This window comes from Eleutherodactylus coqui, chromosome 7, assembly GCF_035609145.1.
Source record: "Eleutherodactylus coqui strain aEleCoq1 chromosome 7, aEleCoq1.hap1, whole genome shotgun sequence".
NCBI classification, from domain to species: Eukaryota; Metazoa; Chordata; class Amphibia; order Anura; family Eleutherodactylidae; genus Eleutherodactylus; species Eleutherodactylus coqui.
In genome coordinates, this window is record NC_089843.1 from 156,836,869 (window position 1) to 157,413,584 (window position 576,716).

Sequence of the window (576,716 nt, forward strand, 5' to 3'; positions counted from 1 at the left end):
TCCCTCTGCACTGTGATAGCCCTTCAGATATTTGTAGATGGCTATTAAGACTCCTCTCGGCCTTCTTTTTTACAAGCTAAACATTCCCAGCTCCTTTAACCGTTCTTCATAGGACATGATTTGCAGACCGCTCACCATCTTGGTAACTCTTCTCTGAACTTGCTATAGTTTGTCTATGTCTTTTTTAAAGTGGGGTGCCAGAAACTGGACACAGTATTCCAGATGAGGTCTGACTAAGGAAGAGTAGAGGGGGATAATTACCTCACGTGATCTAGACTCTATACTTCTCTTAATACATCCCAAAATTGTGTTTGCCTTTTTGGCTGCTGTATCACATTGTTTACTCATGTTCAGTCTATGATCTATTAGTATACCCAAGTCTTTTTCACATGTGCTGCTGCTTAGCCCAATTCCTCCCATTCTGTATGTGCTTTTTTCATTTTTCTTGACCAGATGTAGGACTTTGCATTTCTCCTTGTAAAATACCGTTCTGTTAGATGCCGCCCACTGTTGCAGCTTTTCTAGATCTTTTTGAATACTCTTGCTCTCTTCCTTTGTGTTATCTATCCCTTCTAGCTTTGTGTCATCAGCAAATTTGATCAATTTCCCATCAATTCCCTCCTCCAGATCATTTATAAAAATGTTGAACAACACTGGGCCTAGGACAGAGCCTTGTGGTACTCCATTTGATACATTCTTCTACTTGGCTGTGCAGCCATTTATGACCACTCTGAGTACGATCACTCAGCCAGTTGTGAATCCACCTAAGAGTTGCCTTGTCAATCCTATATTTGGTCATTTTTTCAATAAGTGTGGTATGAGATACTTTGTCAAATGCTTTAATAAAGGCAAGATATAGCTCAGTATGAAAGGCTGCTGCTTGGGGTGCAGGAGGTCATAGGTTTGAATTCTGATGTATTATACTGAACACTGCTGAGGACAATGCTGTGAGCCCAAACCTTTTTGTCGAATGTATTCCTGTGAGTGCCTACTACATGAGCTGTGTGCTGAGCGTGATACTCTGACAGAAACAGGACTTCATCAGCAGCAGGGAGTGTCCTGCTGGACCATCAGTTTAGAAAGTGGAGTAAAGGACTAAGCGCTATGGCCCAGCTAAAATTGCAAACTCTGTAACCCCTATTGAAAGTAAAGACTGACAGTAAGGAGTATTGCATATTTTGAGCCATACAGATATCACAAATTTTTACCTTAATTGTGGTAGCAGGAAATTATCTTATCTTAACCCATTAAAAAGTATTTGTTCTCTTATCTTAACACAACAAAAGCCATTGTAAAGGAATTCAAAGTGTAAATAAACCATCCTGATAGCATGGCGCATTGTGATATTATGACTTAAGCTAAAGAGTAAAGGCCCATTTAGACACAAGGATAATCACTCAAAAGATGTCACTCAAGCGACTTTTGAGTGATCATCATTGTATCATTTACAGCGCAAAATACTTGCTCTAGATGAGTGATCACTTTGCGCTGCCAGCGGAGGATGCAGAAGACAAGCGGGGTGTCCCCGCTTGTCTTCTGCATCCAGCTGTTTCCCCGCTCTGAGTGCTGGCTGTTATACAGCCGAGCGCTCGGAGCGGAGGATGCAGAAGACAAGCGGGTTGTCCCCGCTTGTCTTCTGCATCCAGCTGTTTCCCGCTCTGAACACCGGTTGTTATACAGCCCAGCACTTGGAGCGGAGGACTCAGAAGACAAGCGGGTTGTTCCCACTTGTCTTCTGCATCCAGCTGTTTCTCCGCTCCGAGCGCCGAGCTATTATACAGCTGAGCGCTCCCAGTGGAGGATGCAGAAGACAAGCGGGGTGTCCCCGCTTTTCTTCTGCGTACAGCTGTTCCCCACTGGGTGCGCTCGGCTGTCATACAGCCGAGCGCTCCCAATGGAGGATGCAGAATACAAGTGGGGTGTTCCCGCTTGTCTTCTGCATTCAGATGTTTTCTGCATGGAACGCCCAGCTGTTATACAGCCGAGCGCTCCTTGCCAGGTATGGAGAACAGAGCTGGACTGCTCTGTTCTTCATACCCTGCCTGTTATCAGGGAGCTGGATACAGCTGAAACAATAGTATCAGCTGTATCCCGCTGTGAATCCCTGATAAAGCGGATCCTCGTTTTTCAACACGCTGAAAGACAATAATGAGCGATGGGAGAACGAAAACTGCATGATGCAAGTGCAGTTACACACAACGATTATCGCTTAAAAGACGGCTTTCGAGCAAATTTTGAGCGATAATCGTTGTGTCTAAATGGGCCTTGACCCACCAGGTAATGAAGCCACTGACAGCAATATGCCAGATAAGGCTTCTGCACACTTGCTGAAGCTGTTCTAATGTTTGGTTCTAAAAAGTGTGGGCTGAATGATTATATCAAAGTAAGTCACGAGAAGCACATATTTGAGTAAAGGCTTCTGTGTATTGATTGTTTGCGAAAATGTAGTCAGGGATGTGTTAAGCCTCTGTATATGGTATGTATGGTGTATTGAGTGTGAATAGCTAACCAGCCTCAACACAACATAGACAGTAAGAGGTTGGATGTGGAATCCCAGCAGCTGCCAGTCTGAGTGAGAGTACCTGAAACTATAGTTAGAGCCCTGCATGTATATCACAGAATCATAGAATGGTAGAGTTTTTAGGGACCTCCAGAGTCATCTGGTACAACATCCTGCTCAATGCAGGACTTATTGAATCATCCTAGACAGGAATCTGTCCAGCCTCTGAAGATGTCTATTGAAGGAGAATTCACCACCTCCTGTGGTAACCTGTTCCACTCATTGATCACTCTCACTGTCAAAAATGTTTTTTCTAATAACTAATCTTTGTCTCCTTCCTTTCAGTTTCATCCCATTGCCTCTACTCTTTCCATGTGCAAATGAGAATAGAGCTGATCCCTCTGCACTGTGACAGCCCTACATATATTTGTAGACAGTTATTAAGTCTCCTCTCAAACTTTCTTTTGCAAGTTAAACATTTTTAACCAATTCACCATTTTAATTTTGTCAACATTTTAGGATAAAAATGTTAAATTGGTTCAATATGATGTTGAGAAAGCAGAACCTTTAAATTCCTATTTTGTATCTGTTTTCTCTCAGAAAGTAAATGCAACATCAACTGATATATGGTTCAGAACTATTGAGAAGTGAGTTGCTAGATTTTAGCCAGATAAGTCAAATATGGTAAAGACCTGAATTGACATGTGCCTTGCTGTTGCCATGCTAGAGAGACCGAGACATGATGTATAGAGCAATGTGTGATCCTGCATATGGTAAATAAAATTTGGTATTCTATTATGCTACTGATACCTAATGTTATGATGCAGCGTTTAAGAGTACATATCCTCTTATAGACTACTCTATAACATGCCACAAAATGAGCATATTATTTATGTTTCAGTGAAAATTGTTTATTTTGCAATGAGCTGTCTCCATCTGTTTGTCACCTTCACCCCATCACAGCATCCCACATATTTCATACTTACAACTTCTAAAGAATGGACTCTTTTCAAAAGATTATCATCCTTGGTGTGATATTGTGTTTGTAGCTGTTCCATTTTCTGATCATCATTCTATATATAAATAATACAGCAAATCAGTAGAAATGAGGCATGCAATAAGTTGCAAACAGCAGAAACCACTTACAATTTGCAAGGTACAAAAATGTTCCCAGGCTAATCACATGGTAATTGTCAACAACCTCAACATTTTATCCCTCTGCTTTTCTTTAGTCTCAAGTTTAACGTCTTTCATTTGCTTTCACCCATTTACAACTTTTTATTCACAAAATGCTTTCTTTCTCCTGTCATTTTTAACTTCTCTTTATTGTATATTTTTTCTTTCAACTTTATCGCCTACTTTCTTCCTGTTCCTTTATTTTCTACAGAATCTCGAAAGAAACTGGTTGAAAGCATTGATTTTAAACCCTTAGTGACCACCAATATTCCTGTTTACTGACCTCACAAATGGGCTTTTAGCCTGTACATACATCTTTTTAAGGCTGTGATTTAGCTGACTACTGACAGCCAGGCTCCTGCTGCAACTGCCAGTAGCTGAGATCCTTGCAGAATAACCCCTTACATGTAAAAATCAGTAGCAACTACTGTCACCCATTCGCACCCCACAGTGTGATTGCAGGGTACCAATGGGTACCTATAGCAGCTGGAAGCCTGACAAAGGTCTCCAACTCTGCCATGTAGAGTCTAACAAGCTGCTGTCATAGGCTTAGTAGAATGCACTACATAAGTAATGCAGTGTACTACCCCTGGTATCAAACTATCGTATCTTCAAGTTCCCTTGAGGGACTAAAAAAAAAAAAAGTTTTTCAATTAAGTTTTATTTAAAGAAAAAATATCCAGTTAAAAAATACAAATTTTTATTCTTTTTAATAGATCAAAAACCAAAGAGGATTTTAAAAAAGCAACACATAATAGGTAGTACCGTAATCGTGATGACCCAGACAATGAAATATGTTGTTATGTATCACACATGTGAACGCCAAAAAAATAAGTTAAAAAACTAACGCCAGAATTACTATTTTTCTTTTAGCTCACAAAATACACAATAGGATTAGTGATGACAAAAAAGGGGAGGGAAGTGGAGCTACCCCAATGAGGATCCAGTGATGAAGTGGCAGGGTGTTGTTTGTTATGTAGTGGGAATAGGGTTGTGCATCAAATTACGGGTGCTGCCAGGCCAGTGACTGTACAACCTAGGCAATTGACAGGTAATAATGTAGAGAGAGACAGACCAAAAATGGCTGGTAGGATGGTGCAACCCTAAGACTTAGCTGACTTTTATCAAATAAAGAATCACCTTCCCTATAATTCCAGTATATGCACATTTTTCTAAAAAGGGTTGCGCCATCCTACCAGCCTTGTTTTGTCTCTCTCTCTTTACAAAATATGCATTAGAAAGCAATCCAAAAGTCACATCTACCACAAAACGGTACAACTAAAAAACTACAACTCTTCTTGCATAAAACAAGCCATTGCCAGAAAAATAAAACTGCTTTCGATCTTGTTTTTCTTTAAAAATGTGTTTTTATTGTGCAAAAGTAGCACAAAATGAAAAAATCTATATAAAATTGGTATCACAGTAAGGCCTCCTGCAGACGGGCGAAATTCCGTTGCAGGATTAACAAACGCAATCCTATGTAGACGGCCACGGTTTGGCCACGCGAAATCTTGCGCGGCAAACAAACCGCGGCATGCTCTATTTCTGTGCGGGGCTCGCAGAGCCCCGCACAGAAACGTCACTCACCTGCCACTGCCTCCGGTCTGCGCATGTGCCGGCAGCCGGCACATGAAAGACCTTGGACCGCGGGGCGCGGGTGAGTACGCGCCTCCCTCTGCAGGCGCTCGGGTCTGGTCCCGCGGCGAGAATCCTCGCTGCCGGATGCGACCCGCCCGTCTGCAGGCAGCCTTATCGTGATGATCCACATAAGAAAGATATTGTATTGTTTTTTAACCAAATAGTGAACGCTGTAAATACAAAAAACTTAAAACAATGGAAGAATTTCTGGGGGATTTTCCATCTCTCTCCCAAAATAACTTAACAAAAGTTATGCAGCATATCATATATACCCCAGAGTAGGGCCATTAAAGAATACAACTTGCCCCAATAAAAGCAAGCCCTCATAAAGCTACGTTAATAGGTTATGGCTATTGCAATGCAATGATGACAATCGCTTGGTCCTTAAGGCAAAAAATAGGCTCATCACTAAGGGGTTAATACTTGTTCTTACCATGTGTGTTCCATTCAGGCTACTTCTATTGTCAGTATGGTAAAGCTGACCTAAATGATAAAAAATGTTTGTATTATTAACTGCTTTGATAGTGATAACATTCTACATTGTTAACATACACATTCGTCCCTGTCTACAGCGGGGCTCACAATTTAATTTCTCTATGTGAGGCTTTATTTCCATGAGTGCATAGTAGCCACTGTTTTCATGACCGACCGATATACGCTGCCATCTGAGGAGTAAAATCTCCTGAACGAGTGCACAAATCTAATGTTTGTGCACCTGTTCAGTTAGCAGAGGCTGCCATGCCATTGCCCCTTCCCTCCCCCTCGCCGGGTCACCTCCTCTCTCCTCCCATCTGGCTGTTTGCAATGTGAGGGAGTGGGACGGGACGGAGCTAAGCTCCCACCCCTTGTGTGCAGCCAGGAATGGGAGGAGGCGGGATGGGGCGTCACTTAGCTCTGCCCCTTCCCATTGCAATAACCCGGAGGGGAGGAGAGACGAAGGAGGGAGTTTAACAGTCACGCTGCTAAACTCCCTCCCTTCTCCGGCCGCTGTCATTGGCTCCCATAGGAACACACGCAGCGTCCGACGTGTTTTGACCTAAAATATAGTTCCAGGACTATCTTTTGGGCCCAACATAAAGGCGCTCGCTGCTATATTGGCCCGGCCGGGCAGTTTTACGTCGTGGGAATACAGCCATGTGATCTGATGCGTTGGAATCTAATGCATCAGATTACAGCGTATATCGGCCGACCGTGAAAACTGCAGGCCAATATACACTCGTGAGAAAGAACTCTCAGGTACAAACACTAGGGCTAATTTCATAGGAAGGTAATCACCAAGGGCTCTTGCATACTTGCGTTTTTCTTGCAAGTTTTTTCACGCGATAACGCTGTGTTTTTTTAACGCGGTTGTCAATGGGACTTTCTAATGTTAACAGCGCATCACACAAAAATTACAAGTCTGTGCTTTGCAATTTGTGTGCAATGCATTTTTAACATTAGAAAGTCCCATTGACACTTGCGTAAAAAAAAACAAAACAGCGGTATAACGTGAAAAAAAACACGCAAGAAAAACACAAGTGTGCAAGAGCCCTAAGGATATTGAAAGACATTGATCTGGCCTTGACACACTCCTTACAAGCCTCAATGCAGAGGCATGATTTAGCTCCATCCTTTGTGAGTTAGTTGTAGCAAAGTCAGAGACTTCCTAAAAGGAATCTATCCCCATATTTTTGTAGCCCTCACTGAACAGCATAACCTAGTGACAGTGACACTGACTACAGTGATATGACTGCTGTGTGAGTGTATCTGTGCAGTAGTTTAGGAGAAACTTGTATATTTTTAGCTGAGTTGCACCCTGGCCACACCCACCCCATCCTCCAGCCCGTGATTGGCAGCTCTCTCTCTATGCACAGTATTAGGCAGAGAGCAGTCAATCAGTGACTGGAAGGTGAGGTGGGTGTGGCCAACATGCAGCTCATGAATATGCAGGACTACTTCAAATAGTCCTCTATGCATGTGCTGCTGCTAATAAAATATAATTTTCTCCAAAACTACTGCACAGATCCATAAAGGAGCCATATTACTGCAATCAGTGTGACTGCCACTATCTTATGATGCTCCCAGAGGGGGTGCAAAAGCTGGTGATGAAGTCTCTTTAAGGATAAAGGGTGTACCATTCAGGGCTCCTTTAAACCTCTATACACTTTTGGATGCACATGTATGTTCTCCAATGTCGGTGATTGTATGGAGCGGGATTGGGTCCCGATTACACTACACACAAGGCATTAATTGGCTGATTTGGGGCTTTTAACTCTTTAATTTCCACTGTCAATTCTGACCGCAGCATTTAAATTCCCCCGATTGGAGTTTGTGGGGTGCCTATTGGTTGCCATGGCAGCTGGGGGCCCTCTGTGAAAAAAGCAGTATAATGAAGTGGTATGGTAGTACCCACAAAAAAGCAAGCTCTAACACAACTATATCGACAGATAAAAAAGTATGGCTGGCAGAATATATATATATACTTTTTAAAACATATTTAATTTTTTAAAAGTAGTACAAGAAAAGAAACCTAAGGCCCGCGTGGGAGATCTGCAGATCTAGACGCTCATAGGGAAGCATTAGCATCCACAGGGCAATTTAAAGCCTGCGGATGTGATTTTTTCCTGGCGTGTGGATCGCATGCACAGGATGAAATCACAGCGCGCTCCATTTTCCTGCAGATCCCAGAGGGATGGCTTCCATTAAAGTCAATGGAGGCTGTCATATCTGCAGCACGGCCACAGCTGTCATTGTGGCTGTGCCGCGGATCCGTGGGAGAGTAGGAGTTAAAAAAAAAAAAGAAAGCATGGTGCATGCGTGGGGCATGCTGCTGGCGTTTCGAATGTATCCATTGGGCAGAAGAAAGAAGATCCGTCTGTGACGGAGGAGATCCCCGCAGCATCCGGACAGGTGAGTAAAGTGTCATTTTTGGCCTCATGGCTTCGGGCATGGATGGAAAATGCTGCAGGATTCCACACTCAGAATCCGTGCGTGCCCATGGACATGAGGCCTAAATCTTATTTACAGCTGCATGAACTATTTGGTGGAAGTGATTGCTGTTAAGACGATCTCCAGGTTCTTAGATACAATGCTTCACTTCCTTTGTCTCCCTGTACTGTGGATGTTCACTCAATGCGCTCAATAAAAAACATAAATGGTACAACTGTTTGTGTGTCATTAGCTTAGTTAAATTATGCTTGTCTAATCAATACAGTTAGAAAGCCATGCCAAAATCCAGGTAGTTCCAAAGGGTTCACTTAATTATCTTGCAACTATGTCTCTGGATCAATTATGAGCTGCTCATTGGTCACATACTGTATCGACGAGAAAGGAACCTGAGGGATCGATTGGCCCATAGTCACCTCAGAAATCATTTAACACTTGACTAGGAAGAACCAACATTGCTGGCTCATTTAGATGTGGCTCATGTAAAGCCTGTAGCTTCATCTACCGGAGCAATACATTAAGGAGCATCAGTACTGTTCAAGAGAATGACAACTGGGAGTTTTTCATTAATAGGTCACAAGGAGCATTATATTTAGTTATTTGCCCCTTCCCTTTTAGCTACATGGGCAAAGTGAAATAATAGTTTATGAAGCATATGGAGCATTATTGTGAAGCAGGACAAAACACCGGCGATGAAACCTGGTCTCACTCATCATCAAGGGGATTCAAGTAATATGAAGGCATTGAGAGCATATGTCCGTAGCCAAGAAGTCGAGATGCCAGTCTACCATCAAGACTCTATGACTATATTCCCTTTCTTTTGTCTTCTGATGTGAACACAGGCTAAAATGTGGATGAAACGCTTCAGCGACTGTGTTTTAGAAGCAGGAAGATTGGAGCAAGTTCAAAGAATCATGGCTAATACCTATCTCACATACTTTTTGATGAGCTCATTGTGAAGCAGATTTATGCCTGTTTTTGGGCAACACATCAAGTTCCTTCTATCTGCTTATAATAAATAAGCGCCTGACATTATCCATCATTATAGGAAGACAACTGCTACATTATTTTACTTATTTATTGGTCTACTAAATGGATTTATTCTCCGATCACTGTGAGGGATAATAACTCAGGTAATAGTGGTAAGACCAAACTGTTTGCAATAGGAGAATTTACTTTGTATACATGATTGTGGCCAATAAATAAGGACAAGAAAATATTAAAAATCCATTTATTTTCTGTATACTAAAAATAGGGAGATAATTCTAAAAATATGAAATGCAAATACAATTTGACAAAAAGAGAAACACACTGCATGTCATCTTATATTAGATTAATGTTATCGCTGTTGCACTCTAAAAACATAATAAAATAAATTGAATCAGTCTGTATAATACATTTAAGGTTCTGCACATGGGCAGGGGGATACATGGCATCATTACACACTGAACGGGAAACCACTTGGAAACACTGACATGGAAGACGACTTGGGGATTTTAGTTAACTGTAAGCTTAACTGGAGCAATCAGTGTCAGGCAGCTGCTGCCAAGGCAGAGAGGTCTAGGGGACACATGACCAGAACATTGTTCCTCCTCTTTACAGACCACACATGGAATATTGTGGACAGTTTTGGGCACCCGTACTTAAGAAGGACATATCAGAGCTTGAGCAAGTACAAAGGTGGCAACTAAAGTAACAAAGAGGTTATCAAACTTGGGATTATTTAGTTTAGAAAAAAACGACTGAGGGGCAACCTAATAAGTATGTATAAATGTATCAGGGAGCAATACAGAGACCTCCCCACAATTTATTTATAAGTAGGACTGTAACAAGAAGGCATCCTCTGCGTCTAGAGGAAAGACGGTTTCTACACATAGAAGGGGGTTCTTTACTGTAAGAGCAGTAAGACTATGGAACTTTCTGCCTCATGATGTGGTGATGGTGAACTAAAAAAAAGAGTTCAAGAAGTGCCTGGACGTCTTTCTTGAGTGTTATAATACTATATGTTATAATCATTAATAACTTCAGAAAGGTTGTTGATCCAAGGATTACTCCAATTGCCAGATTGGAGTCAGGCAGGAATTTTTTCCCTTAAGTGGGGAAAATTGGGTTCTACCTCATTGGGTTTTTTTTTTGCCTTTTTCTGGATCAACTATAGGCTAAACTGGATGGACATATATCTTATTTTGGCCTTACCCACTATGTTACTATGTATGTATCTATATCAGAATGTATACAAATGCTACATATATCATAAATAGAGATGAGCGAGCGTACTCGGAAAAGCACTACTCGCTCGAGTAATTGGCTTTATCCGAGTATCGCTGTGCTCGGGTCTAAAGATTTGGGTGCCGCTGCGGCTGACAGGTGAGTCGCAGCGGGGAGCAGGGGAGAGCGGGCGGGAGAGAAGGAGAGAAAGATCTTACCTCCGTTCCTCCCCGCTCTCCCCTGCAGCTCCCCGCTCCGTGCCGGCACCCGAATCTTTAGACCCGAGCACAGCTATACTCGGATAAAGCCAATTACTCGAGCGAGTAGTGCTTATCTGAGTACGCTCGCTCATCTCTAATCATAAACAACATATACTTTGAATGAAAAAAAGGCCAAGCAGTACCTCTGATTCACATAAAAGGTAAGCAGGTTGCACTATTTGCAATAGGCTTATTGGATTGTTGGCACCTCTCTTGGGCCTGGAAGCTGAGCAGACCCTTTTAAGATGTGATGTTTCTTACTGCAGTTCAGTTTGCAGTCAGCAATGTGAAGGACCTATTCAGAACTTTGCAATGTATGCCTGGGAATTCTAGTTACGCTGCCGGTGTTGTACATACTGTAATTGTAGGTAGTATAAATGAGATCACTTACTGTTCTTTTCATTGTTCTGTACTTTAGTATATTCTGTATTAGATTTTTTTGCACCCATGTGGTCTGTCAGAATATAGATACAAAGCACCACTTGTGACAAGACCAGAACTGCTATAAATGTAGTATTACAAAGCCATTGTGGATGTGTCCATGTTACATTTGCAGTCAATCTTCTTAAGTTAGATTTCCTGAAACATTAGAAGAAATATGGCATTAAATATAATCCTCTTATATGAATACAAATCCACATGAATGCAAGTGGTCTAGGTTCATACGCTACAAGCTTGAGAATCTCTGTTACAATTATAAAGATCATTGAACAGTTCTAAAGTGGTTTTTCAATCTGTGCCTGGATTTTTTATAATATTGTCTGTCTTTAGTTCCTTCATTCCTGTATGGATGCTTGAAATTGCTTAGATTCACAAGTGAGAATTTGGCTTTCCTGGTGGCACAAATTCTTAACATGCCACTTTAAATTCAGTAAGTATTGCAGTGATCATAATTAATAACGACGGCAGTGGTCATCATCCAATTGTGATAGTGAGGGCAGTTATGGCAGTGATCACCATATGAACTTTTGTAGATCTGCTAATGTCTAGCATAAATTATAGTAAATATGTTGGACCATGGGAGGTTCCATTTACTTAGCTAAGCCCCCACTAAGTTTTTTTACAATGCCAAGATAAGTTAAAAGTCTCATAAATGGTGTTCACCACGATTATTGATTCTTTTTCAGCCAGAAAACTGGCACAAAAACCTAGATAAATTTCCTCCATTTTATATTAGTAAATTCATAGAATTTATCACAATGAGCGCAAATGCAAGTGACTTGATATTGTCTTAAACTGGCTATATTGGGCACAGCCACAGGATACCCAATTAATCATAAATATCTTTCATAGGAACAATCAAGCCATCAACATGTCGGATTGAAGTTGCATATCAGAGATGTGCATTGTTCAATAAATTAAGAGAACACTTAAACATCACAATATACCCCCTAGTCATTTAAAGGGAAACTGTCACCAACCAACAGCACTATAAACTAAGTTATGGTGCTGTTAGGGAAGCTGATGGGAAGCTGGGTGATACATTTCTTTATACTCACCTACTCTCCCGATCCTGCGCTGTCACTTGCTGCAGATTGCACCTCACATGAAAATCTGTTTTCATATTGCTGTGCTATCGCTCTTCCATAGACTTCTTCATGAAGAGACCTGGATAGGACCATAAAAGGCATAAACCAGTATCAGGACCTATATAGCTACTTCTTTGCTTGAGGATGAACAAGATAAGCAGTGCCAGAGCTTTACAAAATGTCCAGTAAGAAGGCATAAGTGACTGTGAAGCAATTCAATCTGCTTTAGTGCAAATGAAAGTGACAGCAGTGGCAATGGAGAGGTGACAACAAAACAAGCCCCAAAAAGGTAATGGTTTTTAAGGTGGAAGCCACAGACAACTACTTTCTCCTTATCCTTCCTGTTTATACTCTAGATTTTCGGTATGCTAGTGTCACTACTGGTAGCATGAGGCAAAACCTGCAACACAAACAGGTTTCACAGGATACCACATGCAACAGTGCAACAAGGTTTGCTGTGTCTCCCAGCAGTCTTAAGACCATGGAGCAGATACCAGGACATAGGCTGTTACGTGAGGAGAGCAGGACAGGGCGGTAAAAAGGCATAAATGCAGCATCAGGACCTATATATACTTCTTTATGCAAGAAGGAACAGCAGGGCTGCTACCACTATCCTGGGCCCAGTGTTTTTATAAATGACTAGCTTACCCGTCGCGCGTTGCTGCAAAGACAGACAGACATACATTCATTCGTTTTTATATATCTAGATAACAACCAATCACAGCGCAGATTTCATGTTACCTCAGTGGTATAATATATAACAACCAATCACAGCGCAGCTTTCATGTTACCTTAGCAGTATAAAATATAAAAACCAATCACAGCGCAGCTTTCATGTTACTTCAGCAGTAAGAGAAATAACAACCAATCACAGCGCAACTTTTATTCTGCCTCAGCAATATAAAAAATAGCAACCAATCACAGAGCAGCTTTCATGTTACCTCTGCGGTATTATATATAGCAACCAATCACAGCGCAGCTTTCATGTTACCTCAGTGGTATAATATATAACAACGAATCGCAGCACAGCTTTCATGCAACCTCAGTAGTATAAGAAGTAGCCACCAATCACAGCACAGCTTTCATGTTACCTCTGCGGTATAATATATAGCAACCAATCACAGCACAGCTTTCATTTTACCTCAGCATTCTCAATATCCAGCAATTGTCTTGCGAAACGTTTGGCGGATGCATCATTTTGTAGTTGAACACGCATCCCGTTGCTCGTAATGCCTTTTGCTTTCGTGCTTGAGATGGAAATCAAACGATCTTTGTCTGGGGGGCATAACTGTCGACGATGCTCGCACGTGCGCCACCTATCATAGGATAGTTGTACTATGCCTATAATCTTCCCAGGAGTGTACTCAGCAACTTCCCAAAGTCTCATGGCAATTGGATGAATGGTGTAGTAATGCATAAAGGACAGACAGACATACATTCATTTATATATATCAGGAAGTGAGAGAATTAGATTACGTATGTAAAATTTGGACGCTAATTCTTTGGCGCATAGAATTGAATAGTGGAGTTGGGACCCATTAGCTTTTCCTATTTATGACATATTCAATGCTCGTGCCAAGTTTAATGTTTCTATGTGAGAAAATGACATTCCGTACGTAAAATTTGGACGCTAATTCTTTGGCGCATAGAATTGAATAATCGAGTTGGGACCCATTAGCTTTTCCTATTTATGACATAATCAATGCTCGTGCCAAATTTTTAAGTTTCTATGACATTGGGAAGCGAGAAAATTAGATTCCGTACGTAAAATTTGGACGCTAATTCTTTTGTGCTTAGAATTGAATAATCAAGTTGGGACCCATTAGCTTTTCCTATTTATGACATAATCAATGTTCGTGCCAAATTTCAAGTTTCTATGACATTGGGAAGCGAGAGAATTAGATTCCGTACGTAAAATTTGGACGCTAATTCTTTTGCACATAGAATTGAATAATCGAGTTGGGACCCATTAGCTTTTCCTATTTATTACATAATCAATGCTTGTGCCAAATTTCATGTTTCTATGTGAGAAAATTACATTCTGTACGTAAAATTTGGACGCTAATTGTTTGGTGCATAGAATTGAATAATCGAGTTGGGACCCATTAGCATTTCCTATTTATGACATATTCAATGCCCGTGCCAAATTTCAAGTTTCTATGACATTGGGAAGCGAGAAAATTAGATTCCGTACGTAAAATTTGGACGCTAATTCTTTGGTGCTTACAATTGAATAATTGAGTTGGGACCCATTAACTTTTCCTATTTATGACATAATCAATGCTTGTGCCAAATTTCAAGTTTCCATGACATCGCGAAGTGAGAGAATTAGTGGCAGTGATGGAAATCAAACGATCTACATGGGGGGGGGGTGCAACTGTCGACGACGCTCGCACGTGCGCCATTTATCGTAGGATAGTTTTACTATGCCTATAATCTTCCCAGGAGTGTACTCAACAACTTCCCAAAGTTTCATGGCGATCGGATGAATGGTGTAGTAGCGCATAAAGGACAAACAGACACGCACACAGACAGACAGACATACACACAGACACGCATACATTCAATTTTTTATATATAGATTTAGAGGAGGGAATTGAGTGGAAACCGATCAATTTTGCCAACAACACAAATCTTAAAGGGATGGCTAACACTAGGGAAGAGAGAGGGGGATTTAAGAAGATCTGGACAAACGTGAACAGTGGATGGTGACTAGCAGAATGTTATTTAACAAGGAGAAATGCAAAGTACTACATCTATGCAAAAAAAATGAAAAAGCACACACAGATTGGGAGAAATTGAGCTTTGCAGCAGCACATGTGAAAAAGACTTGGGTATACTAATAGATCACAGACTGGACATGAGTCAACAATGTGATGCAGCAGCCATTCTGGAATGTATTAAGAGAAGCATAGAGTCTAGATCACATGAGATAATTAGCCCCCTCTTCTCTTCTTTAGTCAGACCTCATCTGGAATACTGTGTCCAATTCTGGGCACCCTAATTTTAAAAAAAGGTTGAGCAAGTGGATGGTGAGTGGTCTGCAAATAATGTCCTATGAGGAATGGTTAAAGGATCTGGGAATGTTTAGCATGCAAAAAGAAGGCTGAGGGGAGACTTAATAGCTATCTACAAATACATGAAGGGTTGTCACAGCGCAGAGGGATCAGCCCTATTCTGAAAGGGAGGAGACACAAATTAGATATTAGAAAAAAATTTCTGACAGTGAGGGTGATAAATGAGTGGAACAGGTTACCACAGGAGATGGTGAGTTCTTCTTCAATGGAAGTGTTCAAACAAAGGCTGGACAAATACCTGTCTGGGATGATTTAGTGAATTCTGCACTGAGAAGGGGGTGGGACCTGATGACCCTGGAGGTCCCCTTTAACTCTACAATTCTATGATTCTATACCAGAACTCTACAAAACGACCTCCTGCAAGCTCCTGGGCTGCATGTTTCTGACCAAATTGTCAATTAGAGATCCCATGAGAGCAGCATGAGGGCCCAACATTCTGTAGTGAGACCTATGCTCACAGTCCAGTATCATGTGGCTTGATTTCCATTTGCCAGAGAACTCCAGAATTGGCAGATGCCTTCAAAGATTAGAGCAAGTTCACACTGAGCACGTGTCAGATGTGAAAGATCGTGGAGACACTTTGATGAATGTTATGCTCATATATGTAAAAGTCCAACTCATTAGGTGGTAGGAATACAAACTTGAAACTTTAAAAAATCCTTTAAAAGCAGAGTGAACATACATTTCGGACAACTGTCCATAGTCGATGGTCATTCCTACCGTCTGATGCACTGGACTTTTACATATATGAACACAGTTGTCTGCTGCAGTTGGAGCAAAGTCTGTGTGCATACCTGGTGGAGGTGATCTCCTGTGTAAGCTGGCTTTTATACGTTTGAACTAAATGAATATTATGCTGCCCCCAACATCATCCAGCATGACCGGTTTGGTGGTGAGTTAGTAATGGTCTAGAGAGGTACATGCTTTGAGAGATCATGCAAATCTCCATATAATAGCCAATGTACCATGACTGCTTATAGGTATGAAATCCTCAGAGCCATTGTCAGACCTTATGCTGGTACAATGGGCCCTGGGTTCGAGTGGCAAGAGTGTGCAGGCAGTTCCTGGATGACAAAGGCATTGATGCCATTGACTGGCCTTCATGTTCCCCGGACCTGAATATAAATAAGAGTCTCCAGTATCAGTTCATCTGATGCCAGCAGTTAGTGCCACAACATATCCAGGATGCCCTTAATCCAAATCTGGGATAAGATCCCTCAGAACACCATCCATCATTTTATAGGAAACATGCCGAGATGTTGTCAGGAGTGCAAACAGGCAAGAAACAATGATTTTTCTCTCTTCCTAAAAAATGTGATTAATGACAAACTAGCGGATTATTCGCTGGATATATTTACACTTGGCAGTTTTTGTTACTGAACATTTGTATGAATGATCATTTGGGTGATTATTGGTCTGTATAGCAGGCCCTTATATGTATACTTTATGCAATATGTCGATATTTTTGTGTTATGGGCATCAGCACTGCTATTCATGCAGCAGCAATCAACAAAGATGCACATCAAAAGAAAAGCAGCACAGTAACATTTTGCAGATCATAAAGGATAAAAGAGGACAGTAAATCTATCAGCTAGGCTGCCCAGCAATTAACCCTAGACTGACTTGGGCAAAGAGCTCATGATTTGGTTTGAAGATTAGTTTGCCTTCTCTGGACCAAGGTTGAGGATAATAAAACTCCTCAAAATGTTTTCATTAGTAGAATCTTATAGTAATCCATTAGGAAAAGATGGATGAAGATCCCTCTTCCCATTCTATCACTTATGTAATGAAAGGTGCATCATCTATCTGGACCTATATCTTCAGGCTAGTAAATTAAACAATGGGACACATCACCTGATGCAAATAGTTCCTTTATCTTTTCCTTAGCTGTCGGGAGCATTTGCTTTGAGCACTTATCTTAAGAAGCAGCTGCTCATCTGAAAGATAAACTCAGATGAAAAGTAATTGGGAACAGAAAGTTTGGTGGATAACATTTTTCATTTCTCAAGAACGCTGCATTATCAGAATCATGGAATATTGGATTATTTGACCTCTAGCACTTATCAATAAAAGCACTAACTCTCCTGGGGAATGGCAAGCTGGTGGAGAGAGAGTTGTAAGGGAGCTGACTAAATGAGGAAATGTGCTGAAGATTATGTTGGAAAGATATGTGGTAGTTGAAGCAAAAAGTAAAGAAATGCTGAGTTTTTTCAAAACTAATATAATAGTAAACTTTCTATAATAGCTAACTTATCTGTAGTTTGTGGAATTCACCGAGAGCATGTGCATCAGTATATACGGTAATGGTATTAGAATTTAGAAATTATAGTTTTAATTGATAGCTTGAAATTAGATAATGGAAAAAAATAGTCAGTCTACTGTTGGATACTTTTAATTGGATGTATCTTGATTACATGTAAGCAGTATCTTACCACATAAACTGATTAGTCGTAACATTAAACCACAGACTGGTGAAGTGAGTAACATTGATAATTTTGCTACAATGAAAGCTGCTAAGGGGTGTAATATATTAGGCAGTAATTTATTAGAGTACTGGAACTGGATGTGTTGGAAACAGGAAAATTAACAAGGATTTATCATGTCTTTTGGGGCGTTCCTGGTAAGCAATAATTAGCACCTACCAAGACTAATCCAATGAAACACAATTATGAACTGGCAACAGGTTCAATAATGTCCAAGACTTATTGATGTGTGTGGAGAGTAAAGGTTTGCCAATCCCATAGAGGTACAGTATTTCAAATTGCTGGCTAGGATAGAAAAGTGTCAGAACACACAATGCATCACAGCTTTCTACAAATGGGTCTACAAAACTACAGATTGGTCCAATGCAGTCATCTGTCCACTGCCAATAGTATCCACCATACAATAGGCACATAAGCATCAGAACCAAACTACAGAGAAGTGGAAGAATCTGGCTTGGTCTGATGACTCGCATTATCTTTACATCATATAATAATAATCTTGCTACATGTGTCAATGTATTCTGCAGCACTTTTAGGAAATGTATTTTTTACTTATTACCCCCCACCAAGCTGGTACTCATTTTACCAATCTCGGAAGGATGGAATGCTGAGCCAACCTTGAGCCAGCTACCTGAACTATGCAGGGATTTGACTTGCAACCTTCAGGTTGTGAGCAAGAGCTTAGGACTGCATTTCTGCTGCCTAAGGGCTCAGTCACATGGGTTTTTTTTCCACGCGATTCGTGGATGGCATAACGGATGCGCAAATCGCGTGACCGAGGCCGAGGATTCGCCGAAAAATCTGCACCTAGCAGCGTTATCAGCAAAGGGGCCCGATCAAACGAGCGCTACCCGCTCTCCTCTGCCACAGCTGTGCCACAGCTGTGGCAGAGGAGAACGATGTTCGCCCATTGAATTCAATGGAGCCAGCAATACAGTCGGCTCCATTGAAAGCAATGGGCTGCCGTCAAGCGCTGAGCGCAGGGACCAATCAGAGGCAGCTCTCAGCTATTGAATGACATCTGAGAGCTGCCTCTGATTGGTCCCTGCACTCAGCCAATCAGAGGCAGCACTCACTCACCCATTCATGAATTCATGAATGGGTGAGTGAGAGCTGCCTCTGATTGGCTGAGGGCTGTGACCAATCAGAGGCAGCCCTTTTAGCAGGTGGGGATTTAAAATCCCCGCCTGCTGAATACTAATCAGGAGAACTGCCGGCCGGACGCGGCTGAACTCCGGCTTCAGCGGAAAGGTGAGTATACATTTTTTTTTTATTTTTACACATTTTCAGGATGCTGTGGAAGAGGAGAACGATCTTTAGTATATGTTCTCAATGGGGTCGGCGCTGCTGCCATCGGCTCCATTGAGCGCATATATAGAACACCAATTTGCGCAGAACGCAGATAGGCGCGTTCTGCGAATCGTTGTGTCCTATAATTTATCACACATCCGCATAAAAAACGGACATGTGCCCGCTCCCATTGCGATGCATTGGGTCCATATACATGCAGATCGCAAGCGCAAGACCAAAAAACGTCCGTGTGACCGAGGCCTTAACATTCTGCGCCACACAAGGCTCCAAGGACAACTGGGTATATGTGCATCACTGACCTGGGGAAGAGATTACACTGGAATGCATAATAAGATAAAAGCAGACTGGTAGAGGCAGTGTGGAGCTCTGCGCAATGCTAGGGGACCTTGGGTCCCACCATTCATATGCATGTTACTTTGATATGTACCACTTACCTAAACAGTGTGGCAAATGACGTAAACCCTCATGGCAACATAATTATCTGCTAACAATGGCCTCTTTCAGTAGGATAATGCTCCCAGACTCACTCCAAAAATTATTCAGGAATGGTTTGCAGAACATGACAAAAAGTTGAAGGTTTGGACTTGGTTTCTAAATTTCCCAGATCTCGAAGAATTGTGGAATTCACTCAAAAAAACAAGCCTGAACCATGAAGGTCTTACCCCACAACTTACAGGACTTAAAAGGGTTGTCTAGTTGTAAATCCTTGATAGTCTATCCTCACGATAGATCCTCAATAGTAGATCTGTGGAGGTCCTCCACCAGGGACCACTGCTGATCAGCTGTTTGCTGGGCTATTGTGCTCATGAACTAAGCTGATTTCTGCAGGAAGTAGACAGCTCGGTTCTTACTACAGATTTGGTATTACAGGTAAAGTTCCTATTTACTTCCTAATAAAACCGCAAAAACACTCATAATGTTGCATAAACCAATTACACCTCTCCAAGTAAAGATGGAAGGACACCTGTCCCTCACTCACCAGGGAAAGTGGGGAACTCCTGCCTAAAAGTGGGGTGATTGTCCCGATAAGGACAGCCCCGCTGTCTTCATCTGGGACATGGCTATCCCTGACTAGGAACCTGGAGATATGCACAAAACACACAGGACAAGACACTGTTCATACACACTAAACACAGAACACGACAGTTCACATCTCATGTTTGGCCACCTGCATAGACATACGGAACAAGTTGCTGTTAACACCAACACACAAGATCATGCATACCACACTGAACAGAACTGCAGATAGAGTACATGTCTGGCCACTTGCAAAGACATACAAAACACGTTACTGTTCACACCAACACACAGGGTTATGCATACCACATAAAACAGGAACCCCACCAAGAACTCACATGCATGCAGATAGCAAACTATAGCTAGTCCAAGTGTCCTCACACCAAGTGGATAGAAAGTCTGCCACTGTGTTGACATAACAGGGAATAGTGTTAAGGCCTTAGTCAGACGGGCGTTTTTTCGTGCGATTTGCGGATCGCATGACGGATGCGCATCCGCAAATCGCGTGACCGATGCCTGAAAATCGCCCGAAAATCTGCTCCTAGCCGCGTTTCATTAGAAACGGGCTGGAGCTGTCCAGCGCATTGCATTCAATGGAGCCAGCAATACAGCCGACTCCATTGAAAGCAATGCGCTGCGGGCGAGTGTGGGATGAATTGTCGGGAAGGGCTTAAATATATAAGCCCTTCCCTGCAATTCATCCAGAAAAGTGTTAAAATAAAAAATATATATATACTCACCTGCTCCCGGCAGTCAGAGTTCCCCGCGGCCGGCCTGCAGTGGGTGTGAAGGGGGTGTGAGTCAGACCTGCCCCCTGATTGGCTCAGCACTGAGCCAATCAGGGGGCAGGTCTGACTCACACCCCCTTCACACCCACTGCAGGCCGGCCGCGCGGAACTCCGGCTGCCGGGAGCAGGTGAGTATGTATATATTTTTAATTTTAACACTTTTTTGGATGAATTGCAGGGAAGGGCTTATATATTTAAGTCCTTCCCGACAATTCATCCCGCGCACGCCGGCAGCCCATTGCTTTCAATGGAGTCGGCTGTATTGCCGGCTCCATTGAATTCAATGGGCAAACATCGTTCTTCTCTGCCACAGCTGTTACAGCTGTGGCAGAGAAGAATGATTTGTCTTCTATATGTTCTCAATGGGGTCGGCGCTGCTGCCGCCGGCCCCATTGAGCGCATATAGTGAAGAGAACAGGAATCACAGATCGCAGATAGGTGCGATCTGCGATTTCTGTTCTATAATTTATCGGACGAGCGCATAAAAAGCGCTCGTGTGTCCGATACCATTGCAAAGCAATGGTTGTAAAAAATCGCCGGACGCATGCACATGCGCAAATCGCGCAAAAAAACGCCCGTCTGACTAAGGCCTCAGGCAGCATCCATTTGATACACACATAAGACATCAGACATCTAGAGGCCGCATCTGTAAAGGGATAGGGAGAAACCTGTGGGTGTATGCACCTATGTGGTCACCATACCACACACTACTCAATGCACACACCCCAGAACTCAAGGAGGGGAGGGAAAGCAGGTGTCCAGACTGTCCTCAGGGAAGATGAGAAAGGCACTACAGACAAGCATGCAAAAAAACAGCTGTGAGTGGGATTGCAACAGAGCAAAACAATAACATGACCAGCATCTTCTACCAAGAGATGCTGGTATTTATGTGCAGCAGACCAGAGGTGATTGGCTGGAGAAACACCACACCCAGCCAGTTCAATTGACCCTCGCCTGTGAAGCTGTGCTCATAGAAACCTGTAGAACCATAGGTCCCGGACACACAACCTAACAGTATCTTTATTATGTAGCCCTCCTTTTCTTGCCTTTAAAACCAAAACAGAAATAGCGTCATAAATATATTATATAGATTGTTATGTTTAGAGTGATCTCAAATGTGTTTAGATTTATTAAATTAGTTAATATATATATATATATATATATATATATATATATATATATATATATATATACAGTTAGGGCCAGAAATATTTGGACAGTAACACAATTTTCGCGAGTTGGGCTCTGCATGCCACCGCATTGGATTTGAAATGAAGCCTCTACAACAGAATTCAAGTGCAGATTGTAACGTTTAATTTAAAGAGTTGAACAAAAATATCTGATAGAAAATGTACGAATTGTACACATTTCTTTACAAACACTCCACATTTTAGGAGCTCAAAAGTAATTGGACAAATAAACATAACCCAAACAAAATATTTTTTTTTCAATATTTTGTTGCGAATCCTTTGGAGGCAATCACTGCCTTAAGTCTGGAACCCATGGACATCACCAAACGCTGGGTTTCCTCCTTCTTAATGCTTTGCCAGGCCTTTACAGCCGCAGCCTTCAGGTCTTGCTTGTTTGTGGGTCTTTCCGTCTGAAGTCTGGATTTGAGCAAGTGAAATGCATGCTTAATTGGGTTAAGATCTGGTGATTGACTTGGCCATTGCAGAATGTTCCACTTTTTTGCACTCATGAACTCCTGGGTAGCTTTGGCTGTATGCTTGGGGTCATTGTCCATCTGTACTGTGAAGCGCCGTCCGATCAACTTTGCAGCATTTGGCTGAATCTGGGCTGAAAGTATATCCCGGTACACTTCAGAATTCATCCGGCTACTCTTGTCTGCTGTTATGTCATCAATAAACACAAGTGACCCAGTGCCATTGAAAGCCATGCATGTCCATGCCATCACGTTGCCTCCACCATGTTTTATAGAGGATGTGGTGTGCCTTGGATCATGTGCCGTTCCCTTTCTTCTCCAAACTTTTTTCTTCCCATCATTCTGGTACAGGTTGATCTTTGTCTCATCTGTCCATAGAATACTTTTCCAGAACTGGGCTGGCTTCTTGAGGTGTTTTTCGGCAAATTTAACTCTGGCCTGTCTATTTTTGGAATTGATGAATGGTTTGCATCTAGATGTGAACCCTTTGTATTTACTTTCATGGAGTCTTCTCTTTACTGTTGACTTAGAGACAGATACACCTACTTCCCTGAGAGTGTTCTGGACTTCAGTTGATGTTGTGAACGGGTTCTTCTTCACCAAAGAAAGTATGCGGCGATCATCCACCACCGTTGTCTTCCGTGGACGCCCAGGCCTTTTTGAGTTCCCAAGCTCACCAGTGAATTCCTTTTTTCTCAGAATGTACCCGACTGTTGATTTTGCTACTCCAAGCATGTCTGCTATCTCTCTGATGGATTTTTTCTTTTTTTTTCAGCCTCAGGATGTTCTGCTTCACCTCAATTGAGAGTTCCTTTGACCGCATGTTGTCTGGTCACAGCAACAGCTTCCAAATCTAAAACCACACTCCTGGAATCAACCCCAGACCTTTTAACTACTTAATTGATTACAGGTTAACGAGGGAGATGCCTTCTGAGTTAATTGCAGCCCTTAGAGTCCATTGTCCAATTACTTTTGGTCCCTTGAAAAAGAGGAGGCTATGCATTACAGAGCTATGATTCCTAAACCCTTTCTCCGATTTGGATGTGGAAACTCTCATATTGCAGCTGAGAGTGTGCACTTTCAGCCCATATTATATATATAATTGTATTTCTGAACATGTTTTTGTAAACAGCTAAAATAACAAAACTTGTGTCACTGTCCAAATATTTCTGGCCCTAACTGTACATAATTACATTTTTTCTACCATTATTTTTAACTTTATACATTTTAAAATAGGTTTTAATCATACAAAAATGTATTTTCACTATTTATTTTTACATTGCTGTATATGCATACATGCTAATACATTAGCCTGAGTACGGCAAAGTACACAAGCAGTTAATAAGGCACACCTAAGTATGCACTAAAACCTACAATATTGAAGACAGCTCTAGAGTCCTTCAATGGATCCTGGACTGTCTGATCATACAACTTCATCTTCAATAAGAAATTTTGAAGCCTCCAGATATGTAGAAGTTGCTCTCATTTATATATTTTTCATTTTGCTATAAAAACTTGAATGTATAAATCTGGTTGTTTTATTAACACAATGGTCATAACTAATGTGTAAAGTTATCTGTGTCAGAACTTTGAGGCAATTGGTAGTTGTGCCACAGGCCATTACTGTAACACATTGAATATTGATAATACCAAACATGGGTTTAAAATGCAGAAATTAGTGAATTCTGAGATCTTAGTGTAAGGGCTCGTTCAGACAAGCATGCGTTTTGCACTCGCATAATGCACATTTCTAAAAAAAACAATGGCTGTGATTGGTCCCTGCACTCAGCCAATCAGAGGCAGAGCTTCCAGGAGGCTGGGATTTTCAAATCTGCGGCCAGAAGAAATGACGCAGAAGACTGCCGGGGAGTCAGGGAGAAAACGCACTGGAGCCCGGCAGTGCTGCTAGGTGATGTGTGTGTGTATATATATATATATATATATATATATATATATATATTTTTTTTTGCCAGCAGCTAGGACTTATTTTCAGGGGAGGGCTTATATTTCTAACCCTTCCCCGAAAATCCCTGCAGGGAGTTGCCTTCATCAGATTGCTTTTAATGGAGTGGCAGTAGCGCTGGCCCTATTGAAAGCAATAGAATAGCGTCACAGTCCTCTGCCACATGCTGCACATATGAAACTTTGCCCGTTCATGTGTTTCCAGCTTATGCAAGGAGCGCATTTTTTTTCACGCACATAGGCGCGCAAAAAACGCGCTCGTCTTACCACGGCCTAAAAGTTCAGCAATGACTGTCAATTGTGTTCTTGGGTTTAACCCATATAATCTCAGTGCCATAATTGTATACTATTGGCCACACACTGTACTATTACAGCTCTATGCAAGAATAAGGACAACACGTGACCACAGGCAATTACTCCCTAGTTTGGAGGTATGCAAAAAATGGTGACTTATGTTACTGTACTATTTGCAGTAGCATATTCTTACAGAAAGTGCTGTATTGATTTTTTTGGAAGGGACTATAGATATTATAGATGTTTTTTTTGCAGGACTGCAGATTGCACAATGTTTTACATGGCACTGAAGGATCCAGCAACTTCCAAATATTGGCCCCTGTCTATGACATTTAGTCGGGGTCATCAATCACCTGTTCCTATGGTCCTCCAGTTCCAACTAGAGGATGGTGGATTATTCTGACTTCCTCTCCCCAAGCCCCATATTGAGCCTCCAGCCAAGTCTTTGTAAAGGGGAACTAATATTTTGTGATTTAATTAAAAAATGTGCCTTTAAAGTAATACACTTAAACAGATAGTGTTCTACTACTGAAAAAAACGTTGTGTAATATGTGTCTGTTTGTGTCCTTGCTGATTGTGTATGCTAAATGCATATATCTTTTCAAGTATTCAATGGATTTATTTATTCCTAGGGGTGTACTTAGTGAAAAGGAGATTATTGTAATGGATTGATACATTCTTACAATCTTTCTTCTTTTTTCATTCTTCATTCTCGCAAGCCACACAATCATCAGCCTTAGGGAGATCAGCAGATTGTGGAAAAGAACATTATCAATAAAATCTCCCTTGACTCAATTAAGTAATGCATGTAGAAATCCTAATGAACATGGCAAAAAGCGTAATGCATTATGTGATATTTAGATGGTTTAAGGTCTGTTGTGGTATTGACATTTAAATGCACTTTTAGATCAGGCATTTAGCTTAGAGACTTGCAGAATAAAATGCATGTGAGAACTTGGTTTTATTCATTTGTCTAAAATGTGGCAGAAGAAAGATAAGATGCAGATAAAAGATAATATAATCTTCAGAATTTTTCAAATGCTTCTTAATGTTGTGATGCTGTAGCCTATCTTGTTGAGGAAGTCCATTCTGGAAATTATTAAATAACATTACCGTTTCCTGTTAAAGGAAGTCCTTCAGTTGTATGGCATCTGCAAAAATCTAATTTTATAGAATATCAAAGTAAATAATTTTGAATTTCATGCATTATGCATTAAGAGGTCACAAGAGAATAGAAAAATGCCAATAAAGGATAATCTAATGCAATATGTAGATATGTAGGTTACATGGCAGGAGACGGATATACTATATATGGAAACTGAATAAAATAGCATTCAGATGTTTGGTTTGGCTAGTCAGTTGGAAAGAAAAAATGTATCAAATAGAGTTAAAGGGCATTCATAAATATGAGGGATGTAGCATCGCTAATGGTTGTAAAGGATTATCGGGAATTAGGTGTAATACTATCTGAAATTAATTTTTATCATGCTTTGCAACAGGAATGACTGTTTAGAACTTTTAGACATTCTGCAGAAAGGTAGAATATATAGTGTTATTATTGGTAATGTTGGTTGTGGTATAGCGGGTCTTGTTCAGTGACTGTATGGATGTAATACGAATAGTGCTAATGTTTGCACCTGCTATAACTGATATGCAATATTAGTTTGGGGTCTGGTCTAGAAAACATATCACTGCTTAGCTGTTTGTTATACTGTTGTACCTGTAAGGGCTCACAGCCACTGGCGACAAGTTTTCTAGTGATGCGAGAGTGAGTGAAAATGCATGATTATGAAACCAATGATTTTCAATGGTTTCATTCTCATTTGTGATGTCTTCACCCAAGCCTCGCTATGATAAAAAAAATCTGCGATATTGCCAATTATTTTCAATGTGAGAAGATCACGCTTTGGAATCCCCCATAGCGAGGAGAGAGAGTGGGGCGGAGCTACAGGGGATCTCCTACGTATCTTCACATATTTGGAGAGATAAGGACAGGGCTAGAGGGCTTCCCTGAGAGCAGTGTGGGGCTAGGGAGGGTGCGGGGCTAGATGGATTCCCATAGTAATTCTTCTCTAACAAAGAAAGGGGGCAGGGCTAGCAAGCAGATCCCACTAGCCCTGCACCCTCTCTTGGCCAGAGAAGAATCACTGTGAGAATCCCTCTAGCCCTGCCCTTCTCTTCCCTGCCCCCTTGACCCCTGATTCTTTGCTCAGCATCCTTAGCTTGTCATATATGATTCTATATAATGATCTATATTGTTATGCTTTATATTGTATGTACTGTACATTAGTTTTCTTGTCTATTTAGTCTAGAAATGATGTTTCTGTGGTGAGAAAGTACATTGCTTTCACTCAATGTTTACTTTTTTTGCATTATATGTTGTGAATTGCTCATAAGGAATAGCCAAATGATTGTGATCTTATTATCTACAGTTCCGGGTTTATTCAGGTTTGATATTTTTGAAACAGTCTTTTTTAATGTCACTGTGTGTCTCTGTGGTTACAGACTATGCATAAACCCTGTGTATATGTTTGCATAGTTTCCAGTGATAGGGTACATGCACATGGGCTTTATTGCAGTCAGATTTTCAGACCAAAAAATCGGTCTGAAAATTGGACAGACATAGCACCCATTCATTTGAATGGGTGTATGAACATGGGCCCTTTTTACTTGGACTTGGAAATGTTTTGGTCCCCTTCCCCTGAGTGATACCTTCCAACAATTAGATCCCTTTGATGTGCTGTAAGCTCTTTACGGACCAACTAATAAAATGTCAGGAAATTCTACTAAAAGAGCTGAACTTTATATAGAATCATATCCCTATAAATGATAGCAGGGGAGTGCTGACTACTATTTATTGTAAGTTTAAATATGATTGGCTAATACTGAACACAGCCACAACCCCGAATATAAGAGGGGGTTAACACTGATTTTTTTTCCTTTCATAGGAACTAATAGGCAACTCTTGAACAGCATTGCCCAAAAATAAGGCTTGTTCATGTAAATAACAGATTGAAATTAAAGTGTTATTTTCACATGCGACTTCCGTCCATATCGTTATCACATGGAAGTCGCATGTAAAACGTACCAGTGTAAATAAGGCTTAAAGAGGTTGTCCCGTGAAAGCAAGTGGGGTTAAGCACTTCTGTATGGGCATATTAATGCACTTTGTAATATACGTCGTGCATTAAATATTGGCCATACAGAAGTTATACACTTACCCCCTCCGGTGCTGGCGTCCCCGTCTCCATGGCGCCGACCAAAGCCGCCTTCTGTCTGGATTAGACGCGCTTGTGCTGAAGGGGCCGCTCCGGCGTGCTCCCGCCGCACAGGTCTTCTGCGCTGGAGCCGGACAGAAGAGGGCAGACTGTGCAAGCGCGTCTAATCCAGGCAGAAGGCGGCTTTGGTCGGCGCCATGGAGACGGGGACGCCAGCACCGGAGGGGGTAAGTGTATAACTTCTGCATGGCCACTATTTAATGCACGATGTATATTACAAAGTGCATTTATATGGCCATACAGAAGTGTATAACCCCACTTGCTTTCGCGGGACAACCCCTTTAAGCCATCTTCCCTTTTTTCCCTCCCTCTTTCATAAGCTAAAGGTATTATAGGAAAAGGATTTCTGAAACACTAAATAACTAAATAAGGCATAAGTGGATTTACATGTGTATTCGCGCATTGGGTGTTGCATGTGCAAAAAATCATGCAACTATACTCCTATTCATTGAAATGGGCGATTAAGTTAATTCGTTCAATATGTGCTATTTTTGTGTGCAAATATTTCTCTGCTCTTATAAAATGCAGGTGCAAAATACACTTATGTGAACAAACCCACTGAAATCAACGGGTTCTGCCCACTGCATATTGTACTATCTTGTGCGCACAATATACTGCACAAATACATTTGTGTGACATAGGCCTAGGAAAGAAAACAGCAGGGAGTAATCAAGAGACTTGCGCCAGTTTTCTGGTGGAGAAAAGGGGACAGATTTTGGCACATGTATGTTTTACGCAAATATTTTCTCCTTTTTTTTTCCCGCTGTCATCAGGGGCATAACTATAGGGGGTGCAGGGGATGTGGTTGCACCCGGGCCCAGGAGCCATAGGGGGCCCATAAGGCCTCTCTTCTCCATATAGGGAGCCAGTACTATGAGTAAAGCATTATAGTTGGGGGCCCTGTTACAGGTTTTGCATTGGGGCCCAGAAGCTTCAAGTTATGTCTCTGTGCAGCATGGTTTAGGTACGGGTACAGATACAGATAGAGGGGGGGGGGGGGGGGGGGGCTCAGCTCACGTTTTGCATCAGGGCCCCTGAGCCTTTAGTTACGCCCCTGGCTGTCATTATCACTTTTCAAAAAAGTGACTGGGGCTTAGCAGGAGGGGGTGGGCTGACATATTTGTTAGAACTTATGCCAGAATATGGCATACATTATAGTAGAAATATACGCCAGCTCAAAGCTCGCGTAAACTTCAGTTTCTAGTGCATGAACGGGCAAAGATTTGGCTAATTTATTAAAGGTCATGTACCTCCCTGTCTGAAGCAACTATCCATAGTGTGAATAACATAAATAGTTAAATGTTTTCCTCTCCTGAAATATAGGCAATAACGTGTTTTGTGAGCACAACCAATAAAAGCTAACGATATATACATTGTACAAAACTTTTTACCAATCAATTTCCTTTAGAAAGTGCCTTTGATTTTGCCTATGTATTGCTAAATTCAGTTTCCATGAAGAACAAAGCAAAATAATCTTGAGAATCAATATTAAAAAGTTGCACTCCATGGTTCTTGGTTTATTGAGTGCCACCTGCATGGAGATTAATGATCAAGTACTTTTTCTGAAATTACATTGTGAACCTGCAGGCACTACAAGTTAGAAAGGTTTATCACCAGGCAAATGCACTCACCCCTAAAATACTGCATCTGCTGCTTGTAATTATGATGCTAGCGTAACATGTAAGGTTAAAGCCTGATATATGTTATGTGGAGACACAATTGCTTCTTTCATTATATTGCAAGCTCATAATGTTATTGAGTCAGAAGCTGAGATTTTTGCAATTACTGTTTTAAAATCTTGAAAAATGATTAAAAAAAAGCTTTAACAATAAAAGCTAATTGTACATCTGAATATATACAAAGCAGGCTGATAAAAATAGAGAAATCTTGTCATTTGTATAGCGCCAATTTATTCTGCAGTGCTTTCACATAATTTATTACCCACCACCAAGGTAGGTACTCATTTTACCGACCTCGGAAGGATGGAAGGTTCAGTAAACCTTGAGTAAGCTACCTGAACTAAGCGGGGATTGAACCTGCAGGCTGATGAATATTCTGACAGCACTGATCTTTGAGAATATGAACATTTGCTCCCCCTGTAGGCAGGGGGATCTAGAAAACATTATCAGAAGCTCTGGTATGAGACTTTGCTGTCTCTATATATAATTACTAGGGAAATACAGTATATTGGAGAACGTATATGAGTCAATGTATATTGGCTTTAAAACTGAAAGGAGACGCTTCTGAGGGACCTTTTACATGGGACATATTACACAGCAGGACACAGCCAAATCTGCAACTAGGAATCAACACCAAAATCTGCAGGTCTAACAGCAGATTTTGATGCGGAATTGTAGGCAGGTTTTAAACCATTTTCAAATACGCAAAATGCACCGCAAGCCACGGTTAATTCAACATCAAAATCCATTGGCTAATTGTGAGTCTTCATGAGAAATTAACCGTGGCTTGCGGTGTATTATGAGCCCTATTCTGTCCCGTGTGAAAGGTCCTTGAAGGTCCACAACGTTGACATGTGACATTTTTTAAATGGCCAATTGTGAGACTACTGACCACAGCTTAAACACTTTCAATTGTGTCTTATTTTTATTCCTAAATTGTAGCTGGGCTTTCCTTTACTTGGAGCAAAGATTCCTTTTACTAACCTTCCCCTATATTTACATACTAAGACCAAGGCATAGTCGTTTTTGACTTACACTGACACCCAGCATCAAGGGCCATTCTCCCTCTTGAATTCCCTTCTGAGCTATGTCCCTGGTTATTAAATTCAATTGTCCGTTCAGTCAAGACCAATTTTCAGTCATTCTATGCATCATTCTCCTCCATGTCCCAGTTATTCACAGATGTTTGAATCAATTTATTAATGCCTGGTGGTGGCACATGTATGACTTGACCTAGATATTGTACCTATTTTGTAGCAATATGTAATATTACAGATATTTATCTTATGAGGTAAAGCATTTTTATGAATATGTTCCTGAATTTGGTCTCCAGTCCACAGGTACAGGTTGTTGTTTTTTATGCTTGTGGTCTTGACTACTGATAACATAGTAACATAGCATGTTAGGCTGAAGGGAGACAACGTCCATCTAGTTCAGCCTCTTTCCAGCCCCCTTGTTGATCCAGAGGAAGGTAAAAAAAAACCCCAATGAGGCAAAAGCCAATTAGCCCATGTGGGGGTATTAAATCCTTCCCGACTTCATAATGGCAGTCAGAATAATCCCTGGCTCAACGTTGGATAGTTCCTACCTGCCTCCAAGATCCGGATTACTACCCCATTGGTTATTTGGTGTCTATATCCTGTAATATCATAGCACTCTAGAAAGGCATCTAGTCCCCTCTTAAACTCCTCTATCGCTTGAAATCATGTGTATTTTTGTAATGATTTTTTATTCCTTTTTTAAAAATACAGCAAACTTATTTGCTGCCATTTAAAGAAAACCAAAATCATATGATCATGAAAAAAAGCATGGGAAACATAACAAAATCATAACAAAAGCAGCACAAGTGAACACAATCTTGCTCAAAATTCTAGGCAGTGTATGATGCAATACAATTACTTCCATTACAATAAAGTTTTTCCTTCATGGTTCTAAAACCATAACATAAATAAGCAACTTGTCTAAGTTTTCAGGAATGCGGAACAAACAAAACTGTAAACATTACAAAGAAATGGACATCAATTAGATACTAATAACTACACAAATGACACGGCTCTCATTGTTGTAGCACAAACATACTCAACACGATCTATTATTTTTTGCAGTTATCTTTTAATATTCCATCATAATAAAGCTGATTATTCACTTTGGAATATGAAGTAAAAGGAAATTGATGTTTACTCAATAAACCAAAGATTTCCACACTTATTATTCAGCATATTAATTATAATTAGCAACATTTAAAATGTCAATGAGAACACGATGCAGAAAGCAAGACAACAATACTTAACATGATCAGACTGCATGAAGCTCCAGAGAATCAATGTTTGTAGACAGCATTTATTTCCATAACAATGAGTACAAAACATGTTATTTTAGTTTAACGGTATCATCTATCTATCTATCTATCTATCTATCTATCTATCTATCTATCTATCTATCTATCTCATATCTATCTATCTATCTCATATCTATCTATCTATGCATTCATCTACCTGTCTCATATCTATCTATCTATCTATCTATCTATCTATCTATCTATCTATCTATCTATCTATCTATCTATCTATCTATCCATCTATCCATCCATCCCAATATGGATTGTCTGTGCATCTCTGTAGGTTTTCCTGTAGTTTTATGTAATACCACATAACATACTATGCTATAACTCTACATTATGTCATTTGCAAGTCTTCTACATCTAAACCTGATCTCTACTACTTTTTTACCTATTATTACTCACCCATGAGACTTCATTGTTGAAATTTTGCCTTTATCATATTCTTCCAAATCAGATTCATCATGTAAGAGGGCATAATTCTCCTGTTTTAATGTATCCATGCTATCTCTTGTAGCTATTTAGACTATTTGATTTTCCGTGCCGTGTTCCAGCCTTTGAGCCTCTTTCTTTTATTTTTCTTCTCTTTTTTTGCCTGTGTATACAGAGAGTCCTCTGTCTTAAGTACCACCATCAAGCTGAATTGAGCCCGGTGAATTACTCCAGGAATGTTGTGGTATATAGTTTCATTCTAATGTTTCTTCCACTCATGGACAACAGGTTGAGCATAAGAAGCAGGTCATCTAATAACTAAGTAACCAAACAATGGCCCTTTGATTTTTAGAAAGAAAGAACTATCAGAAGGGAACATACCAAATGGACCTTTAAAGTTCACTGACTGAACTACAAAACAGCACTGAAGCACAGTTCTGCACATAAATTGCAAAAAAGTTGTTCTATATTTGTTGTTTGTATCTGATTTATATAATTGCTAATAACCAGTTATAATATTGATTCCAAATGTGCATGACATGAGAATTTGCTAAAATGTATTAGTTTATTATTATTATGGTGTTTTAAACAATTAACTTGGCTAATACTGGTAGCAAGAGCTAAGCCAGACAACAATCAAGGCATAGCGATTCAAGCAATGCAAAAATTAAACCTCTTGGTGTATTATCTTTGCTATTTGATTATGTCTGTGTAAGTAATCTGTGCCAAGAGCTTGTAACTGGAGGTGATGTGTTGTACTGTTTCTGCCACCATGCGGCATTTTCTGCACGTGTCATCAGTAAGCGTGGGGTCTTTTAGGATGTGTTTTCTGTAGTTTTTGTGTTTATGACTTCATTTGTATGGCAACCATGAACCCCTCTGTTTCTCCAAAGAGGTGACCCCGAACCCGCAAGCAGTTTGACACAGCTTTGTCAACATGATCCCAGCTGAGGTCAGAGGTATGCCTACCATGGAGCTCCTTCTTGGCTATGATTGCTTAATGATGTCAGTGTTTTTCATGCGTTGTACAATGTCTAGTTTAGTGTTATGTTGTTTCTGTCTGCAGGAGTTACTGATGTATGTAGCTGTGATATCTCTTGTTTTCTGTAAAAGAACTCTCGCAGTGTCTGTATTTGTTTGCAGTGTAAGTTTATTATGTCGACAAGGCCTTGTCCTTCTGTACGAGGAAGAATTAGCTTCTCTACTGCAGACTTTGAATGGTGCTGTTTATGCTTTGTTAGTGTTGTACATGTTGTTTCTTTGGAGTTGTTTTAGTTCTGTGCGTGTCGAGTGAATACCTCCAAAGGAATAAGTGAGCACTGGGATTGTATATGTATTTATAGCTTTGATTGTGTGTTTGGAATTTAGGTGTACTCTTAGAATGGAGTTTAATCTGTTGTTGTATGCCCTAGAAAACACTAGGCAACAACATTTTTTTGTGTGTGTCCGGGAAATCACTGGTATTTTCACATTTTTTGGATAACACACAAATGGTTATTAACAGTTATTGAACCAAAACTTTGATTATCAGATTGCTGACTATAATCTTAAGATTATATGTACAGTGCAGGTTCATGATTCTACATGTACAGTAATTATTTTGTATGCTAATATAATGCTGTACCTTTTTGTTTTCTTCCATATGTAGATAAATTGGTGATTATTTGAATCAAGTATGGCATCAATAGGTTGTAAATATCCTGCAGATGATTTCTGTTATGTATGCGGAGAGTTCATCAAAACTCGGGTAAACAAGCTCTCTTTGGCAACAACGGCAAAAATGAATGCAGACTACAAAGCATATTTTGGATGGCTGTGGGTGATCAAGATAAGTCACGGGCTCCTCACTTCAGCTGCGATAATTGCAATAAAACTCTTGAAAGTTGGTTCAGAGGTGAAAATAGAGCCATGAAGTTTGTGATACCAAGAATTTGGCGGTAGCTGATCATTCCACCAACTGTTATTTCTGCATGGTGGAAGTGAAAAAAATTTCGAATGTCGAAGTGGAAAAAATGCAGTTGCTGTGACATATCCAAACATTCCTTTGTCTATGGCCCTGGTACTACATTGCTCTGATCTCCCCATTTCGATGCTTCCACAGAGCATGCCTAATGTGCAGACATGTACAGAAAACATCAGCTCCAACAGTGAAGATGCAACTGATCCTTTACATGCCAATGAAGATGACAGAAGACCATACTACCCAAACCAGAAGGATGTTAATGATTTGGTAAGAGATCTTTGTCTTACAAAAGCTAAAGCAGAAATTCTGACATCCAGGCTGAAACAGTGGAACTTGCTGGATAATAGTGTGCAAGTTGCAAGTTAAAGAAAACATCATCAAATGTTTTCTACCTTCTTCACCATTTAAGATAGACTCTGTTACTGCCATGATGTGACAGGTCTATTCAGGGAAATTGGCATACCTTGTAATGCACAGGATTGGCGCCTTTTCATCGACAGCCTTTCCAAGAGCCTGAAAGCAGTTCTGCTCCATAATGGAACTTCCATCCCTTCTAGTGGCTCACTCTGCACATCTCAAGGAGGAGTACAGTAGTGTCAAATTCCTGTTGCAAATTCTGAAGTACGATCAATATAGTTGGGAGGTAATTGAAGACCCAATGGGTCTTCAAGGTGGTTTTACAATGTTTCTGTCATGTCTCATTCAGCACACGGTTATTTATTCGCCAGCACACCTAGTTTCTGTAGGTTCTATCCAGACTAGCCAGGATTAACAGCGCCTGTATTTCTAGTCCAGGTTAATTAGTCCTGCTAGTGTGGCTGGTAATTGAAATTTCTGTCAGCCAATCGGCTTCTTCCTCCTCCTTATAAGATCTAGCTCTTGCTGCCCGGGAGTTGCTGATTATTTTTCAGTGATCCCTGAGCAGTCAGCCTGCTCAGAGCTGCTGTGTGGCTCCGGTGCTTTGGTTTGTTCCCTGTTTGTATCCATTGTTTGTCTGTACTTGTTCTCATTTTTCCTGTCAGTTGTATGTTTCCTTTATCTTTCTGATTTTGTTGTATCGGTTCACCTCTGCTGCGCTTTCTATAGAGACAGTTAGGGTCCAGGAAGAAGACAGTGGGGTTGCCTTTAATCAAGTTGATTACTCTGCTTTCAGGCAGGAACCCTTCATCTCTCTGTTAGTTTAGGGACAGGCTTCCACCTTCCTGGAGTTGTCCTCTTTGTCCTACTGTGCATGGTGAGCTACAACTTCATCCAGTGTGATTGTCACTCTGCAACCGTGCTGATTGTGTTCTCTGTGCTGCACGGTCGAGATATACAGGCCTTCACCCTCCTGCAGAGGTGCTCTCTGTCTGTTCTGCATCTAGCCACCTGTACAAGCTAGTTCCCGCATCCTTCTTGGCTGCCCCCCATACCCTGTTCTGGTTGGCAGTCTAGGACGAACGTGACACTTTTCTTGCTATCTTTGTCTTTGGGATAGCAGAGCCAAAAGTGAACACTACCATCAATGAGACTGGCCTTAACGTATTGACTTCACTTTTCGACAAAGCATGTCAAGTGGGAAACCCTAGTAGATACCAAGATGATTCTTATGCCACCTCTTCACATAAAACTCGGGATTATGAAACAGTTTGTCACAGCTCTAGATAAAGAACCTACAGTGATGAAACATCTACTAAACTTCTTCCCAAAGCTGACTGAGGCCCAGGTAAAAGCTGGCATCTTTGTGGTACCACAAATTAAGAGGATCATAAAATGTCCAAAATTTCCTGACATGCTCACAGAACTACAGAAAGCAGCTTGGAACAGTTTCATTGCTGTGGTTCAAGGATTCTTGGGTAATCACAAGCAGACATCTATGTGGAGTTGGTGGAAATGATGGTGAAGAAATATCCCGCGATGGGCTGCAGGATGTCGCTCAAGGTTCATATTCTGGATTCTCATCTACATACATTCAAGCAGAACATGGGAGCATACCCCGAGGAACAAGGAGAAAGGTTCCACAATATAAGCAGCAGTTTGAGCGTTGCTACCAAGGACTATAAAACGAGAATATGATGGGCGACTACATCTGGGGGCTGGTACATAAAAGTGACCAAGCACACAATCCTCAATCGAAAAGAACCAGACATTTTCATTCATTTATAACTGTATGGACATACTCTGCATTGTAAAATGACTTTGTCTCACAATTGTAAGTAATTTCTTTTCTCAGGGCTTAGTCACATGGGCGTTTGTAAGCCCGATTTGCAGGTGCGCTTGTGATCCGCACCTATATATACCCAATGCTTTACAATGGAAGAGGTCACATGTCTGTTTTTTATGCGAATGGACCAAAAATTATATGTCCCAACAATTCGCAGAACGCATGTAACTGCGTTCTGCGCAAAGCGTTGTTCTTGTATATGCACTCAATGGGGCCGGCAGCAGCAGCGCCAACCCCATTGAGAACATATACTAAAGAACGTTCTCCTCTGCCACAGCTGTCACAGCCGTGAAAGAGGAGAACTATGTTCTCCCATTGAATTCAAAGGAGCCGGCAATACAGCCGGCTCCATTGAAAGCAATGGGCTGCCGGCAAGCGCTGTATTAATGTTCAGGAAAGGGCTTCAAATATAAGCCTTTCCCTGAAAAGCATCCAAAAAAAGTGTAGAAAATAAAAAATATATATATATATAATTACCTTTTTGCAGCTGCCGGGGATCAGCCACGTCCAGCCAGCTCTTCTCCTGAACTGCTTTCTGTAGTATTCAACAGCGGGGGATTTAAAATCCCCGCCTGCTGAATGGGCTGCCTCTGATTGGTGCCAGCCCTCAGGCAATCAGAGGCAGCACTCACTCACCCATTCATAAATTCACGAATAGGTGAGTGAGTGCTGCCTCTGATTGGCTGAGCACTGTGTTCAATCAGAAGCAGCTCTCAGCTATTGAATGACAGCTGGGAGATGCCTCTGTGACCGAGCCTTTTGGGCTGATAAACGCTGCTAGCAGCGTTTTTTTCAGCTGTGACGCTGACTTCAGTCACACATTTTTTTGTGCGCATCAGTTTTGCGCACAAAAAATCGTGTGAAAAAACACCCGTGTGACTGAGCCCTGACTGTGTAGGTTCTTGAAACATTCAAAATTCTAAATCATATATTTAAGTTATTTTTAATTATATTTTACAATAAACTAACAGGAACAAATAAACTTTTCTTAAACACAAATATCGCGCTGCCTAATCGTTGTTTCATTTGTGCATGTTCTGTAAGTTTGGCCTGCAAACATCCTTAGTAGCTGTACATTTCACTATCTGCCATTGATTCAATAATGATTCCATTTGGAAGCGTAAAGTCTTCCTTCTTTTGAATTATTTTTCTATAATGTAGCATTTTACATTTGTCTAGGCCGAACTCCATGTGCATGTCATTGGAAAATGTGTGTGTAATATTTAAAAGGGGATTTAGTTGTGCTTGTGTGGAAGCATTGAGTTTTATGTTGTCCATAGACATGAGCGAGCACCAAAATGCTCGGGTGCTCATTACTCGGGACGAAATTATCGCGATGCTCGAGGGTTCGTTTCGAGTAACGAACCCCATTGAAGTCAATGGGCGACCCGAGCATTTTTGTATATCAACGATGCTCGCTAAGGTTTTCATTTGTGAAAATCTGGGCAATTCAAGAAAGTGATGGGAACGACACAGCAACGGATAGGGCAGGCGAGGGGCTACATGTTGGGCTGCATCTCAAGTTCACAGGTCCCACTATTAAGCCACAATACCGGCAAGAGTGCCCCCCCCCCCTCCCAACAACTTTTACTTCTGAAAAGCCCTCATTAGCAATGCATACCTTAGCTAAGCACCACACTACCTCCAACAAAGCACAATCACTGCCTGCATGACACTCCGCTGCCACTTCTCCTGGGTTACATGCTGCCCAACCCCCCCCCCACGACCCAGTGTCCACAGTGCACACCAAACTGTCCCTGCCCAGCCTTCAGCTGCCCTCATGCCACACCACCCTCATGTCTATTTATAAGTGCGTCTGCCAGAGGAAAAGCAGGCACACACTGCAGAGGGTTGGCACGGCTAGGCAGCGACCCTCTTTAAAAGGGGCGGGGCGATAGTCCACAATGCTGTACAGAAGCAATGAGAAATCCAATCCTGTGCCACCTCCATCTGGAGCTGCACACGTGGGCATAGCAATGGGGAACCTATGTGCCACACACTATTCATTCTGTCAAGGTGTCTGCATGCCCCAGTCAGACCGCGTTTTTTTATAAATAGTCACAGGCAGGTACAACTCCGCAATAGGAATTCCGTGTGCACCCACAGCATGGGTGGCTCCCTGGAACCCACCGGCTGTACATAAATGTATCCCATTGCAGTGCCCTGGACAGCAGAGCTAACGTCAGATTAAATGCAGGTGGGCTTCGGCCCACACTGCATGCCCCAACCTGACCGGGGTTTTTAATTCATAGACACAGGCAGGTACAACTCCCTATTGTGAAGTCCTGTGGACCGACAGCATGGGTGGGTGCCAGGAAGCCACCGGCGGTACATAAATATATCCCATTGCATTGCCCATCACAGCTGAGGTAATGTCATGTTTAATGCAGGTGGGCTTCGGCCCACACTGCATGCCCCAGTCAGACTGGGGTTCTTTAGAAGTGGACACATGCAGTTACAACTCCCTCTGGACCGACAGCATGGGTGGGTGCCAGGAAGCCACCGTCGGTACCTAAATATATCCCATTGCAGTGCCCAACACAGCTGAGGTAATGTCGTGCTTAATGCAGGTGGGCTTCGGCCCACACTGCATGCCCCAACCTGACCGGGGTTTTTAATTCATAGACACAGGCAGGTACAACTCCCTATTGTGAAGTCCCTGTGGACCGACAGCATGGGTGGGTGCCAGGAAGCCACCGGCGATACATAAATATATCCCATTGCAGTGCCCAATAGAGATGAGCGAACACCAAAATGTTCGGGTGTTCGTTATTCGGAACGAACTTCCCGCGATGCTCGAGGGTTCGTTTCGAATCAACGAACCCCATTGAAGTCAATGGGCGACCAGAGCATTTTTGTATTTCGCCGATGCTCGCTAAGGTTTTCATGTGTGAAAATCTGGGCAATTCAAGAAAGTGATGGGAATGACACAGTGACGGATAGGGCAGGCGAGGGGCTTCATGGTGGGCTGCATCTCAAGTTCACAGGTCCCACTATTAAGCCACAATAGCGGCAAGAGTGCCCCCCCCCCCCCACTGTCAGCATAAAGATCGTCCTCCTCTGGCACAGCTGTAACAGCTGTAGCAGAGAAGAACGATGTTTGCCCATTGAATTCAATGGAGCGGCAATACAGCATGTTCCACTGAATGCAATGGGCTGCCCGCGATCGCAGGATGAATGGTCGGAAAGGGGTTAAATATATAACCCCTTTCCTGCAATTCATCCAGAAATGTGTTACACTAAAAATATATACCGGCGTATAAGGCGACCGGGCGTATAAGACGACCCCCCAACTGTCACCTTATACGCCGGCAATACAGTGGAGCAAAGAATAAAAAGCATTACTTACGTTTTTAGATGATCTGCGGCGCTCCTGCAGGCTGTCACTCCCTCCTAATCCACGGCAGACAAGCTTTCTCTATGAAAGGCTTTAAATCCCTGCCTCCAGAAAGACACGTGCCTTCAGCCAATCACAGCCAATGACAATGATGTCATTGAATGGCTGTGATTGGCTGTGTTTCTGGAGGCGGGGATTTCAAGCCTTGAAATCCCCGCCTCCAGAAACACAGCCAATCACAGCCATTCAATGACATCATTGTCATTGGCTGTGATTGGCTGAAGGCACGTGTGCTTCTGGAGGCAGGGATTTAAAGTCTTTCGTGGAGAAAGCAATACTCTGCCGTGGACCAGGAGGGAGTGACAGCCTGCAGGAGCGCCGCAGATCATCTAAAAACGTAAGTAATGATTTTTATTCTTTGCTCCACTGTATTACCGGCGTATAAGGTAACAGTTGGGGAGTCGTCTTATACGCCCCGTCGCCTTATACGCCGGTATATATTTTTAGTGTAACACATTTCTGGATGAATTGCAGGAAAGGGGTTATATATTTAACCCCTTTCCGACCATTCATCCTGCGATCGCCGGCAGCCCATTGCATTCAGTGGAACATGCTGTATTGCCGCTCCATTGAATTCAATGGGCAAACATCGTTCTTCTCTGCTACAGCTGTTACAGCTGTGCCAGAGAAGAAGGATTTGTCTTCTATATGTTCTCAATGGGGTCAGCGCTGCTGCCGCTGGCCCCATTGAGCGCATATAGAATGCATCCATAGCGAACCGCGGGAGGGGCAGACTTTCATATCAGGCGGACACCTTATCTCCCCAGCCACTCACAGCAGGGGGGTGGTATAGGGCTTAAACGTTGCAGGGGGAAGTTGTAATGCCTTCCCTGTCTTTATATTGGCCAAAAAAAAGCGCTAACGTCTCAGGGAAGAAAGTTTAAGTAACCCGGACACCGCATGGTGTTCGTTACGGATAACGAACATACCGAACACCCTAATATTCGCACGAATATCAAGCTCGGAAGAACACGTTCGCTCATCTCTAGTACCCAACACAGCTGATGTAACGTCAGCTGTAATGCAGGTGGGCTAAAAATTCATTTGATGACACTGTAGGTGAGGGCCCCCAAAAATTGGTGTACCAACAGTACTAATGTACCTGAGAAAAATTGCCCATGCCCATAACAGTCTCTTTCACATTTCAGTAGTTGCAGTATAGACAAGGCCCCAGTTACATTTATGTAGCAAAAGTGTAGGCCAACCCCACACACCTTGCTGTAGCATGAATGCAGGCGAAGCCCATAAAAATTACTAGGATTACACTGTAGGCGATGGCCCAAAAAAATTGGTGTAACAACAGTACTAATGTACCTCAGAAAAATTGCCCATGCCCAACCAAGAGGGCAGGTGAAATCCATTAATCGCTTTGGTTAATGTGGCTTAATTGGTAACTAGGCCTGGAGGCAGCCCAGTTAAAATAAAAATTGGTTGAGGTGAAAGTTTCAACGCTTTAATGAGCATTGAAACGTATAAAAATTGTTTAGAAAAATTATATGACTGAGCCTTGTGGGCCTAAGAAAAATTGCCCGTTCGGCGTGATTATGTGAGGTTTCAGGAGGAGGAGCAGGAGGAGGAGGAGGAATATTATACACAGATTGATGAAGCAAAAAGGTCCCCGTTTTTGATGGTGATAGAGAACGATGCTTCCATCCGCGGGTGCAGCCTACATATTGCTTAGGTATCGCTGCTGTCCGCTGGTGAAGAAGAGAAGTCTGGGGAAATCCAGGCTTTGTTCATCTTGATGAGTGTAAGCCTGTCGGCACTGTCGGTTTACAGGTGGGTACGATTATCCGTGATGATTCCCCCAGCCACACTAAACACCCTCTCTGACAAGACGCTAGCCGCAGGACAAGCAAGCACCTCCAGGGCATACAGCGCGAGTTCAGGCCACGTGTCCAGCTTCGACACCCAGTAGTTGTAGGGGGCAGAGGCGTCACCAAGGACGGTCGTGCGATAGGCTACGTACTCCCTCACCATCATTTTACAGTGCTCCCGCCAACTCAGCCTTGACTGGGGACCGGTGACACAGTCTTGCTGGGGAGCCAGAAAGCTGGCAAAGGCCTTGGAGAATGGTCCCCTGCCTGCGCTGTACATGCTGCCTGATCTCTGCGCCTCCCCTGCTACGTGGCCCTCGGAAATGCGCCTTCTGCCACTAGCGCTGTCGGATGGGAAGTTTACCATCAGTTTGTCCACCAGCGCCCTGTGGTATAGCATCATTCTCGAACTCCTTTCCTCTTCGGGAATGAGAGTGGAAAGGTTCTCCTTATACCATGGGTCGAGCAGTGTGTACACCCAGTAATCCGTAGTGGCCAGAATGCGTGTAACGCGAGGGTCACGAGAAAGGCATCCTAACATGAAGTCAGCCATGTGTGCCAGGGTACTTGTACGCAACACATGGCTGTCCTCACTAGGAAGATCACTTTCAGGATCCTCCTCCTCCTCCTCCTCCTCCTCCTCCTCTGGCCATACACGCTGAAAGGATGACAGGCAAGCAGCATGTGTGCCCTCAGCAGTGGGCCAAGCTGTCTCTTCCCCCTCCTCCTCATGCTCCTCCCCCTCCTCCTCCTCCGCCTCTGGCCATACACGCTGAAAGCATGACAGGCAAGCAGCATGTGTACCCTCAGCAGTGGGCCAAGCTGTCTCTTCCCCCTCCTCCTCATGCTCCTCCCCCTCCTCCTCCTCCTCAACGCGCTGAGATATAGACATGAGGGTGCTCTGACTATCCAGCGACATACTGTCTTCCCCCGCCTCCGTTTCCGAGTGCAAAGCGTCTGCCTTTATGCTTTGCAGGAAAATTCTCAAGAGGGATAGCAGAGGAATGGTGACGCTAATGATTGCAGCATCCCCGCTCAGCATCTGGGTAGACTCCTCAAAGTTTCCAAGGACCTGGCAGATGGCTGCCAACCAGGCCCACTCTTCTGTAAAGAATTGAGGAGGCTGACTCCCACTACGCCGCCCATGTTGGAGTTGGTATTCCGCAATAGCTCTACGCTGCTCATAGAGCCTGGCCAACATGTGGAGCGTAGAGTTCCACTGTGTGGGCACGTCGCACAGCAATCGGTGCACTGGCAGATGAAACCGATGTTGCAGGGTCCACAGGGTGGCAGCGTCCGTCTTGGAGTTGCGGAAATGTGCTCTGACCCGGCGCACCTTTCCGAGCAGGTATGACAAGTGTGGGTAGCTTTTCAGAAAGCGCTGAACCACCAAATTAAAGACATAGGCCAGGCATGGCACGTGCGTGAGGCTGCCGAGCTGCAGAGCCGCCACCAGGTTACGGCCGTTGTCACACACGACCATGCCCAGTTGGAGGCTCAGCGGCGCAAGCCAGCGGTCGGTCTGCTCTGTCAGACCCTGCAGCAGTTCGTGGGCCGTCTGCCTCTTCTCTCCTAAGCTGAATAGTTTCAGCACGGCCTGCTGACGCTTGCCCACCGCTGTGCTGCCATGCCGCGCGACACCGACTGCTGGCGACGTGCTGCTGCTGACACATCTTGATTGCGAGACAGAGGTTGCGTAGGAGGAGGAGGAGGGTGTTTTTTTAATGGAGGAAGCATACACCGCCGCAGATACCACCACCGAGCTGGGGCACGCAATTCGGGGGGTGGGTAGGACATGAGCGGTCCCAGGCTCTGACTCTGTCCCAGCCTCCACTAAATTCACCCAATGTGCCGTCAGGGAGATATAGTGGCCCTGCCCACCTGTGCTTGTCCACGTGTCTGTTGTTAAGTGGACCTTGGCAGTAACCACGTTGGTGAGGGCGCGTACAATGTTGCGGGAGACGTGGTCGTGCAGGGCTGGGACGGCACATCGGGAAAAGTAGTGGCGACTGGGAACCGAGTAGTGCGGGGCCGCCGCCGCCATCATGCTTTTGAAAGCCTCCGTTTCCACAAGCCTATACGGCAGCATCTCCAGGCTGATCAATTTGGCAATGTGCACGTTTAACGCTTGAGCGTGCGGGTGCGTGGCAGCGTACTTGCGCTCACGCTCAAACAGTGGCGCTAGCGACGTCTGGACGCTGCGCTGAGAGACATTGCTGGATGGGGCCGAGGACAGCGGAGGTGAGGGTGTGGGTGCAGGCCAGGAGACGGTAGTGCCTGTGTCCTCAGAGGGGGCATGGATCTCAGTGGCAGGTTGGGGCACAGGGGGAGAGGCAGTGGTGCAAACCGGAGGCGGTGAACGGCCTTCGTCCCACCTTGTGGGGTGCTTGGCCATCATATGCCTGCGCATGCTGGTGGTGGTGCCTCCCCAGCTGATCTTGGCGCGACAAACGTTGCACACCACTGTTCGTCGGTCGTCAGGCGTCTCTGTGAAAAACTGCCAGACCTTTGAGCACCTCGGCCTCTGCAGGGTGGCATGGCGCTAGGGGGCCCTTTGGGAAACAGTTGGTGGATTATTCGGTCTGGCCCTGCCTCTACCCCTGGCCACCGCACTGGCTCGGCCTGTGCCCACACCCTGACTTGGGCCTCCGCGTACTCGCCCGCGTCCACGTCCTCTAGGCCTACCCCTACCCCTCAGCATGGTGTATTACCAGTAGTGCAGAAACAGAACGCTGTAATTAAATGTGCCGCTTATTGGCCTGTGGTTGGAGGCTGACTTTGCTTACGGAACGCCAGGAAATAATTTAGCGCAAGCCTGCTGTAACACTTAGCTGGCTGCGTATGAATTTGGAGAACTACTATACCCAGCAGAGACCCAGAACACTGAGGACAGTCACAGGCAGCCCAAATAGATTTTTTCCCCAAATGTTTTTGCAAAGGCCCACTGCCTATATACACTAAATATGTCTTCTGTCCCTGCCTCACCACTACTGGCCCTGGACAATGTAAAATTACTGCAGGACGCAATGCTCTGCACGGCCGATATACAAAAAAAAAAAAGTGCAACACTGCAAAAAGCAGCCTCCACACTACTGCACACGGTTAGATGTGGCCCTAAGAAGGACCGTTGGGGTTCTTGAAGCCTAAAATAACTCCTGACACTCTCCCTATAGCTACTCCAGCAAGACAGCACTTTCCCTGAACTATGTCAGAACGCATCTGAGGCGAGCCGCGGGACGGGCCGATTTATATACTCGGGTGACACCTGATCTCGCTAGCCACTCACTGCAGGGGGGTGGTATAGGGCTTGAACGTCGCAGGGGGAAGTTGTAATGCCTTCCCTGTCTTTCTATTGGCCAGAAAAGCGCGCTGTCTCAGAGATGAAAGTGAAAGTAACTCGAACATCGCGTGGTACTCGTCTCGAGTAACGAGCATCTCAAACACGCTAATACTCGAACAAGTATCAAGCTCGGACGAGTATGTTCGCTCATCTCTTCTAACCACAGATCTGCTGTAGATGTAGGCTTCCTCAAATCCTTCTGTCTCTTCATGTAATCTCAGACAGACTGGAAGATGTTAAGATCAGGGTTCTGTGGGGGCCATATAATCACTTCCAGGACTTCTTATTCTTCTTTATGCTGAAGATAGTTCTTAATGACATTGGTTGGATGTTTGGGGATTCTTCAGAATAAATTTGGAGCCAATCAGATGCCTCCTTGATGGTATTGCATGACGGTTAGGTATCTGCCACTATTTCTCAGCATTATCTGCAATTACGAGGACTGGTCATTACACAGGGGTCAGAGCAGCGGCTTCTGCTGTGAACCCGGTGTTTCCCAGCAGGTGCTGCCTGGAAAACACCTTTAATCTCTAAAACGACTGACATTGTGGGTTTTGCCCTTTTTTATACAATTTAGTTTAGTACTCATTTACATAGTCTTAATAAGAAAAAGGTAAATCTCTTTAATTATACTGGAAAAAAAGTGTAGCATGTCCCGAAACATGCCATACTGCTAATGTATTCTTAGTGCTTCCAGGAGAGAATATCATATAGATGTAGCACATACAGCTGTAGCAAAGTTTAACACAATGCTAATAACTTGCTATAACGAGTTATCTCACAGTATTTGAACACAACAAACACATCGAAAAGCTATTGAACAGGCAAAGCAAGTTATGTGCAACATTTATTTAAGGTGCTGTGTTAAGTTAGACTTTTGTACATCTGTAACTCACCTCTTTACTATAGAGTAGAGTTCAGCGAACATACTCTGCCGAGTTTGATGCTCGTTCAAGTATTAGCGTACTCGATGGTGCTCGTTACTCGAACGAGCATCAAGCCGTGTTCGACCCTGCCCCAGTTTTTGGCTCCTCCCAGCTGTGACGTGCCTGTTTTGGCCCTCCCCGCTGCGACGCAGTGCGTGTCATTGGCAAATTTTTGGTCTGGCAGGTGAGAGAGAGAGAGAGAAATGAACCTAGGAAAGAAAAAAAAAAGCTCGGCACCCGGCGTCCCACATACAAGAATGCTTGAGTCTCCCATTGTAGTCAATGGGGTTCGTTACTCGAGTAGAGCTCTCGAATTTTACGAAAAGCTCGACTCGAATAACGCGGACTCGAGCATTTGGGTGCTCGCTCATCTCTAATACAGAGTTGTGCATAAGGTCTTAAAATGGCTATTCCATCCCCTGACTACACTGTTCTCATGAATTACAAACATCAGTGGGATGGGGTGGAGCTCAGACTATCACATTCTCCATATTGATATTGATAAGTGGCCATCTAAAGGTATATCCACATAAAATGGAAATAGTTGGGATTTTCCACTAAAGAAAAAAAAAATCTAATTTCCAAGTCGAAAACCGTGTCAAAATCTGCACCATTAATTGCTGTGGATTTTGACATGGATTTGTGTAAGGATTCTCAGTAAACATCTTTTCATATCAACTGCAAATCCTCACCATATTCTCTGCATGTTTATTTGAATTTAGACACTTGGATTAAGGATTTCCCTGTGAAATAATTTTATGAAAGATACAGTTGGTTGTTGTAGACACAAACCATTATGAAGTGATTAATTCCACAGATATTTACATGGATTATCTCGATGCTATTATGTAAATATCTGGCGGTTATTTCATCATCTTTGCAAATTCACAGATATGAATAGGATCGCAAGCAACTAATTAGACTGCAATTTATTTATTACTTATTGGTGTTATCACACAAAATAAAGTAAGATTAAGAGTAGAGATGAGCGAGCGTACTCGGAAAAGCACTACTCGCTCGAGTAATTTGCTTTATCCGAGTATCGCTGTGCTCGTCCCTGAAGATTCGGGTGCCGCTGCGGCTGACAGGTGAGTCGCAGCGGGGAGCAGGGGAGAGAGGGCGGGAGAGAGGGAGAGAAAGATCTCCCCTCCGTTCTTCCCCGCTCTCCCCTGCAGCTCCCCGCTCCATGCCGGCACCCGAATCTTCAGGGACGAGCACAGCGATACTCGGATAAAGCAAATTACTCGAGCGAGTAGTGCTTTTCCGAGTACGCTCGCTCATCTCTAATTAAGAGTATATTCAAACATATTGCACCACACTTTAATCCCTTTGCTTGACCTTCGGTGGATAATTTTTGTGTCATCATAAAATTTGAGTTTAGTACATCGAGTGAGCCGTCAGGCAATTTTAAGTCTAGTGGTGCAGCGCCAGTAGGAAGAGTGAAGTGTTGCTAGGCGAGCGTGAGATGCGAGCGAGCTGCGAGGAAAGAGTGAAGTGTTGCTAGGCGAGCGCAAGCAAGAAGCCAGAAAGACAGTGAAGCCTTGTTAGGCACTCGTGATGTGAGCAAGTGGTGAGGAGAAAGAAGCGTTGGTAGGCGAGCGTGAGACGCGAGCATCGAGAGAGGAAAGGAAACTCAGCTCTACTACACGCAGATATATACACTCAGCTCTGCTTCATGCAGGCATATATTCACTCAGCTCTGCTGCACGCAGACATCTATTCACTCATCTCTGCTGCATGCTTGCGTAAATAGACTCTGTTGTTCTGTACGCAGGCATATATACACTCTGCTCTGCTGCACACAGGCGTATATACACTACCAGTAGCAGCGCCATATTTGTAGGTGCTCCGCTACCATTCACCTGGTAGCGAAAGAGAGAGAGAGAGAGAGAGAGAGAGAAAAGGCAGTCGCAGTCGAGCATTCACGCTGCCACTACATTCATTACTGTGGGCCTGCGGAGATCGCTGAGTACTCAACCTGAACCTACATTCATACAGGAGCACACACTGTTCTCGTGATTGCTGGGGGTTTCAGAGGTTGGACTCTCAGCGAACAGAGACTTATCTCTTATCCTGAGGATAGAGAACAAGCTTAAGCTTATTTATTTAAGCATAAAATCCTTATTATCAATGATGACAGTCCAGATCTTCATCATATCTGTGAGAACATTTTATGACATCTGATTTCTCGTCATACAACTTACTATTTTAGTGATAAAAAACTACTAAGGCTGGGCTCATACCGTGACACTGTGTATGCGCCATGCACTCGTGCAATCGTTTAGGCAACGGTCATCTTGTTTAAATTGAACATTAGAAGGAAAGAAGATAAAATGTTACTTTGAGTCTAATGGGATTTGACAATGAATCTTATCTTTGCATCGTTTGAAATATACAGAGTAAAATTAATTATCAGCAAGCAGCACATTAAATAATAAGCATAGGAAATAGGTGACAAATCGCTGCCGCTAAAGATGGTTAAAGTTACTGATATCTAGATGTTTAGCAAAATGGTTTAATTGCTAACTTCATTTGGAATCAATCTGTTCACAGAACGCATGTGGTAAAATCATCAGCCGTTCAGCGTTACTGGAGTCAGTAAACAATGAATTGGATAAAGGAAACAAAGATACGGTGCAATGAAAAAGTATTTACTCTCTCCCAGATGTTCCCAATTTCTGCATGTGTTTCACTGATTGTTTATTTTGAGATTATATGTACCATTATATTGGGTAAAAGGATTCGTAGTAAATGCACAACAAAGTGTTTGAATTATATTTCATATTTTTTAAACAAAGATATACAACTTCCATAACCCATGAAGTAAATGACCTGCCCCCATAAACTTACTAAATACATGTAGCACTGTTACCAACAAGAATTGCAACTAAATGCTTGTATTACAATTAGGGATGAGCGAATATACTCTCTAAAGGCAATTGCTCGAGCGAGCATTGCCTTTAGCGAGTACCTGCCCGCTCGAGACTGAAGGTTCGGGTGTCGGCGGCGGGCAGGGAGCTGCGGGGGAGAGCGGGGCGGAACGGCCACTGCTGACAGCCACTACTCACCGCTCCCCCGCGCCGGCCCCCGAACCTTCAGTCTCGAGCGGGGAGATACTCGCTAAAGGCAAGGCTCGCTTGAGCAATTGCCTTTAGCGAGTATACTCGCTCTTCTCTAATTACAATACAATATTTATTTGTATAGCATTTTTGTCTTCTAAACATCAAAGTGTTAAACCTAAAATAGAACTACTGTGTTTATCCAAAATAAGACCCTGATTGTAGAAAAACGGAGCAGCACTACAGGTCTTCCAAAAAGCTGTTGTTTTTATTTAATCCATAAATATGGGGCAGCAATTTTAAACTCACCGAGAGTATTTTTCAAGCTTGTGGTGCTGCTCCGTTTTTCTACAATTGCTTGCTAGTGGGGTCCCAGGAGTGGGGACCAGTGGAGCCTTCACACAGGACCAGCACCTCCCACCAGATGGTGTTTTATGACTGAGTGCTGCTGCTCCTTTGTATTTTGTGCGAAAATAAGACCCTGTCTATATTAATTTTTGCACTAAAAGAGGCACTTGGTCTCATTTTCGGGGGAGGTCTTAGTATACCTACCTAGCAGGCTCGGTCCAGGTCCCTCCGCTGCTCTCCACAACTCCAACACACTTCACGCAGTCCTTGGCCACTCATACAACATTGCTTCATGGTTACAGGATTCATAAATCTCACCTCCAGGAATCTCGTCTCCAGGGAGCGATGGCTGTGATTGGTTCTTCAACTGCTGCTCAGCCAATCAATGTAGCGCTGAATGAAACATTGATTGGCTAAGAAGCGGGGGAAGAACCAATCAAGAGCCATCGTGTTGTAGAGGCAGGATTTATGAATTGGCTGAGTCGCGGCCAATCACAGCCATCGCATTGGTTCATCCAGCACTGCATTAATTGGCTAAGCAGCGGTTGAAGAACAAATCACATCTATCGCTTCCTGGAGGTAGGATTTATGAGGACTGCGGGAACCGTGCTGAACCTCTAGAGAGCAGCGGAAAGGACCTGGACCAAGCCTGCTAGGTAATGTATTGTTTTTTAATGTAGTGTAACTAAGACTTAATTTGAGGGTAGAGCTTATATTTCAAGCCTCTCTAAAAATTAGACTAGGGCTTATTTTCAGGGTAGGTCTTATTTTCGGGGAAGCGGGGTAGTATAGGTAACATACTTTACAGGCAGTTCTTAATGATTTCAGAAATGCATGAAGAAAATTGTCTTTTTATGGAGTTTCATAGAATGAAGTGAGGAGCAAGTATTGTAATGTTGAAGTTGTATTTGAGAAGACTTAGAAGCCAAAAGACTTCAGGCAGATTTTGAAGCTCCATTTTTTTTTCTCAGAGGGAGCAGAGGGAATAAGACAGGGTTTATGGTTCCAGTATACCCTTAGAATAGAGTAGAATGGTTAGTCTTCAGTTAAATTTTCCATTTTCTTGGAAACCAAGTAACACCAATTTCACACAAACATATGATGTCTGAATTTTTGCGTCTCTAATATGGTCGTGTGGCTCAGCCCATCCATGGGGTTGACCACCTGATTTGTCATCGTCATAGATTTCTGTAATAATGACAGTTAGGAACAGTAAATCTCATGGTCAGTCTGGGACATGTATTATGCACACAGAAATGCACTTGAAATGCCTTCACGTGAAACTGGCTTAAGAGTGTGCAGAACTGGCATGATAGTAGAAAGGAGGTATACTGCAGCCAAAGTGTCATGGCTATAGGTCCTTTTCTTGTAACTCTACATGCAGTGCATTAGAGCAGTCTAGGCAGGTGGAGACGAACAATATGCTCCTATATTTTAGTATCAGACTTTCTTATTCTTGTTAAATAGGCACTGCACTTTCAACAAACTTTGCACACATCAATAGTACAGACAAATAAACTTTGCAATATATTATCAGAGAAAAAAATATTATTTCTCCCTTTCTCCACTTCTTAAGCTCTTACCTCCCTCTTTCTAAAAATCTGTCTTAGTAGATAAGATGGACTTTCAGCTCACTGAGGTTCAGACAACATGCTGCCCAAGAAGTTTATAGAGAAGAGGGGGAGGTTGAAGGAGAATGCCAGTGAGAGAAGCAAGGTGATACACACTCAGATATAGTGCTGCAAATAAAAGCAAGTGTTTTACTGTCTTTCAACTACTGGAATCACAGCTACACTGCTCAGTACCTCCTAATTTCTAAACAACAAAAAGAGGACATGTAGCGCACAGCAGAAATGTTTCCTTTACATTAGGTTATGCCCTTTTTACATGAATCCATGCCCGTTGTATTCCCTCACAGGAATAATATAATGAAATACCGGTTCTACACAGTGATAGTGATTACAGTGCAGTTTACTCTAATAATCACAGGCATAGGCGTACTGTCAGAGGTTGCTGGGGTTGCAATGGCGACCCATCCCCTGTGCTTAAGGGGGCCCAGAGGCCGCCCTCTGCCATATACAAAAACACATTCAGGTCATGCTGTCAGTGGCCGCATGATTAGTGCAGTTCGGCCAACAGCACGAGAGAGAGGAGAAGAGAGGAGGAAGGACTCAGAAGGAGAACAGGGGAGGGGGAGGAAGAGCAGCGATGCTCATATATCTATTTCTCTCTCTCTTTCATATATCTATCTATTTATCTATCTCTCTCTTTCATACCTCTCTCTCTCATATCTATCTAGGGCTGGTATAAGTTATACATCTTCCTGTATGTACTGCATATAATTGCACACTTGCGCAAAACACATGCGCTTTTAAATAGTGTATGCAGTTTCTTAAAAAGGTATGTGGTCTTTGAATATCGCATGCAGTTTTTTAAAATGTGTTTTTCTCTACTGTGGTTCAAAAGTACAACAAAAAACAGGAATATACCCTAAGGCCACTCACACAATCATTCAGAAAACGCAGTTCAAAATTGTGGCATTTTTACCTCAGTTTCGAGTGGCGGGGTTGGATGGGAGGGACTGAGCTGAACTTTTGTACCTGGGCCCCTGTACCTTTAGATACGCCCCTGATCACAGGTGATGTCCTCTTTGATTTGAGTCATCCACTTTCGTTTTCCTTCCCTATCCTGGTGCATACCACCATGAAGACTTCTTCCAGTCATGACTTGCTTTTACCCACTCTCTGCATCCTCATTGAAATGAATGGGAACTTGAATTGCAATATCAAGCCATGGCACTGCAGTGGTAATAGATCTGCCTGCTTCCTGCACAAATCTGCTTGGTGCAGCAGCCCAGCAACCGGTGGAGCGAGTAGGAGTCTCCCAATTATATCTTATTGATGGCCTATCCTCAGGATAGGTCATCAATAGCTCATAAATAGGCAACCCCTTTAATCCTGCCCATTTTGTAACACTTTGCATATCAAGTGAGGAGTGAAAATTTGAACTTTGCATCTAATGGCTGACGCTACATACTGTATATGATTTCAAAGTTGGCAAATGTGGATGCATTTCAAACATTGTATCTAGTCATTAAATAGTTTCTGGTGTTTGGAGAGGATTCTAAATATATTGAAATAATAAAGCTGTGATTACTTGTTTATTATAGGTATTACGCACATAGAGATAAAAGCTATCACAATATTTACCATATTTGTAGATGATACAAAATGCAGATAAATACAAAAGTTCTCTGTCCTTATATCATGAAGTATTAGAACTTAAAGCAAGACCTACCACCCTTGTATTCCAGCTTCATTGTCTTCAGCACGAAATATTTGGATGTACATGAAATTTCAAAGACCAGCAGAAAATGTACTTTAATTGCATGAAGCTGGAAATGAAGAGGATTGTTCCATTTACACCCACTGGCATTTATATTATGCTGAATGTCAGGGTAATATATTTCTCTGCACTTTACCTGGGCTGCACTAATTAATTGTCTACTCTGCAGCTATATGCTTCATGCCACCTTTCAAATTTGGAGGAAAGAAATCAGAGTAAAATATGATACTTCTTTTAAACCCAAAAGTACAGAAGTACTCAAAATTTCTATATGGCTTTTATGTCGCAGGGATTTCTTCTGAACGCCTGCTTTTAGGAACCATAAACTCATTTGTGTTGTAGATATGTATAATGATGGTAAATAATCAATACATTCTAGTAACATTTAGGGTTCCTGTCCACAGGCATGATTTCGCAAGCAGTAAACCGCCTGCGAATCACGCTGGCCGAAGCTTCCCATAGCATTGCTATGGAAAGTGCCGGCACCTGTCCACGAGTGGAGAATCACTGCGATTCTCCGCTCGCGGCGGGCAATTCGCAGCATGCCAGGAATCGCCCCGATTCTCTGCCGCCAGCCTATCTATAGGCGGCTCCTGCTCCTGGGTGGCGGCTCCCACGGCGAAGATGTGCCGCGGGACTTCGCATCGCCCGTGGACAGGGGGCCTTAATATTAATTTTTGTTTTGTTACATCATGTCATTCTTAGATTCAGCATTTTGTGTTGCTAATGTTCTTAGCATATTTTTATGGGGGCTGGAGATTTGTTTTCCTGACATAGAGCTGCACATTCATTGCAAAGTGCTAAATTTATGGTTGCCTATAGGCAGTTGCCTATAGCAGTTATAACCACTGTTGGAGTTCAATGTATAAGAAACAGCGTGCTGTGAGCTCCTATGCTACATCTAGTTGTAGTTACAGACAGGACTTTATTAGAAAAACTGAGCTCCAACTACTATAAAGATACATTCAAAGGGTTGTCTGATTACTTTTTCACTTTCATTGTAATGTGCAGCATAAAATAGTTTGTTTGTTAATGTATGCTCTGTTTCCAAAATCCTGTTTTCCTGGAGATTTGACCCCAATTATGTAATCTATCACATGTGCATTCTCCCATCGCCATGCCATTCCGTTTGGAGTACCAGCTTCCGGACAGTAATCCAAACAGCACTATGTTGGCATGTATGCACATATTACAAGATAGAACTAAGAGATCAGAAGATGAGAACTATTGGGCAATGTAGTAGAGTGTCTATTGTACACTTGCCGCTGAGGCAGGCTGATACTTCACTACTTCACAGCATGTGTCAGATTGTATAATACAGCCGATTCTTTCCCCAGTCTCAGGAATCAGCAGTATTGTACAAGCTTATAGTCACTGTGACGACCTTCCTCAGCTGTGAGTTGATAGATGGACACTTAGTTTACGCAATTCCGTGTTTCAGGAGAGAAGAGGAGCGGTGGTAGGGCTTGGAGATGAGGAGAGGGTATGGACTAAGTGTGAAACACTGGCGTAACTATAGGGGATGTAGTTGCACCCGGGCACAGGAGCCTTAGGAGGCCCATAAGGCCTCTCTTCTCTATATAGGGAACCCAGTACTATTAATAAAGCATTATAATTGGGCCCTGTTACAGGTTTTGCATTGAAAAACAGAAAAGAGCAGAAAAAAGTATCTGGAGGTGTTTATTGACTAGATTGCCATACAAGGAAATGTTTATAAAAAATTACTTGGCTCCCTGACAACCCCTTTAAGAAGTTAACTAGAACAATATTTTGGAACTTTTAAGATTGAAAAAATGTTTTCAGTTTTTCAGGGGTGGATATACACTTTAAAATGCTGCTATTGAATTAGATTGTTTTATAATTTAAATTCCTTAATTTATAGAGATTACTTTAAATACTGTATTGTAAGTGGAGTTTTTTAGCTCTATTTCTTTCCTATAAAGATTCACAATAGTGTTGTGCAGCACAAGACTACCACCTGGAGAACCAAACAAAAAACTAATTTATAGCGGCTCATTGAACTCAATACTAGCTGTATAAATTTGTCATCAGTTTCCACCCATAGTAGCAGCCATGTGCTACAGAAAAGCATGCATTTAACACATCCTTGCATACACAGGGATGTTATCTGTAACAAATAAACATAGCAAATAAAAATGCAGTGATAATAGTATTTTAGCATTTATTTAGCGTATTTCAAATAAGTGATTAACAATAAAGTCGCTGCATTTATATAGTGTGAGCTTCTTTATTAACTGTAGAAATCGTGTTTGTTGTATAGTGGGAGAGCAAATGATAGTACAATATTTTCTTGCCAAATATTTAACACCAAAAATCTGCCGCATATAGCATTATGAATTTCCCCAATAAGTATTTTAGAGATCACATCTGAAATGTTGGGTTGAGCCCTGGAGACCTCATCTACAGAAAAACATTGATAAAATAGAAAGCGTCCAAAGATGGGCTACAAAAATGGTGGAAAGTCTCAAGAACAAAGCTTATAGGTTCATATCTCCATATATAGTGGGAATGCCCTCTTATTATCCCATTCTGGAAGGGAGTAGAAAAAATACTAAAAGGCATGTCACCAAACTTAAAACTCACTGCAGACCTGATCTTCCTTTGGAGACCTTCTACAGCCTACCATCCTATGAGGAACAGATTAGTTGCCCTGGCCATTGATGCAGCTAAGGCTCTTATCCCTCTATTGTGGCTACAGGAATCCCCACCCTCATTGAACCAATAGAGGGAGAAAGTTGATCTAATCTGCAATTTAGAAGAATTAGCAAGTTGGGGAAGAGGAAAACATGATGAATTCATACAGATGTGGAGCCCCTGGAAGGCCCTAGTGTGGAGGGATTGATGCAGGATATATGAGGGTGGTTCGTGCCGTGCCTTCTCTGCGGTCCCCCCTATTGGGGGTACCCCATACACATAAATATGACCTAACATAAGCAAACAAGCCTAGAATACGCCTCTGGAGATGATTGATGTACAGAGGAGAGGACTTGATCACCGCACCAAGAATATAGACAGGAAACAATGAGAGTCTCGTGGGTCAAACACCCGGGCAACCTTGGATGCCAATCACCTCACCCCTCCCACATCTTCTACCCTCCCCTTGTCCCCCCCCCCCCACTCCCCCCAATGTCTTGTCTATTAGTCTACCATGCACCAAGAACTATATATGAGAGATAATGTAATACCCGGTGTAAGGGTACAAGTTGGTGTTAAACTAAACTATATGTTTTCTCATAGTTGTTATTTGTTACGGCTCTTATACTGCTCCTAGCCCAGTAGGACTAGGCATAAAACTGTTGTATATATACGCCAAGTTACATGTATGTTTATATAATGCAACAAAAATCAAATAAAAACTGATTTTCAAAAAAAACAAAAAACAAAGCTTATCAGGAAAGACTTAAAGAACTTATTGTATATACTCGAGTATTAGCTGACCCGAGTATAAGCCGAGTAAATAAGTCTTACCACAAAAAACTGGTAAAACTGATTGACTCGAGTATAAGCCTAGCTATACTCGAGTAAATAGTAGGTTAAAAAAACACAATACTCACCTCCCAGCCGGCGTCTGTGTCCTCAGCACAATGCTGTCCCTGGTGCAATGCTCTCACCGGCAGTGCGGCAAGCTGCTTCAGACTTCTCCCTGCTGTCATCTCCCAGGCTTGGTTTTTAATTCCTCCGCTGTCAGCGCTGTGTAACTAAGCGCTGTGATTGGATGAACGCCAGCCAATCACAACCGGCGCTCGACCATTCACAGCCAATCAGTGAATAACATCACTTTATTGAGTGCTCAATCCAATCACAGCGAAGACGGCGGGGGAATTCAAAACCAAGCCAGGGAGATGACTGCAGGGAGAGGTCTTAAGCAGCTTGAGGCACTGCCGGGGAGAGCATTGCGCCGGGGACAGCATTGCGATGGGGAAACAGACGTTGGCTGAGAGGTGAGTTTTGCGGGTTTTTTTGTTTTTTTTTAACCTCACTCAAGTATAAGCCGAGGGGGGCTTTTTCAGCACATTTTTTTGTGTTGAAAAACTCGGCTTATACTCAAGTATATACGGTAATTTGTATAGCCAGAATGGAAAAAGGGAAAAAAGGGGACACGTTTTAAATCTTTAAATAGGTTTCAGGAGGGACATCTTTTTTTTTATTAAGAAGCTAAAGACTAGAGCAAGAGGGCACAATCTAAGATTATTTGGGGGGGATCAGAAGCAATGTTAGAAAATATTATTTTTTTGGAAGAGTAATAGATGCCTAGAACAAACTTCCAGCAGATATGGTTAGAAAATCAGCAATAAATGAATGGAAGTATCAGATATGAACAAACTTTTGTAAAATTTGGTTCGTTCGGTTTGCCAAATTTTGGAAAAAAGCTTGGTTCTGTCCAAATTCGTTTGAACCAAACCAGAACTTCACCAATATCCCTAAAATAATGATTCTGGCCAAATGGTGGGGGAGTCTCCACTCCTCCCATGACTTAGTGTTTAGCACTGTTGCCATTCTGCGCTGGGGTTCCAGGTTCAAACCTGACAACATCTGCATGGAGTTTGTATATTCTCCTTGTATTTTGTAACAGTCACCTTTATTTATACAGCCCATGCATACTACACAAAGTTTGATAAAAATTGAACCTAAGACCCCAGAACTGCAAGGCAAGAGTGCTAAACATTGAGCCACTTCCCCTTTTCTTCTCCTCATTAAATGTATGCACTAAATCAGGGTTTCTCAAAGTGTGCTCCACTGAGCCTTTGGGGCCCCACTAGAGATTCTCAGGGGCTCCAATAAAGGGTCTAAGTCCCCACTCTACTCACCCCTGTATGTCTGGATAGTCTGTAACAAGGAAATCAGCATGCGGGACCTGCGGTCAGCATAGCAACGCGGATCACATGAGCTTCATTCATGTGATCCACGTTGCTATGTGACCACAGGTCCTGCATGCTGATTTCCTTAGTACAGTCTATTGGAACACCGCTATAGGGGTGAGTAGAGCCTGGACCAATGGCGGATTATAATAGGGGCGATTGGGTGACTGCCCTGGGCCCGAGACTCCAAGGGGGCCCACGGCCCTATTGTAATCTACACTGCTAAACCTCTCCTTGCATCTCAAGAACATAGCGGCAATGGGTAACTCTTTGGGGCGGCAATGAGGGACTCTATTACTACTTGGGCCGCAATGGGGGACCCTACCACTATTGTAAAAGATTGAGTAATCAGCAGCAAATGAAGATAATACCAATCTCCCAGTGTTTAAAAAATCTTCTCTAGGTGAGGAGAAAGATGCAATCGCTAAGACCCACTCTGGATCCAGACCATAACTTCATCCAAACAAAGATATATGGTCCCAACAGCATCAAATGTGTTTTTAAAAAGTTCAGATTTTTATTCCTTTATATTAAAATACCCCCAAATATTTTAATATGAAGGAATAAAACTCAGAACTTTTTAAAAACACATTTGATGCTGTTGGGACCATATATCTTTATTTGGACCCTATCACTATTGGGATGGCAATAGGGGTTCCTATCACTATTAGAGTAGAAATGGAGGACCTCATTACTACTGGGGCAGCAATGGGTGAGTCTATGACTTCTGGGGCTGCAATGGGGGTCACTATTACTACTGCTGCAAATATAGGGGATGCTATTACAACTGGGGCCAATATAGTGGAGACTATTACTACTGGGTCTGCAATGGGGGAGTTTTTATTACTGGGGCCACTATAGGGGATGCTATTACTACTGTGGCTGCTATAGGGGTCACTTTTACTACTGGGGCTAATATAGGGGACACTATTACTACTGGGGCCACAATAGGGGTCACTATTACTACTAAGGCCAATATAGGAATGCTACTACTACTGGAGCTAATATAGGGGACGCTATCACTATTAGTGCTAATATAGAAATGCTGCTACTATTACTAGGTTTACCAATATAGGGGGGCACTATTACTACACAGGGAGGGTTTGTTGCGGAATTTACAGTAACAGCAAAATGGATGAGATTTTGAAAATCTCTTCCACATGCTGTGGAAAAAAAAATTGCCGATATTGACATGTGGTGCAGGATTTAATTCCGCAGCATGTTAATTTGAAATATATTGTATACCAGTAGCCCATCCAGTGCTCCAGCTTTCCTCTGTTTTTTTTTTTGTAATGGCCCTGTCCTTTTTATAACAACAAAGGTAAAAATCATATGTCATGATAAGCCACACCCCTAACCCCTCTCCTGACCCACCTTGGGGCTCCACAAGAAGCTTTTGCTTCAAAAAGGGTGCCATGGCTGAAAAGTTTGGGAACCACTGCAATAAATAAATAAATGTAATTGTTATGAAGGAGAAACACACACAAACACAAGGAGAACATACAAACTCCATGTAGATGTTGTCCTTGGTCAGATTTACACCTAGAACCCAAATGCTGCAAGAGCACAATGCTAACTATTGAGCCATAGAAGAGGAGGCACCACCACCTTCTGTGGGTTCAGCTGGGATGAAAGGGGTTCTTTACTGTAAGAGCAGTTAGACTGTGGAACTCTCTGTCTGAGGATGTGGTGATGGCAAAATCCATAGAGGAGTTTAAAAGGGGACTTGATGTCTTTCTGGAGCGGAAGGATATTACAGGATATAAATCTTAGGTTAACTGTTAATCTGGGTACACAGCGGATAGGAAATATTAGGGGTTGATCCAGGGATTAGTCTGATTGCCATTAGGGAGTTTGGAAGGAATTTTTCCCCCAAAAGGGCTACTTGGCTTTTGCTCTTGTTTTTTTTTTGCCTTCCTCTGGATCAACAACACAGGAGGATAAACAGGCTGGACTAGATGGACATTGTCTTCATTCGGCCTTGCAAACTATGTTACTATTTTACTATGTTTGAGGTTTGGATTTGACGCAAACTGAATTTTTCATGTAGTTTGACCTGGCACAGGGTTCAACTGTTTGATTCGCTCAGCACTAGTAAGCATATGTTGGAAAAGTATATACTGTATATAATCAAAGATAAATATAAAAGGAAATTATATAAGGGCAGACTAGATGGACAATGTTGCCTTTTTTACATCAATTTTCTATGGTTCTGTGTTACATCAGGAAAACGGCATGTATTTCATTGCAAAAAAACTGCATAAGGCCTTAGTCACACGGGCGTTTTTTCCCGTGATTTGCGGATCGCATGAAGGATGCGCATCCGCAAATCGCGTGACCGGGGCCGAAAAATCGCCCGAAAAAACTGCTCCTAGCCGCGTTTCAATAGAAACGGGCCGGAGCTGTCCAGCGCATTGAATTCAATGGAGCCGGCAATACAGCCGACTTCATTGAAAGCAATGGGCTGTGGGCGATCTCACGATGAATTTTCGGGAAGGGCTTAAAAGTATAAGCCCTTCCTGGAAATTCATCCAGAAATGTGTAAAAACAAAAAAAAAATATATACACACCTGGTCCCGCCAGACGGAGTTCAGCGCGGCCGGCCGGCAGTTCTCCTGAACTGCTCTGAGTAGTATTAAAATCTCCGCCTGCTGAATGAGCTGCCTCTGATTGGTCACAGCCTCACCAATCAAAGGCAGCTCTCACTTACCCATTCATGAAATCTTTGTGCGATCGCCGGCAGCCCATTGCTTTCAATGGAGCCGGCTGTATTGCCGGCTCCATTGAATTCAATGGGCAAACATCATTCTTCTCTGCCACAGCTGTTACAGCTGTGGCAGAGGAGAATGATTTGTCTACTATATGTTCTCAATGGGGTCGGCGCTGCTGCCGCCGGCCCCATTGAGCGCATATAGAGAAGAGAACAGGAATCGCAGATCGCAGATAGGTGCGATCTGCGATTTCTGTTCTATAATTTATCGGACGAGCGCATAAAAAGCGCTCATGTGTCCGATACCATTGCAAAGTAATGGTTTTATAAAATCGCCGGACGCATGCGCAAATCGCGCGAAAAAAACGCCCGTCTGACTGAGCCCTAAATGTCAAAAAGTCTTTATTATTCCAATATGCTGAACACCTTATTTTGTTTTTCTCTTCTGATTCTGCTACAGAAGTATCATTGTTATTCATGCTACTTTCTACTTTAGTTTCTCCTTGATAGTAGTTACAGTCTTCTGTTGTTTTCACACTTAGTTTGTAAACTACAAAGGTATCTATAGGGTCCCATTCGCCATTTGAATGTTAAATAGCGTCCTTTTGTCACACAAGGTAACTTATTTTGTGTTGCATGGAATATCATAATAGACAATGGTATTCCATACAAAGGCATACAGTAAAAGCAAAATACTGCACAGTTTTTCTTTACTATGGGTTGTATGAAAGATGTAAGGCAAAAACAAGGTGTGGTCAAAGCCAAACTTTACATAGACATCCTCTCATGTGACCTTCATTCATAACATTTTCTTAAGAGCGAGTATCACATTACAAGGTGTTGCCACTATAAGTTTTGGCCCTTTAAAAAGTAATAAGGGATGAAATGTAGAGGGTGATGAGGAGAAAGCAAATCTATTAAATAGTTTTTTCTCCAGTGTATTCACAGAGGAAAATGAAATGTCAGGTGAAATGCATAGTGTTAAAGTCAACTCACGATTAAATATCACCAGTCTAAAGGTCCATTTAGACAGGACGAATGTCAGGCAAATGAAGCCTGACACTCATCCCAGCATACACTTGCTCCCATGCTGTTGCATGAGAGCTAGTATCACTGGCTTGTTTACACAGTGGCCAGCAGGAGGGCAGAGAGGCTCCAGGAGATTTTACTCCTTGCTCTGCCCCGCCCCTCTCCATTAACTTAACATAGCGGCCGTTCAGTACTGAATGATTGCCATTTACACTAAGGGATTATCGTTCAGCTCATCGTCCATCATTTATGCAGCATACACAATGGATGATGAGCTGGTTGCTGATTGCTCAGTGTAAATAGCAGCCGTTCAGTACTGAACGGCCGCTATGTTAAGTCAATGAAGAGGGGTGGGGCAGAGCGAGCAGTGAAATCTGCTCCAGCCGCCCCGCTGTGAGCCAGCAATACTAGCCCCCTTGCAGTAGCACGAGAGTGAGTATGTGTCGGAACGAGTGTTGGGGCATCATTTGCCCGACATTTGTCCCATCTGAATGGGCCTTAACCTAGGAAGATGTGCAGGTCTGGCTTAAAAAGATTAAAATAATCAAATTGACAGGTCCTGATGGTATACACTCCTCGGTTCTTAGAGAAGTAATGTAATAGATAAACAATTGTTTCTTATATTTAGGGACTCTGTAGTGCTGGGGACTGTTTGACAGGATTGCTGCATGGCAAATGTGGTGCCAATATTCTAAAAGGGGTCAAAAAGTGAACCGGGGAAACTATAGCCTGATAAGTAAGTATAGCTTCTATTGTGGGTAAAATGTATGAAGAGTTTCTAAGAAATGCTATCCAGGAAATTAGCTATTTAACTCCTTATCAACATGGATTTATGAGAGGTTGATCCTCTCAAACTAATCTGGTTAGCTTCTGTGAGGAGGTAAGTTCTAAACTGGACCGGGGGGGGGGGGGGGGTCATTGGATCTTATATATCTTGATTCTTCCGAAGCATTTGATACTCTGTCGCATAAAAGGTTGGTATATAAAATGGGAATGCTTGGTCTGGGTGAGAATGTGTGTAAGTGGGTAAGTAACTGGATCAATGATAGAAAGCAGAAGGGGGTTATAAATGGCACATACTCTGATTGGGTCACCATTACTAGTGAAGTACCACAGGGGGCAGTAATGGGCCTTATTCTTTTAAATATATTTATATGACTTAAATGACTTCATAGAGGGATTGTACAGTAAAATTGAAATATTTGCAGATGATACAAATCTATGTGAAGTAATTAACACAAAAGAGGATAACTTTACAGTTGCAAATGGATCTGGATAAACTGGAGGTTTGGGCAGAAAGTAGCAAATGCGATTTAACACTAATAAATATAAAGTTAGGCGCATGGGCAGAGGAAATACTTGTAACCATTACATGCTAAGGCCTTAGTCACACGGGCGTTTTTTCGCGCAATTTGCGGATCGCATGATGGATGCTCATCCGCAAATCACGTGACCGGGGCCAAAAAATCGCCCGAAAAATCTGCTCCTAGCCGCGTTTCATTAGAAACAGGCCGGAGCTGTCCAGCGCATTTAATTCAATGGAGCCGGCAATACAGCCGGCTCCATTGAAAGCAATGCACTGCGGGAGAGCGCGGGATGAATTGTCGGGAAGGGCTTAAATATATAAGCCCTTCCCTGCAATTCATCCAGAAATGTGTAAAAAAAAAAAAAGTATACTCACTAGAGATGAGCGAACGTACTCGGTAAGGCCGATTTCGCAATCGAGCACAGCAATTTTCGAGTACTTCACTACTCGGGTGAAAAGTACTCGGGGGCGCTGTGGGTGAGCGGGGGGTTGCAGAGGGGAGTGGGGGGGGGAGAGGGAGAGAGAGAGAGCTCCCCCCCGTTCCGCGCTGCTACCCCCCGCTCCACCACGCCACGCCACGCCCCACAGCGCCCCCGAGTACTTTTCGCCCGAGTAGTGAAGTACTCGAAAATCGTGTTGCTCGATTGCGAAATCGGCCTTACCGTGTACGTTCGCTCATCTCTAATACTCACCTTTCCACTGCAGCCGGAGTTCAGCTTCACTATAGTATAGTATAGCTTTAAAATCCCGCCTGCTGAATGAGCTGCCTCTAATTGGTCACAGCCTGACCAATCAGAGGCAGCTCTCACTCACACACCCATTCATGAATTCATGAATAGGTGAGTGACTGCTGCCTCTCATTGGCTCATTGGCTCAGCGCAGGGACCAATCTGATTGGTCTGAACTCCGGCTGCAGCTGAAAGGTGAGCATACATTTTTTTTTTTTTTTACACATTTCTGGATGAATTGCAGGGAAGGGCTTATAATTTTAAGCCCTTCCCGACAATTCATCCTGCGCTCGCCGGCAGCCCATTGCTTTCAATGGAGCCGGCTGTATTGCCGACTCCATTGAATTCAATGGGCAAACATCGTTCTTCTCTGTCACAGCTGTTACAGCTGTGGCAGAGAAGAATGATTTGTCTTCTATATGTTCTCAATTGGGTCGGCGCTGCTGCCGCCGGCCCCATTGAGCGCATATAGAGCAGAGAACAGGAATCGCAGATCGCAGATAGGTGCGATTTGCGATTTCTGTTCTATAATTTATCGGAGGAGCGCATAAAAAGCGCTCATGTGTCCGATACCATTGCAAAGTAATGGTTTTAAAAAATCGCCGGACGCATGCGCAAATCGCGCGAAAAAACGCCCGTCTGACTAAGGCCTCAATGGGAAAACAGAGGGAAAAACTGACATGGAAAAGGACTTGAGGATTTTAGTTAACTGCCACCTTAATAGTAGCAACTAGTGTCAGGCAGCCAGACATTAATTACGGCTATTTAACCACCAGTAACACGTTCCCTGCTCAGCTTGAACCCACCAATCATGTTGTTCAGAAATAGCTGAAAAACCCAGCCACCTAGGCATGGATAACCATATGTTAAAGTGTAACAAATATATAACAACAGGAATTTTTGTCCAAAGACCCATAATTGCACAATACTGTAAGCTTTTGGAGGAAATGACTGCAGACTGACTGCTGGCAACTGTCACAATAACTGCTTATTCTTGTGTAATGACAGTATCGACTTTCCGAACAAACATTCATTTAAGCGCCAATACCAACAAAAATCTTTATTTTGCTCTAGAGATCAAAGTGCTCAACACAGCAGATGTAATAAAAGGCATAAATAAAAAGACTTTTTTTTTTAAATAAAAGGGTTTTTAGTAGTTATTTACTCTGTATATATATATATATATAATACATTAATTACAATTCCATTAAAAAATAAATATATCTCAGTGGAAAAGCATAGTCTTTTTCTCTTTCTCATTTGCTTCTTGTAAACTGATGTCATATAGTGTGCCGTAGAGGAGGGCAGAAATGTTTTCCAATAGCTGGGGTCTTCTTCAGAATTAACTCAGACCACATGTTGACATCCTCATTAAGTTTATGCACTGAAACAACAAAACAAATGGAAATTAAAACCTAGAATAGTAAGTGAAAGAGTTAATGAAAAGTAAATGAAATAATGTTTATACAGCCAGAAATAACCATAGACAGACAGACAGACAGACAGACAGACAGACAGACAGACAGACAGATAGATAGATAGATAGATAGATAGATAGATAGATAGATAGATAGTGTTTAACAAGTGTTCCCAGTTGCTACAACATTAACAAAGACTGCCAAAGCTATTTGCGTAGCATGCTTTTAGGCAGGGAGGGTCCCACATGAGCGGATAGTAGTTGCGGATTCGGTGAGCGATTGATAAGCAGATTAATTAAATGCATTGGATTTGCACAGTTGCGCTCACATTAGTGGGTCAGAATTGTGCAATCTGCCCATGGAAAATAGTACGCAGCATGTTCTACTTTACCACTGACATCCCTGACATAGATCCTATTGTGCTCTATGATCGCAGATATACCCACAGCCTATACACAATTACATTGCATATGGGCTGCTGGTACCCGCGCCATCGCTATGCGACAGTTCGGGAAATACAAACTAACACACAAAAATTTGTACTGTTAATGGCCGCCTGCGCGAGTACACAGTCATACACAGTACATTACACAGCCGTACACAGGGTCACCAGCCGGGCTCACCTCTAGAATCTGTTGCAAGTCTGTGCATGCAGAATCTGACCCGCTTGTGCGAGCCCGGCACAACTGTGTATTGGAGCAGACAATGCTGTACAATCTGTAGCACACAAATGTTCGTTTGGTGCCATAAACATTTGTTTGGCACATGTTACATCCGTAGCTAGATAGAGAAATAGAAAGACATGTGGATGGCTACAGTTGCAAGAAAAAGTAAGTGAACTCTTTGGATACACCTGAATGTCTGCATTGGTTTATTATAAAATATAGATCAACACAATCTAACGAAGTGTACTTTTACACAGGCTGATATAATTGCCCAAATAATGACTCAAAAGAGCAATTATGGGTGACTGTTGTCCCCTGTAATTACAGGACCGGACAGGGCAAATGAGGAAAAAATCATTCATTGGTTGGAGTTGCTTGGTACTGAGCTCACCTAACAAACAAGCAAATGTTGGCCAGCTTAAACATCCAGTCCTTCATCAATGAATGACCGCCTGTTTACTCTGAATGAAGGCGAACAGCCAGAAGAGAACCTTGAAGCACTCTTACTTCGTTCAATAAATAATCATTGCCCCTGTGTGAAAGCATATGAGTGATAACCACTGAGATAGCTGTTGGGTGATTATAAGTGCCCAACAGTCATGCCATGTAAAGGCCCATTTAAATGGAACGAATTTCAGGCAAACGATGCCCGACACTCGTTCCTGCACATAATCGCTCTTGTGCTGCTGCACGGGAGATAGTATCGCTGGCTCAAAGCGGGGCAGCTGAGGAGATTTTACTCCTCATTCTCCTCCACCGCTCTCCATTGACTTAATATAACGTTCGTTCAATACTAAACGGCTGCTATTTACACTGAACGATGATCGTTTAGCTCATCAATCATCACTTATGCATAAATGATGAACGATGAGCTAAATGATGATTGTTCAGTGTAACTAGCAGCCGTTCAGTATTGATCGGACGCTATGTTAAGCCAATGAAGAGGGGCGGGGAAGAGTGAGGAGTAAAATCTCCTGCAGCCTCTCGGCCCCGCTGCTGGCCGCTCTGTGAGTGAGTCAGTGATACTAGCTGCCGTGCAATAGCAAGGGAGCGAGTGTATGCTGGGACGAGTGTCATGCATTGTTTTCGCAATATTCGTCCCTCCTAAATGCGCCTTAAAAGTACCTTAAACTAACACAAACAGTTGTACCATTCAGGATTTGTATTGCGCATGTTTAGTACATATCCAAAGTGCAAGGAGAGAAAGTAACCAAACCCTTACATTGAATAACGTGTAGTAATCTCCTTTGGCAGCAATGACCTCTTCCAAATGTTTACAGTAGATGCAAATAAAATTTCCGGGAATGTTTAGGAGGATTTTTGGACCATTTTTTTCTGCAAATTTGTTTCAATGTGTTTCAATTTATCAGTATTTCTGGGATACCCTGCATGCACAGCCCTCTTTGAGTCATGAGACAGCACCTCTATGGGGTTAAGTCATTACTGACTTGGCCATTCCAAAACACAAATGTTCTTTTACAACTGTTCTTTAAATAATTTACTTGTGTGCTTTGGGTCATTGTCTTCTTGCATCACCCAACATCTCTTCAGCATGAGGTGACAGATTGCTGCCCTCACATTATTCTGTAAAATGTTTTAATGCAGCTTAGAATTTATTGTTCTCTCAATGATTAAATGCATCCAGGATCTGAGAGACCAAAGCAGCCCCAAACCATGATGCACCCTGTACCTTGCTTTACAGTTGGACAGTTGAGATTAGGTTTTGGTGTTTTTTGTGCAATGTTCTTTTTCCTTCAAAACATTGTCTTAAAAAGTTCCACTTTTGTTTCATCTGTTAACCCCTTGAGTGGCACGCCTGGACAAGCTCCATTGGCCATAGTGAAATAGCCCGGAAGATTTTTCGGGCTATGTTTCACTATGGGACCTGCATAAGCTGTGGCAGTGTGCTCTGCCTGCACAGTCCCACAGAGGACAGTGCAGGACTTTAAACAAAGAAGCAGGAAGATATTACCAATCTGCCAGCAACTTCCCACTTCTTTTTTTAAACTCCTGCACTGCTTTGTTTACAGGTTGCCACAGAGACCATCGGCTTGTCAGAAGCCGGCCGATGGTCTCTGTGGCAGGGAGAGCTGGTGATCGGCTGTCAGAGCATAGCCGGGCACCAACTTTTACAGCAGAGATCGAAAAAAGGAAGTATGGGAACCATTTAAAGAGACAGGATGGATGAACACAGAACTTGCACACATGTTAAAAACGAGAAAAAAAAATATGTTTATCAAATGGAAAGAGGGAGGAATATCTAAAGAAGAATATAATGCAGTCTGTAGAAACTATAGGGCAAGTGTCAGAAAAGCTTAAGCTAATAATAAATTGTGGCTTGCAACAGAGGCCAAAAGCAATAAAAAAGGATTTTGAGGGTATGTCAAAAGCAAAAGAAAAGTCAAAGATGCTATTGGATGCTTAGAAGATGAAAATGGTGAATTGGTTAAAAATAATATTGAGAAGGCTGAACTTTTAAATTCATATTTTGTATCTGTTTTCTCTCAGAAAGTAGATGGAACATCAACCAATCTTTCCTGTGCTATTGGGGGAATAAAAGGATGCGAGCTTTCTATAAGCCGAGGGATGATGAGGGAACACTTAGCTAATTTACATTAATTCAAGGTCCGGATGAATTACATCCTAGGATACTAAAGGAAGCCGCAAAGGTAATTGCTGAACCGCTCGCCATATTCTTTGAAAATTTCTGGAGAACAGGAGGAGTCCCAGAATATTGGAAAAGGGCAAATGTTGTCCCTATCTTCAAAAAAGGGAAGAAGGTGGATCCAGGAAACTACAGGCCTGTGAGCCTGACTTCTATACCGGGAAAGATCTTTGAACAAATTATTAAACAGCATGTAAGCAAGTACTTGGATAAAAATGGAGTAATTATTAACCAGAGCCAGCATGGGTTTGTAACAAACAAGTCATGCCAGATGAATCTAATTTCCTTCTATGACAGTATAATCAAATGGGTTGATCAGGGAAATGCGGTAAATATAGTTTATCTTGACTTTAGTAAAGCTTTTGACAAAGTATCTCATACTATACCAGTGTTGTGCAACATTTTTATAAATAATCTGGCAGAGGGAATTAATGGGAAACTGATCAAATTTGCTGATGACACAAAGCTAGGAGGGATAGCTAACACAAAGGAAGAGAGAGAATATATTCAAAAAGATCTAGAAAATCTTGCACAGTGGGCAGCATCTAACAGAATGTAATTTAACAAGTAGAAAAGCACAGTCCTACATCTGGGCAAGAAAAATGAAGAAAGCACACACAGAATGGGAGGAATTGGGCTAAGCAGCACATGTGAAAAAGACTTAGGTATACTAAGAGATCATAGACTGAACATGAGTCAACAATGTGATGCAGCAGCCAAAAAGGCAAACACAATTCTGGGATGTATTAAGAGAAGCATAGAGTCTAGATCACGTGAGGTAATTATCCCCCTCTACTCTTTCTTAGTTAGATCTCATCTGGAATACTGTGTCCAGTTCTGGGCACCCCACTTTAAAAAAGACATAGACAAACTATAGCAAGTTTAGAGAAGAGTTCCCAAGATGCTGAGCGGTCTGCAAATCATGTCCTATGAAAAACAGTTAAAGGATCTGGAAATGTTTAGCTTGCAAAAAAGAAGGCTGAGAGGAGACTTAGTAGCTGTCTACAAATATCTGAAGGGTTGTCACAGTGCAGAGGGATCAGCCCTATTCTTATTTGCACAAGAAAAGACTAGAAGCAATGGGATGAAACTGAAAGGGAGGAGACACAAATTAGATATTATAAAAAAAAACTTTCTGACAGTGAAGGTGATCAATGCATGGAACAGGTTACCACAGGAGGTGGTGAGTTCTCCTTCAATGGAAGTGTTCAAACAAAGGCTGGACAAATATCTGTCTGGGGTGATTTAGTGAATCCTGCACTGAGCAGGGGGTTGGACCAGATGACCCAGAAGGTCTGCTCCAACTCTACCAGTCTATGAGTCTATGTTGCACAGGTGCAGCTAGTAAAAAGTTCATGTCTGCCTGAAGCTGGGATATGCCTGTAAATGTATCTATTTCATGTCATGTGGTATGCTTGAGTTTATAAGTGTGAGTAATTTGGGTGTGCAAGATGAAGTTGGAGATTCAGAAAAAGAGGACAAACTGTCAGCAGTGAGGAGTGAGTCCATTAGAGTCCAAGAGTCCATCATCTTCCTGAGTGAGAGTGCCAGTCATATGGGGGTACCTTCAACCCTCATGTGGTGAAGAGAATGGAAGAAGAGGAGCAATTCCCTGAGAGGTTCTATGCCAGGGAACATTTAAGAGTGGAGTGAAAGAGAAAGAGTGAGTAACCTAAGGCCCAGATCATTGTGTAAAGGTACTGTGTCCAGAGAATATCTGTGGAGAGTCGACCCCCTTCCTTTTTTCCAGGAGCAGTCCTGGACAAATAACTAGGATTGTCAGCCCGGTGTCATCCTGAGTATACCCCTTCCAGGAGTGGTTCAATACAAATCCTAAGGATTGTAGGACCATCATCTTCCTCATTTCCTCCCAGATCTTCTTCCTCTGTGTTGCCTGCATTAGTGTATCAGTGTACCTGTATTATGTGCTGCTGGGATCTGTAGTACTAAGGTTCCTAGCAGCACAGCTTCACAGGTGAGGGTTAATTGAGCTGACTGGGTGTGGTATTCTGCAGCAGCCAATCCCTTTACCCTGCAGCACATATAAACCCAGCTCCTGTGAGTAGTTGAGGCTGATCTTGTACTGTTTGGATGTATCTGTTTTGTTCCCACTCAGAGTTGTGTTTCCATGCAGGTCTGTTGTGTCTCTCTTCTTCCCAAAGATGGTTTGGACACCTGTAATCCTTGTCTGTATCATATGCAGACCCCCTCTTCCCTTCCCCTGACAGGTGCGGCTTCCAAACGTCTTATGTCTCGTCTGTGTGTCAGTTGGTGAATTCCTGACATAGTTTCCCTATGTCAGCACGGTGGCTGACTGTCTATCCCCCTGTTATGAAGACACTGTTAGACTTGCTGTGGTGTTTCATCTGTGTGCATGTGAGCTCTGGGTGGAGTCCGTGTTGTATGCACTACCTGTTGTAGTCTGGTGTGAGCCGTCCTGTTCTGTGCTCATTCTGTCTGTTTGTGGTCTGAACAGGTATTATGTGTGGTGGCTGCAAGAAAGGTGGTGTTGCAGCTTGCTGTGTGACTTGTGTGCTGTTGTCTGTGCTGTTGCAGCTTGCAGTGTGAACTGTGTCCGGTGTCTCTGGACTCCTGGTTAGTGTAAGGACAAGCGGTATAGCCAGGAGCCGCTAGCTTCCATGTTTTGATCAAAATGTCAACTAATACCTGGTATTTATATTCAGCTTTACTATCTGCTATTAGTCTTGGCATTTTAGCTGTTGTATGCTGTGTTTTCTGGCTCTGTGTGTCTTCTTTTTCTGTCCACTTGTTCCTGTCATGTGACATGTGTATGTGTCATGTGTCCTGTTGTGGTGGTGTGGTTCCTAGGAGCAGCTAGGGCCCAGATCCGAAGACCGCCCTTTATCAGGGTGATGTCCCCGCTCAGGTAGAGCCGTGTCATCTTACCTGTAGCTTAGGCCCAGTTGTCTGAAAATTGTGTGTATTCATCCTTCTTGATCACAATCATGTGGGCCCTGTGCTTAGTTTGCCCACACAATCATAACAGTACCTTTCCAAAGTGTTCCAGTTATTACAGTAAAGTTCTCCCAGGCTCTGACCATTTCCAGGGGCTGAGGTACTAAAAAGGTTAACAGTGTGTGGACTCTACTTTTTACCACCGACGTCTTATTGCGGTGGGAAAGGAACGGTTGCGTCACCTGTGACAAACTGAAGATCCTGTTAACCCTTTGCAATCCAATTTTGGATTCAGGTTTTCCTAGGGGGCTTTCTCTTTCTGCCATTATACAATGGCGCCATCTGCCAGCTATAGCCAGTACTGCAGTATGTGACATGCCAGAGAGGCCCCCGACAACAGAGCGGCCAGCAATATACAGTTAAAATACCCTGCTGGACGTTTTGTGACAACGGAGCTGCACAGCCTTCAATCAGAATGTCTTCAGACGTCAGACAGTGGATTGGAAAGGGTTAAATGTTTATTGGCTATCCCTATCCTAGGGGTGTCTGGAAGAGGCCCCATGGTACTTGGGCTAAGGTCACATGTAGCCCTCTGGGAAGGAGACTGGTGAGTACCACCGTGACCCGTGACAGCTTTACCCATCCAGCTCCTCCGCATGGGCCTTGTGTCCTGAGTGGACCCTCTGGGTCACCACATATGTAGAGGTACATTATTGTGAACCTGTTACCATCCTGGATACCAAGTTGGTGGTAATTTGGATACCTGAATCCTCATGAGAGGTTCCATTTAGAGTTCAGATTGAAGGGAGTGGAAGAGTTACCATGTTCAAATTGGGTAGCACTGCCACTCCAGTGCTTCTCTTCACCTGAATGAACAATGCTGCTGCTCTGAAGTATACACCCCTAGTATATGCTCCATCCCCTAGACATGGATGTGTCCATTTGAGAAAGAGGTGTTGGCTTCTTTCTGTGACATGGCAAGGTGTCACCTGCTGGCAACTACATAGGTACAGACTGTATAAAAGTGCCAGCAGTATCAACATTTTTGCGATTAGTGCTGTGTGAACCGCATGAGTGTCTGTATTCTGCTGATGGTGGTGCGGATCAGGTTTTCTGCACATGGCAAGCAGAGTATACCTGCTCACTAGACTACACTCTATCTCTATCTACACATGGTAGAAATGAGAGGCTCTATCATGAGCCAGGTTATCATTATTTTCCTGTTGTTTCTTTTCTTTGTCTATAATGGTTACTTTATCATGTAGCTACTTTGTGCAACATTGTTTTTTATCAATTTGACCGATTGCTTTTTTCTCTTTCCCTATGTTTTTATCCATTGATGGACCTACATTTAACAGAAAAATGTGTTTTGGACGTTTGATGTTATAGATACTTGAGGATGCAGAAGGATGACTTTCCTTTTAAGGGTGGGTGTTCTGTATAACCCTAGAGAATATTGAGTTACTTGAGTGACTTTAGGGATAGTACATATTGCCTTGTTGTAACAAGTTGCCCAGACAACACTGCTAGACTACCATTATAAAGGGCTGGCCATACAACAGAGCCAAGTTGTATATGGTGCTGTCCAGATAACACAGCCAGACTGCTATTATAGAGGCAGTGCAGACTATACTTCTACACTGCTGCTATAGAAAATGGTCCAGACTACACACCCAGACTGCTCTTATAGAAAGAAATGGTCCAGACTACACAACCAGACTGCTGTCATAGGGGGCTGTCCCAATAACACATCCATACTGCAGCTGTAGGAAGAGGCCCACAAAACATAGTCAACTGCTGTTATAGAGGCCTGTTCAGACTACACAGTCAAACTAGTGTTTTACGAGGTGGTCCAGACTAGCAGACAGATTTCGAATTACACAGTCAAACTACTAAAAGGTAGTTTAGACTACACAAATAGACTGCTGTTAAAGGGAGCTTTATACAAAGGACAGACTGCTATTAAAGTAGGTAGAAATACTGTCCTAAGCTCTTGCTAATGACCTGAAGGTTGCAAGTTCAATCCCCGCGTGGTTCAGGTAGCCGTCTCAAGGTCGACTCAGCCTTCCATCCTTCCGAGGTCAGTAAAATGAGCAACCAGCTTGGTGGGGGGTAATAAATTACTTGAAAGTGCTGTGGAATAAGTTGGCGCTTTACAAATAAGATTATTATTTTTTTTTGTCTGGATTACACAGCAAGATTCCTCTTATAGAGGGCCAACCAATCAGCACAGCCAGAATGCTTTTATTGAAGGTGGTCCAGACACATATAGTCAAATTGCTGTTTAAGGGGGTGATCCACTTTGCACAGTGAGATATCTGATTAGACTACAGACAATTGCCCCTGTACCAAACTTTTTATATGTCAATTCTTTGCTGGAGAACTTCAAAAGCTAGTGAAAATACTGTATAATACAAGCAGATGTATTTATGTGATAACTGCAATGCTTACCTCCTGTATCAGAGGTGAGCATAAAATTGTACTGTATTTAAATAAATACAATGACATATTTCCATAGGCAGCCAGTTTTTCAGTGCTTAACTAAAATTGTCATTTTATACTAAATGGCCCTGAACTATATACTGTAGTATTTTCACATGCACAAAACAAAAATATAGATTACCTGTGTTTTTGAATAAACTATATAATATAATACAACAGCTGAAATGTCACCTTCTTGCGAATTAAATAACAACAGAAAATTCCTTTGCATTAGTACCCTAAGAGCTAAAGACTCTAGGACTAAAACTCGTTAATTGGGTTCTTAAAGTTTAGCCATTGTGTCTCTGCAAGTATAATTGAACTAAAAGCTTTTGTGCAGTGATGACCTTTCAAGGATTACTATAAAGCTCTGGTGACATTATGGCAAAGACTGAAGTCGGATTTTCTGTCAAAAACACAATCAAATACACATTTAGGCAGTAGATGTGTTCGATGAAAAAAATTATCAATGACCAAAGGGAAAAAGTGATTTATACAGCACTTCTGAGAGCTACAGGAAGCTATTATTGAACTAAAATCTTTTGAAAATAACAGCTGGAGGTGCTACACACAGCGAACCCCTTTGTTTTTGAAAAAGCATTGTAAATGTCTACTGCAAAATCCCAATATCAAGAATATGATTGGTGAAGGAAACATAATTTGCCAAGCATTGTAAATGCTCCAAGTAAATTTAAAGGTACCGTATGAATGATAAAAGTTCAAAATGGCATATTATTATGAAGATGTATACTGATTTATTCAACCTGATTGGAAAACTAACCTTAAATTCCACTGCATGCTACTCCTGCCCATTGCTTTGGTTTTCTCAGACAGTAGTGCATGTTGTATTAAATGAAGGATTCCAATCATAAAACAGTTACTGGAAGTCTCTTGTTATCAAAGGAAAATGGGTGAAGTATGAGTCCAATGTTTAATGTAGGCAAATATCTTATACATTATAAGAATTCTCAACTGTGCTGCTGAGCCAGCGCTGACAGTAATGGGGCTGGTAAATAGCACCATGTGAATTCAGAAATGTTCTTGCTTTTTGTGACTTATTCTGGGGAGCTTTACTGAAAATCATTAAGTGTGAGGAAAGGGAATGAATTATATTATCATGTTTTTCATAGTGGAGAAACCACAAGGCTGTAATTGTGTATTAGTCCATTTCTTCAATGCTATCTCACTTTCTGTAACTCCTGTCTCAGCCAGGATGGTAAAGGTTGTCCCAGTCTGTGGAGAAGTTTGGACAGTTCAATGTTGTGGTCCTGGTAATAGCTTGAAAGAAATACTCTCGACTGAAAAGAAGAAATAAATATGGTTATAGACTGTGATAAGAATATTGTTCCATTATTCAGCACAATAGAAATACCACATTGTTACCGTATATACCATACCTAATACTAATACCATGTTTCCCTGAAAATAACACATTGTCTTAAAATAAGACAACGTCTTATTTTCAGGGGGAATAATATTTACCTAGGAGTCGGCGTTCGGGTCCCTTGCGCTGGTCTCCGTGACTGCTGCAGGCTTCCTTGTCCTCCTGCACACCAACAGAGCAGTTCTTCTAGGTGGCGGGGCTTGAATACCCCCCCATCCAGCTAGCTAATGCTCTGATTGGTTAATCGAGTGCCCTAACAGCCAATGAGAGCCAGCGCTCGACTATCCAATCACAGTCGTTTATTGAATAACATCATAATGGTTTTTCTAACAAATAAATGCTTTTTGTATAGAGAGGTCATGTAATTTCATGTGGTAGAATGGTAATAAGAAGCATTTCTTAGAAAAATAATAATGCTTATTAATATCTTACTTCTATGCTAAGATATGAATGCTTAAATGGGTTGTCAATAGAGATGAGTGAACGTACTCGTCCGAGCTTGATACTCGTTCGAGTATTAGCGTGTTCGAGATGCTCGTTACTCGTGACGAGTACCACGCGATGTTCGAGTTACTTTCACTTTCATCTCTGAGACGTTAGCGCGCTTTTCTGGCGAATAGAAAGACAGGGAAGGCATTACAACTTCCCCCTGCGACGTTCAAGCCCTATACCACCCCCCTGCAGTGAATGGCTGGCGAGATCAGGTGTCACCCGAGTATATAAATCGGCCCCTCCCGCGGCTCGCCACAGATGCGTTCTGACAGAGATCAGGGAAAGTGCTGTCTTGCTGGAGTTGCTATAGGGAGAGCGTTAGGAGTATTTTAGGCTTCAAGAACCCCAACGGTCCTTCTTAGGGCCACATCTAACCATGTGCAGTAGTGTGGAGGCTGCTTTTTGCAGTGTTGCACTTTTTTTTTTTTTTGTATATCGGCCGTGCAGAGCATTGTGCCCTGCAGTAATTATACATACTCCAGGGCCAGTAGTGGTGAGGCAGGGACAGAAGACATATTTATTGAATATAGGCAGTGGGCCTTTCCAAAAACATTTGGGAAAAAAAATCTATTTGGGCTGCCTGTGACTGTCCTCAGTGTACTGGGTCTGTGCTGGGGGTAGTTGTCCTCCTAATTCATACGCAGCCAGCTAAGTGTTACAGCAGGCTTGCGCAAAATTATGTCCTGGCTCTGTGTTGGCTGTTACATCACCGCTGTATTCCAGTCCACAGTGCAACAGTCTGCAGTTATTTTACACACTCCAGGGCCAGTAGTGGTGAGGCAGGGACAGAAGACATATTTATTGAATATAGGCAGTGGGCCTTTCCAAAAACATTTGGGAAAAAAAAATCTATTTGGGCTGCCTGTGACTGTCCTCAGTGTACTGGGTCTGTGCTGGGGGTAGTTGTCCTCCTAATTCATACGCAGCCAGCTAAGTGTTACAGCAGGCTTGCGCAAAATTATTTCCTGGCTCTGCTGTGCGTTCCGTAAGCGAAGTCAGCCTCCAACCACAGGCCAATAAGTGGCACATTTAATTACAGCGTTCTGTTTCTGCACTACTGGTAATACAGCATGCTGAGGGGTAGGGGTAGGCCTAGAGGACGTGGACGCGGGCGAGGATGCGGAGGCCCAAGTCAGGGTGTGGGCACAGGCCGAGCCAGTGCGGTGGCCAGGGGTAGAGGCAGGGCCAGACCGAATAATCCACCAACTGTTTCCCAAAGCGCCCCCTCGCGCCATGCCACCCTGCAGAGGTCAAGGTGCTTTACGGTGTGGCAGTTTTTCACAGAGACGCCGACGAACAGTGGTGTGCAACCTTTGTCGCGCCAAGATCAGCCGGGGAGCCACCACCACCAGCATGCGCAGGCATATGATGGCCAAGCACCCCACAAGGTGGGACGAAGGCCGTTCACCGCCTCCGGTTTGCACCACTGCCTCTCCCCCTGTGCCCCAACCTGCCACTGAGATCCAACCCCCCTCTGAGGACACAGGCACTACCGTCTCCTGGCCTGCACCCACACCCTCACCTCCGCAGTCCTCGGCCCCATCCAGCAATGTCTCTCAGCGCTGCGTCCAGATGTCGCTAGCGCCACTGTTTGAGCGCAAGTACGCCGTCACGCACCCGCACGCTCAAGCGTTAAATGTGCACATTGCCAAATTGATCAGCCTGGAGATGCTGCCGTATAGGCTTGTGGAAACGGAGGCTTTCAAAAGCATGATGGCAGCGGCGGCCCCACGCTACTCGGTTCCCAGTTGCCACTACTTTTCCCGATGTGCTGTCCCAGCCCTGCACGACCACGTCTCCCGCAACATTGTACGCGCCCTCACCAACGCGGTTACTGCCAAGGTCCACTTAACAACGGACACGTGGACAAACACAGGCGGGCAGGGCTACTATATCTCCCTGACGGCACATTGGGTGAATTTAGTGGAGGCTGGGACCGAGACAGAGCCTGGGACTGCTCACGTCCTACCCACCCCCAGAATTGCGGGCCCCAGCTCGGTGCTGGTATCTGCGGCGGTGTATGCTTCCTCCACTAAACCACCCTCCTCCTCCTCCAATGCAACCTCTGTCTCGCAATGAAGATGTGTCAGCGGCAGCAGCACGTCACCAGCAGTCGGTGTCGCGCGGCGTGGCAGCACAGCGGTGGGCAATCGTCAGCAGGCCGTGCTGAAACTACTCAGCTTAGGAGAGAAGAGGCACACGGCCCACGAACTGCTGCAGGGTCTGACAGAGCAGACCGACCGCTGGCTTGCGCCGCTGAGCCTCCAACCGGGCATGGTCGTGTGTGACAACGGCCATAACCTGGTGGCAGCTCTGCAGCTCGGCAGCCTCACGCACGTGCCATGCCTGGCCCATGTCTTTAATTTGGTGGTTCAGTGCTTTCTGAAAAGCTACCCACACTTGTCATACCTGCTCGGAAAGGTGTGCCGGCTCTGCGCACATTTCCGCAACTCCAAGACGGACGCTGCCACCCTGCGGACCCTGCAACATCGGTTTAATCTGCCAGTGCACCGACTGCTGTGCGACGTACCCACACGGTGGAACTCTACGCTCCACATGTTGGCCAGGCTCTATGAGCAGCGTAGAGCTATAGTGGAATACCAACTCCAACATGGGCGGCGTAGTGGGAGTCAGCCTCCTCAATTCTTTACAGAAGAGTGGGCCTGGTTGGCAGACATCTGCCAGGTCCTTGGAAACTTTGAGGAGTCTGCCCAGATGGTGAGCGAGGATGCTGCAATCATTAGCGTCACCATTCCTCTGCTATGCCTCTTGAGAAGTTCCCTGCAAAGCATAAAGGCAGATGCTTTGCACACGGAAATGGAGGCGTGGGAAGACAGTATGTCGCTGGATAGTCAGAGCACCCTCATGTCTATATCTCAGCGCGTTGAGGAGGAGGAGGGGGAGGAGCTTGAGGAGGAGGGGGAAGAGACAGCTTGGCCCACTGCTGAGGGTACCCATGCTGCTTGCCTGTCATCCTTTCAGCGTGTATGGCCTGAGGAGGAGGAGGATCCTGAAAGTGATCTTCCTAGTGAGGACAGCCATGTATTGCATACAGGTACCCTGGCACACATGTTTGACTTCATGTTAGGATGCCTTTCTTGTGACCCTCGCGTTACACGCATTCTGGCCACTACGGATTACTGGGTGTACACACTGCTCGATCCACGGTATAAGGAGAACCTTTCCACTCTCATTCCCGAAGAGGAAAGGGGTTCGAGAATGATGCTATACCACAGGGCGCTGGTGGACAAACTGATGGTAAACTTCCCATCCGACAGCGCTAGTGGCAGAAGGTGCAGTTCCGAGGGCCAGGTAGCAGGGTAGGCGCAGAGATCAGGCAGCATGTACAGCGCAGGCAGGGGAACATTCTCCAAGGCCTTTGCCAGCTTTATGGCTCCCCAGCAAGACTGTGTCACCGCTCCCCAGTCAAGGCTGAGTTGGCGGGAGCACTGTAAAAGGATGGTGAGGGAGTACGTAGCCGATCGCACGACCGTCCTCGGTGATGTCTCTGCCCCCTACAACTACTGGGTGTCGAAGCTGGACACGTGGCCTGAACTCGCGCTGTATGCCCTGGAGGTGCTTGCTTGTCCTGCGGCTAGCGTCTTGTCAGAGAGGGTGTTTAGTGCGGCTGGGGGAATCATCACGGATAAGCGTACCCGCCTGTCAACTGACAGTGCCGACAGGCTTACACTCATCCAGATGAATAAAGCCTGGATTTCCCCAGACTTCTCTTCTTCACCAGCGGACAGCAGTGATACCTAAGCAATACGTAGGCTGCACCCGCGGATGGAAGCATTGTTCTCTATCACCATCAAAAACGTGGACCTTTAAGCTTCATCAATCTGTGTATAATATTCCTCCTCCTCCTCCTCCTCCTGAAACCTCATGTAATCACGCCGAACGGGCAATTTTTCTTAGGCCCACAAGGCTCAGTCATATAATTTTTCTAAACAATTTTTATACGTTTCAATGCTCATTAAAGTGTTGAAACTTGCACCTGAACCAATTTTTATTTTAACTGGGCTGTCTCCAGGCCTAGTTACCAATTAAGCCACATTAACCAAAGCGATTAATGGGTTTCACCTGCCCTCTTGGTTGGGCATGGGCAATTTTTCTGAGGTACATTAGTACTGTTGGTACACCAATTTTTTGGGGCCCTCGCCTACAGTGTAATCCAATTAATTTTTTGCCCACCTGCATTACAGCTGACGTTACATCAGCTGTGCTGGGCACTGCAATGGGATATATTTATGTACCGCCGGTGGGTTCCAGGGAGCCACCCATGCTGTCGGTCCACACGGAGTTGTAACTACATGTGTCCACTTCTAAAGAACCCCAGTCTGACTGGGGGATGCAGTGTGGGCCGAAGCCCACCTGCATTAAACATGACATTACCTCAGCTGTGATGGGCAATGCTATGGGATATATTTATGTGCCGCCGGTGGCTTCCTGGCACCCACCCATGTGTCGGTCCACAGGGACTTCACAATAGGGAGTTGTACCTGCCTGTGTCTATGAATTAAAAAGCCCGGTCAGGTTGGGGCAAGCAGTGTGGGCCGAAGCCCACCTGCATTTAATCTGACGTTAGCTCTGCTGTCCATGGCACTGCAATGGGATACATTTATGTACAGCGGGTGGGTTCCAGGGAGCCATCCATGCTGTCGGTGCACACGGAATTCCCATTGCGGAGTTGGGGATTCCCAGTTGTACCTGCCTGTGACTATTTATAAAAAACCGCGGTCTGACTGGGGCATGCAGACACCTTGACAGAATGAATAGTGTGTGGCACATAGGTTCCCCATTGCTATGCCCACGTGTGCAGCTCCTGATGGCGGTGGCACAGGATTATATTTCTCATTGCTTCTGTACAGCATTGTGGGCTATCGCCCCGCCCCTTTTAAAAAGGGTCGCTGCCTAGCCGTGCCAACCCTCTGCAGTGTGTGCCTGTGGTTCCTCCTCATGGCAGACGCACTCATAAATAGACATGAGTGTGGCGTGGCATGAGGGAAGCTGAAGGCTGCGCAGGGACAATTTGGTGTGCACTGTGGACACTGGGTCGTGCAGTGGGGGTTGGGCAGCATGTAACCCAGGAGAAGTGGCAGCGGAGTGTCATGCAGGCAGTGATTGTGCTTTGTTGGAGGTAGTGTGGTGCTTAGCTAAGGTATGCATTGCTAATGAGGGCTTTTCAGAAGTAAAAGTTGTTGGAAGGGGGGGGGGCCACTCTTGCCGCTATTGTGGCTTAATAGTGGGACCTGGGAACTTGAGATGCAGCCCAACATGTAGCCCCTCGCCTGCCCTATCCGTTGCTGTGTCGTTCCTATCACTTTCTTGAATTGCCCAGATTTTCACAAATGGAAACCTTAGCGAGCATCGGCGATATACAAAAATACTCGAGTCGCCCATTGACTTCAATGGGGTTCGTTACTCGAAACGAACCCTCGAGCATCGCGATAATTTCGTCCCGAGTAACGAGCACCCGAGCATTTTGGTGCTCGCTCATCTCTAGTTGTCAACTTTCAATCACTTTTACTGTTTTTATTTACTTACAGTCATGAGAAAAACTATGTAAACCTGCTTTGAGTTCTATGCTTTTAAGTATCAGGAAATAAAAATAAATCTGGTCCTTAGAAGGTTTTAAAATTAGATAAATTCAACCTCAGATGAACAGCCACATGTAGCAGATTAAAATGTGCGATTATTTATCAAAAACTAGACCAAAATGTAGAGATGAGCGAACGTACTCATCCGAGCTTGATACTCGTTCGAGTATTAGCGTGTTTGAGATGCTCGTTACTAGAGGTGAGCACCACGCGATGTTCGAGTTACTTTCACTTTCATCTCTGAGACGTTAGCGCGCTTTTCTGGCCAATAGAAAGACAGGGAAGGCATTACAACTTTCCCCTGCGACGTTCAAGCCCTATACCACCCCCCTGCAGTGAGTGGCTGGCGAGCTCAGGTGTCACCCGAGTATATAAATCGGCCCCTCCCGCGGCTCGCCACAGATGCTTTCTGACATAGCTCAGGGAAAGTGCTGCTGATGCTGGAGCTGCTATAGGGAGAGCGTTAGGAGTGATTTTAGGCTTCAAGAACCCCAACGGTCCTTCTTAGGGCCACATCGGACCGTGTGCAGTACTGTTGAGGCTGCTTTTAGCAGTGTTGCACAATTTTTTTTTTTTTATATCGGGCGTGCAGAGCATTGCGTCCGCAGTCTGCAGTCATTGTACAGAGTATAGGGCCAGTACTGGTGAGGCAGGGAAAGAGATATTCAGGCTATATAGGCAGTGGACTTTTTCCAAAAAATTGTGGAAAAATACTATATTTGGGCTGCCTGTGACCGTCTTCAGTTTACTGCGTGTCTGCTGGGGGTAGTAGTCCTAATTAATACGCAGCTAAGCGTTACAGCAGGCTTGCGCAAAATTGTTTCCTGGATCTGCTGTCTCTGTTACATGATCGCCGTCATCCCGCCAGAGGGAAAGAGTATACATAATATTATACGCTGCCTACAGTATCTATCTGCTGGGGGTAGTAGTTCTAATTAATACGCAGCTAAGCGTTACAGCAGGCTTGCGCAAAATTGTTTCCTGGATCTGCTGTCTCTGTTACATCAGCGCCGTCATCCCGCCAGAGGGAAACAGTATACATAATATTATACGCTGCCTACAGTATCTATCTGCTGGGGGTAGTAGTCCTAATTAATACGCAGCTAAGCGTTACAGCAGGCTTGCGCAAAATTGTTTCCTGGATCTGCTGTCTCTGTTACATGATCGCCGTCATCCCGCCAGAGGGAAAGAGTATACATAATATTATACGCTGCCTACAGTATCTATCTGCTGGGGGTAGTAGTCCTAATTAATACGCAGCTAAGCGTTACAGCAGGCTTGCGCAAAATTGCTTCCTGGATCTGCTGTCTCTGTTACATCAGCGCTGTCATCCCGCCAGAGGGAAAGAGTATACATAATATTATACGCTGCCTACAGTATCTATCTGCTGGGGGTAGTAGTCCTAATTAATACGCAGCTAAGCGTTACAGCAGGCTTGCGCAAAATTGTTTCCTGGATCTGCTGTCTCTGTTACATGATCGCCGTCATCCCGCCAGAGGGAAAGAGTATACATAATATTATACGCTGCCTACAGTATCTATCTGCTGTATCAGCTCAGCATTTTAAAAAAATAGAAGCAAAATACTTAAGGCCTACTACTGGCCTTTGGCCACTTGACTGCTTCTGCGCTGTGAATTCCACTAGCTCAGTCATATGCACCTACGTCTCACTACAGGCGTGAGCAAAATTGTTTCCTGGCTCTGCTGTGCATTCCCTAAGGGAAGTCAGCCTCCAACCACAGGCCAATAAGCGGCACATTTAATTACAGCGTTCTGTTTCTGCACTACTGGTAATACAGCATGCTGAGGGGTAGGGGTAGGTCTAGAGGACGTGGACGCGGCCGAGGACGCGGAGGCCCAAGTCAGGGTGTGGGCACAGGCCGAGCTGCTGATCCAGGTGTATCGCAGCCGACTGCTGCGGGATTAGGAGAGAGGCACGTTTCTGGCGTCCCCACATTCATCTCACAATTAATGGGTCCACGCGGTAGACCTTTATTAGAAAATGAGCAGTGTGAGCAGGTCCTGTCGTGGATGGCAGAAAGTGCATCCAGAAATCTATCGACCATCCACTGCTGCAACTCTGAATCCTCTGGCTGCTGCTCCTCCTTCCTCCCAGCCTCCTCACTCCATTACAATGACACATTCTGAGGAGCAGGCAGACTCCCAGGAACTGTTCTCAGGCCCCTGCCCAGAATGGGCAGCAATGATTCCGAATCCTCTCCCACTGGAGGAGTTTGACGTGACCGATGCCCAACCTTTGGAAAGTTCCCGGGGTCCGGGTGATGAGGCTGGGGACTTCCGGCAACTGTCTCAAGAGCTTTCAGTGGGTGAGGAGGACGATGACGATGAGACACAGTTGTCTGTCGCTCAGGTAGTAGTAATTGGAGTAAGTCCGAGGGAGGAGCGCACAGAGGATTCGGAGGAAGAGCAGCAGGACGATGAGGTGACTGACCCCACCTGGTTTGCTACGCCTACTGAGGACAGGTTTTCAGAGGGCGAGGCAAGTGCAGCAGCAGGGCTGGTTGGAAGAGGCAGTGCGGTGGCCAGGGGTAGAGGCAGGGCCAGACCGAATAATCCACCAACTGTTTCCCAAAGCGCCTCCTCGCGCCATGCCACCCTGCAGAGGCCGAGGTGCTCAAAGGTCTGGCAGTTTTTCACTGAGAGTGCAGACGACCGATGAACAGTGGTGTGCAACCTTTGTCGCGCCAAGATCAGCCGGGGAGCCACCACCACGAGCCTCACAACCACCAGCATGCGCAGACATATGATGGCCAAGCACCCCACAAGGTGGGATGAAGGCCGTTCACCGCCTCCGGTTTGCACCGCTGCCTCTCCCCCTGTGCCCCAACCTGCCACTGAGATCCAACCCCCCTCTCAGGACACAGGCACTACCGTCTCCTGGCCTGCACCCACACCCTCACCTCCGCTGTGCTCGGCCTCATCCACCAATATCTCTCAGTGCACCGTCCAGCCGTCGCTAGCGCAAGTGTTGGAGCGCAAGCACAAGTACGCCGCCACGCACCCGCACGCTCAAGCGTTAAACGTGCACATAGCCAAATTTATCAGCCTGGAGATGCTGCCGTATAGGGTTGTGGAAACGGAGGCTTTCAAAGGTATGGCGGCGGCGGCCCCGCGCTACTCAGTTCCCAGTCACCACTACTTTTCCCGATGTGCCGTCCCAGCCCTGCACGACCACGTCTCCAGCAACATTGTACGCGCCCTCACCAACGCGGTTACTGGCAAGGTCCACTTAACAACGGACACGTGGACAAGCACAGGCGGGCAGGGCCACTATATCTCCCTGACGGCACATTGGGTGAATTTAGTGGAGGCTGGGACAGAGTCAGAGCCTGGGACCGCTCATGTCCTACCCACCCCCAGAATTGCGGGCCCCAGCTCGGTGGTGGTATCTGCGGCGGTGTATGCTTCCTCCACTAAACCACCCTCCTGCTCCTACGCAACCTCTGTCTCGCAATCAAGATGTGTCAGCAGCAGCACATCGCCAGTAGTCGGTGTCGCGCGGCGTGGCAGCACAGCGGTGGGCAAGCGTCAGCAGGCCGTGCTGAAACTACTCAGCTTAGGAGAGAAGAGGCACACGGACCACAAACTGCTGCAGGGTCTGACAGAGCAGACCGACCGCTGGCTTGCGCCTCTGAGCCTCCAACCGGGCATGGTCGTGTGTGATAACGTCCGTAACCTGGTGGCGGCTCTGTAGCTCGGCAGCCTCACGCACGTGCCATGCCTGGCCCACGTCTTTAATTTGGTGGTTCAGCGCTTTCTGAAAAGCTACCCACGCTTGTCAGACCTGCTCGGAAAGGTGCGCCGGCTCTGCGCACATTTCCGCAAGTCCCACACGGACGCTGCCACCCTGCAACATTGGTTTCATCTGCCAGTGCACCAACTGCTGTGCGACGTGCCCACACGGTGGAACTCTACGCTCCACATGTCGGCCAGGCTCTATGAGCAGCGTAGAGCTATAGTGGAATACCAACTCCAACATGCGCGGCGCAGTGGGAGTCAGCCTCCTCAATTCTTTACAGAAGAGTGGGCCTGGTTGGCAGACATCTGCCAGGTCCTTGGAAACTTTGAGGAGTCTACCCAGATGGTGAGTGGCGATGCTGCAATCATTAGCGTCACCATTCCTCTGCTATGCCTCTTGAGAAGTTCCCTGCAAAGCATAAAGGCAGACACTTTGCGCTCGGAAACAGAGGCGGGGGAAGACAGTATGTCGCTGGATAGTCAGAGCACCCTCCTGTCTATATCTCAGCGCGTTGAGGAGGAGGAGGAGGAGCATGAGGAGGATGAGGAGGAGGGGGAAGAGACAGCTTGGCCCACTGCTGAGGGTACCCATGCTGCTTGCCTGTCATCCTTTCAGCGTGTATGGCCTGAGGAGGAGGAGGAGGAGGAGGATCCTGAAAGTGATCTTCCTAGTGAGGACAGCCATGTGTCGCGTACATGGCATACATGGCTGACTTCATGTTAGGATGCCTTTCTCGTGACCCTCGCGTTACACGCATTCTGGCCACTACGGATTACTGGGTGTACACACTGCTCGACCCACGGTATAAGGAGAACCTTTCCACTCTCATACCCGAAGAGGAAAGGGGTTCGAGAGTGATGCTATACCACAGGACCCTGGCGGACAAACTGATGGTAAAATTGCCATCCGAGAGCGCTAGTGGCCGAAGGCGCAGTTCCGAGGGCCGGGTAGCAGGGGAGGCGCAGAGATCAGGCAGCATGTACAGCACAGGCAGGGGAACACTCTCTAAGGCCTTTGACAGCTTTCTGGGTCCCCAGCAAGACTGTGTCACCGCTCCCCAGTCAAGGCTGAGTCGGCAAGAGCACTGTTAAAGGATGGTGAGGGAGTACGTAGCCGATTGCACGACCGTCCTCGGTGACGCCTCTGCCCCCTACAACTACTGGGTGTCGAAGCTGGACACGTGGCCTGAACTCGCGCTGTATGCCCTGGAGGTGCTTGCTTGTCCTGCGGCTAGTGTCTTGTCAGAGAGGGTGTTTAGTGCGGCTGGGGGAATCATCACCGATAAGCGTACCCGCCTGTCAACCGACAGTGCCGACAGGCTTACACTCATCAAGATGAACAAAGCCTGGATTTCCCCAGACTTCTCTTCTTCAGCAGCGGACAGCAGCGATACCTAAACAATACGTAGGCTGCACCCGCGGATGGAAGCATTGTTCTCTATCACCATCAAAAACGTGGACCTTTTAGCTTCATCAATCTGTGTATAATATTCATCCTCCTCCTCCTCCTCCTCCTCCTGAAACCTGACGTAATCACGCCGAACGGGCAATTTTTCTTAGGCCCACAAGGCTCAGTCATATAATTTTTGTAAACAATTTTAATACGTTTCAATGCTCATTAAAGCGTTGAAACTTGCACCTGAACCAATTTTTATTTTAACTGGCCTGCCTCCAGGCCTAGTTACAAATTAAGCCACATTAACCAAAGCGATTAATGGGTTTCACCTGCCCTCTTGGTTGGGCATGGGCAATTTTTCTGACGTACATTAGTACTGTTGGTACACCAATTTTTTGGGGCCCTCGCCTACAGTGTAATCCAATTAATTTTTTGCCCACCTGCATTAAAGCTGACGTTACATCAGCTGTGCTGGGCACTGCAATGGGATATATTTATGTACCGCCGGTGGGTTCCAGGGAGCCACCCATGCTGTGGGTCCACAGGGAGTTGTAACTGCATGTGTCCACTTCTAAAGAACCCCAGTCTGACTGGGGCATGCAGTGTGGGCCGAAGCCCACCTGCATTAAACATGACATTACCTCAGCTGTGATGGGCAATGCAATGGGATATATTTATGTACCGCCGGTGGCTTCCTGGCACCCACCCATGCTGTCGGTCCACACGGAGTTGTAACTGCATGTGTCCACTTCTAAAGAACCCCAGTCTGACTGGGGCAGGCAGTGTGGCCCGAAGCCCACCTGCATTTAATCGGACGTTACCTCAGCTGTGATGGGCACTGCAATGGGATACATTTATGTACAGCCAGTGGGTTCCAGGGAGCCACCCATGCTGTGGGTGCACACGGAATTCCCATTGCGGAGTTGTACCTGCCTGTGACTATTTATAAAAAACCGCGGTCTGACTGGGGCATGCAGACACCTTGACAGAATGAATAGTGTGTGACACATAGGTTCCCCATTGCTATGCCCACGTGTGCAGCTCCTGATGGCGGTGGCACAGGGTTATATTTCTCATTGCTTCTGTACAGCATTGTGGGCTATCGCCCCGCGCCTTTTAAAGAGGGTCGCTGCCTAGCCGTGCCAACCCTCTGCAGTGTGTGCCTGCGGTTCCTCCTCATGGCAGACGCACTTATAAATAGACACGAGGGTGGTGTGGCATGAGTGCAGCTGAAGGCTGCGCAGGGACACTTTGGTGTGCGCTGTGGACACTGCGTCGTGCGGGGGGGTTGGGCAGCATGTAACCCAGGAGAAGTGGCAGCGGAGTGTCATGCAGGCAGTGATTGTGCTTTGTTGGAGGTAGTGTGGTGCTTAGCTAAGGTATGCATTGCTAATGAGGGCTTTTCAGAAGTAAAAGTTGTTGGGAGGGGGGGGCCCACTCTTTCCGCTATTGTGGCTTAATAGTGAGACCTGGGAACTTGAGATGCAGCCCAACATGTAGCCCCTTGCCTGCCCTATCCATTGCTGTGTCGTTCCCATCACTTTCTTGAATTGCCCAGATATTCACAAATGGAAACCTTAGTGAGCATCGGCAATATACAAAAATGCTCGAGTCGCCCATTGACTTCAATGGGGTTCGTTACTCGAAACGAACCCTCGAGCATCGCGAAAATTTCGTCCCGAGTAGCGAGCACCCGAGCATTTTGGTGCTCGCTCATCTCTACCAAAATGCATAAGCAGTATGTGAAGAATGTAGTAAATAGAGATGAGCGAGCACCAAAATGCTCAGGTCCTTGTTATTCGAGTCAAGCTTTTCGTAAAATTTGGGATCTCTATTTGAGTAACGGACCCCATCGACTTTAACGGGAGACTCGAGCATTTTTTTATGTGACTCGTCGGTTGCCAAGCTTTCTCTCTCTCTCTCTCTCTCTCTCTCTCTCTCTCCCTCCCCCATGCCAGCCACAAACTAGCGTCACAGCAGGGAGGAGTCAAATCTGACACATCAGCTGTGGGGAAGGGGCCAAAACTGGGGCGGGGTCGAACACAGCGTGATGCTCGCTCAAGTAGTGAGCACCATCGAGTATGCTAATACTCGAACGAGCATCAAGCAGAGTACGTTTGCTCAACTCTAGTAGTAAATCCTTTCTGCTTCCAAAGGAATTAAGAGCATAAGTAGTAGCCAGGTGCTTCTGATCAAATGCCCTTGATTAAATGATCAGCAAATGCGGCAATCTCCTTAAAAACAAAAGTTTTGGCAGTTTGCTGGTCTGGAGCATTCAGGTGTGTGTTAACACAATGCCAAGGAGGAAATACATCATCAATGATCTAAGAGAAGCAATTATTGCTGCACATCAATCTGGTAAGTGTTATAAAGCCATTTTCAAACTCATTGGAGTAGGAAACCATAACATTTTAAAATATTCATATATTTAAACCTGACACTGATACTAATCAGCTATTGAATAGATAAATAATACTTTTTTGAGGAGCAAAACTTACACAGTATAAGTACAGCAGCATTCCAACATGCCTGTTAGTGTTTGTGGCTAAACGGGTTATATATTCTCCCTATCTCCTCTGTGTGAAAATTTTTCTCCTTTACTTTTTTAACATCGACTGTTAAAAACACAAAGATATGTATGTGCATGTTGTCATATTGTTGTTAACAAAGTTAGCTGGAGGAAAACAACTATTCACCTGTTAGATGCCTGATCATTGTAAGTTGAATACCAGCGGTCACATGGCATGTTTGGTGGGTCACATGACTGAAGTCCATTGCTATGGACAGATCAGTTCATAGATTATGGCTCTATTGTGTAAATAGGGGCCACTGCGCTGGTATAATAAAGGTAATAAATACATGTATATTAGGATATTTAATAAATCTTTGGGGCTGTAATTTCAAAGAATATATATATATGTGAAATAAAAAAAAGTGTTTGCTTCTAGTAAACCTGCTTTAAAGGGAGGTCTATCACCTGCAAACAGCACCATCAATGCAGTCTATTTAGTCTGGGGAGTGCACGGGCAGAGCTGTCTGAAAAGAGTCAGATTTACACACTGCACGCGGACTTCACCAGAGGACAGCATGGGAATAGATGAGATAGTGAGTATAAAAAAATACATCCTTCGGCTTCCTTTCACCTTTCTGAATAGCACCATAACTTAAGGCCCATTAACACGCAATGATTATCACTCAAAATTCATTCAAACAACCAAATTTGAGGGATAATCGTTGGGTGAAAACGCACACATAGGGCACTTTTCATTTGAACAATGATTTTAAGGTGCACTTAAAATCCATTGTTCAGCTACGGGAGATAAAGCACACACCTTTATCTGTCAGTAGACCGACTGCAGGCTGTTATCTCTGCAGGGAGACTGCAGTTAAGTAATTTGCTGACACCCTGGACGAGAACAATGAAGCTGTGTTCACAGCTGGGCTTGTGATTAATCACATGCTGGGCTCTACAAACAGCCACTGGAGGCCCTTTTACATGCAAATGAAGATGATCAGTGGCCATTAACCCTTTATGCCAAAAGATCACTAAAATTTTCAATCTTTCAATCATTTAAATGATTATCTTTACCTGTAACTGGGCCTTTAGTTTATGGTGCCATTCGGGGATGATAGGTTCCTTTTAAGTCAGACATTCACTTACAGAGTAGCCAGTTTAGAGGAAGCTAATTGTCTGTTTTCTCAGGTAGCATTATCCAAAGTCCCTGAATGAGACTATAACTGAATCAGAAATAAAAAGGGGATGACCAGTGATTTAGAACAGCAGCAAATGTCCTAAAACAAACAACAAACAGCACTTACTGCCTGTTTCCCCCATGTATTCAGTGCAGATGCTCAAGTGGCCACCCACCGGGATAAGTTTACAGGCTTTCAGCTATGCTGCGCATTACCTGAATGTAACCACTGTAGCCAATTACTGACCTCAGTGATCAAGTGCTGCTCAAAAACTGGTGGACAGCCACTAGAGCATTTGCACTGGGTTTCCAAATGATTGAGGAGGTATTTTTTTTGTTGTTGCTTTTTTTTGTTATCTCAGTTATTAATTTGCTGCTTCTTTTTTTTCTGTTCGAACAATTGTACAACTGCTTAAGGCCTCCTGCACACGGGCGGATTTGCATTGTGAAATCCAGAGCGGGATCCCGCAGCAAATTCAGCCCATAGCATGTTATGACAATTCACGATTTCCTGCCCACGAGCAGAAATCAATTGCGATTTTCCGCTCACAGGGAAGAAATCGCAGCATACTGCGTTTTTGTGTGGGCTACGCTTGGCTGTCCATCCCGCGGCCATTCTGCAATCATCATTGCAGAATGGTCGCGGCAGCCGCATAATCCCCATAACTGCAATGTAGAGTCCTCTGTACTGCGTATTTGCGTCGGTGCATTGACCAGCACATCAGCAGCAAGGGAGAAGGCATCGGACATGTAAGCAGAGGTCACCAGCTGAGCACCGGGTCAAACTCCGCTGCAGAATCCCACATGCGGGGTCCGACCCACCCATATGCAGGCAGCCTTAAGGGTGTGTTCAGATGTAGCAGATTTGTGGTGGATTTTTCTTAGTAGAACATCCATGTCCAATTCTACATCAAAATACACACCACTGATGCTCATTTGCATGCATTAAAAGGGTGAAATCTGCTGTTGATCTGTGTGAAAATCCGTACTGAATTGTGTAGATTTTGATAGCAAAATCCTCCACTTTTAGGGTATGTTCGCATGACGGAATTGATAGCAGAAATATCTGCCACAAAAAAACGTGTCAAATCCATGGCTTTTTGCTGCAGGTTATGGCAGATCCTGAAGCAGAATTTGCCCTGTCAATGGGTAGAATCTGCGTGCAGAATTACACTTGGAAACTAAAAAGAAGTGACATGTCCCTTCTTTTTATTTTTCGCATTAGAATTCTGCATGTGGATTTTGGTCATTAACAGGGCAAATTCAACATGCGGACCGTGCCAAAAAACCTGGGCAGAAAGCCACAGATTTTGCCGCTATCCTTTTATAGTGGAATTCACATGGGAAATTCAGCAGCAAAATATGTCATGTTAACAAATGCACCCTAAGGGCTCAGTCACACGGGCGCATCGTTGCTCGTGTTTCTGCAGGACGAAGACGGCCGTACCTCAAGAGGGAAGTCTCTCTGCAGCAACGGGAGAAGGAACATGTGACCGGCTTCCTGCAGTAAGGGCTCAGTCACATGGGCGCATTGACCCCTGTGTAGGGTGCCGATGCGCCCGTGTGACTGAGCCCTAATAACACTAAAACTCCTGTTATAAAACCGCTGAAACAAAGCCCAACATTCTGCATAATGAAGGAGGAATGATCTGGCATAAACAGGGATATAAACATGGATCACTCGTGAAAAAGTCAATATTTTGAAATAGATTAAGTCATAAATAAACTAGAAAAGCAACTAGCAATGGAGGATGATCACTTGAAAATCCAACAATCAGCTCATATTTTATGATAAAATTACAAAAATATATCCTTTGTTTAACCAAATTATGTGCCAACATTCTAACCTAATTCTTTTCCGGCTCTTCACTAGTAAGCAAATGTATGCTGGCACATCAATCTGTTTTTAGCTTATGAATAGAAATGAGAGAGCATGCTCGTCCAAGCATTAGCATACTCGAAAGTACTCGATACTTGAGCAAACACCACTGCAGTGCTTGGGTGCTCGAGAAAATTTCACCCTCTCCATTGTCTTCAATGGAGCCGCGGCTGCTGCCGGCCGCTCCATTGAAAACAATGGTCTGCCGGCACTCCTGCATTGTTTTTCATGGAAGAGCTTTACATATAAGCCCTTCCCTGAAAAACAAGGATTTTAGTGTAAAAAAAAAAAAAAAATAGAAAAAACTTACCTATCTGCCGCTGCCATGTCCCCCCGCAGAGATGAAGAACACATAGATCAGCACCACAGAGCAGGGGACAGCAGGAGAAGATGCGGCTGAGTCCCGGCAGCTGAAGGGAGGTGAGTATCTATTTTTTTGTTTTTTACACTACTTTTACTGGATTTTTAGGGAAGGGCTTGTATTTAAAGCCCTTCCTTGAAATCCAATGACGGGTGCGGGCAGCAGGATCCTCTGCCACAGCTGTCATGTGTGACAGCTGCGGTAGGTAATTGAAGAATTCTTCTGCTGCATCTGTCACAGATGTGGCAGATGTAGCAGCAGGGAATTCTTTTTAATAGCGGGGATGAAGGAAACATCTGCCACATGCTGCAGATGTGTTCTTCATCCCCGCGGGGGACACAGCAGCGGCGGAGAGGTAAGTTGTTTTTTTTTTACACTAAAATCCTTGTTTTTCAGGGAAGAGCTTATATGTAAAGCCCTTCCATCAAAAACAATTCAGGGGTGCCAGCAGACCATTGTTTTCAATAGAGCTGCGGGCAGCAGCCGCGGCTCCATTGAAAAATGCTCATGTCCCCATTGACTTCAATAGGTTCGTTACCCAAAACAAGCTCTCGAACATTAGAAAAAGCTCAGCTGGAGTAACAAGCACCCGAGCATTTTGGTGCTCGCTTCTCTCTACTTATGAACCTATATTTGTAATGTTTTTAGCTGATAAAAAGATATAGGAACAATTTTAGAAAAAAAAAACAGATGCTTTGAATGATATAGTAGACTATAATGTTAAAACATTTTAAAATATAATTTAATTGGAATAAAATATATGTATTGTGTCTAATATTTACGTGACAGATTTTATATCTTTACATAGCTGCCCTTGGTAGGTGGATATTTCTGAATACTGCATTTGTTTAAAGGTTCACAATAATCTAAAGGTGATGAGTGTGGGGGAGAGGGCATAGCATATGATGACAGGAACATTTCAGTACGTTTAGTTATTAGTTACTTAATTCATTATGACAATCACCGCCTTTGTTCAGATTGGCCCGGAAATCTCTAAAATAGTTAATGTATCTACAAAACTTAACTTTTCAACCAATGTTTCTATACAGTTTAATATCATAGAATGGTAGAGTTGTAAGGGACCTTCAGGGTCATCTGGTCCAACCCCCTGCTCAGTGAAGGATTTAATAAATCATCCCATAATATAATTTGTGCTGTTGAATCATTCTTCAGTATAAAAATATGGATTATGCTTCATAGAGCTATTCTGCAAGTATCTGTACATACACCAAGAAAATATAAAAACATACAATCCAATTTAATATTATAGTAATGAAGGCAAATCTAAAAAAATGATGTGGGATTTACCTCTATATCCATTGTTGTGTACTTGCGGCCTTTAGTTTTACCAAGACATTTTGTTTTGCCTCCATCAAGTAACTGACACCAGAAGCCCTTTTCTGGACTGAATCTAAAAGTATACAGAATTCAGAAACATGAGCTCTTTGCTTACAAGATACAATATATATAGAACATATGTAAATGCATGTTAATTGTAATGTATTCTATCTAGGATTAAACACAATTGTTTCTACAGTATATTAAAAAGGCTGAAGAAACCTTTGTGCATGGACATTCAGTACACACATATCTTACTAAATCCCTGCAGAAACATAAAATGATGCACTTATCTGTTTTTGTTTTGAGTTCTCCTTTTCATGCAGTTAGAAAGCCTCACACTTGGTTTACATTATCTCCTACATTCAAGTTCCAGGCACTGATCAGCTGATCTGTCATGAACCAGCACAAGCTCAGCTCCCCCTACCCTTTCCTCTTTCAGAGGCTGTTTAGCATAACCACACCCACTGAGTACTACACAGTTCCGCTCCTCTATCTCATCTGCTCAGAATAGTTGCTGGTCTGTCCTCCCTCAATACTGATAAGAGACGAAAATGTACTCACAGTGACTTTCAGCCCTCTGTTATAGTAGCTTACTCTGCTGTCTCCACCATCCCCCAGCACTGTTGTTAGTGAAATGAATATTACTCCATTTTCCCTCTTGGTCTTATAGTATGCTCCTTCTATTTTGTATGATATAGTGTGTGACAATGTTTTCTACTTTTCCTTTAACAAGATTTGCTCAAATGTATTGAAGAATAAAAAGGGACCTCGATGATTAAAACATTCCAAGGTCCTAAGGAATTACTGTACTTTTGTGTTCTGAGAAGTTAATCCTGTATGATTAATTGCACTTGCGTTGCGTTTGCCTGGCATTTTAGATGTTAAACTCCTTATCTTGCATATTCATATGTAGTAAAGGAATTATAATATGTTTGTATTATTATAATTGAAGCATGGGCCTCTATAAAAACTGCTGGCTATCAATCAATAAACAGATAACTTTGGAACACATCCATGTTTGTGTGGTTTGACGTTATTTTCCCAACCTCGGCTTATCCTCAGACTGAATTTGGACCCCAGAAGCATATTGTATAGCAAATAGTTTTGCTATATGATATGCTCCTCCACCATCTCCTAGCACTGTCATACAGGCTTCTGTAAGATTTCTTTAGAAAGGCAGTGAATGTGTGTTTACAACAGGGGAGCAGGGTAGGTGAGGAGGCAGTCAGTTTACTACAAAGATTTTACTCCTCCAGTCTGCAATGCCAATACGAGTATAAAATTCAATCAGAATCTTTTTATGAAAACCAGTTGCAAAAAGTCTTTATTTAAAAAAAAAGATTAAAAGAAAGAGTGCAAAGCTGTATATAGCCTTTACATTTTAACAGTATGAATTATATTTATTATTTGAGGCAAAGTTAATTAAGAGAAAATCCACTGATTTTACATGTAAACCTTTTTTTTTTTAGCTCATCAGAAACAAGCACCACATTTTTTCACTTTATAAGATACACCTAGGTTTTGGAGGAGGAAAATAGTTCAGGACAACGGAGGGACACTTCTACACCATTTCTTTCTCCACCATAGAAGCAGCAGCGAGGCTCCGAAAGCGCGGTACTCTGTAACAGAGGCACGCATGTACGGCGGTAGGAAGGGAAGAAGCCAGTTGGTGGAGGTAGGGGAGCAGCAGCAGTTGCTGCCAGCGCTCACCACTAATCAGCTGTACATATGAGCGGTAGTGCAGAGGAAAGGGAACTAACTCCTAACTGAGTTTGTTTGTGTGACTGCAATTTAGTTAATTTAGTTAACGCAATTTAGTTAACGCAATTTAATTGCGTTGATTGTACAAACAAAAAGCCCAATCGAAAATGGCCAGCTTGAATTTCATCACGTTCACTTTATAAAACGCACTGACATCGACCCCCCACCACTTTGGGGGGGAAGAAAAGTGTGTCTTAGAAAGCAAAAAATACGGTAAGTCTGACCTATTTCTTTTTCTGGTAATATACTGTATACCTGTATTGTAATCCACTAGAAGTGCAAAAAGAATGTAGCCCAGTGAACTTAGTGTACGTTGTGCTCCTTTTTTATTTTTTACAAATATCGGAATCCATATCATCTCTACAATGTTCTTAAGAAACTTTCTCCCAAACTATTTGTGCAGAGAGTTGCTCATTCGGAGTAAATGAGAATGGCCACACTATGCAAATAATGTAGAGTGCTGTGAAAAACTACGGTATTAGCAAAGCATGCCAGTGGTCATGTTGGAGGCTACTATGTCTGTAGTTCCCTAAAATGATCATTTTATATATTCTTCCTTGTTTATGTCAAATACTTAAAATCAGAAACAGAAAGGAAAAGCCTTCATAATTTCCCAATCTGACTATAAATATTAATTAGACCCTCCTAGATGTCATATGTTCTGTCTCCATTTGAAGACACATTTCTCTAAATGAGCCACTGGACAACTGCCAGCATAGTACTGTTAATCTTTCTCAGATTTTATATCCACTCAGTCTACAGTATAATGTTTGCCTTAATTCCCCTTGAGGGCACTTTACACAATGTGCTTTGAAAATGAAGCAAAATGTGCTGTTCAAATATCCTCCAAGCTCAGATTTACCTAAAATGAGCATATTTTCTACAGTCAATTGTTGTTCACAAGCTATATTTTAGCTGGAAGTGATAAAACAGCACTGAATTGATCAATCTTGTAAATATTAATGGTATACAATGTTCCTGATGGTCTGCAGATACAAAGATAATAAATTAGATTAATGTACTTACGTGAGAGTCTCAGAGTAATTATAATGAGGAGAAGCTCCTAGAAAAGTCTGGACTTCATCCATTACAAAGGCCGGGTCACTCCTTAGATGTTGCCCATCTATAATTAATAGCTGGAATGGCACAGTTTTGCTATTTACTATCTTTTCATATTCTGTTCATATTGTTCATAGGTATAAATACAATATATGTAATACAAAATCCTCATAGGGAACTTGTCATAAGGTTTTACCCTTCTAAACCCTTTGCAGCACCATACAAGTCATTAATGAAGCTTTCTAAACACATCATTTTTCATAAGCACAGCATAACTATAGAATGGTGGTTTTCAAAACTCCCACGCCATGTATTTGGCTGGCTGTCCATGAGCGAAAGTTCATAGCATGATCCACGGCGATAAATCACATGCGGATCATGCATGAAACGCTTTCCATAGGATAACTGTGGAATGTATTTTTGTTTTATGAGTTAGATCTTTTTTATTATGGATATGGCAAAAGGGAGGCGATTTAAACTTTTAATACTTTTTTTTTTTCAATTAGTAAAGCTTTATTGTTCTTATATTTACTTTTTTTTTAGTCCCCAGAGGGGACCACAACTAGCGATGCTTTGATCGCTTCTGCAGTATGATGTAATGCCATAGCATTACATCCTACTGCAATCTGACAGGCAGTCTATCAAGCCATCCCATGGGGACGGCTTGATAGGCAGTCTGCTAAGGCAGCCCTGGGGCCTTTCAGAAGGCCCCCTGGCTGCCATGACACCCACACATCTCCCTGCAATATCATTGCAGGGGGGTTATATGGGACCCCCGAGCATGTACCCCCATAAATGTACATCCTGGAGTGGGAAGGGGTTAAAAAATCACCCGCCGTGGAAATTTGCTTGTGATAATCCACTCCGCCTATGGACAGGCGACCCTAATTAGGTCCAGTGGGTACACCCAGACCTTAGCAGCCAGCCAGGATATCCTCTCTAAACACAATCCTCTCCCTGATGTTGTGGATGACTTCTCTACATCATCCACAAGCCACACCAAATCTTATACAAGCGCACATATCCTGGAAGCAGCACATACACAGTTGGCAGACATGTTTTCATTGTGAATGTGACACTGCCAGGCATGGTGCAATCGCAAGATTTGGAGTAGCCTGTTAATGACATAGGGACATCATTCACATCAATCAAAGGGTGATTGGCATGTTAACAGATGAGAACCTGGGTGACTGGAACAGTCTGGGTACACCCAATGAACTATCTGAACATAATTACAGAGCTTCATGTAATGCAGAGTGTTAAGGCAGCAGAAATGCAGTCCTAAACTCTTGCTCATAACCTGGTGGTTGCAAGTTCAATCCCCGTGTGGTTCAGGAAGTCGGCTCAAGGTCGACTCAGCCTTCTATCCTTCTGAAGTCGGTAAAATGAGTGCCCAGCTTGCTGTGGAGTAATAAATAAATTACCTGAAAGCACTGAAGAATATGTTGGTGCTATACAAGATTTATTTAGTTTTTTTATTATATATGGCATGGGAGGTTTACAAGCCCTATTCTATATGCATGCCGGACGTACGGCCAGTACAAAAAAATTGTTTATAGAGTTTAAATTAACAACATACTGTATTTAGTGCTGCAAAGGGTTCAGAAGGATAAAACATGGTGACTGGTTTTCTTTAAACATGCTTATTGATGGTTGTAGTTAGTGTAGCTAATGTTAAAGAAAGAACCTGAAAGCTACAGAGGGAAACTAACAGCAATGTAGTAGTGGCTAGACCCTTCTTACGTAAAAGGACCCATTATGAGCCATAAAGAAAACACCTTTGACCAAGTTGCTAAAATGATAATGAATAATATTATATTACTGTCCCATTAAAGAGCTCAGAACATTCCCAGGTTTCTCCAAGGTAGAGCTAACCATGCCTGTAGTTTACCAGGTCTCCTGAGCCCATCCTGGATCGAGAGCCGTTCCATTTAGCCAACCTCAGTCATTTACAAAGGAAGCCTTACGGTGGTTTCACCCACAACATTTTTTGGAAAATGCCACTGCAGTTTTTGATGCAGTTTTTTAGCCAATGGCAGGAAAAGTTTCAAAACCAACGGGAAATATAAATTGAAGAGTTCTATTTCTCCTTGCTGGATCCACTTTTGGATTTAGTTAAAAAACTGCATCAAAAATTGCAGTGGGGATTTTCCAAAAAGCATTGTACATGAAATGACCCTAAGGCTTGCTTTAGACATACTGTATTTGTTTTGGTGTTTTTTCTAGCTTGTAAAATACATCATGAAATTCGTACATTTTTACAAGCATTTTTGGTGCAGTTAAACTGTGGCATGGAAGTTTTTTTAGCCCCTTAAATAGCTTTTTTATGGCTTTTGTTGTGTTAAGAAACTGTAACTTGCTGCAGCAAGTGAAGTTCAACTTGGTAGTTAACACATTAAATAAACTGTGGCATAAACATTTTTCTTGGCCTTTTAATAATTTTTTAATAGCTTTTGTTGTGTTAAGATACCTTGTTGCAAAAAGTTATCAGTATTCGGTTAAACTTTGCTAATCTGTACTATATATTTTTATCAGGACATATATTGCTTTCTAAGGCCACTCTCACACACGCGTTCAGATAAACACAGCTGAAAACCGCAGCATTTTACTGCAATTTTGAGCCGTGTTTTTGAACGTATGGTACAGCATTTGACAGTGCTTTTGCAATGCATCCTATCATTGTGATGGGGTGCATTAAAAAAAGCAAAAACGCAGAAAAGTAGAACGGACAGCGCTCAAAAATCAAGCGCAGGTCTGCAAGGGCCCATTGGAATCAATGGCAGTGTTGTACCGCGATTAGCATGGCGCTCGGGATGCTGCATTAATCATGGTAAAAAGTGGCCGGTGTGAGAGCAGCCTTAGACCACCCTCCCACATATGCTTTTGACTGTGATTACCGCAGCATTTTGAACGCCATGGTAATCACGGTATAACTTTCCCGCTGATTTCACTGGATCCTTGCAGACATGCGCTCAAATGTGGCATTTTCTAATACCGAGCTGAGAGCTGTCTGCTCTATTTTGCTGCGTTTTCATGCTTTTTAATGGCCCTCATCACTCATTACAATGATGGGGTGCATTAAAAACCACGGCAGTAAAATGCCTGATCAAAATCACAACATTTGCCGATGCTGTGTGTTAGAGTAACCTAAGGGTTTATTCATATCAGTGCTGAAGGTTCTGTTTGCTGATTCCCACTAGAGGACAGGACGAGCAAGCTGCGCTATTTTGTTCTGTAAATTCCAGGAAAATGCTGGACTGCTTGCCAGAAATTGAACGGACAATGGGGGTCTGTTCATGAGTTGGAACCATTCAGCCTGAATGGAGCAAGAAGACAGAACTTCCTAATGCTGATGTGACCGAGTCCTTAGAAAGCATGAATAACTGATTCCAATTCTAGCACCATCCTCTATTAAATGCAAATTGCCACAGGTAATATGATGCGGAGATAAATTCCTGCCATCATTAGACATTTATTGAAGTAATATAGTTGATGGAGCATGCAGGATTAGAAATATCACAACTGGGTGATTTTACTACACAGTGTGTCAATATAGAAAATAAACATTATGATTAATCACACTACAATGTTTCATTTCATACTGATACCTCACTGCCAGAGTAATGTTATGAAAGCCTGTTGCTAAATCTCAAGATAAGGCAATGTAAACAACAGAAATCCTCAGGAAAGTACAAATAATGATGTTCGCTAGCTTTTATGTAAAGTCAGCAGTGCAGTGGTGCCTTGCACCGAGCCTTATGTTGGAGCTTTCCACCTAATACGGAGACCCCCAAGCTCACTGATCTGCACCGCGGCTTTTGTATTGCTCTTCTGTAAAGTGTAACAGAACATATTAGGAGACCACTCTTACAGCCGACTTCACATAATCGTATTTGCGTGCATTTTTGCTCTGCGTCTTTAGGGGATGAAAGTTACATATTTACGCTGGGAATTGCCTTTTTTACTATATCCTTTGTGCATGCAAGTTGTGCACAATCATGCACAACAATTTATGCATCAATGTTCCTAGCCATTGAAATGACCAAATTCTTTAGAGTGCCACGTGTTCTTTTCCTGTGCAAATGTACTGAAAACTAGAGCATGCTGCATTTTTTTTGTGCAACGCAAAATACGTGCTTGTAAAGGAACCCATTGAAGTCAATGGGTTTTAATTTCTGCATATTAGGTGCGCAAAAATCTCATGCGCAAATACACTCGTGTGAATCCAGCCTAAGACCATCTTGTTGAGAAAACCATCAGAATCTTCTTTGACAAATCTTCAATTCCCTAATATACTATACACTATGACACACTTCTCTAAGAGAGTCTCTTTGATACAACCTACCTCTCCTTGCATGGAAATGCTTGAAGACAATTATAAGGTAATTCTCTAACATTGTTGTATTTGGACTCACCATTTATGTTCCAGTTAATATAGGACTATTAGGGTCATCTCAACTACCTAGTAGGACCTAGTAGATCAATTGACTATATATATGCTATAAATAATTTTCACCAAATTCCACATAAAGTCACATAAATATGGTACAAAATCAGATTTTAATCTTTGGGAATTTGAACGAAGGCAAATATATCTGTTACCTGTGAAGGCGGAAAGTAGGTCAACCATCTTTCTATGTGTGTAGAATACTGGCCTGGCAGGAGGCATCTTTTCTGCAGAGCCCTTAACTCTGTGGAAGCTTTATGATCAGCAATTATGACTTCATAGAAGCTATATTTTATGGCAGTAGGATCTCCATGAGATCGCTGATGCTGAAGGGAAAATACAGAATATAAACATGTGGTACAAGAGAACAGCATTAGTTAGGATTTAACAATACTGATGAGCCTAAAGATCTGTCACTGACATAAAGCAACATTTATTATAGTTCCATTATAACCTATGTCATTTTACCTTTTGGCACATTGTATGTAAATTAGTGACAGCCAGGATCTGCCTTCAGGTACCCTTACATGGGACGACAGTCTCTCTTGTGTTTTCAGACAGGAGTGATAGTCATTTAGAAAATGGTGGCGGGGCCCACCACTCCTGGCCACTGGCATCTATTCACTGCAAACAGGTAGTCGCTCATAGATGAACTGCTGCCTGCATTCATGGACTGATTGTCGCTTCATTTTTACGCATGCTAAAATCCAAGTGACTCCAATAAGTAAACGATTTCTCTCTTAGTACCCTGTCGGTGGCCATGTGTATAAGGCCTCTTTCATGCGAGCAACAAAATCGCGAGATTTTGTAGCAATGCAATATAGTTACAAAACGCATGTATGTGAAGCTCATGGTTTCCAATGGGTTCTTTCAGGTTACAGAACATCTCTCATGTGGAAGAAGCCATTGGAAACTATGGGCCTCACATACATGCATTTTTGTAGCCCCTGAGAAAAAGACCTAAAGGACGACTATTACCCGAATTCGCTGTTTTCAGAAATTATTCCAGCAATAATTCATAGAATCGTATAATGGTAGAGTTGGATGGGACTTCCAGGATCATCGGGTCCAACCCCCCGCTCAGTACAGGATCACTAAATCATCCCAGACAGATTTTTGTCCGGCCTTCGTTTGAAGACTTCCATTGAAGGAGAACTCGCCACCTCCCGTGGCAACCTGTTCCACTCATTGACCCCCGTCACTGTCAGAAAGTTTTTTTCTAATATGTAATTTGTGTCTCCTCCATTTCAGTTTCATCCCCTTGCTTCTAGTCTTTTCTTGTACAAATGAGAATAGGGCTGATCCCTCTGCACGGTCACAGCCTTTCAGATATTTGTAGACAACTATTAAGTCTCCTCTCAGCCTTCTTTTTTGCAAGCTAAACATTCCCAGATCCTTTAACCGTTCCTCATATGACATGGTTTGCAGACCGCTCACCATCTTGGTAATTCTTCTCTGAACTTGCTCCAGTTTGTCTATGGCTTTTTTAAAGTGGGGTGCCCAGAACTGGACACAGTATTCCAGATGAGGTCTGACTAAGGAAGAGTAAAGGGTGATAATTACCCCACGTGATCTAGACTCTATGCTTCTCTTAATACATCCAAGAATTGTGCTCTCCTTTTTACTACTGCATCACACTGTTGACTCATGTTCAGTCTGTGATCTATTAGTATACCAAAGTCTTTTTCAAATGTGCTGCTGCTTAGCCCAATTGTTTCCATTCTGTATGTGCTTTTTTCATTTTTCATGCCCAGATGTAGGCCTTGCATTTCCCCTTGTTTAATACCATTCTGTTAGTCGCCGCCCACTGTTCAAGCTTTTCTACGTCTTTTTGAATACTCTATCTCTCTTCCCTAGTGTTAGCCATCCCTCCTAGCTTTGTGTCATTGGCAAATTTGATCAGATTCCCATCAATTCCCTACTCCAAATCATTTATAAAAATGTTGAACAACACTGGGCCTAGGACAGAGCCTTGTGGTACCCCACTTGATACATTCTTCCAGTTGGATGTGCAGCCATTTATGACCACTCTTTAAGTACGATCACTCAGCCAGTTGTGAATCCACCTAACAGTTGCCTTGTTAATTCCATATTTAGCCACTTTTTCAATAAGTATGGTATGAGATACTTTGTCAAATGCTTCACTAAAGTCAAGATATACTATATCCACCGCATTTCCCTTATCAACCCAGTCAGTGATTCTGTCATAGAAGGAAATTAAATTAGTCTGCCATGACTTGTTTGTTACAAATCCATGCAGGCTCTGGTTAATTAAAAAACACTTTTTTTGAAGATAGGGACAATCGCCCTGTATAAATGTCCTATAGAGGGGCACTATAGAGAATGGCCTATATGGGGCAACAGACAGGCATTCTGGTGCTTGACACAAGGGAAACACACACAGGTGTGAGCAGGAAGTAGGATATAGGTGTTTGTTCATGCTACAGTAAGAGGTAAAGTGGGCTGCAAGCCAGAGAGAGGTCTAGAGAGAGACCTGGGCTGAGAGCCAGAGAGAGGTCTAGAGAGAGACCTGGGCTGAGAGCCAGAGAGAGGTCTAGAGAGAGACCTGGGCTGAAAGCCAGAGAGAGGTCTAGAGAGACCTGGGCTGAGAGCCAGAGAGAGACCTGGGCTGGAAGCCATAGAGATGTCCAGAGAGGGACCTGGACACCAAAGAGACTGACCATGTGCCTCAAGAAAGTTTGGTGAAGCATTCGTGAGAAAGGCTGTGTGAGACGTGAGCTGAAGACAACTGTATGAAGCTGCCCTGGAGAGTGGGGGAGAAACACAATTGGACTGTTTATTGAAACCCTGCTGAAAAGGAAATTTTAGTTTATTTGAGCTGTGCTGAAACAAGCTGATATTGCTGTGAAAGTGAAAATAAATCAGAATTTGGAGTTTAACCCATTGGTGTCTACCTGTGATGTGAGCGAATGATCCCCGGGGTGCTACAGTACCTATAAGTATCCTGAAATGGCCAGTAAATTGACCAATTTCCCCTTCATGCAACTGATCTATGCACCATGAGATCTTACTTTACTTGTTGCAGGGTGGCAGGCTGCCCCTGCTACAATAACATAAAGCTAGCCCCATTAAAGTCAATAGGCAGTTATACAGGCCGTAATATTAAAGTTAGCCACTAGAAGGAGCTCTAATACAGACAGAGACTGTTATCACAGGAGTGAATAAGAGGCATTATATTCTATAGACTTTACTGAGCATGCTCAATAGTAATGTGCTGAAACCTTCTAAAGGAGGTATTTGAGGAACTATATAAGGAGGCTGAGCAGAATAGTTTTGGTTGCCACTGGTGAAAAGTTCAGGGCAGACAGTTCTGCTGTGATTAAGCTGTTGCTCATAATAGCTCGAGCTGAAAACTGCTGCTGCCAAGAACCTCTGTTGCTAAGGACTGCTGCCACAAATTCCTGATTCAACAAGCTTCCAGATCACCCATTTGCCTGCCACAGACAGGGACATCCGGTGATTATCCAGGTGCATAGTAACCATAGGTCTCACACAGTAAGCTATGAAGCTTGCAATGACAACTCATTTGAGCTATTTATCAAGTGACACATAGCTGCTAGACACGTAAAAGATTGGTCTCCAATTAGTTAATGTGCGCACACTAACCGGAACGATTGCTCTACACACTGCATAGCCTACAAGGCCATGATTACTCTGGACTGAGCAAGTTAGGGACCTTTTAGACAAGCCTATTCTCGTTTGAACTACATCACTGCTAGCTCATTCGCTCTTGTGCAGCAGAAGCATTATTGGCTCGTTCGAATGAAAATCATTCACTTTTTCACATTCATGAATGTGCTCAACGGAATGATTGGGTAGGTGAGTAATGATGTTTGCTTTTTTACATGTAGTGTAGTTAGGGCTTATTTTTGGGGAGGTCCAGAATGGATTAATGGTGTTTCAATTAATTTCAATAAGGAAAATTGATTTGAGATGAGTGTTTTGGGTTAAGAGCTTCATCACGGAACAAAATTAAACTCTTAAGCCACTTGTAGTATGATGCATTTTTCCTGTATGGACTTATCTGATCTATATTTTCTTCTGCAATATAGGAGATGAGGCAGATAAAAATGCAAATAGAAAAAAATAATCCAAAACACACATTCTAGGAGCAAAATGTGGATACAATACTCATGTAAATACATTTTTATATAAATTGCAAGTGTTTCTTGCATGTATTCTTTATTTATTATAATTAAGTTATGGTTTTTGGAGCACTGTAATGAAAAAAAAACTAAATTATCTTGAAGGCCCAAAATATGTTGGACCCTAGGGCTAGGACTATACTACTTTCTCCAAAAGTGTGTGTCCGGGATCTGAGAAGGGCTACTTTTCTGTGAACCCTATACAACATGCCATGTAACATGTTTCCAATCATTCTCCTAGGTGGTACCCCCCTGTCCAAATGAAGATACCTCTATCTAGAGTGTTTGATGACCATTTTTCTATGTAATCTATCTAAATTGTGGTTTGAATTGTGTTTTGCTAAAAATCTTGAAAAGTTGTGTTAAAAAGATGTTTTTGAAGTTGTAGATTTTTTTTGCTATAAGACAGTTTTTTTATATTTAGTTGGCCATTTTGCAAACAAGAAATGAAAATGGGCATTGCCCACTATACTATACTAAGTAAAAATTTTGGATCTGTGATAGAAGTGAGCCTTGTCCATTCTCCTCATATTTCATTGGGTTGCTTTCATCCTACCACAACATGACCCTAATGACATTGTTAGTATATGGATGCACGGTCTATCACATTCAGCTCAAACAGCTAAAGAAACCATACCTGATACCAGGAGTATGCTCGATCAGATGGATCAATAAGAATGGTTATAAGCTTTGCTTTCGGTAGCAATGCTGCCACTCTCTTGGGTACTTCCTCTGAATGAAAATAACTAGCACTTTTCTCAAACAGGAAATCTGAGGTTGTGTTGGAAGGGTAAGGAAAAGAATCCATATACCTTTGGGAAAGAATACAAACTGGTTAGGGTAGCTTTACATAGGTCAACCATTGTCTGAATAGTCACTTAAGTATACAAATGACTGTTTGGTGCTTTTACACAGAGCTATTCTCGCTACCTGTTATTCGAATTTGCAAATGCTGAATGATTATTGGGCACATTTACGTGGGCTGAAATATTGTTTGTTGACTAGTTAAAGGGCGTGAGGTTCTTTGTTGGGCATATATTTGAAATTTCGATCCCTCCACAATGCAAGCTCACTGGTTACCGAGTCCACTGAATGCTCATAAATACATGTGAATGGTCTTCAAGACAAGACTGTATCTTCAAAGACAAAAACCAAGACCGTAGCAGCAAGTGTCCTTTCGAAGACTAGCAGGGACTGTTCAGTTAAGGATAACTCCTACGTATTTACGTGTTTTCAGAAAACAATGAATATAAAATAGGAAGGCGAAATGGTTAAAAAAAAGGTCAGGGGTAAATCAGCGTTCACTGGAGGTGCATGCAGAACAAGCCCGTACCTCCCTGCAAAGCTGTTGGCTTATCATTAAAAGTCATCCATTATCTGTGGACACCAGATGATAATTAATCAACAAATGACTATTTTTTGGTGAGCTGAAACAAAGTTACTAGAAACTAGTGAACAAATTCTCACTCATCACCCAGTAAATGGCCATGTTTACACGGACAAAGTTGCTTAAATTCTCTTGACTATTGTTGTCCCATGTAAAGCCATCTTTAGTGATGATAACACAATGATGTAAGTAATTGGTACATAGCTAGACAAATATGACAAGAAATTAGGGCAACTACATCTAACGGACAATTGTCAAACTACTAATCAATTATTAATTTTTGCAAATATTCCCATAATCAAAATGTGGGGCACCTCTGCAGGCGGGATATGGGAGAAGCATTGGCAGACCATGGTGGGACTCTTATCTTTCATTTTGCTTAGTGGAATAGTAGAAGGTATGGTATTTTATTTTAGTAACTGCAATGCTGAGTAGTAACAGAAGAGTCATCATTTTAATTATGATGAGGTTAGAGTATCGAAGGGGTAATTGGTAGAGATATCAGGAGACAAAGTAACAAGAAATAGGGACCAGTACCCATATAATAGTGGAACCCTTATTGGGAAAACTCAAGGCTATTTTACTTGGGACAACTGTAGTAATCACTTTCCCACAGGAGCGATGATCATTGAGTGAATGGAGGCGGAGCGGGCCGGAGATGAACGACTGCCTGTTGATACCAAATGGTGCAGCAGCAGACCAACAATGACTTTTGGGTGAGTATGAAGAATCCGATCAGTGACAATCTAGCGATTTATCACTGAACATTCATTCACTGTAATTGTTTACATCAAACAAGTATAGTGCAAATCACTCAATCTAATGAATATATTTGCACTCTAATTGTGCCGTGTGAAAGGACCCTAAGTGGGCAACAAAGGCCCCTTTTACACGGCACAATGAGTGCCCGACAGTCATTCCATGTAAGAGGGCCTTAGGAGTCCCCCTGCCAGTATCTGACCTCCATGTAAAATACAGCAGTTGAAGAAACAAATAGTAATCCATACTCATCTAGCAAGGCATTATCCAGCTCTTGGTGGTGGCAGGCTCCATCTGTTATCTACATTTTGTCTTCCTTTTATAAAATACCACCAGCTTATCTAATAGAAGGTAAGATAGGCTTTTAGATCTCATAGATCTCAAGCTGTGGCCTCTGTTTCTATACCAACATATAAAGTGGTCCAATTCGCTCATAATAATGTTTAAAACTGAGGGTACTTGACAAATGGGAAATGTTCTTTGTTCAAGAGCCCATGTTGACAAAATTTGTGCAACTAAATGGCAATTGCTCAAACTAATGAAATTATTTTTTCGCCATGAAGACATTTCTGAGTTATAAGGACAGGATCACAGCATGAATCTAGTGATCTGTAATTATTTGGGAAATTGCCAGATATCTTATCTTTAGTATTTAGCCACAGATTGCTTCTTGCATGCCTGTAGCCCAACAGTTAACAGTGATGGAAAAATGTTCCACCAAAATGAGTACAATCAGATAGTAAAAGAAATAAAATGCAGGCATGATAGCATTATAATCTGTGAACTGTTTCTGCCATAGGACCAGCATAGTGTGTATTACAGGTTACTAATATTAATTATATAGTTATTTAAATAAGCAAATGGAGTCCAATACAGCATCCCAAATTTTATTTCTGTTGGTTTCATGTGGAATCTAACAGAATAAAACTCTATGTGCCTCCATATGAAATCAGAAACATACAGTGGTGCATTAGAGGCCCCACGATTTTACACTTGCAGAGAAGAGACATTGCTATTCAATGACAGCTGATTGGTCACAGTGCTCAGCCAATCAGAGGTAGCCCTTTCAGCAGGTGGGGATTTTAAATCCCCGCCTGCTGAAAGCACTTCAGAGCAGTGCAGGGAGAAGTCCTGGCTGGATTTTAGGGATAATTTTCAGGTAAGGGCTTATACTTAAAGCCCTTCCCCAAAAATCACTGGAGGGCTTGCTGGCAGCCCATTGCTTTCAATGAAGCCGGCTGTAGTGCTGGCTCCATTGAATTCAATGGGAGAACATTGTGCTCCTCTGCCACAGCTGTCACAGCTGTGGCAGAGGATTTCTTTATCTCTGCGGGGAGTCCCCTTGTCACTGAACACTGAAAAATGCTGTCACAGTGTTCAGTGACAAGGGGACTCTCCGCAGAGATGAAGAAATCCTCTGCCACAGCTTTCACAGCTGTAGCAGTGGATCACAATGTTCTCTGTTTGGCACCATTAACCAAAGGTGAAACCCCTGGATGTGACAGCATCCAGGGGTTTGACATCCAAGAAATCCCCTGCTGCAGCTGTCACAGTCGCAGCAGGGGATAGTGGGCAGTGCACTTTATGTGCGCAAAAACACAGACAAGTGCATTTTTTTCAGCTTCATTTCATGACACCCGCTTCATTTTAGGCATGTGTTTTTGTGCACATAAATTTGCACATAGAAACGCCCGTCTTACTGAGCCCTTATAAAGAATTTTATTTTTCCATAGTAGTGTTGATGGAACCAAAACAGTAGAACCTTCTTTTGGGTTGATTTTTTTTCTAAATGTTCGACTTGGTGCAAACCCAAACGTTGGGTAATTTGTCTTGGCCAAACCTACTAAAATTCCTCCTCCAGTGCTGCTCAGTGGTTAGCACTGTTGCCTTGCAGCAATGGGGTCCTAGGTTTAAATTTGACCAAGGATAACATGTGCACAGATGTTTGTGTGGCTTTTTACAAACTCCATGCAGATGTTGCCCTTTTGCTGAGATTCAGTGAAATATCCAAACCCAACTTTTTCAAAAGTACGCTCAAAACTATTCCCTAGGCTGAAATTGGTACCACAAAGATCCACTAATATAACAAACATTGATCAATTATGGTATGTCATACCATTTTCCTCAACTGAATGCTTCCAAGTTTCAGCTATAAACTCATGATACTTCCTACTAACCTGGCATTAAGTTTATTTTTGTGGGGTTTCAGATGAAGAGTTCTTACTATAATAAAGACCCAGCAAGATCCTTTACAAAGTGATTTAGAAATATAGTACATGAATATATAAATGGAGCTATGAAGATGAAGTGCTGTCAAAAGTCTAGATTTCATCACGAGTAGTGGCCTTTGACTGGTTCCTCTCAAGCTGTGATATGCTACAAGTTATAGTTTTGCATCAGCTTTTGAAACCACTGATCTAGAGGAACTGAAGAAAGTTATATATATGTGTATATATATTGTGTTCCCTTCTTACTGTTGACTACACATGCACTTTTTCCATTTTCATTATTTAGTCAGTCCACTACCATATCTTCCAGTAAAGTGCACAATGATTAGTTTTGATGTGCCCTGTGGTGCAATGCAGACCTTACTATGAGATTCGCTCGATAGAATATCAGAACAACAATGTCTCTGTCCCAGGTGTCCTGGCAGGTGTTTAACTGCATCACAATCTAATTGCAACTTAATGTATTTATCTTACCAGTCAATTCCTTTGTGATAGTTGTTTCCATTAAAGAATTGTACTTCCTCAAAAGTCTTTGGATTAGGAAAGTTGCTTATGATGTAAGGATGCATCAGCAGAAATAAATAAAGTGCTGTTGTGCCTAGAAAATATGTATCATATGCATGTTAGAAAACACAAGTGCAACAGTCAACATATATACATAACTATATACACACACACATATATATATATGAGGCCAGAGCTCTTTTGCAACCCAAACCCTATATCTTCATACTGTGACTTGTTGGCACCCCCTGCCCACTCCATATAAGTAAACACAATTTTATATATATATATATATATATATATATATATATATATATATATATATATATATATATATATATATATACACATATATATATATATATATATATATATATATATATATATATATACATATATATATATATATATATATATATATATATATATATATATACACACACAATTGTGTTTACTTATATGGAGTGGGCAGGGGGTGCCAACAAGTCACAGTATGAAGATATAGGGTTTGGGTTGCAAAAGAGCTCTGGCCTCAGTTTGCTGGTACGTGATTAAGAAACTACCAGAGAGGCCATAATATTAAGGAATCGTTCAGCACAAGACAAAAAAGTGAAGATAGGCTTTTTTATTATGAATATATAGACCAGATATATAAAAAGTGAAGTATTGTAAAGTAATTTAATGAACCTTTCATTGCTTTCAAAAAAAGGTCAGTGTCATTGGGCTGACATTTACAAGTGGTAGACATTTTTAACCTTTCTTTGAAACAATATCCTTAAAACAAGTTTCAGATGTCAGAATTTTCTTTTAAATACTCCATGAAGCCAACATACAGCACAATGATTCAGTTGAAGTTTTTCTTCCTATTCATTGTTGTTCAAGAGTGAACTGCTTGTTAATCTTGAGTTTTAGATTTTATTTGGAAGTATACATTTTTTAGGCCATATGCTGTGGAAGAAGGGCCATCCTATCTAGCCATATGCCCCTATAGACATTTGACAGACGTCCAACGGTGTATGTTGGTGCTTCTAGACCTTCCAAAGTCCACTATTACAGCCACATTTGGTGAGACCCCGTAAACTGACAGAACGTAGACAACAAAGTCTTATATGAGCCTTGAAGACATCAAGCACATTGTCTGCCTAAACACTCTCAAGACGTCTAACAGGCCATTGAAGTATCTATTAGTACCAGAACCATTCATAGGGAACTGTGTGTGATGGGTTACCATAGATGAGCGGCTGCACACAAGCCCAACATCACAGAAGTCAATGCACAGGTGTGCTTGGAGCATTGTTCTTGGACTGTAAATGAGTGAAGTAAGTGTAGTGAATAGCTGAATCATGTAAATACAATTTTTCTATTTTTACTATTGAAAAAACATGCAGTTTTTCACACGCATTCAAAAGGCGCATAAAAATTGCAAGTGCAGTGATGCGTTTTTGTTGCAATCGCAGGTAAAAAACAGCAGGTTTCCGAGTGTGATATCAGACTAATATTGCACTCGCCCATGTGAATGCACTTTTATGGAAGCTACTTTTCTATTAAATCACACTTCAGTCAAATTAATAAAACATGCATGTTCTCATGACTCTTCCTCTATGGTACATCTGCACAGCATTTTTTAATCAGGCCAACAGTCTATTCTCAAGAGCTGCTATTTCTAACATATCTGTGAACACAAAGTTGCAAACATAACAAGTAGTTTACATCCATGTACATATAAGGGCTTGAACAGACGAACATGTTCTTTTCCCCTTATGCGGCTGTGATAATCACATTCCCAAAGCAGAACAAAACGAAACCATTGATTTCAATGGCTTTGTTTTCACTATCGTGATTCTCACCTGTTAATTGTACCGGTGAAAAAAGATATAACCTGCTGTCCTATCTTTCCCAATCCTCCTGCGTTTTTTTTTTCAAACTCCTGAGCTATGGCGTTTAAAAAAACGTGAGAAGGAAGAAAAAAAAAGTCGTTCATGCTCAACTACGCTCTGTACTGGCGAGCGTAGTTTCACATACGGCCATCTGAAACCTCCTTAAGTATACACTCTTTGTCTCTTTCCTCTTAGGGCACTTTCACATGGGTGGAATTTTTTTGCATTCTGAGGGCTTCTTCACATGGGCATGTTTTAGGCCCGCTATACGGCTGTGATAATGATGGCTGCATAATGGGACGAATAAAAAGCATTGTTTTCAATGGTTTCATTTCCATTTTCCGAATTCTCCCACATTAATAGTACAGGCAGGAAAAGATAGAACTTGCCCTATCTTTCTCACATATCAAACTACTAATGACCAGTTGACCGTGGGTATGTTTGTTTGTTTGTGGGTGCTTCTCATGCTCTGCCCCTGGTGACATCATCACTCCGCCCCCTGGTGACATCATTGCAGGTCCTACAACATATGTAAAACACTGACCAACAGAAGAACAACAACGTTAGGGCTCTTGGAAAGGGTGGAGGAAAATAACAAAATGAGAATACAACTAAGCCATTATTATCTCCGATACAACTCAGTGGTCGTGACAGAAGACACTGACCTACTGCCACCACAGAGATCTAGTGGGCTGAAGGACCTTTTGTGATGTTACTGCTGTGGGAGGAGCCATTGTGCAGTTCAGTAGAAAGTACTGTAAACTGGATAAGCCACCAGGACCTGTGATGATGTCACTGTCATGTGATCCCCTGTGTGGGTGAAGTGAAGGATCACATGACCAGGGTCAGATCACTGTATCCAGGAGTCTGCTGAGCTGGTGATATCTGGAAATCAGCAAGGATATACCACAGCTTTGTGTGTGAATCAGGATGCATGTAGTAGAGCTGTGCATGTGATGTGTGGGCATCATAATTAGAGATTAGTGAGCATGCTCGGACAAGTCAGTTACTCGAGCGAGCCTCGCTCTTCTCCAGTAACTGCATTCTTGTCCGAGCGTGCACTCAATACGTGCGCAAACGTGCAATTCTGCGTGAAAAAGAACACTTCTGCCATTATTAGTTTCAATAGCCTTTTAAACCACCTTTTAAAAGCTGCGTGAATATTTGTATTCGTGGCTCAGGTAAAAAATGTAGAATTACCGGGAGTTATTTTATTATGTTATTTTCAATAGTTGCATTGATAGAATAAAAAATGCCATGAAAGGGAATTTTTAAAAATTAAAGCACAGTTTTCATCCGCTCATGTTTCTTGCTTTGTGTTGCACTGGAAGATCATGTTGGGGAAGGCAATGGCAAACCACCCCGCAAAAACAGTCTGCAGAGAAAGGGTCACGCTGTGACATCACCCGAGGAGTCAGTCATGACTCGGTTCTTGCACCAGGGGACTTTACCTTTAGAAGATCATATATGCATGGTGATTGGTTGCGGGTTGGCCATAGAGGTAGCTCCTTATGGCCTTCCCCATGGGCAGTGTAAACTTCTGAGGCCTCTCTCTACAGGCACCACGTGGGAGAAACATGCAACAGTCATGCTGCTTGTCTCTTCCAAAAGGGTATGAAAAGTGTAGGCAAGAGGCATTGCGCCTTTCCCTACACAATCTTGACGTTGAATGTACTAACATTAAAAGAGGGACATATTTTGAGAAAGTATCTTCTTCTCCTTTATTGCCATTCCTGCATATACAATATGTATCACACGTCTGGAAGAAATTTCCCTTCTCTGCTGATACTTGGAGCTCGGCTCTGTTGTAGACTGATTTATTTTTTTTGTTTTGAATTCATATAGCAAATTTTCCAGCAATAAAAGAATGGAGGTTGATGCTATTTTTGCTTTGCTATATATTTCCTGACATTTATTTAGACTTTAATGACTGTAAATCTACAGCCGTTAGAATTTCCCGTGACTCCAAATCTTGGCTACATTCTTGCTGCATAAACAGTATCACCCAGAGTATATAACCACTGAGACCGGTACGTCCCTGATCTGTGGAAGGTAATATTTCTCATTACGCCATCCTAGTTTAGCTGGCAAATTTCTTGTTGGCAGACTAACAATATGTTGAGCTTAAAATAATTCTCAATGTTACAATTTCACTTAATTACCAGATGTTTTGAGACCTGACAGATTGGCCTATTGAGTTTAGACAGTTGAAGCTGTATTGCAGCTTGCTCTTATTATAATCAGTGGTATATGGACTGAAAGACATTATACATGCATCCTATGTATATTCAAATAGATAACATGCTCAAGGAATGGTAATCTGCTCAGAGATTTTTAGTAACAGAAATTTATGCAAGTTCCAAAAGAGGTTTTAGCTCTCCATAAAGCGCCCTTTTCTGGAAAAGGGTGGTGTTCCAAAATCATAGTTTTCACGAATGTCTCATGTGTTGGAGAATTTTCACATATCGGAATATCATTTTGGCTTCTTATAATGTGATACTGATGTTTCACATAACTTTGTAAAACTGATTTTTTATATATATATATATATATATATATATATATATATATATATATATATATATATATATAGTTAAGTCCCCTGGTGCGAGCACAGAGGTGTTACCGACTCCTTGGCAGACTGTTTTTGCAGGGTGGTTTGCCATTGCCTTCCCCAGTCATCCTTACCTCGCAGCAAGCTGGGTACTCCTTTTGCCGACCTGGAAGGATGGAAGGCTGGGTCAACCTTAAGCAGGCTACCTGAACTATATATATTTAGTTCAGGTATATATATATATATATATATATATATATATATATATATATATATATATATATATATATATATATATATATATATATTCTTTTTCAAGCTTCCTTGCATTATCTGCTAGTTTTAAGTACTTCAAAAGTGTTGGATATTGTCTTGTTGCATAACCCAATTATACTTCACACTATTACCAGATGACTGGACACTTTTGATAAGAATGTTCCTGTAAATTACAGGTTTCAGGAATGTTAGTTTGTCCAGGTTCTGGGGCTCTATAAAATGAAGCAATATATTTTACTTGTAAGGATATAAAACTCACCAGTCTTTTGAGGTCCTATCACAAGAAATTTTGGTAGACGATCACAGGTTTTGTCTCTAGACCAGATGTCTCTGTGCCTCCTGTCATCACATGGATTCTGTAGGAAGAGTAATTTTTCTTAGCATATTTTATCCCTTAGCCAATTTCAAATAGCTTGACTCTCCTTTAGCAATCAGTAGACTGCTGTTACGTTATTCTGTGGTCTGCAAATGGGACTAAGCCTATGAAGTGTGTTAAAAAGAACAAATAGTATGAATGGGCTACAAAATCTCAGGCAGTTTATTTCAAGTACCCTCAACAGATCACGTTTAAGTATGATATAATATAATTATTAACAGTACATCAATACTATGGCGGTTTTCTCTTTAGAATATTCTCAAATCATAACTTGAGAGCTACTTGAGGTCTGCAGATGAGAAAGACTGCTTTAAGGGCTTCTGCAGATAGGCAATTTCGCACAAAGTCGCTTGTGCAAACCACAGACAATAGAACCCATTTCAATGGGTTTCCTCACATTCAGCGATTTCACGGTGTTAATCGATAACACCGGGGACTAATTAGGCTGTTCAGCCTGTTCAATCATGCAAGCGAAAATATAAACAAAATGCTCCATTTTTGTGTGCACCATAGGAGTCTATCTTTGTGCACTGCACTGCGCAATTTCGCGGTCTTAATAACACCGGGGACTAATTAGGCTCCACAGCTATTCAAATCACAGCGCATTACACTCCTGTGCCGATGTAAGCGGTCCCGGCAATGCAAAAAAGTACAGTAAATTGCACAGCTTCGTGATAGCGCTCCCTTCATAGCGCAAGCATATCACACTCTTGCGAGCGTATATACGCCTACATTCATCTGCAGGAGCCCTAAGACCCATGCACATGTATAAGCTTCGTGTTGCACTGGACTGTAATAGGACTCCCATAATCTTCTATGGGATCCTTGTTCACCACATACATGGGGGTGCTATGTATATGATGAGCCGTTCTTTTCTTTTTACGTGGGTTACATAGAGAATCTGATAGAAAAAAAGTATGGCTTGCTCAATCAAATATCAGAATTATGGGCAGACTGTTTTTTAGCGCTATACCGCATGCTATAAAGCGCCATGCAGCAACATACAGAATACCTACAGTTCTGATGTATGGAGCTACAGGGACTCTGTGAACACTGCCAATGGTCCTGCTATGTGATTGAGAACAGGGTATATATAGTAGCTCCGTCAGCTCCGGATTAAGCAAGACTGGTATGCCCTCACTAATTTAATTCATATATAATTCTGTTTATTTAATAATCCTTCATTAACATTACAGGGATGTGACAAACCAATCAGATGCATTTACTATTGAAACACAGGCCAACATAAGAGCCACCAAGACTGAAAGTTGTAATAAGATCTCAGTTACAACCTGACTTCAGTTATTCCCTATGAGAAAAAATGAACAAGTGCCTTTATGACTTTTCCGCCATATGGAGAAAATGAAGGCACACGCTACCTCAATTTTACTGTGGGTGATTGTTGATGTGTAGCCCTATCCTTACACAGTCTGAAAACTTCTGCTTAAAGACTTAAGAACTCGCCCTATATATATTGCCTTTAATTTAATAACATTTTATGAATCTGAGCAAAATTGTACTATTGATTGTACATTAAGTAATACTTACTATTTATGTTTTCTAAGACTCATGCTACCCATGCGTGCGATCAACCTGAGCATTAACAGCGTATATCATACAAATATAGAATATAAACTGCTTTGCCAACAGCAGAGAGAATAAAGCAGACATTTCTAAACAGCAATGTTGCTGTGTAATATACATACATTGCAGAAGAGATTGCAGAATTTAATATACAGCTTACATGAAAGAAATATAATTGAATAAGCATTGACCATTACCCCGACCCTCAGGGATCATTCCGTTTCTTAGACTGCATTAATAATATATATAACACTGAAAGTACAGTATTTCATTTATCTGATTACAGGCATACTTGGTAATTGCCGTAATGCGCAGTTAAATACAATCAATAGATTTGGCTTAGACTTCCTTTAATCAATCACGACCTCTTATCTGTATTGTACAAGCCTGTCAAGGTTTAAAGTGTAATGAAGGACTTTAGAGAAGCATATATATAACAGTGCAACTAAGGCCTCATGCACACGGCACACGCAGATTCCGCATGTGGATTTCCGCCACAGATGACCTGCGAGTCATTGTGGAAAGTAATTTAAAATAATTGCAGGTGTTCACGGATTTGATGGTTTTTCCACGGATCGTCCATGCAGCAAAAAATTGCCATCCCAATGGTGCCTTCCCCCACTTCCCTGCCCGGTCTCCAAGCAACTACAGAAGTATCCACTTACAAATCCGCAATGCAATTGCGGATGCATTGTAGATCGAACACTTCCATAGAGATCAATGGATCCCTTCCGTGCTAAAATGGAGCAGGCTGCGATTAATTTCCCGCTCGCAGAATCCGTAAATCAAATCTGCATGTGTGAATGGAGCTGACACAACCTTTCTGTGGTTTAAAGGGCTATTTAGCTTAATGTGGTCCACATGTGTTCCTATCCCTACAGTTTTGTGCAGTGTTTCATGCATTAACTTGCATATTTGCACTTTTAGCACTTTTTCCGCGCACACGAAATGCGTGTCCAAAAAAGAGTAATGAAAATGAACCCATTGAAATTGATGGTTTCTATTCTCTGCGCATTTTATGCATGCAAATATGCACACAAACACAGTCGTGTGAAGCCGCCCTAAACAGCATCTTTTCTACATATCTCTCAAATGTACTTGCAGTCATATGCATGACAATCAAAATTGCTACATATATGTAGACTAGTAATTATTAGGAAATTATAGTACCAGTGTTTCTGGTGGCACAATGCGGCACACAGCTCTGCTACATGCGTGTCACACACAGCTGTGGTACATGGGCATGTGACAGACACACACAGCTATGCTACATGCTATGCACCTGACAGAAACAGCTTTCCTGCATGATATGCACATCACAGACAGAGCTTTGGTACATGACAGGCGACTGACAGACATGACATGCACATTGCACAAACACAGCTTTGCTATATTATATGCGTGTGAAAGGCACAGCTGTGCCTCAGTGCAAGTTACAAACTCAGCTCTGCTACATGATATGTCTGTTACAGACACAGCTGTGCTAAATGACATGTGCCTGACGGACATGACATGCACATGGTACAAACACAGCTGTGCTACATTATATACATGTGACAGACACAGCTGTGCCACAGTATATGTGCATGTTATAAACTCAGCTCTGCTACATGACATGTCTGTTACAGACACAGCTGTGCTACATGACATGTACCTGACGGACATGACATGCACATGGTAAAAACACAGCTCTGCTACATTATATGCACGTGATAGCCACAGCTGTGCCACATTACATGCGCATGTTACAAACTCAGCTCTGCTACATGACATGTGATTCACAAACACAGCTGTGCTACATGACATGCGCCTGACAGACATGACATGTGCATGGTACAAACACAGCTCTGCTACATTATATGTGCGTGACAGACACAGTGTGCCACCATAAATGTGCATGTTACAATTTCAGCTCTGCTACATGACTTGCGACTGACAGACATGACATGTGCATGGTACAAACACAGCTCTGGCAATCGAACACGTCCTCAATGACAATAGATAGTGTAACAGCCATCAGCATTTGTCTCTCCAGGAATTGAGCATGACAAAAACTACATGTTCCACTAAAGTCCCTGCAAGGGTGAGGTGTGAGCAAATGTTCGCTGACGTACAGTCTCTGTGGAAGAGTGAAAACATGATTAAATATCAGGACACATGCGTAGAAATGTCTTAGATTGTTTCCATGGTGAACAAAGTGGTTGCGATGTGATTCACACCTGCTGGGTGTATTGACTTCACGATGATTATATGTTCGGTGAGGTGAGATGTTACATCGCTGTTCTCTCATATGAGATGCTTAATATTCACGAACTTGAGCTGCTCGCTGAGGTGACATGTTGGCTCGTTGCTTTCATATATAAGCTGCACATGATTTATGAACCTCAGCAGCTCGCTGAGGAGACATTTTGGCATGTTGCTTTTGCATATCTGCTGCATGAGATTTACGAGCTTCAGCTGCTGGCTGAGGAGACATGTTCGCGCAAAGCTTTCACATATGAGCTGCATGTGTTTTACGTACTTCAGCTGGTGACTGAAGTGAAATCATGGCTTGTCGCTGTATCATGTAAGCTGCATTAGTTTCACGGCAGCGTTGAACCCTCTGTGGTGACATGTTTGCATGACAGCAGCGGTTTGTTCTAACACTGGACAACGGTTGATGATTAGATGAAGGCTGGACTGGTGTTGGCGGCATTAGCACTTGAGATGACAGGATATCATGTTCTGGAGATGTGAAAATAGCGGTGAAGGACTATGCTTCAATGTTGTTGGTCAATATGCACTGCCAGCTATGTATGTGGACATTTGTGACGTGTGATTTATTGGAGTCTCCACACAGGTGTCCAGCTGTCTCACAACCAGCTACAAACTGCCAGACTGACTACTGCTATATCCATAGCAACTGAGACGGGGGTTTGTGAGGACCTGTGATGATGTCACGGGGCGGAGCTCAGAGACCATGTGACTAATGACATGCAATGACACCATCACAGGTCCTATGATCAAAGGGCTGCTGGCATGCTGTGTGTTTTATATTTATGCTTTTTGAAGGACCTATGATAATGCCATGTGGCGAAGCTCAGAGACCATGTGACTGTGTGATGATGCCATTGTCGTGTGATCAGGGGTCGGGGCTAAGTGTTGATCACGTGACGGTGCCATCATCAAAGGTCCTGTGAGACCCAGGCTTCATTCAGCATACGATTCGAGTAGTAGCATGAGAATCACTCACATACTAACATGTGAGGTAATACAGTGAACACTACTTGGATCCTGGGTAGCTACTGACTAAGGGCTAAAACACACTGGTGCATATGCAAAGACGCTTGCCACTACAGAGGGTATTAGCGCTTGAACCAGGTAATTTTTTTTTTAATGTTCAAATTTCAAGCTGTTGCGTGACAGCTAAAAAAACAAAAAGGAAGGAGGTAGACAGGTCCTGCCCAACCTTTTCTCAAACAGACAAAAACTACGTGCAGGAAAGATAGGGCAAGTCCCTAGTATTAACGCATGAGAATCCAACTAGTGAAAATGAAACCATTGAAATCAATACAGGTGGTCCCCGACTTGCGAACAGGTTCCGTTCCAGGAGCCTGTTCGCAAGTCCATTTGTTCGCAAGTCGAACAAATGCTTGTATGGAGCAGGATCGCGGGTGGATCCCGCTCCATACAACGTCGGGTGCAGGCTGTTTTTACAGTGGGCACCCGGCGGCAGCAGTTCCGACGAGCCGCACCGCTTGTCAGAACTGTTAACACTTTAAATACCGCTCTGACAGCGGTATTTAAAGTGTTAACAGTTCTGACGAGCGGCGCGGCTCGTCGGAACTGCTGCCGCCGGGTGCCCGCTGTAAGAAACAGCCTGCACCCGACGTTCAGGAGGCCCGTACAGTGTCCCGCGATGAGATCGCGGGACGCTGTGTGGTTGCTAGGCAGCCGGGGTCCTCCTAAAAGGCCCCAGGGCTGCCTATGCCGAGTGCCCATCAAGCGCACGGCTAGATAGGTGCTCTGCATAGACAGCCCTAGGGCCTTTCAGAAGGCCCCCGGCTGCCTAGCAACCGCGATCTGACCGGACAGGCTTCTATCAGGCTTGATAGAAGCCTGACCGGTCCCTGCACAGCATGATGTAATGCCATAGCATTACATCATACTGTGCAGGACAGATAGTTCGTATCTTGCGAAATTCGTAAGTCGAATGTTCGCAAGTAGGGGACTATCTGTAGTTCCATTTTATCATGTTTTGTAGCAATGATTTTCACGGCCAAAATCAATGGGTTCTATTTTCTGCGTTTTTCTAACAGGATTTTTACGAACGCAAAACCATGCTTAATATGCCCGTCTGAGGGGGCCCAAAGGCTGGTGTCACATGAACGGGTCGGTTTCCACTTGCAGGAGACTGCAGCAGAATCCAGCTCTGACCGTAGACGTCGTCTGTGTGAAAATGTTTCAATCTGTATTGCGGATGGTCCGGACGGCTCGCCATTGAACATGTGCAGTATAGATTCTTTTTTTGAATTCTTTTCCCTCCCCCACGTCATCACTAGGCAATGACATGGAATCTGCGACCTTTCCTCAATGTCAATTGCAGAAGGGCCACGGGTTGACTTCAATGGAAGGCATCAGTGCTGAATCCAAGCGAAAATAAAGCATGCTGCGATTTTTCGTCTGCTTGTGGAAATCGCTAATCGATTCCACTGGTGTGTAAGAAAAAGTGCTTTTACATAGCATATAGTGAACGGTATTTGCTGTGGATCTGCGGTGCGGACGCTGACCGCGGATTCCACAATGCAAATCTGTTCGTGTGCAGCTGGCTTACGTGTGCCTGTCATTTAGATTGTGAGCCACATTAGGGAGACAAAGTAATAAAATATAATTTATACAGTGTTTGTACTTTTATTATTAATGTTATCATATGGGAAAACATCAACGACACATAACCATAACATGAAGACACATTGTAGCAAATTACAAACCAAACACGCAAATACAATGTATTGATATAGAGGCCGTGAATACCTGCCAGAGAGGATCCTTCTGTTCAGGGAAGAGTTCAAAGTATTTCTGAGCGAGCCGTAATGGGGGCAAGGTCTGCAGTTTCAGATTGGTCCATGTTTGCACAAAGTTAGCAAGCTTAATAAATGTGTATAAACCAAGGCGATCATTCCCATAATTCGACAAGTGTGTCATAAAGATGCTGATCTGTAATAGAAGAAGGAATGTGTAAGAGATAGCAGACACAGGATGCTGGAATAAATCTTGTGATCAGTAGATGGCAGTAAGATTCCTATGAAGGGACAGAAAACACATGGTGATAAGCTGGCTTCAGAAAAACGTGTCTTAATGACTTTCCCCAAGGTAACAAAGAATACCCAATATCTTAAGGGAAGGGACGTGGGGGGGGGGGGGGGGGGGGGTGTAGACACCTGAACATTATCTCACACTATTTTAAACACATAATTACACAATAGGATCATGTGATAAGACAAACAGTATACAAGAATTACTGTTCTTTTATTTTGCGGTGGACATGTATCTATTGAGTCAATACTGCTCCAGACTGCCATGCAGAAATCTATTTGAGAAAGCCATTATTGTGAAAGCAGCATTAGGAATCAAGGACAATTATTGCACTATTTCCGAGTGTATCAATAAGTCTGTGGACAGCAACATTCTTGAGCAAATGCCAGAATCGCTATATCACAGAAATAAATAGTTGATATATACGACATCTATAAATTAAAAATAAAGCATTCAAATATTTGTACAATTTCAATTAATTTGTCATTTTATCTTTAAAGACAATTTCCAAGACATACTGTGATTACCCCCACTGGGCTATATGATCACCTTTATGCCATAATTTTTTTCTCTGCAGGTGTTGTAGAAAGATGTCACATTCCATAGAAATGCATTTTGACACACATTGTTTGTGACTGAATGCATCTGTGATGCTTCAGGCATCCAAAGTTGCAGTTCATTGCATCTTTTGTGTGATCTGACACTGCTGAGTGACAGTGACGTTACACAGTAGTCGGTGAAAATTGGTTCTCTTACAAGACAGCAGTGTTACCATTCTAAGGACACTATACCAAAAAAATAGTAAATTGAGTGTCTACCCTTTGGGCTGCTGCAGACGAGCGTAGGCATATATACGCTTGCGAGAGCGTGACATAATTGCACTGTGAAGGGAGCCCTATTACGTGCTTTCACGTGCGTAGCAGCGCTGTTTACTGTACATTTTTGCGCTGCCAACTCTGTTCGCATTGGCGTGGGACACATCCACACTGTGATTTGAATGGCTGTGCAGCCGAATTAGTCCCTGGGGTTATTGATTAGCACTGCAAAATTGCGCAGTTCAGCGTGCAACTTTGTGTGAACGTGGTGAGCATTTATGCACCCCTATGGTGCCTTGGTTGCGCAAATGTACATAAAAATAGAGCTTGTTATATATATTTTTATGCTCACGATAATTGAGCGCAAAAATACAGAATGAGAGGAAACCCATCGGAATCAATCGGTTCTATTGTCTGCATTCTCAAAATCTCTTGTCTGCAGGAGTCCTTAATATCAATCAGTCGCAAATGAAAATGAACTTTAGGGCTCCTGCAGACGAGCGGTTTTGCGCACAATTTCACGCGCGCAAAACCGTTCATGCAAACCACAGATAGTAGAACTCATTTCAATGGGTTTCCTCCCATTCAGCATTTTTGTACTCATTTTTCACGCTGGTTTTCTTGACGGCTGAATCTAGTGATTGACTACTATAGTTGCATGACCAACAAGCACCATGTGGCCAAACAATGCAGGAGCTTCCATGACCAATGCGGCAGGGACCAAGCTGACTGGGCTGGACCAGGTGTGCCATTTAATGATTATATAGTGTTTTTCTTTTTTGCACAATCTTTTCACAAAAGTTCTTTCATTTAAACTCCGCAAATTAAGGGATTATCCAGTTTGGACAAATTATTTCCATATAGCCTTTAAGGCATTAGAATTCTACCCTTTTAACCCAAGCAGGGACTCCAAAAAGCAGTTTTCACTCTACAGGTCCCTTTAGTGAGCTACAAAGACAATCAAAGATTTAAATAGATTTGCCAACTTGATTTTTCTATATTTTCTGGACAATTTATCCAAAAATATCACTGACAGTCAATATTTCTTCTGGGAAAACTATAATGAACCATAACGATTTTAAGTGATATCTATCTATAGTGGAAAATACTGATATGTACACATTAGCAGCAAGTACTGTAGACTGAAAATAATTAGAATAATCTGTACAAACTCCTCCAGCTTAAAAAAACAAATCACCAACACATCAAATTTTCTAACAGACACTGGAAGAAAGACGATATTGCAGGAGGGCTGAGCTGTATTGGCCAACACTGGCCATGGATGAGAGGGGTGCAGTAGTTTCTGGAAAGCCAAAACTTATTTGTTTTTTAATTTCATGCAAACCTTTCAAGTCTACAAGTTAAAATTTAATTCAATAATCATTTCCAGTTTGCGTGGCATTTGTGTTAGATACTGGTACCTGAATTGTTAGTAGTTGTATGCACTCTACAATGGGTTTTTACAATCTATGATACTATAGTATATCATCATAATGCAGTTGGTGTGTATCACCTATGTATGACTCAAATAGAAAGAGATGACAGCATCTATAAAAGTATTCTGAAATGTGAATCACTGATGGATCACAGTAAAAAAAATAATTTATGGGTTTGTCATAGGAAAACAACTACCATCCACATATTAATAATAACAAAAATAATAATCTTTATATAGAGCCAACATATTCTGCAGAACTTTATAAGTCAGAAGGATCATACATAAAGCAAGACATAACATACAATATTAAATCAATAGACAGTTTGAACAATAGCAGTGAGAGCCCTGCTCGCAAGAGTCTACAGACTATTGGGAAATAGGTATGACGCAAGAGGTAAAAGAGTTTGTTCTGTACAGTTCAGCCAAAAGAAGAAATATATAGGGTACTATAATATACACACATAAAACTGTTTGAGACAGTCACCAGCTGTATCTACGTATATACAGCTAAGAAGTGCAATATGGTGTGTGGAAGATATAATGGGAAGAAACGGGTCGAGTTTCTAAGGGGAGTGTTAAAATAGGGTAAAAGAAGAGTTAGATAAGGTAATATGGTAGGACTAAGGACTCCCTAAAATATGTGGTTTTTAGGGTATGCTTAAAACTTCAAGCATTGGGAATTGACCTGATAGTGTGGGGTAGTGCATTTCAGAAAACTAGATCAATGTGAAAAACAGAAAATTAACCAGCGCTCCTGTGCTTTGGAAAATGGCAGATGATGCAAGGTAGTGCAAACGAGGTGTATATGATGTGGATGTAACTTACTTCGCAGGGGTGCTAGTGGTTAAGCACCCCTGAATCCAAGTTAGCAGGCAGAATTCAGAAGGTATATATAGTAATTCCTTTTTATTGCGATGCGTTTCGGCCGTTATATCGGCCTTTCTCAATTTCAGAAAACTAGTACAAATCTGGAGAAATCTTAGAGATAGAAATGGGAGGTTGGAATTAAAGGGGAATTTAGTCTAAGGTCATTAGCAGAGCATAGAATGCGGATAGGAGGGTAGACAGTAATGAGGAAGGTGGTACAACACTCTGGAGAGCTTTATATGGTCTTTTTGATGTTATAGAGAGTGATCCCAAGAGCTCCTTCTGTGCTAGAGGACCCGGCACATCCAAGCATTACTTGGACAGACTATTATTTGAATGGCTGCCAAGTAAAGCTACATTTTTCCTATAATGTATGAGATGTAGGAGAAATGAATGTCTTGCCAAGGCTTCCTGGGGGAAAAGGAAGTCTAATTAATTTTTAAAATAAGGCCGTCTTCATAAAACAATCCCGTTAATTCATAATGAATCAGTTTCTAGGAACAGATGTGGAATTAATATCTTTGCAATGGAGACAAGTGAGACTGACCACATTCCAGATATCCTGTGTTACGTTGTTGTACAGTAAGTACAATGCATTGGGTGTAAATATGATTTACAATATGAATATGAAGCTCATTTGTAGAGCTAGATTTGGGCTGCTGAAACATCTTTTGATATATTGCACATACTGTTATTTACAAACTTTAAAAAGTACAAGTTATCACATATTCTAGTATGTTTACTTGTATGAATACATTTATGTAAGAATATCCAGTATAAAGCATTCTAAGGACAAATAATATCAATTTTGACAAAATATTACATATATTAAAGCTGGAGACCATTTGGTTTACATTTTATTTGCAGAGATGTGCCTCAAATTAATGGTGGTGACACAGAAACACTTTTTATTGTTTCAAAATAGACCATTTGCTTACATATTATTCTGTGATTTCACGCAACATACCCCTTTAATACAATCGCTGCATCTAATAATGTACAGTAAGCAATAAATATATCATTTCACTATAGCAGCATATATACACAATTGGCTGAGTTAGTTGTTTTTTATGGGCATTGGTCAAGGACAATAACATGACCGAATATACTTTTTATTTTAAATTTGTAATTTTCTGGTTCAATTCCAGTACTTCTCACAGCCTACCCCAGAGCTATTGACTTTACAGCGCATGGAATGATAAGTAAATGTAACGCTACAAATAAGAAGTCCGCTATGCATTGGTAATATATATAAGACAACAGTGTTCAGTACATACTACACTTTTAATACTTATGTACCTTGAATACAAAGAGAATAAGGATTCCAACTATTAAATATAAATGTTTTCATCCCAATAAACTACTCCTTTTATTAAAAATGTTAGTGTATTTTCTAATGTATTTTAACTTCACTAGCAGAAGGTAAATCCATGTAGACCTTCAATTCCCATATGCAAACAGAACAGGTACACTCATGTGGAAAAAGGATATTTGACATGTTACTGAACAGACAGGTGTTTAATTGGGCTTTCAGTGTCTCAAGCCAGTTGTTCCTTAGTTAAATTGCTGTTTAAAATGAGGGGATTTAGCAACATTGGCTACAAATTACAGACATTGACAAATAACTGCATGTAGGCACACTCTCATAAACACGCTATGCACACAATGCTGTTATTGGCATGAAAATAAGGTTCATAAGAGGATCTTCATCCAAAATTATTTTTACGGAAATATGCTTATGGTGGCAATAAGAAATAAAAAAAATTTAAACCTTCAGTATGCTCTAATCAGCAGCAATTCTTTGACTTTGGCTAGGTGCATGCTTACCGTGTGTGCAAGTTGCACCTGAGAGGCTAAAGCACAACTCATATTGGACAGCACATGAACACCTGCCCGCAAGCTGTTCGAGTTACGCAGACAGAGCACATGAATTAGCATGTCCTATCTCTCCTTTGTGACATAGACAGGAATAGGACATGCAATGAGTTTTTTTTTCAGATGAACTACTGGTTTGCATAAAAAAGTCAATCTGCATAGCTTTATAGGCTATAATGGGGGCACAAATAGCACACAGCCATAAATATGATGGTGTGCAGGATGCCTTTGGTTGTAAGGCAATGTATAACTAGCAACTAGACTATTAGACATCTTGAAGATGGACTGACACTCTGCTAATAGGGGAGATCAGAAAAAGCAGCTTTTCAAGATTTCTTACAGTGACATAGTATGTAAGGCCGAAAAAAGGCATATGTCCATCCAGTTCAGCCTATTACCCCCACATTGTTGATCCTGAAGAAGGCAAAAGACCCCAATGAGGTAGAAGCCAATTTTCCGCATTTAAGGGAAAATTCTTCCTGTCTCCAATCTGGGAATCAGAATAATCCCCGGATCACCGGCCCCTTCTGAAGTTATTAATGATTATAACATATAGTATTGTATTGCTCAAAAAAAGCATCCAGGCTCTTCATTAGTTATTGCAGAATCATTAGATTTCATTAAACAATTACAGCAAAACCTCTTGGAGACGACCATCCAAAAATTGCATTGAAAGGTGGTCTAGTAGTGAGACAGACTTCTCAAAAAAGATGACCAGCATGCATAATACATGGTGCAACTGAAAATCTCTCAAAGTAAATTTGGTCTGGATAAGGGGGTGGTCTTCTTAAAAAGGTGGTCATTTGAGGAGGTATCACAGTATTAAGGCAGCAAAACACTTTAAAAATGTAATTGGTTTATAAAACCATTTTCAAATACCTCTTAAAGGATATGGGAATCAATAGTCGTCCATGTTCAGGATTAGAGATGAGCGAACATGCTCGTTTAGAGCAATTATTCGATCGAGCATCGCTTTTTTCGGGTAACTGCCTAATCGGGCGAAATGATTCCGATGTGACTGTGCTGCAGGGAAAGTTAACACTTTCTGATAGGTTTCCTCTCAGACTAATCCCATCCAAACTGCATCCTAATGTAGATAAATACAATGGTGATTACGTGGGCTATAAAAGCCATGCCCAAGCAATCAACTACCAGTACTCTGATCCCAGTTGTTTAACCACCACAATCAATATTCCATTTGCAACCTTACTGCCAATTCTGGTATTCTGATCATAGGAACAGACATTTTTATAATATCAGCTTGCATCCTAAAAAGGTCCAAAGAGCTACGTAGTATAAGGCCTTAGTCAGACGGGCGTTTTTTCGCGCGATTTGCGCATGTGTCCAGCGATTTTATAAAACCATTGCTTTGCAATGGTATCGGACACATGAGCGCTTTTTATGCGCTCGTCCGATAAATTATAGAACAGAAATCGCAGATCGCACCTATCTGCGATCTGCGATTCCTGTTCTCTTCTCTATATGCGCTCAATGGGGCCGGCGGCAGCAGCGCCGACCCCATTGAGAACATATAGAAGACAAATCATTCTTCTCTGCCACAGCTATAACAGCTGTGGCAGAGAAGAATGATGTTTGCCCATTGAATTCAATGGAGCCGGCAATACAGCCGCCTCCATTGAAAGCAATGGGCTGCCGGCGTGCGCGGGGTGAATTGTCGGGAAGAGCTTAAATATATAAGCCCTTCCCTGCAATTCATCCAGAAAAGTGTTAAAATAAAAAATATATATATACTCACCTTGTCCCGGCAGACGGAGTTCAGAGCGGCCGTCCTGCAGTGGGTGTGAAGGGGGTGAGAGTCACACTTGCCCCTGATTGGCTCAGCGCTGAAAAAAATGTTTAAAACCAAAAATTTCCTAATGGGACTAGAAAAAAATAATGTTTATGATTACATAAAATAATTATTCAAAAGGAAAAAGGAATAAACTTGATTTATTATCAAGAGATCACAGCTTCAAGCCCCCTAGTTGTTAAAATAAAATAAAGTTTTATAAAGTATCTGTAAAATAATAATTTAAAAAAAATAGTTTATCAAGAAAATAGATATCTACACTTAGAATAAAATTAAAATAAAAGCTTGCAGGATTGTTTTTCACCCATTCAAAGCCCTCCAAAAAATATAACAAATAGTAACATTTATTCATGAAATATTATACAAATAAAATTTACAACTGCCCAGCCACAATCAAACATCATACAGTTATGTCAAAGGGAAACTAAAAAAGATACAGTCTTTAGAAACATCAAAACAAGACAAAAATGTTTTTGTTCCCCAAAACACATGCTTCCATTGGGCAAAAATACTGCAACAGAAATGTTGTCATGGCCATATTCATGCTGACATGTAAAATTAGCTGATAACACGGTAAAAAAGTCACAAACAGTAATGCTTTCTATTATTCTTCCTTCAAAAAAATAAATAAAAGATACTAAAAAGTTGTATCTAACCAAAAATGATTCTAAGACAAGGGGCCAACTTGTAATTCTGGTACAGCCCCTTAAACAAATAACTGTTAGCAGAATAGATACAAATACCCATACAGTATGCTCATCTTTCCATTTTACATGGCCGGGATATTTACTTTACATATAACTGAATATTTAGTAAATACTATTTCAGGAAAATATAGGAAGCAAACATGAGTTTTGTTCCTTTTCTTGGGTTTTCGATTTAAGTCAAATGAGATTATATCACGAAGGAACACTGAATTCCATCGACTGCAGTGGGTGGAGATTATCCACTTTGTGCCTAGCAACATATAGTATTACTTAGAAATAGAGTATGTGGAAAACAAATATATATCTTCCTTCTGCTTACACTAAAAGCACTAAAAAAGAGAAAGTGTATTTGTTTTATTTTGTGCTCAATAATTATTTACTCTCAACATCTTCTGTACCGAAGGTAAGATTTCTAAAAATACACCGAAACTGAAGGCAAATTGGCTCAAGTGACCTTTTCTTCCCATTATCCCAAATGTTTGAGTCTGCTGGCATCTGTTTCAGTTTCCCCTACACTTTATATTGATGCCGGATTCCCCTGTGTTTATCCCAAAGAGGCACAAGCTGTAAATAATGCAAACAACTTGCCATAGACAGTCATGTCCCTTATTTAGCTTTCTCCTTTTCTATGCAGTATACAATAGGAGTTGCCTAGAGCTGCTTTCCTGTCCAGGGTCCACGGTCAGAAACAATATCTCTTAGTATATTGACAGTTTGCGATACGTTTAGTTATCTCTTATGGGCTATGTGAAATTGGAAATAAATGCTTGCTTGTTATTTTTTTTTGCTAAGCATTAGAAACACAGTTTTAATAGTAGCAGCTGTGCCAGGCTTGAAATACAATCTCTTTTTATTAGGTCCCTAATCAGAAACAATATGACAAGGCCATTTGGATTGCATTTAAACTCTGAGAACCTTACATTATGTTTCAAGATTTAAAAGGCTCCTGGATAGGGACCAGGGCTCTGAAAGATAATGTGCAATTACTCAGAGACAACTCTGATGCAAGCAGCAGCATAAGGATTCAGTATATGTTTCATCATTAGTTTTGACACCTTCTGCAAGTTTTCTGTAACACCCATGTTCTAACTTTGCATTTATGATAGTGATCCCTACGGATATACTGTAGAAAGAAACTATTTCACAATTGACACCCAGGAATAGCTTGTCTGCATTGTCTTGCAATGTTTAAAGGGAACCTGTTATCACTTATAAGCACCATTGAGAACAGTGTATGTGATGAAAAGAATCAGCTGACAGATTGAGTGCCGGCTTCCATGGGTGATACAGCGATGGAGCTGGGTAAGTATGCAAAACATATCCCCAGACTCATTTGGACCTGTCCTGAGAGCACAATAACTTAGTTTATGGAGCTCATAGGTGATAGCAGCTTACCTTTAAGAGCTAGGGTGTAGTACGTAAGCAGGACAGGCTATGCAACTGCTATGTTGGCTTTGGAAATGGGTGTTTAGCCCTAGTTGATTCTATCATCTTTTCTATTGTGTGGAAAGGCGTATGAGTTCTTTGTGCCATGATAGCAGCCTTTTTTTATCTTTGCTATGTACCTCCTTTCTTTTATGTATACTATTTTTTTACAGTAGAGCAGACGCATAATTTTACACTCCTTGGCCCAATGCAAATCCTATAACAGAGCCTACCATGTGCCACTTAGAGCCATGCATCGTCCAATAGGGCAAAGGGTCATTTTGGCCCTCTCAGGCATCTGGGCCTGGGTGCAGCCGCTTCCTTTGCAGCTACACCCCTGCAGTAAAGCAATAAACAACCAACCTTTTTACCTTTCTGTTTGTGCCAGTAGGTGGTGCTGTTGTACTAAAGCGCACTAGCAGGTGCAGGAAAAGTACACTTTCCCGGAGAATGGTAGGTGCCAGCAGTAAAGTTGGCACCTGATAGATCTGTAATTAAAAATGAACCAATATTCTATTCCTTATCCTTGCTTTCAATATTATATAATTTAAAAACAGCTGAAATAGGTTTTCAGATAGTAGGAAATAGAAATTACATAGAACCACTGCTTTCTGACTTTTTTATGTTTGAAAGCAAAAAACAAAACAAACAAAAAATAAATAAATATATTGTTTTATGAATTAATGTTTTTCTTAGTAAATTCACTGAAGGTCAATGAGGCTGAAACAAGCATTAATTAAGCAATAATTTATAGAGCAGCTATAGCAAGTGCCAAGCTTTCCATCTCAGAGCACATCAATGTGAAGCCGTGACAGGCGATGAAACACATACTAAGATCAGGCTGCCATGTGTAAATATAATGCAGAGCCAAGTAATAACACAACATGAGCGCATCGCACGTGATCATGACACCCAGGCCTTGCTTGTTCTGTATAGAATGTTAATATCCCTTATATCTCATTAGTACATTAGGCATATTAAATACAGACAGCCTCTGAATATATAGACTCAAATGGTAAACTTTCTGATTTAGTTCATTTAAATTGTAATTTTTGCAGCCTGATAACTCTCATGTGCAATGACACAAGACATAATTTAATGTAAGTTAAACATAGGTAATTAGCTGCCTTGCTACAGTGTTTTATGTCGAAATATGCTTTATGACTGCTGCTAGAGTATTCCACAGCTCAGAAAGTATTGTTTATTCTCTGTGCAAGAGAAAGGATAATTAAAGCCTGAAACCTACTTAGGATGCTCTCATTCTCGTCTGGTCCCTCTATCAATATATTTTTTGTCCTCATTGTAAATTGTGTGATAGCTATAAGAAGAGAGCACAAAGACAAAATGAAGACTGTGTTTTATTAAAGCAATTTATCACACAATGCCACAATATCCCTCGATACTTCCCAGATTCTGTTTAGAGTAAACAATAAAATACAAGCTGCTAATTTTTTTTTTCCTGGCGAGCCTTGTTAAAGGAATACTTAAAATACAGCCTGTGCTCAAAATTCACGCTGTGCTAAGGCAACAAAAATCTATATAAGCAAACTACAAGTTTAGATTAACTAAAATACTGGATCACTGAAAAATAATGATACGTTCATATACAGTTATGTAAAAAAAAAAAAACAAGCATAACCTATGTATAGTTTTATGTGTTAAAGAGATTATCCATAGATTGTAAAAACTCATCCGGAGTAGTCGAGTCAGAACAGCCACTTCCGGCTGAGTCCTGATGAGCACTCACGTGGTGTTGCGACCATTCTGTTGTCGGTGATGTCATTGCTGAGGGCCTGGCTGTTGAATCATTATAAGAACTAAGCCAGCCCCCTTTTATCAAGGCCAATGCAGAGATAGAAACAAGAGCTGGATTCATTATTATAATGAGCTAACAGACAGACCCTCAGCGACTTTGCCGACAATAAAAGGGCTTCAATACAACATGACCACTAGTTGGAACTCAGCCAGAAGTTGCTGTTTTGACATCATTCCTCCAGATGAGTTTTTACAATTCATGGATTACCCCTTTTACCAGAGGCTTAGCTTAAGGCTCAGGGGCCCGGATGCAAAAGTTTGGCATGGGGCCACCCACAACTTTCCTCTGTATTGTCAGGTCTCTTAAGAAGTCCGTCAATGTAACACTAGAAGCGGGGCAAATTGCTAGAATGTTAAATTAAGATTAGGTAGAAGCTAAATGTAGGGAGGCACCAATGCAAATTTAGTAACATGGCTGCTCAACCATCCATTTCTTATATGATAAAGGGGCCTATTTGGCTCCTAAGGCTCCAGGGCTGGTAGTCACTGCTTCCTCTGCACCCAATTTAGCTACGTCTTTGCCTTTAACATATGTAGATTGTAGTAGAAATTTAGTAAGGGATGACTGTTTGGTTCATTTTGTCTAAATTTCTAGAAAAATTATCTTAACCAAAGAGTGTTGAGAAGAGGATATCAAGCATTGTTCTGACAAAACAGGTGGAGCACAATCAAGCACAGGGCCGTATCGCGACCCAAAGGGCCCATAAGGGGACGCCCTGCATGACAGGGCAGCTAGGACACCAAAGGAAGGCACTGAAGGGGTTAAAGTATAGTGAGTGTAGGGGCAAAGAGGGGGATGCATGCTTAGTGAGGGAGGTAAGAATTGATTGGTTGAAAGAGGATTAGGGGTGGTACTTAGGAAGGTTTTAAAAGTGGGATGTTTAGGCGGGAGCACCATATTGGAAAACAAAAGTGAGGAGAGTCCCACCCCCCCCTATAGAGAGGAGAAGGGTTAGATTAGAGTATATTAATTATATTCTAGGTAGATAAAGTAATATGGATAATTATGGTAAAGTTTGTATATCATGTCGTGGCAGCCTATGGCAGGGTCTTTGGAGGTGGGTTATTTTATATTGGGTAGAGGAAGTTTTAGTGGGTACGGCCTTACCTGTAAGACTTCCCACCCTATTGGTTTAGAGTGGTTGGGTCTGGTGCATTGGGGGAGGCCAGGGAAGAGATCCCGGGTGGCCTTGATCAATTTCTAATATTCTAGCCTCCCAGTGGGGGCATTGGCGGCTAGTGGTGTCTCTGAGCCGGCTGTACAGTTGGAGGTAATGTTCTGTTTTACATGGAAATCACCAGACCTCTAATTTTGGTTGTGTCTCCAAAGGCCCCCTCTCCGTATTTGAAAGTGTTAATATGTAATGTTGTTTTTTGTTAAATAAAATGACTGCTGTGGCCAAAATATCCAACAAAAAGTTGGTCTTAGTCTATTATTTAAGGGTATAAGGGAAGGTGGTACACCTGAGGTGAGTCTAGCATACACGAGTCAAGTAAATTGCAGTCAAATGCAATGCTGGTGATCTAACTAACAGGTCTGAACACATAACTCATCGTTCCTTAGCATGGACGGCTATAACAAAGAGGTCCAGTGCACTACTAGACAGGTGTCTCTACTAAAGTGGTCATTCAGTGTACAGTATATGACAGATTTTCTAATGCATCATAATGCCTTGAATAAGCCCATCAGAATTCTATTTGTTCCTAAATAGACACCAATGGTAGCCAGGCTTTGATATCTGTGTAAGACAACTTATAAACCGCTCAGACCTTTAAAAATACTTCACTTAACAGGAGAAGTCAGAGCCATGTGAGGTCATTACCCATGTAAATGTATCTAGGTAACTAGATATACACATGGTGTGTATTACATTTTTTTTTTCATTTCAAGATTTTTGTATTTATTGTATAAAAATCTTAATAAGTATAAAACATTATTATAAATCCTGTACAGGGGAATAAAAAGAGATTAAAGGGATACAATATAACATACCGTACTGTGTAAAGGTTTTAGGCCGGGGTAGAAAAAATGCTGCAAAGTAATAATTTTTTTCCAAAAATTGAAGGCATCTGATTGGCTCCAAATTTATTCTGCAGCAGGACAACGACCCCAAACATCCAGCCAATGTCATTAAGAACTATCTTCAGTGTAAAGAAGGACAAGGAGTCCTGAAGTGATGATATGGCCCCACAGAGCCCTGATCTCATGACCATCGAGTCTGTCTGGGATTACATGAAGAGACAGAAGGATTTAAGCAAGCCTACATCTACAGAGGATCTGTGATTAACTCTCCAAGATGTTTGGAACAACCACCCTTTTGATTTCCTTCAAAAAGTGTGTGCAAGTGTACCTAGAAGAATTGATGTACTTTTGAAGACAAAGAATGGTCACACCAAATATTGATGTGATTTAGTTTTTTTTCTGTACATTCACTTTGCATTTTATTTGACGAAAAATAAACTAACATTTTTGTTTACATTTTTACTTTAATGCATTTTTCCACACCTGCCTAAAACTTTTCCACAGTACTGCACATCACTCAGAAATTGGATCCAAAAGGTACTTATTAGAATTTTTAAATACTTGTTTGTGAATTCTATAAACAGGAAGGCATGTGTTAAAAGTATCTGCCGCACAATGTCATTTTACCTTTATTTTGCCTGAGAGAAGAGGGTTATGTAAGGTCACTTGAACTCTTTGTGAAAGTCACCATGGGTATAAAAGAGCAAGAAGGTTGTACTAATCAATATCCAACTGGATGGAAACTCATTAATTTAGCTAAACCAAGTGAAAGGACTCTATTACCTTGCTCTTTTCCAAAATATATCAACTTTTACCCTGCTGATACACAAGGTGGACATGATAGCTTCTTCTTTTGAAAAAGCTGATGAAGAAGACCTTGTGAATGTGAACATCATTAATATACCGAAGGTTACAAGGGCAACTGTTGCTATGGATGCAATACCATAGAGGACCAATGTCACATCACCTTGAGAAGCTGAGATTGGTACAATAACTGAATCACTGTGTGAGGTTAGCAAAGGTCTTTGTGAATCCTAATGAAATGATTATTCATCATTTCCTGATTATCAGAGAAAGAACAGTTTGGTTTATGATTATGCAATGGGAAGCTTTTGCAGACACTAACCAATGTCTGTGGGCTTTGTGTACTAGGATGTGCTTTTTTAATAAAAAGGAAACTATACCTTATATCCTGTTTGCTTTTCAGTTCTTTGGAAATACTGTACATACTTTTAGAGAAGGGAGTAAGGGGGTCTTATGTACATCCATAAGCCACCAGTGGTCCTCTATAACAGTGGTCCCCAACCTTTTTGGCACCATAGACCGGCTTCAAGCAAGACCATTTTTACAAGGCCCGGCAGGGTGGGGCGGGACATGGGCGGGGCTTTGCTTATATGGGGCGGGGTTATGAAGGGGATTGGAGTTTAGTGCATACTTATTTAATTAATGACATTTAGAATGTCCTGGCAGCACACACATAGGGCAGTATAATATATCCCTCCCCCTGCCTTGCAGCACACACATAGGGCAGTGGGCAGTATATAATCTATCTCCCAAACCCCCGCCCTCCACAGCACACACATTGGGCAGCATATAATTTATCTCCACCCCCCCCGGCACACACATTGGGCAGCATATAATTTACTCCCCCCCCCACACACATAGGGCAGCATATAATTTACTCCCCCCCAGCACACACATTGGGCAGCATATAATTTACTCCCCCCCCAGCACACACATTGGGCAGCATATAATTTACTCCCCCCCAGCACACACATTTGGCAGCATATAATTTACTCCCCCCCCCAGCACACACATAGGGCAGCATATAATTTACCCCCCCCAGCACACACATTGGGCAGCATATAATTTACTCCCCCCCAGCACACACATAGGGCAGCATATAATTTACCTCCCCCCCAGCACACACATTTGGCAGCACATAATTTACTTCCCCACCCAGCACACACATAGGGCAGCCTTTAATTTACCTCCCCCCCAGCACACACATAGGGCAGCACATAATTTACCTCCCCCCCAGCACACACATAGGGCAGCATATAATTTACTCCCCCAGCACACACATAGGGAAGCATATAATTTACTAACCGCCCCCCAGCACACACATAGAGCAGCACATAATTTACTCCCCCCCAGCACACACATACGGCAACATATAATTTACTCCCTCCCCCCCAGCACACACATTGGGCAGCATATAATTTACTAACACCCCCCCCTAGCACACACATAGAACAGCATATAATTTACTCCCCCCCCAGCACACACGTAGGGCAGCATATAATTTACTAACCCCCCCCAGCACACACATAGGGCAGCATATAATTTACTAACCCCCCACCCCCACCCCCCAGCACACACATAGGGCAGCATATAATTTACTCCCCCCCTCCCCCCAGCACACACATAGAGCAGCACATAATTTATTCCCCCCAGCACACGCATAGGGCAGCATATAATTTACTCCCTCCCCCCAGCACACACATTGGGCAGCATATAATTTACTAACACCCCCCCAGCACACACATAGAGCAGCACATAATGTACTCCCCCACAGCACACACATAGGGCAGCATATAATTTACTAACCCCCCAGCACACACATAGGGCAGCATATAATTTACCTCTCCCCCAGCACACACATAGGGCAGCATATAATTTACCTCCCCCCAGCACACACATAGGGCAGCATATAATTTACTCCCCCCCAGCACACACATAGGGCAGCATATAATTTACTCCCTCCCCCCAGCACACACATAGGGCAGCATATAATTTACTTCCCCCCCCCCAGCACACACATTGGGCAGCATATAATTTACTCCCTCCCCCCCAGCACACACATAGGGCAGCATATAATTTACTCCCTCCCCCCCAGCACACACATAGGGCAGCATATAATTTACTCCCTCCCCCCCAGCACACACATAGGGCAGCATATAATTTACTCCCCCCCAGCACACACATTGGGCAGCATATCATTTACTAACACCCCCCCAGCACACACATAGGGCAGCATATCATTTACTCCCTCCCCCCCAGCCCACACATAGGGCAGCATATAATTTACTCCCTCCCCCCAGCACACACATAGGGCAGCATATAATTTACTCCCATCCCCCCAGCACACACACAGGGCAGCATATAATTTACCCCCTCCCCCCCAGCACACACATTGGGCAGCATATAATTTACTAACACCCCCCCAGCACACACATAGGGCAGCATATAATTTACTCCCTCCCCCCCAGCACACACATTGGGCAGCATATAATTTACTAACCCCCCCAGCACACACATAGCAGCATATAATTTACTAACCCCCCCCAGCACACACATGGGGCAGCATATAATTTACTCCCTCCCCCCAGCACACACATAGGGCAGCATATAATTTACTCCCTCCCCCCCAGCACACACATTGGGCAGCATATAATTTACCCCTTCCCCCCCCAGCACACACATAGGGCAGCATATAATTTACCTCCCCCCCAGCACACACATTGGGCAGCATATAATATACTTCCCCCCCAGCACACACATACGGCAGCTTATAATTTACCTCCCCCCAGCACCCACATAGGGCAGTATATAATTTACTAACCCCCACACCCCACCCCCAGCACACACATAGGGCCGCATATAATTTACTAACCCCCCTAGCACACACATAGAGCAGCACATAATTTTATCCCCCCCAGCACACACATAGGGCAGCATATAATTTACTAACCCCCCCCCCCAGCACACACATAGGGCAGCATATAATTTACTAACACCCCCCCCCAGCACACACATAGAACAGCATATAATTTACTCTCCCCCCAGCACACACATAGAGCAGCATATAATTTACCTCCCCCCCCAGCACACACATAGGGCAGCATATAATTTACTAACCCCCCCCCCCCAGCACACACATAGGGCAGCATATAATTTACTAACCCCCCACCCCCCAGCACACACATAGGGCAGCATATAATTTACTCCCTCCCCCCCCCCAGCACACACATTGGGCAGCATATAATTTACTCCCTCCCCCCCAGCACACACATGGGACAGCATATAATTTACTAACCCCCACCCCCAGCACACACATAGGGCAGCATATAATTTACTCCCCCCCCAGCACACACATAGAGCAGCATATAATTTACCTCCCCCCCAGCACACACATAGGGCAGCATATAATTTACTAACCCCCCCCAGCACACACATAGGGCAGCATATAATTTACTAACCCCCCACCCCCACCCCCCAGCACACACATAGGGCAGCATATAATTTACTCCCCCAGCACACACATAGGGCAGCATATAATTTACTACCTCCCCCTCCCCCAGAACACACATTTGGCAGCATATAATTTACTCCCCCCAGCACACACATAGGGCAGCATATAATTTACTACCTCCCCCTCCCCCAGCACACACATAGGGCAGCATATAATTTACTAACCCCCCCCAGCACACACATAGGGCAGCATATAATTTACTAACCCCCCACCCCCACCCCCCAGCACACACATAGGGCAGCATATAATTTACTCCCCCCAGCACACACATAGGGCAGCATATAAATTACTCCCTCCCCCCCAGCACACACATTGGGCAGCATATAATTTACACCCTCCCCCCTCAGCACACACATAGGGCAGCATATAATTTACTCCCTGCCCCCCCAGCACACACATAGGGCAAGCATATAATTTACTCCCTCCCCCCTCAGCACACACATAGGGCAGCATGTAGTTTACTCCCTCCCCCCGCCCCCAGCACACACATAGGGCAGCATATAATTTACTCCCTCCCCCCCCCCAGCACACACATTGGGCAGCATATAATTTACTCCCCCCCCCCAGCAGGATTACCTTGAAAACTGACCTAGGTCCTAAGAGGTGTACAGGCGCGGAGGCTGCTGCTGCTTGCACAGAGGCTCTTCCTCCTACTCGTGGGACGCTCTGTTGTTTGGTGCTGCAGTCCTCAGCGCTTCAAGAAGGCGCCTTGTGATTGGTTGCGGCGCGCTGCTTCCACACCAGCAAGGACCATTGTATTTCAGCAGCATTTCAGTAGCAGAGAGTGATTGCAGCAACCTCATTGGTTGTTGGGTACACACCCCCCAGTTTGAGGTGTGGGGGGGTGTGTACCCAACAACCAATGAGGTTGCTGGAATCGCTCACCGTTACTGAAGTGCGGCTGAAATACAATATATGCGGCCCCTTCAGCAGCGCTCTGAGCTCACACTAACCTGCTATGTGTGGAAGCGGCCCCTTCAGCAGCGCTCTGCACTCACACTATAGCAGGTTAGTGTGAGAGCGCAGAGCGCTGCTGAAGGGACCGCGGGATTGTTCCTTTTAGAACAAAAGTTCCCGGCGGTGCCGCGGACCGGCAGTAAACACCTAACGGCCCGGCCCCGGTCCGCGGACCGGTGGTTGGGGACCCCTGCTCTATAACATACCATATTTTCCGCTTTATAAGACGCACTTTTCTCTGCGTCTTATAAAGCAAAAGTGCCAAAATTCGTCACATCGGCTAACTAAATCCTACTTGTTCAAACCAACTCGCAATCACGCAAACAAATGTGTGATCACTTACCAGTTTTCTCTCCTCTACACTGCCACCTATACATGCCACTGATTGGTGGTGAGCGCCGGTGGGAACTGCTGCTTCCCTGCCTCCACCAATCGGCTTTTTATCTTCCTCCTGCTGAACAAGCTGTGACACAGAGCTCCGCTGTTTGGGACCTCCGCTGCTCCTTCTGCTCCATCGCCCGGCACTATCCCCTGCACTGTCCCTGGGTGAGTTTAACTCTTTCCAATCCACTGTCTGACGTCTAAAGACATTCTGATTAAAGGCTGTACAGCTTCCGATGTCGGAAGACATCTGGCAGGGTATTCTTATTGTATATTACTGTCCGCTCTGTTGTCGGGGGCCTCTCCAGCATGTCCAATACCACAGTACTGACTCTAGCCAGCAGGTGGCACCATTGTATAATGGCAGAAAGCGAAAACCCTCTAGGAAACCCTGAATCCAAAATTGGATTGCAAAGGGTTAAAATATTTTTTCCCTATTTTCCCCCTCTAAAACAGGGATGCGTCTTATCCTCCGGTGCATCCTATAAAGCGAAAAATATGGTAACCCTTTTTTCTTTCCCTCTCTTCATCTTCATTTTTGCACAAATGCATGATTTGCAGGTTTTTCACACTTTGGGTTACATCTTATAATTTAGGAGTAGGCTAATAAGAACAACAATAAGAATACACGGTATGTTCAGGACAACATCTGCGTATTGATAGTATAAGGATATACATACCTTCATAGTAAAAAATGCCACACCGTAAAGTTTTTGTCTCAATTTTAGGGTATGTTCAGACTAACAAATTATGCAAATTGATGCGCTTTTGGGTCAATCACAAGATCTGGCAGCTCGATAAAAGCAAAAGCCAGTCTGTGAAGCTAAGTTTGGCAATGATTTCACGCCCACGTAAACGGATTTGTGTTGTCATTATTTGGTGTCCTTAAAGATGCTGATGAGAGGCATTCTATCAAATGGACGAGGTTACTAAAGGAGTATGTACAGCTGGTTGGTCTTTGTGTCGTAATGTGGCAGAAACTCAACGAGATACCATAATCGTGGGTTGAATTTGGAAACGGTAGTCAGCAAAACTAAATAGGTATTGTTGTACTGGGATTGGAGTAGAGAGAGGAACATCACAATGCAAAGATCTACACATTCCTGAATCCACACCTGTCAGCAGTCAATTGCACACCTTATTCAAAAACTCTCATAGCTGCCCTTTACTTTTACACGTTTGCACTGTCACCTTACCTGTTGACATGAGCTTTCTCCTTAGTGATCCCCATTGCTCATGTAAATGTTGTTTAAATTGTACACTGTTGGTTCTGTGCAATTTTTTTGTGTATCTATTCATACTGTATGCCTTATTTATGCTGTATTACTGTATTTACGCTGTGCTAATGTTGACGAGACAAAACTAATCCATTGATTTCAATGGTTTCATTTTCACTATCAAGAGTTTCATGTGTTAATACTACGTGAGAGAAAAGTTAGGACTTGCCATATCTTTCTTGCACGTTGATTTTCTACAAGTGGGAAAGATAGGCCTAGAACTATCTTCCTACCTTCTTACCAGCGTGAAATTTGAACTGTAGAAAAAAAAGAATTTTACCTGGTTCATGCATTAATATGCTCCGTAGCGGTGGGCATATTTGCGCATGCGTCAGTCTGTTTTAGCCCTTACATCAGTTATATAATGTCCTGCAATAGGGAACAAATGTGTAGCTGAGTACATGACAGACAGAAATTCCTTGCACTCAGGGGTGTGCCGCATGCCGAGCCTTCCTGCTGCCTGACACAAACAGTCAGATGTTACTTTAAAGTCTCTATAGGCCCTTCTTCTTCAGCTGACTCTGAAACAATTTTCTTTACCCCCCGCTGACTCCTTGCTTTGTGTGCAATGAAGTAAGGGTGGCACTGTGTAGTGGTCTGGAGGGTCCTACAGGATAGCCACACATTTATGTGTCCTGGAATACCTTGCTATGTGCTCCTACGGAAACATAGGAGGTATTATACGGAGAAGAGACCTGTCTTTCCCCTACTTCACGGGCTAAATCTAATCTGCCCGGCAACAGCCTATTCCTATTTTCCTATTGGCTGCTTGTCATTCAATTCCCTCATTGTTAGAGGGGGAAGGAGTTGAGATGAGCCCGGGAAAGTGAGCAGGGCAAGGCAGGGTGTGTGGGTGTGTGAGTGCGTGTGTGTGTGTGTGGGGGGGGGGGGGGGGGGGGGTAAAAGAAAAAAGTGAGTGAAGAAGCAGGAAGTGAAGGAAGAGTTGTTTTGGTGGTTGTTGTCAGACATGGAGGAGAGAGGAGACGTGTTGCAGTGCAGCAGCAGTTGAGGGTGCTAACCATCCAAATGGGAATACACAATCATTCAGGACAAGTGCAGAGTGGATTACAAGAATCTGGGAACTGTCTGCACAACCGTGAGTGTACAAGCCCCTGTTAAATGCAAAAGTCAGGGAAAGTGCAAGCGGCCATAACTAAGTAACTTCATTATCTGCTAAATAATCCTAAGGAAACCAACCTTCAGATAACTAGAACTGAGGAGATTACTCCTGGGTAACTTTGAATAGAGAGAGAGGATTGAAAAGAAATAGTGATATTCTGTACTTGGAGCATTGTTTAATGCAACTGCAAGATAAGTGTTCCACACTGTGAACTGTTAATTGTTGAAGTGTGTTAATGAGAGTTCAGTAAACTGTGTACCTTTGGTTTGCAACTCAAGCTACGTGGATTCATCTCAGTTATTTCATCACAAATCACCCAATTTCATCCCCAAAGGTACTGGCATCACGTGACAAAACCATTTATTATAGCTGTGATTATCATTCTGTCTATTCCACTGCGCGTGACTGAGCTGGGCACTTTTCCACCATTGTCAGGAGAGATCGCAGAGCCACCTGTATCGTCCATCTTGTTCTCCCATGGTATCTCACTCAATGGCCAGCCTCTACTCAGATGCCACAACTGTACTCCCAAAACAATGCCTAGGAGCACTCAGTAGCATGTATTCTAACTGTGCAGTGGGGTTCGGCTTGGTTTTGACCTGTGCCTGTTTAATCAGCTTTCCTGTCTTCCCCTGTCCTGGCTCCTGTCCACGGGTGATCTTGCATTGCATTACTCGTGGCGATAATCCGTGTGCGAGTAATGCAGTGCACGCTTTCCATAGCATTGCTATGCAAAGCGCAGCCCCTGTCCACAAGCGGAGAATCATAGCGATTCTCCGCTCGTGGGTCTCAAATCGCAGTAGGCTGCGATTCTCCGTGCTGAACCTGTCAGATAGGCTCACCACAGAGAACTGACAGTTGTCTCCCCTGCTCCCTGGCAGCGGAATATTGCTAGCGATATTCCGCCTCGCCCGTGGACAGGAGCCCTTAGGTTAGTATCTTGAGCACGATTTATCTGATTGTCTGACCTTGACCTGTGTAATTAAAGATGCCTCTGCCTGTCTCTTTTCAGAACCATGCTACAGTGCATTTAACTTGTTCATGTCAGCCGCTACTGCATAGAAATTACTCTTGGAAAATGGCCAAGAAGCCCCTGTGGTTAGCAGCAATAATAGTGTTTATTATTACTGTGCTGAATATCACAGTTATAGCTGCAAAGTGACAGACTGCAAATTGGATAAACTATTCCCCACTACAGAAGAGAGTCTGACTTCTATCATCACAATATTCCTTGTTTGTTTCCTTAAAGGGTTTGTCCGAGTTGTAAGATCTTGACACAACCTCTTCCCCATGCAGTAACATATGAAAAAGTCAAATACTCAGCTTTCCCTGCTCCCGCTGTGTCCCGCAATCTATTGCTGAACTGTTATTAGTTGCAGCCCTTGTGACGTGTAAACTGGGGGGGACATAGCAGGAGCTGGCAGAGGTGAGTATATGACTAATTCTTATCTTACTGCATGGAGAAGAGGTTGTACTGAGATCTTACAACTCAGAAAATCCCTTTAAGCATTATACTGTAAAGACTGTAGCCACCAAGTGTGTGTGTCTCGTCAGAGTGTAACCATCAAGAGTGTTTGATGCATGAGTTTGTAACCATCAAGCTTCTTTGTGAGAAAGATAAAAGTTTATATTTACACTAGCCTGTGTGTCCATATGAATTGTCACTCCACTGCTGTCTTGTATTCCGAGTGAAGTGTTCTTCAAAGAGGCAAGCTGTTAACTATCAGATTTGGAGGAGCTTCCACGCTCCCCATGTACTTGCAAGCTGTGAGCTTGTCAGTAAGCTGCAGGACTTCACCACTTCATCAGCTGAAACCAATTCAATTCTCCGTTCAATTGAGATCGATGTTGGGCCATTCTGTAGATCATTTTCCTCCAAGCATATATTTATTACTGCTTTCTAGAGTTCACTCATACTCATGTTGTCAGATTTGATGGTATCACACCAACAAGTTCTGGAGCAGCCTCTCCTCCTACTTTCACTGATTATCTCCAGCATAAGAGACTTCTAAAGTGATTTGCTATGTATGACATAACTGTAGTAGGATAGTTTATGCTTTATGATCTTGGCTTCTAGCAAGATCTTTGGCTTGATGTGATTTAGGGTGTAGCAATTTCAGGCATTAGGGTGGAGCCTCAGGTGTAGTAGCCGCAGGCTGGAGAGAAGAGCCAGGAGTCAGCAACAGGACGTCTCAGTTCGCAGTACGGATGGAGGAGGTGGGTAGCCTAGTCAGAAGGGAAGCCTGGGGTCAGCAACAGGAGGTCTCAGTTGAATAGTAGAGAAGCAGACAGAAGTAGAGCTTGATCGAGCCTTGGAGCACAATAATCGTGTGCTGGTGCAGTGATAGGGTCAGGCTTTTATAGTGAGCCTGATTAGAAGCAGAGTGGGGCTAGGACAGAGAAACAGGAAGTGAATTTAGCAGGAGCAGGGACAATGCTAGGATCAGCAGAGGAGCTTGTCCAGCAAGCTGGATAGCTCACTGGGGAGAGAAACTACCTGGGTTACAGGAGGTTCCAAGTTGAAGTCCTGACACAGGGCTTGGTGTTGCAACAGTCTCTTCCAACATAACTAAAATGCATCAATTATTCTTCTGTCTTCTTGATTATCCAGATCTCACAGGCGTAGGTAGTGAAGACAATTGATTGGCTTTAGTTCCAGTGTTGATATCCTTACTTTTTCAGATGGCATTCATGCCTACCATTGCAGTTCATCCTAGGCTAATCATCTCGTAATTCCAGGTGTTGTTTCCCCATTTCTGTCAATCTTGGAGCCAAGAAAAATAAAGTCCTGGACTGTGTTGATTTCTTCATTGTGTATCTTTTTCCTGCATATTTCATTTTCGGAGGTCATCACCTTCCTTTTTTTGATATGCAGTCCCAGCCACAACTTCTTGCTTTCTTCTTCAACCAGCCTAAAAACCATTGCTGTTTCACTGAGTTTTTGCTGCATCTAATGTGAAGCACTGAGCATGGAAACAGCAAGAAGTGAGCAATACTCAGCGGTGATCTGCCTTTCATAAGCGACTAACGTCACTGCAAGTTGTTAGTGCTCGTTCAGCCGACAGTTGTCTCATGTAAATAGGGTATTAGTGCATACATTATCTCAGCCACAGAAGGAGTGGGAGTGGTGAAGTCCTGCAGCTTACTGACAAGCCGACAGCTCGCATCTTTGATGGACTCTTCATATGGAATACAGACAGCGGTAGAGTTCGGGTAATGAAATTTATCTACATGAGTTTGCTACAGACTCACCTGATATATGTCAGTTCTATGCTTACAAGCTTATTAGCTGACTGACAAAGAGCACTTTTAGGCCTTAGTCAGACGGGCATTTTTTCGCGCGATTTGCGCATGCGCATGCGATTCGCGCATATATAGAACCAATGGTTTGCTATGGTATTGGTCACATGTCCGCTTTTTATGCGGATATGCGATAAATTATAGGACACGACGATTCGCAGATCGCGCCTATCTGTGTTCGGCGTTTTATGTGCGCACCAAAATCATTTACTGCAGCTAGCTGCGTTTTTTTCGCCGGCCAGTCTAAGTTTTATGCGCATTTTGATGCGCACTGCGATTTTACTCCGGTCAGACGGGCGTTTTGCTGCGACGATTAACGCGGCTAGATGCAGATTTTTCCCGTGATTTTTCGCCCCCGGTTACGCGATTTGCGCATGCGCATCCGTCATGCGAACCGCAAATCGCGCGAAAAAACGCCCGTCTGACTAAGGCCTTAGACAGAATGATTATATCAAAAAATTGTTTAAACAAGCGAGCCAACGACCGAATGACAAATGATAATTCACTATTTGTTCGTCATTCATTTAATGCAGGCCTGGCTCGTTCACTTGTCGTGAAGACTGAATGATTTCTTGTTTGAAAGAGCCACCGATGTATCTGCCAGTGACGTCACTCACTCGTGCAAACATCTAAGAGCTCCTGCACATGAGCGTATGCGTAGATACACTTGCGAGAGGATGATAAGATTGCGCGCATTTTACTATACATTTTTGTGCTGCCGGGCCCGTTTACATCGGTGTGGGACATACCTGCGCCAGTTTTAAACAGGCTCAGCAGCCTAATTAGTCCCTGGTGTTAGCAATTAACTTTACGAAACTGCACAGTTATAAGTGGGTTTTAGTGCGGACAGGGTGTGCATTTGCGCATCTTCATAGGTTCCTATGGTGCCTTGGGTGCACAAATGCACAGAAAAATAAAGCATGTCATGCATTTTTTTGCCCAAAGGAAAAATGGGCGCAAAAATGCTCCATGTGAGGGAACCCATTGAAACCAATAGGTTCTTTTGGATGCAGCTGCACAAGTAATTTTGCGTGTGCAAAAGCGCACACAAAATCGCCCATGTGGAGAAGCACTAAGAGTGCCCATACTTATAAGGAGAGTTCATAGTTTATTTTCAATTACCTAGTTGTTAATTCTTGTTGGTGTTGTAAGCAGACGGCACCTGATATTGTAGCATCGAAAGTTCTAGCGTCCTAATCTGTGTGGTAGTTACTTAGGCTGTTTTGGTGTTATTGCACAAAATTTATTTTCTTGCGAACTATTACTGTGTTTTCCCCAAAATAAAACCCTGTCTTATATTAACTTTTGTCTCAAAAGAGGCACTATGTCTTATTTTCAGGGGAGGTCTTATTTTCACTATGGTCTTATTATACTTACCTAGCAGGCTTGGTCGATGTCCCTCCTGCTGCTCTCTAGAGCTATGGCGCACTGCCCACAGTCCTTGGCTGCGCATACATTACTTACTGGTTATGGATTAATAAATTGCCTCCAGGAAGCAATGATTGTGTTTGGCTCTTTAACCGCTGCTCAGCCAATCAATGCAGTGCTGGATGAACCAATGCGATGGCTGTGGTTTATCTAGTGCTGCATTAAATGCCTGAGCAGTGGTGGAAGAACCAATCAACAGCCATTGTGTTGTAGAGGTGGGATTTATGAATTGGCTGAGCCACAGCCAATCACAACCTTCACATTTCTTCATCCAGTGCTGCATTGATTAGCTAAGCAGTGGTCAAAGAACCAATCACAGCCATTGCCACCTGGAGGTGGGATTTATGAATCCTGTAAGCAGAAAGGGATATTGTACAAGCGGCTGAGAACTGCAGAATCCATGCCGAACCGCTAGAGATCAGTGGGAGGGACCGGGACCAAGCCTGCTAAGTAATGTATTTTTTTAATGTAGTGTAACTAGGACTTATTTTCAAGGTAGGGCTTATATTTCAAGCCTCCTCAAAAATTAGACTAGGACTTATTTCGCGGGTAGGTCTTATTTTCGGGGAAACCGGGTATGTGCTGGACATTGTAGGTAGGATAAAACACTATAGTGCCCATGTATCAAGTACAAAAAAAATGATCAAATATGGAGGAAATTATAGAATACAGTCAATATATGCTCAATACATCAATTGTGTGAACAATATATGTGAACTATATATACAGTATGAACACGTGTAACGGTTAAATAAAGCACAATAAAGGAGTATATTTGTTACAGCCTATATCTGTTGTAGAGACTTTCCTCCAGTTCAAAATACAATAAATTTATGAACTGTCCTATGACATGTTCATGCAGGCATTGGCATTGACACAAATACAGTATTCATATATGACCCCTTATTTCTCGGAGAGTAAAGTTGATTTGGTCAGGGAACACTAGCTATAAAGTTTATCTAGCGTATCTGATCAACTGTGACAGGAACCTTAAAATTACTTCGTGCACTAGTGAGGCATACGCACATAGAGTCACAGCATTGTAACTCCTCTGAAAGCATAATCTGCCCAGATGACATAGCCCTGATGCACTGTATAGTTATGTAATTGGAATTCATCGATTATACAGCTTCTGTCCAAAAGAAGACTGTTTTTTTATACAATGAAAAGGCTGGAGAACCAATAACTGAGACTCGAAGGAAAGAAGTTGTGGTGATAGCAATGGTGTGTATACATATATTTCCACTATAAAATGCAGAAGCATTCTAATAAAAAGTGTAATACTTAAAAAATATAAAATCTGACAGCTTTATTCAGGGCCGCTTAAGTTCACTCTACACTCCCCCTGGCTGAGACAGCTTTACATGGTGGCCAATGCTTCAGATTTGGCATAACTGTCAGCAGAAAAAGTAAGAGATGTGGGTTCTTCAAAGTATGAAGTTCTTAGACACATCCCAAGGTCTCATCCTGCTTTTATTTGTAGTTGAGATGGGGATAATACATAGACAGAAGAGATAGAATATTAAACACAAATATAACAGAGGAACTATAAGGAAAAATGTAATTAAAGGAAATGTATTACCATACTATTACTAAATTCAATCATGCTTCGGACATGCTAGCAAAACCCTAAACAGGTGGCAGTCCCAATAACTATCACTGGTTGGCCCATATGGACACATTTGAAGCATAAACAACTCACAACAAAGTAGCACAAAAAAATAGATTATTTCAGGACACTCCTGGGCAAAAGGAAAGATACGGAAGGACACATCTGTAGTCACTGACATGGAGAATTAAATAAAAACAGCATTTTTAAAAATGTGTATAATATAAAGACTTGTTTTATGCAATAGGTCAATTTCTCATGTTAATGTAAATTGGCATTAGCTGTAATGCGATAGAATGCATAGGGATTCTGATAATACTTGTCAGGTATTAGATAAATTGCCATATATAAGACATTTTTGCTTTGTTACATGCAAATTGTTCTGCTAGTCTACATAGTCTGTATATCTTTACCATCTACAGTATATATTCATGTTCTGTACTACATGGAATGACTTAAAGAAAATTAACTTCTCCGCAGTAGAAACCTGCACTGACATCTTAGAACAAAAGACACCAACATCCTCGGAAGGTGCCTTTACAATAGACATGAGGCAAGAGCACCCTAGAAATCTTTGATCCATTAGCCCCCCATCCTGTTAGCATACAAACTGTATTACTGGCTCCTTACAGATTCCAATATACAGTAGTTTGTTGCTAACTCTAGACTCCTGCCCTGAGAGTGCTGAAGACGGTGAATCCAAGACCACTGTGAATAAAGCCTTATGATTACTTAATATAAAACGTACAGGTCATAAAACAGGTGTGTCAATTAATTTTCACAGAGAGCCACATCAGCCTTAGGGCGCATTCAGACGAGTGTGGTTTTGTCCCCTCATATGACCATGATAATCACAGCCGTATAGCGGGACAAAACCAAACCACTGAACTGTATGAGGTTTCAGTGGTTTGGTTTGCACCACCTCTTTTCCCGACTGTGATTTGTACGGCTGGAAAAAAATAGGATCTATCGGACCGCAACTATTTTCCTGCGGTGATCTTCAAACTCCTGCGCTCTGGCGGAGAGTTTGAAAAGCCAAAGAAGGTGGAAGGGATTCCCCTCCTTCAGACGCAACTACGCTCCGTGCCGCTCAGTGTAGTTGTACCTACGACAGTCTGAGTAAGTCCTTATGGTTGGTAATTGTATAGTAAGGGTTCATTCACATGAACGTACTTGCCCAGCACATTGTGTGCACAATTGTTGTGCACGTGATATGCAGTGAAATAAACCCATTGATTTCAATGGGTTCATTCACATGAGCATATTTTTTCATGCAATGTGCAATCATGTGAAAAAACAAAGGGCATGAATATGCACAGCAATAGGCCATTGAAGTGAAGGGCGGGTATAGTGGCTGCAGTATTAATAGTGACCATCATAGTGGCCACAGTAGTAAAAGTGTCCCCCACAGTGGCCCCGGTAGTGATTGTGACCTACAGAGTAGTCCCAGGGATGCTGCCTGGCCAGAGGTCAATAGTAACCCCCCTACTGGCCTCTGGCCGGGCAGCATACCTACAGGCTTTACACTCAGCCAGTCTCTAGCTGCAGGCTGGCAGTGGCAGAAACTGCAGCGGAATCTGTGATTGCTGACCTCTCAGCTTAGCACATTTTCCGAGGTGAGAGGTCAGCATTCACAGACTCAGTAATGGCTGCCATCACCAAACCAGAACTGCAGGCTAGGTGGGTATAATTAATGTTAATTTGATACATGGTCGGCAGGCCACCTAAAATGAGGTGGCGGGCCAGATTCGGCCTGTGGGCCTTGTGTTTGACATGTGTGCTATAAAACATGGGTAGCTTCTTATACTGTGATTATTCAAGGATTCAGACATTTCCCAGTACAGTGCTTAATAAAAAAGCTTAGAAACATAAAGATCACTATTTCAGATTTTACACATGGAGTAATTGTTTCTACTCTGAGCATGCAGCATAGTCACAGCCATTATAGCAGGGTTGGCCTTACAGTGAATGACAGTACCTTCTGTTGAAACCCTGTATTATATAATAAAACAAATAACCATATCAAGCTGTGTCTAATTATAAGCACCATACAATATGGTCCCCAAATAACAGTACCATACACTGACCATGCATTTACATGAATACACTAATAGTCCTATACAGCGGTGCACAATATAGTGCAAAAATAATATACTGTTCAATGTCTAAAGGCCCATTTGCGCGTAAAGATAATCTTTCAAATGACTGAAAGATTGAAAGATTTTGCGATCTATTTGCATAAAGTGTTAATGGCCATTGATAGCCATTAACACTTTATCATCTTCATTTGCATGTAAATAGGCATCAATAAGCTATTTGTTGAGCCCAGCGTGAGATTAATCATATGCCCAGCTGTGCACACAGCTGAATTGTTCTGCCCCCATTTGCTGGCAAAGTGCAATGTTACAATGGAGATAACAGCATGCGGTCTATTGAGAGATGCTTGATCTCTCAGTGTCTAAATGAAGGATTTTAAGTTCACCTTAAAATCATCATTCAAACGAAAAGTGCATGAAGTTCATGATTACATGTAGCAAATATTGCTCATTTTCGGTCGTTTAAATGAATTTTGAGCAATCGTTACGTGTAAATGGGACTGAACTATAAATGCCACACAATACATGAGCATAGTAATACCATCATGCAGTGCTCAAATAATACAATGACCAAATCACAACATCATACATAAAGTAATCTAATAACACTGCTATACCATGTCTAAAAAATACTTCTTTGGAATTAATATACAGATTCTAGTGCCAGGCCATCCTCTGTGCCCCTTTCATCTGTGACTGCTGAAGTGCCCAATGCAATAGTATAGATAGGCTGCACACCCCTAATACAGGCCCAGCATTATACAAGTAGCACTGAAAAAGCAAGGAGAAGTAAAATGAGCCCGGAATCCAGAGAAATGGAGCTGCCCTGTGTTACCTTTAAAGACAGTTACATAAAGTCAGAAGAATGAGTAAACACATATCCTCATGATGAACCCTTAATTCGTTTATTCCATTGTGCCATCAACTGTAAAGTTAAAATGCACCTCGTGTACCAATCAGTTCAGGTAAACGGTCCGTGTGACAAATTCATGCTGACATATCATTGTATTTTGGAATTGTTTTTCCAGTTTGGGACACCACATGCTTCTGTGATTCAATTTTAGACCTGTTAACTCCAGAGACAGCTGTGAATCTATTTTCATCTAAATGCTAGTGCCAATTCATCAGAGAGGTAAACAAACCTGTTATACCAATAGTTTAAGGGCAAAGGGATTTATTCATCAAACTGCCACCAAGAAACTTTGTTTTTCTCCATAGATGATGTACAATGTGTCAGGAAAGGAACAAACTCTTTCTTTCATAATTACACACTCCAGTCATCTTTTGCTCCATTAATGGTCTTCTAGCGAGTTTTCATACACTGTTTTAATAGAAACTTTGCACCAACTAATTTAAAATTGTAATAGTTGAAAAAACACATAGTATCAATAATTGTATTATAATGATTATTACTAAAATTGAAGCAATTTGTTATTTAGCTTGAACATGTTCTGCATAGCAGTAGAGTACTGGTGTTTAGAGAGTACTCGTCATACTTGGGATCCATGTAATAAAGATCCCAAACATAGGGGGAATTTTATTATTTTCCATTGCATATAGAGCGACCAATAGCACTTTTTAGAGATTGACACCATTAGGGTTCTTTCACACGAGTGTATATTGTCCGGCGTTTTCATGGCCGGCTGATATATGCTACGATGTGAGGTGTAAAACCTCATGAACGGGCCCGCAAATCTAACATTTGTACAACCATTCAGACGTAATGGGCCACGGTACATATACACCGAGGCCACTGTGCCATTGCCCCTTCCCTCCCCTACGCCAGCTCACCTCTTCTCTTCTCCGCTCTGGCTGACAGCAATCGGAGGGGGCGGGACGGGGGCAGAGCTAAGTGCCGCCCCGTCCCACCTGCCCCCATTGCTTTCTGCGGTCAGGGGGCGGGAATTTAGCTTCGCCCCATCCCGCCCTCTCACATTGCAATCAGCCGGAGGAGAGGAGAGAAGAGGGAGGGAGTTTAGCAGTCATCCTGCTAAACTCCCTCCCACCTCCCTCCTCAAGCCGCTGTCATTGGCTCCCATAGGAGCCCATGCAGCGACCAACATATTCTGGCCCAAAAGATAGTTCCAGGACTATCTTTTGAGCCTGATGTAAAAACGCCCGGCGCTATATTGGCCGGCTGGGCGCTTTTACATCGCAAGAATCGGAATCCAATGCATCGGATCACAGCGTATATTGGCTGACCGTGAAAATGGCGAGCTGATATATGCTCGTGTGAAAGAGGCCTTAGGGGTATATTCACACTCACTGAGGGCTTTCCTCAGCAGAAATTCTGCAATGAATTGGCACCAAATGGAATGCATTTTGACATTGATTTTGGTGTACACTCACCATGGTGAAAATCTACTGGATAAATTAACATGCTGCTGATTTGAAATCTGCAGCCTAGATCAATTTAGGGCGAATTCAGATGAGCATTGTTTTCTCCCCTTATACGGCCATGATAATCACAATAGATAATAACTAGACAGCATAATCTTAGACTAAATAGCACAACTTTAGACTGTCTAGTCTAATTTTATACCAGCTATTACCTGGTTTAAGATCCATTTACACACAAAGATAATCTTTCAAATGACTGAAAGATTAAAAGATTTTGTGATCTATTTGTATAAAGTGTTAATGAACATTAGCACTTTATCATCTTCATTTGCACGTAAAAGAGCCTCGAGGAGCTGTTTGTAGAGCCCAGTGTGTTCACATGCCCAGCTGTGCACACAACTGCATTGTTCTGCTCGCGGCTCACGGCAGATTACAATGTTATCTGTCGTCTTCCATGTAGATCAAAGCAAAAAAAGGCTTTGATAAAGACTGTGTATAGCAGTCGAAACATTGCCTGTGATGCAGTGGAATCTTTTTGCAATAAAGTAAGATGACTGTGGATGTGAGCATTTCTCCTACTTTTTTTTGCACCTCATATGCTGCTCTATTTTTTGCTTACTTGGGGCTCCCGTGGAGATAACAGCCTGTGGTCTACTGAGAGATAAATGTGTTTGCTTTACCTCTCAGTAGCTGAACAATGAATTTTAAGTTCACCTTAAAATCATCGTTCAAACACAAAGTGTATGATGCCCCCATTTACATGTAACGATTATCATTTTCGGTCGTTTGAAGGAATTTTGAGTGATAATTGTTACGTGTAAATGGGCCTTTAGTTTATGCCAGGTTTTGCATCAAAACTTCTGTGCACAATGTCTCATTTAGGCCATAGCACTTTCCGTGAAGTCACAAGCCTATACGGATGCTGCAAAAAAGTGAAAGTATCTGTAAACACAACATTAAAGTGGTGCAAAACTTGTAATACAGTTTCCTGGTGCAAATCTGCTCCACTGTCTTTAATACGTTCCTGTATTTCAGTATCAGATATGTTCTATTACATGGGGACTAATTTTATCATCATATCATTAAAGAACAAGCAAATTATCGGTAAAACTTTTCACAGTGGATGTAATGGACTACAGTTTACAGTAATCAGCATCATGATACCTGGATGACAACTGTGCTGGGCCACATAATTAGATAATTACATTATATTTGCTGGGAAAGAACTCTTTGTCATGCACCTGGTTATTAAATGGCAACACATGCTCTGTTTTGTGCAATTTGTACTTGAATTCCTGTTCTGCTAGTCAGGGACTATTTATCTCTGGCACGGAAGAATGACTGAGTTTATTCATTTTTCTTCCCTGTAGACATTTTTCATTTTATGCAAAACTTGTGTAATTTATTGAATGACAAAAGCAGATATACCTGAAATATCTTTATGCTGTCCTCTTATTAATGTCCTCTTATTAATCATCAGTGAAGATTCTATTCCAGATGACTGATCACCGTGGACTGCAGACAATTATAGGTCACACAATACAGTTGTTTAAATAAACAATGCCGGCTAGTAACAGCAAAAGTCTATCCGGTAGTGTTATCCTCAAATGAAGATTATAAAGTATCTAGAAGTTCTTTCTAACTATAGTTTCAAGCCATGTATGTATTGGTCATCGTGGAAGCAATGTGATGACTAGGAGACTTAAGGCTAGGACGCTGGTGCATCCTGTTCGTGAATATTAACTTAGAAGAGGAGTAAAGACACTGATGGGAGTTAAACCAAATATGCTTAATTTGAAACAAGGGGATAATGCATTTCAAGGTTTGCAAACCTCTTTATGAAGACAACTGGGTGAACATATGATCGTATGTTCAACATCTTAATTGCTAGGAATTGGAAGGCCCAATCATCAACCAAAGGGAGTGACCTCCATAGTGTACTTCACGCCCATACCACTATGGAGAAATTGATGGCAATGAGATCCAACACCCTGTACAAATATCAGAAGATGTGGAATATCTGGCCCACACACTATCCGAATTAATCAAAATGAGAGTAATTTAATGTTAATGTTATGTTTCTGTTGTAATGTTAAAGGGGTTGTCCCGCGCCGAAACGGGTTTTTTTTTTTTTTCAACCCCCCCCCCTCCCCGTTCGGCGCGAGACAACCCCGATGCAGGGGTTAAAAAAACCACCCGCACAGCGCTTACCTGAATCCCGGCGGTCCGGCGTCTTCATACTCACCTGCTGAAGATGGCCGCCGGGATCCTCTGTCTTCATGGACCGCAGGGCTTCTGTGCGGTCCATTGCCGATTCCAGCCTCCTGATTGGCTGGAATCGGCACGTGATGGGGCGGAGCTACACGGAGCTACACGGAGCCCCATTCAGAAAAGAAGAAGACCCGGACTGCGCAAGCGCGGCTAATTTGGCCATCGGAGGGCGAAAATTAGTCGGCACCATGGAGACGAGGACGCCAGCAACGGAGCAGGTAAGTATAAAACTTTTTATAACTTCTGTATGGCTCATAATTAATGCACAATGTACATTACAAAGTGCATTATTATGGCCATGCAGAAGTGTATAGACCCACTTGCTGCCTCGGGACAACCCCTTTAATAAACAGTTTCATATCTTAAAGCTATAAGTTCAAAATAAATATAAGCTCTTGAATGAAAACTTATCCAAAACCTGTATGGAAGATCAGGAACATGTTGAGCATTATAGGAGGGGCGAATACCCATCATACACCTCTCGATGCAACATATTTGTTTTGTATTTTCTGCCTTCCCTACTACAAAATAAAAATTGTTCAAAATAGTATGTTCAACATCCTGGCCCATAGATGTAGGGCAAAAGAAACCATGAGGGCCCAGCCATGGAATTCCTAATGGCCAAAGGCTCCTCACTACTATTATATTTTTTTCCAGCTGTCTGATGAAGAGGTCTGCAAACCTTGAAATGTGTTACCCATTGGTTTTAAGTAAAACATCTTCAGTTTAATTCACACCAGTGTATCTACTCTTCTTCTGGGTTGATATTCGACAACAGATTGTGCAAGAATTCTTACCTTTCTCCTCCTCTGCATCATGTTACCTAATACTAACCTAACCATCGGTTGAGTAGCATATAAGGCCAACATCATGTTTTATACTATGACCTACTGCCTCTCTTAAATCTAGTACACCAGTGCACCAATCCATTGCTAGTCTCCCCTTCCATTTTCCTGGGGTGCACTATCCAGATTTCTCTCCTTCATCACAAATCCCAAAAGTAATGTCTGTTCCTGACCTCAAATATTAGGCCAGTTCTACACACTGCAGTTTAGTACAGTTTTACTTTACATCTTGAGGTTATTTCTCGTGGATTCCATGAGGAAAGAAAATCATGGTATGCTCAGTTGCACAAGGTATTTCATCTAGAAGCAGTGCTTCTTGTAGAGAATATGGTGTTTTGTACCTACTATTATGGATCCTCACTGAGTTCTGTACATAAGTGCACAGCTCAGTGCACAAAGTGCTGCCATTTATATGAGAACTAAAGTACAACTTTTAACCTATAAAGGAATCTGGTCATAATCTCAGCAAAAAAATAAATGGCCCTTAAAGGGACCCTAGATACGGCTACACACATACATTCTGTTTTAGATCCGACTGTGCTTTTGGATGAGAAAAAAATATTGCACCAAGTCGCACTATTTGGACAGTGTCTACAAGTACTGAGATTTTCAAATATGCCAGAGCTAAGTGAGTTTTATGATATTATGTTGTATCATCTGTAGTTCTTCAATATATCTGTATGTATATCTACTACAGTTCATGTTACATTAGAAGTCAAGTTTGATGAAGCTAACCCATATCCATGTGCCTTATTAGCAGGGGTGAGGTTCATATTTTTTACTTGACTAACCAAAATATGCACACAAGGTGCCCACAATATAATGCACCATAGAAAATTTACCCTAAGATAATATCAAACCAATTGCAATACTACATTAAAACCAAGATACTGACATAACTACAGCCCTAGAACTAAGCTTGTGACATACAGCACCAGGACCAAGCGTAAGATAAATACATGGGTAGCAATGTATTTGATGTCTGGGAAAGGAACATAGGTAACAAGGCAACTGAGAGGGGCAGTGATGTGTTCAGTGGGTGAAGAGGCACCTAGTCGGTGAATGGGATACATCAGGGTTGATGAAGCATTCAATGGGTGGGGCAAGCCTAGGAAGGGAAGGTGGGGTACATCAGGGGTGGTGAGGCATTGGGTGAATGGGGAGGCAACTTGCAGGGATCGGCTACAACAGGGGCAGTGAGATGATGTCAGGGACACGGAGACAGCTGCAAAAACAGCATGGCTTAGGGAAATGGAATAAAAAAATTGTAAGGTACCAAGTAAAGGAGTGCAGCAGGAATGCAATGAGGCTAGTGGTTTCTGTGTATGGGGCTGGGAGATGTGACAGAATCAAATGCTAACAAGGCTGCCATTTTTAGCTCACCTGAGATTCTGAGGCCCAGTTACTACTTCATTCACGCAGCTTGTAAAAAAGCAGAATAGCTTAGCCCTGCCTCAGAGCCCTTTATATTTAAAAATATAGCCTGCCCTCTTTAACCCTCACCAATCACAAGTTGCTTTATTACCCCATCATCGCTGCCCTGATGCTCTCCTGTGATTGGCAGGCAGCTCAAACTAGCAACACCTGCTACCAGCCAATAAAGACAACCAGTTCTATAAGTAGAAGAAGCTAAGCCCAATAGCAAATACAGTATTTGAATGCAGTCCTAAGCTCTTACTCAGGACCTGAAGGTTGTGAGCTCAATCCCGACTTGGCTCAGGTAGCTGGCTCATGGTTGACTCAGCCTTCCATTCTTCCGAATTTGGTAAAATGAGTACCCAGCTTGCTGGGGGGTAATAAATAAGTTACCTGAAAGTGGTGCAGAATAAGTTGGAGCTATACAAATAGGAGGATTTATTTATTTTATTTTACTTCTGTCTGGGGGAGTTGGGACATGGAAACATTTTGCTGACAGCTGTCTAACGTCTATTGCCTGCCTAAGGGGCTAAGAGATGGACAACTTCTGTTGGCGAAATTTCCCATATCACAGGTATATTGGCCAACAAATACCTATTGTTTTCTGTGATTTGTGTCAGCTAAGACTTTAGACTTTATAAGATGACATAATTATTACTAGCAATTCTCTGACTCCCTGACTCATAAATCCAAATAATCTATTCTTATTATTTATTATACACAAGACATGACTGTCACATCTCTCACACTGGAAATCAAACAATTTTTGCGGCGCATAAATCACAAGCCATGTAACTAGATTTCTCGAGGAAACAGAAATTGGAGAACATTTCATCAGTAAAAATAAATCCTTAAGTTATTAAAAATTCCTATTCGGCCCATCCGTCATCAACAAATCTGCTAAGTTATGCAGCAGTAGGGGTAGGTATATCTGCATAACTAGGCAGACTAGCTTTCAGAAAGCAGAGTGAAAATTAGTCACCCAGCTCAGAAGCAGATAAATATTTATGAATGAGTAAGTACATAGCATAGTTTATGGAAGAAGAAGAAGAACCCCAATTGATGATATTGATGCTCCTTTAAAAGGGAATCCATCAGCTACTTTGAGTCTTATAAGCTAAGTTTATGGATTCAAAGTAGCTGACATGTTGTTTCCAGAGAGGTAAGTTTTATACTTACCTTCCCTGCTGCTCTCTCAGTGTAAGCTGTCAAACTATTTACACGGCTAGATGTATTGCTGTCAACTATGATTTTTGATGTTGCATGAAAGATGTGATTATTACCCAACAAATCGGGTGTTGTTTCATTTGTCAACTGATTACCGACACCTTCACACGGGGCAATGATTGCTTCATGATCATCTGTCACGTAAAAGGCCTTCAGTTTTTGTGTTGATTTGCTCCAGTGTTATTAAACCAGGTCTACAAACAATCCCAAATTCAGTGGGCCAATCCCAGATTTCAGGGGCTATCCCACCATCTTGGGAGATGAGACTTATGCCCTGCAAGGAATGGAGTAAATTAAGAACAGCCTATACTTACCCCATTTTCTAGCCCTGCCATGCCAGTCTCCTGCTCAGTTCCTCATTTATACCAACAGTTAGGCCACATATTAATCATAGTGAAAACATGTTCGTAATACCAGGAAGTAAGTGGAGAACCAGAGTGGAGTAGACTGATGTGACAGGGGAGGAGAAGAGCTCAGTAAAAACAGTTTTTTAAAAATTTAACTGCATAAATGGAGACATTATTGAGCCGAGGAATTATTATTGAGGTGTGGCATGTGGAGGTATTGAGTCGGGGCTTATGGGAGCATTATTACTGAATGGGGCATGCAGAGGCATTATTACTAAGGGTATTACTAAGGGTTACTATTACTGTGTGAGGATAACTAATGGACAAGAGTCACTAATGGGCGCTATATTCTGCTTAGCGCATTGTTAAAAATTTGAGGTATGAAAGCTTTTAGGCTGGATTAATATACAGTAAACCCTTGAGTAGCATTGCTCTTAAGTAACACTATTTTCAACTTAAGTCGACGTGTCAGGGCAGCGGCGGTCCCTCAAATAATGTTGCATTCCTCAGACAAGGCCGCCGACCGCTCCATGACCCAGGGCGCTGCTCAATGAGTCGGCATGCAGCTGATGCCAGTCACGTCCTGCTTCTCCTGCATCAGCGCGCCTACTCCTCCCCCTCCCCACTCCACAGTGCACATTGCCGGCTGAACGTTGCTGTGTCTGCCTGCCCCCTGACACAGTACAGCAGCTGAATCTCCAAAGTGCCGGCTGAATGTTGCCTGCCTCCTGAATACCCACTGTACTGCAAAATGTAAGTACTGTACAGATAAGTACAGTACAGTAAAGAAAAGTTTGCAAATAAATACTGCAGTCCTATGTCAAAGCACAGATAACACAGTGATACGTACTGCTATAATGATGTCCCTGCAGTCCTATGTCAAAGCACAGATAACACAGTGATACATACTGCTATAATGATGTCCCTGCAGTCCTATGTGAAACCACAGATAACACAGTGATACGTACTGCTATAATGATGTCCCTGCAGTCCTATGTCAAAGCACAGATAACACAGTGATGCGTACTGCTATTATGATGTCCCTGCAGTCCTATGTCAAAGCACAGATAACACAGTGATGCGTACTGCTATTATGATGTCCCTGCAGTTCTATGTCAAACCACAGATAACACAGTGATGCGTACTGCTATAATGATGTCCCTGCAATGTTGATTTATTCTTTACAGTTGTTTTTTATTTTCATTCAGTTTTGTTATTGTTTTTGGTACTAAAGACCAGAGTTATTCTCTATTAAATGGGGTTTGGTCTGTTTTTTGAAACATCTAGAACCAATTAATTGGATTTACATTAATTCCTATGGAAATAATGTCCCCAACTAACATTGATTTTTATTAAAGTCCATTGCTTCCAGACGGATTAATGACGTTAGTTGAGGTTCTACGGTTCTACTATACTGTGTTTTAACACATCTTCCATGGCCTTTTAGGGTTTTTTTGTGTTCAGAAATGCTGCAGCCAGAGGTTGAAAATAATTTTAAAAAAGGAAACAACTTTCTTTAGGTATGGTATTTTTTATCTCTTTAGGACTTTCCAAATTCCAGAAAAAGATAGACCGATAGACCAGGGGCATAATTTGAAGCTTCTGGGCCCCAATGCAAAATTTGTAACAGGGTCCCCAACTATAATGCCTTATTCATAGTACTGGGCTCCCTATATGGAGAAGAGAGACCTTATGGGCCCCCTAAGGCTCTTGGGCCCAGGAGCAACTGCATCCCCTGCATCTTCTATAGTTACGCCAGTGAGATAGATAGATATGAGATAGATTGATAGATAAATAGATAGGAGATAGATAGATATGAAATAAATAGATATGAGATAGCTAGAGAGATAGATAGATAGCTATGAGATAGATAGATAGATAGATAGATAGATAGATAGATAGATAGATAGATAGATAGATATGAAATAGATAGATAGATTGGAGATAGATAGCTATGAGATAGATAGATAGATAGATAGATATGAAATAGATAGATTGATAGATAGATATAAGATATATAGATATGAGACAGATAGATATGAAAAAGATAGCTATGAGATAGATAGATAGATAGATAGATAGATAGATAGATAGATAGATAGATAGATAGATAGGAGATAGATATGAAATAGATAGATAGATATGAAATAGATAGATAGATAGATAGGAGATAGATAGATAGGAGATAGATAGATAGATAGATAGATAGATAGATAGATAGATAGATAGATATGAATGATAGATAGATATGAATGATAGATAAGGAGATAGATAGATAGATAGATAGATAGATAGATAGATAGATAGATAGGAGATAGATATGAAATAGATAGATAGATAGATAGATAGATAGATATGAGATAGATAGATAGATAGATAGATATGAGATAGATATGAGATAGATAGATAGATAGATAGATAGATATGAAAGAGATAGATAGATAGGAGATAGATAGATATGAGATAGATACATAGATAGATATTAGATAGATACATAGATAGATAGAATTAGAGAAATTAGAAATGAATAGAGTCTTAGTATATAAATGTATGTAATATCAATATACATATATTTACAGGATTTTTACAAATTATCTTTCTGATATAAAACACTCATAGCTCATGTTTAATTTTCAGAAATTGCTAATAAAATAACAGTTATTTTTTTCCTTTTTTTGTCTCTGTTAAGTAATTCCTAAGAATCCACAATGCTCTTTCTCAGCCAAAATAAATAAGAGCTGGGAAGTGTTCGGGTGGCAGGGATGTTGGATTGGAAAGGGTTAAAGAAGTAAGGTATGTTAAAATAATTATAATATATGTATATCAGAAAATAATTCCATAAATTAATAAAATAAAATCAAAAAGCTTAATGAGCTGTATGAGACATGGCACTGAGCTGTGATACCAGGCATAAGCTATGAACTGCACTATTTTCTTCCTATTCTCCTACAATACATTTAATTCCTCTAATTTATGCATTAAAGTATACTCACGGTTATGTACAACCGATGTTCCGAATCTTTTGTTATTTCGATATAAATAATGATTTAGACAAATACTTTTGAGAAGCATATGTCTGCAAGGGTGACAAAATTGGGCAACTTGTATTTTGTTTTAATTGTCCAGCAAGACACATTTCACCAAATGCATGTGTACATGAGGGTTTTAAACATTATTGCATTGCCAAACATGTAAAACCCAGGGGGAAAAGTAGAAGAGGGAAAATTGATCACAAATATTTGATTCAGTCCAGGGAAACAGATCAACAGCTATAAAGCATCTGTCTGCACCATCTGTGTAATTTAAACTAGGTTACACTCTGGCAGGGTTGATTTCTTTCCACGCTTTTATTGGAGATAACATCAGTACACTCCTCAATAATAATGACAGCGATAATCGCATCTAAACTAAAAATGTGCACAATATTTTGTATCTGAATGCATCCAATTTCCCTTTATACACTATATCATGGTGTCATTGATGGAACAGACTGTGTATTCTCTGAAAGTCAAAATGTGATTTATTTGTCCTGTTGGGATTAAGAGAAATGTTCTGCACATTATACTTATGTACAAATACCTCATGTTTATTTGAGCCAATGAAAAACAGAATGCAACAATACAAAAATGAGATTTCACTGTAAAGTTTCTACTTGGGTTATTCCTATGGAGGTTTTAGATTTAGACAGCCCCTAGAGGGCACATTGAGCTAATACTGGGGCTATTGTAGAACTGAGAACTCTGGAGGACCACAGAATAGCCACAAAAACAGTGGACGTCTGCTCATTTCAGTGGGCGCCCTGTAGACGGTTAAGTCAGCTGGTTTCTAACGAATAACAGCTATAGCTTTACCATTATGGTGTTGCCATTTTTTGAAGCCATGGGGTACCATATTCTATCCTAACAACCATGTTTTTAAGGGTAAATACCACCCTAGTACAGCATGTAGTAATTTTTTTTTCTACAAGAAATGAATGCCTTATTGAAAAAACAAATGCAAGCTCAATATTGATAAATATAAGGTTATGCACATGGGCAGGAGAACTGGTTGTTACCAATGCACACTAAATGGGGTAATGCTAGGGAAAAGTGATATGGAAAAAGACCTGGGGGTACTAGTTGACTGTAGACTTATCTGGAGCAATCAATGCCAGTCAGCTGCAGCAAAAGCAAATACAGTCTTGGGGTGCATTAAAAGAGGTATAGGGGTGAGGGATGAGAAAATTATTCTTCCACTACATAAGGCACTTGTCAGGCATCACATGGAGTACCACGTACAGTTCTGCACAACGATGCTCAGGAAAGATGTTGCAGTGTTTGAGGGGGTTCAAAGAAGGGCAACTAAATTAAAGGGGTTGTCCCGCGCCGAAACGGGTTTTTTTTTTTAACACCCCCCCCCCCCCCCCGTTCGGCGCGAGACAACCCCGATGCAGGGGTTAAAAAAACAAACCGGAGAGTGCTTACCTGAATCCCGGCGGTCCGGCGTCTTCATACTCACCTGCTGAAGATGGCCGCCGGGGTCTGCTCCCTCCGTGGACCGCAGCTCTTCTGTGCGGTCCATTGCCGATTCCAGCCTCCTGATTGGCTGGAATCGGCACGTGACGGGGCGGAGCTACACGGAGCCGGCATTCTGCACGAGCGGCTCCATTGAATACAGCAGAAGACCCGGACTGCGCAAGCGCGGCTAATTTGGCCATCGGAGGCCGAAAATTAGTCGGCACCATGGAGACGAGGACGCCAGCAACGGAGCAGGTAAGTATAAAACTTTTGATAACTTCTGTATGGCTCATAATTAATGCACAATGTACATTACAAAGTGCATTAATATGGCCATACAGAAGTGTATAGACTCACTTGCTGCCGCGGGACAACCCCTTTAATAAATGGATTGGGAGGACTGGAATACCCAGAGAGGCTATCAAAATTGAAATTATTCACCCTGGAAAAAAGACGGTTAAGGGTCGACCAAATCACTATGTATAAATACATTAGGGGACAATACAAGGATCTATCGCATGATCTGTTTATACCCAGGACTGCAATGGTAACAAGAGGGCATCCTCTACATTTACAGGAACCAAGGTTTCATTATCAACATAGAAGGGGCTTCTCTACTGTAAGAGCAGTGATACTGTGGAACTCTCTGCCTGAAAACTTGGTGATGGCAAAATCGATAGAGGAATTTTAGAAGGGACTAGATGTCTTTCTACAGCTCTATGATATTACAGGATATAGACATTAAATAACCCGTGGGGTTGTTGATGCAGGTCTTCGAGTCAGGTAGGAACTTTCAAACGTTGATTCAGGAATTATTCTGACGCTATTATGGAGTCGAGAAGAAATTTTTTTCCCCCAAATGGGCTAATTGACTTATGCCTCATTGGGTGATTTCTTCCTTACTCTGGATCACCAAGGGGGTGGGGGGTGGGGGGGGACAGGCTGAACCAGATGGACATTGTCTCCCTTCAGCCTAACATACTATGTTTTGATGTGTTTGGGATAGAAACTGGCCCATCTGAGGTATGTGGGCCGATCAATAGGTGTCAAAACCTGCACCAAATGACCATATGTGAATACATCCTAATTGTAGTTTATTTTGCCTTTGGGTTGTTTGTTAGCCAAGTTTCCAGAGCACTCATGGACCTGGGACTTTGCTTTGAATATGTATCCAGAGCCTGGACTTATTTTAGCTGGGATTCAGAACATTGAATCCTGTACCTTAATTTGTAACATATACAGCATGTAAGGCTAAAAAAGACATATGTCTAACCAGTTCAGCCTATTACTCCCCAATGTTGATCCAGAGGAAGGCAAAGAAAAACCCAATGAGGTAGAACCCAATTTTTCTGATTTAGGGAAAAAAATCCTTCCTAACTCCAATCTGGCAATTGGAATAATCTCTGGTTTAACATCCCTTTTGAAGTTATTAATAATTATAGCATATAATATTGTATCACTCAAAAAAAAGGCATCCATGCCCTTCTTGAACTCTTTTATCGAATTTGCCATCACCATGCCCTCAAGCAGAGAGTTTCATAGTCTCACTATAAAGAACCCCCTTCTATATCGGTGTATCTATAATTCTGAATTTGCATTAGTAGCTTGTACCCTAAATCATATCCTGTATTTTGAGGCCTGTAGCTGGGTCTGAACATTATATTTTGTGTTCCTAACCCAGAAAGCCGATGCCTGGTGTCCTGAATATGAATATGTTGCAACCTTGGTTCTGCTATTTCATGTTACAACGTGTTTTTTCATTGCAATTCGGCTCTATTGTTGATGCTGTGACATATTTTAATATTAAATTTGACTATGATGGTAAACTTTGTTGTTCCCTCACTTATTGGATTCCAGATCTGAGAATCCATTTGGTTAAATTATTTTTGTTAAAAGGCAACTCTGAAAATAAGCTGATTGCTGGGGTTTCCACTATTAGTGTCTTCAGCTATCATTTATGGGCCAAATCAGGAAATGTTTAATTCTCCTAACAACAACATGACAGGGAAAATTACATGATGAACAAGTAGAACACAGCCATGCTCGGTCTTCCAGTGACAGAGACACCCCTATTGGCTGCTCTTTATTCCAGCTAACTGATGGATGAGGGACTCCTATCTATAAGCTGAGTGTAGCCTAATTGGTGTTTCCTAAAACAAAACTTTTAAAAGCTAAGTGTCCTCTTGAGCCATGCAACATCAGTATATTGAAACATTCTTCCAGGAGTTAAGGGGGGTATTGGGAAAACTGGGCAAAATGTTCAAGATTTCCCATTTATTGCCATTAGTCTAAACATCCATCTAAATAATCATACTGAACTCCAGAACCTTTTTGGCCAACCTGCACCACCGCTGCTTTCCAGCAAACTTCAGATTTCCACATTGTCATTTAAATGACTGCTGGGGAGTGCAAAAACTACATCTCCCACAATGCCCCATTGCCAGTTACTGACAAGTGCGCATTCATGACATACTGTATTGACATTACAGAATTTGAAGGCACTGAGCATGCTTGACCGGTAAAATCGCTGAGCATACAGGTCGTAACCACTGGATATCAATAGAGAACTAAGTAGGAGGAAAACCACAGGTAAAGCCATATCTCTGCAGCTCTGCGAAATAAGTTATAACATTATACTTCAAAATTACATGTTTGGCCTTGTGAAGCATATAGCTTTCACTTTGAATTGCTAGAATACCCCTTTAAGCCAGGAACAAGAAAATATGGTAATCTAAAGGTCCTTTTATGCGGGATGATTGTTAAGTGCTTAATTCCCCAAAAGTTATCCCAACAATTATCCTGTGCTTTTACATGGATGCGATAAACGTTTAGTGAACGGAAATGGAGAGGGCTAGTGATCACTTCCGGGCCGCCCGCCTCCATTCACAGTAAGCAGGCAGTCATTCATAGATGAACGACTGACTGTCTACATGAGCCCATTATTTTTTGCATTTTTATGCCTACCTAAACTCATAACTAAGTTAATTTCTGCAACCTGTAATTTCTTAATATTCATATTTGGAACACAAAAACTGCCCTCTTCCTTTGTATTTTTATACTGCTTAACAAATTGACAACACAGCTTGTTACAGTATATTAATATGACTAGATGGAAATTTTCTACCTTTCATCCTTGCAAAATCATGTAAATATGTCTGTAAATATGTCAGCTGAGTGGTATAAAGAGCGCTGATAATTACATCAAAGAACATGTTTTTCCTTTACTACAACAGGGTTTACAAGAGTAACACGAGATAAGATTAATGTTGGAGTACTGAGTAATAAAACTTGCTAGGCCATGAGTTTACAAACAATGTTTCTACACATTAAATCTCAGTATGTGTAAGTTAATTACTTTGGAAATGTAATTATGAATACATTTCATGCCTGATTTCTGCAACTAAAAAAAATATCCTACAGTATCTTTAATAAAGCCTTGATTTATTACAGCGATTATACAGCAATCAACATCATTTTGATTTTAATTTCCACTAGAATCCACAACCAGCTGAAATTTTTGTCAAAGAAACAAGTTCTTAATTTCCAAATTTACTGTAACATGAGAAATATGTACATATTAAGAGTTGGCAAAGACCTCCATAGACATTACTGACATCTCCAAACACATGTATGGGAGGCTCAGTGGTTAGCACCGATGCCTTGCGGCATTGGGGTTATTAGTATGCCTGTATTGGGGCAATATGCTGTAAAATATTTATGGAGTTCGAAGGTCTTTTCAGCTTTACAGTAGCTTGCTCTGGGCACTTCACATTATATCATATTGGCCTAGTAGAACACTGTTCTTAGAAATTAAGTTAAAATTTCAGCCTTGTACACCAGTACACCTTTGGTGGCATAAATGTTTGGTTTCTGGTAGTCTGACAGCTGGAACCCACTCCCTCCCAATAATGGACATTCCTGGTCTTAGGGGATGCTCTTACACAGTCAGGTAGCAATCAACCACATTATCGCTCATGTGCTTTCACATAGAAGCAACAGTTGTGCAGTGAATGGAGGTGGAATGACCAGAAGATCATTCCAGCCCACCCGCCTCCATTCACAAATAGGCAGTTATTGGACAACATTTCCCATTACTGGACAACATTTCCCTATACCACCAACTATTTTAAAATAACAAAAAGATCATCTCTAAGGTCCTAGGAAAATCATTCCCCATCCACTTGTCTAAAAATGATTGCTGGGAATGGAGGCCACTGAGGTTCTCCATTCCCAGCAATCTGGTAATTTGAACTTGGTTCTATAATGTACTAAGTAGTCAAATTAAGCCAGGTATCTCCAAGAAAGTACACCAGGGTTGTCAAGTTTTGAGAAATGGGTACATTTTATCTTCTCTCATGGCTGACAACCCTTCCTCTACTGCAGGGATCCAGCTCTATAGCCCTGTCATCTTCCCAGTGTTTGTTGTGGAAAATGATGTCACAGGAAGTCATCTGACCACTGCAGCCAATTAGAGGCAGCAGCGCCACCATTTTGAACTCTTGGCATCATGGTGCCCAGGATGTAAGCACTGATGCCAGGTGAAAGGGTAGTGAGGCTGCAGTGGTCAGGTGACTTCCTGTGACATAATCTCCACAATAAACACTGGAAGGATGGTGGGGCTATAGGGCTGGATCCATGTGGCAGAGGAAGAGGACGTACTGCTCTTTTTGTTATTTTAAAGCAGTTGGTGGTATAGGGCAAATGTTGTCTGCTAACTGGACAACCGCTTTAAGTTTAAACAATATTTTTCATGAGACAACCCCTTTTAAAACCTCTTACATACAGTGATAGATGTGTGGTGCTCTAAAATGGTGGAAGGATCAGCCCGACTGCCATGTCACCTCCCAACCCATACTCAGTAATCATCATTGCTGAGACAGAATCTCCATTCATCAATGAGCACCACACTGCGCTATTGGTCATGCCAGGTAACGTTGGAGTGACACTCCTGCAAGCGTTTAACAATAGTTTGGTGTTAGGGGCAGTCTTTGCAACAATTTGACCACCTCAGACAATTTTCAATAATGGAACAAATCTGTTCCAAATCTGTTCGTACAACTGAATGTTGTCAGCTGTGGGTTGTGCAGCCGCTACTCCATGATATCAAATGAGTTCATCAGTGCACCATGACATTCATCTCAGTGCTCCAGGCTCACTAAGATAATGCATATTTTATTGTGCTAACCGCCGTCTCCAAACTTGTCCCATGGTTGTGGCATCCCATTGAGTTTCTGTTGTGATACAACACAAAGACCAACTAGCTCTATATAGTTTTATATTAAAACCTTTAGTGAACTCATTTGTTTGATAAAATAGCTCTTGAAGGCATCTTCACTCCTTAGTCTTTATACAGACACAAAAACAATGACGCAAACTGTTTTTTGCCTTTTATCGCTCTCTTTGATAATGTGATTGGCCTTTAGGCCTCTTTCACATGGGTAACAAAGTCGCGCAAGTTTGTCGTGTTGCGACAATGCGACAAATCGTGTGTTCGTTCAGCCCATGCTTTCCAATGGGTTAATTCACACGTGCGATGGTTTGGAGTGTGCAATATCCTGACACAAAAACCTTGCAGTTCACGCGATATGCGCGTGACTCATGAGGTTTTGTATTCCATGTTTCCCTATAGAGTCTTCCTCTCTGTTGCATTGCATCACACGATTTTCGTGTTGTGCAATGCAATTTTGACAGTCGGAAATCCTACTGTGAAAGCCATAATCTAAACCCTAGCTGCAGGAAAAAATAAGAAAAACACATGCATCACCTTAGAGGCACTCTTCAGCTCTGCCGCATCTTCTCCCAGTCCCCAGTACTATCCTTCTTCATCTCTTTTGGCCGGGGATTGAAAAATACCTGCCTCCTGGAAGTGCTGCCTCTGATTGGCTGCCGCTTAGCCAATCACAGCCAGCGCTCAATGAACCAATCACAGCCATTCACTGAACGCTGGCTGTCATTGGCTAAGCATTAACAAATCGCAGCCAGCGTTTCCAGGAGGTGGGGATTTTACACTCCCTGGCCAGAAAAGATGGAAAACAGTAGTGCCGGGACAGGGGAAGAAGATGCAGTGGAGCAGGACAGCGCTTCTAAGATAATGTATACTGTTTTTCTCTTTTTCTGCAGCCATGGCTTATTTTCGGGGTAGGGCTTATATTTCAAGCCCCCGCTTCCCCCGAAAATCCTCGCATGTGGTGCTACAGTGATATCGCATGGACCAGCGGTGCGATATCGCTGCAATTTTCTCGTGGCGATGCTGTGTTGCCCATGTGAACAAGACCTAAACAGCATCAATTTGAATAACTTGTTTGTCTAGACATAGCTTGTAAATTGCATAATGCTGCAACAAAATCTTCATAGTGTGGTATTTCGCTGTGATACTGTGTATAGGTTGGGCAACACTTAACACAATTACGTTTTGCTCAAAAATGTAAATGATAAAAAAGCATATTTCTGCATATGCTTATCTGTTTAAGCCCTAAAACAGTCATATGTTTCTCCTTTTCTTCAAATCCCCCTGTATGCAATAGTAGCATTCCCATTAGTCCTGTGCAGCTGTATAAACTTTTATTATACCAATGAGTTTATTAAAACATTTGCAGCTTTAAAACGAACACTATTTGTGGTGCAAAGTGTTAAAATACTGTGGGTGGCAGCGAGTGGGTTAAACAATTTTACATAAAGTACCTATACAGAATGTTTCAAGTCCCTGCTGTGGTCTGTCAACTTTTCTTGCAGGTTTCCCGAACGATATGGACACTATAATTGTTCCTGGCTCATTCTGAATACAAGTTCTTAGAGTATCAAAAGAAACTGCCAAAAACATTTTATATTTTCTATGTAATTTCCAATGATTATACAACATATAAAACTTGGTATTTAATTCATGTCATTTTTTTACATAAGTCCTACTTAATGGAAACAAATTTCATTGAGATTCCTGACCAAGTTCCAAAAGTTATCATGTGCTGAAAACCCATAAGTAATTAAGTCTCCTGTGTTTTAGAGGAGACATAATCAGAAATGTTAGTGCTTTAGATGGCAGCATCACTACTACCTCTTGTCGAAGGGCACGGTCTGCTGAGTCTGATAGATCCCATTTTCAATGCGAAAATATGAAGGGTCAATATTGAAAATTTAATCTAATGTAAATTTTGAAGTTTCTTGAAAACAGAGATCTTATAAGACTGCCTGCACATGACCGAGTCGGATTCCGCAGGAGCCCACAGCGGAAACCAGCTTTGACCACGGACGGCGGGCACGCGTAACTGTCTTCTTTCGTTTTCATCAGATGGTCCAGACAGCTCACCGTAGGACATGGGCAGTACAGATTTTTTTTTTAGATGTTAGTTTTTCCCAACTGTTGCTAGGCGATGACGCAGGTACCCACTTCCGTGGGTCTGACGGTTTCCATTGACTTCAATGGAAGCCGTCCTCTGCGAGCGGAAATCGCAATTGGTTAACGCTAATATGCAGGAAGTATCATTTTTCCATAGCATGTTACAAACGTATTTCCTCCGGATCCGCAGTGTGGATGCCGACTGCGGATTATGCAGTGCAAATCCATTTGTGTGTAGGCGGCCTTATTTGTACTAAATACAAAAAGATGAAAAATGATTGTTCTAGAGATTGATGCAGTTTTTAAGAAATTGGTTTTGTATAATAAAACCAGTATAAACTATAGAAACTAAATTCCTATGGAGTGGCAAATTATATAGAGCTGTGTTCTCCAACGGGTCATGCTTTCAGGATATCCTATAGTAAGAACACCTGTGGCAATGTCTGAGGCACCAACAATAATTACATCACCTGTGTGATACTGAGGAAATCCAGAAAACATGAACTGTGGGGTCCCTGAAGATTGGAATCGAGAAACACTGATATAGAGCATTTGGAATTTGTATAATGTGTCATTCATTGCCATAAAACTCATACACCCTTGCATAAAAGACTTGGAAAAGCAGATATCTCATGTAGCCAGAGAATTAAAGGGGTTCTGTCAGTAAAATAAAAAAATATATACTCCCCTGCATCCTGCTCTGCATCCCTGTAGAGTCTAACCTGTGAAAAGAAAAGAGTTTAAAAAACGAAGCAACCTAATCCTGTTGTACTTCTTCCCTCACTTGCTTACCTGGCACATGAGGGGTCAGCTCCTGTGCGCTACTGTGCGCTCTCGTCGACCTGACCATGTCTAATCTCCGATGTCCTCAGAGAGTAGACAGCGAGTGCGCAAGTGCGCCAGTAAGGGGAATGCATGCGCACTCGCCGTTGACTCTTTGAGGACGTTGGAGGTTAGATGCAGCCAGGCCAATCAGTGGGGGATGCGTTACTTGTGATGCGTCGACCACTGACCCGGGTGGCAGGACTTGCTGTCTGGCAGTGGTCGAGGCAGGGGCAGAAACTGGAACTTTGACAACTTCTGCCTTGCATTCAGAGGGCTGACGAAGGGACAGGAGAAGAGCAGCAGCTTCTCAGTGAACAGCCCCATAAGGCACAGGTGAGTATACATTTTTTTATTTTTCTGACAGAACCCCTTTAAGAGCCATTCATATCACACAGACAAGAGGAGTCATCATTGAGTTTTCCCACAGGAATCTGAAGCCAACATTTTGACCTTGAGGGCTTCTTCACAAGAGCGTGATGTGACTGCGCTCTGAATGGAGTGCTATCATGTCCCCTCATAGAGATAAGCGAGCAAGCCCCCCCCCCCCTTCCCCGTGCAAGCTCGGAGTAGAAGGCAGTTACTCGAGATGAGTGAGGCTCGCTTGAGTAACTGACCTTATCGAGTGTGCTTGCTCATCTCTACTCGTGAGCGTAACCACGCTCCTTTACTGTACTGCCGGGCCTGTTCACATCAATGTGTGACACAAGCACGCCATGTTTGCACAGGCGGGCAGCCTACTTAGTAGGTGGGGCAGCCTATTTAGTCCTCAGTGCTTTTGATTAAAACTGCAAAATCGCACAGTTCAGTGTGCAATTTCATTCAAGACAAGTACGCATTTACGCACCCCATAGACTCTTGTGGGGCTTCGGGTGCCCAAATGCTCACAAAAATAGAGCATGTAGAGTATTTGTTAGCGCAGCCGAATTTCACACACAAAAACACTCCATGTGAGGGAACCCATTGAAATCCATGGGTTTTAATGGATGCAGTTTGTGCAAGCAATATCACCCGTGTGAAGGAGCCCTTAGAACTAAAAACAGTTGGATTAACACAACAGAACACTGAACTTGAATTGCGTAATTGGCCGCACACTACAGATTATAATCCAAGGTTATATTCCATTTTTCACTTGTTTTCCTTTTTTTGTTACTAAACAGTGTAAGGGATTATTCAGAAAACTGTATGGGCAAATACACTTGCTTCAGTGCAACATATTTGCGCAGTGAACGCGGGTTGATTTGCACACCTATCAGCGCACAGAACTACTTTTTACGCCTGCAGGGCCTGTTTACCCGCAAGGACACAAAACACCCCCATTCTAAATAAAAGGATATTTAGCCTAATAAGGTCCAGTTGTGTTCTGTTTTTCATGGAGTTTTGCAGCCTTTTGCGCATTTGCGCACCTCGTATAGAGGTCTATGGGGACCTTTGCTGCACAATACTCAAAAAGATAGAGCAGGTCCTATTTTTTTGCACGAGGAATACACTTTCATGAGAATGAACCCATTGACATCAATGGGTTGTATTCTCTGCACATTGCGCGTGTATATTTTACGCACGCAAAAACGCACGCAAATGCTACATAAGTGCCACCAGCGGACACTGTCGGCGAAGTTTGTTTTAGTGGTATATCGTAGACAGCAGCCGACTTTGCCCGACCTAATTTCTGAATGTTTTCATGATGATGTTACAAACATGCAAACCCAAAAAGAGGGGGTTCAATTGAGCAAGGCATGCGGGTGTATAATATACTGCTTTTGGATAAACAATGTTTTTAGTTTTACCCTTGACTGCATAAATGAAAAATTTGAGTTGCCCAAAGCAACCAATAACAGTGCAGCTTTCATTTTACCGCAGTATAAGAAATGAAAGCTGAGCTGAGAATGGTTGTTATTGGCAACATCAATTACAGGCAAAGTCGGTGAGTTTTTGATTTTTTTTTTTTTTTTTTTTTTTTTTTCCAAATAATTTTTATTAAACATTTTCAACATGAACATTACAATACTTTCTCACAGAATTTGTTCAAGTCTTCATACACAATGTATTCTAATCACTCTTATGGTTACATATCAGAATATTATCAGTCAAATAAACTCCACTTCAGGTCATTTACGATTATTTATATTCGCTATATACGTTCAACTGTGCCTGGATGAAGATTTACTTTGTTAAGTACTTTAACATTGATAAAGAGAATTATTATTTGAGCAGATAGTTTCAGCATTTCCACGTTCTGTTGAAAGATTTGAGTTCTTTATTAGACTGCAAATTCTGGATCAATGCGTTTCTCCGACATTTAGAACAACTTTAAAACTTAAACTTTTGCCAGAATTCCCAAACTTCGTTAAACTTATGTAAACAATTGTTATTTTTTGCTTGGATTTTTTCATAGTAATAATGATCTGTTATCATATCCAATACCTCTGCCACTCTAGGGGGAGTAACCAACCTCCACTTCTTTGCAATCATATTTTTTGCAGCCAACAAGAAATGGCAAATCCATTTTCTGTTTTTTGGGGGTATAGACTCGCACTCCACAAACAAGAGAGCCACTTGTGGGGACCTCGTCACCCTCACTCCCGTTATGGTCTGTATCGTATTAAAGACCTCCCTCCAAAAAGGCTGGACCAACGGGCACGTCCAAAATATATGATACAGAGAGCCCTCACTCCCGCATCCTCTCCAGCAACCACCGTCCACTCCTCCAAAGCATCTAGCCAGCCTTGCAGGCGTGTAATACCACCTGGATATGATTTTTTGATGGGTCTGGAGTAGGCTAGTCGAGAGGGTGGCCCTATTCGTCCACGTGAAGGCTCTCAGCCACTGATCTGGGGAAAAACACTTATTTATGTCTCGTTCCCAGTTTATTAAATGCATCTTTTTCCCATTATTCATATTTCCAGAAATGCTATCATAAATTGTTTTGGTCAGTAAGCGCTTACCGGAGCTAGCTCTCTGGAGCAGTGTTTCTAGTTGAGTAGGCATGAGGCAGTTCTCCAAATGTGAGCTGTTTAAGAAGGAGACAACTTTTATAAAGGTAAATAGCTCTGAATTCGGTAAATCAAACCTCCTTTGAAGTTTATCGAAGGTAAGTGTCTTACCCCTTTCGAAAAGGTCAGCTATCTGTTTAATTCCCCTTCTGTTCCATTTCTTTATGTTAATGTCTCGAATGTAATACAAAAGAATTTCAATAGGAAGTTGAATGGCGCCTGTTCTGGGAGCAGATCTGTAGTTATGTGCTAGGTCTTTCCAGCACTGCACGGTCTTGGCCATCATTGGAGAAAGATCTCGTGTTAATGAGTGTGTGCCAATATGGGGGTAGAGTGTGTCTATTATGGATGCAATGATGAGCAGCCCCAGAGGTCTATCGTGGTTTATGTATTTTTCTATGTGACCCCAAGGAGGGAACAGGGGTTCTCTCAACCACGCCCCAGCCTGACCAGCGACTATTGCTTGGTAGTAAGTCCAGAGATTTGGGACACCAAGACCTCCTTGATCTCTACGCAAATACAAAATTGATGCTGCAACTCTAGGTCTCTTTTTTCCCCAAATGAATGATAAGAGTTGTTTCTGGAAACTTATGACTGACGATTTTGGGATAGGATAAGACAGCGTTCGAAAGAGGTACAAAACCTTCGGGAGGAACATCATCTTGTACAAAATTATTTTTCCGACCCAGGAGAACTCCTTCTTTGCTAGATTCGTCAAATCTGCATTCAAAGCATGAAATAGTGGATCTACATTAGATGAGATAATATCTGTTTTAGATTGGCATAACTTGATCCCCAAGTAAGATAGTTCCGCCGGCCATTTAAATGGGAATTCTTTTTGAATGTCCGTTTTTAATTTCTTGTCAATGTTTATTCCCAGAATCAACGACTTATCTGAGTTAAGCCTATAGTAAGAGGCAGCGCTGAAACGCGCAATGCTATCTCGTACCTCCCTCAACGAGTTTAAGGGATCCTCCAGGGTCAGCACAACGTCATCAGCAAAAAGCCCTATTTTATGTTGTCTTATGTTGATAGGTATGCCTTTAATTTTCAAATTTGTCCTAATTGATTCCGCTAGAGGCTCAATCACCATCACAAACAGTAAGGGGGAGAGGGGGCAACCCTGACGGGTGCCATTCGTTATAAAGAAAGGGGAGGATAAAGCCCCATCAACTAATATCCTCGCTGAAGGTCTCGCATAGAGGGCACGAACCGCCTGTGAGAAATTACTTCCCACACCAAACTTCTGGAGAACCGCGAAAGCGAATTCCCAGTGGACTCTATCGAACGCCTTCTCCGCATCCAGGGAAAGGAGGAGAGAAGGCGTCCGACTCGAGTCCATGATCCCCAACAGGTCCTGGGTTCTACGCGCACCGTCAGCTGCATTCCTACCTTTAGTGAATCCTGTCTGATCACTGTGTATAACCTCTGGTAGGACCTCCAGCAAACGCAAGGCCAAGATTTTTGAGTATAGCTTAACATCTGTATTCAAAAGCGAGATGGGTCTGAAGTTCGCTGGAACTGTAGGTTCTTTACCTGATTTTGGTAGTGTTATGATAATTGCTTGTAACATTTCTTCGGGCATCTCACTTTTAGTCATAGCGTCATTGAATACAGAGGCCAGCCGAGGTGACAGAACAGGAGCAAAGGATTTATAATATTCGTTCGATAGGCCGTCTGGGCCGGGGGACTTGTAGCTTTTAGAAAGTGTAATTGCTTTATTAACCTCACTCACCGAAATAGGTTTATTTAGCTCAATGTTTCGTGAACCCAGCGAAGGCAGGGATACACTGTCCAGGAACTCTTTTATGATCGCAGGGGTCGGTTGAGGAGTCTCTCCACAGTCCCTCAGATTATAAAGATTCGCGTAGAATTTTTGGAATTGTTCCGCAATTTGTTGTGGATGAGATATGCGCGTGTTGGGGTTGTCTGGACATTTTAGGAATGGGATTTTGGCTTTTATTTGTCTTTTCTTGGCCAACTTTGCCATCAATCTCGAAGGTTTGTCTATATTGGTATAGTAGTTAGCTTTTGAGTATCTCTGACCTCTATTATAGTTTTCTAGGAGCTCATTCCTTAATTCCTTTCTCAGTGCGATCAATTCTGAATGGCTATTCTGGGAAGGGAATTTTTGCTCTTTTTCTTCCTGTTTTTGAATCTTCTCTAAAAGGGATGTTATTTTGGTTTGTTTGTTTTTCCTCTCTATTATTTTTAATTTGATCAAGACTCCCCTGATCACCGCCTTATGGGCGTTCCAAAGAGTAAAATTGCTTGTTTCAGGGTTCTCATTTAGGTTAAAGTATTCTAGTAGAGCTTGCTTTATTTGTTCCTGGACGAGTGGAGTTTTAAATAAGTTTGTATCGTTTCTCCAAATTCTTGTGGGGTTAAAGGGGGGGCCTACTTTGAGAATTATACTGGTTGGGGAGTGGTCAGACCATGTAGTCAATCCTATAGAAGATTCTGTTACAGATGCGAGGGTCCACCTGTCAACTATAAATAGATCAATACGGGAAAAGGTTTTATACCTGGGTGAAAAGAAAGTGTATTCTCTAGAGGAAGTGTTAAGGCATCTAAAAGTGTCGTACATACATTCTTTATGCAGCCATGTTTGCAAGGTAGGTGCTGTCCTATGACTAGCTGTCGAATCTATTTCTCTGTTAGGTATGATGTTAAAATCCCCACAAATAATTAATTTCCCTGACTGTATTCTCCTTATTTTTTTCATTGTTTTATTTAAAAAGGAGATTTGGGAGCTGTTCGGAGCGTAGATGTTAGCTATGGTAAGGGGGGTCTCGTTGAGCATACCCTGGAGGATGATGAATCTCCCTTTCAGATCACTTAATTGATTTTCTACTGAAAAGTGGAAGTTCTCCCTAAAGGCTATAACTACTCCCGCATGTTTTTTGTTTTGGGCAGTAGCTGAGAAGACTTGGGGGAAGTCCCTATTTGTAAATTTGGATGCTGCAAGTTCGGTGAAGTGTGTTTCCTGCACACACAGAACGTCTGCTTTGTTTATTCTTGCCTCCCTCCAAATCATTGCCCTCTTAAAGGGAGTGTTAAGCCCCCTGGCATTCTGTGATAGAATTTTAATGGACATGAAATTGTGTTACCAAAAGCTTATTGTAAGGGATATTCCTGGCAATACAAACATCAAACATAACATATAATGCATATCGTAGAAAAACAGTAACACGTCTCCCCCTGTGTGCCGCTTTCTTCAATTGGGCACTGTCAAACAGGAAGAGAACATGCAACATAAAACAGAAGAATATCTGTAACTTATCAGGGTTAACCTGGTGAATAATGAGGGGGGGTAAAAGTCCGCCTTATGAAACAGAGCCCTCAGTTACTCACGTATTTTGTGAGCGCAGTCCCTTGAGACATGACTTTTATTTCAGATTGGTGACCTCTCCTCCTGATGGGGTCGACGGCAGCGCTCTTCTGTTGAGACCTTTGTTGGAGATAGGATGCTTGAAAGAAGACGCCTCCTCTAGTAGTGGAATATTCCACTGCTGTAACATCTTTTTCCCTGCTTCCGGGGAGGAAATGACATGCAAGGCATTACTTCTGTGAATTAAGATTTTTGTTGGGAAACCCCACTTGTAGGGAATGTTCGCAGATCGTAGGGAAGTTGTTACTTGCGAAAGGGCTCTTCTGGCTTTTATTGTAGCTTGTGACAAATCCGCAAATAAGCTTATGTTGGTGTACGCAGGTGGTAGCGAACGACTTTGCCTGACTGCTAGCATCAGTTCTTCTTTTATGTGATAGAAATGTAGCCTAGCGATCACATCTCGTGGCACGGAATCCGGCAAAAAGCTTGGTTTAGCTAGCCTATGAATTCTATCGATTATACAATCTTGATCGTTGGCATTGGGTAGAATTGACTTTATTAGGGTGATGAAGAACTGTTTTAATTCTGATTGAGGAACACTTTCGGGGATACCTCTTATCTTTAGATTATTCCTCCTACTTCTATCCTCCAAATCAGCCAATTTACTTTTAATAGCCTCCACTTCCTCTTCTACCGTGTAATGGGCATCGATCAGGCTATTATGTGACGCAGTAATTTCGCCCATTTTTGCTTCAACTTGGTCAGTGCGTGCTCCCAGCTCGTGTATAGACTTATTTGCTGAGGTTGACAAGACTTGGATATCTCTTTGTAAAGAGCTGTGTAGGGCTAATATCATGTTCTTGATAAAATCCTCTGATGCCGGTGCACCAGAAGACGGAACATTTAAAAGGAGCTCCTCTCCAAACTGTAGTTTTTGCTGACAGGCGTTTGGAGAAGGGGAAAGGCAGGGTCTTTGCTTTTCAGGGCTAGTGGAGGGGGAGGAATGTAAGGAGATAGATGGAGATTGAGAAGAACTCAGCGCCATCTTGGGTGAGCCTGCTGTTGTAATGTGCGGTGCTTCACTTTCCTCACTCACCCCCTCTTGAAGTGGATCTTTCGGGTGTCTTCTCCGCATTCTCTCCCCGCCGACAGCTTGCTGGCTCTCTCCCTCCGAGATATGCTTAGGGGATTGCCGCTCTTCCCCGCTAGCGCCGGAGCATGTGAGCGGAGCGGCGCCATCTTGAGAGCTCCGCTGTGGCCTCCCCGAGCTCCGGGAGGAGAAGAAGTCAGACACCTTGGTGAGTGACGTTTTAGAGTTTCTTCTCTTCGGCATTTCTTCTGCCAGGTTTAAGTAGCCCCTCTGCGCAATCTCACCGGGCTGCAGTCGCTAGAAGTTGCTTTTAAGGGCTTGTTGGAGCGGAGCTGGTCCTCACACGACTTTCCTCCGCTGCATCAGGCCACGCCCCCCCGTGAGTTTTTGATTTTTAATTACGCCAGTATTCACCGCCTGTTGCTGAAGAACGCCGATGCAAAATTTCACTCAAATCGGACCAGAATTGTGCATTTGTATACGGCACAAACAAACACATTCTGCATTTTATATATATGATGACATTTCGGTTTTCATATTGAAATAAACTATTTTCAGAGAACATATTTGTTCTTTAGCTTGATTACTGCATTATATAGCATTTATAGATGAGAAAAAGCTCGAGAGCGCCGCTGTTCCCTTATAGCCACCAGTTTAACGACAAAATAAAAGCTGCTAACCAACCATTTCTAATTACTTTTGAAAGCATGTTTATCTCATTGAAAACACCATTGCCGTCAATAGGAATCTAGAGGGAAGTACTTTACCTGCATAAATGGCATGGTGATGCTTTAACTTCCACATTGTTCCTGCTTAGAATAGATGGGCCTGCCTGCCAAGCCAGTCCTGGCTATCGGCTACAGCCACACTGCGCATTCAGAGCTGCAGAAGCCATTTACCAGCTTGAATGCTTGTGCGTTAAATACAGAACCATTTTTAATACCTCATTTGTTTTATTTAAATAAACTCATTATTTTGGATATATCTCTAGAGGTTTATTCACACGTGCAACACCCATGAGTACATTTATGCATTCAGAAATAAAAGGGACACTGAAAGCCAATTTACATATGAGAGGTTTTTTTTTTTCATACGAATGTGAAGCGCTGAGCACCTGGCAGGCTTAATGACAAACCGTTTTTCTGCAATTTCCAGGGAGGATGGTCCCCCTTGGTACTCTACTGCTACAATATAGTGTAAATGAAAATGTGTATTTGCTGGTGCTTGCAGCCTAAATTCTACAATATTTCCATCATTATAGGAAGAAAATGGCAACAGGAATTAAAGAACTGCACAGCATGAAAGGAACTATTAATGCAATATCTTAACTTGGATTCTTATTAGAGATGAGCGAGCGTACTCGTCCGAGCTTGATGCTCGTTCGAGTATTAGGGTGTTCGAGATGCTCGTTACTCGAGACGAGCACCACGCGATGTTCGAGTTACTTTCACTTTCATCTCTGAGAAATTTGCGCGCTTTTCTGGCCAATAGAAAGACATGGAAGGCATTACAACTTCCTCCTGTAATGTTCCAGCCCTATCCCACCCCCCTGCAGTGAGTGGCTGGGGAGATCAGGTGTCACCCGAGTATTAAAATCGGCCCCTCCCGCGGCTCGCCACAGATGCATGCTGACAGAGATCAGGGACAGTGCTGCTGCTGCTGCTGCTATAGGGAGAGTGTTAGGTGTTATTTTAGTCTTCAAGAACCCCAACGGTCCTTCTTAGGGCCACATCTGACCATGTGCAGTACTGTTGAGGCTGCTTTTAGCAGTGTTGCACAATTTTTTTTTTTTGTATATCGGGCGTGCAGACCATAGCGTCCTCAGTCTGCAGTCATTTTACTGAGTATAGGGGCAGTACTGGTGAGGCAGGGACAGTGGTACAGGGAAAGAGATATACTGGCTATATAGGCAGTGGGTTTTTTCCCAAAAAGTTCAAAAAAATACTGTATTTGGCCTGCCTGTCACTGCCTTCAGTTTACTGCGTCTCTGCTGGGGATAGTAGTTGTTGAATTAATACCCAGCCTTGCGCATAATTGATGTCTGCCTCTGCAATGCGTTACGTACGCAAAGTCAGCCTCCAACAAGGAAATCGAAATACAGTGTATATCACAGGCAGTGTGGTTGTTCCCAAAAACTTCGAAAAAATACAAGATTAGGCCTGCCTGTCACTGCCTTCAGTTTACTGCGTCTCTGCTGGGAGTAGTAGTTGTTGCGCTGTGGACACTAGGTCGTGCGGGGGGGGGTTGGGCAGCATGTAACCCAAGAGAAGAGGCAGGGGTGTGTCCCGCAGGCAGTGCTTGTGCTTTGTTGGAGGTAGTGTGGTGCTTAGCTAAGGTGTGCCTTGCTAATGAGAGTTTGTCCAAAGTAAAAATTGGTAGGGGGGGGGCACTCTTGCCGCTATTGTGGCTGAATAGTGGGGACCTGGGAACCTGAAATGCAGCCCAGCATGTTGACCCTCGCCTGCCCTATCCGTTTCTGTGTCGTTTCCAGCACTTTCTTGGGTTTTGCAGATTTTCACAAATGAAAACCTTAGCGAGCATCGGCGATATACAAAAATGCTCGGGTCGCCCATTGACTTCAATGGGGTTCGTTACTCAAAATGAACCCTCGAGCATCGCGAAAAGTTCGACTCGAGTAACGAGCACCCGAGCATTTTGGTGCTCTCTCATCTCTAATTCTTATATAAATACAATCTTTACCTTTAGTTAAAGAGGTTATTCAGTTACTGGACAACATGCCCCCTTTAGTGTCCTTTGTGCTAAAATAACAAAAGGAACAGTGCTGACCTTTTCCCTGCTGCAGTGATCCAGCGCAGCAGCCCCACAACATTTTTGCATATATTACCTTCACTTTTTCTTCCCTGCTTCCTGATCCAGTAGTTCAAAGTCTTGCTTTCGGCCAACCAAAATAATCAAAACAATCTTCAGACTACCAAATCCTCCCAGATGACCAATGCACTATGCACTCTGAGTGGCCACAGCTGCTCATGTTATCAGCATTGGCTAATCATAGAGCAGTACACAGTGTGCATTAGGTATTTAGAAAATTGCTGTAGCTGTCTTGAAAGGCTGAAAATGGGACCTGGAACCTCATTCTCTCTCTCTAGTCCCGGGACAGAATTATGTCCAGAAACAGGAGGGTTGCTTTAATAACCCTTCGGTTTGCTTACAACACAGTTAGGCAGACATCAAATGAGCGTGGTTTACACGCTGCTAAGCAATGTGTAAACCATGCTGCTATCATCCTGAAAAAACTTGAGTGGCCGGGCTGTCTCTAGCTCTGCGAAGCAGCCTGGTCACATTGGAGCCTATGGAAAGCACCCTGCACAGTGTACTCCATGGAGCTGACAGGCGAGTCGGCACACGCTGTCCATTCTTTTTTAGAAGTGCAGATCCTGCGCTTTTAAAAAGGGACTGTGTGAGTGCTTCCATAGCAAAATATTAGTTGCAATAAAAGCGTGGTTTACATGCTGCTGTAGCATGTCCACGCCCTTAGGCTGTAGCATGTACCACGCCCTTAGGCTGCATTAACATTCTGTTTGTAGTATTCAGTTGTTGTATGTACCTGGAACATAAAACGTATGTACATTGTTTGTCCTTTCATCTGTTTACTCTTTTGCTTTGTAGGAGTAACTGGAAGTAGCTGGGTGTTACCTATATGTGCCTTACACTATATAAACTGTGATTGTATACACTGCTGTGAGCTTGACAAAGGCCCTATAGGGGGCCGAAACGTCGCCTTCTTCTGTTGATGCTATGGGAGAATAAAGTACTTCTTGTAAATTTTTCACATCCATGGATGCTGCCACGTTTTTTCATTTCTACAAACACTATAGATGAGGTTCGGTTCCAGGTGGCTGCTGCATCACTTAAAGGTCCTACCATAACTGTGGTTTATTATATGTGCTGCTGGTGATTTTTTTCTGATGGAGGCCAAGTGAGTGTCATTTTGGCTTCCGTTGGGCTATAAATCAGTATGTCTTTTTTTTTTCTCTTCTGTATGAAATACTACAGTGTGCTACACTATTTCATATAAAGGCATCCCATAAATAAATGTGAGCCTATAGGTTACATATGCCACTATATGATTTTTCTATATCATACATTTGAGGCATACATCAGATAAATCTCAAGTATAGCTCCAGCACACAGTTCAAACACATTTTAAATTGACCATTATCTATGAGACTCCTAAATATATACTGCCTAATATCTGAGTAATTTTTACACATGGACATATGGATAAGTGATATGTCTTTTGAGTTTGTTTGTAATTCAACATTTCTATAAGCTCAAGTGAATACACGACACATCTGAAAAGTCTACAGGTGTTCTGGTATTCAGTATGTAAACTTAGCAGTATTCATTAACCTGTACTGTACTCCGTCCTCCTAGATTGTAATGTGCATAAAACTATGGCATGACAGATAAAGTAAGGGTGAACATTTTAATAAAACACGATGATAATTATCGGCAACCAATGCTACATCCATTGCTACAATCTATGGGGGCGTTTTGTAATTGTTTTTTAAAGTACTCTGTTGCTTGTTCTACATTGATATATAATGACTTCTTCATTATGTTTTCAACCTTACCATTATGAAGTGAAGATAAATGTGCCAAATATGTAAAAAGTACATTCAGTTCCCTGAAGTGGGCACTGGAGAATACTGTCACAATATTCATCACACTATAAGTCAATTACTATGGGTAATATTGGGAAACTCTTAAATCAAAGTGGATACAAAAATAGATAATTGAACCTAATCCAGAGAAATGTGAACAACTCTTATATGAATCTATAAGAAGTGGAGGGATAGTGTATATTTCTTTAACCTCTTCATTCTTAAAGCAAAATTGTATTCAAAAGCTGAAAAAACACATGCTCTATGGTTATTCGTAATATCAGAAGGCAGAGATATATGTTGATTTTTTGTAGGTTTGAAGCATCAGAGGCAATTACAGTCTGATGATTGACTCTGCAATACAAAGCCGGACCTGGTTAGATATGTTAGGCATTCACCAACGTCAGGGCCCATTTAGTTGATCATCTCTTCAGCTTCCCTTCCACCATGACCCTTCAAACATTGCTCCTATTTTTCTATGATCTTCTTAAAGCTTTCTCAATGTCTAGAGTCTAGATTTACACTATTTTTAGACAATAAATACATTTTTCTGATGCTTTTCACATCAAAATCACATTCTGCAAATTATTCCATGCTGTTAATATAAATTCAAGCATATTCAAAGGTTAAACATGTTATTAGGGCTGGACTACCCATCTGGCAATTCTGGTAAATCCCAGACGGGCTGGTGTCCCCAGTGGGTCACTCTCCACCTTCACTAACAGCCTGTTATAGTTAGTGTATATAATAGACTGGGACAATTCTCACTGAGCAACTCTAGTAGGTTACACTGTGGGCTGCCCAGCCCGCCAGTTAATTTTTACCCACCTAAAGGTGATCTGGGAGGGAAGGAATTGGGACCCTTTACAGCACTTAAGGTCCTGCCACTAACCAACATCAGGGCGGTTAGTGGCAGGACCTTCAGTGCAGTCCATCAGCACAGGCTAGCTCTCCCTCTCTCTACATTTCTAGTCTATCCTCAGCACGCTATGCTGGGTCCTCCTTCTCTTGACTGTTCCAGCCAGCAGTCATCTCCTGCAACTATATTGATGGTGATGTCTTCTAGTCACCAATAAACCACTGACAGATTGTGGTCAGCAAGTAGGCTTTCGGAGTATTGAATTTATATGAGGGTTTACTGTTAAAATATATGGTTACCTTTGTAAGCTACTTATATAATATGTTTTCTTTCAACTAATTGGAAACTTTTATTTGCTGTTTTTATTACACACCTTAGCATAGTTGCATCAATTAAAGGAGTTGTGCAGGCATATCGTACCCTCCTGCTAAATCTAATATCGAGAATACAGTGGTATCCCTCCACGTCCAATATGGATCAGTACTGTATTGTCTTTTATAGTCAGCAGCGTGATAATACTCTACAGAGCACTTGTGTAGTCTTGGTATTTGACCACTATATGGTCAATGTATGGTGGTATTATTACCTATATTGCTCTTTGCATAGCAGTAACATACACTTGTCCCTGGCCATGTAGTGAGATGTTTCTATGTTCATTTTATTCTTCTTCATATGGTGATAGTGTGGTTTACAGATTTAAGAGAGTAGTGAGTGATGTGACCAAGTAAAGATACAGCTTGCATTGCACATAACTATTTTTCCATGATATAGGGGGTACTGAATCTGGGCTGGTGGGGTTTGTGTGCCAGAGCTACTTTTTAGTACGATTCTGGCCCTGGATGTTATCGGTGGATTCTGAAAACGGACATCTCCAATGCTGACTTGAAGAAAAGAGCCAATTTGGCTTCAAACTACTTAAAGGGGTTGTCCCGCGCCGAAACGGGTTTTTTTTTTTTTCAATAGGCCCCCCGTTCGGCGCGAGACAAACCCGATGCAGGGGTAAAAAAAACAAAACGAATAGTACTTACCCGAATCCCCGCGCTGCGGCGACTTCTTACTTAGCTTGCTAAGATGGCCGCCGGGATCTTCACCCACGGTGGACCGCAGGTCTTCTCCTATGGTGCACCGTGGGCTCTGTGCGTTCCATTGCCGATTCCAGCCTCCTGATTGGCTGGAATCGGCACACGTGACGGGGCGGAGCTACGAGGAGCAGCTCTACGGCACGAGCGGCCCCATTCAGAAGGGAGAAGACCGGACTGCGCAAACGCGTCTAATCGGGAGATTAGACGCTGAAATTAGACGGCACCATGGAAACGAGGACGCTAGCAACGGAGCAGGTAAGTGAATAACTTCTGTATGGCTCATATTTAATGCACGATGTATATTACAAAGTGCATTAATATGGCCATACAGAAGTGTATACCCCCACTTGCTTTCGCGGGACAACCCCTTTAATGTTATATGGAGCTTTGTAGTGCCTATGGTTTCAATGGGAGCTCTATAGCTTAAATTCAAAATATGAATTTGATGTAAACTGACAAAACGGTTCCCTCTAAAATATCACAACCCAATTGTTGGTCATCTGTGGTGATCTTGGCTTATTATCTTACACTAAAAACATTGCTGGACTCTGTAGTTAAAAAATGCTTATGCTTTAGTCTTTAACCGCTTATAAAAAAATGATGCTATTTACATAGGGACAGAAGCCTGTGCAGTAACTATGAGTAACAGATGTGGTCCTGTTCAAATGACCGAGAACAGAGAAACCAATTCTGTCTACTTAACCACTTAGGTGCTATGGCCTAAGAGGTTAAAGGGCACCTAAGTGGTTTACTGCATATGACAAAATTCTAGATTTGGAAAATGGGGCTATGTCAGGAAGGCCAGAATTAACTGCAGCAGGAAGGGACTAAATACAATATCAGATGTCCTTATAACATCTAAACCATAACCAGCTGGTCCTATAATTGTGCTTCTAGGCTCTAACATGATAATATTAATAACTCTATTATTTTTTTCTACTGTAGAATTCCAGTGTCAGAATATCTCCATCTTATTTCAACCATCATGCTTCAGCGGCATGGGTACTTTTCCTCAGCAGTCTTTTAAGCATGAGGTGTCATATGGTGGTATTATTTCAGCATTGTATAATAGCATTGATTCAGCATTGTCTAATAGTATGTAGGCCCTGCATGTTAATATTTGAATGCTGTGCTTGAACACTGCATAGTAACATTATCTGATTGCAAAAATGGCATATTTTTCAAAACAACGAGAAAATTCATTCACAACGAGTCAGATTCACTAATATGGTCTGATTGTTAAGTAGTACAAATTTAGACAATCTTAAAATGCTCAATATTTATTGCAGTGCTTTATGCTATGCTGGATGATAAATCTGGCACATCTTTAGACTATCTAGTCTAAAGGCCCATTTACACGGAGCGATGATTGCTGAAACGACAGTTTGAGTGACAGCTTTGAGCGATCATTTTGCATAAACTATTAAGTAGCTACTCAGCTACTTAGTAGAAATTAAGTGGGCAAATGAAGTCTTAGCTGAATGCAGTTAATAGCCTGAGCGCTCTTATCTGCATTCAGATACTTTGTTCTCCAGCAGGAAACAATGCTATCAGCACTCCCCGTGGAGAACTGCTGATAAGGCTGAACAACAATTTTAAGGTTGGACTGAATTTAACGATCAGCAAGCAGTACCCGAAAAGTGCACGATGGGCGCACATTTACAAGCAACGATTATCGCTAAAACGATCGCCTTTTAGCGATTTTTTTTTAGCGATCATTGCTCCGTGTAAATTGGCCTTAAGTTTATATCACCTATTACTTGGCTTAGCTTTACACCCATATTTGTACCAAAGTTTTGGTGCAAATTTGACACTGCTTTTAGTGGACAATGCTGCATTTAGCCCACACCGCATTTCAATGAAGCCACACTTTTTTTCCATGAAGCCAAACTACTGTTTTGGTCATGGCGAAAAAAAAATGTCTGAAATTGTCTAAAACATAGGGTAAATGTGGTGCAATGCATATAAGAAAGCTTTTTGGTGCATTTTGTGCCAGAAAACTAGAATATTTTCAGTAGTAAATCTGCCCCAATATGATTCTGTAAATAACACAACAGAGAAAAGGAGCTTCATGTGCAGACTCCCGTAGAAATCATGCGGGTATATGTTGATCTGCTCACCTTAAAAGGTTGTATTAGTACACAACACTAATAGCACAATGGTTGATTCCCTAGGCTGATGCCAGCTCCATTGATACTCCCTTCTTACTCTGCAAGTTGCAGAAGTGATGCAAACATTGTAGTAGATTGGAGTTGCATTGGCACGAGCCATAGAGGAATCACCATTGATACTGTGATAGATTTTTTTTTTGTAGTGATGGAGATTGCAGATGGAGCTGCAATGCATTACACCAATATGATTTTATGATTCTCTGTCACAAGATGTCTATCCTATGAGTGTCTATTGTGGCCACCTAATCATTTTTGCATCTTGCAATGTTGTATTGTACCTGAAAAACAAAAAAGGCAGAGCACCGCCTTGGGTAGTAATCCCCACAAAGGGCAATGATTGATTGTCTATGATTGAGGAAGTTTCTTCCTGCTCTGAAACTCATCTCTATGGAGTTTTTTAATTTTGTGGATTTCAATAAATTGAACATGCTATAACCTGGCATTGTAAAGATCTTGGAACTTCCACCTGATATTGTATTGAACTAGTGTCATGAGAAATGGGAGGTCCTAATCAAATTCTAGCTAAATCAAGGGTGGGCACATCTGCGTGTGCTCTGTCATATATATATATATATATATATATATATATATATATATGTATATATGATTCTTTCTCAATTGCGACAGACAGTATAAATGTAACAAAATAATTCTAAGAATGCTAATCTAAATGTTTTGTCACATTTGCGCTAATATACATTCATAGGGATTTTTATTCTATTTGAAATTTTAGCACAGTGAAAACTTAACTCTGCAGAATGTCATAATCCCAATATATATTATATAAAGTTTTAGAGATTGATTTATGCTTCATCACAAGTTCTCAGTTGAAAGAATATTTAATATGCTTATTCTCTGAGGACAAGGCTTTCTGCATTTTAATTTAACATATCCACAATTCTCAACATGGTACAGATGGCAATGTTACTAAAGAGTTGGAATAGAAAATTCAATCAAATGATCTTCTGCATTGAAATCAAACATGCATTTAGATTAGCATGCTGCTACAACTCTCATTCTTTTCGAGACAGAAAATAATAATAGTTCTGAGCATCTTACACATTCAGAAATTCTGCACTTGGCAGTGAACGTTTTCTATTTGTCCAGCAGTGGGAAGGCGTCCTGAATAAATGTAGCCTCAATTTAATGCTGTTAATAATTGATGGATCTAATAAGGAAAGTATGAAAAATGAAATTAGAAATGGATAACCTCAAATAAAGTTCGAAAGAATAAAATGAACTTAACAAATACCAACAGGAGAAGAACCAACCTATGAATAATTTAATATGTGAAGGAATAGATTCAATTACAAAAGGAAAGAAAAATGCAACCGAAATAAAGATTGTGAATTCCAACATGTATATAATTGGCCAATTAAAAAGGAGAAATTGTTGGTTCCTTTCTATTTCTTTATAATCGTAAACATTTGAATAAAACAGTTTAAATTATTGCTTTATTTGGATTTACCAAAAATGACATCAGTTTCACAATTCATGCCATTTTCTAGAGCATTCGGTGTGTGGGTAAATTAAATTTCAATTAAAGATTTTGTATTCTCATTAGTTGGTTTAATGGATCATTAATTGGATTAATGAATTAGTCTTTTCCCATCTAACCAAGTGTTCTGGGAATATTTATGAACATGGTTCCAAGAGCAGTGAAAATCAGCAGGTAGGTCTGAGTAACAGATCCCGCTTATGTTCAGTAGAACTGGGATCTAGGAAATTTAGAGACCAAGTCAACATCTTGAGTTTTTTCTCATGTTTCTCACACTATTACTGAACAATTTTTGGAGTGTGGCCAGATGCATTACGTAATAAGCCACTGTAATTTGGGCATATTGTTGCCAGGAAAGGGTGTACTAGATCTACAACAATGTGTTTGTAGCTGGTGCATGTCACAGAAACAACCATATAAATTCCAGAACCAAAATTTCCCAGAAGAGGATTTCCCATAGCATTACCATGCCTCTGGTGGCTCACCTTCCTCCTTAAGTGCGTCCTGAGGCTTTTGCTTCACATATGCAACCAGCCACCGACGTGATTAAAAAAAAAGCGATTCACATATTTTCATGCTTCATGGTCCAGTTCTGACACTTACTTGTCCATTGTAATGGCTCCTTTAACAGTCTGAGGCCATACAGTCCCACACATTGCAAGCCGTGATGAACTTTATGCTCCTACACCTTTCTATCATAACCAGAATTAAAGTCGTGAAGCAAGTTTTCAAAAATTCCAGATACGTTTCTGCAAAGTTAATTATGGATATAAATCATGCAGCCATTACCTTCTTATCTTGACCTCCATTTCTTGACCGCTCTTTTACCTAAGCAGATAAGTCATTCAGATTCCTGCAATCCATGAAGAATTTGAACGACTGTTGTTCAGTCTAAATTCATGCACCGACTGAACGATGAATGAAAATTAATTTGCTTATCATTCATTGTTCAGTTACTGCTTGCATAAAAACTGAGTGACGATTGGTCCATGTAAACAAACAATTGTTTATCTATGAACAACTGCCTATTTACTGTGGATGGATCCCTGGCCTATATTTCACTTGGCAATGATTGTTCCTATGTAAAAGCACAGAAACGATCATAGTTGGGATGGCCTTTTGGGAATCTGCGCTCGGCAGGTCATCCCATGTAAGAGGGCACTAATATATCCCAGTCCTTAGGAGGTACTATTATCACAAGATAATCAAAGTTATTTAGTACACCTGCCTTGTAAGTTTTCGCTAGTTTTAATGTTGACTGATTGGATATATATATGTAGCAAAGTCACTTGAGAGTTAATGTGTTAAGAAACAGCTGTGGGCCATAGTTTTTTTGTCATTTCAATGGCTTTTGCTGTATTATATCTCATAAAATATGGTACTGTACCATACCAATATCAATATTTTGCCTGGTTATACGAATAGGTATCTATGGAGAGGCAAATGAAGTTTTTGTAGCTCTTTCCTATGGAGGCATACATGCTGCAGGTGAAGCCAAATTGTGTCTCAGTTTGCTACTGTATTGCGGAGGTATTTTCCATAGAAAAGAAACTGAGTTTGCTTTGGTATAAAATCAGAGGAATGTAGAGGTACTATAGGGCTCATAAATGCCTATAGGCACCATATTATAACTCTGTAAAGGAGTGCTTATTTTGAACCTGGTATTTATAGAACTCATCAGTACATCTGATTTAAATTGTCAGTAACTTTTCAAATAACTTGTGCTAATATGATAGTCAATATGATAACTAGCAAAACTGCTATTTACGTAATTTATTTAAAATTATGCCTATATGCTGAAAAATCATTCTAAACTGCTGGCCACTAGGGTTCTGGCTCCTAATTTGCTGCCCAATTTCTACTGTTAAGTCTGTTACTGGAGATGGCTTAATGGTAGAACAGGAAATGGAGGAGATGGATGAGTCACCCTGCTCCCTATGAGACTATGAGAGCAGAGGGGAGGGGGGCCGGATGTGGAGAGACATTCATGCACAGAATTGCCTGCTGGAGCTACTGATTAATTATGTGTTGCTATTTATTCACGTCTCAACTGCTCAGTTTTGCTGTACTCTGTCCTACATGATGATGTTATGTCTCAGAGAGTCATACAGACAGAGATCTGACTTTTCAATTATCTGTGCACAGTCTATAGAACACAAAACAGCAGCCAGGCTCCTCCCAGCAGTTCTGTGAGACCTGAGAATCAAAGTTACATCCTGCTAAGAAGAAATTGGGGGAAAATCCAGGATACAAGTCATCTAATAGCCAGAAATAGTGTTATTTCTCATGTGTACTTGTGGCAGCTTATTCTGAAAAGTCACTTGAAAAGTTAGGTATGGTTTAAGAATAATGCTGGTCCACAAATATGTGACTGATAGTTTAGATGAGATTATTTGTTATATTTTTAATAAATACTTGAATACAGGGAATACATCTACAGTAAGATGTCAATGTTATTGATATGGTTCAATCTAACCTAGAAGGTTTATTATAGTTCTCTTAGTCTTAAAAATAAACAGCAGACAGTTAAGCTCAACAATGTTGCTGACCAAGGATATAGAATACATATATAAAGTTATGTCATCCACTTTTCTTTTTGCTTGTAAATTCACCCATAGTTCTTTAGTGCAATATAAAAGGTTTTGTAGTGTAGTGCTAATAAGTGATACGTGGTATAACTAGTGAGATGTCTATCTTTCATTTTGAAAATAAAATATAAAAATAGAGAATAAATAAAGAACACACATAAAGAAATAACACATAAAGAATTACATATATTAGTAGTTCCAGGTTGCATTATAAAAGCAAAAATACTAAACTCCAAATGTTTTCCACATAAAAAATTAACTTTCAAAACCTAAAAAACAGAAATGTACATTGGGATCCTGTTGCTAGGTTATTTTATTTTTACAGAATTTCATAACTATTTTGCCTATTTATTCTGTCTATTTCTAAATCATTATGATAGAAAAGGTTTTTTTACTGAAATAAAATTGAAAAAATGAAATTTTGTGCCATAAGATCTTTTCATAGTCGCGGCACTGAAAAAAAATCTGGATGTGTTTCTAAGTAATGATCTAAAAGTTATTGCATAATTACATACTACTTAAGTTAGGCTATTGATCTAGAGACTTTTTATAATTGTTTGGCAATGGAAAAACGGTAAAACAAAATTAGTGTTGTACCGTGTTTGCCAGAAAAATCTCCATAATGTTAAATACTCTTGTATAAAAAAACACAAAATACCTTTATTGGCTAGCCAGAAAAATATATATGTAAGCTTTCAATTAGAGATGAGCGAGCATGCTTGGATAAATCCGATACTCGAGCGAGCCTCGCTCTTCTCGAGTAACTGCATTCTTGTCCGAGTGTGCTCACGGGGGCGGCAGGGGTGAGCGGGGGATAGCGGGGTGTAGCGAGGGGGAGAGAGCGATCTGTATCACTCTCTTCCCCGCTATTCCCCGATATCCCCCGCCGCCCCTCCATGCACGCTCGGACAAAAATGCAGTTACTCAAGAAGAGCGAGACTCGCTCGAGTATCTGACTTATCCGAGCATGCTCGCTAATCCCTACTTTCAATGCTACTTAATGCTCCTCTACAATGAAGGTGCATTAAGAAGCCTCGAAAGCTTGCATATAAAATTTTTTTGCTAGACAATAAAAAGTATCACATCTGGAAATAGAACGGAATTTTACCATTAAGATGTGGAAAAATTGCTTAAGCTTTATAAGGAATCTTGCCTTCCCATGGTTCAACATGGCAAGCTAACAAGCTGAACTAGATGGACTTACTGTATGTATTTTTTAAACTTACCAGGTCACTGCATTTGTAAGTATAGTAGTTATCAAATAATTCCTGATTATTTTTAAAAGTAATTTCTGCATATATTTACATGTACCTTTTCTTGTGTTTTGCAGCCACTATTATTTTACTCCAGGATTCAGAAGTTACATTGCAGTAAAGAAAGTACCATTGAAATGGAAAACTGTCTGGGTTTTAGGACATGGAGTTGCCAATTTTTTGCGCAGTACATAACTTTCTGTTGCCCTGCTATGAATTCTGCATTATTTCTGCTGACCACTGAATGAATACTGAAATGAAGTACATGTAAATTTACAACAGTATTGGTATCAATAATGTACACATATGTGTTCTGTACTTGTAATAATTTTTTTTTAAATGTAGGTCACTGTTCATCAATATGATCCTACTAGTAATTATTAGGAAATGATAGTACCAGTGTTTCTGTTGGCTCTGCTACATGCATGTCACACATACAGCACTGCTACATGCATTGTTCATCCCATACAACAGAGATCAGAAGCAGCACATCATTAGAGATGAAAGGCCTGTGATGATGTCACCATTATACTCCACCCCTGATAACATGACTGTGATGCTCATCCTAAGTTAATGACTTACATGCTCCGCCCCTGATTACATGATGGTGACACTCATTCCGAGTAAATGACTTACATGCTCCGCCTCTTCTCACATGACAGGGATATCATCACAGATCCTGCATCCTTGTGCAGATTACGAGCGGACTACAAACCCCTTGTGGCCTCATTTACTATGGAATACTAACAAACACCTAGTCTGACAGCAGCCATGTGCTTACATGACCTGTGATGACTAGAGATGAGCGAGTATACTCGCTAAGGGCAATTGCTCGAGCGAAAATTGCCCTTAGCGAGTACCTGCCCGTTCGAGACAAAAGGTTCGGGTGCCGGCGCGGGGGAGCGGTGAGTAGTGGCACTAAGCAGGGGGGAGCAGGGGGGAGAGAGGGAGAGAGAGATCTTTCCTCCATTCCTCTCCGCTCTCCCCCGCAGCTCCCTGCCCGCCGCCGGCACCCGAACCTTTTGTCTCGAGCGGGCAGGTACTCGCTAAGGGCAATGCTCGCTCTAGCAATTGCCCTTTGCGAGTATACTCGCTCATCACTAGTGATGACGTCACTGTCATGTGATTAGGGGTGGACCATGTAACGTCCTCCTATGATGTCACCATCGTGTGATCAGGATGGAGCATGTAAGTCACTCACAAACCCACTTACTACTCACTCATGCACGCACGCATGGGCAGACAAGTCAGCATTAGTATTCTGATATGTCACAAGACTATTATGCTTGCATCAAGAAATTTGTATCATTTATTTGTACATGATGACTGTGCAGTAACCCATGCCTTAGCCATCATAGAAGTTGGAAGTACCACTAGATAGCAGAGTAAAGGGGAGTCAATTTCACATTCTGAATACTGTGTTTAAGTGCTGGACTTTTTAGTATTTGGCCTTTCCCCCTTACCTGCTTTACGATCTGCTGCACTGTATGGGCTGGATAGCTCTACAGAACCCTCATAGCATTACTTATCTTGAAAGCTGGAAAGGAATTAAGAGCTTTCAAGTAGGAGGTGTTATGTTTTCATATGTTGCAGTCTAGACTGCTCAAACCTTGGTTTACAGGGTGAACTCAAATGTGCGCACCAGAAATAGAGGTCCTCCATTTTCATTTTGCTATGAGTTCTTCCCTCCACAGTGCATGTTAGTGACAGCTACCCCAATGTTGTGATGATTGTGATTCTTTGCTAAAATGATAGCTCATACCGCGTTTCCCTGAAAATAAGACATACACCAAAAAATAAGCCCTACCCTGATTTTAGGCTATTTTATGGAGGTTTGAACTATAAGCCCTACCCTGAAAATAAGCCCTAGCTAGACCACATAAAAAATGAATACATTACCTAGCAGGCGCGGTCCAGGTCCCTTCCACTGGTCTGTAAAGTTCCATAGCTCCGCTAGGCTTTCTGCATTCCTTGTCCGCCAACAGAACATCACTTCCTGGTTGTGGCATTCATAAATCGCACCTCCAGGAAGCGATGGCTCTGATTGGCCAGTGAGCGCTGCTCTCAGCCAATCAATGCAGCAGTCGCTCAACCAATTTGGCAGCTGTGATTGGCTAAGAGCATGCACTATTAACCATACTTGCTAGATAGCGTGGTTTCCCAAAAATAAGACCCTGTACCTCTTTTGGGGCAAAATGTAATATAAGACAGGGTCTTATTTTTGAGGAAACATAGTATCTAGCAAGTAAGGTTAATAGTGCATGTTTTTGTTTTGTTATAGGGCGGTCCACCTTTGGAAGTACTTTTCTGAAATGCTCTTTTAGTTTACAATTCAGAATCAGCACAAAAAAACCCTACCTGGATTTAAATGGAAATTCGTTTCAGAAATCCACATTTAACCACGCTTTACTGTTGCCGATTTGCATTACAGTTGCCATGAATCTACCTCATCAGAAACTAACAGGTATTTATTTTTTTCAGTGACACTGATTTCAAATATATGTGCAGAAAAAATGGCGCCCACATAAATGGGATGCAGATTTTAGGCCCCCTTTACATAGGCAACACAAAAATCGTGTTTTCATGCGATGCGATACAACAGAGAGGAAGGTTCAATTGGGAAACATGGGCTACAAAACCTCACGAGTCGCAGGATGTCGCATTCTACAAAGCATCGCAAGTGTGAATTAACACCTAGGAAAGCATGGGTTTCACATACATGCAATTTGAAGCATTGTAGCAACGCGACAAAATCGCATGACTTTGTTGCCCATGTGAAGTAGGCTTTATGAGTAATCTGAGCGGATACCACATGCATTCTCTGTCAAATTCCACCATGTGAACACAGCTTCACGGTACATCCACACACAGTGTAAAGGCTGTAGATTTGCCTGTAAAAGTGCACACCAAGTTACAGTACAAGTAATGTGGATAAGAATACAAGAACTCTCATCCACATGGAAAAAGTCTGCATGCCTAAACTAACCTGCAATGTGGATTTTAATCTGCAGCATGTCATTTTCTATGCAGATTTTTAATGCTGATTTCACCTTTTGTAGTGCAAAGAGTGAAATGTCCTGAAGATCTGCCGCACTTCGACATTAAAATCTGTGACAGCATTTGTTGCTGCATATTTTCTGTAGTTTTTCTGATGTGGAAAATCCACTGTGGATTCACCTTGTATGGCCTATACTTAAGATATGCTTACACTTAGAGCCTTGACAGACGAACGTGATACGTAATACGCTCGTTCCTCCGCAATTTTTTGTGTGTGCAGTGAATGAGTCTATTTAGCACTCGTTCCTGCGCAAATATGGAGCATAGTTGCACAGGCACCGTTTGTTTGCTGATTTAAAAGGCTAATTTGCATAACTAGGGTCGGTGATCGCAGGTATGCATGGTGTTTAGCGCATACCCACCTGGGCAGATGTGTGTATTTGCACTTCTCCCATAGACCTCTATAGAGCAGGTCCTATTTTGTTATGCCTCTGAAAACAACGGGCCCAAAAACCAGATGTGAAATCAATGGGTTCTATTCTCCACCCTATGCATGTGGGAATTTCCCACGCGCATAATCACAACACATCACGTTCGACTCTCGAAGCCCTAAACTCATCCTTCCCCCTTGAACAACACTTACTACTTTCTTGATTTATCTTTATTGTAGCTGGATCTCAGTTTTTCTGTTAACTTATAACCACAATTCCCTGCATATATGTATTTAAATGATAGAATTTTTGCTACCAGCAGACATCACCAATGGGAGTTAAGAACATTACTGCTACAGCTTTATCACTGAGCTCTAAGTACAAACAGTGGGAAACAATTACTATTGGAAATTGCCCCAGAAAACTGACTTATTATTTTCACTAACAATGGGAAAAATATCTGTGACCCAAATGTACCACTGTGCCCAAAATTTGCATCAAATTTTGGTATAATTTTTGATGGGAACTAAGTCAACAAATTGGTGGTACAAAGGTAGACTAGACAGTCCGAAGATTACATAGATTTATCGTTCATCAGTTACTAGGATAAGTCTGGCTCATTTTAAGACTGTCTATAGAGATGAGCGAGCGTACTCTGAAAAGCACTACTCGCTCGAGTAATTTGCTTTATCCGAGTATCGCTGTGCTCGTCCCTGAAGATTCGGGTGCCGCTGCGGCTGACAGGTGAGTCGCAGCGGGGAGCAGGGGAGAGCGGGCGGGAGAGAGGGAGAGAAAGATCTCCCCTCCGTTCCTCCCTGCTCTCCCCTGCAGCTCCCCGCTCCGTGCCGGCACCCGAATCTTCAGGGACGAGCACAGCGATACTCGGATAAAGCAAATTACTCGAGCGAGTAGTGCTTTTCCGAGTACGCTCGCTCATCCCTAACTGTCTAGCATACATTTGCACCATATATGTTAATGTAGTAAGCTCCCAAGTGATGGTTACAGAAAACAAAAAAGTTAATTCTATGTTATTACCCAAACCATACAGGTTATCACTTCACTGAAATCATCCTTTAAATTGAGCCTCATAAGTCTTTGTTCACAACCCTAAATCAAAAAACATAACATAAAAGCAGAATGGTTAACTCATGATCAAGCCTAAAATAATTAACCCCATTCTGTCATGTTACAATTTACAAATCGATACTAGAATGTGTTATGGATGCAGTTAGGACTGCTATACCCTAAGCTGACACAAAGCTTTTCACACATCCATGAAATGAAATGCTTCTACTGAGTTTTTATCATCACTGCTATATTTTTATGTTTATGACACTGACTGCCAGTTTGAAAGATGTCCCCTACAGAACATCCAGCCATTCCTTTGATACAGTATGGGACAAATCCTTCCTTCAAATGTGAATATGAAATTGTATTATTTAAAATGTTTCGGCAAAGTAAATTATTTGTACCCAGAAGAAGAAATGTACTTTCATTGCTGGGGAACTTTAGAAACATAAATCTGCCTCAAAAATCGTAAATATATATCAACTTTAGTGCTATGAATATTTCTCTATCTATTTATGCAGTGCCTTGATGAAAACTATACTGCAGCTCGATGATATTGTATTTCTCTCAAGAAACAATTCTTTGTGGAGTATTTACACAGTTGTTGAGTATGTTGCAGATTTGATTGCACTTTTTTTTTCTGGTGCTATACATTTGATAAATTTCCCCTTGCTTGGTAGCCATGCCTATTAAACTCAGAGGGATGCAATATTTAAGGCTGTTAGAAAGCCTGCCAATTATGTGCTTTGCAATATTCTTAAAAGGTCATTTTTTGTCGATAAGAGCGAAATATTGATACTATGGAGAAAAGTAATATCATTCATTTGAAATACTACTACCATCTGTATTAGATTTCTAAGCCTAATTCCCCCGAGCCATGTGGTTGAAATGATAGCATTGATTTTGCAACATTTATATAATAATGCATGATTTTTAAAGAATTTATTGCCCTACATTATAGCTTTATCCTTAAGAGACTACTGTTTTACTTTTTTCTCTGTCTCCATTTTATGTTGATATTTATCATCTGCAAAATTTCCATCAACTTCTATTTGCAAGGAACTTTGACATTTACTAGAGATAGATAGATAGATAGGTAGATAGATAGATAGATAGATAGATAGATAGATAGATAGATAGATAGATAGATAGATAGATAGATAGATATGAGATAGATAGATGCAATTATACTGTACTGTTGAAAAAAAAACATATGTTATCAAGAGAATTTGGATGAAAGGATGGGGAAACCTTAATAAGTAGCAATGTCTTTCATACTTATTACTCCAGAGCAAGGCAAGAAAAACCATAAAGCATGAACCACTTCATAATCTACTGTTAAGGCAGCCCTTTCACGTCGAACATGGCTATCGGTATCCTCCTGCCCTCCCTCTTCCGTGCAGCAAACGCTGCAGCATTCCAACTGCTGCTTCCTCTGTCCATAGAATTCATGTACGTGCTCGGCCCACCTCTTAAAGCACCCAGGTTTCCCACTCCCAGCCTATACAAGGAGATGATGAATATTATATATAGATTTAAATATAACTATTAATTCTACCCCTAAAATAAATGATTGAATACAAAATCTAGAATTTTTTTGTTATATACTACAACCCGATACGGTCTTACCACTTGCAATGCCAATTCACATCTTGCATTTGATTAGGAACCATATTTCCATTCTGTGGTATAGCAAGACCCACATTGCCGTCTGGTTAAAAGGCATTCAGATAGATAATGCTTGGGTTTAGGGCTGTAATAGGACTCCTTACATATAGGGTTACTGCATGGACATCCTTACCAGGACGATTACTCTGCTTGTTGTAGGGAAGGATTAGACAGTGAATAAGAAGTAGCGGAGTTAGTTCGGTATACTGCAGTGCTGTTCTATCCCATATTCCCTATTTATCCACAACTTCTTTAACCAGGCAACAATGTTGGCCTCACAGTACCACAGAATTGAAATACAGTTCCTATTCAATGAAAAGCTGTGAAATGGAGGTAGTTGGACGGTATCAGTTTGCACTATGTAGCAGCAATTTTATATTTTGTATTTGGTCATTTATTTTAATAGAATTAAAAGTCACATTTTAATAAATAAATAAATATATATATATATATATATATATATATATATATATATATATATATTCATACTATATTTCATCCTACCTATGTATAAACTATGTATTCACTTTTTGGTGAATGGATACAGTCTGCTATACTTGTTATTGATTTCCGTATTGTCCTATACAGTCTTTCATTCTTAGCCTATCCTAGTCCTTTCATATTGTGTGCATGCCAAGTAATCCACCTGTCATGGCTTGTTGGTCACGACAGCATTGTGGCATGGTGCATGGTGGCCACAACACAGGGTCAGACCTGTCACCCTGATTCTATGCAGGACAAGGGTTAATGCACATTGTGCAGAGATTACCGCCTGTCATCTCCCAGTATACTGCATATTTGTATTCTAACTATGTCACACCTTGAGAGAGGGTTTGGGGTGTGGTTCTCTAGCTGCTCTACCTATCAGCAGGTGTGGAGGGCTTTATATTCCTACCACTCCCTTTCCTATTGCTGTTTATTTTAGTTCTATAGAGGAGTGGTTGGTGTGGGTTTGTGCCTCTATGCTGAGTGGAAAGCTGTTTATTCAGATAAGTACTCTGCTTTTAGGCAGGGGTTCCCAATTTTCCTGTTAGGTAAGGGACAGGTCTTTTCCATCAGATTGTGCCTGGAGTGGTGTTCACTGGTCAGCATTGTTTGGTATATACTTTTTGTGTTCTGTGTGAATGTCACCCTGTGTCCGTACTGAGTGTGGTCCGGCAGAGAAGCACATTGCCACATTTTTCCCTGAACATGTGTATCTAATATATTTTCATATAACTATTAATTTGTGTATTAAGAATTAGAAATATGTTTGTTTGCTTCCATCCATCGGCATATTTTGGAACTAAAGTAGTTGGTTGGAACTTGCTATGCAACAAATTCATAGCAGAAAAGTTTGAGTTTGATGTCCTTGGGTTTTGATCTCACCAGATGTCTAGTAAGGGGGAACACAGATGGCCATACAGCTTTAGACACTTCCATAAGAGTATCAATACGTTCACAATAATTATACAGTATGAATCATATTAGCTGAATGCTTAGACTATGGAGGAAATTGATATACTGAAATACAATCTCTACACTTATAATGAAGCATATTCTACACCAAAGGAAGGAAAAGTCTTTTCTATTCTGAGCTGGTTTATGTATAGATTTTTATGTATAGAATGTAGAGCTTTATATAAATCCAGCTAAACCTGCCAATTCACATTTAACTGCAGATAAATAAAGGAGTCAGAGCATAACTTGAAGTTCCTGGGCCACAATATGATATATAGGAAACATTACTCACTGGCTCACTTTTTTCCCAGACTAAAAACCATAGTTCTGTTGGGACAAAAATGGAAAAGCTGATTTTTTTCTTTTTTTATCTTGTAGAATCATTATTTTTTTATTGAATAAAAGTCTATTATTACCACTCTGCTCCTTGTCAACTATCCACTATAAGGCCTTAGTCACACGGGCATTTTTTCGCGCGATTTGCGCATCGCATGACGGATGCGCATGCGCAAATCGCGTGACCGGCGCCGAAAAATCGCCCAAAAATCTGCTCCTAGCCGCGTTTCATTAGAAACGGGCCGGAGCTGTCCAGCGCATTGCATTCAATGGAGCCGGCAATACAGCCAGCTCCATTGAAAGCAATGTGCTGTGGGCGAGCCCGGGATGAATTGTCGGGAAGGGCTTAAATATATAAGCCCTTCCCTGCAATTCATCCTAAAATGTGTTAAAAAAAAATAAAAATGTATACTCACCTTTCCGCTGCAGCCGGAGTTCTGCCGCGGCCGCTGTCAGTTCTCCTGAACTGCTTCTCGGCACTATTCAGCCGGCGGGGCTTTAAAATCCCCGCCTGCTGAATGATATGCCTCTGATTGGTCACAGCCTGACCAATCAGAGGCAGGTTTCACTCACACACCCATTCATGAATTCATGAATGGGTGAGTGACTGCTGCCTCTCATTGGCTCAGCGGGAGCTGCCCCTGATTGGTCCCGCTGAGCCAATGAGAGGCAGCAGTCACTCACCCATTCATAAATTCATGAATGGGTGTGTGAGTGAGATCTGCCTCTGATTGGTCAGGCTGTGACCAATCAGAGGCAGCTCATTCAGCAGGCGGGGATTTTAAATCCCCGGCTGCTGAATACTGCTCACAGCTGTTCAGAGCAGTTTAGGAGGACTGCCGCCAGCCATGGCTGAACTCCGTCTGCCGGGACCAGGTGAGTATATATATATATATTTTTTTTTTACACATTTCTGGATGAATTGCAGGGAAGGGCTTATATATTTAAGCCCTTCCCGACAATTCATCCCGCGATCGCTGGCAGCCCATTGCTTTCAATGGAGCCGGCTGTATTGCCAGCTCCATTGAATTCAATGGACTAACATCGTTCTGCCGGGACAAGGTGAGTATATATTTTTATTTTTTTTACACATTTCTGGATGAATTGCAGGGAAGGGCTTATATATTTAAGCCCTTCCCGACAATTCATCACGCGATCGCCGGCAGCCCATTGCTTTCAATGGAGCCAGCTGTATTGCCGGCTCCATTGAATTCAATGGGCTAACATCGTTCTTCTCTGCCACAGCTGTTACAGCTGTGGCAGAGGAGAACGATCTTTATGCTGACAGTGCGGGGGGGTGGGGGTGGGGTCTCACACTTGCCACCATTGTGGCTTAATAGTGGGACCTGGGAACTTGAGATGCAGCCCAACATGTAGCCCCTCGCCTGCCCTATTCGTTTCTGTGTCGTTCCCATCACTTTCTTGAATTTCCCAGGTTTTCACAAATGAAAACCTTAGCTAACATCGGCGATATACAAAATGCTCGAGTCGCCCATTGACTTCAATGGGGTTCATTAATCGAAACGAACTCTCGAGCATTACTGAAAGTTCGACTCGAGTAACGAGCACCCGAGCATTTTGGTGCTCGCTCATCTCCAGTAGTGATGTTTCAGACAGAGTTCTTCTTCAGGCTTAGAACAAGGATAGTACATATAATGTCCTATGTATTACAAAATAGGAAAACATAGTACAGTGCAAAATAAAGGAAATGGTTGGCTATAAGGTTAGTTAAAAAACAGGTCTAAAATTCCAACTTACTGTATTATTTTGATCTGTTTAACTCTTGCTCTTTATACTTACCGTTTTCTTTGTTGCATTTTTCTTTTACTTACATGATACTCTCGGTAGTGGTGGACATTTAATTATATTATTTTAGCATTATTTTAATGCTTACCCATTTCCCTATTTTATAAATACATTTACTTATTTTATATGAACATACATTTCTCAAATTTTACTTGATTGTAAATTATGGCCTGTTTGTTAGGCCTACACCCTGGACTAGAGTTGTTACCTCTCAAGTTTGATTGTTTCATATGCATGCATAGTTGCCATGTTATGTATTTGCAATAACAATGAACTATTGGCAATGGCACTGACTATAATTAATTCCATTCATATTAATGATTTTGCTACCCAATGTATCCTATTGCATGCTTATGTCTATGTGCTATACATTTACTGTCTACATCATTAACTTGTTTCTGAGCATTCCAAATTCCACCTTATGTAATAATACAAGTGTTCCCTAATTTCTGCCTTTAGTTTGTCCTGACCGGTTATAAACTGCCTGCCCTGCTCAACACCATTCTGATCCTCATAGCCATTTAATACCTACTACTATTTTAATGCTTTACTGCCATGCACATAGCCTGGATTCTTACATTAGTGCCTGGTCCTTACTGATCACCAGCACTGTGCAACTTTAATTCTCAGACCACGTTGATCTCCAGGTAGGTGCTACTTTAGTCTTCATGTGGACGAGGTGGAAAAAGAGGGGTGGAGCAAAACCCGTACAGTTATATTTGTTGTGAACAATGATACTATAAAAGTCGTGAAGAGAGTGAAGTGGTGACTTCAATAGTGGAGGTGCTGCCTGACCAGATGACACACCCCCTGGGTGGGCGTGATAGAGTAAGAGGATAGAAATAAAAAACTGGCAGTGGAGAAGGCGCAACACTCCAGGTTAAAGCAAATAGGAAGGGACCAAAGGTTTGGTAAACTTCTCCTTTTATTAAATAAAGTACGTGATCAGCTTATAAAAACGAGTTTCGGGGATAACCCCTTCATCAGTTCAGCTGGTGTTTAAAACATACAAGCAATTGGTGGGTCCCAAAAGGGTTAATGATTAGATCTGTTTGCCTGTGGAGTGCGAGTCAGCCAGGGCAGGAGCAGGAGAACTTCAGCTCAATTCTGGCCGTGAGAACACTTCTGGATGCAGACTGCAGCACCAATCATCTGCTCCTAGTTGCAAAAATCAAGCACAGATTCAGCAACATCAAAAGGTCACCAGCAATATGCCATTTTGATGTAGACAACATCCCTTCATGATACGCGGTTGAGGTGAATAACCGTTGGAATGCTCAGCACCATCGGAAAAGACCCTGACAAATTGTGGAAAGAAATCAAATTCATCACACAGAATACAGCTGAACAAATCATTCCTTTCCAAAAAATCAGCAAAACGACCGCAATGGCTATTGGATGAATCCATCAAAATTGCCAACAAGCGCCGAGCAGCTAAAGTACTGGGCACCATTGTTGAATTCAGACAGCTAAATGTGGAATTTTAAAGAAAAGTCAGACGAGGCAAGGAGTGCTACTGGAACGACCAATGCGCAAAACTGGAAGAAACAAATCAGCAAGGCCACACTCAAGCTCTCATCACCCATGTGAAGCAGAATCGGGCACCAATCATACCATGCAAGGTAGAAACTATCAAAGACTGGGATGGCAAATTCTTACAAGAAGAAGATCAAATCAAGCATAGGTGGCGAGAATGTACAACAGAGCTGTATGCAGGCAATCAAACAGACAGACTTACATCAAGTAGAACAAAAACCGGGCATTCTGGAGAAAGAAGTCACATGGGCCCTGAAACAACTACTAAACAGTAAAGCTGTACATTGATTACATACTAGATGAACTGCTCAAACCAGTGTTAGTCAAAATCCTAACCGACCTATGTCAACAGATCTGCATCTCCAAATCGTGGCCCAAAGACTGGACAAGATCTGTCTTCATCACACTTCCAAAAAAAGGTGATGCTCAAGAATGTTCCAATTACCGCACCATCACCCTCATAACTCACGCAAGCAAAATTCTTTTAAAGATCATGCAGAAACGCATTGCGACAATTGTTGAACAGAAACTGCTGGACATTCAAGCTCACTTCTGCAAAGAATGTGGTAACAGAGACCAAATTGCAAACAGCTTATGGAAACACGGATTGGTTCAGAATCGAGAAAGGCGAACAGCAAGGCTTCATTATTAGAGATGAGCGAGCACCAAAATGCTCGGGTGCTCGTTACTCGAGTCGAACTTCCCGCGATGCTTGAGGGTTCGTTTCGAGTAACGAACCCCATTGAAGTCAATGGGCGACCTGAGCATTTTTGTATGGGATCTATGCTCCGCTAAGGTTTTCATTTGTGAAAATCTGGGAAATTCAAGAAAGTGATGGGAACGACACAGCAACGGATAGGGCAGGCGAGGGGCTACATGTTGGGCTGCATCTCAAGTTCCCAGGTCTCACTATTAAGCCACAATAGCGGCACGGCAAGAGTGCCCCCCCCCATCAATTTTTACTTCTGAAAAACCCTCATTAGCAAGGCATAGCAAGGCATACCTTAGCTAAGCACCACACTACCTCCAACAAAGCACAATCACTGCCTGCATGACACTTCGCTGCCACTTCTCCTGGGTAACATGCTGCCCAACCGCCCCACACGACCCAGCGTCTGCTGCACACACAAAAGTGTCACTGCGCTCCCTTCAGCTGCCCCCATGCCACACACTCACTTCATGGCCACACCACCCTCATGTCAATTTATAATTGCCTCTGTGATGAGGAGGAACCGGAGACACACACTGCAGAGGGTTGGCAGGCACAGTGCAGCCAGGAAAAATTATGCGCAAGGCTGGGTATTAATGAGCGACTACTACCCCCAGCAGACACGCAGTAAACTGAAGACGGTCACAGGCAGCCCAAATATAGTATTTTTTTCCAGTTTTGGGGAAAAAGCCCACTGCCTATATAGCCTGTATATGGATTTCCCTGTTGGAGGATGACTGTGGTTATTGAAAGCACAGTGCAGCCAGAAAAAATTATGTGCAAGGCTGCAGTAACACCTAGCTGGGTATTAATGAGCGACTACTACCCCCAGCAGACACGCAGAAAACTGAACACGGTCACAGGCAGCCCAAAGATTTTTTTTTCCAATTTTTTTGAAAAAGCCCACTGCCAATATAGCCAGTATATCTCTTTCCCTGTACCACTGTCCCTGCCTCACCAGTACTGCCCTATACTCAGTAAAATGACTGCACGCTGAGGACGCTATGGTCTGCACGCCCGATATAAAAAAAAAAAATTGCAAAACTGCTAAAAGCAGCCTCAACAGTACTGCACACGGTCAGATGTGGCCCTAAGAAGGACCGTTGGGGTTCTTGAAGACGAAGACGAAGATAACAGCCTAACACTCTCCCTATAGCAGCTACAGCAGGACGGCACTTTCCCTAATGTCTCTCAGCGTGCATCTGTGGTGAGCCGCGGCCAGCCCCAGTTTCTATACTTGGGTGTCACCTGATCTCCCCAGCCACTCACTTCCAGGGGGTGGGATAGGGCTGGAACTTCACAGAAGGAAGTTGTAATGCCTTCCCTGTGTTTCTATTGGCCAGAAAACGGCACAAAATTTTCTGGGAAGAAAATGGAAGTGACTCGAACACCGCGTGGTGCTTGTCTCGAGTAACGAGCATCTCGAGTACCCTAATACTCGAACGAGCATCAAGCTCGGACGAGTACGCTCGCTCATCTCTATTCATTATATCACCAGTCCTTTTCAATCTGTATGCAGAAATGATAATGAGGCGATTCAATTTGGACAAATTAAAATTGTAGTCAAAATAGGTGGCAGAAATGTACCACCCTGCTTGCAGAAAGTGAAAGGTACCTGGAATATCTTATTAACAAGTACAAAAGAAAAGCAAACACATGGGACTGTACCTCAACAACAAGAAAACGAAAGTCATGCCCACAGTAAACAATAGTGCAGTGAACATAAAAATGAACAATGAAGAAGTAGAGTTGGTCCAAGATTTCATCTTCCTTGGATCAAAAATCGATTGCAATGGACAATCGGGACCCGAGATCAAGAGGCAGATTACACTTGGTAGGATTGCAATATAAGGAATGGAAAATATCTGGAAAAACAAGGACATTAGCATTGGAACAAAAAGCAGACTAATCAATGCAATTGTCTATCCCATAACAACATATAGTTGTGAAAGTTGGACGCTCAGGAGAGCAGACAAAAGAAAAATTGATGCGTTTGAACTATGGTGCTAGAGGAGAATGCTACGAATACTTTGGACTGCCATGACAACAAACAAGGTAGTGTTAGATCGCGTCAAACCGAAAATAGCACAAGAGGGCAAAATCATCAAACAGTGGCTCTCTTTTTTTGTTCACATTATGAACGTTAACTCACTGGAAACAGTACTGATGCTTGGCAAAGTCAGTGGAAAAAGAAGAGACGACAAAGAACAAGATGAAGAGATACAATCAAGGCCACCATGGACATGTGAATCGCCGAACTGAAAGAAGTGATGAAAGACAGGAATGCATGTTGAACAATGATCTATAGAGTGACCGAAGGTCGGATGCAACTGAACGGATAATCATCATTATACATTCCTGGGACTCCTTGAGACTAACATACTCATTTACCTGACTCACGTCGCTAGGCTTAAAACTTTTTTTGCACATACTACATATGGTACTTTATTGCACATGACTGGTATGCATTTTATCTCTTTATTATATCTCCATGCCATATACCTCACCACAGCCATTCTTACCTGTCTACTTTATTTTCCTGGATATTTATGTCTTACATGTTTGGTAATGCAAGTATAAATGAACTTGATGCCACACATTGATTTTTATACGCGTTGATTAGCTAACCTTATAGCCAACCACTTATTTTATTTTGTACTGTACTAAGTTTTCCTATATTTTACTACAATGTAAAATGATCACACATGTTCTATCATTGTTCTTAAAGGGGTTGTCCCGCGCCGAAACGTTTTTTTTTTTTTCAATATATCCCCCGTTCGGCGCGAGACAAACCCGATGCAGGGGTTAAGCAAGAAAACCGCACAGTGCTTACCTGAATCCCCGCGCTCCGGTGACTTCTTACTTACCTGGTGAAGATGGCCGCCGGGATCTTCTCCCTCGGTGGACCGCAGGGCTTCTGTGCGGTCCATTGCCGATTCCAGCCTCCTGATTGGCTGGAATCGGCACGTGATGGGGCGGAGCTACAAGGAGCCGCTCTCCGGCACGAGCGGCCCCATTCAGAAAAGAAGAAGACCGGACTGGCGATTAGACGCTGAAAATTAGACGACACCATGGAGACGAGGACGCTAGCAACGGAACAGGTAAGTGAATAACTTCTGATAACTTCTGTATGGCTCATAATTAATGCACAATGTACATTACAAAGTGCATTAATATGGCCATACAGAAGTGTATAGACCCACTTGCTTTCGCGGGACAACCCCTTTAAGCTTGAAGAAGAACTTGGTCTAAAACATTACTACTTTATCTTGGGATCATGTAAATTAAAGCCCTTTTATCAATGCAACAAATATTATAGTGTGGTTTCTTCTCTCCACAAGTCTCTGCACATCCACAATTACTATACATTATTATAGGCTGGAGCCTATAATAAAACTAGAAATTAATATGGAAATATGTAATGCTCTGAAGTCAGCCTATTCCATTGTATTCTATTCCATGCTTTCAGAGAACCTGACTGCCAAATTATTTCACAAGCATTTCTGAATAATTTACTAGGCGTTATCCATTATTTGTGCACCACATATTGTTTCATTAAATTGCTTTTCTATTTATTATTTATATTCCATGTAACTATGGAAAAAACTTTTACTGGCTGTGTCTCCTTTATTTTTTTATCTTCTGTCGAACCATTTTCTTTTGCAAATAGACAATTCCTTGTAATACCTGGAATACGCTTTAATCAAAGTTGTGCTTCAGAGTCTGGATTGTATCTCATTAATGAGTCAAATTTAATTACTATAGTCAATCAGTAATTTATTTGCTGCGTAGAAAAACACGGTAGATTGTTTATTAACCTAAGTATGCTGTGTTGTTAACACAGTACTTACCACTTATGTCAGATCAAAGCCACTTTGAGAGTCTTTCTTTGAAAACTGGATTATAGTACGATGTTTCTTTTTATAGGTAAAACTGAATAGGTTTGAAAGGCATGAAAAACAATTTCCAAGTGAAGTTTCAATTTCAAATATTATATAGAAGAAATGCATAAACTGCCATTCCTTAATTTGATAAAATGACTATGTTATTTGAAATACTACCTTTACAACTGGAAGTGACCTAAGCCACATTTTTTCCACTTGTGGACCACCCATAGACCAGGCGGTCCTTTTCTATCTCTGCATGTATGTCTTAGAACACTATGCAAGAGCACTGTGATCTTGCTATCTAATACCAGCTGAGATCACAGAGCTTTGCTTAGACCTTAGTCTGACAGGTCTACTGGTATGTGACCACTGTTACAGTCAGTCACAGTGATTATATTGGAAAAGCACTGGTTTGCCCATGGCCCCCACCTTGGAGCTCTGTCCATCCACCCCCTTTCTTCTAACAGCTGAGGTCATAGAGCTTTACCCAGAGACCTTTGAATACAAATCACTGTAGTTTTGGACTATGTGATTGTTGTGACAGCGAATCACAATGATCACAGAGAACTTTATTTGTAAATTAAAAACTTTTAAAAAGTTTACCCAGAGTTTGCACACAGTTTTCACCAACTGTACATTATACATATTATACACTCTAAGGGCGCCCACGCACTGGCGTTTGCGATTTTCGTGCGTGAAAAACGCAGCATTTTCGGCGCGTTTTTGCCGCGTTTTCCGTGCGTTTTTCGCGGCGTTTTCGTGGCATTTTCGCGGCTTTTTCGCGCCTTTTCCATTAATTTCCATTGACATTCATGGGTGCATTAGGAGGAAACTAAGGACACATATGCAACTGACAGTTCCTATGTTAAAAATCGCAACGCACCACAAAAAAAAAACGCCAGTGGACAGGAGTACATTCAATTCTAATTGCTCTTGAGAAAAAACGCAAAACGCAAAGAAAAAAAATCGCCAGTGGGTGGACGCCCTTAGGCTATGGCTACAATGTCATTTCGCCACGTTGCCAAAGATGCATCGTAGCCTTGTGGCATTGCAACTTAATGCAAGGCAATGTGATGACATTATGTCTAGCAAGCTGCTATATCCACCTTGCATCATCTGCAAAAGAGCCAAACTCTCTAGATTTCTTGCAATCATCAGGTCATGGTCACCACAGCTTGCAAGTCATGATATTATCACACTGCGATGTCACAGAGTTATACTGTGGCCTTTGGTCTCAGTACCTGCATCACAGTCAAATTCGCCTTGTAGCCCTAGCCCAAAATACAAAGTCTATCTGCTATCATAAGCTTTGTTAACATTTCTGTTCTATTATGGAACAACAAAAGAATAATATAACAGGGTGCTAGATTCCATCATGCATTTTTAATGGAAAGCCATGACAGATAGCATAGATGGACATGTGGATGGAGTCATATACAGTTCTAGGGTGAATTCACACATGGCAGATTTTCTGTGGATTTGCAATGTGTAAACTATTCCGAAAATGATTAACCCCCATCGTGTGTGAACATGACTTTATAGACATACAGTAGGTACTTGATAACATTTATATGATGGGTTCATATGTTAAAATCCATCTTGCGGGGTTGCTTTTTCTCTTCATTACCCTTAATGAAAATGAAACACTTGGTCATAAAAATACATATTATGTAAAAAAATTGTAATTTTTTTTAATGGCCCAATATTATGAATCACCTGTGGGATCCAATACATCACTCATTGATACATTTCTTGAGGTGTTTAGTGTCCATAATGGGAGTATTTTTGGGGGAGGGGGGGAGGGGGTGGATTGCAACTTTTCTGGGTACTTCAGAGGCTCCGCAAGTGTTACATAGCATTCAAAAATAATTCCAAGAGAATCTGCCCTGTAAGAGCCAAATAGCTTTCCTTCTCATTTGAGCTCTGCTGTACATCCAAACAGCAATTTATATTCACATATGGGGCATTTGACAGTACAGTTGAAATGACTTGCACTGTGGGTGAAAACAATTACAGAGATACCAAATGTATATTGTTTATTTTTTAGTACCGTATATACCGGCGTATAAGACGACTTTTGAACCCCCAAAAATCTGCTCTGAAGTCGGGGGTCGTCTTATACGCCGGTAATACGAAAAAAAAGAAAGTGTCAAAAAAAAAAAAAAAACATTACTCACCTCCCCCGGCGTTCTGCGGCACTGCTGTCGCTCCCTCCTGGTCCCCGGCAGAGCATTGCTTTCTGGACGCAGGGCTTGAAATCCCCGCCTCCAGAAAGCTAATACTGTGATTGGCTAACACACGCCGTCAGCCAATCACAGCCATTCAATGACATCATTGAATGGCTGTAATTGGCAAAAACACACGTGCCTTCAGCGTCCAGAAAGCAATGCTCTGCCGGGGACCAGGAGGGAGCGACATCCTGCAGCAGCGCCGCAGAACGCCGGGGGAGGTGAGTACTGATTTTTTTTTTGCTCCACTGTATTCCCGGCGTGTAAGGTGACAGTTGGGGGGTCGTCTTATACGCCCCGTCGCCTTATACGCCGGCATATACGGTACTTTTTAGAAATTAAAAAAAATGTTTTCCCTTAAACACAAATTGCTTTCCATCGCTATATACTGGGCCTAAGTTTTTATTTTTCCATGAGCTGAGCAGTGGGAGGGTTTGTTTTTGTGAGGCGAGCAGTATTTTTTATTGGTACCAAAAAGAAAACGCCATTCTGGCCTTGTGTATTTTTGTTTTTTCCGCTATTCACTGTTGTGCAATAAAAGGAGCTGTATTTTAAGAATGCAGACTTTTATGAAATGTGTCAGTAGGACTTGGGGTGCTGCTGTGTGTGTTTAAGGGGGACTGGTGGGGTACCAGTAGTGATAGATAATAATAAAGCTTAAATGGAAACTGTGACTGGCTATAAGCATCTTAAGTAGAGATGAGCGAACGCGTTCGTCCGAGCTTGATATTCGTGCGAATATTAGGGTGTTCGGGATGTTCGTTATTCGTAACGAACACCATGCGGTGTTCTGGTTACTTTCACTTCCTTCCCTGAGACGTTAGCGCGCTTTTCTGGCCAATTGAAAGACAGGGAAGGCATTACAACTTCCCCCTGTGACGTTCAAGCCCTATACCACCCCCCTGCTGTGAGTGGCTGGGGAGATCAGGTGTCACCCGAACATAAAAGTCGGCCCCTCCCGCGGTTCGCCTCAGATGCGGTGTGAGTTAGATGAGGGACAGTGCTGTTTGTACCGGAGCTGCTGTAGGGAAAGAATTGGTAGTTAGTGTAGGCTTCAAGACCCCCCAAAGGTCCTTATTAGGGCCACTGATAGCTGTGTGTTGGCTGCTGTTAGCAGTGGCAAATTTTTTTTTCTCAAAATCGCCTCTGCAGACCGTTGCACCTGGCATTAGGGACAGAAGTGCTGCATAGGCAGGGAGAGTGTTAGGAGTGAGTGTAGCCTTCAAGAACCTCAACGGTCCTTTCTAGGGCCATATTTATCCGTGTGCAGTACTGTCCAGGCTGCTGTTAGCTGTGCTGCATTTTTTTTTGCTTCTCAAAATCGCCTCTGCAGACCATTGCACCCTCCATTGATACTGCAGGGAAAGAATTGTATAGGCAGGGCCACAACACAGTTATTATTCATAGAATATACGCAGTGCTGCCTTTTGGTGGAAAAAAACTGAAAACAAATCTATTTGTCCAGCCTCTGTCCGTCCTAAGGGCGGTGGACACGTGTGAGCTGCTTGAACAACATTGCTAAATCAGACGCACCCAGCTACGCTTTACTGCTGGCTTCGCCATTTGCTTTCCTTAATTGGGAAAAAAATACCTGCTCTCCAAGAGTTATAATAACTCTGCTACCCTCACGTTCTGTGACACATAAGCAGGGACACAGCACAGTTATTAAACTTCTCATGTTCATTGAATATACGCAGTGCTGCCTTTTGGTGGAAAAAAACTGAAAACAAATCTATTTGTCCAGCCTCTGTCCGTCCTAAGGGCGGTGGACACGTGTGAGCTGCTTGAACAACATTGCTAAATCAGACGCACCCAGCTACGCTTTACTGCTGGCTTCGCCATTTGCTTTCCTTAATTGGGAAAAAAATACCTGCTCTCCAAGAGTTATAATAACTCTGCTACCCTCACGTTCTGTGACACATAAGCAGGGACACAGCACAGTTATTAAACTTCTCATGTTCATTGAATATACGCAGTGCTGCCTTTTGGTGGAAAAAAACTGAAAACAAATCTATTTGTCCAGCCTCTGTCCGTCCTAAGGGCGGTGGACACGTGTGAGCTGCTTGAACAACATTGCTAAATTAGACGCACCCAGCTACGCTTTACTGCTGGCTTCGCCATTTGCTTTCCTTAATTGGGAAAAAAATACCTGCTCTCCAAGAGTTATAATAACTCTGCTACCCTCACGTTCTGTGACACATAAGCAGGGACACAGCACAGTTATTAAACTTCTCATGTTCATTGAATATACGCAGTGCTGCCTTTTGGTGGAAAAAAACTGAAAACAAATCTATTTGTCCAGCCTCTGTCCGTCCTAAGGGCGGTGGACACGTGTGAGCTGCTTGAACAACATTGCTAAATCAGACGCACCCAGCTACGCTTTACTGCTGGCTTCGCCATTTGCTTTCCTTAATTGGGAAAAAAATACCTGCTCTCCAAGAGTTATAATAACTCTGCTACCCTCACGTTCTGTGACACATAAGCAGGGACACAGCACAGTTATTAAACTTAGATAATTCATTCACTAGAGGCAGTGGGGCCTTTCGTTTTCCAAAAAGGGCAAAAATTATATTTGGCCTGCAGTCTTGCGCCAATTTATTTCCTGCCTGTGAAATCAAATCACTGGTAATACAGCATGCTGAGGGGTAGGGGTAGGCCTAGAGGACGTGGACGCGGCCGAGGACGCGGAGGGCCAAGTCAGGGTGTGGGCACAGCCCGAGCTCCTGATCCCGGTGTGTCGCAGCCGACTGCTGCGCGATTAGGAGAGAGGCACGTTTCTGGCGTCCCCACATTCATCGCCCAATTAATGGGTCCACGCGGGAGACGGTTATTAGAAAATGAGCAGTGTGAGCAGGTCCTGTCCTGGATGGCAGAAAGTGCTTCGAGCAACCTATCGTCTACCCGCAGTTCTGCGCCGTCCACTGCTGCCAATCCGAATCCTCTGTCTGCTGCTCCTCCTTCCTCCCAGCCTCCTCACTCCACTACAATAACACCTGCTCAGGAGCGGGAACACTCCCAGAAACTGTTCTCGGGCCCCTGCTTAGATTGGGCAGCAGCGGTTCCTCTCCCACCAGAGGAGTTTATCGTCACTGATGCCCAACCATTCGAAAGTTCCCGGGGTCCGGGGGAAGAGGCTGGGGACTTCCGCCAACTGTCTCAACAACTTTCTGTGGGTGAGGAGGACGATGACGATCAGACACAGTTGTCTTGCAGTGAGGTAGTAGTAAGGGCAGTAAGTCCCAGGGAGCAGCGCACAGAGGATTCGGAGGAAGAGCAGCAGGACGATGAGGTGACTGACCCCACCTGGTGTGCAACGCTTACTCAGGAGGACAGGTCTTCAGAGGGGGAGTCAAGGGCATCAGCAGGGCAGGTTGCAAGAGGCAGTGCAGTGGCCAGGGGTAGAGGCAGGGCCAGACCGAATAATCCACCAAGTGTTTCCCAAAGCGCCCCCTCGCGCCATGCCACCCTGTGGAGGCCGAGGTGCTCTAAGGTCTGGCAGTTTTTCACAGAGACGCCTGACGACCGACGAACAGTGGTGTGCAACCTTTGTCGCGCAAAGCTCAGCCGGGGAGCCAACACCAACAGCCTCACCACCACCACCATGCGCAGACATATGATGGCCAAGCACCCCGCAAGGTGGGACGAAGGCCGTTCACCGCCTCCGGTTTGCACCCCTGCCTCTCCCCCTGTGCCCCAACCTGCCACTGAGATGCAACCCCCCTCTCAGGACACAGGCACTACCGCCTCATGGCCTGCACCCACACCCTCATCTCCGCTGTCCTCGGCCCCATCCAGCAGTGTAGTTCAGCGCACCGTTCAGCCGTCGCTTGCGCAAGTGTTCGAGCGCAAGCGCAAGTACGCCGCCACGCACCCGCACGCTCAAACGTTAACCGTCCGCATAGCAAAATTCATCAGCCTTGAGATGCTGCCGTATAGGGTTGTGGAAACTGAGTCCTTCAAAAGTATCATGGAGGCGGCGGCCCCGCGCTACTCAGTTCCCAGTCGCCACTACTTTTCCTGATGTGCCGTCCCAGCCCTGCACGACCACGTCTCCCGCAACATTGTGCGCGCCCTCACCAACGCGGTTACTGCCACGGTCCACTTAACTACGGACACGTGGACAAGCACAGGCGGGCAGGGCCACTACATCTACCTGACGGCACATTGGGTGAATTTAGTGGAGGCTGGGACAGAGTCAGAGCCTGGGACCGCTCACGTCCTACCCACCCCCAGAATTGCGGGCCCCAGCTCGGTGCTTGTGTCTGCGGAGGTGTATGCTTCCTCCACTAAAGCACCCTCCTCCTCCTCCTCCTCCTCTGTCTCGCAATCAAGATGTGTTAGCAGCAGCATGTCGCCAGCAGTCGGTGTCGCGCGGTGTGGCAGCACAGCGGTGGGCAAGCGTCAGCAGGCCGTGCTGAAACTACTCAGCTTAGGAGATAAGAGGCACACGGCCCACGAACTGCTGCAGGGTCTGACACAGCAGACCGACCGCTGGCTTGCGCCGCTCAGCCTCCAACCGGGCATGGTCGTGTGTGACAACGGCCGTAACCTGGTGGCGGCTCTGCAGCTCGGCAGCCTCACGCACGTGCCATGCCTGGCCCATGTCTTTAATTTGGTGGTTCAGCGCTTTCTGAAAAGCTACCCACGCTTGTCAGACCTGCTCGTAAAGGCGCGCCGGCTCTGCGCACATTACCGCAAGTCCCACACGGACGCTGCCACCCTGCGCACCCTGCAACATCACTTTAAGCTGCCAGTGCACCGACTGCTGTGCGACGTGCCCACACGGTGGAACTCTACGCTCCACATGTTGGCCAGGCTCTATGAACAACGTAGAGCTATAGTCGAATACCAACTCCAACATGGGCGGCGCAGTGGGAGTCAGCCTCCTCAATTCCTTTCAGAAGAGTGGGCCTGGTTGGCAGACATCTGCCATGTCCTTGGTAATTTTGAGGAGTCTACCCAGGTGGTGAGCGGCGATGCTACAATCATTAGCGTCACCATTCCTCTGCTATGCATCTTGAGAAATTCCCTGCAAACCATAAAGGCAGCTGCTTTGCGCTCGGAAACGGGGGCGGGGGAAGACAGTATGCCGCTGGATAGTCAGGGCACCCTCCTGTCTATTTCTCAGCGCATACAGGAGGAGGAGGAGGAGGAGCATGAGGAGGAGGGGGAAGAGACAGCTTGGGCCGCTGCTGACGGTACACCGGCTGATTGCCTGTCATCCTTTCAGCGTGTATGGCCTGAGGAGGAGGAGGAGGAGGAGGATCCTGATAGTGATCTTCCTAGTGAAGACAGCCATGTGTTGCATACAGGTACCCTGGCACACATGGCTGACTTCATGTTAGGATGCCTTTCTCGTGACCCTCGCGTTGCACGCATTCTGGCCACGACGGATTACTGGGTGTACACACTGCTCGATCCACGGTATAAGGAGAACCTGCCCACTCTGATTCCCGAAGAGGAAAGGGGTTCGAGAGTGTTGCTATACCACAGGACCCTTGCGGACAAGCTGATGGTAAAATTCCCAGCCGACAGCGCTAGTGGCAGAAGGCGCAGTACCGAGGGCAAGGTAGCAGGAGATGTGCGTAGATCGAGCAGCATGTACATCCCAGGTAGTGCAACAGTCTTTAAGGGCCTGGCCAGCTTTATGTCTCCCCACCAAGACTGTGTCACCGCTCCCCAGTCACGGCTGAGTCGGCGGGAGCACTGTAAAAGGATGGTGAGGGAGTACGTAGCGGATCGCACGACCATCCTTGGTGACGCCTCTGCCCCCTACAACTACTGGGTGTCGAAGCTGGACATGTGGCCTGAACTAGCGCTGTATGCCCTGGAGGTGCTTGCTTGTCCTGCGGCTAGCGTCTTGTCGGAGAGGGTGTTTAGTGCGGCTGGGGGAATCATCACAGATAAGCGTAGCAGCTTGTCAACCGACAGTGCCGACAGGCTAACACTCATCAAGATGAACAAAGGCTGGATTTCCCCAGACTTCTGTTCTCCACCAGCGGACAGCAGCGATACGTAAGCAATACGTAGGCTGTACCCGCGGATGGAAGCTACGTTCTCTCTCACCATCCAAAACGGGGACATTTCTGCTTCATCAATCTGTGTCTAATATTCCTCCTCCTCCTCCTCCTGCTCCTCCTCCTGAAACCTCACGTAATCACGCTGAACGGGCAATTTTTCTTAGGGCCACAAGGCTCACTCAAATAATTTTTCAGAACAATTTTTATAAGTTTCAATGCGCTTAAAAGCATTGGAACTTTAACTTGAACCAATTTTTCGTTACACTGGGCTGCCTCCAGGCCTAGTTACCACTTAAGCCACATTAACCAAAGCGATTAATGGGTTTCACCTGCCCTCTTGGCTGGCCATGGCCAATTTTTGGGATGTACATTAGTACTGTTGATACAGCAATTTTTGTGGGCCCTCGCCTACAGTGTAATCAAATTAATTTTTAGCCCACCTGCATTACAGCTGACGTTACCTCAGCTGTGTTGGGCAATGCAATGGGATATTTTTATGTACCGCCGGTGGGTTCCAGGGAGCCACCCATGCTGTAGGTGCACACTGAGTTTTTAATACATCTGTACACTTCTAAAGAACCCGTCTGACTGGGCCATGCAGTGTGGGCCGAAGCCCACCTGTATTACGCACGACATTACTACTTCAGCTGTGTTGGGCAATGCAATGGGATATTTCTATGTACCGCCGGTGGCTTCCTGGCACCCACCCAGGCAGTGGGTCCACAGGGAGTTTAACCTACATGTGTCCACTTGTAAAGAACCCCAGTCAGACTGGGGCATGCAGTGTGGGCCGAAGCCCACCTGCATTAAGCACGACATTACTACCTCAGCTGTGTTGGGCAATGCAATGGGATATTTTTATGTACCGCCGGTGGGTTCCAGGGAGCCACCCATGCTGTAGGTGCACACTGAGTTTTTAATACATCTGTACACTTCTAAAGAACCCGTCTGACTGGGGCATGCAGTGTGGGCCGAAGCCCACCTGTATTACGCACGACATTACTACCTCAGCTGTGTTGGGCAATGCAATGGGATATTTCTATGTACCGCCGGTGGCTTCCTGGCACCCACCCAGGCAGTGGGTCCACAGGGAGTTTAACCTACATGTGTCCACTTGTAAAGAACCCCAGTCTGACTGGGGCATGCAGTGTGGGCCGAAACCCACCTGCATTAACCCTTTCCAGTCCACTGTGTGACCTGTGAAGACATTAGGGTTTAAGGCTGTACAGCTCCGTTGTTGGTAGACGTCCGTCGGGGTTCTCTTACTGTATATTGCCAGCCTCTCTGCTGTCGGAGCCTATCCTACGTGTCAGCTCATGCAGTACTGGCTTTAGCCAGCATATAGCGCCGTTGTATAACAGCAGAAAAAGAGTAAGCCCCCTAGGAAAACCATATACAAATTGGATTGGAAAGGGTTAAGCACAACATTACTACCTCAGCTGTGTTGGGCAATGCAATGGGATATTTCTATGTACCGCCGGTGGCTTCCTGGCACCCACCCATGCTGTAGGTGCACACGGACTTTTTACTACATCTGTACACTTATAAAGAACCCCAGTCAGACTGGGGCATGCAGTGTGGGCCGAAGCCCACCTGCATTAAGCACGACATTACTACCTCAGCTGTGTTGGGCAATGCAATGGGATATTTCTGTGTACCGCCGGTGGGTTCCAGGGAGCCACCCATGCTGTGGGTCGACAGGGACTTCACAATAGGGAGTTGTACCTGCCTGTGTCTATGAATTAAAAAGCCCGGTCTGACTGGGGCATGCAGACACCTTGACAGAATGAATAGTGTGTGGCACATAGGTTCCCCATTGCTATGCCCACGTGTGCAGCTCCTGATGGCGGTGGCACAGGATTCTATTTCTCATTGCTTCTGTACAGCATTGTGGGCTATCGCTCCGCCACTTTTAAAGAGGGTCGCTGCCTAGCCGTGCCAACCTCTGCAGTGTGTGCCTGCGGTCCCTCGTCATGGCAGACGCAATTCTAAATAGACATGAGCGTGGTGTGGCATGAGGGCAGCTGAAGGCTGCCCAGGGACACTTTGGTGTGCGCTGTGGGGGGGGAGGGGGGGCGGTTGGGCAGCATGTAACCCAGGAGAAGTGTCAGTGGAGTGTCATGCAGGCAGTGATTGTGCTTTGTTGGAGGTAGTGTGGTGCTTAGCAAAGGTATGCCATGCTAATGAGCGCTTTTCAGAAGTAAAAGTTGTTGGGAGGGGGGGGGGGGCCCACTCTTGCCGGTATTGTGGCTTAATAGTGGGACCTGTGAACTTGAGATGCAGCCCAACACGTAGCCCCTCGCCTGCCCTATCCGTTTCTGTGTCATTCCCATCACTTTCTTGAATTGCCCAGATTTTCACACATGAAAACCTTAGCGAGCATCGGCGAAATACAAAAATGTTCTGGTCGCCCATTGACTTCAATGGGGTTCGTTGTTCGAAACGAACCCTCGAGCATCACGGGAAGTTTGTTCCGAATAACGAACACCCGAACATTTTGGTGTTCGCTCATCTCTAATCTTAAGCTAAGTTATGGTGTCTAAAGGGCAGGTTTCCAGGAGAGCAGGGAGGTATTCTTATACTTACCTGTCTCCCAGTGCCTGCGCTATCAGCCCCAAATGTCTCGGAACATGTCATTGGAGTGAAAGCTTCAGACGGTATGAGTGCACTCCCACTAATATAGTCCTCAGTCCGAAGTTATGGTTCTTGTGAGTAAGTATAAAATATATCTTTCTGGTAACCTGCCCTATGAGCACCATAACTAAGTTTATGGTCCTCATAGCTGATGACAGGTTCACTTTAAGAAATAACAGGAATATATGCTATTTTTCTATCAAAAGGCATGCATTTCATTGTGGAGGAAAAGTCCATGCATTCATGTCAGCATATAGATTTTCATATCTGTTTCTTTTCCAGCAGGGGCTCCATATGATGAGTTCTTTACCTCTCAGTCATTAAAACTGCAGATTCCGTATTACGGTATATTGTATGTCAGAACATAACAGAAGTTTCATATTTTCCTGTTAACCTGGAGGCTCTCAATTCCTCTAAGGCCTTCCCTTAAAAAGATGCACTAATATCTTTTTGTATTGTAAAAGAAATCAGGAGTCCAGTAAAACTAATAATTCAGCTTAAAATTCACCCCAAACGCAAAAGTAAAAAAAAAAAAAAGTCGATATAGTGCATTTCATACTTCCCTATTGACTTGCAGCTAACATCTGGCTGCAGTGTTTTTTATCTAAAAATTCAGCAAAAAAAATGCTTCAATAAACACAGCATTTTTGTGAAGTATGCTATATGTGAAATCACCCTCAAAGTAGATTTACCTGGTTTATAGATATATTGGGTAATACAACTTGTGGCTGCACTAGAATCATTGTGAAAATGTATTTTGCTGTGTGCTATGTGCCAATTCCTGGTCCCTGCTGCTAGAGACTAGTTTTACACTTTGAAGCAAAATGAAATCTTTAATTCATCTGTATATAGTCCATCATTCAGTTTTAATTAAGATCATTCATAATTTTATTAGAATAATTATTTTATAATTATTACAGCTTTAATACTGCTATTGCCTGTTGAAAGAATTGCGTCTGAAAAGTTTTTACAGTCTGGATACAAATTGCACGATTTGAAACTACAAACATATTGAAACAGGATTTAATGACGAAAATTATGAATCATCTTACTTAAAACCGAACTATCAACTATCTACAGAGTGATCATAATTAAAGTATCCCTATTCAGAGATGTCTAGAGAGACATCTACTGGGCGTAATTGAACCAAACTTGTTAATAATATTACTCAGATCATGTGGAAGTGATCCGCTAAGAGAATTTCTGTCAATTCGTCAAATGCAACGAGGCCCAACGACACCAGGTGCACTAAGAAAAAATGATGGCGAAATTCGAAGAAATAGGAAGTTTGGGAGTCTAACACGGAAGTCAATGGAAACTCAACAACCAACGGAAGATGTTCCCACAGCTGTTGTTGATCTATGGAGAATCTACAGGGGACAAGCAGTGCACGTGTTTTTTCAAGACAGTTATACATCGTACCTGAAATTTTTTTCACATAGATCGCTTCCGTATGTCCTGCATAATATGGATACCAGGTTTGGTTCAATTCCATTCAGTATATGTCTCTCTAAACTTCTCTGAATAGGGATACCTTAATTATGATGCCCCTGTACCTTGAAATACAATATGAATTAAAGCTTGAATTTTAAGAGCAGAACTAAAGTCTGGAGGGCTGTTCCCCGTCTCTGATATCCTAGATACCGTACATTGGGTAAAGTAGTAAATAGTACTAATTAATCATCCTTTTTTGACATGAACGTCACTGTTAATACTTTGTAACTTTACTGAGCTTCTGACAGTTATATTGATTTTGTGTATATAGAACAAATATATTTTTGGGGTGTACACTGGGAATAGACCTTGGCTTTGCATTAATGGTTCCCAGCTGTGAAACATCAAGAATATACAATAGTCATTCTAAGTATATTTATAGTTGTTCATGAGCAGCAGATGTTTAGTTTTAATTAGCTGTAATATTACATTATGTGTTGTGTTTTCTTCCTTTCAATCAGTGATGTGGCCTTTCCACTTTTACTTCCATGCAGCTTTCATCAAATTCAAGCTGCCACCAGGGATTTCCCATCATACGTTGAGTACTGGTGCTCCATCTGAATGTATTATATTGGTTATTTTATTACCATTTTAGAAAAATGGAGAAGATTAATGTTGGCAGCAATATTGATCAGGGATTATTGCAATATGTAAAACTAAATGAAATGAAGGAAAATCCACAGTACTACATAAGCTAGGGCCTCTTGCATATGGCAATGCTTTTAGGAGAGAATGCTGCACTTGTGTAATATAGCATGAGATTTTTTTCTTATAGATACTTAAAATAAGGTGTAGAATTTGAGATCTATTTGATAAAATAATTTGCTTAGCAATTTAAAACATATCTTTGAAGTGATTTCACGTACAGGTTTTTGTGCAATTTTTTTCAGGGTGCGATTTGGGCTCCATCTTGCATAATTACAGGGTTCGGGAAGCTAGAAATAAGTTGACCCGGCAGTCTGCCCCTAGTTGGCAATGTCACAGTTTGTGACTGCCATACCCAAAAACCTTGTTACCATGACAATGTCCAACTAATGAGCTAAGATACAGACTGGATATTATATACGCAGTATGCATATATAGCCCTGGGGAAGTTAACATCATACTACATAACTGATTTTGGTTAACCGAAGATATCATTCAATTGTTTTTGTTGTGTTAACTCTTATTAATTGGACATTATGGTTTGTAGATTCTGTATAACATACATTATATTTCCTGTATTACTTTGTATGAATCTGCTGTTTAGATCATGATTAGAGATGAGTGAGCACCAAAATACTCGAGTGCTCGTTACTCGAGTCGAACTTTCAGTGATGCTCGAGAGTTCGTTTCGAGTACCGAACCCCATTGAAGTCAATGGGCGACTCGAGCATTTTTGTATATGACTGGTGCTCCGCTAAGGTTTTCATTTGTGAAAATCTTAGCAAATCACCAAAGTCATGTAAAGAACACAGAAATGGATAGGGCAGGCGAGGAGTAACATGCAGGGCTGCATTTCGGGCTCCGAGGTCTCACTATTAAGCCACAATAGTGGCAAGAGTGAGACCCCCCCCCCCTGCACTGTCAGCATAAAGATCGTTCTCCTCTGCCACAGCTGTAACAGCTGTGGCAGAGAAGAACGATGTTAGTCCATTGAAAGCAATGGGCTGCCAGCGAGCGGGGGATAAATTTTCGGGAAGGGCTTAAAAATATAAGCCCTTACCTGAAAATCATCCTAAAATGTGTAAAAATTAAAAAAAATTATGTCAGCATTAAGATCGTTCTCCTCTGCCACAGCTGTAACAGCTGTGGCAGAGAAGAACGATGTTAGCCCATTGAATTCAATGGAGCCAGCAATACAGCCGGCTCCATTGAAAGCAATGGGCTGCCGGCGAGCGCGGGAAGAATTTTCGGGAAGGGCTTCAAAATATAAGCCCTTACCTGAAAAAGAAAGATTTTAGTGTAAAAAAGAATAAAAATGCAGGCATTCTCTTCAATGGAGCCGCTGCTGCTGCCGGCAACTCCATTGAAGACAATGGTCTGCTGGCACACCTGAATTCTTTTCCAGGGAAGGGCTTTACATATAAGCCATTCCCTGGAAATGAATTAAAAGTGATTTAAAAAACAAAAAAAATAGATACTCACCTCCCTTCAGCTGCCGGGGCACAGCCGCGTCTTCTCCTGCTGTCCCCTGCACTGTGGTGCTGAACTGCTGTCATTCAGCTGAGAGCTGCGCTGAGCCAATCAGAGGCAGCATTCACTCACCCATTCATGAATTCATGAATGGGTGTGAGTGAGATCTGCCTCTGATTGGTCAGGCTGTGACCAATCAGAGGCAGCTCATTCAGCAGGCGGGGATTTTAAATCCCCGGCTGCTGAATACTACTCACAGCTGTTCAGAGCAGTTCAGGAGAACTGCCAGCTGGCTGCAGCTGAACTCCGTCTGCCGGGACTAGGTGAGTATATATATTTTTTTTATTTTTACACATTTCTGGATGAATTGCAGGGAAGGGCTTATATATTTAAGCCCTTCCCGAAAATTCTTTGTGCGATCGCCGGTAGCCCATTGCTTTCAATGGAGCCGGCTGTATTGCCGGCTCCATTGAATTCAATTGGCTAACATCTTTCTGCGGGACAAGGAGAGTATATGTTTTTTTTTTACTTTTTACACATTTTAGGATGATTTTCAGGTAAGGGCTTATATTTTTAAGCCCTTCCCGAAAATTCATCCCGCGCTCGCCGGCAGCCCATTGCTTTCAATGGAGCCGGCTGTATTGCCGGCTCCATTGAATTCAATGGTCAGTGCTCGTTTAATCGAGACGAGCACCGCGTGGTGCTCGTCTCGAGTAACGAGCATCTCAAGCACCCTAATATTCGAACGAGCATCAAGCTCGGACGAGTATGCTCGCTCATCTCTAATCATGATAACTTGGGAATTGTTAGTCCATCGGATCAACATCTTTTTTGTAATCCACCAGATGGATGGTCGCACACCAGTAAACCACGCCCAGGCCAGTAGGTTTTTAAAATCTGGTGTTCAGCATTTATTTGCAGCAGATCAATAGCAAATAATACAGTCTTCACCCTGTTGTTACTTGTCAGAGTGTACACGAACATACGCAAGTCCCTGGCCTCTCTATCATACAGGCCTAGTGCCTCAAACACTTAACATAAAGTCCATCACCTTGTACCCATTCACGGTGCCAGTTTAGGGGATGTCCACCCTTGTCACACTCCAGGTAGCAGCAGGAGTTCCACACTAGAACAGTGCTTGGTCTCCAATGGACCAGAATGGACCTTGAGCTCCTCAAGTCTGGAGGTTTTCTTCCCTCCAAGCACACCCAGTTAGCATTCTAGACCCTTTGCCCACTGGACATTTTCTGAAACAGCCTACTCTCGAGCCTCCCAAAGGCCAATTTCTGTACTACACTCCTGCAACATATTTAGACCCTTTCCCACTGGACATTTTCTGAAACAGCCTGCTCTCCAGCTCCCAAAGGCCAGTTTCTCTGCTACACTCCTACAACATATTTAGACCCTTTCCCCACTGGACATTTTCTGAAACAGCCTACTCTCCAGCCTCCTAAAGGCAAATTTCTGTACTACACTCCTACAAGATATTTGTATGCATACAATTAAATTAATTAGCAGAACAGACATTTTTAGCTTTCCATTACACAGAGAAATGACCTTTCAGTAATTGAAAATAAATGAGGCTGAACATAACAATATACATTTTCCATGTGGTGAAAGGAGTTGTATTGATACTTCCATCATAACAAGGAAGCATATTACAAAACAAAACCTCCTGATAAGAATACCATTGATACTGTTACATAAATGCATGTAATACAGTTCACTCAAAATGGCTTGCATTATCTTCTTTTAGGCAAAAGCTTTAGGGACCGGAACTCATGATGACAACACTTTGGAGTTCAATTCCCCTATCCCCTGAGCAAATAAGTGTGAGCCATGAAAGTTAATTTTAGTTTTCCCTTATGCTTAACATTACTGACATAATATATAAAATACTAAGTGCAATCCTGAACTGCAGAATGAGACAGTTTCCATGTAATGTCTCCTTATCGTCTAAATATCCAGAACATATTATTGTAGGTGCTAAGATATGTAAATAGCAATGATTGTGCAGGTTTTTGTGACTATAAAACTTCAGTACTCATATTAGATAGATTTGGGATACTTTGCTTGTTCACAACCACACCCATTTTAGCATTTTATCAATCTACTTGATGCTATTCTCTTGAAGAGCCAAGAATTAATTTTCAGTGCAAGGTCATTATCTCTTTCCAATTTGCATAATGCCAGAAGCGACTTAGAGAAAAATCACTGATGGCGATTAAAATCTCAATGAAATGCCAGAAACCATTCAAGTGAATTATAAAACTTATCTGCATTATTAATCATTACAAAAGTAGGCATTTGTGTAAGAAATGCATCCAACTCTTTCCTGCATGCATACATTGTGACCGGTTTGATTCTTGGAAGATATTTCTATGTGTTGCCTTAAAGGTATACACTTCATGCATTACAAGTATTGCTGGTAGGATATATACATAGTTCAGGCTTTTAAATGGCTCCTATGTATAAAAGTGGTGTATGAATTTTCATGTTACTATTATAAAAATGAATGGGGAGAAAAACTAGGGAGTAAAGAAAAATAAACATAACTACAAAGATAAAGCAATGTTACACAGTTAACGTCAGTAAGTTGAGAAAAGACCTAAGTCCGTCAAGTTCAACCTTTTTTACACTTACAAACCTCAGTTAATCCAAAAGAAAGCAAAAAGCTTGAAAGCCGTAACTTTATTTTTTTGTTGACATAGCCATAAAACAGCTTGTTCTTTGCTTTTTTTCATTGGTTCATTTGTACCATTTTGGGGTACATATAATGCATTGCATAAGTTGTATTAATTTTTTTGAAGGAAGAATGATGAAAAATACATCAATTCTGCCATTTTTTATGCCGTACAGAATACAGTGTAAATGACAGGATAACATTTTTCTATGTGTTGGTACAATTACGAAGATACCAAAATTCTATATATTTTTTTTTATTTTTTCCAATAAAAACCTTCTTTTGGAACTTCTTTTTTCTGCATAACTGTATTCAGAGACCAGTAACATTTTCTTTTGCATGATGAGTTGCAATATTTATTGGTACCATTTTGGGATACATGTGACTTTTAAATCACTTTTATTGCATTTATTTGGGAGGTGAAATTAATAAAAAGGATTTTGGCTTTTTTTTTAGTTTTTTTTAAATAGAGTTGCCATGTGGGATTAAAAGTTTGTTCAGTTTATGTATGAGTCATTATGGATACGGCAATACGAAACAAAAGGATTTTTTTCTTACCATTTTTCTCCCCTTTTTGATGCCACTTTAGTGACTTGCTTAGATAATACACTGGCACACCCAAAGACTAGGCAACTTTGGAAGGACATTGGTTCAGACAAAAGGTCTTGGAAACCTGCACAAACCATCAATTCCATGGCTCTTCTCAAGAAGTTTAATATGCAGTCTAAGCCAAAAAAGAGGAGGATAAGGGGGTACTGTTATTGTCGATGGCCAAGGCTGGTGTCTCCTCCTACCTTCTGCTACTTGTGGTCATCAACCTCTTCCTGTCACATGTGGCAGATGCTGTACCATCAGTGTAGTCTAAGTACCTGTTACTGTCATTCATAAAGTGCACGTGTGCTCTGGCATGCCTCTTAAAGGGCCAGCAAACACACCCAGGTTTACTACCCTGGCAAATTCAGACTGCACCCTTTCCCATTGAAGGGTGTCTAGTAATTAGTTCCAGATGTTTCTGCAAAGTTGCTTGTATCCTAACTGACTCCTGGTTTGACCGGTGCTTAATTCACCCAGCTTACTCATCTTCTCCTGTCCTCAGCTTGTATTCTGACCATGATATACCTGACTGCTGTCTTTCCTGACTTTCTGCCAGTCTCACCATAATGCAAGTATTCCGCCTGTTTTGACCTTCGCTATGTATATAGACTACACCTTTGTCTAATCCTCTGGCATTGTGTTATGGGGCTTATCCTTATCATCTGCCCCTGAACTGAGACTTGTCTTGGGGCGTCTGCAGCCAAGACCAGCCCCCAATTGGAGGTGTTAAAGGGTGAAAGCCTGGGAGTCCTAGGTTCTTCCTTGTAGAGTAGAATAGTCCAAAGATAAATCGGTGAGTAGCACAGTGGGTCCACGCCCACTTTTCTGACATTCCCCTGATGAAAATACCCCCTTAAGACTCTGTGCAAATGACCATGCTATGGTTTGGTATAGTGCCTTGTATCTAGAACCAATGACTGTATTGGACCATGCCCTGTGAAAGCCTTCCCCAAAGAAGACCTCTGAAAAGACTCTTTTGATCTCATAGGAAGGATCCTATCTTGTCCTTGGTGCGGAAAATATAGTTATAGAGTACAGATATAATAAAACCTGGAAGAGACCTTCTGCCCTTGAACAAACCAGACCACCTGATGTACATTATGTATTGGCAGTGTATCGGTATTCTAAGACACTAGACATTGCTGTGACTGGCCAGAGCTCCTCATGTGAGCAGCACTGACCAATCACAACAGCATGTACTGTAGCATCGAAGACTACCAATGCACTACCAATGCACAGTGCGCTTCAGGTAAACAGAGAAGTGGATGGGCCATCTTGGTTTGTCCCGGATTGAACCCTTAAGAACATGACCAAAACGTGAAAACTTAGGGTCATATAGAAGTCTGACTTGGCCAAAAGTTTTGTTTTCTCACAGAGAGAGTTTAAGTGGAGACCGTTTAGAGTTTACTTGAAAATAACATATTGGAATATAAATGGACTAGTTTGGTTTTATCTCCAGGCAATTTTTCTAGTGTGGCCCAGCTGGACTGCAATAAGTAAATTAAACTGTTTGATCATTGAGCATGAATACTCTGGCAGAGTTTAAAAAAAGCTGCAGTCTAATGTGTGAAAAGTCAAAAGCTTGTCTTTCACAGTGCTGTTAAAAAACTAATGACAATCATTTTCTATAAATGTGCATACTATATGCTGGCCTTATTATTTTGAAAACAATGATGATACGCAGGAATATATTCTTTGATCTACATCAAAGACTCCTTTGTCTGCTTAGAAGTGTGGAAAAGGAAGGATCTGTAAGAGACATTTCCTAAGAAGGCAGGCAAAGGAGGTAATCACATCAAGCTCTATTATATTTTTCTTTAAAGGATATTTAAATCAATTAGTCTAGCTACGTTTTTTAAACTCATCCCTTATGTATGAAACCTACTGTATGCACGCAGAAATGTATACATTAATACTATAATGTAGGTATTTTCTACTCCTCTGTTATCTGTAGTAATGTTTAACACTTAAAACTCATATCTAGGTGACCACAATTTAAGTTAACATACATTTATTTCTTATTTCTCCATTACTACTGATTACATAGTAATGCAGCTACAAGATGAAAATGTAGAAAATAAAGATGATAATCTACAGGAGAAAAAAAGATTATATGCTGTTCTATGTATGTGTACCAGTATGCTGAGAAACACATAGCAAGCAGAGTCAAAGCTTAAAGGGATATTCCCATTTTGGGAATGAGGACTTGTTTGTGTTGCTCAAAAGCCCTTTTATGCAAAGAAACAGCAGAGAGCAGTGGTAGCTGGTGGCCAGGCCAAGAAACATTGGCCATTTCTGCTCCATAACAGAGGTGGTTGGTTCCTTGAGTAACAAGCAGTAAATAACTGCAAAAAAGAATAAAGCTTTTCAAGCAAATGGGCATTTTTACAACTGGCAGGTAATTGGCAAGTGCTTTAGTTTGCTATTTGTAATATATCAGAACGGAGTTCCTGAGATGGGAATACCCCTTTAACAAATACTGTTAGCTGAGCACACATTTTAAGCCTTTGTGTAAGCACACATTTTAAGCCAATGTAGATACAGTACCAGAACTAAGCATACTGCATAGGTACGATAACAAAAACAAGCTCAATGCGTAGATACAATAACAGAACAATGCGTAGATACAATAACAGATATGATAATTAGACTAAGCTAACGACATAGATATAATTCCAGAACCAAGCTTACCGTATAGATGCAGTACCAGATCCAAACATGTTCTCTCTCTCTCATATATAAACCAGACATAGGATTACTATAATGATACAGTGAGAATACCAAGCATACAACATAGAAATGATACCAGAACCAAGTTTTCTGCATCTATATTGTAGCAATATCAAACTTACTGCATAGATACAATGCCTGAACCAAGATTACTACATCAACTACTACATTACTAAATATGGTACCAGAACAAAGCTTATTACATACATATGTACCAGAATGCATACATATATAGAGGGGGTGGACACAAATATGGAAACACCGTACAAAATACATGCCTTTAGTTACATGGGACTATATATCATATTTCAATAAGACATCTAGAGACCGATTTAAAGTGGAGGTAATATGACACAGATGCTGTCAGGCAGAAGTGAACATCTGCCCGAGCAACAAGGTTCCATTTGTCAGGTGTTTAAGCCACTCAGATGCTGTTACCAGCTGGCTCCCAAAACCATCCAGAGCCAGGCAAGAGGTGAATTAAACACAAATTTGGAAGGAAATCTCTCAGCCAAGCAAGGGTCAAAAGGGCGTGCACACACGTGAAAAAAACATTGCAGCATGCTTTGTTTCTCCACGTATCACGCAGAGTGAGCCCTAAACTTTTGTATTGGTAGCATATGCGACTCTGTTCATTTGCAATACATTGCGTATGGGCAGTGATACATACATATTTGGGCAGCCAAGGGCCTCCAAGGAATCTTAGGTATCAGGTGGCTACCCAAACTGCCGGCACCCTATACGACACAGTTAAGGCTGGTCATAGTCCCAGTTTATCTACTCTCCTCCCTGTACAATGATCTCTGCACAGGTCACAGAGCATGTCTAGAACAGTCTTCCATAAAAGTTAAAGGTGCGGGCAGATTAAGTTGGCGATACAAATAACAAGATTTATTATTATTATTTTTTTTTTTACATCAACTTAAAGAACTAACTGTTCACTTGCTATCTAGTATATTCAATGGCAGATTATGTCTGGGGCAGTAGGGGTGTCCTCCCTGGGCTCCAGTGGGACCTGCTGCGGCTATCCAAACTGCCCCTAATAATCTGCACGACCACATAGCTCAATGCCTCTCTGTATGCAGTACTATCTAGGTTGCAGTGCTGCGCTGCTATCATGACATGTGGAAAAACACCCATGTATATAGCCTAGTTGGCTCTAATGGGTCCATATGCTGTCCGTGAAATACATGGACAGCACACAGACCAAATATACGCTTGTGTGCATGAGAACTAATAAAGTGTAAGTGGCAGTTGGACATGACTATTCTAAAGGGTATTTTCAAACAAGTGTTGGATTTGGTGTAGGAAGTCTGCAGCAATTCCACCATAAATTTAAGGGGGTGAAATCTGCTGCAGAAAATCTAAGGACTTATTCACACAAATGTTTTATCGCGGCTATTTTGCAGCCATCTGAAACATCCTAGGCTTTTGGTCCCCTTAATCTGCTATTCAATATATCCCACTTAGAGATGAGCGAGCATACTCATCCGAGCTTGATGCTCGTTCGAGTATTAGGGTGCTCGAGATGCTCGTTACTCGAGACGAGCACCACACGGTGCTCATCTCGATTAAACGAGCACTGACCATTGAATTCAATGGAGCCGGGAATACAGCCGGCTCCATTGAAAACAATGGGCTGCCGGCGAGCCCGGGATGAATTTTCGGGAAGGGCTTAAAAATATAAGCCCTTACCTGAAAATCATCCTAAAATGTGTAAAAAGTAAAAAAAAAAATATACTCACCTTGTCCCGGCAGAACGATGTTAGCCCATTGAATTCAATGGAGCCGGCAATACAGCCGGCTCCATTGAAAGCAATGGGCTGCCGGCGATCGCACAATGAATTTTCGAGTAGGGCTTAAATATATAAGCCCTTCCCTGCAATTCATCCAGAAATGTGTAAAAATAAAAAAAAAATATATACTCACCTGGTCCCGGCAGACGGAGTTCAGCCACGGCCAGCTGGCAGTTCTCCTGAACTGCTCTCTGTAGTATTCAGCAGCCGGGGATTTAAAATCCCCACCTGCTGAATGAGCTGCCTCTGATTGGTCACAGCCTGACCAATCAGAGGTAGCTCTCACTCACACCCATTCATGAATTCATGAATGGGTGAGTGAGTGCTGCCTCTGATTGGCTCAGCGCAGCTCTCAGCTGAATGACAGCAGTTCAGCACCACAGTGCAGGGGATAGCAGGAGAAGACGCGGCTGTGCCCCGGCAGCTGAAGGGAGGTGAGTATCTATTTTTTTTGTTTTTTAAATCACTTTTAATTCATTTCCAGGGAATGGCTTATATGTAAAGGCCTTCCCTGAAAAAGAATTCAGGTGTGCCAGCAGACCATTGTCTTCAATGGAGCCGCATTTTTATTCTTTTTTACACTAAAATCTTTCTTTTTCAGGTAAGGGCTTATATTTTCAAGCCCTTCCCAAAAATTCATCCAGCGCTCGCCAAGAGCCCATTGCTTTCAATGGAGCCGGCTGTATTGCCGGCTCCATGGAATTCAATGGGCTAACATCGTTCTTCTCTGCCACAGCTGTTACCGCTGTGGCAGAGGAGAACAATCTTAATGCTGACATAATTTTTTATTTTTACACATTTTAGGATGATTTTCAGGTAAGGGCTTATATTTTTAAGCCCTTCCCGAAAATTCATCCCGCGCTCGCCAAGAGCCCATTGCTTTCAATGGAGCCGGCTGTATTGCCGGCTCCATTGAATTCAATGGGCTAAGATCGTTCTTCTCTGCCACAGCTGTTACAGCTGTGGCAGAGGAGAACGATCTTTATGCTGACAGTGCGGGGGGGGGGGGTCTCACTCTTGCCACTATTGTGGCTTAATAGTGAGACCTCGGAGCCCGAAATGCAGCCCTGCATGTTGCTCCTCGCCTGCCCTATCCATTTCTGTGTTTTTTACATGACTTTGGTGATTTGCTAAGATTTTCACAAATGAAAACCTTAGCGGAGCACCTGTCATATACAAAAATGCTCAAGTCGCCCATTGACTTCAATGGGGTTTGTTACTCGAAACGAACTCTCGAGCATCACTGAAAGTTCGACTCGAGTAACGAGCACTCAAGCATTTTGGTGCTCGCTCATCTCTAATCCCACTCCTTCGTAGATGCTATTCTCATGAGATAATCAGTTATCCACTGCACCAGTCAGTGGTTATCATATTATGCCTGACTGGTATATATATCTACAATACCAAGTTGTGTTTGCACAATCTAGTAGTGACATACTTTAACATAAAGTTTCTTGAAGCATTATGCAATGCTCTAAGCTCATTATGAACCTTGCATATGGTTTCACAAGTTGGAATATCACTTCAATAATATTAGCACACAGATGGTCAGAAAAATGGTGACTAGACCATAAATAACTGGAATGTTCTGATCTTCCTCTGAGTCCTGATCCGTTGGCTGCTATCATGCATATCAAATATGTGACCTTTCATCTTGCTACACAATGTTTTGTGCGCGGTCAGAAAGAAAAATGATCATAGCAACTTCAATTATTTCAATCTGATTATTTATCAAATGCAGATATATATTCAGCCATTAGTATTGTAGAATTACAAACATATATGTAAAAGGATACAAGGAATGCAATGTGTGGGAAGTGTTTATTGGGATATTAAAGTGATTTTCTTGTTTAAAACAAACAAACCAAAAAATAGCAGGCAACGGTGCAATGGACAATGATTAAAATGCATAAAAAATACATTTTAAAATGCCAGGATTTTTACTGAAACTTGCATTTATTATGGTATTTGTTACTATTTATATAATGAGAAAATCAGAATTAGAGCGTACCAAGGGTGCATTTTGCCACCATTGCTTCTCAGCATGTATGCTGAGGTAGTTAAGAGGAAAATCAGCTTGGCTTAAGCCCTATTCACACGGCTGTATATATGCAGCTATTGTAGCTGCAACCAAAAATCACGACCATCTGACGCATTGGACTCCAACGTATTTATTCACATGAGCGATTTTTTTTTTGGTGCGTAACAATCTCGTCGCCAAAAAATAGCACATTGGTCTCCGAAAATGGCAATCAATTTTTATATATACTGGAAGCTCCTGTAGACTTCTATGGGAGCTGAAAAAAAGTGAGGGGAGTGAGTTTACCTGCTTCCAGTGGTCAGAAAAGAAAACAGCTGGCTCTATTTAAGCATTAGTAATCATTCAGAGGATTTCTGCCGACTGAGGGATTTCTGCGCTACAGCGTGTTATTTTGCCGATACGCTGCAGCTGCCTGTGTGAATGGATGAGAAAATGCTAAGTAAGATTGGGACTTGATTGCGGTTATTCTTCATTCATGCAATTTTTAGCTGCAATCGGCCGAGCGTAAAAACGCATACAGTCGTGTGAAAGAGGCCTAAGTCAAAGGTTGGTGTGAAAATAGGAGGCGGAACATAAACAATCTTCAAAATGCTGATGATACCCCCCTTTTTGCAGAAAGTCTAGATAATCTAGAACACTTATAAATGGCAGTCAAAGAAAGAAGTGTGCTAGAAGGCCTCTTCTTAAACATCAAAAAGATAAAGACCATGACAACTGCTGGAAATGGTCTAACCACCATCACAATTAACAATGAAGAGATTGATGTTGTACCAGATTACATATTCCTTGGGTCCTAAATAAATTGCAATGGGGAACGCAGAAATTAAACAAAGAATAGCCCTGGATCATGTGGCTTTGCTAGGAATGGACAAGATCATGAAAAGTAAAGACTTCAGTTTCAGTTTCTAAACCAAGTGCTGCCTAGTAAAGGCAATTATTTTTCCCATTGCAACTTTTGCTTGTGATAGCTGGACACTTATAAAGGATGGCAGGGGGAAGTTACACACTTTTGAATTATGGTGCTGGAGAAGAACGCTTCAGATCCCATGGACAGCAAGTATCACTAATAAGGAAGTACTAGATTGTGTCAAACCAAAAATGTCCCCAGAGGTGAAGATATTAAAAAAAAAGCTAACTTATTTTGGACACATCATGTGAGTAAGTGGACTGGAGAAGGATAATATGCTAGGATTTGTCAAAGTTTAAAGAAGCCGTGTTTAAAAATAGCATGAGTTGATCCATAGGGTGACCCAGAGTTGACTGTATGGTTAATTATTAGAGAAGAGCGAGTATACTCGCTAAGGCACATTACTCGAGCGAGTAGTGCCTTAGTCGTGTATCTCCCTGCTCGTCTCTAAAGTTTCGGGGGCCGGCGCGGGTGACAGGTGAGTTGTGGCGGGGAGAGGGTGGGAGCCGGGGAGGAGAGAAGGAGAGAGAGATCTCCCCTCCGTTCCTCCCCGCTCACCCCCGCCGCTCCCCGCCCCCCCCCCCCCCCCCCCCGCCGGCCCCAGAATCTTTAGAGACGAGCGGGGAGATACTCGGCTAAGGCACTACTCGCTCGAGTAATGTGCCTTAGCGAGTATACTCGCTCATCTCTATTAATTATCCTTTATATAGTGACATTTTGTACACATGTTTTTTCAGGCATTTTTCAAGTCCTATAAAGAACCCTACCACCCTATGTTTCCAGGGGGATGGGGGGGGGGGGAGTTTCTCATGTTGGACAGCATAAAGTCCAGTGTCCAGTCAGCATCAGTTTCTCTATTACAAATGTGTACTATGTATGAAAATAGTAATTAATTAAAGTAACTTGCAATAAAGGGACATGAAGGCAACTGCAAAACAGTAGTTGGAATTTAACAAGGGTTCTGTGTCAATTTTCTGAAAAAAAAATACACAGATTTTGGCACATGCATTAAAACAAATTGCAACATTTTTTCAATTTTATGTGGTCCTTGCCACATTTCAAAAAAGCAGGTGTGGCTTAGCGGAAGGTGCAGAATATCACATGACCAGAGAGATTGTCTTTAATTTATGCAGAGATCAGTGTAAATTATAGCACAAATCTATACCACTTTACAGATTATGTAGTTTTCTTTGCCTTATACATGGACAGCCGAAGATGCACTAAATTTATTGAGTAGTGCACTTTATAATACATTTGGGGGAATTTATTAAGACTGGTGTGTTATACCTCAGTCTTAGGCCCAATGTCCACAGACGGAGCTGATTTGGGGAATCTGTGTGGGTGACCCACGCAGAAGAGCCGCAAATCAAGCCACCCATAGGGAAGCATGGGCGTCTGAGCATGAATTAAAGCAAGTAGATTCATTTTGCAGACCTCGTGGTCCAGAAAACAAATCTCAGCATGCTCCATTTCAGTGTGTTTCCGACACAGAAAACTTCCATTGAAGTCAATGGAAGTCGTCAGATCTGCGGCCCACCTGCAATTGAATTGTGGACAATCCGCGGTTTCCACAGGAAAGCAGGAGTTTAGAAAAAAAACACTCCAGTGCAAATGAGTGGCGGTGCACCACCTGGCACTTCTGCACACATCCGCAATAAAGAGGATAGAATATCCGGACAGGCATGCAGAAGACCCAGATGGATAAGCAGTGTCCTCGGCTGTGGGCAGGGTCGGATTCTGCTGCAGGGTCCCGCATGCGGAATTCGATCTGCCAGTGGACATTGGGCCTTAATCTGAAGTGTACTGGAGTAGGATGCACCATAGTCTTTGAAATGGGAGAAGAATAATTATAGGAACTGTAATTCTTTACATAGTAATACCGCCCAAAGCAAACCTTGTCAGCATCAAATAATACCTATACACTGACATGCCAAAAATTATTTGCAAGGAACTAATATTGTGTAGGACCTCCTCTATCCCGGTGAAGTGCAGCAACTGGATGAGGCATAAATTCAACAATGGAAAGAAGATGTCTGGAAGAATGTTGAGCCATGCCATCTGGATAGCCAACCACAGCTCCGTGGTATTTGTAGGTGCAGGATCTGGGGTATGAAGGGGCCTCTCCACCACATCCCATAAATGTTTGATTAGGCTCACGTTAGGTTGATGGGCAGGCAACACCACTTGTAGGAACTCTTCAAAATGCTCCATGAACCAATTCTGGACAAATTGAGCAAGATGGCATAGTGTATTATCTTGATAAACTATCCCATCATTGTGGGGGTACATGAAGTCCATGAAGGGCTACAAATGCTTACCAATCATTGAAATACAGTGGGAACCAATGATGTGTTTAGGTGGACCCATTGACTCAACCTATGCCATGAGGACACCCCACATCAGTATGGAAGCACCACCAGCCTTTTTGACCTCTTATCTTCATGGGGTTAACACAACACACAAACTCTAACATTAGTTCAAAACTATCAGTACACTGACTTATCAGACCACATGATTCTCTGGGATCCAGTTAACTTCACAAGCCCAGGCAAGGTGTTTTCTCTGGTGTTGTGATGTTAACAGAGGCACTCTGCTGCATCTTCTGCTACCATATCCCACGGAAGCTAAAGAAGGCTGCACTGAACTGGGGAATATGCATATGGGGCTTCCTTCATTGATTGTGAATGTGATTCTGCCAGAGTTACTTGTCTGTTTGCATAGACAATTCTACGTAGATGCAACTGGTCACAATCATTAAGCACCTACTGGACTGCACTGTCCATTGTGGGTGGTAATGCATTCCCTGTACACGTGTAACACTGCAGATCAAGAAAGGTTAAATGTCTGCACAGCTTCGGAAATGGAATGTCCCATCTGTTTGGTACCTACCATCATGCCTTATTCAAACTCTGATAATTCATGTCGCCGAGCCATGAGCAGGCTTGTGAATGTTCAACCTCACTCAAGATGACACCTCACAACTTAGGTATGGGAATTACCAAGTGTCACCTGAGGTAACACCACTTCATAATCAATTTACATACCGCTATCCCGTGACTTCTGGCATGTCAGCATATATCACATATCTGTAATAAAACAGCTATCACTTGTCTTTTCTGTTTGTGTTTGTGAGTCCTTGCACATTTCATCTGATACTGCTCAGGCTGATTGATGCCAGGCGATATGAAAGACTATTTCATCTTATGCATGATTGAAAGGATATTTTTTTTTGTTCTTTAAAATTACATTGAAAACACACAAAGACTTAGGGCCACGGTAGGACATTTAGAGGTCTGATTTTAAATAGGCAGAAGTGATGAAATGAAAAACTAAAATAACAAAACCATCAATGTTCAATCATCATTAAGAGTCTTAATAACATGTAGTAAATGAAACAAAGCAAATACTATTGGTGACACAAATGAGATGATAATCTTCATCATCATTACTTGTATATAATTGGCATTGCAGATTTTATTATTGTGACCCCTGCATTTGCATTATACTGTAGCATCTATCTATCTATCTATCTATCTATCTATCTATCTATCTATCTATCTATCTATCTATCTATCTATCTATCTATTTATCTATTAGAGATCTATCAAGAGCTTTTTGTGGATGAGGATGATGAAACACAGTTTTCTGTCATTGAGGTAGTAGTAAGGGCAGTAAGTTTGAGGGAGGAGCACGCAGAGTATTCGGAGGAAGAGCAGCTGGACGATGAGGTGACTGACCCCACCTCGTTTACAAAGCCTTCTGAGGACAGGGCTTCAGAGAGGGAGGCAAGTGCAGCAGCAGGACAGGTTGGAAAAGGCAGTAGAATGGCCAGGGGTAGAGGCAGGGCCAGAGCGAAGAATCCCCCAACTGCTTCCCAAGGCACCCCCTCACGGCAAGCCTCCGTGCAGAGGGCTAGGTGTTCAAAGGTGTGGATGTTTTTTAGTGAGAGCGCGGAAGACCAAAGAACAGTGGTGTGCAACCTGTGTCACACCAAGATCAGCTGGGGAGCCACCACTACCAGCCTCACCACCACCAGCATGCGCAGGCATATGATGGCCAATCACCACACAAGGTGGGACGAAGGCCATTCACCGCCTCTGGGTCACACCACTTCCTCTTCCCCTGTGCCACAACCTGGCACACAGATCCAATCCTCCTCCCAGGACACAGACACGAGCGTCTCCCGGCCTGCACCCACACCATCACCTCCACCGTCCTCCACTCCATCCAGCAATGTCTCTCAGCACAGCATTCAGCTGTCGCTAACACAAGCATTGGAGCGAAAGCAGAAATAGGCCGCCACGCACCCACATGCACAAGCTTTAAACGTGCACATTGCTAGATTAATCAGCCTGGAGATGCTTCCGCACAGGCTTGTGGAAACGGAGGCTTTCAAAAACATGATTGCAGCAGCGGTCCCGCACTGCTCAGTCCCCAGTCGCCACTATTTTTCCCGGTGTGCCATCCCCGCCCTACACCAGCACGTCTCCTGCAACATAAATCGTGCCCTCACCAACACGGTTACTGGGAAGGTCCACTTAACCATGTACACGTGGACAAATTATGGCGGGCAGGGCCACTATATCTCCCTGACGGCACATTGGGTGAACTTGGTGAAGGCTGGGACCAAGTCAGAGCCTGGGACCGCTCACGTCCTACCCACACCCAGAATAGCGGGTCCTACCTCGGTGCTGGTATCTGCAGTGTTTTATGCCCCCTCTTCCGCCACTTCTACCTCTCAATTAAGAAGTGTGAGCACGTCGCCAGCAGTCTGTAGCGTGTGGTACGGCAGCACAGCGGTGGGCAAGTGTCAGCAAGCCATGCTGAAACTAATCAGCTTAGGTGACGAGAGGCACATGGCCCCTGAGCCGTTGCAAGGTCTGACAGAGCAGACCGACCTCTGGCTTTCGCCGCTGAGCCTCCAACCGGGCATGGTCGTGTGTGACAATGGCCCTTACCTGGTGGCGGCTCTGCAGCTCGGCAGCCTCACACACATGCCATGTCTGGCCCACGTCTTCAATCTGGTGGTTTAGCGGTTTCTGAAAAACTACTCCCACTTGTCTAACTTGCTCAGCAAGGTGCGCTGCGTCGTGCCCACGCGCTGGAATTCTACGCTGCACATGTTGGCCAGGCTGTACGAGCAATAGTGGAATACCAGCCGCAACATGGGAGGCAGAGTGGTAGTCAGCCTCCGCAGTTCTTTACTGAGGAGTGGGCATGGATGGCAGACATCTGCCAGGTCCTTGGAAACTTTGAGGAGTCTACCCAGATGGTGAGTGGCAATGCAGCCATCATTAGTATTACCATCCCGCTGCTTTGCCTGCTGAGAAGTTCGCTGCTAAGCATAAAGGCTGATGCTTTGCGGTTGGAACAGGAGACGGGGGATAACAGTATATCGCTTGATAGCCAGACCACCGTCATGTCTATATCTCAGCGCGTTTTGGAGAAGGAGGAGGAGGAGGAAGGGAAGGAGAAGGAGGAGGAGGGGGGGAAGAGACAGCTGGCCTCACTGCAGAAGGTACCCATGCTGCTTGCCTCTCATCTGTTCAGCGTGTATGAGCTGAAGAGGAGGAGGATCCTGAAAGTCATCTTCCTAGTGAGGACAGCGATGTGTTGCATACTGGGACCCTGGCACACATGGCTGACTTCATGTTAGGCTGCCTTTTCCGTGACCCTCGCGTTAGACGCATTCTGGCCGACACGGATTACTGGGTGTACACCCTTTTCAACCCACGGTAAAAGGAGAACTTTTCCACTCTCATTCCCGAAAAGGAAAGGAGTACGAGAATGATGCAATACCACAGGGCCCTGGTGGAAAAGGTGATGCTAAAGTTCCCATCTGACAATGCTAGTGGCAGAAGACGCAGTTCAGAGGGCCAACTAGCAGGGGAGGCGTAGGGGTTCGGGCAGCATGTCCAGCGCAGGCAGGGGAGCACTCTCCAAGGCCTTTGCCAGCTTTATGGCTCCCCAGCAAGGCTGTGTCACCATTCCCCAGTCAAGGCTAAGTCAGAGGAAGCAGTGTAAAAAGATGGTGAGGGAGTATGTAGCCGATCGTACCACTGTCCTCCGTGACTCCGTGATGCCTCTGATACATACAACTATGGGGTGTCAAAGCTGGACACATGGCATGAACTCGCATTGTATGCCCTGGAGGTGCTGGCCTGCCCTGCCGCTAGCATCTTATCAGAGAGGGTGTTTAGTGCAGCTGGGGGAATCATCAAGGATAAGCGTACCCGACTATCAACTGACAGCGTGACATGCTTATACTCATAAAGATGAACAAAGGCTGGATTTCCCCAGACTCCTCTTCTCCACCGGTGGAGAGCAGCGGATCCTAAAGAATCTTTTCGCTGCAACAGGAGAAAAATGCATCCTCTATCACCCCAAAAAGGGGAGAATTAACCTTATGTATCCCTCTCGGATATTATTACTCCTCCTCCTAAAACAGTATGTCATCATGCTGAACTGCCAATTTCTATGCGGCCCAAAATGCTCTCTTTAAAACTTTTTAAAAGTTTTATCAGTTTTTACAGTTTTATAAGTTAAACTTAAACCAATTTTTGCGGAGGGCTGCCTCCAGGCTCTGGTACAAATCAACCAATAACCTTCAAAAAATGTTTGTGGGTTTCACCTGCCCTCACGGTTGAGCAATTTTTCAGGGGTAAACTTGTACTCTTGGTACACCAATTTTTCAGGCCCTTGTCAATACTGTTAGCAAACTAATTTTTCCAGGCTTCGTCTATACTCCAATGTCACTGGCGTTCGCCTATACTGTTGCTACAAAATTGTTACAGGGGTTTGCCTATATTTTTGTTACAGAAATGTTACTGGGGTTCGCCTATACTTTTGCTACAGATATGTTACTGGGGTCCGCCTATACTTTGGCTACAGAAATGTTACTGGGGTCTGCCTATACCTTTTCTACTGAATGGTTTGAGGGGTTCCCCTATACTCTTGCTACAGAAATGTTACATGGGTCTGCCTATACTTTGGCTACAGAAATGTTACTGGGGTCTGCCTATACTCTTGCTACAGAAATGTTACTGGGGTTTGCCTATACTTTTGCTACAAAAATGTTATTGGGGTCTGCCTATACTCTTGCTACAGAAAAGTAACTGGGGTCTGCCTATACAGTTTCTACTGAATGGTTTGAGGGGTTTGCCTATACTCTTGCTACTGAAATGTTACAGGGGTTCACCTATACATTTGCTACAGAAATGTTACTGGGGTCCGCCTATACTTTGGCTGCACAAATGTTACTGGGGTCTGCCTATACCTTTTCTACTGAATGGTTTGAGGGGTTCGCCTATACTCTTGCTACAGAAATGTTACAGGGGTTCGCCTATAATTTTGCTACAGAAATGTTAGAGGTGTTCACCTATACTTTTGCTACAAAAATGTTACTGGGGTCCGCCTATACTTTGGCTACAGAAATGTTACTGGGGTCTGCCTATACCTTTTCTACTGAATGGATTGAGGGGTTCGCCTATTCTCTTGCTACAGAAATGTTACAGGGGTTCGCCTATACTTTTGCTACAGAAATGTTACTGGGGTCCGCCTATACTTTGGCTGCAGAAATGTTACTATGGTCTGCCTATACCTTTTCTACTGAATGGTTTCAGGGGTTTGCCTATACTGTTGCTACAGAAATGATACAGGGCTTCGCCTATACTTTTGCTACAGAAATGTTACTGGGGTCTGCCTATACTTTGGCTACAGAAGTGTTACTGGGGTCTGCCTATACTTTTGCTACAGAAATGTTACTGGAGTCTGCCTATACTCTTGCTACAGAAATTTTACTGGGGTCTGCCCATACAGTTTCTACTGAATGGTTTGAGGGGTTCGCCAATCCTCTTGCTACAGAAATGTTACTGGGGTCTGCCTATACTTTGGCTACAGAAATGTTACAGGTCTCTGCCTATTGTGTGGGTGCACAAAGACTTCCCATTGCGGTGTTTTACCTGTCTGGCACAAATACACTGATTGACTAGGGCAGAACTGTGGGCCGAGGCCCTTGGCCGGGTGAAACTCTGCCATGTTTGTGCACTCTGATTTCTTCCAGTGTAATACCATCTTGGTGCACCAACAGCATAGGCGAACCCAAGGAACTCAAAGACTTCCCAATGCGGTGTTGAGCTATCTGACACCTACACAGAATGAATTGTGTGGGGACACAGGGATTTCCCATTGCTATGTAACTCGCGGCACCTTGGATCACACAAGGTGAAGGCTGGGACCGAGCCTGACCCTGGGCCCACTCACGTGCTTCCCACGCAGAGTATTGCTGCATTGTGGAGATGTGTAGAAGTGCTGGCAACTGAGTTCCCCTTAATGGCCACGTTTGCGGCTCCTGACAATTTTTTGACAGAGGTGGCACGGGATTGGAATGATGATCATACGTCAATTTATCATCAATTCTCAACAGCATTGTGGGCTATCTCCCACACTTTCAAAGAGGGTCGCTGCCTAGCCCTGCCAACCCTCTGCAGTGTGTGCCTCCGTTTCCTCCTCATCCATTACGCACCTATAAATAGACATGAGGTTGGTGTGGCTACGAAGCGAGCATGTGGCATGAGGCCAGCTGAATGCTGTGCAGGGAAAATTTTGTGTGCACTGCGGATCCAGGGTCGTGCGACGGGGTTGGACAGCAATGCCAGCATGTAACCCAGGAAAAGAGGCAGCAGTGTCAACCGCAGGCAGTGATTGGCCTTGGTTGCAGCTAGTGTGGTGCTTAGCTAAGATGTGCCAGCGCGTATGCTTTGCTAATGAGGGTTTGTCCCAAGTAAATTGTTAGGGGGGTGACGTCAGACTCTTGCCACCATTTTGGCTTAATAGTGGGACGCGAGAGCCTGAGATTCAGCCATGCATGCTGCCCCTGCCCTTCCCTATCCGTTTCTGTGGTGTATTCATGACTTGCTGGTGTATTCTGGTGTTTGACAAGTCATCAGCTATGCGGAGCATCGGTCCCATACAAAAATGCTCGAGTCGCCCATTGACTTCAATGGGGTTCGTTACTCGAAATGAGCTCTCAAGCATTACGAAAAGTTTGACTCGAGCATCTATCTATCTATCTATCTATCTATCTATCTATCTATCTATCTATCTATCTATCTATCTATCTATCTATCATTCATATCTATCAATCTATCTATATTTCATATCTATCTATCTATCTATCTAACGTTTGATCTGAAAGAAAGGAAATCATTACAAAACTAGTGTTTACACTCCCAAATGGCATATAATTCACTTGTTAAAGAGGTAAAATGCACCTAAAAATAATATTCATATACACTGCATACGCTTGATGGTACCTGAACACAAATTTGCACAGTAACACATTGCTATGCAAGACTAATGAAATAACAGAGCTTTTTAGAAATCTATACCAGCTTACAGCTGACGTAGTTTTTTTTTTGCCTTATACATGGACAGCCGAAGATGCACCAGATTTATTGAGTAGTGCACTTTTTAATAAATTTGGGGGAATTTAATAAGACAGGTGTGTTATACCTCAGTCTTAGGCCCAATGTCCACAGGTGGAGCTGATTTGTATAATCCTTGCGGGTGACCCACGTGGAAGATCTGCAAATCAAGCCACCCATAGGGAAGCATGGGCATCCGAGCATTAATTGAAGCATGCAGATTTGCTTTGCGGACCTCGTAGTCCGGAAAACAAATCTCAGCATGCTCCATTTCAGCGCGTTTCCCACACGGATGGCTTCCACTGAAGTCAATGGAAGTCGTCAGATCCGTGGCCCACCTGCAATTGAATTGTGGACAGGCCGCGGATTCCACAGGAAAGCAGGAGTTTAGAAAAAACACTCCAGTGCAAATGAGTGGGGGCGCGTTGGCTGGCGCTTCTGCACATATCCGCAGTAAAGAAAATAGAATATCCGGACAGGCACGCAGAAGACCTGGATGGGTAAGCAGTGTCCTTGGCTGCGGGCAGGGTCGGTTTCCGCTGCAGGGTCCTACATGCGGAATTCGATCTGCCAGTGGACATTGGGCCTTAATCTGAAGTGTACTGGAGTCTATGCATGATAGTACTGGACTATGCACGATGGTCCTTGAAATGGGAGAGGAATAATAATAGGAACTGTAGTTCTTTACATAGTAATATCGCCCAAAACAAACCTTGTCAGCATCAAATAATACCTATACACTGACATGCCAAAAATTATTTGCAAGGAACTAATATTGTGTAGGACCTCCTCTATCCCGGTTAAGTGCAGCAACTGGATGAAGCATAAATTCCACAAGTGGACAGAAGATGTCTGGAAGAATGTTGAGCCATGCCATCTGGATAGCCAACCACAGCTCCATGGTATATGTAGGTGGAGGATCTTGGGCATGAATAAACCTCTCCACCAGATCCCATAAATGCTTGATTGGGCTCATGTCAGTTTGATGTGCAGGCCACACCATTTGTAGGAACTCTTCAAAATTTTCCGTGAACCAATTCTGGACAAATTGAGCCAGATGGCATGGTGTATTATCTTGCTAGACTATCCCATCATTGTGGGGGTACTTGAAGTCCATGACAGGCTGCAAATCAGTGAAGCATATCACCAATGATGTGCTTAGGTGGACCTTTTGACTCAACCCATGACATGAGAATGCCCCACATCAGTATGGAAGCACCACCAGCCTTTTTGACCACTTAGCTTCATTCGGTTTACATGACACACAAACTCTACCATTAGTTCTAAACAATCAATACACTGACTCATTGGACCACACCACGTTACCAATCCTCTAGGGTCCAGTTAACAACTATCTATTTTTGAGCAAGCAGCATTATGGCGGCCTCACACAAGCGTATATGGGCCAGCTGCGGAAACGGACAATTAATATACACTACTTTGTGATGCAAGTGGCAGCGTATGCGCCGTCAGGCAGGGGAAAACAGCCCTTCCCTCCCCCTCACCGGCTCTCTGCAAGGGGAGAAGGCGGGAGGGAGCGGGAGCTGCTGTGCTGAGCTCCTGCCCTGCTCTGCGCCTTTGTTGCTGTTTGCAAAGAGAGGGGTGGGGTGGGGGCAGGGCTTAGCTCCACCCCGCCCCTCCCATTGCAAACAGCGGCACGGTGCGAAGAGGAGAAGAGAAGAGGGGCAGAGTTTAGGTTGGGCGCTTTTAAACTGCGGAGATACGCCCCTGTGCACTGATGCATTGTAAACCAATGCATCAGAGGGGCAGCGTATATCGGTTGGGGTGAGAAAATCCTGGCCGATATACAGCAGTGTAAATAAGCCCTTAGGGCGGCTTCATATGGGCATATGAGTTTTTACACATGCTTCAGCACAACATATTTGCTCTACAAATAAGGCTTTTATTGTTCTTTATGCAGTGCATGTTCTTTTTTTTTTTGCACAGTGGACACAACCACACCCTGATTTAAATAGATATTTAGCCTAATAAGTTCCAGATGTTCTTTTTCTCATAGGATTGTGCAACATGTTGTGCATCCTTGTGCGATTTGCACCTGCATTTATGCACTCCATAGACTTTTATGAGGACCACTGATGCGCAGAGGCGTGCAAAAGTAGAGCATGCAAAAATTTTTTCCGTACGTGCAAAAAAGGAAATGAGAACAAACTTATTGAAGTCAATGAATTATATTCTCTGCATATTGCAAAGGCAAATTTTGCACCTGCAAAAGCGTGTACAAATACGCCCATGTGAAGCCAGTTTTACACATAAGAATTAAAGCCAAAGAAACAAACCTGAGCAGTTCAATTAATAAACTGAAGCACAGACAGATTTCAGAGATAAACGGAAGGACAAACTAATGATGTTTCTAATGATCTGACTTCAGTAATAAGTGGCACATTGTTTTTATCCGTCTTGGCTGAGTGTGTTATTCTGACATTTTTCAAGTGATAGAGCGTAATAACACTTACAGGATTCAGAAGTACTGTTAGAAAGAGCTCTCCGCCTTTGATGCTTTTATCCAGTTCACTTGGTCCACCAGGATATTCTTTATAGAAAATTGTATGTGTGAACAAACCACAAGTTTGCCGAGGAAGAACCTAGTTAATAAAGCCAGATAGATAATATTACAGTAAATAAATTATCCTTCTCACCTGTACAAGAGTAAGGAAATAAGCAATGGTCTTGAACAGTAGCTAGCTTATGTGTCTGTGATCAAATACTTAAAAGGTCAAGCATTCTTATACCAAAACATCTTAAGACCCTCAGCAATCAGATATTGATGGCCTATCCTAAGGATACGCTATTAATTTTCAAAGACTGGATAACCCCTTTAACTGTATAAATGTATTAAAGAAAGTTAGAGATTTTAGCTTTGTATAAGAAAAACTTAAATCCCCTATAAAGTTAGAAAATGGAATTTATCTATATATATAAAGATGAAAGCCCTCACTGACTCACTGACTGACTGAATGTCTGACTGATTCACTGACTCACTGAATGACTCGCCAATAATTCTCCAACTTCCCGATGGCGTAGAAACATGAAATTTGGCACAAGTATAGATTATGTCCAAAATAGGAAAAGTAAAGAAGTCCCAATTCGATTATTCAATTCTAGCACAAAAGAAATAGCCTCCAAATTTTAGGTACGTAATCTAATGCTCTCACTTCCCGATGTCATAGGAACTTGAAATTTGGCATGAGCATTGATTATGTCATAAATACGAAAAGCTAATGGGTCCCAACTCGATTATTCAATTCTAGCACAAAAGAACTAGCATCCAAATTTTACATACAGAATCTAATTCTCTCACTTTCCGATGTCATAGAAACTTGAAATTTGGTACGAGCATTGATTATGTCATACATAGGAAACGTTAATGGGTCTCAACTCGATTATTCAATTCTAAGCGCAAAAGAATTAGCGTCCAAATTTTACGTACGGAATCTAATTCTCTCACTTCCTGATGTCATAGAAATTTGGCACGAGCATTGATTATGTCATAATTAGGAAAAGCTATTGGGTCCCAACTCGATTATTCAATTCTAAGTGCAAAAGAATTAGCGTCCAAATTTTACATACGGTATCTAATTCTCTCAATGTCATAGAAATTTGGCCCGAGCATTGACTACATCATAAATAGGAAAAATTAATGGGTCCCAACTCGATTATTCAAATCTAAGCGCAAAAGAATTAGCGTCCAAATTTTACGTACGTAATCTAATTCTCTCATTTCCCAATGTCATAGAAATTTGAAATTTGGCACGAACATTGATTATGTCATAAATAGGAAAACTTAATGGGTCCCAACTCGATTATTCAATTCTAAGCGCAAAAGAATTAGCATCCAAATTTTATGTACGTAATCTAATTCTCTCACTTTCTGATGTCATTTTATATAAAGGAAACATCGCATGGTTACCTGCACATGGTGTTTCCTGGGTAACGCAAAGAACCATCCAAAATGTGGAACATATTTTTTTCCTCGGTATCTCTAAAGTAACCACGACTTCATAAGATTTTCCATGTGAACACCAGATAAACACCATTACCAAATTAACTCGGGCGAAGCCAGGTATATCAGCTAGTAGACCATATAAAAACCTTAGGTTAAATGCATACTACATCCAGCTCCCACATTTCATGAGACAGTTTGAAATGGTCCTACTATGGTCCAATGATTAAAAAAGTACATCACACGTTGCCTACATATGCCATTGACTACTATTAAAATAGTACACCACATGTTCTACATTTTTTCAGTTGCATTGAAAAGGGCAATCACTTGTGCTTTGCAGTACAGCTGGCCTTATTAGACTAATATACACTAGACAAATGTTTGCTGATAGCTTATGAAAGTCAATGGACATGTTTATGTCTATGTTGAGGGATTTTCTTATAAACATCATGTGAATTCAGTCTGAAAACAAATGTCCAGGTAAGTAAAACATTTGGAACTTATACAGCAGGGACGTAACAATAGGGGATGCAGGGGATGCAGTTGCATCTGGGCCCAGGAGCCTTAGAGGCCCATAAGGCCTCTCTTCTCCATATAGGGAGCCCAGTACTATGAATAAAGCAATATAGTTGGGGGCCCTGTTACAGGTTTTGCATTGGGGCCCAGGAGCTTCATGTTACGCCTCTGTTATACAGCATCATTATTTTTGATGAGCGTTTCCCAAACTTCAGTCCTCATGACCCTTTCAACAGGTCATGTTTTCAGGATCTCCATAGTATTTCACAAGTAATGTAATTATTGTCAGTGCCTCAGGCATTGTCAAGGATATTCTTACTATGGGAAATCACCTGTTAGCAGGTCATGAAGTGTAAAGTTTGGTAAGCACTTAAAGGCTCCTTTACACGGGCGATGCGATGTTTGGCCACACACGTCGAAAATCACATGAACGAGAGGCAGCTATTACCCGTTCAGATGGTCAGGGCTGCGGCGCATATACGCCACAACACCGGAATACCGTTGGGTGTGGGGAGAGAGTTTAGCATTGCTAAACTCCTTACTCCTTCCCTCTCCCTCTCCGTCCCTTGCCAGCTGCCGGCAAAGTGAGTGGGAGGGATGGGGAGGGAGCTGGTGTGCTAATCTCCCACTCCATTCTGCCCCCTCCCTTTGCCAGCAGCCAGCAAGGGGCGGAGAGGTGGGGTGGGGAGAGGGATTTTAGCAGAGCTTCTGCTAAACTCCCCTTCCCTTTTTCCGGCAGCTCCCATAGGCTTTCATAGGAGTCTATGGGATCGGTCGCCGTATTCCAGCCAAAGATAGGTTCAGACCTATCTTTTCCGGTCAGTGTTAAAACGGACGGCCAGAATGGGCATTGTATGTGCTATTTTTTTTGGCCGGATGATTTTACTCCCCAAAAAGCACCAATCTGAACAAATGCATTAGAATCCAATGCTTTAGATGGTCACGATTTTCATTCGGCGTTTTATCACGGCAAAATTGCCATGATAAAATGCCCGTTTGAATAAAGCCTTAGACAAAGACTTCCATATAAGAGCTTAATCACGCGAGCGTGTTTGTGCACATTTTTGTGCACATGAAAGTCACACCCACAAAATGTGACAAATAGAGCCCATTTTTAACTTATTGAATCAGTTCTTGCATGCCAGAAAAGATAGGACTTGCCCTATCTTTCTACGTTTTACGCAGCATGCTGCCATAAAAGTCTGTGGCAGGTTCAGAACAGCAAAGCAAAGGGTGCGGCACTGCGTAAAATGCAGGGAAAAGAAGACAGCTGACCCTTAAAATAGCCATCCAATTCCACAGAAAGGGAGAATCAGGCGCACGTGTGAACTGGCCTTGCAAGCGCAAAAATTACAGTACTAGGTACTGACACATGCATTTCAGCCTGATTATTGCCCTCTCCGATCCTTGCTAATGTGCAAATATACTGCGTATTTGCACATATATTCATCTGTTGAAGCCCTAACAGAGGGTGCATTTATTTTCGTGTAATTGAAAACTCATTATTTAAACATCTGCGTAGCATAATAAGGTAAGTGCACATGCAGCAGATTTCTTGTAGAAATTTCTGCTATGAGAATTAGTTCTATTCATCTAAATGGAGTTCTATCTGTAGGATGTTCATTGATTTCTGCAAGCTCCATTCATTTACAATGCATTTGGAAATTCTTCAGACCTTCTCACTAATTCTACATTGCTATGTTGTGGCCTTGTGCAAGTAAAAAAAAGTTTTTCCCAATCATTCTGGAATAAATACACCATGATGACAAATTGAAAACAGAATGTTAGGAAGATTAATAATACAGATGAGCGAGCACACTCGTCCGAGCTTGATGCTCGTTCGAGTATTAGGGTACTCGAGATGCTCGTTACTCGAGACGAACACCACATGGTACTCGAGTCAATTGCATTTCCTTCCCCGCATGTTTTGCGCCATTTTCTAGCCAATAGACACGCGGGGAAGGCATTAATACTTCCTGCTGTGAGATGCCAGCCCTCTGCCTGCCAACAGCAGTGAGTGGCTGGGCCGATAAGGTGACCGCCGAGTACTTAAAGGGGTGGTCTCGCGAAACCAAGTGGGGGTATACACTTCCGTATGGCCATATTAATGCACTTTGTAATATACATCGTGCATTAAATATGAGCCATACAGAAGTTATTCCACTTACCTGCTCCGTTGCTAGCGTCCTCGTCTCCATGGTTCCGTCTAAATTCGCTGGCAGCTTGCTTTTTTAGACGCGCTTGCGCAGTCCGGTCTTCTCCTTTCAGCACGAGCCGCTTCAGTGTGCTCCCCGCTACAGCTCTTCTGCGCATGCGCAGATGAGCTGTCACTGCTCGGGAGCGCGCTGGAGCGGCCATTCTGTACCATCCTCTGTTAGAGGAAGGTGCAGAGCCGCCCAGCTGTCCGGAGAAGCCGCCCAGCTGTCCTGTCGTCCAGCTGTCCTGCCGTCCAGGTAAGTGATGGGCCGGGGGGGGCTGGCTGTCGTCGCTGTCGCTGCGATGGGGGGGGGGGGGGCTGCCGCTGCGATGGGGGGGCTGTCGCTGCGATGGGGGGGGCTGTCGCTAGGCCGGGGGGGGGGGGGCTGCCGCTGCGATGGGGGGGCTGTCGCTAGGCCGGGGGGGGGGCTGCCGCTGCGATGGGGGGGCTGTCGCTAGGCCGGGGGGGCTGTCGCTGCGATGGGGGGGCTGTCGCTAGGCCGGGGGGGGCTGTCGCTGCGATGGGGGGGCTGTCGCTAGGCCGGGGGAACTAGCGCTGGGCCAGGGGGGTAAGTGATGGGTCGGGGGTGATGTTCACTGACAGGTGAAGGCCCCGGAGCCCAGCGCTGGGCTCCGGGGCCTTCACCTGGGCTGAGGGTCTAGCGCTGGGGAGCCGGGAGCGTAGCGCTGGGGAGCCGGGGGCTAGCGCCGGTTACCTGCTTCCTGGCGGTGGGCGTCTGGTCGGCGGCTGCGCGGCGTCTGGTCGGCGGCTGCGCGGCGTCCGGTTGCCATGGAGACACAGCTGGCAGCGTCTCGGGAGCGCGCACGTCGGGCTGCAGCGAGCGACGGGGAAAGAGTCGGCGGCCATCTTGGGGAAACTTTTATAAGTTGCTGAAACGCTGGAACGGTAAGTACGAACCAGCTAGAAATGTCATTTACAGGGGGGCTTAGTAATGTATGTTTAATTAGGGGGACTGGGCAAAAAAAAAAAATCACTGCTTCCTCGAGACATCTCCTTTAGGGCGAGCACCCACTGGCGTTTTTTTACCTGCGTTTTGCGTTTTTCCTGCACAGGCATAGAGATAACATGTGTTCCTGTCCACTGGCGTTTTTTTTGCGTTGCGTTTGCGTTTTTAACATAGGAGCTGTCAGTTGCATATGTGTCCTTATTTTTCTCCATGGAAATTAATGGAAAAGCCGCGAAAACGCCGCGAAAACGCCGCGAAAAACGCAGCGGAAAACGGGCGGAAAAAACGCGGGAAACGCGGCGAAAACGCTGCGTTTTTTTCCCGCGGAAAACGCAAACGCCAGTGGGTGCTCGCCCTTAAACTGGTCCCGCCCGCGGCTCACCTCAGACGCATGCTGGCAGAGGTTAGGGAAAGTGCTGCTGCTGATATAGAGACAGTGTTAGAGTAGGATCCTCTAGTCAAGAACCTCAACGGTCCTTCTTAGAGCTACTCCTCATAGTGTGCATTACTGTTGTGGCTGGCAGGGAGCAGTAGTGCACCATTTTTTAATTTTTTTTTAGCATCTACGGCTGTGCAGGCCATTTAAGCTATACTGTTCTGTATGTGCAGTGCATAAGGCAGAGTGTAGGGACACAGCTACTTAAATAGGGAAAGTTTTACAGTCCTGCTGATCCTCTGTACAAGAATCCCAACGGTCCTTCTCAGGGCTACATCTCACTGTGTGCATTATAGTTGTGGCTGGCTGGGAGCAGTAGTGAACCAATTTCTGTATTATGCATCTAGGCCTGTTCACAGCCTTTCAGTTATAGCGCTCTCAGCCTGCTGTGCATTACACCGAAGTAATTTAACACCAAACTATTTCAGCTCTGCCACTGTGCAGAGCATCTCGCAATACCCTTTTCTTGGAGGGTGCTTGAGATAGCCGCAGTTACCAGCATTATCCACTGGCTTGAGAGTCTTCTCCCACTCCGTACAGCCTCTCTTATCTACAAGTGAGCAGAAAATTACACCTAGGTATCAGCGCAAGACAGCAGGTTAATTTTATCAAGTCACAGCATAGAGCCTCCGCTATCTGCAAGTCTCTGAGTGCGGTGAATTAGCCACAGTTGTCAGCGCTGTACAATGGGGCAATTTATTTGGGCCCTGCTCTATTCTTAATCCGCCATGATGAGGAGTAGGGGTAAGGGTCGACCAAGTAAGGGTATGGGCACAGTCTGAGTTCCTGGGCATGGTGAATCACAGCCGGTGGCTGAGGGATTAGGAGAGAAGCAAGTTTCTGGCCTCTACAGGTTCATATCACAATTTGCGAGTCCGCGTGGTAGAGCTTTATTACAAACAGAGCAGTGTGAGCAGGTCCTGTTATGGATGGCAGAAAACCCAGTCTTCTACGCAGTCCACTACTCCCAGCCTTGGGACTGCAACTCTGAATCCTCTGGCTGCTCCTCCTTCCTCCCAGCCTCCTCACTCTATGAAAATAACATATTCTGAGCAGGCAGACTCCCAGGAACTGTTCTTGGTCCCTGCCCTGAGTGGGAAAAAATGGCTCCTCTCTCACCTGAGGAGTGTGTCGTGACCAATGCCCAACCTATGGAAAGTTCCCGGAGTACGGGTGATCAGGCTGGGGATTTCCAGCAACTGTCTCAAGAGCTTTTTGTGGATGAGGATCATGAGACACAGTTGTCCTTCTGTGAGGTAGTAGTAAGGGCAGTAAGTCCAAGAGAGGAGCGCACAGAAGATTCGGAGGAAGAGCAGCTGGACGATGAGGTGACTGACCCCACCTGGTTTGCTAAGCCTACTGAGGACAGGCCTTCAGAGAGGGAAGCAAGTGCAGTGGCAGGACAGGTTGGAAGAGGCAGTGGAGTGGCCAGGGGTAGAGGCAGGGCCAGAGCAAAAATTCCCCCAACTGTCTCCCAAAGCACCCCCTCGCGCGTTCAAAGGTGTGGATGTTTTTTAGTGAGAGCGCGGACGACCGACGAACTGTGATGTGCAACTTGTGTTGCACCAAGATCAGCCAGGGAGCCACCACTACCAGCCTCACCACCACCAGCATGCACAGGCATATGATGGCCAAGCACCCCACAAGCTGGGACGAAGGACATTCACCACCTCCAGGTCACACCACTGCCTCTTCCCCTGTGCCACAACCTGCCACACAGATCCAATCCCCCTCTCAGGACACGGGCACGAGTGCCTCCTGGCCTGTACCCACACCCTCACCTCCACCGTCCCCCACCCCATCCAGCAATTTCTTTCAGCGCAGCGTTCAGCTGTCGCTAACACAAGTGGTGGGCAAGCATCAGCAAGCTGTGCTGAAACTAATCAGCCTAGGTGACAAGAGGCACGTGTCTCCCTAGCTGTTGCAGGGTCTGACAGAGCAGACCAACCTCTGGCTTTCACTGCTGAGCCTAAAACCGGGCATGGTCGTGTGTGACAACGGCCGTAACCTGGTGGTGGCTCTGCAGCTCGGCAGCCTCACACACGTGCCATGCCTGGCCTACGTTTTCAATCTGGTGGTTCAGCGGTTTCAGAAAAACTACCCTCACTTGTCTGACCTGCTCGGCAAGGTGCGCCGCATCTGCACACATTTCCGCAAGTCCACCAAGGACGCTGCGACCCTAAGGACCCTGCAACGTCGTTTTCAGCTGCCAGAACACCGACTGCTGTGAGACATCCCCACAGGCTGGAATTCTATGCTGCACATGTTGGCCAGTCTGTAGGAGCAGCATAGAGCAATAGTGGAATACCAGCTGCAACATGGGCGGCAGAGTGGTAGCCAGCCTCTGCAATTCTTTACTGAGGAGTGGGCATGGATGGCAGATATCTGCCAGGTCCTCGGAAACTTTGAGGAGTCTACCCAAATGGTGAGCGGCGATGTGGCCGTCATTAGCATTACCATCCCACAGCTTTGCCTGCTGAGAAGTACACTGCTAAGCATAAAGGCCGACACTTTGTGGTTGGAACAGGAAACGGGGTATGACAGTATGTCGCTTGATAGCCAGACCACCCTCATGTCTATATATTAGCGCGTTTTGGAGGAGGAGGGGGAAGAGACAGCTGGCCACACTGCAGAGGGTACCCATGCTGCTTGCCTCTCATCTGTTCAGCGTGTATGGGCTGAAGAGGAGGATGCTGAAAGTCATCCTCCTAGTGAGGACAGTGATCCGTTGCATACTGGGACCCTGGCACACATGGCTGACTTCATGCTAGGCTGCCTTTCCCATGACCTTCGCGTTACACGCATTCTGGACAACACGGATTACACGGAGTATACACCCTTCTATACCCACAATATAAGGAGAACCTTTCCACTCTTATTCCGGAAGAGGAAAGGGGTACAAGAGGGATGCAATACCACAGGGCCCTGGTGGAAAAAGTGATGGTAAAGTTCCCATCTGACAGCGCTAGTGGCAGAAGATGTAGTTTAGAGGGCCAACTAGCAGGGGAGGCGTGCGAATCAGGCAGCATGTCCAGTGAGGGCAGGGGAACACTCTTCAAGGCCTTTGCCAGCTTTATGGCTCCCCAGCAAGGCTGTGTCACCATTCCCCAGTCAAGGCTGAGTCGGAGGTAGCACTGTAAAAAGATAGTGAGGGAGTATGTAGCCGATCGTACCACTGTCCTCTGTGATGCCTCAGCTCCATACAAATATTAGGTGTAGAGGCTGGACACGTGGCACGAACTTGCACTGTACGCTCTGGAGGTGCTGGACTGCCCTGCTGCTAGTGTCTTGTCAGAGAGGGTGTTTAGGGCAGCTGCAGGAATCATCACGGATAAGCGTACCCACCTGTCAACTGCCAGTGCCGACATGCTTACACTCATATAGATGAACAAAAGCTGGATTTCCCCAGACTTCTCTTCTCCACCAGCGGAAAACAGCGGAACCTAATGATTCTTTTAGCTGCAACAGGAGAAAAATGCATTCTCTATCACCACAAAAAAAGGGGGAATTAGCTTTGTCAATCACTCTTGGATATTATTACTCCTCCTCCTCCTCCTCCTAAACAGCATGTCATCATGCTGAACTGCCAATTTTTCTGCGGCCCAAAAGCCTCTCTACAAGTTTTCTACAATTTTTAAAAGTTTCGAAAGTATTTATACTATAACAGAAACCATTTTCTTTCACACAGCCGCCTCCAGGCTCTGTTACAAATTAAGCAACAGCGAGCTGTAACTTTAAAAAATGTTTATGGGTTTCACCTGCCCTCGCGGTTGAGCAATTTTTCTGGGGTACACTTGTACTCTTGGTACACCAATATTTCAGGGGTTCGCCTACTCTCTTGCTACAGAAATGTTACAGGGGTCTGCCTATACACTTGGTACCGAAAGGTTTGAGGGGCTCACCTATACTCTTGCCACAGAAATGTTACAGGGGTCCGCCTATACTCTTGCTACATAAATGTTATTGGGGTCCACCTATACTCTTGCTACAGAAATATTACAGGGGTCCACCTATACACTTGGTACTAATAGGTTTGAGGGGTACACCTATTCTCTTGCTACAGAAATGTTACTGCGGTCCGCCTATACTGTGCATGCACAAGGTTTCCCATTGTGGTTTTCAGCTGCCTGACACATACACAGAATGAAGTGTGTGGAGACACATGGATTTCCCATAGCTATTTAACTCAACACAAGGTGGAGGCTGGGACCGAGCCTGACCCAGGGCCCGCTCACATACTTCCCACACAGAGTATTGCGGGTCCTATCTCGGTCATGGTTTCTCGGCCTTATTATGCCACCTCCTCCTCCTGCTTGGTGTCTGGGGATCAGCGCTGGACAACATATATTTTCTCTCATGTTACCACAGTTATCTGAGACAGTGGTTTGGGCCAAACAAAAGGAGCGTTACTGCATTAATGAGACGTTCACAGCTGCACTAGCATCCGAGTCCACTTGAGGCCCACGATTACTGAGGGTGTGGGCAGAGGCTAAGGTCCTGGGGTGGAAGAATCAACTGCACCAGGTTTGGCCTGTAGAACTTCTTTGTGGTTCATCCAGTCTTCGGAGCGATGAAAGCAACCATAACTGATTTAAACAGACGTTCACAGCTGTACTAGCATCAGATTCCGTTTAATGCCCACAATTACTGAGGGTGTGAGCCAAGGCCGAGGTCCTTGGCGGGGTGAAACTGCCTTGTTTGGGCGCTCTGATTTTTTTTATGTGTAATACCGTCTTTGAGTTTCATGGGGTCGCCTATGCTGTGGGTGCACAAAAGCTTCCCATTGCGTTGTTTTACCTCTCTGGCAGAAATACACTGACTGACTTGGCTAGGGTGCAGAAGGCTTTCCCATTGCAGTGTTTTACCTATCTGGCACAAATACACTGAATGACTAGGGCAGAAGTGTGGGCCGAGGTCCTGGGGGGGGGGGGGGGGGGAAACTCTGCCATATTTGGGCACTCTCTTTTCTTCATGTTTAATACTGTCTTTGAGTTTCATGTGCTCGCCTTTACTGTGGGTGCACAAAGACTTCCCAATTACATTGTTCAGCTATCTGACACATACAAAAGAATGAATTGGGCAGAAATGTGGGCCGAGGCAGAGGTCCTTGGCGGGGAGAAACTCTGCCATGTTTGGGCACTCTGATTTCTTCATGTGTAATACTTTCCTTGGGTTCCAGGGGCTCGCCTATGCTGTGGGTCCACAAAGGCTTCCCATCGCAGTGTTTTACCTGTCTGGCACAAATTCACTGACTGACTAGGGCAGAAATGTAGGCCGAGGCTGAGGCCGTTAGCGGGGTGAAACTCTGCCATGCTGGGGCACTGTGATTTCCTCACGTGTAATACCATGTTTGAGTTCCTTGGGCTCGCCTATGCTGTGGATGCATAAAGACTTCCAATCGCGGTGTTTTACCTGTCTGGCACAAATTCACTGACTGACTAGGGCAGAAATGTGGGCCGAGACCCTTGGCGGGGTGAAACTCTGCCATGTTTGGGCACTCTGATTTCTTCCTGTGTGATACCAGCTTTGTGCACCGACAGCATAGGCGAGCCCAAGGAACTCAAAGACTTCCCATTGCAGTGTTGAGCTACCTGACACCTACAGAGTGATTGTCCTTGGTTGCAGGTAGTGTGGTGCTTAGCTAAGATGTGCCAGCGCGTGTGCCTTGCTAATGAGGGTTTGTCCCAAGTAAATTGTTAGGGGGTTGACCGCCAGGATCTTGCCCCCATTTTGGCTTAATAGTGGGGCCTGGGAGCCTCAGATGCAGCCATGCATGCTGCCCCTGCCATTCCCTATCTGTTTCTGTGGTGTTTCCATGACTTTCTAATGTTTTCTGGTGTTTCACAAGTCATAACTAGAGATGAGCGAGCACCAAAATGCATGGGTGCTCGTTACTCGAGTCGAACTTTTCGCTATGCTCGAGGGTTCGTTTCGAGTAACGAACCCCATTGAAGTCAATGGGCGACCCTGAGCATTTTTCTATATCGCCGATGCTCGCTAAGGTTTTCATTTGTGAAAATCTGCAAAACCCAAGAAAGTGCTGGAAACGACACAGAAACGGATAGGGCAGGCGAGGGGCAACATGCTGGGCTGCATTTCAGGTTCCCAGGTCCTACTATTCAGCCACAATAGCGGCAAGAGTGGGCCCCCCTACCAATTTTTACTTCGGACAAACCCTCATTAGCAAGGCACACCTTAGCTAAGCACCACACTACCTCCAACAAAGCACAATCACTGCCTGCGGGACACACCCCTGCCTCTTCTCTTGGGTTACATGCTGTCCTACCCCCCCCCCCCGCACGACCAAGTGTCCACAGCGCACACCAAAGTATCCCTGCGCAGCCTTCAGCTGCCCTCATGCCACACGCTGGCCTCACAGCCACACCACCCTCATGTCTATTTATAAGTGTGTCTGCCATGAGGAGGAACCGCAGGCACACACTGCAGAGGGTTGGCAGGGCCAGGCAGCGACCCTCTTTAAAAGGGGTGGGGCGATAGCCCACAATGCTGTACAGAAGCAATGAGAACTCCAATTCTGTGCCACCTCCATCAGGAGCTGCAAACGTGGGCATAGCAATGGGGAATCCATGTGCCACACAGTATTCACTCTGTCAAGGTATCGCATAGCTCAATCCACACTGCAAGGGGAAAGCCGTCAGCGCTCTGCCCTCTACCTAAGTCAGTCAGTGCCTTTGTGCCGGACAGGTCAAACACCACGATGGGAACTAAGTTTGCACCAACAGCATAGGGGGGTCCTAGGAAGCCCAAGACATGAACCAAAAATTGATCTGAGCGGCCAAACATGGCAGACTTGCACAGCGCCCACGACATAGGCCTTGGCCCACAGCTTCAGCAATCCTAGGCAGGAAGAGGACTTTCACTGCACCAAGGACATAGGCCTCTGCACAAACCCTCAGCAATCGCGTGCCTACAGCGGACTCCTATGCTAGCGTAGCTGTGCATGTCTCATTAGCGCTGTATTGCTCCTGTAGTTTGTCCCAATGCAGTGCCCCGGATAGTAGAGCTAACGTCAGATTAAATACAGGTGGGCTTCGGGCACAGTAGACACAGGCAGGTACAACTCACTAATGTGAAGTCCGTGTGGACCGACAGCATGGGTGGCTCCCAGGAAGCCACCGGCGGTATATAAATAAATCCCATTGCAGTGCCCAGCACAGCTGAGGTAACGTGAGGTTTAATGCAGGTGGGCTTCAGCCCACACTGCATGCCCCAATCAGACTGGGGTTCTTTATAAGTAGACACATGCAGTTACAACTCCGTGTGGACCGACAGCATAGGTGGGTCCCAGGAAGCCACCGGCAGTACATAAATATATCCCATTGCATTGCCCAGCACAGCTGAGGTTACGTCCGATGAAATGCAGGTGGGCTTCGGCCCACACTGCATGCCTCAGTCTGACCGAGGTTTTTAATACATAGACACTGGCAGGTACAAATCCCTAATGTGAAGTCCCTGTGGACCCACAGCATGGGTGGCTCCCTGGAACTCACCGGCGGTACATAAATAAATCCCATTGCAGTGCCCTGCTCAGCAGAGCTAACGTCATATACAATACAGGTGTGCTTTGGCCCACAGTGCATGCCCCAGTCAGACTGGTAATATGTACCTTAACAGTAACCGCGTTGGTGCGAATGTGGTGGCGACTGCGGACCTAGTAGCGCGGTTTTATTTAGTTGGTTTTCAGAATGTGGCCAGGATTAAGTGGGGCGTGGCGGGGTGATGGTGGGGGGCTCTCTTGTTGTGTCGGTAAAGGTGAAATTCTTGGACTGCCACCAGACGGACCAATGCAAAGGTATTTGCCAAGAATGTTTTCATTGTTGGAGGAGGAGGGGGATGTTTTTGAGGCACTACGTGTCCTCTCCACGTGTCCATGGTTATATGCACCTTAACAGTAACCGCGTTGGTGGGAAATGGCCTCGCCACCATCATGTCTTTGGGAAGCCTCCGTTTCCACACCCCAGTGACATAGCTTTAGCAGCGGTATAGGCAGAGCCCACAATTCGTAACATTTAAGCGGTAGCATTAGGACAGGCCCCAGTAACATATCACTAGCAGCATTATAGGGGGAGCACAGTATTAGTTCCATTTCAGTAGTAGTAGCAGTCTAGACAGGCCCCAGTAACATATCACTAGCAGCAGTATAGGGGGAGCACAGTCTTAGTTCCATTTCAGTAGTAGTAGCAGTCAAGACAGGCCCCAGTAACAATTCCGAAGCAGCAGTATAGGGGGAGCACAGTATTAGTTTCATTTCAGTAGTAGTAGCAGTCAAGACTGGCCCCAGTAACAATTCCAAAGCAGCAGTATAGGGGGGCAACAGTCTTAGTTCCATTTCAGTAATAGTAGCAGTCAAGACAGGCCCCAGTAACAATTCCGAAGCAGCAGTATAGGGGGAGCACAGTATTAGTTCCATTTCAGTAGTAGTAGCAGTCAAGACAGGCCCCAGTAACAATTGCGAAGCAGCAGTATAGGGGGACAACAGTCTTAGTTCCATTTCAGTAATAGTAGCAGTCAAGACAGGCCCCAGTAACAATTCCGAAGCAGCAGTATAGGGGGAGCACAGTATTAGTTCCATTTCCGTAGTAGTAGCAGTCAAGACAGGCCACAGTAACATTCCCGTTGCAGCAGTTTAGGGAGATAACAGTCTCTTTCACATTTCAGTAGTTGTGGTATAGACAAGGCCCTAGTTACATTTATGTAGCAAAAGTGTAGGCCAACCCCACACACCTTGCTGTAGCATGAGTGCAGGCGAAGCCCATAAAAATTACTAGGATTACACTGTAGGCGATGGCCCAAAAAAATTGGTGCACCGACAGCACTAATGTACCTCAGAAAAATTGCCCATGCCCAACCAAGAGGGCAGGTGAAACCCATTAATCGCTTTGGTTAATGTGGCTTAATTTGTAACTAGGCCTGGAGGCAGCCCAGATAAAATAAAAATTGGTTCAGGTGCAAGTTTCAACGCTTTAATGAGAATTGAAACGTATAAACATTGTTTACAAAAGTCATATGACTGAGCCTTGTGGGCCTAAGAAAAATTGCCCGTTCGGCGTAATTACGTATGGTTTCAGGAGGAGGAGCAGGAGGAGGAGGATGAATATAATACACAGATTGATGAAGCTAAAAGGTCCCCGTTTTTTATGGTGATAGAGAACGATGCTTCCATCCGTGGGTGCAGCCTACGTATTGTTTAGGTACCGCTGCTGTCCGCTGGTGGAGAAGAGAAGTCTGGGGAAATCCAGGCTTTGTTCATCTTTATGAGTGTAAGCCTGTCGGCACTGTCAGTTGACAGGCGGGTACGCTTATCCATGATGATTCCCCCAGCCGCACTAAACACCCTCTCTGACAAGACGCTATCCGCAGGACAAGCAAGCACCTCCAGGGCATACAGCGCGAGTTCAGGCCACGTGTTCAGCTTCGACACCCAGTAGTTGTAGGGGGCAGAGGCGTCACGGAGGACGGTCGTGCGATCAGCTACGTACTCCCTCACCATCCTTTTACAGTGCTCCCGCCGACTCAGCCTTGACTGGGGAGCGGTGACACAGTCTTGCTGGGTAGCCATAAAGCTGGCAAAGGCCTTGGATAGTGTTCCCCTGCCTGCGCTGTACATGCTGCCTGATCTCCGCGCCTCCCCTGCTACCTGGCCCTCGGAACTGCGCCTTCTGCCACTGGCGCTGTCGGATGGGAATTTTACCATCAGTTTGTCCGCCAGGGTCCTGTGGTATAGCATCACTCTCAAACCCCTTTCCTCTTCGGGTATGAGAGTGGAAAGGTTCTCCTTATACCGTGGGTCAAGCAGTGTGTACACCCAGTAATCCGTAGTGGCCAGAATGCGTGTAACGCGAGGGTCACAAGAAAGGCATCCTAACATTTAGTCCGCCATGTGTGCCAGGGTACCTGTATGCAACACATGGCTGTCCTCACTAGGAAGATCACTTTCAGGATCCTCCTCCTCCTCAGGCCATACACGCTGAAAGGATGACAGGCAAGCAGCATGGGTACCCTCAGCAGTGGGCCAAGCTGTCTCTTCCCCCTCCTCCTCATGCTCCTCCACCTCCTCCTCCTCCTCCTCAACGCGCTGAGATATAGACATGAGGGTGCTCTGACTATCCAGCGACATACTGTCTTTCCCCGCCTCCGTTTCCGAGCGCAAAGCGTCTGCCTTTATTCTTTGCAGGGAACTTCTCAAGAGGCATAGCAGAGGAATGGTGACGCTAATGATTGCAGCATCGCCGCTCAGCATCTGGGTAGACTCCTCAAAGTTTCCAAGGACATGGCAGATGTCTGCCAACCAGGCCTACTCTTCTGCAAAGAATTGAGGAGGCTGACTCCCACTACGCCGCCCATGTTGGAGTTGGTATTCCACTATAGCTCTACGCTGCTCATAGAGCCTGGCCAACATGTGGAGCGTAGAGTTCCACTGTGTGGGCACATCGCACAGCAGTCGGTGCACTGGCAGATTAAACCGATGTTGCAGGGTCCGCAGGGTGGCAGCGTCCGTGTTGGACTTGCGGAAATGTGCACTGAGCCGGCGCACCTTTCCGAGCAGGTCTGAGAAGCGTGGGTAGCTTTTCAGAAACCGCTGAACCACCAAAATTAAAGACGCGGGCCAGGCATGGCACGTGCGTGAGGCTGCCGAGCTGCAGAGCCGCCACCAGGTTACGGCCGTTGTCACACACGACCATGCCCGGTTGGAGGCTCAGCGGCGAAAGCCAGCGGTCGGTCTGCTCTGTCAGACCCTGCAGCAGTTCGTGGGCTGTGTGCCTCTTCTCTCCTAAGCTGAGTAGTTTCAGCACGGCCTGCTGACGCTTGCCCACCACTGTGCTGCCACCCCGTGCGACACCGACTGGTGGCGACGTGCTGTTTCTGACACATCTTGATTGTGAGACAGAGGTTGCATAGGAGGAGGAGGAGGAGGGTGGTTTAGTGGAGGAAGCATACACCGCCGCAGATACCACCACCGAGCTGGGGCCAGCAATTCTGGGGGTGGGTAGGACATGAGCGGTCCCAGGCTCTGACTCGGTCCCAGCCTCCACTAAATTCACCCAATGTGCCGTCAAAGAGATATAGTGGCCCTGCCCGCCTGTGCTTGTCCACGTGTCCGTTGTTAAGTGGACCTTGGCAGTAACCGCGTTGGTGAGGGCGCGTACAATGTTGCGGGAGACATGGTCATGCAGGGCTGGAACGGCATATCGGGAAAAGTAGTGGCGACTGGGAACCGAGTAGCGCGGGGCCGCCGCCGCCATCATGTTTTTGAAAGCCTCTCTTTCCACAAGCCTATACAGCAGCATCTCCAGACTGATCAATTTGACTATGTGCACGTTTAACACTTGAGCGTGCGGGTGCGTGGCGGTGTACTTGCGCTTGCGCTCAAACAGTTGCGCTAGCGACGGCTGGACGCTGCGCTGAGAGACATTGCTGGATGGGGCCGAGGACAGCGGAGGTAGGTGCAGACCGGGAGACGGTCGTGCCTGTGTCCTGAGACGTGGGTTGGATCTCAGTGGCAGGTTGGGGCACAGGGGAAGAGGCAGTGGTGCAAACTGGAGGCAGTAAACGGCCTTCGTCCCACCTTATGGGGTGCTTGGCCATCATATGCTTGTGCATGCTGGTGGTGGTGGCTCCCCGGCTGATCTTGGCGCGACAAACCTTGCACACCACAGTTCGTCGGTCGTCTGCACTCTCAGTGAAAAACTGCCACACCTTTGAGCACCTCGGCCTCTGCAGGGTGGCATGGCGCGAGGGGGCGCTTTGGGAAACAGTTGGTGGATTATTCGGTCTGGCCCTGCCTCTACCCCTGGCAACCCCACTGCCTCTTCCAACCTGTGCTGCGGCTACAATTGCCTCCCCCTCTGAAGACCGGTCCTCAGTTGGCTTATCACACCAGGTGGGGTCAGTCACCTCATCGTCCAGCGGCTCTTCCTCCGAATCCTCTGTGCGCTCCTCCCTGGGACGTAGTGCCCTTACTACTACCTCACTGATAGACAACTGTGTCTCATCGTCGTCGTCCTCCTCACCTACTGAAAGCTCTTGAGACAGTTTCCGAAAGTCCCCAGCCTCATCCTCTGGACCCCGGGAACTTTCCAAAGGTTGGGCATCGGTCACGATAAACTCCTCTGGTGGGAGAGGAACGATTGCTGCCCAATCTAGGCAGGGGCCCGAGAACAGTTCCTGGGAGTCTGCCTGCTCCTCAGAATGTGTCATTTTCATGGAGTGAGGAGGCTGGGAGGAAGGAGGAGTAGCAGTCAGAGGATTCAGAGTTGCAGCTGTGGACGGCCTAGAAGACTGTGTGGTCGATAGATTGCTGGATGCACTTTCTGTCATCCAAGACAGGACCTGCTCACACTGCTCATTTTCTAATAAAGGTCTACTGCGTGGACCCATTAATTGTGAGATGAATCTGGGATCCCCAGAAACTTGCCTCTCTCCTAATCCCGCAGCAGTCGGCTGCGATACACCTGGACCAGGAGCTCGGCCTGTGCCCACACCCTGACTTGGGCCTCCACGTCCTCGCCCCCGTCCACATCCTCTAGGCCTACCCCTACCCCTCAGCATGGTGTATTACGAGATTAGAAGAAACAGAACGCTGTAATTAAATGTGCCGCTAATTGGCCTGTGGTTGGAGGCTGACTTCACGTACGAAACGCACTGCAGAGGCAGGCAACAATTATGCGCAAGGCTGGGTATTAATTCAACAACTACTACCCCAGCAGAGACGCAGTAAACTAAAGGCAGTGAGAGGCAGGCCTAATATTGTATTTTTTTGAACTTTTTGGGAAAAAACCCACTGCCTGTGATATACACTGTATTTTGATTTCCCTGTTGGAGGCTGACTTCGCGTATGTAATGCACTGCAGAGACAGGCAACAATTATGCGCAAGGCTGGGTATTAATTCACCAACTACTACCCCAGCAGAGACGCAGTAAACTGAAGGCAGTGACAGGCAGGCCTAATATTGTATTTTTTTGAACTTTTTGGGAAAAAGCCCACTGCCTGTGATATACACTGTATTTCGATTTCCCTGTTGGAGGCTGACTTCACGTATGTAACGCACTGCAGAGGCAGGCAACAATTATGCGCAAGGCTGGGTATTAATTCACCAACTACTACCCCCAGCAGAGACGCAGTAAACTGAAGGCAGTGACAGGCAGGCCTAATATTGTATTTTTGTGGAAGTTTTTGTGAACAACCACATTGCCTGTGATATAGTCTGTATTTCGATTTCCTTGTTGGAGGCTGACTTCGCGTACATAACGCACTGCAGAGGCAGGAAACAATTATGCGCAAGGCTGGGTATTAATTCACCAACTACTACCCACAGCAGAGACACAGTAAACTGAAGGCAGTGACAGGCAGGCCTAATATTGTATTTTTTTAAACTTTTTGGGAAAAAGCCCACTGCCTGTGATATACACTGTATTTCGATTTCCCTGTTGGAGGCTGACTTCGCGTACGTAACGCACTGCAGAGGCAGGCAACAATTATGAGCAAGGCTGGGTATTAATTTAACAACTCTTAACCCCAGCAGAGACGCAGTAAACTGAAGGCAGTGACAGGCAGGCCTAATATTGTATTTTTTTGAACTTTTTGGGAAAAAGCCCACTGCCTGTGATATACACTGTATTTCGATTTCCCTGTTGGAGGCTGACTTCGCGTACCTAATGCACTGCAGAGGCAGGCAACAATTATGCGCAAGGCTGGGTATTAATTCAACAACTACTACCCCCAGCAGAGACGCAGTAAACTGAAGGCAGTGACAGGCAGGCCTAATATTGTATTTTTTTGAACTTTTTGGGAAAAAGCCCACTGCCTGTGATATACACTGTATTTCGATTTCCCTGTTGGAGGCTGACTTCGCGTACGTAACGCACTGCAGAGGCAGGCAACAATTATGAGCAAGGCTGGGTATTAATTTAACAACTCTTACCCCCAGCAGAGACGCAGTAAACTGAAGGCAGTGACAGACAGGCCTAATATTGTATTTTTTTGAACTTTTTGGGAAAAAGCCCACTGCCTGTGATATACACTGTATTTCGATTTCCCTGTTGGAGGCTGACTTCGCGTACGTAATGCACTGCAGAGCCAGGCAACAATTATGCGCAAGGCTGGGTATTAATTCAACAACTACTACCCCCAGCAGAGACGCAGTAAACTGAAGGCAGTGACAGGCAGGCCTAATCTTGTATTTTTGTGGAAGTTTTTGTGAACAACCACACTGCCTGTGATATACACTGTATTTCGATTTCCCTGTTGGAGGCTGACTTCGCGTACGTAATGCACTGCAGAGGCAGGCAACAATTATGCGCAAGGCTGGGTATTAATTCTACAACTACTACCCCAGCAGAGACGCAGTAAACTGAAGGCAGTGACAGGCAGGCCTAATATTGTATTTTTGTGGAAGTTTTTGGGAACAACCACACTGCCTGTGATAGTCTGTATTTCGATTTCCCTGTTGGAGGCTGACTTCGCGTACGTAACGCAGAGGCAGAGGCAGGCAACAATTATGCGCAAGGCTGGGTATTAATTCAACAACTACTACCCCCAGCAGAGACGCAGTAAACTGAAGGCAGTGACAGGCAGGCCAAATACAGTATTTTTTGGAAGTTTTTGGGAAAAAGCCCACTGCCTATATAGCCAGTATACCTCTTTCCCTGCCTCACCAGTACTGCCCCTATACTCTGTAAAATGATTGCAGACTGAGCTATGGTCTGCACGCCCGATATACAAAAAAAAAATAAAAAAATTGTGCAACACTGCTAAAAGCAGCCTCAACAGTACTGCACACAGTCAGATGTGGCCCTAAGAAGGACCATTGGGGTTCTTGAAGACTAAATTAACACCTAATACTCTCCCTATAGCAGCTACAGCAAGACAGCACTTTCCCTGATCTCGGTCAGCATGCATCTGTGGTGAGCCGCGGGCGGGGCACATTTTAATACTCGGGTGTCACCTGATCTCCCCAGCCACTCACTGCAGGGCGGTGGTATAGGGCTGGAACGTCACAGGAGGAAGTGCCTTCCCTGTCGTTCTATTGGCCAGAAAAGCGCGCAAATTTCTCAGAGATGAAAGTGAAAGTAACTCGAACATCGCGTGGTGCTCGTCTGGAGTAACGAGCATCTCGAACACCCTAATACTCGAACGAGTATCAAACTCGGACGAATACCCTTGCTCATCTCTAGTCATAACCTATGCAGAGCACTGGTCCCATACAAAAATGCTCGAGTTCCCCATTGACTTCAATGGGGTTTGTTACTCGAAACGAGCTCTCGAGCGTTACGAAAAGTTCGACTTGAGCAACGAGCACCTGAGCATTTTGGTGCTTGCTCATCTCTAATTAATAAGTAACATTTTGAATTGATATAGGTATTCAGATCCTGTACTCAGTACATAGTTATAGCACCTTAGGCAGCTGTTACAGCCTTCAGTCTTCTTGGGTATAATGCCACAAGGTTTGCACACCTGGATTTGGGGTTTTCCGCCATTCTTCTCTGCAGATTCACTTAAACTATGTTAGATTACATAAGAACTGTCTGTGGACAGTCATTTTCAGGTCTCTCCAGAGATGCTTCATTGCGTTCAAGTCATGGCTATGGCTGGGCCACTGAAGAACATTCATATAGTCTTCCTTAAGTAACTCCTGTGTTGTCCTAGCTGTGGCGTAGAATCATTGTCTTATTGGATGCTCAATCTGAGGTCCCATGTGCTCTGAATCTGGATTTCATGAAGAATATCTCTGTACTTTGCTCCATTCAGCTTTCCATCAACCCTGACCAGTCTCCCTGTCCCAGTTGCTGAAAAGCACCACCCAAGCATGATGCTGCAACCATCATGCTTCACCGTGGGAAGGTATTGCGCAGATGTTGAGTAGTGCCTGGTTTCCTCCAGACATAACTCAAAGAGCTGAGTCCAAAAAGATCAATCTTGATTTCATCAGATCAGAGAATCTTGTTTTTCACAGTCCTTTAGGAACTTTCTGGCAAACTCCAGATGGGCTCTCTGTGTCTTTTACTAAGGAGAGGTCACTCTACCTAAAGCCCAGATTGGTGGAACATTGCAGTGATAGTTGACCTGGAAGTTTCTCCAATTTGCACCCAGGATATTTGGAGCTCAGCCAAAGTGACCATTAGGTTCTTGGTCACCTCACTTATCAAGACTCTTCTTCACGGATTACTTAGTTTAGTTGGTCATCTCCAGGGAGAGTCCTAGTTGTTCCAAGTTTCTTCCATTTCAAAATTATGGAGGTCACAGTGTTCTTAAAAACTTTCAATGCAGCAGAAATTTTTGTAACCTTCTCCTGATCTGTACCCAAACAGTTTTAACATTTTGTTTGTCATTATGGGGTATTGAGTACAGAATAATGGGAAAAAACTTGATTTTTTTAACTTACACAAAGTCACATCATAACTGAAAACTTTACAAATGTATTGTAGAGGATTGAAACAGTCACAGACATTTCTACGACAAATCCGCCAGTAGAATTAAACATAACCAAGCAGTGATGTCAGTAGTACAGCACATGATTTCTGAGGCCATGGATTGGCTGCAGTGGTCAATATGGAATCTCATCATTGGTAGTTTGCAAATAAAGTTTGGCAGGGGGCTGTCAGAGCATCTGAACTGAATTGGCAAGGTATTAAAAGGTGAGCAGTTTTTCTTATCTTTGCTATTTTACAACATTCGCAGCTCTTTTTTCCAACTACGGAACCACCCTCCTTAAATGAAGTGTTGTGTGAGATTTAAATGATTATTAGGAAATTATTTTTGTTTCCATGGTGATACACAGATTGCATCAATGGTAATAGTTCTACTTAGTGTGCTTTAAATAAGCTTGCTGCTGACAGAATCTTTAGTTAACCCATTACTCGTACTTAAAGGGGTTGTCCCGCGCCGAAACAGGTTTTTTTTTCAACCCCCCCCCCCCCCCGGTCGGCGCGAGACAACCCCGATTCAGGGAGGTAAAGAAAGCTTACCGGAGCGCTTACCTTAATCCCCGCGCTCCGGTGACTTCAATACTTACCGCTGAAGATGGCCGCCGGGATCCTCTGTCTCCGTGGACCGCAGCTCTTCTGTGCGGTCCATTGCCGATTCCAGCCTCCTGATTGGCTGGAATCGGCACGTGACGGGGCGGAGCTACACGGAGCCTGCATTCTGCACGAGCGGCTCCATAGAAGACTGCAGAAGACCCGGACTGCGCAAGCGCGGCTAATTTGGCCATCGGAGGGCGAAAATTAGTCGGCTCCATGGGAACGAGGACGCCAGCAACGGAGCAGGTAAGTATAAAACTTTTTATAACTTCTGTATGGCTCATAATTAATGCACAATGTATATTACAAAGTGCATTATTATGGCCATACAGAAGTGTATAGACCCACTTGCTGCCGTGGGACAACCCCTTTAAGGCAACAGGACATTGACTTATTTCCTGTGTATGGCAAAAGCTGAGAAGTGATCAAAAATGCTTTTGCGAGTGGGTCTAGTAAAGAAGGGGGGCACCCTGCATCCCAAGGCAAATCACACTTTCAACTGGATCTGCATCCTTAGGATAAGGTTCCAGTTGTAAATTCCACTGGAGAAAGCCAGATTCTTGCCCGGCCACTTACATGGATGGGATTTGAGAATTGTATCGATTCCAGGAGGCACAGGCAGTGTGATGACATTACTGCATTGCATCATCTGTGCCAAGCTATAGGCTCCAGAAAGAGGATCCACTTACTGGTTACATGAATAGGGTAGGGTCAGTTTCAGTTCTTTTTATTTCTATATGGGGGACACAATGCTGACTATTTCTATATGGTTTTACAATTTTACACTATAATTATTTAGGACCTTAAAGAGGTATTTAGAATATTGAGGCACAATGAGGACACTAATACTGTGTGTGACATAAAGGGGGCACTATTAGTGAGTCAGTTCTAAAGGAAGCATTAACCCCTTTAGTGGCACGCCCGGAAAATCTCCTTCCTCCAAAATTTGGAAATTATTTTCCAAAATTGTTAAAATGTATTCTTTCGTTACAAAAAAATTGCATTGTTGACTCTTATTTAAAAAACCTGCCCTGTGAGCATGACATGGTAATAATAAACCTTCCACTGAAGGGGTTAATACTTTGCAGGATATAAAACAGGGGTACTATTATTATATTGGGAATGAAGGGTAGTGCTGCTCATCGTCATTGAACTCACAATAAAATCGAGATTATTTTTTGCAAAAACTAATCGGGACATCCCAACTTTTTTTTCTATAGCAAAAATCACGTATGCTCCTCCTTTTTCTATGAATTCAGCTCAGTTGCTAGAACTTTTGCCTTTCAGCGCTCGGGACCCAAGTTCAAATTCCTTCGAGAATAACATCTGCATGGACTTTGGAAAACTCAAACAGGCTTTGTCAGATGTGAACCGACAACTCCAGCCATGAAAGGCAGTAGTGATAACAACTAAGACACGTCAAATATCCATTCCACTCTGCATGAGAACAGCATAGTAACAAGTACGAAAGAAAAGTACAATTATGGCATTACAAATATCACTTTATAGGTTTCGTACAATGTTGAGTTATTTAATAAAAGAAAATAGAAAAAACATTACAATCATTATAGTAACCAGTGATCAGATTATATAAGTAGATATGAGTAAGAAGTTATCAGGCATCTATATAAAGGTGAACACCCTCATTGACCGACTGACTCACTCTCTGACTCGCCTCTAATTGTCTTACTTTGCTGTGTCGTACAAACATGAAATTTGGCACAAGCATTCTTTAGGTTCTAAATAGGGAAAATAAAGGGGTCAAAACTCGATTATTCAATGCTAATTGCAAAAGTAAGTGCACCCCTATGTAATTTAACTTCCTGGTGTTGTACAAACGTGAAATTTGTCACAACAATGTAACTGACCTCTGTGTGCTTATACTGAGGAGATTCACCTATATGTGTATATGTATATGTGTATATTCTGAGAACAATCTAACTGACCTCTATGTGCATATACTGAAAGGCTATAAAGTACATAAGGAAGCGTCTATGGACTGCAGGGATGCAGCATGCCTTTAAGGCTAAGAAAGGGCTGCAACCTCTAGTCTGGGGTAAATTTGAATAAAGGGGGTGTTACCTTTAAGGGTGAAGAAAGTGAGGAGAGTGGGAGGGGTGGCACATTTTGCAGAGGGACAACAGTACATGCAGTCTGAAGAGAATCTAACGCTCCTCTATGTGTATACATATTTTATTCCTGGTTTCCTCTGAAGTAACCATGACAACTGGTACATTTCTGTACCAAATTAAGTTGGGCAAAGCCGGGTATATCAGCTAGTAAGAAAATATATTACACTTGGAATTTCTAGTATTAATTGAGCAGCTAAAAATAGCACAATTGTCTACAAAGAGTTTGCAATCATCCTGGAATACATAAACCGCAAATTGTCTAAGCTCTCCATATATGATGAAAATACAGGCATATAAAATTAATAAATGCAAGCATTTTTTCATGCACATATCTGATTGATCAGCATATCAGTTTCTATATTAGAGATATCAACACTTTTCCAGTGTCTCAGTATAAGATAAATTAGATAATTTATCTTATAAATTTGATAATGCCAACACTTTGTATCCCACAATTCAAAGTTTTGGTGGGAGTACATGTGAGATGAGATTCATCAATGCTAAAGATGGAGCTTTCTGGACTGTATGACCAACCAGAGAAGTCAAAAACTGAAGTCTTGAGTCCCAGAATTACTGGAGAAAAGAGTAGCTCCACAATATATGTAGCAATGTTCCCTGTTGTCACAGCTTCTCCAGCAATCACACAAGCAGATGGTATGCATTTGAGCTAAATTGACTAGTGTATAGTACCATCAGTGTGATTTACATTAATGTATCCACATGTGCGCTACATTTAAGTGCTTTATGCGTCACTCTTTATCACTAAATTTTTGGGCTAGCTCTTTCTCCCATTCTCCTAATGGATATGATTTCTGGAAACTAGCACATTCACATAGCAATGTACAGTATATATAGACCAGCCCTTTGGTTCCTTTAGAAAATATTTTAAATATGTTGAAGTCGCCTCAGAATATTGGAAGTATGAGTGTCTGTAAGAAATTTTGTATTTGTAAATATTTGTAATGGTTCCCTGGAGTCAAATGATATGGAGTTCTTAGCTGCTCAAATGGAACAAGAGATTCCTCCAGCCATAAGTGTGCAAGAGTAGAGATGCCTAGCGACTTCCACCTTGATATAGAGGAATAATATGGAATAGCATATTGAAGCAAGTCTAAAGAAAGATATTCTTTCAGAAGGGAACTCTATGGGTTTTGCAAAATCATGACATTTTTTCCATGCCTTTATAGATATTTGTACTTGGGCCAGTGGGTAGAGATAGGGTGGTAAAAAGAAATGCATCAAAGGAATTACAAATAAATATGAGATGCTAAATGTTGCTCTATAAGGCCTTTCACCCCCTATCCTTAGAAAGTATCATGCTAGTCACATAGGGTTTATGTAGCACCCAAACAAATTGAGATAAAATTTTGGTTATGTCTTTTAAAATATGTCATAGTAGTTCAATAGGGAGAGTATACAATAGATACAGTAATTTTGGCAGTAGAAGCATTCTAAAAGTGGCTATTCTACCCATCCATGATATCTCAAATAGTTTTTTGATAGTTTGGGGATTCTTCCTGCAGCCCTTTTATCATAGGTTCAAAATTATGTTGTTAACCCTTTCCAATCCAATTTTTTTCCTGGTTTTCCTAGGGGGCTTACTTTTTTTCTGCCGTTATACAACGGCGCTATATGCTGGCTAAAGCCAGTACTGCATGAGGTGACACATTGGATAGGCTCCGACAGCAGAGAGGCTGGCAATATACAATAAGAGAACCCCGAGGGACGTCTTCCAACATCGGAGCTGTACAGCCTTAAAGGGGTTGTCCCGCGCCGAAACGTTTTTTTTTTTTTTTCAATAGCCCCCCCATTCGGCGCGAGACAAACCCGATGCAGGGGTTAAACAGGAAAACCGCACAGTGCTTACCTGAATCCCCGCGCTCCGGTGACTTCTTACTTACCTGGTGAAGATGGCCGCCAGGATCTTCTCCCTCGGTGGACCGCAGGGCTTCTGTGTGGTCCATTGCCGATTCCAGCCTCCTGATTGGCTGGAATCGGCACGTGATGGGGCGGAGCTACAAGGAGCCGCTCTCCGGCACGAGCGGCCCCATTCAGAAAAGAAGAAGACCGGACTGCGCAAGCGCGTCTAATCCGGCGATTAGACGCTGAAAATTAGACGGCACCATGGAGACGAGGACGCTAGCAATGGAGCAGGTAAGTGAATAACTTCTGATAACTTCTGTATGGCTCATAATTAATGCACAATGTACATTACAAAGTGCATTAATATGGCCATACAGAAGTGTATAGACCCACTTGCTTTAGCGGGACAACCCCTTTAAATCATAATGGCTTCAGAGGTCAGACAGTGGATTGCAAAGGGTTAAAGTGTGCTGTGAAAAGCGGTTATGGTTATGCCTAGGTATTTTATAACCTCGCTTTGCCAGTCGAAAGAGTGTATATGTTATATAGGTAGTGTAGTACGTCATTAGATATATTCACAGGAAAGATTTGGGATTTTTGTGCATATTTTGTGATAGGAAATCTGTCCAAATTACTTTATTATCTCCACTGCGGTCTCCAGAGAAAACATAGGATCTGTTAATATCAAAATAATATCATCGACTTATAACAATATTAAGTGAGACCGATCTTTGATTTATATTCCTTTAATTAGTATTTTTTCTAATGGCCTGTGCCAATAGTTCCAAGGACAATTTAAATATCAGCGGGGACATTGGGCATTCTTGCCTGGTGCCATTTGTACTATTGAATTCATTTGATAAGGCCCCATTTGTAAATAATCTGGCTAAAAGATTTAAATACAACACGAATATAGCTTTGAGAAAAGAGCCACCAAATCCCAATTTATCTAAGGCTACAAAAATTTACAACCAATTTATACAATCAAATGTCTATTCTACGTCCAGAGCAAGAAAAACTGTGGGAGTTTTTGCAGATTCAATATATTGTGAGAGATTTACGACCCTTCAGATGTTATCAGATGCCTGTTGACCTTTCGCAAATCCTACTTTGTTTTCTCCAATCAAGAATGCTAAAAAAGGTGCTAGCCTGGAAGCTAATATTTTTGCATATATTTTGAATATCAGTGTTTAATAATGATATGGGCTGAAAGTCTGGGGAGCATCTGGTTGCTTCCCAGGTTTAGGAAGAGTGAATATTAAGGGCTCAGTCAGACTGCGCACGTAAAAAAAAAAAATGCGTGACCATGCCCATTGTCACCCATATGTTCCATCTTTTGTAGGTGCAAATTTTATGCGCATATAAAAATCAGACATGTGACCGCTGCCATTGAAAAGCATTGGTTCTATATAGATGCGGATCGCAAACGCAAGTAACATGCGCACATAAAAACGCGCATCTGACTGAGGCCTTACGTTTGTTGTGTTTTTTAGGAAAGGAACCTTCTATAACTGCTAGCTAAAAGGCTTTGCGCATATGTGAGGGATAAGGTATCTCAAAAGGTTTTATAAAAAAACATTTGTAAGACTATTCGGGCCTGGTGATTTACCAGTAAAGAATTGATATGCTTAAGCACTTCCGCTACTGTAATTGGGGAATCTAGGACTCCCCTCCGAGTTTCATAATTTGCACATACTATTGGGCTTTGATCTTTTTAAATTTTCTCTCATAATTTTAAAGTGGCTTTGCGGCTTATGTCTACATTGAAAAAGCTCTTCCATCTGTTGGGTTGTCTGCTTCTGTTTGCTTTGTGTTTCGAGTACTTTAACTTTATCAACTAGCTTGCTTAGAATTTTAGGCCTTCTTTTAACATAATTGCCTACTCTGATAAATGAGCCACCTTTTATAGGATGTGTGGGCATTTCATAAGACGTGAGGGTTAACATCAGGGAATGCATTAAGAGTGAAGTATTTAAAGTCTCCAAATTATTCTTGCGTCCCTCCTGCGACAACAAAAAAATAATTACTTATATGCTGGTGTTTGCTTAGATTGTTCCGCTAGGAGATTTGCAGTATGGTCAGACCCAGTGATTGTTGACTCAATTGTTGACCCTTGGTAAAACAATAGTAGGTTTCTCTCTACTATAAACATGACAATCCTCAAGTAGTAACTGAGGGACATTTGAGTGAAAAGTGTAGTCCCTCTGAAAACTCAAACATCGAAAGATTCCACCATTCACCATATATTGCTTAAGAAGTGGTCAGGACTGAGTAAGTTGGAGATGGTAATTAACCGTTTTTGCATTTCAAAAGAATGTGTAGAATTTTATGAGCAAAACGCCTTTGCTTTTTTTTTGGACTGGGGGAGAGGTATAAATTGAAGCTAATTTATACTACATTATTTATAGAACAAACTAATATGATGAATCTGCCTTGCATATCTATTTTCTCCTGAATAAGCTGAAATGCTATAGAATTTTACATTGCAATTAAAACTCCTCTCGATTTAGATGTGAAATGAGACTAAAATATTGTAGGGTAACTAGGGTGTTTCACATAAAAGGCATCCTTTGATACTAAATGTGTCTCTTGTGCATAAAAAAATATCCGGGCGTAACATTTTTAATTTTTCCTACGTAAAAGCATGTTTTTGGGAATTCCTAAGCCCTTTAACATTTAGTGATACTACCTTAATCACCATATTGGACAGTAAATAAAAGATGCATATTTATGTTAATTCTTTTGCAGTAAGAGTTTACAGAGTTGTCTTCATTTGAGACATTTTCCCATGCCAAGCAGGCTATTAGTTGTACCTGGTATACATAAAAAGAAGAAAGAAAAAAAAGGACAGCACAACATTAACAGTAAACAGTCCTTCACAAACTTGTGAACGAGAAAGAAGATTTAACAGGTCTTCAGGAGATGAACATCACTTGTGGGGATAAAAGTCCATTGTATCACTCCAACAGGGAAGCTGGTCAGTTAATAATAGACTTGTTTGTGAAACATTACGGCCTGCCATTCCTCTGGCAGTTGTTGGGTGGGTTGTTTATTGCCCCATTTAGATGGGACGACAGTCATCTTAACGACTGCTGACATCACTGCTAAGGTTATTAGCGCTCATGCAAAGCACTTAGGCACGCAGAGATCACCGTTGAATTGTGGGTGGCTTAAACTGACTTAACAACAAAGTTAGAGTGGCTGTAAATAGATAGAGAACGTGATATGGCACAGGCGGTGGGCCCATTTTTCTGGCCCCTTCCAGTAGCTTTTCTTTAACATGTAAGAAATGAATATGTACCAAAACGTCTCTGGGTGCATGTTCTGTCAAATGTTTGGGACGGTTAAGTCTGTGCACCCTGTCTATTATAAAATCTTGTAAGGCATACTTCGGTAATAGCATTTTCACAAGGTTTTTGCAGGTAATGCATTAACTTGGAGGCAGATACTATTTCTGGAATCCCTCAGAATATAACATTGTGGCGTGACCTGTCTTTCAAGTCTCCACTTTATTTTGAAGTCGCTCAAGTTCCAATTCCAAGGTATGACGTGCATCTACGGGACAGTGCAAATTTTGCCATTTTAGTCTTCACATGAGTAATTCTGTTCCCTGACTCAGCAATAGCTGAATTGAGGGGTTGAATAAGTTGAGCAAAATTAGAGTGTAGAGAAATTTGCAGCACTTTCAATATGGCCTTCATGAAGATATCAGAAGCTGATGTATCATTGACAGGAATGTCGTCAAAGATGTCAGTTCATGGCGGGTGATATAGCTTTAAGAAGCATTTGGTCACTCACTCCTGCACTAGGTTGCCCATCTTTGGAGTCTATGACTAGCTGGAATAGCCTGAGGAAAAATAGGCTTTAGCTGTCATGTAGTTTGGAAGACAATACTGATGACTGTGTTGTTGTGGAATCTCCCACCTAACTTTCACAAGGCTTTACTTTGAATTTGCATTGCTTAGTTGCTAATCGATGGATCAGAGCTGTTTCTTCACCTGAGTCCCTCAAAATTCATGCAGATTCAGATATAGGGGAGCTTCCCCGCGAGCTTCTGTCCATGCCATCTAGGTCCTTGTTGCATCCGTTCTAAGGCCTGCACTTTGCCTGCAGGCCAGACCAGGTTTTGGGTGTGCCCTTGCTTCTCCTGGAGCTGAGGGATGTGGTAGTTGCAGGTGTAACGTCAGTCAGCACCTGGTGCTGAGTAGCTTGGCTCCTACTTAAACAGTGCCAGCATGATCTCCTGTGCTGGTCAATCCTTCAGTTACCTTTGGACAGCAACGGAGGAACACACCTTGGCTGAAGCTCCTAGCTAAGTTCTTTTATGCTTTGTTTGGTTTTCTGTTTTTACCTTTCTTTTGTGCTAGGGCTCCCTGACAGGGACTGGTCAGTGGCCGAGGCACGCGTGCGGGCTCACACTTGTCGGAGTGGTCTGTCCGCCGAGTAGGCAAGGCCCCCTCCTGGGTTAGGGGACGATAGGGAGAGAATTCCCCTTAGTTTTTGTTTCCTTTTGCACAGTTGTGCCTTTTGTTTGTGTTTTTGAGGTTGCACGTCCGGAGGACGCAACAGATTGACCAGCCCTTACCTACTCAGGGAGATTCTGTGCAGTTAACATGAATCCCCTTGAGGTTCTGTCGCACCAGCTCGGCACGCTGGTTGCTGAGGTCGCTGAGATTAAACAGCGACAGCTTGCGCTGCAGGTTCCCAGCAAGGAACCAAAAATTGAGCTACCTGCCCGTTTTTTTGGTGATAGGCAGAAATTTGGATCCTTTTGAGAGGCCTGTAAGCTCTATTTTAGACTTCGTCCTAGCTCTTCGGGGGATGACGCCCAGAGGGTGGGCATTGTAATGTCCAGACTGCAGGGGGCGCCACAGGCATGGGCGTTTTCATTACCCCCCGCATCTGAGGCTCTGACCTCAGTGGATAACTTTTTTGCTGCTTTGGGTCTTATTTATGACGACCCCGATAAGATAGCGGTGGCTGAGGGAAATATCAGACGTTTGCGACAGAGAGATTCCACTGTTGAAGATTATTGTGCTAAGTTTCGACGTTGGGCAGCAGAAACTCAGTGGAATGACCCTGCTTTAAAGAGCCAGTTCCATTATGGTCTGTCCAATGAGATCAAGGACGTACTGGTAGGACATCCAGTACCTCGCAGTCTAGATGAGGGCATGTCTATGGCTATTAAAGTTGGGAGACGGATCAGGGAGAGGCATCAGGAACTGTCTTTGGATCCCAGCCTCCTACCTACAGGTATGGAAGAGCCCATGCAGCTGGGGTCTCTAGCTGGCAGGGTTAGGAGGAGAAGGACGATACAGTTTAATGGCCGATGCTTTGTTTGTAATCGTACAGGTCATATGGCTCAGTTTTGCCCACGTCGTAATGCTCAGTGGGAAAAACTAGATGGCCTGGAAGTTAGAGGGAAGGTCCCTGTAGGCCATCAGATTGCTTGGGTATCCTCTTCCGGGCTGGTACTTCCCGCTGAAATTCGTTATGGCAGTGTTGACAGTTCCATACGAGTCTTTTTGGATTGTGGAGCTAGTATTAATGTAATACAACAGGAGACTGTCAAACGTTTAGGCTTAGAGATGAGTGCTTTGAATGTTCCCATCCCTGTGTCCGCCATTGATGCTGCTCCACTATCTCAGAGAAATCTGAGTTTTTGTGTACCTAATGTCCATTTAAGGATTGGGCTGTTCCACACAGAATATATAACACTATATGTCATGGAATCCCTCCCTACGCAAGTAGTTTTGGGGTTGCCCTGGCTGCGTTTACACAACCCAGTAGTGGACTGGGAAAAGGGGGACATTGTTAAATGGAGCCCTGGTTGTCTGTCCAGTTGCATTTTTGCTGATATAGCCTCCATTCAGGCAGAGGAGTTGCCTGAATTTATCGCTGACTTCTCTGATGTGTTTTCCCAAGAGGGGGCAGACAAATTACCACCGCACAGAAAGGGGGTTTGTGCCATTGAACTTCTCCCGGACTGCAAGTTCCCCAAGAGTCGCATGTTTAACATATCGGCCCCTGAGAGACAGGTGCTCAAAGATTATATCCAGGACAGCTTGAGAGGGAATCATATACGACCATCTAATTCCCACTAGCAGCGGGTTTCTTTTTTGTAAAGAAAAAAGATGGCGGGTTACGTTCCTGTGTTGACTTTAGGGAATTGAACAAAATCATGAAACGCAATCCATACCCTCTCCCCCTTATTCCGGATCTGTTTTCGCAGTTGAATGGCTCCATTTGGTTTTCCAAACTAGACTTGCGCGGGGCATATAATTTAATCCGGATTAAGGAGGAGATGAGTGGAAGACTGCGTTTAATAACCCAGACGGGCATTTTGAGAGTCTGGTGATGCCTTTTGGTCTCACTAATGCCCCTGCTGTATTCCAGTCCTTGATCAATGAGGTTCTCTCTCTATTTGTGGGCAGATTTGTACTAGTATACTTGGATGATATTTTGATCTTTTCTGCGGATTTTGAGTCCCATGTTTCTCATGTTCGCCAGGTCCTCCAAGCTTTGCGTGAGAATTGTTTGTTCGCCAAAAGAGAAAAGTGTGTGTTTGCTGTACAAGAGACCACATTTTTGGGGCATATAATTACCCACGAAGGGTTAATGATGGATCCTGAGAAGGTCCGAGCTGTACAGGCTTGGGTCCTACCAGATATTGTGAAAGCCTTGCAAAGGTTCTTGGGGTTCGCCAACTATTACCGTAGATTCATTAGGAATTTTTTGGTGATAGTTATACCTCTCACTGGTATGACTAAGAAGGGGTGCTTTCCTACTAAATGCTCGACGGAAGCTATGCAATCATTTCAGAAATTGTAGAGGTGTTTTGCTACTGCTCCGGTTCTGGTGCAGCCAGATACTTCCAGGCCCTTTATTGTTGAGGTCGATGCTTCAGAGGTGGGGGTTGGAGCAGTTCTATCTCAGGGAACGGAGACATTGCAAGATCTCCGCCCGTGTGCATTCTTCTCCCGTAAATTTTCGTCTTCGGAGCGAAATTATGACATTGGGGACAGGGAATCGCTGGCAATTAAATGGGCATTCGAGAAGTGGCGCCATTTTCTAGAGGGGGCGCGACATAAAGTTACGGTTTTTACGGATCACAAAAATCTCATATATCTGAAATCTGCAAAGAGACTTAATTCCAGACAGGCACGCTGGTCGCTTTTCTTTTCCCGTTTCAATTTTTTTGTTACATATCGTCCAGGCTAGAAGAATGTGAAGGCCGATGCTCTTTCCAGAAGTTTTCTTCCAGTAGTTTCTGAGGAACCTCCTGCCCCTATCCTGTCTGAAGGAGTGGTGGTGTCGGCAGTGTCATTAGAGTTAGAGGAGCAAGTCCGTAAAGCACAAAATTTGGCCCCGTCAAAGCTTCCGGCTGGGAAGCTTTTTGTTCCTGTTCATCTAAGGTTACAGGTGTTGGCCGAGATTCACAGTTCGGTGTTGGCCGGGCATCCGGGGATTAATAGTACCCGTAAGTTACTCTCGAGAACCTATTGGTGGCCGTCATTACTACGGGATACGTTCAGTTTTGTTTCGTCATGTGAGGTGTGTGCCAGAACCAAGTCATCCCGCAGTCGGCCAGCCGGTATGTTATTGCCGCTGCCTATTCCTAAGAGACCATGGACGCATTTGTCCATGGACTTCATTACGGATTTACCACCTTCCAACAGTAACACTGTTGTGTGGGTGGTAGTGGACCGGTTTAGTAAAATGTGCCATTTTGTGGCACTCCCCGGTTTACCTAATGCCAAGACATTGGCGAGTTTGTTCATTTGCCACATCGTTAGACTACATGGTTTGCCAGAGAATATAGTCTCCGATCGCGGCGTACAATTTGTGTCTAGCTTTTGGCGAATAGTCTGCTCTCGTTTGGGTGTCCAGCTTTCGTTTTCCTCGGCATACTATCCTGAGACCAATTGGCAAACTGAGAGGTGTAATCAGAACCTGGAGCAGTATTTACGTTGTTATGCCTCAGAAAATCAGGAGGACTGGTCGAAGTTCTTACCGCCAGCCGAGCTTGCTCTAAACAATAGACCACTGGAGGCTACGGGGACTTCACCTTTCTTTTGTAATTACGGATTTCACCCATGTTTTGGCCCCCTTTCATAGAGGATTTCAGAGGTACCAGGAGCAAATGAGTTTTGTTCCGATATGGAGCCCGGGTGGGCGGAGGTCCAGAAAAATTTACAGCAATCCGTTCAGCGCAGCAAGCGAGTTGCAGACAGTCACCGCTCTGAGGGGGCGGGATTCTGTGTTGGAGACTTGGTGTGGTTGTCTACCAGAAATATAAAACTCAAACAACCATCCGCTAAACTGGGCCCGCGATTTATCGGTCCGTTTAAAATAATTGAGAAGATTAACGTGGTGTCCTTCCAGTTAGAAATTCCCAGCACGATGAAAATTAACAATGTGTTCCATAAATCTCTGCTCAAAAGATTCATCGATTCTAGGAATGACTCACCACCCCCGGCTCCTGTGCTAGTGGATGGGGAGGAGCAGTTTGTAATCAGCCGCATTCTGGACTCCCGTATAGTCAGGAATTCCCTGCAGTACCTGGTGCACTGGCGCGGTTATGGCCCAGAAGAGAGGTCATGGGTTCCTGCAGCGGATGTCCATGCTGATCGTCTGGTAATAAATTTTCATAGATCAAACCCTGGTCGTCCTGGTCCTAAGTATCCTGGGGCCCCTTCTAGAAGGGGAGGTACTGTTGCAGCCGTTCTGAGGCCTGCACTTTGCTTGCAGGCCAGACCAGGTTTTGGGTGTGCCCTTGCTTCTACTGGAGCTGAGGGGTGTGGTAGTTGCAGGAGTAACGTCAGTCAGTACCTGGTGCTGAGTAGCTTGGCTCCTACTTAAACAGTGCCAGCATGATCTCCTGTGCTGGTCAATCCTTCAGTTACCTTTGGACAGCGACGGAGGAACACACCTTGGCTGAAGCTCCTAGCTAAGTTCTTTTATGCTTTGTTTGGTTTTCTGTTTTTACCTTTCTTTTGTGCTAGGGCTCCCTGACAGGGACTGGTCAGTGGCCCAGGCACGCGTGCAGGCTCGCACTTGTCGGAGTGGTCTGTCCGCCGAGTAGGCAAGGCCCCCTCCCGGGTTAGGGGACGATAGGGAGAGAATTCCCCTTAGTTTTTGTTTCCTTTTGCACAGTTGTGCCTTTTGTTTGTGTTTTTGAGGTTGCACATCCGGAGGACGCAACAGTCCTGCGCTGAGGACTAAGAGAAGTAAAAATTAATAAGCCTCTCTCCAGTTTTGCTGATGACCTCTTCTCTCTCCATGGTAACTTGGACATGCAAGGCAGCCAGGTCTGTGTAGCTGTAATTTTAGCTTTAGAGTTGATTTGGTACCCTGGTGGATCAGGAACTCTGCTCTCAGGCAGACCTTCACATTGGCAACCAAGCCATGCTCTCCAGATGTTGCCTTTGGTCAAACTTAAACCTACATTTCCAGAACTGCAAAGCAGCAGTATAAACAACTGAGCCACCACACTTCATTTTTCTCCTTGGAAGGTGAACATGGAGAAGAATAAATAAAAGAAAGAGAACATGTATACTCCTTGCTGATGTTCTCCATAATCAGCTGTGAACCTAAAATCCCATTGCTATAAGGCAATAGTTCTCGCCACTGGGCCATTAAGCATCTTCCTTTTCCTTTATTTCTCCTCCTGCTTCTTCTTCTGTGGAAAAGAAGAAGGATATCTCTTTTTTCTTATTCATCTTCATTTTTTCTTTTCCTTCTCATTCTCTTCCTTCATTTTCTGCTTATACTTCTTAACCTACTACTCCTTTCCTTCTTTTGATTAACTTTCTTATTATTCTCCTTCTCCACCTGAGGAGGAGGAATAGGAAGAACAAGCATGGTGGCTCAGTCATTACCACTGTTGCCTTGCTGGAATTCTAGGTTCAAATCTGTCCAATTGCAACATTTGAAATTTAATATTCTCTTTTTGTTTATTCTTCCTGTTCTCCTCCTTTGCTGTAAAAAAACAGAGGTGGGATGACTCAGTTGTTAGCACTGCTGCCTTTCAGAGCAGCAGATAGAAAAGTGTTTATTTTCACTATGTGTCTATTCTTGCTGTTCTACTAGTCCAGAGTTGATTATTATGTTTTTCAAAGCCATGCAGATGTTGACCTGCATGGGATTTGAACCTAGAAGCCCAGTACTGAAATGCATAAGTGCTAGCAACTGAGCCACATTAATAAAAGAACACACAGTTCTGATTTTTATTCCCATTGATTTTAATAGGAATGGTAATCAGCCATTCTAATTCACGATCATTTTTAGAAGATCGGGTCGGGTACCTGAATATTTCATTAACAGCTCCACATTAATCAAGGGGACACTATTACTGTCTGGGCATTATGGATGAATTAGTTGTATTGAGTTGGAGACAAACGGTAACTTGCTGAAAAAGCTAGAGCCAAAAATGTTTTGTCTTAAATTTTGAAGAGACGAGTCATGTCTGAAACAACTCATCATTGAAGTCTGGGCCAGATAGAGAAGAAAAGTAAAAGCTAACAACCTCAACCACAGAGGACATCACCCATACGTCACTCAGTTAAACTGTACTATATGTTCTGCAGAATATACAGTATACATTATTTGCATTTATTTTGGGGAGGCATAAATCTTTATAGACTGGAAAATATATACACTATATATGTCTAAGGACAATAGGACCAATGAATGCAAAAAATCACAGAGGTGAGGAAAACAACAAAGACATTATTCACTGAAAAAGCCAAAAATGCACTACCTGATAATCTGCAAAGAAGACACAGTTGCCATAGGTATGATCGCCATAAGGCAGGCACAATCGCCGTAGGGTAGGCGCAACCGCCATAAGCCCTAAAAATATGCAGTCAGACAGGCAATGGTGTGGAGGAGCAACTTGTTCATTGCAGGCTAATATGCAATCACGCACTCAACCCAGCCCATATTGGGGAGGAGAGACTGCATATAATGATAGCCTGCACATGTGAACGATACCAAAGATGCCAGCCACAGATGGCTGGTGACCCACCATACAGGATATCAACCCTCACTGATATAACAGCGGGTTGCCCTGTATCTCCGAAGTGGGCCACACTGACTGACATCTTGGGCTCCCCTAACAACTCTAGCAAACTACATACAAAAATACTAATGCATACTAATAAAATGCGGGTGTTGGTATTGCATTTTGACAGTATCAAGTTGGGGGAACAGGTCCAAACTCTGCCCTTGGGCTCAAAGGACTCTAGATATATCCCTGGTTCACACATAGAAGTAGTGCCTATTTTACCTCTAATTCCCATAGTTTTGTGAGAAAGGTTGCACATGAGTGCAAAAAAGTACATCAGCGCTGCTTACAGGGGTCTGTAATAGCACAAAGAATCCACCAAGTAGTGATAACAAAAAAGAGGATTCTTTATTAGGACGCACAGGTCCTTCAGTGCAACGCGTTTAGTCTAACAAGACTTTATCAAGCACACAAAAAACATAGTATCTATGTTTTTTGTGTGCTTGATAAAGTCTTGTTAGACTAAACGCGTTGCACTGAAGGACCTGTGCGTCCTAATAAAGAATCCTCTTTTTTGTTATCACTACTTGGTGGATTTTTTGTGCTATTACAGACCCCTGTAAGCAGCGCTGATGTACTTTTTTGCACTCATGTGCAACCTTTCTCGCTTATCTACAGTGGGTACTATTTGCCAATAGCACCCACCATCATCAGCAGCTCTCCGGACCTAGCCCCCCTGATTGGCGCAACGGATCCCCACCACCCATTTATATATATACTGGAGTATATATAAATTACTACAGGCTCGCTTGGATTTGGAGGTGATAGTGAGGCTATTGCAGTCCTCACTTGTCACATACATTTACCGGTTCACCTACCCTTCTTATTGTGTATTGGTTTCCGGCTGGAGCGCCCTCCTAATCATTTTCTTCAATCCCATAGTTTTGTGATATGGTTATTGTGGTTGTTTTTAGACATGGAGCATGTTAAAAAATGGTTTTACTTGTAAAAACTGTAGGCTAATAACCTCATTGCAAAACCGTGACAATACATGGTAAAGCATGTGTGGTTTTTCCATGCAGTAATTAGCCATATTGCACAAAATCCACTACGTGAGCACACAACCTAAAGACAAATTAATCAGATTGCAGGGCCACCATTTCTACCTGTATTCAATAAGATTCGTGTACATTTGAATGAAATATCAAGTATATTTCTGTTCAGTGACTAACATAGTTTCTTTGGTGTGTTAAAATCATCATTATAGAGGTGGCGATACTGGTCACCGGAGATACGTGTGGTGACTGCTCAAGAAGAAATGTGACATTACATGGTGCTTATTTAGATAAATGGATTATATATGGTTGATCTGAGTCCCCCAGAGTTGGAGCTGCTCTTTGCAACAGCTCACTGCTCTGCTTTATTGAGGGAGGTCCCACAGTGTACTATACTTTGTATTAGAATAGCCATGCTTTGCAAATCCTAAAATACCACATTGTGCACTACTATATGTTAATAGGGTAGCACACTGGGGTTGTATTAGTGCTTGTTATATCTGTAAGTTCTACTATTCAAAGTAACAATAATGACAAACTAGAAAATGATTTCTTCTTAGGGCCCATTTACACACACAGATATCTTTCAAATGATTGAAAGATCAGCAATTGTTTTGCACAAAGTACTCACAGGCCCTAATTGCTATTAGTACTTTATTAGCTTCATTTGCATGCAAATGAGCTTCTGGGAGCTGTTACTCAGCAGGAAGTCTGAGCTCTGTAATTAGCTCAATTGCTCAGCCAGGGGCTCCCTGTGGAGAATTCAGCACCATGGACAGCAGACACAGTGTGCAGTCCTGCTTATCAGCTATTCTGTCCCTGGAGCTAAGAGCTGAGAACAGCTGTGACAATGTTATCAGCTGTAATTAGCTCTCCACAGAGCAGAACTGAAAACCAGCATTCAGCTGAACAGTGAAAGATGAGCACAATTAGACACAGCAATTATTGCTCAAAAGATGGCTTTTGAGTGAATTTTGAGTGATAATCGTTGTGTCTAAATGGGCCTTTAGACTTTAGTAGTGAAGAGACTTAGGCTACTCATCTAAATGTTGGAACTGAAAGACAGAATAATGGTCTGTGTTTACAGCATACATTCCACAAGTGAAAAACTAAAGGCGCTATCTAGCTAACATTAGTTTCATTGTAAATCATGTACAAAGGAAAGTAGAATTACCATTATTCCATTGTGTATAAAGCCCCTTCTGTACCGTGCAGGTTTCAGGTGAGGATATTCCTCAGTGCTTGTCACTCTGATGCCCCATACTCTCTTCCAGGCTTCATACAGCTGTACATGTACTGGATAGACACCTGAGTGATGTGGAGCCACTGCATAACCCATGTTTGTTGGAATACCATGCTCCTAAAAAGAAAAAAAGAACATTTTTATTTAGGTTTCTGCATTTCTATATACAAACCAAAGTAGGGGTGAACAACATTTTCTGGTCGGAGAACCACATTCTCATACTGAACCACTCTCAAGGGTCACAATAAGATTGAAAGGGATATTACCACCTTAGATATTTATGCTGTATCAAAGGAATAGGCTATAAATGTCTGATAGGTGTAGTTTCCACTTCCAGGACTCCCACCTATGAACAAAATGTGGTTATTCTTGCATGTATGTGGCACTTTTTATAGCTATTTATGGGTGTTGTGGTAACAGTCTAGCATTTGATGATACCCATAGACTACACTGCGGAACACAATTTTTGGTGACTGAGATGTTAGAACATTTTCAGGGTATTTTAGGGTCATAGGTTCTGAAAATGATATTAGTTTTTCTCCATCAGATCTGCTTATCAAGATATGACATATGTCCATATAAATGTATACATGTACACATTTGTATTATACATATAATGACTGCCAATCCAAAGCTGAATATACAAAGATAAATCCAAAGAAGCCTAGACCACGAACAAAACAAAAGTTTACCCATTGAGATGTTGATGAAACTACATTTTTGTGATTTCCTGCCATGAGATATTTCTGGACATTCGGGCTGGATGTTTCACAAGTAGTCCGCCATCATATGTGTGTCCCATCTTCCGCAGTCCTGTTCTTCTTCCAAGGTCCTTATGTTCTGGTGACATCGTTCACCCTGTTCATCACTTACATCACCAAGACCATCTGGAAATCCATCCAAAATGACTATGCAGGTAATGCAATGTAATGCTCATGTTACACCCCAGTGTTCAAAAACAGAAGTGAGCGTATTCTTTACAAGTTCACCGGAATTTGCTGCCTTATAAATCCCATGCAAATGCTTTACAACCGTACACCCACATGCCTCAAAGTTATGCATTAAATCTTGGAAATGCTGGGCTTTCATGAGTTTTGTAGTTTATTAAATTTTCCTGCTTTTAGCTTCTTCATGATCATCGCTGAAAATTTTCTCCATTTGTAGCCAAAACATATATTATTTATCCTCAGCGTCTTTACAAAATGTTTCATCAAACCAAATTTTATGCGCAGTGGTGGTGATATGTGTTATGGCAAACTACTAAGGCAAAATACTCGAACGAGTAGTCCCTTATTCGAGTACCTGCCCGCTCGTCTCTAAAGATTCAGCTGCCGGCGCGGGTGAGAGGTGAGTTGCGGCGGTGAGCAGGGGGAGAGAGGGAGAGATCTCCCCTCCGTTCCTCCCCACTCTCCCCCGCCGCTCCCCGCCCCCCGCAGGCACCTGAATCTTTAGAGACGAGCGGGCAGGTACTCGAATAAGGCACTACTCGCTCGAGTAGTTTGCCTTAGTGAGTATGCTTGCTCATCTCTAGTTATATGTACTAAAGCAAATACTGGTGGGAAAATAAATATTGCAAAAATAAATAAAAGCATCAGAAATATTTCAAAAACTAGAACTCCTAGGACAAAACGGATGGGATTTTAAGAATTAGCAGCACACAAACACCAAGAATAAGGTCTAAAATTCCAGGCACCATGAAATTTTGTTTTTTCATTCCCCAATGCTACAATAGAGAGCAGCATGCTTAGATAGCTACCTGTGACTCATATACTTCTTTTTGTAGTAAAAAACAGAGGTCAAGAAACCCTATTCTTCTGATTTATGAGGAAACTAGATATGGTTACATAGTGCACCATTAGTACTTCATCATCCCTGGTTCTGTGTCGCTTCTCTTCTCTCTCTTACATGGAAACTACTTAGGAGAAGAAACACACAGACAAGACATTTGTGTCCAGATGATTGAAGGTCATATGAAAGGGTATTGTGGAGTCTATATAGTCCCCAGGCTCCAGATTGTGAGATTGTTCACCCTTGTTCTAATGGTATCAACAACATACATGCAGTTGCAGATAATAAAAGTCATTGTTATCACTCCCTCTTAACCATTAAAAAGAATATGTCTCAATTTGTGGCATTTAGGAATGGAGGCTTTTTTTATACCAAAGTGGTACAGTAAACACTCTGTGCATTTTTAGGGTAAACACAATGTGTGCATGTTAATGTTTACTGCATTTACTATGATCTGAATCATGGAGATGTTTGGTCAGTTGTTGATTTTGTGAAGATAAGTTCATCTTGACATTTGCAAAAATTAGTATTAACTCTGCACATCTTGAACTTTTATTTTTAGGAGGTGTTTCACATCAAGCGATTGGCTTGGCTCACACGTATAGCCATAAACATAAAATTTTATGCACTGTTTTACCAAATGTTACACCCTGAGGGCTCAGTCACACGGGCGCATCGGCGCCCATGTGACTGCAGCCAGCAGACGGCCGTACCTGAAGACGGACGTCTCTCTGCAGCGCTGGGAGGAAGAACATGTGGCCGGCTTCATTGCCGGTCATGTGTTCTTTCATCAGAGCTGGAGAGAGACGTCCGTCTTCAGGTACGGCCATCTTCTAACTGTCAGTCACACGGGCGCATCGGCGCCGGTGTACGGGTGCCGATGCGCCCGTGTGACTGAGCCCTGATGCAAAGTTGCATGGACGTGCCTGTGAATATAAAGTACTAGCTAAAATTTTCATACTGTGCTAGATGTCAGATGTACATGGGTATGGTGGTATAATGTGATTAATTTAATACATAATTCAGATTTTATTGTTGTATGTTAAAACTACGAAAATTGTCCTAATATTCCTGGGAGAGAAAGGGGTAAAGTAGTTTAAGTCCAAAAAAAATTCTAATACATGGAAATGAAAAAAATTATTACTACTAAAGATTCATTCTTACTTATAAATATGGAGCAACTAGGTCAGTGATGGCGAACCTTTTAGAGACCGAGTGTCCAAACTGCAACTCAAAACCCACTTATTTATTGTAAAGTGCCAACATGTCAGGGGGCGGGGCTTATCACGACAGATGATTTTTACCTCTGTCGTTCTTAAAAGGACAAGGCTGTTTCAAAATAGACCTTTTTGATGCAGAAATGCTGTGGAATTTGCCACGGAAATTTCTGCTGAGGACGTTCTGCAGCATTTCCACCTCGTGTAAACATATCCCAGCAGTGATATTGCCCCCTCCCTCCCAGAGCGGGCCCAGCAGTAAGGGTGACACCCCCCCCCCCCAGAGCAGCTTTAGTGGTTATAGTGACCCCGCACAGCGGCCCCAGCGGTAATAGTGACACCGCACCGTGGCCCTAGTCGTAATGGTGACATCCCACAGTGGCCCCGCAGTAGTAATAGTGACACCACACCGTGGCCCCAGTTGTAATGGTGACATCCCACAGTGGCCCCACAGTAGTAATAGTGACACCACACAGTGGCCCCGCAGTAGTAATAGTGACATCCCACAGTGACCCCAGTAGTAATAGTGACATCCCACATCAGCCCAGTAGTAATAGTGACATCCCACAGCAGCCCCCAGTAGTAATAGTGACATCCCACAGCGGCCCCAGCAGTAATAGTGACACCCCAGAGTGGTCCCCAGTAGTAATAGTGACACTTCACAGCGTCCCTAGTAGTAATAGTGACATCCCACAGTAGCCAGTAGTATTAGTGACATCTCACAGTGGCCTCGAGCAGTAATAGCGACACCCCACAGTGGCCCCTGTAGTAAAAGCACCCCCCCACTGAGACCCAAATTCCCCACACCCCCCAAACCTCCTCTGCTTGGCGCTGTTGCTGCCACTGATCCTAGGAGCACACTGTGACGTGCTGCCGGACACCTCCTTCCCTGCTCTCGCGACACCAAGTAGGAAACGTCAGAGGGGGGGGTGGGAGGATCCCGGCTGCACAAGGACATCACAGTGTGCGCCGGGATCAGCGCCTCTAGCAGCACTGCTGAGTTAATACCAGCAGGGGAGCTGCGGCACCCCTGCCGGTATTTACTAATGTGGTGAGCGGCCGACGGCGGCGAGTGCCAGCTGGGAATGCTCTGAGTGCCGCCTCTGGCACGCGTACCATAGGTTCGCCACCACTGAACTAGGTACTAAGATCTTTAGGGGGCATTTTCTTTTTAACATTAGTGATGAGGACTCGGATAATTTGATTGCTTGACAACTGAGAACAGTGCACTTTTCAAACGTTCAGTTCAGCTGGTTTGCCGAATTTCGTCAAAAAGTTCTGTTCATGTCTAATTAGTTTGAACTAAACCAAAACTTCTTTAAAACCCCTAAAACAAGTATTGAACACTTGTGGTGGCAAACCCTCTTCAATGGATGTAGCTCAGTGGTTAGTGCTGTTACCTTGCAATGTTAGGTCCTAATTTGACCAAAGACAACATCCTCATGGAATTGGAAAACTCCTTGCAGATATTGTTTTTGGTCAGATTTGTACTCCATGTAGATATTGTCCAAGGTCAGATTTGAACCTAGGACCCCAGCACTGCAAGGCAACAGTGCTAACTGCTTAGCCAACATGCTTCTTCATCTTCATTCTTCCTCCTCCTCTTTCTTTCACCTGCTTCTTTTTCCTCTGAAGAAGAAAAAATAAAAAAGGAGAAGAACATCTTCCTCTCCTTATCATCTTCCTCTGTCTCCTTCATCTTCTCCTTTTTTGATTCCTCCTCGCCTGGAGTGAGAAGCAGTAGGAGGAAGGAGAAAAAGAAGCTTGGTGTCTCAGTATTTAGCACTGTTACCTTGCAGCGCTGGGGTCCCGGGTTTAAAACTGATCAAAGACAACATCTCTATGGAGCTTGTATGTTTTCTCTGTGTTTCTGGTTCTTCTTGTTCTTCTTCTCCTAAACCAGAATAGGAAGAAAGAAGAAGCTGGAGGAGGAAGAAATAAGAAGCAGCAGCAGTAGCAGCATAGCGGCTAGCAGTCTTGTCTTGCTGCTCCAGAGTCATAGTTTCAAATGTTACCAAGGATAACCTTTGTATGGAGTTTGTATGTTCTTCTATGTTTTTTGTTTTTCTCCTTCAACAGAGAAGGAAGAATCATGTGGTGGAGTGCTAGGTTCAAATCTAACCAAAGGCAAAATGGGAGTTTTCCAATTCTGAGCTTCATCCATTGCAGAGGGTCCAACTTCACACTCTTAGATAGTGTTCAGTACTTGTTTTAGAGGTTTTTATGAATTTATGAACTTCTGGTTCGCAGGAAACAAACCACCTGAGGTTCAACTTCTTGCCAAACTGAATTTTTTCGCAAAGTTTTGTAGTAGGCTAGGTCATGCAACCAACTTGCAACATATAAGTCCTGTTAATGACGCCAACTTTTGTCACCGAAGGGACGAAAGGTTTCAATAATGACTTATGAAAAACCCTATGAACCCTCCATGTAGCTGACAAATCGAGTTCATAAGCAAGCAGATTTACTACACGTGTGATGACAAAGGGACCCACTCAACACGGCACCAGTTTCAAAGACGGAACCTTTAACTTGAGATTTCTAGAAGACAAACATACTTTCTGTCCCATCCTGTAAGGTTCAGATACTGACAGACTCCTCCTACTATGCAACTGCATATGAGCCCCCATTGCTTCCAGGTTCTTCTGTACTTCTTTCCATACCACTGCAGCGCATCTGTGGCGACATCAGCTGCAGGACAGGCAGACAGCGCAGAAATAGCTGTAAGGAAGCGTGGATGCTGCCCATATACGCAAAGGAATGGAGATACCCAAGTGGAAGAACAAGTATGGTTGTTTAGCGCAAACTTTCCTAACGGCAGGAATTCTGCCCATTGATGAGCCTTTTCGCTAGCAAACAATCATAAATATTGCACTAAATCCTGGTTTTTCCACTCAGTCTGACCATAAGTTTGCGGGTGGAATGCTGACGAGAAGGAAAGCGAGGTTCTACTGTTCTAGATCTCAGCCTCCTGTCAGCTTTGACCGCCAATTCCATCGCATCATTGAGCGTCACGGGAGAGGGATGAGACATTAGTAGATCCTTGATCGCGTCAGAAAGACCCAACAAAAAAATATCTTCAACATCACTATCATTTTAAGAGGTTTCATCTGCGTACAGTCTAAATTTAGAGCAATAGTCCTCTACCCACTACTGCCCCTGACGTAGAGACATGAGATGGGATACCGCCAACCCCGCACGGTCTGGCACATCAAAAATACCTCCAAGTTCCCGAGTACCTGCCTGCTCGTCTCTAAAGATTTGGGGGCCGGCAAGGGAAAGCAGTGAGTTGCGGGAGTGAGCAGGTGGGAGCGGGGGGGGAGAGAGTGAGAGAGAGATCTTCCCCCCTTTCCTCCCCACTCTCCCCTGCCGCTCCCTGCCCTCCGCTGGCACCCGAATCTTTAGAGACGAGCGGCTAAGTACTCGCATAAGGCACTACTCGCTCAAGTAGTTTGCCTTAGCGAGTATGCTCACTCATCTCTAGTAAATAACCAACTCAAGCAATACTAAGCAGAACTGAGGTAGATGGAAAAACCTGGCTGATAGTAGCAATGTATAGCAGACAAGATGACAGAAGCAGAAGACCAACAGAGGCAGACTAGCTAGCACACTGAGGGAAACCAATAACTGGCAGTGATTGTCAGTCTCTGCCCAACCTTTAACCCCTTAACGACCAATGATGTACCGGTACGTCATGAAGCCGCGGGGCATGTATGAAGAGAGGTTGCGTGGCTACCTCTCTTCATACAGTGCGGGCGTCAGCTGTTTATAACAGCTGACACCTGCGGGCAATAGCCGCGAGTGCCCGCGCGGCCGATCGCGGCTATTAACCATTTAAATGCCGCTGTCAATTCTGACAACGGCATTTAAATCCCCCGAACGATGTTCGGGAGTCCCGCACGCCCCCCCCGCGGTGAGATCGGGGGAGCTGTGTGGGTGTCATGGCAGCCGGGGGCCTAATGAAAGGCCCCAGGGCTGCCTTAACAGACTGCCTATAAAGCGATCCCCGTGGGGGGGCTTGATAGGCTGCCTGTCAAAAAGCAGTATGATGTAATGCTATAGCATTACGTCATACTGCAGGAGCGATCAAAGCATCGCATCTTAAAGTCCCCCAGGGGGACTTCAAACTAATGTAAAAAAAAATAATCAATAAAGTTTTTTTAATTGAAAAAAAAAAGTTGTAAAAGTTTAAATCACCCCCCTTTTGCCATATCTATTATTAAAAAATCTAAATAATAAATTAAAAATATGTATTTGGTATCACCGTGTCCGTAAAAGTCCAAACTATCAAAGTTGTGCATTATTTTTCCCGCATGCTGAACGTAGTCCGAAAAAAAAAATAAAGAACACCAGGAATGCACTTTTTCAGTTACCCTGTCTCCCAGAAAAACCACAATAAAAAGCGATCAAAAAGTCGTATGTATTCCAAATTGGTATTGTAAGAAACTACAGGACATTACGCAAAAAATGAGACCTTGCTCAACTACGTCGACAGAAAAATAAAAAAGTTATTGCGCGCACAAAATGACGGCAGAACATAATTGAAAAAAATGTAATGTCTTTGAAAAAAAAAATAAACTATACAAGTTTGGTATCGTAGTAATTGTACCGACCCATAGAATAAAGTCATCATGTCGTTATTGTTGCCGTTTGTGCGACGTAGAAACAAGACGCACTAAAAATGGCGATATGTCGTTTTTTTTTTCATTTTACTCCACTTAGAATTTTTTAAAAGTTTTTCAGTACATTATATGGTACTTTAAATAGCCCCACTGAAAAACACAACTCATCCCGCAAAAAACAAGCCCTCATACAGTGATGTAGATGGATAAAAAAAGAGTTACGATTTTTTTTTAAAGGGGGGAGGAAAAAAGGAAAATGGAAAAAGAAAAAAGGCCGCGTCATTAGGGGGTTAAACAAAAGCCTCTGCCCAGGGGTGGAGAGAGGGAGACAGCCAACTCCCAACAAAACATAATAAAAGGGAGCTTGTGCACGACAGCTGCACTCACAGGTGCGCACGTATGGTGCCATGTGCCACCAGCACCACGCCGCCCATGTTGGCTAGGCACCTGCGCCCCCGGCAGCTGGACAACAAGCTGGATGGACGCGCCCCGACCATGGGACCCCACACACCACCGCACCGGGGGATCAGCAACCGCCGCATGGTAACAACGTGGGTGTCAGTTAAAGGTGTACCACTATACGGGGATCCAGACTTCAGATGGCTGCATAGGAATTATAAACAGACTTTAGATTATTTCCAGAGGTTTAGTAGACTTCTGCACTGATCTTGTCGTAGGAAAACATATAGTCACTAGAAGAGGTAGTTACTTACAATGTCTCTCTTTTAATGGGACTTTTGGGGATGAAACATTTAGGCTCACTCGCTCCTATGTGCTTCACATATGGTTAAGCGTTCTATCAGTGTCCTCCATACTAGATAAAAAGAAACCAGAGATGCCCCTCTGCGCCCTTGCGGTTTCTCCAGCAGATCGGGGAAGAGGGAAGATCCTCAGCTCCTACTAGGGAGCTTCTCCTTCTTCTCCATTTTCGATGCAGGGAAGCTAAAGGTGCTTCCTTGCATCACTGTGGGTACTCCAACAGCATGGTGGGATGGAAGATCATCAACCTCCTTCCCGCTCTCTACCACTCACATTTATCTCCTCACTTGTACCACATGACAGGAGAAGATAGATACATTCAACATGCAGCAAAGCTCACAGGCAATGATTTTAAGAGAGTTAACACTTCAGACGCTGCAGCTGTGCAACACACATACAGAAAATAGACATGACAGTTTTGCACAGTGCATCCACATAAGGGCGCCCACCCACTGGCGTTTGCGATTTTCGTCCGTGAAAAACGCAGCGTTTTCGCCGCGTTTTTTGCCGCGTTTTCGCGGCGTTTTCGCGGCTTTTCCATTAATTTCCATTGACATTCATGGGTGCATTAGGAGAAAAATAAGGACACATATGCAACTGACAGTTCCTATGTTAAAAAACGCAACGCAACGCAAAAAAAAACGCCAGTGGACAGGAGTACATTCAATTCTAATTGCTCTTGAGAAAAAACGCAAAACGCAAAGAAAAAAAAATCGCCAGTGGGTGGGCGCCCTCAGAGAGACATGTATGACAAATATGGAGGGGTCCAGTGTTTATTCCCATTCATATTTTTAAATAGAGGAAATACTGATGGCTACTTTTCCAGACAGATAAGAGGATTTCAGGCACTGCAGCTTTTCAAGCGACAGTCAAAGTAAATTCATTCTGCCATTCAAGAATGGATTTACTCTTTGATTTGTTGTTCAGTAAAGTCATAAACTACTGTAGGTTTAGATACTGTTTTTAATACCAATACCCTAAAGGCTCCCTCACACTGGCAAGTGCGATATTGGGCCGTCATTTACGGCCCGATATCACACTTGCCACCATGTGAAAACCCCATGGATGCAAGGCATTTTCATGTTAAAACAGGCTCGCATCACTGCAGGGATAAAGGAAATCCTCTCCGCAGCTGTGAAAGCTGCGGCAAAGGATCACAGAGCTCTCCTATTGCTTTCAATAGGGCCGACGCTGCTGCAGGCCCAGTTGATAACAATAAGTGATATTGCAGAAAGATAGGACATGTTGCGACCTGTTTCCTGCATAGAATCACATCACAGTGCCTTGCAGGTAAACATCGCTAATATGAAAGAACCTATTCAAAAGAATGGGGTTCATATTTGTGCAAAGTTTGTGCGTAACACAATGCACAAATCTTGTGTGATTTTCTCACCAGTTGAATGCAGACTTACAACTTCTTGCATTTTTAACATGACTAGTAATAAGCAAAAAAGGAGGACACCTAAATGTGTAAAGCCGCCTGCAGATGGGCGGAAATTCCGCGGCAGAATTTCCCACAGAATTTCCGCCCTTGGAAGCTGCCATAGGATTGCGTTAGCAAGCGCAATCCCAGGCAGACGGCTGCGGTTTGTCCGCGCGAAATCTCACGCGGCAAACAGCAGCATGTTCTATTTCTGTGCGGGGCAACGTCCCTCACCGGCTGCTGGCTCCGGTCTGCGCATGCGCCGGCTGCCCGGCAGCCAGCACATGAAAGATCCGGGGCTGCGGGCCGCGGGTGAGTACACGCTGCTCTCTGCAGGCGCTCGGGTCGGGTCCCGCGGAGAGAATTCCCGCTGCCGGATCCGACCCGGCCGTCTGCAGGCGGCCTAAAGGATATATTCAACATGATTTAAAAAGCTGGATTCTGAATATTGTAACTGCACTATTATTTATTTTGTATTTGCTTTAAACACAAATAAAAATATGATCTAAAAAAAGTTGGATCCTTTTGCTGCAAAATAATACTGCACAGAAATTTCTAGTCTCATTTCAATTAGTAGAAGCCATAAACATCTTAAAAAATATTTAGCTGTTAGTTTTTTACATATAAATAATTTCAGCTACTGTGATTTTTAATAATGAGGTATACTAGGTATAACTAGCAAATCAATACTAAATTTTAATATTAGAATTGTTGTCTAATAAAGGTCAAAGTTCCACAGCAACATACTGGATAACTTGAGATAAAGCTCACTTTTAGGACCCAAAAATATAAATTCATAAAAATTAACTTTTAATAAATATTGCTTAAAAACCTTATGGACACATGTGTCCATAAGGTTTTTAAGCAATATTTATTAAAAGTTAATTTTTATGAATTTATATTTTGGGGTCCTAAAAGTGAGCTTGATTAAGTAACTGGGGACCTTACTGCCTCTGTAAAGTAATAACTTGAGATAATGTCCCAAGCAAATACAAAACACAAAAAGAAGGTTTAATATTTTGTCGTTACATTATACCCGAGTTGCATTATTAGATTACAAGAAAAAATAACTTAATATTTATTCTTATATGGAACACATTAACAATGCATATATGCAATACAATATGAATAGTTTTGTTTTCCCATATATGAGTAGAGCGTAGCACAATATGCAACACCCAATTCACAAATGGATGTTTTTACTGAAATTGCCATTTAGTGTGACAGATGTTGCACTAAGGTCACTGTCTGTTTGTGTGTCTAGTCTACCACGATTAACATCCACAACTCATTCCAAAGGTTATATTCACAGTTGTAATTCATGTCTTTGTGCTCTCCGTGTTTTCAATGGACAGCAAACGGACCCATTATAGCCAATGTGAAGGCTTTAGGCTTAAAAGACTCCATGATGTTTCTCTTGCTTATGTATTATAAGACTTAGCTACAAATATATATTTGTACATTTATGTGTCTAAAGATTTTCAACTTTCACCTAGATATATGCTAGATATCACCTTGAGTATGCAGCTGGAGATATTAGTTGGGCCCAAATTGGCCTAATTGGCCAAACATCTTAAGATGTTTCTTTCCAAAACTTACTAACGAGATGGTCAGGAAGTATCTCAAGGACCAATATTTCCAAAGAAGAAGACTGATAAGAAAATTCTATGTATTAAGAAACTGCTATGTATGCATATTAATTGTCTTTGGCATAAAGCCACTCACTTTTCAAAATACTATAAGAATCCGTTAGCAGGGTAAATAAAGTAGAATGCTTTGCATATAGCATTGTGTCTGTGTGTGTCTGCATCCTCCTGGCTGGTCAGTACCCCTTTGATTTGGTGCTCGACAGCATATGCAGCAAACCATTGAATTGCCCTAATAAACTTGGCACCCAACGTTGGGCTCGGGACGAAAAAAGGACGACCATTTTACCCTGATTTTCGGACCATGGAGGAGAGCAACCAGAACCACAGACTGAAAAATAGCACTGTACGGTAAGACATCTTGCAAACCTGATCTGTGCTTCTTGGTTGATCTTTCTTCAGGTCTGAGGGTAGGTGTGCATGCTACCTTGTGATACCTCAAGTCCATAAGAACCTATGGGCTGAGTATGCTGTCTGGGTGATAACAGATTTGCAAGATAGTGGGTTTTTGTTTCTGGTTTTGTTTCATCCTATGATTAGCCTGTAAAATATGGGAAAAGTCAAAATATAGTGACAAACTATTTAACGCTTTAACTGACCTCTGAATTGCACGGTCTAAAACCGAGGAAGCCAAAATAAAAGGGAAAAACAATAAGTTTAGGAACCCCTGGTAAGCCTCTTATAAGTATAAGAGAAGTAGTAGAGGCAAAGGGAAGAAGGGTGGAGGCTGGAAGAATAGGGGAAGTAAAAACCAAAATGAACCACAGTATGTTTCTGTTTTGTCCTTATGGCGTGATTATTTGCGTATGAGTAAATGATTGAGATACGCTGAACTGAACCGTGAAACCTGACCTCTAGGGCCCAAATATAAATCTCTGTGTCCCAGTAACAGAACTATCATATCAGCAAGGCCATAAGGAAGTCCCTGCGAATAACAGGGCACTGAGTCTGGAAAGGGCCCTCTGTGTTTTCGCTGTATATCCCAGTGGCCAGGGGATTGTTTTATGTGTATGAACGTATAAAAACAATAAGCCTCTTGGTGTACATAAGCCACCAGCCATGGCCAATATTGCTACTAAAGAGGATAAGATATGGAAGACTGCAAGGACGCAGTAGGAAAAGGATGTACTAAATTGTTAGTACAGGCGGGGTATCAGGAAACAGAAGCATTAGACCCCCAGCATTGGAACAGATTTGCAGAAAGTGTAGAAAGAGGCAGTAGTTAGCCCTGGAATCCCCTTACTGACCTCTAGATAGGTACAAACTTTGGGTTGTGAGGAGCCTAGGTAGAACAGGACTAACTTTAAATAGTAGCTCCTGAGGAAATCCTCTTTAGTAAAAGAGGAAAACTAGAGTCAGGGAAGAGGAGCAGAGATAGAGTTCACTAAGAACAGACAATATGGAAAACGTACAGGGCAAGAGTATACCTATATGGAAAACAGCTAGATAAATAGTAAACAACAGAGAAGGCAAGTTAGCGATGACCAGAGGATGTGATTAGACTGCTGAAACAGTACACTGGAAGAAATTCAAAGATAGTCATAGAGGGTGAATAAAAGGTAATGGATTGGCAGATATGTTGGACAGTTGGATTAAGGCAAGTGTAGATATGGCGGTAATGGGTTAGTAGAGAAAGGGAATCCTTTTATACTCTGTGTCCTATGACATGAAGCAAGTTCATGCAGAATTTGTGGACAATTATGTGACAAATACCCACTACTGTTTGTCTTGTAAGTCTTGATGTTATGTAATCTGATCTTTGTTGTATGTCTTTGTCTCCTTCATACAACTGTAAGAAAGTTATACTCCACTCACATCCTGTGGGAACTTTTAAGAATGCAACAGTTAAAAATGCAGAAAATGTTGCACTGCCAGAAGCTCCTAGCGTATGTTTTTTTTTACGTCTTTAACTATTCCCTGCAGTAAAGCTAAAAGAACTTTGTTTAGTCTGTGTCTCATATTCTATTCATATTTCTACTTGGACATTCAGAGGGATATACCTCTTGTAATTACTAATGATTATTATTGTTTAAACTTGCTTGAATATGCTGGCTGCTTTCTAATATCTTTTGCCATATTTGAAGCATGTAGCAGTCCTGAAATAACTAGTATGCTGTTTCACAAAGAGATAACAGTCAGAGTTGTTTTGAAAAGGTGGGGGACTATTATTCTAAGACTTTAGTCTGTATTCAGGGTCACAGAGACAAGGAAGCCAAGCGTGAATGGAATACGAAACTTGTAATGAATTAAGTAAATTATACCGTCTTAAAAATGGAAGACATATAGGAATTTTAAGGTCTATTCTTGCTGTTCTTTGTGTAAATGTCAGCTCTGTGATTGGTTGCACATGTGTATAATTGCTAAATGGTGTTACTGTTGTACTCTCTATGGGTTCTGTCTGACTTGTCTCTAGTCAGCCTTTCTGTGGAGGATTATATGGTTCTTAATATTTATATGATAGAGACAGACTTGACTGCATGAATGGATGAGAGTTAATGACTAATGTTCAGGCTGTGATGAATGTAAAATGCGTTACGCAGATATTGACTGGGGATAAAAGTTTCTCTCTCCCTCTGCATAAGACTTTACTTGTTTGTGATGTGAATGTACAGATTGCAAATTTCAAATGAAAGCATGAAGAAGCATGCAAACAGCCAGAATCAAAGGGGTCAAGCTTGATTATGTAAATTATGTAATGGGTCATCCCTCTCTTGTCCACAAATGAGGGGGGATGAGAATCTTGGGCAGTCAGGAGTTTTTTTTCTCAAATTTGATGAGACATTACAGGCAGGATCAGATTAATAATGAATTTGCTTAAAGGATATCACATTTCCAATGGTGATAGATGTTTGTAGATTATTCTGCCCTGTTATAACTCATGTCTCTGTTATTGGCACTGACATCTTACAAGTAATATCTGCATTTATCAAATTTGCACCGGATGGATCGGTACAGGTTGAGACCTCAGGTGCCAGATCAGAAGAATTTTGCAAATTAACTGCTCTCTTGGTGGAGCCAGCTCATGTGTTTGTCCTGACAGCTGCTGCAGAAACCCAGCTTTCCATGGTTCCTGAGAAATTGTGGGCTATCTCCAAGACAGACATAGGGAAATTGAATGCACCGCCTATGATGCTATATCTGAAGCCAGGATACACATCCCTTGATCAAGCAGTATCCCCTTAGTTACCCACAAGAAAATGCTATTGGGGAAAAGTGGGAGACTTGGTTCAAATGGGGGCTTTACGTGAGATATGTTCTCCAGCAAATACCCCTCTTTTTCTGGTCAAGAAAAAGACACAAAAAGGTCAGTCGAACACCTACCGCATGGCCCATGACCTCTGCGAGGGGAACAAGGTTACGGTTCTGGACTACCCCCTAGTGGTCCTCACCCCTCATGACATCCAGAGCATACTCCCGCAAGTGCAACCCAAGCACTTATCTCTGGCCTGTCAGATCCGGCTACAATGTGCCCTCCTCATGCCTTCTAGCATCTCTTTTCAATGTTGTACTACCTTAAACCTGGCTACTCTTCTTCCAATCGAGTATCCTGGTTCAAATGGGGGAGGGGGAGGCATAGGTGATCTAGATATTGCAGATCAACTATTTTTAAATTATTTGCAGCAAGATTCTGACTTATTTGAAGTAGAACATCAGCGTGATTGTCTAGCATTGATGCAACAAGAAACTGCAGGTTTTGAAACAGATACTGGAACCCCTGTTGACAATGCATATTTTAAGCCTTTTGTAGATGGTTCACGGTACCAAGGTAAGGATAGACATTTCCACACTGGATATGCAGTAGTCATGCAACATGATGTTCTAAAAGCAGAAGCTCTGCCTTCACATGTCTCAGCACAAGAAGCGGAACTGAAGACCCTCACTGGGACGTGTAGAGTGGCAGAAGGTATGACAGCAAACATTTACACCGATTCCCAGTATGCATGTGGCATAGCTCATGATTACAGCCCAAAATGGAGGGCCAGACAGTTTCTTACCTCAGTAGAACTGCCAATTAAGAATGGTGCAGCAGAATAGAGTCTCATGGAGGCCCTACTTCTACCTGACAAAGTGGCAGTCCTCAAGGTGAAAGCTCACACCAAAGCCAACACTGGAGAAGCAAGAGGCAACGCCCTAGCAGACTTCATAGCAATGACAGTGGCCCTCAAGCCGTGGAAGAAAAGAAGATACTGACAGCACACATCAGAGACAAAATTTTGGACATTGATATGCTAAGGACTTTACAGTTACAAGTCAGCAAGGAAAAAGAGGATAAATGGACTAAAATGGGAGAGACAGAACAGGACAGCGTATGGCAAACAGTCAACAGAATTCGCAACAGAACGGTCCCTGTATCCCATGATGGCCAAGCTGATACACGGGAAGACTTACCTGTCAAAAGCAGCAATGATGTCGATGCTTGAATGAGGATGGGTGGCCCCTGAATTCTCTGTAGCTGCTGCATCATTTGTCCAATCTTGCATGATCTGTGCCATAAGCAACCCAGGACAGAAGGTAAAGGTGCCACAAAAACACTTGCCTAGACCACTCTACCCATTTCAGAGGTTGCAAATTGACTACATTCAGCTCCCACCTGTTGGAAAGTATGAATATGTGCTTGTTGTTGATGTCTTTTCAGGTTGGAGACCTACTCTGTTACCAAGGTAAACGAGCAGGTAACCGCAAGGAAAATCATGAATGACAATCTGCAGGTAGGGGGAACGGAAGTGATTGAGTCAAATAAAGGCACCCGCTTCACAGGTGAAATAATCCAACACATTATGTCCCAGAGTAGTGGGAAAGTAGAAAGGATGAAAGGTAGCCTGAAATTAAAAATACAAAAGGCAATGAACTGAGTGCTTTCCATTAGCCCTTTTTTCAATTAGGTACATACCTAATAGGAAGATAGGGTTGTCTTCCAATGAAATTTTGTTTGGCAGTGTGCCAAGACTGGGCCTATACTTTCCTCAACAACTGCGGGCACAGTTTGGGACACTGATTGACTATGTACAGTCTTTAAGTAAATGTCTGAAAGTAACACATGACCAAGTATTCTCTTCTATTCTAGATCCTAATTCTTTTGAAGGTACACATGACCTGCAGCCTGGAAATAAGGTTGTCATCCGGAGACATCTGAGAAGAATGCTGGAACCCAGATTTGATGGTCCCTACCAGGTTCAGTTGACCACCAGCATTTCAGTCAAATTGGAGGGAAAACCAAATTGGATCCTTGCCTCACACTGCAAAAAGACAACCAAACCCCAAGGGCAATGAGCCTATATCTCTCATGTCCTGCGGTATAACTGTCATGGTTTTCGCATTCTTCCTCTTTAGTTTCCCACCAGCTAGGGAACCAGAGTAGCTAAGGCATAGAAGGGGGTGGATGCAATGGGCAGAAAGGCATGCCAGTATGTGGGTATACCTGGCCCAGGATGCATTAAATATTACTAATATGTGTATGACAAATCTCAGGAGCAGTGAGCACATACTGCGTACGTACTTGTTAACAGTACCTACCTTAATTTCAAAGTGTATTTTCAGTAATCAATAATGACACAGAGGTAGAGAAAAATTATATTCAGATTTTTATAAATATCTATGACTACTGTCCAGGGTGCCCACAAGTAGAACACACCCAGTGGGCAAATATGACCAAGTTTCAAGACAGACAGGTGGCGGGAGCAGAAGTCTGTTATAACTTCACCTGCAACAAGTCTTAGATAGGGAAATGTGCACAAATATCACGTAACCAGGTATCAGCAACATCTGATTTAATGACGTTGTGTAACCGAACAAAATGTCAAAGTATGACCAACCGTATGAAATGTAACAACACTGTAAAAAGTCCTAGTCACTTTAGACATGTCAAGTTATCTATAGGCTGAGTCTTTTCTTGCGGGAATATTGCATGTCATTTGCATATTGTTGGTGCCAATGTATACCTTCTTTAATGTCTCTACGTGTGGGATGTTTTGGGCATGCCAGAAAGAGTCTTGGTGAAACTCTTAGCTTAACTGCGCTATGAGCAGAAGTAATAATAATGTAATCTGTTATTTTACTTTGCGGTAATTTTATTTTATTCATTTATTTGAATATCTGTAATTTTTGGATGTTCTGTGGAATAGGGAGACAAGCAAAGTATTTGGAGTCTCTCCTGCTGCAATATCGTTGAAACAGTCACTTGTAAAGAGCAATGACAGGGGGAATCTGGTCCGAAGAAATGAAGAAAGTAATAAATAAGTCCGGCATGGGTGGAGTAGAACCCTAGAATGTACCCCAAATATGGACTCTTCTCATGATGAACTGTTTCAAATGGGGGATTTGTGAAGGCTGTAGGCCTACAAGACTCCACGACGTTTCTCTTGCTTATGTATTATAAGACCTAGCAACACATATACATGTATATTTGTACAAAGATTTTTAGATTTCACCTTGATATATGCTAGATGTCACCTTGAGGCCTTAGTCAGACGGGCGTTTTTTCGCGCGATTTGCACATGCGCATGCGTCCGGCGATTTTTTAAAACCATTGCTTTGCAATGGTATCGGACACATGAGCGCTTTTTATGCGCTCGTCCGATAAATTATAGAACAGAAATCGCAGATCGCACCTATCTGCGATCTGCGATTCCTGTTCTCTTCTCTATATGCGCTCAATGGGGCCGGCGGCAGCGGCGCCGACCCCATTGAGAACATATAGAAGACAAATCATTCTTCTCTGCCACAGCTGTAACAGCTGTGGCAGAGAAGAACGATGTTTGCCCATTGCAATACAGCCGGCTCCACTGAAAGCAATGGGCTGCCGGCGATCGCGGGATGAATTGTCGGGACGGGCTTAAATATACTCACCTATATTTTTTTTATTTTTACACTTTTCTGGATGAATTGCAGGGAAGGGCTTATATATTTAAGCCCTTCCCGACAATTCATCCCGCGCTCGCCCGCAGCGCATTGCTTTCAAGGAGCCGGCTGTATTGCCGGTTCCATTGAATTCAATGCGATGGACAGCTCCGGCCCGTTTCTAATGAAACGCGGCTAGGAGCAGATTTTTCTAACGATTTTTGGCCCCGGTCACGCGATTTGTGGATGCGCATCCGTCATGGGATCCGCAAATCGCGTGAAGAAACGCCCGTGTGACTGGAAATATTAATTTGGCCCAAAACGGCCACCCACAAAGTTTTCTGTCTTGTTATCTTATCTTAAGATGTTTTTTCCAAAACTTACTAACGAGATGGTCAGGAAGTATCTCCTCGTTAAGTCTGCACTTTGTCCACAATTCCTGGAATAACGTATAGCCTTTTGGTTTACACTTGACCATGCTTTGGTGCTGTAGAATATTTTGTGACACTCTGAGCGCAGAGGGCTTTTTTTCTTCTTTATCTTTATGCAAAATTGTCCATCCTTGAAAGTCTGATGTTTTCTCGTTCCTAGTGCAACATGGGCATGCCCATTTGTATAAGTCCTTAATGGAGACAGCCGTCTGCATGTATAGTTAAAGAGCTAGAAAGCAATGCCACTGGTCAGAAATCTGTGTGTACAAACCTGGTTTCCACAGTGATATCACTAGGGAGAGAATTGTATGCCAGTATACAGAGTACTGGCATAGGTATAGTAGTAACATATCCTATCCATAGAGAGGGACAGCAAGTAGTAAACTGTAAAACAATGGGGCACAATATTGCCCATCAATCTGTTGCTTTGCCTCCAGGAGTCAAATATAGAAATATTAGTATATTTTTTAAATTAAATTACAGGTATACTTTAATGTTATAATGTGGTCAACAAATTTTTACAAAAGTCATGTTACTGAAATAAAATTAGTCATTTCTTATTATTTTTATGTGCGTAACACCAAAAAAAGGCAGTCAAAATGCAAAATTGTCTCTATTTTTTTGTAATCTGCAATAAGTGTTTACATCACGATATGCATGCAAATTGTAATAGGCCTATGATTAATACCTGTAAAAAAGGTACATCTTAGACTTCTTTGCCTGTCTCTTGTACAGCTGTTTGGGAGCATCTCTATGGAGTGTCCAGCAATAGTCAGCCAGGGTGCTATGGGACCATTTTCCCTGGTATCTTTGTTGCATTGTTGTGATATCTTGATGAAAATGTTTGCCATGTTCATCACTAACCATACCACAGTTGTCTGAAAAGAAATCTTTAGAGACATATTGTAGCCAAGTTTCTGATACTGCATCAGCATGTCTTGTACTCATTCCTTGTAGTTTTCTGCCCTAACATTCCCAAGAAAGTTTGTAGACACTCAGCCAAAAACATTCCATTCTTGTTTCGCATTACCCTGCAGCAAGTTGTTGAACTGGTCATCTTTGAAGAGCTCTCGAATCTGAGGACCCACAAAAACTCCCTCTTTAATCTTTGCCGCGCTAAGTCAAAAATTTTTATGAAGGTATCGGAAAGCTGGCAAAGTCCGGTTCATGGCTTTTACAAAGTTCTTTATCAAATCCAGTTTGATATGAAGGGGTTGTAGCAAGATATTGTGAGCCTCGACCAGAGCTGGGTGCTGGACATTCTTCTCTCCAACTGCTACATTTTCTTTGCCAGTACATTCCTTCCACAAGTAGTGCAATTTCCTTGCTCGGCTATCCCACTTACATAAGAAACACGTGTATTTTGTATATCCCATGGAACTAGTCTCAATGCAGACGAAAGTTGGGATAGAGTATTCTTGACTTCTTTTCCTTTATTATTCTACCAGAAAGAGGATGAACCAAGCAGAAGTAACAGTCATTTGTGTGGTTGCTTGATATCACAGATTAGGACCTTTTTAAAGCAGCAACAATTTCAGTGTTGACCAGTGCAAGGCCACAGATATAGAAAAAGTATCTTTTTTATCTATGAATATATTGATATTTCTCTATTTTGTTGGCGTTATTGCAAGAGTGACACCAGGATCTGTCATCACATTGCTTGTCAATTTTACATTAGCTGTTCATCAACTGACAGCAAATTCTCACATATGTTAATAGCTTATGCTGAAAATTACACATTTATGAATATTGACATTCTCTCTCATGGCAGTTTGATGAATTTTTTGAGTTTGCAGTGTTGTTTAATTTCTAGAGCAATGAGCAGTATATTTGAAGAGTTATGAATCCCTACTTGCAGATTAATACTTTATTTCTAAACAAAGGTCATGCAATGTCACAAAACATCATAAAATGGCTTTTTTCATAGAAAAACAACACAATATAGCATATTTCTCTAACATGCACAATACCCATGAACGAGGAAGGACATACTGACCTTCAATTTAAGCCTGTCATTTTCCAGGCTGTTTTGAACATTTAAATATTGTTTGAGAATAACAGTTGAGTGAATTTAACACCTTAGAAAATTGAGGCTGTAAAACTGCAACATGACCCTCTTTTTACCAGATTTTATTATACTATCGTTAGTGACTCTTGTCTAACTGAGCATAGCATAATGCATCAGTACAAAAGTGTGAAATTATAGGGGCCGCAGGTTTTATGGCCTAAAGATAAAAGTATTGATTCCATCTGAAGAGGTTATGAAAAAGAAAGAACACATAAAACGAAGGTTGCCATATGGCACCAAACCATTTAGGTGGAAAATATATGATTTCCTGTTACAATTACTGCAAAATTTGCATTCAAATTAATCTCTGTGATCAATTAGATAATTTTCTGCATGTCTTCTCTATTTATCTCTATTATAAAGTAATATATTGGGAGTTACATTGCATGCACATGTATTTTGGTTGTTGAGACACTATATTACCATAAGAATTATCTAACTGACTGTTTTGATGAAAGCTTTTAGTTACAGATATGTTTTGCCATAATTTTTCTCTAAAACAGACATATCTTAAAAAAGCAAGGTGTGAAATGTTAACTGTTTTAGGACCAAGAGTCACTAATATTTTTTGTTTTCTTTTTTTCGTGGGAAATTCAAGTCTTTCTTATGGAATTAAAATATAACCTGTACCTTTTCAATTTGTTTGCTTTTTATAGGGAAAATGCACATAAAATTGGACAAAAATGCAACTTTGCTCACTTTTTTTCTCCTCATACAGGAGCAATGAGAATGGAGACAAACATTTTAGGGATGGCATTTGGTTGTCTGTCTTCATTCACAGTCAACAGTAGAGATGAGCGAACGTGTTCTTCCGAGCTTGATATTCGTGCGAATATTAGGGTGTTCGGGATGTTCGTTATTCGTAACGAACACCATGCGGTGTTCTGGTTATTTTCACTTCCTTCCCTGAGACGTTAGCGCGCTTTTTTGGCCAATTGAAAGACAGGGAAGGCATTACAACTTCCCCCTGTGACGTTCAAGCCCTATACCACCCCCCTGCTGTGAGTGGCTGGGAAGATCAGGTGTCACCCGAACATAAAAGTCGGCCCCTCCCGCGGTTCGCCTCAGATGCCGTGTGAGTTAGATGAGGGACAGTGCTGTTTGTACCGGAGCTGCTGTAGGGAAAGAATTGGTAGTTAGTGTAGGCTTCAAGACCCCCCAAAGGTCCTTATTAGGGCCACTGATAGCTGTGTGTTGGCTGCTGTTAGCAGTGGCAATTTTTTTTTTCTCAAAATCGCCTCTGCAGACCGTTGCACCCGGCATTAGGGACAGAAGTGCTGCATAGGAAGGGAGAGTGTTAGGAGTGAGTGTAGCCTTCAAGAACCTCAACGGTCCTTTCTAGGGCCATATTTATCCGTGTGCAGTACTGTCCAGGCTGCTGTTAGCTGTGCTGCATTTTTTTTTTGCTTCTCAAAATCGCTTCTGCAGAGCATTGCACCCTCCATTGATACTGCAGGGAAAGAATTGTATAGGCAGGGCCACAACACAGTTATTATTCATTGAATATACGCAGTGCTGCCTTTTGCTTGTAAAACAAGTGAAAATAATTCTATTTGTCCGGCCTCTGTCCGTCCTAAGGGCGGTGGACACGTGTCGGCTGCGTGTGACACCTTTAAAAATCATACGCACCCAGCTACGTTTTACTCCTGGCTTCGCCATTTGCTTTCCTTAATTGGGAAAAAAAATACCTGCTCTGCCACAGTTAATAACTCTGCTACCCTCACGTTCTGTGACACATTAGCAGGGACACAGCACAGTTATTAAACTTCTCATGTTCATAGAATATACGCAGTGCTGCCTTTTGGTGCCAAAAAACGGAAAATAATTCTATTTGTCCGGCCTCTGTCCGTCCTAAGGGCGGTGGACACGTGTCGGCTGCGTGTGACACCTTTAAAAATCATACGCACCCAGCTACGTTTTACTCCTGGCTTCGCCATTTGCTTTCCTTAATTGGGAAAAAAAATACCTGCTCTGCCACAGTTAATAACTCTGCTACCCTCACGTTCTGTGACACATTAGCAGGGACACAGCACAGTTATTAAACTTCTCATGTTCATAGAATATACGCAGTGCTGCCTTTTGGTGCCAAAAAACGGAAAATAATTCTATTTGTCCGGCCTCTGTCCGTCCTAAGGGCGGTGGACACATGTCGGCTGCGTCTGCAACCTGTAAAAATCATACGCACCCAGCTACGTTTTACTCCTGGCTTCGCCATTTGCTTTCCTTAATTGGGAAAAAAAATACCTGCTCTGCCACAGTTAATAACTCTGCTACCCTCACGTTCTGTGACACATTAGCAGGGACACAGCACAGTTATTAAACTTCTCATGTTCATAGAATATACGCAGTGCTGCCTTTTGGTGCCAAAAAACGGAAAATAATTCTATTTGTCCGGCCTCTGTCCGTCCTAAGGGCGGTGGACACGTGTCGGCTGCGTGTGACACCTTTAAAAATCATACGCACCCAGCTACGTTTTACTCCTGGCTTCGCCATTTGCTTTCCTTAATTGGGAAAAAAAATACCTGCTCTGCCACAGTTAATAACTCTGCTACCCTCACGTTCTGTGACACATTAGCAGGAAAACAGCACAGTTATTAAACTTCTCATGTTCATAGAATATACGCAGTGCTGCCTTTTGGTGCCAAAAAACGGAAAATAATTCTATTTGTCCGGCCTCTGTCCGTCCTAAGGGCGGTGGACACGTGTCGGCTGCGTCTGCAACCTGTAAAAATCATACGCACCCAGCTACGTTTTACTCCTGGCTTCGCCATTTGCTTTCCTTAATTGGGAAAAAAAATACCTGCTCTGCCACAGTTAATAACTCTGCTACCCTCACGTTCTGTGACACATTAGCAGGGACACAGCACAGTTATTAAACTTCTCATGTTCATAGAATATACGCAGTGCTGCCTTTTGGTGCCAAAAAACGGAAAATAATTCTATTTGTCCGGCCTCTGTCCGTCCTAAGGGCGGTGGACACGTGTCGGCTGCGTGTGACACCTTTAAAAATCATACGCACCCAGCTACGTTTTACTCCTGGCTTCGCCATTTGCTTTCCTTAATTGGGAAAAAAAATACCTGCTCTGCCACAGTTAATAACTCTGCTACCCTCACGTTCTGTGACACATTAGCAGGGACACAGCACAGTTATTAAACTTCTCATGTTCATAGAATATACGCAGTGCTGCCTTTTGGTGCCAAAAAACGGAAAATAATTCTATTTGTCCGGCCTCTGTCCGTCCTAAGGGCGGTGGACACGTGTCGGCTGCGTGTGACACCTTTAAAAATCATACGCACCCAGCTACGTTTTACTCGTGGCTTCGCCATTTGCTTTCCTTAATTGGGAAAAAAAATACCTGCTCTGCCACAGTTAATAACTCTGCTACCCTCACGTTCTGTGACACATTAGCAGGGACACAGCACAGTTATTAAACTTCTCATGTTCATAGAATATACGCAGTGCTGCCTTTTGGTGCCAAAAAACGGAAAATAATTCTATTTGTCCGGCCTCTGTCCGTCCTAAGGGCGGTGGACACGTGTCGGCTGCGTCTGCAACCTGTAAAAATCATACGCACCCAGCTACGTTTTACTCCTGGCTTCGCCATTTGCTTTCCTTAATTGGGAAAAAAAATACCTGCTCTGCCACAGTTAATAACTCTGCTACCCTCACGTTCTGTGACACATTAGCAGGGACACAGCACAGTTATTAAACTTCTCATGTTCATAGAATATACGCAGTGCTGCCTTTTGGTGCCAAAAAACGGAAAATAATTCTATTTGTCCGGCCTCTGTCCGTCCTAAGGGCGGTGGACACGTGTCGGCTGCGTGTGACACCTTTAAAAATCATACGCACCCAGCTACGTTTTACTCCTGGCTTCGCCATTTGCTTTCCTTAATTGGGAAAAAAAATACCTGCTCTGCCACAGTTAATAACTCTGCTACCCTCACGTTCTGTGACACATTAGCAGGAAAACAGCACAGTTATTAAACTTCTCATGTTCATAGAATATACGCAGTGCTGCCTTTTGGTGCCAAAAAACGGAAAATAATTCTATTTGTCCGGCCTCTGTCCGTCCTAAGGGCGGTGGACACGTGTCGGCTGCGTCTGCAACCTGTAAAAATCATACGCACCCAGCTACGTTTTACTCCTGGCTTCGCCATTTGCTTTCCTTAATTGGGAAAAAAAATACCTGCTCTGCCACAGTTAATAACTCTGCTACCCTCACGTTCTGTGACACATTAGCAGGAAAACAGCACAGTTATTAAACTTAGATTATTCATTCACTAGAGGCAGTGGGGCCTTTCGTTTTCAAAAAAGGGAAAAAATTATATTTGGCCTGCAGTCTTGCGCCCATTTATTTCCTGCCTGTGAAATCAAATCACTGGTAATACAGCATGCTGAGGGGTAGGGGTAGGCCTAGAGGACGTGGACGCGGCCGAGGACGCGGAGGGCCAAGTCAGGGTGTGGGCACAGGCCAAGCTCCTGATCCAGGTGTGTCGCAGCCGACTGCTGCGCGATTAGGAGAGAGGCACGTTTCTGGCGTCCCCACATTCATCGCCCAATTAATGGGTCCACGCGGGAGACGGTTATTAGAAAATGAGCAGTGTGAGCAGGTCCTGTCCTGGATGGCAGAAAGTGCTTCGAGCAACCTATCGTCTACCCGCAGTTCTGCGCCGTCCACTGCTGCCAATCCGAATCCTCTGTCTGCTGCTCCTCCTTCCTCCCAGCCTCCTCACTCCACTACAATAACACCTGCTCAGGAGCGGGAACACTCCCAGGAACTGTTCTCGGGCCCCTGCTTAGATTGGGCAGCAGCGGTTCCTCTCCCACCAGAGGAGTTTATCGTCACTGATGCCCAACCATTCGAAAGTTCCCGGGGTCCGGGGGAAGAGGCTGGGGACTTCCGCCAACTGTCTCAACAACTTTCTGTGGGTGAGGAGGACGATGACGATCAGACACAGTTGTCTTGCAGTGAGGTAGTAGTAAGGGCAGTAAGTCCGAGGGAGCAGCGCACAGAGGATTCGGAGGAAGAGCAGCAGGACGATGAGGTGACTGACCCCACCTGGTGTGCAACGCTTACTCAGGAGGACAGGTCTTCAGAGGGGGAGTCAAGGGCATCAGCAGGGCAGGTTGCAAGAGGCAGTGCGGTGGCCAGGGGTAGAGGCAGGGCGAGACCGAATAATCCACCAAGTGTTTCCCAAAGGGCCCCCTCGCGCCATGCCACCCTGCAGAGGCCGAGGTGCTCTAAGGTCTGGCAGTTTTTCACAGAGACGCCTGACGACCGACGAACAGTGGTGTGCAACCTTTGTCGCGCAAAGCTCAGCCGGGGAGCCAACACCAACAGCCTCACCACCACCACCATGCGCAGACATATGATGGCCAAGCACCCCGCAAGGTGGGACGAAGGCCGTTCAGCGCCTCCGGTTTGCACCCCTGCCTCTCCCCCTGTGCCCCAACCTGCCACTGAGATGCAACCCCCCTCTCAGGACACAGGCACTACCGTCTCCTGGCCTGCACCCACACCCTCACCTCCGCTGTCTTCGGCCCCATCCAGCAGTGTAGCTTAGCGCACCGTCCAGCCGTCGCTTGCGCAACTGTTGGAGCGCAAGCGCAAGTACGCCGCCACGCACCCGCACGCTCAAACGTTAACCGTCCGCATAGCAAAATTCATCAGCCTTGAGATGCTGCCGTATAGGGTTGTGGAAATGGAGTCCTTCAAAAGTATCATGGAGGCGGCGGCCCCGCGCTACTCAGTTCCCAGTCGCCACTACTTTTCCCGATGTGCCGTCCCAGCCCTGCACGACCACGTCTCCCGCAACATTGTACGCGCCCTCACCAACGCGGTTACTGCCACGGTCCACTTAACTACGGTCACGTGGACAAGCACAGGCGGGCAGGGCCACTACATCTCCCTGACGGCACATTGGGTGAATTTAGTGGAGGCTGGGACAGAGTCAGAGCCCGGGACCGCTCACGTCCTACCCACCCCCAGAATTGCGGGCCCCAGCTCGGTGGTGGTATCTGCGGAGGTGTATGCTTCCTCCACTAAAGCACCCTCCTCCTCCTCCTCCTCCTCTGTCTCGCAATCAAGATGTCTTAGCAGCAGCATGTCGCCAGCAGTCGGTGTCGCGCGGTGTGGCAGCACAGCGGTGGGCAAGCGTCAGCAGGCCGTGCTGAAACTACTCAGCTTAGGCGATAAGAGGCACACGGCCCACGAACTGCTGCAGGGTCTGACACAGCAGACCGACCGCTGGCTTGCGCCGCTGAGCCTCCAACCGGGCATGGTCGTGTGTGACAACGGCCGTAACCTGGTGGCGGCTCTGCAGCTCGGCAGCCTCACGCACATGCCATGCCTGGCCCACGTCTTTAATTTGGTGGTTCAGCGCTTTCTGAAAAGCTACCCACGCTTGTCAGACCTGCTCGTAAAGGCGCGCCGGCTCTGCGCACATTTTCGCAAGTCCCACACGGACGCTGCCACCCTGCAACATCACTTTAAGCTGCCAGTGCACCGACTGCTGTGCGACGTGCCCACACGGTGGAACTCTACGCTCCACATGTTGGCCAGGCTCTATGAACAACGTAGAGCTATAGTCGAATACCAACTCCAACATGGGCGGCGCAATGGGAGTCAGCCTCCTCAATTCCTTTCAGAAGAGTGGGCCTGGTTGGCAGACATCTGCCATGTCCTTGGTAATTTTGAGGAGTCTACCCAGGTGGTGAGCGGCGATGCTACAATCATTAGCGTCACCATTCCTCTGCTATGCATCTTGAGAAATTCCCTACAAACCATAAAGGCAGCTGCTTTGCGCTCGGAAACGGGGGCGGGGGAAGACAGTATGCCGCTGGATAGTCAGGGCACCCTCCTGTCTATTTCTCAGCGCGTACAGGAGGAGGAGGAGGAGCATGAGGAGGATGAGGAGGAGGGGGAAGAGACAGCTTGGGCCGCTGCTGACGGTACACCGGCTGATTGCCTGTCATCCTTTCAGCGTGTATGGCCTGAGGAGGAGGAGGAGGAGGAGGAGGAGGATCCTGAAAGTGATCTTCCTAGTGAAGACAGCCATGTGTTGCGTACAGGTACCCTGGCACACATGGCTGACTTCATGTTAGGATGCCTTTCTCGTGACCCTCGCGTTGCACGCATTCTGGCCACGACGGATTACTGGGTGTACACACTGCTCGATCCACGGTATAAGGAGAACCTGCCCACTCTGATTCCCGAAGAGGAAAGGGGTTCGAGAGTGTTGCTATACCACAGGACCCTTGCGGACAAGCTGATGCTAAAATTCCCAGCCGACAGCGCTAGTGGCAGAAGGCGCAGTACCGAGGGCAAGGTAGCAGGGGATGTGCGTAGATCGAGCAGCATGTACATCCCAGGCAGTGCAACAGTCTTTAAGGGCCTGGCCAGCTTTATGGCTCCCCACCAAGACTGTGTCACCGCTCCCCAGTCACGGCTGAGTCGGCGGGAGCACTGTAAAAGGATGGTGAGGGAGTACGTAGCGGATCGCACGACCATCCTTGGTGACGCCTCTGCCCCCTACAACTACTGGGTGTCGAAGCTGGACACGTGGCCTGAACTAGCGCTGTATGCCCTGGAGGTGCTTGCTTGTCCTGCGGCTAGCGTCTTGTCGGAGAGGGTGTTTAGTGCGGCTGGGGGAATCATCACAGATAAGCGTAGCCGCTTGTCAACCGACAGTGCCGACAGGCTAACACTCATCAAGATGAACAAAGGCTGGATTTCCCCAGACTTCTGTTCTCCACCAGCGGACAGCAGCAATACGTAAGCAATACGTAGGCTGCACCCGCGGATGGAAGCTACGTTCTCTCTCACCATCCAAAACGGGGACATTTCTGCTTCATCAATCTGTGTCTAATATTCCTCCTCCTCCTCCTGCTCCTCCTCTTGAAACCTCACGTAATCACGCTGAACGGGCAATTTTTCTTAGGGCCACAAGGCTCACTCAAATAATTTTTCTGAACAATTTTTATAAGTTTCAATGCGCTTAAAAGCGTTGGAACTTTAACTTGAACCAATTTTTCGTTACACTGGGCTGCCTCCAGGCCTAGTTACCACTTAAGCCACATTAACCAAAGCGATTAATGGGTTTCACCTGCCCTCTTGGCTGGCCATGGCCAATTTTTGGGATGTACATTAGTACTGTTGATACAGCAATTTTTGTGGGCCCTCGCCTACAGTGTAATCAAATTAATTTTTAGCCCACCTGCATTCCAGCTGACGTTACCTCAGCTGTGTTGGGCAATGCAATGGGATATTTTTGTGTACCGCCGGTGGGTTCCAGGGAGCCACCCATGCTGTAGGTGCACACAGAGTTTTTAATACATCTGTACACTTCTAAAGAACCCCAGTCTGACTGGGGCATGCAGTGTGGGCCGAAGCCCACCTGCATTACGCACGACATTACTACCTCAGCTGTGTTGGGCAATGCAATGGGATATTTTTGTGTACCGCCGGTGGGTTCCAGGGAGCCACCCATGCTGTAGGTGCACACGGAGTTTTTAATACATCTGTACACTTCTAAAGAACCCCAGTCTGACTGGGGCATGCAGTGTGGGCCGAAGCCCACCTGCATTACGCACGACATTACTACCTCAGCTGTGTTGGGCAATGCAATGGGATATTTCTATGTACCGCCGGTGGCTTTCTGGCACCCACCCAGGCAGTGGGTCCACAGGGAGTGTAACCTACATGTGTCCACTTGTAAAGAACCCCGGTCAGACTGGGGCATGCAGTGTGGGCCGAAGCCCACCTGTATTACGCACGACATTACTACCTCAGCTGTGTTGGGCAATGCAATGGGATATTTCTATGTACCGCCGGTGGCTTCCTGGCACCCACCCATGCTGTCGGTCCACAGGGACTTCACAATAGGGAGTTGTACCTGCCTATGTCTATGAATTAAAAAGCCCGGTCTAACTGGGGCATGCAGACACCTTGACAGAATGAATAGTGTGTGGCACATAGGTTCCCCATTGCTATGCCTACGTGTGCAGCTCCTGATGGCGGTGGCACAGGATTCTATTTCTCATTGCTTCTGTACAGCATTGTGGGCTATCGCCCCGCCCCTTTTAAAGAGGGTCGCTGCCTAGCCGTGCCAACCCTCTGCAGTGTGTGCCTGCGGTTCCTCCTCATGGCAGACGCACTTCTAAATAGACATGAGTGTGGCGTGGCATGAGGGCAGCTGAAGGCTGCGCAGGGACACTTTGGTGTGCGCTGTGGGGGGGAGGGGGGGCGGTTGGTCAGCATGTAACCCAGGAGAAGTGGCAGCGGAGTGTCATCCAGGCAGTGATTGTGCTTTGTTGTAGCTAGTGTGGTGCTTAGCAAAGGTATGCCATGCTAATGAGGGCTTTTCAGAAGTAAAAGTTGTTGGGAGGGGGGGGGGGGGCCCACTCTTGCCGGTATTGTGGCTTAATAGTGGGACCTGTGAACTTGAGATGCAGCCCAACATGTAGCCCCTCGCCTGCCCTATCCGTTTCTGTGTCATTCCCATCACTTTCTTGAATTGCCCAGATTTTCACACATGAAAACTTTAGCGAGCATCGGCGAAATACAAAAATGCTCTGGTCGCCCATTGACTTCAATGGGGTTCGTTGTTCGAAACGAACCCTCGAGCATCGCGGGAAGTTCGTTCCGAATAACGAACACCCGAACATTTTGGTGTTCGCTCATCTCTAGTCAACAGGCAATCGTTCATAAATAAACAATTGTGTCAGGGCTCGAACCCACAAACTCTTGTGCTCCAGTCAGTTCCCTTCCATACCATGACCTTGTTTTCAGATCCTTCTATCCAGCCCCTGCTCTACCGCCGCCTGTTCCTGACACTCTTTCCTTGTGCTCCACAGCATTGGTCAAGCTCCACTTCTGCCTGCTCCTCTGCTATTGCTACAAGACCTCATGATACTTACTTCTGGCTTTCCTTCTGACTACACCACCTGCCTCATCCATCTGCACTGCAAACCGAGGTCTCATGTTGCTGACCTCTGGCTTTCCTTCTGACTATGCTCTCCACCTCATCCATCTATACTGCAAACTTAGACTTCCTGTTGCTGACCCCTGGCTTCCCTTCTGACTACGCGACTACGCTACTTGCCTCACTTATCTGTACTGCAAACTGAGACTTCCCATTGCTGACCCCTGGCTTCCCTTCTGACAATGCTACTTGCCTCATCCATCTGTACTGTAACCGAGACCTCCTGTTGCTGACTCCTGGCTCTTCCCTGACTACTCTCCAGAACTGTGGCTGCTACACCTGTGGCTTCATTCTAGTGTCTGAAACTGCTATAAATTGCGTGTTTTTATAAATGATCATTGTTTGATTATTACGCCTGCCTAAACTGAATGATAAGCAAATGAATTATCTTTCAGTTGTTGACAGTGTTTACACTGAATGATTATCATTCAGATTTGCACTATCCAGCAATAATTTGAATGATAATTATTGTGTGTAAAAGAACTAGCCAAAAGTAAACAAATATCTTAAAATGTTTTTCAAATATTGCCAGGCACAATTTGATCCAGTCATAAGTAACCAATACAATACTAGTGAGATGACCTGTCATCCTCATTCAAGGCTGTGATTCCATTTGGGATTTATATTTTGTGACCGCATAGTATTAAAGGGTTTGCGCCATGAATCAATTACTCTGTTGAATCATGCAAAACAGAACACATTTTCATTTGAAACTATATAAAATTCCTTCTGTGTCTAGATATTGCTGTTGCATATTTGTTCTAGCGCCCCCTGTTTTTCTTTTGTCTCCGTGTGAGAACACTCCTCATAATTCCAGTCCTGCTGAAGCTGCTTCTAAGATGCTGATTCTTATGGGCTGATCTGCACAACAGTAAGAATCACTCTACTGCACATGTACAAGGTTATCCAGAGGATCTGACTAAGCTACTGGACTTGTGTGGCCACTGACACTTGACACATTAGGTTGAAATCCTAGTAAAGAATCAAAAGAACACCATGGTTCACCATAACATTTATGTAACAGCAATAGCTACACATAGTAGAGTAAATAAATATTTATTCATAGGCCAACCCCTATAGGGCTCATTCACATAGATCACCAAGAAGAAATGAAAAATAGCTCTGTTGGACAAAGGTATGCTCCTTGTATGAAATGCAGTAAACACGTACATAGGTTTCCATCCTTTCATCACAGATACATATTGCTACACATTTCGGCACAATAATGTGCCTTTTTCAAGCATAAAAAACATATACATTACACAGGTATATATATATATATATATATATATATATGTATATACACAAACTAACTATGAGGAGTCCATCTAGAGTACCATGTGATACATTCTGACGCCATCTATTGAGGAGGAACCTTTCCTCTAAGTCATACGTAGATCACATGTCCTATCCTCGAAATACAACGTGCATTCCGACATTTGGCAAGGCTTGATCAATCACCGTTCACATTTGTATTTATATACCTGTGTAATGTATATGTTTTTTATGCTTGAAAAAGGCACATTATTGTGCCAAAACATGTAGCAATATGCATCTGTAATAAAAGGATGGAAACCTATGTACAGGTTTACTGCATTTCATACAAGGAGCATACCTTTGTCCAAAAGAGCGCTGAACTATTTTTCATTTCTTCTTGATGACCTATATCCTAAGCTCCTGGTGTGCCAGCAAGTTTTTTATCTCCAGACGTCTCTTCGGATTTTGCTGGATTATGGACATGGACTCTATTCAACGCCAACTTAGATACATGGTGCAGGTGGGATTTCCCTAACCAGGGTTAACAATTAACAATGTGAAATCATGCAGTTACATGTGTAAATTTACATTTGCGCACTCCCACAGAAACCCAAAGTGCCTTGGCTGCACAAAAATAGAGCATGCTGTGTAATTTATCGCCCAACGGAAAAGTGTGCGCAAAAACGCTGGTTGTGAAGAAACTTATCAAAATCAATGGGTTTCATTGCCAACGAATTGTATAAGCAATTTTGCATATGCAAAAACATGCACAAAATTGCCCATGTGCAAAATATGCAAGGTGAAGGGTGTGACACTGCACAAAATGCAGGAGGGAAAAAAAAGCTGGACCTTATTAGGCTAGCCATTAAATTTAACAGAAAGCGTGTGTTACGCGTCTATGAGAACTGGCCATATGCGCACAGAAATTACAATGATATACACAGAAACATGTGCAACACGTTGATTATGGTCCTCTTCAAACCTCGTTCATGCACAAATAGGCTGTGCTGCGGCAAGCATATTTGCGTACACACGCGAGAGAAGCCGTCCATCCATAATATGTATGCAAAAAAACACAGGAGGGCCAAATACGCAGAGAATACACTCTGTTTTGGCCCGTTAAAGCGCTGCATATTCACAGCTCGAAAACTGCATATGCCCGTATGAATGAGTCATTAATATCTTTCTAGATATCATTAGGGTTACTGGTAACTGGTGTGTGAGGCATATCTGACCCTGTTCTTAAAAAGGCAGAAGGCATTTTATTGAATTTTGCTCATGCTCAGTTTTAATTATGATATTTTGTAGTGTATTGGTTGTGTTTGTATATGTGGAGTCTGTTTATAAAAGTCACAAACAGGTTTCTTACAAAGATCAACAAATATTATATACATGTGGAAGGAGGAAGTGAGATAGAGGTAAGACTTATTTCTTCCACTCTCTGACCCACCCACGCTTTGTATCTCATTACAGCATCACAGCTATTGGCTACAACCAGTCACATGACACACATGGGCAGTGAGCATGCTTTTTAATAATTCTAAATCTGAATTTTCTATAAAGTGACAACAAAAGTTTTATTATACTCTGGTTTCTTTTCTTCCAGATGTAGAAATCTTTAGTATTTTAGTAAAATAGCAACAAAAGTTTAGTAGACCAGCTCAACTATGAATACACTCAAACACAAAAAAATACTCAGCCTAAAGACATAGCTCAGAAACTAGTGGATATTCCCTAGTCTGGAAAGGTCTTAAAAGTATCTTCTGTAGGTATCCATGGTGGAACCTGTAAGGCCTCCCTCACACAGAAATTTTTCACTGCGCTAATCATGATATAACGCTCCCATTGTTTTTAATGGGACCTCTCAGACAGCCGCTCGATCGCAGCGTTTTCCAGCACCACAATTTTCGAGCAGTGTCTGTTCTATTTTTGCCCGTCATCGATGATGAGGTATGCTAAACTCCGCTGTCAGCCATAGCTCCCTGCAGCCGAAAACAAAAGATAAATCGTAGCACTTACCACAACGCATGTGTGGGGAGGCCTTAAGGACAAGACTTTCTGACTATGTTCCATTTAGACATTGATTCACATACTATTGGACTATTGTATTTAAACTTCTTGTTTTATCGAATGTGCCAAGGACATAATGTCTTTCCATGGCAATAATGCACACAAGAAATGCAATTCTGTCTGTATTGATTTTCAACTCTTTATTAATAATGAATGCTCTTTTTTTTAAATATTGCAAAAGTGTAACTAAATGTAAGTATGTCAATATCTCTGGTTCATAGCCATGCATATAAAGCTTCCCATGGCCATAAAAATCCACTAATGATCTATCACTCCATTCTGAAAGTGTTATTGAAACTTTATTGTACACTGTAATCTCGCTCAATATTGTGCAGGAAGTATCAGTTGTCTTCAAGTCAAAAGAAAATCTCTATCGACTATTTGAAACAGTTTTCATTGTGCCACAGCATTCATGTTTGTTAAAGCCCTATTCACACCATGTTTGCCATACAAGTGACAGTATACTGTACATCTAAGGTCTCCTTCAAATGGGAGACAAAGTCGCATTGTTACAATGCTACAAATCGCACTTATTTGAAGCCCATATTTTCCTATGGGTTCCTTCACACATGAAATGTTTTGTAGCATGTAACAACCCGACACAGAAACCTTGCGGGTCTGGTGATATGCCCGCGACTCGTGTGGTTTTGTAACCCATGTTTCCCTATGGAGCCTTCCTCTCTGTTGTATCACATCGCACGAAAACGTGATTTTCATGCGGTGCGAAGCAACTTTGACAATAGGAAATCCTACCGTCAAAGCCTAACCTAGGCCCTAGCTGCAGGGAAAAATAAAAAAAAAACTGTATACATCACCTTATAAGTGCTGTCTGGGTCTGCTGCATCTTCCTCTTGGTCCCTGGGACTGTTTCTCTTCAACTCTTCTGGCCAGGGATTGAAAATTCCCCGCCTCCTGGAAGTGCTGGCTGTGATTGGCTGTTGCTTAGCCAATCACAGCCAGCACTCGATGAACCAGTCACAGCCATTCATCGAGCACTGGCTGTGATTGGCTAAGCATCAGCCAATCACAGCCACCATTTCCAGGAGACAGGGATTTTTCAATCCAGGCCAGAAGAGATGAAGAAGACTGTGGAAGACCGAGAAGAAGCTGTTGTGGAACCCAGGACAGCGCTTCTAGATGATGTATACTTTTTTTTCTGCAGCTACGACACATTTTTGGGATAGGGCTTATATTTCAAGCCACCCCCTCCGCCGCCCGGAAAATCCTTGCATGTGGTGCTACAAAGTTGTGTGACTTTGTGGTGATTAGAGATGAGCGAGCACCAAAATGCTCGGGTGCTCGTTACTCGAGTTGAACTTCCCGCGATGCTCGAGGGTTCGTTTCGAGTAACGAACCCCATTGAAGTCAATGGGTGACCCGAGCATTTTTGTATGGGACCTATGCTCCGCTAAGGTTTTCATTTGTGAAAATCTGGGAAATTCAAGAAAGTGATGGGAACGACACAGAAACGGATAGGGCAGGCGAGGGGCTACATGTTGGGCTGCATCTCAAGTTGCCAGGTCCCACTATTAAGCCACAATAGCGGCAAGAGTCGGCCCCCCCAACAATTTTTACTAGTGAAAAACCCTCATTAGCAAGGCATACCTTAGCTAAGCACTACACTACCTCCAACAAAGCACAATCACTGCCTGCATGACACTCCGCTGCCACTTCTCCTGGGTAACATGCTGCCCAACCGCCCATTTCAGTAATAGTAGCAGTAAAGACAGGCCCCGGTAACAATTCCGAAGCAGCAGTATAGGGGGAGCACAGTATTAGTTCCATTTCAGTAGTAGTAGCAGTCTAGACAGGCCCCAGTAACATATCACTAGCAGCACTATAGGGGGAGCACAGTATAGGTGGATCATGTAACGGACACAGCAGAGCCAGGAAACAATTATGCACAAGCCTGTAGTCAGACCTAGGTGCATATGACTGAGCTACTGGAATTCACAGGGCAGAACCAGTCAAGTGGCCAAAGGCCAGTGGTAGGCCTTAAGTATTTTGCTTACATTTTTTAAAATGGTGAGGTGAAAAACCAGACAGACACCGTATGCAGCGTATATATGTATACCCTTTCCCTCTGGCGGGATGACGGCGATCATGTAACGGTATCCAAGGAGGCGGCAGCATCAACGGTGTAGAGATTGTAAAAAAAGGGTTTTATTGCTCCATAAAATGGCGACGTTCCGACTTAATCTAAGTCTTTTTCAAGCCTGTCTTTTTCAAGACTTAGATTAAGTCGAAACGTCGCCATTTTATGGAGCAATAAAACCCTTTTTTTACAATCTCTACACCGTTGATGCTGCCGCCTCCTTGGATACCATTGCATTTATTTGGGGTTGGGTTCATGACCCCACAGGTGGCTTGGCATATACAGACTGGAACCTCTGCACTGAAGTGCATGTGTTAGGTGTGCTGCGGGACTTTCCTATTTCTACTGGCGATCATGTAACGGACACAGCAGAGCCAGGAAACAATTATGCACAAGCCTGCTGTAACGCTTAGCTGGGTATTAATGAGCGACTACTACCCCCAGCAGACACGCAGTAAACTGTAGACGGTCACAGGCTTAGCTGGGTAATAATGAGCGACTACTACCCCCAGCACACACGCAGTAAACTGAAGATGGTCACAGGCAGCCCAAATATAGTATTTTTTTCCAATTTTGGGGAAAAGGCCCACTGCCTGTGATATAGCCTGTATATGGATTTCCCTGTTGGAGGCTGACTGTGGTTATTGAAAGCACAGTGCAGCCAGAAAAAATTATGCGCAAGGCTGCAGTAACACCTAGCTGGGTATTAATGAGCGACTACTACCCCCAGCAGACACGCAGTAAACTGAACACGGTCACAGGCAGCCCAAAGATTTTATTTTTCCAATTTTTTTGAAAAAGCCCACTGCCTATATAGCCAGTATATCTCTTTCCCTGTACCACTGTCCCTGCCTCACCAGTACTGCCCCTACACTCAGTAAAATGACTGCAGACTGAGGACGCAATGGTCTGCACGCCCGATATATATAAAAAAAAAAATTTGCAAAACTGCTAAAAGCAGCCTCAACAGTACTGCACACGGTCAGATGTGGCCCTAAGAAGGACCGTTGGGGTTCTTGAAGACGAAGATAACAGCCTAACATTCTCCCTATAGCAGCTACAGCAGGACGGCACTTTCCCTAATGTCTCTCAGCGTGCATCTGTGGCGAGCAGCGGCCGGCCCCAGTTTCTATACTCGGGTGACACCTGATCTCCCCAGCCACTCACCGCAGGGGGGTGGGGTAGGGCTGGAACTTCACAGGAGGAAGTTGTAATGCCTTCCCTGTGTTTCTATTGGCCAGAAAACGGCGCAAAATTTTCTGGGAAGAAAATGGAAGTGACTCGAACACCGTGTGGTGCTCGTCTCGAGTAACGAGCATCTCGAGTACCCTAATACTCGAACGAGCATCAAGCTCGGACGAGTACGCTCGCTCATCTCTAGTGGTGATACAAAATCATGGTATCACCGCGAGAAATTGCAGCAATATTGCACTAACCAGCGATGCGATATCACTGCGAATTTCTCGCTGCGATGCCATGTCGCCCGTGTGAAAAAGAACTAACACAGGGACTAATCCTGGCTCGAACCTAGCACAAGCTTAAATAAATCATTGTAAATATATATTGACACACCCCATACCCAACTCTAAATATGAAACATATAGTCTTGTGGATCCTCTTTAGCAACTTACCTGCAGTAAAATAAAATACCCTGAAGCCAATGATGAAAGGAGAAATCTGAGGATCGACATGAGATAAAAAATTCTCATCATCTTTTCCTATTATTTATTAATTGCAGAACATTGTTATGTCGATCAGACGAGCGTTTGTTTTGTGCACAAATAGCCGTACAAAAAGATTGCGTCTATTAGAACCAATGGATTCCTATTGAAGCGTTCACATGAACCATTTTTAGACGCGCAAAATACTCACACCTGCAAAAGATAGGAGATGCTATTTAGCTGTGTCCTTAAAAAACGGCAATAATTGTGACCTTTTGAAGGATTGGATTTTAATGTATTCAATCAGATGAGCGATTTTTAGCCATGTAAAAGAAAGCGCACATTGGTGACCGTTTTTAGTCGCAGATTTTATACGCTGCGTCCAAAGATAAATCTTGCACTAACTTTGACCCAGATATGCTGAACGCTTCCATAGACACTTATGGGAGCTGAAATAAAAGGAAGGGGGAGGGAGTTTAGCTGCATCCAATGCTGAGAAAAGACGACAGCTGCCTCTATTTAAGGAGAGTAGTGGAGCTACTCCATCAGTGGATATAAAAAGTTTGATGGTGAATAATGATACACGTTTGCGTGGGAGGTGCTGTACAAGACTAGTCAAGAAGTGCACAGTGGAAGTGAAAGAAAAATGGCTTTTTTAGGACAAGCGTGTTTTAGGTCCGTGTAAAATGAATGCTTCTAAAAGAAACAATGGGTTCCTATAGAAGCGATCATATGCGCAGAATTTGCAGCACAAAATAGCACACACATAAAAAAGATAGGACATAGGCGTGTTTTGCGCAGGAGTTTCCATTGACTCCTGTGGGAGCAGGAGTTAATGGACACTCCTGCGCAGGGAATAGCTTACAGCAGGGCATTTAAAAGGTGCTTCTGGCCAGAAGCACCTTTTAAATGTCCCGCTGTTAACCTCTTAGTCCCTGCGGGGATGAGGGGACCCCCTGAGAGTTCCGTTAATCCGCGCAGGGAGTCCCCTCATCACTGAACACTGTGACAGCACTGTCATAGTGTTCAGTGATGAGGGGACTGCAGCAAGGACAAAAGAATCCCCTGCCACAGCTGTCCCAGCTGTGGCAGAGGAGCGCAATTCTATCCCACTGCTTTCAATGGGGCCGGCACTGCTGCCCCCCCCCCCCATTGGAAGCAATGGGATGAAGGCAAGCCCCACAGTGATTTTTGGGGAGGGGCTTGAAATATAATTGAAAAAATAAAAAAAAATACATCCCCTCTCAGGCGCAGTCGGGGCTCCGGTGTGTCTTCTCCCTGGGTCCCCTGCACTGAAGCTTAGCTATAGGCCATCATAGCTGGCGGACCTGAACACCATTTTCAAGCTTTTGGGTGCCATAACAAACCATTGGGATCCTGTTATCACATCTCCTGGGTCTGCATTGACTACAGTTTGTAAGAAGGTAAACAGTGGGGATCTGAGGTTTTTCTGGTCCCCGCTGTTTGAGCAAGTGCCAGGCTGCTATATAACAGCCGAGTACCCACTCCCCCTGGTACGGGAGATCGGGGCAGGGCTTCTCATGTAGTGCCATAAAAAGGCGATTGCATCAGAATAAAGCCTCTGAATGTCTGCCATCGAACGGCATATGGGCGGTCATTAAGGGGTTAAATCAGTCTTGCAACTTTACAATATATTGTGTCAAAAGTGGAGTCCTCAGCAATGAAACATTTTAACTGTATTCTTAGAGAACAAAATTAACAGTAACATGCATAAGCACGTTCAATGTGCTAAATATACATTTTGTACATTCAAAACTGAGAATTTCATTCAATTTTTATGTGCCACATTGTCATTGTAAAAAGCGGATAACAACACAGGCAAAATGAAATCCAAAAATCTTTATTAGCATATTGTAAAGATAAAAAGAATGGCAACAGACACGCAGATCAAGGATTTTACTAAGTGTGTAGGCAGAATCCCTGGTCTGTATATCTGTGCATTTTTTAAAAATCATTTCTATATGCTAATAAAGTTTTTAGGAATTTATTGTGCATGTTCTGGAAACCACTCTTTTATATACTTTCACCAAGCTGGAGCTAGCGTTAATCCATGCATGGCTTAGTAACTGGTTTGAGCTATTTATTACTCCTGCTACATGTCCATGTAAGCTTTATATTTCACACTGTCATCCATGCTCTGTTTCTCAACATAACTTAGGTCCTCAGATACAGTCATGTGCACTGTCTCTACAGTTCTATAAGGTGCCTTTATAATGCACTATTTTTTTTTCTTGAAACAATGGGGCACATTTATTATTGGTGCTATGCCAGGATTCTAGTATAAGTTGCACCTTTTTTTGGTGCAAATCAATTTAGGAAAATGTATTATTAGTTTGCACCAAAAAGAACAGATGTTATGGCTCTCACTTCACCTTTCAAAAGTTTCTAGAAAATGGTGTGTGATTTAAGTGGAGTGAGATTTTAGAGACATTTAGGACATGCAACTTTTTAAAAAGTCGTAACATTTGTCGCAATATCACTCCAGTAGCAGTAGATGGCATACAAGGGGACCACATTTCTAGACATATTTAAAGATGTAGCAAATTTGTTAACAGCATGCAATATTTGATACATTTGTTGCATCTTTAAACTGAAGGAAGAAACAAAAGCTGCCAGAAAACTGGAATCAACATTTCCCTGATGATAAATACCCCCCAATGCTTTTAGTAGAGTAGACATCTATAATATGTCATGTGATGGAGCATATTAGAGGCACGATGCTTGGGTCCAAAGATTTCTATGAAAGTCATGTTAGTACAGCTGTGTGAATGAGACCTAAGTTCGAAAACTCGCAAAAACATCATGTATTTGTTAGCCATTAAAATGTATCATATCTACAAGATTACTTGGTTTCTCTTGCTGGGAACAATCCCACTGAGGCCTAAGTGTAATATTCAGATTTTATCTATATTTACCCTTTTTCATTAAAATGTATTTTTTCTAAAATGATGGACAAGTGTCAGGATATCCCAGAATATAATGTATTAATACACTGTATGAGAAAACGGAACATGGAAAAATATTGTATGTGAACAGGTGCCCAAAGCAGTACAAAAATATCATTGGGGTTTACTAAAAGGAAATACTCTACTGCCATTGTAAAGTAATTAAAACTTACTGGATCTAATGTTTTTTCTGAAAGCTGAATACAATTTAATTCCTAATTGATTAGGTATTTTTATAGCACACTTGGCTTAAGCAATGTGCTTCATAATGTAATTTCAAAGATTTATAACCTTCAAATTTAGACTACATATTTGAAATGCAGAACAACCAAGTGGGATTGTTCTGGATTCTAATCAGCTTTAGATATTAAATTGCAAAGCACTGTAATTACTTTTGAGCCCTGCCCAATACTTCAAACATGGTTATTTAAAAGGTAATGAATGCACCGAATGCTCAATAGGATTCCTTTGTACGCTCTTAAATAGATATAATGATTCAGTGGATTATGCAGAGTTTACATTGATATAAATTTAAATAATTTGCATTTTATGTAGGGCATATTCTATTCATCAATTTAAAAGAAGCACAAAAAGCACCAATAGGTGGGATCCATTCAGCAGAACGGCACCTTTCTTATCAACAAAGGAAAAGCAGCAAGTGGTAGGATTCTTAAATTGCCCTAATATTATGAAAATAACAATTGAGGTAGACATCTGCGCTCAGGAAAAAATGAGCAACTAAAATGTGGATATATTTTTTAAATAATTAGAAAGTATCTGTAATTTAATAGTGTTTTTAAACCACAAAGAGATTCCAATAAAATTAATTGATAGATGCTCAGCAACTATACCCCGACAAGCAGAATAACTTATCTCTTAACTCAAATTATTACTTGAATTCACTAGGCATATTTAGCTGACTTTTACTTTCAAACAATTGAAGTTTTATCTTTTCCATTACTAAGTGAAAGTAATAATATTTAGATTATATCGTGTTTTATCAGCATATAATAAATTATTCTGTGGAAAACTTTTATTCCAGTTTGAAGTAAGTTCAAAAACAAATTACATAATAGAGGAACATCTTTGTGTATAATTTATGCATTCTTTCCCAAATTACTTTCATTATGTGACCCAGAATCATCCTACTATAGTTAAATAGTTGAAAAAAAGACACAGGTCCATCAAGTCCATCCTATAACCCTACAGTGCTGACCTAAAGGAAGACAAAAACTTTAATGAGGCAGTTTCCAATTGCCCAATTTCATGGAAAACATTCATTTTTGATTTATCAGAATAAACCCTCAAACCCAGAGGCATAACTATACGGGATGCAGAGGATGTGGTTGCACCCGGGCCCAGGACCATAAGGGGGTCCATAAGGCTTCTCTTCTCCATATAGGGAGTCCAGTACTATGAATAAAGCTTTATAGTTGGGGGCCCTGTTACAGATTTTAAATTGGTGCCCAGAAACTTCAAGTTGTGCCTCTGATCAAACCCCTTCAGTGAGTCAACCCTCCCAATATCTTATGGAAATGTTGCCCAACAACTTTTTGAAAGTACCCCTCTACAAACTCCAATTATAAATTAGGCAAAAGCTTTATTCTCTGAGGGTTAAGGAGAAAATGTAGAAGTCAAGAAGAATTCAAGAATCGATAGTATGAATATTTGCATTGCAAAGGGATGGCACAGTCAAGAAAAAAATTGGAGATGGTTCTTGGTCTCTACGGATGAGCGAATCAGTAAAAATTTGGCTTGCCAACCTTTTACCAATGTCTAATTTCAGTACTGTATTCTCAGATATAATAGAACAGAGGTTGATATACTTAAATATAGATCTCTGTTTTCACCTCCATTGTCTTTATATATGGGAATTACTTTTCCATAAGGGAAGCATTTTTAATCTACAAAATTAAGCAAAGTTTCAAAGATTCACTCATTTATTCTCTGTAAAGGCTTTGCTCTCCCTTAATTCTATATTATAATGGGATTTAAACATTATAATAACTATAATGACACATTTTCCTACAACAGGAAACATGATAGCCACTGCTTACAGGGGCTGTCCAGGGTTAAAAAACATTGATGCTTTCTTCCAAAAAGAGCACTATACTTGTCTATGGGTTATGTATGGTATTGAAGCTCATCCACATTCACTAAAATGGAGCTGAACTAATCCTGGACAACCCCTTTAACTATCTGATGTCATATGCACCCAATTCATGTGACAAATGAGCTCCAAATGTAAAGTTAATTAAAGGTAAATGGCAACTTGAAATTACAAATTAAATAAGTAACATAGGGATTGTATTACCAGTTGACAAGTAATCACTATTGTCTTATGATTACTTATTATTATGTAATGACTAGAGTGTGAAGAAGTAAATTAGTTTTTCTTTGTTTAACATTGGTGTTCTGTTTGTAAACTAAGTTGTTGCACGAGTTCCCCTGCTTAGGAAAAACTTCTATGTAAATGTGTGTGAATGATTCTTTTTCCTTGCTTTTCTTATTCGGCTGGCCACCTACTACTTTATCAATTCCTTTATTTTTGGTTTTATCACCTAGGAACTATATATGACAACTGGGGGAAATGTTCCAAAGAAAATGTGTCAATGTTTTGTTTTGTGTGATATCACTTACCTGCATTGCTGAAGCTGCAGCAGGTTGTGTCTGCTCGTTAGACTATAAGAAGCAGACAGACCAGCAGAAATTCAATGATTTTATAGAGAGACCCTGAAAAGGATTGTGGGAGTTTCCATTTATATAAAGGATCACACGCAGAGCAATCAGGGGGTAATTGCTCAAGAGACGGTGCAGAGAATAGTTCTGTGGATTTAAGAAATTTCCGTTTTTGCCCATGTAAAGATACACAGCTTTCAATAAATGCCATATTGTTTTCAGCAAAGCAATGTCTATTGTTGCTTTGGAAATCCCAAGCTTCACATATGGTGGTAGCAATGGTATCAAGTATTGCTACAAGTAGTTTCATTTAAAGGAAGTAAAGGAGTCGTGTACAAGACCCATTCCTGGGGTGTTAAAGCAAAAGAAAGTATCTGCAAAGCAAACTGCGGAAAATAAGTGCAAAAATATGGAAAGTCAAGGTGCTAGACCTTAAAGTCAGGCACTCTGCTTAGAGCGATGGGGAAGCAGAGGTACAAGGAACTGGTGCTCCAGCAGGTCCAAGTGCTGCTGATCGAAGGTTCAAATCTGCTGAAAAGGCTTTATCTGAAAGCATTGCTGACCTGTTTAAATGGCTGGCTGTGTAACAGATTGAAGCAGAAAATAGAAGAATGGAGGAATGCATAAGTAATCATGAAGAATTGCAACATGACGCTGAATATTGGATAGAACTGTCCAATCTATGACTATGTCTCCTTGGAAATACCCTCACATGAGAAAACTTACTCCACAAGATGATATAGAGGCATATTTAACTACCTTTGAAAAGATTGCAGGAACCTGTCAGTGGCCTAAGGAGCAGTGGGTGGTACGACTAGCACCATATATTACTGGACAAGCCCAGCTAGCATACAACCACATGAACATACAGGATGCAAGCGACTATAACTTGGTTAAAAAAACTATTTTAAGGCAATATCACATCAGTGAAGAAACCTACAGGAAGGGATTTAGAGAACTCAAGTACCACTACACTGATAACCTAAGAGACGTCTTTAACCATCTGTAAGATGTATATAAAAAAAGGATGAAACCAGACAACAAAAACATTGAACAAATCAGTGAAGCAATAATACTTGATCTCAAGAAGAGAAGATGCCCAGACACACAAGCGGAAAAATGTACTATATTTGTCAAGAGAAGGGACATGTAGCTAACTTTTGCTCCAGGAAAAGAACTAAAAGCCCAACAATACTCTTTGTTATCAGTGACTTTATCTGGCCAATTCAAAATTATAGGCAGAGTGTGGATGCTTTACTGGATTCTGGCAGTCAACTGAGCCTGGTAAAGATGGACTTGGTAACCCAAAGTACTTATTACTTTTGTTCATGGAGATACAAAAAGTACTCCTCATCAAATATTAAACTCTAGTTGGATGAGTATGCTTGGGAAATTTGCAAATAATGATCCAAAACAATGGGACAAATGTTTGCCTTTTCTATTATTTGCTTACCGTGAGGTTCCACAAAAGTCTACAGGGTTTAGCCCATTGGAATTGGTAAATGGAAGATGACCCAGAGGACTTTTGGATGTTATTAGAAATTTATGGCAAAGTAAGACTATTCATCAGAAATATGTGGTACAATGTGTGTTACAAATGAGAGACTATTGAAACTGATCAAGGTAGCACGTGATAATGTCTACAAAGCCAAAGTGTACCAGAAGAAATGGTATGATCAACATACCAAGAATAAATCAATAAAAGTAAATGATATGGTTCTCCTCTGAAAACAAGTTGTTGGCAAAATGGCAAGGACCTTATAAAGTTGTTAGACAAACTGGTCCTGTAGACTTTGAAATTGAAACCCTAGATAAAAAAGTAAACAGCAAAATCTACCATGTAAATTTATTGAAACATTGGCTTGAACCAGAGGTGAATCCAGAAAGTACCCCCTATCACTGAGTGTTCTAAGGCTATGTCTGATGAAATTTATGATGTGTTTAAAAAATCATGCAGAGTATTCAGATGTTACCTTAAATGCAGAATTATCTGAGGGGCAACACTGTGTCATAAGGAACCTAACAAAGTCAAGTTCACATGTTTTTAGCAGTAAGCCTGGTAGTGTATCTTTAATTTATCATGAAATAAATACTAGAGACTATGTTCCAATTAGACAAAAAACCTTTTTAGATACCAGAAAAATAAAATAACAAGGCAGAAAATGAGATTTAGGAAATGCTTACATTGAACCATCTAAAAGTCCTTGGCCAGGGGTTGTTTGGATATTGGATCTCAGATTCATATTTGGTGGACTTGCCCAGAGGTTTTCCGACTTTGGTCTCATGTCTATAGATTACCATATCATTTATTCACTGTCGCATTCCAAAAATCCTCAACAATGTTTCTATTAGGAGATTGCCCACAGAATGTTAAATACCAGGCACACAAACTTATTCAGAGTGTCTGTATGGTGACTAGGATTCACATTTCAGCTAGATGGAAACAACCATAATATATATCCTTTCAGAAAGTAATGAATAGAATTTCACTAATAGCACTCTACGAAAAAATCCATGCTATTAGGTCAGATACATTGGAGGAGTACAGGGTTGTGCAGAGGCCCTAGATTGATCTGGTAGATGTCCCGGGACTTCAACATAATCTTCTTTCTACTTAGAACTATCTCATTGTCTCGCTATTTGACCATAATGTTTTTCCACAAGACCACTGGAAATAAATAACTAATTAGAAGCTTAATAACTAGGGATGAGCGAACGTGTCCGTTACGGACACATCCGCACCCGGACACCGGCTTTGCCGAACACTGCAGTGTTCGCGCGTAAGTGTCCGGGTGCCGCCGGGGGGCGGGGAGATGCGCGGCGGCGCGGGCGGCAGTAGCGGGGAACAGGGGGGAGCCCTCTCTCTCTCCCTCTCCCACCCACTCCCCGCCGCACCCCCCCGCGCTGCCACGGCGGCCCCCGAACTTTTTCGCCCGAACACTGAAGTGTTCGCAAAGTTCGGTGTTCGGGCGAAAAAGGGGCGGAGCCGAACGTGTTCGCTCATCTCTATTAATAACCTTTTGTTATGTTTCATTTAATTGTTAAAGTTCATAATTTAGGGTACAAATTACCTATTTCATTGCTTTTGATAAAATGGTGGGATATTACAAAATAGGTCTCCTAATAAAAATGTAGCAGTGTCAGAATATATGACTGTGAACATACTGCCCCCTGCATAGGGATAATTGTTGCATAACAGTAATATGTACCAGATTTTGCTACTTCAATAAAAACCCTTGAAATTAAAAGTCCTTGGTCTTTACCAGTAGTAATGGTTGATAAAAAAAAGATGGAATAAGATTTTGCATAGATTTTCATAAAATTAATTCCATATCCAGCTTTGACAGATACTCAATGCCCTACATGAATAATTTTATGGATAAGTTGGGAAGTGCAGCTTATATTTGTACCCTTGATTTATGTAAGGGTTATTGGCATATCTAGATGAGAAATTAAAAGAGAAAACTGAACATATTTCAGAGAGCCATGGGCATACTCTTAAAGACCATATGGAGTACAGTGCTGCTTACTTAGATGATGTTGTAAGTTTTAGTAACACATGGGAAAACCATTTGCATTATTTATAAAAGGTAATAACTACAATTGCAAAAACTGGTTTTACAATAAATCCACATGAATGTGCTTTGTATTTCAAGAAACAAAGTATCTTGGATTTATTGTGGGTAATGGTAAAGTAAAACCAGAAATTTCAAAAATACAAGCCATTCAAATGGCTGGTATTCCCATCTTCTGAACTAACCTAACTAAAAGGAGCAAGAGAGAGGAAGTGCTGTAGACAAGAGAATGTGAACTGCCTTTTATGCAAATAAAGGAATTTTTCTGTAAAGAAACAGATTTGCAACGCCCGAACTTTGATGAGCCATTTCTTGTACAGACAGCTACATCAGAGGTTGGACTGGCTGCAGTCCTTAAGCCCCATTTACATTGAAAGATGATCACTCAAAAATCACTCAAACAATGAGTGACAGTTTTGAGCGATCATCTTTGCATAACTCTTAAGAAGCTAATTAGCTACTTAAATAGTTAGTTGCAGGCGGAGCGGGCCACTGCTGATAACTCTGAGAACAGCAGTTGTTTTGTATATGTAAACAGCTGCTTTCTTCTGGGAGCTTTCAGCTGGTATCCTGCTGAGAAGTCCCAGCGGGATACTAGCTGAATAATTGCTATCAGCGACGCCCACTGAGAATATCAGTGTGCCATGCTGATAACAGTTATGTGTGATTTCTATCAGTGGTAAACGAATAGTGCACGAGCAGTGCATGATGGGCACGGGTTTAGACACAACAATTATCACTCATAAGATGGCTCTTGAGCTAATTTTGAGCGATAATCGTTGTGTCTAAATGGACTTTAAGTCATAAGATTAACAGTGAGGAGCACCCGATTGTGTATTTAAGTAGAAAGAAGGAATAGTGATTAAGTGGGCTGTGGAGGCATTGTGTTACTATTTACTAGGCAAATAGCTCACTTTAATAACCGATCATTATCCTGTTACTTGGATCCATACAATGAAAGACAACCGATAAGACATCAATCAGGGAAGGAGCACCAAAAAGGGGTTCACTTATCGAGGTATGGTGCTGAGGTAAAGATCGCTGAAGAAGGACAAGGAGGAAGGAATGTAAAGAAGCAAAGTGTTTTTTATTTGTTTAACATGGGTGTTTTGTTGGTAACCTTAGTTGTAGTGCATGAGTTCCCCTGTTTAGACAAACATTTTGAGTAAATGGGTGTAAATTCCTCTATTTACTTGCTGGCCACCTTATGCTCTATCTGTTCCTTTATTTTTGATTTTGTCACCTGGGAACCATGTATTACAACTGAGAAAAATAATACAAAGTAAATATAACAATATGTTTTGTTTTGCGTGATAATATCACTTACTTGCACTGCGGAAGCTGCATTAGGATGTGTCTGCTCTGAGACTATAAAGACTCATGTCCATGACCACGTTTTCAGAATGTATTATGCGTGCGTTGCATGGACGCGTGATACGTGGTAAATGGAGTCAATGAAAGTCAATGAACTTTCATTGATCCATGCACACCGGCACGTAGACACTGTGTATAAATATGCAAGAGAAATAGATCACAACATGCTCTATTACTCTACGTACCCACCAGCGTGAGTCATATACATTTGTATAGGCTGCGTATGAAACGCTGTTCATATGCAATACATTGCATGTGGGCAATTTAAGAAAAAGAAAAAAAGAGTCATACTGCGCATGTCCTCTGTTTACAAGATGGTAAAATGCTGCCGGGAGACCTGCAGCGTTTTACACACAAGCCCGTGGGCATGAGCCTTAAGAGGCAGAATTTTAGCAATTCAATGATTTTTTTTAGAGACCCTAGAAAGGTCACACATGGAGCAATCAGTGGGTAATTGCTCAAGAGACTGTGCAGACAATGGCTCTGTGGATTAAAGAACTTTCTGTTTTTACCCAATTAAAGACACACTGCTGTCAATAAGCACCATATTATTTTCAGCAAAGCAAGTTATATTGCTTCTTCATAAATCCCAAGCTTCATATAGAAGAATCCTTTTATAGCATTGTTAAGATGCAACTGAACTCTCAGGTCAGTAACATAAATGTCACAATTGCCAATGTTACCCATTTGTATGTTCTAGTTCCATTCTAGACTACTTCAAATGCTACCTGCACAATGCCGTGTTATTAACCTGTAAAGGACCTGCATGTTTTGGGGAACAAAACTGTGGAAAAAAGTATATCCATTTGGAAAAATATACTTACACTCTATAATAGTTGATGGTTTTACGTACATTTACTATGCAATATTTTACTGTAACCAGAAAACAATTTGCATCATAATATGTCAACTCTTAAATTACTTTTACAAAATTGATTTTACCTGCGCGAAGTCCTTGTTTAAAATCATTTGCTCCACCAATGAGGTCTCATTATGAAAAAGATGAGGCTGCATATGACTCCACATGTGAGGGAACCACCAAAATTCATCCACTGATGACAATAAAAGGTCATCTCCTTCATCTTCCTTGATAGTACCTAATAGAAGTTGAAAAAGAGAAGGGGTAGTTTTTCTGATTCTGCATATAGATAAAGCACAACTCATATTTTGAAGTTAAAGTTTGCAGAGGTTTACTTGTATGACAGTATCTATAAGCGAGAAAACTATTAAAAACTTCACTGATATTTGAGGGACAGTGACCCTCCATTTCTTTCCATGTAATACATTTTTTGACCTGATGGATCTTAGTTTATCCTTTTTTTTCTATTAGAATCATATTTTTGAAAAAAAACTAACTTTGCTGCTAAATCGCTTCACCTCAGACTTGAAGACACTAGAGAGAGGTCATTGCCATACAATGGTCAATGATTATCCTTGCCTTACCAGTATTCTATTTTCACCTCAGACATTTAGAATATTTAGTAATTGAAGGCACGGAAATCTGTATTGTAGTTGTTGACTTACCTGTAAGCCAATAACAAGGCACTGAAATCCACATATTAATTAAAATTATGGGGGGCAGGCATGGTTGACCTACAAGTTTTAGCTTGTTGTGTTAATAGAAAAAACAGTCTTGGCTGTTCAGTACAGTAGATAAAGATAATACTGTTGCGCCCCTATAAAATAAGAATTTTAGGCTAGGACTACATGGCGACTTTGATAGCTCTAAGACAGTGGAACCTAAATCATGTGAATGAATTGCGGTTGTGGCTTGCAATTTGCCTTGACTAGATGATCACAAGAAATCCAAACCTGCTGGATTTCTTGCAATCATTGGGCTGCAGAAGTGGCAACTTTCAAGCTGCAACCAAATGCAACCAAATCTCATTCACATCCATTGCGTTCTGATGTTACAGGACTACACTGGGATCTTTGGCCACATGATTTGTGTCTCTTTATAGCCCTAGCCTAAATTTTACCTGATTCCAAACTGGCATAAGCCAGTCTGGATCTTGATGGATCCAAGGCTCTTCCAGGGCAGTGAAATTATATGGGGGCCTAATAGTATGGAACTTCCATAAGTTAAACCTAAGGCCTTTTCACAAGGAGTTTCGTACTTTGACAAAAGGGAAGGGAAAAGGAGCCTTATTAATGTAATATGCCTTTTTTTTATCTTTACCACTAACAATTCTAAAATTGCTTAGCCTGTGGGTCATAGCAAATACCTTTACAATAACCATGCACTTCAAACTGGGCAAATTGATTTGATCAACTCCACTTATGGAAAATATAAGGAAAAACGTGATTGACATCATGGCACACCGTGCGAAGAATAGCATATTGTAAATATTTTTTGCATGTATCTCAAATATGTTAACACAGTTGGTTTAAAGATAAAGAATTCACTGTATCATTCAAAAGTTCTTAGCGTGGAAAATATTCATACGCTCTCTTATTTAGATAAGGCTATGCACAAATTGCTTATTAAAAACTACCTAATTCTGTATGTACAATGTATTTATAAATATATGTATATATTTTATATGCATAACCAGCCACATAACACTTCCAACTGAATGCATGCAGAGTCTGTCCCAGCAGGAAAAATGCTGAACAAAGACAACATTGTGACCTAAAGTGCATATTTTTGCATAAATGCATGGATTTGCAAAATTTTTAATCTTCTGACTGAAGGAAATAAGTGAATTTTCATGTACCACTCCTTTCGCAGGCTAGGCAAGTTTTTGTTCATTTGACAAAATAACTTGATCCTAATGGCTGCCTGGGATTAGGCCTTGACTTTTACTTCTAATGAGATGTCTTTAACATTGAACGTTGAACTTCTTTATATTTATAGAATATTACAAAAAATACGTAATTTCAAACTGCCCTGATTCCACAGTGTCACTCTTGGTTCTTTGACCTCCAAAAAAGATATAAATACAAGTGAGTGATCAGAGATAACCATGCTGAGAATTGTGCCAGAATTATCCACAGAAATATATAAATATGAACATTGCAGTTTGCATAAATTTAATTCAAAATATAATAATAATATTGTAGTACATCACCACAGTTTTATTTTAAGGCAAAAGATAATATATCACCCAGGAGACCAATTGATATATTCACTTGCAAAAAAGTTGAAGCTGTCTATACTGCAGTTGACCAAGACATAACTTCAAAAGGGATGTTGATCTGGTGATTATTCTGTCGCCAGATTGGAGTTAGAAAGGAATTTTTTCTCTTAAATGAGGAAAATTGACTTCTACCTCATGTTTTTTTTTTTTGCCTTCCTCTGGATCAACATTGGGGGTTAATAGGCTAAACCGGATGGACATATATCTTTTTTCAGCCTTATGTACTATGTTACTATAGACAGAGGGGTCCAATAAACTGAGATCAATAGTGCTGTTTGGCACTGTCAATGCTCTGAGGTATTACTCTATCTATGCTTATAGCTGGTTATGGTGAGCTTTATTTGCTGTGTGTATGATCCAATCCTAGTTTTGACTTCAAGAGTTTATTGCAAAATACTGAGCAAATTGGCACTGTGTGAAACAAGGCCTCAAAGGGGGTAAAGATGATGGATACTGGTTGAAAAACTGATGACAGGTTTATACTAGTTTGCATCAATTTTACAATTCTCCCGCAACTGGTATGACTCTTGACATTCTGTAAAATAGAGGTTCTGTTTATATTTGCGTAATGGCTTCTGTTTATAACAGAAGCCCAAAGCAGTGCTAGATTTATTATGGTTCCATCATGTACATATTGCCTGTCTTTTGGTGAGAAGAATAGCATTATATTCTAAAGGAATTTGCAATTGCACTTCTTAATGGCAAACCTATACAGAGCTCAATGAAGACAACACTGAGGTAAAATACAACATTCATTTTAATGCTGTATAAATAATAATTGTGAACCTTGCTACTAGAAGTGAAAAGAAAGTACAAAGACAAAAAATTATGAAGGGAAAGTAGAGGAGCAAGAGACACTGATCACAAACTAAAATGTTTTTACACAAATGCACAAAGCATGGGAGAATCAAGGAGAATTGGAGCTCCAAACACAAGAAGAAAAAAATAATGTCATAGGCATCACGGAAACTTGGTGGGATGATACACATGATTGGAATACAAGGCAGACTTTAAGCAGACTTAATAAAAGAGGAGGAGCTATTGTGTTGTATGTTAGAAAAGCATAGATCTCCACAGAGATTGAAGCTGCAGAGAATGGTAGTTCTGTAAAAACTGTCTGGGTAAGAATACAAGGAAAGAACAACAGAATAGATAGACATTTACTATAGACTGCCTAGACAAGCAGAAGATTTGGATGAACTCTTTCTATATCATAAAGCTATTGGGCACAACAAATGTTTATGCACTCTTGCTGTCAACTTTATCTTCCAAAAGGTAAAAGAGAAAACAAGGGGATCTGCTCTCTAGGACCTAATTCTTACCAACAGGGAGGAAATGGTTGAGGAAGTTAGAGTGGCTGGGACCTTAGAAGGCACTGATCATGCTATCCTTGAATTTTGGGTAACAAAGGGGAGGAAGAACTGAGAGGACTCAAACTTCAAGGTTAGATATCAGAAAGGCATATTTTAATGGACTGAGAAAGAAGATAGAAAGGATCCAATGGATGGATGTTGTTAAGGATAGAAATATCCAAGAAAGATGAAAAAGTTTGTAAAATGTGATTCTCAAGGCACAATCGTTAGCAATCCTTAAAAGAAGAAAAACTGGGAAGCATTTAAAGAGAACAGGATAAACACATAATGTAAACACGTGTCAAAAAGAAAAAAAATGCCTATCAAATGGAAAGAGAGGACATAGCTAAAGAAGAATATAATGCAGTCTGCAGAATCTGCAGGGCAAGTGTCAGAAAAGCTAATAATGAATTCAGGCTTGCAAAAAAGCCAAAAGCAATAACAAAGTATTTTAGTGGTATGTTAAAAGCAAAAGAAAAGTCAGAGATGCAATAGGATGTTTATAGAATGAAAATAGTGAATTGGTTAAGAATGATTAAGAGAAGGTCAAACTTTTAAAATCCTATTTTGTATCTGTTTTTTCTCAAAAAGGAAATGTAACATCAACAGATCTTACCTGTACTATTGAAGGAACAAAATAATCCAGGCTATCTATAAGCACAGATATGGTGACGGAACACTTGGCTAACTTAAATTAATTCAAGTCTCCAGGTTCAGATGAATTACATCCTAGCATACTAAAGGAAGCAGAGGAGGTAATTGCTGAACCACTCACCATAATTTTTTTAAATTCCTGAGGAACAGGAAAAGTCCCAGAAGATTGAAGAAGGGCTAATGTTGTCCCTATATTAAAAAAAGGGAAGAAGGTGGATCCAGGAAACTACAGGCCTGTAAGCCTGACTTCTATACCGAGAAAGCCATTATATGATTTGCATACTGCATTTTTAGCCATTTTCCCCCTCTGTAGGATAAACTTTTGATTTTCAGTTTTCCTTACGCTCAGCTCCAGGAGAGAGTGGAGACTAGCTGCTATGATGTTTCCGTAAACTACACACATGGGGAGTAGGAGCTCTTCTTCTCTATCTCTCTATAGCACATCCTCATAAGTAGCAGCAGCATTGAGGAGATTGTATAGCAGTATCGAGCAGTGTAATCTTCTGAAATCTTCATTTTGTATTACTTTTGGTAGATAAATAGTGGCTTCGGAACCAATCATTAGTTTTCCATAGTGTTATAGAATAGTCGTCCCAGAACCAATTAATATTATATGTTGAGGGACCTCTTCAAAAGTTTTTACTCTTTAACCTCACATGATTCATTTTCAACTACATGTGCAGTTGTAACTAATATATTGGCTTTTACTCTATATAAGAAGTATAGTGAAAGATTCTGATAGAGCCTGTTTATTAAATGTTATGTTTATTACTCTTTTACACTAGTCTTGTTTATTACAGTGTGAGACACCATTGTTTTGTCGGCTGTTCTGTGGAGAATTATTGGTTTATATTTTATGCCCTTGTACTGTTTCCCAAACAGCAAAAGTAAAATGCCTTAAAATATAACACAATTGGGAAACATCCCTTCTAAATAAAATAAATGGCTTCCATTTAGTATCTGCGTCCACAAAGAAGTGAGTTCATTATCACAGCTATTACTTTATGAAGTAATAAATCTTGGGTATATAATTTCTCAATACCTTTCAAACATGATATTTCACAAGCTATAATTAAGTTTGTTTAGAAAAATAATGGCGAAATGTAATTGTGTTGTGCATTAAAAAGCCATGATAAAACTACGATAATAGACCATTTTCCCTGTTTTGTGATTTGTATCACAGCAATATTGTCCTTATGTTACATTTTTTTCTGCAGAGTTCTTTGCTTAGCCCTTATGCCTTTATTGAAATACACAGCTTTACAAAAGTAAATACAAAAAGCCTACAAAATACCTATATCCTTCCAATGAAAGGGAAAGATAAGGCTATAATGTAGGCGATGGTATACTTTTGTTAATAGGTTATTACATTTGTTAAGCAATTTAAAATTACAAAGGTCTCAAATGCCTCAATGTGAAATGGAAAAATGGATGAAATAAATTATCTCTCATTATTGCCTCTTTGAGCTGATATTTGCCTGTACAGCGTGGGGAGCCATGCTGCGGCAGGTTCATTTATTGCTCCATCCTTGCTTTGGAGAATTCATTAATAAAAAGGCAGTTAATTTGTCTTCCAAAATCATCCCACCGTTTTAGTCTATGCAGTAAAATAATGTTACATCCTTGGTTGTCCTATCCAGCTCTGTGAACAGCAAAATAATGTCCTAGTTCTTGTAATATGTCCTTTAAGAAGATTACAAGAAATTGATAGAGTAACTATGGCTGAAAGTAATGTGGCATACAGTAACTGCCTATGATTTTGTATTGCACTAATCTCTATTGAAAGGACACAGTATCCGACACTTATAAGTTTCATATTACACATACGGTATATTGTTCAAATTATATTTGAAAAGTAATCGCTTTTAAAATTGATTAAATCCTGAGCTTTCTTTTTCTTTATAACAAAAAATTGAAAGAATGTGTGCCTCGGGCCATGCGGTTAGCTAGGTGTCTTTTATAGCTTTATCTTTCTGAGAAAAAGAAGTAAGATATTTAGAAAATGCAGCATTTTTTCTATGATTTTTTTAAAATAGATTTTTAAAGCAGTTTACTTAAAGGTGTTTCAGACCTTTTTTTTTCACAAAGGCACATAGAGATGTAGCAGAGCCAACATGGAAGTTACGCATACTACTTTAACTGCTTTGTTGTGTGACGTGAAGCTGCACTATTTACATAATGCGACTGCTGCAATTCCCTTTAGCCATGCGTGCTACTCAAATATTGTAGACATACCTCTATAGCTCAGTAGCACTCTAATGCAAGATGTGTTAGCGCTGCTACATCAGTAATAGAAGTAAGGGGAAAAAGTATCTATATCCATACTGATATTAAAAAAGTGAAAGTAACTCTGTCTGTCTATTTGTTACCTCTTTTACGGCTAAAAGGTTGAAGCAATTCTGATGAAATTTGACAGGAAGATAGCCTGCATCTTGAGGAAGGACATAGACTATGTTTTTTCATGAAAATTTATAGAGTTCTCTATGGGGCGCAACAAGACAGATTTATTTGGTGATGCGCAGCTACATCTCCGCTCAGCCAATGGCGCCATGCGATGAGGCGGGGGGGGGGGGGGGAGCGGGTGTATATCGTAAGCTATGCCTAAACAAATGGGCAGACAATCGAGGGCAGACATTGTTGCAGCACATATGCAATTTTTAAGTTCGGCAGAGTGGAGGGAAAGAGGGTGTACAACATAAGCTAGGACTACCCAATAAGGCAGACATGTGAGGACAAACGTCATTGCTGCACGTATGTGATTATTAAGCTAGCAGGGATAGCTGGCGTTGCCCGGGATTAAAACTTCAACGAAAGATACATTTACATGGATTTAGGTTTTTTAATGAAAATAGGTGTTGCCCATAGCAACCAATCACAGCACAGCTTTTATTTTACCTAGCAAAAGATGACAAGACCCAAACCTAGGTGTACAGAACTGTGTTTGCAGTTACATTCCTTTCACTATTTCAACTTTTTATGTTTCTATATAAAGCAAAACACAGATTAGATAGAAAAATACAAATTCCACGCAGATAAGGTTGTGGGTAACAAGCTTGTATTGTATATTTGTTTCCTTCTGTCTGTGCTGCAAACTCCAACTGTCTTAAGTGTAATATCTTGTTATTGCAACATGCTGTCCATGTGGTCACATGGACTAGTAATACAACTGCACCTTCTCTTACACTGAGTCTAAGGAAAGGATCATGACATTAGTTGACTATGTAATGTGATATAGTATGTCACAAAGAGGCCTGTATTTACCCTCTATGCCCCAATCACTATGTAAATCTGTACATGTGCTGCATATGTAAGCACATGCTTTATTTTCTAATCCAGGGAATGTGCAGTTGGTTAAACATGAGAGTTGAGCGAACATACTCTGCCGAGCTTGATGCTCGTCCGAGCATTAGCGTACACGATAGTGCTCATTACTTGAACGAGCATCAAGCCGTGTTCGACCCTGCTCCAGTTTTTGGCTCCTCCCTGCTGTGACGTGCCTGTTTTGGCCCCTCCCCCCGCAATGCAGCGCGCGTCATTGGCAAACTTTTGGGCTGGCTGGCTGGCTGAGAGAGAGAGAGAGAGAGAGAGTAGGAAAAAAATAAAAAAGCTCGGAACCCGGCGTCCCACATACAAAAATGCTCGAGTCTCCCATTGTAGTCAATGGGGTTCGTTACTCGAGTAGAGCTCTCTCGAATTTTACGAAAAGCTCGACTCGAACAACGCGGACTCGAGCATTTGGGTGCTCGTTCATCTCTATTAAACATGTATCATGTGACTGAATGAAAGTGACTGACAAGGATTGCGGGTCTTGTCATGGCCATTGTAGCAGTATGCAGTCGAATTGCATCATAGGTTTGTAAGATAGTACTTTTTATTAGCAAAAAAATAAAAAAAACTATCCCAAAAATATTGTAATCATAATTAGAGATGAGCGAGCACCAAAATGCTCGAGTGCTCGTTACTCGAGTCGAACTTCCCGCGATGCTCGAGGGTTCGTTTCGAGTAACGAACCCCATTAAAGTCAATGGGCGACTCGAGCATTTTTGTATATCGCAGATGCTCGCTAAGGTTTTCATATGTGAAAATCTGGGAAATTCACGAAAGTGATGGGAACGACACAGAAACGGATAGGGCAGGTGAGGGGCTACATGTTGGGCTGCATCTCAAGTTCCCAGGTCCCACTATTAAGCCACAATAGCGGCAAGAGTGCCCCCCCCCCCCCGCACTGTCAGCATAAAGATCGTTCTCCTCTGCCACAGCTGTAACAGCTGTGGCAGAGAAGAACGATGTTAGCCCATTAAATTCAATGGAGCCGGCAATACAGCCGGCTCCATTGAAAGCAATGGGCTGCCGGCGAGCGCGGGATGAATTTTTGGGAAGGGCTTAAAAATATAAGCCCTTACCTGAAAATCATCCTAAAATGTGTAAAAATAAAAAAAAAAATTATCTCAGCATAAAGATCGTTCTCCTCTGCCATAGCTGTAACAGCTGTGGCAGAGAAGAACGATGTTTGCCCATTGAATTCAATGGAGCCAGCAATACAGCAGGCTCCACTGAAAGCAATGGGCTGCCGGCGAGCGCGGGATGAATTGTCGGGAAGGGCTTAAATATAGAAGCCCTTCCCTGCAATTCATCCAGAAATGTGTTACAATAAAAATATATACCGGCGTATAAGGCGACGGGGCGTATAAGACGACCCCCCAACTGTCACCTTATACGCCGGTAATACAGCGGAGCAAAGAATAAAAATCATTACTCACTTCACCGGGCGTTCTGCGGTGCTCCTGCAGGCTGTCGCTCCCTCCTGGTCCCCGGCAGAGCATTGCTTTTTCTACGAAGGGCTTTAAATCCCCGCCTCCAGAAACACACGTGCCTTCAGCCAATCACAGCCAATGACAATGATGTCATTGAATGGCTGTGATTGGCTGAAGGCACGTGTGTTTCTGGAGGCGGGGATTTCAACCACTGCGTCCAGAAAGCAATGCTCTGCCTGGGACCAGGAGGGAGCGACAGCCTGCAGGAGCACCGCAGAACGCCCGGTGAAGTGAGTAATGATTTTTATTCTTTGCTCCGCTTTATTACCGGCGTATAAGGTGACAGTTGGGGGGTCATCTTATACGCCCCGTCGCCTTATACGCCGGTATATATTTTTATTGTAACACATCTCTGGATGAATTGCAGGGAAGGGATTATATATTTAAGCCCTTCCCAACTATTCATCCAGCGATCGCCGGCAGCCCATTGCTTTCAGGGCTGTATTGCTGTATTGCTGGCTCCATTGAATTCAATGGGCTAACATCGTTCTTCTCTGCCACAGCTGTTACAGCTGTGGCAGAGGAGAACGATCTTTATGCTGACAGTGCGGGGGGGGGGGGGGGGCACTCTTGCCGCTATTGTGGCTTAATAGTGGGACCTGGGGACTTGAGATGCAGCCCAACATGTAGCCCCTCGCCTGCCCTATCCGTTGCTGTGTCATTCCCATCACTTTCTTGAATTGCCCCGATTTTCACAAACGAAAACCTTAGCGAGCATCAGCGATATACAAAAATGCTCGGGTCGCTCATTGACTTCAATGGGGTTCGTTACTCGAAACGAACCCTCGAGCATCGCGAAAAGTTCGTCCCGAGTAACGAGCACCCGAGCATTTTGGTGCTCGCTCATCTCTAATAGACATGTATTACTTAGAATTAAGTAATAGCGGATAGAGTGCCCCCCCCTCCCAAGAATTTTTACTTCTGAAAAACCCTCATTAGCAATGCATACCTTAGCTAAACACCACACTACCTCCAACAAAGCACATTCACTGCCTGCATGACACTCCGCTGCCACTTCTCCTGGGTTACATGCTGCCCCACCCCCTCCCCCCCGCACGACCCAGTGTCCGCAGCGCACACCAAAGTGTCCCTGCGCAGCCTTCAGCTGCCCTCATGCCACACCACCCTCATGTCTATTTATAAGCGCGTCCGCCATGAGGAGAAACCGCAGGCACACACTGCAGAGGGTTGGCACGGCCAGGCAGCGACCCTCTTTAAAAGGGGCGGGGCGATAGCCCATAATGCTGTACAGAAGCAATGAGAAATCCAATCCTGTGCCACCTCCATCAGGAGCTGCACACGTGGGCATAGCAATGGGGAACCCATGTGCCATACACTATTCATTCTGTCAAGGTGTCTGCATGCCCCAGTCAGACCAGGGTTTTTTATAAATAGTCACAGGCAGGTACAACTCCGCAAGGAGAATTCCGTGTGCACCCACAGCATGGGTGGCTCCCTGGAACCCACCGACTGTACATAAATAAATCCCATTGCATTGCCCATCACAGCTGAGGTAACGTCAGGTTTAATGCAGGTGGGCTTCGGCCCACACTGCATGCCCCAGTCAGACTGGGGTTCTTTAGAAGTGGACACATACAGTTACAACTCCGTGCGGACCAACAGCATGGCTGGGTCCCAGGAAGCCACCGGCGGTACATAAATATATCCCATTGCATTGCCCATCACAGCTGAGGTAACGTCCGATTAAATGCAGGTGGTCTTCGGCCCACACTGCATGCCCCAGTCAGACTGGGGTTCTTTAGAAGTGGACACATGCAGTTACAACTCCGTGTGGACCGACAGCATGGGTGGGTCCCAGGAAGCCACCGGCGGTACATAAATATATCACATTGCAGTGCCCTGCTCAGCAGAGCTAACGTCAGGTTTAATGCAGGTGGTCTTCGGCCCACACTGCATGCCCCAGTCAGACTGGGGTTCTTTAGAAGTGGACACATGCAGTTACAACTCCGTGTGGACCGACAGCATGGGTGGCTCCCTGGAACCCACCGGCGGTACATAAATATATCCCATTGCAGTGCACAGCACAGCTAAGGTAACGTCAGCTTTAATGCACGGGGGCTAAAAATTACTAGGATTACAATGTAGGCGAGGGCCCCAAAAAATTGGTGTACGAACAGTACAAATGTACTTCAGAAAGATTGCCCATGCCCAACCAAGAGGGCAGGTGAAACCCATTAATCGCTTTGGTTAATGTGGCTTAATTTGTAACTAGGCCTGTAGGCAGCCCAGTTAATATAAAAATTGGTTCAGGTGCAAGTTTCAACGCTTTATTGAATTGAGAATTGAAACGTATAAACATTGTTTACAAAAGTTATATGAATGAGCCTTGTGGGCCTCAGAAAATTTGCCCGTTCGGCGTGATTACATGAGGTTTCAGGAGGAGGAGCAGGAGGAGGAGGATGAATATAATACACAGATTGATGAAGCTAAAAGGTCCCCATTTTTTATGGTGATAGAGAACGATGCTTCCATCCGCGGGTGCAGCCTACGTATTGTTTAGGTATCGCTGCTGTCCGCTGGTGGAGAAGAGAAGTCTGGGGAAATCCAGGCTTTCTTCATCTTTATGATTGAAAGCCTGACGGCACTATTGGTTGACAGGCGGGGACGCTTATCCGTGATGATTCTCCCAGCCGCACTAAACACCCTCTCTGACAAGACGCTAACCGCAGCACAAGCAAGCACCTCCAGGGCATACAGCGCGAGTTCAGGCCACGTGTCCAGCTTCGACACCCAGTAGTTGTAGGGGGCAGAGGCGTCACGGAGGACGGTCGTGCGATCGGCTACGTACTCCCTCACCATCCTTTTACAGTGCTCCCGCCAACTCAGCCTTGACTGGGGAGCGGTGACACAGTCTTGCTGGGGAGCCATAAAGCTGTCAAAGGCCTTGGAGAGTGTTCCCCTGCCTGTGCTGTACATGCTGCCTGATCTCCGCGCCTCCCCTGCTACTTGGCCCTCGGAACTGCGCCTTCTGCCACTAGCGCTGTCGGATGGGAATTTTACCATCAGTTTGTCCGCCAGGGTCCTGTGGTATAGCATTACTCTCGAACCCCTTTCCTCTTCGGGTATGAGAGTGGAAAGGTTCTCCTTATACCGTGGGTCGAGCTGTCAGGACAGTGTCCGGGATATGGGGGTCCCTGAGATATCCCGCAACCCCTGTCCCTGCCTACTTGCCCCCCTGGGCTAACCCCCAGGGCGACAACTGGGCGACGGTCCCTACCCTCACTAGGGAAGCGGGACACGGGAAGACAAACAGACACTGAGACAAAACAACGGTAGAATGGTCAGACAATCCGGGTTGGCAACGAGAGGGTACGCAGTACGGAGGGGTCAGGCAAAAACGTAGTCAAGTCCAAAGCAGGTGTCAGAAAAGCCGAGGTCACAAGAGCAGTCAGGATAAACGCGGGTGCAGCTGGAGAACCAAACTAACACTGGCAAGGCCTGACAGGAAAACACACATATTTAAATGCTGTCAGTGCTCCCGCCCCAGAAGCTGATTGGGGCGGGGAGCCTGACAGCAGCAGGGCTAATCAGGGAGGTGCTGGGGGCACGCCCCCAGTCTTGCAGCACAGACCGTTACTAGGGAAGCCAGCCTGGTAGTCAAGTGACTAGAAGCACCAGCTGCCTCCCTAGCAACCCGGCGGCGACCAGTCTTACAGCGGCCCGGGGAGATCACAAGAACCGGGGCTCCCCTCCGCCGCACTCCTGTAGCCCGGGTGGCAGGACCGGTGGTGCGGGCACGGCGGCCCCGAGAGTTGCAGGTTCTGACAGTACCCCCCCTTCTACGGGGGGACACCGGACCCCCATGGCCCGGTGCGGGCTTAAGCGGGAAAGCCCTGTGGAACGACTGGACTAGGCGTGGCGCATGAACGTCCCTGGCAGGGACCCACGTCCTATCCTCAGGGCCAAATCCTCTCCAGTGGACCAGGTACTGCAGCACACCTCTAACCCGTCGGGCATCCACAAGCCTTTCTACTTCATACTCCAGTTCCCCCTGTACCAGAGAAGGCGGAGGCGGGTTCTGGGTGGGTAGAACTGGAGTCACATACTTCTTAAGCAAGTTTTTGTGAAAAACCTTGTGGACCTTCCAGGGGTCAGGAAGTGCCAACTTATATGACACCGGGTTGATAACCTGAGAAACAGTAAATGGGCCAATGAACCGAGGAGCAAGTTTCAGGGAGGGAACCTTAAGTCTCAGATTCTTGGATGATAATAAAACTTGCTCCCCGACCACAAAAGGTGCAGAGATGGTACGTCTTTTATTTGCGTATTTACGCAGTTTCTCTTGGGAACCCTGAAGGTTCTTACGAACCTGGGCCCAAACTGTGCACAGTTCTTCAGCGGATATGTCAGCGGCCGGATTGTTCGAGACAACAGGAGTAGAAAGCGAGAACCGGGGATGGAACCCATAGTTACAAAAAAAAGGTGACAGTTGGGTCGACGAGTTAACATGGTTGTTAATAGCAAATTCGGCGAGAGGTAAGTAGTTGGCCCACTGATACTGGTTATCAGAGACAAACAGTCGCAGATACTGGATAAGTTCTTGATTCATCCGTTCCGTTTGTCCGTTACTCTCGGGATGGAAAGCGGAGGAAAAGGACAAATTAACGTTTAGATTTTTACAGAAGGCTCGCCAGAAGCGAGCGACGAACTGAACCCCTCTATCTGACACAATATCCTCGGGGATCCCATGTAACCGAACAATCTCCTTGATGAACATTTCAGACAGAAGTTTGGCGTTAGGCAACTTGCCAAGCGGAACAAAATGAGACATTTTAGAGAAACGGTCAACTATTACCCAAATGACCGTATTCCCCAGCGAGGATGGCAGATCAGTAATAAAATCCATGGACAAATGGGACCATGGCCTGGACGGAATGGGCAAGGGAAGAAGAGGACCCTCAGGACGTCTCCTGAGATTCTTCCCCCTTGCGCAAACCGGGCACGCGGACACAAATACCCGTACATCCTTGGCCATGTGCGGCCACCAATAGAGTCTGGTCACTAACTCCAGAGTACCCCTGATGCCGGGGTGTCCAGCTAGGACTGAAGCATGTGTCTCCTCTAACACTTTCAATCTCAGTGACAACGGGACAAATAATTTGCCTTCCGGAAGGGCTTCAGGAGCAGATTGTTGAGCGGCGTGTATGAGAGGTGAAAGGTCGGAGGAGACAGCAGCGAGGACCACCCCAGGGGAGAGAATGCTCTCAGGCTCAGACTCGGAAGGTTCCGGAGAACCAAAACTCCTAGACAGGGCATCGGCCTTGACATTCTTAGAACCGGGTCTATAGGTAACAACAAAATTGAACCGAGAGAAAAACAAGGCCCAGCGGGCTTGCCGAGCATTTAACCTCTTAGCGGAATCTAGATAGGTGAGGTTTTTATGGTCTGTGAGTACCGTGATCTGGTGATGGGCTCCTTCCAAAAAGTGCCTCCACTCTTCGAAAGCCCACTTAATCGCCAGCAATTCCCGGTTGCCTATATCGTAGTTCCGTTCAGTGGAAGAGAACTTTCTTGAAAAATAGGCACACGGTCTAAGGTTAGTGAGAGTGGAGGGACCTTGGGACAGTACCGCTCCCACACCAAACTCAGAGGCATCTACCTCCACCACAAAAGGGCAGGACAGATCCGGTTGTACTAGGACGGGTGCAGACGAGAACGCCGCCTTTAGGGTATCGAAGGCCCTCAGGGCCTCAGAAGACCAGGTCCTCACATCTGCCCCCTTTCTGGTGAGGTCCGTTAGAGGTTTAGCCACCACGGAGAAGTCTTTAATGAACTTGCGATAGTAGTTGGCGAAGCCGAGGAAGCGTTGAAGGGCTTTCAATGAACCTGGCTGGGCCCACTCCGTGATGGCTTTCACCTTCTCAGGATCCATCTGGAAGTCGCATGGCGTGATGATATACCCTAAGAATGATATCTTTTGTACCCCGAACACACATTTCTCGAGTTTGGCAAACAGCTTGTTATGTCTGAGTCGAGCTAGCACAGTCTGAACATGAGTATGGTGACTCGACAAGTCGGAGGAAAAGACCAGAATGTCGTCTAGATATACAACAACGAACACCCCCATGATATCCTGAAACACTGAATTCATGTACCCCTGAAAAATGGCGGGGGCGTTACACAATCCAAAAGGCATAACTAGGTATTCAAAATGACCGAGGGGCGTATTAAACGCGGTTTTCCACTCATCCCCCTCCCGAATGCGGATGAGGTTGTATGCTCCCCTGAGATCAAGTTTAGAAAACCATCGGGCCCCAGCAACCTGGTTGAGGAGGTCAGGAATGAGTGGAAGAGCATACTGGTTTCGGACTGTGATTTTATTTAGCTCTCTATAGTCAATACAGGGCCGGAGACCCCCATCCTTTTTCTCAACGAAGAAAAACCCGGCACCCACCGGGGATTCTGAGGGCCGGATGTGTCCCTTGGCCAGGCTGTCCTGGATATAGTCCCTCATGGATTCTCTCTCTGGGACCGTAACATTATAGATGCGGCCCTTAGGAAGTTTGGCCCCAGGAATTAAGTCGATTTTACAGTCCCATTCCCTGTGAGGGGGCAGAGCTTCAGATAACTGTTTGGAGAACACGTCAGAAAACTCGGAGAGGTAATCTGGTAGGGGGCTCCCCTCGCAGGTGGAGATTCCCACCTTCACCGAACAAAGGTGGTTGGCACAGCGGGGACCCCACTTTACCAGTTCCAGCGTGTCCCAATTTACTACCGGGTTGTGCTCCCGGAGCCAGGGGAGACCTAGGACGACGTCCACAGACAGATCTCTCATCACTAGAAAGGTGCAGGTTTCCACGTGTAAGGCTCCTATCGTAAACCTTACTTCAGGGGTAACCAGATTAACAACCCCTGCTTGCAATGGAGTGGAGTCCACTCCTGAAACCAAAATCGGAGTCTCTAAACGTAACAAAACCCCGGACAGTTGAGCAACGAAATTAAAGTTAACGAAATTAGCCGCAGCCCCAGAATCAACGAAGGCTTGCCCAGTATGGTGGAAAGCATGAAATTCTAGGGTGCAAGGCAATAACATTTTGGACAACACAGGGAGTACCTTGGCTCCTAGACAGTCCCCCCGACAACTGCCTAGGAGCGGAAGTTTTTCCTGCCGTGGCTTCTTAGCGCAGGTAGCAATGCGGTGACCCGGCTCCCCACAGTAGAAGCAGAGGTTCTTCTTCAGGCGGTATTCCCGTCGTTGCTTGGGGTTCATGGCTCCCAGCTCCATGGCCTCGGTGGTGGGAGGTAAAACGGTCGGGTCAGTCGAAGAAGTAGGCGTGGGGAGTGGGGTGGTCCGAGCGGCGTGTCTGGCCCTCAAACGTCGGTCGGCTCGAATAGCCAGCGACATGGCTTGCTCTAGGGTTCTAGGCTCCGGGTGGGCCACGAGTAGGTCCTTAAGACCCTCAGACAGACCGGTCAAAAATAGGTCTTTTAGGGCGGCATCATTCCACCCGGATTCTGTACAATGTTGGCGGAATAGAGCGCAGTAGTCCTCCGCCATCTTGCGACCCTGTCGCAGGGCCAGAAGCTTGGAGACTGCGTAGCCGGCCCGGTCGGGTTCGTCATAAATCTGACCCAAGGCGGAAAAAAAGGCGTCAAGGGATAGTCGGGTGGGAGAGCCAGCCGGTAACGAGAAAGCCCAATTTTGGGGCTCTCCCCTCAGGCGGGTAATTACGATTCCCACTTTCTGGTATTCAGTACCAGAGGAGTGGGGGCGGAGATCAAAGTAGAGCTTGCAGCTCTCTCTAAATGCAAAAAACTGATCTCTCTCTCCGGAGAAGCAATCCGGAAGCGTGGCTCGAGGTTCTGACATTGTTCCTGGAGCGGACGAGGGCTGCATGGGACCTGCAGCTGCCACTTGTTCCTGTGGCTGCAAGCGGGCTGTTAGGTCCTGGGCAAGGGTCGTAAGGACCTGGACCTGGTCCGCTAACGCCGCCACGGCCTCCATCGAGGGGCTCAAAGTTGCCGGGCGGATGCAAGGGTCTGACCTTCGTTCGGCCAGTGTTACTGTCAGGACAGTGTCCGGGATATGGGGGTCCCTGAGATATCCCGCAACCCCTGTCCCTGCCTACTTGCCCCCCTGGGCTAACCCCCAGGGCGACAACTGGGCGACGGTCCCTACCCTCACTAGGGAAGCGGGACACGGGAAGACAAACAGACACTGAGACAAAACAACGGTAGAATGGTCAGACAATCCGGGTTGGCAACGAGAGGGTACGCAGTACGGAGGGGTCAGGCAAAAACGTAGTCAAGTCCAAAGCAGGTGTCAGAAAAGCCGAGGTCACAAGAGCAGTCAGGATAAACGCGGGTGCAGCTGGAGAACCAAACTAACACTGGCAAGGCCTGACAGGAAAACACACATATTTAAATGCTGTCAGTGCTCCCGCCCCAGAAGCTGATTGGGGCGGGGAGCCTGACAGCAGCAGGGCTAATCAGGGAGGTGCTGGGGGCACGCCCCCAGTCTTGCAGCACAGACCGTTACTAGGGAAGCCAGCCTGGTAGTCAAGTGACTAGAAGCACCAGCTGCCTCCCTAGCAACCCGGCGGCGACCAGTCTTACAGCGGCCCGGGGAGATCACAAGAACCGGGGCTCCCCTCCGCCGCACTCCTGTAGCCCGGGTGGCAGGACCGGTGGTGCGGGCACGGCGGCCCCGAGAGTTGCAGGTTCTGACACGAGCAGTGTGTACACCCAGTAATCCGTAGCGGCCAGAATGCGTGTAACGCGAGGGTCGTGAGAAAGGCATCCTAACATGAAGTCAGCCATGTGTGCCAGGGTACCTGTACGCAACACATGGCTGTCCTCACTTTCAGGATCCTCCTCCTCCTCCTCAGGCCATACACGCTGAAAGGATGACAGGCAAGCAGCATGGGTACCCTCAGCAGTGGGCCAAGCTGTCTCTTCCCCCTCCTCCTCATGCTCCTCCACCTCCTCCTCCGCCTCCTCAACGTGCTGAGATATAGACAGGAGGGTGCTTTGACTATCCAGCGACATACTGTCTCCCCCCGCCTCCGTTTCCGAGCGCAAAGCGTCTGCCTTTATGCTTTGCAGGGAACTTCTCAAGAGGCATAGCAGAGGAATGGTGACGCTAATGATTGCAGCATCGCCGCTCACCATCTGGGTAGACTCCTCAAAGTTTCCAAGGACCTGGCAGATGTCTGCCAACCAGGCCCACTCTTCTGTAAATAATTGAGGAGGCTGACTCCCACTACGCCGCCCATGTTGGAGTTGGTATTCCACTATAGCTCTACGCTGCTCACAGAGCCTGGCCAACATGTGGAGCGTAGAGTTCCACCGTGTGGGCACGTCGCACAGCAGTCGGTGCACTGGCAGATTAAACCGATGTTGCAGGGTGCGCAGGTTGGCAGCGTCCGTGTTGGACTTGCGGAAATGTGCGCTGAGCCGGCGCACCTTTCCGAGCAGGTCTTTTCAGACAGCGCTGAACCACCAAATTAAAGACGTGGGCCAGGCATGGCACGTGCGTGAGGCTGCCGAGCTGCAGAGCCGCCACCAGGTTACGGCCGTTGTCACACACGACCATGCCCGGTTGGAGGCTCAGCGGTGAAAGCCAGCGGTCAGTCTTCTCTATCAGACCCTGCAGCAGTTCGTGGGCCGTGTGCCTCTTCTCTCCTAAGCTGAGTAGTTTCAGCACGGCCTGCTGACGCTTGGCCACCGCTGTGCTGCCACGCTGCTGGACACCGACTGCTGGCGATGTGCTGCTGCTGACACATCTTGATTGCGAGACAGAGGTTGCGTAGGAGGAGGAGGGTGGTTTAGTGGAGGAAGCATACACCGCCGCAGATACCAGCACCGAGCTGGGGCCCGCAATTCTGGGGGTGGGTAGGACGTGAGCGGTCCCAGGCTCTGACTCTGTCCCAGCCTCCACTAAATTCACCCAATCTGCCGTCAGGGAGATATAGTGGCCCTGCCCGCCTGTGCTTGTCCACGTGTCCGTTGTTAAGTGGACCTTGCCAGTAACCGCATTGGTGAGGGCGCGTACAATGTTGCGGGAGACGTGGTCGTGCAGGGCTGGGACGGCACATCGGGAAAAGTAGTGGCGACTGGGAACCGAATAGCGCGGGGCCGCTGTCGCCATCATGTTTTTGAAAGCCTCCGTTTCCACAACCCTATACGGCAGCATCTCCAGGCTGATCAATTTGGCTATGTGCACGTTTAACGCTTGAGCGTGCGGGTGCGTGGCTGCGTACTTGCGCTTTCGCTCAAACACTTGCGCTAGCGACGGCTGGACGGTGCGCTGAGAGACATTGCTGGATGGGGCCGAGGACAGCGGAGGTGAGGGTGTGGGTGCAGGCCGGGAGACGGTCGTGTCTGTGTCCTGAGAGGGGGCTTGGATCTCAGTGGCAGGTTGGGGCACAGGGGGAGAGGCAGTGGTGCAAACCGGAGGCGGTGAATGGCCTTCGTCCCACCTTGTGGGGTGCTTGGCCATCATATGCCTGCGCATGCTGGTGGTAGTGAGGCTGGTGGTGGTGGCTCCCCGGCTGATCTTGGCGCGACAAAGGTTGCACACCACTGTTCGTCGGTCGTCTGCACTCTCAGTGAAAACCTGCCACACCTTTGAGCACCTCGGCCTCTGCAGGGTGGCATGGCGTGAGGGGGTGCTTTGGGAAACAGTTGGTGGATTATTCGGTCTGGCCCTGCCTCTACCCCTGGCCACCGCACTGCCTCTTCCAACCTGCCCTGCTGCTGCACTTGCCTCCCCCTCTGAAGACCTGTCCTCAGTAGGCTTAGTAAACCAGGTGGGGTCAGTCACCTAATCGTCCTGCTGCTCTTCCTCCGAATCCTCTGTGCACTCCTCCCTCGGACTTACTGCAATTACTACTACCTGAGTGATAGACAACTGTGTCTCATCGTTGTCGTCCTCCTCACCCACTGAAAGCTCTTGAGACAGTTGCCGGAAGTCCCCAGCCTCATCCCCCGGACCCCGGGAACTTTCCAAAGGTTGGGCATCGGTCACGACAAACTCCTCCAGTGGGATAGGAACCATTGCTACCCATTCTGGGCAGGGGCCCAAGAACAGTTCCTGGGAGTCTGCCTGCTCCTCAGAATGTGTCATTGTAATGGAGTGAGGAGGCTGGGAGGAAGGAGGAGCAGCAGCCAAAGGATTCAGAGTTGCAGCAGTGGACGGTGTAGAACTCTGGGTGGTCGATAGATTGCTGGATGCACTTTCTGCCATCCACGACAGGACCTGCTCACACTGCTCATTTTCTAATAAAGGTCTACCTCGTGGACCCATTAATTGTGAGATTAATCTGGGGACGCCAGAAACGTGCCTCTCTCCTAATCCCGCAGCAGTCGGCTGCGATACACCTAGATCAGGAGCTCGGCCTGTGCCCACACCCTGACTTGGGCCTCCGCGTCCTCGCCTGCGTCCACGTCCTCTAGGCCTAGCCCTACCCCTCAGCATGGTGTATTACCAGAAACAGAACGCTGTAATTAAATGTGCCGCTTATTGGCCTGTGGTTGGAGGCTGACTTCTCTTACGGAACGCACAGTAGAGCCAGGAAAGAATTTTGCACAAGCCTGTAGTGAGACGTAGGTGCGTATGACTGAGCTAGTGCAATTCACAGCGCAGAAGCAGTCAAGTGTCCAAAGGCCACTAGTAGGCCTTAAGTATTTTGCTTCTATTTTTTTAAAGACTGAGCTGAGACAGCAGACAGATGCTATAGGCAGCGTATATATGTATACTGTTTCCCTCTGGACGGGATGCCGGGGGTGATGTAACGGGCAACGCAGAGCCAGGAAAGAATTTTGCGCAAGCCTGCTGTAACACTTAGCTGCGTTTTAATTAGGACTACTACCCCCAGCAGAGACGCAGTATACTCGAGACGGTCGCAGGCAGCCCAAAGATAGCATTTTTCCCAAATTTGTTTGAAAAATCCCACTGCCTATATAGACAGTATATCTCTTTCACCTTTCCCACTGAACACGGTCACAGGCAGCCCAAAGATTTTTTTTTCCAATTTTTTTGAAAAAGCCCACTGCCTATATAGCCAGTATAACTCTTTCCCTGTACCACTGTCCCTGCCTCACCAGTACTGCCCCTACACTCAGTAAAATGACTGCAGACTGAGGACGCAATGGTCTGCACGCCCGATATAAAAAAAATAAAAATTTGCAACACTGCTCACAGCAGCCTTAACAGTACTGCACACGGTCAGATGTGGCCCTAAGAAGGACCGTTGGGGTTCTTCAAGCCTAAAATAACACCTAACGCTCTCCCTATAGCAGCAGCAGCATCACCAGCACTTTCCCTGATCTCTGTCAGAATGCATCTGTGGCGAGCCGCGGGCGGGGCAGATTTAAATACTCGGGTGACACCTGATCTCCCCAGCCACTCACTGCAGGGGGGTGGTATAGGGCTGGAACATCACAGGAGGAAGTTGTAATGCCTTCCCTGTCTTTTGATTGGCCAGAAAAGCGCGCTAATGTCTCAGAGATGAAAGTGAAAGTAACTCGAACATCGCGTGGTACTCGTCTCGAGTAACGAGCATCTCAAACACCCTAATACTCGAATGAGCATCAAGCTCGGACGAGTACGTTCGCTCATCTCTACTTATAATCTTTATGATGGTTTTCCAATGTTGACTGTCTCATTTTTGGATAAGTTGTTCAGAAAAATTACATAGTTAGGTTGACTACACTATTTACTGATGATTAGCAGTCCCATGTATAAGAACTTGTACTGTGATATTTGTTGTTGCCACTGGATGCCTGCATTGGAGCATATAATGTGGTGTTGCCTAGCTAGGCCTAGAGAACATCACCAGAGTACAGATGGTGAACTGGCAAAAGTAATTGTTGCTACTTTACAGTAGTAAGCTGAGTTTGCTCTCAGCAGTGGGAATGGGCAATGTAAGGACTTCTGTGTAGAAATACAGTTAACGCTATATGGGGCAGAGAATGTTGTCAGCTCTAGGGTGTTTGCACAGAACTTTGAAAGCCCAAAGGGAAGGCATTGTGGATCAGGTTGTAGAAAGTCTTGATCCTAAGAGAGGCTATCGAAGGCACTAGGGGCTGGTGTGGGACTTTTCCCTGGGAGGGACTGGTCACCAGTGTTTATCAAAAGATTGGCTGCCCTGAGGCCTGTGATGTGTCCAGGGCAGTTCAGTTCTGTGGTGTAGTCAACTAAATAGGAGTTGTAGGAGGGGTTGGCTGAAGGAGAGCTCTTAGTGAAGTAGGTCTAGGTGTGGCAACCATGCTCCTTTAATGGACAAAAAGTTGTACTGACAAAAGTTATACTGTGATCTGTCAGTTTACCACGTAAAGTTCCAGAAATCAGTACGAAAGCAACAATGATCTGATATCTTTGTGAATACTGATCTGCTTGAAGTTAGAACACAATAGTTTCTACCACTGTTTTTTAGTTCTGTTTTAGAATAGGAAGGGGTGCTTATAAGTGTTTAGCTTTGTGTTCTTTTTTTGTTTGTATGGTAACGAATATTACATCACATGAAAGCCTTATGTGTCTAATACATGTTTTCAAAATTTTGTGTTTGTAGCTTATGGCAACAGTGATCTAGGCACGCTGGAAAACAAAATGGCGGACTCTAAAGTGATATTCACATCAAATGAGAGCAGAGGAGTGATAAAATTCTTGTTTCTGCAAGGAAAGATATTCATGGTGATATGTCGCAGACATAGGGGGATCAATATCCTTCATATTCTACAGTTAAGAACTGGGTTGCCAAATTTAAAATGGGCCACTTCAGCACCAATGATGAGGAACGCCCTGGATGACCGAGAGAGGTTGTTGTTCTGGAGATCGTCGATGCTGTGCACAACCTCATACTGGAGAATTGGTGAATTTCAGCTAAAGAAATAGCAGACATCATGGGGATTTCTCGAAAATGTGTTTGTGTCATTATCCATGAACATTTGAACATGAAGAAGCTATCTGCAAAGTGGGTCCCCAAATGTTTGACAACAGATCAGAAAAGCATGCGAGTGAAAACTTCGGTCCATTTGTCAGCATTTTGGGACTGATAAGAACTTACTGGATCGACTGGTCACTATAGGTGAGACCTGGATTTATTTGTATGACCCTGAAACCAAGGAGCAGTCAAAAGAGTGGAGGCACAGGGGTTCTCCTCGCCCAAAGAAGTTCAGGGTGCAAAAATCAGCTACTAAGGTTATGGCGTCTGTGTTCTGGGATAAGGAGGGCGTGCTGTTAGTGGACTACATTCAAAATGGTTCCACCATCAATGCAAGGTATTACATTGAACTATTCGACCAATTGAAGGCAGCTCTGAAGGCCAAAATGCGCGGCAAGCTGTCTGAAGGAATCTTGTTCCTGCAAGACAACGCCTCCGCTCACACTGCACAAGCGACCACATCAAAGCTGGTGGAGCTAGGCTTCCAGCTGGTTGACCACCCACCTTATTCACCAGATCTAGCTCCCTCCGACTATCATCTGTTTCCAAACCTGAAGAAACACCTCAAGGGTACCAAATTTCACACCATTTCTGATGCCATGGCTGCTACGGATGACTGGTTTGAGGCACAACCAAAATCCTTCTTTTTGCAAGGCTTACAGAACTTGGAATACCGATGTAAGAAGTGTGTTGACATCAGTGGAGAGTATGTGGAATAAATGTGAAGTTTCATCTTCCTATCTTGTTTCTTTCTGGGTAAAGCCAAAGACTTATCAGCAGCCTCTTGTACATGCATATTCTATAACACCAGGGTTGAAAAAAAACAGCAACAAGGGTAATGGCACCACTTGTACTGAAATGCAACCACCGAGCTCGCTGTGCCTTGTATGAGAACTGTAACCACTGTCTGTGAATAAAGTAAAATAATTTGTTCAACTGTTATGGTTTTTTGTATTATTTCTTGAAGGAGAACCCTAAACTATCTCTTAAGTGCTAATTTTCAGTATTTTTGTTGTATCTGAAGAAAGATCTTTTAATGCAGCTTTAGTAATAATTTTTATTTGATAAATGTATTAATTAATTCTAATTATCATATTATGCTAGGTATGCCAAGCTCTATTTCTTTTATGAGAGCTCAGAATCTTCTGCTCCTCTTGTTCTTGTTCTTGGCCAGTGGACACAAGTGGAATCATAACAAAAATGAATTTATACAGATCCCAATTCAAAATATAGTCATATACAGTACTTTGATTTGGAGATTCTAACATTACTACTAGGGATGAGCGAGTATACTCGCTAAGGCACTGCTCGCTCGAGTAATGTGCCTTAGCCGAGTAGCTCCCTGCTCGTCCCTAAAGATTCGGGGCCGCTGCAGCTGACAGGTGAGTTGCGGCGGGGAGCGGGGGAGAGCGGGCGGGAGAGAGGGAGAGAGAGATCTCCCCTCCGTTCCTCCCAGCTCTCCCCCGCAGCTCCCCGCCCCGCGCTGGCCCTCGAATCTTTAGGGACGAGCGGGGAGATACTCGGCTAAGGCACATAACTCGAGCGAGTAGTGCCTTAGCGAGTATACTCGCTCATCTCTAATTACTACCTCAGTAATTACATTTACTGTAGCATATCATTGCTCCTATTTAAGATCCAAATAGGTAGATTCAAGAATAAATATATTCAACTAATATTTTGTTCTTTTTCACATTTTGTATTTTATTACACTATGCATATGATTAAAATACGGTCTCTTTACCGTTAATAAACAAATTATAGTTAATGAGAAATTTTAAAATAGTGTTTGCCAATAGTATGGTCACTCTCATAAACCTAACTTCTTTTACACATTTTGGCTGCGTATCATCTGTCAATAAAATTCTGCATTACAAAAACAAAATTTATTCGTAACTCTCAAAATGGGTTGGTTATTCACAATGTACTTACCTGTGTGAAAAAACTTCCCTGAAAATCCAAGATTGAAGGTGAAATTTGCAACCTGAGTGCGCAGTAATTTTTGCGTGTCTAGTAGCGCCTAGGAGAAAACAAAAGAATACAGATTGTAAAAAATGAACTGTATAACAACTCAAGTATGATTGTGTATTTTCACAAATCACTAAAAACCATGTTTAAAAAGTATTTTAAAAAGTCATTATAAAATGCAAAATGTATATTTGAACAATTGTAATCATGCTCTTTGGATACCATGATGGTATAAGGTAAAATTTTTCTATTTTATCCAATATATGTTTAGTTTCTGTAGTTCAGAAGTAATAATTAGAGATGAGCGAGCATACTCGCTAAGGACAATTGCTCGATCGAACATTGTCCTTAACGAGTACCTGACCGCTCGGAAGAAAAGGTTCGGCTGCCAGCGCAGATGAGAGGTAGGTTGCGGCAGTGAGGAGGGGGGAGCGGAGGGGGGGGGGGGGGAGAGGGAGAGAGAGAGATCTCCCCTCCGTTCCTCCCCGCTCTCCCTGCCCGCCACCGGCAGCCAAACCTTTTCTTCCGAGCGGGCAGGTACTCGCTAAGGGCAATGCTCGATCGAGTAATTGCCCTTAGCGAGTATGCTCGCTCAGCTCTAGTAATAATCATTTTAAAGAGGTACATCCTTCTAATTTTGTAAACATACTCTTTAAGATCATGGCAAGTTGGCAGGGTGGAATGAACAGTATAGTGGCCTGCAAAGGAGTTGATGTTATGAAATGGTACAGCTGCCACTTCCTTTGCAGCAATAAATTAAAGGGATCGTGCCACAAAAATATTGTTTATAGTTAAATCCAGCCAACACTTATAAAAAGTTCTTTGTATTTACACCTATTTAAAAAATGTTTACACTCTTAGATATTCTAGAAATAATGTTAGAATAGTGCTAACTATTGTCTCTGTTCTGTGTCCACCTGTGTAATTGCTCCAAGGAGGTCACTTATGCTCATTCTTGCTTATCTCTCCTCTCCACTGGGTATGTAGAAGGATCTCTGGTGTGGTGTGTAGTCATGAGCAATTGCTCTAAAAATTCAATTCAGTAGGTCCTCCAAATTCTGGTTCAGTCCAAATTAGTTTGAACTGATGTGGAACTTTCCCAATACCAGTAAAGCTGGTGCATAACACTGTCTAAGAATCAGACAACCCCTGCATAATACATTTGGGTCATCTAGGAGTGTATCAAAGCACTTTTGAGCTGTTTTTAGGGCAACATTAATAAAGAAATAGAAGAAAAAAAGGAAGTAGAAAAAAGAAATAAGAAAAAGAAGAAGAAAGAAGAAGGAAAAGAAGAATTTTTGCTGGTGCGGCTGAGCCAAATCATCTAAGGTTCAGGCTTGTGTTGAATCAAACTCTTTGGAAAGTTCGACCCAAAATAGGGTTTGACTGTTTCAGATCGCACAACACTAGCAGTGAATGGCTACTTCTGAAGTTCCTGCCTTTTCTCTGTTGTCAGAAGAGATGCTGAGCAAGTGATAAGAGTGAGAAAGCGTTAATGTCACGAAGCAAAACCAATGTAGGTGTGACCATCAACATTTACTGAGGTGAAACGGAAACACAAAGGCTCTTGAACAGAAACAGCAGGTTGTGCTATTCTAGCATTAGTCTTGGAATATCTAGCGATAGGTACATTTTTTAATAAGTGTAAATACAAAAACATTTTTAGTTGGATGGAAGTAGAAACAATAGTTTTCCATGGGAAAACCCCTTTAACCTAAATTGTGGCACAGCACAGACAGTCTAGCCTCCTCAGTGTATACATAAATTAAGTAGATGAGCCAACTTCTCACATGCAGTTGAGAGACACAGTCTCTTATAAAATTGCAATAGCCATTCACTTACAAACCCCCTGCATAGCCAATAAGGCAATGTTGGTATCTCCTCAGTTATGTACCAAATAACAGTTTTAAAATTTCCCTGATGCAGAAGTATACAGCTTTTTCTCTGTTGCCTTTCTGGTGGCCAAATAAATTCAGTTAAGCATCCTTTATACCTCAATATGGTGCCAGGTCTACATTGCAGCCTCTTTAGTCCCCACTGCAGCACAAAATCTCATACTTTGGTTTTATCACTTTCTTCTGAGGGAAAGGCACACAGTACAGAGCATATGCTCAGAAAGTTCTAATTACAGCTTACTCTCCACTAGCACACCAGGCTAAAGGTCTCCCTCTGCACCCTTTTCACAGAGGCACTGACACTAGCTGAGGTCATATGCCCACACTACTGCCTTAAAGGGGAAGTATTACGCTTATATTGTCTGTGCCACAGGTTCACATGTGGTACATGGCTCATGAATGATTGTGCATTCTCATCCTGTTATAGGCCAATCACTGTGTAACTCACCACCAATCATGACATCTGGGGCCTACCACTATGTTCATTGACACAGCCGAAAAAAAACAAAAACACAAAAATCAAAGAATAACACACAAATCATTTAAAAAATGCTACTAATAAATTAAAGAGAAAATAGTTTTAATTTAAGCTGTCATACTATAATAGTATGTGTTGAGGCCTAGCCTTCAAATGCACTTGCTCATACGCAAAAATAATTACAAATGTCCCCAATATGACTTACTATTCTTATATTATTTGGAACACCTTGTCATGGTTCCTTAAATTCTGTCAGCACAATATGGTTGTCATGTCATTTCTGCAAGTTAGATGGATAACATCAATAAATGGAATAGCTAAACCAAGAGCAGAATAGCCAATTAAAATATAAGGACATCAGGCAGTGAGTTCCGGCTTTGAATCCGAGGGTTTAACGTGTTATAACTGCACTTGGTACTGATTTTGAACCCATTCACTTCCTAATCTACTAGACATTATCATAACTGACATTTCCTGTGGGTGCATTAAAAACAACAAAGTTTATGATGTGATTAAAGTATGTGCACTTTTCGAGTATACATAGATCATAGCAACCTCTCATTTCTTTTGCGAGACCTAAGAAACCTCTACGTGCGACTCAGGATTAAGACCTGTTTTTTCATGTTTGCGTACAACTCATCCAAAAATCATGGACAGCCAACATTTTTTACAGACACATTAGAAAACCATACTGAATAATAAAGATTACAAGTAGAGATGAGCAGGGGGGGGGGGGGGGGCAGAAAGAGAGAGATCACGGACGAAAAGGCCCCGGTAATGATCTCAGAGGCCTCTCACACCGACGACTTTTACCGCGTGCACAGACAGAGCATCCCTTAACAAAGTTGTGGATCTCCCGAGACATGCCTGGCTACCAGTAGTGTTTAGTACAAAGATCCAGAGACCCCTGAGCCCCCGGATAGCCTGCGAGAGCAGATGAGTGAGACTCTTCAATGACTCTGAGACGCAAGGTCTCTGGCATAAACCAGCTGCCCTCCGACACCCCCGAGGGAGCGTCCTGCTGACAATTTTGTAGATGAGGAACGAGATCAGATTCTACAGCTGCCACCACCACCCCAGGTGCCAAGATATTCTCGGGAGCCACTGTCTCACTTTTCGACAAACCAAAGCTCTGTCAGAGGACGTCTGCCTTCATGTTCTTCCCCACTGGAATATATATAACGACAAGGTTAAACCTGGCGAAAAACAATGACCACCTGGCCTGACGAGCCATGAGTCTGAAGTTTTTATGATTAGCATACACGGTAATGTGATGCCTTACCCCCTCAAGATGGTGACGCCTCTCTTCTAGAGACCACTTATTCACCAATAACTCACGATTACCCACTTTATAGTTACTTTCTGCCGAACTGAACTTCCATGAGAAGAACGCACATGGACTATACCCAAGTCTCCCTCTGACTTCCTGAGACAATACAGCCCCCACCTCAGACGCATCGCCCTCAATGAAGAATGGTTGTTGCGCGTCAGGCTGTACTAGCATGGGGCAGCAGTAAACGCCCTTTTGAGACGACTAAAAGCCTCTAGGACCTCAGGCGACCATGTTACCAAGTCGGCACCCTTCTTGATAAGATCGGTCAGGGATTGAGCAATAACAGAATAATTCTTAATGAATCTACGGTAGAAATTAGCGAAACCTAAAAACCGCTGGAGAGCTTTCAGGTTATTTGGTCTGACCCATTGGGAGATTGCTGCCACTTTATCAGACTCCATTTGAATCTCCATGGGTGATATCACATAACCAATGAAAGACACTTGTTTAGTACCAAAAATGCATTTCTCGAACTTGACAAAAAGTTGGTGCTCACGCAAACGGGTCAGAATCACCCTCAGGTGCCGCATATGTGAGTCTTAGTCTGGGGAGTACACCAGAATGTCATTGATATATATGACCAAAAGTACCCCCAGGAAGGGCATGACTAGACATTCAAAATGTCTGAACGAGGTGTTGAACGTGGTCTTCCACTCATCTCCCTTTCGGATGCGAATTAAATTGTAAGCCCCCCTTAAGTCCAATTTGGAAAACCAGTGGACTCCTACCACCTGATTCAATAAATCAGGAATCAGGGGCAAGGAGCACTGGTTCTTCACTGTAATTTTATTTAAAGCCCGATATACCACACAAGGCCTCAATGTCCCATCCTTCTTCTCTACAAAGAATATGTCGTTTGGCCAGAGACTCTGAGATATAGGACTTAAGGGCTTCATGCTCACGCCCAGCCAAATTGAAAATGGCTCCCTTAGGGATGGGACTGCCGGGGATCAAATCAATACTACAGTCCCACTCCCTATGGGGAGGCAAAGTCTCAGACAGCTTCTTGGAAAATACATCACAGAAATTGGACAAATACTCAGGAATAAGTATGGTATCTGCTGAACACATGGATATAGTAGCTAAGTGACTATGAAAGGAGAACCCCCAATGTGTCAATTCCTGAGTGGACCAATTAAATCGGGGATTGTGCAGTGCCAACCAGGGCATACTAAGTACCACATCAACGGACATCCTTTCCATTACCAAGAACAACAGATTCTCAGAATGGAGAACGCCCACAGTGAACTGTAACATGGGAGTCCTCCATTGTACAACCCCTGCAGACAGAGGGGTAGAATCAATACTAGTGAAGTGTATGGGAATTTTTAGCGCCGAGAATTCAGAGGTCTGACAAAACTTAAACTAATCAAATTGGTGGCAGCATCAATAAAAGCTTGACCGGACCGAGTGAACTTCCAGAAGCCAATCTGACAAGGCACCAACAACTTAGGGAGTGCCTTTCATCCTAGGCGATCCTCCCAAAGATCGCCTAGGATCTGAAGTTTTCCGCCGGTTCAGACTGATGTTGTAGATGCTTCTGAATACAGGTCGCTGCACGATGTCCGGCTTTCCCACAATAGAGGCAGAGGTGATGAGTCATCCGGAATCGTAGCTGTTCCTCGGGACTTAGCTGATCCACTTCCATAGGCTCGACACCAGAAGTTGGCATGGGAAAAGGGGGAGTGGGTCTGCCGGATTTCCTAGCCTTACGGGCCTGACGTTCCTCTTTTCTAGATCTTAGCCTCCTGTCAGCTTTGACCGCCAATTCCATCACATCATTGAGTGTCACAGTAGTGGGATAAGAAATGAGTAGTTCCTTGTCAGCGTCAGAAAGACCCAACAAGAACACATCTTTAAGGGCGCTGTCGTTTCAAGAGGTTTAACTTGCATACATTCTAAATTTAGAACAATAGTCCTCTACCCACTGCTGCCCCTGACAGAGAGACATGAGATGAGATACCGCCAACCCCGCACAGTCTGGCTCATCGAAAATACCTCCAAGTTCCTGAAAAAAAAAAAATCAACTCACTGCAGGCAAGCCGAACTCTCTGGTAAGGAGTAGGCCCATGTCTGGGGGGAACCCCGAAGTAAGGGCATAAGCAATCCAACTTTCTGGGATTCTGACCCAGAGGAACGGGGCCACATCCGAAAATACAATCTACATGCCTGCTGAAAAACAAAAAACTTGCTCCTCTACCCTGAAAATACCTCAGGAAGAGGACACTTGGGCTTGGGAATTGAAGGGGTGGTAGAAACATGCACTAACTTCCGCTGCTCCTGGGCCACCATACGACCAGACAGGTCTTGGATCACGACCACTAAATCCTGCAACTGACTTGCGAGGGTACTCATGGCCTCCATTGTAGAGCAATTTTAAGGCCCGGTTATTATGTTACGGTATACTACCCTTGATATGCCAGCCCAGGTGCCCTAGATCTCACCCACAACCCCTGTCTATGCCTACTTACCTCCACTCCTGGCTAACCCCAGGCGGGCAACTGGGCGGCGGTCCCTACTCTAACTAAGGAAGGAAAAGGGACACTGGCATACCTGGATGGAAATGGTAGAATACCGACAGAAAAGGCAGATGTAAATAACCAACACAAACAATACAAATCAGGACTGAGGCAGATGGAAAAACCTGGCAGACAATAGCAGAAAAGATGACAGGAGACCAACAGAGGCAGACTAGCAAGCACACTGAGGGAAACCAATAACTGGCAGTGATTGCAAGTCTCTGACCAACCTTTAAACAAAAGCCTCCGCCCAGGGGCGGAGAGAGGGAGACAGCCAACTCCCAACTGAACATAATAAAAAGGAGCTTGTGCATGGCAGCTGCACTAAACAAGTGCGCGCGCACACGGTGCCACGCACCACCAGCACCATACCGCCCAGGCACCCGCACCCCCGGCAGCCGGACAACAAGCCGGGGGGAAGCGCCCTGACCGTGGGACCCCACACACTGCCACCCCAGGAGGACCAGCAACCGCTGCATGGTAACAGGAAGGCTGAGTCAACCTTGAACCAGCTAACATGGGGGGATGGAACTCACAACCTTCGGGTTATTAGCAAGAGCTTAGGACTGCATTTCTGCTGCCTGAACACGTTGTACCCATACGAGGCTTTAGATGACGTTATGCTTGTATATAGTAAACAAATAGTATTTAATATTTGAGAGCTGGCCTATGTTCACGTTGCAGAGAAAAGTTTTGTTCAGAGAATCCATTGGTAGTCCCATTAGATTTGAGGAGAAGAATATCACTCCTATGCTATTTTTTTCTGTTTAAAGAACCACAGCCATAAAGCAACTCGGCAAACCTCCTTATAGGTCAATAGGGTCTATCAGGTGTCAGTGATATCTGTCGCTTGATGAAGCCAGCACTGATTCATAGTTTAGTTATGAACAGAAACTGTAACACAAGTGTGAAAAAAGCTTCACTTTTCTTCAGGAAATATCATTATTAATTCAACATATTAGGCTAAACGAATAACATTCAAAGACATGCAATTTGTTTTATTAGGTTCAATACCATACTCTTCTTTTTACACTAGTGTTATATTTTTAAAGCCTCTCTAATGCATGAAATCATGCCATAAGGATAAAGCTAAAATAAATTAAAGGACGATTCTCAACTATTTGATGCAGAATGAGCCATGCAGAGTATATTGCTAGAGTATATGACATATGTCCACTCAAAAATATTTGTATCTTATATTTTCCAAGACTAGGTATGTCTTTAGGACATTAAAGCAATGGAGAAAATAGCTATTTTTGCAATAGTATACATCTTTCCTACATGGTATAGGTAAATTGTAGGTCATTTACTTTACAAAGTTATTTTTTCTTATCATATAATGTTGTAACTGTGATACATATTGCAAATATTCCTACGAATTTTTGCATTTTGCTTGTCACTTGCTTCTGAGAGATGTTTTTCTTTTTTTTGCCTTTCAATCTGTAATGGGAGCTCTGCCAAAATATTTAAAGTGCTGTCAATTGTCAAGTCTTATGAAATCACTAGAGCTAACTTAGAAATAACATAAGTTTATATTTTTTCATTTTTCAAATTTGAGGATACAAGTATATAATAATCATGCTGAAATACTTAAAAGACTTTGAAAAGACCACAACCCCTTTTAGACTAGACTTTTCTACAGATTTTCTATGTCCTCCGTGAATACCGGCCACCTACTATCTATCTATTATCTACTTCACAGTGGCCTTTCCACCTGGGCTTATTGCAATGGCTGTGGAATGAATTGGGATAATTATAATAACCTTTGTAATGCTGTCAGATTGTAAGTCTTCCTTCTGTAGAATAATAGACTCAAAATTACTTTGCTTATAAAGTCTGACACAATGAAAAAAACTCACTTCCTCTAGTAAGCATACGGTATGAAAACCGTATCACAGAAATACTGCAATTTACAGTAAAACCATGTACAGTTTTGTCACTCAGTTCTTAGGCACATGCTACATTACCATCCTGAGGCTCTATAGGGTACATGCATGCTAAGCACATGGCTAGGAGGACTGAAGTACGGGGAAAAAAAATATTTTGAAATGCATAAAACTGTGCATTTTCCCAGAAAATTATTTCTAAAAATGTCCGACTATGGAACACATACATCCATAACTGCTGTGCACACACAGGTATGCATCTACCTATACAGAATGCACACAGTTATAACATGCTTATACAGACATTCAGAGAAACACAAAAATATTGTGATTAAACCTTTTTCTGTAATTTTTGTTACCTTAAAGAAAATACATTAAATTACTTTGCAAAACCCAAGAACTTGTATTGTTACCATTTATATAAAATATGCCTGCTGGACATCTTTCATCATTCTGAATTGGACAGCAGGCATCCCTGGCTTAAATTTCCCTCACTATGGAAGTGCTTTCTAGTTGTCCAATTCAGAAAGACGGCTCTTCTGCTTTTTATGCCCTAGAAGGAATGCTCTTTCTCTGAGCTCTATTGTTAACCCCATATGTTTCAGACATAATGGGGGAAAACCCTGTTGGTCATGTCACATTCTGGGGATGCAATATATGCTTGTGCTGTAAATGTCTAGACGGCCAAGGGCCCATTGACCATGAATTTGTCTATCTATATTGCTGTTCAGAAATGCTTAACTAAATACACATAGTCTAGGACACTACAGTAAATTATGGGATCACAAATTTGAGACAATTTATGTGCCAGCAGTCCCCATTTTTGTGCAATTGTCCTTAAAACCAGATCACAAAACTAGCAGAATTTACACTAACTAAACTGACCCAATGTTCACTACTAGAGATGAGCGAGCACCAAAATGCTCGGGTGCTCGTTACTCGAGACAAATTTTTCGCGATGCTCGAGGGTTCGTTTCGAGTAACGAACCCCATTGAAGTCAATGGGCGACTCGAGCATTTTTGTATATCGCCGATGCTCGCTAAGGTTTTCATTTGTGAAAATCGGGGCAATTCAAGAAAGTGATGGGAACAACACAGAAACGGATAGGGCAGGCGAGGGGCTACATGTTGGGCTGCATCTCAAGTTCTCAGGTCACACTATTAAGCCACAATAGCGGCAAGAGTGGGCCCCCCCCCCCAACAATTTTTACTTCTGTAAAGCCCTCATTAGCAATGCATACCTTAGCTAAGCACCACACTACCTCCAACAAAGCACAATCACTGCCTGCATGACACTCCGCTGCCACTTCTCCTGGGTAACATGCTGCCAAACCCCCCCCCCCCAAAACGACCCAGTGTCCACAGCGCACACCAAACTGTCCCTGACCAGCCTTCAGCTGCCCTCATGCCACGCCACCCTCATGTCTATTTATAAGTGCGTCTGCCACAGGAAAAGCAGGCATACACTGCAGAGGGTTGGCACGGCTAGGCAGCGACCCTCTTTAAAAGGGGCGGGGCAATAGCCCACAATGCTGTACAGAAGCAATGAGAAATCCAATCCTGTGCCACCTCCATCTGGAGCTGCACACGTGGGCATAGCAATGGGGAACCTATGTGCCACACACTATTCATTCTGTCAAGGTGTCTGCATGCCCCAGTCAGACCGCGTTTTTTTATATATAGTCACAGGCAGGTACAACTCCGCAATGGGAATTCCGTGTGCACCGACAGCATGGGTGGCTCCCTGGAACCCACCGGCGGTACATAAATATATCCCATTGCATTGCCCAACACAGCTGAGGTAGTAATGTCATGTTTAATGCAGGTGGGCTTCGGACCACACTGCATGCCCCAGTCAGACTGGGGTTCTTTAGAAGTGGAAACAGATGCATTTACAACTCCCTGTGGACCCAGAGCATGGGTGGCTCCCTGGAACCCACCGGCGGTACATAAAAATATCCCATTGCATTGCCCATCACAGCTGAGGTAGTATTGTCATGTTTAATGCAGGTGGGCTTCGGCCCACACTGCATGCCCCAGTCAGACTGGGGTTCTTTAGAAGTGGAAACAGATGCATTTACAACTCCCTGTGGACCCACAGCATGGGTGGGTGCCAGGAAGCCACCGGCGGTACATAAATATATCCCATTGCATTGCCCAACACAGCTGAGGTAGTAATGTCATGTTTAATGCAGGTGGGCTTCGGCCCACACTGCATGCCCCAGTCAGACTGGGGTTCTTTAGAAGTGGAAACAGATGCATTTACAACTCCCTGTGGACCGACAGCATGGATGGCTCCCTGGAACCCACCGGCGGTACATAAATATATCCCATTGCAGTTCCCATCACAGCTGATGTTATGTCAGCTGTAATGCAGGTGGGCCAAAAATTTATTGGATTACACTGTAGGCGAGGGCCCACAAAAATTGGTGTACCAACAGTACTAATGTACCTGAGAAAAATTGCCCATGCCCAACCGAGAGGGCAGGTGAAACCCATTAATGGCTTTGGTTAATGTGGCTTAATTGGTAACTAGGCCTGGAGGCAGCCCAGTTAAAATAAAAATTGGTTGAGGTGAAAGTTTCAACGCTTTAATGAGCATTGAAACGTATAAAAATTGTTTAGAAAAATTATATGACTGAGCCTTGTGGGCCTAAGAAAAATTGCACGTTCGGCGTGATTATGTGAGGTTTCAGGAGGAGGAGCAGGAGGAGGAGGATGAATATTATACACAGATTGATGAAGCAAAAAGGTCCCAGTTTTGGATGGTGATAGAGAACGATGCTTCCATCCGCGGGTGCAGCCTACATATTGCTTAGTTATCGCTGCTGTCCGCTGGTGGAGAAGAGAAGTCTGGGGAAATCCAGGCTTTGTTCATCTTGATGAGTGTAAGCCTGTCGGCACTGTCGGTTGACAGGTGGGTACGCTTATCCGTGATGATTCCCCCAGCCACACTAAACACACTCTCTGACAAGACGCTAGCCGCAGGACAAGCAAGCACCTCCAGGGCATACAGCGCGAGTCCAGGCCACGTGTCCAGCTTCAACACCCAGTAGTTGTAGGGGGCAGAGGCGTCACCGAGGACGGTGCTGCAATCAGCTACGTACTCCCTCACCATCCTTTTACAGTGCTCCCGTCAACTCAGCCTTGACTGGGGACCGGTGACACAGTCTTGCTGGGGAGCCATAAAGCTGTCAAAGGCCTTAGAGAGTGTCCCCCTGCCTGCGCTGTACATGCTGCCTGATCTCTGCGTCTCCCCTGCTACCTGGGCCGCGGAAATGCGCCTTCGGCCACTAGCGCTGTCGGATGGGAAGTTTACCATCAGTTTGTCCACCAGCGCCCTGTGGTATAGCATCATTCTCGAACCCCTTTCCTCTTCGGGAATGAGAGTGCAAAGGCTCTCCTTATACCGTGGATCGAGCAGTGTGTACACCCAGTAATCCGTAGTGGCCAGAATGCGTGTAACGCGAGGGTCACGAGAAAGGCATCCTAACATGAAGTCAGCCATGTGTGCCAGGGTACCTGTACGCAACACATGGCTGTCCTCACTCGGAAGATCACTTTCAGGATCCTCCTCCTCCTCCTCCTCCTCCTCTGGCCATACACGCTGAAAGGATGACAGGCAAGCTGCATCTGTACCCTCAGCAGTGGGCCAAGCTGTCTCTTACCCCTCCTCCTCATGCTCCTCCCCCTCCTTCTCCTCCTCCTCCTCTGGCCATACACGCTGAAAGGATGACAGGCAAGCAGCATCTGTCCCCTCAGCAGTGGGCCAAGCTGTCTCTTCCCCCTCCTCCTCATGCTCCTCCCCCTCCTCCTCAACGCGCTGAGATATAGACATGAGGTTGCTCTGACTATCCAGCGACATACTGTTTTCCCCCGGCTCTGTTTCCGAGTGCAAACCGTCTGCCTTTATGCTTTGCAGGGAACTTCTCAAGAGGCATAGCAGAGGAATGGTGACGCTAATGATTGCAGCATCCCCGCTCACCATATGGGTAGACTCCTCAAATTTTCCAAGGACCTGGCAGATGGCTGCCAACTAGGCCTACTCTTCTGTAAATAATTGAGGAGGCTGACTCCCACTGCGCCGCGCAAGTTGGAGTTGGTATTCCACTATAGCTCTACGCTGCTCATAGAGTCTGGCCAACATGTGGAGCGTAGAGTTCCACTGTGTGGGTACGTCGCACAGCAGTCGGTGCACTGGCAGATTTAGCCGATGTTGCAGGGTCCGCAGGGTGGCAGCGTGCGTGTGGGATTTGCGGAAATGTGCGCAGAGCTGGCGCACCTTTCCGAGCAGGTATGACAAGTGGGGGTAGCTTTTCAGAAAGCGCTGAACCACCAAATTAAAGACATGGGCCAGGCATGGCACGTGCGTGAGGCTGCCGAGCTGCAGAGCCGCCACCAGGTTACGGCCGTTGTCACACACGACCATGCCCGGTTGGAGGCTCAGCGGCGCAAGCCAGCGGTCGGTCTGCTCTGTCAGACCCTGCAGCAGTTCGTGGGCCGTGTGGCTCTTCTCTCCTAAGCTGAGTAGTTTCAGCACGGCCTGCTGATGCTTGCCCACCGCTGTGCTGCCACGCCGCGTGACACCGACTGCTGGCGACGTGCTGCTGCTGCTGACACATCTTGATTGCAAGACAGAGGTTGCGTAGGAGGAGGAGGGTGGTTTAGTGGAGGAAGCATACACCCCCGCAGATACCACCACTGAGCTGGGGCACGCAATTCGGGGGGTGGGTAGGACGTGAGCGGTCCCAGGCTCTGACTCTGTCCCAGCCTCCACTAAATTCACCCAATGTGCCGTCAGGGAGATATAGTGGCCCTGCCCGCCTGTGCTTGTCCACGTGTCTGTTGTTTAGTGGACCTTGGCAGTAACCGCGTTGGTGAGGGCGCGTACAATGTTGCGGGAGACGTGGTCGTGCAGGCCTGGGACGGCACATCGGGAAAAGTAGTGGCGACTGGGAACTGAGTAGCGCGGGGCCGCCGCCGCCATCATGCTTTTGAAAGCCTCCGTTTCCACAAGCCTATACGGCAGCATCTCTAGGCTGATCAATTTTGCAATGTGCACGTTTAATGCTTGAGCGTGCGGGTGCGTGGCGTCGTACTTGCGCTTGCGCTCAAACTGTGGCGCTAGCGACGTCTGGACACTACGCTGAGAGACGTTGCTGGATGGGGCCGAGGACAGCGGAGGTGAGGGTGTGGGTGTAGGCCAGGAGACGGTATTGCCTGTGTCCTCAGAGGGGGGTTGGATCTCAGTGGCAGGTTGGGGCACAGGGGGAGAGGCAGTGGTGCAAACCGGAGGCGGTGAACGGGCATCGTCCCACCTTGTGGGGTGCTTGGCCATCATATGCCTGCGCATGCTGGTGGTGGTGCCTCCCCAGCTGATCTTGGCGCGACAAAGGTTGCACACCACTGTTCGTCGGTCGTCAGGCGTCTCTGTGAAAAACTGCCACACCGTAGAGCACCTTGACCTCTGCAGGGTGGCATGGCGCGAGGGGGTGCTTTGGGAACCAGTTGGTGGATTATTCGGTCTGGCCCTGCCTCTACCCCTGGCCACCGCACTGGCTCGGCCTGTGCCCACACCCTCACTTGGGCCTCCACGTCCTCGCCCGCGTCCACGTCCTATAGGCCTACCCCTACTCCTCAGCATGGTGTATTAGCAGTAGTGCAGAAACAGAACGCTGTAATTAAATGTGCCGCTTATTGGCCTGTGGTTGGAGGCTGACTTCGTTTACGGAACCCCAGGAAATAATTTGGCGCACGCCTGCTGTAACACTTAGCTGGCTGCGTATTTATTTGGAGAAATACTACCCCCAGCAGACACGGACCCAGAACACTGAGCAGAGTGACAGGCAGGCCAAATAGATTTTTTCCAAATATTTTTTTCTAAAGGACCACTGCGTATATTCAATCTATAATATATGTCTTCTGGCCCTGCCTACACAATTCTGTCCCTGATGTGTGTGTCACGGAACTGCAGTGTTGCACTGTTATTAACTGCAACAGACCGGTGATTTCAGAGCCAGGAAATAATTTGGCGCAAGCCTGCTGTAACACTTAGCTGGCTGCGTATTTATTTGGAGAAATACTACCCCCAGCAGACACGGACCCAGAACACTGAGCAGAGTGACAGGCAGGCCAAATAGATTTTTTTCAAATATTTTTTTCTAAAGGACCACTGCGTATATTCAATCTATAATATATGTCTTCTGGCCCTGCCTACACAATTCTATCCCTGGAGTATTACTGCAGGGCGCAATGCTCTGCACGGCCGATATACCAAAAAAAAAAAAAATGTGCAACACTGCTAAAAGCAGCCTCCACACTACTGCACACGGTTAGATGTGGCCCTAAGAAGGACCGTTGGGGTTCTTGAAGCCTTCCCTGTCTTTCAATTGGCCAGAAAAGCGCGTTAACGTCTCAGAAATGAAAGTGAAAGTAACTCGAACATCGCGTGGTACTCGTTACGAGTAACGAGCATCTCGAACACGCTAATACTCGAACGAGTATCAAGCTCGGACGAGTACATTCGCTCATCTCTATTCACTACGCAAACATAATGTTTGGAAAAATGGTTGTAAATGTTTAAAGAACTAATTAATTTAATTGGCAAGGACTTCAGGATAACCTACATTTTCAGTGTACCAACTTCCATCTGAGAGCACCCGTTGAAGTGAATCGGGGTATATTTTGACTTTTAAGTTTTGTTTCTTGGTGACTCTTGAAAATGCTATATACATATGGCGTGATGTTGACCTACTGGAGACACGGATTCACTTGCGATTATCAGCTCTACGCTGTCGAGCCAAGGATTTGGCTTAAACTGTTTGCCATGGCTTCATCTTCCCGGTTTTGGGGGCATGGCAACAGTCAAACTGGTAAGCACTATTCATTATATAAACTTGATATAAACGTCGCTTAGCAGTGCTTGACTGTCCCTAGCGGCACTGTTAGCTGAAGCACAACACCGCCACTAGACGTAACATAGGAACTTTGAACTGGCCCATTGACCTGGCACTCAATGTATCAAACTCAAATTTTATGATTTTACAGCGGTGGTGAGAATGTAACAAATCTAATGACACCAAAGATCATGCAAAGAGGTCAAAGTGGGGTGCAAGAAAAAGCCTGTAGGCTTTTTCATATTAGATGTGATTCTGTCATATATCAGTGATTACTACTATAAAGACAGGTTATGTTATCTATTTCGGGGTAAACCCAAACCATTCACCTAATATTCACCTAGTCATGTTACAGACACATTCCAGCCCATAATTTGTGAGCTACAAGGCTGTGGAAGAAAGGAAGGAATAAAAATATTCTGAAGCTAAATGTGCTATGTGTGTGTTAAGTGCTGCCCTCCTACCTACCCCTTGCAGAGTCAATGCTCTGTATGTTATCAGGGTGAAGGATCAAAAGCTGCTGCCGTCTGCCTGCTCACTTTCCTGTGAGACTGAATGCGATAAGAGCAGGCTGTCAGCAAGCAATGTCTAAAATATTTTTTCTGCTGGAGACTTTGCCACCCCATAGGCTTTCACAAGATGCAATCTAGGGCAATATTCATCAAGCCTACTAACCTGATTTTTTTCTTTTATGTGGACATCTTATGTAAAAGTAATGGGCAGCCAATATTTTTAATGGAAAAATTGAAAAATCATAATGAATGCTGAAAATAATGAATGGTACATGTCTATACGTCAGATACTGATATGAGCTCATTACTAGCTCTTATTGTGATGATAATTATACGGTCAAAATGACGGTTATTACACAATGACCCACTCAAATACCATCAGACTCAAAATAAATCACAAATGCATCTATTATTTTCAGAGGCACTGGATAGAAGTCCCCCATTTTTGGTGGGTGGCTGCTTATGAATTTCTGGGCAGTTGACAACCCAGCACCTCATGGCAAGTGCAGTTTAAATTGTAAGGGTAGATCTTTAATGACATAGCCACATAAGACCTATTTAAATTTATTCATAAGATTAACTAAACTATTTTCAGCATTTTAAAAAAAATATTTATCAAACATTATTTGATAAATTAATAGTACAAGTAAAAATATTAAGGTTTGTAATAGATTTAATTACAGAAAAATTCTTCTTTCTCTATCAGATACTTCTCCCTCTCTCCCTTCTGCACTGCTCACTCACTCAGAATGTACCGATAAAATCTGTACACAGAAGTCCATACACAGCGATCAGATTACAGCTGTAGCACATAGAAGTTTGTGGGGAGGGGATCATTGGAGGTGGGGGTGATAGTGGGACGAGGAAAGAGTGACCGGAGGAAAACAGAGACACAAAGATGTGGTTTCAGCTTCTAGCCAATGGTTTTGTCTCACCTCACAGTTACAATGCCTCTACATAATGTCCTCCATGCTGCTACTGCTTCTGAGGACATGCTACAAAGAGAGAGTAGACCAGCATCTCCTCTTCTCGGTGTGCAGTGTATGGGAGACATTGTAGCAGCTAGTCTACACCCACTAGATCAAAGAAAATGCATATTTAGAAACAGCCTACATAAGCGAAAAACAGCTTTGAACCCTTTACAGATTACTACGAGCTCTGTTCATTCTACAGCAAAAGGGCATTACAATTCTGGACAATCTAAGCTCATTCTACTTCAAACTATTGTAGCTCAGTTAGTCAGTACTACCAGCTTGCTTTTGCCAAGATATTTAGGTTTGTTAATAGCACTGATAGAACCAGTGTTATATACATTTGAAGTTGGTTGGGAATACTGAATTTATATCTGTAATTTCATTTTGCGTGCAGAACAAAGAGGGGGTAGGATGGGAGAAGCAGGCAGCTGAAAGCAAGTTCCTTTCTGTCACCTTCTCCCAGGAAAAGGGTAACATGAAATTTAATTTATGTTATCACCCTCCTTATCAATCAGAAAGCACATTTGCTCTCTGATTGTCACATATGTGTATCTCTTTTCCAGAAAAGCTCTTGCTCATATCATCACTCTTCTACATTGTTTAACTCTGCAGATGCTGCAGTCATTGGTTACCTCAGCAATTAAATATTTTTACAGAAAACCCTTACATATATTTGGGATTCCCACAGTCATAACCCGTACAAAAAAATATTACAGTATTTATTCAGTATGGTAAAAACTTAGAACATAACAAAATAGCCATTCTCTGTTCATCTTGCTTTCTCCAAACAGAGAAAAAGTAATAAAATACTTGCATATAACCCAAAAAATGAAACCCGTAAAAACTAGACATCATTTGGAAGAAAAACAAACCCTCACGTAGCACTGTATACATAAATATAAAAATGCTATGGTCTTGTAATGTGGTGACACACAAAAAGCATTTTGTAGAAAAAAGATTTTATATTGTGCAAAGGTAAAGAAACATACCAAGGCCTCATTCAGACGAGCGCGTTTACGCGCACACATAGTAGCACACAAAACTATGCTTCTATTAGAACCATTGGTTCCCTTTAGTGTGTTCACATGTCTGTGTTTTGCAGCCATGCAAACACGTGCACCTGCAAAAGTTAGGACGTGCGTGCACCATAGGTCCGTGCTGCCCGTCAGTATTCCCCGCGGGGAGTCCCCTTATCACTGAATGCTGTGACACCACTGTCACAGTGTTCAGTAATGATGGCACTCCCTGCGGAGAGTAAAGAATTCCCTGCCACAACTGTGACAGCTGTGGCAGAGGATTGCAATGTTCTCCCATTGCTTTCAATGGGGCCGCCGCTGCTGCCGGCAGCCCCATTGAAAGCAATGGGCTGCCGGCACCCCTGCAGTGATTTTATATTAAAGCCCTTCCCTAAAAATCATCCCTAGCTGTAGTAACAATTAAAAAAATATATATACTCACCTCTCTGCCGCTGCCCGGGCTCGGGCGCGTCTAGCCGCTTGGTCTCTGGCACTGTATTGAAGTTCTTTCAGCAGGCGGGAAGTCTGGAGAATATCTATTTTTTTCTCTCTCAATGTTTTTTTGCAGAACCAATGATTCTCTCTCAGTGTAAAATCTTTCAACCAACTATTCTTCACGTTCTTCAAGGACTTTTCTGGGCGACGAATCAGACAATAGTTGCTCAGTGTAAAGGTATCCCTATGCACCAAATATTTTTACATGAAATATAAATTAAAAATTTATAATAGAAAAGTGATATTTGCAGAAGGGGTTTTCCAAGATTAATATGAATGTTAGGGGGTAAAATGCAGGATACAAGACATATAGTGGCCAAAAATAGTGTGATTTCTCATGCACATACAACTTATTCTGAAGAGTCATCAGAAAGTTTAGTTACACATTTAGGATAGAACAAGACAATCTCTACATATAGAAATATGCTCGCATCTGTGCCCATGTCCAATGGTTTTACATTCACTAATCATTGATTCTAGTGGCTTAATTACCAACACAAAGATGAATGTGGATTAGAGACATCCCATATAGTTCTTATCTTCTGTTTAGTATGAATTATGTCAAGTCACTTAGGCGGTAGGTCTATTCCATAACACTTTAAACTATTTAATAAAATTACTGCCAAATCTATATATTTCCCAAAATACCCATGTTCAGTAGGCTGTAAGGACAAAATTGTTCTATATTCTACAACATCCTTTGATATTGTTAAATAAATTTCTCAGATTTACATTTGTACATTATAGCAATTTTAACTTGTAAAACAGCTTATTAAATGTCTTGTATGGTAGACGACCAAATAAAATTAAACAATCATAAATACTTTCATAAAAATAAATAAAATATCAGATATAAGATACGGTTGGCTAATTTTTTCTAACTGTACATTTTACATACTTTCTGCTTCCTGTCTTCACTATTACTTTGTTTTCCTCATTGTATCAGCTACTGGCTCTTATCAACATATCAAGAAATATGTAAAAATATGTTGTTTGTTAGTTATGCTTACTTACAGATGTCATTTGGTAGATATACGCAGTGACATCTAAACTCCTATTTGGAACAGAGATTTAAAAAGCAGTAGTTAGATGTGACCTTGTAAAACAAAGAAAAATGTTACATCAATATCCCACATACATTTGTCAAAGCCTAATCATTTCTAGTGTACTGTAGGGGTTTCATCAATGTAAAATTAGGTTACAACCACGGGGTTGCTTTAAGAGTAGTTCCACTTTTAAATCTAGGTTAAATAAAATTCTAAGTCTCGGGTTTTGTACTTTTGCAATGTTTGATATCGCATACTGAAAGAACTTTGTTTTCATCATGAATTACAAAAATATATAAAGATTGATTAAATTTTAATTCTGATGGAAAGTCTTGGCCTGCCATAAATTTTAATAAATGCAAAGAGCAATGTGAAAATCATAACTCAAAGGAATTGCTTTCATGCTTATGCTCATGCAGAGGGGAAAGAATTGTGCACATTGCTGCATTTGATTACATGTTAATGTGTATTAGATACACTTAGGGTCCTATGATTAGGGATGTTCATAATCCTTAGCTTGTTAAGGGTGTCTGAGAAGTAGACTCAAACACACTTCAAAATCTTTTATTAATTAGAAAGTGTATAAAATGTTAAAGTATGGAACACCTCACTAACACTTTAATGAATGCAGTTACTGAATCATTTCATTGCTTAATATTTAGATTCTACATCTGAATAAAACACTTAAAGCTAATTGCTTGTGATGGTTCAGTAAAAGTTGGCTTTAATATTTTATTAATTTACCCTTTGCTCTGTCACTTAAGGGTTTTAGCATGTCATGTTGAAGATGTCATTTTATCTACTGTGTAAATGCTGCATATTAATCCATGTCCTTACTTGTTTGTGGGTCAAGATCGCTTGTCTGTATTTCTCTTAATTGGTGAATCTATTTCATCGAATTGATCTTTTGTAAAAATGTTGTGGCTAATTACGGCAGCACCCTTCATTTGCATTCTATATTTCTAGGGCTATTTCTCTGCTAGCATTTCATGTCTAATAGAAAGTAATTTACTTTTCTTTATTAAGTGCATTAAAACTTCATGGCTTGGCTATCACTGACAATACATATTCGATTCTTCTCAAATTGAATGTGCCAAGACATTTTGCTGTGCCATATTAGTTTTATTTATGTGCCATGCTCCAAATTGTTAGCTGCTAATGAGACTTCAGCACTTACTGCTCTAGGGCCAAACACTAACCTCATTTTAATGAGTTCATTATTTGCTGTCTTCAAAACGAAGGACAACAAATTTTCCTTTTAATTAAAGGTCAGACGAATTCTGGGTTAGGAAAGTGAGCAGGTTACTAACACTTGAAGAAAGCAGAATTATATCTGTTCTGTCAAAAAATGACTATTTTCAGTATTAAAGTAGACTATTTGAAATGTATGATCCCTTTGAGACCTGCAGGTTTACATCATGCCACAATCACAGAAGGCTTTGAATAAGACCTATAATATGGCCGTCATTACTATACTTTGCCCTTTAATCCACTGATAAAAGAATAAAAGTTCTGAAATTTTAGGAAACATGTCAAAGTTGGATTTTATATTACTAGTAAATAGGAGTGGTTAGGTGCTTGGAATATTAGAATATTAGATATTAGAAAGATACTCTAAGTTGCTTAGTATTGCTTAATATTACATAGGCTTTTAAACGATCTTCTTTCATTTTACAGAGATGAAGTAACTGCTATAACTGCATTCAAACCATATTGGTGTAAGGGACCCCACTTGACGGTGTGTGAGCAGAGCACTCAACTGTCCAGACAGTTGAATATATTGTTATTTGTTGTGTGTCTCTTTAAATCTGAGCATTGGTGTTTCCATACCTCTGTGGCTGAGTATGATTGACAGGCCAGCAGACTAATCTGGATCACTCTCCAGCAGCCTATGATAGTGGTTGACGCATTATTTAAACTCCTCTGTAAGGATTATCTGTGCCAGGTATTGTTTGACAAGCTGGTGTGCCGTCTTTATAACATTGACTGTCTTCTGTGTTACTGTAAAGTCAATATGTTGAATAGGAACAAGTGACACTAAGTCTTGTTTGCTGAAAATATAGTTTACTGGTTTACTGCAATCAATGCACTGAGTAGATCACAAGCTAGATATAATGCAAGTGACCAAGCAATTGACAGTATCATGAATATTTATACATCAAGTTTTGGGATTATGCCATAACTCGGACAAATAATAGGGGGAGCTGGGAAGTTCCCTGACTACATTACTACAGATGATTTATGATAAAATGTCCTAAGTCAAGATAAAATAAACTGAAAGGAACTTCAGAAAAAGAAGGAGGCTATCTCACCACAGAATTTTTAAATATAACTGAACATAAATGGCATTGATAAACCCCAAGACATAACTACCATTGATAAACACTTGGCAATTACTCTAAAATCCCTCAACAAAGAAGTACTACATGCAGTTCCTAATACACAAGTTCATTTATTTATTTTAACTCTGCTCTGCTGAGTCTGTTTCTGATAACCCTTGGCTCTCTCATACTCTCTGACTTCCTGATATTGGCCCTAAGGCTAGTTTTACATGAGCATTTTATCGCAGCAATTTTGTCGGGCTAAGATGCCAGGCAAAAATCGTGACCATCTGAAGCATTGGATTCCAATGCATTTATTCAGATGGGTGATTTTCCGGTGCGTAAAATCGTCCACTGGAAAAGATAGCACATACGCTGCTGATTCCAGCCAGCCGCTTTTATGCAGGCCAGAAAAGATAGGACTTGTCATATCTTTTGTCAGAATACGCTGGCCTTTCCCATAGACTCCTATGGCAGCCTATGAAAGTCAAGAGAAAAGGGAAGGGGAGGAAGTTTAGCAGCAGCGCCTGCTGCTAAAGTCCCTCCCCCCCCCCCCCTTGCCGACAGCTCCCTTAGGCTAGGGAGAGAAGTGGAGGAAATTTAGCATGACAAGCGCTGCTAAAGTACCTCCCTCTACCCTGGCTAGCAGCTCTTGTAGGCTGGGGAGGGAGGGAATTTAGCATGATTAGCGCTGCTAAAGTCCCTCTGCCTCCCCTTGCTGGCAGCTCCCATAGGCTTCAATAGGAGCTTCTACTGCCACTATCAGCTGGCAAAGGGAGGAGGAGAGACCTTAGCAGTGTATATACGTCGCAGCCCGGCCATGTGAACGGGCGAGAAAACAGAAGATTTAGCTACAACTTGGTTGCGGCTTTGACCTGTTCATGCAATTTTCGTCCATGATCCAAAAATCGCAGCGCCGGTGTAAAAGAATCCTTAGGTTGTTTGACCCCATTGCCTGTTCGCTTCAGCAATTAGCAACTACTCTGGTAAGACACCATGGGAATTCAATCATAATGGCAAATACCCTATCTCTTAATCAGAGGTTAAAGGGTGTGGTCCCTGTTGCTAACCAGAGTAGCAAGGACCAAGTCTGGTTGCAGTAATGCTACTGTTAGATTACCTATTACCCTTAGATTATCGTAACTGAAACATTGTAGGTTGTTTAATTTGTCAAAACTAATCAAATCTAATCAAATCAAATCTAATCAGGTTTAGCTTCTCTGTGTTCATATTTTTAGTGAGCAATTTGGTGTTAGTCACTGTACAATGTCACCTCAAATCTGTCTTTAAATAATATAGGAAATTTCTAATTGAGACCAGCTGTCCCTAATAAACATACACTAATAAAGCAGAGCTTTGTGCATAGAGTCCATGTGCTATTGTACAGCACCTTGGTACTGTATTACTATGCTTTTAGGTTAGAATGCTTGCACAATATGGTAGGTGATGTAAAGATGCAACAGTAGTTTTTGTATGTCTCGCTAAGATCAAAGATATATGAAGGTAGAGTAGGGTGTCTAGTTTTCTATGAATGCCATATTACGACATATGACAACTCAGAAATTGTGCATACAGCCATATGAGCCATATCATGATCTCCAATTTTTTGACCAATGTGTCTATTTTTGTATGCTAATGGCATTACAAGGTTCATCAGGAAAAATAACTAATGGCAGTAGTTAACTGGCATTAACCAGACTCGTCAATGTATTTGTCTTTCCCATAACTACGTATGGTTGTGAAGGTTGGACGCTCAGGAAAACAGACAAAAGGAAAATTGATGCGTTTTGACTATTGTGCTGGAGGGGAATGCTACGGATACTTTAGACTGCCATGACAACGAACAAGGTAGTGTTATATAGCGTCGAACCGAAAATATCACTAGAGGGCAAAATCATCAAACAGTGGCTCTCTTTTTTGGTCACATGATGAGCGCAAACTCACTGGAAACAGTACTGATGCTTGGCAAAGTCAGTACTAAGAGAAGGTCAGGACGACAAAGATCAAGATGACTAGATACAATCAAGGCCACCACGAACCTGTCAATCGCCGAATTGAAAGAAGTCGGTGAAAGACAGGAATGTGTGGGGAACAATCATCCATAGAGTGACCGAAGGTCGGATGCGAATGAATGGATAATCATCATCAAAGCAAAAACAAACGAGCAATCAATCAAACAAATGTCCTTGTGCATTCTGACTTCATGTATTAAAACACAACAGAGATTGGATCATCTTTAATTTAAACTAAGAAATAATCAATGTAGTAGACTTCATATACTGCATAAAAAGGTAGAACTGATGGTATTGCCTATAGAAACCTATCAGAATTTAAAGCAACATTTTCTTGAGAAACCTGCTCTAATAGGGTGTCTTCTTACAGGCTATTACAACATTTACAGTACAAGCTATGGGGCTGAGATTTTAAAAATCTCATCCAAATGGAGTGGAAAAAATTCTGTATGAAAATATTCAGCAGATTCTAAATTTATCAATTTATGCTTTGAATTTTGACAGCAGATCTCAACTTTTGGAATGCAAAAACTGACTTACAGATTGTTGTATGGAATTCCACATCTGTGGATTTAGTTGCATCTTGTGGAGTAATTTCATCCTGTGTGAAAGGTCCCTGACTGTGTGAACTGTTTCAATAGAGTAATTAGGATTTTTACCTTGGCTTTGATTGACAATAATTGACAATGCAAATCCCACATATTTCTTTGTGACTTGTATATTATATGTAGAGTGTAGACGTTTTCATAATATAAGCTCTTATAATAAGAGTCTCACACAGTATCTTCATACAAGGGCATAAATAGGACAATGGTCATGGTTGATTCTGCAATTTACTCACATTACCATTTTAAAGAGTTCCATACAACTCATTTCATAGTTCTCTGTAATGCAGCTATTGGCAGGGCAGGATAGGTTTAATTGTTCAAATTGCCTTTGCTGTGCATTTCTAGGATCCAATAATTTTCACTTTGCTTTTCAAAGCTGCACAGACATCATTAAAACTGAAGTTGAATCCTGGATTTCCACTACATATAGGCAGCCCAATAAAAATGATATAAAAACATATAAAATGCCTCTGTGAATAACACATTTTATTTTGATACTTCCCTTATAAACATTTTATAGCAATGACAATATAAATGATAGGTTCTTTATTCTACAGATGTAATAGCACTAGTCTACCTATCTATAACAAAACATACAGTAAAATAGTATTTTTGTTTATGTATAAAATAGTACATCAAATATTAGTCATACATGCACTGCAGTGGTAGATAGATAGATAGATAGATAGATAGATAGATAGATAGATAGATAGATAGATAGATAGATATGAGATAGATAGATAGAATGATAGGCGATAGATAAATTTGAGATAGATGGATATGAAAGAGATAGATAAGAGACAGATAGATAGATATGAGACAAATAGATAGATAATGTGATAGATAGATAGATATGAAATAGATATATAGATAAGATAGATATGAGATAGATAGATATGAAATAGATATATAGATAGATAGATAGATAGATAGATAGATAGATAGATAGATAGATAGATAGGTGAGCTTCTCAGTATTTATATTGTTCATGGCAGGTTTTTTTACTCTTCTCCCAACAAGTGCCATACATGTACCGCGTAACGGATAAATAGTTCCTGCATCACACCGCACCTCTCTGAGTAATCAGCACCTGTTACTGGAGTGGGATCCTATCTGTAACTCACAGCCCCAGTCCTGCTGCAAACACTGGGATGGAGATTAGCCTAAATCCTGGTAATTTAACACTTTTGATGCCTCTAGAGTCCCTCCCCCACCCCATCGGCACTTTCACGATCTGATCACGGGGTCCGAAGACTGTCTTGGTAATTGGAGGTAAAATCATAACCTCCAGGCCTTCCTTGTATGGTGGCCTGTGAGGGTTAGTGTCAAAGAATCCTAGAATGGTAGAGTTGGAAGGGACCTCCAAGGTCATCGGGTCCAACCCCTGGCTCAATGCAGGATCACTAAATCATCCCAGACAGATGTCTGTCCAGCCTCTGTTTGAACACTTCCATTGAGGAAGAACTCACCACTGGTAACCTGTTCCACTCATTGATCACCCTCACTGTCAGAAAGTTTTTTCTAATATCTAATTTGTGTCTCCTCCCTTTCAGTTTCATCCCATTGCTTCTAGTCTTTCCTTGTACAAATGAGAATAGGGCTGAACCCTCTGCACTGTGACAGCCCTTCAGATATTTGTAGACAGCTATTAAGTCTCCTCTCAGCCTTCTCTTCTGCAAGCTAAACATTCCCAGATCCTTTAACCGTTCATCATAGGACTTGATTTGCAGACCGCTCAGCATCTCGGTAACTCTTCTCTGAACTTGCTCCAATTTGTCTATGTCTTTTTTAAATTGGGGTGCCCAGAATTGGACACAGTATTCCAGATAGGGTCTGACTAAGGAAGAGTAAAGGGGGATAATTACCTCACGTGATCTAGACTCTATACTGCTCTTAAAGTCTGCTTGTCCATCTTTTATCTATATATGTAAATTATATAGACAACAGCCTGCATCTCAGTCCTTGCACACCCTTTTGCTCAGCAGCATGTATTGTAGTGATAATGGGAAGCAGGGAGAAATACACATGGAGGAAATAGAAGTAAATGAGGCAACCACTATTATAGCTGATTAAGGTGCTTTTGTTAAAAAGAAATCGCTGGATCATTTGAATTTGAACAATAATCATGCAGTGTAAACACAGCCAAGGTGCAAACGAGGCATGATAATTTGTTTGCTTACTGTTCATTTCAAGCAAGCATGAAAATCATTGTTGGCTCATTCACTAATCGTTCGGTTTAAATACTGATCGTTCAGTTGTTCTTATTCACTGGCACAGTAAATGTGAATGACTAAATGATTTGCGAGAGAATGAGCAAACAATTTATTTGCCCATATAAGCAGACTGCACAAGCAAAAGAGCAAATTCTGTCATTGTTCGCTCTTGCAAGCAATAAAGCATTCCGTATAAAAGCTCTGCTAACAGCTCATATAGACGAATCATGCTCACTCTAGCAGCGCAATGACATCAGCACAGAGTCGCTGGCCTGAGCTGTCACTCAGAAGCAGAGGTAAAGCTGTTAAGGAGGTAAAGTGGAGAGATGCAAATACTAGTTTTGTTTTTACTGTAGATTACTGGGAGTGTAGATTTAGAGCTCAGTCACATGGGCATTTTGACCCACGAATTTCTGGACACATAACTGATGCGTTCAAAAACTCACGTGACCAAAGTGGGCGTCACTGCGGAAAAAAAGAGCACAAAAAGAGCCCTGTCAGCTATCCCCTGCTTTGGCTGTGACAGCTGCAGCAGGGAAATCCTTGGATGTGAAACCCCTGGATGCTGTAACAACCAGTAGTTTCACCTGTGGTTAATGGGGCCGGCGGCTGTGACAGCTATGGCAGAAGATTTCTTCATCTCCGCGAGTAGTCCCAATGTCACTAGACACTGTGACAACATTGAATGAATGGGTGAGTGCTGCTGTGAAGTGCTTTCAGCAGGCGGGGATTTAAAATCCCCATTTGCTGAAAGGGCTGCCTCTGATTCACTGAGCGCAAGGACCAATCAGAGTCAGCTTTTAGCTGTCATTCAATAGCTGAGAGCTGCCTCTGATTGGTCACAGGGCTCAGCCAATCAGAGGCAGCGCTTTCGGCAGGCGGGGATTTGAAATCCCCGCCAGCTGAAAACTCCTTAGAGCAGTGCAGGAGAAGAGCCGGCTGGATGTGGCTGAGCCCCGGCAGCTGCAGAAAGGTGACTATACATTTTTTTTTGTTTTTACACATTTTTGGATTGATTTTCAGGGAAGGGCTTATATTTTAAGCCATTTCCTGAAAATCACTTCAGCGCTTGCCGACAACTCATCGCTTTCAATGGAGCCGGCTGTATTGCCATTGAATTGCTCCATTGAATTCAATGGGAGAACATCGCGCTCCTCTGCCACAACTGTGACAGCTGGGGCAGAGGATCGCAATCTTCACTATACGTTTCCAATGGGGCCGGCGCTGCTGCCGCCGGCCCTATTGAGTGCAAGGTGAAATCCCTGGTGTTTCACATACACAAAACACTGGTTTGCCGCTGTTACATGCGTTTTGCGAACCGGTGTCCTATATTTTTCACCGCAGGCATTTGTCTGCATGTAAATTTCGCACATATGACTGTTGCCATTGAAATGCATTGCTTTTATCTGGTGCAATTTTTTTTTACGTGCAGAAAAATGCACGCCAAAACGCCCATGTGACTGAGCTCTAAATCTGCACCCAAGATTTAAGTAATTTACCACTGTAGTCTTTTTTTTTCTTTTGTCTTAATTTTTTTTTATGCTCTACTTGTCTTTTTTTCTTTCTGATGCTTCATGTCTCGGTCAATCAGCTTCCACAACAAGTATTTTTAATTACATTTGTTCAAGGGTTTTCAGAAAAAGAAACATTTTTCCTTTCATCTCCGGCTTTCTTATCACCTGGTATAAAGACTTTCTAACAATAGCGTAGCTCTCATACAGGGGGTAAGAATGAAAAAGGTCAAATCAGTTACTACCAATCAATTATTGAGCTAAATGCCTATCTACCAACCAGCAGAAAAAGCAACTTTGATTTTTTTTTTACGTTTCACAGCCTGTGAGAATAAATCTATGCAGGAAGTACAGAAAATGGATTGAAGTACTTTACTAGATTGTCACTAAATTATGCAATCTGTTATTGTATAGTTATTAAATTCAAGTAGTTCTAAATTTCAGTACATTCTTTTGTAAGTAAGGCCTCATTCAGGCGAGTGATTTTTTTTTCCGCGCACCTATTTTTCAACCCCCGGCCACCAGAATACAGAAGAAGACTGCCTGGGATGGGGAGAAGAGACAGACAGTGCTTCTAGTTGAGTTAACTTTTTTTTTCTTTTCTACCGCTAAGGATGATTTTTGGGGTAGGGCTTATATTTCAACCCCCCACCCCCGAAAATCATCGCTGTGGGGGTTGCCTTCATCCTATTACTTTCAATGGGACAGCAGCAGCGCTGGCCCCATTGAAAGCAATGGGATAGCATCAGGGTCCTCTGCCACAGCTGTGACAGCTGTGGCAGGGAATTCCTTCATCCCAGTGGGAAGTCCCTTCATCACTGAACACTGTGACAATGCTGTTAATGGAACCCTCTGGGAGTCCCCCCCCCCCCCCCCCCCGGGGACAAAGGAGTTAACAGCGGGATATTTAAAATGAGCTTCTGGCCTGAAGCACCTTGTAAATGCCCTGCTGTAAGCAGCAGGGAAGCTATTGGCAGTGCGAGATTTTCCAGTAACTCCTGCTCCCATAGGGGTCAATGGAAACTACTGCAAAATGCACACCTATGTCTTATCTTTTTTAGGTGCGCGCTGTTTTGCGCTTCAAATTCTGCGCATATGAACGCTTCTTTAGGAACTTATTGGTTCTTTTAGAAGCATACATTATATGCGCGCAAAACACATGTTCTTCTGACCGAGGCCTAAGGATGATAATATATTGAGTATTGTAGCAATAAGAATAAAAATGATCATAACATGACAATGCTGACGGTAATATATCAATAATGTTGCTGTATCTGTAAAATTAGGCACTAGACATACTTTTCAGAATAAACTATTGTGGGTTTATGAGAAATAACACTATTTCTGGTCCTTACATGACTTGTATTCTGCATTTGTCACGTTTTCTCCCCTCTGAAGCCTGTATCACTGATTTCTGTTTCCTGTAAACTGCTGGAAGGAATCTGGTATATTGTCTTATATACATTGTGCACATAGAACTGCATATTTGGTTTCCTATTTGAAACACACACATACACAAAAAACATTAGCCTTTAGGCCACTAGAGAAGCACTGAGCAGTGGAGATGTGATTTCAGCTATAGCACAGTAAACAATTATTTACTATTAGCACTAGGCAAGTCGGTGTGAGTCTCTGTCTTAGTGTTTCTCCCCACTCCCCTCTGCTCTACATACCTTTCATAGAACAGGATGAATCATTACCCTCCCTCATTTTCTGTTCTCCACTTCCCTGTTTCTAGGAACAGAGATAGCATCACTTCACAATAGAAAGTAGACTGCAAGTTGGGAGGAAGGAAGATTTGTAGCCAGCACTTTTGAGTGATTTTTCAACACAAAAACATAATTTTAGGTAAATAAAGGGATTTGCACTTTTCTATAAGTTGGTGACCATATAATGTCTAAACTTTAAGTTAAAGCGCAACTGATTATACTTTTATCTAGGTCCCAGTGATATGTGTATGATCCAGAATGAAAGACCAGTATGGGCCCTTTTATACAGGCAGATAAATTATTCAGATTCCTGTAATCAGCAAGAATCTATATGATTATCGTTAAGACTGCATGCATGCACGACTGAATGATGAACGATAAATGAGTTTGTCATCAGCTTCTGTATGCATATACTAGCAGTCATTCATCTATTCCTGAAGTAATATTTAATGACATTCACTGAGAAGTCAAATCAAATAGCAACCACAAACTATGCGACTTTTATCTGAACTGTGCACAATGTGTCAACTTTCAGAAGAGGGCAACATTCTCCCATGCCCTGACTGGGAGGAGATATAAAATCAAGAAACACTTCCCATGTGACATGGACTATGTTTTTATTCATTAAAATGCTCAAAAATTATTTGCATTTGTAGGAGACCACTATGAAAATTGAAGACCAAATATTGGGACCCAAGTCCAGTATACTTTGAGGCCTCTTATCAGTCAAAGACAAATCAAAACCCATCTACAGTATGCTGAAAAGCACTTATAGGACTCTCAGATTGTGGGAAACAAGATTCTCTGGTCTGATTAAACCAAGATTCAACTTTTTACCCTCAATTCTAAGTGTTAGTAAGTAACGGCCATTTTCTGTGATTGTTTTTAATTTTTTATTTCCCCTTCTGTGATGCAATTCTAAGTGTTATATCCAGAGGAAACCAGGCACTTATCACCTGGCCAATACCATCCCTACAGTGAAGCATGGTGTTGGCAACATCATGTTGTGGGGTGTTTTTTTCAGCAGCTGGGACAGGGAGAGACGGGTCCGGGCTGAAGGAAAGCTGAATGGAGCAAAGTACAGAGATAAAACTAATCAAGAGCGCAAGGAACCTTAGATTGGGCAGAAAGTTTATTATCCAACAATATAATTACTAAAAGTACACAGCCAAGACAACACAGGAGTAGCTTAGGGAAGACTCTGTGAATGTCCTTGAGTTGCCCAGCCACAGGCCTGACTTGAACCAATTCAAGTATCTCTGGAGAGACCTGAATATATGACCTGAAAATGGCTATCCATAGACATCATCCAACCTTACAGAGCTTGAGAGCATCTGCAGAAAGGAAGGGCAGAAAATCCCCAAATCCAGGCATGCAAACCTTGAGGCATCACATCCAAGAAGACTGGAGGCTGTAATAGCTGCTAAAGGTGCTTTAACTAAGTACTGAGTACAGGGTGTGAATACCTATGTCAATGCAAAATGTTAGTTTTTCATTAAAAAAAAAATATCTGTACAAGGTCACAACATAACAAAATGTAAGAAAGCAAAGGGGTATGAAAACTTTCCGAATGCACTGTATGCAGCCAAAAAATGGAATTACCAGTGTCTCATCATTTCATCAGAATAGGACACAGCAGAAATCAACCACAGTTCCAAATAACTGAATTGATATGCCCATTATGTAGGAGTAGAGACCACGCTTTGATATTTACCCCTTCACGCCTTAAAACATATATTAACGTCCTGTGCATTCAAGGGTTGGTTTGGAGCAGGACCGAAAGCCAATCCTGCTCCATGCAAGATGGATGCCAACTGTTTTTGTCAGCTGATACAGAAGCTGTTAACCCTTAAAATGCTGCTGTGAATTTTGAAACCAGCATTTGATTGCCCTGATCAGTGTTTATAGGGGGGCCTGAATACGTCTAAGAGATGAGATCATGGGGTGCCGTTTGGTTGCCATGGCAGCCTAAAGGCTCCCAGGGCTACCATTTTTGATTGCCTATCAAGGCGTGCCTGTGGCTGCCTGTCAGAATGCGGTCTAATGCAATACTGTATAAGTGATCAAATGAGCACAAGTTTAAGTCCCCTATAGGAACTAAGAAAAATGGAAGAATAAGTAAAATGGTTTTATTAATTACTAGAAAAAATGAAAGGTAGTAAAAATAGGTATATTTGATATCGCCACATCCTTAAAGTTCCAATCTATCCGAGTAACACATTATTAACCCCGCATGGTGAATGTTGTCAGGGAAAAAATAACACATAACGCCTGAATTGTGCTTTTTTTTTCTTGTCTCCAAGAAACAATTTAATAAAAAGCAATCAAAAAGTCATATGAACTAAAAACTACAGGTTGTCCCACAGAAAGCAAGCCCTCACACAACTATATTGACGGAAAAATAAAAAAGTTATGGCTGTCAGAAATTAGTGGTGAAAAATCTTTTTTTTTTCCAAAGATATTTTATTTTTTTTAAAGTAATACAACGATAATAAAACTGTACAAATTTGGTATCATCATAATTGTACTGACCCACACAATTATCTTATCACATTTGCTGAAATGTATACACTATGAAAAGAAGACACTGCACACTCCATAGATGCCGGAATTGCAATTTTTTCTACTTTACTTAACTTAGAAATTTTAAAAAGTTTTTCAGTATATTATATGATACATTAAATAGTACTATTGAAAACTATAACTCTTCCTGAAAAAACAAACCCTCATACAGCTACGTCGATACGAAAATAAGAGTTACGAAATTCTGAAATTGGGAAGGAAAAAAAATGGAAAAAAAACAAAAACATCTGTATGATTAAGGGGTTAAAAACATAGACATGTGCTTGATAAGAAATGTATCCAGATTAGAACTGCATGGCATGAACTGTGAATATTTGTTCTAATCACTTATGTTTTCTCCCACAGGCAGCTGCCCAGTTTTTAATCATCTACTAACAAAATTTGACTGCATCCTAATCTCCTTGAATTAAAGATGGGAAAAAATGGATATCCTCTTCCCATTTTGTGATGCTGCATTTGCTACTACTCAATATTTGCCTAGCTCTGGCTATACCTAATAAGACTTCACCATGTTCTTCACCAATCCATGACAGTGTACATGCAACAATTGCTCATCATAATTCCTGCAAGGGACACAATATCATATATACCTGTTCCTGAAATGACCACAATCCATACAAGACTGACTTCTCTTAATATGGCATTCCACTACCATGCTTCATAATCGCTGGATTACATCTGTCTTCCCAAAAACCTATCATCGTTCAATTCAATCTGGATAAGACATCATGCCTAGCTGTCACAAGAATTGACCTACATCTAGTATTAAAGACTTATACAGCTCTGAAATCAAGAGTGGCCCTGGAACCCAAAAAGGCCCTGGAAAAAATCGAAAAGTGGCCTCATGTTATAGGTGGACCTAAATCAACAGCAAGTCGAGGCGTGGCTAGCCGATGGCGGAATAAGTCGCTTCTCTAGTGAGCTCCCGCGTCCCTCACCTGAAGAAGCTCACTGAGGCACCACAGAGCATCCCAAGGGGACCACCCGACACCCCATGGGCAAGAGGAAGCCGGCGCGCTCGCAGTCCTGCACACCAGCGAGCAGAAGAAGCACCCTGGAGCGGTATCTCGGCGGTGGGAGTGAGGAAGCCAGCAGAAGCAAGATGGCGCCGGCGTCCACGAAACAGGGAGCGCAGGAGTGCCCAGAGGAAGCAGAGGCGGCATGCCACACTGGACAGCAGGAGGAGAGAGCCGACAGCCTGTCTCACAGAGGCAAACATGCAGAGGAGAACAGCCCCCAGCCCACCAGAGAAACAGAAAGGGGACAGCAGGAAGAAGGCAGAGATCCAAAGGGCGCAGTGAGTAACATGAGCAGCAGCCCCAGCATGCCACACAGCCCAACACTGCACATGAGGCAGTCATCATCAGCTGATGGGGGTAGTAGTCCTCAATGGCCCCACTCACAGGTATCCAGCACAGCAAGCAGTCCCACATGCAGGGAGGGAGGGGGCTCCCCAGACAACATCAGGGAAGAGGCATGCAAGAGTCGAATAATGGACATTCCTACCAAGAATGAGCTTAATAAATTTTTCCAGAAGTTGGAAGAGTCCAACAAGAAAGCTCTAGAAAGCATATACCATGATGTACAACACCTGGGACATCGAATACTACAAGTAGAGGAAACTCAGGAGGGCATGGCGGCCATTTTAGAGACCCATAGGCAGGCGATACAAGCCCAGGCTGATCAAATTTCAGGCATCATCATGCACCTAGATGACCTGGAAAACAGAAATAGACGGAACAACCTGAGAATACGGGGTCTTCCAGGAGAGGTCGAGAGCCAGCACCTTGACTCGTGGGCGCAGTACTTCTTCCAACACTTGCTGAATCGCAAAACAGAAGACCTCATCGAGATTGACCGCATACATAGGGCCCTGGGGCCTAGAGCCAACGACCCTAATAGACCAAGGGACGTTATTTGCAGAGTCCACTTTTTCAAAGACAAGGATGCGATCCTAAGGAAGGCTAGAGAAAAACGGGACTTAAACTATAAAGGCAAACCAATAATTCTTCTACAAGATCTGGCCTGCCACACACTAAGACTGAGAGGTGCACTTAAACCATTGCTGACAATTCTGAAAGCCAAAGGGATCTCATACAGATGGGGGTTCCCATTCTCCCTAACAGCCAATAAAGAAGGGAAGCCAGCAGTGTTCCGAGCAACTGGCGACCTACCCAACTTCCTAGGCACATTCCAACTACCAATGGTAGCGCTGCACGACTGGCCCATGACCCCCACAGTCTTGGCCCCCACAGCCCAGGAACAATGGCAGACTATACGTTCCAAATACAGACAGGAGAAATAAACATCGGCTCCCCAAAACGCCTTAACTTTATATGGCGCAACATGAGAGGATGCTCGCATCCATGTGACCAGGGACATTCACGCTAGAAGATTTCAGCGGAACTTTCCACCCAGGGAGCGACCCCTGGACACGACCCCCCAACGGATGGAGGGTCGACTTGTTGGTTATGCCCCTTCGGGTCGGAAGGAGCGAACGTGACTACGCTTAGTTCTGGGTGGGGTGGACACCTTGTTTAATCTTTGAGTTAGGGGTTACCCCAAGCCACTTAAAGTTAGAACTCAGTACAAATAGTTGATGTTATTATTCTACTTGTTTTATTGAATGGTGCCTCAGGTGCTTTAATCCAAAGGCCCCAAGAAGGGGGCAGAAGCAACCCGTAAGGGATCGGGATGCGGGGGCTCCACATCTGTCCTGACTGGTGCTTTCGCATTCCTAGCACGGGGCGACCAATCGCATTCTACGTGAATACTGGTACTAGCCGACCAGTAGTTCTCCCTAACTGTAAATGCAGCTGCTATACACTGCGTAAGGTCCATTCTGTGGACCTCGTTCTTCTAACTTTCTTTCTTTACCAAGGCAATGCCTTACTTCTGCCTATACCCTACGTTCTTCTTTCCCCTTCTCAATCCTGACCTGCCCGCCCTGGGCTCACCCGCCGCAAGAGTACGTACCCCACTCAACACTAGTTGATGGCTAACATTACTTTTTGTACCTTCAATGCCAGGGGGATGAATGGGCCTTCCAAAAGGGGACAGATCGTGGACCACCTCCACCGTAAAGGGACTATGGTGGTCTTCTTCCAGGAGACCCACTTTCAAAATACGAAAATCCCTAAATGTAAATACCGTCGCTACATGAACTGGTATCATAGCGCACACCCAGACAAAAAAGCTGGCGGTACATGCATACCAATCCACAAACGACTACCGCACAAAGTACTAACTATGGAAACAGACAAAAATGGGAGATACATTTTCCTAAAAGTTCAAGTGGATAATGAAATCTTAACACTTGCTAATGTTTATTTTCCGAACCAGGACCAGAAACGCTTTGGGATCCGAGTACTGGGGGCTCTGGCGACTTTTGCAGGTGGATCTTTGGTCATTTAACCTAACCATGGATCCGGCTGGGGACACCTCTGGGGGTAAGTCGGGGATCTCCCCATCCACAAAACACAGAATCCAATTAGAATTAGCTTACCTCAAGCTAGAGGATCTGTGGAGGATATTGCACCAAGGAGAGAAGGACTTCAGCTTCCACTCTCTTCCTCATATTAGCTACCACAGATTAGACTACCTGTTTGTCTCCCACAAATTGCTCGATAGAAAGCCCACGTCATATATAGGTTCATTTATCTGGTCGAACCATGCTCCGGTCTGGGGGTCACTGACGCGGGGATACTCAAACGACACGTGCTTCATCTGGCGACTCAATGACAACCTGCTAGAAGATGAGGTCTGTCTGCAGGACATACAACAGTCAATAGACACATTCATAGATGTCCACAACACAGACGACACCTCGGCACCCTTGAAATGGGAGGCTTTAAAATGCGTCCTTAGAGGAATCTTTATCTCCCATGGGGCACGTCTCAAAAAATTGAGGACCGCCAAATTGGAGGGGCTATTATCTCAACTAGATAAGCTGGAGACAACCAACAAGAACACACCAACAGATAGCATCGCTGCAGAAATCTCGGCAATCAGAATAAAAATAATACGCATCCTAGACCAGGCCTCGTTATGCCAAAGGGAGAAATCACAAGGGTGGCACTATGAGTTCGGCGATAAGTGCAGTAAAGGCCTAGCCAGAGTACTCAACCCTAGAACACCCCAGACCTACGTGTTTGAGGTGCACAAACCTGGGAAGGGAAAGGTCCACAGCAGGACAGAGATACTGGAAAGTTTTCACAGGTACTATCAAGACCTGTATAATCTCAGGAAGTCACCCGGGGAAACCGAAGAAAATTTGAGGGCAGATAGAAACGCATACGTGGCTGAACACACACACACTCACATCATGAACGATGAGGCACAAACACTAGAGGAGGATTTTACCCTCCAGGAACTAAAGGAAGCCATAACATCACTTAAAATTGGTAAGAGCCCCGGCCCTGACGGCTTCACGCCGCGCTTCTACATGATATGTATGGAACTCCTGGCCCCTCTGATGCTGGAAGCATTCAATAAGATCTCCAGGACATGTCCCTTCCCAGCACAGGCGCTGCAGGCAATTATCACGGTCCTTCCCAAACCGGGTAAAAACCCAGCCTGTTGTGGAAATTACAAGCCGATCTCATTATTAAACATCGACACCAAACTATTTTCCAAATTATTAGCTGGTCGTTTACAAACCCATATCCCAACTTTGATACACGGGGACCAGGTGGGCTTTGTGCCGGGAAGGGAGGCAGGGGACAATACCATAAGGTCTTTGGCCCTGGTCTCGAGGGCTACAAAGTCAAACAACCCTCTGTGCCTGTTGTCGGTCGACGCCGAAAAAGCGTTTGACAGAGTAGATTGGAGATTTATGGAAGTAGCATAAAAACAGATTGGATTAGGCTCAAGATCTTTGGGATAGATCATGGCGTTATATAATAGCCCGTCGGTGAGAATTCGAGTAAACGGCAGACTGTCACAGCAGGTACAGATAAGGAACGGCACGAGGCAGGGCTGCCCTCTGTCTCCCTTTCTATATATTTTAGTGATGGAGACATTGGCAAACGCCCTTAGGGCTAACGCCAGCATCAGAGGGGTGCAGATAGCCAAAAACGAACAGAAAATTGCATTATATGCCGACGACCTATTAATATACTTGTCAAATCCAAGAGTGGCCCTCCCATGCATACTTGAAATTATCAACCACTATTAGCAAAACTAGAGAAAGACCTGGACAGATGGCAAGCGGCGCCCCTCTCTTGGTTTGGCAGGATCAGCTCAATAAAGATGAATGTACTTCCCAGGATCTTGTATGTCCTGCAGACCTTACCAATACCCCTCTCGGGGAACTTCCTAAACAAAATAAGGAAGATGGTGATGCGCTTCGTTTGGGGCTCGGGGAGCCCCAGGCGAAATTGGAGGGCCCTCACTGGACCTAAAGAGAAAAGCGGTATGGGGATACCGAATATTTCACTATATTATAGAGCAACGTTAACTCGACGGATACTAGAACTGACCCTGGGTGGGCACCAAAAAAGATGGGTAATTATGGAACGAGGCGCAGTCCCCCATAGCATGTCTGGCCTAATCTGGATCCCAGGTAACGGGAAATACAAAGATATCGTACTAGCCCCATTTGTAGAGGGGATTTTTACTGCGTGGATGGGTGGGCCACAGGTTGGGTTTGGTCAGGAGGCCTGGCCCACTGACGCCGCTAGTGGGCAACAAGGACATCCCAACATTCCTCAGGGGCTCATCCTTGGTCAATAGGTTGGTAGAGGGTCAGAGTGAAGGGTCCTTCTCTTTACACTCTGTGTCCCTGCTAGAGGGAAACAGCATCCTGCACTTAACCCTTCATTTAATGCTAACTGCTAGAAAAGGTTCACAGGAAATGAGTAAGCGTTAAACATTGAAGAAGAATTTAAGAACCAAACACAAGGAAGAGTTAATCAGTTTAATGTCTACAATTTAAGAGTTTTATGTTGTCACACGATGGCCTGGAATGTAGGCTTTAGTTGATATATGCTTAATATAAATGTTCCAAACGAATAAAGACATTTTTGAACCATAAATCAACAGCAGGTGGGGGAACTCAAGTAGGCAGCGGTCAACAAACCACCAACTGCAGCCATGAAGTTGGTAGGAGGGGAGAAGTGTATATAGCATGCATAACTGGCTGCAGCAAATTTTCTACGAAAGCACAAAACATCTTAGTACTGGAGGTATACATTAAAGGAATTTTCGGGGGTAAATACTATTATTGACCTATCCTTAGGATAGGTCATCAACAGTTGATCGGCTAGGGTCCGCCACTAGGGACCCCAGTGGAACAGCTGTTCGGGTGTCTACTCACAGTGACCACAACACACTATGGAACAGAAGCAAATAGTTTTGACCTCTGTGTAGTGGCCAGCACTGGTAATTGTAGGTGTAGCTGACATGCTTTGCAGTTTTTGACACGCAAGGAATAATTCTTTGCTATACAAAGCATATCAAAGATCACATTGTGATGTTCCTCATGGACCTAGATAATGAAATGGAATAAATGTTAATAAAGTTTATTTAGAAAATTAATGGCCTATTTACACGCAAAGACAATCTTTCAAACGATGGAAAGATTGTCAGTTTTAGCGCTCATTTTACATAAAGTGTTAATGGACACTGATGTCCATTAATACATTATTAGCTTTATTTGCATGTAAAAGGGCCTCTGAGAGCTGTTTTGTTTTATTTTGTAAAAGTGAAGAAAAAAAGTCAAACAAGGGAGTCTTGTAGATATGATGCCTTTTAATGGCTGATACAAAGAAATGTTATCCATTAAAAGGTTTTATATCTACAAGACTACTTTGTTTAACTTTTTACTCTACTGGCTAACACGGTACCAAACTTTTTTCTTTGACTGAACACCACCCTCCATACATGCACACAGACACATATATGTGATATCACTTTAATTATAATGTATAATTACCTCCATTGTCACTGAACAAAACCCACTATACCATGATTGACATTACTAGTAATAACACTGCCAATTGATACCACCAGATCCTGATCACATACAACCACCACATATTGACTAAAACCATGTTACTGAATTAGAAACACTACAAAGACAATGGAGGTTAAAATGTTAAAATATAGATAAAAAGTAGTAATAATAATGTTTGGCAAACAGCTGATGTCCCATACATTATGGTTGCAGATGATCAGAAATGATTAATATTACCATTATTATGACATTTCCAAGACAACTTTATTTCATTAGACTGCTGACATAGGCTGCGGCTGCAACATGCCATATTCTGCTAATAGTACCTGGAGGGCTGGTCTATCTCTTTGTTAATATTTGGCTAGGATCTTTGACAGTGGGTCCAGTAATGTGTATATCTGTGAGGCACATTGTCTTGAGAAGAGTTATTACAGAATAGTTATACATTTTTTATGTATTCTACTGATTACCCCTATAGGGCAGTATCTGTGAAGTTAAAGACCCTTGCAATTTTACGCAATAGCTATTGTAATTTAGCCCTTGCAAAAAAAAAACTGTTCCACAAGTAATGTTGTAAAAGTGAATTGATGAAAGTTTAACTCCTTAAAGGGCCACTCCAGTGATTTTTTTACACTCACTGTGTAACTATCCCCCTAGGATATATACATCAGCTAGTATTATCTTGGTTAGATTTTCCTTTCTATCTGAAATTCTGTCCTCTTTCTTCTCAGGTGGTCATGTGATCTCAATTCTTACTAGCTCAGATTTACTTGAGTTTATGTTTTCTCAAACTAGTTAGTTTCTCAGTCAGCATAACTCCTGTATGATGATATTACACAGTTTGTACCACACATGCTCTTCAGAGGAAGACACATACTCCTATCACATTTACTGATGATCACACAGGTCCTGTTACAGTTATAATAGAGGAAATCACAGCTCATCCTCCTGACTCTTTACTTATGGACTGTAGTTTATTTAGGTGAATACAGGATTAGAGATGAGCGAACACTAAAATGCTCGGGTGCTCGTTGCTCGAGTTGAGCTTTCCGCGATGCTCGAGAGTTCGTTTCGAGTAACGAACCCCATTGGAGTCAATAGGCGACTCGAGCATTTTTGTATATGTCCGATGCTCGCTAAGGTTTTCATTTGTGTAAATCTGCAAAACCTACGAAAGTGATGGAAACGACACAAAAACGGATAGGGCAGGCAAGGAACAACATGCAGGGCTGCATCTCAGGTTCCCAGGTCTCACGATTAAGCCACAATAGCGGCAAGAATGCCCCCCCCCTAACAATTTTTACTTCCGACAAACCCTCATTAGCAAGACACACCTTAGCTAAGCACCACACTACCTCCAACCAAGCACAATCACTGCCTGTGGGACACACAGCTGCCTCTTCTCCTGGGTTACATGCTGCCCAACCCCCCACATGACCCTGCGTCTGCAGCGCACGCAAAAGTGTCCCTGCGCAGCCTTCAGCTGCCCTCATGCCACACGTTGGCCTCATAGCCACACCACCCTCATGTCTATTTATAAGTGCGTCTGCCATGAGAAGGAACCGGAGGCACACACTGCAGAGGGTTGGCACGGCCAGGTAGCGACCCTCTTTGAAAGGGGGGGTTGATAGCCCACAATGCTGTTGAGAATTGATAATAGATTGGCGTTCGATCTTCATTCCAATCCTGTGCCACCTCCGTCAGGAGCTGCAAACGTGGGCATAAAGGGGAGTCCGCTGCCAGCCCAGCACTTCTACACATTTCCACAATGCAGCAACACTCGGTGTGGGAAGTATGTGAGTGGGCCCTGGGTCAGCCTCTGTCCCAGCAAACACCTTGTGTGGCCCAAGGTGCTGCGAGTGACAAAGCAATGGGGACTCCATGTGTCCACACACTACTAATTCTGTTTGGGTGTCGGATACCTCATCGACAAAGCAAGGGGTAAACCATCTGCACTCCATGCCCTCGACATTCTGTTTTGTTTTTTTTAAGTGCCAGGCAGGTACAACTCCGCTATGGCAAGTCTGTGTGCACCCACAGCATGGGTGGCTAGCAAGAACACACAGACGGTACAGAAAGAAATCCCATTGCAATGCCCCGGATAGCTCAGGTTACGTGACAGGAAATACATGTTGGCTGCGGCCCACACTCCATGCCTTAGACATTCAGTTTTTTTTTTAAAGTGCCAGGTTTGTACAACTCTGCTATGGCAAATCTGTGTGCACCCACAGCATGGGTGGCTAGCAGGAACCCACAGACGGTACATAAAGAAATCCCATTGTAGTGCCCCGGACAGCTGAGGTTACATGACAGGAAATACATGTTGGCCTCAGCTCACAATCCATTCCCTAGTCAGTCGTGGTTTTTTAGGGGGCCAGATAGGTAGAACACCGCGATGGGAAGACCTAGTGCACCCATAGTATACACAGACCCCTGTAATATTCCTGTAGCAAAGGTATAAGCTGACCCCAGTAACAGTTATGTTGCAGAAGTCTAGGGAGACCCCAGTAACATTTCTGTAATAACAGTATAGACAGACCCCAGTAACATTTCATTAGCAGAAGTATAGGCAGACCCCTGTAACATTTACGTGGCAGAAGTATAGGCAGACCCCAGTAACATTTTAGTAGCAGAAGTATAAGCAGACCCCTGTAACATTTATGTGGCAGAAGTATAGGCAGGCCCCAGTACCATTTTTTGTAGCAGAAGTTTACGCAGACCCCCTGTAACATTTATGTGGCAGAAGTATAGGCAGAACCTAGTAACATTCTTGTAGCAGAAGTATAGGCAGACTCCTGTAACATTTAAGTGGCAGCAGTATAAGCAGACCCCTTTAACATTAATGTGGAAGAAGTATAGGCAGACCCCAGTAACAGTTATGTAGCAGCAGTATCGGCAGACCCCAGTATCATTTCTGTAGCAGCACAATAGGCAGACCCCACCACCATTTCTGTTGTTGAAGTATAGACAGACCCCAGTAACATTTTTGTAGCAGCAGTATATGCAGACCCCGATAACATTTATGTGGCAGAAGTATAGGCAGACCCCAGTAACATTTATATAGCAGCAGTATAGGCAGACCCCAGTATCAGTTCTGTAGCAGCAGTATAGGCGGACCCCAGTGTGCGGGTGCGTGACGGCGTATTTGCGCCTGCGCTCCAACGCCTGCACTAGCGACAGCTGGACGCTGCGCTGTGAGACATTGCTGGATGGGGCCAAAGACAGTGGAGGTGAGGGTATGCGTGCAGGCCGGGAGGCTCTCGTGCCTGTGTCCTGAGAGGCGGTTTGGATCTGAGTGGCAGGTTGGGGCACAGGGGGAGAGGCAGTGGTGCGACCCGGAGGCGGTGAATGGCCTTCGTCCCACCTTGTGGGGTGCTTGGCCATCATATGCCTGCGCATGCTGGTGGTGGTGAGGCTGGTACTGGTGGCTCCCTGGCTGATCTTGGCGCAACACAGGTTGCACACCACTGTTCGTCGGTCGTCTGCGCTCTCACTACAGGGTGGCTTGGCGCGAGGGGGTGCTTTGGGAAACAGTTGGGGGAGTCTTCGGTCTGGCCCTGCCTCTACCCCTGGCCACCCCACTGCCTCTTCCAACCTGTCCTGCTGCTGCACCTGCCACCCCCTCTGAAGACCTCTCCTCAGTTGGCTTAGTGAACCAGGTGGGTTCAGTCACCTCATCGTCCAGCGGCTCTTGCTCTGAATCCTCTGTGCGCACTTCCCTCGGACTTACTGCCCTTACTACTACCTCATAGATAGACAACTGTGTCTGATCATCATCGACCTCCTCACCCACTGAAAGCTCTTGAGACAGTTGCCGGAAGTCCCCAGCATCATCACCCGGACCCCGGGAACTTTCCAAAGGTTGGGCATAGGTCACGACAAACTCCTTAGCTGAGAGAGGAACCATTTTTTCCCAATCAAGGCAGGGGCCCGAGAACAGTTCCTGGGAGTCTGTCTGCTCATCAGAATGGGTCATTTTCATGGAGTGAGAAGGCTGGGAAGAAGGAGGAGCAGCAGCGAGAGGATTCAGAGTTGCAGCAGTGGACGGCGTAGAAGACTGGGTGGTCGATAGATTGCTGGATGCATTTTCTGCCATCCACGACAGGACCTGCTCACACTGTTCAGTTTGTAATAAAGGTCTACCACGTGGACCCAAAAATTGTGATATGAAGCTGGGGACCCAAGAAACTTGCCTCTCTCCTAATCCCGGAGCAGCTGGCTGCGATTCTCTTGGACCAGGAACTCGTGTGTGTGTCCACACCCTCACTTGGACCTCCGCTTCCTGACCCGCGTCTATGTCCACGTCCTGTAGGCCTACCCCTACCCCTCAGCATGGTGGATTACGAATAGAGCAGACACAGAGCAGTCTGAATAATTATGCAATTATTGGCGTGCAGTTGGAGGCTGACAGCAGTTATGTAACGCACACTGCAGTCCCAAAAAAAGTATACGCTAGGCTGCAAAAAGGCCTAGCTGGGTAATAGTGAGCCATTACAACTCCCAGCAGCCACGCAGTATAATGCACACGGTCAGGGGTAGCCCGAAGAAGGAGCTTTTTTTCAAATTTTTTTGAAAAAGCTAACAGCCTAGAGAGCACGTATATGTCTTTCCCTCTATCAGGGGCTGTCGCCGCATGCTGTGCGTGAAGTTGACAGGACACACAGAGCGGTTTAAAAAATTAAGCAATTATTGGCCTGCAGTTGGAGGCTCACAGCGGTTATGTAATGCACACTGCAGTCCCCAAAAAATTATACGCAAGGCGGCAAAAAGGCCTAGCTGGGTAATAGTGAGGCACTACAACTCCCAGCAGCCACACAGTATAATGCACACGATCACAGGTAGCCCTAAGAAGGAGCTTTTTTTCAAATTTTTTTGAAAAAGCTAACAGCCTAGAGAGCGCGTACATGTCTTTCCCTCTATCAGGGGCTGTCGCCGCACGCTATGCGTGAAGTTGACGGCACACAGAGAGCGGTGTAAAAAAATAGGCAATTATTGGCCTGCAGTTGGAGGCTCACAGCGGTTATGTAACGCACACTGCAGTCCCAAAAAAATTGTACGCAAGGCTGCAAAAAGACCTAGCTGGGTAACAGTGAGGCACTACAACTTCCAGCAGCACCGCAGTAAAATGCACATGGTCACAGGTAGCCCTAAGAAGGAGTTTTTTTGTGGTACTTGTTGACAGGATTCTACACTACCACTGTCCCTGCCTCACCAGTACTGCCCCTATACTCTGTATAATTGACTGCAGACTGAGAACGCTATAGCCTGCACAGCCCAAGATGAAAAAGAAAATTTGCGCAAAACTGCTCCCAGCAGCCACAACAATAATGCACACGGTCAGATGTGGCCCTAAGAAGGACCGTTGGAGTTCTTGAAGACGCTAACAGTAGCCTAACACTTTCCCTATAGCAGGAATAGCAGGAACAGCACTCTCCCTAAGCTCTGCCAGTGTGTGTCTGAGGCGAGCCACGGGCGGGACCGCTTTAAATACTCAGCGGTCACTTGATCTCCCCAGCCACTCACTGCAGGGGGGTGGGATAGGGCAGGCGCGTCACAGGAGGAAGTTGTAATGCCTTCCCTGCATGTCTATTGGACAGAAAATGGTGCTAAACATGCAGGGAAGGAAATGGAATTGACTCGAGTAACGCGTGGTGCTCATCTCGAGTAACGAGCATTTCGAGCACCCTAATACTCGAGCGAGCATCAAGCTCGGACGAGTACGTTCGCTCATCTCTATACAGGATGTAATGGCAGTATTTTTTCAGCAGCAGGGATAGTACAGTCTCTAACTGCTCATGTAATATTATGCTGAGGCCTCATGGGATTGGTAGCACAGAAGAGTGAAAGCAGAATTTTCAGTATCAAGATGGTGCCTGACACCTCTTGTCAAACTACCTGATGCAGACTGTGCATTAGTAGCATTGGTAGTCTAAGACACTGCAAGCTGCTCTGACTGGCCAGTTGCTGAGATGTGGACATCAAAGGTCAATCAAAGCAGGTGTAATATCTTACAATAATTATGTATATTAATGCATGTGTGCATCAGGTAGTTAGAGAACAGATGCAGCCATCTTTGTTTCTCCAGGTCTGGATGGTCACTTTAAGGAATTATCTTAAGGGGACTGGTGGGGCATGACCACAGGTTCTGATTGGGGTTCCCCCAATAGCACCAAGATCAAATATTAATTGTGAGCTTTGTATTGGGGGGTAGAGTAGGGCTGCTATGCAGCAGCAACCAGCCCATGGTATGGAAGGCTGCTGAACTACAAATCTATGAATGCACATACTTTGTGGGAGAAGAACACAAATGGAATCTTTACCTAAAGTAAAAGCAAGCTAAGTTTTTTACCTGGTTTATTATATTAGATCATATAGTGCATCTTTAAATATTTCCCCACTACAAAAAATTACTTTCATAAACAATATACCAGCAATAGGAAGCATTAACTTATTAATGTATAGTTAGAATAGCTGTATAGCTTATAACAGAATAACTTATAATAATTTTTTGAATAGTAAACCAAAAGTGTCGACACACCCATTTAACCCCTTGAGTGGCCCGCCCGGAAATTTTCCGGGACGAGCTCCACTGCCCATAGCGATATAGCCCAGGAGATTTCCGGGCTATGTATCACTATGGGAGCCGCAAAGCACAATGCCACAAGCTGTGGCATTGTGCTCTGCCTGCACAGTCCCACAGGAACCAGTTCAGGACTTTGAAAAACAGAAGTAGGAAGATATTGCTGATCTGCCGGCAATCTCCCGCTTCTGAATTTAAACTCCTGTACTGGTTTGTTTACAGGTTGCCATAGAGACCATCGGCTTGTCAGAAGTAAGCCGATGGTCTCTGTGGCGGGGAGAGCTGGAGCTTGGCTGTCAGAGAACAGCCAGGCACCAGCTCTTACCGCAGAGATCAGAGAAAACCTCCGATCTCTGCTGTGTTAACCCTTTAAATGCTGCAGCCTATGTGACTGCAACATGTAAAGGGCTGTCACCATCGGACCCCCGGAATGTGATCAAAAAGTAAAAAAAAAAAGTTCAAAAATTATTAAAAAAATAAAAACAAAAACACTTGTCTCCCTTTACTTTGTAAAAAATTAAAAATAAAATCACACATGCAGTATCCCTGCATCGTAATAACCCAGAGAAGAAAGTTAGTACATTATTTAACCTCTTAATGACATGGCCCCTTTTTTCCCCCTTTTTTTCCTCCCCCGTTTAAAAAAATCATAACTCCTTTTTTTATCCATCGACGTCGCTGTATGAGGACTTGTTTTTTGCTGGACAAGTTGTATTTTTCAACGGTGCTAATTAAAGTACCATATAATGTACTGAAAAACTTTTCAAAATTCGAAGTAGAGTAAAATGAAAAAAAAATTACATTCCGCCATCTTTCAGTGCGTTTTGCTTCTACGGCACACAAACTGCAACAAAAAAGACATGATAACTTTGTTCTATGGGTCAGAATGATTGCTATGATACCAAACTTGTATAAGTTTTTTTTTCTGTAGTACTTGTATTTTTTTTCAAAGACATTTAATTTTTTTAAAATTATTTTCTGCTGCATCTTCTGTGCATAATAACTTTTTTACTTTTCCGTCAACGTACTTGAGCAAGGGCTCATTTTTTGCGAGATGTGCTGTAGTTTACGTTAGTGCAAATTCAGAGTACATATGACTTTTTGATCGCTTTTTATTGCATTTTTTCTGGGAGACAGGGTGACTGAAAAAGTGCATTTGTGGTGTTTTTTATTTTTTTTTGGACTACGTTCACCGTGCTGGGTAAATAATGCACTACTTTGATAGATCGGACTTTTACAGACGCGGCGGTACCAAATATGTATTTTTCTTTTATGATTTAGATTTTGTTATTATAGATATGGCAAAAGGAGGGTGATTTAACTTTTATTACTTTTTTTTAAGTGTTAAAAAGTCGGGAAAAGGAAAAAAACTATTACAATTTGGTATTGGCATAATCATACTGGCCTGTAGAATCACTTTAATATATTATTTATACTGCTCAGTGATTGCAGTGAAAAATAAAAGTAAAAAACATGCCAGAATTACAGATTTTGTTAATCTAGCCACTAGAAAAAATGGAATAAAAAGCGATCAAAATTTTACATGTTCCAAAAAATTAGATAAATGAAAACTAGAGTTCATCCCATAATAAACAGGCCCTTCTAGAGTTCTTGCAAGGGAAAAATAAAATTAATATGGCTCTTGGAATGTGGCAACACAAAAGCAAACCTTTAAGAAAAAAAAATGTTTTAAATGTACAAAAATAGCAAAACATAAAAAAACTGTATAAACTTGGTATCGCCGGAATCGTGTTGACTCGGAGAATAATATTATCACACTATTTATTCTGCATACTGAATGCCGTAAAAATAAAATCGAAAAAGCAAATGGCAGAATTTATTTTTTCCCCAATATCCCTACAAATTTTTTTACAAAAGTTATGCAATACATTATATATACCCAAAAATGATGCAATCAAAATTACAACTTGTCCCGAAAAAAAAACAAGCCATCATATGGCCGCGTCAATGGAAAAATGAAAAAATTATGGCTCTTGAAACGCGACTGCAAAATTAGTTGAAATTAAATAATTAGACCATTTAAAAAGCCTGCCCTGGTGGGTATGACAGGATGGTAAGAAACCCGCCACTCAAGGGGTTAACTGGTGTAATAATGAGAAAATGGACTTTCAATATGTGACAGTATTAATTCAGAGGGTGGATGAATTTCCTGGTGGAGGAGACATTTTTCATGGCCATTTTGAACTCCACCATATTGAATTCAGCTTAGGTTTTTTAAATTGGAAGTGTGTCATGTGATATATCAGTTTTGGCTAGAACCTACTTAGAAACACACTGAAAGTGTCAGTTTTGGCTTATCTTTACTTGTTTGTCTGTTAAGCGAGGGCAATTTTTTTGTAATCTATGTCTGACATCCAGAGCTTTTTTTTATTTGATGGATCATTTAATAACGAGAACTGCCTGCAGATGTTACCTCTGGGTGTGTCCAGACTATTGCTCCATCATACATTTGGTGTATGTATACATAACTTTTATTTTGATTGTCGTATTTTTTCTTAACCTTTCGCAATTTTTTTATTCAGAACTTTGCTAAGCAACTACATTTGGTAAACTGAAATTGTATGCTACAAAAAGAGCCATATGTTCTGAAAATCTCCTTGGAGCACAATTATATACACAGTTAACTAGCGGCCAATTTTGTGGCTGAGAAATTGCTTGCCAATTTTTTTCTGCAATGTTGACCATTTTCACCTATTCTGAATACACAAAATCTCTATTACATTCTTTTATTTTTAAAGTTTAGTCTCTTATCAGTGTTCGGATTAAATCATGTCTGCAGATTAAAGAAAGAAAGCGATTGCAATACAGGTATATATGAGTTTTACTTATTTTTTAATCAGCTACTGCTAGAAATCTGAAGCAGGGATTGAGGTTTTGGGTGTTATTACTTGTTAGCATTTTTGTACGCATCAGAAAAACTCCAAAATATGCATTACAGAAATACATATCAAGATGCATAACACTAATTAAAAACACAAAACACATATAAATACATTTTTGTGCTTTTTTGACTCATGTAAACTTGCTAATGTGTAATAGCACCATCAAAGCGGTTTCTGCTAAAAAAAAAAAAGGTTATAGATATCCAATCTGTAAGTTAATTGTAACTAGAGATGAGCGAGCATACTCGATAAGGCTAACTACTCGAGCGAGTAGTGCCTTATTCGAGTACCTGCCGCTCGTCTCTAAAGATTCGGCTGCCGGCGCGGGTAAGGGTGAGTTGCAGCTGTGAGCAGAGGGGAGTGAGGGGGAGAGAGGGAAAGAGAGATCTCCCCTCTGTTCCTTCCTGCTCTCCCCCGCCGCTCCCCGACCCCTGCCGCCACCCGAATCTTTAGAGACGAGCGGGCAGGTACTCGAATAAGGCACTTCTCGCTCAAGTACCTTGCCTTATCGAGTATGTTCGCTCATCTCTAATTGTAACCATTTGCACATTCTATTTCCTTTACATATAACCCTTTATTGAACCTATTTTTCACCTTAATGTCAGGCAATGTTTTTTGTGTTTATATTGTTACATTCCAAAACTCATACCATTTTCCTTTTTTTGCCAACATATATATATATATATATATATATATATATATAAGACTTTAGTTTTTGTGGGACAAGTTGTATCTTGTAATGGTATCACTTTGGCGTACATATCATGTATTGTTTAACTTTTAATAATTTTTTTTGGGGGGGGGGGGCGTGGATGGAAAAAACTGAAATTCCACCATTGTTTCGTTTTCTTTTTTCTTTGACAGTGTTCCCTGTATGGTATAAATGTTATGATTAGAGATGAGCGAGCGTACTCGGAAAAGCACTACTCGCTCGAGTAATTTGCTTTATCCGAGTATCGCCGTGCGCGTCCCTGAAGATTCGGGTGCCGCTGTGGCTGACAGGTGAGTCGCAGCGGGGAGCAGGGGAGAGCGGGCGGGAGAGAGGGAGAGAAAGATCTTACCTCCGTTCCTCCCCACTCTCCCCTGCAGCTCCCCTCTCCGTGCCGGCACCCGAATCTTCAGGGACGAGCACAGCGATACTCGGATAAAGCAAATTACTCGAGCGAGTAGTGCTTTTCCGAGTACGCTTGCTCATCTCTAGTTATGATACCCTTATTCCATTGGTGAAAATGATTACCGTGATACTAAATGTGTATGGTTTTTGTATGTGTTGCTACTTTTCAACATTAAAAACACTTTACAAAAGTAAATAATTGCATTTTTACTGCCGCGTTTTGCTAACAGAATTATGCAAAGTACTGATTTTTGCGGGATGAGTTCTAGTTTTCATTGGTAGAACTTTTTGGTTGCCATTTTTCATGATCCATAATATTTTTATAGGAGGCCTTTTTCAGTGTAAGATGAGCTGTAGTTTCTATTCATACCATTTTGGCTGGGTGACAGAAGGAACGTTAGGGGAAATAGTGCTAAGGAGGCTTGGTCCTGAAGTTGATAATCCAACAAGTTGGTTACATGGTTAGAACTGCTACAGCATGATATGCCCTCTGACTCCCAGGGGGAACTGTGCTCCAGTAATAAGTGGAACAGGAGAACAGGGAAGATTAGATAGGTCCTACAGTAGTAGTGAGTACTCAATTATTTGTGGGACAGACAGGGCAATCTGCCACAAAGTCTGGGATCATCACATGCTCTGTTGTCTCCCTGGCACTCAAATTCAATACATTGCGGATTGGGTTGACAGACTACTGGGAGGGGCTGGTGAGGATCCAGCAGTCATGGTACACATTGGTACCAATGACAAAGTTAGAGGTAGGTGGAGGGTCCCTTCAAATGATTTTACGGAACTAAGATATGAGCTTTTTGACAAAGACCTCCAAAGTAGTGTTTTTTTAAATACTACCTACACGATGTGCCACATAAGAAAAGGCGATGAAAAATTAAAGAGGTAAATAAATGGCTCAAGAGTTGATGTATTAGAGGGATTGAAGTGCAATCAATATAATAAAAATCCCCGTGCTCAGGAGCCCATAAAAATCAGTGATCCATTCCTAAATCTGTACATTTATTGTGCCATGCATTTCAGAAGTAGAACTTTGCCTTTCTCAAGCATTACAATCAATGTATTGCTTGAGAAAGGCAAACTTCTATTGCCGAAACGCATCGCACAATAAATAGGGATCTCATCTCTTTTGTAGTGAGATATTTTAACATTATTGTATTTAATAAAATTTAAAAGTTTTCCAAGAAACCCCAATCCCTCTAAGGCCTGGGTCAGACGGGCGATTTTTATAGAACCATTGCTCTGCAATGGTATCGGACACATGAGCGCTTTTTATGCGCTCGTCCGATTTATTATAGGATAGAAATCGCAGATCGCGCCTATCTGCGATCTGCAATTCCTGTTCTTCTCTTTATGCGCTCAATGGGGCCGGCGGCAGCAGCGCCGACCCCATTGAGAACATATACTAGATAAATCATTCTCCTCTGCCAGAGCTGTAACAGCTGTGGCAGAGAAGAATGATGTTTGCCCATTGAATTCAATGGAGCCGGCAATACAGCCGGCTCCATTGAAAGCAATGGGCTGCCGGCGATCGCAGGATGCATTTTCGGGAAGGGCTTAAAAATATAAGCCCTTCCCTGAAAATTATCCAGAAATGTGTAAAAAGTAAAAAAAAATATATACTCACCTTGCAGACAGAGATCAGCCGCGGCCGGCCAGCAGTTCTCCTGAACTGCTGTGAGTGGTATTCAGCAGCCGGGGATTTAAAATCCCTGCCTGCTGAATGAGCTGCCTCTGATTGGTCACAGACCTCACCAATCAGAGGCAGCTCTCACTCACCCATTCATGAGTGCTGCCTCTGATTGGCTCAGCGCAGGGACCAATCAGGGGCAGCTCTCAGCTGAATGACAAAGGCAAATCAATCAATGTAATGCTGTGGCACAGCTGTGAGAGCTGTGGCACAGGAGCGCTATGTTCTCCCATTGCCTTCAATGGGGCCGGTGCTTCTGTAGCCCCATTGAAAGCAATGGGTTGACGGCAAGCCCTGCAGTAATTTTCGGGGAAGGGGCTCAGGAAAATCCAGCCATGTTTTCTCCTGAACTTCTGTGAAGTGCTTTCAGCAGGCTGGGATTTAAAATCCCCATCTGCTGAAAGGGCTGCCTCTGATTGGCTGAGCACTGTGACCAATCATAGGCAGCACTCAGCTCTCATTCAATAGCTTAGTGCTGCCTTTAATTAGTCACAGTGCTCAGCCAATCAGAGGCAGCCCTTTCAGCAGGCTGGGATTTTAAATCTGCCAGCATATCACTGCTTTCAATGAGCCAGCTGTAGCACCGGCTCTATTGAATTTAATAAGAAGGCATTGTGGTCCTCTGCCTTAGCTGTGGCAGAGGATTTCTTCATCCCCTAGGGGAGTCCTCTTGTCATTGAACACTGTGACAGCATTGTCACAGTGTTCAGTGACAAGGGGACTCCTCGCGGAGGTGAAGAAATCCTCTGCCACAGATATCACAGCTGTGGCAGAGCATCGCAATCTTCTCTGTAAATTGGATGTCATCCTTAGTGCTGCAAGAGCATTCTCTTCCTGATAACGTGGGTTGAATACCCACCTCTAGCAAGAAAATGCTGTGATTGGGTCATGACTGCAGCCTGAGCCAATCACAGCTGGTGCTTGAGGAGCCAATCACAGCCATTCAGTGAATGATATCATTGAATGTCTGTGATTGGCTCCTCGAGCACCAGCTGTGACTGTCTCAGGCTGTGGTCCTAAACCAATCACAGCATTCTCTTGCTGGAGGGAGGGGGGGTGTTCAACCCACGTTAGCAAGAAGGAAAATGCTCTTTTTTGCACTGAGGACAACAAGGAAGAATGCCTGCATACCTGGAGAGCAGTGAGAGGGACGGGGACGGCGCCTGTGAGGTGAGTATTTTTTTTTTTCATATAGTGTAGCTATGGCTTATTTTCATGGGAGGGCTTATATTTCGAGACCCCTCCCTGAAAATCAGGATAGGGCTTATATCTGGGATGGTCTTATTTTTGGGGAAACAGTATTACTAGAGACTCTAGTAGACTCTAGGCATTAATCCACATACCATCAGTAACAAAAGAGAAAACGATGCAGAGTGTTACATAAGCAGATACACTGGTAAGGGGCTTTAAGACTTACACCTCTCCACCACTTCCCCTATAATCCACCATCAAAATCTGCCATCCTATGGTGTAGTAATTAAAATGAAAGGGGGGGAAGGCAGTTAAATACAAAAAATATAATATATTAGTTAAAGTCAACTGATAGTGGCAGAATAAATTTATAATATATTTATTTTAATCGAATTTCACATGTTCTCATTATATTTCTTTCAAGTGATGAATAAACATTAATTAGCAATTGAAAGTGATGTAAAATTTACACTTACAATGTGTATTTTCACTCTGGCTACATGTTGATTAACATTTCCATTGGGAGTTGTATTCATTTTTGATGCAACAGGGTCATAGAGCAACAGCAGTTCAGAATAGATTATGTGTTGATGATTTTTCACATAGTGTTTAACATATGGAAAATAATCATCAAAAAGGCCATTTTATAAATTGTTGGAGAAGAATAGGAAAGATATTAGGCAATAAATAAGTACAAAGAGATTATAAAGAACATTGTGCATTGTAAGAACTAGAGATGAGCAAGCATGCTAGGATAAGTCAGTCACTCGAGCGAGCCTCGCTCTTGTCGAGTAACTGCATTATTGTCCGAGCGTGCTCTGGGAAGGGGGTGAGCAGGGGGCGGTGGGGAGTTTGAGATCTCTCTCACTCCCTCCCCCGCTACTCCCGCCACCCCCCCCCGAGCACGCTCGGACAAGAATTCAGTTACTCGAGAAGAGCGAGGCTCGCTCGAGTAACTGACTTATCCGAGCGTGCTCGCTCATCTCTAGTAAGAACTATAAAATAAAGAAAGCCCAATGGATTTAAAGCTCCTAACAAGTCCTTCAAGAAAGAATTTGCAATGTATTATTCTACCTCTTTTAGGCTTAAAGGTATTTTATAATCAATTAGGTTATACGGACACAATAAAGAAGTATGCCTCTGGCTCTGGAAGACACGACCCATTAAAATGGATGGCTAGCTTAAACTGTACCTGATGATAAGTGCTGACTACTGTGAATGCTCAAAGTGAGTCCAGTTAAGTTAAAGATAATCTGTCTCCATGAAAAATGTCCCGAACCCCTATGCCTGTGTGTGAACAGGTAAAGAGACAAAGATGTAATTATTATCTCCGAACTCACTTTCACTTCCCAACAGTAAGTCAGCAAGGACTCTGTACTGTTGATTAATCCCCTGGACTCATAATCTCAGAAAAACAGCACAGCAGGACTCCTTAATGTCCTATAAGCATTGCAGACTTACTTTGGGGAGCAAAAGTGAGTTCAGAGATAAGAATTATATCCTTGGAATCTGTGTCTCTTCAAGCTATCCACACATTGTAGTAGTACAGAGCATATTCCGTGGTGAAATATCCTTTTTACGTTCAAATTCTTGTAGATAAGGTGCAATATTACACTATTGAGTTCTGATTCCCTGAGGATATTCCACATTGTTTGTCAGATCATTGCTGAATGAAAAATTGTATACTTACTAACATTTGAATCCCAAATCACAGGACATTTGTAAGAACCACCCTGTTACTATTCACAACATACCCAAATTTGTCTGAACTGCCCTTTAAAGGGTATCTGTCACCTATGTTTAGTCCTATAAGCTAAACTTATGGGCTGAAAGTGGGTGACCAGTGGAGTACTCTGATGTCAGTGCTGGAAGCCATCACTCAATGCATTGAGCGGCATGCTGAGTAGACCGCCCATTATAAAATTGGAACAGGCAAGCTACTTAGTAGTGTCGCTCAATGTATTTAGTAGTGGCTTCAAACTCTGACACTGGGGGAATGATGGGGAAGGTAAGTATAAAAATTACATCCCTGAACTCCATGGATCACCTTACCTTTAGCTTATAAGCCTAGCTTATAGAGCTAAACATAGGTGATAGATTCCATTTAATGCACATTATTTAATGAACCCATGTTGCAGTTAATTCAGAGGATAAATCTATGAAAAAAGAAACCATTGGAAAGTGTGAATTGATAAATACTCTTCTCAGACCACTTACAACTTCTTTTTTAACACTCTTATTTGCATATTTGACTGTAGAGAAATGAGCATACAATTTACAGGGGAAAAGGGTATAAATCCTCCTGAACACATTGGGAGATTCAATAATGCTATTTCTCTATAACATATAGAAATCAATTAAATATTTATAGGAGTCATTATTAATATTTTAATTATTTGTATAGTTAGAGTAAAAGATGTATCTTTACAACCTAAAGATACATACTGTATATAATGTGGACAAGAACAATAAGATATATCTTATCATACAATACGTAATTGATGTTTCTATGTTAAAATATCAGCAATTGAATACTTCCACATAATTAATATATACACACAAAGAGGAAATCTCAAGAGGGCTTTAATTCCTCTAGTTTATGAAAAAAAAACTTGCAAAAAAATCATGTTAGTTTCTCTTTTTTACGCCTTAAGGTAATAACGGTTTACAATGGAAAGAAGACAGGTTATTTACATCTCACAGGCTTGATACCAGATGGGAAAATAAATCATACTCGATTTTTAGCAATGCTGCTTAAATAACCCTCTGGAACTTTAACATAAATCATTTCAATTACTGTGTTAATGTAATATATAATTTACGAAAAGATAGGTCTAAGATTTTCTTAAAACTAAATTACAAAACTTGCAGTCAAAGCTGTTTTAAGCTTGTTACTATACTGCACAAACTGGTTTGTCACTTATACAATGCAGAAAAATTGTATCAAGCGCTACAGTGTACAAGAATTTATGAACCTGTAAGAATAGTGCAAAATGCAACAAACACACAAGATATTTTAATGTAACTCATTAGACATGCTATGTATTTTCATGACTGATGCTAAGTTACACCAGTATTTTGTAGCAAAAACAAAATAAGTAGAGATGAGCGAACGTGCTCGGCCCCGCCCCTTTTTCGCCCGAATACCGCGATTTTCGAGTACTTCCGTACTCGGGCGAAAAAATTCGGGGGGCGCCGTGGCGGCGCGGGGGGTTGCAGCGGGGAGTGGGGGGGAGAGGGAGAGAGAGAGGGCTCCCCCCTGTTCCCCGCTGCTACCCCCCGCACCGCCGCGCCTCTCCCCGCCCCCCGGCGCCCCCCGAATCTTTACGCGCGAGTACTGAAGTACTCGAAAATGGCGGTACTCGGGTGCGTAAGTACTCATCACGAGTACGTTCGCTCATCTCTAAAAATAAGTCTTCAATATGTCCCATTTTAAGACTTCTTTTTAGTTTCGCCCTTTTTTCTACATTCAGTACTTTTCAATATTGCTCAAATCTGGAAACTACGCATATCTTTTGCTCTCTGACATTGGAAAAGGAGAAAGTGTACATAGTCTACGTTTGGACATTATGACAATTTTGCTGTCCCCAACAGGAGACAGACCTGTCTGGCCTGTTGGGTGGGATGACCACCTCCTCCATAACCTGGACTTGACCCTGTAATAGCCAGAAGCTATGTGTTTAATACTCCTGTGACACTAGATCAGTCACAGATTAACAGGGAGCATGAGCGATTAAGGATGGGGGTAACCTCCCATATGGTTGTTACAATTGTAGAAAGGTGGGACATTTAAAGATGAATTCTATGGGTTGTTACAATTGTGGAAAGGTGGGACATCTAAAGAAGAATTATAGAAGCCTCCACACTTCCAAAACAATACCTGTCCCCCTCCACCATATACAGTACGGCCAACACCCTTGGCATGGATGAGACAGACTCAGGGTCAGGAATACAGATAATAAGGATGACAGATTATCAGCCATGGAACGCAGGAGATCAGATAGCAGTGTGCAAACAACATTCTGGCATCCAATGCAAGCAATACAAGCTAATCTTTCTTCCCTCACAGACGGAACAAATATAATAATATATTATTTATATTACTTCCTACATGGAATTGCTGCATAGCCTATAGAATATACAAACATACTCTGGAAATGATACCTTTAAGCTATAATAGGTATGGCCCCAAGTAGCCATGGGTGGATTGTGATAATATAGGTTAAGATGGCTATTTGTAGCCTCTATTTTGTATAGTTTCAGCTATATATATACTTTCTATAAATTATGCTTTTTAGGTAGTTTGTTGTAGATTTACTAAGACATTGAAAGCATCTGGACATAATGCCATCTTCTCTGAGGCTTAAGTCTTGTGATATTGACTCCCTCACAACTGGTAATTGACCACTACCAGAAACTATGGTTTTGGTAAATAACACATCAGCATTGATACTTAAGCACTTGGTTTGTTTTGAAATAAACTGGGGCACCCCAATTGAGTTGGAAGCTCTGTTTGTATTTGCTGGGTCTTCTCCAGCTAATGACCAGACAGATCTGATGCTTGTAACAGTCCTTGGTGAATAAGTAATTACCTTGCTAGAAACTATTGCAAAATTGTACGTAATGTCATTCGCTATATGCAAATATGTGTACTGAAGTCCAGCCTCACCATATTTCCATGGTCAGACAGTTACATTTACAATGCCCCTTACGTCTCCCCCCAAATGTTACATTGAAGTGTTGTACAACTCTAAATCCAGCCATATTGCTTGCACTTGATTTTTTTAAATAAATCTTTATTTGTAACTGGGGAAAGGGAAAGTGGGAGAAAATGGTTACATTATTTTCTCTGTAACAATGATGGCATAAAAAGTGTCAATTAATAAAACAGTAAGAAATAAGCGCTTTTGCCAGCTTAAGTACATTTTCTATAGAACTTAGCAATATAACATAATAGTTAGTATCTTCTTCCGGCTGAGCAAATTATCAAACTTACAATTCGTTCGGAAGAATGGAAATTATAAAACAGTATCTTTATCAAAAATTATCAACAATAGTTTATCAACAACTATGTACAGTGTGGTTGCTACCGTTGCGTCCGGAGTTACTGTAACCAGGGTGGGAGGCTAAACCTCGCACCCAGATTTTAAAAGGCAAAAGTTCGCTGGTCCAAGTCAGTGAGAGACCCCGGCAAGCTGAGTGTCCCCACTGAGCAGGTGTCATGCTTATTATTAAATTCCAGGTCCATCACCCTTGAATCTCAGGTAGGCCTTGTGTTCTGCAGGTTGGGCTATCTCTACGCTACCTCTGCTATTTCTCTCAGACTAAGGAGGTGTGTTCCTCTGAGAGCCAGTCGGGAGAAATCTATTCGTCCGGTAAGATAGCCAGGGTGACCAGACCTGCAGGTATTTGGCATGTTGTCTGCTCCCCCAAGCAGCTAATTCCTCCATCCTGCAGATTTTGTCAAGCCTCTCCATCCATTCCCCTATAGTGGGAGGTTCCTGATCCCTCCAGTGTGCTGGGATAGTTAGTTTTGCTGCTACTATCATCTGAGTGATAAGATCGTGACGTTTGGGGCAAAAGAAATCTGAAGGTGCCCAGATAAGGATAAGCTCCTTTGTAAGGGGAATAGATTTGCCCGTGATAGATTTTATAAGATCTGTAATATTCTTCCAGAAATTCTCAATCTTAGGACAGTCTACCCATATATGTGTAAGTGTTCCTGTGTGGGCGTCATAGCACCAGCATTTATCTGAAGGGGTCAGTCTTATTCTGTGTAGGAAGTCTGGAGTACGGTACCATCTTGTTAAAGTTTTGTACGAGTTTTCTTGTATTCTGACACATCTTGAAAAGCAATGTGAATGTGATAGAATTAGGGATACATTTTTGTCAGTGAATGTAGTCTCCAGTTCTCTTTCCCACGCCAGAACAAAACTTGGTTTACTGAAGCGAGTGTGATGTAGCAGACCAGTATATATCTTTGAGGTCAAACCCAGAGGTAGAGAGGGAAGCAGCAGGAAAGTCTCGAGCCAAGATGGTTCATAAAATGGGCCAAATCTAGCCCGGAAGGAATTTTCCATTCTCCTAAGGGAGAGTGCCTGCAAGAAATTTGCCTGTTTGGCTACCTCTGCTGATTCCCTGGGCCTAACATCAAAGTGTTCAGCTGTGGTGATATCTAGTCAGTATTTCCAATCAGCCAGATATGACTGCTGAGAGTTTAAGTAGAATAGTAGAAAACGCATTGGCGCCAGGGCTGAAATACTTCTGCTGGGCATCAGGGATGTTAAGTATTGATTAAAGACTTTTAATGTGCCTCTGGTCAATGGGCTTATATTCTGTTGTTGGAGAGATTTGCTGGTCGGGCACCAGAGGCTCCCCAGGAGTCGAGGTCCAAGTAGGTCTCTTTCTAGTGCAATATGTAAGGGGTTATCTTTTAATCTAGCCAGCTGTAGCCCTCTGTTCAGATGTATCGCCCTATAATAAAGCGAGAAGTCCGGAAGGCTTATACCACCGTGTCTGGGTTTTTGAATCAGTAATCTGTGGGGCAGTCGTGGTTTACTTCTCTCCCATAGAAAACGTGTAAAACATTGTTTGATTTTAGTAAAGAAGGCTTGTGGGATGTTCATGGGGATTGTCTGTAATACATATAATATTTTAGGCATTACATAAACCTTCAGGTAATTCTTTCTGCCCATCCACGATGCAAAGGGGATTTTGGTTGTCTCCAGTTGGCCACGGATCTTACGGAGTAGTGGTTTGAAGTTGGCAGTGTACAGGTCCTGCAAGGATCTTGGGAGCATAATGCCCAGATATTTTAAATATTTATCTGGCCACTTAAAGGGGGCTAGTTTGGAAGGCCAACCAACTCTGACCTTGGGGTGGAAATGTTCAGGATCTCAGATTTAGCATAGTTTATTTTAAAATTTGAAGCAATACCAATTTGGTTGGCTTGCACTTGATTTTGAAGGGAAATAGGATACTGAGAACAATCATTAGAGGGATCAGAACAACAGGATGCAATGCACCCACATGACTGCATTTCAAGTCAATCCTTTTAATCCTCTCTTACTTTCACAGTTTTTTAAATTGTGTTAGACTACCAGTCAACTCTTTGAAAATACTTACAAGCTGGTAAAAAACATTAGCCTTATTCAAGAGTGTGTTACCGCTGCTAATAATCTTTTCTTGTGGTGCCAATCTCACATGGATATTATGTCCAATATCTGGTTTTCATGTCCCATTATTTGCAACTGTTGGTAACAAGTAGAGAAGGAAATCAAAATAATCTATAGCTTTCCCTTGAACATATCCTTCCCTGGTCTGCCTCCCTTCTATACAGACCCAACAAACTAGACCTTATAACCTGTCTAGTATCAGCAGCTAAATTACTATTCTCTCCTTTTTGATGTTTCCAAACTTCCACCACTCTTATGCAGTGGTACAACAAAGTGAAGCAACTGGATGTATGAGGAAATATTTAGCCTGGGAACAAAACATGAGGTCTAAATTCTTGTCCACCTGGAAGCAGATGAACCGTGCATATAAGTGTAGCTGAGTGCTATTAAGGTGGAGTACATCTGGAGCTAGTTACTGTGCTTTATACCTTGTGTCTTCTTGCTTCAGGAATAGGATGGAATAATGAGGCTTTAGTAGAAGCCTTACATGAAGGATTGGACCACATTAAACTCTTCATACAAGATGGTGTACATGTATGGTCTATGTATGGTATATAGTATATAGTATAAGCAATCAGATGATCATTAGTTGAAATCCCTTATGGGAACTGAAAACAAAAAAGTAAAACTAAGTAAAAGTTTTCTTTTAATTACAAAAACATAAAAAGGTAAACAAAAAACACTTTCCTGTTTTTAAGACTTAAAAAAATATATATTTAGTATTGTCATGTCCGGAAAAGTTAATCTATTAAAATAACTAATTTATCATAAGTAGTGAATGCCGTCAGAAAAAAGTATACAATGCCAGAATTTAGCTTTTTTGGTCACCATGTCTTCAAGAGAAACACTGTATAAAAACTACCAAAGAAAATGTATGTACCCCAAAACGGTACCAGGAAGAACTACAGGCCATCCCTAAAAAACAAGCTTCACACAACCGCATTGATAAAAAAATAAAAATGTTTTGTGGCTCAGAATATAGTTTTGAAAGAAATTACAATTAGTACAGACTATGTACATTTGCCATTGCCATAATTCTACTGACCTACATAATACAGTCAACATGTAATTTTTGTGCACTGTCCACAAGACTCCATACAATGGCAAAATTGTATTTTTTTCCCATTTCACCTCACTTAGAACTTTTAAAACTTTTCAGTACATTATATGGTACGTTAAATGGTATCACTGAAAAATATCCCTCAGATGGTTAAATAGATTTAAAAAAGAAGTTAGGATTTCTTGAAAGTAGGTAATAAAAAACAAAAATGAAACAATGAAAAATAGCTCAGGAGTGGAGGGTTTAAGGACCATTTAAAAGATCAAGATAGTTCTTCAATTCTTGATGACCATAAGTTCCTATCTACTGAGTTGATCATTGTTCTTGAGAGAATGCACTCACTGGCATCCCTGCCTAACTCCCACTATGTCTGCAAAGGCCAAGAGGAGTGCTAATAAACATTGATGACTGGATCCCAAAATTGTTCCAAAGTATAAAGTCTGGTTGTCTAAGAAGAATATTTAAATAAAAGTTTTGTCTTACAGGTTTCTTTTCATTACATTGGGCCATTCCATTTACTGAAGCCAATATCTTTAATCTACAGTTGCCGCCATCTCTCCAGATTTCCAATAATTTCCATATATCCATTCTGTAACCTTTGATCATCAACAGATTTTCCATGATGATGAAGGTTCCTTTTGCTTCTGCCCTTGAATCCTCAGTAGATTTTGAGATTAAATAGATTCTCGATTACAAGAAAGTTCATGGAAACTCTTTTCTTTGATTGATTGGGGGGGGGGGGATATGGTCTTAAGTTGGTTTGACAAGAAGTATGTTTATATTCTACAGTTCATCTAGATATTTCATATTAAGTATCCCCTGAATACTCAAGAAATCTGTTTAGGAGGATTCCCTGAGAGTGGGGAACTATTACTCCTTTTTTACCATTCCCATGATGAGTCTCAATAAATGTCTAGTAGAATCACAATGCTAGATAACTTATTTAAAGGACAATCAGCCTTTCTTATTCTTTGAGGTTCATACCCTTTCTTGCCTCTTGTTCCCAGTTGTTTTTGATCCTGATTTTGGCCTTGACCTTGTTCCTGGATATCGTTTTTTGCCTCAACCTTGGTATTATTTGCCTCTTACCTGTTGTTCTACTCTTGGTACTGATCTTTCAATCTACTGCTGACTACTGTACAGATCTGCTTCATTATCTAGCCTGTTTAATTCCTGACATTGGGACTGTATCATCAGTGCTAATGCTGCTAAACTATTGCTGGGGATACTGACATGGGGTTCTTATGGTAGCAAAGTCCATACCTCCTTAAAGAGGTATTACCATAAGATAGGGGATAACTTGCTGATCAGTTAGGGTCCGAACCACTGGAACATCCACAGATCCAGATTTCAGTACTGACACATCCCAAAGTGTGCATGGCAGAGAACACGCATATGCACCTCCACTCTATTCACTTTAATGGGACAAGGGAATATTTTACATTTAGCACCCCAGTCTAACATGTGCCAAATGGTTTGCGGCTTAGATTATCCACTTTTCTTGCATGTGACCATAACAAATTTATTTATGCTTAGCAAGATATTCTTTTTTGGCTAAGCTTTTGTTCAGTAGAGAAATTACGACCTGGCTGCAGTGCATGCTTATAGTTTAAAATAACTGCCTCCTAAGGAAATATTTAAGAGAATATTTTCCCATAAAAACATATTCCACAACCAAACTTACATGCATAATTAGAACAGCAAATGGATGTGGAAATTTCAGAGATGTAGGGTTATTTGTATCACAGCCAGATGATAATTTCATTAAAAGAGAAAGGTTTGGGGAATGTTTATTGCTGCACAGCTTGGTAGATCATTTGGAGTTGCTGCAGGAAATGGGTGTTTGTAAATAAGGACAACATGTTTATCACTTTGTTTCCAGTGTATGGTTGTTCACAGATTCCTGAAACAATTTTAAAAATTGCATAGTTTCACTATAATACAGTTTTTTTATTTTCAGGATGATTGCCCTAATTCTTCAATATTCTAATCCGCCCCCCCCCCCCCAAAAAAAAAGAAAATCTAAATGTACACAATTTAAACAAAATGCATTTGTTTAAATTGTCTGCATTTTTATGTTGTTCCTTTTGTATTGTGTATTTTTTCTTGAAATTACATTCTTTTTGCATTTGGCATCTGAATAAAACCTGATGTTATAATTGCAACTTCTAGAGAAATAAATATAATCAGGAGAGCGCTCCTAAGGGTAGTAGTAACAGCCCAAATGGGAAAATAAATCTGGACTTACCCGGTGTGTAGTGGAGCCTGAAAGGACTCCACTACCACCTCCACATCCAGGTACGCCTTGAAATATAAATCACTGGTGGTCCCCCTTTGGTGTCCGTTAATCCAGATGGGCTTAACTGGAGAGCCGCTGGGTACCTGTGTCTCACTAGCTAGTGAGACGCACTGTAACAAGTTGTTTCTAATTAGGGACGGTCACGTGAAATGCAGACGCAGTGACGTCATCACGCCGCATGGGATCATGTGATCCTGCGGGCACACAATGGAAAACTCAAAGAAGAGGGTGGAGGTAAGACAATAACCTTAAGGTCTTTTGAATATATATACATGTATATTATAGTGTAAAGGATTGCTATTATTTGTTTGTGTGCTTGAAAAAGTCGCGCTATGAGACGAAACGCTTTGCACTATTTTTTAATTGCAAATGAAGACTCTAATTCTTTGGGATAATATTCTCCCGCTGGAGTTATTGTTTACCTTTGAAGGAGCGCAGGACTTTTTATGCATTTTTGAGAAACAACTTCTAGAGAAAGATACACAAGTTGAAAGGTAGTGACAGTCATGTTAACTATTAATGTTGAAGTGTCTTGAAAACTTCCTCACAAACTTCATACATTTAGGATAATTATAAATGACTCAGTAATTGCAAGGGAATCAGCTGCAAACAAACAGCACTTGTACCGTAAATACTACATGATGTGTTTTGTGTAAATTTTAGTCACTGGCTCAGTCATAATTGACTGAAGGAGACAAATATCATCCTTGGTCTGTCCTTCATTACACTACAAAATAATAAAGACAGACAAGTTGCAGGCTTCAACTCTAAGTGATTTGTTTAACCAGTCTCTTCTACCAGAAGATTTTCTTGAGGATTGGAGATTGTTGGCCAATGTTGTACCCATCCAAAGCTATAAGTGGGGTTAAAAATACTAAATATACAGCTATTGTGTCAGTCTGTGTGCAGAACAGGCAGCAATGTGCAATTACTATGTCAGTCCTGTCCAAGGAAAGGGATAACATGGATTTTGGTTAATCTTATCAGCTTCCTTACCGATCAGAGAGCATATTTTTCTCTCTGATTGTCACGTGTCTTTTTTCAAAGAAAATGAGTGAAAAGATGAGCATTTGCATGTCTAATCGCTTCTCTACGTCAATTAAGCCCACTGATTCTGAATGTGGCATTTAAATGTTTCCACAGAAAAAATGTGAAAAAGTTTTCTGATTTACAAGTTTTTAAGGCTGAAATTAGTTACAACATATAGGGGTTAAATGACTTTTAGGTGAGTGATGCCCTGAATAGTTTTGCATAAGACCTACATTCAAAATGTATAGTTAAAAAGTGACATTTCTGGGAGGATTTTTCCAATTCTAGTTTGAAAAATATTCTCATTTGTATATAGGATGTTATTGGTATCATTATCTAGTGTGTCTCAGGAGATTCACTCCTATGAGGACAGTAGTTGTGACATATTTGGGATGTTTAGATAGTCAGACCATGGTTGCCAAGTCTTAAGTAAGCCCTCCATAGAATCGTGCCTTATAGCAGACAGCTTTTCACAGATCATCATTTTGGAGATTCTAGCTATGATCGGGTGACTATTAGGGGGTTAAAATATAGATATCTCAGTAATTGTTGTTAACAGAGTGTATTCTGGACAGTTACAGGTGTCACAGGATGAGTTACGGGTGGTGACCACAAAGGTCTGTCTTGGGTCCTATTCTTTTTCATACATAAGTCGTTTAGGAGAAGATTTAATAGGTAAAGTTTGTCTTTCTGTTAATGACAGAAATGTGTGCAATAGGGTTGATACTCCTGGTGGGGTCTTGAATATAGAAAATGATTGAACTTTAAAAGATAAATGTTCAAAGCAATGGAAACTGCAGTTCAATGTTTCTAAATGTAAAATACTGCACTTGGAAAGAAGGTATTCTCAGGATGAGTATCGTATCGGTTCTTCTGGGTTATCGAAGACTTCAAAAGGGAAGAATTTCAATGTTCTGATTTCTGACAACTTCAAAATGATTTCACAGTGCGGTCAGGCAGCAGGGAAAGTAAGTACAAAGAGCAAAACGTATCAGGAAAGGCTTAAAAAACATAGTTTCTATCGTCTGGAGGAAAGAAGGGGGGGGGCATACTCAAAACCTTTTAACTATGTTAATGGTATAAATAGGGTTCAGGAGGCGAGTGTCTTTTATTAAGAGATTAAACCACGAGAGCAATGGGATACAATCTGAGATTTGTTTGGGGAAGATCATTAGTAATGTCGGAAAATAGTTTTGTTTTTTACTTAACTGAAAGAGTAGTAGATACGTAAAATAAACCTCCAATATATATGGCTAGAAGACAAATATAAATGAATTTAAGCATGCCTGGGATAATCATATATCTATCATAGGGAAAAAAGTGTATATATATATACCATATAGTCTTTTCCTGCCATCAGTTTTCTATGTTTCTATGTCCCTAGAGATCTACAATGCATTGACTGTATTGCCGAAAATATCATTATATAGTTTCAAGAGAAACAAGAGAACTTAAAGGTGTTGTCCCGCGCCGAAACTTTTTTTTTTTATTCAATTGGCCCCCCGTTCGGCGCGAGACAAACCCAAGGGATGGGTTAAAAAAAAAAAAAGTTTAGTACTTACCCGAATCCCCGCGCTGCGGCGACTTCTTACTTACCTTACCAAGATGGCCGCCGGGATCTTCACCCACGATGCACCCCGGGTCTTCTCCCATGGTGCACCGTGGGCTCTTTGCTGTCGATTGCCGATTCCAGCCTCCTGATTGGCTGGAATCGGCACACGTGACGGGGCAGAGCTACGAGGACCAGCTCTCCGGCACGAGCGGCCCCATTCACCAGGGAGAAGACCGGACTGCGCAAGCGCGTCTAATCGGGCGATTAGACGCTGAAATTAGACGGCACCATGGCGACGGGGACGCTAGCAACGGAGCAGGTAAGGGAATAACTTCTGTATGGCTCATAATTAATGCACAATGTATATTACAAAGTGCATTAATATGGCCATACAGAAGTGCTGAACCCCACTTTCTTTCACGGGACAACCCCTTTAATGAGTCTTTTGGAATTGCTCAACTACAGAGCATGCTGGTGGGAGCATCATGGTTTAAGACTGCTTTGCAGTTTCAGGCCCTGGACACATTCTGGTCATTCAGGGAACAATAAATTTTAAGATGTATTGCTCCCTCTCAGAAGCGGAAAATGTTTGGCTATTTAACTAGGGTCTAAAAGTGTAGCAACACATAGTCATCTCTTTGCTTCATGCTAACAATATGGATTTCAGCACACAATCATCGAAGTATATAGCTTGTCATCCTTGCCAGTGTTTCCTAGAGCACATTGGTTCCAATTGTGCCCCATACTGCCATGGTTGTTCATCATCATGGTACATAGTCTGATCTTAACCCTATACTGCCTTCTGATTGACTGGAGGAGCTCTTTGCAAGACATTATGGGCTGCCCTGAGGTCACGTTATTCTTCTTCCTCTTTTCTGCCATGTGGCAGACACCATTTTAATAGGTTTGGCAGGGAACAAAGTTTGACCCGAAACACGGTTCAACTGTTTTGGATCACTTAACACTACTGCTTAATATTGGAAATATATTGGTGATAGCTTTTTTTGATTATTGTAACTGTCTTTCACTTACAGGGTTAAGCATATCTTTGTTTTTCTTTAGAAAGATCAAATTTGCTACTGATTTTATAACATAAAAATTCAGGAAATTTGTTTAGGTAAGCCAGACTAATCCATTAAAATGCATGATGTGTACTCCTGTCCTGAGCATATTCTATCTAATATATTTATGCCATGATAGTAAGTACCTCCTGTTCTGTGTGTTTTCTATTAGATTCACACAGCTCTGCCATCCGCTGAAAGATAAATGACAAAAGGTGATTTAATGGTGTTGTTTGGTTCACTTTGTACAGCTCAGGAGTGCTGCAGGCACAGAGATTGTTTGATGTGTCTATAATGATTACCAGTACTCATACTATATGTCAAAGACTACCTCATTGACGTAGGGTTCTTAAGAGTCAGGTATAGCTGAGAAAGCCTACCATCATATGGGACTATTCACATAGACAGGGAATTTTCACAAATTTTCCTCTTTTTATTAACTGTCTAAAATTCCAAAATGCTCAGAGATTACAAAGGGGTTTTATGGCGATGGCTTGAAAATTATATGAAAGTCACTAGTAATACTTACCTACTATTCATTTTCTTCAGACTGCCTGGCTCAATTCTGTCATAAATATGATCAAGAAGGATGATTTCACACATAACAGATTTGCTGCAGAATTTCAGCTGCAGATTTCATGCGGAAAATCCGCAGTAATGCACCGTAACATATAAGTGAATGGGCTTTTAATAAACCCCAAGTTTTTATTGTGTAATAGAACTACGTCTTTAAGAGGAGCAATGAACAAGGAACAGGTCTCTGAGCAGGTAAGTAACAGGAAGTGAGTCAGTGTGTGCAGCTATCATGTGGAGAATTGAGCTGGAGAGGAGTGGTAGCTCAGTAGGTAAAGCTGCAGCTCTGCAGTGCTGGAGTCACGGTTGAGGCTGATCAAGGGAGGCTAACCAGCAGCTGCCCCTGAGACCAAGGGCAACATCTGCCTGGCTTATTGGCCTTGGAGATTTTAACTATTTTAACTACTGAATATCTCTGTCAGGCAAAAGTAATGGATAACAAGGGAAGGAAGAGCTAAGAAGATTCTGACCTCAAGGTTGGATTTCAGAAATACAGATTTTAATGGACTAAAAAAGAGGGTAGGAAGGATCCAATGGCTGGATGTTCTTAAGGACAAAAATGACCAAGAAGGTTGTGAAATATTGCAAAATGAGACTATTAAAGCACAATTGTTAACAATCCCTAAAAGAAGCAAGAATGGGAAGCATTTAAAGAGACCAGAATGGATGAACACAGAACTTACACAGATGCTAAAAAGGAGGAAAAACATATGTTTATTAAATGGAAAGAGGGGACATATCTAAAGAAACATGTAATTCAGTCTGAAGAAACTGTAGGGCACGTGTCAGAAGAGTTAAGTGCTGCGGAATAAGTTGGCGCTATACAAATAAAGATTATTATTATTATTAGTTAAAGCTAATAATGAATTGAGGCTTGCAACAGAGGCCAAAAGCTATATTAAAGTATTAGCAGGGTATGTCAAAAGCAAAACAAAAGTCAAAGATGCCATAGGATGTTTATAGAATGAAAATAGTGAATTAGTTCAAAATAATGTTGAGAAGACCGAACTTTTAAATTTCAATTTTGTATCTGTTTTCTCTCAGAAAATAGATATGACATTAACTAATCTTCCCTGTGTTTTTGAAGACATAAAATAATGCAGGCTATCTATAAGCAGGGATATTGTGAGAGAACACTTAACTAATAGAGATGAGGGAACGTACTCGTCCGAGCTTGATACTCGTTCGAGTATTAGCATGTTCGAGATGCTCGTTACTAGAGGCGAGCACCACGCGATGTTCGAGTTACTTTCACTTTCATCTCTGAGACGTTAGCGCGCTTTTCTGGCCAATAGAAAGACAGGGAAGGCATTACAACTTCCCCCTGCGATGTTCAAGCCCTATACCACCGCCCTGCAGTGAGTGGCTGGCGAGATCAGGTGTCACCCGAGTATATAAATTGGCCCCTCCCGCGGCTCGCCACAGATGCATTCTGACAGAGATCAGGGAAAATGCTGCTGAGGCCGGAGCTGCTATAGGGAGAGTGTTAGGATTGATTTTAGGCTTCAAGAACCCCAACGGTCCTTCTTAGGGCCGCATCTGACCGTGTGCAGTACTGTTGAGGCTGCTTTTTGCAGTGTTGCACATTTTTTTTTTTTTTTTGTATATCGGCCGTGCAGAGCATTGCGTCCAGAGCATTGCGTCCTGCAGTAATTTTACATAGTCCAGGGCCAGTAGTGGTGGTGAGGCAGGGACAGTGAAAGACATATCCAGTCTATATAGGCAGTGGGCTTTTCCAAAAAAATTTGGGAAAAAAAATCTATTTGGGCTGCCTGTGACCGTCCTGACTGTACTGCGTCTCTGCTGGGGGTAGTTGTCCTAATTCATACGTAGCCAGCTAAGTGTTACAGCAGGCTTGCACAAAATTCTTTCCTGCCTCTGCTGTGCGTTCCGTAAGCGAAGTCAGCTTCCAACCACAGGCCAATAAGCGGCACATTTAATTACAGCGTTCTGATTCTGCACTACTGGTAATACAGCATGCTGAGGGGTAGGGGTAGGCCTAGAGGACGTGGACGCGGGCAAGGACGCGGAGGCCCAAGTCAGGGTGTGGGCACAGGCTGAGCTCCTGATCCAGGTGTATCGCAGCCGACTGCTGCGGGATTAGGAGAGAGGCACGTTTCTGGCGTCCCCACATTCATCTCACAATTAATGGGTCCACGCGGTAGACCTTTATTAGAAAATGAGTAGTGTGAGCAGGTCCTGTCGTGGATGGCAGAAAGTGCATCCAGCAATCTATCGACCACCCACAATTCTGCGCCGTCCACTGCTGCAACTCTGAATCTTCTGGCTGCTGCTCCTCCTTCCTCCCAGCCTCCTGACTCCATTACAATGACACATTCTGAGGAGCAGGCAGACTCCCAGGAACTGTTCTCGGGCCCCTGCCCAGAATGGGCAACAATGGTTCCGAATCCTCTCCCACTGGAGGAGTTTGTCGTGACCGATGCCCAACCTTTGGAAAGTTCCCGGGGTCCGGGGGATGAGGCTGGGGACTTCCGGCAACTGTCTCAAGAGCTTTCAGTGGGTGAGGAGGACGATGACGATGAGACACAGTTGTCTATCACTCAGGTAGTAGTAATTGGAGTAAGTCCGAGGGAGGATGATGAGGTGACTGACCCCACCTGGTTTGCTACGCCTACTGAGGACAGGTTTTCAGAGGGGGAGGCAAGTGCAGCAGCAGGGCAGGTTGGAAGAGGCAGTGCGGTGGCCAGGGGTAGAGGCAGGGCCAGACCGAATAATCCACCAACTGTTTCCTAAAGCGCCCCCTCGCACCATGCCACCCTGCAGAGGCCGAGGTGCTCAAAGGTCTGGCAGTTTTTCACTGAGAGTGCAGACGACCGACGAACAGTGGTGTGCAACCTTTGTCGCGCCAAGATCAGCTGGGGATCCACCACCACCAGCCTCACCACCACCAGCATGCGCAGACATATGATGGCCAAGCACCCCACAAGGTGGGACGAAGGCCGTTCATCGCCTCCGGGTTGCACTGCTGCCTCTCCCCCTGTGCCCCAACCTGCCACTGAGATACAACCCCCCTCTCAGAACACAGGCACTACCGTCTCCTGGCCTGCACCCACACCCTCACCTCTGCTGTCCTCGGCCCCATCCACCAATGTCTCTCAGCGCACCGTCCAGCTGTCGCTAGCGCAAGTGTTGGAGCGCAAGCGCAAGTACGCCGCCACGCACCCGCACACTCAAGCGTTAAACGTGCACATAGCCAAATTTATCAGCCTGGAGATGCTGCCGTATAGGGTTGTGGAAACGGAGGCTTTCAAAGGTATGATGGCGGCGGCGGCCCCGCGCTACTCAGTTCCCAGTTGCCACTACTTTTCCCGATGTGCCATCCCAGCCCTGCACGACCACGTCTCCCGCAACATTGTACGCGCCCTCACCAACGCGGTTACTGCCAAGGTCCACTTAACAACGGACACGTGGACAAGCACAGGCGGGCAGGGCCACTATATCTCCCTGACGGCACATTGGGTGAATTTAGTGGAGGCTGGGACAGAGTCAGAGCCTGGGACCGCTCACGTCCTACCCACCCCCAGAATTGCGGGCCCCAGCTTGGTGCTGGTATCTGCGGCGGTGTATGCTTCCTCCACTAAACCACCCTCCTCTTCCTCCTCCTACGCAACCTCTGTCTCGCAATCAAGATGTGTCAGCAGCAGCACGTCGCCAGCAGTCGGTGTCGCGCGGCACGGCAGCACAGCGGTGGGCAAGCGTCAGCAGACCGTGCTGAAACTACTCAGCTTAGGAGAGAAGAGGCACATAGCCCACGAACTGCTGCAGGGTCTGACAGAGCAGACCGACCGCTGGCTTGCACCGCTGAGCCTCCAACCGGGCATGGTCGTGTGTGACAACGGCCGTAACCTGGTGGCGGCTCTGCAGCTCGGCAGCCTCACGCATGTGCCATGCCTGGCCCACGTCTTTAATTTGGTGGTTCAGAGCTTTCTGAAAAGCTACCCACGCTTGTCAGACCTGCTCGGAAAGGTGCGCCGACTCTGCACACATTTCCGCAAGTCCCACACGGACGCTGCCACCCTGCGCACCCTCCAACATCAGTTTCATCTGCCAGTGCACCGACTGCTGTGCGAAGTGCCCACACGGTGGAACTCTACGCTCCACATGTTGGCCAGGCTCTATGAGCAGCGTAGAACTATAGTGGAATACCAACTCCAACATGGGCGGCGCAGTGGGAGTCAGCCTCCTCAATTCTTTAAAGAAGAGAGGGCCTGGTTGGCAGACATCTGCCAGGTCCTTGGAAAGTTTGAGGAGTCTACCCAGATGGTGAGCGGCGATGCTGCAATCATTAGCGTCACCATTCCTCTGCTATGCCTCTTGAGAAGTTCCCTGCAAAGCATAAAGGCAGACGCTTTGCGCTCGTAAACAGAGGCGGGGGAAGACAGTATGACGCTGGATAGTCAGAGCACCCTCCTGTCTATATCTCAGCGCGTTGAGGAGGAGGAGGAGGAGCATGAGGAGGATGAGGAGGAGGGGGAAGACACAGCTTGGCCCACTGCTGAGGGTACCCATGCTGCTTGCCTGTCATCCTTTCAGCGTGTATGGCCTGAGGAGGAGGAGGAGGAGGATCCTGAAAGTGATCTTCCTAGTGAGGACAGCCATGTGTTGCGTACAGGTACCCTGGCACACATGGCTGACTTCATGTTAGGATGCCTTTCTCGTGACCCTCGCGTTACACGCATTCTGGCCACTATGGATTACTGGGTGTACACACTGCTCGACCCACGGAATGAGGAGAGCCTTTGCACTCTCATACCCGAAGAGGAAAGGGGTTCGAGAGTGATGCTATACCACAGGACCCTGGCAGACAAACTGATGGTAAAATTCCCATCCGACAGCGCTAGTGGCCAAAGGCGCAGTTCCGAGGGCCAGGTAGCAGGGGAGGCGTGGAGATCAGGCAGCATGAACAGCACAGGCAGGGGAACACTCTCTAAGGCCTTTGACAGCTTTCTGGCTCCCCAGCAAGACTGTGTCACCGCTCCCCAGTCAAGGCTGAGTCGGCGGGAGCACTGTAAAAGGATGGTGAGGGAGTACGTAGCCGATCGCACGACCGTCCTCCGTGACACCTCTGCCCCCTACAACTACTGGGTGTCGAAGCTGGACACGTGGCCTGAACTCGTGCTGTATGCCCTGGAGGTGCTTGCTTGTCCTGCGGCTAGCGTCTTGTCAGAGAGGGTGTTTAGTGTGGCTGGGGGAATCATCACAGATAAGCATACCCGCCTGTCAATCGACAGTGCCGACAGGCTTACACTCATCAAGATGAACAAAGCCTGGATTTCCCCAGATTTCTCTTCTCCACCAGCGGACAGCAGCGATACCTAAACAATACGTAGGCTGCACCCGCGGATGGAAGCATTGTTCTCTATCACCATCAAAAACGTGAACCTTTTAGCTTCATCATTCTGTGTATAATATTTATTCTCCTCCTCCTGCTCCTCCTCCTGAAACCTGACGTAATCACGCCGAACGGGCAATTTTTCTTAGGCCCACAATGCTCAGTCATATAATTTTTGTAAACAATTTTTATACGTTTCAATGCTCATTAAAGCGTTGAAACTTGCACCTGAACCAATTTTTATTTTATCTGGGCTGCCTCCAGGCCTCGTTACAAATTAAGCCACATTAACCAAAGCGATTAATGGGTTTCACCTGCCCTCTTGGTTGGGCATGGGCAATTTTTCTGACGTACATTAGTACTGTTGGTACACCAATTTTTGGGGGCCCTCACCTACAGTGTAATCCAATTAATTTTTTGCCCACCTGCATTAAAGCTGACCTTACATCAGCTGTGCTGGGCACTGCAATGGGATATATTTATGTACCGCCGGTTGCTTCCTGGCACCCACCCATGCTGTCGGTCCACACGGAGTTGTAACTGCATGTGTCCACTTCTAAAGAACCCCAGTCTGACTGGGGCATGCAGTGTGGGCCGAAGCCCACCTGCAGTAAACATGACAGTACCTCAGCTGTGATGAGCATTGCAATGGGATATATTTATGTACCGCCGGTGGGTTCCAGGGAGCCACCCATGCTGTCGGTCCACATGGAGTTGTAACTGCATGTGTCCACTTCTAAAGAACCCCAGTCTGACTGGGGCATGCAGTGTGGGCCGAAGCCCACCTGCATTAAACATGACATTACCTCAGCTGTGCTGGGCAATGCAATGGGATTTATTTATGTACCGCCGGTGGCTTCCTGGCACCCACCCATGCTGTCGGTCCACAGGGACTTCACAATAGGGAGTTGTACCTGCCTGTGTCTATGAATTAAAAACCCCGGTCAGGTTGGGGCATGCAGTGTGGGCCGAAGCCCACCTGCATTAAATCTGACGTTAGTTCTGCTGTCCAGGGCACTGCAATGGGATACATTTATGTACAGCCGGTGGGTTCCAGGGAGCCACCCATGCTGTGGGTGCACACGGAATTCCCATTGCAGAGTTGTACCTGCCTCTGACTATTTATAAAAAAACGCGGTCTGACTGGGGCATGCAGACACCTTGACAGAATTAATATTGTGTGGCACATAGGTTCCCCATTGCTATGCCCACGTGTGCAGCTCCTGATGGCGGTGGCACAGGATTATATTTCTCATTGCTTCTGTACAGCATTGTGGGCTATCGCCCCGCCCCTTTTAAAGACGGTCGCTGCCTAGCCGTGCCAACCCTCTGCAGTGTGTGCCTGCGGTTCCTCCTCATGGCAGACACACTTATAAATAGACATGAGGGTGGTGTGGCATGAGGGCAGCTGAAAGCTGCGCAGGGACACTTTGGTGTGCGTTGTGGACACTGGGTAGTGCAGGGGGGGGGGGGTTGGGCAGCATGTAACCCAGGAGAAGTGGCAGCGGAGTGTCATGCAGGCAGTGATTGTGCTTTGTTGGAGGTAGTGTGGTGCTTAGCTAAGGTATGCATTGCTAATGAGGGCTTTTCGTTGGGGGGGGCACTCTTGCCGCTATTGTGGCTTAATAGTGGGACCTGGGAACTTGAGATGCAGCCCAACATGTAGCCCCTCGCCTGCCCTATCCGTTGCTGTGTCGTTCCCATCACTTTCTTGAATTGCCCAGATTTTCACAAATGGAAACCTTAGCGAGCATCGGCGATATACAAAAATGCTCCGGTCGCCCATTGACTTCAATGGGGTTCGTTACTCGAAACGAACCCTCGAGCATCGCGAAAATTTTGTCCCGAGTAACGAGCACCCGAGCATTTTGGTGCTCGCTCATCTCTATTAACTAACTTAAAATAATTCAAGTTTCCAGGTTCCAAATGATTTACATCCTAGGATACTACAGGAAGCAGCAGATGTAACTGCTGGACCCCTTTGAAAAAGGGCAGAAGGGAAGAAGGTGGACCCAGGAAACTACAGCCTATAACTGGCTTCTATACCGGGAAATATTTTTTACTAATTATTAACCCCTTAACGACTGCCCCATCGGGAAACTACGTCCTCAGAAAGTGGGCTTTAATGCCAGAGGACGTAGTTTTATGCATCCTCTTTGGATTAATGCCCACGTGACAGCTCCATGCTGTCGGTGCCCGCAGGTAGCCGACAGCATGGAGCTGTCATCCCAGGATGCGGGCAGTCCCCCCCGGTATTGCGATCGGCGGTATCCAATGGATAGCGCCGATCGCAAAAAAGTAAAGAAAAGTGCCTAAAAAGTTAGATATTCAGCTGTCCTGATGGATTGGATCCATCAGAGCAGCTGAAAATTCTTACCTGGCTTGTCGGCGGTGTCCCCCGGAGATCGGGTCCTCCCGGACCCGGCGGTGGTCTTCTGCGCATGCGCGCGAGACGATGAAGTCAGGCGCATGCGCAGAAGCCCGGCAGCCCCCGGCAAATTTGAAATCTCCTGGCTCCCGGCTCCTGAAGGTAGCCGGGAACCAGGAGGTGTTACTGGGGACCGCGGTGAGCAGTCCCCGGGCACGCGATCGCCGCTAACCATTGGATAGCGGCGATCGCGAAAAAGTTAAAAAAAAAAGTCAGTTTCACCTCCCCTCATGGATCGGATCCATGAGGGGAGGTGAAAATACTCACCTAAGTCCTCCCCGATGTCCCGATGTCCCGGGACCCGAATCCCCGTCTGCCCATGCGCACCCGATGATTGACATCGGGCGCGTGCACAGACGGGCTCGAGCCCCGGGAAATTTAAAATCCCTCTGCTATTGGCTGCCATGTGTAGCCAGGAACAGAGAGATTATACCGGGGACATGATCACTGTTATCCAATGGATGACAGTGATCATGTAAAGTTTAAAAAAAAGTGAAAAAAAAAGGGTAAAAGTAAAAAAAAAAGTTTAAAAAAAGTTAAAAAAGCTTGCGTTTCATCTCCCCCCACGGATCATATCTGTGAGGGAGGATGAAATGACGTACATAAGGCCCGCGGATTTATCCGCGGACCTTACCCCAGCTTCTGCGCACGTGCCCGTCACCACAATGGCAGGCGCATGCGCAAAAGCCGTGGATTGCCAGGATAATTTAAAATCTCCCTGCTCCTGGCTACAAAACTTAGCCGAGAGCCTGGAGATTTCACGGGGGGCCGCGGTGAGCGGTTCCTGATCACGTGTTCGCCGTAATCCAATGGATAATGGCAATCACGTAAAAGTAAAAAAAAGGTGAAGTTTCAACTCCCCTCACCGATGCGATCGGTGAGAGGAGATGAAACTTTTTACCGGAGGCCTCCGTATTTGCACCCCGACGCGATGTTCCTCCGTGAACTTACCCGGATTCTGCACATGCGACCGCCGGCAAAACAGCGAACGCATGCGCAGGAGTCGGGGAGCAGAGGAAATTTAAAATCTCCTTGCTCCCAGCGAGCAACGGTCGCCAAGAGACTGGAGCATTGACGGGTGGCCTCGTTGAGCGGTCCCCGATCACGTGATAAAAAGGTAGCGATCTACCTTAGGTCAGTCTCACATGACCGGATAGGAATTACGGATTCCGCATGCGTCTGATCCGCGGTAAAACGCAGATGAAGCGCATTGGATTACACAATTCCGCTCACATTAGCAGGTCGGAATTGTGTAATCCACTAGCAGAAAAGAGAACGCAGCAGGTTCTATTTTACCGCGGATATCCGCAACATAGAGCCCATTGTGCTCCATGGTCACGGATATACCCGCAGCCCATACGCAACTACATTGTAAACGGGCTGCGGGTACCTGGGTAATCGCTAAGCGACTGTGCGGGAAATACAAATTTAAAAAAAGTACTGCGAATGACCCCTCGTGTGAGTAGGCAGTTATGCGCAGTACAATAGGCGAGGCGGCCGTACGCAGGGACACAGCCGGGCTCACAGCTGGGATTAGCTGTGGGCCTCCGCAAGTAGATTCCACCTACGGCCGTGTGAGCCTGGCGTTATTCAGACCGCTACCTGTAATACGCAATTTACAAGAAGCCCCGGGAACGCTCGCCTTCCTGCAGTTCCAGGAGCAGCTTGTTGAGCGTCTTCTGTACGAGACCGCCGCACCTCATCAAGCTTACGGAGACTCACAGAGCGCCACTTTTTACACCCTATACCCACCACTGAGGTCAAGAAATGACCCCCAAAAAGCATGAGAGGAGGGGGGATACCCGGTTTTATTGCCCAATGTACCCATCCCAACCAGCCTCCGTAATTACCCCTGTCTTTGGAAATACCACACAGTTCACATTATTACTTTTATCTAAGATTTGGGGAACGCCGAAAAGGGCGCGGAGTGTGTGTGTGTGGGGGGGGGGGGGATTTTTAGGGAGTCAATTTTTATTCCGTACAAATGAACAATGGGGCCTTGAATTTATTCAGTTTTGCCCTGAAATCCAACAGGTGTTCCCTGCATTACAGGCCTAACCATGTGTCCTATAAGTAGATTAGGGCAACAATGGGTATGTTTTTGAACACGGGACAAAAGGGGGTATCCATTTTGGGGTGAAGGTCTTCATTCCTATGTAAACTGTACAAAAAAAACAGTTTTTAAATTGACAAAATTGCCAAAAAAAAATGAAAAACGTAATTTTTTCCTTCTGCTTTGCTTTGATTTATTCAAAATCTGTGGGGTCAAAATACGCAGTACACCCCTAGATTAATTTATTAAGGGGTCTAGTTTATAAAATAAGGGTCATTTGAGGGGGTTCTTTATCGTTTTAGACGCTCAATGGCTCTATAAAGGGACAATGGGGCCTGGAATTTATTCCGTTGTACCCTGAAATCCAATGGGTGCTCCTTCCATTATAGGCCTAGCCATGTGTCCTTTAAGTAGATTAGGGCCACAAGGGGTATGGTTCTGAACACGAGACAAACAGGGGTATCCATTTTGGGGTGAAAGTCTTCATTCCTATGTGTGCTGTACAAAAAAAACTGTTTTTAAATTGATACCAATGCCAAAAAAATGAAAATTGTAATTTCTTTCCTACTGCTTTTCTTAGATTTATTCAAAAATTGTAGGATAAAAATACACAGTACACCCCTAGATGAATTCATTAAGGGGTCTAGTTTTCAAAATGGGGTCATTTGTTGGGGTTCTCTGTCGTTTTGGCCGCTCAAGGGCTCTACAAGTGGGCAATGGGGCCTAAATCGCCTTCATGCTAAATTTCTGTTCTGAAAGCCACCGACTACTTCTTTCATTTTGGGCCCCGTTGTGCATCCAGACAAAAGATTAGGGCCACAATGGGTATGTCTCTGAACACGGGACCAACAGGGGTATCCATTTTGGGGTGTAAGTCTTCATTCATATGTGTGCTGTACCAAAAAAGCAGTTTTTAAAATGACAGAATTGCCAAAAAAACGAAAATCACATTATTTTCCTTTTGCTTTGCTTGAATTCATTCAAAAACTGTGGGGTCAGAACGGGCAGTACACCCCTAGATAAATTCGTTAAGGGGTCTAGTTTTCAAAATGGGGTCACTTGTGGGGGTTCTCTTTGGTTTTGGTCGCTCAAGAGCTCTACAAAAGTGCTATGGGGCCTAAAACGCCTTCAAGGAAAATTTATGTTCTGAAAGCCACCGACTACTCCTTTCATTTTGGGCCCCTTTGTGCATCCACACATAAGATTAGGGCCACAATGGGTATGTCTCTGAACACGGGACAAACAGGGGTATCCATTTTGGGGCACAAGGCTTCATTCATGTGTGTGCTGTACCAAGAAAGCAGTTTTTAAAACGACAGAATTGCCAAAAAAACGAAAATCACATTTTTTTCCTTTTGCTTTCCTTGAATTCATTCAAAAACTGTGTGGTCAGAGTGGGCAGTACACCCCTAGATAAATTCGTTAAGGGGTCTAGTTTTCAAAATGGGGTCACTTGTGGGGGTCTCTTTGGTTTTGGCCGCTCAAGAGCTCTACAAAAGTGCTATGGGTCTAAAACGCCTTCAAGCAAAATTTATGTTCTGAAAGATACCGACTACTCCTTTCATTTTGGGTCCCGTTGTGCATCCAGACATAAGATTAGGGCCACAATGGGTATGTTTCTGAACACGGGAGAAACGGGGGTATCCATTTTGGGGTGTAAATCCTCATTTTCATGGGCAATATAGGAAAAAAATATGTCTTTAAAATGACATATTTGCAAAACTATGAAATTTTATTTTTTCTCCTCTAAATTGAATTAATTTCTGAAAAAAACTGGTAGGGTCAAAATACTCATGACACCCCTCAGTGAATACATTAAGGGGTGTAGTTTTTTAAATGGGGTCATTTGGGGGGGTATCTATTATTCTGACACTCATGAGCCTTTGCAAACTTGGCTTGGTGCAGGAAAACAAAGTGTTCCTCAAAATGCTGAAAAGTAATGTTAAATTGGTACGCCCTATAGATGGTTAAAAAAAAAAAACGAAAGTTTTTCAAGTGTGCATTCAGAATAAAGTAAACAGATGGAAATATATATCTTATCAAAAATTTGTACAGGATGTTTAGACATATTTGAGATATTACAGTTGAAAATTTGAAAAAATGACAATTTTTTCAAAATTTTTCCAATATTGGTACTTTTAATAAATATACACAAATTATATCAGTCTCTTTTTACAACCAAAATGAAGTACAACATGTGGTGAAAAAACAATGTCAGAATCACTTGGATATGTAAAGCCTTTACGGAGTTATGCTACGTTGAACGACGCATGTCAGATTTCCAAAATTTGGCTCCGTCACTAAGGCGCAAACAGGCTTTGTCACTAAGGGGTTAAACAGCATATATGCAAGTACTTGGATGTGAATGGAGTAATTAACCAGAGCCTGCATGAGTTTGTAACAAACAAGTCATGCCAGACAAGTCTAATTTCCTTCTACGACAGAATCACTGACTGGGTTTAGCAGGAAATTGTGGTAGGTATTAGAGATGAGCGAACGTACTCGTCCGAGCTTGATATTCGTGCGAATATTAGGGTGTTCGGGATGCTCGTTACTCGTAACGAGTACCACACGGTGTTCCGGTTACTTTCAGTTTCCTCTCTGAGACGTTAGCGCGCTTTTCTGGCCAATTGAAAGACAGGGAAGGCATTACAACTTCCCCCTGTGACGTTCAAGCCCTATACCACCCCCCTGCTGTGAGTGGCTGGAAAGATCAGATGTATAAAAATCGGCCCCTCCCGCGGCTCGCCACACATGCCTTGTGACTTAGCTGAGGGAAAGTACTATCGTGCTGGAGCTGCTGTAGGGAGAGCGTTAGGAGTTAGTGTAGGCTTCAAGAACCCCAACGGCCCTTCTTAGGGCCACATCTACTAGTGTGCAGTACTGTGTTAGCACAGTATTTTTTTTTTTTTTTCCAAAATTGGATCTGCAGAGCATTGCGCCCTGCAATAGGGACAGAAGTGGGGGTTAGGCAGGGAGAGTGTTAGGAGTTAGTGTAGGCTTCAAGAACCCCAACGGTCCTTTCTAGGGCCACATCTATCCGTGTGCAGTACTGTCCAGGCTGCTGTTAGCAGTGTTGCATATTTTTTTTTTTTCTCAAAACCGGCTGTGCAGAGCATTGCACCCGGCATTAATACTACAGGGATAGAATTGTGTAGGCAGGGCCAGAAGACATACATTATTCATTGAATACACGCAGTGTGGGTGTTCCTTGTAAAAAGCAGGGAAAAAATTCTATTTGGCCTGCCTCTGACAGTACTCAGGGCTCTGTGTACGTGTGTGCTGTGCGCTGAACGTTCAGAAAAAATCAGACGCAGTCAGCTACGTTTTACCGCAGGCGTGCGGCAATTTTTTTCCTGCATGGGAAATCCCTGATCTGCTGTAGGTAGCGAATTACTTTGCATCACTGCAGTTCTGGGACAAATTGGCAGGGCCACAACACAGTTATTAAACTTAGTATTCATTGAATACACGCAGTGTGGGTGTTCCTTGTAAAAAGCAGGGAAAAAATTCTATTTGGCCTGCCTCTGACAGTACTCAGGGCTCTGTGTACGTGTGTGCTGTGCGCTGAACGTTCAGAAAAAATCAGACGCAGTCAGCTACGTTTTACCGCAGGCGTGCGGCAATTTTTTTCCTGCATGGGAAATCCCTGATCTGCTGTAGGTAGCGAATTACTTTGCATCACTGCAGTTCTGGGACAAATTGGCAGGGCCACAACACAGTTATTAAACTTAGTATTCATTGAATACACGCAGTGTGGGTGTTCCTTGTAAAAAGCAGGGAAAAAATTCTATTTGGCCTGCCTCTGACAGTACTCAGGGCTCTGTGTACGTGTGTGCTGTGCGCTGAACGTTCAGAAAAAATCAGACGCAGTCAGCTACGTTTTACCGCAGGCGTGCGGCAATTTTTTTCCTGCATGGGAAATCCCTGATCTGCTGTAGGTAGCGAATTACTTTGCATCACTGCAGTTCTGGGACAAATTGGCAGGGCCACAACACAGTTATTAAACTTAGTATTCATTGAATACACGCAGTGTGGGTGTTCCTTGTAAAAAGCAGGGAAAAAATTCTATTTGGCCTGCCTCTGACAGTACTCAGGGCTCTGTGTACGTGTGTGCTGTGCGCTGAACGTTCAGAAAAAATCAGACGCAGTCAGCTACGTTTTACCGCAGGCGTGCGGCAATTTTTTTCCTGCATGGGAAATCCCTGATCTGCTGTAGGTAGCGAATTACTTTGCATCACTGCAGTTCTGGGACAAATTGGCAGGGCCACAACACAGTTATTAAACTTAGTATTCATTGAATACACGCAGTGTGGGTGTTCCTTGTAAAAAGCAGGGAAAAAATTCTATTTGGCCTGCCTCTGACAGTACTCAGGGCTCTGTGTACGTGTGTGCTGTGCGCTGAACGTTCAGAAAAAATCAGACGCAACCAGCTACGGTTGAGTGCAGCCTTGCGCCAATTTCTTTCCTGCCTGGGAAAAACCTGCTCTGCCACAGTTAGTAATTCTGCAACAGTAAAGTTCTGTGACAGTTTTGCAGGGCCGCAACACAGTTATTAAAATTATTATTCAGTGAATAGACGCAGTGGGCCTATCCTTTTAAACAAAAGGGAAAAAAGTATATTTGCCCTGCCTCTGACAGCCGTCAGGGCTCTGGGTACGTGTGTGCTGCGTGGAGAACGTAAAAAAATCAGACGCAACCAGCTACGGTTGAGTGCAGCCTTGCGCCAATTTCTTTCCTGCCTGGGAAATACCTGCTCTGCCACAGTTAGTAACTCTGCAACAGTAAAGTTCTGTGACAGTTTTGCAGGGCCGCAACACAGTTATTAAAATTATTATTCAGTGAATAGACGCAGTGGGCCTATCCTTTTAAACAAAAGGGAAAAAAGTATATTTGCTTTGCCTCTGACAGCCGTCAGGGCTCTGGGTACGTGTGTGCTGCGTGGAGAACGTAAAAAAAATCAGACGCAACCAGCTACGGTTGAGTGCAGCCTTGCGCCAATTTCTTTCCTGCCTGGGAAATACCTGCTCTGCCACAGTTAGTAACTCTGCAACAGTAAAGTTCTGTGACAGTTTTGCAGGGCCGCAACACAGTTATTAAACTTAGTAGTATTCATTGAATACACGCAGTGTGGCTTGTCCTTTGAAAAACAAGGGAAAAAATTGTATTTTGGCTGCAGGCTTGCGCCACTTTCTTTCCTGCCTGGGAAATCAAATCACTGGTAATACACCATGCTGAGGGGTAGGGGTAGGCCTATAGGACATGGACGCGGGCGAGGACGCGGAGGCCCAAGTCAGGGTGTGGGCACAGGCCGAGCCAGTGTGGTGGCCAGGGGTAGAGGCAGGGCCAGACCGAATAATCCACCAACTGTTTCCCAAAGCGCCCCCTCGCGCCATGCCACCCTGCACAGGTCAAGGTGCTCTACGGTGTGGCAGTTTTTCACAGAGACGCCTGACGACCGACGAACAGTGGTGTGCAACCTTTGTCGCGCCAAGATCAGCTGGGGAGGCACCACCAACAGCATGCACAGGCATATGATGGCCAAGCACCCCACAAGGTGGGACGATGCCCGTTCACCGCCTCCGGTTTGCACCACTGCCTCTCCCCCTGTGCCCCAACCTGCCACTGAGATCCAACCCCCCTCTGAGGACACAGGCACTACCGTCTCCTAGCCTGCACCCACACCCTCACCTCCGCTGTCCTCGGCCCCATCCAGCAATGTCTCTCAGCGTAGCGTCCAGACGTCGCTAGCGCCACAGTTTGAGCGCAAGCGCAAGTACGACGCCCCGCACCCGCACGCTCAAGCGTTAAACGTGCACATTGCAAAATTGATCAGCCTAGAGATGCTGCCGTATAGGCTTGTGGAAACGGAGGCTGTCAAAAGCATGATGGCGGCGGCGGCCCCGCGCTACTCGGTTCCCAGTCGCCACTACTTTTCCCGATGTGCCGTCCCAGGCCTGCACGACCACGTCTCCCGCAACATTGTACGCGCCCTCACCAACGCGGTTAATGCCAAGGGCCACTTAACAACAGACACGTGGACAAGCACAGGCGGGCAGGGCCACTATATCTCCCTGACGGCACATTGGGTGAATTTAGTGGAGGCTGGGACAGAGTCAGAGCCTGGGACCGCTCACGTCCTACCCACCCCCAGAATTGCGGGCCACAGCTCGGTGGTGGTATCTGCGGCGGTGTATGCTTCCTCCACTAAAGCATCTTCCTCCTACTCCTCCTCCAACGCAACCTCTGTCTCGCAATCAAAATGTGTCAGCAGCACGTCGCCAGCAGTCGGTGTAACGCGGCGTGGCAGCACAGCGGTGGGCAAGCGTCAGCAGGCCGTGCTGAAACTACTCAGCTTAGGAGAGAAGAGGCACACGGCCCACGAACTGCTGCAGGGTCTGACAGAGCAGACCGACCGCTGGCTTGCGCCGCTGAGCCTCCAACCGGGCATGGTCGTGTGTGACAACGGCCGTAAGCTGGTGGCGGCTCTGCAGCTCGGCACCCTCACGCATGTGCCATGCCTGGCCCATGTCCTTAATTTGTGGTTCAGCGCTTTCTGAAAAGCTACCCCCACTTGTCATACCTGCTCGGAAAGGTGCGCCAGCTCTGCGCACATTTCCGCAAATCCCACACGCACGCTGCCACCCTGCGAACACTGCAACATCGGTTTAATCTGCCAGTGCACCGACTGCTGTGCGACGTGCCCACACAGTGGAACTCTACGCTCCACATGTTGGCCAGACTCTATGAGCAGCGTAGAGCTATAGTGGAATACCAACTCCAACTTGCGCGGCGCAGTGTGAGTCAGCCTCCTCAATTATTTACAGAAGAGTGGCCCTGGTTGGCAGCCATCTGCCAGGTCCTTGGAAAATTTGAGGAGTCTACCCAGGTGGTGAGCGGCGATGCTGCAATCATTAGCGTCACCATTCCTCTGCTATGCATCTTGAGAAGTTCCCTGCAAAGCATAAAGGCAGACGCTTTGCGCTCGGAAACAGAGCCGGGGGAAGACAGTATGTCGCTGGATAGTCAGAGCACCCTCCTGTCTATATCTCAGCGCGTTCAGGAGGAGGAGGAGGAGCATGAGGAGGATGAGGAGGAGGGGGAAGAGACAGCTTGGCCCACTGCTGACGGTACCCATGCTGCTTGCCTGTCATCATTTCAGCGTGTATGGCCTGAGGAGGAGGAGGAGGATCCTGAAAGTGATCTTCCTAGTGAGGACAGCCATGTGTTGCGTACAGGTACCCTGGCACACATGGCTGACTTCATGTTAGGATGCCTTTCTCGTGACCCTCGCGTTACACGCATTCTGGCCACTACGGATTACTGGGTGTACACACTGCTCGACCCACGGTATAAGGAGAGCCTTTGCACTCTCATTCCCGAAGAGGAAAGGGGTTCGAGAATGATGCTATACAACAGGGCGCTGGTGGACAAACTGATGGTAAACTTCCCATCCGACAGCGCTAGTCGCAGAAGGCGCAGTTCCGAGGGCCAGGTAGCAGGGGAGGCGCAGAGATCAGGCAGCATGTACAGCGCAGGCAGGGGAACATTCTCCAAGGCCTTTGCCAGCTTTATGGCTCCCCAGCAAGACTGTGTCACCGCTCCCCAGTCACGGCTGAGTCGGCGGGAGCACTGTAAAAGGATGGTGAGGGAGTACGTAGCCGATCGCACGACCGTCCTCCGTGACGCCTCTGCCCCCTACAACTACTGGGTGTCGAAGCTGGACACATGGCCTGAACTCACGCTGTATGCCCTGGAGGTGCTTGCTTGTCCTGCGGCTAGCGTCTTGTCAGAGAGTGTGTTTAGTGTGGCTGGGGGAATCATCACGGATAAGCGTACCCACCTGTCAACCGACAGTGCCGACAGGCTTACACTCATCAATATGAACAAAGCCTGGATTTCCCCAGACTTCTCTTCTGCACCAGCGGACAGCAGCGATACCTAAGCAATACGTAGGCTGCACCCGCGGATGGAAGCATCGTTCTCTCTCACCATCCAAAACGGGGACATTTCTGCTTCATCAATCTGTGTCTAATATTCCTCCTCCTCCTCCTGCTCCTCCTCCTGAAACCTCACGTAATCACGCTGAACGGGCAATTTTTCTTAGGGCCACAAGGCTCACTCATATAATTTTTCTAAACAATTTTTATATGTTTCAATGCTCTTAAAAGCGTTGAAACTTTAACTTGAACCAATTTTTCGTTAAACTGGGCTGCCTCCAGGCCTAGTTACCACTTAAGCCACATTAACCAAAGCGATTAATGGGTTTCACCTGCCCTCTTGGTTGGCCATGGCCAATTTTTTGGATGTACATTAGTACTGTTGATACTGCAATTTTTGTGGGCCCTCGCCTACAGTGTAATCAAATGAATTTTTAGCCCACCTGCATTACAGCTGATGTTACATCCGCTGTGTTGGGCAATGCAATGGGATATTTTTGTGTATCGCCGGTGGGTTCCAGGGAGCCACCCATGCTGTAGGTGCACACGGAGTTTTACCTACATGTGTCCACTTGTAAAGAACCCCAGTCTGACTGGGGCATGCAGTGTGGGCCGAAGCCCACCTGTATTAAGCACAACATTACTACCTCAGCTATGTTGGGCAATGCAATGGGATATTTTTATGTACCGCCGGTGGCTTCCTGGCACCCACCCATGCTGTGGGTCCACAGGGAATTATAAATGCATCTGTTTTCACTTGTAAAGGACCCCAGTCAGACTGGGGCATACAGTGTGGGCCGAAGCCCACCTGCATTAAGCACGACATTACTACCTCAGCTGTGTTGGGCAATGCAATGGGATATTTTTATGTACCGCCGGTGGGTTCCAGGGAGCCACCCATGCTGTAGGTGCACACGGAGTTTAACCTACATCTGTCCACTTGTAAAGAACCCCAGTCTGACTGGGGCATGCAGTGTGGGCCGAAGCCCACCTGTATTAAGCACGACATTACTACCTCAGCTGTGTTGAGCAATGCAATGGGATATTTTTATGTACCGCCGGTGGCTTCCTGGCACCCACCCATGCTGTGGGTCCACAGGGAATTATAAATGCATCTGTTTCTACTTCTAAAGAACCCCAGTCAGACTGGGGCATGCAGTGTGGGCCGAAGCCCACCTGTATTAAGCACAACATTACTACCTCAGCTGTGTTGGGCAATGCAATGGGATATTTTTAGGTACCGCCGGTGGCTTCCTGGCACCCACCCATGCTGTGGGTCCACAGGGAATTATAAATGCATCTGTTTCCACTTCTAAAGAACCCCAGTCTGACTGGGGCATGCAGTGTGGGCCGAAGCCCACCTTAATTAAACATGACATTACTACCTCAGCTGTGATGGGCACTGCAATGGGATATTTTTATGTACCGCCGGTGGGTTCCAGGGAGCCACCCATGCTGTCGGTCCACAGGGACTTCACAATAGGGAGTTGTACCTGCCTGTGTCTATGAATTAAAAAGCCCGGTCTGACTGGGGCATGCAGACACCTTGACAGAATGAATAGTGTGTGGCACATAGGTTCCCCATTGCTATGCCCACGTGTGCAGCTCCTGATGGCGGTGGCACAGGATTATATTTCTCATTGCTTCTGTACAGCATTGTGGGCTATCGCCCCGCCCCTTTTAAAGAGGGTCGCTGCCTAGCCGTGCCAACCCTCTGCAGTGTGTGCCTGCGGTTCCTCCTCATGGCAGACGCACTTATAAATAGACATGAGTGTGGCGTGGCATGAGGGCAGCTGAAGGCTGCGCAGGGACAGTTTGTTGTGCGCTGTGGACACTGGGTCGTGGGGGGGGGGGTTGGGCAGCATGTAACCCAGGAGAAGTGGCAGCGGAGTGTCATGCAGGCAGTGATTGTGCTTTGTTGGAGGTAGTGTGGTGCTTAGCTAAGGTATGCATTGCTAATGAGGGCTTTTCAGAAGTAAAAGTTGTTGGGAGGGGGGGGGGCACTCTTGCCGGTATTGTGGCTTAATAGTGGGACCTGTGAACTTGAGATGCAGCCCAACATGTAGCCCCTCGCCTGCCCTATCCGTTGCTGTGTCGTTCCCATCACTTTCTTGAATTGCCCAGATTTTCACACATGAAAACCTTAGCGAGCATCGCGATAATTTCGTCCCGAGTAACGAGCACCCGAGCATTTTGGTGCTCGCTCATCTCTAGTAGGTATAGTATATATTTACATTAGTAAAGCATTTGACAAAGTATCTTATACCATCTTTTTTTTTCATTTAATGTTTTTATTGGAGATTTATCAAGCATATATATCTCGGCTAGAGATGAGCGAACGTACTCGTCCGAGCTTGATGCTCGCTCGAGTATTAGGGTACTCGAGATGCTCGTTACTCGAGACGAGCACCACGCGGTACTCGAGTCAATTCCATTTCCTTCCCTGCATGTTTTGCGCCATTTTCTGGCCAATAGACATGCAGGGAAGGCATTACAATGTCCTCCTGTGACGTGCCAGCCCTATCACACCCCCCTGCAGTGAGTGACTGGCGAGATCAAGTGACCGCCGAGTATGTAAAGCAGTCCTGCCCGCTGCTCGCCTCAGACACACGCTGGCAGAGATTAGGGAGAGTGCTACTGGTGCTATAGGGAGAGTGTTAGCATCTTCAAGAACCCCAACTGTCCTTCTTAGGGCCACATCTGAACGTGTGCATTACTGTTGTGGCTGCTGGGAGCAGTTTTGCACATTTTATTTTATTTTTTTCATCTCGGGCTGTGCATGGTATTACAGCTATAGCGTTCTCAGTCTGCAGTCTATTATACAGAGTATAGGGGCACTACTGGTCAGGCAGGGACAGTGGTAGTATAGAATCCTGTCAACAAGTACCCCAACGGTCCTTCTTTGGGCTACCTTGTTGGGCTCTGCAGACTATTGCGCTCTCAGTCTGCAGCCAATTATACAGAGTATAGGGGCAGTACTGGTCAGGCAGGGACAGTGGTAGTATAGAATCCTGTCAACAAGTACCCCAAAAAAGCTCCTCCTTAGGGCTACCTGTCAGCATGTGCATTACTGTTGTAGTGGCTCACTATTAGCCAGCTAGGCCATTTTGCAGCCCAGCATATAATTTTTTCAGCCTACTGTGTGAGTTACATAACCGCTGTGACCCTCCAAGTGCAGGCCAATAATTGCCTAATTTTTTACACCGCTCTGTGCGTCCCATCAACTTTACGCACAGCGTACGCCCACAGCCGCTGATAGAGGAAAAGACATATACACGCTATCTAGGCTCCTGGTTTTTTCAAAAACATCTGAAAAAAAAATCCTCCTTAGGGCTACCTGTGTACGTGTGCAGTTTACTGCGTGGCTGCTAGGAGTTGTAGTGGCTCACTATTAGCCAGCTAGGCCTTTCTGCAGCCTAGCATATAATTTTTTTGGCTTACTGTGTGCATAACATAACCGCTGTCAGCCTCCAAGTGCAGGCAAATAATTGCCTAATTTTTTACAACGCTCTGTGTCTGCTGTATTCAAAATACACCATGCTGAGGGGTAGGGGTAGGCCTAGAGGACGTGGCCGGGGATGCAGGCGAGGACGCGGAGGTCCAAGTGAGGGTGTGGGCACAGGCCTAGTTCCTGGTCCAGGTGAATCGCAGCAGGCTTATGCGGGATTAGGAGATAGGCAAGTTTCTGGGGTCCCCAGCTTCATATCACAATTTATGGGTCCACGTGGTAGACCTTTATTTAAAAAATGAGCAGTGTGAGCAGGTCCTGTCGTGGATAGCAGAAAATGCATCCAGCAATGTATCGACCACCCAGTCTTCTACGCCGTCCACTGTTACAACTCTGAATCCTCTCGCTGCTGCTCCTCCTTCCTCCCAGCCACCTCACTCCATGAAAATGACACATTCTGATAAGCAGGCAGACTCCCAGGAACTGTTCTCGGGCCCCTGCCTTGATTGGGAAAAAATGGTTCCTCTCCCACCTGAGGAGTTTGTTGTGACCGATGCCCAACCTGTTGTGGGTGTGGAAAGCAACACTTTTAAGATATGCAAGTTATTACTCCCACCACCGCAATACTGTAAATGCTCTGTGCAATTGTGCCTTGCAGGGTCCAGCACACAAAGGGTTAAGTGCACCCCAAAGACAGATTAATGTTCAAGAAGGTAAAGGTCGGCCAATTGATAAGGAGAGCCGACTCCTAGGTAAACTGATCAAAACAGAATCCTTCCTTCTCCAAGATAGTAAAGAAATCAGAGCATGAAAGGAAGGGGTTAATTCATAAGGCAATGGACCCCGCAGCAAGTAGCATACATGTCCCTAATTAAGGTTCATGGTTTAATATTTCCATTCACCAGAGACCATGCTCCTAATTGATTGCACAAATTCAGTGACAGGGGACACAGCCAATCACTGGCAGCTCTCGCCTGTCATTCATTCAGCGAGAGCTGCCTGGGATTGGCTGAGGTGCTCAGCCAATCAGAAGCAGCTGTCTGTGATTGACAGAAGGAAAAGGTCGGCCAATTGATAAGGCGCGCCGACTCCTAGGTAAACTGATCAAAACAGTACTAATAGGTCCTTTAAGTTTTCATTTATTTTTTCTTAGCTGGAAAAAAGTAACTGATCCTCAATTGATCTTCTTGACAGTTGTACAAAAATGTGTATTTTGAATTATCTGAGTTTGGAAGGGTTTTATAATGTAAAATGCAATCCATTTTAATAAACTCTTGCCTGATATGTCATTGTATTATTATATGTCACAATAATAATAATAATAATAATTAATTCTATAGTGTGCATATATTGAACAAAAATTTAATACATTGCTTTGATAGCATAAAACACCAAAGCAGATCAGTCTAAAACTATTTATGAGAAAACATATTTCAAATAGTGCGATGTTTTTGATGAATTCATGTACCATATGGTGACTAAAATTAGGACATTTTTCATCATTATATACAAATATCTTTATAATTAAATAGCCTTACCTTAACATCATTTACATTCATCCTAGTGCCTTCTTTTCCAACAAATATATCATCAATGTCAACAAGAATGTATCTGTCCAAAGATAAACTAAGCTTCTTCCCAGACAGAAAGGATATAGCATCTATAAAAATTAACTTGTGCATCCAAAAATTCAAGTTGTTGCCAAACAAGACTCGTTGAATTCCATCGTGAAGTCCTAAATCCTGGATAACAGTGGCATGATGGGAAGATCTGGATAAAGAGTATTCATGGTGTTCTGGTGTTTGTAGTTCAGATAGAATCACTGGTTGATAAGTTGAATGATTGTATTGAAAAACTGTCCAATCTTCTCCAGGCAAAGGACCTTTCTCAACTGTTGAGGCTCTTGTTATGTGCAGCAGTGGGGAATTTGGGTTAACAAAATAGTTTTTTAGAGCTACATTGTTGTAGAGTAGTAACGGAAAGCCTTTCAGTTTGGTACTTGGCAAGCTGTTCTCAGTAGCTTTATGGAAAGCAATGATGCTCACACTATACTCAACGCAATACTTTTCTAAGAGTTCTCGATTCCATCCCTCCATTGCTACATACTTCAAAACATTTTCATAAATTATAATTGCATATTTGCCTCTGCCATCCTTTGTAAGTGGAGGAATATCTCCTTTTCCAGGTGCAATTACAATGTCATACTGAAACCTACTAGATTCCAAGATTGCTACAATGTCCTGTCCAAGTTGTGAGTACTGACTTTCTACAAACAGTAATATTGTGAGATCTGTCTTGGTAATATCAATTGGCTTTGTTAACTTTACCTCCATTGTCCGGTATGGCAACATGTTCATATCTCCACAACCAGCTTGTGTGGAAGTTTCAATAAGTACTATTGCCTGCTTGTGATCAGAATACAAATAGTAAGCAGAAATTACTATACTTACAAGGCAAAAAGTGGCTAAGAGAATTACAAGTGTTCGGAAGCTCCTCCTAAGCTTTACAATATGATTCATGTTTTTTTGTATTTCAGTTTCCGATATCTCTTTATTTCATGCTAAAGTGACAATGTTAGCAGGGCAATGAAGTGAGCTTGCACTCCTCTACAAAGGTTTATGTGACCATTGCACTGCATTTATAGTAAAGTCTTTCAGACAAGTTAAATCAGGTTAGCATAAACAATAGTTTGTAGTACCAAAATGTTGTACATCCGGAATCTTCTGATCACCAAAATAGATATTTTTCATCACCTACAAAAAAGAATATAATAATTTATATGTATGCATGGATTAATACAGCTGTGTAATACATAAAATAAGTGTAGCATATAAAAGCATCAATTTAATTGTTTTGCTCTTTTGGGATAATTCTGCTTTGGGAAAACAGTAAAGTAAAAATTCAAGACAGAATATGGATAGCCCATTGTATCCTATTGTAATCTAAAGCCAAAACAATGTGTTGGATTCATTTTACATGAGTGTAATTTAATATAGTCATGCTGTAAAAACCATGAGACCATGAGTCAATATGGAGCTGTTGAAATTCAGATTTCAGCTAGGGCTTATTCACATGGGTGATTTTCATGTCTATGCGCTAATGGAAAAATGGGCATCACACTGACCCATTACAGTTACTAGGACTATGCAGATATGTTTTTTTACATGGACTGATGGTCATTGTAAAATATCAGCATGTCCTATTCTGGTCCAATTTCACGTACTACCGTTACCCATTCGAGTTAATTGGTGGAAAAAAACCTCCACATTGCACACATGGATAACATTCGTTTTTACAGATTGTTGCTTACCAATGCTGTAAAAAATAAGCTTCTTTTTTTATGCAGGAAAAAGACTATGAAATACAGAAGTAGAAGACAGGCACGCAATTTATATAAATGCAAAATGGACATGGTCTTCCATGAACCAAAATCAGACACACTCATCTGAAAACACCTTCTCACCAAATTTGTGTTATTTATGAAGCAATATTTTTGAGTTGAAATACTATAACAAGTACCAGGAAAATGATTCTAGGTTTCTGTTCACACCGGTGTCATTGCTTCCACTCTGACAGCATCCATTACAATTTCTTATGATTGAATAAGAGCAGTTTTTTATCAGGTTTCTGCTGATTGTTCTTGACATTTTTACACTAGATAGAATAGCCAATATTGCCACATTCCGCTGACTATCAAAAAATAACTAACACAAGTATGACCAGAGCTTAATTTGCACTTTACACATTTTCTTTGAATAATGACAGAGAAGAACAAAGGCTGTAGTAAATATTTTACTGATCAGTGCTGTTAACACTACTAACTATACTTGTAGCACATACAAAAAGTTTACTCCAGGGGAATAAAAAATAAATGTGCAGTGAATGCACCATAATGGAGCATTATTATATATTAGCAATATCATGTGTTTTTAAATATACTTATCACAGCAATAGGAATTTACTAGTCATCCTTAATTTGAAATATTTTGCCTTAAATCATGGTAGGTTTGTACTATGTCCCTCGTTGTCAATTTATTTGCAAATCGTAAGGCACCAACCGTACTAACTGCATTAACTTTCTATTAAACTTGTAAAACATGCAACGCAAGCAGAAATAGAGAACATATATAAAAATTTTAAAATTGTCACAGCCACTAGAGATGAGCGAGCACCAAAATGCTCGGGTGCTCATTGCTTGAATCGAACTTTTCGTAATGCCCGAGAGCTCGTTTTGAGTAACGAATCCCATTGAAGTCTATGCAGGACACGAGCATTTGTGTATGGGACCGATGCTTCGCATAGGTGATGACTTGTCAAACACCAGAATACATCAGAAAGTCATGGAAACACCACAGAAATGGATAGTGAAGGGCAGAGGCAGCATGCATGGCTGCATATCAGGCTCCCAGGTCCCACTATTAAGCCAAAATGGGGGCAAGAGTCTGGCGTCACCCCCCTAACAATTTACTTCGGACAAACCCTCATTAGGAAGGCACACGCGCTGGCACATCTTAGCTAAGCACCACACTACCTGCAACCAAGGACAATCACTGCCTGCAGGTGACACCGCTGCCTCTTCTTCTGGGTTACATGCTGGCATTCCTGTCCAACCCCCCGCATGACCCTGCGTCCACAGCACACCTAAAATTTTCCCTGCACAGCATTCAGCTGGCCTCATGCCACTGCTCGCTTCATAGCCACACCACCCTCATGTCTATTTATAGGTGCATAATGGATGAGGAGGAAACGGAGGCACACACTGCAGAGGGTTGGCAGGGCTAGGCAGCGATCTGAGAATTGATGATAAATTGACATACAATCATCATTCCAATCCCGTGCCACCTCCGACACAAAATTGTCAGGAGTCACAAACGTGGTCATAAAGTGGATTGGGTGCAAGCACTTCTACACATCTCCACAATGCAGCAATATTCTGTGTGGGAAGCACGTGAGCGGGCCCAGGGTCAGGCTAGGTCTCAGCCTCCACCTTGTGTGACCCAAGATGCCGCAAGTTACATAGCAATGGGAAATCCATGTGTCCCCACTAGAGATGAGCGAACGTGCTCGGCCACGCCCCTTTTTCGCCCGAATACCGCGATTTCCGAGTACTTCCGTACTCGGGCGAAAAAATTCGGGGGGCGCCGTGGCGGCACGGGGGGTAGCAGTGGGGAGTGGGGGGGAGAGGGAGAGAGAGAGGGCTCCCCCCTGTTCCCCGCTGCTACCCCCCACACCGCCACGCCTCTCCCCGCCCCCCAGCGCCCCCCGAATCTTTTCACCCGAGTACTGAAGTACTCGAAAATGGCGGTACTCGGGTGCGTAAGTACTCGAAACGAGTACGTTCGCTCATCTCTAGTCCCGACACAATTCATTCTGTGTAGGTGTCAGATAGCTCAACACCGCAATGGGAAGTCTTTGAGTTCCTTGGGCTCGCCTATGCTGTCGGTGCACAAAGATGGTATTACACAGGAAGAAATCAGAGTGCCCAAACATGGCCGAGTTTCACCCCGCCAAGGACCTCAGCCTCGGCCCACATTTCTGCCCTAGTCACTCAGTGTATTTGTGCCAGACAGGTAAAATACTGTGATGGGAAGTCTTTGTGCACCCACAGCATAGGCAAGCCCAAGGAACTCAAACATGGTATTACACATAAGGAAATCAGAGTGCCAAAGAAGGCAGTTTCACCCTGCCAAGGACCTCGGCCTCAGCTCACACCCTCAGTTCTCGTGGGCATAAAGCGGACTTGGATGCTAGTGCAGCTGTGAACGTCTCATTAATGCAGTGATGCTCCTTTTGTTTGGCCCAAACCAATGTCTCAGATAACTGGTAAAATGAGAGAAAATACATGTTGCCCAGCACTGATCCCCAGACCCCAAGTAGGAGGAGGTGGCATAATAAAGCCGAGAAACCATGACCCAGGTAGGACCCGCAATACTCTGTGTGGGAAGTACGTGAGCGGGCCCTGGGTCAGGCTCGGTACCAGCCTCCATCCTGTGTGACCCAAGGTGCGGTGAGTTAAATAGCTATGAGAAATACATGTGTCCCCACACACTTCATTCTGTCAGTTGGCAGGCGGGTATGCTCATCCGTGATGATCCACCCAGCAGCATTAAACACCCTCTCTGACAAGACATTAGCGGCAGGGCAGGCCAGCACCTCCAGGGCGTACAGTGCAAGTTGGTGCCACGTGTCCAGCTTTGACACCCAATAGTTGTATGGAACAGAGGCATCACGGAGGACGGTGGTATGGTCCACTACGTACTCCCTCACCATCTTTTTACAGTGCTCCCTCCGACTCAGTCTTGACTACGGAGTGGCGACACAGTTTTGCTGGTGAGCCATAAAACTGGCAAAGGCCTTGGAGAGTGTTTTCTGCCTGTGCTGGACATGCTGCCTGATCCCCAAGTCTACCCTGCTAGTTGGCCCTCTGAACTGCGTCTTCTGCCGCTAGCGCTGTCAGATGGAAACTTTAGCATCACTTTTTCCACCATGGCCCTGTGGTATTGCATCACTCTCGTACCCTTTTCCTCTTCGGGAATGAGAGTGGAAAGGTTCTCCTTATACCGTGGGTCGAGAAGGGTGTACACTAAGTAATCCATGTTGGCAAGAATGCGTCTAACATGTGGGTCACGGGACAGGCAGCCAAACATGAAGTCAGTCATGTGTGCCAGAGTACCAATACGCAACACATCACTGTCCTCACTAGAAGGATGCTCCTCCTCTTCCTCTTCCTCCTCCTCTTCAGCCCATACAGGCTGAACAGATGACAGGCAACCATGGGTACCCTCTGCAGTGTGGCCAGAAGTCTCTTCCCCCTCCTCCTGCTCCTCACCCTCCCCCTCCTCCTCCTCGTCCTCCTCCAAAACCCGCTGAGATATAGACGTGAGGGTGGTCTAGCTATCAAGCGACATACTGTCATCCCCTGTCTGCTCTTCTAAGCGAAAAGCGTCAGCCGTTATGCTAAGCAGCAAACTTCTCAGCAGGCAAAGCAGCGGGATGGTAACGCTAATGATGGCCGCATCACCGCTCACCATTTAAGTAGACTCCTTAAAGTTTTCGGGGACGTGGCAGATATCAGCCAACCATGCCAACTCCTCTGTAAAGAATCGTGGAGGCTGACTACCACTCTGCCGCCCATGTTGCATCTGGTATTCCACAATTGCTCTACGGTGCTCAAACAGCCTGGCCAACATGTGCAGCGTAGAATTCCAGCGTGTGGGCACGTCGCCCAGAAGGGGGTGCTCTGGCAGATTAAACCGATGTTGCAGTGTCCTGAGGGTGGCAGCATCCGCGGTGGACTTGCAGAAATGTGCGCACACGCGGCACACCTTGCTGAGCAGGTCAGACAAGTGGGGGTAGTTTTTCAGAAACCGCTGAACCACCCGATTAAAGACGTGCCAGGCATGGCACGTGTGTGAGGCTGCAGAGCCATCACGGCCGCTGTCACACACGACCATGCCCGGTTCGAGGCTAAGCGGTGAAAGCCAGAGGTTGGTTTGCTCCGTCAGACCCTGTAACAGCTCAGGGGCCTTGTGCCTCTTGTCACCTAAGCTGATTTCAACACGGCTTGCTGACGCTTGCCCACCACTGTGCTGCCACGCGGCGCGCTACCGACTGCTGGCGACGTGCTCACACTTGAGAGGTGGAGGTGGTGGAGGAGGAGGAGGGGGGGAAGGTTTGGAGGAGGTGGCATAATATGCTGCAGATACCAGCACCGAGGTACAACCCACTATTCTTGGTGTGGGTAGCATGTGACAGTCCCAGGCTCTGACTCGGTCCCAGCCTCCACAAAGTTCACTCAATGTGCCGTCAGGGAGATATAGTGGCCCTGCCCGCCAGTACTTGTCCACGTGTCCGTCGTTAAGTAGACCTTCCCAGTAACTACATTGTTGAGGGCATGGGTAATGTTGCAGGAGACGTGCTGGTGTAGGGCGAGGACGGCACACTGGGAAAAATAGTGGCAACTGGAGACCGAGTAGCATGGGACCGTCGCCGCCATGATGTTTTTGAAAGCCTCCATTTCCACACGCCTGTACGGCAGCATCTCCAGGCTGATTACTTTGGCAATGTGCACGTTTAAAGCTTGTTAATGTGGGCGGGTGGCGGCGTATTTGCGCTTTCGCTCCAATGCTTGTGTTAGCGACAACTGAACGCTGCACTGGGAGACATTGCTAGAGGCCAGGTTGTGGCACAGGGGAAGAGGAAGTGGTGTGGTGGTAAATGGCCTTCGTCCCACCTTGTGGAGTGCTTGGCCATCATATGCCTGCGCGTGCTGGTGTTGATGAGGCTGGTAGTGGTGGCTCCCCGGCTGATCTTGGTGCGGCACAGGTTGCACACCACTGTTTGTCAGTCATCCGCACACTCACTGAAAAACATCCACACCTTTGAACATCTAGCCCTCTGCATGGAGGCTTGCCGCGAGAGGGGGGGTGGGAAACAGTTGGGGGATTCTTTGCTCTGGCCCTGCCTCTCCCCCTGGCCACCCCACTGCCTCTTCCTACCTGTCCTGCTGCTGCACTTGCCTCCCCCTCTGAAGCCCTGTCCTCAGTAGGCTTAGGAAACCAGGTGGGGTCAGTCACCTCATCATCCAGCAGCTCTACCTCCGAATCCTCTGTGCGCTCCTCCCTCGGACTTACTGCCCTTACTACTACTTACTGACAGACAACTGTCTCATCATCCTCATCCACAAAAAGCTCTTGAGACAGTTGCCGGAAGTCCCCAGCCTCATCACCCGGACTCCGGGAACTTTCCAAAGGTTGGGCATCGGTCACGGCAAACTCCTCAGGTGAGAGAGGAACTGCTTTTTCCCACTCTGGGCAGGGACCTGAGAACAGTTCCCGGGAGTCTGCCTGCTCAGAATCTGTCATTTTCCTGGAGTGACGAGGCTGTGAGGAAGGAGGAGCAGCCAGAGGATTCAGAGGTGCAGTCCCCAGGCCGGGAGTAGTGGACTGTGTAGAAGACTGGGGGTTTGATACATTGCTGGATGCATTATCTGCCATCCACAACAGGACCTGCTTGCACTGCTCTTCTTGTAATAAAGGTCTACCACGCGGACCCGCAAATTGTGATAGGAAGCTGGGGAGCATAGGGACTTGGGGCTCTCCTAATCCCTCAGCAGCCAACTGTGATGCACCCCACCTAGGACCTCGGCCCGCGCCCACACCCTCACTTGGACGCCCGCGGCTGTGGCCACATCTACGTCCTCGACCCTTGCCCCAACTCCTTATCATGTCACAGTTATGATAGAGCAGGGCCAAAATAAATTACCCCACCATTTAGCACTGAGAGCTGTGGCTAATTTACTGCACACAGAGACGTGTAGATACCGGAGGCTCTATGCTGTGACCGGAAAAAATTAAACTGCTGTCTAGCACTGATACGGAGGGGTAATTTACCACTCACAGAGACTTGTATATAATAGAGAGGCTGTATGCAGTAGGAAAAAAAAGAAAGGCAGCAGATAGTGCTGGTAACTGCGGCAACTTCACCGCAACCAAGGAAAGGGCATTGTGCGAAGCTCTGCCCAGGGGCAGAAAGCTATACAGCCAGGTAACAGTGCTAATAACTGCGGCAACTTCACCTCACCCAAGGAAAGGGTATTGTGCGAAGCTCTGCCCAGGGGCAGAAAGCTATACAGCTAGTGAACAGTGCTAATAACGGCGGCAACTTCACCGCATCCAAGGAAAGGGTATTGTGCAGCTATGATGCCAGTGGATAGTGCTGATAACTGCGGCTAGTTCACCCAACACATAGAATGGTATCTGTGAAATGCTGTGAAAGAAGGACCATTAGGGTTCTTGAAGACAGGATCCTACTCAAACACTTTCCCTATAAAAGCAGCTCTTTCCCTCAACTCTGCCTACGGCACTGCACACACGGAACAGTATAGGTGTAATGGCCTGCAAAGGCCAAGATGTTTAAAAAAAATGGTGCACTGCTGATCCCAGTCAGCCACAACAGTAATGCACATGATGAGGAGTAGCCCTAAGAAGGACCGTTGGGGTTCTTGAAGACAGAATCCTACTCTAACACTTTCCCTGTATAAGCCTCAGCACGTTCCCTAACCACTGCCAGCATGTGTCTAAGGCGATCCGCGGGTGGGACCAGTTTAAGTACCAGGCGGTCACCTGATATCACCAGCCCCTACTACTACTGTGGGGGGGGGGGGGAGAGGGCTGGCACATCACTGCAGGAAGTGGTAATGCCTTCCCCGCATGTTTATTGGCCAGAAAATGGCGCTAAACATTCGGGGAAGGGAAATGCAATTGACTGGAGTACCGCGTGGTGTTCAACTCGAGTACTGAGCATCTCGAGCACCCTAATACTCGAACGAGCATCAAGCTCGGACGAGTGTGCTCGCTCATCTCTAACAGCCACCTTTGTGGCCTGCTGAAAAACAGGTAAAAATCCACTCCAACATACTGTATCTTAAACTGTTGCACAACTCATTTACTTCTCTTCCCATTACTTTAATGCCACTTCTTCCTATCAGCCTATCAAAAGGCTGTCCATCATACAGAGAATCAAATTAAATTGCTCATCTTATTCTACAAAACCCTTACCAATTTTACCCAATCCTTCATTTCTTCTCTAATTCACATATTATATACTACTCCACATGCAACTTCTCTTAACCAGTCTAAATTCATCCTCTCATATTTTCACATTCAAGATGTCTGTCATGCCCCTCCTATACTATCTCTGCAGCTCCCTCCCTCATTCCAGCAAACATTCCCCAAGCCTGCAAACCTTCAAATGCTCACAAAAATATACCTCTTATTGCAATTAGTCCCCAACTAATATTATAACTAGAGATGAGCGTGCACGCTCGGATAAGCCAGTTACTCGAGCGAGCCTCACTCTTCTTGAGTAACTGCATTCTTGTCTGATCGTGCTCGGGGGGCGGTGAGGGTGAGCGGCGGGTTTAAAACAGCTTTCACCATTCCTTAGCCTTTTGTATTCATTCCCTATTCCTTATAGCTCACATGGGCAAGACTGTTACCAAATAAGTGTTTAATTTTACTGTAAAACACAAGGGGAAAATTAAGTAATCCTGCCTAATTAGGCAGTATAAACTTAGACTAGACAGTTTGACAGATGAGGAACTGATACAAAATACAAAATTACAAAAACCACGATTACACGTAGCAAGCAATTGATGGAAACAGTAGGGGTGAGGGTCCTGCTCCAACGAACTTACATGCTACAAATAATGGGGTTATACAGAAGGTAAAGGTATGGTGAGGTGGAGAGTGTGGGATGCTAAACACATAGACAATGGTCAGACTTAATCCGTATAGTGGCTGAATCAATATGACTGAAGGCTGCTGTTGATTACAGCTAGCAGGGATTTCAGTCAGTAGGACAGGGAGCATGTTATCAAGCGGACTAGACAGGGGTTTGGTTTAAGACATGTGGTATGCCTCCCTGAAGAGGTGTTTTTTTAGAGCATGGCTGAAGTTATGTGTGTCAGGGATTGCCAGCATAGTTTTGGGTAGCGCGTTCTACAGGACTGGTGCTGCTCTGGAGAATTCTTGGGGGCGGAAATCAGAGTTTTGAATTAGAGAGGCACTTCATTTGATTTAGTTAGCAGAATAGAGGGAGCGAGCTGGGTGGTGGATTGAGATAAGGGAGGCAATGTAGGGCGGCGCGGTGCCATGGAGAGCTTTGTGGATGAAAGTAGGGAGTTTTAATTGAATTCTAAATTTGATGGGCAGCCAGTGCAGTGACTGGCACAGGGAAGAGGTGCCCGAGTAGCGACTGGACAAGAAGATGAGCCTGGCTGCAGCATGGGAGGCCGATTAGCAAGGAGTTGCAATAGTTGACTTGAGAGTGGACGAGGGCAACAGTGAGCGTTTTTAGATTGTCCACAGTGAGAAAAGGATGGATTCTTGTGATTTTTTGAGGTGCAGGTGACATGTTCAGGTGAGAGATTGAATGTAGGCGGTAAAAGACAGATCAGAGTCGAATATGACCCCAAGACATAAGGCGTGCTTTCTGGGAGTTATGGTGGTGCCACACACTGAGATAGAGATGTCAGGATGAGGTCGGTTAACACAGGACGGAAAAATGAGTAGGTCAGTTTTTAAGAGGTTCAGTTTTAGATAGAGAGAGGACAGAGTGTTAGAGACAGTGGACACACAGCCGGTAGCGTTCTGGAGGAATAGTGCTGTGATGTCAGGGGAAGAGGTGTATAACTGGGTGTCATCAGTATAGAGATGGTACTGAAAGCCAAAACTCCTGATGATTCCTCCAATAGGGGCTGTGTAGTTCGAGAAGAGGAGGGAGCCTAGGACCGAGACCTGGGGGACCCCAATAGCAAGGGGAAGAGGAGGGGAGGTAGAGCCTGTAACATATACACTGAATAAGCGGTCAGATAGGTAGGAGGAGAACCAGGAAAGAGCAGTGTCCTTCTACACAAGCATAACTAAATCACCTTTTAAATATTACGCACACATTTTCCAATAATATTCAGATGGAGTTTGGCCTAAACAAATGTGAAACAGTACATATAAAAAAAAAAAACATTCTAAAGAAGGAAGACTTTACACTTCCAAATGAAGACATTATTGAATCCATGGAAGATGGTGAGATCTACAGGTACTTAGGATTTCAGCAGGCCAAACTTACAGAACATCCACAAATAAAACCTCCAATTACAAGATCTTGGCACAGACACATTATTTACACAGACATAATCAAATAGCAAAGATAATACACCAAGCGTTTGTACATAAGCACAAACCTTCCCATACTAATATTCCATACTACGAATATACTGCACTGACAGTCTTAGAAAACAACACACACAAATTGTACTATGACAGTCATAATCACAGACAAAACAACCCACCACAACAGACCAGAAATCACACTCAATGACAAACATAACAAAACCACATCGATCATAGACATTTCTATTCCAAACATTCACAACATACAGTACACGCAGAGAAAATCACTAACTACACTGAACTTGCACAGAAGGGGAGACACCGGTGGAGGATGGATGGAGTACTTATTGTGCCTGTCATCCTTTCTACCACAGAGGTTGGACCACATACACTACACAAAAGTCTAGAAACTTTACATCTAAACAAAAACATATTCATGTTGCTGAAGAAAGCCATGCCAACTGCATGTCACATTGTCGGGAAGTTTCTAGACCTGGAAACACACACAGAGATTTAACTTTTACATTGATTTGCTCTCTGCCTTGACTGTTGTCTGGCTTAGCACTTGGTACGGGTATTAACAAAGTTATCATTTAATGCACATACAATAATAATATCATTATTAATTAGTAGTAGTTGTACAGTCATATTAAAATATCAAAAGTTTTAATCACGTCAGACTACAACACTTTCTATAGAGCCAACCTTGCTAGGAAAACTACCAAAGCTGTCATCATTAGATAAACAGTACAGTATGTTCATTTTTAAATGTAGGATAAAAACAAGCCCCACTATTCTGATCTTCAAAAAAATGTAGCTGTTATTTATTTCCATCCTTACACTGTGAGAAGACAACTCAATATAATTGGGATGAAAGAATGTGTAGATGTCTATGTCACGTAGACAGGGAGAGAGAGGAGAGGGAATGATAGCTATCAATCCTGCCTCTGTCCCCGATTACTCATGGATCAACTATTCCGAGCGCACTTGCTGCTGCTAACCATCACAGCAGAGCCTCAATCAATCGCTCTAGCAGTATTGCAAGCTTGGTGTCATTAGAATACTGGCTGATTTGTACGTAACTTTTCATGGCCTCTGCACGCATGCAAAGTAAAAGTTCAAATCATCCACCTGGTCCATTCTAGCACACTGTAGAGCTCTACTGTACTCACACAAATACATGCTGCAACCACCAGCTTGTTACAATATCACTAGTAAGCTGGAACCTGGATTTATTAATTATAAACACAATCTTCGGGGTTATGATTCATTTTAAAATGGACAAGGCTTAACTGATAAATTGTAGATTTATTCTAGAAAAGGCTTAACGGTGCAATATAGTATTTACAAAATATATACAAAAATGGTTGCATAGGAGCTTAAGGAAATACAGTATTAATACAAACCCAGACAGTATTTTATAATTAACAGGGGAAATTTTAAAAAAGTTACCAGATTTCGGGATGCATGCCCAAAGGGTCTGTTTAGCTGAGTTCCTAGAAACAAAGGGACAGTCCATATACCATAGTATATCTCCAGGGATTCACAACTAGGATTTGTGTAGCCCTGAATTATAAAGGGTCCCTCAGAACACTCCTTTCCCTGCCCCCTCTGATGTCATTCAGGAGGGTTGGGATGGAGTCCTGTATTCCTTTTAGAAAAATCATAATTCCCCATTTTCAGTCATATCTCGGCATAAGGCCCTCCAATTGGGAATTTAGGCTCAGCATATTTTTATTCATGATTTTATCAATTCATAGGTATCAAGCGTGACACTTAAATTATGCCCTGTTATGCAGATATGCCATTCGGGGCCCGTCCGATTCTGAAAATATATCTCATATCGAGCCAGGCCTTTCAGATGACCCAATAATCTTTATTAAAAAAAAATATCTTACTAAAAATCTTGGCACAACTTTGTGTGAACTGAGGAAAATTTCACTCCACACCAGCAGGAGTAAAATTAGCATTCCCCTGTCAGTAGCTAGTTTTGTGGCCAGTGGATTAATGGGTTTCCTGTACATCATAAGACCTTGACAGCTGCAAGGGAAGAAAAGAAAATTAAAACATTAAATTCATTTAGCTTTCCAAGGGTCCTGAAAATTACCAATGCTAGCTAACTACATGCAGTGGCTACCATACAGCCAGCATACTAAATTGGCAAACATAAAAATGGATGCTGAGACATACACAGAATGTCTAACAGCCTAAAGTCTCTACATCACAATATGTATGTATCTATCTATCTATCTATCTATCTCATATTTATCTATCTATCTTCACAGTAATGAAATACAAATACCTGGAAATGAAAATTTGGATTAAAGTTTTACTTCAACTTTAAGAGTATAGATGAGGAAATTAGTGAAAGTTCACTTGTGGGTATTTGGATGCTGAAATATGGATCCATAGATTGGCATTCCAACCTACATTATCTTATAGGGAAATATAACAACATCTGGAGTTGAGTCCAAATTTCTTGGCAGCAAACTCTCCCCATCAGCATGCAGGATAAAGTATCAAGATTTTACTAGCTATTATGAAATGTTGCGGCTTTGACTAAAAGAGTGCTGTTTATATAGCAGTAATCAATGTATGAAAAATGTACAGGGGTATTCAAAAATAAGGAGTAGACTTTAACTAGAAGCATACTGCAATAGACAGATGCACAATCTGTACATCACTGAAAAGAGAAAAGTTTTTTATGACATACCAGTAAGTTCCATTTTCTTCCACTTCTCAGTGCTGGGTGTCTCATTTACACGAGACATGCGTGGGAAACCAGTGCTTTTCTGTTTGCACATGCAAGCAAGTTCGACAAATTTTGTGTTTCACTCGTAAATTGGCTTGTGAGGAGGCGACTGTTTTTTTGAAACAATGCCAGAATTCACATTGCACTTGAACAATGCATTTACACTTAGCAAACTGAAGCACACAAAACAATTTATCCTGTGGTGTCACCAATTTGCTATAAACTGAAAATAAGAAACAATACTGCAGTGTGGCAGACAATGGAACTTAAGGTCCTTTTACACAGGCCAATAAATTGTTCTGATTCCTGCATCCAGTGGGAATCTAAACAATTGTCGTTCAGTTGGGGCATGGATTTTGACTGAATGATGAATGAGAAGTATTGCACTACGCATTCGTCGTTCAGTTTCTGCATGCCCGTTAAAACAGACAGTCATTCACTTATGAACGACTGCCTGATTACTGTGAATACCGTTGGGTGGCCTAGAACGATTCCTAGCCCACTCCATCTCTATTCACTAGCGATGCTCATTCCTGTGTAAAAACACAAGAACAATTATCACTAGGTTGACTTGCCAGGCGTTTACTGGAATGTTATGTCATAAAAAACTTTGAACCTTTATATTTAGGGCGGCTGTCCACAGGCGATGCGGTATCCCACGGCGAAGCTCTGCCGCGGGAGCCGCCGCAAAGAATAGGAGCCGCCGCCGAATCTCCGCCAGTCAGCCTAATCTAATAGATAGGCTGGCCGCGGAGAATCGGGGCAATTCGCAACATGCTGCAAATTGTCTGCTGTGAGTGGAGAATCGCAATGATTCTCCGCTTGTGGACAGGTGCCGGCGCTTTCCATAGCAATGCTATAGAAAGCGTCGGCCGGCGTGATTCGCCTGTGGTTTACCACTGGCAAAATCACTGCCGTGGACAGGGGGCCTTACAGTGTTGTGCGGATTGTGTACCTGTCTTTTGTAGTTTGTTTGTAATTAAATCCCCAAATCTGCTCCTTTTTTGAAAATCCCTGCATATTGATAGCTGCCATATAAATGGCACAGACAGTGCTCTTTTAGTCAAAGCCATGAAATTTCATAACTAATGAGATATTTATGTTCTGGCGTATATTGATTTTTCAATTAGAACAGCTAATTTAATCATTGTAATTAGTCTTTTTGTAAAGGGATTTTAAAAGACTAAAAATTGGTGTCAAGCTTGAGCAATGTGGACAAGGTATATTATAGACAGATCCCTTGGATAGGGTGTGAGCTGTTTCTAGAAGACAGCAGTCATGTTTTTCTACAAGCTCCAGTAACATTCTCAGTCCAGGTACACTGCAGTGAAAATAAATATATTTAGACTCGTCACCCCAGAACTCAACATTATTGCACATCTTTGGGATTACTTGAAAAATAAAAAAATCACCCAATATTCAGATCACTGATGACTTTACAATATTTCTGCAGGTTAAGAAAAAGCTACTGTGTCATTTTTTGATAAACATGTTTCACATTTTCTGTTATTTTTCGACTTTGAATAATGTTGTTCTGATTGGCCATTTTTATGGAATAATTAAATAACCTGATAAACTATGGCATTTACAAAACAGTTATAAATGTTAATATATTTTAAGGAATTAGAATAATTTTATTTATAATTAGTGTAAAGGGCGTTTTACATGCAATGATTACCACTCAGAATTTGTTCAAATGGCTGAAAATGAGCGTTAATCATTACATGTAAATGCAGGCATCTTGTACTTTTAGCTTGAAGGAGGATTTTAAGGTTAACTTAAAATTCATCGTTCAGCCACTGAAAGATAAAACTAACATTTATCTCTCAATAGACTGCCAGGAGAGAACAATGAAATGTGTCAGCAACTGTTTACATAGCTAGGCGTGTGTCTAAACACATGCTGGGCTCTGCAGGCCCTTTTACATGCAAATGAAGTTGTTTGAAAAATTATCTTTGCTTGAAAAAGAGCATTAAGAGTGTCATTCCCAGAACTAAAATGTGATTGTTCCCAGCAAGAGAAACTAAGTAATCTTGTAGATATAATACCTTTTAACGGCTAACAAAAATAGATGAGGTTAATGCGAGCTTTCGAACCAATGCAGAACTGTCATTAGCAGTCATTTGCACAGGTGATTACAATGATTACAATTAACAATTATCATTAGTACCTGAGTCATTAGGAATAACCATCATATCTATGGGCAGTTTTAGGTTTTGTGCCCTGTACTTTATTCTCCTTTCTGTTCTTTCAGTATTAAATTTCAAGACATTGTATAATTGGGATGGATGACCCAAGATCCGATAATCTGATACTGTTTTCACTGGATGAAAGGAGAGGTATTTTGTTAAATCAAGGACTATTGCCTGTTACGTCCATGCAGGCCGTGAGATCAATGACCTACATGGACGCACCCCAAACAAGGGCTGGAGGGAAAGGAAGGAGAGAGGAATAGGGTGTGCTTATACACAGAACACTAATACTATATACTAAATGTGCATGTAAACAACCAACAACAAAACTGTAATGCTAAGACAGATAAATTGACTTGCAAACAGACATCCAACAATGACTGACAAACATTAAAAAACTTACCCAGAACACCAACACACATCAGCAGATGATATAACTAATAAAGATGAGGTATAAGTTAGTGCTTTGGCCAAAGTACAGAAGCTTCACAAGCCTGTGTCAAAGGTCCTTGTTGCCTTGTGAGTCCCTACTTTAGCAAGACAACTGAAACCCAAAGGGAGTCCTACATGCAAGCGGAGCGATCGGCCCAATAGGGACAGCCCAATGCTGGGACCTATAGGACTGGCTTGTCCTAGATGGAAACAGGCAAAACCCAAAACTAGGAAATTACAACATACAAACTGAACAGGACAGTTCACACCTAACAACTAGTCACCTACAACAGACACTAAACATATCGTTGTTCACTCCAACAAACAGACAAGGGAAATAGAACATACCAACTCAACCTATAGCTGTTCACAGCAACAAATAGATGAGGGAATCCCCTGCAGAACCTCATGCATGCAAGCAACACCAAAGCGGAGCATGCATGACTCCAAACACCAGGATTCTGAAAGGAAATATGATAAACGAAAAAACACCAGCACCCTCCAGCAAGAGGATCTGGCGTTCATATGCAGTGGTGATTGGCTGCCTGGAGATCTCCACAGCATCAGCCAGCCAAATCAACCACATCTACAGGAGTGTGCTCATAGAGATCGACAGAGCCACAGGTCCCAGGAGAACAATGTGACATTGCCTTGAAGACATAAACCGTATGAACAGGCATTGGGTGAATGGAACCCCCAGATGATGACATCATAAGTTCCCAGATACAGTAAGTTCCACAAATGGATAAGAGTATAAATGTCACATCTCTCTATTTTTTTGCATCTACTGGCCACTAACATGAGTACCTAAACTGTAAGGTACGAGTTCTACTTTTATTTCTGAAAAATACATTTTTTTAACAAGTTAAAAATATCATGTTATTATTTCTGGTTTACTATAGTCAACAACCTATACTTTTTTCCATCTTATTCTTATATGAATATTATTTGCCAGTTTGCAGGATAATATACCCTTCACATTTCTCTTCCCTCCCCTCTGTAACAGCACATCTGCCAACAACATATTTGTTGTCACCCTTCCCTTTGCCAGACTATCTACTGTACCTTCTCCCTCCTAGGCAGCAGAACAACTATACCCCTTTCTCACTGCAACAGAATAGCTCTCTTGATTTCACTAAGGCTTTCAGCTACAGTATCTAAATCAGTCACAGCACTGTACAGCTGCTGGATATGGCACTTCTTCACATATTGCAATGAGAAAGGCTCATTTGTATCTCCGGATTACATTTTTATTGATTACAATTATTGCTTTTCTTAATGAATCCTGTACCTATTTCTGAATATGACTCGCTCAGTACTGCAGTACTGTTTCATAAAAGACTACTGACCAAAACGTTTTATGACAAATTCAAGTAAAAACACAATCTAAATTAACAATTTCAAAAATAGTTCCGAGAGAATGAATGATTTTATTAATACTTTGATTTCATGGGTATAAGACATTTCTACTAAGCTGGACTTTGATGACCAGATACTTAAATGGCAAGAATAAGCCTTTACTCGGAGTCCCCACTGTGCCGGCTGTATCTCTTATGCCATGGAGGTTTTCTATGCAGTGATTGTTTATTTGCTCAGAGCTTTAGAAGATATTTTAATACTGAGTGTTTCTGATAACCATAGCTTTATATAAACCCCTACAAGGTCTGTTAATTGGAGCAACTGTGGGATTGGATACAAACAAATTAGAACAATAGTAGAAGGCCATCATTGATTCCAATGTTAAATCAGTAAGAGAAACCCCATCTACCATGTGACATCTATAATATTAGAGTCTTTTTTGTGACAGAAGGGTTATGCCTTCTATAGCTTCATTTATGTTCTTATTTTGCTATTTATGCAATATGGACTAAATGGCAGCAAACTAATAAGTGGGTATAAAGGACAGAAAGAATGCTAGTCATATATGGCTGCCTACATACAAACAGATCTTTGATGAGGAATCCGCGATCGGTGTCTGCACGGAGGATCCACATCAAATACCTTTCAAAGCATGCTATGTAAACTCACATTTTCCTTAACACTCATGGAAACTAATTGCGATTCCCCAAGTGGAGGAAAAATTGTAGCATGCTCTATTTTGCTGCGAACTCCGAGCGGACAGCTTCCATTGAAGCCAATGGAAGCCATCCAACCCACAGCCCATCCGCAATTGACACCTAATGACGGCGCAAGAATAGAAAACATTTTAAAAAACTGTACTGTGCATGACCAACGGCGAGCGTCCCCGGTCATCCACAGTGCTGAAAAATCAGGTCACCGGTAGCGGTAAGAGTCAGAATCCGCTGCAGGAACCCCACATGCAGAATCTGTCTCTGCCGTGTGCAGGCGGCCTTGCTCTGACATCTATAGCTATGAATGAGCAAGTAGGATGGTATTATTCATGAAGAAACACTTCTTGCTTGGTTTGGCAGGAATACACATATGCATTTGGATGTAGCATTTTGCTTTCGGGTATTGTAAACAACAACAATCATTTGTCTTTTTTTCTTGTAAACAAACACAAATGATTAATTACAGTATCATACAAAAACAAGCAATTCTCATAATGATGAGGCACTTCATTTAATTCCTCCCAATGAGAAAGCACTTACAGCGATGGCTGTTCCACAGAAACAATGAGCAAGCATTCTCAGAGTCGGAAACACTGTAACAATACCAATGTTCAGATGACTACATTTATTTATTGTGTAGTTCACCTTGTTCGATTTTGCAATTTATTTGTGTGAAATTTTATTTCTGTCTTTTGTTCCCACAGCAACTGTGTGAGAAAGAAGCACATGAGATGGCACTTAGTGTAATCAGTGTTTACATTGCTGGCTTAACTGCTGCTTGTGAGATGTTTTTATTGTTATTATGCAATGAATTTATTAGACTTGTTATGCATAATATGCTTGAGTTTGTATTATCTGCTATAATGAAGGACCCTTATAATTATGTGTCTCAGTCATTCTTTATACTACATCCTTTTTTTTACATCCTTGACCTGCAGCAGAGGAGAAGTGCAATCACACTATCTTACCTTTCATTATAGAATCAAGACCATTTCTATCCCATTTAATCACAAGAGGGCAGTGTTTTCTTGTATTTTTGTCAACAATTTATATATAATATCCTCACATAAACTTGCAAAAACAAATGTAACTGCAATCATGCCAGGACTACAAAGGTCACAACAATCAAAAGCAGTAGGTAAAACACCATCTCCAAGAGTTCAGTGTCAAGGCAAGAGAAGTAAGTTGTGGAATAAAACTGTTGCTAGAGTAGCTTTAATAAAAGATAATGTCTAAGGAAGGTACATCATGTACAAAATAATAAGCTGCTCATATTTTGCATCCATTGGATTTCTATTACAGGAACATTTCATTCATATGGTGAAAAATAGGTTATTTTGCATTGATGTAGTAAAACAGGCACAAAATCCTGCAATTGGACTGAACATGATTATTTATTATTATCGCAAAGGAAAAACCATGGCATGTTTAGGATTTATAATGCATACTAATCCATCGTGTTCCAATGAGCAAGCACAAACAATCTGGCTGATTAGAAGGTTCTTGGCTCATGACATAAGTGGCAAGACCAACACATACAAAGCAATCAATGGAGTAAATTATTGGTGCTATTCCAAGCTGGGCTGTTATTGTAGCTATACAACATATTTGGAAGCAAACTCCCTGTTGCCCACCTTTTTGTACTAAACTCCATGTTTTGGATATTAAGGGATTTATCTTAAGTTCTGCTCTTGTATACAACCCAATAATAAAAATCAAGAAAATCAGTGTCTTGGTTGTTATGTTAAGAAGAAAAGAAGACAAGTGTCAGTTTAAAAAATACTTTCATAGGACAGGAAAAAAATAAAAGGCTGGATTGTGCAGAATTTAAAATAATATATTTAATATATAAATATATGTATATAACATATAAATGCTATATAAAGTTACACGACACTGACAATAGCAGAGTGTGACCTTGATGGGCTCATTTCACATCAGTCTGTGTCTGTTCCATTTTTGGAGTAGAGAAATAGAATTAAAACAGAAGCAAACTTTAAGCTTTCCATTTTTTTCAACCCATTAAAGTCAGTGGAAGAAAAAATGGAAACATTTATTTTTATTTTTATTCAGTTTTTCTGCTACAAAAATGGAACTCGGGCAGTGGCACCAATAAATTGGTAATGAGACGTACGTTTTTTTGAGGACATAATAGGTCCTCTTAACCCTTTGCAACTCAATTTTGGATTCCGGGTTTCCTAGGGGGCTCTCTCTTTCTGACATTATATAATGGTGCCATCTGCTGGTTAGAGCCAGTACTGCAGTATGTGACATGTCAGAAAAGCCCCCGGCAACAGAGCGGCCAGTAATCTACAGTAAGAATACGCTGCCGGATGTCTTCCGACATCGGAGCTGTACAGCCTTCAATCAGAATGTCTTTGGACATCAGACAGTGAATTGGAAAGGGTTAAATTATGGTTGTCTGCATCAGGCCTTAATCAGGGCTACTTTAGTTAAAAAAAAGTTTCACTGATTATATAAGTAGTTCCCCAGTATATATAAGTCATCCAGTATTATCTTGTTTAGGTATTCCTTTCTCTCTTGAAGTTCCTGGAATCATTCTCTTTGTGTCTCCTTGTTTCCTCCAAGAGTCACTCTTTTAGTCACCAGAACTTCCTGTGCAATGAAACTACATGGACTGTACCACACCGTTCTTTGGATGGCAGATGGTGCACAAAACTCCTGTCACAGTTACCGATGATAATTAGAGGCTCCTGACACACAGTTATAATTAGGAATATGACAGTTCTTCCTCCATGACTGTATAGTTATTGTTTTTAGCCCAGTTAGGATAATATAGAAGGTAATTATGATCAAACTGTCCTCCTAGCAGGCAGAGATGGTATTTGTGGTCTGGCTCTTCCTCATGTGATGCTGTAATGATGCATAATGGGATTTCTAGCATAGCATAGAGGAAGAGAAAACAGGCAGAAATAAAAATGGTGCCTGGTAGGTATCAAACAGGAAGTTGTATCGCTTGGAAGTAAGTGCAATTTGCAGAGTAAAAATGCATTGTGTGCCAGGCAATCAGGTAAACAATGCAGTGATGGAAAAATGTGTTTTGACTGGAAGAGCACTTAATGTTTGGTAGATATCTGGAGGTTCTTACTTTTGTAGCTTGTTTATAATCCTCTTTTTCTGGAAAAGCAGTTTTCCATGACAATAAAACAATCTAATATATTAATAGCTGTGTACTGAACAGGATTTCTAAGAGTCTCCAGCTGACATTAAATTAAAACTCATACAGTATTCGAGGCTTGTACAGAAATTACTAACATATAAGATTAAAAAATATTATTAGCAACACTACTGCTACTACTAAAAGCAATAGTAACTATACACCAAACTGCAGTACATGTGAAAGAATTCGTACTTTACTGTTACTTGTTCTTAGTTAAATATTACCATTGAAATTGGATGACATATAATAAAATCTGGAAATTAAAATAGTGTGGTTGTTCTTTTTGAAAAACTCATAAATTGACAACAGTAAGGGCAGCTTCACACATCGAGTGTCTGCTACTGGCTTTCCGCAGCAGAAAACCTGCGTCAAATACGTATTAGGGCTCAGTTACACAGGCACATCGGTACCCGTACACCAGCGCTGATGCGCCCGTGTGACTAACAGAAGACAGCCGTACCTGAAGACGGCCGTCTCTCTCCAGCACTGATCATAGAACACATGACTGGCAATGGAGCCGGTCACATGTTCTTCCTCCCGGCGCTGCAGAGAGACGGCCGTCTTCAGGTACGTCCGTCTGCTGGTGTCAGTCACACGGGTGCATCGGCGCCGGTGTACGGGTGCCGATGTGCCTGTGTGACTGAGGCCTTAGCCAAATTCACATCTAAAGGGATTCCGCAGATTTGGACACAAAGTTTCTTGTGGATCTGCTTCAGATTTTAACTCTGGTATTTCATGGTTTGAAATCCACAGCATAAATAGGCATGCTGCGGATTCTGAATCCACAGCTTTCTTCAACAGTGTTGAGAATTCATTGCAGACAATTTCTGCACTATGTGAAAAAGATTGTGAAATCTCCCCCATACAGCTTGTAGAGTGTATGCTGGGGAATTTCCACCACAAATTCTGCAGCATTTCCAGCTAAAGGTTCAACTTGGAGCAACTCAGGGCCACAAAAATATTGTAGGGAAACTATTTTAGACTTCCTTTTAGACCTGGGTGGTCTTTTTTGTACTCATAAATATTTAAATGTGTTTTTTTAATGCCATTTTCCCAGTCCTATAGAGAAGCCTATTGGAAAATGTATGAATACAGGCTATATCTATTACCAATAGTGTTTTAAAAAGAAAAAGAAGTTGTGTAATAAGTTAGTGCTATACAAATAAAGATTATTATTATTATAATTTACCCCCTTCCCTCCTCCTCACTGGTTCTCTGCCTCTCTCCTCTCTTCTGGCTGTTTGCAACAGAAGTGGAAGGGATGGGGCGGAGCTAAACTCCCACCCTTTGTCCACAGCCAGCAATGGGAGTGGGTGGGACAGAGCCGAGCTTAGGGGGGAACTGCTCAGATGGAAGCGTATATCAGCTGGCCATGAAAACGCCGACCAATATATACTTGTGTAAAAAAGCCCTTAGGTTGTGTTTATATGCCTCTTATAATCATGATTTTTCAAATTTTTTTAAATCAAATAAAAAAACATTTTCTGGTAGGTTTTATAATATATTCTGCCAAAAGGCCATGTGGGAACCCAGTTTTACAAACCAGCGTAATTATGGTAAATTCTCTATATTCCTAAGGAGAAATCAAGTTTACATTACAAACATATCGGGCCTGATGACCAGCTGATTGATGGGGATCCAGAGTGCTAGACCACTCCGCTCAACTACTGATGACCTATTCTGAGGATAGGTCAGAATAGTAAAAGTCCCGGACTACCCTTTAAGCAATTACTCTCCATGCAACTCCAAACTGGGAGTTCACTTAGGGTTTCCATCTCACTCTTTCATTTTTGGAGTAGAGAAATGGAATTAAAACAAAAAAAAAGTGTTTTCATTTTATTCCTCATTGATTTCAATGGGTTTAAAAATAGGCAGAAATCTTTTAATTTGTTTCCATTATGTTAGTTTTTTTTAAAGAAACAAATAGCGCAATCTTTTTCAACATTTGTGCATCAAAGATCCCCATAGAAGTCAATGGGGGGAGAAAGTGCATGCGCAATATGCAAGGAGATATGTGAAAAATTGCTTAGTTCCACTAAAAAAGGGAACACCTCTGAAACTAATTAGCTATTTCAATCAGTGCGTTTGTTTGTTGCAAGGGGATGAACATGCCCTGCTGCAGAAAAAGTACAGTAAATTGGCCCAATACGTGCACAAAAAAGCCTCGCCCATAGCGCAAATATGTTGCACATAAATGTGCACAATTGTGCATAGGCCCATGTGAAGCCGCCCTAAGTTGGGATTTAAATTAGAAGGAAAATTTAGGAAAAAAATAATATGAATGCCGGAATGGTAATGGATTGAAAACTGACATATTAACAGATAGAAGAGAAAAGTTATATATAGCTGTGTATTAAAGCGAGCCTAAAGTTAGCATTGCAGAGTGAGAAAACAAATATACAGTAAAAATAAAATGAATCTGAATCTAAAAAAAGAGAACTGCATACAAACTCCTTGGAAAATCTGTATAGTGTATGCATGGCTTCAGGCAAAATTTCTTATGGCCGTCAGTGGGGATTTTTGCAGAATGTCACTGCACAGCAGAATGGAAAGCATAGTGTATGTTCCTTTAGAGAACAGTGCTGTACAGTATTTAGAATGAATTTAAATACATTAGCTGAATCAGATAATTCACCATATTACAAACTCAATGTAGCACAATACTATGAACCAGATTATCTCTCTATCGTCCACCTATTTATAGAAAACAATTTGTGAGAATATGTGATTCATGTGAAAGGGTTAATATGCATACTGTAATTTGAACCAATTTAAGTAGGGTACAGCTCGTATTAAATAGATCTTCTAATGTGAACTAGTCTAAATGTCAACTGCCAAAGATTATTCATACTCCCACAAGACTGAATTTTGATTTACATAGTCTATGCATAATGGGTAAGATCAGTTAAGAAAATGGGCAAAGGCTAAAATTCTTAAATCAGTGCAATGTTTTAATGTTAAAATCCTGATAGCTGGCAATTTGTGTTTCATTATTAAACATTAACTGCAGAAATGCACTTTTCTCTATATCCCATGGGTTTTCCGTATGTGCTTGGAATGTTATCAACATAATTTGACTAAATGTAAAGAAACTCTTAAGTGTTCATGTGTATGGCTATACTACCACTCCATAAAAACTTAGAGTTATAGACAGCCAGAAGAGCCCATGGGATCCGATTGTACCTTCAAATAGAGTACCTCCAATTTCATGCACAGGTACTCTAATATTGTATATTACAGAGGTATCCTATGAGAGAATATTTCCATAATATGGTGCCTTAGGCTGAGTTCACACGGGGAGGATTTGCCGCTAAATCTCTGTGCGGGCTCTCTGCAATTTTTATCCCGGGATAAAGCAGCAAAGTGGACGAGATTTGCAAAAATCTCATCCACATGCTGCGGCCAGTCCGCTGTGGCCAAGCCGCAGTGAAATTGACATACCGAGTGGCATTCAAAGCTGTGGCATGTCAATTTTACTGCCGTTTCCGCTGCGGCCATCTCTCCTTTCTGGCAGGAATCAAGCTGCAAAAGTGTTGTGGAATTTCTGTGCGGTCCCGCTGCGGACATTCCACAGGATTTCCGCCCCGTGTGAACCCAGCCTTACAGTGAAACCATATGTCACTACATGGAGTCCATGCAGCTCCAAGGGACTGATTTATAGGGACTTTGCATCCTGCAGTGACCACTGCTAGGAACCAAAGGACTATCCACTGCTAACATACAGAAGAAGGAACTGTAAATGAAGAATAATGACCAGGCTACAAAGGGAACATTTTTATTGATGGGCACAGTATGACGGAGCTTTTTCAATGATTTTGAAAAAAGGGGGAGCATTATTCCTGATGAGGACATAAAAGGGTGGTATTATTACTACTGGGGCCTCTGAAACGGGTGCGCTTTTACTACGGACCTCACTAAGAGGGAGCACTATAACTGTAGGGGTCATTGTAATAACGGAGGTAAAATCATATGTCGTGATAAGCTATGCACCAATCCTGCATAAATCTTAGTAAATAAATGTTCATTACAGCCCCTGTTCAGTGTGATTGTAATGCGCATCCGCAAATCGCGTGACCGGGCCGAAAAATCGCTCGAAAAAACTGCTCCTAGCCGCGTTTCAATAGAAGCGGGTCGGAGCTGTCCAGCGCATTGAATTCAATGGAGCCGGCAATATAGCCGGCTCCATTGAAAGCAATGCGCTGCGGGTGATCTCACAATGAATTGTCGGGAAGGGCTTAAATATATAAGCCCTTCCCTGCAATTCATCCAGAAATGTGTAAAAATAAAAAAATATATATACTCACCTTGTCCCGGCAGACGGAGTTCAGCCGCGGCCGCCGGCAGTTCTCCTGAACTGCTCTCTGTAGTATTCAGCAGCCGGGGATTTAAAATCCCCGCCTGCTGAATGAACTGCCTCTGATTGGTCACAGCCTGACCAATCAGAGGCAGCTCTCAGTCACACCCATTCATGAATTCATGAATGGGTGAGTGAGTGCTGCCTCTGATTGGCTCAGAGGTTGTGCAAGAGAAATGTTCAAATGTCCCTTCATTCTCTAGTTAGGCGGAAGTCCCAAAAGTCAGACGCCACTGACTAGAATGTTATAACATATCCTAACAATATGAATAACATTCCAACATGGTTAGAAAGACTATATTACCTGACCCCATAGTTATTACATTCCAGTTTACAACCCCAATTTCAAAAATGTTGGGACGCTGTGTGAAATGTAAATAAATCTAAAGAACAAATAATGCAATTCTTTGGAAATGTCATATAACTAGAGATGAGCGAGCACCAAAATGCTCGGGTGCTCGTTACTCGAGTCGAACTTTCAGTGATGCTCGAGAGTTCGTTTCGAGTAACGAACCCCATTGAAGACAATGGGTGACTCGAGCATTTTTGTATATCGCCGATGCTCGCTATGGTTTTCATTTGTGAAAATCTGCAAAACACAAGAAAGTGATGAAAACGACACAGAAACGAATAGGGCAGGCGAGGGGCTACGTGTTGGGCTGCATCTCAAGTTCACAGGTCCCACTATTAAGCCACAATAGCGGCAAGAGTGAGACCCCCCCCCCACTGTCAGCATAAAGATCGTTCTCCTCTGCCACAGCTGTAACAGCTGTGGCAGAGAAGAACGATGTTAGCCCATTGAATTCAATGGAGTCGGCAATACAGCCGGCTCTATTGAAAGCAATGGGTTGCCGGCGTACGCGGGATGAATTGTCGGGAAGGGCTTAAATATATAAGCCCTTCCCTACAATTCATCCAGAAATGTGTAAAAATAAAAAATATATATATACTTACCTGGTCCCGGCAGAACGATGTTAGCCCATTGAATTCAATGGAGCCGGCAATACAGCCGGCTCTATTGAAAGCAATGGGTTGCCGGCGTACGCGGGATGAATTGTCGGGAAGGGCTTAAATATATAAGCCCTTCCCTACAATTCATCCAGAAATGTGTAAAAATAAAAAATATATATATACTTACCTGGTCCCGGCAGAACGATGTTAGCCCATTGAATTCAATGGAGCCGGCAATACAGCCGATTCCATTGAAAGCAATGGGCTGCCGGCGATCGCTGGATGAATTGTCGGGAAGGGCTTAAATATATAAGCCCTTCCCTGCAATTCATCCAGAAATGTGTAAAAATAAAAAATATATATATACTTACCTGATCCCGGCAGACGGAGTTCAGCGTGGCAGGCTGCAGTTCTCCTGAACTGCTCTGAACAGCTGTGAGTAGTATTCAGCAGCCGGGGATTTAAAATCCCCGCCTGCTGAATGAGATGCCTCTGATTGGTCACAGCCTGACCAATCAGAGGCATCCCTCACTCACACCCATTCATGAATTCATGAATGGGTGAGTGAGGGCTGCCTCTGATTGGCTCAGCGCAGGGGCTCATGTGTCCGATACCATTGCAAAGCAATGGTTCTCTAAGATCGCAGATCGCATGAGCAGGTCGCACGGAAAATCGCCCGTGTGACCGAGACCTGAAGCTGTATCATACAAAGAAGAAGCCATATATCAGCACAATCCAGAAACGCCAATGTCTTCTCTGGGCCAAAGTTCATTCAAAATGGACTGGGGCAAAATGGAAACCTGTTCTGTGGTCAGATAAATCAAAACTTGACATTCTTTTTGGTAACAACTGATGCCATGCCCTGCAGACTCAAGAGGAAAGGAACCATCTAGCCTGTTATCAATGTACAGTTCAAAAGTCAGCATTTCTGATGGTATGGGGTTGCATTATTACCTATGGCATGGGCAGCTTACACATCTTGAAAGGCACTAAGCAGTATATAGAGGTTTTAGAACAACATATGCTCCCATCCAGACATCTCTTTTAGGAAAGGCCTTGCATATTTAAGCAAGACAATGCTAAACCACACATACTGCATCCATCACAACAGCATAGCTTCACAGAAAAGAGTCCAGGTGCTGAAACGGCTACCTGCATTTCAGACCTTTCACCAATAAATAACATTTGGCAAATTATGAAACAAAAGACCAGGCAAAGATGACCCAGGCCTGTTGAGCAACTAGAAACTACATGAGACTAGAATGGGGCAATATCCCTCTCCCAAAACTCCTTAAAATGGCCATTTGGACTTTTCCTTTTTGATACCAGACAACCAGTGTTCTTGCAATGGTGGAGTGAGTGTGAAATTCTAGCATAACTTTTTTTTTAAGTTAGTGACTAAACATAGGGGTATTGTAAAGGTCAAATTAATGGTTGTCACTCATCATCCATTACTTTTAGGCAAAATATCACAAATTTAAGGGAGAATGCTGTTTGAAAATTATATTCTCAAATACTGCTGCACAGTTCCATATTAGTATTGTATAATCATCATTAACCATTGACATAACGGTCAGGGAAGGACTACGGAAATGACATTACCATTTTATAGAAATCAGATATGTATGAAACATAGGGCTCCCAGGTGATGGTGATAAGTGATTCAAATGTGTATTTGAACACTTGTTTATGACTCTCACTTCTCCTGTTATGATGAAAGCCTTGTGTAATGAATTTGAATTTGAGTTTATTTCATTATTTTCTGTTTTCTGGTGTATAGCCAAACATCTGGTCTACAAACATACTTCATTCCTCCAACAAACAAAGAATAAATACATGAATATTTCTTCCACTGATATTTACACTTGCTACATGATCTCTTCAGACTCAGGGGAATTTCAACAAATCCCTGTAAGGGTATATATATATCTTGCAGGTACATATTAATAAAGTACCAAACTGTGTTAGCTGTAATTCCAGAATAAGATCTCCCTAGTAAATCACTATAAGCAGAGAGGCAATGGGTTAATCCAACTCCCAGCAACTTCCCACTGAGCAGTCAATCGATTATAAAAGTGTATGGTTTGATATTTATAGGCAAAATTTGGAATCATGTAACCAATGTTATATGGTTTACTGACATGCGAAGACAACAAACATGAAGGGAATTTGATTTGAGGAACTTCCATACTTGAAGCTTTGAATCACTTCTGGTGCAAGCTGGAATTGCAGATATGGAAATGAGGGTGCATTCACACGAGCGCGTGCATGTGCGTACATAGGCGGGCACAAAACCGACACAACCACGTACATGCACAAACATGCGTGAATGCAGGTCTGTACAGCATTGAATTAATTGAATGGCTGAGCACTGCCTGTGATTCGCTGAGCACTGTGACCAATCACAGGCAGCGCTCAGCTGACATTCAATTAATGGCTGAGCACTGCCTGTGATTGGTTGAATGTTCAGCCAATCAGACGCAGCCCTTTCAGCAGGCGGGGTTTTTTAAATTCACGCCTACTGAAAGTACTTCATTACAGAGATGGGACCCAAGTGGCTAGACGTGCCTGAGCTCCGGCAGCGGCGAAGAGGTGAGTATACATATTTTTTTATTTTTTACACCAGATAGGAATGATTTTCAGGGAAGGGCTTATATTTAAAGCCCTTCCCCGAAAATCACTGCAGGGGTTGCCGGCAGACCATTGCTTGAAATCAATGGGAGAGCTTTGCGATCCTCTGCAACAGCTGTCACACCTGTCACAGCTGTGGCAGGGGATTCTTTACTCCCCGCAGGGAGTCCCCTTGTCACTGAACACTGTGACAGTGCTGTCACAGTGTTCAGTGACGAGGGGACTCCCCGCGGGGAATATTGACATGCACCACGGACCTATGGTGCACGCATGTCCTATGTTTTTTGCTGCACGTGTTTGCATGCCTCTAAAACACAGACATGTGAACACATCTCAGGAAACCAATGATTCTAATAGGCATGCGGTTTTGTGCGCACAATTGTATGCAGATAAACACACTTGTCTGAATGCACCCTAAGTATCAGTTTAGCTTTCAAAGTAGAGGAAGACTTTAAGACCGAATGCACAGGACCAAGTCGAATTTTGCATTCGGGAGCTCACAGCGAAATCCGACGCTGCCCACGGCCGGCAACCCTGCGTACCTGTAGGAGCCTTTTTTCCCCCCATACTGTGTGTGTGTATGCCGGGGCACATGCACGGTGCACTTTTTTTCTTGTTAAACGTATGCTTTCACGCGGAATCTGCGGCCTATCCGCAATGTCAACTGCATACGGGCTGCAGATCGGACGGCTTACAATGAGTTCAATAAAAACCATCCATGCGGGAACTGCAGTGAAATGAAGCATGCTGCGATTTTTCATCCGCTAGTGGACATGCAAAATCGTTTTTCCATAGCCTGATAAGAAGATTTATGGCTGTGGAATTCCGCAGCACAAATCCACCCGTGGACATTTGGCCTAAGGCTATGGTTTGAGGGTTGTATCATGGTTCTGCATGGGATTCCACATTTTGTATCAAGAACAAGACTGAATCCTGTCAGGACAAGGCAGGGATACATTCTCCTAAGATTTTATTTGGAGAAGGATTCTCTCTATTGCCCTAATAAATAAGATCTTATTCTTGGCACAAAATGAATGATTCTTGAAACATAATATATGACCGGCTTAATGAGATCTATAATTTAATGTGATTACCAATAAGGAGGGGTGACTGGTGGAAGTTTGATTTTATGCAGACATACAGCAGAAAATACAACTTCACCAATAAACACTTTCTACAGAGTCACGCACATGGATGATTTATAAAGATCCAGTAGTCAGGTTGCAAGACCTTGTGTTCGCTTAACCAGCATTAACGTGCATCAGTGTCCTAGTGTTAGAATCCTGGCTTATTCTCGGATCTTGATTCCAGAAATAAAAATATCTAGATCATTTCACAGGTTTGTCATTTTTATCCTCTCTGACCTGCAAAGTCAGTAATTCTATCTTGTAGCATGACAAGGATCTGAAGAGTCATAAATTTCTCTTAAAGCTAATACCTAGCTTGCCTATACTTGTAATATAATACTTCTACCAATAATATTCATTATAATGTCACACACATACAATGATTAGAAACTTATTTCATTTAAAAGATGTAGCTTCATGTGTGTACCTATAGCACAATATTTGCAAAGTTTCTAAAACAAAACTAGATAGTGAGTTAGATTGATTAGTAGGCTAGAATATAGTGTTATTGATCAGCACAGCAGTATATTAAAAATATATGTACGTGACATATGCTGATTCAGTTATATCACAAAGATTTCATTTATTTCCATTTCCCATAGTCATACTGAGGAATAAGATAATTCGAGCAAACTAAATGGAAAAATAATCCATAGATTATAGCAGAGGAAGCATTAATTAACCTTTAAGACCTCTATATGTTGAGGGCTAATAACATATACACCGCAGGCCAGGAAAAAAAAGATATTACAAAGCTATGTGCACAAGTCAATTCCTGAGAAACAGATATATAATTTTGGGCAGTTTTATATTGAAGATACGTTTTAAAAGAATGACGTTTGAAAGTTTACTGGTGATTTCTGACATTCGCAAGAAGAGAGAAGGAAAATGCCATTTTATTTATAACATGTTCAATTAAAAATGATCAGTTTAGGTGCCGAATAAGGCTCTAAGTGATATATGGTCATTTTACACAGTACAGATGGGGTTTACAGTCCCTCTAATATATACCCGAAAATATTATATATTTACTGCATGTCATGGCTATGTGGAAAAGACTTAAAGAGGTTTTCTTACTTTTTTGTATTGATGACCTATCCTCAGGACAGGTCATCAATAGATGATTGGCGGAAATTCAATGGGAATTGAATTCAATGGGAGCTATGCATGCAATGCCAACCTGGGCTGCTATGATATAGTAAGAGCTTTCTGCTTCCTGTGCTGTCCGTAGTGACAGCAGCAATGGGAATCAGCTTATCGCGGGAATCCCAAGTGGCAGATTCCTGCCGTTCATTTATTGATGATCTGTCCTGAGGATTGGTCATCAACAGAAAAAAGTGAGAAACCCATTTTACCTTTATTATTTAAGCGCCACACTTTACTACCTTTTAGCCCTTATCTGTACGTCTCAACCTGCTTAGTAAAACACTAATATGGAGTTTGTGTGTTTTTCTCGAAACTAATAGGTCAGTTAGCTTTCCCAGAAATTGATACTGTACTACACTTATGTCTAAGATAGGGTAATAATTTAAGAGTCCCTGGGAACAAGTTCTACAAACTATTTAGTGGTACATAAATAAGGGCAAATGTATAAACAAAACGAAGCATCAGACCCATAGCAAACAAAAGAGATAATTATCTATCATTTTTGGTTTAGCCATACCTACTTTGTTGGAATCTATTAAGGAACACAATAGGGAACCATCTGCAGCAAAATGGTATATAGTTTATTGAAAACTTGCCTTCAACTCAAATAACAATAACATATAAAGCATTACATGATTTAAGATAATGTTTTATGCATTTTTAACATTTCTCAGCATTATTGTATGTGTTCACTAATATTTTCTCTTTATGAGCAGAGGAAAGGCTGTGTCATGTTTGACATTAAACTTCTGTCATAGCATTGCCTACAGGTAAAAGGCAATTCCACTTCACAACTTCAAGATGAAAATAGCAATGCTTTTTGGCTGTTATTAGCCATATTCCAAAGAAACACAAAATGTAATTTATTGGCCATTGCACAGATATCATCCAATTATAACAAGGCATATAATTCACTATTTAAAGCATTTAGCCATTTAAAGACTATTCTGTTAGATGCTTTCATTACAAAGCCTGGAAAGAAACTCTAACTTGGTAATGAAATGTTGTAAATAGCTGTAATCACTCTCAGTTCATGGACGGAGTGCAACACAGAGCAATTATATTTTATATATATATATATATATATATATATATATATATATATATATATATATTTGCCCTGTGTTACAGACCGTAAATATCTATCTATCTATCTATCTATCTATCTATCTATCTATCTATCTATCTATCTATCTATCTATCTATCTATGTTGATAGATAGATAGATAGATAGATAGATAGATAGATAGATAGATATACACACAAATGACAGGACTACTGAGTTTCTACTGTTATTATTGACATATAGATATCAGAGCCACACAAAATCTTGATGGGCTCCTTTATAAGTCAACAGTCATTACGATTTACTGGGATCCATCTGTACACAGAACCTTTTAACAGTAGCTATCATGGTTCAATTTAGAATGAAAGTACTTCATCGACACATTAAGGATAGAAAAACTGAAGAACACATTAATCCGCCAAGACCGTGCACTACTCAAGACTGTTTCACTGAAGCGGTCTACTTCCTAAAACATAACTTTTTACTGATATCCAATTAAAAGGACTGTAAAATCAATCATATGAAAATAACATACATACACAGCTAGTTAAAGAGGTTGTGAAGACATTTGAATTATATAGCAGTGTAAAATTGTGGTAGTATCTCACTTGTTCTACTATCTTAGGAGTTGTATCATATGTATCACCATTATGCCATGAGTTCAGTTCAGGTAATGTGCAATTTTTAGTATAGCAGTTTGGTGATCAATCTTTAAACTAATTGTAGCATAAGTCTTTCAACGATTGTTGGAAGAGCTTCAATTAACACCTGAGTGATGGTGGCATTTTCCCTAATGTAACATATCACTCTATACCCTACAAAGTGAAGCATCTGCCACAAAAAGGGCAACCCCAAAAAGACTGGCCTTACAAGATCTCTGTGATACCCTGTGAAAGCACCAGTATCTGTCATCAATAAATCACATTACATAAAGGTCAACAGTATATATTACCACATTAGCCACATTAAGAATAAAAATCATATGTCAATGTGAACAGAACCTAACAATGGAAGGCACTTAAAATTGCAGGAAAATATTTCTTAACTAGAAACTCCGCTAGAACATTGATTATTCCTGTGTAATTATTTAATAAAAAGAAAGTCCATCAGATTCCCTTATGAATATTTGTTCACTCCTGGTGACCGCTAAGAATTTCTGGCTGTTGCTTAGCAACAACTACTGCAGTAAGTTGGTAACACTGCCAGGATTTCATGCTTCTGTGAAAAGTGGTGGCACCACTCATTATATTCAGAAAAGTGGTCAGCATGAACTGATATGTCCTTGCAGCATTTGCAGACCCATGGCTAAGACAGCAAGTTGGCTGTCACCACCAAGTGCTAAAGTCAAGATTTCTAAGCAAACACTTATGTATTCATTTAGTTCTAAGTTAAATATATGCATAATAAAAATGTATATATTTTATTGTTGGCAATTTGCAAGAAGAAATTGGGCAGGATAAGTAGAGTAATTCATGTTGAGAAGTTTTTCATGTTTTTTTAAATAATTCAATGACATTTACAAATCATGTATATATTGCTTTGGTAGTATATTTTACTAGCCTTCATGACCTATCTACTCTTTATATACTGAATATAATTATAGATTGAACTAATATATAACTCTCAATTTATTTACTCTCATGTACTGATATGTAGCAAGTACAGTAGCTCTAACCTAATTGCCATATGCAACATATTTATTAGCCAATTAAAACAAATAAGTCTTCTGGGAGATGACATTTCCCAACAAGTATTCATTTGGAATGACAGCTTATTTCCATTTCTCACTAGTTATAGTGAACATGTCTTTGAAGACTGACAGTTTTCTACACTGCATAATTTTCCATCATCACAAAAATTGTAGTGCAAAGCTACATTTCTTGAACTTTCAGCAGATCTCTAGATGTCATATCTTTTGTATTCATCATTGTGTTAATCAGGGGGAATCAGTGGATATTGCTTACTTAGACACCGTATCTCTCAACACACAGGACTGAAATAGGGTATCTCAACCAAAAACTGATACAAATTATAGTATACATTACAGTGATATGTGTTTTTAGTCTGATCTTGGGATCCACATCAGGGGACGTATATTGATTAGGAAATGATTCTACATTTTTATTATATTGGGTAATATGCCAAAGACAAACCCAATGGATTTCTAAAATGGTATTGGGTGAAACTTAACAAGTAGAGTGAGAAAACAGTTGAAAGCTAGCCGAATATTTAGCTTAAGAAGTATTTTAATAAAAGTATAAGCACATTTTATATTCCTGGTAGGAACTAAGCTTTATGGAATATATAGGCAACATGCAATATCATGAAATACTAATAGAACGATATAAACATAAAAGGCATGGTTTGAAGGAGAGAAGGTGAAACACCGAAATATATTTAGAGAAAGTAAGGCGGCAGTTATAAACACCAGAGGAAATCTGGAACAAGAACAAAGTATATTTAACTGAGTCGAATACAAGGACTTCTCTACAGTAAGACTGGTAAATATGTGAAGCATTCACAGGATGAAAACATGTAAAAATTGAAATAAACTGTAAGAATTGGTGAGTATAATGATGATACAAAAACAATTCCAAATCTCTCTATTCATATAAAACCTACTGGAGTATATTCCAAAAGGATGCAAATATTATATACAGTATGCCCAGTTTTAAGGGAGTCTATCAGCAGTTTTGTCCCCGCAAAACTACTGGCAGGACTAGGTAGGAGCTGTTTAAACATACCTATGTAAGTGGTTGTAGTACCAGCATTACTTTGTAAGAGTCAATATCATCTAGTGTGCGCCACTCCCAGAAGTGCCCCATGGGTGTTCTTTCATGCAGAAGTCCTTTTGGCTGAAGTGAGGTGCTCCACTACCCATTCGCTCTGCACTGTCCAAGCAGAAGACAACTACAGCCGCCACTCAGAGCAGAGGGGATGGGCTGTTGATATATCCAGAGAACTGGGAGCACTTCATTGTGAGGGAACGCACTGTAGACACTTGCAGGAGTGGCGAAGGCTGGAATAAAATGTCTTTTACTAAGTAATACTTGTACCACAACCACAACCACCAACATAACTATGTTTAAACAGCTTTCCAGAGCTCTTATGTAATGCTGTCAAGAGTTTTGCAGGGTCAAAACGGTTGCTAGACTCATTTTAAGGAGTAAACTGCGGCAGATGGACCAGTTTCAGATGATATAGTATGACACATAATATCTTGAACTAGTTTACTCTTTGACATTTGTAATTTTTCTGCAGTACGCTATGCCTATACTGTAGCATTCAACATGCAAAATGTATTAAAGAGTACTTAAAGATAATTCAGGAAGTGAGTTCTTCACAGCTTATTAATATTTTCCCATACATTATTATTATCCTAATAATATCTGCCATCGGTATATTTACTTGGAAGGCAAATAATGTGCATCATCATGGAATATCAGCAATAACTATTATTAATGGTATTTTAGCCTATAGAGTGAGGCTATTAGTCAGTTTTTCATCAGATATCATGTAACAACTGTGATGAGTGCTTTATAAATTGGATCTAACATGGGCAATGATTTATTTAATGTATCATACATTATGACTTTATTTTTTAGGTACATAGCTTATTGTTACTACTTCCATCACTTTAGACTTATAGTATGTTTCCATTTAGCAGGTTTCTGTATATCAGGTTTAGCTTGCATGGTTATCCTCTACTATGATTGACCAGTTTCAATGACAAAATGTTTGGCGTCACCCATTATGGGAGCAATCAGCTGATGTAAAAAATGGTTAACTTTACTCGGTTGTTTTCCCTTAGGCCTTACATATCTATTGGTGCACTTAAACAATTACATGAAGTGTAGCATACCCGACTATAGATAAAACCAAGTAATTAGAAAATAATTGTACTCATAATTACAGTATGATTCTGTACATGATTTGCTCATTAATGTAAATATGTCTGAACACATCATTATCTATCTATCTATCTATCTATCTATCTATCTATATCTATATCATATCTATCTATCTATGGGCAAGGTTTTAAATATCTTCTTAAAGGAAGCTAACTTAACATTTACTTAGCTTGGAGTGGTCCGAGTTTATCAAAAGCTCCGTAAATTTCTGTTTACTAACTTTAGACAGACTTTCATGCTGTTTTTATCTTTAGTTAGTTCCGGGTCTTATATTTAGGTAGGAACTATCAAAGGTTGATCCAGGGATTATTCTGATTGCCATTACAGAGTTGGGAAAGGATTTTCCCCCAAATGGGCCAATTGGCTTCTGCCTCTTGGGGTTTTTGCCTTCCTCTGGACCAACAAGGGAGGGTTAGAAACAGGCTGAACTAGATGGACATTGTATTCATTCAGCCTAACATACTATGTTACTATGTTATACTTTGTCACAAAGGTAATTCAACGGGATTCCACCTGTCAGTAATAGGCACATGGGCTCATTTGAAAGCTGAACACTTCTTTTTTGGTAGATTTATAATATTAATTTATTTGTTAAATGTCAAAATAAATGAAATGAACAGATGCTACAACAAGTGGGATAATTATCTAGGAAGTTGTAGAATATGACAATAAAGGAACACATTAACTATAGAGCTACTTTATTAACATAATGCAGAAGTACAGCTGAGCAGGTATTTTGGTAAACTATTGATCAAGCTTACTGAAGATTGCACTTTTATTATAAGGAAAGCATGATAGTGTCCAGTGGTACTTTGCAAATAACCCCCTAGAGGTCCGAGGTGTATATTTTATGGACACGTTTGTGAGCCTGCGGAGACATTTTGCATGGAAAACTTTTTTGGAGTTTAGCAAGGTAAATAGATTTATTTGTTTCCACATGCTGAAGAGGCTGCCTGTCTGTATGATTAGTCTAGCATTTCTGGAAAATTTGATCAATAATACACAAAGTGTTTTCCTGAACAAGGTCAACCTTACCTTAACCACTTCAGCTCCTGAGGGGTTTAAAAGCTTCTCCATCGCTATTAAAGCAGATAAATTACATTTTCCACTATGCAATTACTGATGAACTGTCTACTGGTAAGTCACAGCATCTGATTAGAAATAGATGACTAGAGTTGTGTATAAATCACAATAAAGTTTCAAACAAAAGTCCTTTAAAGGCCAGCAGTATAGTGAATCATAGTAATGTACACTGTAAACAGTAGCATTGCTATTGCTGAAGAGTTAGCCTTTGACTAAATCATTATATAAGCGCAGTCTACCATATCCAGGATATATAGTTCTCCAAAGAAAAATGTATTCATTTTCCTACTAGTGGCATGAGTGCTACAAGTTGCTCAACAAACAAAGCAAATACAGTACAACTATTTTTTCACCAGACCTATAGATATCAGCGCTCCAATACTGCCAGAATCTAAACTGACATTAGATTTACAGGATTAAAGTATGTAGAATATGACTATTAAGAAATTAAGGAAAGACCAAAGAGGCAATAAACTATACAGGCAAGTGGAAAAATGAACCACTTTTATTATGTCATCTGCATTCACTAAGTTCAAGATGACACAGGGAAGAAGTAACAATTACCAAGTGCTAACAATCATAGAGCAAAACCTCAAATACAGTTCAATGGATAAGACAGCACTCCAGTCACTTGTTAATGCAACCTAGTCCCATTAAAATAGTTCTAGAGGCTGGTAGGTTCTGTGTACCAGGGGTACTCATCCAGATAGAAATGTATAGACAGATGTAGCAGAGCTATATTTGTCATTTTGCTCATTTAACAAATGTATTGTTTGTTCATGGTGATACTTAAATAACACACACTAGGATGTCTATACATGCATTCTTAATTAAAGAGAAATTCAAGTTCAGCTATGTAGTATGTAACAAACAAGCTATCTTCTGTAATATATTGGGAGCTGTTTCATGTGTCACATGTGGACTGCACATATACATGTGCCTGTATGCATCTATCTATACATATAATATATATATATATATATATATATATATAGAGAGAGAGAGAGAGAGAGAGAGAGAGGGAGAGATAGGTAGATAGATAGATAGATAGATAGATAGATAGATAGATAGATAGATAGATAGATAGATAGATAGATAGATAGATAGATAGATAGATAGATAGTTGTGCTCACCAGCATGGCCAGGGCTGAATAACAATGTTATTTACTGTAAACTCTCCGTGTAGCTGAACTCGCTTTGGCAGATATAGGATCAGTACCGAAAATACTTTCCATAATGATTTATTAATTGGGAAAATACATTTCTTCTTTATAGAATATATGATAGCACACAGTCACAAATAAGAAACCTGCCAACAAATCTGGAATACTGATCAATAATGGGAAAACTGATTTTCAAGCAGCACTTTAAAAGAAAAATTGACTTGCAAACAATCTGTCTTTATCAGAAAAGCATCTCTAATGAATCAAAAAAAGATCAATGGATGAATAAAATAAGTAATGCATGACTATGCTGTAGAATAATCCCAGTGAGTAATAGCAGGAGAATGGTTTGTAATTATTCTTCATTAAGTTCTAAGAAATTATCAGGCATCAGAAAGCACAGGCAAGCGGAAAAATGAAGCACTTTTATTATGTCATCTGTATTCACTGACTACTTTGTGGCACAGGGAAACAGGATCACTTACTGGGTACCAACAATCATAGAACACCTCCAATACAGTCCATTGTATAGGACAGTGCTCCAGTCACTTGTTAATTCAACCTAGCAGACAACAAGCCTGTATAAACTCCCTTTTAACAAAAAGGCACATGTATGAACCTGGAGGACTATACAACATGGATGATTTTACATAATATTTATGTAACTTTCACAGTCATTTACTTTATGTCAGGGACGCTTTTATAAAAACCTAAAATGTAACCAATTTGTATCCTACTTTTGCACTTTTTTTTTAACCTTGCTACTCATAGAAACATCTGTAAGTCATTAGCCTTGACCCTTTCCATCAGACTAATAAAATAGTTAAATGACTTAAGGGTTTTAATGTCACTAATGTGCAATAATCCATACTATAGCAATGCATAAATAGTTAACTGTATTTAGTTAGGAGCACTTTGAAAGTAAGACTTACCTGTGGAAAGAGAAGATGAGTATTTCTTCCACGATGCAGCACAACCTCCACACAAGGATGCACAGAAAAGCTGGGAATTCAGTAGTTCAGGCTACCTGACAGGTTTCACCATCTGCTGGATCAGTAGCCAAGGAAGCTGAGGATACTGAACTCCTTAAAGCCAAGCCAGTGGTGTTATATAGCAGCACACATAGGCATGCATGCAGTCAGTGTAAGCATGCAGCCAGCTGGAATGATTCACACTTCTGTGCAGCCTAGTGTTACAATGCACCTTCCTTCTTGGACAAGAGGGAGAATTCAGGGAACAGCACACACAGAAATGCTGTGAAAACTATTTAATCTCAGGAACACCAGCTGCTCACTGCTTCTCTGCTCTGAATGTCTTGTTGGGCTACAGTCAGATCTTGCTGCTCTCTCTCTCTCCCTTTCTCATCACTGGAACTATAACAGCATCCTTGCAGTATTATGATTGGCAGAAGCAGCCAATTCCTTCAGCTGATCACCCTCAGGACTCTCAAGGACTAGAAGCTGCTGTGATGTCATCCAGATAGTGGGATGTAACACATGGATCTTTTCCAATGGAAGCTGCATCCCTCTCGCATCCGAGTGATTTATTAGAAGTCTTGAAGGATTTGCAAAATCTGTCACTATACAGTTGGGACACTTCTTTTTTTACACACCAGCTGTGTTATATGCAGGCAGAAGTGTAATACCACATACAGCTTCTGACACCTCCAATCAATGGTGTCATAAAATGTCTGATAGGAATGAAAACTCTGCCTGCTGCACTTTTTTTTTTTTGCCAGCAATACTGTCAGGCAAAGAGAACAATGTACAAACTCGGAGGGTTTAGTAATAAGGTGGCATGTTTTGTATTAATTCTGAAAGGTCCTCTAGTAATTGGATGAGTCGGAAAAGGTGCAGCGACTGATTGAAAGCACCTGTCAGCGTCTTTAATTGGGTTTTTATATTTAATATGCATTCAAATCAGCACATGCAATAAAAAGTAAAGTAACATATTGCTACATGAATGTCTATATTAATGCATGTTACATTTGTAAGGTACTTGCTCATTTGTGGGATGTTCTGCCATAGAAAAATAATGATGCGAACATAACATTCATTACCTATGAAAACTGGCTTAAGAGGTTCGGAAAACTGTCACATGTGAGTTGTTACATAGTTATACATAGTAGAATTGGGATTAGAGTGTTTTTTTATAAGCAGCATATTTGGAAGAGGTATAGTACAGGATGTGACATTTCTAGCAAGACAGAATTTTGTCTTAAAAAACTTCTGGGCATGTAAGACAGTTCTAGACTGGAGCAGAGCTGGTGCCTTTTTAGAGGAGCCCTTAATCACATTAATTGAAGTGTTTTTTTTAGAAGATGCTGGAAATGGACATTATTGATTAATTTTTGCCACTGTACTGATGGATTTGTTAATGTTATTGTGTGGTAATTGGTTGGAATCACATGGCTGGCATTATGTTTAAGGGCTCGCTCACACAAGCGTATTTTGTCGTGCAATGACATACATGCTTTCTGCATGTCGTCGATCCCCATACACTATCTTGGCATGTATGCGCTCATAATACTCGTCAAATGCATGCCACAATTTGCTTTGAGGCACAATTGAAAGTCAATGTGAGATTGGTACTGTGTATTACGAACGCAAAAATTGTGTACACAATACACATGACAGGTTTATGTTATCTTTTCTATTTTAACAGTTAAATGCTATAGAAAGTAAAGTAACTTTATTGTAAGGCCTCAGTCACACAGGCGCATCGGCACCCGTACACCGGCGCCGATGCACCCGTGTGACCGCAGGAAGGAGACGGACGTACCTGCAGACGGCCGTCTCTCTGCAGCGCCGGAGGAAAGAACACATGACCAGCAATGAAGCCGGACACATGTTCTTTCCTCCAGTGCTGCAGAGAGATGGCTGTCTGCAGGTACGTCCATCTGCTGGTGTCAGTCACACGGGCGCATCGGCGCCGGTGTACGGGTGCCAATGCGCCCGTGTGACTGAGGCCTTAGGATGTATTTTGAAAGTAGTCTTAGTAATGGAAAGCAATCCAAGAGAAGCCATTGTGTTAAAAGAAGAAAAAAATAATGATTTCTGTTGCAACTAGGGGGAGCTCACTGCATATGGATGTCTTTTTGAGTACTATCCAAGTTGTATGAATCTTTTTGCTGTGATCTCCTCGATGTAGTGGTTGCAGACAGCTAGATTTTTATCATTGGATACAATATTTGCACAGAGCTCTATGTACAGTTTTGGCCCAAAATTTTGTGAAAAACACGCATTTTTGTTTTCACAAAGTTTGCAGCTTAAGGCCAGACTCGCACGACCAGGTCAGACTCCGCATGCCGGGAGGCCCGCCATGGATTCCAGCTGTGAGCCCAGCCAGTGACCCTGTGTATGACAAGTATCTGTATTGTGTATGACCGTGGAGGCACGCAAACAGTCATGCGTAGTACAGTTTTTTGTTTTTTTTGTATTTCCCATGCCACTGCTTAGTGATGAAGTGGGTACCTGCAGCCCATATGCAACGTTAATTACATATTGGCTATGAATTACATGCATCCATTGACATCAATAGAGGCTGTCCACGTGGAATTTTTCTACCGCTCATGGAATGCGCAATTCATACCTGCAGGTGTGAAGGAAAATTGGAAAACATGCCTTTCAATATCCACATTTTACCAAGAATCATCAGTACAGAATCCACAGTTTAAATCTGGTCGTGTGAGACCGACTCCAGTGTTTGTAGATCTATGGTATACTGAAGTTCAATTATAAGCATGTCATAAGTTTTTAAAATTTTATTAAAAAATAGAACATGTTTGAGCAAAGACTCAATATTAGAGATGAGCGAACGTACTCGTCCGAGCTTGATACTCGTTCGAGTATTAGCGTGTTCGAGATGCTCGTTACTAGAGGCGAGTACCACGCGATGTTCGAGTTACTTTCACTTTCATCTCTGAGACGTTAGCGCGCTTTTCTGGCCAATAGAAAGACAGGGAAGGCATTACAACTTCCCCCTGCGACGTTCAAGACCTATACCACCCCCCTGCAGTGAGTGGCTGGCGAGATCAGGTGTCACCCGAGTATATAAATCGGCCCCTCCCGCGGCTCGCCATAGATGCATTCTGACAGAGATCAGGGAAAGTGCTGCTGGTGCCGGAGCTGCTATAGGGAGAGCGTTAGGAGTTATTTTAGGCTTCAAGAACCCCAACGGTTCTTCTTAGGGCCACATCTGACCGTGTGCAATACTGTTGAGGCTGCTTTTAGCAGTGTTGCACAATTTTTTTTTTGGTATATCGGCCGTGCAGAGCATTGTGTCCGCAGTCTGCAGTCATTGTACAGAGTATAGGGCCAGTACTGGTGATGCAGGGAAAGAGATATTCAGGCTATATAGGCAGTGGGCTTTTTCCAAAAAAATTGGGGAAAAATACTATATTTGGGCTGCCTGTGACCGTCTTCAGTTTACTGCGTGTCTGCTGGGGGTAGTAGTCCTAATTAATACGCAGCTAAGCGTTACAGCAGGCTTGCGCAAAATTGTTTCCTGGATCTGCTGTCTCTGTTACATCAGCACTGTCATCCAGCCAGAGGGAAAGAGTATACATAATATTATACGCTGCCTACAGTATCTATCTGCTGGGGGTAGTAGTCCTAATTAATACGCAACTAAGCGTTACAGCAGGCTTGCGCAAAATTGTTTCCTGGATCTGCTGTCTCTGTTACATGATCGCCGTCATCCCGCCAGAGGGAAAGAGTATACATAATATTATACGCTGCCTACAGTATCTATCTGCTGGGGATAGTAGTCCTAATTAATACGCAGCTAAGCGTTACAGCAGGCTTGCGCAAAATTGTTTCCTGGATCTTCTGTCTCTGTTACATGATCGCCGTCATCCCGCCAGAGGGAAAGAGTATACATAATATTATACGCTGCCTACAGTATCTATCTGCTGGGGGTAGTAGTCCTAATTAATACGCAGCTAAGCGATACAGCAGGCTTGCGCAAAATTGTTTCCTGGATCTGCTGTCTCTGTTACATGATCGCCGTCATCCCGCCAGAGGGAAACAGTATACATAATATTACACGCTGCCTACAGTATCTGTCTGCTGTATCAGCTCAGCATTTTAAAAAAATAGAAGCAAAATACTTAAGGCCTACTACTGGCCTTTGGCCACTTGACTGCTTCTGCGCTGTGAATTCCACTAGCTCAGTCATACGCACCTACGTCTCACTACAGGCGTGTGCAAAATTGTTTCCTGGCTCTGCTGTGCGTTCCGTAAGGGAAGTCAGCCTGCAACCACAGGCCAATAAGCGGCACATTTATTTACAGCGTTCTGTTTCTGCACTACTGGTAATACAGCATGCTGAGGGGTAGGGGTAGGCCTAGAGGACGTGGACGCGGGCGAGGACGCGGAGGCCCAAGTCAGGGTGTGGGCACAGGCCGAGCTCCTGATCCAGGTGTATCGCAGCCAACTGCTGCGGGATTAGGAGAGAGGCACGTTTCTGGCGTCCCCACATTCATCTCACAATTTATGGGTCCACGCGGTAGACCTTTATTAGAAAATGAGCAGTGTGAGCAGGTCCTGTCGTGGATGGCAGAAAGTGCATCCAGCAATCTATCGACCACCCAGAGTTCTACTCCGTCCACTGCTGCAACTCTGAATCCTCTGGCTGCTGCTCCTCCTTCCTCCCAGCCTCCTCACTCCATTACAATGACACATTCTGAGGAGCAGGCAGACTCCCAGGAACTGTTCTCGGGCCCCTGCCCAGAATGGGCAGCAATGGTTCCGAATCCTCTCCCACTGGAGGAGTTTGTCGCGACCGATGCCCAACCTTTGGAAAGTTCCCGGGGTCCGGGGGATGAGGCTGGGGACTTCCGGCAACTGTCTCAAGAGCTTTCAGTGGGTGAGGAGGACGATGACGATGAGACACAGTTGTCTATCACTCAGGTAGTAGTAATTGGAGTAAGTACGAGGGAGGAGCGCACAGAGGATTCGGAGGAAGAGCAGCAGGACGATGAGGTGACTGACCCCACCTGGTTTGCTACGCCTACTGAGGACTGGTCTTCAGAGGGGGAGGCAAGTGCAGCAGCAGGGCAGGTTGGAAGAGGCAGTGCGGTGGCCAGGGGTAGAGGCAGGGCCAGACCGAATAATCCACCAACTGTTTCCCAAAGCGCCCCCTCGCGCCATGCCACCCTGCAGATGCCGAGGTGCTCAAAGGTCTGGCAGTTTTTCACTGAGAGTGCAGACGACCGACGAACAGTGGTGTGCAAACTTTGTCGTGCCAAGATCAGCCGGGGAGCCACCACCACCAGCCTCACCACCACCAGCATGCGCAGACATATGATGGCCAAGCACCCCACAAGGTGGGACGAAGGCCGTTCACCGCCTCCGGTTTGCACTGCTGCCTCTCCCCCTGTGCCCCAACCTGCCACTGAGATCCAACCCCCCTCTCAGGACACAGGCACTACCGTCTCCTGGCCTGCACCCACACCCTCACCTCCGCTGTGCTCGGCCCCATCCACCAATGTCTCTCAGCGCACAGTCCAGCCATCGCTAGCGCAAGTGTTGGAGCGCAAGCGCAAGTACGCCGCCACGCACCCGCACGCTCAAGCGTTAAACGTGCACATAGCCAAATTTATCAGCCTGGAGATGCTGCCGTATAGGGTTGTGGAAACGGAGGCTTTCAAAGGTATGATGGCGGCGGCGGCCCCGCGCTACTCAGTTCCCAGTCGCCACGACTTTTCCCGATGTGCCGTCCCAGCCCTGCACGACCACGTCTCCCGCAACATTGTACGCACCCTCACCAACGCGGTTACTGCCAAGGTCCACTTAACAACGGACACATGGACAAGCACAGGCGAGCAGGGCCACTATATCTCCCTGACGGCACATTGGGTGAATTTAGTGGAGGCTGGGACAGAGTCAGAGCCTGGGACCGCTCATGTCCTACCCACCCCCAGAATTGCGGGCCCCAGCTCGGTGGTGGTATCTGCGGTGTTGTATGCTTCCTCCACTAAACCACCCTCCTCCTCCTCCGCAACCTCTGTCTCGCAATCACGATGTGTCAGCAGCAGCACGTCGCCAGCAGTCGGTGTCGCGCGTCACGGCAGCACAGCGGTGGGCAAGCGTCAGCAGGCCGTGCTGAAACTACTCAGCTTAGGAGAGAAGAGGCACACGGCCCACGAACTGCTGCAGGGTCTGACAGAGCAGACCGACCGCTGGCTTGCGCCGCTGAGCCTCTAACCGGGCATGGTCGTGTGTGACAACTGCCGTAACCTGGTGGCGGCTCTGCAGCTCGGCAGCCTCACGCACGTGCCATGCCTGGCCCATGTCTTTAATTTGGTGGTTCAGCGCTTTCTGAAAAGCTACCCACGCTTGTCAGACCTGCTCGGAAAGGTGCGCCAGCTCTGCGCACATTTCCGCAAGTCCCACACGTACACTGCCACCCTGCGCATCCTGCAACATCGGATTCATCTGCCAGTGCACCGACTGCTGTGCGACGTGCCCACACTGTGGAACTCTACGCTCCACATAATGGCCAGGCTCTATGAGCAGCGTAGAGCTATAGTGGAATACCAACTCCAACATGGGCGGCGCAGTGGGAGTCAGCCTCCTCAATTCTTTACAGAAGAGTGGGCCTGGTTGGCAGACATCTGCCAGGTCCTTGGAAACTTTGAGGAGTCTACCCAGATGGTAAGCGGCGATGCTGCAATCATTAGCGTCACCATTCTTCTGCTATGCCTCTTGAGAAGTTCCCTGCAAAGCATAAAGGCAGACGCTTTGCGCTCGGAAACAGAGGCAGGGGAAGACAGTATGTCGCTGGATAGTCAGAGCACCCTCCTATCTATATCTCAGCGCGTTGAGGAGGAGGAGGAGGAGGAGCATGAGGAGGATGAGGAGGAGGGGGAAGAGACAGCTTGGCCCACTGCTGAGGGTACCCTTGCTGCTTGCCTGTCATCCTTTCAGCGTGTATGGCCTGAGGAGGAGGAGGAGGAGGATCCTGAAAGTGATCTTCCTAGTGAGGACAGCCATGTGTTGCGTACAGGTACCCTGGCACACATGGCTGACTTCATGTTAGGATGCCTTTCTCGTGACCCTCGCGTTACATGCATTCTGGCCACTACGGATTACTGGGTGTACACACTGCTCGACCCACGGTATAAGGAGAACCTTTCCACTCTCATACCCGAAGAGGAAAGGGGTTCGAGAGTGATGCTATACCACAGGACCCTGGCGGACAAACTGATGGTAAAATTCCCATCCGACAGCGCTAGTGGCCGAAGGCGCAGTTCCGAGGGCCAGGTAGCAGGGGAGGCGCGGAGATCAGGCAGCATGTACAGCACAGGCAGGGGAACACTCTCTAAGGCCTTTGACAGCTTTCTGGCTCTCCAGCAAGACTGTGTCACCGCTCCCCAGTCAAGGCTGAGTCGGCGGGAGCACTGTAAAAAGGATGGTGAGGGAGTACGTAGCCGATCGCACGACCGTCCTCCGTGACGCCTCTGCCCCCTACAACTACTGGGTGTCGAAGCTGGACACGTGGCCTGAACTCGCGCTGTATGCCCTGGAGGTGCTTGCTTGTCCTGCGGCTAGCGTCTTGTCAGAGAGGGTGTTTAGTGCGGCTGGGGGAATTATCACAGATAAGCGTACCCGCCTGTCAACCGACAGTGCCGACAGGCTTACACTCATCAAGATGAACAAAGCCTGGATTTCCCCAGACTTCTCTTCTCCACCAGCGGACAGCAGCGATACCTAAACAATACGTAGGCTGCACCCGCGGATGGAAGCATTGTTCTCTATCACCATCAAAAACGTGGACCTTTTAGCTTCATCAATCTGTGTATAATATTCATCCTCCTCCTCCTGCTCCTCCTCCTGAAACCTGACGTAATCACGCCGAACGGGCAATTTTTCTTAGGCCCACAATGCTCAGTGATATAATTTTTGTAAACAATTTTTATACGTTTCAATGCTCATTAAAGCGTTGAAACTTGCACCTGAACCAATTTTTATTTTAACTGGGCTGCCTCCAGGCCTAGTTACAAATTAAGCCACATTAACCAAAGCGATTAGTGGGTTTCACCTGCCCTCTTGGTTGGGCATGGGCAATTTTTCTGACGTACATTAGTACTGTTGGTACACCAATTTTTTGGAGCCCTCGCCTACAGTGTAATCCAATTAATTTTTTGTCCACCTACATTAAAGCTGACGTTACATCAGCTGTGCTGGGCACTGCAATGGGATATATTTATGTACCGCCGGTGGGTTCCAGGGAGCCACCCATGCCGTGGGTCCACAGGGAGTTGTAACTGCATGTGTCCACTTCTAAAGAACCCCAGTCTGACTGGGGCATGCAGTGTGGGCCGAAGCCCACCTGCATTTAATCGGACGTTACCTCAGCTGTGATGGGCACTGCAATGGGATACATTTATGTACAGCCGCTGGGTTCCAGGGAGCCACCCATGCTGTGGGTCCACACGGAGTTGTAACTGCATGTGTCCACTTCTAAAGAACCCCAGTCTGACTGGGCCATGCAGTGTGGGCCGAAGCCCACCTGCATTAAACATGACATTACCTCAGCTGTGATGGGCAATGCAATGGGATATATATATGTACCGCCGGTGGCTTCCTGGCACCCACCCATGCTGTGGGTCCACACGGACTTCACAATAGGGAGACGTACCTGCCTGTGTCTATGAATTAAAAACCCCGGTCAGGTTGGGGTATGCAGTGTGGGCCGAAGCCCACCTGCATTTAATCGGACGTTACCTCAGCTGTGATGGGCACTGCAATGGGATACATTAATGTACAGCCGGTGGGTTCCAGGGAGCCACCCATGCTGTGGGTGCACACAGAATTCCCATTGCGGAGTTGTACCTGCCTGTGACTATTTATAAAAAACCGCGGTCTGACTGGGGCATGCAGACACCTTGACAGAATGAATAGTGTGTGGCACATAGGTTCCCTATTGCTATGCCCACGTGTGCAGCTCCTGATGGCGGTGGCACAGGATTATATTTCTCATTCCTTCTGTACAGCGTTGTGGGCTATCGCCCCGCCCCTTTTAAAGAGGGTCGCTGCCTAGCCGTGCCAACCCTCTGCAGTGTGTGCCTGCGGTTCTTCCTCATGGCAGACGCACTTCTAAATAGACATGAGGGTGGTGTGGCATGAGTGCAGCTGAAGGCTGCGCAGGGACACTTTGGTGTGCGCTGTGGACACTGCGTCGTGCGGGGGGGGGGGGGGTTGGGCAGCATGTAACCCAGGAGAAGTGGCAGCGGAGTGTCATGCAGGCAGTGATTGTGCTTTGTTGGAGGTAGTGTGGTGCTTAGCTAAGGTATGCATTGCTAATGAGGGCTTTTCAGAAGTAAAAGTTGTTGGGAGGGGGTGGGCCCACTCTTGCCGCTAACGTGGCTTAATAGTGGGACCTGGGAACTTGAGATGCAGCCCAACATGTAGCCCCTCGCCTTCCCTATCCGTTGCTGTGTCGTTCCCATCACTTTCTTGAATTGCCCAGATTTTCACAAATGGAAACCTTAGCGAGCATCGGCGATATACAAAAATGCTCGAGTCGCCCATTGACTTCAATGGGGTTCGTTACTCGAAACGAACCCTCGAGCATCGCGATAATTTCGTCCCGAGTAACGAGCACCCGAGCATTTTGGTGCTCGCTCATCTCTACTCAATATTAACAGCGTTGATCCTTTTTTTCCCTAGACTTCCGCAATTTACCCTGGAATGCTGGATATCACTTTCTGGGCCAAATCATGATGGCAACCCATTCTTGTTTGATCAGTGCTTGCAGTTTATCACAATTTCTGTTTCTTGTTTGTCCGCTTGTTTTTTGAGGATTAACTAAAGGTTCTCAATGGGATTAATATCTGGGGAGTTTCTGACCATGTACCCAAAATGTCCATGTTTTGTTCACGAAGCCGCTCAGTTATTATTTTTACCTTCTGACATAAGGCTCCATCATTGCTCATCACCAAATTGTTCCTGGATTGCTGGGAGTTTCTCTTGGAGGTTATTTGGATACCATTTTTTTTATTCATGAAAGTGTTCTTAGGCAAAATTATGAGTGAGCCCACTCTATTTAATGAAAAGCAACCCATCCCACACATAAATGATCTCAGGATGCTTTACTGTTGGAATGACACAAGACTCATGATAGCACCTACATTTTCTTCTCTGACGAAGCATTCTTCCAGATGTCCCAAACAATCTGAAAGGAGCTTCATCAGAGAAAATAACTTCTCTGCAGTCCAATCCTTTCTTCAGATGCAAAAGTAATGAAGTGATGAACAATCTTTTTTCCAACATGATAGAGCATCATGTCACAAGGCAGAAAACGCTATCTTTTCTCCTTAGGGAAAGCACCTAGACAGTGAGTGAGGAGACTGAAAAGGCCATTCATGGTCCTAGCATTTCTGACACCCATCCTAGGCCTCTCACTAGCAAAGCCAGACTCCTGCTTTACACTGATGAAGGGCAAATACCCTTAAAACAACTGTCTGTGCATGGAGTCTGGCTTTGCTTTTAATTCCCAGGCATTGGTACAAGGCTTGTATAAAGAGTCTAACTTTGGCTTGAAGGAATGCTGCATTCCAAAAGGTGGCACTATGGAGGTATTATTCCATCTCCCTTATTTGCACAAGGCAAAAAGTGATAATCAAGTGGCTTGGTGAATAAAACATAGAATTTTGGGTCTATGGCATAGAAACTCCTCGGATCTCAATCCCACACTCTGCCAGGAAACCCCTCAGATCTCAATCCCATTAAGAACTTGTGGTCAATCTTCGAAAAATGGGTAGACATGCAAAAAGCAGGAACTGTGACAAACTCCAAACACTGATCAGGCAAGAACTGGTTGCCATCAATCAGGATTTGACCAGTAGGTGATATCCTGCAAGGCAAATTGCAGAAGTCTTGATAAAAAAAAGAGTGAGCACTGTAAATATTAAGTATGTACCTAAACGTGATGCATTTGTCAATGAAAGTTTAATTAAATCTTATGAAATGCTTATAATTGAACTTCAGTATACCATAGAAGTATCTGATTAAAAGTTCTAAAAAAAACTGAAAACCAAAATTTGTGTCTGTCTCAAAATTTTTGGCCCCTCCTGAAAATGATTTTTAACTTAATAAGATTAAATAAAGTGTAATTATAGTTGCAGTTTTCTGCCCAATTCCACTGTTAGTGACCTCCCTGCCATCCTATATCTCCATGGTCACTAATATTCGATATTAATAGTTAATCACATTATATATTCCCTTATGTTTATAGCCTTATGTGTTTCAGACTTTTAGCATATACAGAGACATTTTTCTGTACCCCTATCTGGGAGCAACACACGCTAGTGACATGGACACTTATTACAGTGACATGTCTGCTGTATTTATCTGTGCAGTACTTTTTTAGAAATTTGTATTTTATCAATGGCAGCACTTGCACAGAGCACTACTTGAAGTAGTCCTAAATATTCATGAGCTGCAGGCTAGCTACATACACCTGCCCTCCAGCCATTGATTGACTGCTTTCTGCTTATTACTGTGCATAGAGAAAGAGATGCTAATCAGTAGGTGGAAGGTGGGGTTGGTGAAGGTAGCCTGCAACTCATGAATATGTAGTACTATATTCCTGTGTAGCTGCTACTAAAAAAATGCAAGTTTCGCCAAAACTACTGCACAGATACACACATCAGACATATCACTGCAATCAGTGTGACAGGCACTACTTTATGCTGCCCTCAGTGAGGTCGGCAAAATGATGGTGACAGATTCTCTTTAAGAAGGAAAGTAGCAGTCTGTCATCAGTTTGTACAATAGCAACCATTTCATAGGTCTTCTTGGTAGTCAACTACAGTGAGAGAAAGAACCTGTCCCCTCCCATCATTCTCACTATACCTACAGATGCATGCAAATTGAACTCGACTCTTAGAGATTAAACACATGAACATGTTTTTCTCCTGTTATGCCGCTGTAATAATTATTTCAATTTTTGGCTGGCAGGCAGAGAGAGAGAGAGAGAGAGAGAGAGAGAGAGAGAGATAGAGAACACACAAACCAAGAAGAAAAAAAAAAAGCTCAGGACCCGGCGTCCCACAAACAAAAATGCTCGAGTCTCCCACTGTAGTCAATGGGGTTTGTTACTCGAGTAGAGCTCTCAAATTTTACAAAAAGCTCGACTCGAATAACGCGGACCCGAGCATTTGGGTGCTCGCTCATCTTTACATGTTGTTTGTTTTCTGTGTCATAGTTGTTTTACCCTTTCAATAGCTTTACAATAGGTTTTATTGTGTTAAGATAAGAATAGCTTTTCTAAGTTTTAAGATTAGGGCTGGGTGATTATTGATGTATTTGGGTTGAGAGTGCTCAACCCAATTTAAAAAAAAATAATCATGTATCGGAACAGGTAATTCTGAATCCCATCGAAATCAATCGGGATAATAATTGGCTTCACTAAGGTGTGTGGTTTTGTGTTCTTCTATAAATGTTGTTCAGTTGTTAGCATTATTGTATTTCAGTGCTGGGGTTCTAGGTTTAAATCCCATCAAGGTCAACATCGGCGTTGACTTTGAAAAACTCCATCAAGTTGTTGTCCTTGATTAGATTTGAACCTATAATACAAGTAGTGCTAAAAATGTAGCCAACACTCTTGTCCATTCTTCCGTAGAACAGAAGAAAAACCACAAACAGTACAAACAAAGCCCCATTCACGTTGCCCTTATATAAAAATAAATCTTGTTATTTGTATAGCGCCAACTTATTCTGCAGCGCTTTCAGATAATTTATTTATTACCCCCCACCAAGTTGGGTACTCATTTCACTGACCTTGGAAGGATGGAAGGCTGAGTCAACCTTGCGCTGGCTACTTAAACCTTGTGGGGATTGAACTTGCAACCTTCAGGTTGTGAGTGAGAGCTTACACTCTGTGCCACACGAGGCTGTAAATAGATTTGAACCTACAACTAAGACAGAAAAAAACTAAGAGAGCATGCAAAGTCCATGTAGTTGTTGTCCTTGGAAAGATTTGAACCTAGGGCCCCAGTTCTGCAATACAACAGTGCTAATGAATGAGCCACCTTGCTTGCTCTTCCTTCTTTGTGCTCTACTTCTGCTCCTTCTTTCTCTTTCTTCTGATCTTCCGCCTTGTTCTCTTCCAGTGGAGAAGGAAAATCAGTATAAGAAGGAGGATAAGGAAGAGGAGAAAGGGAAGAGGAAGATGAACTTATTCAGTTGTTTGCACTGCTTTTTTTTCTCAGTGCTTGAGTTGTAGGTTCAAATCTGACCTAAGGCAATATCTGGAGATTGTTTTTATGTTCTCTTTGTGTTTATTCTTCCTGTTCTTACTCTCATCTAGAGCAGAAAGGACATATGTAGTGACTCAGTAGTTAGCACTGCTGCTTTGCAGTGTTAGAGTTGTAGGTTCAAAGCTGACAAAGGGCAACATCAGGATAGAGTTTTTCAAAGTCCATGGAGATGTTATCTTTCTTAGGACTTCTGTAAATGAAAAGTAACAGTGTTAATGACAGACACACATTAACAGAAGAACACACACACTCACACTCTCTCCTGTTTGTAAAATGATTTTTTGGGCAATTTTTGTTAATCACCTGCTTGGTATGTCCCAATCCGATTTTGTAAAAATTAGCCCAATATTATCTCCCAGCTGATCACGACAAGCAATACTACTAAAGATAAGATTACTTTTCAAAGAAAGTTAGCACAGTCCAGTTAAATTTGTATTAAAGCTTTCCTTCTCCTACACTATGCAGTATGAAGAAGCAAACTAGTGTCAGATAAGTGTACCCTCGATTTTTTGTTTAACATTTTGCAATTTAAGTACTGCAGTGAAGTGTAGTTCAGGTGTGATATCAATAAAGTAGGAAACAACTAGCTTCTTTTCCTATTTGGACTTCAAAGGAAATGAACAGAGCTAGCAGTCCGAGACCTAACAGCAGGGAAGAAAATGTAACACAAAAAGGCACATATATGCAACAGTAGTCAAGGAGGAATGATACTTCCTAAAAAGTTAAATGAGTTTTATAGCAGATCAGTTGGGCATTTTATAAAAGTATGATCAGTATGATGTATGCTCTCAAATTAATATCATCCAATATATTAACAGATTGCATAAAAAACAATTCCAAAACTGATTGTTCTCAGCATTAGGCTTCGTTCAGATGAGAGTGGTTTACACGTTGCTACAGCAACGTGTAAACTACGCTGCTGACATGCATATAATCTGCAGTGAATGAGCTGCTCTGTACTCCACGGAGCAGCCTGTTCACATATCCATGCTGCGGGCAGAGTGCTGCCGTGGCTCCCATAGGAATCAATGGTCAGCACCAGGGACAGCGGCGCAGCACACAGCTGACAGGCGAGTCGGCACTCGCTATCCTTCTTTAGCAGTGCAGATTCTTCACTGGTAAAAAGCTCTTTGTAAGCGCTTCCATAGCAACCTATTGGCTGCTATAGAAACGTGGTTGACATGCTGTTGCAACAGCGTGAAAACCACGCTCATCTGAATAAGGCCTTAGACTGTTTTGTTCACCTTAGAGCACTTTTTCCAATAAATGGAACATAGTAACATAGTATGTAAGGCCAAATGAAGACAATGTCCATCTAGTTCAGCTTGTTTATCCTCCTATGTTGTTGATCCAGAGGAAGGCAAAAAACCCTAAGAGGCAGGAGCCAATTAGCCCTTTTGGGGGAATATTCCTTCCCGGCTCCCTAATGGCAATCAGACTAATCCCTGGATCAACCTCTAATAGTTCCTACTTGCCTGTATACCTGGAATAACAATTAACCCTAAGATTTATATCCTGTATTATCCTTCCCCTCTAGAAAGACATCAAGTCCCCTTTTAAAGGGTAATGCCCAATCTTTACCAATGCCTTGTTTGCAGACAAATGTTTATCTATCTACAATATCTACTATCTTTTAATCTCTTCTCTGAGTCTATATTTTCTTTATTCACTATCTATCTGAACACGTCATTATTTAACACATCTATCTCTGTCTGGCTGCTTTTTGTTTGTCTTCATTCTCATTTACCTTTTCATGGATGCAAGTAGCTTCCCCGATGCACAGATACAGCTTTAAATCCTCCTGAAACAGACCCCAAATTTAAGCTGTATAGCTTAAACCATGAAGTACTGACTGCATCATTATGTAAATACATTTTACATGGAAATGCTCTTCAAAACCTTTGCATTTTCCAGGGCTGCTGGTTTATCAAAGTATGCATGACAGTCAGAACACCTCAGGCATTTTTGTGTATTCAACATTGGTCATACTATGTGTTGAAATGAAATTTAAGCCAAAGTGCAAGTAGAAGATCTTAAACGTATCCAGCTCTGAATATAGAAAACAACAAGGTTAAGCAACATCTTGAAAATCCTCGAATTTCCACTTAAATGTTCCTTTCTGCCAGATTTATCTTCAGTCAATAATTCTATCTCATAAAACTATTTTCTTAAACGTGGAACAAAATAGTAGCTAAACTGCCTAACTGAACTTTCGAACTTTAAATAGGCTCCCGAATGGTCATTGTTTCAATTCAATGCTTCCTGCTTGTATACTATTATAATTCAACACAAAAGCAATTTCAATTAATTTATTGTGCGGTTTTAAAATGACCCTCCAGTACAAACTAAAAATTTGACTATAGATGACAAACATAGTTAATATACCTGGTGTGCCTTTCAGTAAAGATGCTGCCTCATTCCTTTCCGGTCCCACATCTGACCCTTTATCAGAACAATGTCAGAAACGGAAACTTTCCCCCACAACTTGCTGTAGGAAAATCAAAGACACATAGAAACTTCTACTACAATCTGTACTAGTTTTGCATTCTAGCTATGTTTTTGCATTGAATTCTCTACTTAAAGTAGGTGTAATGCATTAAAGGGGTTGTACCAGAATTACAGGTTAGTCCCTAACCACAGAATGGGGATAACTTGCTGATCCATAGGCATCTCACTGCTAAGACCCCCACCAATCCTTAGAATGTAGATCTTGTGTCTCTCTCTTCTCATCACATGCTTCTCCCCCCACAATGATGTCACAGTGAATGAAGCACTGGTCAAGCATGCATGGTCGGCGCTCATTTCAATGTGGCTGATGGAAATACCTGAGCACTTACTGCTCAGCTAAGTTTGCTGCCCCATTGAAAATGAATGTAGGGGTAGCACACTTGCAGGCTAATTGCTTGATTTATTCCCCTCCTCGCTGTAGGGAAATTAAAATAAAAAAGAGCTTGGCGCTCTAAAAGGGAACACTCCAGAACACCTTCTGTAATAACAATTTAGGGTTTTAATCTCAATATAGTGCAATGCGTTTCATCGCTATAACTGCGACTCCCTCAACATATAATAGAATTTAACAATAATTTATATAAAAAAGCATCAACTCACATATCAGACCGCATCCATTCACATGACTGATAGCATTCAGCCGTCGCGAACACTTTCACTTCCGGGTTCAGAGGGACGGGTGACATCATCATGCATGCTGGAGTGCAGCGTCACTGCAGGAGGTGTAGTGAGCCCACAGTGAGGAGGATAGGGGGACACTGGTTCTCCATTCTTGGGGTTTTTGTGGGGTCTTAGCAGTGAGGCCCCCCACTAATCAGCAAGTTAATGGGGATAATTTACAATTCTGGTACTACCTCTTTAAGCAGCTCCACCTCATGATCTTTCATTCTCATTAATTGCTTTAAAAAATCTGTGTTTGTAATATAATGAAGTAGAGGAAAGTGCCATCTTTGTCACTTTCCAGCAGTCTGTAGTCCCCATTTCTGTCAGTCTGTAATTCCGCTTGTGAATATATCCCATATAGTCCCATATAGTTGAAAACCATTCTATGATTCAAAAATCTCTCTGGGATGATTTAGTGAATCCTGCACTGAGCAGGGGGTTGGACCCGATGACCCTGGAGGTCCTTTCCAACTCTACCATTCTATGAAAAACATTAAGGAGGTAATTGGCATAATTTTTTTCCTTTCAAACACACACCGGGTATCACAATTAGCAAATAATAAATTAAAATGCAAATAGTTACTTGTCCTTTTAGGGTCCAATCTGTCTACTAAAGATCCAATATTTATGAATATTTCATGTAGAATGGGTTGTATTGAAATAACACGAGACAAGCATTTTTCACGCAAAGACGACGTATTTTCCACAATTTTATTACATGATAGCAAACTTGCTATTGTAAACCACAGAATCCCAATAATATTTATGAACATTTGCTATTTTATCTTTACTGGAAAATTTGCCATATACAATCCCGTGAACATTGTATTTCTTATGCAACATGTGCCATTGGAATTTTTTTTTTGTTGCATTAATGAACATTCACATTGTACCTATTTAAGTTATTTGCATTGTGCGGCAGCCTAGTAATTTGTATCGCAGCAGCCACATTACATTGCTTTTTAAGATGGCATTCAGGAGCATTATTACTTTTTAAGTGAGCACTCTGTGGGGAGTAATAATTTTGGAGGGCTCTTAGGAGACATCATCACTTTAAAGCAAGCATTATTATTATCTAGGGGCAAAAAGAAGGTATTACCACTTTGTAAGGGGCACAAAGGAGGCACTATTACTGTGTGGGGTACTACGACTGCAGTGGGCACTGGGAACATAACTATTACTCTGTAGAGTACAAAAGATGGTATTATTACTATTTGTTTTATCTAATATAGCAAAATAACTGTATGGTGCACTGTTACCATCTGAGCACAATATGGAGCACAATTTATTTGGCACTATTATTTTAGTTCCATTATTTATCTGGCACTCATCTTTCAGGGATGCTGTGCTGAACACTATATTTTGGAGGCAAATATTTACATGTAAGATGATAAAAAATTAATAGGGTGCTTGAAAACTGAGGAAACAAAGATATCTGTGTGCAAACTCTGCAGAGGCAATTCCTGGCTGGAAGAAGTCATCATGCTGGTTTGGGCCAAATTGAAAATATGAAAAAGTGAATGACTCCAGTCAGAGAGAACTTCTCCTATGGGTAACTGGATTTTGCTGTACTCTAATCACTCATACAGTCTGCACAGCTTCTGTGTAGAACTGATACCTACCCCTATATCCTAATTTAGAGATTAGCGAGCACCCAAATGCTTGGGTCCTCGTTATTCGAGTCGAGCTTTTCGTAAAAGAGCTCTACTCGAGTAACGAACCCGATTGACTACAATGGGAGACTCGAGCATTTTTGAATGTGGGCCGCCGAGTCACAAGCTTTTTTTTTCTATTGGTCTCACTCTCTCTTTCTCCCCTGCCAGCCAAAAAAATTGCCGTTGATATGCGTGATGCGTCGCGGCGGGGAGGGACCAAAACAGGCACGTCACAGCGGGGAGGAGCCAAAAACTGGGGCAGGGTCGAACACGGCATGATGATCGTTCGAGTAACGAGCACCATCGAGTATGCTAATACTCGAACTAGCATCAAGCTCGTACTTTTTGCAAATGCAGGGCAGAGTTTTTTGTGCACGGTACACTACCACACGCCAATTTAAATGTCTATTTAGTCTAATGAGGTCCAGATGTGATCTTTTCAAGAAATTGAGCAGAGTATTGCGCATTTCTTTCCTTTTTGTGCACCTCCCATAGACTTTTATGGGGACCTTTGGTGCGCAAGTGCACACAAAATAGAACAGGTCCTATTTTTCTCCCATTCAAAATACAGAAAGTTAGAATGAACCCATTGATATAAATGGGTTCTATCCTCTGTGTATTCCACACATAATTTTTGTGTGCATAAATATGTATGCAAATATACCTGTTTAAAATAGCAGAATTAGATGCTTTTTTGTGTGCGTAAAATTTACACTTGCAAAACGCAGACAATAGGGCCCATTCATTTCAATGGCTTTGTTCTCATCTCCTACTTTTCACGCATTTCTCGAATGCACCAAAAAATAAGACCTAGTATATATTTTGTGTGCATTTACGCACCAAGGGTCCCCATAGACGTATATGGGAGGTGTGCAAATGTCTGTGCACTGTGCAATGTACAGATACGCAATGCATTGCACAAGTTCATTAAAAAAGAATATATCTGGGAAGTCATAAGGCTAAACAGCTATTTAAATTGGGGCATATTCGTCTGCCGCCTGCAAATGAGCATGCACTCGTGTGCAAAAAAATACAGTAAAATACACCAAAACAAACACAAAAAATCCTTGTACATAGTGCGAATACGTTACACTGAGGTTGGCACAAAAACATAAAGGGTTCCTGTAGAAGCACTTTCTGTGCGCGGCTACACTGTGTGCGGAGAGAGCTTGTGTGAATGAGGGGTAAAGCAGCGACTGTAAAGCAGGACAAGCAAACACATTATGCAAACATTTATGTGTACAGCAAAATGTAATCAGGTGCCTACATCTGTCACTGCAATTTGCTTCAATAGAAATGAAGACACGTTAAGGGCTTATTCAATTTAGTGCATTTTTAATCCATGTGCTGTCATCGAAATACACGGTGCTAATGCTCCCATTTTTGTCCTTATTACATACGACATGCTATGTCCACTACCTCTGCAGATTGAACAGCACTCAGGTGTCAGTGTGCTGTCTGATGCAAATTGCCCCCAAGATTTTGGAGTGCAACTCACACATAACTGGGTGAATCCAGTTTAAAAGGCTCAAGCTGTTGGCTGTTAACCCTTGCACCTACCCTAGAATTATAAAAATGGAAGCTCTACCTTATAGCATTGAACTCACCACTTCCTTAGACCATTGTTTTTCAACTCCAGTCCTCAGGGACCCCCAAAAGATCATTTTTGTAGGATATCCTATGGTAAGAACACTGTGGCAATGTCCAAAGCACTTACATCACCTCTTCAATACTGAGGAAATCTAGAAAACATGTCCTGTTGGGGTCCCTGAGGACTGCATTTGAGAAAACTGCCTTAGACCACCTGGGAAGTTTTAATTAGCATGAAATATTTTTTTCCTATTTTTTATTGTCTAAAGCTGAGGTGCATCTTATAGTCAGAAAAATAAGGTATATTGTCTTCTGAGAAATCTGTTTCAGTCATATAGTAAATAAGAGCTGGTTGCCCTCTCCATGCTTATTGTCAGTTGATGGGTAATTTATTGACCACTGACAAGTTTCTCCATGTTCAGTACTAGCTCTTAATGAGTTTTTTATACATATTGTATTTAGGATATCTGTTAGTTTTAGTAACTTTGATCTATTTATTCCCACTGGTAACTTTTAATATGAAGAACTATATAAACCAGTGTGAATCAACATCATTGCGAAAGCATAATTGTACTTTATTCTCCCAAGGTTGCACATTCTCCTCTCCTTAGAAAATTGATTCTTTTAAATGCCAGTGCATTAGCTGCCTGAATTTCAAGTGTTAAATGTCGATTGGGTTCAGCACTGTCTGACCGCAATAATTTCCAAAGTAGGAAGGAAACTTGTAAAAATGTGTCTTTAGTGCAGTGAAATTGAAGAAGAACTAAAGATAGCATTCTATTATGTTTCTTGTAAGTGTTCACAAATGACATTAAATATGTATAAGGGTGCAATATCCATACAACAACTCTACACAACCCAAACAAGAGAACTTCTTTTATGCGGGACAATTTCCTGATTGTTGTAGATTGCAGATTATTAATGAAATAATCAGTGAGAAAAAAAAACTGAATTAATTTAGGTCTTCATGTCCTTGAAAGGAACAGGAGATACTTTAGTTCTTTAGAGTAGCTATTGTATATGTTACAAATATTCTAGAATACAAATATTTCATCTATTTTTAAGTAATGCAGAAATGTCTTTGTCATATGAACTACTGGATATTGATAGCAGGTCATTTTCTGAGTGTCATTTATATAGGAGTTGTTACCACTCTTGACATGTTTGCTTTAGTAAGTATTGTTATGCACTATGATATAAGAATGCTGGAGCGACTTTTCTAGAAATCTGCATTTGTTTTTTTTCACTTATGCAGACATCAGTCCCTCTCCCCATTGGAGCTCAAAATCTAAATTCCAAATAACCCTATCAGAATGTTGTTGGTTTTTTTTGCTCTTTTGGATGGAAATGAAGCCCCCAGAATAAGCTGATGCAAACATGGGGAGTATATACAAACTTTATACAAATGCTGCCCTAGGTCAGATTTGAACCATAAACCTCAGCTGTAAGCAACAGTGCTAACCATATTCCTCGTGCATTATGCCATTTCTTTAGAAATGCATGAATATGCATGAATATATTGACACCTGAGTGTTACCATTCCCCTTCCCAATTCAATGTGTCTCTAAACAGCCTCAGGGCTTTCTCACATGAGCATCGTTTTGATGCTGAATAGGCATGTCAAAAATCACATCTAAAAAAAAAACATGGTTTCCTATGGGTTCTTTCAGATGAACGTTTTTTGACGTGCCCAAAAAAATCGTGCATTAAAAAAAAAAGCAATAGGTGCGTTTTTGTGATGCAGAAATTTCTCTCTGGCAAAAGATAGGACAAATCCTATCTTTGGACAAACAAAATGCCAGCGGCTCCCATTGACCCCTATGGGAGCCACCTGGAAAAGGGTGGGGGTGGGAAGGAGAGTGGCATACTCGCGAATAGCAGATGCGACAAGCTCGGGGTTTCTATTCATTCACCCAATTTAATGCTCTGATAGCAGGGCTATCAGAGCATTAAAACAGTGGCTTTGACAAGGGGAATGTTAACCCCTTAGTGACAGAGCTTTTTTGTTTATTTCTATGTTTGTTTTTCCTCCCCCCTTTTAAAAAATCGTAACTCCTTTATTTATCCATCGACGTGGGGATGGCTTGATAGGCATTCTGTTATGACAGCCCTGGGGCCTTTCAGAAGGCCCCCGGATGCCATCACACTCGCATGGCTCCCTGCAATCTCATTGCAGGAGGCCGTATGGGAACCCCAAACATTGTTTGGGGGATTTAAATGCTGCTGTCAGAATTTACAGCGACATTTAAATGGTTACAGTCCCGATGAACAATGTGGCTGATCACAGCTGTTGCCACTGGGTGTCTGCCGTAAGAAGCAGCCGGCACCTGGGATGTATGAAGGGAGGTCAGTTTGCGATCTCCCTTTATACACATCCTGCATTAGCAAGACATAAAAACACTATAGGGCCATCAGTAAGGGGTTAACACCCAGTTGTCTATCCACTGGCTACAAATTACACAAAGAATCTAATTTAAAATCCTCCCTTTAGCCAACAGAACCATATCCAGTTCTCCTCCATCCTACATAATCAATAGATATCATTCTATGTGCTCTACAAATAACCACATTCACCCTACCACTAACAACCTTTTTACACTAATGCTTAAAATACTTATCTTATGCCTCTTTTGCATTTTAGAATTCTCTTTCCAACCAATATTTTCAACTCTAGAAATGTTCAAATTCTCAGTGAAACTTATTTCTTATAACAAGCATATTATCTGGCTTAAAGTCCCCAATTGGTGTTAAAACACAGCCTTCACCTAACTTAGCTAGAACTGCTTACTCTTTTCCCCTAGTTTTGCATGTATACCCTATTTCCTATAGATTAGCTCATGCGGTTAGCACTCTTACCAAATGTATCTAGCAAACAATGTTTCATTTGTCTGCACTACATTATAAGTTGTAATTGTTGCAATGTGTTACCACAAAATTGAGGTATATAAAGCACTACCGGAGTTTATAGCATTATGTAAACAATACTAATAATAGTATATAAAAACTAGCATAAACAAAGAAATAGATATATTATCTATATCAAGCCATAAGGGTGGATTCATACGAGCGTGTTTTGGTGCGTGCATACGCACGCACAAAAACACGCTTGTGTTTCCAACAATGCGTTCCCTATGGTGTGTGCATATCTCCGTGTTTTACAGGTGCGTGCATGCATGCAAAGATAGGACATGCGTGCACCATAGGGAATGCACGCATTGTTTTCAATGGAGCTGCGGCTGCTGCCGGCAGCTCCATTGAAAACAATGGTCTGCGGCTCCCTGCATTCTTTTACATATAAGCCCTTCCCTGAAAAAGAAAGATTTTAGTGTAAAAAAAAAAAAAATTGCAGGCATTCTCTTCAATGGAGCTGTTGCTGCTGCCCGCTGCTCCATTGAAGACGATGGTCTGCTGGCACCACTGAATTGTTTTTCAGGGAAAAGTTTTACATATAGGCTCTTTGCTGAAAAACAATTCAGTGGTGCCAGCAGACCATCGTCTTCAATGGAATACCTGAATTGTTTTTCAGGGAAGAGCTTTACATATAAGCCCTTCCATGAAAATCAAGTAAAAGTGATTTAAAAAACAAAAGAAATAGATACTCCCTCCCTTCAGCTTCCGGGGCTCAGCCGTGTCTTCTCCTGCTGTCCCCTGCACTGTAGTGCTGATCTATCAGTAGCCGGGGATTTAAAATCCCTGCCTGCTGAAAGAGTTGAATGTGATTGGCTGAGGTGCTCAGCCAATCACAGGAAGCTCTCCCCGAATGAATGACAGGTGAGAGCTGCCTGTGATTGGCTGAGCACCTCAGCCAATCACATTCAACTCTTTCAGCAGGCAGGGATTTTAAATCCCCAGCTACTAATAGATCAGCACCACAGTGCAGGGGACAGCAGGAGAAGACGCGGCTGTGCCCCATCAGCTGAAGGGAGGTGAGTATCTATTTTTTTATTTTTTTTAAACCACTTTTACTTTATTTTCAGGGAAGGGCTTATATTCAAAGCCCTCTCCTGAAGTCAATTGCTGGCAGCAGAATCCTTTACCGCAGCTGACATGGAGAATTGAAGAATTCCCTTTGCTGCGTCTGCCACATATGTGGCAGAAGTAGCCGCAGGGAATTCTTTTAACTAGCGGGGGTGAAGGAAACATCTGCTGCATGCGGCAGATGTGTTCTTCATGCCCGCGGGGGTCACAGCAGTGGCGGAGGGGTACGTTTTTTTTTTTTTGTTTTTGTTTTGCACTAAAATGTTTCTTTTTCAGAGAAGGGCTTATATGTAAAGCCCTTCCATGAAGAAGAATGCAGGGAGCCGGCAGAGCATTGTTTTCAGTGGAGCCGTCGGCAGCAGCCATGGCTCCATTGACAACAAGCAAGCAGCTGTGTTCACGCGTGTTTTTGCTCGTACCTAGGTGCGCATGTATGTACGCACCTAAGTACGCACCAAAACACGCTCATGTGAACTCACCCTAAGACTGCAAAAAATAAGACAGTGAAAGCTATAATCTGATTTCTAGTTTTTCAAAGCAACAGCTCTACTTGTTGCCTGCAATGGCTTTCATGGACTTACTGATGTAGCGGAATTTTACTTCAGAATGAAAACTTTCTGTAGCAACTTATATTTAGCAATTGAAAAGCTATTGACATTGTAACACAATAAATTGAATATTGAAAGTAAATTGATTTTGCAAATAAACTGTGGCACGGAAAGTAATTGTAATGGGTAAAGAGTCAAGTTAAACTTCGCTAACTCTGTACCTTATAAAACCTGAACACCTTACCCTGATCTGATGCCTATTTTATAACATAGTGATTAAAGCCATTTATCACGATGAATTGTGAGACATTTTGAAGAATAGGTCTCAGATACTTCTTAAATCAATGTGCCAGGACCCATGTAAGCATCACTATTGACATAAGTTCACTTGTCTTAAAAGGTAATGTGTGTCTTGCAGTATATCAACTTCGGTTGTTTGCTTCCTTCAAATTCAAATTAATCCAACCTGATGTATCACAATAATGTGTTTATTATTATCCTGTTCGTAGCACCTGTACTATACATTTAGGTTTCGAAGGTAGACTTCCGATATATACAGTATGGTATGTGTTGCGCTTGATATGTGAAGACTACAACTTATTATAGTTTTCTGATAGCACCAAAATGTAAAAATTAAAAAAAAAAGAAAATGTATTTTTAAAGTGAGACTATATATTGCAGTCTTTCTTCATTTTTCCATGATGTGTTATGTATGTGATGCTATAATCACACAATGATGCTTAGTGTTTTGTTAATTAGGTGGAGTAAACCATGAATTAAATTAGGCAAATGCCAATTTTCACCACATTGCGCTTTTTTTTGCCTTAAAGATGTGATTATCCACTTTAGAATATTCACAGTGATATGCAAATTAGAAATGCACTATTTATTACCTTCTGTTCAGAGTGATAAAGAAGAATAAATAATATTCATAATATTACCAACTATTCTTCCTATTATTACTACTATTATTACTCTTTTGTTCTTTGCCATGGTAGAACATAGTCGTCAGCCTTACACCAAATTAATGCTGAATGAATGCTAAAATAACTCATGGACAAATTTACTGTTTGTTTATTGTTAGAAAGATGAATAGCACACGATGCTTTGATTCGTTTTGTTATATGCATATTTATCTATGCATATTTATAAGAATTATGCATAGAACCTATTTCTGAAGAATAAACACTACAGTCTGAAGATTTATTCTGGGCTATATTTCAGAACAAACACTCTATACGATAATAGATGAATCAGCAAAAGGAAGCAACACAATGTACAGTATTTGCTGTCTCTTTCTAGAGCCTGCACAATATTCTCCAGTGGAGGGCAAACTTGCATTAAATATATAATCCGTCTTGTAAGAAATTCAGCCTTTTTTGCCAATTTATTTTAATTCACATCTGAGAAATTGTCTCCAGCTGCAAATATGATACAGTTCTGCTATCAAAAAGGACAATTGAGATGTTAGTGTAAACATAGTGTATAATATGTATTATCCAAATACAGTAAATAGAGGTTCCACCTCTTTAATTACGATTCAAATATTATTAGTTTGGATACAACTTACAAGTTACACTCTTTTTGTCAATTCTCTAATTTAACACAGGGAATAAAGTTGATCATGACAATTTTCTGTATATCATAATGCAGCATTAAGATATATTTACATATATATATACATGTAATCTAACGTTTGAAATGTATAACTGCTTGCATCATGTCAGAAAATACCTAATAATCCACAATTATTCAAAAATTGGAATCTTCAGGTATTTTGCAGCTATTTTTATTATTACTTTCAAATTCTATTTCCATTCTCCCTTAAATAATGCCTCTACAGTGTTCTCCTTTCATTGGGAATAGGAAAGACCAGTCCAAAGCTTTTTTTTTTTAAGGAAGTCAAGTTTATTTTCATTACCTTTTCAGCTTCAGTTTCTTCACTGATTGTATGAATTTGATTGTTCTACCGTATCACTCTAATAGCTGCATGTTGTATGAGAACATAACAACTGAGGTAATAGTGAATTGCTGATTATGTATTTTTTTACTAACATACAAGCAATATATTAATACAGGTAAAATCCTTAGAATAAATCATCAATATCAAATTTGTGGGACAGGTAACTCCTGACACCCTCACCAATTAGCTGTTTGAAGAGGTAGCTTTCTAGTGATCACTTTGGCCTCTTTCCCAGCCTGCAACATCATATTTGGTAGTCACTCAACCTTTGTGCAGTTCAGTCTTCTTCAAGTGAATGGGATTGACCTGCAATACCATACAAAGCCACTATTTAATGGATGGCACCTTACTTAATAATCAGTGAATAAGCTGAAGTGTTCAGTGCATCCCCCCGGACCCATATTAATATGATATTGACGAACTATACTGTAGATAGGCCATCAATATAATAGTTCCAGAAAAATCCTTTTAGTGATGTAATGTTTATACGGTAATTGCATTTAAGCCAGGATTATCAGCTACTTATTATTTACTATATGCACTGTACTTGTCTATGGCTTTGTTCACACTTGTGCTGGTTTTCTTTTCAGGATTAGATGCTGTAAATTTGAACATTGATCCATCATAACAAGCATGGCTCTCTTAAGAAAGAAAGGCTTTAAGGTACTGCACACATAGAGTAAAGCACGGTAAACTCTAATAGTAGTGAGAGAGTGCATGCGGAGAAGACTTAGTCCCAGGAAGTATTGTAGAGCAAATCACAGCATACTCCAATCTTGGTAGTTTTTTTGGAAATGTCGGAGAAATTTATTATAGTAGAAGTCAGTATGGTATATGTAAATCGGATCAGCAAGAAAGAGGCATCTAATATAATAAAGCCTACAGGCTTTTTTTTGCACCACACTTTGACCCCTTTGCATGACCTTAGGTGGATGATTTTGATGTCATTAGATGTGTGACATCTTCACCACCACCATAAAATCATAAAATTTGAGTTTGACACATTGTGTGACCTGTCAGGCAAGGTCAAAGTTCCTATGTTATGTCTAGCGGCACTTTTGTGCTTTAGCCAACAGTGCCACTAGGGAGAGTAAAGAGTTGCTAATCAACATTCATATCAAGTGCTTACTAGTTTGACTGTTGCCATGTCCCCAAAACGTGGATGGCAAACAGTTCAAGACGCATCCTCAGCTTGACAGTTCTTAAAATATTTACAACCATTTTTTGAAACATTTTATATTTGCCATGTGAACATTGAGTCAATATAGTAGTTCAAGGAGGCAGAAATAGATCTTTGTGAGTAGGGAAAGGCCTTTTGCATTTCTAGTTCATAACATCAATAGGCAACAAAAGGGGCTTAGAAAAACTTCCCTCAAACTAAATGGCTAGCAGACATAATCTAATGATGGAAAGTAAGATACAGATCTAGAGCTACAGCAGTGCAGTGATAACAGTATAGAACATGTAAGATGCCTTGTAATAATTCTAGGAATGACATGAAACCTTCACAAATACGTATACAGTAAGTGAATACATACAGGAACACATTAAGAACAGGTGACAGCCTGAGAATTTAGGATGGTATAGGTACAGTACTGAACATAAAATGGCACAATATATGTCTGGATTATAATTATATGTGTATTAGGAACCAAAAAACAGATTACAACATTAAAGGGGTATTTCAATTTCGGCTTTTCATACGACCTCTACCCCCGCACCTCCTTACCGCCCCCACCCTGATTCCTTCCTTATAACTGATTTCCACATGTAATTCCTGTACTGCCTGCGTTCCCCCATGCCTCATCCCCCCCCTGTACATCTCCTGTATCACCCCCACCCCGTTTGTTTCAAACCGATTGTATATCGCATGTAATTGTTGTACTGTCTGTGTTCTCCCATGCTTGAATGCACTGTGGAATAAGTTGGCGCAATACAAATAAGGATTTTATTATTCTTATATTATAGATCCAAAGAGGCATGAATATATATATATATATATATATATATATATATATATATATATATATATATACAAACATACTTATGACAAAGTACAGACATGGATGTGATTAATTTGCACTTAAAAGAATACCACAACAGGATGAGTAGAGAAATAAATACTTAACTAGTCCACTGATTAAGATGTGAAGGTGTTATGGTCCCTGAATTAGTGTTAGGGGGTCACCAGGCCAGCAGTGTTATCTGTGCTGTACATTGCTCATACTTCCAAGTCACGTATAAATCTTCTTGAAGAATTTAGCTCTCTATTGAAAGTGTCAAAAGTTGCTATAAATTTGTACTCCCAAATATTTCTATGGCTTTGTGATTTAAGATTGCCTTTAAGTATAATAACTTTCATGTGTTCTATGTTGTGTCCATGACTAGAAAAGTGCTCTGCCACAGGTAATTATGTCTTTCTCTCTTTAATTGTGTGGTGATGAGATCTCATGCTGGCTTTCAGTTTTTGTCCTGTTTATCTAAAGTAAATGGCCCCAACAGGACAAAAACTACACAGGATCAGGTACACAACATCAGACGTGGAACGTGTGAATGTCCCAGGGATCTTATAGTCCCATTGTGTGTTGGGGATTTGTATCCTGTTCATGGTCAGTACATGTGAGCAGGTCTTTCAGTTCCTTACATTACAGGGATAAGTTTCTTTTTGTGTGTCAGAGGGCAATGCACTCCTGATTATAAAGTTCCTCAAATTTGGTGGTTTTCAGTAACACAGATTCATTTTCACACACAATTATTTCTCCTTTAGCAAAGAGATATTCCTGTTGCCTCACCTACAATAGTCAACACAATCAAAGGCCTTGATGTAGTTAATGAAGCACATGTAAATATTCTTTTGGTATTCTCAAGCTTTTTTGATGGTCCATCACAGGTTTGCAATATGGTCGTGGGTGCCGTGTCCTCTCTAGAATCCTGCCTGCACATCAGGGAGTTCCGCTTCAACTACTGATCTCAGTCTATCCTGTATAATTTTGAGAAGGATCTTGCTTTCATGCAGAATGAGGGCTATTGTTCAATAATTGGAGCAATTCTGGCAGTCGCCTTTCTTTGATAGAGGGATGATGACAGATCCTTTTCAGTCCTGTGGCCATTGTGTGGATGCCCAAACTGCCTGGCACAGTGCTGTGATGGTTTTCACTGGGATTAGCAGCTATAGCTCTGCTGGTATGTTATCTATGCCTGGTGCTTTATTTTTGGCTAGTTGTTTTATTGACATAACCACTTCTGACTGCATAATGGAGGACTGTAAGTCCACAAGCTCCACCTCATGCAATGGTCCAGGTATGTGGTTGCAGGCATATAGTTCCTCTGAGTATTCCCTCCGCCTACTCTACCACACAAGTTCTTCATGGGGATTGGGGGATCAAAACTCCTACAACAGTTACTGCTGATAATTATAGGTTCCTGTCTCACAGCCATAATTAAGGACATTACAGCTTATCCTCCCAACTGTATATTTATGGGTTGTAATTTACTTAGGTGAATATAGAATACGGAAGGTAATGGCAGTGTCCTCCCAGCAAGCAGAAATGGTACTGGCTATAGGTGGTCATGTGATGCTGTACTGATGCATTATAGAAGTGTTAGCATAGCATAGAGAGAGTGAGCAGGGAGAAATGTCAACATCAAGATAGTGCCTGGTAAGCATCAGGCAAAAGAGCATGTCCTGCATAAAGGTGACTGCAATATACATAGGAGATGTCCAGAGTGTGGCAGGCAATCAGGTGAGGGAGCAACGATGAAAAAAATTGTTTTTGCAACAGTGGCCCTTTAATATTTATGCAATAGACATAGTGATTGGAGATGGTCAGCACGCCATGAATGCAGAAGTGCTAGAGTGAATTAAACAAAGTTTGAAAAAATCCATGGTACACATCAGCTAAATACAATTAAGGGATACATTTACTATGCAAGGCAGACTAAGAACACACAGTACTAGGGGGGCTGAAAATTTCTTGGCCTGACGCCTTCTTAAAATGTATGAAAAATGTTGTCATTGTTGCTAAGAAGTGTGTACTTTTAGAGTCTTAACCTGCCAATTTTCAGAATAATAGCACTAATTTTTTTCACATCACCAAAAGAACCATGGCAGAGTAAAATGTGGAATTAAACTGCAAGGCATCATGAAGTTTATGTTTATGCGGAATAAAACACCAAAGGAAATTCATGAGTGCAGGATGGAAACATTAGATGACCAGTGGTCATCATACTCAACTTTGAAAAAAAATTATGTGCCTTATTTCAGTTAGGTGATTTTTCCACCCAAGATGCTAAAAGATCTGGGAGACCCTTCACAGTGTCAACACTTGGAATTGTTGAATATGTTTATGACATGGTTTTGAAAGATAGGCAAATCTCACTAAAAACAATAACTGAGACAAAGCAGATATTCAAGGAATAAGATTGGAGTATAAGTATAAACTATTGGATATGCACAAGGTTTCAAAATGTTTGAACAGTGACCAATTTTAAGGTGGATTTGAAGCATTTTGAGGAATCCAGTGCAAATGTTTTGGAACAACTGGTGACTGTTGATGAAACTTGGTTTCACCTTTATGATCCTGGGACCAAATAACGGTCCTCACACAGGGGGCATTCTGAATCTCCATGGCCAAAGAAATTCAAGACTCGGAGTTCAGTAGGAAAGGTCATGGCTACTATTTTTTGGAATAGCAGGACTGTTTGATTAACTAACAATCTACAGAAGTGGCAAACCATCATTGCAAAATACTACTGTCAGTTGCTGGGCAAATTAAAGGCCACACTTAAAGGAAAAAGATTTGAAAAGCTGCAAAGTATGCTTCTTCAGGATTCGCTCCTTCACACAAGACTATCAAGAAAATGGATTTATGGACTATTACCTATTTCAAACCCCCCCAAAGCTTGAACAGACACAAATTTTTGAATGATTCATAGGTGATGCACAGCAACACAATAGTTTATCAGTAACCAGACATCTAAATTCTTTTTAAAAAGGTAAAAAAACTTTAGAAACTATGTAGCAATTGTGTTAAACTTCAGAGGGAATATGTTAAACAGCATTAAAGTCTAATACCCCTAGCTCATTTCCGTCTTCCTTGGGCTAAGAACTCCTCCCACCCCATAGATAGTTATCGGAGTCCTTCATGCATATTTAGAAGCTTGAGAAGATATCAATAAAAGATACTGTTGACCCAATGTGTCTTATTCATCTAGTATCTAAAATGCAGAGAGGAAAGGGTACATGTGGACTACTGTGTCAATCAAGCAAACCAAGAAACAACATGGCAGATACATTGAACAATCCACATCTAAAGACCATCCCTTTATCCAAACCGGGGAGATGATAAATTTATGGAGTCTTATTTGAACATAAGGAGTCATGAGAATGTAAAAAGATATATAGACTTTGTAGCTTATAGGCATTCAATAATTAACTGTTACTACAGTACATCAAAATATTTTTTAATACAGTTCAGCTGCTTAAGGAATTTCTAATCTGTTTTGATAAAGAGTTAATTCTAAAGCACTGAGATCTGCAAAGTAAAAATATATCAATTTTACAGCAACTGCCAGATGGAAGAATGTGTTATCTAGATACAACACCACAGACAGGTTGTGATTAGTGTTAATAATATTGCCTTCAAATTAATAGAGGCAATGAAGCTCAAATGTATAATTTTCTTGCAAAAGGAAAGTGCTATTCAGTACCAGTTAAGTAACGTCAAATAAAATGTTGAAAAGTTGAGAATGTGTCTTCTCGTTATATCAGGTTATACTTCACACTTTTTTTTCAAATCAAATAACTTTTTTCTTTTTACTTACAGGTGTATAAAATGATGGCATTTTAACATTGTGAAGCTATAAAGTGGTTTTTCTATTATACTTATAGCAATTGGTTTTAAATCACTTCTAATACTAAGAATTAGTTTAACAGGTCAATGTTGTAATATTTCTACCCTTTCAGGAGCAAGGCAAGCTACCATTTGTGGGTATACAAGCCACCACTCCCCCTCCCCCACTCCTATGTGGTGATGAGAGATAGGCTAACTAAAAGATTGCAAATGTCATAAAAATCCCATAAATCAGAGCTTTAGACAGCTAGAGATAACCAACTTGTTACTTAGCAGTTTATACAAGGTTTTTTTTAGTAGTAAGCAATTATTTTGTTTCCATAGACCATTGTTTCTTAATTGAGTCCTCAAGGAAGCCCAAAAAGGTCATTTAAGGGCTCTTTCACACAGATTGACTTTTCCATACACATTCTGCACCTCAAATATGTACCTTAATCTATGTAAATTCTGAAAATCTCATAGGAGATTTTGATGCGGAATTGCCTGAAGTAAGTCATTTTCATTCTGCATTAAAATCCACATGGAGCCGTGAGGATTTTTATGTGGAAGTAACCTTGGCTTGCAGTGCGGAATCCGGAAAAATTCCACTTGTGTGAAAGGGCCCTAATGGTGATTTCTCAAATGTTGCACAAGCGATTTAATAAGTTAAACTGAACCAACGATTACCCACTTGGTTACCCCTGGGTGTCTCTGACTTGGCTGATAAATCAAGTTTTAAGGCACTTTATTTAAATGCAAATTCACTAAGAGTAGCCACTTATAGGTGGTACTAGAAATATAACTTTCTTTCTTTTTTGGAGAAGTCATAATTCCATTTGACCTCCCTATCAGCTGGATCTCTGCAAAGGAAATGTAGGATTTTCTAGCTGACTTTGCAGGCATTGTAACTGGCATTGTTAAGAAAAGTTCAGTTGAATGGCATAGGCATATGATAGTTGTGCTAGTGAGCAGTGTCATTGTCTGTGTCATTAAAAATATGTTGGTTGTACTAGTGATCAGGGTAGGCACATTTTTTTCTGTCATTGAAAATGCAGACCGTAGCATTTTATGCCCTAACGATCAACTAATGTTTTAATTTTTTTTGTTGTATTCCTAGAGCCATACATTTTAAATTTTGTAGTTGACATAGCCATGTGAGGGCTTGTTTTTTCCTAGAAAAGTTGTATTTTTTTAATGGCATCATTAAAATTGCATCATTGTATTGTATAATGGCATCATTGTATTTTTTAATGTGCATATAATGTATCATATGAATAAAAGGTTTGGTACTGTGTTAGACAGTAGAGCAAAGCGTGATTGTTCTGCAGTAAGAGTAACCAGGTAATCTTGTAGATATGATACCTTTTAATGGCTAACAAAAATACATGATGTTACAGCAAGCTTTTGGATGGTTCTGTTATCCACCCTTTATCAGGCTAAAATGAAAATTGTTTGGATGGCACACAATTACAAGGCACAAATAAGTGGAGAATATGAAAAGTCTGAAGGAGGTCAATACGGGTGTTCTCTTCCCAACCATTGTCTGTTTTTTGTTTTTCTCATAAAAATTCAGAAATCGATTGTAAGTATGTTGCCATCCAATAGGTGGTGCTGCAGAGCTAGTATTACCATCTTTCCATGTGCAGTTCAAGTAAAGATAAGAGACATCATAAAACTGTCACATTCCTCAGCTCAGTGGACTGATTAAGCATCTATGACTTTGCTTAGATTGGTGTTAGTTTAAGTCTCAAGTTTCTGTGTGTGAACATTTATTTAGATCAAAAGGGCTTTCCCCCCTCCCCTCTGCATTTGTGTGTTGTAATTGTGTTCTGTATGTGCTCTTATTATAAGTTCCGTATGTGCTCTTATTTTTTACTTTCATGCAGGGTGTATTCAAATATCCTGTGCATACAGACAAAGAAAGAGGTTCACACCAATACATAATGGCCCAAAAAAGGAAAGTTATCCCTAGCAACATTTGGGGGAGTGGACCCTGCCTACAAGCAGGACAATCCTCCTGAGAAGAATAGCCTTGCATCTTGTACTTAAGAGCCTAGTCTGTTCCTAGCTGGAAAGTAGGAAAGAGGACAGAACTAAACAGATGTGAGATATACCCCATAGGAACTCAACACACAGATGTAGCTTGCTCACCCCACACACCAAACAACACATGGATTCAGGCATCTGCACATCGACAGACAGAGGAGATTCCGGCATCCAGACACCTATGGATGCAGAGGATTCATGCATCTACACACCTATAGATGGAGGAGACGAAACAATACCAAGCATGAATTCCAATCTGGATCCAGGCAACAGTCATCTGACACAACAAAGAGCTAGACTCACACACCAAACGGTATCTGTCAACCAGTCAGTCCATACACCATAGGGGATGTTACAGCAGAGTGGAGAAGAAAGACCTAGTGAGCTATTTCCAGTAGACAATATCACAGGAACCTTTTGCAGTAACAGCTAATAGGCAAACTAAAAAGTTGAAGGCACAGCCATGTGGACCAGGCTGATGTGATGGCGCCAACCTTGTTCCTTTACCTGTTATGGATGGCACACTGTAGCACTATTTTTTAAGATTCTAAAAAACCTGGTTGCTTAGGATGAACCACTGTGAACCTCTGCAATGACTGTTATTGTACAGAAATGTGGAAATCTGTTAGAAGTCACTTCATTATGATAAAAGCAATGATTACTCAATTGAAGTTACAGTACTTTCACTTGCTAGGTAGACAATTTTAATTATCATAGTTTTTGAATACTTACTGCCTGCTGCTTCCAAGTATAGTACTTTAAGTACACTTTAAATGTAATGACCTCTTGTAGCGGGTATAATCTTTGCAACATTATGATCATATTCATTCACAATTTGGACAAGGCGATATCTTTTTGAATATCTAGGATTGGACAAAAGGCAAATTATATATAAGAGCTATTTAAAGTAATAATATGTTAGAAATATCTAGAAATGTACTCAAGTAAAGCAAAAACAATGTATGAGTAGATGAATAAAAGTAGGTAACAATAGTTTTTTAGATGCCACAGTGCTATTAATATAGTTACAAATGTGAAGCTTTATGCTGCGAAATCTAAACACCATCTCGACTGCAATACCTGTGCCTAACATCAAAGAAAAGCTCAGTACAAGGAAAATGGCTCTACAATTCAGCAGCATTACTGCACTTTGTATCCATTATAACAATTATCAAAAGTGGCACAAAGACTTTGACTGACCTGCCTATTCTTTATGAAATTACAATTAATTTAAGCCTACTCTTAAATTCATGTACTGTATGAGAATCTAGCCAATACAAAGCCATGCCTTTACATCCATTAAACTTATTGCTTAAACATGGTTATTTCAAACTTTAAAAAGTCGTATTTTAAAAATACAGATCATTATCTGTAGTTTCAAAAAAAGTAAGTGAACCCTTAAAAGTACTTAGTTTTTTATGCTGTTTGCTAATACATTTGGTCCTATTGTTGTCTAAGCCAAAATTGTATCAAAACACAATCTAGCTAAACTAATAACATACTAATAGCCCATTTACACATAACGATTATGGCTCAAAATTTGTTTAAACAATCAAATTTGAGCGATAATCATTCAGTGTAAATGCAAAAAATAGTGCACTATTCATTCGCAAGTCATTATCGCTGATTTTCAATCAGCTTAAAAATTATCACTGGATCGCAGGCTTCTCGTTCCGTGTAAATGCTAGAAGGTGAAGCGCTGAGAGAAGCCAGAAAGAACCTAGCGATCCAGCAGTGAAGACTATCTGTCTCAACACTCTGCACAAGTGCTAATGACCTCAGCAGTGACGTCAGCACTTGTGCAGTTGTTTAGCTGACTGTTGTTCTGCGTAAAAGAGCAATTAGTTGTACCGCTCATGTCATTTATTGAGCATACTGAGCAAACATCCATAGTGCAGGGTAAAAAGGAAGTGAACCTTTTGGAATTATTTATATTTCTACATTGATTACTAATAAAATGTGGCATGATTGTTGTCTAAGTCACAATTATAGACAAACGCAGTCTAACTAAACTAATAACACATGAACTGTTGCATCCATCATGCTTTTTATTGAGCACAGTGAGTAAACATTCACAGCGCAGGGAGAAAAGGGAAGTGTATCTCTGTCTTAATGACTTTTAAAACTGGCAAAAGATGTTTCAATTAAGAAGATGAGATTGCAAGTGTAAGTTTTACAGGTGCCATTAACTCTTTAAAGCCAAAGGACATAAGTTTACATTCTGACAGGGCGGTAGTTGACCCAACAGGATGTTAACTTGAGTTCTGTGGATGGCATGAGCTCAGAAGCCAAAAATCATTGTGTCCATGTGGCCAAAAAAGGCTATGTCTTCAAGGGGTTAAATTAACACACACCAAGCCAGCTTACATCACTCCACAGTTTTCTACAAAACAACGCATCGGCGCCCGTGTGACTGCAGGAGGAAGACTGCCGCACCTCAAGACGGACATCCCTCTGCAGCGCCGGGAGAAAAAACATGTGACCTGCTTCATTCCCGGTCATGAGTTCTTTCTTCAGCGCTGCGGGGAGTCGTCCGTCTTGAAGTCTGTCCGTCTTCTTCCTGCAGTAAGGGCTCAGTCACACGGGCGCATCAGCGCCTGTGTACGGGTGCCGATGCGCCCGTGTGACTAAGCCCTAAAGGTAACAGCAAGAGACCAACAGAAGACTCTATAATCTGCAAAGATCTCTCCTGCCCCTGAGCCAATCAGAGGCAGCCCTCACTCACCCATTCATGAATTCATGAATGGGTGTGAGTGAGGGCTGGCCTCTGATTGGTCAGGCTGTGACCATTCAGAGGCATCTTATTCAGCAGGCGGGGATTTTAAATCCCCGGCTGCTGAATACTACTCACAGCTGTTCAGAGCAGTTCAGGAGAACTGCAGCCTGCCGCGCTGAACTCCTTCTGCCGGCACCAGGTGAGTATATATATATTTTTTATTTTTACACATTTCTGGATGAATTGCAGGAAAGGGCTTATATATTTAACCCCTTTCCGACAATTCATCCCGCGATCGCGGGCAGCCCATTGCATTCAGTGGAGTCAGCTGTATTGACGGCTCCATTGAATTCAATGGGCTAACATCGTTCTTCTCTGCCACAGCTGTTACAGCTGTGGCAGAGGAGAACTTGCTGTGTCGTTCCCATCATTTTCTTGAATTGCCAAGATTTTCACACATGAAAACCTTAGCGAGCATCGGCGAAATACAAAAATGTTCCGGTCGCCCATTGACTTCAATGGGGTTCGTTATTCGAAACGAACACCCGAACATCGCGGGAAGTTCGTTTCGAATAACGCGAACCCGAACATTTTGGTGTTCGCTCATCTTTAAAGTATATATATATATATATTTTTTACACATTTCTGGATGAATTGCAGGGAAGGGCTTATATATTTAAGCCCTTCCCGACAATTCATCCCGCACTCGCCGGCAGGCCATTGCTTTCAATGGAGGCGGCTGTATTGCCGGCTCCATTGAATTCAATGGTCAGTGCTCGTTTAATTGAGACGAGTACCGCGTGGTGCTCGTCTCGAGTAACGAGCATCTCGAGCACCCTAATACTCAAACGAGCATCAAGCTCAGACGAGTATGCTCGCTCATCTCTAATCTCTATTCATCTTTCAACTGTTAGAAAAAACTAAACAAGAATGGTGTTCATGGGAGGACTCCACAAAGGAAGCCGCTACTGTTCAACAACAAAATTGCAGCCTGTCTCAAGTTTTTCTGAAACCACTGGATATTCGACAATGCTTCTGGGAAAATGTTATATGAACATATGAGACAAAAGTAGAACTTTTTTTTTGTAAATTCTATTTTTTTAAGATAACAAGCATTCAGTTTAATTTCAGCATTTGTCACATTGCAAATAAAAACTTGTACAAACATCTTGGTTGTAAATTACAAAAGTAAATTTTTAACATTTTTGAGGGTATGGGAAAAGGAAGCTCGGAAGAAAGTAAGGGGTGGACGGTAGGGAGTGTGGTGGGGAGACATGTGTAGTTCGAGAGGTCATGCGACTTGAGATGTGTCTCTGTAAGTGGCGGTACCCAAAATATTGAGGGAGAAGAATGGTTAAGATTGACAATATATGGCACAGACGTTGCCTATGGGTTGAAGCCACAGTAGGTGAATTAGAGTTGTAGCTGCTAAAATATGGTACATAATTAGGTTTATTTAAAAGTAGAACTATTTAGAAAAAAATGTATAATGCTTTGCTTGGAGGAAAAAGAACACTGCACACCAAAACCAAAATCTAATGTCAACTGTGAAGTATGGTGGGGGGAACATTATTATGGGGGCAGCTACTTTGCTGCCTCAGAGTCTAGATACCTCATGATCATTGAGGAATCAATGAATTTTAAGGTAGAGCAAAACATTTTACAGGAGAAAATAAAGGCAGTAGTCCATGACTTCAAACTGAAGAGACATTGGATGATGCAGCAAAGCAATCAGCCAATGCACAAAAGTAAAAAATGATTGAAAAGGAAAATATTTCTATTTTGGAAAATGCAAGTCTGGGTTAAAAACAAAACCTGTTTCCTCTGGGAAAACAGTGTATTCCTTATAGCTAAGCTGAGGAAGAGGTTTTCACCCCAAAATATGTATTTCTCTCTGGGTTCAAATTATTAAACTAGAAGTCAGACTTACTCATCTGTCCAATATTTCATGAACTGAAAGTTTGTGCTGTTACCTGATTTTTTTGTACTCCCCCAATTTTGGCCCCTTTCACATGGTGACAGCGTTATTGCTGCTACAAAATTGCTGCAATATTGCAGCTTTGTACATGTGGTTTTGTAGCATCATTGATGCTATTTTCTTGTGAAAAATGTACCATCATGTCGCTGTTACCCGCGATTTTCTTGCGTGATAAAATTGCGTGATTATATCACAAGACAGTTAATAGGAGTTACTAATGTTAAAAATGTATCACATAGCACAAAAATCACAAGTATGTGCTATGCGATGCAATAAACAAGGAGGCTCCATATGGAAACACGGCCTACAAAACATCACAAATCGGGGCAATATTCAGTATGCCACAATTTTTTTTACCAGCAACCTAGCATCAGACAAAACATAGCTAATGTGAAGGAACCCATAGGAAACCATCAGCTTCACATATATGCATTTTGTAGTGATGTCGCATCACTACAAAATCGCGTCATTTTGTAGTCCATGTGAAAGCAGCCATACTATAATCATGCCCTTTCTTTGTGGCGGTGGCACATTTTCTAAATTGGTAACACTTTTTTGATTCCTTTCACTACCACATTCTGTTCAGCCAATGAAGTTTTACACACCCAATCCCTCAAGGGTTGCTCCACCCGCTTTGCCAAGTCAGAGTTCTGACCTTAACCCAATTAAGATGTTGTGGCAGGGCCTAAAGAGGGTTGTGCACACAAGGCATCTTAGATATATTGATGAACTGAAGCACATTGCAGTTTGGAAAGGTCCAACATTCTTCTGCAATGTTGTGTTCATCTAATTTGCAGCTAAAGAAAATGTTTGGTGGAGGTGACTGCCACTAAAGAGGGACCAGTAGATTATTAAATTCAAGAATTCAGTTACTTTTTCTCCCTCCATTGTGGATCTTTGCTTAATGTACTCAATAAAAGACATAAATTGTTTATATATTATTAGTTAGCTATATATTTTATCTTTAAATGCAAATTAGATAACATTCACACTACTATTTATTAGTAATTAATGCAATAATCTAGGTAATTCCAAAGGGTTCATTTACTTATACTTGGAATTTTGTCTATCTATTTATCTATCTGCACATATAGAATGGGGGGAATTGGGCTAAGCAGCAGCACATGTGAAAAAGACTTGGATATACTAATACATCATAGACTGAACATGAGTCAACAATGTGATGCAGCAGCCAAAAAGGCAAACACAATTCTGGGATGTATTAAGAAAAGCATAGAGTCTAGATCATGTGAGGTCACTATCTCCCTCTACTCTTCCTTAGTCAGACCTCATCTGGAATGCTGTGTCCAGTTCTGGGCCCCCCACTTTAAAAAATCCAAACAGGAAAGGTCATGAAGTGCGCCTAAGGGCTCCTCAAATGGCCAGCCAACGCACACATCGCTTCCTCCGATAGAGTAGAACTGCAGAGATGAATGGGGGATTTTTTGGATGGAAAAAACTCCCCCAGGAAAAATACAAAAAGACACACTGTCAGCACAAAAAAAAAACTGCGCTCCTGAGTTGTGTACAATAGTCACCAAATTATGAATAATAAGGTTTCAGATTGACACTTACTCTGAAGGAGGGGGGTATGGAAGCAGAATCCCCCACCTAGAAGTATTGATTCCAGGTTCACCAGGTGACACTTGATTCCAAGCACTCTAGAAAGGTTTTTAAAGGGTCCTTTAATCTCACAAATGGGTAATACAATCACAGGCAATAAGCAACGCGTTTTGGTGCTCTTCTGGCACCTTTCTCAAGCCAATGTAAAATAAAACCTCAATCATATATATTTATATAATAAAAAATTAGGTCACTAATTGCTTCCTTCGGTCGGCGTCTCTCAGCGCCGGTATAGGGGGGCGGGATCAGCGGCGCGGCTCAATCTTTTGGAGCCCGGCTTGCGTTCCACTGCCAGTGAGTGGAGCGCAGCATGCGTTCCACCAGAAATATACATCGGTCCGGTCATGTGAACGGTCACATGATGAGTGGAGTGATGCAGCTGGGAGCCATGCTGCTGATCCTGTACTTCCACTACTCAACATATTTAACCCCTTGGTGGATTGTTCATGTTCTGTTTATTTTGTTTGTCTCTATTTATGTGTCTCAGCCCTTATTTTCCAAGTAATATTTAAAAAAGTCTTATTAGTTTTAGTTACATCTATACTGTGAAGGGCATTGATTTTTGTATATAAACCTCTATTCTGTCTCAGTGAAAGCCATAGACTATAGTGGGTGTATATTTCATCAAAAACTGACAGAAGTTGCAGATGCTGCATATTTTAAAAACAGCTATGAAATAAACACAAATGGGTATAGCCTTCTAGATTTTTAATATCTCCTTATAACAATCATGGATTAAATACAGATATGAAATTCAAAAACTTCAGTAGGCAGAAGTCAGATAAAATAAAGTCAATACTGATACATAAAATGTGCTACAAAGAATGCATTTTTGTAGCTTTTTTCATTTTTGGTGGACTTTTTAGGCCAGTTTTTTTCAAAACACAGCAGGGTTCTCTGGAAAAAAGAATGAAAAAAATACATGAAAAACCATACCAATAACATACAAAAAGTCACCCAACAAGACTTGTAAGCAACACATGAAATTCATAATGTTTTCTACAAGCCCAAAAAAGGCAAAGAAAAAAATGTATAAAGGAAGCCTGAAACATGATTTGACAACAGTTGTGAGGATTCTAACAACTCCAGTACAGCAATTTACAACGGCAGGTGAGTTTACATCATTTGGGCCTTTTTTTCCCCCCTTTTTCTTAAAGAATACTCTAATCATTACTTCTATTCTAAAATACAAAATACTTTTTAGCCTGGTTTCAGACAAGGATATTGTTACAGATCCATAATACAAATCCATATTACGGATGTGTTATAGATTACATTAAAACCGTATGTCATCAGTATTTGATCACTGTTTGATCAGTATTCACCTTTATATATTGTATTTCCTACTGGGCAAATGCTTATCTGTGTTTAACCAATAGAAAATAATAACAATATGGAAGTAATGTGGGAGAAATAGGTCCTAATGCATTTTAAAGAAATGGCCATGAAAAATACAGCTCCGTATTGTGGTCCACAAAACATGGATCAAATAAGGAATTAATATATGCTCTTTTGAAAGAGGCCTTAATCTCAATGTACCCAGTAGTTGAGTTTATGTGTTTCTTAACTCGGCAATTTTGTGTATTTAAATATTTGCAATTCTATGAGTTGACTTAGACGTTATTTGTATTAAGATGTAAACGGCATGTTAACTACACCACAGATGTATTTACTAAAAAGTAAGTTTGCAAGAATATTTTAACGTGCCGATGCTGACAATTAAACACCTTTGCTGCTGAATTGTCCTCCCTGGTGCTCAACAATGTTTTTTGAAGCCCTTACAGTCTCATCGAGGTGATAGAGTAGTGTGATTCTGTTTAAATTAAATAAGCAAAATAAACACAAATAGGCACAATGTCAGCTAAAAAGTTGAGGATAAGTAATTGTTCAAAATGAGTAAAGCATTCAAATTAAATTTGGAACTTTGATATTAGAACAATACATACTACAGAATTTCTCCTCTTACTCCATTGATACACTATTAATTCAGTAGAAATTGAACTCCCTTTTGTTGGATGTCCCTTAGCTGCTCTCTTTCAAATTTAATTTAATAAAAAAGAGGCTTCAGTTGAGAAACAACCCTGTGGACTGCCTAGAAGACGAGTTTACATTGTTTGAAATTCTGTAATTCATCCAGTATCTGGAGAGTAAGGACTGTTGCTGAGTGCAAAGCAGTTATAAAACAGACTTTCCGGCATTTATTGAAGGCTTTGATTGCCTCTCTTCTGGGTTAGTGTCTCCCTCTTGACAAGCCATGCTTAGGACTAATAACTGCTCTATGAAGTAAATGCATTACACTTGACTGCATGCATAATAAGTAAAGCTCAAATGATATTGAAATCAAGGTTTTTATTTAAAAAAATAGCACTTAGCATTTTAATTATACAGATCTGAGAAAGCACATGCATTTACACATATGCAACAAATTGTGAAATGCCATACAAAGCATTTGCCTAAAAAAAGCTATACAAAAAAATCTGAGGAAAATTAATAAAATAGTCTTTTATAGGTAGGTATATACCAGCTTATGCCTTAGTATGAGTCCTGCCAAGTCTTATTGTGCATTATTTGCCACTTGTTCAAAATAAAATCACAAACTGAGCAGAAGACCCAAGTAATGGCCATTTACATATCACGATTATCACTCTAATAATCATTTAAACAAATGAATTTAAGCTATAATTGTGCAGTGTAAATGCAAAATAAATTGCTTACTATTCATTCACTTGTTGTAATTGTTTTCAGTCAGTATAAAAACTATTGCTGGATCGCTGGCTTCTCGTTACGTGTAAATGCTCTCTGCTCAGGTGAAGAGCAGAGCAAGAACCCAGCGAGAAGCCCGTGATCCAGCAATAAGTCTTTTAGCATAAACGCTCTGCACAAGCGATGATGACCTTAGCAATATACTCATGTCTCTGCCACTTTTTTTAGTGATCATCAATGGTCACAATGGTCAGACAACCACCAAATGGACAGACATAGATCATACATCTTAGTGATATGCCATCAGTGTCTTCAGTGAGACAATCCCTTTAATGCATTTGTGCATACTGTACTATGGTATTATAAGTAACGTATTCTATTTGGAATATGCTTTAAAATGATTAGTGTTGAGCGAATCAAACCAATCGAACTATATTTCGGGTCAAATTTTGCAAAAAGTTTGCTTCAGAGAGAACCCAAATCTTAGGCAGCTCTTCCTGGCTGAACTCAGTAAAAGGAGGAGCGTAAGGATTTGTTTCATGGCTCTTAGATAGTTTTATACACCAGTTTTACTGGTATTGGTGAAGTTTTGGTTCAATTCGGACTAGTTCGGACCAAACTGAGATTTACCGAACGTTTGAAAAGTTTGCTCAACACTAAATATGAGTATATTATAATGAAATTTGGATGTCTTGGTCCCACAAAAGGAAATTATTCTAAAGGGGATACAGGGGCCATATTGCCCATCTAGCAACTCTGGTAAATGCTAAGTGGACTGGTGGCATACTGTTGTGACCTGACGTCACAAAGATTTCAGAGGGACAACCCAAATCTATAAAATTAAAAAAGAAGAGATTAGTGCATTGCTAACAATTTGACCAACTGAAAAATTGCCCATGTAAATACACCCATTTAAAATCATGGGTTCTTTTCACGTGCACAGAAATCATGTGCAAAAATCACCCATCTAAATATATCCTAAGACTAAGAAACTACAGAGCCCAGAAAGACAACATAAAGGCAGAGAAAAAACAGGTGAGGAACACAAACGTTCGATTAATGAATTAAAATGGTAAACAGTGGAGGAAATAGAAGGATCATCTAGTGATGCAGACAATAATAGACTTTTATTACAAAGAAAAGTGTATTGAATAGCTAGACTAGAGAGACTGCAGGCAAAGGATTAAATGAAGTTTGTAATTTTAGAATATTTCTGTCATCATCGTTATAATTAGTTGTTCTAATTATATATGTTTACAAGACATTTTTTTTAAACTTGACATAAAACAATGGACGCTGCTGATTAAAGTACTGGCACACACAGGAGAGAGTTAACATCTTTATCAGACTGGGTATAAAAACCTAAGCTGAGCCCTTGTGATTACACTTGAATAAGCCAGGAGTATTGTCTCCTTAAAGAGAGCACCTAAAAGAAGAGTGAGATAACTTATAAGGCCATGCATGCTCTTCTGGGTAATATGAAAATAAGGAGGATGGAACAATACCTCTGCAGTGCCACCTATTAGATGGCAGCATTCCTGCAAATCAATGTCGGACCCTTTTACAGGTCTTAACAAAAATTGGAAATTGAAGACCGAGTCACCTCCTCTCTGATTGTCATCTGAATGCTGCAGTTTCAGAACACAGGGTGAGTGCTGTGCATGCAGGGGAGATGGCAGATAGCCTGCATCAGTCAGAAATCTATTCACAGCATGGCCAGTGGTAGAATTCTGAAGCCTGCCTTTGGCTGCCTGCACACAGGTAGATTTGCATTGTGGAACCCGGAGAGGGTGTCTGCCTGTAGATTCCACAGTAAATACAGCCCACAGCATGCTATGGCAAATCGCGATCTCATCTCCACGAGTGGAAATCAATTGTGATTTTCCACTTGCAGAGAACAAATCGTGGTATGCTGCAATTCTGTGCGGACTCTGCATGAATGGCTTCCATTGAAGTCAATGGTAGCCATCCAATCAGTGGCCCTTCTACAATGACATTGCAGAAATGTCACGGATAATGCGGCATCACTAGGATATGACGCGAGAAAAGCAGTGATTTAAAAAAAATCTGTACTGTGCATGTCCAACGGTCCACCGTGCGGACTATCCGCGGTACAGAAAAATGATTTCTGTGCGGACACCGGCTGGGCACAGGGTTGGATTCCACATGCAGAATCTGACCCACCCGTGTGCAGGCGGCCTTTCTGTACAAACTGCCCTTGTGACCAAACATCTGTCCCAGGAGAGGGGAGCCCTACTGTTTTGCTGCACAGTTTCATTTAATCATTTTATTTATTACCAGGTAATATTGGGACTTGAAGGCCATTAGTGCTCCATTATGTATTTATTTATTACTAGGTGACATTTACTGTCTTGGTAATCTTTGGTATATTTATTTATTGCTACAGTAGGTTATACTTTGATTTGTAGTACCTCAATGATCCTATGTGTGTTTATTAATACTGGGACGTCTAATCAGAAGTGAGATCCTGCAGATTCTCCCCAATACTCTCAAACCAGTGGTAAAAATAACATCCAGTTCTGGGAATCGAGGATAAATGGTATCCTAACCCAGTAAGCACTGGACGCACTTGGGGAAACAGCTTTCGCACACATCCACAGTGAAGGAAATAGAAGACCCCGACAAGCACACAGAAGACCCAGATGGGTAAGCAGTGTCCGAAAACAGGGTTGGATTCTGCTGTGGGCGGAATCCGATCCTCCCCTGTTCATGAGGCCTTAGTTAATAGAGAAAAGTGTCCAATAATATCTTTTGAGGAAAAGATACAATTCATGATTCTAGTGTTATGCAGGTTTACTAAAAAAAAAAAATAGACACTTTCAACATTATGTAGAACCAAAACAATTAAACAGGTAGACAAACAATATGCATAGTAGCAAACAATGGGGAGTAAACTTTTTGTGAATGCAGCTTTTTGTGATGGCAGCATCACATGAGAACCAAGAAATTTCAGAATACTAATTGCTTTTGCAAAGGGAAAAGTTCTGAGAGACATCTGTAGCAGCAGAACAAGAGAATCATTTTGTGAAAAGACTCACACTGAGTGTTTGTAATTTAGTCATACAAACTTTGACATACACTAAAAAATAGGTAAATATTTTGGCTATTTTTATATAGTAACCTTATTTTCTTTATATTTTGTTAGTGAATGCAAAAAAAATTCTCTGTTAATAGCAGTACATGGATTGTGGTATAGACAAGGCATACTCTAGACACCTCTAAATTTATCTATACATTTAAATCCATTTGACAAAACATGATTTTGTTTTATATGGAAAAAGCAAATTGTTCTGTATAAGCATTGATTAAATTTGTAGGCTTTATTAAATCTAGCAATAAAAGATAGGTTAATGCTTTGGTTCTTCTGTGTATAATAACATTTTTTGCATCGATCAATTTAAGTTCTGGGTTTTTCTCCTTTTTAGGGCTACCAGTAGCTTTTGATCATTTAATTTATATTAAATTGTGTTGCAGTTACATAAACTATCAAATGAGGGCTCAGTCACATGGGCGCATCGGCGCCAGTGTTGTTGCAGGTAGCAGACGACCGTACCTGAAGACGGATGTCTCTCTGCAGCCCCAGAGGAAAGAACATGTGACCGGCTTCATTGCCGGTCATGTGTTCTTTCATCAGCGCTGCAGAGAGACGCCTGTCTTCAGGTACGGCCATCTTCTAACTGTTAGTCACACAGGCGCATCGGCGCCAGTGTACGGGTGCCGATGCGCCCTTGTGACTGAGCCCTAATACAGTTACTATAAATCTCAGTAGAAGTAAGGCCTCAGTCACACGGGCGCATCAGCACCCGTACACCTGCGCCGATGCGCCCATGTGACTAATAGTTAGAAGATGTCAGTACCTGAAGATGGCTGTCTCTCTCCAGCACTGATCATAATAGAACACATGACCGGCAATGGAGCCGGTCACATATTCTTCCTCCCGGCGCTGCAGGGAGATGGCCGTCTTCAGGTACGTTCGTCTGCTTTTGTCAGTCACACGGGCGCATTGGCACCGGTGTACGGGTGCCAATGCGCCCGTGTGACTGAGGCCTCAAGAGGAAAGAACTGGCTTGTCAGATATCAAATATCGTGATATAAAGTATAAAAACCTCAATGTTATTGCTCATTTACTGGCACTATCTAAATGACAGAAACAATGCACTAATATATTAGAAATTATATTAGTATTCATTAATATAATAAATGTTGGAATCCAAAGAATTCTATTGTGTTTGCACAGTAGAGACATAATACAAAAGTAATGTGTCATCCACCACAATCTTCTCATAGTCTGATCTTTATATAGCTAGTGTACACTAGTGAAGGATCCTGCTAATTTCTGAAAATAATTAACTAATTATATGGTTTCCAGTTTGCTTAACTTTCAAATCATGAAACAATTTGGTTGCATTCAATCCTTTTCTTTAAAAAAAAAAGCATATTGAAAGCTTATACAAATGGCCACATTGCTAAGAAATAAATACAAATTGCCTGCTATTTGTCAAAAGCCTCAATCCAGGCTTACCATCTAAGGTCTCATGTCCACAGCAGGTTGGATTCCACATGCGGGTGCCCACAGCGTAATCCGACCTGCGTGTACCTCACATGTACCTCACAGCGGTGTGTTGCATCTCTTACCTTCTTCTCATCCTCAGTAGTGGTGGGCAGGTGTTTTAGCCAAGTTGGCCCTTAAGGGCATCACTGACTATTGTCTATCAAAGGATTGTAGGACACTTGTTGTTATAATCTCTCACCTCACTTGATTAGTGAGTAGGAATAAACTAAATTCTCATTATCTTACAATTCTTATACTTTCTTCTATTATTTATTTATAAAGTCTACCTTCACTAGATGTTTGTTTGTTAAAATAGATGTTTTTAAAATAATCTATTAAAAGTTATATTTTATAGTAGTCCAGGTAGTGAATTAATTTAATTTGTCCATTGTGGACTACTCTTGCCCCAGTGATACTGTATAGCAGTCTCACACTTTTGTTTATTTATATCAACAAAACATTTGTATGCTTAACAGCATACCCCAATAATCTATAAATCTATCTGTGTTAATTCTGACAGCTGCATTTAAATCCCCCGAACAATGTTCAGGGCACCCATACGCCCCCCCCCCCGCAGTGAGATCGGGGGAGCCGTGCAGGTATCATGGCAGCCGGGGGCCTAATGAAAGGCCCCAGGGCTGCCTTACCAGACTGCCTATCAAGCCATCCCCGTGGGGTGTGTCTCAGAAAAAACGCAATAAAAAGCGATCAAAAAGTCTTATGTATTCCAAATTGGTATTATCAGAAACTACAGAACATCCTGCAAAAAATGAGCCCTTGCTCAACTACGTCGACGGAAAAATAAAAAAGTTATTGTGCACACAAAATGACCACAGAAAATAATTGAAAAAAATTAAATGGCTTTAAAAAAAAAAGAGTAGCATAGTAAAAATAAACTATACAAGTTTAGTATCATAGTAATCGTACCGACCCATAGAATAAAGTTATCATGTCGCTTTTATTGCCATTTGTTCGCCGTAGAAACAAGACGCACTAAAAGATGGCGAAATGTCGTCTTTTTTTCATTTTACTCGACTTTTTAAAAAGTTTTTCAGTACATTATATGGTACTTTAAATAGCACCATTGAAAAGTACAACTCGGCCGGCAAAAAACGAGCCCTCATACAGCGACGTCGATGGATAAATAAAGGAGTTACGAAGGCGGAGGAAAAAACTAAAATGGAAAAAGAAAACGGGGCCCCGTCATTAAAGGGTTAAAGAGTTTTTGTGTATTTTCTCTAGGCTTGAGATCCGCACTAACGGAGAGTCTATTTCCCTTTGTTTTTAACCTCTGATCCCAGGGCTATTAGTTCTCCTCTAATAAATGCTTTATGCGATTCCCAGAGGATCGGGGAAGAGATGTCTGGGGTGCTGTTAATTTCAAAGAATTCTTCTAATTTTCTAGAAAGTGCGAAGCAATGCTTTTCATTACTTATTAATGTGCTATTTAGGCACCAAGACCGCTCTCTGAGGCCTTAGTCAGACGGGCGTTTTTTCGCGCGATTTGCGGATCGCATGACGGATGCGCATCCGCAAATTGCGTGAACGGGGGCCCGAAAATCGCCCAAAAATCTGCTCCTAGCCGTGTTTCATTAGAAACGGGCCAGAGCTGTCCAGCACATTGCATTCAATGGAGCCGGCAATACAGCCGGCTCCATTGAAAGCAATGCGCTGCGGGCGACTGTGGGATGAATTGTCGGGAAGGGCTTAAATATATAAGCCCCTCCCAGCAATTCATCCAGAAATGTGTTAAAATAAAAAATATATATATACTCACCTTGTTCCGGCAGCCGGAGTTCAGCGCGGCCGGCCTGCAGTGGGTGTGAAGGGGATGTGAGTCAGGCCTGCCCCTGATTGGCTCAGCACTTTTTTGGCTTTACATACTATGTTATTCTGTACTCTTATCAGCACAAAGTTGTTCTTACCTATTTTAAATTTCCGATATCATGGAAAGATACTGGCGTCCTGTATTGCCATAGCCTGTGATCGCTATAGAAAGCGATAAGGCATGGCAGGAGAGAATCTGCAGTCCTGCTGTGCAAGTCCTTCAGAGGGACACAGATTGTGTAAAAATAAGAGCAAAATAAAGTACAAAAAATAAAAATGTAAAAAAAATGTTAAAAACTAGAGATGAGCGAACGTACTCGGATAAGCACTACTCGTCCGAGTAATGTGCCTTATACGAGTACCGCTGTGTTCGTGCTGAAAGATTCGGGGCGCGCTGCGGAGCGGGGAGCTGCAGGGGAGAGCGGGGAGGAACGGAGGGGAGATCTTTCTCTCCTTCTCTCCCGCCCGCTCTGCCCCGCTCCCCGCTCCGACTCACCTGTCAGCAGCGGAGCGCCCCGAATCTTTCAGGACGAGCACAGCGGTACTCGGATAAGGCAAATTACTCGGACGAGTAGTGCCTATCCGAGTACGTTCGCTCATCTCTATTAAAAACCCTTTCTTTTATGCTTTTTCTCATATTAGCATAAAAAAATTTAAATCCCACATATTTGGTATCGACATGTCCGTAACGATGTGTACAATAAATTGAACATGCTTTTTATCCTGCACGGGAAAAAGTATTTAACAAAAATGCTAAAAACTGAGGCAAAATGCTAATTTTTAGCATTTTTCCTCCCAAAAAATACAATAAAAGTGATCAGAAATAACGTGTGCACCCCAACATGGTACCAATCAAAACTACAGCTCTTCTCGCAAAAAATAAGCCCTCAGAGAGCTCCGCCCATGGAAAAATAAAAACGTTATAGGACTTTGAATGTAGTGAGTTTAGAAAAAAATAATAATTTCCAAAAAAAGGTTTTTATTGTGGAAAAGTGGAAAAACCTAAAAAAATAAGAATTTTGGTATCGTTGTAACCATACCGTCCCGCAGAAAAAAATGTAGTGTATTATTTATGCATAATTAACGCTTAAAAAAAAAAAAATCTATGAATTGATGTGTTTTCTCTCCCTACGATCATAAAAAAAATAATAAAAGTTTTACAATGTATTCTGTGTACCCAAAAATGGTACCAAAAAAAACTACAGTTCGCCACGCCAAAAAGAAGCCCTTATACGTCCGTGTCGACAAAAAAATAAAAAAGTTATGGTTTTTAAAAAATGGAGATGAAAAAATACCAAAAATAGTTTGGTCCTCAACGCCAAAATAGGCCATGCCCTTAAGGGGTTAATATCCTTCACTATTTCTGATGCCTCCCCATTTTAATTCCTAAAAATGACCTCATACATATTCATAGACTCCTAATAGCATTTATATAGTCACAAAAAACTATGGGAGAATAGTAGCAGATGCTTTGCATCATCCAATTATATTGGGTAACCTTAGTTGCCCTAACATACTAGTGTATTATCAAGCTACACTCTAGGACCAAGTCAAGAGTTGGTGGCTAAATGACTTATCTAAAATCTGGGTTGAGATAGAAACCCATTGGTCCAACTACCCAGCCTTAAATCCTCAGCTTTTGATATGTAGGACCTCCTTACATCTCAGGAGCAAACATTTTCCAACTATTCAATATTTGGACAACGAAAATAAATATATTGCCCATAAGATAGCAAAATCTGTCACTTACTGCCTTTCAATATGTAATCCCTGATTTAAACCCATCTAACCGGATTATCAATGGCATTTCTTTCTTAGGGGATATCTTTGATGAGAGCTGTATATTCCCCTTTAACTATATTTTTAATGCTTTTCACATTCCTTTCAAAGATTTTTATAAATATTTGTGACTGAGGGACTTTGTACAGTGTTAATTATGACCCAACCTCAAAGCCATCACAATATGAGTTTTTTTTAAACCCCAATAAGTGTGAGAAAGGAATCTCTAAAGCTTACTCAACAATTGGTGATGGCAAAAGCCATTGAGGGGTCTAAGAGGGGACTAGACGTCTTTCTTGAGTAGAAGGATATTACAGGATGTAGACATTAGGTGACCAGCGGGTTTGTAGCTCCGGGTCAGGTAGGAACTATCAAAGGTTGTTCCTGAGATTATTCTGATTGCCATTATGGAGTTGGGAAGGAATTTTCCCCCAATTGGGCTAATTGGCTTCTGCCTCTTGGGGTTTTGGATCAACTATGGGGTGGAAATAGGCTGAACTAGATGGACGTTGTCTTCATTTAGCCTAACCTGCTATGTTACTATGTAATTCTACTCCAAAATTTATTTGCCACATTACCATTCCAATCAAAATGGGAGTCAGAACTTCAGAATACTTTTCTGATGATTAGTGCGCTTCTACGTTCATGATTATCAACAAGTATTCTGGATGTGCAAATCCATAGCAAAAGCTTGATGAAAACTATTATATAAGTGGTATTCTATCCCTTATTATTTGAATAAAATGTATCCATCTTCTTCTAACCTATGTTAAAGATGAAGTAACCTGGTGGGTTCTTTACTTCATGGCTTATTTAAATTGCTTTTCAAGAATGATGTTCCCTGGGGACCCAGTGTAGTTTGGAAGCAATTTGTAGTGAGGATACAGGCATTATAGTGCATATGCTAGCAGCTGCTACAACCTGCACAGCTACAAGAAGGAAAAGCTCTGAGATCCCATTTATATTTGAGGTTATGCATATTACTCAATTTACTTGCATTATGGAGCATATGATTTCTTCCCGGGTAGGGAAACGTGCATCTTTTAAATTCCAATAGGTTAAATGGCTCCTCTTTTCCGGCTATCAATGTTAATTTTGTTGCATCTATCAAATTTTTGGACACTGTTTAAGTGCTGTGTTAAGTATGGAACTTTCTTCTGGTCTTATTCTACACCACATGCTGAAATATTTTGCTCATCTAAACTATGTATGATTTATCTAAATACTGGACTATTTTGTTAAGTAGTTTCTTGCAGAGAATAAGTGTGTTAATGTTTCTTCAGTTTACTTGTTCTTGTCCCCACAGTAGGCTATATTTACTTAGATAGGTGGCACAGTAAAAATCATTTTGTTTATCTGTGATTTTATATGGTCATTGATTGTTTATATACTTTGTACAATCTTTGCTATTAGCAGAGCTATATCTGATTATTTACTGTGCATATGTTTTTCTCTCTCTCTATATCTGTTAAATAAAAAAATCCATAAAATATTACATATTTTAAAAAAAGCTTACGTTTAACATGTAGATTATTTACTGGGTAGCTGTGCCAAATACCTCTTACAGATGCTATCCATCGCCCATAGGCTTCCATATTAAAAGAAAGAAGTTTATATTTAACATGTTTTTTTTTTACTGTATGATTATGATGGATGCCGTCCTTTCACTATTTCTTACCCATTGGCGCCTATGTAAAAAAAATTATTTTTATATTGAATGGCATAAAATTGGATTGAATTGATATAATGAGAAATTGTAAAACTTAACAGAATTCAATTAAGGTTAATGGTGGATACCAGTGTACTATGTCTTTATGATAAGGCTCCAATTAGACACATCCACCTCCAACCAGGGAACCCTGAGAGAGAACATGTGCTATATATAACTGTTTAAGAGCTTGAAAGTAGTAGAATTGAAGCATCCACTGTGTAACACGCAAAGAACATATGCCTCGCAATACGGAATACATGCATAAAAGAGAAGACGTTAAAAGAGGGTTAAATATCTGTACCTGTCCATACCAGTAGGACTGTCCATAAGCAGTGGGCAGTGTCCAATCCCCATATAGTTAGGGCCACCATCCCTGACTATAAGCAAATCATGCCTAATTTCTTGTAAAGAGTCACCTACTAAGTGAAATGTAAAATAACACACTGCTTAGTTTAAAATGACTATAATTTATAGAAGAAAAGATGCAAAACAAAAGTATAGGCTGATACAGATCTTGAATTACGAGTACATAGAATAAAGGCTTTTTAGCAGAAAATGTAATCTGCAATTTATAAGACCACAAAACGAAAAATCAACTAGCCAAATAATAATTATGGATCCTAATAATGTAATAGAAATCTTTTCTTTCCTTATCCCAGCACATTGTAGTCAATGCGTATGTACAAATAGCAATCCATGATTAGTAGTGCTATCTCAGATCCACAGAGACACAGACAGAATGAGAGTTTATTATTGTGTAAAACCTTTTGTTTCAGTCTTTTTTAAATAACAAATTATGATGCTGGAAAAGTTTGACCCTTGTACTGATGTGAGCCTTCTGACACTGAATAAGTGCTTCCTTAGCCTTCTTCATATATATTATTGATAGTAGCTGTAGGCCCCTTTACCGTAAGTGTCCTCTTATTTTAAAGACAAATATTCACACTGAAAACATTAAATATTTTAAAACATTTTTTAATTTTATGCAGGATGATTCACACATAAGAAATATTACACTACATTATGAAGCAGTTCAGATGTAGCAATTATATTAGCATTGCAAAGTGGTTACATTGTAAATACTAAAATGCATCCTGAAGTTTTTATTAATAAAATTGCGAGCATAAGGCCGGCTTCACACGAGCGTGACGGGCTCCGCCGCGGAATATTCCGCGGCGAAGCCCGTCACGGCGCCCCCCAGAGACCCCATACTTACCAGCGGAAGATAGCGTGAAGACGCTTCCCCGCCCACCGCTGCCGCGTCACATGACGCGGCCGGCCAAGTCGCATGATGCGCCGGCCGCATCATATGACGCGGCGGTGGTAGGCGGGAAAGCGTTTTCACGCTATCTTCCGCTGTGTTACAGCGGGGGATAGCGTGAACGGACGGCTTCCATTGACTGCAATGAAAGCCGTCAGAGCGTACACCCACGGCAAATAGAGCATGCCGCGGGTGAGGACGGGAGATTTCAGGGTGCGGAATTCCGCGGTGGAATTCCGCATCGTGAGCATTGTGCTATTAGGTTCAATAGAACCTAATAGCAGTGGGCAACGCAGTGGATTTTCGCCGCGAATTACGCGGCGTAAATCCGTTCGTGGGAAGGAGCCCTAACAGTACAAAATATCTGTCATTTATTTCTATGTACTTTGGTCAGATGTTTTATCAAGAGAGAAAAAAGGTATAATAACTTATAAACATATTACAACATTAAACTTCTGAACAATTATGTTGAGTGTTTTAAAAGCCAACTATTCCACATTTCTTGGTATCCATCAAAACTATTAGAACATATTGTCATCAACTTCTCCATTGAGGCATGCAAAGATAGTAGGTTGCAGAGATCATTCCCCTTAGGCGGTGTGCTGTCTTCCATTGTTTGACAATCAAATAGCAAGCAGACATGGCAATCAATTAGCAAGCAGATATGGCCTATCATTTTTCTGCGAGGCTCGGGGATACCTTCTAAATTCAATAGCAGAAGGGCACTTTCAGGTCTTCTAATAGAATTGGGATTTGAGAATTTTTTAACCATGAGAAATATCTCTTTCCAATAAGTGTTTAAACAAGAACAATCCCAATATATATGGAGGGGGGAGCCTTTTTGATCACAATCTCTCCAACAAAGGTCGCTTTCAATTAAGGCTCTATTTTTAAGGGCTGCTGGAGTTAAATACCAGCGTGTTACAATTTTTATATATACTACCAGTATTCCTGAGGCTTTTGTTGCTTTAGATGAGAATTTAAATGCGGCTTCCCAAGTTTCTTCTTGTATACTGCTTTTAAATCTTTTCCTAATTCAGTATATTTATCCTTTTGCTTAATACACTAATACCGGTTAGGGCTCAGTCACACGGGCGCATCGGCGCCCGTGTTACTACAGCCAGCAGATGTCCGTACCTGAAGACGGACGTCTCTCTGCAGCACTGGGAGGAAGAACATGTGACCGGCTTCATTGCTGTTCATGTGTTCTTTCATCAGCGCTGGAGAGAGACGTCTATCTTCAGGTACGGATGTCTTCTAACTGTCAGTCACAGGGGTGCATCGGCGCCGGTGTATGGGTGCTGATGCACCCATGTGACTGAGCCCTCAGGCAGTCGTAGAAAACTCCTATCTGGGATTTGTATGTTGGAGAGCTCGACGTTAAAATCCCAGCGATTTTTAGGGGAATCTTAATCTTGTGTAAATTTGTTGAGCGCAAAAAGGATCTTATCTGGAAGTATCTTAGCCTTTCACTTTCTGGCAAGTTGAATCTTTCCCATATAGTGTCAAAGAGCATTACATAATATCTCTTCTATATAAGATATCCCCTTTGAATTCTATATACTTAAATATAAGTCTTTGATATAGAATTCTAATGTTTCCATGGGTATATTAGGTTTCATTAGAAAACTTTAAATATTATAGTTACTATAGTTACATTTGCATCTCATAAATAGTTTAAAACATTGTTGGAAAAGTAAAAAAGTAATTAAAGTCATATAGAAATTCCAAATTATACAACTTGAGTCTAGTAAATTTATTGTATTCATTTATATGTATTTGCTAATCCACATGGCCAGCTATGCAGTCCTGCTGTTAAACATATGCTTTTTACATTAAAACTGATATGAGTTACAACTTGTGAAATATTTATAATAGACACTACACCTGTGCCACATTTTTATTTAAAGATATGGAAAGCAAATTCCCAGCAAGGTCTAGAACATAAGTTTCCCATTTTAAAATGTTGTTAGACATTCAAAGACTTGAAAGTGTGGTGTGTAGGAAGTGGTGAAATATAGAAATCTTTACAAATGCAGTGATAAATGTGACATGTCCAGTTAGTGCACTTGACTCTATAAAACTATTTGAAATCTTGCCTGCAGCAGATTTTTTTTTATTTGGGCGCTTATTTCAGAACTATTGAATAATTGAACTGTGGATGCTATTTTTTCCTGGTAAGACTAATAAATAGCACTCAACAAGTCACTGTAGATGAGAAACAAAGAACATTCAAGGGCAGTTGCAAATTATTTGGATAATACGTTTATAAATATACTGACAATGTTAATATTTAGGAATTAAGATTCTAAACAGATAGTTTAATGGATACATTTTCTAAATATGGGTAATAGATGCAGTGCAATATCATTCCAAATGGTATATACTATTTTAAGTTCATTTCCACAGGATGCAGCTGTAAAGGAATAGAGGAATAGAGTCTACTATTCATTAACACTTTGCCTATTACTAGTGTTAGAGGAAAAGGTCACACTAACCTTGTGGCTGCTAGAGGTCATGAGACAATAGGAGAGGCTCAGGAATATCAGGACTCTCACCAGGCTCCAGGCTGATGGTCAGAGACAAGAGGAACATTAAAGAAACTGACTGATAGTAGAGGTATGGAAGAAGGGCTGGAGAGAAAGCTAATGCTGACTAACAAAACAACCATTGCACTAAACCACCTACTTAAGTATATGCCTCTCCTAAGGAAAAAATATCAATTGTTTCGACTGAGCTGTATTTGTGCCAGAGACATTTCCCAAGAAGCCGATTATTATAGAGATTAAGCAACTGTCCCTTTAGGGCTTAAAGGCTAAAAGATTTTCCCAGTGTGGCTGGTTTATATACCATATGTATTTTTTCAGCAAAGCATTGAAGAATTACTTCTGTTCCCATTGTGCCTTATTATCTCACTGCAACAATTTCAGGAAGCTGACAGCCATCACTCCTCCTTCAAGGAAAAGAATCTTACATAGCATGGGAGAGTTGGGCTGTGTTGCTGGAAATAAATGTAGCAGGGAGATACTCTTTACATACATGATATCCCTGTTTGTACTTTTAGCAATCTAAAACTAAATAAAGGTGCTGCTGCAAGCAGGCAAACATTAGTACTTATGGTTGTGTAATTCAAGTAGGGTGACATCTGAAAATTAGCTCCAAACATCACAGTGTCTGCCATATAAATCACTCTTGAACAAAATTACACATGGACCATGCATGATTGCTGCATGCTGATGCTAAATGCTGATTTTCAACTACTGTAATGTAATTTAAAAGGTATCTGCCATATTAAATATCCATTCCAATCTGCAGGCAACATGTTATAGAGTCGGAAGAGCTGAGAAGCTTCATTTATATTTTTTGAGAAAAAGATTCAGTACAACTTAATTTATTGCTTTAAATCCATGCTCAATCTGGAAATTTAAAGGTGCCTGTCATCTACCTAAAGTGCCATGAACTAACATATGGTGTTATCAGACGCGATGACAGGGAGCCAGGTGCTGAATCTTTTCAGAGTCCTATGACCTGCGTCCTAGAGTCTATAGGAAAGCATGCACATGGGACTACAGAAAAAGTTGGCTTTTCAGCAAGAGTGTGAACTTCAGCGGTGGGCACTGTGGAAAGCAGGAAACGGGTAAGCATAAAAAAATACAGCATCCGGCTCCCTGTCACTTCACAGCACCATAAGTTAATTTATGATGCTTTAGCCAGGTGACAGGATTCCTTTAAATGTTATCTGAGCAGTCTTACTGATTTAGGCCTCATGTCCACAGGTGGATCAGATTCCGTGGGCTGGAGTCCACCACAGAATCCCACCCTGCCTGTGGCAAGAGGGCATTACTTACCCATTTGGATCCTCTGTGTGGCTCTGTGGGTCTTCCATCTTCTCCAGCTGGCCTGCTGGCCGCATCCGCAAGGAGTCTTTTTTCTTTAAATATTTCTTGCTGATCCATGGCCTGTCTGCAGTGTCAGCTGCAGACAGGCCACGGATTGGACGGCTTCCATTGACTGGAGCATGTTGTGATTTGTTTTCCAGACCAAAATGTCTGCAAATCAAATCTGCATGCTTAAATTCAGCTGCAGGCGCCCATGATTGTCTATGGACGTATGGATTATACACGCGAGTGCTCCGTGTGGAGTCTGCAATTCAATTTCACCCATGGACATTGGGCCTTACAGTTATCTCTGTATGATTCAGGGTAGGCTGTCAATCACTGAATAGAACTGTCCATATGGCTACTAAGGCAAAGAGCAGAGGTTTTGCTAAATAAATGACAAGTTATACTGAATCTTTTCCCACAAAACGATATATATTAGTCTGCTCAGCTCCACCTTCTTCATAACATTTCCTTTGCAGATCAATATTTTCACTGTCACAGGTTCTTTTTAAACTTCAAACAAGCAGAGCCAATGCCAAGCCAATTCGGTTTTTTTGTATTATTTTACATTCTAATTTGCTGCCAGGATATATAAAATAAGTAAAAACCGAAGTAATAGGAAAACACAATACCAACAGCATTATCTCTAGCCACCTCTGACTATCAAATACCTCATTATGTAAAAAAAAATGATACACAACAATTCCATTGAAATACACTTTGCAGTTATTCTTTAGAATGGCATTGTATATGCCAATCTTAATCTGAAATGTGGACGCCTCTTAATGGATATTAGAGAAGGATAAACAAGAGGATTTATGGCACTGCTGGAAGACAAGACTCTATTTAGTGCAGCAAGTTTACTGAGACAATGAATTTTGGTGACACCTTCATTGGGTCACTTACAGATTTACACATACACATTTTCAAAGTCATATGGCTCCAGCGGTGTGTGATGTTTCCAATCAGATTGCCAGACTCGGACAAAGTGCAATGTCTTTTTTTAAACTCAAATCAAACTGAATCAATTATGCATAAAAAACATTTAAAAATATAATACAACCTAAAAGCTTAATCAAAACAGAAAAAAAATATGTTGGCATAGTTTAATACAAAATTGCATATTAGAATAAATGAATAAATAATTAACATCAGTAAAACTTGAAAGGGACCAAAAGGATCAAAGTCAAAAGGACTATTCCAGATGTATATAAAACATCAAGCTTGATGACAGTGATAACACTATGATCATAAGGATTATTTAATACATATATGCATAAAAAATGAATTAATTATGAGTGAGAAAAACAACAAAAAAAGATGAAAAAAGCTATAAGTGCTCAAAACAATGTCTAACAACCACTAATACTATATGTAAAAAAAATAATGAAGCATGAAGAGTGGCAATGCACAAACCGAAGAAACTTTGAACATACATATACACACATATATATACAGGGATAAAGAAGAGGCATAGGAAAAAAAACTGATTAATTACTTAATTGATTTTTTTTGGTTTGTATGGAATACAGTTGAAATAAATAAAACCCAGGAAGGGGAACACAATACCAACATTATTTTCTCTAGCCAACTCTAGCCAACTCTCAAGAAAATTGATACTTGACAATGCAGCACTGGAATACACTATGCATAATTTATTAAGGCTCATGTTTCATATGCCAATCTTAATCTGAAGTGTGCACACCTCTTAATGAATTTGGCATATCCTTGGTTGTTCGTGTGCTTGAATAGATTTGTGCTATAATTTATGTCAATTTGTTCTGAAAATTATAGTAAATTCCACAAATCATGGAGGCATCACCCCATTTCTCATAACTCTGCTTTTTGAAGAGTAGCAAGAGCAGTGCAAGATCAAAAAAGTTGTAATTTATTTTGTGTCAAAAGGATGTGACTTCATTGTACTAGAAAAGTGGTACAAAGCCTTTAATAACATCACCTCTATACAGTATGCACTGTAAATACAATAGCACCACAATAAGAATGCCATAACAACAGTTTGTAAATTCTGCGTAAATATGTAAAGTATAACTGCAGTTTCAAAAAGTTTTTGACATGTCATAATGATATGTCAAATGTTTTTTTTAAGCAAATCTCTTCATACTAAGCAAAAACAAGATGGTGTATCATGTGTAACACTGTAGTAAAGACTAAAATATAGTGATGGGCAAGCAGCCCTAAAGTTCTTACACAATACAAGCAAAAATAACATATGGTAACAATATTCGGTGAATAGTATATTAAAGAAACTATTTATAAAGTTCTCAATTATTCTCAATGTGAATTAAAAAAGGCAAACATCATTGGTTAGTTATATCGTGGAAGTGTGAGTAAGGTGTCCGATAAGTGTTGGTCACCCTACAGGAGACATGTTAGGTCAGGGTGAAAAGTGTAAGGGGTACAGATGTAGCAAAGTTTATCTTTACTCTGAAGTCGTTAAGATAATTTTCAGTGCCATAGTTTATTTCCCCTTTCAGTTGGTTTATAATGTATTTTATTTCATTAGAATAGAACAACAATACCTTTCTAATGGCTTAAGGGCTCAGTCACACGGGCGCATCGGCGCCCGTGTAACTGCAGCCAGAAGACAGCCGTACCTGAAGATGGACGTCTCTCTGCAGTGCCGGGAGGAAGAATATGTGATCGGCTTCATTGCCGGTCATGTGTTCTTTCATCAGCGCTGGAGAGAGACGTCCGTCTTCAGGTATGGCCGTCTTCTAACTGTCAGTCACACGGGCGTATCGGCGCCCGTGTACGGGTGCTGATGCGCCCGTGTGACTGAGCCCTAAAATAAGAAAACCTGTTGCTCAATGTTATCAGTCCAGTTAAGTTTTGCTACATCTGTCCTTTTTGTTATTGGTCAAACCCCGTGGGTTTCATGTATGGGCAGCATTGCTAGGTAAGATAGTATGTAGAGAAAGGTTGGTATTTCTAAAGTTAGGTTGCGGTCCTTTGGATGCAAAGAACTGCCATATGGGAGTGTTGTCTAAACTCAAAATCTGCTAGTTCTTCCATTCTGCATACTACATCGATTTTACTAATCAAAAACTGGATGGGAATTGGTTTGGAGTCCCCCAGTATAAGGAGACTACTGTCTTTGTTGCTGTGAATATCTGAGTAGTACGATTGTCACATGTAAAAAGCAAAGGGAATCCAAAGATACACATAAAAACCTTTGATCTTTGGAAGCCTAGGTGCTGAGACCCCCATTGATCACTAAAGTGAAGCATCAGAAAAGCTCAGTCAAGTGCTGTCTCTATTTGATAGCTGAAGATTGGCTCATAGACTCTCTATTGAATCTGTCTTCAGCTAGCGAGCAGAGGCATAGCTTGGCTGAGCACTTCTGCTGCTTTGTTCTAGCAAACAGTAGGAGTCTCAGTGTGCAGACCTACACTAATCAAAACTTTTGACATGCCCCTATGATATCACAAGTTTTTTGAAAGTACAGTTACACTTTAAAGTAAAAAGTCAACAAAAATGATAATACCTCCAAGGATGGAAAATAAATATAATCAAGTTTATATTTTATTCTATCTACTCTTCTTATGCTGAAATGATAAAAACAAATTGTCCTATGAAGACTATGGGAAAAAAGTATAAAAAAAGCAAAAATATGAGAAAAAATTAAATAGCGCAAAAGATAGTCCAGTAAGCAGAAATACACATTTGGCACAAAAATTTCCCATTAAAACCATAAAATATTCTAACTAAAGATCTAATTAATAGTATGTTTATAATCTTTAATGTGTTAGTCTGTCACTAGAAACTGGCCTAGGCTAGCTCGTAAATACTTAGTTCCTATAAATCCTTTGTCTTTTTTTCTAAAGAATGACTTTGTACCTAAAAGTTTTTATATAAGGTAAAATTGGTGAACAAATCAGCCAATGATTTATTTTTTCAAATTACAAAACACATAAAACATTTAGGATCCACTACTATTGTTTATGATGTCAGAAGAAATCTCTAGCCGGTCAAATAACCTAATATTCTTCTAAAGCCTCTTCCGTTTCAATCTCATTAAAATGTAACCATGCAGAACCTCTACATCCCTTTTATAGGTTTATAGCTGATGTCTTGAATTTTGGGAATTGAGTTTGCAAAATTGAAAATGCCACATTTGATTTTATGTGATTAATAAACACCACTGTGCATCACCACCTGAATGACAAAACAGACAATTAGATAATGGCATTGTGTAGGACAGTTTCGAGTTAAAACACTAGACTGTTCTATTTAATCTCTAATTAGTATGACATAATGCATTACTTGTCACATTGGCCATTGTTACAGTTATTTAGAATTACTAAAACTCCTATGACTTTTTTAACTATAACTTTTGGTTGAAAATAATTTTATATTTTTTAAAGGGTTAGATTCCTTACAGTTATTATATCTGAGATGGTGTCTTATGCTTCAATGATTTAAAAAAACAACAACAATGTTTTACTTAAAATACTTCCATTTGCAGATAAGTTATTACTCACAGTCCAGGAGAGAGGGACATTACTGTTTACCACAGTAAGTTTTTTATTGACCAGCAATGCAGAGCAACAAATACATGTGCAGTAGATATATGTGCAGCCTTCTTCTGCATTGCTTGCATAGTTCACTCTTGTATAGCTTTGCCTTGTCCACTGCATAAAATGATTAAGAGAAGCTCAAACATTGGATGATTGTCTTTAAAGAGGTTGGTAGATGGTCTTCTATAGAGGTTGTCCAGTGGGGAAAAAAAATCTAAAAATGTGGACTTTATTAAAATAGTAAATGAAATAGTAAATAGCTATGAAGCAAATTTTTTAAAATTCCAGATCTAAAAGGTGCTTGCGCCATGTTTGTGCACAGCTGTTTTTTGGTAAAACTTGAGCAGCCATTATCTACTTATCTTGTTCTCCAATTCTACTGTTTCACTGCATCACTATTTTCTGAAATGGTCACCACTTTTCTGCAAAAACATTACACTGTTATTGGTCATAAATCTAGTCCGAAGAGTTGAAGAGAGAAAAAAAATGTCCCTAGTAGTTCTTGACTTGTAGTGCTGGAATTCCTATCACTCGAATCCAGGGTAACCTATAAATAAACACTTCTGAAGTGCCAAAGGAAGGTAATGGTTTTTATAGGAACAGAAACTTTAATGACCTTTGATTATCATTCGACAGCAACTTAACGTTAACTCATACAGGTTCTCTGATTCTCACTGCTCCATTCCCCATCTGCATCTATGTAGCTGATCATGTACTGTCTAAACACATGACTGCTGCAACCAATCACTGATCTCAGCAGTATCAGTGCTATTGCCATGACTTGCTGCAGTAGTCAAGTGCTTAGAAGCCATGGGATCAGCTGCTGGAATAAAAATTTATACTGGAGGGGACCAGAACTATGGGGGATTGGAGTAGCCAGGACATTAATAGGGTGAGTGTAAGTATGCTTGTTATTTTAATGTAATGCATGCTTTAATAATTTTTCCCCCACTTTAAATCCTAAGGGGTAGGTACATGACATCCACTGAGTAGCTAACAAAGTATATAAGACATAAAAAAGGCATATGTCTATATAGTTCACCCTATCCCCCCCCCCCCCAATGTCAATCCAGAGGAAGGCAAAAATAAACAATGTGGTAGAAGCCAATTTTCCCCATTTAAGGTACCTTCATTTGTATAGAATTACATGATGAAAATAATATTTATGTGTCAGTTTTGAGCCCCTTAAGTTTTTTGTGGAATGAGTTGGGTTATTAAATGGCACTGGTTAATGTACCATATAATGTTCTGAAAAACTTTAAAAAATTTGGAGTGAAATGGCAAAAAAAGAATCTTTTTTTTGGGGGGAGGGGTCTTGTTTTTATGGCATACACAGTGCAGGAAAAATAGCATGATAACTTTATTCCATGGGTTAGTACGATTACGCCAAATTTATATAAGGTTTTTTTGCTGTACTATTTTTAAAACAAAACATTTATATATTATTTTCTGCCTCTTCTGACAGCCATAACTTTTTTATTGCTTTGTCATCAAAGTTGTGTTAGGGCTTGTTTTTTGCAAGATGTCTGTAGTTTCTATTTCTATTCTTTTTATATATTTTTTTCTTGAAGACAGGGTGACCAAAAAAGCACGATTCTGGTGTTCTGCATTTTTTTCAAGACGACATTTACTTTGCAGGATAAACAATGAGTTACTTTGATTGACTAGACTTTTATGTATGTAGCAATAGAAAATATGTGTTTTTTTGGTTTGGATTTTTTATTATAAATATAGGAAGAGGGGGGTGGCAATTAAACTTTTAGTACCTTGTATCTTTTCAAGTAATTAATACAAATTCTAAAACTCATTTTTACATTTTTTTTTTAGTTCCTATAGGGGATTTGAACTTGCGATTATTTGATCGCTCATACAGTATTACTGTATGTAATTCTATCCCTGCCATTTATGCATCTGAGCTATATGAATCATATTTTACAGTGAACTAGTCTCTTCTATTGGGACTTCACTGCACTGACTCACGTATATGAAGCCAGCCCCTCTTATTCTTGATCTATTGAGGTCTACTACAAATATGACTTAGTAGCAAAAATAAATTGCATGTTTTGTGTTGTTTTATTTATCTTTAGCCCTAGTCTAATTTTAATTTAATCCTAATAAATACCATTATATTAATGTGTCTGTAACTGTGAAGAGCTAGAATTGGAAAAGAATTGAAAAAGTATGGCTTGTTTGGAAGGTCTGCCAGGAGAAAGCCTCTTCTTCCTAAAAAGAGCATAACAGCATGGATAAAGTTTGCAAAGTTGCATTTCAATAAACCTCAAGACATGTAGAATATTGTCCTTTAGATAGACGAGACCAAAGTGGAGATGTTTAGGTATAATGCTCATTATCATGTTTGGTGAAAAACAAACACACCATATCAGCACAAAAACCTCATACCAACTGTCAAGCACAATGGTGAAAGGATGCAGATTTGGCCTTGTTTTGCAGGCACAGAACCTGAGAACTTGACAGTCATTGAGTCAACGATGAAATCCTCTGTTTACCAAAGTATTCTTGAGTAAAATGTGAGGCCATCTATCCAAAAGATAAAGCTTGGCCAAAACTGGGCAATGCGACAGGACAATGACTCCACTCCAGCAAATCTATATCAGAGTGGCTGAAAAAGAAAATAATCACGGTGTTACAATGGCCCAGTCAAAGTCCAGACCTTAACTCAATTAAAATGATGGGGCTGGATCTTAACAGATCTGTGCATGAACGAATTTCCACAAACCTCAATGAACAGAAGCAATGTTGTAAAGAAGAGTGGACCAAAATTACTTCTGAACAATGGAATGAGATAGTTAAAGTCATACAGAAAACAATTAATTCAAGTCGTTGTCGCTAAAGGTGGTTCTACAAGTTACTGACTCATAGGGGGCACTTAATTTTTTACACACTGCTTCTCCACTTAGGCCTTGGTTTTGTTAAATAAATAACAACACAGTATAATTTTTCATATTTTGTTGTTCATTTAAACTTGTATTTCATTTTAAGACCTTCTAAGGACCAGATTTTTAAAATTATTTTCTGATACATAAAACCATAGAAATGAAAGTGGGTTGCATAGTTTTTCTCATAAGAAAAAGAAAGAGGACACTGAGGACCCCCATAAATACAATCTGAATGTCTGTTTTGTCAGGAGAATGTGAGCGCATGCGCGGTCAAACCGCCACCGAACACTCACAGCTTCCCGACACGGCCCAACCACACATGCATGAGGGGATGTGCAGTGATGAGCGGGCAGGAGTGCTATCCGATGCAGCGCGTGTGAGAGTGGGGACTGCAAATATCGAGGAAAGTGGGGGAAGGGGTATAAACCGGATGGTTGGGCATTTAGACCAGGGTGAGAGGGGTAACATTGATTGGGGAATTAATGTTTTGAATAAATGTGAAATGAGGAGGGCTATAACATGGCTAGGGAATGTCTTGGATTGGGGAAGTGGATGGGAGGGGAGATATTCTGAAGGGAGTGATTATGTGGCTGAGGGAGATGGATGTATAGACATAAACCGAAATGTTGGGGGATTGAGCCAGTAAGAGCATTATGTGGTTCATAAAGGGGAGGGAATCTAAAAGAGTGGGCAATATTAGTGATCTAGGGGAGCTGTATGTCAGGTATGTTCATATATTAAAAATTAAATAAGTTAATTAAAGAAAAATATAATAAATTGAAAAGAGAGAGATTGCTGGAATGATATAAAATTGTAATGAGTTTAGATTAAGAGTGTGTAAAGTTTCTATGAAATGTGAGCATCTGAAATAAAAATTGCATATGGAATCAAAATTTGAAATAAAATTGCATATAAAGGGCTCAGTCACACAGGCGCATCGGCACCCGTACACCGGCGCCGATGCGCCCGTGTAACTGACAGTTAGAAGACGGGTGTACCTGAAGACGGCCATCTCTCTCCGGCGCTGATGAAAGAACACATGACCGGCAATGAAGCCGGTCACATGTTCATCCTCCCGGAGCTGCAGGGAGACGTCCGTCTTCAGGTATGGCCGTCTGCTGGTTGCAGTAACACGGGCGCCGATACGCCCGTGTGACTGAGCCCCCAATTACAATTTCAAATGAGATGTATCAGTTGTCAAAAAAAAAATTCAATTCCTTTGTTCAGTCCCATTGGAGACAGAATGTTCAATTTGCAAATTCATAACATTTCTCATTTTTTAAGTGTCCCGAATCTGTTAGGGACATTGAGGGGGATCTATTCTGGAGCTATTAAGCTTCAAAATTACAATTGTATGCAAGGGCTACATGATGGGAGACACTGTGATTCAAAAACCCCCATGTGTTACATTGGATCTTTGTTCATTCTGTAATGCAAATTGTGTGTGTTGTGGCCCACATCCTGGAGGTGACAAGAACGCTGTACTAACTATATCACAACTTTTGAAGAGTAGTTGATAAAGAATCTGATCTTGAAGTTTTCTTTCATGGCGAGAGCGGTCAATTCCGTTGCTGTTTTTTATGTTCAGGCAACATTAACAGGTTTTTGTTACATTTGAAACACTCTGATGTGTTAGGAAATAAGTTAAAACTTTGGATTTTCTTTAATTTACTGGGTGCTAAAGCGTTTTTCAGAGAGCCAGCTCTACTGAAGGTAATATGGAGTTTGGAGGTAATATATACCATGCAAAATATGGATCCTGTAAGAGGTGTCTTCTGATTGTATATATAAAACACATTTTAATGACAAATACCTGTGTATGTGCATGTCTATTTAAGGGTTGCACCTTATTCCTAGCCTTTTGGCCTACACCATTTAGTTCAGGATGCATCTACCCATGGATAGTATGTTTACTGGGTTGGCTGCAACCAGTACCAAATGCATATATCTTCCTTGCTACATCAACACCGGGATACCTAATTTGGGCAATTACCTATTCATCACCACTGCACCTGATCTCCACTGAGATAGCTCCACTCCTTTTTCTACACCATGTCATGTATCTGTATGTGCTTGTTTACACATATCAATGCACATACTACTTTTTTTTATTTGACTTGATCAATGTACACTTTATTTGTATGAATAAATGCGCACAGTGTTTACTGCTTGCATGTAATATTTACAGTATATACAATGAATTGCCACATAATAAGAAATGCCTGACCTTTCATTTTTGGAGCTTTCCTTTATGAAAATTAGACTTGTGACCCCAGAGTACAGCATGAAATCAAGTAAGCAGGTTTTTTATGGGTCAGTTTCAATGTGAATCCACATTAATATGGTAGAATAAAGGGATCTGAGCAACTATGAATGAGGGATGGTCTTCAGTGCTAGACTAGCTAGTGTCAGTATTTCAAAAATTGCCAAACTTTTGGGGTTTACTTGTGCAAGATGTCAAGAGTATACCAATAATTATGTGAACAAGGAAACAAAATGCTGTAAAAAGGGAACTTGTTTATGTAAACAACACATCAATGAAAGGATTTAGAGAAGGATGTCAAGAATTATCCTGCTGAACAGGTAGTGCACAGTCAAGCAAATTGCAGGTGAATACAATGCTAGGGCTCTAACTAATGTGCTCAATGCACAAAAGTATTGTAGTATATTGTAAAAGGGATTAAATAATAAGAGGTTCAAGTACCATATGGGGAGCAAAAAAAAATAAATAAATAAATCCAAGTTTCATAAAGTTTTGATATGTGATTGTGAGCATGTAAGCAGATGTACAGCTGTGATGTACACTTCTCTCTGTTAAGCTTGGCTTTTAAAGTTTGAGATACAGCTTTCAAGTTTTCCTACTCTTGGGCTGCTGGGTTGGAGGGTCTTGTCGGATGTGGCAAGACGGTTTTGATTCTACTCTTCTCTCATAGTCATATTTTTGAGTTGGTTCTTTTGATCTTGCCTGCATCCAGGGCACATTTTGAGCTTCTGAATATCTGAGGTTGCTGAGTTGACTTGTACCTTGCATTCAGAGCTGCTCATGAGCAAGGCTGAGCTGAAGTTTGTGATAAAGAGCTACAATGCTATGAAAATTTTGGAAGCCATGAGACTTGTCATAGTCCTGTCATAGACTTATGATAGAAGGTACAGGGAAAATGACAGCATTGCTCCTACACAGAATGTGATACCACCAGGATATTGCAAGTTGATGTGGCTGTTTCCTGAATGGAGATCCAAAGCTGAAAATCTGGGGTTTGGAGTGTAAATGTCCAAAGTGTATAGGCCCAAAGGTTTCAAGAGTCAGAAATCTTGAGCTTAGTGCTGGATGCTGGATGTTGAAGGTTGGTTGCTGACTACGACTTTTGCTGGAGCTTTGTTGGAATATTGTTGGATTGAAGGATCATTGTCATTAATTGGTTTACAGCCTGATTACAAACTGTTTGTTTTATACTATGTGTCCTGAAGATCCCATATTGACTCCCAACTATTACTTTTGTAGTTGGGACACTTGTGAAACTTTTGTTCCTACGGTTGTTGTGACTTCAGATGGCACCTGAACCACAGGCTGTAAGTTACAGCCTGCTTGAATATTTTACCCGCTGTGGGGGCTGCAATCATCCACTGGCAGCAGAACTTAAATTTAAGTTGCTACTGCACAGAACCCAGCCAGCAGTGACTTAAATTTATAGTGGGTGGTTACAAAATGGTTAAAATGTATAATAGGAAAAATTAGTTTTAGTGGCTATGAATTAACATATGCGTGGTCAAAATCCCTTGAAACAGTGGAAAAAAGGAAGGTATTAATGTCAAATGTACAGTACTTTAAATATTCTTATTGCAAGAGGCTTCTGCTGAGAGTCTTATATAACTGAAGAACTATATCTGCAGGGCTGCAATTATGTCTGAACCCTCTATAAGGGATGTGTTAACAGCAATATGTAAACGTAACACTGAATGTGGAATTATCAAATAATGTGGCTGCTGATAAGGAGAGGATGCAGTTAATTAGAGAGGATTTGAACTAATTTTAAAAGAATCATTGAAGTTAAGGAGAGAGTCAGTGAATTAGAAGACGTGGTAGCTAGGTCTGAAAAGTTATGTGGTACAATTCAAGGTCTATTGAGAAAAATGGCAGATAAATTAATTGATTTAGAGGACAGATTATGCAGATATAATCTGATGCTAATAGGTTCCCAGAAAAAAGTGAAATCTAATTGTACAACTCGTATAAAAAGCAGTTTTTAAAAAATGCATAAAATGTAAGGAACTTTTGGATGCTTTTTAAACCAAGCAAGCATATCAAGTCGATTAAAAATTCTGTACCAGAAACTTGACCGATACCAATATTGGTTACATTTCTTCTATTGCTAGATAATGGTCTTACATTATAAGAAAGATGCATGAACTTGATGATCTGTCTTTTGAAAGTTTTAATATAATGATATTTCCAGATTATTCCATCAAAATCGAAAGGGGGTGAGTGCAGCTTGTAGAAACCAGAGCCGGCACTCGATCTTTCCACAGCCATCCAGTGAATGCCATCACATGGCTGTGATTGGTTCATCGAGCACTGGCTCTGATTGGCTGAGCCAGTGGCGCTCATGATCCAAACACAGCACTCGCTTGCTGGAGGAGGGGGAATTCAAAGCCCCTTTGCCAGGAAGAGAATGCTGTCAGCATGGAGGACATGGCAGCCTTCTGCAGCACTGGAGACCAGCATGAGGCACCAGGATGCCTATGACTAACTAAGAATAAGACACCTCTGAAAATAAGACACTGTGGCTCTTTTGGGGCAAAAAACTGTCTTCACAGTTAGTATCTAGAATTTGTGATAAATTACTTATTCTGGAATTAAAAACAAAACAAAACATCAGAATTAAACAATTGGCCCTTCAGCAACAATTAACAGAAGGGGGAGGTGTGAAATTGCCAATTTATACATTTTATTTTATTGCTTCCCAATTGTGACTTATATATATAAATACAATCAATACAATCCTATTGATTTCTATAGGAAGCCGCCACATTTTTGCTTTCTACTTCCTGCTGCTTATTCTCCAGAGGAGGAGAATGAGAAAAATAAGAAGAGGAAGATCTTCTCCTTCATCGCCTTCTTACCTTTCCCCTCCTCCTTCTTCTCTTTCCTCTCAGTCTTATAATTCTTCTTTTCCTTCTCATTTATTTTCTTCTTCTTCTCTGTGTCCTTGAGATGAGGAGGATAAAAGGATGAACAAGAAGAAGGAAAAGCAAGCATGGTAGCTCAGTCAGTAACATTGTTGCGCTGCAGAGCTGGGGTCCTAGGTTCAAATCTGTCCGAGGACTACATCTGCATAGACCTCTCATTGAGTTTCTCTGTGTCCTCCAGAAAAGGAAGAGCAAGCATGATGACTCAGTTTTTAGCACTGCTGCCTTGCAGCACTGGAGTTCTATGTACAAAATTGACCGAGGGCAACATGTGGATGGGATTTTATTGTTTTCTTTGTGTTTATTCTTTCCGTTGTTCGTTTCCTCAGGTGGAGAATAGACAAACGTGGTACCTCAGGTTTTAGTGCTATTTCTTTACTGTAGTTTAAAATTTGATTATGGCCAATATATGGATGGAATTTTTCAAAGTCCATGCAAATGCTACCCTTGATGAGATTGGAACCTAGGACTCCAGCACTGAAAAGCAACAGTGCTAGCAACTGAGCCACACACCACACTCTTTCCCTTTTATTAGTATAGCAATTTTCTAAAACTTTCTAAAAATCGAGTTGGGATGACCTGATTAGATTTTCAAAAATCAGTACAATTTAATCGCCCGGCCAATCACAATACTACTCATTAAAAAGTTTGGGGCTCAACCTAACTTCTTTTCATTACTTAATCTTTGTTTTTATGCAGCCATATACTTTTACTCTTCATTATAGCATCTAAACCAGTTATATTAATATCCCATAATATTCAGAGTTTTAAGAAATCTATTAAAAGAAAGAAGGCTTTTAATTCTTATGCAAGGTTACAGGCTGATGTCTTGTTTTTCTAAGAGATGCATTTTTCTCACTCATCTTACTGTCTTTCTTTAATTGAAATTACCCAACTATCATCCTTGCATCTTCCTAGGATAAGAAATGGGGGGGGGGGGGTTTGGATGTCAAAACATTTCTTTCTTTTCAGGCTTTATCAGGACCCATGGGGTAGATATATTCTATTCTTGGACAATTTGAATGGTTCCTCCATTACATTTGTTTATCATTAGGCAGTGTAACATCCCACTTGTGCCCCTCCCATTTCCTTTATTATTGTAGATTCTAATACTACCATAATAAAGAAGAACCCCCTTCAACTCTACAGCACCAAACAAACCTGTCAATACTCTAGATAAGTTAGTGACATTAGTATAAAATAGTTTCTTTCTTTTTTCTGTTGTCTAAATCCTAGGTGCTTCTTATAGTCAGCTGTGTCTTATATGAAAAATGTGGTACCTTTCATTCTTTGCAGCTGTCAGTATGCACACACTGCTGGTTGCACAAACTAAAGAGAAAGGCTGTATACCCCCAGGAAAGATCTTTTTAAATTAAAAATATCTAGTAACATTTTTTTTTTAAATGAACAAACATATTAGACACTGTTCACAGTTGTAGCTTAGGCTCCATTTGCGGCTATTTTGTCCTGAAAAATGGCAAGTTGCATGGCAGAAGCTTGCTGAACCCTCAGCAATGGGGTTCTTCCAGTGCTATTCAATTCATTAATTGGAAAGGTCTGTACCTAGCAGAGATTCCATTTTCATTCTTTCATTATGAAACAGGAGATCTTAATTTATTTTATATGATATATATGATATTCAAGCTCACTTTACACTGGATGAGATCATAAATCTACTTATATTGTACATTTTCAGGGAATCACTAAATAGGAACCTTCATATACAGCACTCTTACGATCTGAAAGTTCTTTTTTCCACCTCAGATATTTACAACATAGTCAAAGGACATTCCATACATCTTTGATAGATAGGGTCACCTAACCTTTATTCTGTCAGGTAATAAAACACAAGTACAGATTGTTATTAAAATTTATGTAAATTCTGGCATCACCACTACACCACTTGTTGAGGATGTCAACTGTATAGCAGGCATCCAAGACAGGAGAACAAATAAGAAGTTTCTCAGCAAAAAGAAAAAAAAAATGTTTCTAATTAAGGAGGGAATATATGACAGGCAATATATGAGGAGCTATGCAAAGTCTTAACGAATCACAACAAATTAATTTCTATGTCAACTTTGCATGCAGTATTTTCATGATGACATATCTTTTTTTTAAATTAATATTTGGGAATGCTGTCCATTCTTGTTACGCTGACTGAGCGTATTACTTAGAATACTGCCATTTTTTATCCGGAAAACTGATGTTTCAAAATACCTGTCTAACACTGTTATTATAGTACCTGTAAACACAATCAGCATAACAGAAAACAGCTTAATGTGACTGTAATTTAGTGAAATCAGATTTACACCAGCTACTTGAAATTTATAGTGAACATGCAAATACTGATAATTACATAATACATTTGGGCTTCTAACTAGCTAGAAAGACAACTGATTATAACATCATAAATAATTAAAAACTAAGAGATGTATAAATATTTATTAATCCCTTAAAGACATGGCCTATTTTGACCATGAGGACGCAACTATTTTTGGGGATTTTCATTTCCACTCTTCGAAAGTCATAACTTTTTTTATATTTCTTTGAACATTTTTTATTTTGAAGTAAAGGAAACACAGGAGTACAGTTACAATAATATAGAAATAAAGCATACATGGTCATACAATAATAGCGTGTAAATCATATCAAAATCCTGATTTTCTTCACCTAGAATTTTTGAAATGTGAACATTTTTTTGGTTTGCTTATCTTTATTTAAATTTTGACCTTAAATCATTTGACCTTAAAAGGATAACAAATCAACAATAAAATTTAACAATAACAATAAACAGCTCTTGTTTAAATTAAATGGGGTGTTTTGTACACCAGATGCTCAACATCTCTAAATATTTAAGGGCAGTGTTGGATCTTATTACCATCAATTTTTCCATTGTGGCTTGGGCTGTTAAAAGATTTTGTAGGTCTATTTCGCTAGGTACTTGTTGAGTTCTCCAATTTTTGGCTATTAGATTATTTGTAGACATAAAGATATGGCCTAGCATTTTTAAAAAGCTACCTGGTGTCCCCCCAAATCTAACAATAACAATGCTGTTTTTAGGGTTTGGGGGGATATATTAGATAGGCTGTTCATAATGTAGAAGACCTCTTCCCAATAGGGTTTCAGGAGTGGGCATACCCAAAAAATGTGTAGTAGCATTCTCGAAAATCCACAACCTTTCCAACACTGATCCTCTTCCTTCAAACTCCTATTCCTCAGTAATGTTAGTGTGAGGTACCAGCATGTTGCAATTTTTATGTAGGTATCCAAAATTCTTGCACTTTTTGTTGCCCAAGAGGCCAGGTTATATGCTGATTTTAGAGATGAGAGAGAACGCTCGGATAAGTCAATTACTCAAGTAACTGCATTCTTGTCCGAGCAGGCTCGAGGGGGCGGAGAGAGTGAGATCTCTCTCACTCTCTCCCCAGCTACACCCACTATACCCCGCCGCCCCCTCGAGCCTGCTCAGACAAGAATGCAATTACTCGAGAAGAGCCATGCTCGCTTGAGTAACTGACTTATTCGAGCGTGCTCACTCATCTCTAACTGATTTCTAATCTTCTATAGAGAACACTTTCCCTAAATCTCTTTCCCAATTTATTAAATGGATTTTCCTATGTCTTTCAAAATTTCTTGACAGATAGTCGTAAATGATTCTTATGGGATACATATTTATTAATCTGTCTTTTTGCATGAGTTGTGTTGCTATTTTTGAGATTTTTATTTCATGTATTTTAGTTGAGTTTAGGAAGCACCGAATTTGAAGATAATGGAGTTTTTCTCCTTGCTGAAGGCTGAAATTTTCTTGCAGTTCCTGAAAAGATCTAGCTTTTTCAACCATCCATGAGGTCAGTAATACATATTATCTTTTTAGTTTTTCAGAGTTTTATTGGTCGGCCATTGATGAAGTATGCTATAACTTCTATGGGTAATTTGGGGTGACAAAGATGGGATGTGGCCTGCTGGCTTGTGAGAAGACCACGTTATGCTTCCAGAGAGGCTTTCATAGCAGGAGGTAAATTTGATTCGGTGATTCTTAATATTTGGCCTTCTTGGAAAGGAGTTAGGAAGGCTGCTCATAATAATACTTCCAGTGGTTTTGAACTAAGCTTTGTCCCCTCAATTTCTCTCCAGCCCATAACTGGAGATGCAGATACCTATTGTTTGGTTTGGTTTATGATGGTGGCCTTATGGTAGGCCTGTAGTTTGGGTATGCCCACACGAACTTTACTTGTTTTCAACATGGGTGGGTTTTTTCCCACCCAAATTAAATTTGAGAGTTGAATTTGAAACCTGTTTAGGGTTTTTTTCAGGACCGAGATAGGTAGGGATTAGAGATGAGCGAGCACACTCGTCCGAGCTTGATGCTCGTTCGAGCATTAGGGTACTCGAGATGCTCGTTACTCGAGTCGAACACCATGCAGTACTCAAGTCAATTGCATTTCCTTCCTCGCATGTTTAGCGCCATTTTCTAGCCAATAGACATGCGGGGAAGGCATTACCACTTCCTGCTGTGACGTGCCAGCCCTATCACACCCCACAGTTGTGAGTGGCTGGTCCGATCAGGTGACCGCCGAGTACTGAAACTAGTCCCGCTCGCCTCAGACACATGCTGGCAGAGGTTAAGGAAAGTGCTGCTGCTTATACAGGGATAGTGTTAGCGTAGGATCCTGTCTTCAAGAACCCCAACGGTCCTTCTTAGGGCTACTCTTCATAGTGTGCATTACTGTTGTGGCTGGCTGGGGGCAGTAGTGCACCATTTTTTTTTCATCTCGGGCTGTGCAGGCCATTTCAGCTATAGTGTTCTCAGTTTGCAGTGTATTATGCAGAGTTTAGGGAAGGAGCTGCTTATATAGGGAAAATGTTAGAGTAGGATCCTGTCTTCAAGAACCCAAAAGCTCCTTCTAAGGGCAACATCTGACCGTGTGCATTATAGCTGTGGCTGGCTGGGAGTAGTAGTGCATCCATTTTTGTATTACGCATCCAGGTCTGTTCCCAGCCTTTCAGTAAAAGCGCTCTCAGGCTGCAGTGCCGTACAACCAGCTCTCACCGTGAAACTGCACTCTAATATTTCCTAGCCTACTGCAAACGACTTCATTTATACTGTTCTGTGTCTGCAGTAAATTAGACACAGAGTGTTGGGGCACAGCCACTTCTATAGGGAAAGTTATACACTATTCAGTCCTGATTTTCCGTGCAATAACCCCAATGCTCCTTCTTAGGGCTACATCTGACCGTGTGCATTTAGTTGTGGCTTGATGGGAGTTGTAGTGCATCTACATTTGTATTACGCATCTAGGCCTGTTCCAAGCCTTTCAGTAATAGCGTTCTCAGGCTGCAGTGCTGTACAACCAGCTCTCACCGTGAAATGGCTCTCTAACATCTCCTAGCCTCATGTGAATGACTTCATTTATACCGTTCTGTGTCTGTAGTGAATTAGACACAGAGTATTGGGGCACAGCCACTTCTATAGGGAAAGTTATACACTATTCAGTCCTGATCCTCCGTGCAATAACCCTAAAGCTCCTTTTTAGGGCTACATCTGACCGTGTGCATTATAGTTGTGGCTTGCTGGGAGTTGTAGTGCATCAATTTTTGTATTACGCATCTATGGCCTAGGCCTGTTCCCAGCCTGTCAGTAATAGCGTTCTCAGGCTGCAGTGCTGTACAACCAGCTCTCATCGTGAAACTGCTCTCTAACATCTCCTAACCTACTGCAAGCGACTTCAGTTATACCGTTCTGTATTTCAGCTCTGCCGCTGTGCAGAGCGTCTCACAATACCCTTTCCTTGGTGGGGTTAAGATAGCCGCAGTTACCAGCACTATCCACTGGCTTTAGAGTCTTCTCCCACTCCACACAGCCTCTATTATCTACAAGTATCTGCGAGCGGTAAATTACCCCTAGGTATCAGCGCAAGACAGTGGGTTAATTTTTTTTTCAAGTCACAGCATAGAGCCTCCGCTATCTACAAGTCTCTGTGTGCGATGAATTAAGCCACAGTTGTCAGTGCTGTAAAGTGGGGTAATTTATTTGGGCCCTCCTCTATTCCTAATCCGCCATGATGGGGAGTAGGGGTAAGGGTCGAGGACGTGGACGCGGACGTCAAAGTGAGGGTATGGGCACAGGCCGAGTTCCTGGTCGTGGTGAATCACAGCCGGCTGCTGCCGGATTAGGAGAGAGGCAAGTTTCTGGGGTCCCCAGCTTCATATCACAATTTACGGATCCGCGTCGTAGACCTTTATTACAAACAGAGGAGTGTGAGCAGGCCCTGTCGTGGATGGCAGAAAATGTGTCCAGTAATGTATCGACCACCCAGTCTTCTACGCAGTCCACTACTCCTGGCCTAGGGCCTGCACCTCTGAATCCTCTGGATGCTGCTCCTCCTTCCTCCCAGCCTCCTCACTCTATGAAAATGACATATTCTGATGAGCAGGCAGACTCCCAGGAACTGTTCTCGGGTCCCTGCCATGAATGGTAAAAAATGGTTCCTCTCTCACCTGAGGAGTTTGTCGTGACCGATGCCCAACCTTTGGAAAGTTCCCGGAGTCCGGGTGATGAGGCTGGGGATTTCTGGCAACTGTCTCAAGAGATTTTTGTGGGTCAGGATGATGATGAGACACAGTTGTCTGTCAGTGAGGTAGAAGTAAGGGCAGTAAGTATGAGGGAGGAGCAGATTCTGAGGAAGAGCAGCTGGATGATGAGGTGACTGACCCCACCTGGTTTGCTAAGCCAACTGAGGACAGGGCTTCAGAGGCGGAGGCCAGTGCAGCAGCAGGACAGGTTGGAAGAGGCAGTGGAGTGGCCAGGGGTAGAGGCATGGCCAGAGCGAAGAATCCCCCAACTGTTTCCCAAAGCACCCCCTTGCGGCAAGCCTCCGTGCAGAGGGCTAGGTGTTCAAAGGTGTGGATGTTTTTTAGTGAGTAGCCACCACTACCAGCCTCACCACCACTAGCATGCGCAGGCATATGATGGCCAAGCACCCCACAAGGTGGGACGAAGGCCATTCACCGCCTCCGGGTCACAGCACTACCTCTTCCCCTGTGCCCCAACCTGCCACACAGATCCAATCCCCCTCCCAGGACACAGGCATGAGTGCCTCCCGGCCTGCACCCGCACCCTCACCTCCACCATCTTCTACTCCATCCAGTAATGTCTCTCAGCGCAGCGTTCAGCTGTCGCTAACACAAGCGTTGGAGCGAAAGCGCAAATACGCTGCCATCCACCCGCATGCACAAGCTTTAAACGTGCACATTGCCAAATTAATCAGCCTCGAGATGCTGCCATACAGGTCCCACTATTAAGCCGCAATAGCGGCAAGAGTGGGAGCTCTCCGAACAACTTTTACTTCTGAAAAGCCCTCATTAGCAATGCATACCTTAGCTAAGCACCACACTACCTCCAACAAAGCAATCACTGCCTGCATGACACTCCGCTGCCACTTCTCCTGGGTTACATGCTGCCCAACCCCCCCCCCCCCCCGCGCGCGCGCACGACGCAGTGTCCACAGCGCACACCAAAGTGTCCCTGCGCAGCCTTCAGCTGCACTCATGCCACACCACCCTCATGTCTATTTATAAGTGCGTCTGCCATGACGAGGAACCGCAGGCACACACTGCAGAGGGTTGGCACGGCTAGGCAGCGACCCTCTTTAAAAGGGGCAGGGCGATAGCTCACAATGCTGTACAGAGGCAATGAGAAATATAATCCTGTGCCTCCGCCATCAGGAGCTGCACACGTGGGCATAGCAATGGGGAACCTATGTGCCACACACTATTCATTCTGTCAAGGTGTCTGCATGCCCCAGTCAGACCGCGGTTTTTTATAAATAGTCACAGGCAGGTACAACTCCGCAATGGGAAGTCCGTGTGCACCCACAGCATGGGTGACTCCCTGGAACCCACCGGCTGTACATAAATGTATTCCATTGCAGTGCCCATCACAGCTGAGGTAACGTCCGATTACATGCAGGTGGTCTTCGGCCCACACTGCATGCCCCAGTCAGACTGGGGTTCTTTAGAAGTGTACACATGGAGTTACAACTCCGTGGGGACCGACAGCATGGGTGGGTGCCAGGAACCCACCGGCGGTACATAAATATATCCCATTGCATTGCCCATCACAGCTGAGGTAATGTCATGTTTAATGCAGGTGGGCTTCGGCCCACACTGCATGCCCCAGTCAGACTGGGGTTCTTTAGAAGTGGACACATGCAGTTACAACTCCGTGTGGATCGACAGCATGGGTGGGTGCCAGGAAGCCACCGGCGGTACATAAATATATCCCATTGCAGTGCCCAGCACAGCTGATGTAACGTCAGCTTTAATGCACGTGGGCAAAAAATTAATTGGATTACACTGTAGGCGAGGGCCCCAAAAAATTGGTGTACCAACTGTACTAATGTACCTCAGAAAAATTGCCCATGCCCAACCAAGAGGGCAGGTGAAACCCATTAATCGCTTTGGTTAATGTGGCTTAATTGGTAACTAGGCCTGGAGGCAGCCCAGTTAAAATAAAAATTGGTTGAGGTGAAAGTTTCAACGCTTTAATGAGCATTGAAACGTATAAAAATTGTTTACAAAAATTATATGACTGAGCCTTGTGGGCCTAAGAAAAATTGCCCGTTCGGCGTGATTACGTGAGGTTTCAGGAGGAGGAGCAGGAGGAGGGGGATGAATAGAATACACAGATTGATGAAGCAAAAAGATCCCCGTTTTGGATGGGGATAGAGAACGATGCTTCCATCCGCGGGTGCAGCCTACGTATTGCTTAGGTATCGCTGCTGTCCGCTGGTGAAGAAGAGAAGTCTGGGGAAATCCAGGCTTTGTTCATCTTGATGAGTGTAAGCCTGTCGGCACTGTTGGTTGACAGGCGGGTACGCTTATCCGCGATGATTTCCCCAGCCGCACTAAACACCCTCTCTGACAAGACGCTAGCCGCAGGACAAGCAAGCACCTCCAGGGCATACAGCGCGAGTTCAGGCCACGTGTCCAGCTTCGACACCCAGTAGTTGTAGGGGGCAGAGGCGTCACGGAGGACGGTCGTGCGATCGGCTACGTACTCCCTCACCATCCTTTTACAGTGCTCCCGCCAACTCAGCCTTGACTGGGGAGCGGTGATACAGTCTTGCTGGGGAGCCATAAAGCTGGCAAAGGCCTTGGAGAATGTTCCCCTGCCTGCGCTGTACATGCTGCCTGATCTCTGCGCCTCCCCTGCTACCTGGCCCTCGGAACTGCACCTTCTGCCACTAGCGCTGTCGGATGGGAATGTTACCATCAGTTTGTCCGCCAGGGTCCTGTGGTATAGCATCACTCTCGAACCCCTTTCCTCTTCGGGTATGAGAGTGGAACGGTTCTCCTTATACCGTGGGTCGAGCAGTGTGTACACCCAGTAATCCGTAGTGGCCAGAATGCGTGTAACGCGAGGGTCTCGAGAAAGGCATCCTAACATGAAGTCAGCCATGTGTGCCAGGGTACCTGTACGCAACACATGGCTGTCCTCACTAGGAAGATCACTTTCAGGATCCTCCTCCTCCTCCTCCTCCTCCTCCTCAGGCCATACACGCTGAAAGGATGACAGGCAAGCAGCATGGGTACCCTCAGCAGTGGGCCAAGCTGTCTCTTCCCCCTCCTCCTCATGCTCCTCCCCCTCCTCCTCAACGCGCTGAGATATGGACATGAGGGTGCTCTGACTATCCAGTGACATACTGTCTTCCCCCGCCTCCGTTTCCAAGCACAAAGCATCTGCCTTTATGCTTTGCAGGGAACTTCTCAAGAGGCATAGCAGAGGAATGGTGACGCTAATGATTGCCGCATCCCCGCTCACCATCTGGGTAGACTCCTCAAAGTTTCCAAGGACCTGGCAGATGGCTGCCAAGCAGGCCCACTCTTCTGTAAAGAATTGAGGAGGCTGACTCCCACTACGCCGCCCATGTTGGAGTTGGTATTCCACTATAGCTCTACGCTGCTCATAGAGTCTGGCCAACATGTGGAGCGTAGAGTTCCACTGTGTGGGCACGTCGCACAGCAGTCGGTGCATTGGCAGGTTAAACAGATGTTGCAGGGTGGCAGCGTCCGTCTTGGACTTGCGGAAATGTGCGCTGACCCGGCGCACCTTTCCGAGCAGGTATGACAAGTGTGGGTAGCTTTTCAGAAAGCGCTGAACCACCAAATTAAAGATATGGGCCAGGCATGGCACGTACGTGAGGCTGCCGAGCTGCAGAGCCGCCACCAGGTTACGCCCGTTGTCACACACGACCATGCCCGGTTGGAGGCTCAGCGGCGAAAGCCAGCGGTCGGTCTGCTCTGTCAGACCCTGCAGCAGTTCGTGGGCCGTGTGCCTCTTCTCTCCTAAGCTGAGTAGTTTCAGCACGGCCTGCTGACGCTTGCCCACCGCTGTGCTGCCACACCGCGCGACACCGACTGCTGGCGACGTGCTGCTGCTGACACATCTTGATTGCGAGACAGAGGTTGCATTGGAGGAGGAGGAGGAGGGTGGTTTAGTGGAGGAAGCATACACCGCCGCAGATACCACCACCGAGCTGGGGCCCGCAATTCTGGGGGTGGGTAGGACGTGAGCGGTCCCAGGCTCTGACTCTGTCCCAGCCTCCACTAAATTCACCCAATGTGCCGTCAGGGAGATATAGTGGCCCTGCCCGCCTGTGCTTGTCCACATGTCTGTTGTTAAGTGGACCTTGGCAGTAAACGCATTGGTGAGGGCGCGTACAATGTTGCGGGAGACGTGGTCGTGCAGGGCTGGGACGGCACATCGGGAAAAGTAGTGGCGACTGGGAACCGAGTAGCGCGGGGCCGCCGCCGCCATCATGCTTTTGAAAGCCTCCGTTTCCACAAGCCTATGCGGCAGCATCTCCAGGCTGATCAATTTGGCTATGTGCACGTTTAACGCTTGAGCGTGCAGGTGCGTGGCGGCGTACTTGCGCTTGCGCTCAAAGAGTTGCGCTAGCAACGTCTGGACGCTGCGCTGAGAGACATTGCTGGATGGGGCCGAGGACAGCGGAGGTGAGGGTGTGGGTGCAGGCCGGTAGGCACTCGTGCCTGTGTCCTCAGATGGGGGTTGGATCTCAGTGGCAGGTTGGGGCACAGGGGGAGAGGCAGTGGTGCAAACCGGAGGCGGTGAACGGCCTTCGTCCCACCTTGTGTGGTGCTTGGCCATCATATGCCTGCGCATGCTGGTGGTGGTGGCTCCCCAGCTGATCTTGGCACGACAAAGGTTGCACACCATTGTTCGTCGGTCGTCAGGCGTCTCTGTGAAAAAATGCCACACCTTAGAGCACCTTGGCCTCTGCAGGGTGGCATCGCGTGAGGGGGCGCTTTGGGAAACAGTTGGTGGATTATTCGGTCTGGCCCTGCCTCTACCCCTGGCCACCGCACTGGCTCGGCCTGTGCCCACACCCTGACTTGGGCCTCCGCGTCCTCGCCCGCGTCCACGTCCTCTAGGCCTACCCCTACCCCTCAGCATGCTGTATTACCAGTAGTGCAGAAACAGAACGCTGTAATTAAATGTGCCGCTTATTGGCCTGTGGTTGGAGGCTGACTTCGCTTACGGAACGCACAGCAGAGGCAGGAAAGAATTTTGCGCAAGCCTGCTGTAACACTTAGCTGGCTGCGTATGAATTAGGACAACTACCGCCAGCAGAGACCCAGTACACTTGTGGACAGGAATACAGCGGTGATGTAAGAGGCAACACAGAGGCAGGAAAGAATTTTGCGCAAGCCTGCTGTAACACTTAGCTGGCTGCGTATGAATTAGGACAACTACCCCCAGCAGAGACCCAGTACACTTGTGGACAGGAATAGAGCGGTGATGTAAGAGGCAACACAGAGGCAGGAAATAATTTGGCGCAAGCCTGCTGTAACACTTAGCTGGTTGCGTATGAATTAGGACAACTACCCCCAGCAGAGACCCAGTACACTTGTGGACAGGAATACAGCGGTGATGTAAGAGGCAACACAGAGGCAGGAAAGAATTTTGTGCAAGCCTGCTGTAACACTTAGCTGGCTGCGTATGAATTAGGACAACTACCCCCAGCAGAGACCCAGTACACTGAGGACGGTCACAGGCAGCCCAAATAGATTTTTTTTCCCAAATGTTTTTGGAAAGGCCCACTGCCCATATACACTAAATATGTCTTCTGTCCCTGCCTCACCACTACTGGCCCTGGACAATGTAAAATTACTGCAGGACGCAATGCTCTGCACGGCCGATATACAAAAAAAAATAATATGTGCAACACTGCAAAAAGCAGCCTCCACTCTACTGCACACGGTTAGATGTGGCCCTAAGAAGGACCGTTGGGGTTCTTGAAGCCTAAAATAACTCCTAACGCTCTCCCTATAGCAGCTCCGGCACCAGCAGCACTGTCCCTGATCTCTGTCAGAATGCATCTGTGGCGAGCCGCGGGAGGGGCCGATTTATATACTCGGGTGACACCTGATCTCGCCAGCCACTCACTGCAGGGGGGTGGTATAGGGCTTGAACGTCGCAGGGGGAAGTTGTAATGCCTTCCCTGTCTTTCTATTGGCCAGAAAAGCACGCTAACATCTCAGAGATGAAAGTGAAAGTAACTCGAACATCGCGTAGTACTCGTCTCGAGTAACGAGCATCTCGAACACGCTAATACTCGAATGAGTATCAAGCTCGGACGAGTACGTTCACTCAGCTCTATTTTTTGGCCTTGTTATGCCACCTCCTCCTCCTGCTTGGGGTCAGGGGATCAGCACTGGGCAACATGTATTTTCTCTCATGTTACCACAGTTATCTGAGACACTGGTTTGGGCCAAAGAAAAGGTACGTTACTGCATTAATGAGATATTCACAGCTGCACTAGCATCTGAGTCTGCTTTATGTCCACGATTGCTGAAGGTGTGGACAGAGGCCGAAGTCCTGGGGGACATGCAACTGTGCCTGATTTGGCCCATGGAACTTCTTCCTGGTTCATCCAGTCTTTGGAGCGATGAAAGCAACTGTAACTGCATTAATGAGACGTTCACAGCTGCACTAGCATCGGAGTCTGCTTTATGCCAACAATTGCTGAGGGTGTGTGCAGAGGCCGAGGTCCTCGGTGGAGTGAAGGTCTGCCAAGTTTGGGCACTGTAATTGCTTCATGTTTAATACTTCCTTGGGCTCCTTTGGCTTGCCAATGCTGTGGGTGCACAAAAACTTACCATAGCGCTGTTTTACCTGTCTGGCACAAATACACTGACTGACTTGGGTAGGGTGCAGAGTGCAGATGGCTTTCCCATTGCGTTGTTCAGCTATCTGACACCTACACAAAATGAATTGTGTGGGGACACTTGGATTTCCCATTGCTATGTAACTCAGGGCACCTTGGGTCACACAAGGTGGAGGCTGGTACCCAGCCTGACCCAGGGCCCACTCACGTGCTTCCCTCACAGAATATTGCGGCTCCTACCTCGGTCATGGTTTCTCGGGCTTATTATGCCACCTTCTCCTCCTGCTTGGGGTCTGGGGATCTGCGTTGGTCGGCATGTATTATCTCTCATGCTACAAATTACCACGGTTATCCGAGATAGAGGATTGGAGCATTCACAGGAAGCATTAGTGATTTCATGAGACTTTCACAGGGTCAATGTATACTTGTGGTGGTTACTTTTGCGACACCTCCTGCTTCAAACCCATCTTTGGTGTTAGTATGTGCTGCTGCATTGTGGAGATGTGTAGAAATGCTTGCACCTGAGTCCCCTTTATGCCCACGTTTGCGGCTCCTGACAATTTTGTGACGGAGGTGGCATAGGATTGGAATGATGATCGTACGTCAATTTATCATCAATTCTCAACAGCATTGTGGGCTATCGCCCACACTGTCAAAGAAGGTCGCTGCCTGGCCCTGCCAACCCTCTGCAGTGTGTGCCTCCGGTTTCTTCTCTTCCAGTATGCACTTATAAATAGACATGAGGGTGGTATGGCTATGAAGCGAGCGTGTGGCATGAGGCAAGCTGAGAACTGCGCAGGGAAAATTTTGTGTGCGCTGTAGACGCAGGGTCGTGCTTGGGCGGGGGGGGGGGGGGGGGGGGTTGGACAGCAATGCCAGCATGTAACCCAGGAGAAGAGGCAGCAGTGTCACACGCAGGCAGTGATTGTCCTTGGTTGCAGGTAGTGTGATGCTTGGCTAAGATGTGCCAGCACAAGTGCCTTGCTAATGAGGGTTTGTCCCAAGTAAATTGTTAGGGGAGTGACGCCAGACTCTTGCCCCCATTTTGGCTTAATAGTGGGACCTGGGAGCCTCAGATGCAACCATGCATGCTGCCCATGCCCTTCCCTATCCGTTTCTGTGGTGTTTCCATGACTTTCTGATGTTTTCTCGTGTTTCACAAGTCATCAGCTATGCAGAGCATCGGTCCCATACAAAAATGCTCGAGTCCCCCATTGACTTCAATGGGGTTCGTTACTCAAAATGAGCTCTCGAGCATTACGAAACCTTCGACTCGAGCAACGAGCACCCAAGCACTTTGGTGCTTGCTCATCTCTAGTAGGGATCTAAAGACATAAAGAATTTTTGGGAGTGAGTTCATTTTATATGCTGAAATTCTGCTCAGCTAAGATAGGTCATGCATCTTGAAAGAATTAATATTTAGTTGTATGGTTCCCAAGAGGTTATTAAAGTCTTTGTCTATTAACAGTTTTAGGGGATATGTTAGGGTGATGCCCAGGTACAGAATGCTATCTGTTTGCCAACTGAAGGAAAGTTCGTTTTGATTTACTGTTCCCCCTTTGCTTTCAATCGGGCCACCACTGCTGCCAGCGGTCCCAGTCAAAGCAATAGGCTGCCAACAGCT

The 576,716-nt window shown here is 42.9% G+C and overlaps 1 protein-coding gene across 2 annotated transcripts; it reads right to left on the reverse strand.

Moving 5' to 3' along the window:
• Nucleotides 1-64,838: 64,838 nt before the first annotated feature.
• LOC136573611 (bifunctional heparan sulfate N-deacetylase/N-sulfotransferase 4-like) lies at nucleotides 64,839-451,964 on the reverse strand. 2 transcript variants are annotated; one of them, XM_066574883.1, is made up of 14 exons: nucleotides 450,984-451,964; nucleotides 360,993-361,080; nucleotides 336,139-336,293; nucleotides 286,673-286,858; nucleotides 246,795-246,923; nucleotides 121,649-121,831; nucleotides 114,935-115,031; nucleotides 109,939-110,062; nucleotides 105,728-105,902; nucleotides 101,080-101,250; nucleotides 96,445-96,554; nucleotides 93,625-93,727; nucleotides 74,942-75,052; nucleotides 64,839-64,993 (listed from the first exon to the last, which is right to left on the reverse strand). In XM_066574883.1, exons 1-14 carry the CDS (start codon nucleotides 451,962-451,964, stop codon nucleotides 64,952-64,954), a joined length of 2,655 nt encoding a protein of 884 aa, XP_066430980.1. In that variant the 3' UTR covers nucleotides 64,839-64,951. The 2 variants fall into 2 exon arrangements, with proteins under 2 accessions (XP_066430980.1, XP_066430981.1); XM_066574884.1 differs by lacking the exon at nucleotides 64,839-64,993 and having other exon boundaries at nucleotides 74,811-75,052.
• Nucleotides 451,965-576,716: the final 124,752 nt, after the last annotated feature.

Excerpts from the sequence above, each read along its gene's own strand:
- LOC136573611 (XM_066574883.1), bottom strand. The coding sequence starts at position 451,964 with ATGAATCATATTGTAAAGCTTAGGAGGAGCTTCCGAACACTTGTAATT. Across the intron at positions 361,081-450,983 it reads TGAATGTAAATGATGTTAAG|GCGCTACTAGACACGCAAAA; the intron begins GTAAGGCTATTT and ends GTTTTCTCCTAG. Across the intron at positions 246,924-286,672 it reads TTATACACAATGGAATAATG|GTTCTTCCTCGGCAAACTTG; the intron begins GTAATTCTACTT and ends TTTATTAACTAG.